We start from the raw sequence: 451,198 nt of genomic DNA on the forward strand, positions 1-451,198 counted from the left end.
CATCATGTACAAATTTTGGTGTGGATGTAAGTTCATTTGTCTTGGATAATTGTTCATTTAGTTATAAAACACTTTTCTCGAGTGCATCTTTTTACTTAACTGTAAATTCTGAGAAATTAGCAGAGGTTGCAGTTTCAATCTCCAGTCAGGGAACATACAGAAACAGCTCAATGCTCTTGTCTCTAAATAAATAAATGAATAAAAAAATAAAATGAGCCTGACCTGTAGTGGCACAGTGGATAAAGTGTTGACTTGGAACGCTGAGGTCGCCGGGTCAAAACCCTGGGCTTGCCTGGTCAAGGCACATATGGGAGTTGATGCTTCCTGCTCTTCCCTCCCCTTCTGTCTCTCTTTCTCTCTCTTTCCTCTCTAAAAATTAATAAAGATTTAAAAAAATGAGAAGTTAGTTTTTTAGTTATAAAAATTTCTTAGCCTTTCATTATCATTTTAATGTAGTGATGTTATATTTGTTTAGTGTTTTGTGCATTTTTGTCAACATGTCACAAATACTTTTTTGAAGAACCAGAATTTTCATTTCTTCTCTTTCTTTGCCTGTTCATTTTTATTAATTTCTTTCATTACTATGGTCTACTTTTTACTTGCTTTGGGTTTATTTTACCGTTTCTTACTTGTTAATGTAGGAACTTATACAGTGTGTCCGTAAAGTCATGGTGCACTTTGACCGGTCACAGGAAAGCAACAAAAGATGATAGAAAGGTGAAATCTGTACCAAATAAAAGCAAAACTCTCCCAGTTTCATACCTATTCAGTGTGGTTTGATGTGGGCTCATGAACAGATTTTTCTAGGGCTCCTTAGGTAGCTATCCCGTATAGCCTCTACAGACTCGTCACTGATTGATGGCCTACCAGAATGGGGTTTCTCCACCAAACTGCCGGTTTCCTTCAACGGCTTATCCCACCAAGTAATGTTATTCCTATGTGGTGGCGCTTCGTTATAAATGCACCGATATTCACGTTGCACTTTGGTCACGGATTCGAATTTAGCGAGCCACAGAACACACTGAACTTTCCTCTGTACTGTCCACATCTCGACTGGCATGGCCGTGGGCTGCTCTGCTGTATACATGATGTGATGTCATCGTCTGCACATGCGCACATGCTGCCATGTCATCCTACAGAAACTAGGAGGGTTTTCCTTTTATTTGGTGCAGATTTCACATTTCTCTCTTTTGTTGCTTTCCTGTGACCTGTCAAAAGTGCACCATGCCTTTATGGACACATTGTATATGTCTTATTTACTACAGGTAGACAGTATAATAAATTCTTTTCAGTTTTTTAACTGTCTCACAAATTTTGCTATTATAGTTAAATTTAATTTGATTCTATGTTTTCATAAATGTCTCATAAGGGTTTTCTCTTTATGATTTGGTAATGTGTTATCTAATTTCCAAGTGTGTGGGTGTTTTAGGGATTATTGTTGTTCTATGTTAATGATTTCTACTTTTTGTTCTACTTTGGTCAAAGCTTTATTGGAACAGGCTGGGACTTGTATTGTCTGGTTCAGGGGCTGTGAGTAATGGTGTAAGGGGCAAACTAGGTCTGTGCAGTTAGTAATGTAACAATGTGGATGAGACAGAGTCCAGTTTGCAGAAATATCTCCATAGAACATCTTCTCACACTGGCACAGGTCTATCTGTTGTTCTTACTGTTGCTCCAGAACAGCCGGAGTCTGGTGCCTCTGGGAACTTTCTTCAAGAGAATTCCCTGTATTTCTTAAGCAACAAAGTCAAGATAAAGATTTGTAAACTAAGCTTCAAGTTACCTTCTGTGCCTTAATCCCTTACAGGAAATTCTGTGATTGAGCCCTTTCAAGGAATTATTGTAATTTAACCCTTTACATAATTCCCCATTCATAACAAGCTACTATTATTGAAACCAATTTCTAACTTTTGGGTTCCCCAATCAAAAGGATGTTATTTCTCTTCTTTTAAATCTGACGCTTGTTACATCTGGAGATGTAGTTTTTCTTGCTGTTTCATTGATTTTAGAGACAGTGAGAGGAAGACAGGGGAAAGCACTCATTGTTCCACTTAGTTGTGCTTTCATTGGTTGCTTCTGTTTGTGTCCAAACTGGAGATCAAACCCTTACCCTTTAGGCATCGGGATGACACTCCACTCAACTGAGCTAACCAGCCAGGGTTTCTTGTGGAGTGTTTAATGTATACTTGAAAAAATAATTTAGTCTGTTGTTTGTAGGACTGTTCTATATGTATTTCAACTAAATTAGTTCCTTTAGTTTGATTAAGAGATGAAAATTTTTTAGTAAATTGTGTTGTTCAGCCTGACCTGTGGTGGCGCAGTGGATAAAGCGTAGACCTGGAAATGCTGTGGTTCAAAACCCTGGGCCTGCCTGGTCAAGGCACATATGGGAGTTGATGCTTCCAGCTCCTCCCCCCTTCTCTCTCTGTCTCTCTCTATCTCTCTCTCTCTCTCCCTCTCTTCTCTAAAAAATGAATAAATAAAAAAAATTGTGTTGTTCAGATCTTCTGTACTCTTGCAGTACTTTGTAATTTTAACAATTGCTGGGTCAGCTTTTTTTTAACTGAGAGGAGGGGAGGCAGAGGGAGAGACTCTCCTATATGCCCTAAATGGGATCCACCTGGCAAGCCCATTAGGAGGTGATGCTCTTCCCATCTGGGGTGTTGCTCTTTTGCTCAGCAATTGAGCTCTTCCTAACACAAGAGGCGGAGACCATGTAGCCATCGCAGTGCCTGGGACCAACTCACTACAAATTAGCCATGGCTGCAGGAGGAGGAGAGAAAGAGAGAGAGAGAAGGGAAGGGGGAGGGTGGAAAGCAGATAGGTCACTTCTCATGTGTACCCTGACTGGGACTGAACCCAATGTCCACACATGGGGCCAATGCTCTCTCCACTAAGCCAACTTATATTATCAATAATTGTTAAATGAAAGTTCTTATAGTTCTTACAAGAGAATCATAAAAATAAAAGCAGTTAAAAATGATCTGAGTTTGACTTAGTCTGGTCCTGGACTTAATCCTATCCTTAACAAAAGGGATAGATTCTGAGAAATGTGTCATTAATAGAATTTTACTCTTGTGTGAACATCACTGTACTACACACATCTAGATAATACTGTGCATGTAGTCCCTGATATAGCCTATTACTTCTAGGCTTCAAACCTGATTTAACATGCTCCTGTATACTTGAATACCATTAGCAACTATAACCCAATACTAAGTTATATGTGTATGTAAACATTCATAACTATAGAAAAGGTATAATAAATTATACAAAATGGTACATTTGTATAGGGATATTACCATAAACTGAGCTTGATGTTAAGTCAACAAACAATGTCCCAGCCTGACCAGGTGGTGGCACTGTGGACAGAGTGCTGACCTGAGATGCTGAGGACCCATGTTTAAAATACCTAGGTCCCCAGCCTGAGATTTAGCTTATCTGGCTTGAGCACAGACTCACCAGCTCGAGCTCAGTATTATTAGACATGTCCCCATGGTTGCTGGCTTGAGCAAGAGGTCCCTCGCTCTACTATAGTCCCCCCCACCCCAGCCCCATCAAGGCACATATGAGAAGTAATCAAGACCAGCTGAGGTGCTGCAACTACGAGTTGACATTTTTCATCATCTCTCCCTGTCTCACAAAAAAATAAATAAAATTTAAAAATAAATGCAACTTTGTAAGCAATATTTTATAGCAGCCACCTCAAAAATTACCACAGATGTGAATATTTTAAAGTTTTATCTTTATACAATTATATAGCAGTATTTTGTTACACATATGTCTATGTATATATAAAATATATATAATCAGATTTGAAAATGAACAAATACTGGGTCTTATAGAAGTCTTTGTAAAACTCAAACTTTGGAAAACACTTTAAACATTAAACAATTTTAATAGACATTTCTGTACAATGCTAAGTAGTTTTATATACACATATAAAATGTAAAAGGAGTAGTATGTAAAATGACAACTCCTTAATATTTAGTGGTAGGTAAATCTAAAAACCAAATAACATTCCATTCACAAATATTTTCAAGCAATAAATATGTATTCATAAATAGTGTGACTCTATATCAAGATTAAAAACAAAAATCACAAATCAGAAGTTTATTTCTTACTCTATGTGTAATCCATTGTCTATCTTTGTGTACTATTATCCTATTAAATTTTTTCAAAATTTTATTTTTGAACCAAAAGTGTAGTTATTATGGCAGAAAAACATTTTTCTCACCTAATTTTTCACATTAAAAAAAAAGATCAAATATTTAAATTTGTTACCTTAAGCAAACTAATGACTAACTAGCTAAGACAGTATCTCCAGAAAACTTTTGAAAGGGTAAAAGATGAAAATAAATTTATTACTCCAGAAATACAGAATAAGAAAAAGATGTCTTCAAGTCAGTACTGTTGAAAATTGTCATTTTGTCAGATACCGTGAAAGTGTTTATTATAATTAAGTATAACTGGGTCTGCTTTGCTAGTCTTGGAATACAGGTGGTGCTCTCATATATCAAGTTGGTGCTCTCATATCTCTCTTCTTGGAAGGTTGCACAGAAATAGCTTTTAGTCAGCACTCTTATGAAAACAGCTACAAAACCAGTGCTGCAAAACTTTCCTGAAGAGCAGAAAACGCATCATTTAATATTCATGGGGCAATATCAAGAGGAGGATGTTAACGAAGGAGCCTAAAATTAAAAATAAGGTATATTAGTTGTTTTAGTATAGTAATTCTCACCAGGACTCTCTAGTTCATGGCTATAAACAACATACTGCCTACTTATGAAGTGAGTTAGAAACGGACACTAAGTGTTCAAAGTTCAGCAGCCTGCTAAATTATGTGCTCTTAATATATTTACTGCAACAGTTTCCTAAATGTTCTAATTATTAATCCTATATTCCTATACTTGATCATTAGTCAAAAATCTTTATGAAATATTATTAAATATACTTTTTCTCTTTTTTAAGTGAGACAAGGGGGGAGAGTGAGATAGAACCCTGCATGCACCCCAACTAGGATCCAGCCAGCAACCCCATCTGAGGCCGATATGCGAATCAACCAAGCTATCTTTAGCACCTCGGGCTGATGCTCAAATCAACAGAGCCACTGTCTGCAAAAGGGGAAAAAGGTTGAAATGGGGGGAGAGTGGGGGAAGAGAACCACAAGGTCACTTTTCTGTGTGCCCTGACCGGGATAGAATCTAGGACATCCTTAGGCTGGACTGATGCTCTATGCCCTGAGCCAACTGGCCATGGTTGCATTTCTTAAATGCTAAAAGAAAGTCTGTGGGAAAGTAATTTAAAAATTCAATTAACATGTCACTAGTGAGTGACTGACATATATTTCATATGTATGTTATAAATATTCTTCTTTAGCAAGCAATCCTGTGGGCCATCTATTTAAAACACCAGAAACGTAATTTCAAAATTTAGAACAGAGGCAGTGGGACTGGATCGTATCAACAACTCATATCCTATCAACTCATGAATACTTTGTTTGAATCCATCAAGTCATTAATAAATGAAAAACGGTTGAATTCACAATATTGTTAATTTAATTTCATGCATGATACCACCTAGAAAAGAACCATAAAATATTTCCATGAGTTTAATACTTATAGTAAGAAGTAGGTTTTAAATAAATACAATTAGTTCTGAAAACACAAGTACAATACAAAAATCCTTATTTCTTTTGGATCATTGCTACAGAATTAAGTCACCTATATCTGGTTTCATTAGTTAAGTCAAACAGCAAAACACCATCATAAAAAGAACAAAAATTTAAAATGTAATTATTGTGACTATTTAGACATTTTCACTGAGAATAGTAGTACACATCAATTTATTACATACTTTGTTTTTTCCCAATACCTATAAAGTATTTGGAAGTTTGACAACATACAAATTTTTTCTTATGCAATGAAAAATTAAAATATCTTACTAATTACTTCTTGTCAGGATACAAAAACAAACACTATTGCTTCACAACCAGCTATGTACTCTAATGTTTATTTCACTTACTAATGTAAATTGGTCGTAGATTTGCATCAGGTCCTCCATTTTGTACTGTTCTAGCACCACAAAATTGTCCAGATTTCCACTTGTTTTTCGTGCACAGTCCTGGCAGTGTACTATGTAGGTCTTTTGAGAATTGCTCTCATTAGTAACAAAAAGCAGATTAAAAACTTCCACCTATTTTATACAAAAGAAAAAACACTGAAAATACTTAAATTTATTGCATCACTTTTATGTAACTATAAAATTCTATTTTACGTGAAATTGTGAACAATGATTTTTTTTATTGAATGCAGGTACTTAACCATGGTTGTTTGTTTTAGACACTAGGGTTATTCTGTAGCAAATCCAAGATACTGACATAAGAGACTCATTACAATGACTAAAGATTAACCCAAAGTTTGGTAAAAGTCAGCCTATATTTTTCCACTCAAAATGAAAGACGGAAATAGATGAATGTGGTTATTTTTTCTTTTAACTTCCGCATAATACTGTCACAGGGTATTATTCATTTTTGGACTTCTAGAGCATCTCACTGTGGTTAATGTTTAATCGAAGTTAAAAAAACCACAAGGAAAAAAATTTCAATGAATATATGCAGGTTATTTTCAAAGACTGGAAACTCATAAATGAAAACAACAAGTGTTCAGTTCTAAGAGTCATATGTTAAGAAAAACAGCGTTAATGAGACAGTAAACAGATCTACAGAAAGAATGATGAGTTGCCAATGTTTACTCAGAATAAAACAGATACATTATTAGTTTTCAAACATATACCAAAAAAGATACATATTCATCAATATACAACAGCTAAATAGAATTTGCTCTTATGATCATATACTTTGATGAGGTTGTACAACATCAACCTTAAGCCAATGGATTTAAAACTTTATTTCACAAGTATTCAATTTCAAGATTTATTGTGAAATTTATTAATTTGCTAGTCATGTGGTCCTTCGACTTCTGTTTTTGTTAATAATAAAAATTTATTATCTCAAATCATTCTTAAACAGTTCTGCTAAAATTCTGGAGTTCGTGTTTTTCTATTACTATTAATAGGCAGTAACAGTTTAGTGACCCTAATTGATAGTTTTGTGATTTTTTAACTTGCTATGATTCCCTATCCAATCAAGTATCATGTTGCTTTTACCGTCTAAAAACTTTTAAACTTCTTTCTTTTATATTCCTAATATCTAGTAGTCTAAGCTTTTAATCACATATAGGACTCTTCAGTAGCCTCCAAACTGACTTCTGATTCTGACCTCCATTCTCTCCAACTGTCAGCCACAATCTGAAACATATTTTGTCTTAGTCCTTTGCTCCAGAACTTTCTTTCTTTTTTCTTTTGAGAGAGAGAGGCAGGGAAAGAGAACAAACACTGAGCTGGTCCTATATGAGCCCTGATTGGGGAATCAAGCTGGCAACCTTCACTCTACAGCAGCAGTTCTCAACCTGTGGGTCGCGACCCCGGCGGGGGTCGAATGACCAAAACACAGGGGTTGCCTAAAGCCATCGGAAAATACATATTTATTATACAATACATTTTTAAATAAAGTATGTATTTCCGATGGCTTTAGGCGACCCGTGTTTTGGTCGTTCTACCCACGCCGGGGTCGCGACCCACAGGTTGAGAACCGCTGCTCTACAGAATGATGCTGCAACCAACTGACCTAACTGGCCAAGGCTTAGTTTCCAATTTTTAGAGGGACAGAGAGAGTGAAAGGGGAGGGGGCAGGGAAGCATTTATTGTTCTACTGAGTCGTATATTCTTTGGTTGCTGCCCATGTGTGCCAACTGGGCATCAAACCCACAATCTTGTTTTGGGATGACGCTCTTAACTGACAGAGCTTACCAGTCAGGGCCGCTCAAGAACTTTTAGTGGTATCAGTGACCTCAGAATAAAATCTAAGTCCTTAAACTAAATTCAAAATGCTTTACCAGCTACATTTCACATTCTTGTACAGACTACTAAGAATTTACAGTACATTTTCTAGCCATATTGCACTACTTTTCCCTCATTACATGTTACTCATTTCCCCACCACTACACTGTTCCTAAAGTCTAATGATGTCATAAACATCCAATTCCAGCCCTATTTTGCCTGTTGAAATCAAAGTCATTCTTCAAGTAAGGACTTAAATGTTAACAGGTCCAAATGATCTAATGCTAATATTAGAAAGAATCATTTTTCCTCAATTTTCTTATGATAATCATATGTATATATGTCCAGCTTTATAAATCATCAGTCTCATGGGGATCACAATTAGTTGTTTATGTCTTCTCCCAGTAGAATGTAAGTTCCTCCAAATGAGGTGTCACATCTTAATTTCTGCACTTGTTGCAAGCCTTGGCCACAAGAGAAAATTCAACAAATATAGAAAGAAGTTTATGTTGATCTACTTAGATCTGTACTACATCTAGTTTGTTGGCATTTCTGTACTCCTTACAGATTGTTCTTAGTTTAAAATTTGAGATTATTTTCATGTTGTAAGAAAGTACTACATGAATACTTTTTTTTTTTAAGTGAGAGAAGGGGAGATGAATTTGTGCATGTGCTGCAATAGGGATCCACTGGGCAACGCCTGTACATTCTCAGCATCCGGGCTGACTCTGAAACCATCAAGCCACAGTCTGCAAGATGAGAACAAGGAGAGAAGAGGAACAGGGAGGGGAAGAGAAGCATATGGTTGCTTCTCGTGTGTGCTCTGACTGGGTTCCCAAGATGTTCACAAGCCAGGCCAATGCTCTATTCACTAAGCCAACTAGCCAGGGCCATCAATGCTTATATAGAGATACTTTTAAGTTAATATATAACAAAATATTATACCATCAGCTGAAAATTTAACCCAACTGCCATAAATAGTTTCAATAGCCCTGGCCGGTTGGCTCAGCGGTAGAGCGTCGGCCTAGCGTGCGGAGGACCCGGGTTCGATTCCCGGCCAGGGCACATAGGAGAAGCGCCCATTTGCTTCTCCACCCCTCCGCCGCACCTTCCTCTCTGTCTCTCTCTTCCCCTCCCGCAGCCGAGGCTCCATTGGAGCAAAGATGGCCCGGGCGCTGGGGATGGCTCTGTGGCCTCTGCCTCAGGCGCTAGAGTGGCTCTGGTCGCAATATGGCGACGCCCAGGATGGGCAGAGCATCGCCCCCTGGTGGGCAGAGCGTCGCCCCATGGTGGGCGTGCCGGGTGGATCCCGGTCGGGCGCATGCGGGAGTCTGTCTGACTGTCTCTCCCTGTTTCCAGCTTCAGAAAAATGAAAAAAAAATAAATAAATAAAAATAAAAAATAAAATAAAAATAAAAATAGTTTCAATAAACTGCATTACATAAAAGTATAAGTAAATTTATAACTTAAGAACACCTAGAGAATCCACAATAAAATAACTGTCAATACAAATGGTTACCTCACAAATGCTACAGTAATGTGCTGGTTCATCATTTGTCCTCCCATGCCATATAATCTCTTTTCCTGCAGTTATAAGAGCTTCCTTCAATGTCTGACATTGCTTTAGTACTTTCAGAAGACAATACCTATTGTGGAGAAAAATTATTTGTGAACAAATGAATACTGAATATTCTTAGCATAAAAGACATATCAACAAGAAGTAATTTTTAGAATCTTGGTCCTGTGGTCTATTGATACAAAAGTTTCCTTGTCAATATTTGCTGTGTAAGAGGTCTAACAATAACAGTTATAGCATAGTTGACAACTGATATTTAAATGTAAAAATTTAATAATCTTAAGTCTATAAAAACTCATTTATTTAGAGCCATTCTTTACTTTTTGTTCTGTTTTGGGCAACTGAGAGTTGTTCTAAGGTTAAACTTCATCTTTGAAATATATGGCCTGAATTCCAGGTTAGAACTGTTTTGATTATAGTAAGGTAAGAATGCATATACTTCTAACTGGACACTCACAAACAGTATCATTTACAGACTGAATTTTTAATACTCTGGCAAAAGCAGAAAATTATTTATGAATTTAGCCATTAAAATATATAAAACTATAGGACCAAAAAAAATATTGGTTCAATTTTAATTGGAAGGTTGTATAATAGAATCCTTCATTTATATTAATATACGCTCCCGATAATTTACACTAATAATTCTGATGCCAACAATAGAGTGCATTTTCACAGTGTTACTATTTCTATAATTTGCTGTCATTGATCAAAACTGTCAGCTATTTTCCATGGATATATAAATATCTCAAGTTTTCATTTGAAGGCATAGTTATACTAGGATATTCTGTAAGGCACACATTAGCATGACACTGACTTAAGAAAAATGTTAAGATTTAACAGTATAACCCCCTGGAATCGGAACCAATACAACTTGAAGCTCTTTAATACATTATATTTCCACTGACTTATATTTGATTACTATATGACTAAATAAATGTTACAACATGACTAGTAATAAAAGAATTCCCTTTATTGCATATACCTGTGCTATTTTTACTTTAAGTTAAACAATTATTTAAAATCAAAATCCCTATAAATAAGCCTGGGATAAAATGATTTTAAGATATATACAAACTTTCAAAATAAAAATATAAAAGATTGGGTGATGGGTATACAATATGAGCAACAGTTCAAATGCTATAGAGATGTTTACCTGAAACCTATATGCTCTTATTGATCATTATCACCCTGTTAAATTTTCTAAATAAATTATTTTAAAATCACTCTAATGAAATAGAAAATATATAAAAAAAATTATGAATAACAATATCAAGTCATTATCTTCTGTATACTATCTTCTCTTCATATTATGCCTTTCATTTCTTTTTTCTCCTATAAAGATAACATTCTTTCAGCTGTGAAATCATATTGTTTCCTAAAACACCTGCAGTATAAGAAAAATAACTTAGTCCTGCAGTTTTATTCCACTTTTTGGTTAACAAGTAAACCTTTCATTTTCAACAGTTATCATTTTGCCAATTGTATCACTAGTTCTAGTTTCACATAGAAAAATGCATACACTACAAAAAAATGGAGCTTGGTTTGTTGGAACTAAACATTAAGCATGCTTAGTTGTTTTTTTTAATATAAGGTTCAGAATTATTTGCCCTGACAGTGAAATCTTAAAAAAGGATACCTCTAATTTTAAAAAAATTTTTATTTAATGATTTGTGAGAGAAAGTGAGAAGTGTCAACTTGTTGTTCAGTATGCTATTGTTTCTTATATGTGCCCTTACTGTAGCTTAAATATGAAATCTTGAGATTGATTACCCTGTGATTCAGCCTGCGGACTCCATAGGTAACCTTGATGCTCTGGGGTGGCACTCTATCCATTGTGCCACTAGACAGGGCAGACATCTCCTTACTTTTATCTCACAATAATGAATAACTGAATTGTGGTCACTAGGATCTCCTGCCAGCCACTTAATACACTAAGGGCAACAATTAGTTTCTCAAATCATTATATAACTAACAATTCTTTTTTTTTTTAATATTTTATTTATTGATTTTTTTAGAGAGAGAGGAGTGAGAGAGACAGAGAGAGAGAGAGAGAGAGAAAGAGAGAGAGAGAAGGGGGAGGAGCAGGAAGCATCAACTCCCATATGTGCCTTGACCAGGCAAGCCCAAGGTTTCGAACCGGCGACCTCAGTGTTCCAGGTCGACGCTTTATCCCACTGCGCCACCACAGGTCAGGTCACAACTAACAATTCTATTTAAGTCAGCCTTAAAGCTGGACATTTAGACAGTCTAAATTTTTAATTTTAAAAACTACTCATTATCTTAGTGTTTTAGTCTCCTCAACAACATTATGGGGAAATCCTAGACAATGTGATATTAGGATGTGGGCACTTTGGGAGGTAATCTGGTCATGAGGGTGCAGTCGTCAGATATGTGATGAGTGTCCTATACCCGCTTCTGTCAAGGAAGAATATGAGAATCTATATAAACAAGGCAGTCAGCCCTTCCTACAGCTGTATCTTTTGTTGTTGTTTTTTTGTTTTGTTTTGTTTTTTTCTTTTCATTTTTCTGAAGCTGGAAACAGGGAGACAGTCAGACAGACTCCCGCATGCGCCCAACCGGGATCCACCTGGCACGCCCACCATGGGGCGACGCTCTGCCCACCAGGGGACAATGCTCTGCCCATCCTGGGCATCGCCATGTTGCGACCAGAGCCACTCTAGCGCCTGAGGCAGAGGCCACAGAGCCATCCCCAGCGCCCGGGCCATCTTTGCTCCAATGGAGCCTTGGCTGCGGGAGGAGAAGAGAGAGACAGAGAGGAAAGCGCGGCGGAGGGGTGGAGAAGCAAATGGGCGCTTCTCCTGTGTGCCCTGGCCGGGAATCGAACCCGGGTTCTCTGCAGGCTAGGCCGCCGCTCTACCACTGAGCCAACCGGCCAGGACACAGCTGTATCTTTTGGTACCTTGATTATTGATGTCTGCCTCCAGACTCTGACAAGTGTTTATGAACCATGCAGTCAATGTAAATTGCTAAAGCAGCACAGATTAAGATAGAATTTATTATGTAGAGTAATACCTCAATGTTTGTAAAATAATAAAACTAAAAAGCTAAAAAATTTTTTACACCTCTGTAAAGAAATGTTGTAGTCTAATGTGGCCCTAACTTGTATAATCATAACAATTACCTGGGCTATTATAAAATAGATTTCCAAAGTCTTCAAAATATTAACTTTTTTTTGTTATCAAGTGAGAGGCAGGTAGGTAGAGAGACAGACTTTTGCATGCACCCCGGTTGGAATTCACTTGGCAAGCCCTGCATGGGACCTATGCTCAAATCAATCCAACTATCCTCAGCATATGAGGCTGACGCTCAGACCAGTTGAGCCACTGGCTGAAGGAGGGGAAGAGAGATGGGAAGGGGAGGATGGGGGAAGTAGAGAGAAAGAAGCAAATGGTGGTTTCTCCTGTGTGCCCTGACTGAGGACCAAACCCAGGACATCTATATACCAGGCCAACGCTTTATCGACTGAGCCAAGAAGCAAGGGCCTCTTTGTCTTGACCTACCTGGCTGGACCACAAGTTCAGAAATATTTAATGCTTAAAATAGGGAGAGATTTAATGCTCTTAATGAGTATTTTTCTTTTTGGGGACAAAGGGTTTGGGGACAGACAAGAAGGGAGAGAAACGAGAAGCATCAAGTCTTCCTTGGGTCACCTTAGTTGTTCATTGATTGCTTTCTCATATGTACCTTGACCAGGGGACTCCAGCAGAATGAGTGACCCCTTGCTCAAATCAGTGACCTTTGAGGTCAAGCCAGTGACAATGGATCATGTCTATGATCCCATGCTCAAGTTGGATGAGCTCACACTCAAGCCAGTGACCTCAGGGTTTTGAACCTGGATCATCTGCGTTTCAAATCAGACGCTTTATCCACCGCGCCATCGCCTGGTCAGGCTTAATGAGTACTTTCAAGAGGAGGGCTTAGACTGGGGAAAGTGTGTTGAACTGTGTAAAGATGCTGCGGAAAGCATGACTGGACATTACTCAGAGGTAGCTGAGTAAACAAAGATGTCGCACATCCAGAAATGTTGTCCAAACACTATATAATCTATGGGTGGTATTTAGTTGCAAAGAAACTTCCCCTGAATTGAGCCTAGTTATAAATGAAGCATGAAAATTGTAAATGATATTCACAGTTGAGATTTGAACTCCAGACTATTCATGACACTAAGTGAAAGCATGGATTCACATCATCAACATCAGATCTATGCAGAAGGGAGCTGTCATAAGGGGAAAGGTTGGCTCTTTCATGACTTTTGAAGCTGAAAGAAGATTGAAACAATTTCTGCAAGAGTGAAACTTGCTCTGGCCGGATGGATCAGTGGTAGAGCATCAGTCTTGCATGTGGATGTCCTGGGTTCGATTCCTGGTCCAGGCACACAGGAGAAGAGACCACCTGCTTCTCCAGCCATTCCTTTTCTCTCTTTCCCATTCCTGCAGCCATGGTTTGACTAGTTTGAGCAAGTTGGCCTTGGGCACCAAAGATGGCTCCATGGGCACCAAAAAATGGCTCCAGATGCAATGGAGCAAGAGCCCCAGATGGGCAGAGCAAAAGCGCCAGAAGGAGCTTACTGAATCAGAGTGCATACAGATGTCTATCTCTGCCTTCTCTCCTCTCACAGGGAAAAAAAGAAAAGAAAAAAAAAGTGAAACTGCATTAGTAGAGCTTTCTGTTGGATGAAGAATGGCTAAGCTTGAATGTATGGAGAATATACTTATAGCTTCTTCAATGACTTAAATATTTCTCTTCATTAGGAAATAAAACAGATTCATCAAAAAGAAACTTGTTTGGAAAAGTTGCTTATAGAAAAAAGATGTAGAAATGTTTCCACATTTCTAAGACTTTTTGATTTCTGCAGACATCACCTGGAAATATGTGTGTGTGTGTTTGTGTGTATTTTATGTGAGAGAGACAGGACAGATAAGGAGAGATGACAGAAAGAGATGAGAAGCATCAATTCTTCATTGCAGCAGCTTGGTTGTTCATTGATTACTTTGTGCCTTGACTGGGGGGCTAGAACAGAGTGAGTGACCCCTTGCACAAGCCAGCGACCATGGACTCAAGCCAGCAACCTTGGGCTTCAAGCCAGCAGCAAGCCAGTGACTGTGAGGTCATGTCTATGATCCCATGCTCAAGCTAGAGACCCTGTGTTCAAGCTAGTGAGCTTGTGCTCAAGCCAGATGTGCCTGCATTCAAGCCAGTGACCTTGAGGTTTTGAACTTGGGTCCTCTGTGTCCCAGGCTGATGTTTTATCCACTATACCACCACCTGTCAGGTGGAAATTCATATTTGATATAAGCCAACACTTGAAAGCATTAGTTCTAAAGTGTGACCATTACTACCCTGAAAATGAGGATTCCTCTAAAGACAACCTTAGGATCAATATCCCATTCATGGAAGATATCAACACCTGCTCCCTTAATCATTGTAAAAAAGACAAAATAATAGGTTAATCCTCTGATATTACTATGGTGTCCAAGCACGAAATGCAATCATTGTCATTATTTTGGACATCACTAAAAGAAGAATATTCATCTCTTATTTACAAAGTAATTAATTTTTTTTTGTATTTTTCTGAAGTGAGAAGCAGGGAGGCAGAGAGACTCCCACATGTACCTGACCAGGATCCTCCCAGCATGCCCACCAGGGGGCGATGCTCAGTCCCTCTGGTGCATTGCTCTGTTGCAACTGGACACATTCTAGCTCCTGAGGTGAGGCCATGGAGCCATCCTCAGCGCCCAGGCCAGCTTTGCTCCAATGGAGCCTTGGGTGTGGGAGGGGAAGAGAGAGACAGAGAGGAAGGAGAGGGGGAGGGGTGGAGAAGCAGATGGGTGCTTCTCCTGTGTGCCCTGGCTAGAAATTGAACCTGGGACTTCCACACACCGGGTTGACACTTTACCACTGAGCTAACTGGCCAGGGCCAGTGATGAAAATTTTTATTGTATCATCTACCACCTACTTGTATGAGAACATCTTTACAGCTCTATCACTAACAAAAACCAAACAGAGAAACTAAATGGATGTCAATACAGTACTCATCTCTTGAAAACAAAACTGCAGTCTCAGTTATCAAAGAAAGTGTTTTCCAAAGAAGCCACAGCAGATTTTGCACTTGTTTTACTGAATGAAATATTACTCTCTAGAAATTTCAGTTGTATACTATTGATATTAAAAACTATACATTTTACTGTTTGGTTATTTTAGAAAATTTTATTTTATATTAACTGAAAGTTTTATTGTAAGATAATACATAATATACCAGTAATGCTTTTATTTCTGCCTTAGTGGTCCCTGAAATAATTCCATTTTCACCACTTCCCAAATGTAACAAGGTTAAATCCATTGAAATACATCATTTGTATCTTGATAGGAATTGCGCCAAGTGGAAAATTATTTAAATTTATTTATTGAAGTTCAACACTAAGACAACTACTACTACACAATGTAATTTAAATTGCTATCATAAGAAAAAAAAATGGTATTATCCCAGTTCATAGAAGGTGGTTCTTAGCATCCATGTTTCAAATATTGAGAGGGATGCCCCTGAAATGAAAGGATTCTAGAGGGATGTTGAGAATGTAAGGGCAGAAAAAAAAATTGACACGTGACAGATGTTTTAAAATGAAAATAAAGACACCTATAAAAACAATAAAACATGATAACCATATTTTCTTGATCCCTTTTCCTTATCTCACTTAATAAACCCTACAGTTTAAACTTCACAAGTCTGTAGTGTGATCCCTTTCCCCATTACCATTGTTAACAATGTCAATACAAGTTAGTCCAGATTGTTGCAATTGCAATTCTAATTGTTTTCCTTAGTTTTAATGTTACACCTTGCAAACAATTTGTGTAAAGTAACACAATTTGTATTTTTAAAATATAAAGAGTAACACAGCTCTTTCCTTCTTTAAATCCTGTAATAGTCTCCTACAATACTCAGAATTAGTATTTAAGTTCTTATCACTGCTAATATATGCATCTATAATTTGGTACCTGAACACTTAGGTGAAATCCCCACATCTGTTTATTCCCTTCCTTCATTCTGTCCCATAAATACACCAAAGCCATCACTTGTTATTAGTCTGAAATATTTGTACTCTCAGACTTTCTTATGGTTTCCTTTATACTATTTACGTATAAACAGAAAAAATGCTCTTAGAAGGTATTTTGACAAAAGCTGCATTCTCTACCACTCTAACCAAAAAAAAAAAAAATTGCTTTATTTCATTTAACTCATATTATTGAACAACTTATTTATATGTTTGGGAATTTGACCTGCCCACTAGATTTTAAATCACAAAAACACAAGAGATTTTTTATACATTAAAGTAGCTATTCTTGTAACCACAAATAGTGTCTGGCATAGAATTTGTGGTTTGTAAATCTGTTGAACATGACTCATTTTGCATAAATGTCTAGGGCTCTTGGATCAAACAGTATATTTTGGACCAGTCCGTATCTTCAAGAAATTAGACCTGATGTAATAATCACAATAATGATGTTTCCAAATGACCACAAATGGTGGAATTTTAATAGAGATTATTACATTGGGTGATGTTTTAACTAAATTTTATTTTAACTTTTCCAAATTTCGCCCACCTATAAAATAGGATGAGTAAAATAGGTAAAACAAAACAAAACAAAAACATAGGTACATTAGCCTGGCTTCATAATTTTTTGTGTGGATTTATTAGAAAAAATTTTATTATAGAATTACTTATAGTAAGCCAGCACTATTTTTAAAAGTAGTAATCTAATAATTTTGGAGATATTGTAAGTAAATCTGTCTGTCTTAGAACAGCCAGAATATTTTACTGTTTTAGTAAAACTGTATTCCAAATACTAATTTCATAATGGAATATTTATGTTATTCTTCATTGATGCATGCAAACTTTCAATATTAAAACTTAAAAAGATCCTGGGAAATCAGTTTGGTCAGTTTAAGAGCAATCACAGATGTGTAAATTTAGTATGAAAACACATACGTTTTAATTCTCTATGTCATAACAATCATAGTCTAATCAGAAAGAGAGAAAATAGATATTTTTTTCACAGAAGAAATATTTTTAATATGTGAATTCTTTCATTCATTTTCTTGTCAAGACTTCAGGACTACTGTACCATTTTGATGTCAACTGACATAATTCTTTGGGGGAAAATAGTATTTACTTAACACTTCTCATCATACTCCCTCCTAACTCTTCATAAAGGAAAGACTATAGTAGTTTTGGAAAGCACTTACTTAATCATTTCAAAGAGCTTGGGATCTGAGACTTTGATATTCCGAGCCATATTCCAAGAAAGATGAACCATGGGTACAACTGACTTCACACTTTGCAATTTGTTCCATTCATACCGTTCCACTGCCAATTTATACTGGCAGGCTAGTTGGAAAAAAAATTTTAAGTTATAAAGTAACCCAAAGTAATGAAAGACATGAAGATAATAATTTATCACCTCTCAGGTGAAAACTTTAACACCAATACTGAAAAGCCTTCAAAACACCAGAAGATTGTTTTATGACAACTAGTTTTTAAAAAACTTATCATGTAAAGAACACAATAGTTTTTGGCACTGTGCTAGGCTTTTTATACTTTATCTCATTTTAATCTTTCAAACAAAGCCTTATTGATTTGGTAATTTTCATTCTGTAGATTAAATAAATAAATAAATAAATAAATAAGGCCCTTAAAGGTTCAAAACATTTGCCTAATGTCACAAGGTTTAATAAAGGAAAAATTACAGAGATATCAAACAGATCTTTCTAAATCCAAAGGCCAGATTCCTGATGTTATCTGTATAAAACAGTTTTGACATTCTAAGGCTGTATATGATACATGGGACAAAATGAAAATTCTGAACAAACAGTTCAGCTCACTTTAGCCCATAAAAATCTTCCTTTATAAAAGACAACACAACACTCTAAAATCAAGTGAATATCCTCTCTCTACAAAGCACACATTTATTATCGGCCCAAATCTCTGTTCTTGGATATCCATTTCTTAACCTGAATTTACTATCTGTATTAAGAAGATGTTTCCTTCCAGAAAGTCTTTCAATTTTTTTGTAACAGAAAAATACTTACATAAAAAAATATTCTTTAAAATTTAAAATCTATTAATGAATTATTTGAAATACCTGTAAGTGGACCAACATTCCATGCAATATTGTTGCACCAGCCAATAGCCTGAACCCAATGCACAGTGCCTGCATTTATCCAGACCAAATCACCAGGTCTTTGAATAAACCTGTATACTGGAACATTAGCTTCATAAAGATCTTCCAGGTTGGGCCACCAAGAACTCATTAGAAAATTCAAATTATTTCTAAAAAATAAATGTAATAAGAACAGTTTTTCAATGTTTCTTCAAATGTGGAAATGATTTCAAAAAATTAAAAGAAGCTCTCAGTATGTACTTCATTAAACCTTAACAGCATTGCACTGCATTTTTCAAAAGTAAGGGCTTTAAAATAAAATTAATAGATGAGAATAAGTAGATGTATTCAAAGTTCTACAAACTATGCCTAAACTTATTTTCCAAAAATTCAAAATGTAATGTTTCACACTGTACTTATATTGACAGATTTAAAATTTGCTTTCAATAAGAAATATTCTGGTTTATCCACTTTTTGTGAAAAACCTCTTAATATCTAAACTACCTGAGGAAAAAAAAAGACTATCAAGTCACTTTACTTCTTAATCAGAATCGCTGTGGTAGATCTAAAATTAAGAGCCTTCCCTCTTTTTCAGCAATGGTTCAATACTTTTCCACCTTCAATTTTCTCCCAGGAATTAGGAGAATGCCCCTATTATTACATGAACCACCAGCAGCAGCTCTACCAACACAAATGGAAAAATTGAGCTTTAATAGTAAATTTTGAGTATTTACTAATCTCCACCACAATGTTAAATAACCACACACAACTATTTTTCAATAAAAAATTTAATATAATACACTTTAAGGGCTTCAAATTATTTAATTTTCTCCAGAAGGAATTCACACGATAGAATGTTTTTACTTTCTCTTCAAAATATAATAAAAGGTGCCTTGAAATAGTCTATGTGAAACTTTTCTTCCTTTCCTCCTAAAAATAGAAGGCTCTTCTTGACATAAGTCTAGCAGATGCTAACACATCCAAGGATTAAAAACAAAACAAAAAAAAAGCCTGGAATTCTAAAATAGGATATCAAATATTTCCACTAAAATACAGGACAAGAAGAGAAAGAAAGAAAAAGTTAAAAACACAGTATAAATCTTAACCATATTTCAGCTAAACCCTACCAATATAAAACTGGAGAAAACTTTCCATTTGAAAAATAAACAATGAAGAAAGAAAAAGAAGCCAATGAAAGTCAACAGATCAAGCATTTTTCCTAAAATTCAAAACAATTGATATTAAGATAAATGTTATTGTAGATTCATAAAATTAAAATAGGAATTATAAACACAAAGCAGTATCTTTGTGGAAAATAAAATTACAGTAAAAAGCTGAGAGAGTAAGTGCCATTTCTGCAACTTTAGATAAATTAATCATTCTAAGTTACTATTTTTATTAGTCTAACCTTTAAACTTTATGTCTTTCACATCTATTTGTGATCAAGTTCACGTATTAGAAAGAAGAGTTAAACCCTGAAAACAGTTCCTACCCAAAAAAATATAGAATCAGTGTACTTAATGTATAACAATTACTACAATATACACCTTTATAACTTTAAGAAATAAAGGCTTTCTGGGTCCTGACTTAGAGTATGCTCCTGTTACGCTAAGATTGTGGGTTTCATCCTAGTCAGGGCACATATAAAAGTCAACCAATGAATTGATAAATGGATGGAACAATAAATCAATTTTTGTCTCTCTCCCCTCTCTTCTTCTATAAAACCAATAAATAAATTATGCAAAATAAATAAATGCTTTCTGTAGCACAGTGAATACTTCCCATATGATAATTCTCTTTTACTTGCTATTTAAGCTTCTCGTTTGTTAATAAAGTTCAGGTAAAAGTAGAATCTGTTTCCAATAAAAATTTTTAAAATTTCACCTTAGCGTAAGGAACAGTTATACATAAACAAAATTTTAAAAGTAATCACATTTCTTCAAAGTTGTCATATTATTATACCTTTTACTAAATAACATTGATAAAGACCCTCCAGACCATTACAAGTAAAAATTAATGTTATATGTATACTGATTTAAAAATAGTATCATGCATATTATTTTAAAAATTCCACCCAATTTTTAATTATGTTTTCAGTATATAAGATAATCTATATTACACATGCAATAATATACATATAATAAATAATTTACATGGTTACACCAATAACATCACCAACTCAGAGAACAGCAGGTGATTTGCATGCTATGGGGCAACGGGCAATTTATTTTATATTTTTTAAGAGTTCTTAAAATTGATTTTACAAAGAGAGGAGGGTGGAGATGGGAAGTAGTTGCTTCACTTTAGCTGTTCACTGGTTGCTTCTCGTATGTGTCTTGACCAGGAAAGCCCAGGGTTTCAAGCCAGCAACCTCAGTGTTCCAGGTCAGTGCTCTATCCACTGTGCCAACGCAGACGAGGGGACAACTGATAATTTTAAGTTTACTTACAAAGATAAACAATTTGAGTCATTTACAAGATAAAAAGACACTTAATTTTAGAATATCTACCATTTCTAAATTCAATTATAATAAGCCTCATTTCTCTTCAAAGCACATTTATCAAATATATTATATGTGGACTGCAGCATCAATTTTGAAAGTTCACATGTAAAATAACTCATTTTCTGTCTTCTCAATTCATACTTGTTACTGCATAGATGGTTTCATGGCCTTCCCTCTATTATTCCATATAACATAAAATTTAAGAATTTGAAATAAAATAATTTCAAATAAAATTTCTGCTAAACAATAAAAAATTCAACATCAAACATTTTTCTTTATAAATCTTTTTAAAAATTACTTTAAAAGTTTAGAAACTCACTTTTCACAGAAGTCATTTAGAACACCCCAATAATCTTCAGGAACGACAAACCATTCACAATCACCTGGACCAATATTTATGTTAACTGAACAGAAGTTGTTATTTTCTTGGTGACCTGAAAATTAATGGGAAAAATAATCATTATTATATTGTAAATTCAACGGGATAAACATTCCTTTAAATCACTGGGTTGTGATTTAAGAATTGCATGAAAACAAATGCTTACAGATGCACCACTAGCACATGAGAGCAATAAATATTGGCAATTGTAATTATTACTACTACTTCCTCTATAAAATACTGGCAATTCTTACAAATAATATCAGGAAAGTTAGAAAGTTTCAAAATGTAACTACAGTTTTCAAAATGTAATGGTTCTCTAACAACCTATATATACCCCTTAGCCCTGAGAGCAATAAGAATTTTTCAGTATATATTTAAAAATCATATCAGAAGGTAAACTCTTATAGCAAGTAACATTTTACCATTTCTATTTATGTAAGTAAGAAGATAGCAAACTTTTACCAAAGAAATGGGAACTCAATCTGTTTTTCTAAATTACAAAGAAAAACATAACATACCACATAATACTGATGAAGAGCTAATGCTATACCAAATATAAAAATTAAAAAAAAAAACGAAACCCAAAACTACAGGAAGCAGGTTCTAAACAGAGGGTAGTGTAAGGAAATGAAGCTTGTCCCTCCCACAAATGCAGTGAACACACACCTATGTTAAGATCAATTCCTTTTGAGAGACAACTAAGTGACAACTGAAGAGCTTCTACACAATGCAGAATAGAGACTACACAGAGCAATCTAGGGAACTTTGAAAAGTCTACTGAATCTGATAGATCCCATCTTGATTATAGGAACAGATGAGTGGCACTGTTTGCATTATTACAGTTTGGAGAGATCAGGTGTGAGCTTTACCTAAGGGTTCTGGCTAAACTAAATGGCTGCTATAGTGTCTCTAGGAACCACCCCTACAGCTAGGTCAAGGAGAAACACGACAGTACTCTGAGTACTGTCAGATCTCTACCCAGTCTACAGGCAGATCTAATGGGTCCAACAGGGCACTGAAACACACATACACACTTAACCACTGTTGCATATGCATGGGGCAGCCCGGCCTGTGTTAATATGTAACCAGAAGGATAGAGCAAAGTATGCACTAACAAGGGTCCCAACACAGCCTTAGCTCAACCCTTTGAGTAGTACAAATGTAGTTATATTTTGTTTATGACCATCCAGAGTATGACTGTACAAAAATTTTTGTTTTAAAAATGTGTTAGGTAACATTAAAAAAAGGCAAATATATGTTCTTGTTTCCATAAATTGTTTATCAAATAAACACGATTTTAAGTTGATAAAACTGTAATTGAAACTAATTTCATTTTTTGAAAAAAGCTTCCTCCTGTGAGTCAGTGAGCATAAAAAAAACTCACTACTCAAAGGGTTAAGAAGCAGTTCAACAACAGAAATGGATACCCACATGGCAGCTCTTCCTGGATTAACAGGAAACCAGCCAGGCATCCAGTGTACCTGCTGTCACAGCACTGCACTGCATAGCAAAAATTCTATTCATGTGTAAGACAATAAAATCAACAAGGATCACTAGGAAAGTACAACAGAAGGCCCTGCCTAAATCTAGAGCAGACCTAGCAGGGTGCTGAGGGGTTATCTACAGAACCTTACTACCCAGGACCAGCAGGGCACTCCTCCTTGGTGCACTCCAACTGGCACCCCAGTACTACACAGTAAGTGCTTGCTCCAACTCCATCCAGCCATAAAAGCAACCAGCACATATTCTGAACAGAGCGCACTACAACACAAGTAATGCTTTCCACATTGGGAGAGAGGTTCATTTTATCAAACTCAGAGGAATAAACACAGGAAATCTGACAAAATTAAAAGACAAAAATATTCCCCAAATAAGTGAATAACAAAAAAGCCATAAATAAACTCTTATGAGTATAAAGAATTTGCCTGATCAAGAATTAAACAAAGGCCCTGGCTGGTTGGCTCAGTGGTAGAGCATCAGCCTGGCGTGCGGAGGTCCCGGGTTCGATTCCCGGCCAGGGCACACAGGAGAAGCACCCATTTGCTTCTCCATCCCTCCCCCCTCCTTCCTCTCTGTCTCTCTCTTCCCCTCCTGCAGCGAGGCTCCATTGGAGCAAAGATGGCCCGGGAGCTGGGGATGGCTCCTTGGCCTCTGCCCCAGGCGCTAGAGTGGCTCTGGTCGCAACAGAGAGACGCCCTGGATGGGCAGAGCGTCGCCCCCTGGTGGGCAGAGCGTCGTCCCCTAGTGGTCGTGCCAGGTGGATCCCGGTCGGGCGCATGCGGGAGTCTGTCTGTCTCTCCCCGTTTCCAGCTTCAGAAAAAAAAAACAGACAAACAAACAAAACTGTCATAAGGATGACAAAAATTTGAAAGTCAACAAGAGAAAGAGAACTTCAAAAAGAGTTTAGAAAATATAACAAGTATTCAGAGACGAATACAATAAATGAAATAAATATACTAGAAAGAATCAACAGAGGATGAGACAGAAATTATATTTGAAGATATAATTGACAATTTTCCTAATCTGGGAGGAAACATATCCAGGTCCAGAAAACAGTGTGTTCTAAACAATATAAACCAAAAGACATCAACATCAAGACATACTGTACTTAAAATGGCAACAGTTAAAGATAAAAAGATAATTTTGAAGACACCAAGGGGGAATCAACAAGTAACACAAAAGGGAAACCCCATCTGGCTATCAGCTGTTATCTCAAGCAACAACTTTGCAGGCCACAAGTAAGTGGCAGTAAATATGTAAACTGCTGAAAGAAAAAAACCTACAATCTATAATACAATATTATAACCAACAAGGTGATCATTCAGAACTGAAGAAGAGATCATCAGGCAAGTGAAAATTAAAATAGCTCATCACCATTAAATGAACATATAAATGTTAGAAGATCTTATTTACACAGAAAAGTAAAGACCATAACCAACAATAAGGAAATACATGAAATGTCCTGGATGGGTGTCTCAGTGGATAGAGCGGTGTCCCACTGGGCAGAGGTCATATATTCAACCCCTAATGAGGGCATGTACAAAAAGCAACCAATGAGTATCTAACTAAATGAAACTAAGAGGAATGAGTTAATGCTTCCCCCTCTCTCTATTCTCTCTTCTCCCCTTCACCTCCCTCTCAAATCAATGGGGGAAAAAAACACAAGAAGGAAAAAATATCTCACAAGTAAAAGCAAATATAGAACTAATACAGTGAATCAGGAACTTTAAAAGCTAATATAGGCCCTGGCCGGTTGGCTCAGCGGTAGAGCGTCGGCCTGGCGTGCGGGGGACCCGGGTTCGATTCCCGGCCAGGGCACATAGGAGAAGCACCCATTTGCTTCTCCACCTCCCCCCTCCTTCCTCTCTGTCTCTCTCTTCCCCTCCCACAGCCGAGGCTCCATTGGAGCAAAGATGGCCCGAATGCTGGGGATGGCTCCTTGGCCTCTGCCCCAGGCGCTAGAGTGGCTCTGGTCGCAGCAGAGCGACGCCCCAGAGGGGCAGAGCATCGCCCCCTGGTGGGCAGAGCGTCGCCCTTGGCTGGCGTGCCGGGTGGATCCCGGTCGGGTGCATGCGAGTGTCTGTCTGACTGTCTCTCCCCGTTTCCAGCTTCAGAAAAATACAAAAAAAAAAAAAAAAAAAAAAGCTAATATAAAAGTGAAGATGGCAGTGGAGTAGGCGGATGCACAGATGCCCAGCTCTCACCACCAAACTGGAATACAAATCAATTTAGGAAAAATCCGCATGAAAAACCAACTCTGGACTACAAGAACAGCTCTCAAAAACCAGGGAGCAAAGAAGAAGCCACAAAAAACCTGGTAGGGAGCATCTGCATCTCCCCTGCTTACAGGAACAGAGTGGAGGGGGTGAGGCTGAGAGCCCAGAGGGGATCTCACTTCAGGAAAAAGAGCAGAAAATACTGCTCACAGCCACTTGCCTGGCGACCGACCAGGGAGCGAGGTGTGTTGAAAAGACCAGCTTATCTCCCAAGCGGAAAAGAAAGAGAGACAGACTGTGAGGGGCTAAGGAATGCAGGAGATGACCTAAAAAAGCTGACTTATTCGTGCTGGAGACAGCTATAGCTGGGGGAGGGACTGATCCTTCCCCACAAAACAGTGCTGAATTGCTTCGGGATCAGAGATCTCCAGACATCTCTCCAGCTCCAATCAGCGCAACAAGACATAGCTGAAAACAAGAAGTGGGGAAGAGGGGCAGTAACTCAAGTCTCCATGGAGATCTGAGATATACCTCCCCCTACTGAAGCTGAGAAAACACCCTGCCCCCAGAGAGATTAGTTGGTGGAAGAGGCCTTCAGAGTCTCAGGTTCCACCCATCCCATTCCTGGATACAGTTTCAAGAAAGCCCCCTGCGGAGATCATTAAACAAGACTATCACCTGTTAAGAAAATAAATCAAGACCTCAAAGCTGCCCAAATCCGAAAGTGGATTACAAATAATAGATGATACCAACCCAAGAAGACCTAGAAATAACACAACTGAAAACTGGAGGCAGACAACACCAAGCCTAGACTCAACCAGCTCTATAAGCAAAACACCCAAACACAGACATAATGAAAAGACAGAGAAGTGCAATCCAAATGAAACCACAAGAGACACCTTTAAGAGATGAACTGAGTGATATGGAAATAATCAAACTTCCAGATGCGGAGTTCAGAATAATGATTGTAAGGATGCTTAGTGATCTTAGAACAACAATGGATGGTCATTATGAACACCTAAAGAAAGAAATAGCAAGTATAAAAAAGAATCAGTCAGAGATGACAAATACAATATCAGAAATAAAGACCACAATGGAAGGAATTAAAAACAGGATAGACAGAGCTGAGGATAGAATCAGTGAGTTGGAGGACAACCGTAATGAAGGCATGAAAGCAGAGAAGAAAAAAGAAAACAGACTCAAAAAGTCTGAGGAAAATCTTAGAGAGCTCTGTGACAACATGAAGAGAAATAACATCTGCATCATAGGGGTTCAGAAGAAGAAAAAGAACAAGGGATAGAGACTTTGTTCAATCATATCATAGCTGAAAACTTTCCTAAATTAATGCAGGAGAAACTCTCACAAGTTCAAGAAGCACAGAGGACTCCATTAAAGAGAAACCCAAATAAACCTACACCAAGACACATCATAATTAAAATACCAAAGCTAAGTGATAAAGAGAAAATATTAAAAGCTGCAAGAGAAAAAAAAGCTATCACCTACAAAGAAGCCCCCATAAGAATGACATCCGACTTCTCAACAAAAACACTTGAGGCCAGAAGGGAATGGCAAGAAATATTCAAAGTAATGCAGAACAAGAACCTACAACCAAGACTACTTTATCCAGCAAGGCTATTGTTTAAAATTGAAGGAGAAATAAAAAGCTTCCTAGACAAAAAAACAACTCAAGGAATTCATTACAACTAAACCAATGCTGCATGAAATGTTAAGGGGCCTGTTGTAAACAGATCAAACTGGGAAAAGAATATAGCATAAAAGGAATACAGCTTTAAAGAATAAAAAGGCATTAACAACTACATATCAATAATAACCTTAAATGTAAATGGATTAAATGATGCAATCAAAAGACATAGGGTAGCTGCTTGGATAAGAAAACAGGACCCGTACATATGCTGTCTACAAGAGACACACCTTAGAACAAAAGATACACATAGATTGAAGGTAAAAAGATGGAAAAAAACATTTCATGCAAATGGAAATGAAAAAAAAGCTGGTGTAGCAACACTTATATCAGACAAATTGGACTTTAAAACAAAGGATATAGTAAGAGATAAAGAAGGCCACTACATAATGATAAAGGGAGTAATCCAACAGGAAGATATAACCGTTATAAATATCTATGCACCTAATATAGGAGCACCTAAATATATAAAGCAGACTTTGATGGATTTAAAGGGCAAGATCTGGCCCTGGCCGGTTGGCTCAGCGGTAGAACGTCGGCCTGGCGTGCGGGAGACCCGGGTTCGATTCCCGGCCAGGGCACATAGGAGAAGCACCCATTTGCTTCTCCACCTCTCCCCTCCTTCCTCTCCGTCTCTCTGCAGCGAGGCTCCATTGGAGCAAAGATGGCCTGGGCGCTGGGGATGGCTTTGTGGCCTCTGCCTCAGGCGCTAGAATAGCTCTGGACACAACAGAGCAACGCCCCAGAGGGGCAAAGGATTGCCCCCTGGTGGGCATGCTGGGTGGATCCCGGTCGGGCGCATGCGGGAGTCTGTCTGACTGCTTCCCCATTTCCAGCTTTGGAAAAATGAAAATAAATAAATAAAATAAATAAATAAATAAAGGGTGAGATCAACAGCAATATTATGATAGTAGGGGATTTCAATACCCCACTAACATTACTAGATAGATCCTCAAGAAAGAAAATTAACAAAGAAACAGCAGACTTATTGGACACACCAGATCAGCAGTTCTCAAACTGTGTGTTGTGACCCCGGAAAGAGTCGAAAGACCAAAACACGGGTCGCCTAAAGTCATCGGAAAATACATATTTTATTTAAAAATGCACTGTATAATAAATATGTATTTTCCGATGGCTTTAGGCGACCCCTGTGTTTTGGTCATTTGACCCCCGCTGGGGTCGCGACCCACAGGTTGAGAACCGCTGCACTAGATCAACTTGATTTAATAGATATCTTCAGAACCTTTTACCCTAAAACAGCAGAATATACATTCTTTTCAAGTACTTATGGTACATTCTCTAGGATAGACCACATGTTAGGACACAAAAGTGGTCTCAACAAATTTAAGAAGATTGAAATCATATCAAGCACTTTCTCCAATCACAACGGTATGAAACTAGAAATGAACCACAACAGAAAAGCTCAAAAATTCTCAAACACATGGAAACTAAATAGCAGGTTGTTAAATAACGAATGGATTAAGAATGAGATCAAAGAAGAAATAAAAAAAATTCCTAGAAACAAATGACAATGAGCATACAACAACTCAAAATTTTTGGGACACAGCAAAAGCAGTATTGAGAGGAAACTTCATAGCACTACAGGCACACGTTAAGAAGCTAGAAAAAGCTCAAATAAACAACTTAACCCTGCATCTAAAAGAACTAGAAAAAGAACAGCAAGTAAAGCCCAAATGTAGTAGAAGGAAGGTAATAATAAAGATCAGAGCAGAAATAAATGACATAGAGGCTAAAGAAACAATACAGAGTATCAATGAAATTAGGAGCTGATTCTTTGTAAAGGTAAACAAGATTGATGAACCTTTAACTAGACTCACCAAGAAAAAGAGAGGACTCAAATAAATAAAATTAGAAATGAGAGTGGATAAATAACAACTGACACAGCAGAAATACAAAATATTGTAAGAAAATACTATGAAGAACAGTATGCCAAAAAACTAGACAATCTAGATGAAATGGACAAATTCCTTGAAACATACAATCTTCCAAAAATCAATCTGGAAGAATCAGAAAACCTAAACAGACCGATTACACCAAATGAGATGGAAACAGTTATCAAAAAACTCCCAACAAAGAAAAGTCCAGGGCCTGATGGCTTCACAACTGAATTCTAGCAAATATTCAAAGAAGAACTAACTCCTATCCTTCTCAAGCTATTGCAAAAAATTCAAGAGGAAGGAAGACTTCCAGGCTCCTTTTATGAGGCGAGCATAATTCTGATTCCAAAACCAGGCAAAAACAACATAAAGAAAGAAAATTATAGGCCAATATCTCTAATGAATATAGATGCTAAAATCCTCAACAAAATATTAGCAAACCAGATCCAACAATATATGGAAAAAATCATACACCATGATCAAGTGGGATTTATTCTGGGGAGGCAAGGCAGGTACAATATTCGCAAATCAATCAATGTGATTCATCACATAAACAAAAAGAAGCAGAAAAACCATATAATAATTTCAATAGATGCAGAAAAAGCACTTGATAAAATCCAGCACCCATTCATGATCAAAACTCTCAACAAAGTGGGAATACAGGGAACATATCCCAACATGATAAAAGCCTCTATGAGAAACCCACAGCCAACATCATACTCAATGGGCAAAAATTAAAAGCCATCCCCTTAAGATCAGGAACAAGGCAGGGGTGCCCCCTTTCACCACTCTTATTTAACATAGTCCTGGAAGTCCTAGCCACAGCAATCAGAGAAGAAGAAGAAATAAAGGCATTCAAGTTGAAAAAGAAGAAGTAAAACTATCATTATTTGCAAATGATATGATATTGTATATAGAAAACCCTAAAGTCTCAGTCAAAAGACTACTGGACCTGATAAATGAATTCAGAAAAGTGGCAGGATATAAAATCAATACTCAGAAATCAGAGGCATTTTTATATGTCAACAATGAACAGTCAGAAGAGGAAATTAAGGAAACAGTCTCCTTCACTATTACACTTCACACCTTTGATAATTGTCAGTATAAAGAAGTCAATGAAAAAACATGTTGTTGGGGATGTGGAAGAAAGGGAAACTTCATATACTGTTAGTGGGACTGTAACATTAGTGCAGTAACTGAAAAACAGTATAGATGTTTGTCAAAAAAGTAAAAGTATATCTAGATATAAAGATAACCTAAGTATTCAGAGAGAAATAAATGGATAAGAAAATGTGTATGTGCATACACACATACACTACAGAGTATTATTCAGCAATAAAAAAGGAGCTCTCACCATTTATGACAACATTTATGGACATAAAGGGTATCATGCTCAATGAAGTAACTCAGTAGGAGAAAGGCAAAATATCATATAAGATCAGTTGTATGTGAAATAAAAAAAAGAAAACAAAATCAAAAACATTCAGTTTTTAAATTACTAATATATATGTATCATAGAAACAGAGCTCAACCTCTGGATTGCTAGAAGGGAAAATGTTGTGGGCATGGGTGAAAAAATAAAGGGGGATGTGTCAATATTATGATAACTGCAAGGTGATAGATGATTGACTCAAAGTGGTGACCACATTCTAAGGTATTTAAATGCTGAAACACTGTTGTTACATGCATACATGTAATACATACATACATACAATACAGTATTATATATCAATAATAAAAAACAAAAATTTATACTTGAGTTAAATGAACTCCATAAAAAAAAATTTCAAGAAACTTTTGCAGAAATGACAGAGATGTTTTAGTATGCTCGCCAAATTTTAAAGAAAAAAGGTGGTTTTTTTTGTTTCTTTCAATTCATTTTATGTATACTGCTCACAAAAATTAGAGGAATATAAAATATCCCAATTTTTGTGAGCAGTATATTTACTTTTACAAAATGCAGATTGAGTGAGGCTATTTAGATAAATCTTATTAGATCTACTTTAATAGTATATATACAGATAAAGAAAACACCAAAGAAGTGAAATGCTTGCTCAGTATTAATGACAATGAAGGTTAATTCATATGTGAATTTCCAAGTACAGCCTAGAAATAAAAATTCTAATGAGTCCTATCCCTGGCTATACATTAAAATCCCCAAGGTGTTTTTTAAAAATACCAGTATCTTAAGTTCCCAAAATGCAGAGTTTAAGTTATTTCTTCCAAAAATTTTTTCAAGTATGAAAGTTTGGAAATCTAACTCAATAACCTAATTTTTACCCTGACTGGGTGGTGGCACAGTGGATAGAGCGTTGACCTGAGATGCTGAGGACCCAGGTTCAGAATCTCGAAGTCACTGGCTTGAGTGCAGGCTCATTCAGCTTGAGTGTGGGGTCACACTGGCTTAAGCAAACAGTCTTTGGCTCGGCTGGAGCCCCTGCCCACCCTGTCAAGGCACCTATAAGAAGCAATCAATGAGCAACTAAAGTGCTGCAACCATGAGTAAATGTTTCTCATCTCTCTCCTTTACTGTCGGTCTGTCTCTTTCGCTAAAAACAAAACAAAACAAAACAAAAATCAACATCCTAATTTTAAAAAGTTAGTTGGCCAGGATACAATGAGAATGTAAAGACTCAAGCAACTGGATTTTCCAACAATAGCTCCTGCAAGTATGAAACAAAAACAAGAGAATAATATGCAGGTTTTAGACAATATACAGCTGAACCAGTTGTGGCTACCATCTACCAATGTCTGGAACTTAAAATTACTAAATATCTATCACCCATGACATAATCCCATGTCAGAGATGTTATATTTAGTTTTCTCTGTAATAAAAATATTTGTGTTGAATGACGCAAAGATTTTAAACCAGGTTATGGCAAATATGGCCATGGGGTAAACAGCTGTTTCTGTAGATGTCTTTCATGACATACAAATATTGTATGTTCTGTTTATGGCTGTTTTCATGCTAACACATCAGAATTAAGCAGTGTGACAGAGACCATATGCAGTTCTCATTACCTGGTATTGTCTGGAAAACAATAAATTGTATTAAACAGTTATAACTCAGAAGCATGGCCCATGCTTCAATATTTCATGTTGTGTTTTGTTTTTAACCAGTGTAGTCATCAAGAGAAGACAAAGAAAGACAGACCTCAAATGTAGCACTGTTATGGGATGTGGAAATGTGAATGTTTCCTCCCTTTATTGGATAGCACTGTACTTATGCACTGATGTTCTTATTATGCTAAAAGAATACAATGTACAATAAAAATATCAGATGAAGTGCTTACTGCAATATTCTATAAGAAAAGAAAATAATTGACAGAAAAAATTTAAAATGTAAAATTTTAACAAAGCAAAAACTTTCACAAAAATTAAAAACAAAATTGAGGGAACACCAAATGACTTATCTGGCCAGGCAAGGAAAACTGTTTACCAATAGTGAGCTCATTACATTGTCCTTTGTTGAAGTGAGTACTTCTAGAAAAAAAAAGTCTGTACTGTTAGTCTTTGTTGAGAACAGCTTACTCAATGAAGATGTTGAAAGCAACATCAATAGTCAATTTAAAAATAAGGTAAATAACTTCAAGCAGTTCTGCTTGGTCCCTGATAAATTAAGATATTATTATTAATACCATGTAATTGGTATTGACAAATCACTGCCAAATGTGAAGAGACTCTAGAATTAACCTCTATTACTGGTCCCCAAAGGACTACTATAGTGAGAATATTTTCAAAAAAGTTGAAAAAACATGAAACACTACTGAGGTGACATTTGCTAAGATATGTTACAACTGTTCATGAGAAAATTATGTATAAAGTAAAAAAAGTCTTATTTGAATAATTTTTAAAAGTTTATCAAAATGTAAAGTGCTTAATGTCTATAATTAATTATCTTATTTTTACTGGCACACAGTTTCTGCAAAATATTTCATTGTGTGTCATTCTCAAAGAGTTAATAAACATCAGTTTCATGAATTTTTGTCAGAAACAGAGACTGACCACCTAATTTCCACTATAGATTAGCAAAGGTGAGGCTGTACTGTAATTTTGAGGGTTCAGAGTTAATACAATTTTTTTTTTCATTTTTCTAAAGCTGGAAACGGGGAGAGACAGTCAGACAGACTCCCGCATGCGCCCGACCGGGATCCACCAGGCACGCCCACCAGGGGGCGACGCTCTGCCCACCAGGGGGCAATAATCTGCCCATTCTGGGCATCGCCATGTTGTGACCAGAGCCACTCTAGCGCCTGAGGCAGAGGCCACAGAGCCATCCCCAGCGCCCAGGCCATCTTTGCTCCAATGGAGCCTTGGCTGTGGGAGGGGAAGAGAGAGACAGAGAGGAAAGCGCGGCGGAGGGGTGGAGAAGCAAATGGGCGCTTCTCCTATGTGCCCTGGCCGGGAATCGGACCCGGGTCCTCCGCATGCTAGGCCGACGCTCTACCGCTGAGCCAACCGGCCAGGGCTACAATTTTTTTTTTAATGAGAACAACCATCAGCCACTGTTATTGGTCACAAAAATTTTGTTGCAATCATGGTAATAATTCTTTTTTTTTTTTTTTAAGTGAGAAGAAAGACTGAGAGACACACCTGTATGTGCCCCAACCAGGATCCACCATGCAACCCCGTCTGGGGCTGATGCTTGAACCAACTAATCTATCCTCCACACCCAAGGCCGATGCTCAGAACTATCGAGTCACTGGCTGAGAAAAAAGTGGAAGAGAAGGTAGAGATGGAGGAGAGGAGAAGGAGATAATAGTTTCTTCTTCATGCCCCGACTAGAGACTGAACCTGGAATGCTCCATCCACTGAGGCACCAGCCAGAGCCCAGAAGAATTCTTTAAAAATTCAACTGTATATTGCAAAACAAAACTTAAACTATTAAAGTAATATGGAAGACAATTACTTTTTGCATTTGCAAGTAATTTCAAGTTGCTTTATATAATTTGTGTGGTATTAAAAATTAAACAAACAAACAAAAAAATTAAACAAGAATACAGAAGTCCATTTCCTCAACAATAGCATATATTTTTCAAGCTTGAACTACAGCTCTAGTACCACTTTTCAAACCTCAGTCAGTGCAATTGCACAGTGTTTCCATTTTGTAAAAGCCATTTTGCAATTGAGAAACTTCCAACTACGGAGTAATCTACAATACATGAAATGTGAAAGGAAAACATAAAGGAAAAATACTAATAGAACTCTTATATGCCTTCCAACCAACTAAGTTAGATAAAACATGCCCATACATAGATAGCAATATTTGGTAACACATAGTTATATGAAAACACATTTTTAAAGAAAAGTAATATCTCATTGTACAATAGAATAGCTTTACTAAGAGGCACATCTGAAGTTGATTTTTATGATACAGAACACTGATTTCAAGCCCAATGACGGTGAAATTTCATTACCCCTTTAGAAGACAAAACTGTAACAGTTACTATGTATTACTCTGTGATTTTAGAAGAGGCAAAAAAATTAGTATTTTCTACTTTAAAAAAGGTGCCCACATAGTATTTTCAATTTAACATCTTGGTTTATAAAGCCTAAAATGCTTTCTAACCTTTTAAAGAAAAGTTTGCTGACCACTGCATTAGAAAACTTTTGAATGGCCCTGGCCGGTTGGCTCAGCGGTAGAGCGTCGGCCTAGCGTGCGGAGGACCCGGGTTCGATTCCCGGCCAGGGCACATAGGAGAAGCGCCCATTTGCTTCTCCACCCCTCCGCCGCGCTTTCCTCTCTGTCTCTCTCTTCCCCTCCCGCAGCCAAGGCTCCATTGGAGCAAAGATGGCCCGGGCGCTGGGCATGGCTCTGTGGCCTCTGCCTCAGGCGCTAGAGTGGCTCTGGTCGCAATATGGCGACGCCCAGGATGGGCAGAGCATCGCCCCCTGGGGGGCAGAGCACCGCCCCTGGTGGGTGTGCCGGGTGGATCCCGGTCGGGCTCATGCGGGAGTCTGTCTGACTGTCTCTCCCTGTTTCCAGCTTCAGAAAAATGAAAAAGAAAAAAAAAAAAAAAAGAAAACTTTTGAATTACATTCAAAAAATTGTAGCAAACTGAGATATTAAAATATTTCAGCATATCAGTGCATATTTTAATTATTTTCTTTTCTTTTTTTTTTACAGAGACAGAGTCAGAAAGAGAGAGAGGAACGGAGAGATAAGAAGCATCAATCATCAGTTTTTCGTTGCGACACCTTAGTTGTTCATTGATTGCTTTCTCATATGTGCCTTGACCGTGGGCCTTCAGCAGACCAAATAATTAACCCCTTGCTGGAACCAGTGACCTTGGGTCCAAGCTGGTGAGCTTTGCTCAAACCAGATGGAGCCCGCGCTCAAGCAGACAACCTCAGGGTCTTGAACCTGGGTCCTCCGCATCCCAGACTGACGTTCTACCACTGTGCCACCACCGGGTCAGGCCTTTTAAAATTATTTTCAATAAAAATATTTATTATGTATACTAAGCATAGGAAGTTCATGATCTAAAATAAAATAGTTCTTAATGAAACTGTGATAAAAACTGTCAGCTTGTGGTTATCATAAAGTTACTTCACTAAGTGATGACTCCTTTCCAAGTTATACATATTTTTCTGTTTTGCTGTTTATATATAAAAAAAACAAAAGACACATGAAGACAACAAATTAATACTCTCAGTCAAAAGAAATTTACAAATATTTTTACCAATGGGAAACAATTTAAAAATCCTTTGGATTTAATAATTACAAATGGGAAGAAACTGATAGTGTAAAAGTGTCCCATGTGACTAACTTTTTTTTCAATAATACAAAATATATTACTCCATAAAATTAACCTGGTGTTCTGCTCCCTGGAACTTTCATGTATAGCTGAACTGTATTCATGCCCAGAATGGTATAACCAAGGTGGCTTAGAAGATTTCCTGCTGATACCACTCGTACAAAAGCAGGAAGTTTAGTCAGCTCATGTAGCTGCAATTTCCACCTGTAATAAAATAACAGATCAAAAGTGTAATGCTACTGCAAATATTCATGCAAATTAAGTAGTCTCAAAAATCTTGTGACTGGATCAGAAAACATTTACACCACTAAGTCAAAAGTGCTAGAATGTTTAGCTTTAAAAAGAGTTCTATCCTGTCCAGATAGCTCAGTTGTCTGGAGCATCATTTGGAAGCTCAGAAGTTGCTGGTTGCCAGTTCAATCAATCCCTGCTCAGGGCACATATAGTAACAGAAGGATGTTCCTGTCACAAACACTCTCTCTCTCCCTAAAATCAATCAATAAAAAGAAATTTTTAAAGTTCTAAAACAAATTGTGGTAATTATATAAAACTTTAAATCTTGTAAATGAAAGATAATTTTTAAATTATTAAAATTAATTTTTTGCCATTCTTCAGTTAGAAAAATCTAATTTAAAACCTAATAAAAATATTTCAAAATGCTGGTGCTTAATCAACATAAAAAATAACAAGGGAAAAATAAAAAAGCTATAATTTCTTGTACTTAACAGAACTGGAGGACTTACTTTTTGTCATCAGAAAGGTCAATGTTGGTTCCAAATTTAATCGTTTTAAAAGGTCCTTTCCTTCTCTTTCCAGAACTTAGGGGGGGGGAAAAAAAAAATTAAACCCATGCCTTTTGGAGAGAAATATTAACTGAACACTTAAAAGTTACTTACAAATCTGAAGATGTTGATTCATTATCTGAATATTCTTTATGATGCATTCTTTTCTCATTTTCTTCCTAGAGATTAAACATTATGCATATTATCCTACTAGTAGTTACTGCTTTAATTACACAAGTGAATAAAACAGTTCTATCTACATAAGTTGTACTTTAAAAATTAAGTTTTTATAAGCACATTTCATTAAAAAATCTTCAATGACCATATTAAGTAAAGAATCAAGAAAAATTGAGTCAAATGGCATGATATACAACCTATTCCATCTGCCACAAAATTAATATTATAAAACCTAGTAATTATGCAAGTAAGAGAGAATGTATCCATTGTGGCCCAACAAATAAATGTCACTTTAAATAATGTAAAAGGAATTGTAAGAATTAAAAAATAGAACAAAAATAATATATAAGACCTGATTTTTTAAGAAGAAATTTTGTAAATACATACTCATAAGAAGACTATTCTCTATTTCAAAACAAAGAGGAGAGTATGTTTTTCTCAACTGACACTCTTCTCTAAGAATGAAATCTGTGGTTTTTAAATTTTTGCCACATATTCAAGAGAATGAAAAAAAAAAGATTACTGTACTGAGCATCAGAAGTGTTTAAAAATGACAAAAAGCAAGACAAAAGCACACATTATAAACTCACAGGAGTATGTTTGCATATAAATACAAATATACACAATTAAAAATGTGTAAGTTAAAAAAAGTTTCTATTTCTAATTATGGTTTTGGTTAATAACCTGACCATGCCTGTATAAATCATACTAACAAGATTATGGGTATATAAAGTTCTTCACAATCTAAGTATCTGAAACAACAATTTCTATGTAAATAGTGAGACATTTACATCCTTACTAGTAAGGATAGTAAAATGCTGAATAAAAATATATAAAAACAACTTCACAAAGCTGCCAATATAATTCAAGAAGGAAATGGTGATAAGAGAACTAGAAATCCGTACTGAAAAGAATAAAGCCTGACCAGGCGGTGGCACAGTGGATAGAGTGTCGGACTGGGATGCGAGGACCCAGGTTCGAGACCCCGAGGTCACCAGCTTGAGCGCGGGCTCATCTGGTTTGAGCAAAGCTCACCAGCTTGAGCCCAAGGTCGCTGGCTCAAGCAAGGGGTTACTCGGTCTGCTGAAGGCCCATGGTCAAGGCACATATGAGAGCGCAGTCAATGAACAACTAAGGTGTTGCAATGAAAAACTGATGATTGATGCTTCTCATCTCTCTCCGTCCTGTCTGTCTGTCCCTATCTATACCTTTCTCTGACTCTCTCTGTTAAAAAAAAAAAAAAAAAAAAAAAGAATAAAGACCTATATTTTACCATATAAAAAATACCTCAAGGCCCTGCCCAGCTGGCTCAGTGGTAGAGCGTCAGCCCAGTGTGTGGAAGTCCCGGGTTCGATTCCCAGTCAGGGCACACAGGAGAGGCGCCCATCTGCTTCTCCACCCCTCCCCCTATCCTTTCTCTCCATCTCTCTCTTCCCCTCCTGCAGCCAAGGCTCCATTGGAGCAAAGTTGGCCCGGAGACTGAGGATGGCTCCATGGCCTCTGCCTCAGGCAGAGGCTCTGGTTGCAATGGAGTTGACACCCCAGATGGGCAGAGCATCACCTCCTGGTAAGGTTGCCTAATGGATCCCGGTCTGGCGCATGCGGAGTCTGTCTCTCTGCCTCCCTGCTTCTCACTTTAAAAATACAAAAAACAAAAACCAACAACAAAAATAACCCTTCAAGGACCTCGCTGGCTGACTCAGTAGTAGAGCATAGAGCTGGGATGTGGATGTCGTGGTTAGATATGTAGTCAGGGCACACAGGATAAGTGACCATCTTTTTTTCCCCTCTCCCTCCTCTCACTCTCTCTTCCCTTCCAGCGGCCATGGCTTGATTGTTTCAAGAGCATCTGGCAGGGTTGCTGAAGATGGCTCCATGGAGCCTACGGTTCAGGCACTAAAAATAGCTTGGTTGCAGCATGGCCCCATGTAGGCAGAGCATCGCCCTGTCAGAGCACATGTGGGAGTCTATCACCCCTCCTCTCACTTAAAACAAAAAAAAAAACAAAGAAAGAAAGAAAGAAAAACAACCCCCCCAAATGTATCAGTTAACTAAATCTAAGACATATAACTATAAAAAGAACACCATTAAAGTGTAAAAAAAACCTCACAGGTTAGGAAGAATAATACTTAAAAAGGAACTTGGTTGAGCATTTGAAAACCTCAGAAATAGCCTCTTCATTCTAACAAAAAATAAAAAGCTGAACAAAACATAAAATCAGCAATCCTCAAATAAGTAAGAGAAAGAGAATACAAAGCAAACTGGAGAGACAAGTTGAATAATGACAATCACAACTTATGGGAGCAGAAATCTCCAAGGATTCCAATTAAAAATTTTAAAGAGAGTTAGTGTAGATAGATCTAAGAGTTGAAAACTCATTGGTACCCACTAACAGGGGACAAATCCTCTTTTTTCTTTTTGACAGAGACAGAGAGAGAGTCAGAGAGAGAGACAGACAGGAAGGGAGAGAGATGAGAAGCATCAATTCTTTGTTGTAGCTTCTAGGTTGTTCAGTGATCACTTTTTCATATGTGCCTTGACCAGGGAGCAGCTACAGCAGAGCCAGTGACCCTCTGCTCAAGCCAGCGACCTTTGGTCTCAAGCCAGAGACCATGGGGTCATGTCTATGATCCACACTCAACCAGTGTCCACTCATTCAAGCTGGTGAGCCCACACTCAAACGGGTGACCTTAGGGTTTGAACCTGGGTCCACCATGTCCCAGTCTAACACTCTATCCACTGTGCTACTGCCTGGTCAGGCTCAAACCCTCTAATATGAATTTTATTTTCAGAGCTCAACTCATTTCTCACAGATATCAAAGAAAACTGCCTATCTTCAAGAGGAGGGGAAAAACAGACATTTTGAAATACCCCAAAGCAATCTGTCCTTAACAAGATTTAACCACAGGAAAAACTACTTAACCAGAGCCTCACTTTCTGAAATTTTATCAGGACTTTAAGAAAGTCAAATAGGCACTAGTAAAGTTCATGGTATAAAGGCACAAAGGCTGACTAAAAAGACTGAGAACTAATAACAGGATTAAAGAAAACCTCCCTAGCCCAGCACTTTACCAACACATACTAAAAGCAAGAGAAGACAGAAGAGTTAAATATAGTTAAGTGTTAAAATGCAATAAATAAATAATGCTAGAATTCTGTATCCTGAGAAATGATCCATTAGGACAGACTATTTTCTTAGATAAACAGAAATTTAGAGTTTGTTGTTAAAAATACAACTTTGCAATAACATGTAAAGAGTTCTTTATAGAATAAAACTGATATATGTCAGAAACTCTAATATGCATAAATTAACACATAACACTATTGGCATTAGATGTAAAGAAATAATAAAATAGATGTATTGTGAAAGATTAAGACAATATTATTTAATATTCATTACCTCATATAATTATAGTATTTTTATTGTATAGAGAACTTTTAAAGCTACTCTTAGCTACCTTCAAATATATAGTATTGTTAACTACAACTCACGCTATACATTCTATCTAGAGGACCTTTTACTGTATAAATGAAGTTTGTACTTTTAGACTACCTTCACCCATTTTGCCTACTCTTTCTACCCCCAATTCTGGCAACCACCAATCTGTTCTCTGTAAGTCTGGTTTATTTTTACCTCCATATATAAACAAAATCAAACATTACTTGTCATCTTCTGACTTTTCACTTAGTATAATTTCCTTGAGGTCCATCCAGGTTGTCAAAATGGAAGGATTTTCCTCCTTATGGTTTAATAAATATTCCACTGTACTCTTGACCTTTGAATAATGCTCACTGGGTAGGGTTGCCAACCTCTAAACAGTCAAAATTTTGTATATAATCTTTTGACTCTTTTAACTACAGTTCTCCTTTAGTATATGTGTGGGATTGCTTTCATGACCTCTGCAAATAATAAAATCCGCTAACCAAAGTCTCCTATAATGAATGGCATAAAATACTGTATTGAGTTGGTCCATACCATCTGCAGATTCCCAATCCCAGGTGGAAAACAGTTTTTAATCTATGATTGCTTAAATCCAAAGGATGCAGAACCTGAGAATATGGATGGCTGTCAGTATGTTACAAAAAAAAATTCAATGAATAAATTGACCTGTGCACTTCAAACTTTAAGGTTTGGGTTCAGGGCGGCTTTTGAAACTAGAGCCCCCTTTAAAACTAAAGTCCCTCATTCCCAGTTTCTTAGCCAGGCTTGGCTTGCTACTGTCTTATTTAATGGCTTTCTAGCCTTCACTTTGAAATATAACAAAAAAATTATCTTTACAAAAGCATGGAAAGGGACCTGACAATTAGAGGAGTTTAAATCTCATTAAGTGTTTATAACAGCCTACCTACAGGCCCCATATTGGGCACTGTCTTCTGATAAACAGTCTTCTGAGAGATGAGAGCCCTGCCCAAAGGCAGGGCAAACCAGAGGGTGAAAGGTTGACTGCCTTGCCTGAAGCCAAGACCTGTGTGGCTTGCCCAGGAACCTTGGCACTAGCACAGGCCTCCTTTTCACATTTGAGCCAGGAGATAAACAATTTGGGGAAACTGGTGACTCTCCAAGGCATACATGAAAAAATATTACTTTGCACCTACAGAGGCAGTGACATCAGCTGCTTTTTCAAAGACCCCTGACTAAACTATGAATACCTTTCTCCAACATTCCCCGGGGCCAACAAGGTATTTGGGTTTATCTCAGCATGCTTGCACCCAAGCATTTGAAATAAATAAAGTTTTGAAATACACCAGCCTTGTGTTTTCAGTTTGGTTATCGCCAGTGCTCACCCACAGTCCCAGGAAGTGGTTTAGCCTGTCAGCTCTCTCATATGAGATTAGGCAGTCCAGATCTGCATGTCTCTCCAGGTCAGACCTAGTCAGGGGTTTATACCGCGACCTGCCAGTTGCCGAGAGTAACTGAAAGGAGGCTTTCCCTTTCCCAGTGGACAGGCCACCCACAGATTTAACCTAACACAAAATGTAACACAAATACATGTTGTTTGAGGGTGAACTGTGTGTGTGTTTAAAAATAAGTATAGAGATAAAACATCCCCTAATTTTTGTGAGCAGTGAGTGTTTGTAAACACCTTTTCTTTGTCTCTTCATCTTTATTTCCACATCCTGTGCAACTAAAAATGTTATAATAAACAAGGGGGAGCAGATATCTTTTCAAGATTTCATTTCCTTCAGATATATTCAGTACTGGATAATATGGTAATCTATTTTACTTTTTTCTTCTTCTTCTTCTTTGTATTTTTCTGAAGCTGGAAACGGGGAGAGACAGTCAAGACAGACTCCCGCATGCGCCCGACCACCCGGCACGCCCACCAGGGGCGATGCTCTGCCCACCAGGGGGCGATGCTCTGCCCCTCCGGGGCGTCGCTCTACCGCGACCAGAGCCACTCTAGCACCTGGGGCAGAGGCCAAGGAGCCATCCCCAGAGCCCGGGCCATCTTTGCTCCAATGGAGCCTTGGCTGCGGGAGGGGAAGAGAGACAGAGAGGAAGGGGGGGGGGGGTGGAGAAGCAAATGGGCGCTTCTCCTATGTGCCCTGGCCGGGAATCGAACCCGGGTCCCCCGCACGCCAGGCCGACACTCTACCACTGAGCCAACCGGCCAGGGCCTATTTTTACTTTTTATATGAAACTACATAAACTTTTCCATAGCAGCTGTACCACCTTACATTCTCCCAACAGTGCACAAACAAGGTTTCCTTTTCTCCACAACCTCACCAACACTTTTATTGCATCATTTTGTTAACAGCTGTTCTAATAGGTGTGAAGTGGTATCTCAATGTGGTTTCAGTTTGTATTTCCCTGATGATTAGTAATGGTGAAAATCTTTACATGAACTTGTTGGCCACTTTTATGTCTTCTTTGGAAACACTTCTATTGAGAGCCTTGTCTTTATTTTCCTCTTTTATTCAGTGAGAGGAGGGAGGCAAGAGACAGACTTCCACATGTGCCCCAAGTGGAATCCACCTGGCAAGCCCTCTAGGGTGCAATTCTCTGCCTATTTGAGGCATTGCTGTGTTGCTCAGCAACTGAGCTCTTCTTAGTGCCTAAGGCAAAGGTCATGAAACCATCCATAGCACCTAGGGCCAACTGGCTCCAATCAAGCCATGGCTGCAGGAAGAAAAGAGAGAGGAAGAGAGAGAGAAATTGGGAGGAATGGAGAGCCAGATGGATCCTTCTCTGGTGTGCCGTGTTCAGGAATTGATGCTGGGACATCCACACACAAGGCCAGTGGTTCTCAAACGTTTTGAAATAGGGGCACATTAAAAATCCTACAAATAATTGGAGGCACACTATATACAAATCTCTGAAAAATATATTATAATAATTAAATCAAATACTAAAAAATAAAATATAAAGTCCAATTGTGCTTTTATGGTAATTAAATGAAATAAATACAAAATTAAATTTATTCTGACATTAAAATATATTTTTGTTACTTTTTTTTTTTTTTTAATTTTCTGAAGCTGGAAACGGGGAGAGACAGTCAGACTCCCGCATGTGCCCGACCGGGATCCACCCGGCACGCCCACCAGGGGCGATGCTCTGCCCACCAGGGGCGTCGCTCTGCCGCGACCAGAGCCACTCTAGCGCCTGGGGCAGAGGCCAAGGAGCCATCCCCAACGCCCGGGCCATCTTTGCTCCAATGGAGCCTTGGCTGCGGGAGGGGAAGAGAGAGACAGAGAGGAAGGGGGGGGGGTGGAGAAGCAAATGGGTGCTTCTCCTATGTGTCCTGGCCGGGAATCGAACCTGGGTCCCCCCGCACGCCAGGCCAACACTCTACCGCTGAGCCAACCGGCCAGGGCCTTTGTTACATTTTTTCAGTTATATTTTTTAGAATTTGTAAAAAAAAGAGGGATTAAAAAATTTTAAAAATGACAAAAAAGTTATCTTAATATATACACAGATACATTCTTAGAAAATTTGGTAAATTCGGCAGGTCCAATGCAGTTGTGTTAAATTTTTTCATTCTTGTGTTTATGAGAAACATGAGCCTGATGTGTCCTAGCAATTTCTTCAATGTTTGGGCATATATTTGAAAGGCAAACTCTCATTTCGTCATCAATACATTAAAGAATTCCTATTTTTTTTACACTTAATTGTGTTGAGTGCAGAAAACTCCCACCATACATATCATCTTAACTTTACACCAAACAAAGGATAGAAGAAACTTGCCTCCAGTCTTTCCGGGGAACATGGGGGTAGTAAACAATCCAGCACCATAGCTTAACAGCCTTTTGCAACCTAATCAGGCAAGTGAGTTGAGGGTTAGGCAGTCTGTCAGCTTACAGTCAACTCCTCAGTTCTGACCACCAAAAATCTAAACTCCAAAAACCCTGTTGGTTTTATGGTCCCCAACAGGCACATATTTCTCTGGAATTCCATAGAGCACACCTAGAAATCTTCTAGGGCGCACACTTTGAGAACTGCTGCACTAAAAATGAACAACTGGCCAGGACCATTGTTCATTTTTAAAGTGGGTAACACAGGGTCAACATATGACATTTCAGGTTTATGATGCTCACTCCCAAAAAACTTAAAAAAATTGAGACATGCCCTGGCCGGTTGGCTCAGCGGTAGAGCGTTGGCCTGGCGTGCAGGAGTCCCGGGTTCGATTCCCGGCCAGGGTACACAGGAGAAGTGCCCATCTGCTTCTCCACCCCTCCCCCTCTCCTTTCTGTCTCTCTCTTCCCCTCTTGCAGCCAAGGCTCCATTGGAGCAAAGTTTGCCCGGGCGCTGAGGATGGCTCTGTGTGGCCTCTGCCTCAGGCGCTCGAGTGGCTCTGATTGCGGCAGAGCATCGCCCCCTGGTGGGCATGCCGGATGGATTCCGGTTGGGCACATGCAGGAGTCTGACTGCCTCCCCGATTCCAGCTTTGGAAAAATACAAAAAAAAAAAAAAAAAATTGAGATATGAAATCTTTGGCTTACAGCATTAGCATCATACTCAGGGTCTACATGGGTGAAGAATATGCAGTTATATGTGTCTATAAGTGAGGGAGATAGAAACCCCAGAACCCAAGAGATTTACTATCAAGGGTTGGCAAAAGGTTTTTCTATGGTACAGGATGTGTTGGCAAAAGTTCAGGCTGAGGACCCCAGCTAAGAAAGATTCAGTAAGGTCTACAGAGCTGTTATGGATGCCTTACAATGTTATTGGCAGATTTTGGAAGAGAAGTCATCAACTTTCCAGATGGCCTGGAATAATTATTTAAGAAAGGAGAGAGGCCTGCAACAGATCCTGTACTCTCCACATCAGCTGCTTCTCGAGATGAAACACCTGTAGTGCAGGTAGGATCATCTCCAGCATCTCCTGGATGCTCCTTAGGCAATCCTGATTCCCCTGACCCAGTGTCTCCAGCACCTTCTGCAGGTTCTCCTGCCTCTCTCCAGCTTCCTCCTCCCAACAGGTCCCTCTCTCCCACCTTCCAATGCCCCTTCCAGTGTGCAAGCCAAACACACGAATAAAGGTAAAGAATAAATTTTTATACTCAATTGTGTCATTTTTTGCTGTTACTACAGTACAGTGTACAGAACAGTATATTTATGTTCTTTTCCTTTGTCTGCGGCTTAGTTGAGTATTTATGTTCTAGATTACAATTTTACAACTGTGTTAGGATAGGGAAGTGACTTAGGCTAGGGTTTGTTAAGACTTACACCAAAATTTGGATTACGACACTATTATAGGAACAAAACTGTGTTGTAACCCGAGGAACCTGTATTTGTTTTTTATTTTCTTTTTTTGTTTTTTTGGGGTTTTTTTGTATTTTTCCAAAGCTGGAAACGGGGAGGCAGTCAAACAGACTCCCTCATGTGCCCAACCAGGATCCACCCGGCACGCCCACCAGGAGGCAATGCTCTGCCCATCTGGGGCACCACTCCATTATGACTAGAGTCATTCTATCAGCTGAGGCAGAGGCCAGAGCCATCCTCAGCGACCAGGCCAACTTTGCTCCAATGGAGCCTTGGCTGCAGGAGGGGAAGAGAGAGACAGAGAGGAAGGAGGGGGGAGGGGTGGAGAAGCAGATGGGCGCTTCTCCTATGTGCCCTGGCCGGGAATCAAACCCGGGACTCCCGCACGTCAGGCTGATGCTCTACCACTGAGCAAACCGGCCAGGGCTCGTTTTCTATTGAACAGAATTGCTTTCTATATAACCCCCTTTCAGATACAAGATTGAGTACATTATGGATATTTATATGTATATGTCTTTATATATACATGCTTCAATATAGGTGAATGGAATGATAGCAGTGACTCAAGGAACTAGAGAAAAAAAATAGTATACTATATTGTTATGCCTGGCTAGATATCTCAGTTGATTAAAGCATCATCCTAAAGTGCAGAGGTTGCTAGTTCAACCCCGCGTCAAGGTGCATACATAAACAGATCAATGTTCCTGTTTCTCTCTCCCTTCCTCTGTCTCTAAAATCACTAAAATAAACATTAAAATTATATATATATAATATTATAAATATACATATATATATATATATACACACACATAACACATAGATACACATAGCAGGGTAGCAAGGCCCAGAGAGAAGAGGGGTAAAGGAGGTGTAACGGGGCACACTGTGGTGGCTGAGGGTGAACAATGAGAGAAAGAAATAATCTGAATAAGCCTATGAGTCAGTAACAATAACCTGTCATACAGAAAGCACTAAACGTCCAAGAGTTCTCTAGTGAATTCCAACAAACCTTGCAGAAAGAAATTATGCCTATGCTCTAAAATCTGTTACAGAAACAGAGGAGGTAATATCTCATAACTATACAATGAGGACAGGATAATGATTACGGCAAGGTCAAAATCAAACTGACAAGACATTACAGAAAAAAAACTAGAGACCAATATAAGTCATCAACATAAACGCAAAAGCAAATTCAGCTATGTATAAAAACAATTATATACCATGACCAAGTATTACTTTTTCTAGGTACGAAAGGCTAGTTCAAATTAGAAAATTAATCACTGTCATCCATCATAATAGCAGGCTAAAAAAAGAAGTATCACATGATCATAATAAATGCAGAAAAAGCATGGACAAAACCAAACACTCATGTATGATAAAATTATTCTCAATGGGATTGAAGTACAGAAGAATCCTCTCAGTTCACAGGAATATCTACAAAAAACTACAACTGATATCATATGTCAAAGTGAAAAACTGAAAGCACTGCATAATAAGTGCATGAGCAAGGCACTTATGTTCTATCATGTTTGTCAGATAGTATTTTTCCTTCACGTTCTCTAGATGCATAAGTAAACTTTATTTTAGCCACAAAATAGATGGTATTAACAAACAGAAATGAGCTCAATCTATAAAGACAGAAAAAAATCTAAATTCATATTAAGTGAAAAAACTCAATGTTAAAATAATACTATTCAATTCCAACTATATAATATTCTGAAAAAGGCAAAAATAAGAGAAAGTAAAATATCAGTGGTTTCCAGGGATTAGAGAGAAGTATAAAATAGGCATAGAAGACTTAGGTGAGAGAAATTTTCTGTGTGATACTACTTTGATGGATATATGTCTCATATATATATAATTTTGTGAGAGAGAGAGAGAGAGAGAGAGAGATGAAGAGCATCAACTCTTACTGTGGCACCTTCGTTGCTCATTGATTGCTTCTCATTTGTGCCTTGATGAGGGCAAAAGGGGGACCCTCAGCCAAGCCAGTGACTCAAGCTGGTGACCTTGGGGTTTTGAACCTGGGACCCTTAGCATCCCTGGTCGATTCTCTATCCATGTGCCATCACTGGTTAGGTAGGGGATACATTCTTGCTTAAGCAAGTGACCTTGAACTCAAGCCACTGACCTTTATCCCACCAAAGCCCTATATCCCACATTCAAGCTAGTAAGCCTGCACTCAAGCAGGCAAACTTGGAGTTTCAAACTTGGGTCCTCAGAATGCCAGGTTGATGTTCTATCCAGTGTACTACCGCCTGGTCAGGCTGCAAATGGTACTTTTTAAATAAAAGCAGCTCAGTAGCCTACTTTCACTTATTTTCACAGTTTTTGGAAGGCTGCCAAGGACAAATGAAGAGTCTTGACTTTGCTGCAATTATTAATTTTTTATACTTATAGTATAATATAAAATTATTCCAAATGTCTTTTTAATTAGGTGGACTGGAAAAGCATTTGACATTAGTACTGGTATAATTTTAATTAATGTGTGTTAAAAGTTCTTAACAGAAAATAATGGTTTTTTTCCTTGGATATACAAAAGATTCCTGTTATCGGCTATGTCGTTTGAAAATATAAGTATGATTGTCAATTAAAAAAACTGTTTCTAGGGGTCAAAAAACGTTCATAAAAATAACAGTCTAAAATTTCTGATTACTGGAAAAAAAAGTATGGTTTTAGTGATAAAAGGTACAAGGAATAGAAATACTTTTTAAAGGAAAAGAAAATATGTTGTCCTGGGAGCTGGTTATATCTGAATGGATAAGAAAGTTTGTGAAAGTTGCAGAAGATGTGTAAAGGTTGCAGAGTGTGCAGAGGGAAGGAGCAAAAAGAGAAGGAACTCAGATCGTGAACAGGGTAAAAAAAGGGACACATATATTACAGAGGAAGGGGACATCTGAAGGAGAATTCTAAACCTGGCCTTTAAGGTTTTTAGTAATCAGGAGAAGAAACATAGACTAGCCCAAACTGAGGCCTTACAGAAATTTGCCAAAGTGGGTACTGGTCCCTAAAACTACAGAAAGTCCCCAAAGGCCAAAGAACCACAGCAGGAATGTATTGGCCCTCCCTGAGGGGGCCTGCTTTAAGTGTGGACAGTGGACACATAGAAACTGCTCCTGTCCCAATCCGTGGCCACCAGCTAGATGCTGCCTTTTTGTAACTGTGTGGAACACTGGAAGCCAGACTGCCCACAAACCCTTTATGGCAGTGGTGGTCAACCTGGTCCCTACCACCCACTAGTGGGCGTTCCAGCTTTCATGGTGGACAGTAGCGGAGCAACCAAAGTATAAATAAAAAGATAGATTTAACTATAGTAAGTTGTTTTATACAGATTATTCTGTCAAACTTAGCAAAAATCCGAAATAAAGTACTTGGTAAGTAATTATTATTATATGCTTTAACTTGCTGTAACTCTGCTTTATAAATTTTATAGAGTAAAGTGACTTCCCTACTTTATAAATCACTATGACTGTGGAACTGGTGGGCGGTTAGAAAACTTTACTACTCACAGAGATATAAAAGTGGGCAGTAGGTATAAAAAGGTTGACTACCCCTGCCTTAAGGTGTGGGAGCTTTTGCTTCCCAGCCCAAGCATCTCCCAAGGCCTCCAGAACCATCATCTGAATATGGGACCCTCGGGGTAACTCTACAGGGCAAGGCCATTTCATTTCTATTAAATATGGGCCAGTTACTCAACACTCCCTTAATTTTTGGGCCCGCTGTATGCTTCCTCCATCTCAATTATTGGAATTGAAGGTATTCCCTCTAACCTGCTGATCACTCCTCCTCCTCTGTCATCTAGAAAGACACCCCTTGACTCACTCCTTCCTTATTCTGTGTCAATTCTTTTCTCTCCCTGCCTCACACAGTAAGAACGGTCTTCCTACCAACTGGATAAAATACTGTACTCTCACATACCTCTTTCCCAATGCTGTTATAGTGCCCAATAATCAGTCCCTACCCATTCCAGTGATCCAGTAACTCTGGCACAGGAGGGCAGTGCAGCTCATTCCTCCTTTACAAACTCTCAGCATAACTTCATGGTTGGGATGAGCGTAGGGGAATTAGCCATAGCTCTACAATACTTAAAAACCCAGTTAGAGGACTACAAAAGAGCCTACATGATGTTGCAAAATCTTAATTTACAAAACCAGACTCACTCACAGCCATTACCTTACAAAACAGATGAAGATTACATCACCTCAGAGCTAAAGGGGGGGGGGGGGGTGGCGGCTCTGCCTCTTCCTAGCGAAATGACATTTCTATGTCCATCAATGACATATATCTTGAGGCAAGGCTCATCAGCTAACTGGAAAAGCTGCTAAGATAAAAGAATGTCAACCTAACACCAAGGACCCTTAGTTAAACAAAATGAATTGGTACGCTTGCCTATTTCCCCTCATAGGTCCTATAACCCTCCTCATCTTTGCTTTAATTTCGAACCATGTCTTGTATGCGTTTTTTCTTCTGTCCTCCAGGAACACTTGAGGGAATTTACCAATCAATTCATTGGAGGAATTATGATACTTCAAGGCACTACTCCATACCAGGCCCTAGCCTGAATGTGAAAAGATGGATATGAACAACTAATCAACTCCCATATATCCCATCCCCCTAAATGTTCACTGATCCTAACCAGCAGTAAGCAGCTACAGAGGAAGAGACCTTTGCCCCCTTTTCATGAACAACAAAAGGTTGGAATGTTAGGTCCGGTCCAGGGCCCCTTATCAAAATCTCAATTAGCAGGAAAAACTGTAAGTGATCTGACCCCAGTTCACTTCCTATAGTTCTCCTCCCATCACTTATCTAAACCTGGACCAGGATTCCTCCTCAAGGCTAACCCTGCTGACTAGCATTTCTCACTAAAAGGGACTGCACATAGACTTACTTACTGACAGACTCACATATTCTGAGCCCCAAGGCTGGGCAGCAGATCAGGTGGAGTCAGGTATATATGGAGAGGAGCCAAATTGTTTGGCTTTACTGCGAGGGCAGAAGAAACCTATCTTTTCAGGGTGAAAGTGCTGATGAGCTCTTTTATTAAAGCCCCCTCACCTCACATAGCATCCAGGCACAGATCTGAGTACTTATCAAAATAGCTAACAACCTCTATCCTACCTTGGTAATTTTCTAAGAACCTACATCATCAAACTCACACATACAGGTCTAAAACTCCTTGGCACATGTTACAGATTTCCTAAATCTGTTCAAAGGTCCACAAATCCCAAACACGCAGCAGCTGGCTTCAGCATGCCTTTTAACATCTTGCTAATAAGCAGCCCTGACCCTGACACTAGTGGCAGTTGGCCTCAGTTCCCAGCACAGTGACTTTCAGGCACCTCTTTGCACCATGCAGGCACCTACCAATGGCAGATCACTTTGGAGTTCCAACCAGGTGACACCAAACCAGTCATAGGCAGCAGTGCACTTTGGCCTACATAGGACTGTCCCAAGAGAACACAGAACCAATACATCCCATGGCTGGCTTCAGAACACCACACATTAGATCCACAAACAATGTACCCAACAAGTAAACTTCAATGGCATCAGAACCCTGATAAAGTGAATAACATACAGTGGGATCATCTTATGCAAAATACCTTCTGGTAAATCCTAACAGCCACTCAGCATAAGACTCATAAACCCCACCCATAAATCTGTCAAAAGTAATTAAGGCTTACCTATAATAATAATAGTACATACAACCCACAGAACAGACATCCCTAGAATACCTAGATCAGGTGAACACAAAAACTGAAGGACTTTATAGGACATCTATTACATTAGGCCACTATGTCAAGCCTGAGAGTTGTAGCAATATTACCTTACACACAGAAACAATCACAGGTATGACCTGTAGTGGCATAGTGGATAAAGCTTTGACCTGTGATGCTAACTTTGAAACCCCCAAATTGTCGGCTTGAGCACAGGCTCACCTGGCTTGAGTGCATGGTTGCCGGCTGTATCATCTCATAACCTGATGTGATGGTCACTGGCTTGGGCAAGGAGTCAATGATTCACCTGGTGCCCCCCAGTTAAGGCACATATGAAAAAGCATTCAATGAACAACTAAGGTGCTGCAATTAAAAGTCAATGATGTTCACTTGTATCCAAAAAAGGGGAAACAATCACAGGGAGACAGCCAAAAGGAGGAGACAAAGAAACAGACCCTACTCTGGGTTGGTTTGAGCATCGGTCCCAGGTACTAAGTGAGGACAATTCAGCCGATTCAAACATCAGCCCCAGACAAGGGTTGTCACGTGGATTCCAGTCAGGGTGCATGTGGGAGTCTGTCTGTCTCCCCTTTATATAAAAAATAATAATAATAATAAAGAACAAATAAAGAGGCCCTAAATTAAAGAAAAGAACAAAATCTGAGAGAAAGAAATACATAAAATGGAACTCATCAAAAATTAAGTATTGAATCTGCTCAACCAGTGTGAACCAGCTGAATCCCACCACTGGTTATAAGTATGTTCAAAGAATTTAAAAACAACTGAACTCAGTAAAGACTTACACAAAGAGAAACCATAAAAAAGAACCATGCATAAATGAAATGAACAGCAGACCAGATGAAGCAGAGAACTGAGTAAGTTATTCAGAAGACAAGGTAGTGGAAAACACCAACTGAAACAGCAAAACACAAACAAACAAACAAATTTAGAGTAATTAGGATAGTTTCAGGGGCCTCTGAGACAATGAGCACCAAATGTAAAAGTCCAGGAAGTACAGTCATAAATAAGAACAAACCAAAGACGCCCACACTAAGACACATCATAATGAAAATACCAAAGGTTAAAGACAAAGAGACGTTAAAAGCAGTAAGAAAAAGACAATACAAAGCAGCTCCCATAAGATTTTCAGCTTAGATCTCAACAGAAACTTTGCAGACCAGTATTAAATATGAAAAATGATGAAAAGAAAGGATACACAAGCAAAATTATTCTACTTAAAGGTTATTATTCAAAATCAAAAAAGAGCCTCCCAGACAAGAAAAAGCTAAGAAAGTTCTTCACCATTAAACCAGTATTACAAGAAATGTTAAAGAGACTCCATAAAAAAGAAAAAAATACATATATATCAAAAACAAGAACATGAATAACAATAACTGCACTTCAGATGTAAATGGATTAAATGCTTAAATTAAAAGACATATAAGGTAGCTGAAAAGGTAACAAAACACAATCCAGCCCTGGCTGGTTGGCTCAGTGGGAGCGCATTGGCACAGAGTGTGTAAGTCCTGAGTTTGATTCCCAGGCAAGGTACACAGGAGAAGCAACAATCTGCTTCTCCACCCTTCTCTCTCTCTCTCTCTCTCTCTCTCTTCCTCCCACAGCCATGGCTTAAATGGCTTGAGCAAGTTGGCCCCAGGTGCTGAGGATGGCTTCATGGCCTCCGCAACAGGCACTAAAATAACTTGGTTGCTAAGCAACAGATCAGGAGACCCAGATGGGCAGAGCATCATCCTGTAGGGGGCTTGCCAGCTGGATCCTAGTCAGGGTGCGTGTGGGTGTCTGCCTGCCTGCCTCTCACTTAATAAAACAAACAAGCAAAAAACAAAAATTAAACAACAATCAAAAGAAAACACAATTCATACATATGCAGCCTACAATAGACTCACTTAAGATTGAAATACACTTAAGTTCCTGAGTTACAAACATCCGGCTTGCTTTCTCATACGTAGAAAAGGAGCACCATCAGGACTGTTGGTAATCAATTGTACTTGGACATCCATGAAGATGATATCACAGAGTTACTTGATGCTCAAGGCAAAGAACTAAGCCATGAGGATTTTATAGAACTAAAGCAGCAGATGACAGCATTTACGGAAGAAAACAGGGACCTGGAAATTCTAGAACTGAGAAAGTTTTCTACAAAAGCGTTAACTGATGCTTTCTATCTCCTTGAAGCAGGAATGGCAACGTTAGAGGAGCAAGATCCTGATATAGAGGTTCACATCAAAGTCTACCATAAGGTCACTGAACACTTGCAATGCAATAGGGCCACTGATGATGAGAAAAAGAAAAACTCCTACATACCTCCCTGATGCATACACCTCATGACACAGAATCCTGCAGCAGAGTCAAACCTGACTCTAGAACACCAGTCCCATTCTTGCCAACAGGTCTGCCATCTTCTGCACCATTCAATATTAAGAGTGTATTTTAAAATGTTTAATTATAAATAGGCACAGAAAAGTAGAAATAAACACTTTAACACAAGCATCTAAGTTGCATTAAATAGGTACATGGACCTGTTCCAACTTACCTACAAAATTTAACTTCAGATCAAACCTATAGAACCTATCTCATTCATACACAGCTGACTGCCTATACACACACATACTGCAAGTAAAATGATGAAAAAAGATTTCATATGAATGAAAACAAAACAAGAAAAGAGTTGGGGTAGCAATACTTAAACAGAACAAAAAACAAAGGGTATGGCAAGAGACAGAAAAAAACATTTCATAATGATAAAGGAATCGATACAACAACATGATATCTTTGTAAACATTTACACACCCAGGTTAAAGGCATCTAAATATCCAGAACAGATTCTGGCTGGCTGGCTCATTGGTACAGCATCAGCCTCACGTGTAAAAGTCCTGAGTTCCATTCCCGGCCAGGGCACACAGGAAAAGCACCCATCTGCTTCTCCACCCTTCTCCTTCTCCTTCCTCTCTGTCTCTCTCTCCCCTGTATCACAGCCAAGGCTCCACTGAAGCAAAGTTGGACCAGGTGATGATGATGGCTCCATGGCCTCTGCCTCAGGGGCTAGAATGGCTCCAATTGCAATGGAGCCATACTCCAGATTGGCAGAACATCGTACCCTGGTGGGCATACCAGGTGGATGCTGCTCAGGCGCATGTGGGAGACTGTCTCTCTGCCTCCCCACTTCTCACTTCAGAAAAATTGAAAAATAAATAAACTAACAAACAAAGCAAATACTAATGGACATAAAGGGAGAGACTGATAGCTATATAGTCATGGTAGGAGATTTTAACACCCCATTGACATCAATGGATAAATTATCCGGACAGAAAATCAACAAGAAAAGAGTGACCTTAAATTACACATTAGACCTCATGGATTTAATTTATATTTTTAAACATTTCACTCCAAAGCCAAAGAATATATACATTCTTTTCAAGTGTACATGGAATATTTGTTAGGCCACAAAAAGTCCCAGCAAATTTAATAAAACTATATTAAGACACATCTTCTCTGATATGATATAAAAACATAAATCAATAACAAGAAAATACTTGAAAACCAAAAGAATTACTGAAGACTAAATAACATGCTATTAAACAATAAATGGGTTGACAATGTGATCAAGGAAGAAATCAAATTTATTAAAGATAATACAATGATGCAAATTCTCTGGGTTACAAGCAAAGTAGATCTAAGAGGGAAATTCATAGTAATACAAGCCTACTTCCAGAAATAAGAAAAATCTCAAATAAACAATCTAAACTTGCACTTGCACTTAGCAGAACTTGAAAAGGAACAACAAATAAAGCCTAATGTGAGTAGAAGAAAGAAAATAATAAAGTTCAGAGTAAATATAAATGAAATAGTCTTTAAAAATACAAAACTGGTTCTTTGAAAAGGTAACTAAAATTGACCCATAAGAAAAAAATAAGAGGACTCTATTAATTAAAATCCGAAATTCAAATAAAAGTGACAACTACAAATCAGGAAGACAAAAAATAAATTAGTATGAACACCATAGGCTTACCAATCAGGCAAACCAAAAGTGGATAAATTCTTAAAAATACACAATTTTCCAGACTGAATGAAGAAGAATAAATATCTAAACAGATAAATGACTACAGTGTATACATAAAGTCATGGTGCACTTTTCACCAGTCACAGGAAAGCAACAAAAATCGATAGAAATGTGAAATCTGCACCAAATAAAAGGAAAACTCTCCCAGTTTCATACCTATTCACTGCAGTTCGATGTGGACTCACGCACAGATTTTTTAGGGCTCCTTAGGTAGCTATCCCATATAGCCTCTAGCAGGGGTAGTCGAACATTTTATAAGAACCGCCCACTTTTGCCGTGCTGGTCAACCTGGTCCCTACTGCCCACTAGTGGGTGTTCCAGCTTTCATGGTGGGCCAATCGCAGCGCCATTTGGTTGCTCTGCCACTGCCCACCATAAAAGCTGAAACGCCCACTAGTGGGCAGCTGGGACTAGGCTGACCAGCACTGCAAAAGTGGGCGGTACCCCTGCTACAGACTCGTCACTGACTGATGGCCTACCAGAATGGGGTTTCTCCACCAAACTGCCGGTTTCCTTCAACTACATATCCCACCGAGTCATGTTATTCCTATGTGGTGGCGCTTCGTTATAAACACGCTGATAATTCATGTTGCACTTTGGTCACGGATTCGAATTGAGCGAGCCACAGAACACACTGAACTTTCCTCTGTACCATCCACATCTCCACTGGCATGGCCGTGGGCTGCTCAGCTGTATACACGGTGTGACATCATCATCTGCGCATGCGCATATGCTGCCACATCATCCTACAGAAACTGGGAGGGTTTTCCTTTTATTTGGTGCAGATTTCACATTTCCATCATCTTTTGTTGCTTTCCTGTGACTAAAAGTGTCAAAAGTGCACCATGACTTTATGGACACACTGTATTAACAATACTGATTCAGTATCAAAAACTTTCCACGAAACAATGGCTACACCAGATGGCTTCCCAGGTAAATTTTAGCAATCACAGAACAACTGACAACTAGCCTTCTTGATACTATTCCAAAAAACAAAAAACAATAAAGGCTCCCAATCTCAGTTTTATTAAATCAACATCATCCTGATTCCAAAAGTAGGCAAAGACATTACAAAAATATGAAACTATAGATCAATATTCCTAACAACCACCAACTCAAAAATCTTCATCAATATATTAGCAAACTTGCCTGACAGGCGGTGGCACAGTGGACAGAGTGTCAGAGTGGGATACGGAAGACCCAGGTTCGAGACCCCGAGGTCTCCGGCTTGAGCGCGGGCTCATCTGGTTTGAGCAAAATGCTCACCAGCTTGGACCCAAGGTCATTGGCTCGAGCAAGGGGTCACTTGGTCTGCTGAAGGCCCCCGGTCAAGGTACATATAAGAAAGCAATCAATGAACAACTAAGGTGTCACAACAAAAACCTGATGTTTGATCCCTGATTTACTGATGTCACCCCATTAAAATAAAAATTTATTTACAGTTAAAAAAAAAAAGAAAGCAATCAATGAACAACTAAGGTGTAGCAATGCGCAACAAAAAACTAATGATTGATGCTTCTCATGTCTCCGTTCCTGTCTGTCTGTCCCTGTCTATCCCTCTATCAGACTCTCTTTCTCTGGAAAAAAAAAAAATTGCACACCTATTTCAATTCATTAAAAAGATCACAGACAATCATCAAGTGAGATTTATTCCTGGGATACAAATTGGTTCTATATCCACAAGTCAATTAATGTAATATAGCATAAACAAAGTAAGAGATAAAAATCATATGATCATATCAATAGATGGAGGAAAAGTATCTGACAAAATATCTGACAGAATCTGTGGCCCTGGCCAGTTGGCTCAGCAGCAGAGCACTGGATTGGCATGTGGAAGTCCTAGGTTTTATTCCCAGCCAGGGCACATAGAGGAAGCGCCCCTTTAAATTTGCTATTATTGGGGGGGGGGGGTAGTAGCAAGCGGAGACACTGGAATTCTTGATCAATACTGGTAGAAACATGGAACAGTACAGCAATTGTAAAAACAGATTATAGAAATTTAAGTACAGAATCACCATATAATGTAGCCATTCATTCAACTTTGGCTATCGACCCAAAAAAAACAGCAGATACAAACAAATCTGCACACCAATTTTTATAGTCATATTATTCACAAAAGCCAAAGAGTGAAAAGAAAAATGCTCATCAACAGATGAAGGGATAAACAAAATGTGTTATCTACTCAACAATGAAGTACTTTTCAGCTCTAAAAAAATTTAAATTGTGAAATATGCATGAATTTAGAAGACATTCTACTAAATGAACTAATCTAAACACAAAAGAACAATTACTATTTGATCTCACTTACAGAAGCCACTAGAAATGTCAAACTTACTGAAACAGCAGATTGAATAGTGGTTACCAGAGAATGTGGAAAGAAGGTAGTGGTAATCATTTTTGAGAGAAAACACAACCTGACTGTGGTGGCACAGTGGCTATATAAAGCACTGACCTAAAATGCTGAGGTTCCCAGTTTGAGTCACCTGCCTTGCCTGGTTATGGCACATATGAGAAGCAACTGAGAGCTGATGCTTCCCACTTCTCCCTAGCCTCTCCTTCCTCCCTCGTCTTTTTAGCTCTCCTCTTTCTAAAATCAGTAAGGAAAAAAAAAAGTGAGAAATTAAGGATTGTGTAATTTCGGATGATGAAGAGTTGCTGGAGATGAATAATAGTGATAGTGGCACAATCATGTGAATGAACTTAATGCTACTCAATGATGAAAAATATAAAAATGAGGCTAGAATTTTAAATATCAAAAAAAAATAACATGAAAGAATTAATTAAACATGTAAAACTTCCTTTTTGTGTTTTGTTTTTTTTTACTCAATGACGGGAGGCAGAGAGGCAGACTCCTGTATGCACCCCTGAGTGGGATCCACCCTGCAAGCCCAGTAGGCAGCAATGGTCTGCCTCTCGGGGACATTGTTCCGTTGCTCAGCAATTGAGCTCTTCTAAGCACCTGAGGCAGATGCCATGGAATCATCCTCAGTGTTTGCTGCCAACTTGCTCCAATTGAGCGATGGCTACAAGAGGAGAAGAGATACAGAAAAACAGATAGAAAGAGAGAGAGAAATAAAAAGAGAGAGAGATGTGAGAGGGGGAAGAGTGGAGAAGCAGATAAGCGCTTCTCCTGTGTACCCTGACTAGTAATTGAACCTGGAACATCCACACACTGGGCGAAGATCTACCACTGAGCCAACTGGCTAGGGCCAATATGTAAAACTTTCAATTCCATGTCCCAATTACAGTACTTCAATACATTCTTTAAAAAATTACACTAGTGGCCCTGGCTGGTTGGCTCAGTGGTAGAGCGTCGGCCTGGCGTGCAGGAGTCCCGGGTTCGATTCCTGGCCAGGGCACACAGGAGAAGCGCCCATCTGCTTCTCCACCCTTCCCCCTCTCCTTCCTCTCTGTCTCTCTCTTCCCCTCCCACAGTCAAGGCTCCATTGGAGCAAAGATGGCCCGGGCACTGAGGATGGCTCTGGTTGCAACAGAGCAACGCCCCAGATGGGCAGAGCATCGCCCCCTGGTGGGCATGCCGGGTGGATCCCGGTTGGGCGCATGTGGGAGTCTGTCTGACTGCCTCCCGTTTCCAACTTCAGAAAATTACAAAAAATAAAAAAAAAATTTTTTAATTAAAAAATTACAAAAAGCTAGTCTTTTGTTTCAAGAAATATGGTTAATAAGGAATATCTAACTGTAACCTCATTCTATTATCTATTTTTAATAAGATCTTAGTATTCTATCTATGACATACTCAGTTCAAATTTACAGTTTAAATTTAGACACAGAAAACAAATTAAGTTTTTGAGTAAAATATCTAGTGACCTCACTGCTATTGTTATATTTATTTTGTGAAAGAATTCAAAAGTCCTTATTTTAACACCTACCAAGAGAGTCTATTTCTGATTTACTTCCTATTAGGTCTTTTAGTACTCACTTTGATTCAGGTTTTTGTTTTTTGTTTTTTTAAACTCTTCATGTATTTTGAGGTATTTTGGAAACCTTTTGCTAATCCTACACATTTTTTTAGAAATTTAGAATGACATAGGAAGAGTATTAATGCTTTCTATGGGAGTATCTTTCAGATTAAAACAGAATAAGAACATCCTCCCACTAAACAGATGAAAATGAGAGTTACCCACATAACTTTCTTTATGTTAAAACTATTCTTCAACTATTAAGTAAACTACATATTTACCATTTGGAATAAGTACATTTCAAAAATAGAGAATTCTATTTTATTTCTCTATCATCAATATACAGTTAATTTATTTCTCTATTATCAATATACAGTTTATGAACTATGACCCTTGCTTAATTTTTTTTTTTTTTTGGAGAGCAAGAGAGGGTGAGAAAGAGGGACAGACAGACAGACAGACAGGAAGGGAGAGAGATGAGTGGCATCAACTAATAGTTGCAGCACCTTAGTTGTTCAGTGATTGCTTTCTCATATGTGCCTTTTCTGGGGGGCCCCAGCTGAGCCCTTGCTCAAGCCAGCAACATTCGGATGCAAGCCAATGACTTTTGGGCTCAAGCCAAAAACCATGGGGTCACGGCTATGATCCCACACTCAGGCCAGATGAGCCCGTTCTCAAGTTGGCAACCTTAGGGTTTCAAACCTGGATCCTCAGGGTCCCAGGCCAACTCTATATCCACTGTGTGACCTCCTGGTCAGGTGAACTTAAGTGTAAATTCTTAAAACTTTAATAATTTGTAAATTGCAGCCCTTTTAAAACACAATTATGTAAACTAAACAAATTGTTATACAGAATTGAAGGAAAAAATACTTACTCTCAATGATTCCTGGAAGGAGGAGGCCTGGTACTGTGCATACTTAGCAATTGTAGTATGAGATCTGTTACTTTCACAATGCCAAATTTTCTTAGTTCCAGTGGGATCCCAGTTTTCATCAGCTGGTTGCAACAACTGTGTTCTCACCTCTACCACATGTTCATTGCTGGCTTCTACCAAAGTTTTGGTAGAGAAAAGTCCCAGATCTTCATAAATAAATAAATTATATTAATTAATAAAATTATATTTAGTACAGTTAACTTTTAAAAAGCACTTCTAAAAGGACACAGAGCTCCATCCATTTCCATGACAACTGCTTCAAACCATATGGTACCAAATCCAGATAGCAGACCCTTGAAGCTCCAGATATGATCACCACAGGTGTCACAAGAGGCTATGCATTATAAAGAGGATCTCCAGTTTTTAAATTTTTAATTTATTGGGGTAACACTGGTCAATAAATTACAAAGGGTTCAGGTGTCCCATTAATACATCATCTCTGTAATGCATTGCACATTTACCACCCTTTGCCTTTCTTCTACCTCCCCCATTCCCCTTTTCCATCTATAATCCCCATACTGTTGTATCTATAAACTTTCATTTCTTTGCTTAATCTCTTCATGTTTTCCACTCACACTCAACCCCCATTCCCTCTGACAGCTGTCAGTCTGTTCTCCATATCTGTAAGTCTGTTTCCATTTGTTTGTTAGATTATTTGGTTCATTATATTCCACATATAAGTAAAATCACATGACACTTATATTTCCCTAACTGGCTTATTTCACTAATTATAATAATCCCAGGTTCTGCAATTTATACACAAAAATTCTTTGTTATTTACCTAAACCATTCATGTTGCATAATGATACCAAATTAAAACCTAAAATTCACCATAAATTTGCCAATGAATATTGACAGCAAATATTAACTTTGAGAAAGAGAACATTAAAATAAAAACTCAAAAATGAAAAGAAAAATCAATAGGTATCTGACTACATTTTTAATAAGAATAAAAGAAATGGTCAGACTGTTCTTAAAAACCTTACCTAATTTAAGAGCTCCAGCAAGGCCACGTATAACTGTAACAGGGTTTTTGGGATTTGTACAAAACTGATGTAATGGAGGAAAGAAAGCATCACGTTTATTTTCCAACTGTAAAATTAAAATGTTTTATTAGATATCAGAAAAATAACTAAATATTTTATCACAAATTCATAATCATTTTTCTTTAACTGAGCATTTTAACATCTGCAAAGTATCTTAACCATTAACATTGTATTGTTACATGTTTATCATCAGTCTTTCTAGAAAACTGTTAGGCTATAACTGCTATATACATTTTCCTTTTAGAGAAATACATTTAAAATTTGATTATTATTAACATTATGTTAACAGTAAAATATATTTAAATATTTTAGCAATTCAAAAATATTTCCTTAGTTTGCTTTTCAAATATAATTATATAGTTCTTATATAAAAATGATAAAAGTGAAATTAAATTTTGATGATTTTAAAGTTATCAAAATACAAAATAAATTCAGTATGACTCACAAAAGATAAATTTTCATTTGGCATTTGTTCTCTCAAAAAGTTTAGGCTCTGGCTGGTTGGCTCAGTGGTAGAGTGTCGGCCTGGCATGCGGAAGTCCTGAGTTCAATTCCCGGCCAGGGCACACAGGAGAAGCACCCATCTGCTTCTCCACCCCTCCCCCTCTCCTTCCTCTCTCTCTCTCTCTCTCTCTCTCTTCCCCTCCAGCAGCCAAGGCTCCATTGGAGCAAGGTTGGCCCAGGCGCTGGGGATGGCTCTATGGCCTCTGCCTCAGGCGCTAGAATGGCTCTGGTTGCAACAGAGCAACTCCCCAAGATGGGCAGAGCATCGCCCCCTGGTGGGTATGCCGAGTGGATCCCGGTCGGGCGCATGGGGAGTCTGTTTGACTGCCTCCCCATTTCCAGCTTCGGAAAAATACAAAAAAAAAAAGAGTTTAGTCTGGAAGTTTTATTTTAATCTTAAGCTCAGGATCTTCCTATCGTATAAGTTACTAGTAAATTTTAATTTACTAAAATATAGGCATAACACGTGAGGAAAAAGGAATCAAATCTCTAAAGAGCTTCTCATCCATAAAATTATTCTAAAGATTTAATCTTTAAATTTTAGATGAGAATTGCTTTAACTTGAATGTTAAGGGAAATGTTAATAGATAACAGAAATTCTGGAAAAAAATAGAAATTATTTTAATTTAAATCATATCAACTTTTCATATGAAATACAGATATTTCTGAAAAGTAAAATCAGCATTCAGCTTCAAATTAAAAATTAAAAGTATCTACTCATATATATTTTAACATTTTTAGTCATAGATGCCCATCAATTTTATATTCCCCATCACATTTTTAAAGATATAAAATGTTCTTTATTCACATAAAGTCAAATAAATTTGAAGATTCCTATAATTACCAGAAGGTAGTATTAAGAATAAAGTAACAAAAAAATGACATGAAAACAAATTATCTCTTGCAAGCCCTTCATAATCCCAATGCATACATAAGAAAATACTTTATAAAGATTCTCTTCAAAAATTATTTCTGAATATACTAATAGTCAACAATCTTTTCTGTAAAAGGACAGATAATAAATATTTTTGGTTTTGTCAACTTCGTGGTTTCTTCTGCAAATAGTTAACTCTGGCAAACTAATGCAAAGCAAACCACAGATACAATATATAAGTCTGTGTTAACAGAAAAACTATGTATTGGTCATATTTAGGTTGAGAGATTCCAGTTTTCATCCATCCTATAAGAAACAACTATGTTTTCAAAATACAGACAAGTTCAGATACTTGATATATGTCTAATTAATGTGACTCACATAAATACTAGGTGTAGGTGGATTCAACTTGTCCTTTGGCAAGGGAGGGTATGGTGAAGTTGGTGGTCTTGGAGGAGGACATTTATCCAAAAAAATGTGACTATTAGACAAGCCATTTTTACCTAAATTCCTGTAAAATAAGTAGAAGAACTGTATCAACTATTTACTTTAAAAACAAATCTTTTAAAACCTAGTAAAGTTTTTAAATATAGGGATATTTATAAAAATAAAATCATTTAGGATATTTGTAATCCATTTAGCAAAAAACAATAATTGTTATTTTCAGCACAGGTTAACTTAGATTTGTTAGACCAAACAAGATCTATACATATAGCCACATAATATAAGTTGATAAAAATTTTCTCATCATAATTGTCTGATACATGTATATTTAACTCTCCAAACCAGCATCTGCAGATTATATCAAAATAATTTATTTTTTTAAGTGAGAGGAGGGGAGATAAGACTCCTGCATGTACCCAGACTGGGATCCATCCAGCAAATACCGACTGGGGTCGATGCTCAAATAAATCAAAAAAATTTTTTTTTAATTTTTATTTAAAAGGTTTAGAAAAGCCAAAATTGACGGCCAGCTTTCTCAATCTCCTCCTTGAAGACGAGCTTGACAAGGCCTTCTGGCGGGGAGGCTGTGTCTGCCGCGGGTGGGGACGTGTTCGCCGTGGGCGCAGGCTGGGCGGTGGCGGCCCCGGTGGACTGGCTCCTGAGGCAGCGCTGGAAGACACAGACTGGCCAGTCTGCAGTGCGTTGGCTGGGGAGTTCGGGGCCTCCTTATTCTCACAGTTCTTTTTGTCAAATAAGTCAATTTTAATAGTTTAAGAACTCTTCTTTTATCTATTTTAACACATTTATTATTTACAAATTTGAAATAACTTTAAGATAAATTATTTCAAAGGCAAACAGTATCTAACATGGGAGTAATTTGCCAACATGTTTAGCATTTATAACTTAGCAAATAGAAAACCTTTAACTGAAGGAAAAGGAAGTTAATTCAAATAATACTAAGTAATACTTATAATTAATGTGAGAATTCAAAGCAACTATACAATTCATTTAAAAATTTTTATAATCTGTAAATGTAGTATAGTCTTGCTGAGTTGTAAAGAGAATCATTTTGAGAACAGAGAACAAGTAGTGTTCCCAGATTTCAAGGTGGCCACACAGGTATTCTGGAAGTAAGATAAGACATAAATAGACATCTTACTATAAAATTATAAGTGCTATCTAAACCTGTTTTTCGCACATTATTTAACATTAAATGAAGAAAATATGTTGAATATTTTTTGATTCTGGTCTTTAGGTGAGAAAATATATGATTGGGCAAAAGTAGATTTAGTTATTTGTATGGAAAATAACATAATAATTAATAAATAATAGAGGAATAAACTGTTTTTGAATACTTATAACTGTAAACCTACTACTTTTGCTCCAGCCTGTATACTAAAAAACACTGAATTATATATTTTTAAATGAGTGATTTGAAAGGTATGAGTGTGGCTCTGGCTAGTTGGTTCAGTGGTGGAGCGTCAGCCTGGCATGCATATGTCCCAGGTTCAATTTCTGATCAGGTCACACAGGAGAAGCAACCATCTACTTCTCTACCCCTCTTCCTCCTGTCTCTTTTTCTCTTCCTCTCCCAACGCCATGGCTCTACAGGTTTAAGTGCATCAGTGTGGGTGCTAATGATTGCTGCTGGAGCATCTGCCTCAGGCCGTGGAGACCATGGGCCCAAGACAGGGTAGCCAGTGATCCCAGTTGGGGCACATATGGCAGCGAGTCTATCTCCTCTCCTCTCATTTAGAAAAAGAAGGAAAAAAGGCTCAGTAACATCTGCAGGAGAAAAATCTGTACAGCATACTGTCAAAGAGAGTGCTACTTAGTCTTTGACTCCTTTTATTGTGTGTGTGGAAAGGAGATAAAACCCATTTAAGAAATAAATTTGTGCAGCTCATTCTGCTAAGTATAGTACAATATATTGGGTTGGGGAATAAGTTCGTAGCGTTTTTATATTTTCTTTTATTTTACAACGATTTGTTTGCTGTTTGGCAAAGGGTAAGTATTCATTCGATAAAACTTTCTGCTCTACAAAACTATGTTAATTGTATTTTTGAGTTATTTAATTTTTTATTAGTTTTGAGGCTTAGAAATGGAATACCCAGGAGGCAAAAATCAACATTTTCGACACCTGCTCTTCTTTGCTTTTCATTGAGGTAAAAAAGCTGCCGAAGCAGCCCGGGACATTTGCGACGTGTATGGAGAAGGTGTCATAGGCGAGTCTACAGCACGGAAATGGTTTGCAAAGTTCAAAAATGGCGACTTTGACGTCGATGACACGTCCCGCAGCGGAAGGCCTTCTGAATTCGATGAAGAACGTCTCAAATCACTTTTGAAGGAGAACGGTCGCCAAACCAGTCATGAATTGGCGGAAAAAATGAACTGCGATCATAAAACGATTCTCAATCACCTTCATTCAATGGGATTTACCAAAAAATTGGGAGCCTGGGTGTCTCATGAGCTCAATGAAAAAAACAAAGAAAGTTGCCTTCAAATTGCTTCTCAGCATCTCGCCCGCCATTGAGCAACACGCAGTCAAAAACAGCGCTTTTTGTACCAAATCTTCACAGGAGATGAGAAATGGTGCCTATACATCAATATGAAGCAAAGAAAGGAGTGGGTGGCTCCAGGAGATACGCCAAAGCCGAGAGTCAACCCGGACCTTCATCCAAAGAAGATCATGATATGTGTTTGGTGGGACTGGGAGGGCATGGTGCACTGGGAAATGCTCGAAAAGAATGCCACGGTCAACAAGGAGCTCTACATTGCCCAGCTACACCGGGTGAATGAGGCTACTCGACTGAAAAGACCTGATCGACATGGTCAAACCATACTCCTTCACGACAATGCCAGGCCCCATGTTGCACAAGTCGTCAAAGCCGCACTCCAAGAGCTCGAATGGGAGGTCCTTCAGCATCCGCCGTATTCTCGGGACCTTGCACCGACCGATTACCATCTTTTTCGCTCCCTGTCAAACCATATGAAGGGCGTTACCTTCGATAACAAAGTGGTCCTTAAAAACTGGCTCAACAACTTCTTTGACACCAGACCAGGCGATTTTTGGCGGAACGGCATCAACAAATTGATCGAGAGGTGGGAAGAGGTTGTAAACAGCAACGGCGAATATATAATTGATTAACTTATTGATATAATTATTGTTTTTTATTTAAATAAAAGTCTTCGGTAAAAACGCTACAAACTTATTCCCCAACCCAATAGTTGTTTATCCTAGAGTGGCAAAGGCTGGTACTTTCTCAATTCTTTGTGCCTTTCCTTTCATACCTCCTACCCATTTTATAACCTCTTTCATAGTCACACAAAATGTTACTAAAAATAACAAAGTTAGTTTCTCCATGCTTTGTTGTTTTCCACCAAATATGATTTAACCCATTTTCTAGTTTTTCTAACCCCCAAATAAGATCAATCACAAAGAAGTTGAAAACTCTGATAACAAATAGAGGTCATATATCTCATATAAAGTAGGTTGTAAAAAATCCTGATGCTCAAAAACTAGTAAGAGTTTTCATGGTAAAGGAGATCATCAACAAAACGAAAAGACAATCTACTGAATGACAGAATTTAGCAATGATACATCTATTAAGAGGTTAATGCCCAAAATATATATGAACTTATACAACTCAACACATCCCAAAAAAATTCAGTTAAAGAATGTGCAGAAGATCTTAACAGACACATATTTCCTAGATTTTCTTTGTTTAGTGTTAAAATAATAACATGTCTGCTATTTTTTCCAAAGGATAAAAAGGAACATACACATGGCCAATACACATACCAGATGCTCAAGGTCACACTGTTGGAGTAGTCCAAATTAAAACCAGAATGAGATATCATCTCATCCATTTTAGTATGCTATCAGCAATAAATCAACAAACAAAAGTTGGTGAGACTGTGGAGAAAAGGGAACCCCTGTGCACTGTTGGTGGGAATGCAGACTCATGCAGCCACTAGAAAAACAGTATGGAGGGTCCTCAAAAAATTAAAAGTGGAACTCTATGACCCAGCAATTCTAATCTTGATTATAAACCCAAAGAAATCTGAAAACACTAATTTGAAAGAATATATGTACTCCTGTGCTCACAGCAGCATTTTTTTTTAAATAGCCAAGATTTGGAAGTAGCCCAAGTTCATCATCATGTAAGTAGATAAAAAGCAATAGTACATACGTAAATTGAAATACTACTTGGCCCCCATTTTTACCACTTAGGTGACAGGAGGAGAAAGAGTAAGACAGACTCCCATGTGCACCCTGACTAGGATCCCACCAGGCTATCCCATCTGTGGCAGATGCCTGAGTTATTTTTAGCACCTGAGTCTGATGTGCTTGGACCAACAGGAACTATCCTCAGTACCCAGACCTCTGAGCCAATCAAGGCACTGGCTATGGGAGCGGCAGAGGGAAAGAAGGGGGAAAGAGAGGGGAAGAAGCAGATGGTTGCTTCTCCTGTGTGCTCTGACTGAGGATTGCACCTGAATGTCCTTACACTGGGCCAACACTCTATCCACTTAGTCAGGAAATAGGGCCCTACTTGGCCTTAAAACCAAGATGAAATCTTACCATTTGAAACAGTACAAATGGACTGAAAGAGTATTATGGTAAGTGAAATAAGACACTCAGAAAAAGATGAATACTACATGATCTCACTTATATATGGAATCTAAAAAATAGCATAAACAAAAAATCAAAACAGGCACAAACTCATATGTAGAGAACAGACTGACAACTGCCAGATGGGAGGAAGTTTGAGAGTCTGGGTGAAAATAAGGCACGAGGTTGTTGCTGGGACAGAAGAAAATCCACTTTCTTCTGCTGGAGTCTGCATACTACAGTTGGTTAACTTCAACATGCAGAAGGGGAAACTGTACTACTGACCTGACACAGACACATCAAATCAACACTGAGGCTAGCACTTAGCTGTGAAACACGGCACTGAAATTTCATGGATTCTGAATGTAAAGGCTCACCATCCACCATGTTCCCTATAGGTTGGTCCCATGGAACTGAGGCAACTAGATCATGGGGGAAGCACTCCAGCTTCCCATTTTATACCTACTTAAAGAGATCTGAAAAGCCAGAGAAGTGCAAGAGAGCTAAAACTTGAGATTCAGCACAAACTACTGGAAAACAATAGCAAGACTTGCTCATATCAATCTACTAGAGAAGAGCCAGCTACTCATATAAAGGTGCCTAGCTAAAGAGTGAATCTATAAACTACCATAAATAACCAGGGTAATGAGGAAACTTAGAAAAAAGATTAAAAAACTTTTCAGAAAACAAATTTTAAACACATAGAAATATGTAATTTCAATGATAAAAAACTCAAGATTTCAATTCTGAAAAACTCAAGATGTAAGAAAATACAGATAAGCAGTTTAATGAGCTCAGAGAACAAATCAACAAACAAAAATGAATGCTTTACTAAAGGCACTGAAACCTTTAAATAGAACCTAACAGAAATTCTGGAGATAAAGATCTCAATAAAAGACATTAAGAACTAGCAGGCATGGGAAACAGAGCTGATCCTATGCAGGAATGAATTAGTAATATTAAAGACAGAAATTCAGAAATGACAGGGAGGAAGACAAACACTTAAACATAAAAGAAAAATTTAAAGAACTCTACAAAAACTATATGACTCCACCAAAAACAGCAATATGAATATAAGTATACCAGAAAAAAAGAGTCAGAAAATAACTGAGAGTTTATATTCAAACAGTTTATGAGAACTTTCTAAACCTACGGAAAGTGATAGATCCTAACCGAATAGAATTAATTATCTCAACCCCAAAAGGCCTTCTCTAAGGCACATTATATTAAAACTGTCAAAAATTAATGATAAATAACAAATTCTCAAGACAGTCAGGGAAAAGAAGAAAGTAACCTATGAAGGAAAGTCCATTAGGTTATCACTGAACTTCTCAGAAGAACCTCTATATACTAAAAGCAATATGTCTACTCTTTTAGTATATACTTAAACTACTGAAAGACAGAATTATCAGCCAAGAAAACTATATATCCAGCAAAGTTATCCTTTAGATATGAAGAAGACCTTCATTGCAGAAAATACTCAAAGGGCTTATTCTATCTGAACCAAAGAACAAAACCTTGCCTCCCCCGCCCCCCACCCCTGCCACACACAAAGAACAAAATAACAAGTAAGATCACCAACAAACTTACACCATAAACAGGAATAATTTGGGACAAGGTCAGAATCTGCAAAGGAGAATGAGGCTCACTCACATTCAAAAGAGAAAGAAATATATATAACCTTTGTCAAAAATCTAATGGTAACCACACCCAAAACACCCAGAAATGAGGCACATAACTTAAAAAAAAAAAAAAGGAAACAAAGGAAAGAAGTATATAGTACCACCACTGCTGCGGCTGCACACACACAGAAAAATAACTAGTGGGGCCTGATCAGGCAGTGGTGCAGTGGATGGAGGGTCGGCATGGGATACAAAGGACACAGTTATGAAATCCTGAGGTAGCTAGCTTGAGCGCAGGCTTATCCAGTGTGAGTACGGGCTCACCAGCTTGAATGTTGAGTCACTGGCTTGAGTACAGGATCATAGACATGACCCCAAGCTTGCTGGCTTGAGCCCTAAGATCAGTGGCTTGAAGCCCAAGATCTCTGGCTTGAGCAAAGGTTCACTGGCTCACCTGTAGCCCCCTAGTCAAGGGTTATAGGAGAAAGCAATCAATGAAAAACTGAGGTACGGCAACAAAGAATTGATGCTTCTCATCCCTCTCCCTTCTTGTCTCTCTGTCCCTATCTCTTTAAAAAAAAAAAAAAAAAAGAACTAATGGAGACACAGAGCTACCACAAAACAAAACATAGAATGACTATAGGAAATCTTCATGTGCCAATAATTTTCCTAAATGTAAACAGGTTGATTTTACCAGTAAAAAGCCAGAGTAGCTGGCTCAGTGGTAGAGCATTGGCCTGGCATATGGAAGTCCCTGGTTCGATTCTTGGCCAGGGCACACAGGAGAAGCACCCATCTGCTTCTCCACCCTTCCCCCTCTCCTTCCTCTCTGTCTCTCTGCTCCCCTTCTCCCCTTCAGCAGCCAAGGCTCCACTGGAGCAAAACTGGCCCAGGCCCTGAGGATGGCTCCATGGCCTCCACTTCAGGCTCTAGAATGGCCCCAGCTGCAATGGAGCATCGCCCCCTGGTGGGCGTACTGGGTGGATCCCAGTCCAGCGCAAGAGGGAGTCTGTCTGCCTGCCTGCCTGCCAGCCCTTCCGCCCCCCACTTCAAACTGGGGGGGGGGGGTTCAGAGTAGCAGACGGGCTCAAAGAGCAAAACCCAATCTTATTCTGCATTCAGGAAACACATCTAAGCTGCAGCAACAGAGACTATGTCTTAGTGAAAGGGGGGAAAATGATTATCCACATAAATAACATTCACAGAAAAGTAGGTGTAGCCACACTGCTGACAAAATAGATGTCAAGATAAGAAGGTAACAAGACACAAAGATGGACATTTTATAATGATAAAGGAGACACTAAATCAAGAAGACATAACAAACTGATTAGGCAATAGTGCAGTTGGTGGAGCACTGACCTGGAATATTGGGGACCCAGGTTTGAAATTACAAGATCACTGGCTTGAGCATGGGCTCATCTGGCTTGAGGGCAGGATCACAGACATGATTCCATGATCACTGGCTTGAGCCCAGAGGTCTCTGACTTGAAGCCCAAGGTAACTGGCTTAGGCGGAGCCCCCAGACAAGGCATGTATGAGGAAACAATCAATGACAACTAACGTAGCACAATGAAGAACTGATGCTTCTCATCTCTCTCCCTTCCTGTCTGTCCATATCTTTCTCTATTGCTAAAAAAAAAAAGTAACAATTCTCAATATATGTGCTTCCAATCAGAAAGCAATGAAATATATAAACAGCCACTAACAGAACTAAAGGGAGAAACTGACAAAAAAATCATTGTTGGGGAACTAAACTCCAAGGATGTGAAGGATTTATAAACTGAAAATGACAAAGATGAAAAGAAACTGAAAAAGACAATGAAATGGAAAGATATCCCATGATCATGTGGTAGTACAGTGGAAAGACTTTGACCTGGGATGCTGAGGACCCAGGTTCTAAACTCTTAGGTAGCTGGCCTGGCATGGGCTCATCCAGCTTAAGCACTGTGTCACCAGCTTGAGTGTGGGATCATAGACACATGATCCATGGTCACTGGCTTGAGCCCAAAGCTTGTTAGCTTGAACCCAAAGACACTGGCTCATAATGGAGTCCCCTGGCCAAGGCACATATGAGAAGCAATCAATGAACAACTAAAGTGCTACAACCACAATTTGATGCTTCTCATCTTGCTCCTTTCCTATCTGTATCTCCCTCCTTTTTAAACACAAACAAAAAACCCAACTCTTGACAGCACTAGACAGATCATATAAACAGGAAATCAATATAAAAACCAAACAAACTGGCTTTCATCATGGCAATGCGGTTCAGTGGAAAAAGCATCATTCTGTGATGCCAAGGTTTTGGGTTCCATTCTTGGTCTGGGCACATTAAGAGAAGCAATCATGACCACACAATTAAATGAAACGTCTAAGTGGAACAACAAGTTGGTACTTCTCTATCTCTCAAATCACTGGAGAAATTAAAAACAAACAAAAAAGAAAAAAAGAAATATTGGCCTCACATTATCTATGAAAAAAAAACAACAATACTGAAACAACTGATTAAAAAACAAACATAATTGACATTCACAGAGCTTTTCATCCCAGGATATATCACATGTTCTTCTCTAACGCACATGAAACATCTTTATTATATGCAGCTTAAGTGTCTGTCTGTCGCCGATAGCTTATTGGTTGCTTGCGTAACTGTACTAGCCAATGGGGTGAAGTTGCTACAGCTGAACGCAAATTGAGCAGGTCAGGGGGAAAGTGAACATTTGTTTGCATTGGCAATCATCTGCTTTTGAAACAATTTAAGGCTGAACGAAAATTGAGCGTGTCAGGGGGAAGGTGAACATTTGTTTGCATTGGCAATCATCTGTTTTACATAAAAACGTCTTAACGTAATTTCTTTTAAGAATGCCTCCTAGAAAATACAGCACTGAAGATGAGAGAAAAGGAGCTAAAGCTACACAAAAACGGCTTTCTCGACAAAAAGAAACCACTGAGCAGAGAAAGACAAGGCTTGCTTCAGTCACAGAGCAAATGCGTCTTTCTCGGCAAAATGAGACTGATGAGCATAGAGAAACAAGGCTTGCCTCAGATGCAAGACAAAAAAGCCTGTCTCGACAAAATGAGTCCCTTGAACAAAGGCAGGAGAGAAATGCAAAAAAAATGACAGAGTGGCCCTGGCCGGTTGGCTCAGCGGTAGAGCGTCGGCCTAGCATGTGGAGGACCCGGGTTTGATTCCCGGCCAGGGCACATAGGAGAGGCGCCCATTTGCTTCTCCACCCCTCTGCCGTGCCTTCCTCTCTGGCTCTCCCTTCCCCTCCCGCAGCCGAGGCTCCATTGGAGCGAAGATGGCCCGGGCGCTGGGGATGGCTCTGTGGCCTCTGCCTCAGACGCTAGAATGGTTCTGGTCGCAACATGGCGACGCCCAGGATGGGCAGAGCATCGCCCCCTGGTGGGCAGAGCGTTGCCCCATGGTGGGCGTGCCGGGTGGATCCCGGTCGGGCGCATATGGGAGTCTGTCTGACTGTCTCTCCCTGTTTCCAGCTTCAGAAAAAAAAAAAAATGACAAAGTAATGCTGACCGAAACGCAAAAAGGATTAAAACAGTTTCAAACGGAGAAACTTTAATTTTTGAGCATTCCTCTGGTGACATGAATATTAAATGTGAACACTGTCAGTCCTTAAACTTCAAGTTAGAAACTAATCGATTTGACCGTGGCAAGAAAGGATTTTCTCAATGTTGTAAGTACGGAAACATTGTAGTTCCATTAATTGAGAATTATCCACCACTCTTGAATAAATTATTGACTAATCAGCATCCAAATAGCAAACAAAGAACGGACGTAAAATTAAAAATAATTGATGGTCCTCTGCAAGGCGAGCTTAAAAATGATGGAAAGATCTACACAAGAAATGTTGTGTACAAAGAGATCTTTGACATGTGAATTAACATTTTATTATTTAAATCACCTTTATTTATTGAGCTAGTGGTGGCTCTTAAGAAATGTACCGCCAGTGGTTTCCTTCATTGCACTCTACTTTAAGCAAGTAGAAGGGGGAAACCCCGTGGGGCACTAAGCAAAGGGGCGTGCTCGCCACCTGCCCTGGGTTATTCAGTTTGAATTAGCAGACACCTTTGCACAAATCATTTTAATTACAATTTATAATATCTAGAACAGCGGTCATTTTGTATGACCGCCGGGCTTTCTAGTTCCCAATAACAGACCATCTAGGTCATAAAACTAGCCTGAGTAAATTCAACATTATTGAAATCACACCAAACATACTCTCTGTCCATGGCTTTAAAATCAGAAATTAACTGCAAAAAGGAAGTATGAAACCCACAAATATGTGGAGATTACTCAACAGACCACTAAAAAACTGACAGGCTCAAAGAAGAATAAAAGCAGAGATCAAAAGATATATACAGACAAATGAGAATGACAACATGACCTACCAAAACTTCTGGGATGCACCAAAAGTAATAATAAGGGAAAAGTGTGTCATTACAGGATTATAAGAGAGTAGCCCTGGCCGGTTGGCTCAGTGGTAGAGCACTGGACTGGTGTGTAGATGTCCCGGGCTCTATCCTGGACAGGACACACAGGAGAAGTAATCATCTGCTTCTTCACTCTGCCCTCTCTCACCTCTCTCTCTTCTCCTCCTGCAGCCATGGCTCTATGGTGCAAGTTGGCCCTGGGTGAGGATAGTTCCATGGCCTTAGCCTCAGGTACTAAAATGGCTCCACTGCTGAGCAACAAAGCTATAGCTAAGCCAGGCAGAGCATTACCCCCTAAGTAGGTTTGCCAGGTGGATCCCGGTTCTGGCACATGTGGGAGTCTATCTCTGCCTCCCTAACTCTCACTTAATGGGAAAAAAAAGAAAAAAGAAAAAGAGCACCTGACCAGGCCATGATGCAATGAACAGAGCATCAGCCTGGGACACTGAGGACCCCGGTTTGAAACCCCGAGGTCGTGCCTTGAACATGGGTTCTTCCGGCTTGAGTGCCAGCTTGAGTGTTGGATCACAGACACAACCTGGAGTGGCTTGAAGCCCAAGGTTGCTGGCTTGTGAAGGCATCACTAGGTTGCCTGAAGCACCCTGGTCAAGGCACATATGACAGAGCAATCAATGAGCAACTAAGGTACTGCACTATGAATTGATGCTTCTCATCTCTCTTCCTCCCGTCTGTCTCTCACTAAAAAATTAACACAACAAAGATAAGGTTCTTTGAAGAGATCAGTAAATTGAAAACAGAGATTATTATGAATAAAATCCAAAATGAAAGAGAAAAAATTCCACATATATCACAGAAAAATTACCACATATATTACAGATATATCATACAAAGGATTGCACTAGAATACTATGAAAGATTATGGTATATGCCACCAAATTTAACAATCTAGAAGAAACAGATAAATTCCTAGAACTATATAATCTTCCTAGACTGAGTCATGAAGAAATAGAAAACTTAAAAAGACTGAGAGAACTGAAACTATCAAAAAAATCCCCCAAAATGAAAGTCCAGGACTAGACGGCTTCACTAGTAAATTCTAGCATGCATTCAAAGATTTAGCACCTATCCTTCTGGAACGCTTCCAGAAAGTGGGAGAACAGGCAATACTTACCAATACATTTTATGAGGCCAACATAACCCTAATACTAAAAGCTGACAAGACCACTACAAAAGAGAAAACTACAAGTGTCTCTGATGTATACAGATGCAAAAATCCTAAACAAAATACTAGCAAATTGAAAACAATACTTAAAAAAATAATACATCATGATCAAGTGTGATTAATTCCAGGCATACAAGTATGGTTCAATCCACACAAAACAGTCAGTGTAATACACGACCATCAACAAAACAAAGGATAAAAATCAGCAGATGCCGAAAAAGCATTTGATCAGACAAAACATCCACTTATGATTGAAACACTCAGTAAAATGGACATAGAAGCAAAGTACCTCAATATAATAAAGACCATATATGACAAAGCATCAGCCAATATCATACTGAAAAGTGAAAAACTGAAAGCTTTTACTCTAAAATCAGGAAAGAGTTAAGATTGCCCACTCTCTTTACTCTCAAAGTAGTAATGGAAAGGTTAGTCAAAACAATCAAGCAAGAAAAAGAAATAAAAAGGCATCCATATTGGGAAAGAAAAAGTAAAGGTATTACTTTATGCATAATTACATTTTTACATGATTCTGTATTTAGGTAACCCCAAAGACGCCATCTAAAATACAGTTAGAACCAATAAACAAATTTAGTAAAATTGCAGAATACAAACATCAATGTACAGAAAAAATGCATTGCTTTCTTGTATTTAACAATAAAATTTCAAAAACATGAAAAAAAATGTTTTGCAATTGCAACCAAAACATAAAAAACTTAGGAATAAACTTAATAAAGGATGTGAAGGATTTATAAACTAAAAATGACAAAGATGAAAAGAAACTAAAAAAGACAATGAAATGGAAAGATATTCCATGATCATGAATTAGAAGAATCACCATAGTTAAAATAGTCATGTTGCCAAAGACAATTTACAAATTTAGAGCAATCCCCATTGAAATCCAACTGTCGGCCCTGGCCGGTTGGCTCAGCGGTAGAGCGTCGGCCTAGCGTGCGGAGGACCCGGGTTCGATTCCCGGCCAGGGCACACAGGAGAAGCGCCCATTTGCTTCTCCACCCCTCCGCCGCGCTTTCCTCTCTGTCTCTCTCTTCCCCTCCCGCAGCCAAGGCTCCATTGGAGCAAAGATGGCCCGGGCGCTGGGGATGGCTCCTTGGCCTCTGCCTCAGGCGCTAGAGTGGCTCTGGTCGCAATATGGCGACGCCCAGGATGGGCAGAGCATCGCCCCCTGGTGGGCAGAGCGTCGCCCCTGGTGGGCGTGCCAGGTGGATCCCGGTCGGGCGCACGCGGGAGTCTGTCTGACTGTCTCTCCCCGTTTCCAGCTTCAGAAATGAAAAAAAAAAAAAAAAAAAAAAAAAAAAGAAATCCAACTGTCATTTTTTAAATAAATAGAACAAAAAAATATCAGATTTGTGTGGAACCACAAAAGACTGAATAGCCACATCAATCCTAACAAAAAAGAAATGAAGCTGTAGGCAATGATAATCAAAACAGCATGGCACCTGACCTGTGCTGGTGAAGTAGATAAAGTGTTGATTTGTAACACTGAGGTTGCTAGTTCAAATTCCTGCGGTTGCCTGGTCAAGGTACATACAGGAAGCAACTACCACAAAGAAATGCTTACTGCTTCTCCCCCACTTTCTTTTTCTCTCTTTTAGCCCTCTCCAAAATGCAATAAAAAAAATAAACGCAAAAAAAACACAGCTTGGCAATGTCAGGTATAGAACTGACAGCTCAGAAATAAAACCACACTAATAGGGAGACAAAAACCCACAATAAAAAAATCTTCCTCAATAAATGGTGCTGGAAAAATTATAAAGACACATGCAAAAGAATAAAACAAGATTACAATTTTTCCCATGTACAAAAGTTAACTTAAAATGAATATAACACCTAAATATATGATCTAAAACAATAAATTACATAGGAGACAACATAAAGACTAAACTATGGATCTTGGTCTTAGAGAATGTTTTATGAATTTGACCCCAAAGACAAGGAAGTAAAGGCAAAAATAAATGAATTGGACTAGATCAAACTAAAAAGCTTATGCACAGCAAAAAGGCAAAAACACACACACAAAAACTCTGACAACAAAAGGACAGCCAAACAAATTGGAGAAGATATTTGCAAACAACAGCTCTGACAAGGGGTTAATATCCAAAATATATAAAGAACTCAGACAACTCAACATCCAACAAACAAAAATCCAACTAAAAAAAATGGTAGGAAACCTGAACAGACACTTTTCCTAGGAAGACATACAAATAGCCAATAGATATAAGACAAAATGCTCAACCTCACTAGCTTAGGGTAAGGCAAATCAGAACTACAATGAGATATGTTAGAATGACTACTAGTAACAAGACAGGTAGTAACAAAAGAAACCTTCATTCACTTTTGGTGGGAATGTAAACTGTTACAGTGGCTATAGAAAATAGTATAGAGGTTTCTCAAAAAATTTAGAATAGAGTCACTATATGACCCAGCAATCCTTCTTCTGAGTATCTACCTGAAAAGCTCAAAATATTTATTACATATATGCATCCCTGTTTTTTTTTTTAAAGATTTTATTTAATGGTTTTAGAGAAAGGAGAGAGAGAGAGATACAGAAATGGGTAGAGGTGTGGGAAGCATCAATTCATAGTGGCCACCTCTCATATGTGCCTTGACCCAGAAAGCCAATGTAAGTTTTAAACTGGTGACCTCAGCATTCCAAGTTGATGCTTTTAGTCACTGTACCACAACAGGTCAGGCTGCACCCATATACTTATTATAGCATTATTCATGATGACCAAGACATAAAAAAATGAAAGTGTCCTTCAATAAAAAATTGGGTAAATATGTATTTAGTACATATACATACAATGGAATACTAGGTAGCTATAAGAAATGATGATATATTTATTGTCATTTGCAACAACATGGATGGACCTTGAGAACAATATGCTAAGGAAAATAAGTCACTCAGGAAAAGCTAAGAACCATATGATTTCACTTATATCTGATATATAAAACTGAAACTCATAAATACATACAATACTGCAGTGGTTATCAGAGGGCAGGGGTGGAGTGATGTAAAGTGTAAAGGTGTCCAAATATATGATGACAGAAGATGCCTTGATTTTGGGCAGTGGACTGAAAACGCAACAGATAGATCATGTATCATAGAAATATATACTTGAAACCTAGAGTGACACTAATTTAATTAAAAGAAAAGAAGAAAGAAAAGCATACAAATTACAAAATAGTTACAGGGATGTAAATAAAATACAGCCTAGAGAATATAGGCTATAATATTGTAATTATGAATGATGCCAGGTGGGTACTGGCAATAATGGAGAAAACGGTTTGAAAAGTATATGATTATCTAATAACTATGCTATACTCCAGAAACTAATACAAAATAATATTGTGAACTCTAAAAAATAAAATAGAAAATATAATAAAATGAGGGACATCTGAACTAGATATTAAAAAATGAAATGGAATGCACAGCAGCTTCTGGTTTAAAATAAGAAATTAGGCCCTGGGCAGTTGGCTCAGTGTTAAGTGTTCACCCAGTGTGTGAAAATTCTGGGTTTGATTCCTGGTCAGGGAACACAGAAGGAGCAATCATCTGCTTTTCTACTCCTCTCCCCTAATGTTCTCTTTCTATTCCCTTCTTTGGCCATGGCTCAAATGACTGGAGCAAAGTTGGCCCTGAGCACTGAGGATGACTCCATGGCTTGCCTCAGGCACTAAAATAGCTTGGTTGATGAATAGTGGCTCCCACAGGCAGAGCATTACCCTCTAAGGGAACTCTTGGTGGGTCCCAGTGAGGGCGCATGCAGGGGTCTGTCTATCTGCCTTCCTGCCTCTCACTGAATTAAAAAAAAGAAGTTAAAGAAGCTATTTTTTGAACAATTAAAACATTTAAATATGGATTGTATTATTCTATTTGAAATCTGATCTAGAAAAAGTGAAATTACAAACAAATATAAAGTTACAGCATGCTTTTATTTTGGTTGAAAACCTAAGCGTATGTTTAAATACAGCAAATGTCTATGGGGATATAAATATAAATATTCATACATGTATACACATATATAATGATAATCTCTGAAAAGTTGGAATATTATAGTTTTATTATCTCTATCTTCTAACTTTTTATAATATATATGAATAAAATATCCAAATTTTTGTTAAACCTCAAAAAAATGCTGATACACTGATATTGAAACATAACTAAATTTCATATAAAACTGTTATTTTAGACAAAAGATTACATCAGTTTTTATGTATTGATAATTTCTATTTTTTATAATCTCAACATATTATTTCAATTTTCTGATCTGGACAATAATCAACAATTTTCACTTTGTGAAAAAATTTCCGATACTAACCTGCATGCCTTCAGAACTTCTGTGGAACTTGAGTATATGGACACACACATGGTTGGAATAATTTGAGGACTAGATTTGTGGTTAATAATCAACACATCAGCTCTTCTAGAGATCTGTAAATTCTCTATTTCTTCTCTATTAATTGTTTGTAATCTACTTTGAGGGCTGGTAAGGCTGGTAACACTGTGTGCAGCTTTCTGCTCAGTAGATTTTGAAGGTGTTGTGGTAGAAATGACTGAAGAGGATGAAAAGGTAACAGAATTAGTCTTTGTATGAACAGTTGGATGAATATTACTGGCTTTGTCACAGGCTCCAGTATCCACATTGTCACTGGCTTTTCCAAACAATGAGGTAGGGATCTGAGGACTGTCTGATATTAATAAATTTGGTGATGTACAATTTTCACTGTTAGGACTGCAAACAGGTTCTGCTGTCAACTGCTCAACATGATTAGAAAGTCCCTGGACAATAACACGGCTACTAGGTGTATCTCCAGCATGCCTACTTGTTTCAGACACCAAAGATCTATTTCCTGAAGGTTTGCTATCTTTGGTAAAGGCAATTTCTTGTTGTCCAACTGAGGTAGCAATATGAGAAGAGAGGTGACTGAGAGGATCTCCGTGTGTTAATGAGTTGCTAGGCAGAGTTTGATGTGCAGTCTGTTTCTTAATACCAGTGCTAGCTGGCTGGAGATACTGGACAGGCCCAGAGGAAAATGGAAGTTGTTCATCATTAGCTTCTGACAAATTTGATCTCTGACCTTTGTGAAGCCCCTAAAAAAAAAGAGATGATAGAAATAAAAAATTTAAAACGTTTTGTTCAACTTTATTATTATTATGCAAACTAAGAATACAGAAGACTAAAAACCTTAAATAAAAGTCAAAATACCAAAAATAGACAATTAAAATTGGAACATAATTTATACCAAATCCTTAAAATTATTTTTGAAAGATCCCATTACCAAGTGATTAAACTAGCTAGTATCTTTAGGGAAAATTCTTGGCTGCTTGATTCTACGTATTAGTGTGGTATATTATTTCCCCACACAAGGTTTTGAGATTTCTGTGCTGTTCAATTCTGATGAATACATTTTCATCTTTACAAAAATTTATCAGTAAATTTATATATAAAAAATATATATAATCATTACCAATTAAAGCTATAAACACTAAATAAAATAAGTCATTAATCTACAGTATATAAGTTTAATACAGAAAATGTATTTATTAAACATTTAAAATTATCAGTGAAACTTTAATGTAAACCTAGCAGTTATCTCCAATCAAAGAGGTAAAACTGTTGATATATAAAAGTATTTCAAGGAATAACATTTAAATTTGTACCCTTCTATCATATTCCCCCATAGCCCACAAAGACATTCTAGTAGTGTCCTCATGCATGACTTAAAAGAAAATAGCACTTTTTCCCAAATTCACATAATTAAAAGAATATTTTGATACCTTTCAAGAATTCTGATGTGATAGTTTATCAAATTAATAAAAGTTTTGGTCCCTGGCCAGTTGGATCAGTAGATAAACTGTTGGCCCGCCATGAGGACATCTCAGTTCAATCTCCAGTTAGGGCACACATTAGAAGTGACCTGACCATCTGCTTTGCTTCCCCTTTCTTTCTCTCCTTTTTTCGCTTTTTCTTCCCCTCCTACAGCCAGTGGCTGAGGGGTTCTAGTGTCAGCCCCAGTGCACTGAGAATAGCTTGGTTGGTCCTAGAGTCAGCCTCAGGCATTGAGGATAGCTTGGTTGATTGGAGCACCACCCCTAGATGGGGGTTGCCAGTTGGTTGGGAAGAATGTGGGAGTCTAATTCCCTTCCTCTCACTTAATAAAATAAAAATAAATAAAATATAGTACAAGTTTTGGACAGAGAAAAAACTCTTTCACGGAATAAAAATATACAGTGAATTAAGTTTTACCTGAAATCTGTGCTTGGTCTTATAAGTTGCTCTAAAAAGATGCTCATTTTAATTTATTGGCCGAGTAATTAATAAACTTATTTATCAACATGATTTAAGTAATATGGGACTAGGCACTGGCTGGAGGCTCAGTGTACAGAGCATCAGCCTGGCATACAAATGTCCTGGGTTTAATTCCCAGTCAAAGCACACAAGAGAAGCAACCATCTACTTCTCTCCTGCTACCTCACCAGAAGCCCATGGCTCAACTAAAACAAGTGCATCAACCTCAGGCACTAAATACAGCTCAGTTGATTGAAGCTGTAGTCCCAGATAGGACTGCTGGTTGGATCCCAGCTGGGGTATGTGTGGAAGTCTGTCTCTCTACTACCCCTCCTGTCACTTAAAAAAAAAAAAAGGAACAGCCTGACCAGGCGGTGGTGCAGTAGATACAGCGTCGAACTGGGATGCAGAAGGACCCAGGTTCGAGACCCCAAGGTCGCCAGCTTGAGCGCAGGATCATCTGGTTTGAGCAAAGTTCACCAGCTTGAGCCTAGGGTCACTGGCTCGAGCAAGGGGTTACTTGGTCTGCTGTAGCCCCACAGTCAAGGCACATATGAGAAGGCAATCACTGAACAACTAAGGTGTCGCAATGAAAAATTGATGATTGATGCTTCTCATCTCTCTCCGTTCCTGTCTGTCTGTCCCTATCTATCCCTCTTTCTGACTCTCTGTCTCTGTGTAAAAGAAAAAAAAAAAGAATATTAAAATAATTATGTAACGGCCCTGGCCAGTTGTCTCAGTGGTAGAGCGTCGCCTGGCATGCAGAAGTCCCGGGTTCAATTCCCGGCCAGGGCACACAGGAGAAGCGCCCATCTGCTTCTCCACCCCTCCCCCTCTCCTTCCTCTCTGTCTCTCTCTTCCCCTTCCGCAGCCGAGGCTCCACTGGAGCAGAGATGGCCCGGGCGCTGGGGATGGCTCCTTGGCCTCTGCCCCAGGCGCTGGAGTGACTCTGGTCTCAACAGAGCAATGCCCCAGAGGGGCAGAGCATCGCCCCCTGGTGGGCAGAGCGTCGCCCCCTGGTGGGCATGCGGGTGGATCCCGGTGGGGCGCATGCGAGAGTCTGTCTGACTGTCTCTCCCCGTTTACAGCTTCAGAAAAAAAAAAATTATGTAACAACTTCCAAAGAATTCATTCTAACAGGACATGAAAGCTACTGACATCTCAGAATTTAGAAATATACATAAGCACATAATAACATATTTAAAATTTTTTTTTGATTTATTGACTTGAAAGAGAGAGATGAGAAACATTAATCTGTCATTCCACCCATTTGTGCATGCATTGGCTGATTCTTGCACTTGTTGAACCAGGGAAAGAGCCTCCAGTCTGGGCACATTAGGTGGAAGCTACAGACAACTGAGTTATCCACCAAGGACTACACTATTATACTTCTAACTTCAAACTCAATATTAACTGGAACCTCAGGACCATGCAGAAAATTTTAGAGTTGCTGCTTTCTAAATGTGATAATTTAATAACAGGCTAAAAGTGTGTTTGTTTTATGTGAAATAAAATTCATCCATAAAACCTGTAAAGCAATAAAAATTGAACTCACAAATTATATAAACCCTAGAGTCAGTTAATCACCTAATTAATATGTGCTAGCATGCCTCTGACACAGTTTTATCATTAAAACACCATGAACAATGTTTTCAATCAAATTACCTTGACACAAATGAAAAGTTCAGAGATGCAATGTAAAGGAAAAAAAGGTGAATATTATAATGTAATCAACACTGAAACTATTAAAAAACAGACTGTGAGTAAGCAAATAAAAAATTCATTCATCATCAAAATTAAGTTGAGATTAAACAATTAGAAAATATTTAATAAAATACTGTAAATTGTTTTATATACAACAATTTTATAACGTTCTTGGCTACACATAAAAGTATTTTGAGTTCATAATTTTTTAAAGGGTTGAGTAAAACCAAAAGTAAGACTCTCAGTTTTATAGCCAATACTCAGTAGGCAGCCAGATAGATTAAAACAATTTTAGCCCTAATAATAAGATGACCACCAACATGCTATAGACAGAAAAGAAAATCCAAGAAAACCCAGTTTAAAATTAAAACTAATATAAAAACAAAAACAGTGGCTTCCAACTTAAGGTGAGAATCCTCAACTGGCCAGTTAGTAAGGTGAAAAATATTACTGTATTTTTGCTCCATAAGACGCATGTGTTTTCCTCCAAAAGTGGAGGGGAAAATGCCCTGTGTGTCCTATAGAGTGAAAAATACAGTATTTCATTAAATATTTTAACACACCATTTGGCTCAGAATATATTTTTTCTTTTTTACCTCCTTAAAACCGTAGGTGTGGCCTGACCAGGTGGTGGTACAGTAGATAGAGCGTTGGACTGGGATGCAGAGAACCAAGGTTCAAGACCCCAAGGTCGCCAGCTTGAGCGCGGGCTCATCTGGTTTGAGCAAAATATAGCTCACCAGCTTGGACCCAGCAAGGGGTTACTCGGTCTGCTGAAGGCTCACGGTAAGGCACATATGAGAAAGCAATCAATGAACAACTAAGGTATCGCAACGAAAAACTAATGATTGATGCTTCTCATCTCTCTCCGTTCCTGTCTGTCCCTCTCTCTGACTCTCTGTCTCTGAAAAAAAACAAAAAAAAAAACAAAAAACCCTAGGTGTATCTTATGGTCAGCTGTGTCTTATGGAGCAAAAAAATATGGTAAGTTCATAAAAAAGAAATAGATCAGCTATAATACATAAAAAAAATAAAAAAAGATGAAATACAATACTGATTTAAATGACTAATAGCTGATAAGAAATTGCTGAACATAAAAGAACAGACCTTCAAAAACTGTATTTGAAGAAATCAAAGAAAAACACTTCTGATATTGAAGAAACACTTCTAATATTGAAGAAACACTTCATCAAATTTATAATTTCAAGAAGTTAAGGAAACCCTAAATATACTGGTCACAAAAACTAGGGGACATTTCAAATATGAAGCAATTAAAAATGAAAGCATTTGATTTTTTTACTAAACAAGAACATCAGAAAAGCAAACAACAAGTCAAAGTTGTTTGATTATGCAAATGAGATGCAAAACCAACATTTATTTCATTGGTGAAATTGCACTATACAAAAGGCATGTTCCCTGATTCCCTAATTTTTGTGAGCAGTGTAGTATACACAAAACAAACTACTATATACTGACATGATAATAAAACGGCTACATGCTACCATAAGAAAACCCAAAAGCAGCAATGAAATCAACAAATCACATTTTTAATAAAAGTGATATAATAAACAAGACAGTTAATAAAAACTGGAATCCAGGTATGTGGAATGAGATTTTGAAAGTACTAATGAGAAATTAAATTCCAAAACAGAACTCTTAAGTAAAGTGAAACTGTACTTTGAAAGTGAAAATAAAGACATTTTATAAAGTACTAGCTAACATGAAAATGCAGCAATAACAATACTAATATATATAAAAGTATACTAACATATAATTTAAGTGAAAGAAAACGACAAAATAACTTAGGTCTAGAAGAAGAAACAAACCAGTGGAGAAATTTTAGATATTTAAATGTAAAAATTGTGTGTGTATATGTGAGTGTGTGTTGTGTGTGTGTGTACAAATATATATGTAAATATTCCAAACATATAAATGTTTAAAGCAATTATAACACTGATTATTGGGTTTATAAATATATAAATAATACATGAAAGAAAATGGATGAAGGTCACTTTATTATATACCTAAGGAATTCAAAGTTACACAAATTTGTATTAGCCAAACACAACAAAAAGAAGTAAATATGGCAGAACAGAACACACCACAAACATTATAGATAAAAAACAAAGGAAAAAATAGAAATAACCAGATTAAAAATTGTATTAAATACAAATGGACTGAATATTCTTTATATTGATATAAGCAAACCTTGTCAGACTACTCAAAAACATAAAGATTCAACTGTTATATGCAGGAGACAATTATCTTCAAAATTGTTGAAAGAAAAACAATCACAAATGATGTCCTCTGTGAACAGTACCAAATAGAGGATAATATTAATATCAAAGGGCACAGTACAGAAAAAATTGAAAATTAGAAAAACAAAAATTTCTCAATTGATAGTATTATTAGAGCAAATATATATCTTAAAAACTACAACTAAATATGCACCACATAAGAGACTCTAAGGTATATGAAGCAAAACATAACAGATGTGAAAAAGAAATATATAATTTGATAACAGTTGCAAATTTTAAAAGCCCACTGTCAATGATAGAAAGATAAGTCAAAGAATTGGCAATCATATAAAATAATTTAGTAACACTATAAACCAATATAACCTGTCATGTAAAAGTACATTCCACTAAACATGACAGAATATATATTCTTCACAGTTTACATGAAATATTGTCTACAATATACCATGAACAAGGAGCAAAAACAAGCCTCAATAAGAATATAAATATTAAAATCAAACAAACCATGTTTAAATGGAACTACATCAGATATGAAAAACAGTAATAGCTGATATGAACCCAAATTTTGGGAAATAAACAATAGAATTCTAAATATCCCATAGGTCAATTTAGAAAATCACAACATAGGCTCTGGCCGGTTGGCTCAGCGGTAGAGCGTCGGCCTAGCGTGCGGAGGACCCGGGTTCGATTCCCGGCCAGGGCACACAGGAGAAGCGCCCATTTGCTTCTCCACCCCTCCGCCGCACTTTCCTCTCTGTCTCTCTCTTCCCCTCCCAGCTTCAGAAAAATGGAAAAAAAAAAAAAAAAAAGAAAAAGAAAATCACAACATAAATAAGAAAATCTGATGAAAAACAAAACTTAACATATAAAACTTTATGTTTAAAACAATTCTTACTTTATTTACAATTTTAAAAACATTGTCAAAAAAGAAATGTTTAAGATAAAGTGAGCTACCACATTAGATTCTTCCATGAATCTAGGAAGATATAAAATTGAATATAACCACAACAAAAGACTATATATTGAAAGAAGAATCAATGAAATTAAAAAACAGAAAACAAACAAAAAACAAACCCCCATCCAAAGCAGGACAAAACAAAACTTGTCTTTAAAAAATTAACAAAACAGAAATTTTTAAAAATTAAGTATATAAAAAGAAAATAAAAGTAAAATTTACCATATCAGGAAAAAAGAGTTGACATCACCACAGATCCTAGATCATTTTGTAGCAGAAACCATAATCTTAGGGAAACCTCTTTAGGAAATGTAGGAATATTATCAACTCATTTTGGTAGGCCAGTATTACTCTAATACCAAAGCCAGAAAACAAGAATACCATAGACTAATATCCCTCTTGAACACATAGGCAAATATCACCTACAAAATACAAGCAAATCAAATTAAGCAATATTTATTTATGCACCAGGATCATGAGGGTTTATTCCAGAAATAAAAGCAAGTTTAACATCTAAACAATGTAATCACTGTAATGCATTCATTACACTTAGAAATAAATGTAATATAACCATATTATGAGCATAGAGACAAACCACATCTAAACATCTGAATGGGCCCTGGAGCTCCTCTCCTTTCTGTCTCTCTCTTCCCCTCCAGCAGCCAAGGCTCCATTGGAGCAAAGATGGCCTGGCGCTGGAGATGGCTCCTTGGCCTCTGCCCCAGGCGCTGGAGTGGCTCTGGTCGCGGCAGAGCGACGCCCCGGAGGGGCGGGGCATCGCCTGGTGGGCGTGCCGGGTGGATCCCAGTCGGGCGCATGCAGGAGTCTGTCTGACTGTCTCTCCCCGTTTCCAGCTTCAGAAAAATACAAAAAAAAAACCCCAAAACATCTGAATGGACACAGGAAAAAAATGTGACAAAATCCAACATCAACTCCCTGATAACTACAAAGGGCAATTATCAAACTTAGAAATAACACATTTAATGTTTAAACACAAAATGCTTTACCAAAGCAACAAGATCAATTCAAGGATATTTGTCATTAGCACTTATACTAAAGAACGTACCAGCGGTTCCTGAGCTATGTAATAAGGCAAGAAATTAAAGACATAAAGTTTGGGAAAGTAGTAAAAAAAAGTCTTTATTTAAGAAATCCACAATCGCCTGACCAGGTAGTGGCGCAGTGGATAGAGCGTCGGAGTGGGATATGGCGGACCCAGGTTCGAAACCCGAGGTCGCCAGCTTGAGCGTGGGCTCATCTGGTTTAAGCAAGGCTCACCTCAAGCAAGGGGTTACTCGGTCTGCTGAAGGCCCACAGTCAAGGCACATATGAGAGAGCAATCAATGAACAACTAAGGTGACACAATGAAAAACTGATGATTGATGCTTCTCATCTCTCTTCGTTCCTGTCTGTCTGTCCCTATCTGTCTCTCTCTCTGTCACTGTAAAAATAAATTAATTAATTAAAAAAAAAAAAAGAAATCCACAATCTTGCAACAAAACCAAATACATAACACTATCACAAAATAAGTGAGTCAAGTCTGAAGTCATAAATCAATGTTTCTATAATCTGACAAGAAACAACCTGCAAATAAATTCAGAACACATATCTAATGATAACTACCTAAAACAAACTGAAATTAAAAGAACTAAGTTAATGGATAATACACTACATTCATGGTTTTGAAAAATATAAATATCACAAAAGGCCACCAAAATGATTTTCCTTAAAAAAAAGTAACACCAAATGCCAATAGGCATTTCTGGTACAAAATCAAGCTGAGATGAACAATTATACAAAGATACAAAAAGCATATTGTAATCAAATCAACTTTGAATATAATTAAATTATTTAAGCTGTATAATTTAGCTTTATATATTAACATTGTATAAAATCACAGTGATAAAACAATGTAGACTTACTGAAAAAATATATATCGACTAGTATAATAAAATACTTCAAAAATATATCTAAAAACTTGAATTATTTTAATAAGCTAAAAGGGTATAAAAACAAGTTTTTGAGAGGTCCTGGCTTGGTGGTCACAAAGCATTGTTCTGGTATATCAAGGTCATGGTTTCAATCCTTAGGTCAGAGCTGGTTTAGAAGAAGCAATCAACAAGTGCACAACTTTATAGATGGAACTACTAAGTGGAACAATATCTTTTTTTTTTTTTTTCTTTTTCTGAAGCTGGAAACGGGGAGAGACAGACCAACTCCCGCATGCGCCCGACCGGGATCCACCCGGCACGCCCACCAGGGGGCGATGCTCTGCCCCTCCCGGGTGTCCTCTGTTGCGACCAGAGCCACTCTAGCGCCTGGGGCAGAGGCCAAGGAGCCATCCCCAGTGCCCGGGCCATCTTTGCTCCAATGGAGGCTTGCTGCAGGAGGGGAAGAGAGAGACAGAGAGGAAGGAGAGGGGGAGGGGTGGAGAAGCAGATGGGCGCTTCTCCTGTGTGCCCTGGCTGGGAATCGAACCCGGGACTTCTGCACGTCAGGTCAACACTCTACCACTGAGCCAACTGGCCAGGGCCCTAAGTGGAACAATATCTTGATGCTTTTCTCTCTCTTTCTCTCCCCGTCTCTCCATTTCAATGAAAAAAAAAAAGGGTTCTATAAACCTTGTTGAAACAAGTGCATATGTATATGGAAAACATGTCATCCTGAAGAAAAAATACCTACAAAAGTGACTGAAACTAGAGAACTAAATGTGTAAAAATAAAAGAGTAATACTTCTGTAAGAAAATAAACATGGCCTGACCTGTGGTGGTACAGTGGATAAAGCATCAACCTGGAAATGCTGAGGTTGCCGGTTCAAAACCCTGGGCTTGCCTGGTCAAGGCACATATGGGAGTTGATGCTTCCTGCTCCTCCCCTCTTCTATCTCTCTCTCTCCCCCCTCTCTATAATGAATAAAGAAAATCTTTAAAAAAAAAAAAGAAAATAAACAAAATCCTTCTAACCTTAGCTCTAGCAACAGTTTTTATATAAGAACAAAAACTTTTAATAATTTTTATATGATTTTATTTTTTAATGGGGTGACATCAATAAATCAGGGTACATATATTCAAAGAAAACATGTCCAGGTTATCTTGTCATTCAACTATGTTGCATACCCATCACCCAAAGTCAGATTGTCCCCTGTCACCTTCTATCTAGTTTTCTTTGTGCCCCTCCCCCTCCCTTTCCCGCTCCTCTCCCCCCACCCCCCATAACCACCACACTCTTATCAATGTCTCTTACTTTTATATTCCACCTACATATGGAATAATGCAGTTCCTGTTTTTTTCTGATTTACTTATTTCGCTTCGTATCATGTTATCAAGATCCCACCATTTTGCTATAAATGATTCGATGTCATCATTTCTTATGGCTGAGTAGTATTCCATAGTGTATATGTGCCACATCTTCTTTATCTAGTCATCTATTGATGGGCTTTTTGGTTGTTTCCATGTCCTGGCCACTGTGAACAATGCTGCAATGAACATGGGGCTGCATGTGTCTTTACGTATCAATGTTTCTGAGTTTTGGGAGTATATACCCAGCAGAGGGGTTGCTGGGTCATAAGGTAGTTCTATTTTCAGTTTTTTGAGGAACCACCATACTTTCTTCCATAATGGTTGTACTACTTTACATTCCCACCAACAGTGTATGAGGGTTCCTTTTTCTCCACAGCCTCTCCAACATTTGCTATTACCTGTCTTGCTAATAATAGCTAATCTAACAGGTGTGAGGTGGTATCTCATTGAAGTTTTGATTTGCATTTCTCTAATAACTAAAGAAGATGAGCATCTTTTCATATATCTGTTGGCCATTTGTATTTCCTCCTGGAAGAAGTGTCTGTTCATGTCTTCTTCCCATTTATTTATTGGACTTGTTTGTTTGTTTGTTGTTGAGTTTTATGAGTTCTTTGTATACTTTGGATATTAGGCCCTTATCTGAGTAGTTGTTCGAAAATATCATTTCCCATTTAGTTGGCTGTCTGTTTATTTTGTTATCAGTTTCTCTTGCTGAGCAAAAACTTCTTAGTCTGATGTAGTCCCATTCATTAATTTTTGCCTTCACTTCTCTTGCCTTTGAGTCAAATTCATAAAATGCTCTTTAAAACCCAGGTCCATGAGTTAGAGAAAAGAAGAAATACTGGCAACACCCACATAACAAGTATAACTTGTATTCAGAATATAGAAAAAACATCATTAGAAGAAGAAAAAAATCTAAATACAAAATGACAAATAATCATGTAAAAATTGTTACTATAAAAATATAAATTAGGCATATTATGAACATGTCTAGAATCAAGGACTTGTCAATATGAGGTGTTGGAAATTACACAGAATAAGTGGAATCTCAAACGCTGCTGGTAGGAATGTAAAATTCAATGAATTAAGAGTTGGAATGATTCTCAAAATGTTTAACATTTATAGCACAACATCAACTCCACTAACAGATACAAGAATCCTAGATACAGAAATAAAAATATTCACAGATTTTTATACAAATGTTCACAATAGCACTACTGATAGTATTTATAATAACAAAAGAAAAAAACAAATATTTCTACACTGCAGACTGATGCTTTAATCAACCAAGCTATCCAGTCAGGGCTCCAGAAATATTTCTAAAGTAATAAATTAAAATTAAGGTAATATACCCATCTATAATGCAATAAATAATTAAGAAAAAAATAAGGATAATTCAATGCATTTAATAGTAAACATTAAAGACCTCAAGCAAATTAATGATTCCCTAGTACATGGAGAGAAGTGAGTACTGATTGCATCTGATTACAAAAATTCCCAGGTTACAGATGAATACTAACCTTCGAACAACATGGGTAGTTGGTGGTATTGACCCTGTGCAATCGAAAATCCAGGTATAACTTAGGTTGCAATTGGCCTATGTGGACTCCCAACTGCCACTTGACTACTGAGCAACTCTGGTTTCAACAGCCTGGGTCAACCAGTCAATTAAACTGAACACGTCAATTGAAGAACATCTGTGATCAAATGAACCTGGCACAATTCAAACTGATATAGTTCAAAGGTTAAATGTACAAAAACAGGGTTGTAGAAGTAAATACACTACAGAATACACTTACAAAATATATTACAAACTTTCTTTTATATTTAATTTTTTTTTTAAGTGAGAAGAGGGGAGACAGACTCCCACATGCATCCTGACTGGGTTCCACCTGACAATCCCCAATCTGGTGCCAGTGCTCAAATCAACTGAGCTATTTCTAATGCCTGAGGCTGACAGCTTGCACCAACAAAGGCTATTCTCATTGCCTGAGGCCAAGGCTCAGACCAACTGAGCCACTGGCTACAGGAGGGGAAGAAAGAGAGAAGAGGGGGGAGGGCGGGAGGAGAAGTAGATGGTTGCTTCTCCTCTGTGCCCTAACCAGGAATCTAACCTGAGATATCCAATCGGACCAATGCTCTATCCACTGAGAAAACAGGCCAGGTACTAAATTATGAACTTTAAATAGATGAATTTAATTGTATATAAATTACATATCTCAAAAAACTTTAGGGAGGAACAACTAAACTGTATCATTGATCATTTCAAATATCTCATACAGTTGTTACATTCACTCAAAGTAAAATTCATTATCTAAAAGAATGTATAAAATTAAAAAGGAAACTGGCTATCTCTTTTTACTTAGAACCTGTAAAACTATTTGTTTATTCATTCTCAACTTATACTACTCAGCCACGCTAGCCATCTTAAAAATTAAATAACGTACTAAAAGTTGTGAAATGAATCGAAACCAACACTTGGCATGACATTAACAGCAAACATGATACACGTACTAGTAACAACAAAAGAGTCTCCTAAATCAGTCATCTAAGTTTATGCTCTAGGAAAGAAAAGGAAATTTAATCCAATGTAATCAGAAGAAAAGTATCAGAATTGAAACAAAAATCAATGATAATCAAAACAAAGTCAATAGAGAAAAATGAAACAAAAAGCTGGTTTTTAGAAAAGAGCAATAAAATCCACACCAGGCTACCTGAGGGGGATAAAAACAAGCACAAGACATAAATTGCTAATTACAGAGATAGAATATGGAATGGACATCATTACAAATCCCACAGTCATTAAAAGTTAATACAGGAATGCTACAAACAACTCTATGTCCACAGTTTAGCTGACCTGCATGCAACTGACCAATTCCTTTAAAAACACAATCGACAGAAAACAACATTGAGAGAAAAAAGTAATCTGAATAACCCTATGAACTGAGTCAGTAACAATAACCTGTCATAGAGAAAGCACCAAATATCCAGGAATTCTCTAGTGAATTCCACCAAACCTTGCAGAAAGAAATTATGCCAATGCTCTAAAATCTATTACAGAAACAGAGGAGGTAATATCTCATAACTATACAATGAGGCCAGGATAACGATTACGGCAAGGCCAAAATTAAATTGACAAGACATTACAAAAAAAAATAGAAACCAATATAACTCATCAACATAAATGCAAAAGCAAATCCAGCTATGTATAAAAACAATTATATACCATGGGCAAGTATCACTTATTCTAGGTATGAAAGGCTGGTTCAAATCAGAAAATTAATCAATGTCATCCATCATAACCAGAGGCTAAATAAGTAGAGAGATATATTCCATGTTCATTGGTAGGAATACTCAATATTTCACAGGCTACCAACAAACAAAAGTCCTGGACTGAATGGCTTCACAGGCTAATATTACTTACCAAATATTCAAAGAAGTGACACCTAGCCTTCTCAAGCTTTTCCAAAAAATTCAAGAGGAGGAAAGATTTCCAACCTTGTTTTGTACAAGTATAAACAAGTACAACCTCAAGTACAGCCTTGAGGCAGTACTCTATTTCTAAGACACAACAAATTTACACATAAAAAAGGCGTTGTTTTTATGTATGTTGGCAAAGTGATTCTCAAGTTCATTTTGGTATGGAAAAGAGCCACCAAGGCACCAGTTGGCTCAGTGCTAGAGCACTGGCCCAGTGTGTGGAAGTCCTGGGTTTGATTCCCAGTCAGGGCACATAGGAGAAGCGCCCATCTGCTTCTCCATCCTTCTCCCACTTGCTTCTCTCTCTCTCTCCTCCTCTCCTCTTGCATCTATAGTTTGATTAAAGAGAGCTGGCCCAGAGTGCTATAGATGGCTCCATGGCCTCGGCCTCATATGCTAAAAAATGGCTCCGGCTGCAACAGAACAAGAGCCCCAGATGGGCAGAGCATCGCTCCCTAGTGGGCTTGTTGGGTGGAACCCGTCAGGGTGCATATGGGAGTCAGTCTCTGCCTCCCCTCCTCTCACTAAACAAACAAACAAAAACAAGCCACAAAAATTTCAAGGGGAAATAATAAACTTGGAAAACTGGCATGACTTTATTTCTAAAACTTAGTATAAAGTTACATTAGGCCACTGGCCAGTTGGCTCGGTGGATACAGGGTCAGCCCAGCATGTAGAATCATGGGTTTGATTCCTGATCAGAGCACACAAGAGAGGTGACCGTTGGCGTCTCTTCCTCTCCCCCTCCTACAGCCAGTGGCTTGACTGGTTTGAGAGCAGCCTCAGGCATTGAGGATAGCTGGGTTTATTTGAGCATTGGCCGCAAATGGGGGTTGCCAGGTAGATCCCAGTCTGGGTGCATGCTGCAGTCTGTCTCACTATCTCCCCTCCTCTCACTTAAAAAATAAAAATTATCAGCCCTGGCCGGTTGGCTCAGTGGTAGAGCGTCGGCCTGGCGTGCAGGAGTCCTGGGTTCGATTCCTGGCACACAGGAGAGGCACCCATCTGCTTCTCCACCCCTCCCCCTCTCCTTCCTCTCTGTCTCTCTCTTCCCCTCCCGTAGCCAAGGCTCCACTGGAGCAAAGTCGGCCCGAGCACTAGGGATGGTTCCATGGCCTCTGCCTCAGGCGCTAGATGGCTCTGGTTGCAACAGAGCAATGCCCCAGATGGGCAGAGCATCGCCCCTTGGTGGGCATGCCGGGTGGATCCCAGTCGGGCGCATGCGGGAGTCTGTCTGACTGCCTCCCCATTTCCAACTTCAGAAAAATACAAAAAAAAAATTATTAACTAAGAAAATCAGGTATGGGCAAAGCAACTGACAAATTCAGTAATAGAACAAAATACAGAGCCCAGAAAGAGAACCACATATATATATTTTACTGATCTGTGATAAAAAGGTAATGTAATATAAAGTGAGGTGATCTTTTCAACAAATAATGCGGTATCCACATTCCAAAAAAATGAAACTTGATAGAGACGTTGACATCTTCACGAAAGTTAAAGTACATCATAGACTTAAATGTAAAATGCGAAAGTATGAAAACTCTTAGAAGTTTACAGGAAAATCTAGATAACTCAGAAATGGAGAGGACATTTTAGATACAACTTCCAAGGAACAATCTTGAATGAAACAAATGGCAAACTTGAGGTGAACTACAAGGCACATCTCAACACAGGATCATGGCCTGGCTCCAGTGGTCTGCCCTCTCAGTAGGCTTGCACTGGCCTGAACTTTGAGTGCGCACAGCCAGCACTTGCTAGATTGGTGTGTACTTGGCCCAGGGACTTTTGTCCCAGTGGTGCTCAAATGCTGCTCAGCTCAGAGTGCATAAGTGCACTAAACCCAAAGCGCCCAGCCCAAACTCTACCCCAGGGCCCATGCTCTTCACTGTGTGGGAAAAGACCCAAGTGTTCGCCCCAGGCTCTCAAATCTCCTGGCCCTCCCCTGATTCAAACGGTTGCAGTGGTGAAACCCACACAGCTGCCTCTCTAGGGCTTCCCTATACCCTGCGAAGCTAGGGTGCTTTGCCTCTTAACCCTTGGTCTCTTGAGAGATAACGACCAGAGACCTGAAACTGCCATTTTAGAGCTGTCAAACAACAAAGCCTTGAAACTGAAAGAGTAAAGGCCTCATAACACACCCCACCCACAAAAGCAACTGAGGCCCTGTCTACATTATTACAACAGCAATGCCTCAGCAAAGCAATGCCTCAAAATTTCAGACCCAAAACTTATAGTACAACAACAACTACTGATAAAAAGTAACCTCTCAAACTGAAAAAATTTTTTTTTCCTTTTTCTCATTTTCTCTTCTATTTCTTCTTTCATTTTCACATTTGAATTTCTCTATCCTTAATCTTTTTATTTTTAATTCTTATTTTGTTATATTTTTGGTACTTTTACTTTTTCCTTCCTTCACTTATCTTTTCCCTTTTTCTCGTATTTTATTTTTCTTCAAATTTTTATATTTTAACTCATATTTTGTTTTGTTTCCTTTTTCTTTTTCCCTTTGTTTCAGTTCTTGCTTTGTTCTCTATAATTTTTCTTTTCTATTTTCATTATTAAAATTTTTATTTTCACTGTATTTCAATGTTTATTTTTCACTTTTTAATTGTGTCCTGTTATAGTTCTTAACAATACAACTTTCAATTGTTATCAAGAAAGAAGAAATTAAATATCATGGATACAAAAGACTGACGCATTGTTTGACACATAAGGGAAAATCTCCAGAAAAAAAATCCAAATTACATGGAAACCCAGGAATTACAGGAAAGAAAATTCAAAACACAAGCTCTAAAAATACTAATAAGTTCCAAGAAAACATTGTAAGAAATTTAATAAGCTTAAAATAAAGACACTGAAACTTTAAAAACGAACCAAACAGAAATGAAGAACTCAATTCATAAACTGAAAAATGAGCTAGCAAATTTACCTAATAGAACAGGCAAGATAGAAGAAAGAATCAGTAACATTGAAGACAGGCAACTAGAGATGCAATTGAGAGGAGAGAGACTCACAAATTAAAAAAACGAGAGTCCCATTCATTTATCTTTGCCTTTACTTCCCATGCTTTTGAAGTCAAATTCATAAAATGTTCTTTACAGCCAAGGTCCATGAGTTTAATACCTATGTCTTCTTCTGTGTATTTTATTGTTTCAGATTTTATATTTAGGTCTTTGATCCATTTAGAATTAATTTTTGTACAAGGTGACAAACTAGTCAAGTTTCATTCTTTTTCATGTGCCTTTCAGTTTTTCCAGAACCATTTATTGAAGAGGCTTTCTTTTCTCCATTGTGTGCTTTCCGCTCCTTTATCAAAGATGATTAGACCATATGTGGTTTTATTTCTGGGCTCTCTATTCTGTTCCACTGGTCTGAGTGTCTATTATTCTGCCAATATTATGCTGTTTTCATTATTGTGGCTCTGTAGTATAATTTGAAGCCAGATATTGTAATGCCTTCAGCTTCATTTTTTTTCCCCCTTAAGATTATTTTGGCTATTCGGGGTTTTTTATGGTTTCATATAAACCTAATAAATTTTTGTTCCATTTCTTTAAAAAATGACATTGGAATTTTGATGGGAATTGCATTAAATTTGTATATTGCTTTGGGAAATATGGTCATTTTAACTGTATTTATTCTTCTATCCAAGAACAAGGAATATTTTCCCATTTCATTGTTTGTTTTTCTATGTCCTTTAACACTGCTCTGCAGTTTTCATTATATAGGTCTTTTACATTCTTTGTTATGCTTATTCCTGGGTTTGGGGGGTTTTTTGCAATCATAAAAGGGATTATCTTTTTTCTTTCATTTTCTGAAGCTTCACTGTTGGCATATAAGAAAACAATTGACTTCTGTATGTTAATTTTATAACCTATGACCTTACTATACTGGTTTATTGTTTCTAATAGTCTTTCTGTGGAGTCTTTGGTTTTCTATATATAGGATCTTATCATCTGCAAAAAATAAACAAATGGGACTATATCAAACTAAAAAGCTTTTGCAGAGCTAAAGATAATAGGAACAGAATAAAAAGACAAACTACACAATGGGAGAATATATTTTACAATACATCTGATAAACAGTTAATAACCAAAATTTATAAAGAACTTGTAAAACTCAATACCAGGAAGACAAACAATCCAATCAAAAAATGGGCAAAAGAAATGAATAGACACTTCTCCAAAGAGGACACAAAGATGGCCAATAGGCATATGAAAAAATGCTCAACATCACTAATCATTAGAGAAATACAAATTAAAACCACGAGATATCACCTCACACCAGTCAGAATGGCGCTCATCAACAAAACAACACAGAATAAGTGCTGGCGAGGATATGGAGAAAAGGGAACCCTCCTGCACTGCTGGTGGGAATGCAGACTGGTGCAGCTATTGTGGAAAACAGTATGGAGATTCCTCAAAAAACTGAAAATCGAACTGCCTTTTGATCCAGCTATCCCACTTTTAGGAATATACCCCAAGGACACCATAGCACTGTTTGAAAAGAAGAAATGCACCCCCATATTTATGGCAGTATTGTTCACAATAGCGAAGATCTGGAAACAGTCCAAGTGTCCGTCAGTAGATGAGTGGATTAAAAAGCTTTGGTACATATATACTATGGAATACTACTCAGCCATAAGAAATTATGACATCGGATCCTTTACAAAACATGGATGGACCTTGATAACATTATACTGAGCAAAAGAAGTAAATAAGAAAAAACTAAGAACTATATGATTCCATACATAGGTGGGACATAAAAATGAGACTCAGAGATATGGACAAGAGTGTGGGAGTTATGGGGTGGGGGTGAAGGAGAGAGAGGGGGTTGGGGGAGGGGAAGGGTACAAAGAAAACCAGTTAGAAGGTGACAGAAGACAATTGGACTTTGGGTGATGGGAATGCAGCATAATCAAATGTCAAAATATCCTAGAGATGTTTTCTCTGAACATATGTACCCTGATTTATCAATGTCACCCCATTAAAATTAACTTAAAAAATTTATAAGAAAATGAGTCCTTTACTTCATCTTTCCCAATATGAATGCCTTTTATTTCTTTACCTTGTCTGACTGCCCTAGCTAGAACTTCCAACACTAGGTTGAAAAGAGTGGAGAGAGTGGACAACCTTGTCTTGTTCCTAACTTTAGAGAAATAATGGCCTTTATTATGTTGAGATATTTTCCTTCTATACCCATTTTGTTGAGTGTTTTAAACATAAAATGATGTTGTCTTTTATTGAATGCCTTTTCTGCATCTACTGATAGGATCATATGGATTTTGTTCTTTGTTTTGTTGATATAGTATATTATGTTAATTGTTTTACGTATGTTGAACCATCCTTGTGATTCTGGGATGAATCTCACTTGATCATGGTGAATTAAGAAGTTTTTGCACAGCAAGAGAAACTGACAACAAAACAAACAGCTAACTAAATGGGAGATGATATTTTTGAACCACAGCTCAGATAAGGGGCTAATATCCAAAATATATAAAGAACTCAGAAAACTCAACAACAAGCAAACAATCCAATAAAAAAATGGAAGAGGACATGTACACTTCTCCCAAGAAAAAATATAAATGGCCAATAGATATATGAACAGATGCTCATTTTCACTAGCTATTAGAGAAATGCAAATCAAAACTACAATTATATAGCAACCACCTCACACCTGCTAAGATTAGCTATTATCAACAAGACAGGTAATAACAAGTGTTGGAGAGGCTGTGAAGAAAAAGGAACTCTCATTCATTGTTGGTGGGACTGTTAAACTAGTACAACCATTATGGAAGAAAGTATGGTGGTTCCTCAAAAAATTAAGAATAGAACTACCATATGACCCAGCTATCGCTCTACTGGGTATATATCCCGAAAACTCAAAATCATTAGTACGAATAAACACATGCAGCCCCATGTTCAATAAAGCATTGCTCACAGTGGCCAAGACTTGGAAACAACCAAAAAGTCCTTCAATAGAAGATTGGATAATGAAAACTGGATAAAGAAGATTGGATAAAGATATATACCATGGAATACTATTCAGCCATAAGAAATGATGACACCGAATCATTTCCAACAATGTGGATGGATCTTGATAATATTATATGGAGTGAAATAAGTAAATCAGAAAAACTAAGAACTACATGATTCCACACATGGGTGAGACACAAAATTGAGAATCATGAACATACATAAGAGTGCAGTGGTTACCAAGGGGAGGGGAAGGAAGGAGAGGCAAGTGGTTGGTGGGAGGGGAGGGGTATAAACAAAACCAAATGAAGGGTGACGAAGGAAGATTTAACTTTGGGTGATGGGTATATAACATAATCAAATGTCAAAATGATCTGGACATGTTTTTTCTAAATATATGTGCTCTAGTTGACCAATGTCACCCTGTTAAATTTAATTGTCTAAATAAAACTATTAAAAATCTACATAAATAAAAACGTTTGTTCAAAATCTTTAATCTCCAAAAGCTCTTCACCGATTGCTTTGAAATTTAGACAAAACATTGCATTCAAACACGTTCTGCATGTGTTTTTGTTTTTATATACCTACCATTATATAGATGTCACACCTGTGACAGGTAAAAACATGCTTTTTATGGAAAACAGCACCATCTTTTAAACATAAGGGCAACACACGCTGTACTAAATATTTTACAATTCCATTTCAATGTTATGGGAGAAATATATTGATAAATCGCACATGACTGAAGATATTTTCCGTCGAATATGCAAGGAAAATTCAATTATGAACATGGATTTCACAGCAGAAATCTACAATGAAGTGTTGATAATGATTGAAGATTTGTGCTTAGAAATCACGAACAAAGTTCTCAATCAATTGGGAATGCCATCACTGAATCGATCTGCTGCTGCTTCCTTCCATGCTGAATTGCGACATGAACAAAATTATAACAAGGGTGATCTATTGTTGTAGGTGCGATAAAATATTCCTAAGCTAACGCTTGAGCAAAAAGGCATTTATGATCAAATCATAGAAACAGTCAATAACAGGTTTGGAGAAAACTTCTTCTTAGATGCACCAGGAGGAACTGGTAAAACGTTCCTAATTAGATTGATTTAGGCAGAGATTTGATCCCCAAATGACACAGCCTTAGCTCTTGCGTCGTCCGGAACAGTTGTGACATTGCTACCAGGTAAAAAAAACTGCTCATTCTGCTTTGAAATTGCCATTAAACATGCAACTCATTGAAACTCCCATGTGCAACATTTTCAAAGCATCCAGCAAGGGAAAAGTATTATAGAAATGCAAACTTATTGTTTGGGATAAATGCACAGTTGTGCACAAAAAATTGATCGAGGCTCTTGATCGATCACTGCAAGACTTGAGTGGAAACATCAGACCATTTGGGAATACATTAATATTGCTTGCAGGAGATTTCAGGCAAACATTACCTATTATTCTTTGATCGACACCAGCAGATGAAATAAATGGTTGCCTGAAATACTCTACTTTCTGGCAACACATAAAGACATTAAAATTAACTACAAATATGCGTGTCCAGCTGCAAAATGATTGATCAACTGAGATATTCTCAAATCAATTGCTGGAAATTGGAAATGGAAAGGTGCCAGTTGATCTGACCTCAGGGCGAATTTCATTGCCTTATAACTTCTGCAATTCAGTGACGTCAAAAGAAGAATTGGTTGAAAAAGTATTTCCCAATATTCAAACCAATTACAAGAATCACGATTGGCTGAGTGAACAAGCTATTCTTGTGGCCAAGAATAAAGATGTCTACAAACTTAACAATATTATTCAGTCTAACATTCAAAGCGAGGCAGTCACATACAAGTCCCTCGACACTGTTGTGTAAGAAGTTGAAGCGGTTAATTATCCAACAGAATTTTTGAATTCACTCAATCTGCCAGGGATGCCACTGCACGTACTGCAGTTGAAAATCGGAGTGCCTATTATCATGCTGCGAAATAATCAGCCAAAACTTTGCAACGGCACGTGGCTTGCAGTAAAAAAATTAATGAGCAAAGTTGTAGAAGCAAAAATCTTGACAGGATCTTTCAAAGATGAAGAAGTCTTCATTCCTCACATTCCTATGATTCCAACGGATTGTCATTTCAATTTAAGAGATTGCAATTTCCAATTCGATTGACATTTGCAATCACCATCCACAAAGCTCCAATCTTTAGAATTGTGTGCTTTAGATCTACACATGGATTGCTTCTCACATGGACAATTATATGTTGCATGTTCTAGAGTCGGCAAGCCAGACAATCTCTATATCTGCACAGACAATGAAACAACAAAAAATACTGTATGCCCACAAGCATTGTGAAATTAAACATATTAAAAACGTGTGCTTTCTCTTTTCTTTCTTTTCCATTTAACCAAACTGATCCACAGCAATGAATGGCCCGGTACAGCTAGTATATATATAAATATATTGTACAAAAAAACAAACAAAAACGAGAGACTTCTAGTAAAATTGTCTGACTCCACCAAAGAAAGCAATATAAGAATAATGGGTATATGAGAAGATGAGAGGAAGAAAGGAATGAAGAGCCTATTCAATCAAATAATTGATGATTATTTCCCAAACCTATGGAAAGAGAGTTTTGAATTAAAGTAGAACAGAATACTAAGTTACCTCACCAAAACAGGTCTATTCCAAGGCACAGGGTCATGAAATTTTCACAAGTCAATAACAAAGAAAGAATCTTCAAGGCAGCTAGGGAAAAGAAGAATATGACATGTAAAGGAAAGCCCAGTAGGAACTGCCACTACTGAAACACAAAGCTTAAAAATAAAAGAAATAGAGGAAAGAAGGATACAATACCACGAAACAAAAAACAACTGACAAAAAAACAAAAGAGAAGAAACAAGACACAAAGTTCTCAGAAAGCAATACATGAAATTCTGATGTCAATAGTTACTCAAAATGTAAGTAATCTGAATCTACCAATAAAGAGACAGAGTAGCAGACTGGATCAAAAAGCAAAACCCAATGATATGACACCTTCAAGAGACATATCTAACCTTCAAAAACAAAAGTAGACTCAAAGTGAAAGGTTCAAAAACCATTCTCCAAGGAAATACTAACCAAAGAAAAGCAGGTATAGCCATACTCATACCCAACAACGCTGACTTCAAGACAACCAAGGTAACAAGAAAGAAAGTCATCTCATTATGATAAAGGGTACACTGTATCAAGAAGACTTAACACATCTTAATGTATATGCAGAAAACCAGAGAGCACCAAAATATGTAAGACATCTATTAACTGATCTAAAAATAGAAACAAAAACACAATCATACTTGCAGATATCAACACACCACTGATGGCTCCTGATAGATCATCCAAATAGAAAATCAATAAAGAAATGTCCTAGCCCTGTCCAGCTGTCGAGATAGTAGAGCAACGCCCTGGCCGGTTGGCTCAGCGGTAGAGCGTCGGCCTGGCATGCGGGGGACCCGGGTTCGATTCCCGGCCAGGGCACATAGGAGAAGTGCCCATTTGCTTCTCCACCCCCACCCCCTCCTTCCTCTCTGTCTCTCTCATCCCCTCCCGCAGTCAAGGCTCCATTGGAGCAAAGATGGCCCGGGCGCTGGGGATGGCTCCTTGGCCTCTGCCCCAGGCGCTAGAGTGGCTCTGGTCGCGGCAGAGCGACGCCCCGGAGGGGCAGAGCATCCCCCCCTGGTGGGCAGAGGGTCGCCCCTGGTGGGCGTGCCGGGTGGATCCCGGTCAGGCGCATGTGGGAGTCTGTCTGACTGTCTCTCCCCGTTTCCAGCTTCAGAAAAAGAAAAAAGAAAAAAATTTAAAAATTTAAAAAAAAATAAAAAATAAAAAATTATTAGATAGTAGAGCAACAGCCTAGCATGTGGAAGTCCTGGGTTCGATGCCTGGTCACAAGAGAAGTGCCCTTCTGCTTCTCCACCTCTCCCCCTCTCCCTTCTATCTCTTGTCTTCTGGAGTCATGGCTCAGTTAGAGCAAGTTGGCTCTGGGCACTGAGGATGGATCCATGGCCTTCACTTCAGGGACTAAAACATGGCTCCAGCTACAACAAAGCAAGGAACCTAGCATTGCCCCATAGTGATCTTGCCAGGTGGATCCTGGTCAAGATGCATGTGGGAGTCATTCTCTGCCTCCCTTCCTCTCTGTAAAATTATAAAAAAAAAAAAAAAAAAAGGAAATATCATCCTTAAACAACATGGTAGACCAAATGGACATAACAGACATTTACAAGATGTTACATCCCAGAACTCCAAAGTATACATTATTCTTGAGTGTACATAAAATATTCTCAAGAATAGACCATATGCTGGGCCACAAAACTAACATCAACAAACTCAGAAACACTGAAAGTATACCAAGCATATTCTCTGACTGTAAGGCTCTGAAATTAGATTTGATTGCAACAAAGAAGTAACCCACAAAACTATAGAAATTAAACAAAACATACTTTTTAAAAACAATTCAGTCAAAGAAGAAATAAAGGCAGAGACAAAAGACACAGACAAATGAAAATGACAACACGACATACCAAAATTTCTTGGATGCAGTCAAAGCAGTAATATGTGAGAAGTATATATCATTACAGACTTATCAAGAAATGAAAGAGTCAAAGTAAACAACCTAATATCCCATCTAAGAACTAGAAAAAGAACAAGGCAAACCAAAGCCAGCAGAAGAAAGAAAATAGTAAACATTAGAGCAGAACTAAGTGAAATAAAAAACAGAAAAACTATAAAAAAAATTAATAAAAGAGCTGGTTGTTTGAGAAGATCAAGCATAGCTAGAATCACACACACAAAAAAAACTTATATAAACAAATTCGAAAATGAAAGAAGAAAAATTACGATAGAGATAAAAATATAGAAAGGATCACTGCAGAATATTATTAAAAGATTATGCACTGGGGAACAAATTTTTTTTCATTTTATGTTGCATGAGGTTTTAGAACTGTTTCTATCAATATATATTTCTGCATCACTGATTCCAAATCTGAAATCCGTTTTTTGGTGCATGCTCTAGTTTTTATGCAATTTTAGTTTCTTTTTATTACAGTTAATGGCATGCATTGGTTTTTAAATTGGAGTTAAAGGGCAACAACTCTTGGATTGAAAATAACCACAAGGCAATTAATGTTTTACGAACATCACTTTTACATAATTGTAGTTGTTTTTAAATGTAAAAAAATATTATCTGATAATAACACCCTCTTATTTTGTTTTAAGATTGAATCATGGCTTCTTCGAGAAGGCGTAAATGTAAGAATAGTCCTGACATGTTCTGTTATATATGTGGCTGTTACACACTTCAAAGTCAAAAGCGCAACATTTCATCATTTGTGACACGTGCATATATTGCCTATTTTCAAGTTCCCCTTGGCAATCAAGACAAGAATTGTGCTCCTCATACTGTGTCATGATTGTGAGAAAATGCTTCATGACTGGACAAAAGGAAAACGTAAAGGAATGCCTTTGGTATTCCCAAGGTTTGGCGTGAACCTAAGGAACCCAACAGTGTTATTTCTGTCAGATCCATACAAAGGGTATCGGCAAGGTAAAACAACATATGATTGCATATCCTAATATTCCTTCAGCAATACAACCTATCCCAGACTCTGAGACACTCCTGGATCCAGTTTTCAATGGTTTTATTTCTACTAAGGACAAAGAAAGTGTATTTTGGTGATCAAGTGTATTTTGATAAGATGCATGAGGAAATGGTTGTAGAATCAGAAAGGTCTTCTTCTGATGCCAAGCAGTCATTAACCCCTCAGCAGTTTAGCCAACCCGAAATGAATGACTTAGTAAGAGATTTGGGCCTATCAAAGAAAGCAGCTGAGTTATTAGCCTCCAGGCTTCAAGAAAAGAATGTACGTCACTGGTCAGCTAAAGTATCCCATTTCAGGAAATGTGAACAAATTTTTGTGGACTTTTTTTTTCCGAAGACAAACATTTTGTTTACTGTCATGGTATCAGTAATCTTCTCAGTCAGCTAGGTGTTACCACTTACAGTCCAACAGAATGGCGGCTATTTCTTGACAGCACTAAATAGAGTCTGAAATGTGCTCTCCTACACAATGGTAATGTTTATGCAGCTCATTTGAGAGAAGATTATAATGACATAAAAATTGTACTCAACTTTCTGAAGTATTAGAAGCATAACTGGATCATTTGTGTGGATCTTAAAATGGTAAATTTCCTGGTAGGACAACAGAGAGGTTTCCGGAAGTATCCTTGCTTTCCATCTTTGTGGGAGAGCCGGGCTTGGGAGAAACACTGACACAGAAGGAGTGGCCGAAATGTGAAGCTCTGGAAGCAGGGATGCAAAATATTGTGAATGAACCTGTGGTTAATCAAGACAGGATCATTTTTCCCCCACTTCCCATCAAACTTGGCTTAATGAAGCAGTTTGTTCAGGCTTTGAATAGAGAAAGAGAATGCTTTCAACATATTAATTCTGCTTTTCCTGCCTTGTCTTTCAAGAAGATAAAAGCAGGTGTATTCGATGGACCTCAAATTCTAACCCTCAAACATAATAAAGTATTTGCCAGGAAGATGAATAAGGAGGAGAAAGCAGCATGGCAGTCTTTTGTGGCAGTTACAAAGAACTTCCTTGGCAACAAAAAAGCAGAAAACTATGAACTTATGGTTCAAAGGATGCTGTTGGCTTTCCACGACATTGGATGTAACATGAGCATTAAGATTTACTTCCTGAACATTCACCTTGATAAGTTTCTGAAAAATCTTGGAGCTGTTAGTGATCAGCAGACTACTGTTGGAGCATCAAACGAGATTGTCCTCAACAAGTACACAAATGCAAGAGCTACAAACGCAAATTTTTGCCTGAACAGAATTTAAATAAGTTTTATGCAAGATTTATGATTAAAATAAGTGTTTTAATATGTTCTATTTCCAAATTGTAGACAAATTCTGATGCAATCATATCTTTCATTGTATTAGTATATTTACTGCATTATATAAATTATATTTTCACAAAGATGATGCCCAAGAAGACATTCGACTTCATTATGTGAAACTAAATGTTGAAAATTTTACAATAAGATGAAAACCTAAAATCTTGTATTGCAGGAGAACTGTATCTTACAGAGAAAAACTAATGTCAGATTTGAGATCAGCACACTGAAATTAGGTAAGAGCAAGTGTTTTTGTGGATGCAACAAAAATTTTGTTTCTCAGTGTTATATGCCATCAAATTCAACAAACTAGAGAAAATGAATAAATTCCTAGAACTATACAATCTTCCTACACTGAATCACAAAGTGAAAAGCCTAAATAGACCTATAAGCGGAGACAATATAGAAACAACTATCAAAAACCTCTCTGAAAATAAAAGACCAGGACTAGACAACTACACTAGTAAATTTTACCAAACATTCTTAGAAGATTTGGATTCTATCTTTCTCAATGTTTTCCAAAAACTGAAGAAGAAACAAAGTTCCTACCACATTTTACAAGGCCAACATAAACCTCATACAAAAACCTGTCAAGGACAACACAAAAAAAGAAAACTTCAGACCAGTATCTCTAATTAATACAGACGCATAAATCCTAAATAAAATACTAGCAAATCGAATACAACACATTAAAAAAAAATACATTACAATCAAGTGGAATTCACTCCAGATGCACATGAATGGTGCAATATATGGAAACTGATTAATTATACACCATTATCAACAAAACATACAACAATAATCATATGATTCTAACAATAGATTCAGAGAAGGCATTTGATAAGATACAACATCCCTTTATGTTTAAAAAATAATAAAATGGGTATAAGAAGAAAATACCTCAACATAATAAACATCATATATTACAACACATTAGCTAATACCATACTAAATGGTGAATAAAATGAATGTATTTCCTCTAAAATCAGTAACAAGACAAGACTGCCCATTCTTTCCATTCCTATTCAACACAGTGATGGAAGGTTTAGCCAGAGCAGACAAGAGAAAGAAATAAAAGGCACTCTTATTAGAAAAGAAGTCAAGGTTTCACTTTTTGCAGATGACATGATCCTATATATAGATAACAACAAAGACTCCACAGAAAGACAATTATAAACAGTATACCAAATACAGTAAGGTCACAGTATACAAAATCAATATACAGAAGTCTATTGCTTGCATATTCTCTCTAATAATAAAATTTCAGAAAATGAAATCAAGAAAGTAATATCTTACTGTTGCAACAAGAAATAAAAAGTACCAGCCCTGGCTGATTGGCTCAGTGGTAGCGTGTCAGCCCAGTATGTGGAAGTCCCGGGTTCAATTCCCAGCCAGAAAACAAAGGAGAAGTACCCTCTGCTTCTCCATCATTCCCCCTCTCCTTCTCTCTTTCCCTCCCGCAGACAAGGCTCCACGCTCCACTGGAGCAAAGTTGGCCTAGGCACCTAGGATGGCTCCATGGCCTCCGCCTCAGGTACTAGAATGGCTCCAATAACAATGGAGCATCGCCCCAGATGGGCAGAGCATCACCCCCTGGCGGGCAAGCCGGGTGGATATCAGTGGGTGCATGAGGGAGTCTGTCTGACTGCCTCCCCACTTCTAAATTCAGAAAAATAAAATTAAAAAATATCAAAGAATAAATTTAACAAAGAATGTAAAGGACTTATATATTAAAAACTACAAAGTATTATTAAAGGAAATTGAAAAGGACACAATAAAATGGAAAAATATTCTTTTTATGTTCATGAATAGGAAGAAAAAACAGTCTAAATGGCCATATTACCCAAAGCAATATACAAATTTAATGCAATTCCCAACTAAATTCCAATGTCATTTTTTAAAGAAATGGAACAATAAATCACCAGGTTTCTATGGAACCATAAAAAAATACCCTGAAAGTAATCCTGAGAAAAAAATAAAACGAAGCTAAAGGTATTACAATACCTGACTTCAAATTATACTACAGAGCCATGGTAATCAAAAGAGAGAGAGATCAAAACACAATCAGAGTTGAGATTACTCAACACACCATTAACAGTTTAGAAAGATCATCAGCCTGACCAAGCTTTATGTGTCTGTTTTTCTGCCAGCATGGTATTTGGCAGAAAAACAGACACATAAAGCAATGGAACATAATGGAGAGCCCAGAAATAAAAGCACATGTATTTGGAGAAATCATCTTTGACAAAAAAAGCCAAAAACACACAATGGAGAAAAGAAATCCTCTTCAATTAATTTTAGAAAAATTGGAAAGTCATATGAAAAAAATGAAACGGCTACAGTTTGTCCCCCAAATAAAAATTAACTCAAAATGGATCAAAGACCTAAACATTAGATCTGAAACAATAAATGAAATAGAAGGAAACATGTTCTAAACTCATGAACCCCATCAATTTGACCCCAAAGACAAGGCAAAAATAAAAAAAAGGACTATATCAAACTAAAAAGCTTAATTGACAAGAAAATAAATATACAGACTACTCATTTGGATATAATATTTGCAAACCACAGCTCTGGAAGGGGTTAATACCCAAAATTCATAAAGAACTCAGGAAGCTCGCAGCAAATAAGCAAGCAATCCAATTAAAAAGTGTGGAGAAGGTATGACCAGACACGCCTCCCAAGAAGAAATAGAAAGGGTCAGCAGATATTAGACAAAATGCTCATCTTCATTAGCTATTGAGAAATGCAAATCAAAACTACTACATTGAGATACCACCTAACACCTTTTGGGTTAGTTATTGTCAACTATTATCAACAAGACAGGTAATAACAAGTGTTGGAGAAGCTGTGGAGAAAAGGGAACCCTCATCCACTGCTGGTGGGAATGTACATTAGTACAACTATTATGTAAAATAGTATGGTGGCTCCTCAGAAAATTAAGAACAACCATATGACCCAGCAATTTGTCTACTGGGTATATAAACTTGAAAACATTGATACATAAAGACATATGTATCCCCACATTCATCACAGTATTATTCACAGTGGCCAAGGCATGGAAATAACCAAAGTGTCCCTTAACAGTGGAATGGATAAAAAAGATGTCATACATATATACAATGAAACACTACTCAGCCCTAATAAATGATGACATAGTATTGTCTATGACAATATGGATGGACCGTGACATTATACTGAGTAAAATAATAAAATCAGAAAAAGCTAAAAACTGTATGATTTCATGCATAGGTGGGATGCAAAACTGATACTCATGGACACAGAGTGCTGTGGTTATCACGGGAGGGTGTCAGGGGAGTGGGACTGGGAAAGGGTGTAAACAGGTACAAATATAAGGTGATGAAAAATGATTGACTTTGGATGATGGATAAACAATGTACGTAACTGAGTGTTCAAATAATGTGGAGATGTTTACCTGAAATCTATGTACTGGTGTTGATCAATGTAACCTTGCTAAATTTAATTTTCTAAAACATACAAACAAACAAACAAATGAAACCTAAGCATATGCTGCCGTTGAGAGACACATTAAGCTACAATGACCAAAGTAGAGTCAGAATGAAAGGCTGTAAAACAATTCTCCAAACAAATAATACCCAAAGAAAAGCACATGTAGCCATACTCATGTCTGACAATACCAACTTCAAAACAGCAAAGGTAACAAGAAACAATGATAAAAATTTCCTAATGATAAAGGGAACAATGTATTGAGAAAATATTTATGATTTTTAATATATATGCACTGATTTAGGGAGCACCAAAATATATTGGAAATCTCCTAAAAAGATTAAAAAAAGAGAGAGAGAGAGAGAGATCAAAACACAATCAGAGTTGAGAGTACTCAACACACCATTAACAGTTTAGAAAGATCATCAGCCTGATCAAGCGGTGGCGCAGTGGATAGAGCGTCGTCAGACTGGGATGCCAAGGACCCAGGTTTGAGAATCGGAGGTCGCCAGCTTGAGCACGGGCTCATCTGGTTTGAGCAAAGCTCACCAGCTTGAACCCAAGGTCGCTGGCTCCAGCAAGGGGTTGCTTGGTCTGCTGGAGGCCCACAGACAAGGCACATATGAGAAAGCAATCAAAGAACAACTAAGGTGTCGCAACGCGCAATGAAAAACTTATGATTGATGCTTCTCATCTCTCTCTGTTCCTGTCTGTCCCTGTCTATCCCTCCTGTCTATCCCTCTCTCTGACTCACTCTCTGTCGAAAGAAAGAAAGAAAGAAAGAAAGAAAGAAAGAAAGAAAGAAAGAAAGAAAGAAAGAAAGAGAAAGAAAGAAAGAAAGAAAGAAAAGAAAGATAGATCATCAAAACAAAAAATACAGCAATATGGACACACTAGATCAAATGAACATACTGGACATTTACAGAACATTTTATCCAATAACATCAGAGTATACATTCTTTTCCACTGTGTATGGATATGATAAACCATATGTTGGGCCAAAACACTAACCTCAACTAAGGAAAGAAGACTGAAATTACACCAAGCATAATATCTGACCATAAGACTTTGAAATTAGAATTCAACCACAAAAATAAACGCACAAAAATGAAACAACATACTTTTAAAAAATGACTGGGTCAAAGAAGAAATAAAAGCAGAGATCACAAGATATATACAGACAAATGAGAATGACAACACGACATAGTAAAACTTCTAGCAAAAAAGGGAAAGCAGTAGTTAGAGAACAGTGCATACTATTATAGGCTGGTATCAAAAAACCAAGAGGTCTCAAGTAAACAAACCTAACATTATATCTGACAGAACAAGAAAAAGAAGAACAAGGGCAACCCACAGTCAGAAGAACAAAGGGATATAGTATAAATAAGAGTAAATTAAATAGAGAACAAAAGGATTATAGAAAAAAAATAGCACAACAAAGAGCTGGTTTTTTAAAAGATAAATAAAATTGGCCTGACCAGGTGGTGGCGCAGTGGATAGAGCGTCGGATTGGGATGCCGAGGACCCAGGTTTGAGACCCCGAGGTCGCCAGCTTGAACGCGGGCTCATCTGGTTTGAGCAAAACATCACCAGCTTGGACCCAAGGTCACTGGCTCAAGCAAGGGTTTACTCCATCTGCTGAAGGCCCACGGTCAAGGCACATATGAAAAAGCAATCAATGAACAACTAAAGTGTCGCAATGTGCAACGAAAAACTAATGATTGATGCTTCTCGTCTCTCCGTTCCTGTCTATCTATCCCTCTCTCTGACACTCTCTGTGTCTCTGTAAAAAAAAATAAAAATAAAAAATAAAATTGACAAACTTATGGCGAGACTCCAACAAAAAAAAACCTCATATGAAAAAAATCTGAAATGATAGAGCAGAAATTACTAAGAAAATCATAAATATTCAAAGGATCAAAATAGAATACTACAAAAGATTATATGCCACCAAATTCAACAATCTAGAAGAAATGGGTAGGTTCCTAAAACTATATAATCTTCCTAGACAAAAATCACAAGGAAGTGGAAAAGCTAAATAGACGCATAAACAGAGAGAAAATAGAACTATCATAAACCTCCCAAAAAACAAAAGTCCAGGACAGAAGACTACACTACTGAATTCTACCAAACATTCAAAGATTTGGTACCTATTCTTCTTAGAGTCTTCCAAAAAACTGAAGAAGCAATACTTCTAAACACATCTTATGAGGCCAACATAACCCTCATACCAAAATCTGGCAAGGACAACATAGGAAAAAAAAAATACAGACCAGTATCATTAATGGATACAAATGCAAATATGCCAAACAAAATACTAGCAAATCATATACATCAATATATTAAAAAAATAATACATCACAACCTGTGACCTGTGGTGGCACTGAGGATAGTGTTGACCTAGAAATGCTAAGGTCACTGGTTCAAAACCCTGGACTTGCCCAGTCAAGGCATCCAGAAAAAGCAACTATGAGTTAATGCTTTCCACTCCTCCCCAGCACCTTTCTCTCTCTCTTTCTCTCTCTCTATGCTCTATAAAATGAATAAATAAAATCTTTAAAAAACAGATCGTGAGTCAGGTATTAGAGTAATGGCGGGGTAGGAAGCGATACCGATAAATCTCTCCCAAAACTCAACAAGATCTTCAACCAGAAACAGAAAAACTTATCCTTGGAGCCTCCACATGTTTCGCAATACACCCGAAGGTATGGTCGAGCGAAAAATTGGCTAAATATATAACCAAACCCCGAAGGAAATAGGGAGTAAGAAATGCTCTGCCTTCCTCACTAACCTAAACAGGGCGGCTTTCTCTGGGATCCGTGAATATAGAAACTGAGGCGGGCAAAGGGGGTGAATAGATCCAGGCCACGGCACAAACGGCCGAACCAGGCTGTGGCACGGAGATCCAAGCCAAGGAAAAACTGATCCTGTGGCAACCCGGGCAATACAAGCTAACACTCGCGCCAAACCCAAACAAAGAAAGACAAGTGGGGCAGCCATTTTACCCGATCTCCTGGTTGGTGCGCGCAGCTACTGGGCAAGAGATTTCTTTCTAAGCCCCGAGAGTGGGTGCCCGTGTTACCCCACAGAGAGGCAGAGTCAGAGGCCTTTCTGTGGGCCGAAAACAGAATCTCTGGGCAGCCCCAGCGCTCTGGGAAAGCCGCGCACGGGAGGGAGCGAGAACTAATTCCAACGGTGGAACTTTTCTGTGCTGGTAGGGGATTCACTCAGAGGGAAACGCGGCCGGCCTCATATCCTGGTCTGCACGCGCAGATAGTGAGCGAGAGATTCCTCCAAGTGCCTCGGCAGTGCGCACCCGTGTTATCGCACAGAGGGGCAGAGTCAGGGGCCTTTGTGTGGGCCAAAGCGGAATCTCGGGCCGCCCCAGCAACTTGCAAAAGCCGCACACGGGGACGGAGCAAGAGCCAATTCCAACGCTGCAACTTTTCCATGCGGTTGGGGGTTTCACTCAGAGAGTGAGACTGCTGGCCAGATATCCTGGTCTGTGCGCACAGATAGTGAGGGAGATTTTCCTCCAAGCGCCCCGGAAGTGGGCACCCGCCTGTGTTACCAGACACAGTGGCAGAGCCAGAGGTCTTTGAGTGGGCGGAAACCCCGCCTGATTATGCTAGCCGCTCTGACTGACTGAGCCTTACCCAGAGCCCTGTGCTGAGTGGAAATAGAGTGGGGAGTTGCCAGCTCTTTGAGCCTCTTACTATCCAGGCAGAGGCAGCAGCAACCCCATAGCTGGATTATCAGGCTACTAATTGAGGAAGGAAAGACTAGGAGAAAGGCTCCAGGAACACGGACTCTCTCACTGTCGGAGCCTATAAATGCTAATGAGCCTCGACTGCCAACGAGACTAAAGCACAATACATGACATTGCCATAGAGACTTATCAACTGCAAACCTCTACCTGAGCGTGCTAAAGGGGCAGAACCCGGGGTACAGAGTCACCGACCAGGAAGAGGGAGAGAAAAGAAAAAGCAAGAAGATAACCTCTCAAAATCAAGAATAATCTGCAGACTTTATAACCTATCCCCTTTTATTATATTTGTTCGTTTGTTTCTCTTATCTTCATTCTTGAAATTTTTTTTCCTCCTCCAATTTGGCCAATTAACTCTCTGCCGGTCTTACTCTCTCCTCTCCTTGAACTACACTACCCATAAGTGTTACATCTCCCATTATCTTTTCTCTCCTCTTCCTTTCTCTCTATGAGGGTTGTACTCCAAAACCCTTAAATCTCTCTCTCTCTCTCTCTCTCTCCTCTTTTTTCTTTTTTCTTCTTTTAGTGGTTCCCTCTTTATTTCTCTCTCTCTCTTTCTTTTCTCCCTCTATATTAGTTTCTTCCTTTCTCCTTTACATCTCCTCTCATTCAAACCTCAATAACAAACAAATTATCTTATCTGGAACTCAAACTTATGTTTTTGGCATTTTGGGGGCTTTTTACTTCACCTTTTTAACTCACTAGCAGTGCTCCCATCCCTGGCTCTCCATTTTATCTAGTTTTTGTTCCACTAAATACAATGGTAATTTTTTAATTTGTCCCCCATTTTTCTGTTTTCCTTTTATTCCTCTCATCATAACTCTTAGTCAACCAACACCTAAAAGCAAATCATTTTATTCTTGACCCAAATTTTTTCCTTATTTGCTTTTTGTGGATCCATACCCCATTCTTTTTTCTTTTTATTTTTTTCTTTTTTTTTTTTTGCCCCTTTATTACTTTTCCCCAATTCAGGCCTTCCATTACAGGCATTGTTTGTTATAATTCACAGTTCACCACAAGATTTTCTCAAGAAAGAGGGGATAGGAGAGGAGAGGAAAAAAGGAGGGGGGGAATAATTTCCTTTTTTTTAATTTTTATTTTATTTTTCTTTATTTCATTATTAATTTTTTTTAAAAAAACTCTTCGATTTTTTATTTTTTTAACTTTTTATTCTTTATTAAATCTCATTAATACTATCAACAAAACCACCCTCAGATGCCACTAAGGAAGAGAAAATCGAATATCATGGATACAAAAGAGAGAGAGGTAACACAGCTAGATGAGGAAAAATCTATGGAGAAAAAATTTAATATATTGGAAACCTTGGAGCTAAATGACAGAGAATTCAAGATAGAAATCTTAAAAATCCTCCGAGATATACAAGAAAACACAGAAAGGCAATTTAGGGAGCTCAGAAAACAATTCAATGAACACAAAGAATATATGTCCAAGGAAATTGAAACTATAAAAACTAATCAAACAGAAATGAAAAACTCAATTCACGAGCTGAAAAACGAAGTAACAAGCTTAGCTAATAGAAAAGGTCAGATAGAAGAGAGGATTAGTGAAAGAGAAGACAAGCAACTTGAGGCACAACAGAGAGAAGAAGAAAGAGACTCAAAAATTTAAAAAAATGAGATAGCCCTACAATAATTATCTGACTCCATCAAAAAGAATAACATAAGAATAATAGGTATATCAGAGGGAGGAGAGAGAAAATGGAATGGAGAACATACTCAAACAAATAATAGATGAGAACTTCCCAAGCCTGTGGAAAGAACTAAAGCCTCAAGTTCAAGAAGGAAACAGAACTCCGAGTTTTCTTAACCCCAACAAACCTACTCCAAGGCATATCATAATGAAATTGACACAAACCAACAGCAAAGAAAAAATTCTCAAGGCAGCCAGGGAAAAGAAGAATACAACATATAAAGGAAGGCCCATTAGATTATAATCAGATTTCTCAGCAGAAACTCTACAAGCTAGAAGAGAGTGGACCCCAATATTTAAAGTCCTGAAAGAGAGGAACTTTCAGCCATGAATACTATACCCATCAAAGCTATCCTTCAAATATGAAGGAGAAATAAAAACATTCACAGATACAGAAAAGATGAGGGAATTTATCATCAGAAAACCCCCACTCCAGGAATTACTAAAGGGGGTTCTCCAATCAGATACAAAGAACAAAAAAAAACAGAGCCACAAGTAAAAGCTCCAAGAAGAACACAATAAAACCAAATTTAAACTGTGACAACAACAAAAAGAAAGGGGGGGTAGAAGATGGAGATTAACAGTAGCAAAGGACGATGGAGTGCAAAAGTACTCACAAAATAGTTCGCTACAATGAACAGGGTAGGGACCCTTTTCATTACTCAAAGGTAACCACCATTGAAAAAACCACCACAGAAGCACATGAGATAAAAAAGATAGCAACAGAGGAAAGATGTATGGAATACAACCCAATAAAAACAAAAGATAGTAAAATGAAAGAGAAGGATAAAACAAGACACAAAACTAACAGAAAGCAAGATATAAAATGGCAATAGGGAACTCACAAGTGTCAATAATTACACTAAATGTAAAAGGATTAAACTCACCAATAAAAAGGCACAGAGTAACAGAATGGATTAAAAAAGAAAATCCAACTGTATGCTGCCTACAGAAAACTCATCTAAGTAACAAGGATAAAAACAAATTCAAAGTGAAAGGCTGGAAAACAATACTCCAAGCAAATAACATCCACAAAAAAGCAGGCGTAGCAATACTTATATCTGATAATGCTGACTACAAGACAGCAAAAGTACTCAGAGACAAAAATGGCCATTTCATAATGGCTAAGGGGACACTGAATCAAGAAGACATAACAATTCTTAATATATATGCACCAAACCAAGGAGCACCAAAATATATAAGACAGCTACTTATTGATCTTAAAACAAAAACTGACAAAAATACAATCATACTTGGAGACCTCAATACACCGCTGAAGGCTCTAGATAGGTCATCCAAACAGAGAATCAACAAAGACATAGTGGCCTTAAACAAAACACTAGAGCACCTGGATATGATAGACATCTACAGGACATTTCATCCCAAAGTGACTGAGTATACATTTTTCTCCACTGTACATGGATCATTCTCAAGAATTGACCATATGTTGGGCCACAAAAACAACATCAGCAAATTCAGAAAAATCGAAGTTGTACCAAGCATATTTTCTGATCATAAAGCCTTGAAACTAGAATTCAACAGCAAAAAAGAGGGAAAAAATCCCACAAAAATGTGGAAACTAAACAACATACTTTTAAAGAATGAATGGGTCAAGGAAGAAATAAGTGCAGAGATCAAAAGATATATACAGAATAATGAAGATGACAATACGACATATCAGAATCTATGGGATGCAGCAAAAGCAGTGATAAGAGGGAAGTTCATATCACTTCAGGCATATATGAACAAACAAGAGAGAGCCCAAGTGAACCACTTAACTTCACACCTTAAGGAACTAGAAAAAGAAGAACAAAGAAAACCCAAAACCAGCCGAAGAAAGGAGATAATAAAAATCAGAGCAGAAATAAATGAATTAGAGAACAGAAAAACTATAGAAAAAATTAATAGAACAAGGAGCTGGTTCTTTGAAAAGATCAACAAAATTGACAAACCCTTGGCAAGACTTACCAAGGAAAAAAGAGAAAGAACTCATATAAACAAAATCCAAAATGAAAGAGGAGAAATCACCACAGACACCGTAGATATACAAAGAATTATTGTAGAATAGTATGAAAAACTTTATGCCACTAAATTCAACAACCTAGAAGAAATGGATAAATTCCTAGAACAATACAACCTTCCTAGACTGAGTCAAGAAGATGCAGAAAGCCTAAACAGACCTATTAGTAGAGAAGAAATAGAAAAAACCATTAAAAACCTCCCCAAAAATAAAAGTCCAGGCCCTGACAGCTATACCAGCGAATTTTATGAAACATTCAAAGAAGACTTGGTTCCTATTCTACTCAAAGTCTTCCAAAAAATTGAAGAAGAAGCAATACTTCCAAACACATTTTATGAGGCAAACATAACCCTTATACCAAAACCAGGCAAGGATGGCACAAAAAAAGAAAACTACAGACCAATATCTCTAATGAATACAGATGCTAAAATACTAAACAAAATACTAGCAAATCGAATACAACAACATATTAAAAAAATAATACATCATGATCAAGTGGGATTCATCCCAGAATCTCAAGGATGGTTCAACATACGTAAAACGGTTAACGTAATACACCATATCAACAAAACAAAGAACAAAAACCACATGATCTTATCAATAGACGCAGAAAAGGCTTTTGATAAAATACAACACAATTTTATGTTTAAGACTCTCAACAAAATGGGTGTAGAAGGAAAATATCTCAACATGATAAAGGCCATATATGATAAACCATCAGCTAACATCATATTAAATGGCACTAAACTGAAGGCTTTCCTCCTTAAATCAGGAACAAGACAGGGTTGTCCACTCTCTCCACTCTTATTTAATGTGGTACTAGAGGTTCTAGCCAGAGCAATCAGACAAGACAAAGAAATAAAAGGCATCCATATCGGAAAAGAAGAAGTAAAGGTATCACTTTTTGCAGATGATATGATCCTATACATCGAAAACCCCAAAGAATCCACAAAAAGACTACTAGAAACAATAAGCCAATACAGTAAGGTCGCAGGATACAAAATTAACATACAGAAGTCAATAGCCTTTCTATATGCCAACAATGAAACAATTGAGAATGAACTCAAAAGAATAATCTCCTTCACGATTGCAACAAAAAAAATAAAATACTTAGGAATAAACATAACAAAGAATGTAAAGGATTTATATAATGAAAAGTATAAATCATTGTTAAGGGAAATCGAAAAAGATATAATGAGATGGAAGAATATACCTTGTTCTTGGCTAGGAAGAATAAATATAATCAAGATGGCTATATTACCCAAAGCAATATACAAATTTAATGCAATTCCCATCAAACTTCCAATGACATTTTTTAAAGAAATAGAGCAAAAAATCATCAGATTTATATGGAACTATAAAAAGCCCCGAATAGCCAAAGCAATCCTAAAGAAAAAGAATGAAGCTGGGGGCATTACAATACCTGACTTCAAACTCTATTATAGGGCCACGACAATCAAAACAGCATGGTATTGGCAGAAAAATAGACATTCAGACCAATGAAACAGAATAGAAAGTCCAGAAATAAAACCACATATATATAGTCAAATAATTTTTGATAAAGGGGCCAACAACACACAATGGAGAAAAGAAAGCCTCTTCAATAAATGGTGCTGGGAAAACAGGAAAGCCACATGCAAAAGAATGAAACTGGACTACAGTTTGTCCCCCTGTACAAAAATTAACTCAAAATGGATCAAAGATCTAAACATAAGACCTGAAACAATTAAGTACATAGAAGAAGACATAGGTACTCAACTCATGGACCTGAGTTTTAAAGAGCATTTTATGAATTTGACTCCACAGGCAAGAGAAGTGAAGGCAAAAATTAATGAATGGGACTACATCAGACTAAAGTTTTTGCTCAGCAAGAGAAACTGATAACAAAATAAACAGAAAGCCAACTAAATGGGAAATGATATTTTCAAACAACAGCTCAGATAAGGGCCTAATATCCAAAATATACAAAGAACTCATAAAACTCAACAACAAACAAACAAACAATCCAATAAAAAAATGGGAAGAGGATATGAACAGACACTTCTCCCAGGAGGAAATACAAATGGCCAACAGATATATGAAAAGATGCTCATCTTCTTTAGTTATTAGAGAAATGCAAATCAAAACTGCAATGAGATACCACCTCACACCTGTTTGATTAGCTATTATTAGCAAGACAGGTAATAGCAAATGTTGGAGAGGCTGTGGAGAAAAAGGAACCCTCATACACTGTTGGTGGGAATGTAAAGTAGTACAACCATTATGGAAGAAAGTATGGTGGTTCCTCAAAAAACTGAAAATAGAACTACCTTATGACCCAGCAATCCCTCTACTGGGTATATACCCCAAAAACTTAGAAACATTGATATGTAAAGACACATGCAGCCCCATGTTTATTGCAGCATTGTTCACAGTGGCCAGGACATGGAAACAACCAAAAATCCCATCAATAGATGACTGGATAAAGAAGATGTGGCACATATACACTATGGAATACTACTCAGCCATAAGAAATGATGACATCGGAACATTTACAGCAAAATGGTGGGATCTTGATAACATGATACGAAGCGAAATAAGTAAATCAGAAAAAAACAGGAACTGCATTATTCCATACATAGGTGGGACATAAAAGTGAAACTAAGAGACATTGATAAGAGTGTGGTGGTTACAGGGGGGAGGGGGGAATGGGAGAGGGAAAGGGGGAGGGGGAGGGGCACAAAGAAAACTAGATAGAAGGTGACAGAGGACAATCTGACTTTGGGTGATGGGTATGCAACATAATTGAATGTCAAGATAACCTGGACTTGTTATCTTTGAATATATGTATCCTGATTTATTGATGTCACCCCATTAAAAAAATAAAATTATTATAAAAAAAAAAAACAGATCGTGATCAAGTGGTATTCATTCCAGGAGCACAAGGATGGATAGACATTCATAAATAGATCAATGTAATAGACCACATCAACAAAACAAAAAACAAAAATCATATGATTTTATCAATAGATGTAGAAAAGCATTCGATAAGATATAACAACCCTTTATGTTTAAAACACTCAATAAATTGGGTATAGAAGGAAAGTACCTCAACAAAATGAAGGCCCTATATGACGAACTTTCAACCAATATCACACTAAAAGGTAAAAAACTGAAAGCTTTTCCTCTAAAATAAGAAACAAGACAAGGCTGCACACTTTGTCGATTATTATTCAACATAGTTTTGGAAGTTTTAGCCAGAGCGATCAAGCAAGAGAAAGAAAAAAAAGGCATCCATATTGAGAAAGAAGTAAAAATACCACTTTTAGCAGAGGACACAATCCTGTATATAGAAAATACCGGATTCCACATAAAGGTTATTAGAAATAATAAATACAGTATAGTTTCAGGATACAAAAGTCTATCACTTTCCTATATACCAACAATGAACTTCAGTTAATGAACTGAAAAAAGAAATTCCTTTTACCCTTGCAACAACAACAAAAAATACCTAGGAATAAACTTAAAGGATATGAAGGACCTGTACACTAAAAACTACAAAGCATTATTCAAAGAAAAAAAAAAAAAAGACAAAATGGGCCCTACCCAAATGGCTCAGTGAACAGAGCATTGGCCCAGGTTCGAATGTCCCTGGTTCGATTCCTTGTCAGGGCACACAGGAGAAGCCACCAATTGCTCTCCCCCTTTTCCTTCACCCCCTCCCATAGCCAGTGGCTCAATTGGTTCAAGCATCAGCCCTGGGTGCTAGGATAGTTTGGTTTCTCCAAGTGTTGGCCTCAGACGCTGAGGGTAGCTCAGGTGATTTAAGCATTGGCCCCATAGGGGAGCTGGCATGTGAATCCTTGTTGGGGTACATGTGGGAGTCTCTCTTTCCATCTCCCCTCCTCTCACTTAAAAAAGAAAGATACATGAAATGAAAAAATATTTCATACTCAAGAATTGAAAGAATAAACATTATTAAAACAGCCATATTACTCAAAGCAATACAGAAATTTAATGCAATCTCCATTCAATTCCCAATGTCATTTTTAAAAGAAATAGAACAAAACTATCACCACATTTTTATGAAACCAGAAATACACTGAATAGCCAAAGTAATCCTGAGAAAAGAAAATAAAAAGGTGGAGGTATCACACTCCCTGACTTCAAATTATACTACAGAGCTATGATAAACAAAACAGCATGGTATTGGGAAAAAAACAAGACATACAGACCAATGAAATAGAATTGAAAGCCCAGAAATAAAATCCGTATGTACAGACAAATAACCTTTGACAAAGGAACCAAAAAACACACAATGTAGAAAAGAAAGCCTCTTCGATAAATGGTGCTGGGAAAATTGGAAAGCCATATGCAAAAGAATTAAACTTGACTATAGTTTGTCTCTCTGCACAAAAATTAATTAAAAATGCATCAAAGACCATATAAAAATGAAACAATAAACTACACAGAAGAAAACTCATGTAGTAAACAGATATTTTAGCCATAGAGAACATTTTTTGAATTTGACCCCAAATGCAAAAAAGGTAAAGCAAAAATAAATGGGACTATGTTAAACTAAAAGGCTTCTGCACAGCAAAATAAACCAACAGCAAAACAAAAAAGCAGCCAACCAAATGGGAGATGATATTTACAAACAACAGTTCTAATAAAGGGCTACTATTCAAAATATAGAAAAAACTCACAAAGCTCTGCAACAAACAAGCAAGCAATCCAATTATAAAATGGGGAGAGCAGATGAACAAACACTGCTATGAAGACAAACAATAAATAGATATAATGAAGATGAGATGCTCATCTCCACTACCTATTTGCAAAATGCAAATCAAAACCACAATGAGATACCACCTCACACCTGTTAGATTAGCTATTATCAACAAGACAGGTAATAACAAGTGAGAATAAATGAGAATGTAAACTGGTACAGCTATTATGGAAGAAAGTACGGTTGTTCCTCAAAAAACTAATAGAACTCTCATATGACCAAGCAATTCCTCTACCAAATATCTACCTGCAAAAACTCAAAAACACTGATACGTAAAGACACATATAGCCCCATGTTCACTGCAGCATTTTTCATCATGGCCAAGACATGGAAACAATCAGTGTCCCTCGATCAAGGACTAAATAAAGAAGATATGGTACATACAGTGGACTACTACTCAGTCATAAAAAATTGTTATGTATTCACCCTGACTGGTAAGCTCAGTGATAAAGCATTGGCCTAGTGTGTATCCTGGGTTCATCCTTGGTCAGGCCACACATGAGAAGTGATCATCTGTTTCTCTTCCCCTCCCCATCTCCCTTCTCTCTCTCTTCACCTCTTGCAGTCAGTAGCTTAACTGGTTTAAGTGTCATCCCTGGGTAATGAGGATAGCTTGGGGGATTCAAGCGAAGGTCTCAGGCACTTAGGACAAATCAGTTGATTTAAGCATGGGTCCCAGTCAGGGGTTGCCAGTTGGATCCTGGTGGGGCACATGCGGGAATCTATCTCCCATCCTCTCACTTTAAAAAAGAAAATAAGAAAGATAAAAGAAATGATGATGTATTTCTATTTATAACATAGATGGTCCTTAAGAACATTTATACCATGTAAAATAAGTAAATCAGAAAAAGCTAAGAACTAGATCAGTGATTTTCAACCTTTTTTTTTCATGGCACAAACACACACTAATTACTAAGGTCAGTGCCCCTGACTAAATACAACCATTTTCACCTCATGGCACAAATAAATTAGTTACTAAAGAAAAAGAGGTCAGGGTCCCTTTTTCTTTAGTAATTAATTTATGAGTGCGTGAGAAACAAAGGTTGAAAATCACTGAACTAGATGATGTCACATATAGGTGGGAGACTCAAGGACATAGATAAAAGTTAAGTGGTTACATAGCTGCTGGGAAGGTTATGATAGTCAGTAAAGAGAAAAAAAATATAATGACAAAAAATGATATGACTTTGGGTAATGGGTACACAACACAGTTAACAGCTGAAATGCTAGAGAAATGTTTACCTGAAACCTGTGTACTCTTATTGATCAATGCCACCTAATTAAATTTAATTTTTAATAAAAAGGGGGGGAGAAAGAAACAACACAAAAAATAAATTAACTATAAATAAATTTAATCCAGGAGAAAAAAAACGTACTCAGAAATTTATGCGATATTAAAAAAAAAACTGAGGAAGATACAAATAAGTAAAAGCATATATGATTATTAAAATGTTCATACCACCTAAAGCACTCTATAAATTCAACACAATTCATTTTAAAATACCAATGGCATATTTCACAGAGCTAAAACAATTATTTCAAATATTTATATGGAACCAAAAAAGAACCCACAGCAACCTTGAGAAAAAAGGACAAAATAGGAAGTATCACACTATCTGACATTAAGGCATACTGCATTGTAATCAAGCATATAAATCAATGGAGAAGAGAGAGCCCAGAAATAAACCAGGTCTTTATGGTAAATTAATATTTGACAAAGGAGGTCCTGGCCAGCTGGCTCAGTGGTAGAGCACTGATCCAGTGTGTGGATGTCCCAGGATCAATCCTGGTCGGGGCACATAGGAGAAGCAACCAACTGATTCTTCACCACTCCCCCACCTCTTCTCTCCCTTTCTCTCTCTTTCTTCCACTACTGCAGCCATGGCGCAATTAGAGGGAGTTGGCCCCAGGTGCTGAGGGTGGCTCCATGGCCTTGCCTCAGGCATAGGAAGAGCTTAGTTGATGACCAACAAAACAGATGGATGGAGCATCAACTAGGGGGCTTGCCCAGTAGATCCCAAATTGGGTGCATGCAGAAGTCTGTCTCTGCTTCCCCTCCTCTCACTAAAACAAACAAACAAACAAAAAAACCTGCCTGACCAGGCAGTGGCACAATGGATAGAGCATCAAACCGGGATGCAGAGGACCCAGGTTTGAAACCTCAAAGTGCCTTGAGCACAGGTTTATCAGGCTTAAGCACAGGGTCGCTAGCTTCAGCATGGAATTATAGGCATGACCCCATGATCTCTGGCTTGAAGTTCAAGGTCAATGGCTCAAGCCCAACGGTGCTGGCTTGAGTAAGGGGTCATTCGCTCTGCTGTAGCCCACTGGTCAAAGCACATATGAAAAAGCAATCAATGAACAACTAAGGTGCCGCAATGAAGACTTGATGCTTCTCATCTCTCTCCCTTCCTAACAATCTGTCCCTATCTGTCCCTCTCTTGGTCTCTGTCACACAAAACAAAACTGACGAGGCAAGAGTATACAATGGAGTAAAGACAGTCTCTTTAATAAGTGATGTTGGGAAAGCTGGAAAGGTATGTGCAAAAAATTGAAACTAAACCACCTACTTATATCATACATAAGAAGAAACTCAAAATGGGTAAGAGTTAAATATAATTTGCAAAACCAGAATAATCCTAGAGGAAAACATAGGCACTACTATCAATACGTTTGCTGATATATCCCACAAGGCAAGTTAAACCAAAGAAAAAAATAAACAAATGAGAATAAATCAAACTTAAAAGCTTTTGCACAGCAAAGGAAACAATTTTTTTAAAAAATGAAAGGATTTGAAGAGAGAGTTCAAAAGGGTGTGAAACCATTAAGAGGAAAAGAGGTGGAATCCGCGCAGTCCACCGGAAGGATTCAACCTGGCGGCCAATCTAACCCAGTCCCTTCTCCTCCCGACCCCTCCACCCGTCCTTCCCCCCTATCCCGCCAACTCCCTCTCTCCGCCCTCCTCCCCAAGGCAGGGCAGCGCGGGGGGCCCTCCTGCGGGTGCCTGGGTGGGAGGGCGACGGCCCCAGGCTGGCAACCAGCAGCCGCTGGGAAATGGTTCCAACGCTGAGGTGCGCTGCGACCGGCTCTGGGACGGCTAGGAAGGTGGCCCCGGGGGTCCCCCTTCCTTTTCTCTCCGCCTTTCCCCTTTCGGGGTTGGGGGGGGTACGAGATGGCCCAACCCCCCCCCCCCCCGGAGTTACAGTCCCCCGGCAGCTGCGAGATATCACCTCACACCAGTCAGAATGGCACTCATCAATAAAACAACACAGAATAAGTGCTGGAGAGGATGTGGAGAAAAGGGAACCTTCCTGCACTGCTGGTGGGAATGCAGACTGGTGCAGCCACTGTGGAAAAACAGTATGGAGATTCCTCAAAAAATTAAAAACCGAACTGCCTTTTGACCCAGCTATCCCACTGTTAGGAATATACCCCAAGAACACCGTAGCACTGTTTGAAAAGAAGAAATGCACCACCATGTTTATGGCAGCCTTGTTCACAATAGCAAATACTGGAAACAGCCTAAGTGTCCATCAGAGGACCAGTGGATTAAAAAGCTTTGGTATATATATACTATGGAATACTACTCAGTCATAAGAAATAATGACATCGAATCTTTTACAACAACGTGGATAACATTATATACATCCTTGATAACATTATATTGAGCGAAATAAGTAAATCAGAAAAAACTAAGAACTATATGATTCCATACATAGGTGGGACATAAAAATGAGACTCAGAGACATGGACAACAGTGTTGGGGTTACAGAGTGGGGGGGTGGGAGGAGGTTGGAGGAGGGGAGGGGCACAAAAGAAACCAGTTAGAAGGTGACGGAAGACAATTTTATCAATGTCACCCCATTAAAATTAATCAAAAAAAAAAAAAAAAAGAATTTGTCTCACAGCTAATTCAGGCAGTTAGAAGAATAGTATAAGGATGCTAGTTCTGCTTCTTAGGCCACATCCTGCAAAAGGGGCCCCAAGCAAATTGGTGATTTGGCTCCTCTGATTTTGCCAATTGGATTTAAAGAAAAATAGGTCAGGAACACCCTGAAATAAAACTAACAATACATGAGCATAAATTTAAAGCACTTTTAGATACTGGAGCTGATGTATCTGTTGTTGCTAAGCTACACTGGCCTCCTTCCTGGCCCACTCATGCAGCAGCCACAGAATTACAGGGTATAGGGCAGAGTAAATCCCCTCAACAAAGTTCTAGTCTTCTACATTGGGAAGATTAAGAAGGTCATCCTGGATTTTTCAAGCCTTATGTGCTCCCTGGATGGCCAGTTAATTTGTGGGGTAGAGATGTTTTGAAAAATATGGGAGCGTTGCTTGTCAGTCCTAATGTTTTAGTCAGTACTCAGATGCTTGATCAGGAATTTTTTCCCACCATGGGACTAGGGAAAGAACAGCGAGGAATTCTCACCCCCATAGAGGTGGCACCCAATACCAGAAGGTGTGAATTAGGATATCAAAATTAAGCATACGTGCCTTAGTAGCTCCTACTACCTCAATAATGCATTGTGCAGACCCAATTACTTGAAAATCAGATAATCCTGTTTGGGTAGACCAATGACCCCTTTCTCAGGAGAAACTTAGGGCAGCTGCCCAATTGGTACAAAAGCAGCTACAGCTTGGGCACATTGAACCATCTAATAGCGCATGGAATACACTTCCATATTTTGATCTTGTTGCCTCCTCGATTATCAAGGGGCATAGGTGACCCTTACAGCTTATAGGTTTTGAGCCTCAAAATTATTGTTGTTCCTTTTTTCAAAGGATCAAAAACAATGGCTCTGGGAAACTTCCACTAAATGGCAAATCGCTTTTGCAAATCAATGGACAACTTTATACTGAAACTGTCAACTTAAAATCATCTCAAAGACTAAAATTATATGCCATTATCATGGCTTTTCAGCATTTGCCATATTCCCCCTTTAATCTATATACAGACAGCAAATATTTACTTATGGTGTTTCCACTATAAAGACTGCGGTCTTAGGGACAAATGCTGATGAACTATTTCAGCACTTCCTCCTCTTCAAAGACTTGTATGTCAACATAGAGCTCCATGTTTTATAGGACATACTTGAGCTCACTCCATGCTCCCTGGAGCTTTAGCACAAGGAAATGCCCTTGTTGATCAAGCTACCCAAAAGAAAATTATTGGGAGCAACCATGACAGGTCAAGCAATTCAGTCTCATACTATTCATCACCAGAACGCAGCAGCCCTGCGTAAACAGTTTCAACTTTCTCGGGAAGCAGCACGGCAGATTGGGAAATCCTGTCCAAGGGGTCCTATACTACAATCTGCCCCTTCATTTGGAGTTAACCCTCAAGGACCCCTACCAGGACAACTTTGGCAAATGACTCATATACCTTCATTTGGCAAACAGTCCTATGTCCACATTACAGTGGATACCTATTCTGGATTTATAGTAGCCTCTGTCAGAACAGGAGAGGCTGCTAAGCATGTTATAGCTCATTGTCTGTATGCATTGTTCTATTATTGGATTTCCTAAACTGGTTAAACTGACAATGCTCCTGCATATGGAGCAAAAGCATTTACTGTATTTTGTCAAACCTTTCGAATTATGTGTATTTCTTACAATCTTTAAAGTCAAAGTATTATTAAAGTGTACCCAGCAAATATTTTAAGGTCAATTTAAAAAAATTTAAAAGGGGGGAGTCATATCCTGGAACTCCTAACGGGTCTACCATACTGTGCTTTTTACTTAAAAATTTTTAAATTTCTTTTGAATGCTGATGACACCAAATCTTTTTCTCCTGCAAACTTCTACCTTCATTTGATCTAGCTAATAACACTGTTTTGTCTTTTTCCAAATAACTCCAGATATATTGAAAAGATTTATACAGGCGGATGGGGATCCTCAAACCCCTCAGCGAGATTTTCTGAGCATGGCTTTTAAGATACCAAGAGGCAGAAAAAGCCCAATAGAGATCAGGGGAACTACCAGCTTTTAGGATATGCCCTTAAAGGCTCCAACACCCCAAAGGGGTCTCATAGGATGCCATCTGGGTCCTGCTTCAATAATGGAAAGGAAGGTCACTGAGCTAAAGCCAGGCTTACACGCCTCTACTGTGAGTAAACAGGGACACTGGAAGGTAGGCTTCCCCCTCACTCCTCTAAGGGAGGGTTCAGTCTCTTCCAGCCCTGCTCCAGCCACCTATGACCTAACCTTGCCCAGAATGCTGGGGTTTGCCACTGAAGGCTGAAGGGGCCCAGGGCCATCGGCCCCATCTACGACACTGTGGACGAGCCTAGGGTATTTCTTCCAAGAAGCAGGTAAACTGATCTCATTTGCACAAGGGCCACTTAACTATGTCTTGCCTGAATAGTCAGGTTTTTTATTCTTCCCTCGAAGATCTCTGTTGTGGGTGTTGATAGTCCTAGTTTCTGCTGCTTTGTTTAATATATAGTGTTTCCTTTATCCCTCCTACCTCAATGCCCCACCCATATTTCAGGCCGGGACCTACTCCTAATTTAGAGCTCTCTTTCCCCCTTTTGCCAACTTGTATTATGAATCTACCTTTGCCACCCAGCTTAGTGTATCCCAAGGTTCTCTTTACCAAGCCACAGTCGCAGAGCTCCAGGGAAAAGCACCCTGGTCTCATCTCTCCAGGCAGAGGAGAACAGAAGCTCCATATCCACGCATGCTGCAATGGCTTTTCCAGTCTACCTGAATCATTACCAGCTAGAAACAGCGGTCATTGGGACTTGGATATGAGCTGCAAAGTATAGAATGGTGACAACAATTCTAGTGCCATGCGGACTTTTCCTGGATGTGGACTTTTCCTGCATGTGGACTTTTCCTGGACTCCTGCTTCTTGTGACAGCTCCTAACAGACTGAACTGGGGTTGGGTTGCATTTATCAGTGACTTGGCATGGTATTGGAGCCAACTTGGACTTGGTGACCTTGTTAAGGACACTACTCTTTTATGGATTCTTGCTGTATTGGCCAAGAGTTAACCCTCAAGGACCCCTACCAGGACAACTTTGGCAAATGACTCATATACCTTCATTTGGCTTTAATCACTGTAAAAAAAAAAATAGAAGACTGGATAATAAAAATGTGGCACATATACACCATGGTATACTACTCAGCCATAAGAACTGATGACATAGGATCACTTACAACAAAATGGTGGAATCTTGATAACATTATACGGAGTGAAATAAGTAAATCAGAAAAAAACAAGAATTGCAGGATTCCATACATTGGTGGGACATAAAATCGAGACTAAGAGTCATGGACAAGAGTGTGGTGGTTACGGGGGGCAGGGGGAGGGAAGGAGGGAGAGGAGGAGGGGGAGGGGGAGGGGCACAAAGAAAACTAGGTAGAACAGTGGTTCTCAACCCTTCTAATGCTGTGACCCCGCAATACAGTTCCTCATGTTGCGGTGACCCCAAACCAAAAAATAATTTTGGTGGCTACTTCATAACTGTAACTTTGCTACAGTTATGATTCGGCTAAACACCTGATATGCATTATGTATTTTCCGATGGCTTTAGGTGACCCCGCTGGGGCCGCGACCCACAGGTTGAGAACCGCTGAGATAGAAGGTGACGGAGGACAATCTGACTTTGGGTGATGGGTATGCAACAGAACTGAATGACAAGATAACCTGGATATGTTTTCTTTGCATATACGTACCCTGATTTATTGATGTCACCCCATTAAAATTAATAAAAATTTATTCATAAAAAAAAAAAGGAGAAGCCACTAAATGGGAGAATATATCCGCTGATACATCTGGATAAGGGGTTAATAACCAAAACTTATAAAACTCAAACCAGGAAGATAAACAATCTAGTTAAAAAATGCTCAAAGGACCTGAATAGACACTTCTCTAAAGAGGACATACTGATGGCCAATAGGCATATGAAAAACTTTTAAACATCACTAATTATCAGAGAAATGCCAATTAATACCACAATGAGATACCACCTCACACCTATGAGAATGGCTCTAACAAATCAACAAACGTGTTGGTGAGGATGTGGAGAAAAGAAAACCATCCTGCACTGCTGGTAGGAATGCAGACTCATGAGGCCACTGCAGAAAGCAGAATGGCATTTCCTGAGAAAATTTAAAAATGGGACTGCCTTTTGACCCAACGTTTCAACTTCTGGGAATCTATCTAATTCGAAAGAATATATGGGCCCTGATTGGTGGCTCATTGGACAGAGCATCAGCTCTATGTTCTGGCATCCGGGGTTCAATTCCTGGTCAGGGCTCACAGAAGAAATGACCATCTGCTTCTCTCCTCTCCCTCTCCCCCTTTTATCCCTCCTCCCCTCTCACAGCCAGTGACTCGATTGGTTCAACTGTAGCCCCAAGTGGATTCCGGTTGGGGCATATCTAGGAGTCTGCCTCATTATCTTCCTTCCTCTCACTTCAAAATGAAACAAAACAAAACAAAAACAGCGATGATGTTAAGGAAAGACAAAGAACCTAAATGCACACTGTAAGTAAAAAAAAAACTACTGTAAAAGGAATACATAATATATTATTTCAATTTTATGTAAATATAAAGAAAATAAAGATTTGTGACTAATACTGGTTCAGGGAAAGCTATGAGAAATAAATGGATAAAGTCAAGCTATGTTTCTAACAGTAAACTCTAATTTTGAATTATACTGTAGATGAGTGCAGATCATTACATGCTTGTCAAAACCCATACATGTCCAACACAAAGAGTCAACTGCAATTTGTCAACTGTAATGTGAATTATGGAATATTCTTAATGATAATATAGGAATTAATGAACTGGAGTAGGAAGTTAGAATGGGGAATGACGACTTCAAGCTATACCTCTCCCCTTTTCTGTCTTGGCTAGAATATCACAGAGTCACCTTCAGTGACCACCTGTTCATCACTTATCCTTCCCAAAATCCTTGTAATTGAGATAAAACTGATCTCCATTAGATTCAGCAGCCATACTGACTTAAAAGTAACCAACAGGGCCATTACAATATGTATATAATACATTTGCATGATAGTATTGGGACCACTCCTGCACCTCAAATTGCCATGACAGTTCCAGCAGGACAGTCATATAGGCAATATTTACAAGGACATCAGAAGACAAGGACCGGCTTCAGACAATTGGCTCAGTGGTAGGGTGTTGGCCCAGCATGTGAAAGTCCCGCGTTTTATTCCTGGCCAGGGAACACAGAAGAAGTGTCCATCTGCTTCTCCACCCCTCTCAATTCTCTCTCTTCCCCTCTGCAGCCATGGCTTGATAAAGCAAGTTGGTCCCTGGGGCTGTGGATAGCTCCATGGTGTCACCTTGGGTGCTAAAATAGCTGGGTTGCCAAGCAACAGAATAGTGGCCCTAGATGGGCAGAGCATGAACCTCAGACGAGGGTTGCCAGCTGGATCCCAATCAGGGTGCATTTGGGAGTCTCTCTCTAGCTCCCTGTCTCTCACTTGATTTAAAAACAAAAACAAAAAAACAAGGACCACATTATTGCCTCCCTATCCCCAATTCCCCAGGTTAATAAAAACCTCCTACCCATAGCTCACCAATGTCTCCTTCATCTAAGTAGCCCATTCTCATTTCTTGAGAGTGTACTATCATTTTAATACATTTATTGTACTTTGCTGGGTCTTTCTGTCACACTCACAAATACTTTCTTTGGCTGTTAAAAGAACTTGACTCCACCAGTATTTTAGTTGATTACTCCTCTGGCCTCCCTGGGTACCGCTTGACATCAATACTTCACTACTATAAGATGTTCAACATGGGGAAAACTATGGCTGAAGAAAGTTTTGGAAACTTTTTGCACTGTCTGCTGAATTTTCTATAAAGGTAAAGTGATAAAAAATGTAATCAATTAATAAACCTGTTAAAAGAGGTTGTTAAAAAAATTTTCCTTCTCTACATCAAAATCTTTAATAGTTTCAATTTGTCCTCAAAATAAATCAAGCCTTTCCTTTAAATTCACAGGTCACCCTCTCTTCACAAACTATACTGTAGCCAGATCTTACTTGCCTTTCTTCCTATTTTTCCTAAGCCACATTCACACAATGCTGATTGTATTTTATTGTAATTTATTTTAAGTAAAATTTTTTTAGTCATTTTGTCCCTTTAAAATAAATGCTTAACACCTGGCATGGTGCTGATCTTCTATAGGTAATGTTTACAAATATTAATTCATTGCAAATATAAAAAAAATGGTCATCAATCATTAATTAGCAATGAAATCTAGGGGGGGAGTTGTAAAGCTACTGGTATTTTTCCCTTCTTTTCCTTCACTCCATACTCTCTAACATATTTTATATTAGATAAGTAAACGTAATATGCAAAGACTGAATTTACAATGTGCTACTAATATGAACTTAACACACTCATATAATTATTTAAAATAAGTTTTTAAAAGTAAAAATACTCCTTATTTCTTTCTTCTTTTCAAAATGTACACAACTCAAATAAAAATTATTATCTAAGAGCAAATAAAACAGCTAATCTTTCTTTTACCTGAGTGGAGTTAGATAGCTGTTTTGTCCATGGCTCTTCTGTGCTGCTGCTCAGGTTTGTGCAGTTATGAGGTAGAGAGAGTGTGTTTTGCTGTAGGTAAGGCACATTTCCATTACTTCCACTTCCTGTTACATAATTATTGCCTACCAAAATAGTGTCTGCACTCCCTAGCGTTTTGTGGTGTGCCGCAAGGAGCATAGCCTGCAGAAAAAGGTCCATTGGACAAAGGTTTTTCAAAACAAGCAGAGTGATCTTCAAGCTGAGAGACATTAGACACTTGGGACAAAGGAGAATATGGTTGCTGGTTAGAGATAGAGTTTGTAGGCAGTGTTGAGTCAGTTATTGGCCCATTGGGAATTCCAGTAGTTTGTCCTGTTTGTCTCATCTTCAAAACAAAACAAAACAAAAACAAAAACAAAAACAAACCAAAACCTGCTTGTGTGATTCTGAAAATGTGTCATCAATATAGCCCTTATTTGATATAACATTTTATCTCTATAGATTAATAACTAAACATTTAGAAAATTATATACTATGTTCATATGGATAAAGCAGAAATCTTTTTAATTATGTAGTTAAAGAAACCTCCTTAATTAATGGTATAAGGGCAAAAAAAGCAGCTGAAAATTATGACTGTAAATTATAGACCTTATTATTCATCATTAAAGGGGATTTAAAATTTCCATTCTATTATGTTTATGTCAAATAATTGAAATCAAATAATTGTTAAAACAGCTCCACCTCATCCTGAGTAATTTGTTAATTACAAAATAATAAGTCTATAAAACATCTGCAATATATTATGCAAATAAACTGTTTTAATTAACTTTTAGCTATTTAAAAGAAAAATATATCCATTAGTATATAAATATGTATTTAAAATATGTCCATTAGTATATAAAAATACTGAATATATGTAGAAAATTAAACAGCATTAGTATAACCTAAAATAACATTTTAGTCAGCAAAACATTTAACATATTATTAGAATAAAAATGTTATACATACTTGTTGCATTAAGACAAACTGACTTTCCAACTGTTCCAGCATCAATTTCTGTGCTGTATTTAAATTATCCTTATTTGCACACAGATGTTCCAAGAGCTACAAAAATGAAAAACCATATGATATCAAATCTACCAAATAAGAAATTATCAGGCAATCTGTCACTCCTTGCGTGATGAAACATAGTGATTTCTAACCAAAACTAATTAATGCTAGCCCTAAACGGTTTGCTCAGTGGATAGAGCACTAGCCCAGTATGAGTATGTGAAGGTACATATGAGAAGCAAACACCTGCTTCTCTCCCCCTTCTTACTCTCTTTCCTCTCCAAGAGCCAGTGGCTCGGCTTATCCCAGCATTAGCCTCCAGAGCTGAGGATCACTAGGTTGATTTGAGCATCAACCCCTGATGAGGGTTGCTGGGTGAATCCGACTGGGCTGTATGCAGGGGTCTCTGTCTCCCCTCCTCTCACTTACAAAAAAAACAACAATTGGCCCTGGCCAGTTGGCTCAGTGGTAGAGCGTCGGCCTGGAGTGCGGGAGTCCTGGGTTTGATTCCCAGCCAGGGCACACAGAAGAAGCCCACATCTGCTTCTCCATCCCTCCCCCTCTCCTTCCTCTCTGTCTCTCTCTTCCCCTCCCGCAGCCAAGGCTCCACTGGAGCAAAGTTGGCCCGGGCACTGAGGATGGCTTTATGGCCTCTGGCTCAAGTGCTAGAATGGTTCTGGTTGCAGCAGAGCGACGCCCCAGATAGGCAGAGGAGGGCCTTCTGGTGGGCGTGCCGGGTGGATCCCGGTCAGGTGCATGCGGGAGTCTATCTGACTCCCCGTTTCCAACTTCAGAAAAACTCCAAAAAATAAAAAATAAATAAAATAAAACCAACAACAATTTATTAATGCCAAGATGAAGTCCCTTCAGATAAATAAAAAAGGTAGAAAGCATTAATTCATCTGAAGAAGGTTATTTATGTGTTTTAAGTTGAACATGTTTTCTGGAAAGAAAATTACAATCTTAACAAATTTAATCTTACAATGTGTAATATTTCTAGAGCACAATTATATTTTCTTGGACATGTACAATGTTGTCTTCAGATACTAAAATAGAAAAGAAGCTATTAACATTGTAGTTAGGAAAAAGAAATTAAGTGACCAGACACAGGAACTGGAAAGAAACTTTAAGCATCTTCTATTAATTCTTACATTTCAAAAACATGCCATGTATTAATTCTCTAAAACAGTTAAAAACAAAAATGATTTATGAACTTTTTTTGCAGAGAAAAATGTGAGCTCATATTTATGTGCATATTACTTTAGTTTACTGCATTCAATTTTAATAATACCTAGAAATAGCTTAAAGCTTCCTACTACTTTAAAACAGACAGAAAACTATTAACAGAGTATTTCATAGTCATACCATGATTTCTGTGATGTCAAACATCATGCATTATTAACCTGTTGCTACTCTAAAGTACAGTGTGTCTATAAAGTCATGGTGCACTTTTGACCAGTCACAGAAAAGCAACAAAAGACGATAGAAATGTGAAATCTGCACCAAATAAAAGGAAAACCCTCCCAGTTTCTGTAGGATGATGTGGCAGCATGTGCGCAGGCGCACATGATGATGTAACACTGTGTACAGTTGAACATGTTTATGTTGAACATGCATCATGTTAAGTGCATCTCCACAGCCAGTGGAGATGTGGACGGTACAGAGGAAAGTTCAGTGTGTTCTGTGGCTTGCTAAATTCGAGTCCGTGACCAAGGTGCAACGTGAATATCATCGCATTTATAACGAAGCGCCACCACATAGGAATAACATGACTCGGTGGGATAAGCAGTTGAAGGAAACCGGCAGTTTGGTGGGAGAAACCCTGTTCTGGTAGGCCATCAGTCAGTGACAAGTCTATAGAGGCTGCACAGGATAGCTACCTACCTAAGGAGCCCTAAAAAATCTGTGCGTGAGCCCACATCGAACTGCACTGAATAGGTATAAAACTGGGAGAGTTTTCCTTTTATTTGGTGCAGATTTCACATTTCTATCATCTTTTGTTGCTTTTCTGTGACCGGTCAAAAGTGCACCATGACTTTACGGACACACTGTATATGAAACACTTTGACCACTATTTAAGGAAACAAGTCTGAGGAAAATTTAATTTTAAAAAATGGAAAACATTTGTTCTAATTCATATACTAACATGACTGGTAACATATTATGTGTCATAGAATTGGAAAATTTATATACATAAGACTTATCTTTTAAACTCATTTAAAAATAATTTTAAGTGAATAATAATTTAAAGACCTATGAATTTGAAACATTCATTCTTTACCTTAAAAAGTCTGTTATTTAAATCATGGCTTAAAGAACTAATATGGTGTCTATTATTTCCAAAATTCTATTTATTTCAATGTTTACAGAAAATTGTGAAAAAAAGTATGTTAAGTTTGGAAAAGCAGAAAAATAAATATAATGATTTGATGAACATAAAGCTTTATCTCCTGTATTTAAATGATACTACAATTTCAGGACAGAACATACTGCTAAATAATGCCACAATAACTGATGAACTTATCAGTCCTTGTATACAAGTTTAAAACATAAGACAAGCAAAATTTGTAAAAACTTAAGTGCTTCATTTTTTATTGAGATTTCCATTTCTTAAAATGTGCATAATACCTTTGTTGGACTAGACGTTCTTTTCCTCTTGGCAGGGCTGGACAGGCCATCTACTTGGCTAGAAGAAATCATATGTACTGGCAAGGACTGCTGTAAAATTGGTGTTTGACTCAGGCATAATACACGTTCAGTTTTTGGATGATGAGCTTTGGAAGCCTAAGGATTATAGAAGTAAGATAACAGTATGATTCTACATATTCTTAATTCATTACTTCCAATCATAAAACTTTAAAAGCTGCTCATTTTTCAAAACTTTGTAAATATCATATAATATTATTACTGAAAACCACATCCAATGAATCATCAGTAGAGAAATGTGTACCTTTGGAAAAACTTGTTTAATTAAATAAATTACTACAATAGTCCCGTAAGAAATCTCTTTCAAAATCATGAAAAAAAGTGAAACGCTTTAAACTATCATCCCAAGTTTCTTCCCTTATCAGAGGAAGCCATTATTTTGATCTAAAATTCCTTTGCAATTAAACTTAAAGCAGTTATATTTTTCTGAAGTGTCGATCCTGTTCTTAGTATTTTAAGTTTGATCGCCACAGACTGAAAAGAACCCTTAAAGCTGGGCACCTACAGAACATAACCCAACTTCTCACCTGCTGTGCTGTGTTCATGGCACCCTGCCTGGAAGTAAGCTCTGCAGGTATTGGTAGGCTCCATGCCTCCTCAATACTAGGAAGTAATTTAGTTTTATTCTGTAGACTACTTTGTGGAAGGTTACACAACTGAGCCTAGGAAAAATTATGTAAAAAGCAAATTTAACACAGGCCTACTGAAGTAATTCTACTAAATCTTCCTGAATGTTACAGGTATTTATTTTTAAAAAAACATTTCAATAGTGGGGTTTTATATATATGTTAAGTATAAAGAGAGTGACTATAAATATACTTCTGCAAATCAGAACATAGCTAAGTTCTGTTTTCTCATGGATATTCTTTCATGAAATTTCAAGCCAAACTGAAAAACAATGTGTTCTTTTCTCTAAAATGTTATAGCAAACATCTAAAGAACACAAAGAAAAATTATGCAAATTAATATACAAAAAAAAATCGTGGCCAAAGAGCATTTTAAATACTGCATCTTAACTAAAATGAAAAGTAAAATAGTATCACAAATTTTTAAAATTATAAAAAGGCATTGATATCAAAACAAAAATATACAAACTTTTGAGCCACCCAACTTCTTTATGCCAATTATGAAATTGAAATGTGTCCTGTCACATATGCTACTTAAACTTTTACCTGTAAAAACTTAATTCTTCCTGTAAGTGTAGAGGTATTACTACAACTTTTGCTTCTAGTTGCATTTAAGTAACATTTAATCGCATCCTGAGGTTGATTGCATGATTCATAGAGAGTGCCTAGATCCATCCAGGCTGCTGCATGCCCATGGTCCAACTGTACAGCACAAATATATGCCTGTAAAGCATCCATAGGCTGATTTTGCTGCTGATAGAGCACACTGGAAAAAAGAACAAAGAGGCTGTCTAAAAGTAATTGAGTGTGTTATTAATATACAGTGTATATGCGCGTTTCAATGAACTTATGTGTCAAATAAATGTTATGAATAATATACACACAAGCCTTACCCTATTGAACACCATGTATCTGCATTTGCTTCTGATTTATCAATAGACTGCCTATAAGATATAAAGGCATCCTGAACTTTCCCAATACTTGAATAGCATCTGTAACAGTTAAAGGGGAGAAATTAATATATAAGTAGATAGATATATATACATATATAAAGAATTACATTAATAATCAAATTAAATATGTATATTTGCCAAAATGATGTATATGAAAAAACCCTATTTGCCTACATAGTTTACATATGTATTTATAAATAGTTCACATTATAATTTGCTATTAAATGAACTCTCTTTTTTAGTACTGATGTCATATTAATGAACTTTATTGTAACCAACAGAGCCCAAATTTTTCAATGCAGTATTCAGGATTAAACATACAAATCTGTTTTGTACTAAGGTTTCTTAAATGACAAGAATATAGTGCTAGCCTGACCTGTGGTGGCGCAGTGGGATAAAGCGTTGACCTGGAAATGCTGAGGTCGCCGGTTCGAAACCCCGGGCTTGCCTGGTCAAGGCACATATGGGAGTTGATGCTTCCAGCTCCTCCCCCCTTCTCTCTCTCTGTCTCTCTGCATTCTCTCTGTCTCTATCTCTCTCTCTCTGTCTCTCCCTCTCCTCTCTAAAAATGGATTAATTAATTAATTAATTAATTTAAAAAAAATAGAGAGCTAAAAACCAAACTGAAACTAAATTTGATTACAGATTTAAATTCGGACTTCTCAACTTCCAACCCCCAGAAAATAATTCCTTAGTTCATAAAAAGTATAAAACATATTTTAAACATCTAATTTAATAGGCTTTTTAAAAAAAATTTTAGTGAGAGGAAAGGAGGTAGAGAGGACAGACCCGTGCATATGCCCCAAAGGCAATCTACCCAGCAAGCCCACGAGGGGGAGATGCTCTCCCCATCTGGGGCCCTTGCTCTATAGCAACTGCAGACATTTTTTATTGCCTAGACAGAGGTCATGAAGCCATCCTCTGTGCCCAGAGCCAATTTGCTCTAATCAAGCTATAGCTGCAGGAGGAAAGAAGAAGAGAGAAAGTGAGAGAGAAGCGAGAGAGGGAGGGGTGGAGAAGCAGATGGGTGTTCTTCTGTGTGCCCTGACCAGAAATTGAACCTGGGACATCCACATGCCAGGCTGATGCTCTATCCACTGAGCCAACTGTCCAGGGCTAATTTAATAGACATTCTAAAATAATTTACAAAATTTTAATCTTATTTTTGAAAAAGCATTTGTAAAGGCATTAGAGGAAGACCAATATCTAATGACTTTACCAAAAAACCAAATAACCAAACAATAATACAAAAATGATACATACATAAAATACATAAAAAGAATGATTGTTCTATGTGTTAACTCTTGGTAAAGGAAACAATCTACTATAAAAATATCTTTAGTAGTTTTCTTTGCTTTTAACATTTTTTATAAGATGTAGGAATTGTTTATGTTTTCATGAAACTATCAGTATAATTTTTACTTCAAATGGCAATGGATGAAAAAAGAAAGAAGTTTTAATCTTTAATCATATAGCTAGTCTAAGCTGGGCACTACAATTAATGATTGAAATTTAGGTAATTCATTTAATGCAAATGGATGAAATCCACTGATAAGCAAAAAACAGGATAAAGGCACTTCATATGGTTTTAAAGACTAGAGGGAAAAATTACTTGGTATACACAAAGAAAGAAAAATTTAAACCTAGCTGAGCTCTACTTGAGATCTGTCTTTCCAAAAAGGCAAGTAACATGACAAAAGCACTTTACAGAATCAATCATCTTCTAAAAATGTATACACTGAAAAATTAAGACTGAAATGAAATGTAAATAAATTTCAGACAAAACGAAGAAGCTCATAAACACCTGAACCAGGATTATAGTGAAAGTAATTCAAATGGTAAGAAAAAATAATATCTGATCAATTGATTTCATTAAATATTTGAGAAAATAATTTTTTTAAGTCTGTTCAATATGTTTTTTAAAAAATTAGTCACTGTTGGCCCTGGCCAGTTGGCTCAGTGGTAAGAGCGTCGGCCTGGCATATGGAAGTCCCTGGTTCGATTCCAGGGCACACAGGAGAAGCGCCCATCTGCTTCGCCACCCATCCCCCTCTCCTTCCTCTCTGTCTCTATCTTCCCCTCCCACAGCCAGGGCTCCACTGGAGCAAAGTTGGCCTGGGCTCTGAGGATGGCTCCATGGCCTCTGCCTCAGGCGCTAGAATGGCTCTGGTTGCAACAGAGCGACGCCCCAGATGGGCAGAGCATCGCCCCCTGGTGGACGTGCCGGGTGGATCCCAGTCGGGCGCATGTGGGAGTCTGTCTGACTGCCTCCACATTCCCAACTTCAGAAAAATACAAAAAAATAAAAAGAAAAAAAAAGCAAAACCTAATCACTGTTAAGACAAAAGAATAAAAAATAGAATGAGGTTTATATAGATGCCGGTTTAGATGTATAGTGACATCTTTGATAATATGCATTAAGAAATACACTGTAACTTCATATACTTTAAGAATTAGACATTTTCTTTTAGAGATCACCCATATGACAAAGGTTTAAAAGTACAAGATGCACAAGAGAGGGACAGAAGTAAGCCTAAACAATGGTTAACTTGTGGGATGTGACATATAAAAAATTTCAGTACAAGAGAAGACAGAAAACAACTTCAGGGAGTGCAAAAAATCTATGTCAGAGAAAGTTAAAAAGAGCATTAGCAACCTGACCAGGCAGTAGCGCACTGGGTAAAGCGTCGAATTGGGATGCAGAGGACTCAGGTTCGAAACCTCGAGGTCGCCAGCTTGAGCACGGGCTCATCTGGTTTGAGCACAGCTAACCAGCTTGAACCCAAGGATGCTGGCTTGAGCAAGGGGTCACTCAGTCTGCTGTAGCCCCGCAGTCAAGCCACATATGCAAAAACAATCAATGAACAACTAAGGTGCTGAAACAAAGAATTGATACCTCTCATCTGTCTCCCTTTCTGTCTATCTATCCCTATCTGTCCCTCTGTCACAAATAAAGGCAATAGCAGTGATAAAAACAAGAAGAAACACTAGAGACATGGTAGAAGAAAAAAACATTTTTGTAAGAAAGCCAAATTTCAGATTATCAAATGTTCATAAATGCTGAGAAATAAGAATTCCTGAAACCAATAATTTCACATTCAAATTTTAAAGTGTAAAATCAGATAGTCAATGTGCCCACATACTAATATGTGAGTCTAATCACCAGATACTTCCTTTAACATTTTATCTAGGTTTCTCTAAGGTTGGTTTATGTAATATAAGCAACACTGGGTTCTAGCTCCTTCTGGGACACTAATTAGTTAAGTGACCTTGAAATGACATTTTATATCTGGATCCACGCCTCAGATCTGTAAAATCAGAATGTTGAACCTAAGTTGCTGCCTGACAGCTTCCAACACTAACAGTTTGGTGACTGCTGGAGACTGTGGGAATCATTACCAGATTAGTTTAAATATATTATCACCTCACTTTGACATATAATACCCGATTAACACATAATAGCAATATGTAATACAGACTTGAATGCAGAGTAATAAGTCTGCAAAATACTAGGAACATCAAATCTCTACTAATTTTCCTGAGAGTCTGATCTTTATTTGAAGCTTTAGTAAGTTTTAAAATTTAATTTTTTTTTGTTGTTGTTTTTTTTTTTTTTTTTTTTTTTTCCTTCATTTTTCTGAAGCTGGAAACAGGGAGAGACAGTCAGACAGACTCCCGCATGCGCCCGACCGGGATCCACCCGGCACGCCCACCAGGGGCGGTGCTCTGCCCCCCAGGGGGCGATGCTCTGCCCATCCTGGGCGTCGCCATATTGCGACCAGAGCCACTCTAGCGCCTGAGGCAGAGGCCACAGAGCCATGCCCAGCGCCCGGGCCATCTTTGCTCCAATGGAGCCTTGGCTGCGGGAGGGGAAGAGAGAGACAGAGAGGAAAGCGCGGCGGAGGGGTGGAGAAGCAAATGGGCGCTTCTCCTATGTGCCCTGGCCGGGAATCGAACCCGGGTCCTCCGCACGCTAGGCCGACGCTCTACCGCTGAGCCAACCGGCCAGGGCTAAAATTTAATTTTTGACAAATATAATTTTCTCTAACAGTAAAGACAATTAGAAGCAGTATTAGTAAACAGCAATAGATGAAAGCAACAAAAAAATAGAAAAAATATAATACACTAAAAATAATTACTGTCTGGAATGATAATCCTGAACTCAGAGAAAGATAATACATCTGAGAAATCTATTGTCTGTACATTCAGAAAATTTTATCTAAAAATTTACAAATAAAACACGTATCAGTGATTTAAATTTAGACTCAAAAAAAAGAAGCCCTCTATAAAATACTGCTATTCTCAAAGAAATAAAACAGTATGTCATTACTAAACTGGTAAACATATTTCACTTATCTTGATTATATGTGGCTGTGATTAAACAATAACAATCCTTCATATTAAAGAGACATTATACAATGTATATTATATTAAGCTATAAATTTTAAACCTTAGACCACAGGAATAAAATATCCAGTTTCCTACTCTTTTAATCTATAATAGTAAGAATGATAACATGAAATATTTCATTTTAGGCGCTGGCCGGTTTGCTTAGTGGTCAAGCATTCAATGTGGAAGTCCTGCCTTTGACTTCCAGTCATGGCACACAGGAGAAACACCCATCTGCTTCTCCACCCTTCCTCCTCTCCTTTCTCTCTCTCTCTCTCACCCTCCTGCAGCCAAGGCTCCACTGGAGCAAAGTTGCTATGGCCTCTGCCTCAGGTGCTAGAATGGCTCCAGCTGCAATGGAGCAATGCCCCAGATGGGCAGAGCATCATTGCCTCCTGGTGGGCATGCCAGGTGGATCCTAGTCACCGCATGCAGGAGTCTGTCTATCTCCCCACTTCTCACTTCAGAAAAATAAAAAATAAAAAAATTCATTTTAGAGGGCAATGTTACATTTTCTCTCTCATAAAAAGCCTTTTTTATAGTCACTGTATTAAGATTTGCATTGTTCTAACATGTGTAATAGTGTTAGCTTCAAAACCAAATGCTACTTATTTCATTTCTTAAACAGCCAATTTGCTCAGGCAATGGAGACAGAAAAGATACAGCTTCACCCAAAGGATTTCAGTGGAAAAGGCAAAGTCTGAACTCCTATGTTCTAAAATATAAACAATGCAAACTAGACTCTTTTAATAAACCATGCAGAAAACTAGACAAGAAACTATACTAAAGTCCACCGTGGTATTATTTACAATAGCCAAGATTTGGAAGCAACCTAAGGGTCCATCAGTACGTGAATAAAAAAGTGATGCACATATCCAATGGACTATTACTCAGCCATTAAAAAAATAAAAGAATGAAATCTTTCCATCTGCAACAACATGGATGGACCTAAAGGACATTATGCTAAGTGAAATAAGTTAGACAGAGAAAGACAAATGCCAGATGATTTCACTTATGTATGAACTTTAAAATATAAAAAGAGCAGGACAGAAACTGACTCATCGACATAGAAAACATTTTAAGGTTGTCAGATGGAAAGGGGCTTGGGAGTGTGGGTAAAAAAATGTGAAGGAATTTAGAAGTACAAATTGGTAGTTACAGAATATTCATAGGAATGTAAAGTCAATATAGGTATAATAGAGTCAGTAATATTGTCTGATTCTATATGGTACAAGATGTACAAGATTTTTTGGGGTGATCACTTTGTAAGGTTATAAATGTCTAATATTGCATCGTATACCTAAAACTCATCTCATATAATATTGTGTACATTACCTGTAATTTAAAAATAAAATATTTTTAAAAACCTCTGAGAAGCTAACTTCATGATTAATAATTAAAAACTTATAAAGAACTACTGTCATAATCTCCTTTAAATATATAAAATTTAGAATTTAAATTCACAAAATTTAATAGAAAATTACACTAAATTTCCATTTAACTTCACCATAAACATCCAGAAAATAAGCTATTCTTATATACATATAAGTCAAAGTTTACAATTGAAGCAGTACAACTGAATTAAGTTTATAACTAATAAAAAGTACTTGATAGATCTAATCTAAATCCTTCATTTATAGGTGAAATGAAAATTGAAACTTCAACTGTTAAATAAACTTTTCCACAGGCTACTGGTAATCATCAGGTAGAATTAAAATAATTAATAAAAATGAATACATCAGGCCCTGGCTGGTTGGCTCAGCAGTAGAGCGTCGGCCTGGCGTGCGGGGGACCCGGGTTCGATTTCCAGCCAGGAGAAGCGCCCATTTGCTTCTCCACCCCCCCCTTCCTCTCTGTCTCTTCCCCTCCCGCAGCCAAGGCTCCATTGGAGCAAAGATGGCCCGGGCGCTGGGGATGGCTCCTTGGCCTTTGCCCCAGGCGCTGGAGTGGCTCTGGTCAGGCAGAGAGATGCCCCAGAGGGGCAGAGCATCGCCCCCTGGTGGGCAGAGCATCACCCCTGGTGGGCGTGCCGGGTGGATCCCAGTCGGGCGCATGCGGGAGTCTGTCTGACTGTCTCTCCCTGTTTCCAGCTTCAGAAAAATACAAAAAAATAAAAAATAAAAATAAATAAATAAATATAATTAATTAATTAATTTCTAAAATAAATGAATACATCAAAAATGACAGAAGTCAGAAGGAACACAATCTAAATACTGAATTGAAAAACAATGCTAATGATAACTGTGTTATAAGAAAACTTCAAACTTAAAATTATAAACAATTCAAGTCAGAGTAAGACAACATGAAAACAAAAACTATTAAGCAAAATAATTTCGCAGTAAAAGTACCAATTTTAAGAGATCCATTTTATTTTGCTATCATGTATTTTAAATAAAATGTTACGGACCAGGTTATATTACACAATCTTATATTTTTTACTCTAAGTCCACTCTAGGCAGCACAATACAAGTTTATTGGTCTCACCTTCCAAGCAAATACCAAGACTGGCTAGAGTTAGGATCTGCCTCCAATGACTTCTGGAGATACTGAATCGCATAGTTTTCCTTGGTTGTTCTGTCTCCCAGTAGATCCCCATTATGATGCATCCATCCTATAATTTTAAAATTATGAACATTTACCTATGATTTAACTATTTTACTAGCTTTGAAAATACAATGAAGAATATAGATTAAACTATATTTCATTAAATTTATTTATCTTGGTTCAAATTTTTCCTAATTTAAAACTACCAATGGCACTGGCTGGTTAGTTCAATGGATAAAGCATCTGCCTGGCATATGGACTTTCCCGGCTTGATTCTGGTGTGGGCACACAAAAGAATCAACCATTTTCTTCTATCCCCTTCCCTTTCCTCTTTCTCTCTCTCTCTCTTCCCCTCCACAGCCAGTGGCTCCATTCCACTGGGGCATTTGCCCTAGGTGCTGAGGATAGCTCTATGTTCTGTTTAGTGTTAGGCCCTAAAACTAGCTCAGCTGATTTGACCATCACCCTAAATTGGGTTGCTGGGTGAATCCTGGTTGGGGTGCATGTGAAAGTCTGTCTCACTATCTCCCCTTCTCTCACTTAAAGGTAGAAGAAACTACCAAAAATAGCTAGAGGAAACTACCAAAAATAGCTAGTTTACTCTGAAACATACAATCAAGCCCTGGCTGGTTAGCTAATTGGTTAGTGTCATCCCAAAATGCCAAAGTTGTGGGTTCAGTCCCCCATCAGGGCACATACGGGAAGCAACCAATAAACATACAACTAAGTGTAGAACAAATGGATGTTTTTCGCTCTTCCCCACTTTCTATCCCTGTCTCTATAAAATCAATAAAAGAGAAAAATGATACAATCATAGCTACCAAAGGTTCTTAAAGAACAGAGAAATTAAAGTGACTTGTGAACTGCACTGGCACTAAGGAGAGTAGAAACTATAAATTCTCCTCTTCTAAATTTAAATTTTTAAAAAATCCAACATCTAAGCCAAATAAAAAGATGGTTAATTTACTATTGTTACAGGTTAAAGTATTTTGAGAAAAATCCAGCAAGCCAAAGTTTATTTCTAAAAAGTAAATAAAAACATAAAATCAAAGATAAATCATTTAAAATTTAAAAAATTTTTTTTTACTTTTTACATAAGATGTATCTACAGATACTAGTTATTTTCATTAACACCCTAAATATCACAATATCTGACCAAGAATAAAAAGGACAACTAGGAAACCTCTACTGCTATATTGATATGTAAATGAAAAATAGGTTCAAAGACCTATAGAAGTACAGAGTATTTGGTCAATAAAAAAGTTTTGCATTACAACTGCAAGGATACAAAAAGAATGTGCTATGATAAAACGTTAATCATTTAACACAAATGGAAACAAGTATTTCATTTTGAGTCAATTAAAGTGTCTTAAATTACCTTTGCAAAAATACCACCTAGGCAAACTGTTCAGTTGCTTTTGATGTTATAAACAAAATATTCATTTTATACCATATGAAAATACTCATATTATCACTCATAATTTTGACTAGAATTTAGTAATTATTTAATGAATATCAAATAAAAATGACCTAAGGAAATACAAGCAAACACTAACCCAAATATCAAACATAGACATAACAGCCAACAAAATAAATTACTGGAAAATCCCTACGTACTGACCCTAGAAAAAAACAAAACACTTATTTTGGATATTCGATTTACTCCCCCCCCCCCCCCCCCCCCGCTTTTTTTCTGAAGCTGGAAACAGGGAGAGACAGACAGACTTCCCGCATGCGCCCGACCGGGATCCACCCGGCACGCCCACCAGGGGCGATGCTCTGCCCACCAGGGGGCGATGCTCTGCCCCTCCGGGGCGTCGCTCTGCCGCAACCAGAGCCACTCCAGTGCCTGGGGCAGAGGCCAAGGAGCCAACCCCAGCGCCCGGGCCATCTTTGCTCCAATGGAACCTTGACTGCGGGAGGGAAAGAGAGAAACAGAGAGGAGGGGGGGGGGGTGGAGAAGCAAATGGGCGCCTCTCCTATGTGCCCTGGCCGGGAATCGAACCCGGGTCCCCCGCATGCCAGGCCAACGCTCCACCGCTGAGCCAACCGGCCAGGGCCTCAATTTACCTTTTTTAATACCTAAGAACATTATAAATTGCTAGAGAAAATATATAATATTCGTTAATAGCAGATGATGAGATACTTCCATTAATTCATATTATAAATAAACCTATGAAAGAAAGCTCAAAAATCACTCACTGGGCCCTGGCCGGTTGGCTCAGTGGTAGAGCGTCGGCCTGGTGTGCAGGAGTCCCGGGTTCGATTCCCGGCCAGGGCACACAGGAAAAGCGCCCATCTGCTTCTCCACCCTCCCCCTCTCCTTCCTCTCTGTCTCTCTCTTCCCCTCCCGCAGCCAAGGCTCCATTGGAGCAAAGTTGGCCTGGGCGCTGAGGATGGCTTCTTGGCCTCTGCCTCAGGTGATAGAATGGCCCTGGTTGCAACAGAGCGGCGCCCCAGATGGGCAGAGCATCACCCCCGGTGGGCGTCCTGCGTGGATCCTGGTCAGGTCAGGTGCATGCGGGAGTCTGTCTGCCTCCCCGTTTCCAACTTCAGAAAAAACACACAAACAAACAAACAAACAAAATCACTCACTGGCTGTGTGAATGACTTTAATTTAACTTCAGGAAGTGGTAAATGCATGCAAAAACTCAAACCTTTTTCAAGAGGAAAAACTAAGTACAATATTGAGAATTTACAAGGACTAGGTGCATGAAAGCACTGTGCTTAATGAATTTTGAAATGAATTAAGCTAGCCACTCAGTAAAACATAACTGTGGACAAAAGAAAAGGAATAATATGTTTGTACCAGAAATAGTTATACTATAAAGTACTCATTTTAAATGCAATTTCCAAATAATATATGCCACAATCCTACAACATAAAATCTCAATAAAAACTGTTAAATCAGAAGTTAAAATTGTCCCCATGCACCCCAGGCTTTTTAAAATCAATGCAATATATAATAAAAATTAAAGTTTTATGTACCTAACTGTTGTAAAACAGTTGCTTTTACTTGTGATGGAAGATTTTCTGTCTGTAAAAGTTGTTCATAGGCTTCTTTTGCAAAATGATACTTCTGCTAAAGAGTAAAAAAAATTCATAGAAAAATTGATAAATTTTAAATAGAAATACTCTAGACTATAAAAAAAGAGCAGATGATTTAGTTAACTTTTCAAGTGATAAATAGGAATAAAACATTTGTAAACATCATTGTAACTGTTTTTATAATAATATTTTTAAATTTCTAGTATAAAAAAATTAAACTATCTGAAAGTCAAGTGCTAAATCATTAAATTATTTCCTTAGACTCAGACAGCTGTGTTTTGGAATAACTGCTAAAAAAAAGGTACCCTTCAAAATAACAAGGAGTCAACAAAATGACATTTAAAAATTCTGCTGAACCCCAAAAGTTACAAAGAAAACTATTTCAACCTTATGTGTTACTTAACTTACAAAGTTGTGGATATATTCTATTATCAAATGCATAATTATTGCAGGAATACTTTCTAAGAAGGAAAAGTTTTTAATAAGCAGATACAGCAAGTTCTACTATCCTTTACAAAATCTAAGATTAGTAACTTCTTAATTTTGAAATAGAATTTATCCTTGAACAATGTAGGTTTTAGAGATGTTGACGCCCTCACAGTTGACAATCCATGTGTAACTTCTGAATCCCCCTAAACTTAACTATTAATAGCTCACTGTTCACTGGAAGCCTTCCTAATAACGAAAGCAATTGGTTAACACACATTATATATGTTTATTGTATGCATTATATATGTATATTTTTATACAATAAAACTAGAAAAAACTAAAAAAACTCATAAATACATTTACAAAAAAAATATGTAGAAGAGGACTAAACAATTCACAATTGTGTTGCTGACCCTGGCAGAGTACTTCAGTTGGTTAGTGCATCATCCTGACATGCTGAGTTTGCAGGATCAAACACCAGTTAAGTGCACACACAAGAGTCAACTGATTATAGTATGGTTGATGAGTGGAGCTACAGGTTGGTGTCTATCTGTCTATATCTCTCTCCTGTCCCTTCTCTCTAAGGATCAAGTAATAAAATTTTTTTTAATTGGGTTGTCCAAGAATCAACACTATACTTTTTCTAATCTATGAAATATTCTTGGAAAAAGATTTATAATTATGTTTTTAAAGACATATGATTTTCCACATTTTTTATATAATTATGTTCAAATATGTAAGGTACAGGCAAATTTCTATTGATAGATCAGTCCATTCTCTACATTCTCTTTCAAAAGCACTAATAAGACTAAAACATTATTGTTACTGTGATATGTTTGAAGGTTTTTTAGTGAGAGAGAGAAAGAAAAAGAGGAATGAGAAGCATCAACTGGTAGTTGAGGCACTTTAGTTGTTCACTGACCGCTTTCTCACATGTGCCTTGACCAGGGGGCTCCAGTTCAGTCAGTGGTCCCTTGCTCTACCAGAGACTTTGGGCTCAAACCAGTGAGCATCCTTGGGATCATGTCTATGATTCCAACTCAAGTGGTGACCTGAGCTCAAGCTGGTGACCCTGAACTCAAGCTGTATGAAACTGCTTAAGTGGCTGACCTGGGGGTTTCAAACCTGATCACAGGTTGATGCTCTATTCACTGTACCATCACTGGTCAGGTTGTGATATATTTAACTCCTCTAAAACAACAGGAAAAACAAATAAGAGAAAAGTAAAAAATACATTATCTTTAAAATATACCTTGCAAACCAATGGCTTTGGACATTTATAAGTACATTAAAAAAGAAGATAAAAATGTCGTTTGAGAACATCTGTATTAAATGAACAGTTTTATATATATATACATATATATATTTTTTTTTAGCAAAAGAGAAAGAGACAGACACACAGACAGGAACAAATAGAATCAGAGAAAGATTAGAAGCATCACCTCACAGTTGTGGTACCTTAGCTTTCATTGATTGCTTCTTATGTGTCTTGCCAGGGAGTCTCCAACTGTACCAGTGACCCCTTGCTCAAGCCAGCGACCATGGGGCTGATCAGTGTCAATGCTCCCAACCCCAAGTCAGTGACCCCCGTACTCAAGCTGGTGACCTCATGGTTTAAACCTGGGTCCTCAACATCCCAGGCTGACACTCTATCTAATGCACCACTGCTTGGTCAGATAGTTATATTTTCTATACACTATTCAAGACTTCAAAAAGGAAAACAATTCCACTTAAATAGTCTCAAAAAAGAAAATAAATTTATTTAGCATGTGTTAGAGTTGGAACAAAATATAATTCCGGTAACTATTAATCTGTCTATGAGTATTATCTACTCACCTGTTAAGAGTTGCTTCCTTATTCTGGTTATTATAAATAGTACTACAGTGAATACAGAAGTATTAAGATCTCTTTAAGATCTTGATTTCAATTCTTTCAGATACTCAGAAGTAGGACTACTAGATTATACAGTAGTTCTTTTTTTAAATTGAGAAATCTTCATACTATTATTTTCTGTGACAGCTGCACCACTTTGCATTCCTACCAACAATAAATAAGGATTCCAATTTCTCTACATCTTTGGTGTCATTTGTTTTTTGGTGATAGCCATCTTGATAAGTTTGAAGTGGTATTTCATTGTAGTTTTTAACTTGCATTTCTCAATTACCAACATTAAGTAGTGTCTCACAAAACTTGGCTGTTTATATGGCTTTTTTGAAGTAATTTATATTCAAACTCTTAGCTCTCTTATAAATTGTTATTAAACTTTTGTTACTGAGATGTAACTGTTCCTTATAAATATTCATGGTCAACCCCTTATTAGATAAATGGTTTGCAAACATTTTCTCCCGTTATGGAAGCTCTCTTTTAAGTTAATATGTTGACTTTTTCTGTATGGTAGCAATACCAATATCATAAAGTTTTCCCCAAAGTTTTCTTGTAGGGGTTTTATAGATTTAAGTCTTTTAATCCTTTCTGAGTAATTTTTGTTTAAAATATAGGGGTTCAATTTCATTATTAAACATAGGTATTCTGTTTTCCTAATAATAATACTTATTGAAGAAAACTATAGTATCTCACTGTGTATTCCTGGAACCAGAAATTTACTTCTGGCTCTGTTCTGTTCCATTGCACTAGATTCTTGTCTCTACACTAATAATGATACCACCATGTTTTTGTTACTGTAATTCCACACTATTTAAAATCAGGAAATATGATACCTTCAATTTTGTTCTACTTTCTCTAGACTGATTTGGTTATTTGTGCTCCTTTATAGTTCTATTTAAATTATAAAATACCTGTGAAAAATATTCCTTCAAGATTTTCATAGGCATTGTAAAATCTGTAAACCATAGTATGAACAATTTAATATTTTATTCTAAGAATATATGAAATGTTTTCCCATTGGTTCATATCTTATTTCATGAACATTTTGTACTTTTCAGCATACAAATCTTTCACCTCCTCAGTAAAGTGTATTTTTTATTATATTATTAATAATTTTATATATGAAGAGATTATGCTAAATAAAATACAGTAGTCAGATAGACAAATACTGCATGATTGCACTTATATAAGGTATTCCCCATATATATATATATATATCATACTCCCATGTATAAAATACACCTAATTCTGGTGCCCAAAATTTTAAAAGAAAAAGAAAGTATTATACAAAATTATTAAACTCAAGTTTTATTCATCATAAAATTCATACAACTCATCATCATTGTCAAAACTCCCATCCAATAGCTTGTCCTCATCTATGACTGATGACAAATCAGTCTTCATATATTGCCTCGTCCTCAGTTCCATCTATGGCATTTGAAATGCCACACTTCTTAAATGACTTTACAATGATCTCAATCTTCGTATTATCCCAGGATCTTTTCACCCAGGTACAAACTTCCTGTAGTTGGTTTCTTCATTCTTCCTGCTGGTGTCAAATTGTCCCCAAAAGACTTCATCCACTGGTTCCATTCGTCTCTTGTGGAAGCTTTGAAGGGTTTGTTGGTGCTGACATCAAGTGGTTGTAGCTGGGATGTCAAACCTCCAAGTATGACAGCAAGTTTCATTTTTTGCTCTGCAGCAATCTTCTTTGCGGTTTTTGTTCTGTGTACCCTGTATAGGGCAGGTCTGAGTAAGAGCCCACCTGGCCTCCTTCTCCAAACTTTCTCAAACCAGATCTTCATCCCACCCTAATCCATCCAACCCTTGTCATGAACGTGGCAATCGCTCCTCAAGGAATGTCTTCTGTTGGCATTGTTCTGCATTTGAAAATCAGCACAGGAGGCAGCTTGTTTCCATCAGCACAACAAGCTAGAACAACTGTATAATAACTCTATTCATGTTCACCTGTCTTCACAGTAACAGTTTTCACTCTCTTTTCATCAATAGTTCTGTTACTTAGGACATCAAATTGAAGGGGGACTTCGTCCATATTTGCAATCTGTCCCAACTCAAACTGATGTGTCTTCCGACATTGAATGACAGAACAATGAAATTCGAGGACCTTCTGCTCATAGCTTTCAGGCATCTTTTGGTCAAGTCTGGCGCGTGTACACATGCTTAGTCCATTCTGTTTCATGAGCCTGAAGCATCAATTGTGTCCTCCTTTGAAATCACTAACTTCTTTTTCATCAGCAATTCTTCTTGCCTCGTGCTGAACCATCTTTGTGGACACAGGAATTCCAATTGCCCTTTGAGCTTCAATCCGTATCCTTCAATTCCCCCTCTAAATCAGGTCATTTTGTTGACTTGCCTCCCACTGCCTTTTTCTGATGTGGTGTTTCAGTAAAGATTCCTCTTCCTGTAGCCAGTCTCGGACTGAGTTCTCAGTTGGAGGAGGGCCACACTTATGTTCAGCAGCATGATTTCCATTCACTTTTGCATAATGGATCATCCTTATTTAGGGCCTGTATGAGAAGCAACTAATGAACACACAACTAAGTGAAACAAAGATTTGATGATTCTCTATATCTCCCCCTCAACACAATGGGGAAAAATAAATGAAAAATAAATAAATAAAAATGTTATCATGAGCACTGCTATACATTCTTAAAAAAAAAATAAAGAGCCTAAACAGATTGTGGTATAGTGGATAGAGTGTTGACCCAGGATGCAGAGGACCCAGGTTCAAGACTTCACCAAAAGACTAATAGAAACAATAAACCAGTACAGTCAAGTCACAGAATACAGAATCAATACATAAAAGTCTACTGCTTTCCTATATGCCAATGATGAAACTTCAGAAAATGAACTCCAAAGAAAAATTCCTTTTTCAATTGCAACAAAAAAACATATCTAGAAATAAACTTAACAGAAGATGTGAAGGATCTATATACTGAAAATTACAAAGCATTATTAAGTGAAATGGAAAAGACACAATAAAATGGAAAAACATTCCACATTAATAAATGGAAGACTCAACACAGTTAAAATGGCCATATCACCCAAAGCAATATACAAATTTAATGTAATCCTCTCAAAATCCCAATGTTTTAAAGTTTTAAAGAAACAGAACAAAAAATCACCAGGTTTGTATGGAACCATAAAAAACTTCAAATAGCCATAGCAACCCTGAGGAAAAAGAATGAAGCTGGAGGTATCACACTCCCTGATTTCAAATTATACTACAGGCACACAATAATCAAACAGCATGGTAATGTCAGAAAATTGACATTCAGACCAATGAAACAGATTTGAGAGCCCGGAAATAAAACCACATATATATGAAAAAGTATCTTTGACAAAGGAGCTAAAAACACACAATGGAGGGGGAAAAGCCTCTTCAATAAATGGCGCTGGGAAAACTGGAAAGCCACATGCAAAACAATGAAACTTGATTACAGTTTATCCCCTTGAACAAAAATTAATTCAAAATGGATCAAAGACCTAAATATCAGGCCTGAAACAATAAATTACATAGAAGAAAACATAGGTATTAAACTCACAGACCTTGGCCGTAGAGAACAATTTCTGAATTTGACCCCAAAGGTAAAAAGAAGTAAAGGCAAAAATAAATGGATGGGACAACAGCACAGTAAAAAACTTCTGCACAGCAAAAGAAACTGACAGGAAAAAAACTAAATGAGAAATATGGCCCTCAACTCTCAGACTAATTGGCTCAGAGGCAGAGCATCAGCACAGCGGTTAGAAGTTTCAGGTTCAATTCCTGGCCAGGGCACACAGAAGTGACCATCTTCTTCTCCAACCCTCCTCTGCCTCTTTCATTCTGTTTTCCTCCCACAGCCATGGCTCGACTGGTTCAAGCAAAACTGGCCCTGGGCACTGAGAATGGTCTCATCTTAGACCCAAAAATAGTTTAGTTGACAAGCAACCGAGCAGCGGCCCGATAGGTAAATCATCACCTAACGGGGGCTTGCCAGGTGGATCCGGGAGGGGTGTCTGTGGGAGTCTGTTTCCCCACCTCTCATTTAATTTTTTTAAAAAAGGGAGGGGAGATGATATTTACAAACAGCATCTCCACTAAGGGATTAAAATCCAAAATATAGAAAAAATTCACAAAGCTCAGCAACAAACAAGCAAACAATCCAACTAAAAAATGTGGAGAAGACCTGAACAGACACTTCTCCCAAAAAGACATACCAATGGTGAACACATATACAAAAAGAAGCTTATCTCCACTAGCTATTTAAAAAACGCAAATCAAAACTACGAGATACCACCTCACACCTGTTAGATTGGTTATTATCAACAAAACAGGTAAAAACAAGTGTTGGAGAGGCCATGGAGAAAAAGTAACCCCCATTCACTGCTGGTGGGAATGTAAATTAGTACAACCATTATGAAAGAAAGAATAGTGAGTCCTCAAAACTTAAGAATAAGGCCCTGGCTGGTTGGCTCAGCGGTAGAGCATCGGCCTGGCGTGCGGGGGACCCGGGTTCAATTCCCGGCCAGGGCACATAGGAGAAGTGCCCATTTGCTTCTCCACACCCCCCCTTCCTCTCTGTCTCTCTCTTCCCCTCCAGCAGCCAAGGCTCCATTGGAGCAAAGATGGCCCGGGCGCTGGGGATGGCTCCTTGGCCTCTGCCCCAGGCGCTAGAGTGGCTCTGGTCACGGCAGAGCGATGCCCTGGAGGGGCAGAGCATCGCCCCCTGGTGGGAAGAATGTAGCCCCTGGTGGGCGTGCCGGGTGGATCCCGGTCAAGCGCATGCGGGAGTCTGTCTGACTGTCTCTCCCTGTGTCTAGCTTCAGAAAAATACAAAAAAAAAAAAAAACTTAAGAATAAAACTACCATATGATCCAGCAACCCAAAAAATGAAAACAGTGGTACGTAAAGACACATGCACCCCCATGTTCATTACAGTATTACTCACAGTGGCCAAGACATGGAAACAACTGAAGTGTCCTTTGATAAAAGATTTGATAAAGACATAGTACATATATATACAATGGAATACTACTCAGCCATAAGAAATGATGACAGTGACATTTATGACATCAATGAACTGAGAACATTCTACTGAGTGAAATAAAAATAAGTAAATCAGAAAAACCTAAGAACTGAGTGATTTCACACATACGTGGACTATAAAACTGAGACTGACAAACCTAGATAAAAGTGAAGTAGTTACCAGGGGGAGGGGGATGTGGAAGAGAGGGTACAGTAAAGGAAATAAAAAGGGACAAATACATGCTGATGAAAAATGATTTGATGTTGGGTGATGCGTATACAACATAATCAACAGTTCAAATGCTATAGAAATGTTGACCTGAAACCTGTGTATTCTTAATGATCAATGTAACCCTGTTAAACTTAATTTTCTAAATATAACTTAAAAGAATAAAAATAAAAATATATCATTGTACTGGGAAAATTAGAAAGCCACATACAAAAAATGAAACTAGAATGCTGTTTGTCCATAAACAAAAAATTAACTCAGTAGTTACTTATTAATCTTTTTTAAAGATTGATTTTAGAGAGAGTGAGGAAGGGGGAGAAAGAGAAGCATCCATTCATTCATTTGTTGTTATGTTTAGTTGTGCATTCATTGGTTGCCTCTTGAATGTGTCCTGACCGGACAATAAACCCAAAACCTTGGGGTACTGGAATGACCTAATGAACTGAGCATCTAGCCAGGCCCTTAATCCGTGTGTGTGTGTGTGTGTGTGTGTGTGTGTGTGTGTGTGTGTGTATGTGTGTGTTTTTAATTTTTGTCCTTTTACATAGGAGAAACAACTTTTAGTGCATTCAATATATTATGTCTCCTGTGCATCAGATATTAAAAATATCTTAATTTTACTGCATTATTTAAAGAAAAAGTATGACCTTTAAACCTGAGTAAAAGAAAAATAAATTTTGGTTTTGAGAGGTTTCTTCCAGTAGGTGTCACTGAATTACAAGTTTTAGTTCTGTTAAATTCCTAGGTTATCCTCTACTGAGACATTGCCGCAATAATGTAGGCCAGCCACAGTCACTTGTGCAGGTGGAGCATGTTGTGAGGGTTTTACAGCTACAGCTTTTCAGCTTTACTGCTCTAGCAATGGTCATATCAAGGTTCCAGGTGCTCCTCCCCCCAATCTCAACAGACCCAGGACCGGACATGGAGCACCTCTCTTCTTCAGGGGAGAGTGTGGCTCTGGACAGCTAGTTGTGGGGTTTGTTTCTGCTACTCTTGGTATTGACAGGTGAGGGAGGTGGAATTTAGGTGGCTAGGGGACCCATGTTAGCTTTCTCTATCTCTGCTGGGTGAGGGCTGCAGGCAGACCGCAGAAACATGGGCCGTAATTGCACAATCTCATGCTCTGGTTTATCTTCCCTTTGCCTTTTTATCTCGGCACTCCTCCAGACAAGAGACCCACTGGGTTTCCCACCCATACCACTCAGACAAAGTCCAGATAGCCTGAGCTTCCATACTCCTAATAGTCAGCAGAGAAAAAAAAAAAAAACCCAATCACTTCAGGTTTGTTTCCTCCCCAGAGCCAACCACAAATGTGTTTAATTTCCCACTCCCCTTTCATCCCAGCTTTAGTCCATTTAAAAATATGGATCCTTCAGACATGCCTATGAGCCCATCTGGAGTTCCTTCTCTGCATTATAGCTGTTCGATTTGTTGAAATTTCAAGGGGAGAGAATCAGTAGTATCACTTATGCTGCCATTACTCTGATATCATTCCAATTATAAGCAGTATTTTTTAAATTTCTGGCCCTGTTTGATTGTTCAGTGGATAGAGCACTGGCTAGGCATGTGGATGTCATGGGTTCAGTTCCCAGTCAGGGCACACAGAAGCAGCTAATATCTGCTTCTCCACCTGTTGTGGACAGTAAATGGCAAAAAGCCATTATATATTCAAGGCTTAGCAAAAGGCTAAGTTCTCCCCCTCCACCTCCATATTGGCTATGAAGCTGAGTATTTGCACTCACTTCACTTGCTTCCTTAAGTTGCTAGAGGCAATTTACATACCCTTCCTCTTACTCTTTGTTCAGATATTGGTTGATTTCACTTAGGCATGGTGGGGGGATTCCTGTTTATGCCTTGGGAGAGTTCCTGCTTTAGTCTCAGATGTGTAATTTTGTATCAAGGACTTTCTTGATTTGCATATGGCTATATAATAAAGCAAACTGGGGCTATGGGGCACTCGGATATTGCCATCAGCCTTTGAAGAGTCCTCCCGGTCCCATTTTTTCTTACTAAGTGTGTTTCCTTAATTCCGCACTGTTATTAGGAGCCGTGCTGGTCCGCGGCATCCACTTCCCTCACCCTTTCTCTCTCTCTTCCCCTCCCACAGCCAGTTAGTTGATTTGAGCATAGTCCTGTGCACTGAGGATAGCTTGTTGAGTAAGCCTCAGGTGCTAAAAATAGCCCTTTACCAGAGCATCATTCCCAAGAGGAGGTTGCCAGGTGGATCCAGGTGGGGGTGCATGTGGGAGGCTGTCTCAATATCGTCCCTCCTCTCATTTAAAAGAAAAAAAGTTTTTATTTTTTCCCACTGATGTGAAAGAAATGAGAAGAGAGAGAAACAAACACATAGAGAAGCATCAACCTACTGTTCCATTTAGTTGTTCTATCTAGTTGTACATTCACTAGTTGCTTCTCAAATGTGTCCTGACTGGGAATCGAACCTGTGAACTGGGTGCACTAGGATGATGCTCTATTCACTGAGGCACCGCTGCTTTGGTCCCCAGCACAAGTACTGAAGAGGCTGTTTTTACCCATGTTATGTTTTCAGGCCCTTTGTCCCATATATATAATGCAGGTTTATTTCCAGACTCTCAAATCTGTTCCATTTGCCTGTGTGTCTGTGTTTCTGCCAAAACAATGCTGTTTTGATTATTATCACTCTGAAGTATAATTTGAACTCTAGGAGTATGATAACTCCTGCTTCATCATTTTTTTCTCAGGATTGCTTTAGCTCTTCTGAGTCTTTTGTGATTCCATATAAAACAGATATTTTTTATTTCTTTTAAAAATGACATTGGGATTTTGTTTTCATTATATCTCTATATTGCTTTGGGTAATATTGCCATTTAAAGACCCAAATATAAGACCTGAAACTAGCCTGACCTGGTATCTGTCTCTCTCAATTAAAATTAATTAATTAATTAATTAATACCTGAAACTATTATAGCCAAGAAGAAAACACAGGTCTTAGAATTTTATCTGGCCCTGGCCAGTTGGCTCAGTGGTAGAGCATCACCCAGCATGTAGATGTCCTGGGTTTGATTTCCAGTCAGAGCACACAAAAGAAGCAACCACCCATTTCTCTACCTCTTCTCCTCCTTTTAACTCCCTCTCCTCATAACTTCTGCAACCACAGCTCCAATAGTTCAGGCAATTAGGCCCTGGGCACTAATGATGGCTACATGGCCTGTCTCAAGCGCTGAAATAGCTCAGTTGCCCAGCAACAAAGCAGCAGCCCCAGATAAGCAGGCATCACCTGGTAAGGGGCTTGCTGGGTGGACCCCAGTCAGGGCGCATGTGGGAGTCTGCCTCTCTGCCTCTCTGTGTCCCCGCCTCTTAATAATAAGAATAATAATAATAATAATAATAAAAGAATTTTATCATTTTAACCTTCAAAGTGTAAAACTCAACACCAAAGAAACAAAAAAACAAATTTAAAGATGAGCAGAAGATTTGAACAGGCACTTTTCCCAAGAAGATATACAAATGTCCAAGATGCTCAATCACTAGGTTTAGGGAAATACAAATCAAAACTACACTAAGTTACCATCTAACACTTGTTACACTGGTATTATCAACAAGACAGGTAGTAACAAGTGTTGGAGAGGCTGTGGAGAAAAAGTAACCCTCATTGACTGGTGGTGGAAATGTAAACTGATATAACCACTTTGGGAAAAAGTCTGGTAGTTTCTCAAATATTAAGAATAGTTTCCACATAACCTATCAATGTTTCTTCTGGTTCTGTTAGAAAATTTTGAAAATATTTATTCTCAACGCTATATGTACCCCTATTATCACTGCAGCATTATTTACAGCGACTAAAACATGGAAACAATAAAAGTTGTCATTCTATAGAAGACTGGATAATGAAGATGTGGTACAACATAACCAGATATTAAAAATATACTGCTGGCTCAGTGGTAGAGTATCCGCCTGGTGTGTGGAAGTCCCAGGTTCAATTCTCAGCCAGGGAACATAGGAGAAACACCCATCTGCTTCTCCACCCTTCCCCCTCTCCTTCCTCTCTCTCATTTTCTCTCTCTTTCATTCCTGCAGCCAAGGCTCAATTGGAGCAAAGTTGGCCCGGGCGCTGAGGATGGCTCCATGGCCTCCACTTCAGGTGCTAGAATAGATCTGGCTGCAATGGAGCAACACCCCTAATAGCAGAGCATAGCCCCCTGGTGGGCTTGCAGGGTGTATCCCAGTCAGGTGCATGCAGGAGGAGTCTGTCTCTCTGCCTCCCCACTTTTCACTTCAGAAAAAAAAAAAGACAGAGTGGTAAACAAAATAAATCAGCCAGAACAAGTCAAAAACTGCATGTTTTACTCATATGTAGTATATAAAACTGAAAGCAACAAATCAATAAAAAAGACGTACAAAAAACCACAAACTCATAAACACAGGCAACAATATAGTGATTACCAGAGGACAATGGGGATGGAGAACGGTGATGGGTCGATAAGGTTCAGTGAATGATTCAACTTTGGCTAGTGGGTACACAACACAATATACAGCTGATGTATCATAGAATTGTGAAATATCACTTGAAATCTATATAATCTTACTAAGTAATGTCACCTCAATAAATTTAATAAAAATAAAATTAAAAAATATAACTACTTGAAAAACTTGATGCAAAAGATGAAAAAAATTTTATTTATGAAATTTTTATCTTATGAAAAGAAGATTGCAAATTCTGAAAAAATAAATTAGAAAGCTTCCCAAATTAGCAAGATTTCTTATGTTGATGGTTTACCAACTCTGATTCAGTAAATATAGGAACTTAGATGTATGAGTGAAGAAGGACATGACAGAGGCAGATGAAATGCAAAAACCTGATGCTAATATATATATATGGTACCAATATTTTAAAAGTCCCCCTGATGTTTACTCCATAAACTGTGCTTGGCACACAGACATTTACATGATCTCAAACTATCTTACTATATTCATTATAATATAAATGATAAAAGATGCAAGCATCATTCTCTTTTGGGTATAATTTTGTATACCTATCCCATCCTATTATTTTATATTTGTACCAAAAACCAAAGAATGAAACTCACAAATTTTTACTACGTGAAGTATCCCCCTTCAAAAAGCAGCTATTACATACATGTAATATATTAAAATTTTAAAATTAGGCTCTGGCTGGTTGGATCAGTGGTAGAGCGTCGGCCTGGTGTGCAGGAGTCCCGGGTTCGATTCCCAGCCAGGGCACACAGGAGAAGCGCCCATCTGCTTCTCCACCCCTCCCCTTCTGTTTGTCTCTTCCCCTCCCGCAGCCAAGGCTCCAATGGAGCAAAGTTGGCCCGGGCACTGAGGATGGCTCCATGGCCTCTGCCTCAGGTGCTAGAATGGCTCTGGTCACAAAAGAGCAATACCCCAGATGGGCAGAGCATCTCCCCCTGGTGGGCATGCCGGGTGGATCCCGGTAGGGCACAGCAGGAGTCTGTCTGACTGCCTCCCTGTTTCCAGCTTCAGAAAAATACAAAAAAAATATTTTTTTAATTAAAATACAATAATAAATGTTCAACTACTCACATTCTGGATGAACTCTACAGAATTATGATCAGTCTTCTACAAACTGCCTGATCTTCTAACACAGACTGTAATTTTGTATGTTAGTATATTTTTTTAATTCAATAACTGAAAAATTCTGGCCTATATTAACTATTCCAAAATTAATCTACTTTCAAAAACCTACTTTGAAGAATAATAAATAATATCAAAGGATGACTACAACACTGCTTAACAAAATTGTATTTTAAAAATAGTTCATTACTAGAGATAAAAAGAAAATTTCCAAAGACACTGCCTTATAAAGCCATAAATATTTTGAAAGTCAAATTAAATATTAAAATCAGGAAAGTAAAAACCTTAATAACAGTCATTTCACTAAATGATTTAGGTGACTTGAGTCATATTAAATGGTATTTCCTATTACACAGCAGCAGAGTGAGAAATTTATTGTTACAATGAGCTAAAATGATTACAAAAACTATGCTTACCAAATATGAACTGAAATTTCTTTGTTGTTCTTAGAAATTCTATCATTACGCAAATTTCAAACACATGCAATGAGTGTAAAATATTAAATGTATTTGGCAATACACAACTAGACTCAGTTAAATTAAAGTACTTATATAATCTTACATAAAGCATGGATGGGAATTCTGTTATTAGTTCTTGTTTTAAGTCAAGTAAGTTAAAACACTTACCTGGGTTTCATATAAGTGGGCAATATGAAACTGAACTGCAAAGAATCATGAAAAGCAATTAATTAGAATATAGTCAAGTAAGGGAATAAACAAAAATAATGATAATAAAAATATACAACATAAGAAAATGTTAAAAATAAATTACAAATCTAATTTAGGAATGTAACATTAATTTTAAGTAAGATAATATAAAAGTTGAATCTATCAAAGATCATAGCCTGACCAGGAGATGGCGCATTAGATAGAATGTTGGACTGGGATGCAAAGGACCCAGGTTTGAAACACCAAGGTTGCCAGCTTGAACGTGGGCTCATCTGGTTTGAGCAAGGCTCACCAGCTTGACCCAAGGTCGCTGGCTCGAGCAAGGGGTCACTCGGTCTACTGTAACCCCCCAGTCAAGGCACATATGAGAAAGGAATCAATGAAAAACTAAGGAGCCGCAACGAAAAATTGATGCTTCTCATCTCTCTCCCTTCCTGTCTGTCTGTCCCTCTCTCTGTCTCTGTCACAACAATAACAAAAAATATCATAAGCATGCTTTAAAAAGCATATCATTAAATAAAAATTTAATCCTCGTTTTTAATTACAAATAAGATTTATATTCACAAAAAGCATTAAAGGCAACAATAAGTTCATGAAATTCAAATCAGCAATATTAAGAATAACCTTCTAAAAGTATATATCTTGACATAGAATACTGTTGCCTTAAAAATATTAGTAAAGTTACTGTTTAATAGAGACCCATATTTTAAATGTAGTTTCTCTTTATGTAAACTTCATATAAACATTTCAAAAAAAGGATCATACACCAGGAAAGTATTAGTAAAATATTATATTTCTTTACCAATATTTTAGTTTACTAAACATTTTTAGGAAACAGTGTTACTAAAAATATTTTTGCTCCTTCAGAATTAGATAACATTTCAAGACGAAAAAGGTCAACTCACTCACATTAGATTATATAATAAGTGTATCTAAAAACTCAAAAAGGCCAAATATTTTGCTGCTTTTAAAGGAACTCTTTGTGGTACACAATTTCCAATTATCAGAATGCATGAATGATTGAACAAAGACCATAAAACAATCAATGAAACAAAAATCACAATAATTATAATAACTAAATTCGAGCTATATTAATTACATTGTTTTTGATTTGTCAGGTAAAAATCTCCTTTCTGTTTTATGTTAGGTAACTAAAAAGGAGACTATCAAAATTAGATGCAGAATATTTAAGTATTTGGGTTTTTTTCCAAGAAAAGTCTCACAATAGTAATGAAATTCTCATTTAGGTAATATACCTATATGACTCTTTTTCTTTTTTCTACCTTCCCCACAGATTCTCTCAATGAATAACATAAAGATAAAATTGTTTCTAGGAGATATAAGAAAATTATGAAATCTTAAGCTCAGCTTAAGTCTGATAAAGTGAACCTGTGGTATGAAGGCTTGCAAATGTCTCATTACTAAATTTCCCAGCTTTCTAATAACTTCTTTATAGACTGAAAAACATTGCACTAGGTACCTCAGAATTTCATTCCATAAAAGAAAAAATTAGCCCCCAAATTTGCAATTAAATCTGAGCTCAACCAACTTTTTGGTACAAATTTATTTGTCCTATGTCTATGGCCTAGTCCCATGTCTTTTTTGTATAAAAACTATATCATTCTCAATCACACTTTGAAAAAGTAGTATTAATATACAACTAGCAAATGCTCCACATGAAAATTTCCAATTATACAAACTAAAAATTTGACATTATTGCCCCCCATAATCTTGAAATTAAACTTCATTCAGAAACAATATTTTTAATATTAAAATGAACTTATGAAGTTTCATTTCACATAAGGCTTTTCAAAAATATTAACTGTATCTATTCATCTTGCTAGCTCCAAGAATTACACCTATTTATTTAAATATATTATACATTTGTAATTTATTCATAAATAAAATTATATCTCCCATTTAGTTTCTTTTTAACTTTACATTGAATACTTCTGATCTTGCCAATTTCAAAACCATAGGTAAAAGTTTCAAAGAACATTCATGATCTATAGAATATAAAAATGCTCAGACATTGAAAGAAAAAAAAATTTTTTTCTCAGTTAAAAAGTGCCGACACAGAGGCCCTGGCCGATTGGCTCAGTGGTAGAGCATCTGTCCCGCGTGTAAAAGTCCTGGGTTCTATTCTCAGCCAGGGCACACAGAAGAAATGCCCATCTGCTTCTCTACCCTTCCCCCTCTCCTTCCTCTCTCCCTCTCTCCCTCTCTCTCTCTCTCTCTCCATCTCCTGCAGCCAAGGCTCCATTGGAGCAAAGTTGGTCCAGCACTGAGGACAGCTCCATGGCCTCTGCCTCAGGTGCTAGAATGGCTCCAGATGCAGCAGAGTAGCACTCCAGGCGGGCAGAGCATCACCCCCTGGTGAGCATGAGGGGTGGACCTCGGTCGGGCACATGCAGGAGTCACACTGTCTCCCCATTTCTAACTTCGGAAAAATACAAAATAAAAAAATAAATAAAAAGAAAGTGCCCACACAGACACTACAATGTAACAATAATTATCAATGATATCTAGCACAAGGCAAGCAACTGCTATGTGTTCTTGTTCTGTGAGAAACCAGACATTTCTGTAGTTATCAAGTAACAACATTAAATTACTTAAATCAACTGTCTTAAATTCCTGGAATTAGTCTTGGGCCTCCCATTTTGGTTTTAAATAACCAACAAATCAATATATTCATGGTCATGATTTAAAATGTTTTATAAATAGCTTATTCCTCAAAAAGACAACAAAACTATAGAACTTAAAAAACTATAGTACTTAGAAATACTTACTTTCAACACTGGACAAAGTACAGAGATTACTGTCAATCAAGGCTAACTGAAAATGCTGGAAGAGAAAAGTAAAAATAGTAAAGCACTAAATATATATTTGTATAAAGCTGATTTATATATTTGGCTTTTAAGGTCTAATATATAATAATGAAATCAAGTCAGAGATTCAAAGATATCTGCAGAGTAGGTGGAAGCTACATGAGCTGTCAATCTTACAAACCAACTGAAGGCTAGCTGAACAGAAATACTATAAACAAGGATCTACTGAGGAAGCTACATAGAAACTGTTAAGGACAGAGACACAGAGAGGAATGGCCCTGAAACCTGCATATGGTGGAAAAGAAGGTGGAAGGATATCTTGGCTCCCCCAATGTGAGGGTTCTCAACTCCACAGAGGGATCCCCAACCCAGAGAAACAGACATAAGAAGAGGAGCCTGAAGAGCAACTGGTGGTGAAAATCAGTGAGGATTCCATTTACCTGGGAAAGAAGGGATTCTGCTAGAGATGCAGACACCAACTTCCTAGGGTTGAGCTCTCCTGTGTTATATCACCAGCCTGGGGAGTACACTGGCTGGACCTCCAACTATGGGCAAACCACTCATGTGTTCATGTACTGCAGAGGTGTCTACTGGCTACACCCAGCAGGGACTTCTTTCTGGGGAAGCTGTTGACAGAGACTAACACAGTGATTGAACTGTGTATCTTTGGAAAGAGGATCATTCTTCCCCACCTTGGGCACAAAACCAGTGACTGAACACCTACTACCTACCTTTGAATCACTTTGTTGGTCCTGCCACTCTATGGTCCTACCCTGCTCAGTCACACAGGGGTATCACGCTGTCTGCAGAGCTGGCACTTTTTTTGTGTGTGCAACTCAGACCGGTAGGTGCTGGGCAGTGTGGCTACATCAGGAGGAGGACACTCCTACTCATCTGTAAGCTCAGCCTACAATATTTCAGACTACAGAAGAAGTGCCTACAACCTACAGGCTTGCTGGCAACACCCCTAATAACATCCCAAATAGAATGAATGAATCTGCCCTTAGAAGTCTCCATGGACCTGCCCTGATGAGCTCAATTCCAGAGAGTAAGGAGAGCTGCTCAGAGATAAACATTTAAAGTGTGTGTCCTTTGGAGGCTATTATCTGGGACTGGGATGAAGTGTTGGTCCCCCTCTGAGGGCCCAGCTGGCACTATTCCTAAGGAAGACTCATTTGATCTGTTTCTCAGAGCCCCAGTGGCTTCACCCTGCTGAGCTGGTTCCTGCACAGGAGATGGCTGGGTACACCAAACTTGAACCTGAAGTACACTCCTCTTGGGGTCCTACAGTTGGAGACTCTGGCAGAGTTTGGATCTGGAGTAGAGGTCACTTTCCACTCAGTAGGTCCCTGACCTCATGCCTATGAGGACAGGACACTCTATCCCCGTCCTCCTGAACCCAGTGGTACCGACTTTCCAAGCCATGACTTGTGGAAGGGTCTGTGAGTCCCTAACAGCCTGGACCCACTTTATAGTCTTTCTTCAGAATCCTTGAGTCTAGATCAGTGGTAGTCAACCTGGTCCCTACTGCCTATTAGTGGGCGTTCCAGCTTTCATGGTGGGCAGAAGCGGAGCAACCAAAGTATAAACAAAAAGATAGATTTAACTATAGTAAGTTGTTTTATAAAGATTTATTCTGCCAAACAGCAAAAATCCAACATAAAGTACTTGGTATGTAATTATTATTACATGCTTTAACTTGCTATCACTCTGCTTTATAAATTTTATAAAGTAAAGTTATTTCCTACTTTATAAGTCACCATGACTGTGGAATCGGTGGGCGGTTAGGAAATTTTACTACTAACAGAGATACAAAAGTGGGTGGTAGATACAAAAAGGTTGACTACCCCTGTTCTAGAAGAAGACCAGGAAACCTACTGGGGAAGTACGGTAGCTGACAGTTAAAGAGAGACCCCAAGGAGTCTGGGGCCTTTTATAAACCAGCCCCCAGTTGTACACTATAGGAAGCCAACTCTTGTACACAGATTGGTACCTCCCATACACATCCAGGCCTAGTCAATGCATCCCCAAACAGTGACTATCCTGGTAGCTCCAGACAGGAAGCCAAGAGAAATTACACAAAACACCTCACACTAACAACCTAAACCAACTAGAACCAGCACAACCAGTTGTAGGTTTCAAACCACACCAGAGCTAAACCCAAACAGCTACCCAAGTATCATACCCAAAGAGTATTTTAGCAGGCACCAGCCCCTGGAAACACTACACCTTTGAGGAGCAACCCTTTCCAGTGACTCACACATAATAATCTAGATTTATCCTAATAGTCAGCCAACTTGAAGAATTAACTCAACCCACAAAAGGGGCAACAGCATTCAAGATACAACTACAACAGAAGGGTACACATAACCTACAAGAAACATTCCTAGAACACCAAACTCATGGGACCTGAAAGACTGTGCCACTGAGACCAACAAGACATCTACATTAGAGTACACCTAACATTGGGAGTCACAGAAGATTTACCTAACACACAGAGACAAAACGAGGAGATTAAAAAAGAAACGACAAAAAAAGAACCAGTCACAAATGACAAATACAATATCTGAAATAAAGAATGCACTACAAGGAATCAAAAAAAGCAGAGGCTCAAATCAGCAATTAAGTGGACATTACCAGAGTAAGCACCCAAGCAGAGCAGTGGGGGAAAAAGAAAGAATTTTAAAACTGAGGAAGACCTAAAAGAATTCTAGAACAACAGGCCCTGGCTGGTTAGCTCAGTGGTAGAACGTTGGCCTGGCATGCAGGGGACCCAGGTTTGATTCCCGGCCAAGGCACATAGGAGAAGCGCCCATTTGCTTCTCCACCCCCCCCCTCCTTCCTCTCTGTCTCTCTCTTCCCCTCCTGCAGCCGGGGCTCCATTGGAGTGAAGGTGGCCCGGGCGCTGGGGATGGCTCCTTGGCCTCTGCCCCAGGCGCTAGAGTGGCTCTGGTCTCTGGTCGTGGCAGAGCGACGCCCCGGAGGGGCAGAGCGTCGCCTCTAGTGGGTGTGCCGGGTGGATCTCAGTCGGGCGCATGTGGGAGTCTGTCTGACTGTCTCTCCCCGTTTACAGCTTCGGAGGAATACAGGAAAAAAAAAAAGAATTCTAGAACAACAGCAAGCATTAACAACCTCTGCATTATACAAGTTCTAAAAACAAAAAAGAAACAAGACTAAACAAGGACTATAAAACCTATTTGAAGAAATAATGGCTTATAATTTTCATAATCTGGTTGAGAAAAAAGTCAGACAAGTCCAGAAGGCACAAAGTCTCAATCAGGATTTATTCAAAGTGCTCACACACTGAGACACATCATAATTAAAATGGCAAAGTTAAAGACAAAGAGAGATTCTTAAAAGCAGCATGAAAAAGATAGCTACAAAGCAGTTTCCATAAGACTATAAGCTGATTTCTCAACAGAAACACTTCTGGCTAGTGGAGATTTGGCATGAAATATTCAAAGTCATGAAAAGTAAGGAGCTACAATCAAGACTACTTTACCTACCAAGGTTATCATTTAGAATCTAAAAAGAAATAAAGAAATAAACAGTTTCCCACGTAGAAAAGGAAGAAGTAAAACTGTCATTATTTGCAAATGTTATAATACTGTACATAGCCAGAGAGGTAGTAGCACAGTGGATAAAGTGTCAGCATCAGGCACTGAAGATAGCGCAATTGGTTTGAGCAGAGACACCAGACAAGAGATGCCAGGTGGTTCCCAGTCAGGGTGCATGTGAGAGTCTTCCTCTCTATGTCCCATTCTCTCACTTAAAAAATAAAAATAAAAATAAAGTGCCTGCAACTACAAGTTGATGCTTCTCACCTTTCTCCCTTTCTATCTTCAACTCTCCCCCCCCCAAAAAAAAAAAAAAATGATACCCTATATAAAGAACCCTAAAGATCACCAAAAAACTATTAAAACTGATAAATGAATTCAGTAAAGTTGTAAAATATAAAATAAATGCTCAGAAATCGGTTGTATTTTTATAGAACTATCAGAAAGAAAACAATTCCACTTAAAACTTCATCAAAAAATAATAAGGTACCTAGTCATAGGAAATAAAAGACCAGTACTCAGAAAATCGTAAGATACTACAGAAAGAAACTAAAGAAGATACAAATAAGTGAGAGCATACACCATGTCCATAGATAGAAAGAATTAACATCATTAAATGCCCACACTACTCAAGCAATCTAAAGATTCAATGCAATTCATGTCAAATTAACAATGGCATATTTCACAGAACTCTCAATCAATAATCCAAAATTTATATAGAAGCACAAAAGACCGCAAATAGCCACACAAATTTTGACAAAGAAGAAAGTTAGAAGTATCAGGGCACCTGATATCAAACTGGACTGCACCCTGACTGGATAGCTCAGTTGATTGGAGCATCATCCATAAGAGCAGAGGTTACTGGTTCAATCCCCAGTCAAGGCACATACAGAACAGAGTCATGTTCCTGTCTTTCTCTCGCTCTCTCTAAAATTAATAAAATAAACAACAACAAAATTTAAAGCCTGACCAGGTGGTGGAGCAGTGGTTAGAGCATAGAACTGGGACACTGAAGACCCAGGTCTGAAATCCCAAGGTTACCGTTTAAGCATGGACTCATAGGCTTAAGAGTGGGCTTAGCTGCTTGAACGCAAGCTCAGCAGCTTCAGCGCAGGGTCACCACTTTAGCATGAGATCATAGATATGACCCATGGTGGCTAGCTTGAGCCCAAAGATCGCTGGCTTAAAACCCAAGGTTGCTGGCCTGACCAAGGGGTCATTGGCTCAGTTGGTGCCCCCTGGTCAAGGTACCTATTAGAAAGCAGTCAATGAACAATTTAGATGCCCCGACTATGAGTTGTTGTTTCTCATCTCTCTCCCCTCCTGTCTGTCTGTTCCTATCTACAACATGTGTGCTAAAACACATGCATGCACACAAAAAACATTTAAAAAACCACTGTACTGAAAGAATACAGTAATCAAAGACTTAAATGTAAGTCTCAAACCATAAACTCCTAGAAAAAAATAGGCAATAAAATTTCTGAAGTTTCTCTTAGCAATAAACAAATGGGACTACATCCAACTAAAAAGATTTTACACAGCAAAGAAAACCATCAACAAAACAAAAAGACAACCAACTGAATGAAGATATTTACCCATGAGGCATCTGAAAAGGGGTTAATAGCCAAATTTATAAAGGACTCAAACAAATCAACTTATTAAAACAAAGTAGTAACAGCACAGGACCTGAATATGTGCTTTTCTAAAGAGGGTATAGAGATGACCAGTAGACTAAGATGGCCATTGTCACCAGTCTTCAGAGAAATGTGAATTAAAATCATCATGAGAGCCCTGGCCAGGTGGCTCAGTAAAAAATTGAACTGGCTAGTAAAGGTCACAGGTTCAAACCCTGGTCAGGGTACATACAAGAAAGAAGCAACCAATGAATACACAGCTATGTAAATGGAAAAACTAAGTGGAATAATGAGTTGATGCTCTCGCTCTCTCCCTTTCTCTCTCTTCCTCCACCTCTTTCCTCTCCTTTCCTCTCTTCACTCCTAAATCAATGGGAAAAAATTAAAACCACCATGAGATAACACGTTTGTCAGAATGGTCTTCCTCACTAGGTCCACAAACAAGTTTCTGCAACATGTGGAGAAAATGGAACCATCCTACACTGTTGGTGAAAATGCAGATTTGTTCAGCTACTATGGAGGATGATCAAAATTAAAAATGGAACTGCCAATGACCCAGTGATCCCAATTCTAGGAATATAGCCCAAAAAACCCAAAACACTAATATGAAAGACTATATGGATCCCTGTGTTCATTAAAACATTATTTAGAACAGACAAGCTATGGAAGCAATTTAGCATCCATCAACAGATGAGTGAATAAAAACACTGTAGTAATATGCACAGTGGAATACTCATCCATAAAAAATAATGTAATTTTACCATTTGTGATGGTGTGGATGGACCTTAGAGCAGTCATTTTCAACCCTTTTCATCTCATGGTACACATAAACTAATTACTAAAATTCTGTGGCACACCAAGGAACATAATTTATGCCAATCTAACAACAAGAAAAATAGGTTTAATTTTGACACCATCATACCAGATAGCTAATGTTGTGTTGGCTGTTGTCATTTTTTAATTAGACCACCTAACAGAAAGGAAGTCAGTACCCCTAACAAAATAGACATTGCATGTTTTAAAATTCCTGTGGTACATCAGTTGAAAACTGCTGCTCTAGTGCATATTATGCTAAGTGAAATAGAACAAAACAAATGCCATGTGATTTCAATATATGTGAAATCTAGGGAACAAATAAAACAAAAAAACAAAATTAAAAGACTTTTAAGATATAGAAAATAGATGGTTGCCACAGGGAAATGGGGCTGGGGAACAGGGTGATAAGATGATGAGATTCAGAAGTACAAACTGTTAGTTACAAAACAGTCACGGGGATGTAAAGTATAACATAGGGAATGATGTCAAAAATATTGTAATAACTATGTATGGTGCCAGGTGGGTACTTAAAACATCAAGGGGATCACTTTGTGAGGTAAATGACTGTATAACTACTATGCTGTACACTTGAAATTACAAGAAAATAATATTGAATATAAATTATAATTGAAAAAAAGAAAAAAATCCTGGAAAGGCTTGAGTATTTCCTTGGGTTGATAATACTCTATGTAGTAATCAATGACATTACTGTGGGGAGAATTAAGTGCTGTTCACATGACTACCAAGGGAAAGGAAAACTAGGCTCTTACATGGGTTGTTTACAGCGCCCTTCTTTTTGTATCTTTTTTCCTTTGACAATTTTAATTTGTATTCTTTTACTTTAATAAAGAGTAACCATAAAACAACTGTTTTCTAACTTCACTGAACTCCAGGAAAACACTGACCTTGAGTTTACAAATAAGTCCTAATTGTAATGTCTCTCACATAAGCACCGCAGAAGTGTGTAGAGCCTCTGTCACGAAAATAATGTATAACAGCCCTGACCGGATAACTCAGTTGGTTAGAGTATCGTCCCCAGACACCAATATTATGGGTTCCATCACCCCAGTCAGGGCACACTCAAAAATCAACCAATGAATGCATAAATAAGTGGAATAACAAATTAATGTCTATCAATAATTACAAAAATTAATGTATAACATACCTATGTAGAAAAATTAAAAACATTCTAAGTAGTCATAAATTCACAAAAACTTTCTTTTCTCCAGAAAATCATATTGTTTCAGAGAGCAATGCCTTTGCCAGGCAGAAAACCTTAGTTCCACTAAAAATTTAAGAAATTATGAAATAATAGCACAAACCCAGAAAGTTTGAAAAATTAAAAGTTTTGACAAGTCGCCCTGGCCAGTTGGCTCAGTGGTAGAGCGTCGGCCTGGCGTGCAGGAGTCCCAGTTCAATTCCCAGTCAGGGCACACAGGAGAAGTGCCCATCTGCTTCTCCACCCCTCCCCTTCTCCTTCCTCTCTGTCTCTCTCTTCCCCTCCCGCAGCCAAGTCTCCATTGGAGCAAGGTTGGCCCGGGCGCTGAGGATGGCTCTATGGCCTCTGCCTCAGGCACTAGAATGGCTCTGGTTGCAACAGAGCGGCACCCCAGATTGGCAGAGCATCGCCCCCTGGTGGGCATGCCGGGTGGATCCCGGTCGGGCGCATGCAGGAGCCTGCCTGCCTCCCCATTTCCAACTTCGGAAAAATACAAAAAAAAAAAGTTTTGACAAGTCACACTTCCATCTTAATTAATATGAAAATAATGTATTATTTCCCCAAACATTTTACACTTACCAATTAAAAGTCAAAAAGGCTTATTAATAAAAGACAATCTATTCTATCATTTTGCTATGACATATGTCCTCCTACTAGAAGTTGGACATTATTAGATACCAGATACAACATCTCTAACCAACTCTTCATGTCTCTAGTGGCAATTACATACACAAAAGTGTTTTACATGCTCAAATGAAATAAAACCATTTGTTGTTTCTGAATCAGAAATCCTGGTATTAAATGTTCTTGAAACAAAAAACCCACAAAATTAAAAGCACTGAAGAGTTATTCTGCAAATCTCAGGATCATATGTACTTTGTGTCCTGAAATCCATCCTTTTTTTATCTTTTAGTTCATATTCTGAATTCATCCATTTTTTAGTATTAATATAAATTCAAATTTATCAATATTCTTATTAAACACACAGACGTGTACCAAATGAACACATACAACATATCTAAGAAATTCCTGAACCACCTACCTTTAAACTAGATTCATAGTCTGTGTTCACTTTGAACATAAGCCCAAGTCGTAAATGAATTTCCTTAGCACGACAAAAGCTGGGATCAACATAAAGCACCTCCTGAAATGCTTGAATTGCCCTTAAAGAATATAAACATAAGAAATTGTAAGATTTTAATATTTAAGTGTATTTTTCTTGGTAGTACAAGAAATATTCTGTTACAATTTTAACAAATAATTTATAAAGCATATGTATAGTAAAAGACATCAGAAAACAGTAAAGAATCTTATATGAATTTATTTCAACTTTCCCAAAATTTTCTACAATATTTAAAAGTTGTGTAATATTCTGAGTATTAATAACCAATTTAAATATTCTGAAGCATTTTAGAAAAAGCCTAATAGGAAAGTCTTTTAAGTGGGGAAGAGTATAAGAATATTAATCATGGACCTATCCTGTTCAACATATATCAACTTTTAGAAGTTTTACTTCTACCTACAACATTTGGTTTATATTCCAAATGTACTATAATGTACATGACACAGACAGTGGCTAGTATTTATTTTTTTCACATGCAATTCCTATATAAAAGAATAATCAAGGAAAAAGACCATTCTTACTCCAACAGCAATGCAGTGCCACCTCTGCATAAATCAATAATCCATGTTTATAAGACTGTCTCTACCTACTTTTTCTGAATTGCATACTGTCTTAGTAATTTGTCTTTTTAACAGGTCTTAATTATCAATAAAAAAAATCTAGAACATTTGATATAACTCAAACATTTTGTACCATGTAATTTTGTAAATTAATGAGCATTAAAAAAGACAAAAAAAATGGTTCATTTTGATCTCAAGAACTGCCCAAACATATATATATGAGATCATTTTTAAATTTTTAACATGTATACAAAGTCAATTTATTTGTAATAGAAATATTATACACATACATGCCAAATTAAACAGAAAGCAACATACAACATGTCTTTAGTAACTCATTTAGAATAAGTCATAGTAAAATTGCTTGCCTATATAGAAATTTATGATCAAATTTAGCATTTCAGGTTAAAAACATACAAACATCATTCTAAAATGAGTTTTGAAATGTTATAATTTTCCCATAACCATTCTCTCATAACCAGCTTAATTAACATTTCCATATACATACAGAGTGGGCAAAGAATGTTTACAGTTGTGATTATGCAAAACACAACTGTAAATCTACTATGGCGACTGCTGTATTTAAAGCAATAAATATTTTCAATATAAACTGACTTGTCTACACTACCTATTTTAGTTTATCTTCGATTAAGGGGGCACATGGGTTATCTTAAATATATAAAGACTGTCTAACAGGGGTGCACTTTTCTATTATTAAACTGTAAAATTCTTTGTTCCCAGTCTCACAATGGACTTCATGTAAATCTGTCTGACTCACTAAAATGATTATATCAATTTGAACAAACAATGCTGTAAAAACTCGTTTAAAAATAGGCACATTTCCACTCTGACACAGAGCAAACTACAACAAATTATTCCACTTAGTATAATTTTACACTTATTTCTAAACAATCTTCACATAAACTTAGTAACTCCTACTATAACTTTTGTAACCTCCTGTCCTCTTTCCATTTAAAAGTGATCAGAAGTCTATGAATGCAATGCCATTGACAGTTGTGCTAAATATATGGCATCTTTTTCTTTCAGTATGGAATATGCTTTAAATTCTTAATAGTCCTGAACACAAAGTCTGCTCTGCCATTAAATCAGTAATTAAGAAACATAGAGTAAAAATAAATACATGTAATTTCGCCTATGAGTGAAATCAAAAAAATCCATGTAACTGGGCCTAGGTCAGATAGCTCAGTTGGTTAGAATGTTGACCCAACATGCCAAGACTGCTTGTTCAACCCCTGGTCAGGGCACATAGAATAATCAAACAATGAAAGCTTGAATAAGTGAAACAATAAACTGATGTCTTTCTTTCTGTCTGTCTGTCTCCTGCTCTTTCCCCACCCCACTTCCTCACTGTCTAAAAATCAATAACTTTTAAAAAATTTAACAAAACAAACTATGTGATTGTTAAGATCTTTTCTAATTCTCAAAGTTCAGATTATAAATTCTGCTAATAGGATTGTCAGCAAATTTACAAACACCTTAAAGTAGCCCTAATATAGGCTCTTTATAAAGTAAGATTCACTATAAAAAAGGGGAGTGGCTTAAGTTTGACCTCTAAAAGCAATGTGTAATTCAAGAGAAAAAATAATTATAACATCTATAATCCACAAGTTTAACAAGAAATCAAATACGTCCAAATATGTCCTATTTTAAAAGCCCCAAAGTCAAACAATAGGAACATCAGTAGTAAATTGGCCAACTAAAAACTAAATATGCACTCCTGGGAAGTCACATAAAATACTAATCAATGCATATTTAAGAATTCTTTTTAATATTCAGGATAACCAACGGAAAACATTGTTATGACCACTGGGCATGTAATCAATTCACCTTCCTTTAAATTCTCATAGCACATAAATCAGAAAAACACAAGTCAAGATCAAAAAGTTTTCCATACTTCATGTATACAAAAATAAAAAATTATTATCATAGGCCTTGGCTAGTTGGCTCAGTGGGTGGAGTGTTGCCAGGCATATGGACATCCCAGGTTCGATCCCCAGTTAGGATACACAAGAGAAGTGACCATGTGCTTTTCTCCCTCTCCTGCAGCCAGTGGCTCAACTGGTTTGAATGTCCATTGTTGGTCTGAGTAGGTCAGCCTCTGGAGCTAAAAATACCTCAGTTCATTCCAGCATCACCCCAGATGGGGTTGCTAGGTGGATCAGAGTTTGGGCGTATGTGGAAGTCAGTCTATTTCCCCTTCTCTCACTTAAAAAAAAATTACTATCATAATCTTCAACTGAAAGACATATACTAATTATTATTAACTGAAATACATTGAGAGTTTACAATGAGGCCTAAACTTGATTAGAAGCTTAAAAAATATTTATAATACTAATGAAATGTATGTTTATTGACATTAAAATATTCTGTGTTTATTCACACACACACGCACACACACACAACACTATTATAACTGCACTACTGTAAGTCAACTTACCAGTGAAATGCATTGTAGTAGAAGTAAACCAAACCAAGGCCATATAAAAAGGCAGAATTCTGTTAAAAAGAATAGCAAAAGTTTTTACATTTTAGGTTTCCAAGTTCTAAATATTCTTTCACATCTTAAAATATCTTTAAAAGAAACAATGAGGTCATGAATCAACAAGTAACATGAAAGATAAAAAACTTCGAGAAACTTTTTGTCTTATTTTAATAGAAAACTCTTTAAAAATTCTGGTTAGTATGAATTAACAAAAGTAATAATTAATTAAAGCAATCCAGAGAAAGAAGAACAATGTTGGAGATGTTATACTCCCTGATTCAAATTACACTTCAAAGCTGTAAAAATGAAAACCATATTGTACTGGCATAAAATATGTACAGAACGAAGGAACAGAACACAGAGCTGAGATACAAACCTGTGAGTTTACAATAAACTAATATGCAACAAAGTAACCATTTATCTCTTCAACAAATGATGTTGGATAAAAGAGATAAAGAAAACCAAAAGTTTGTTGATAGAAAAACTGAACCCCTTATCTTACAAAATTAACTCAAAAAAGCAAAGACAAAAATTACATATAAAAGTCAATACCATTAATTTTCTAAAAGAAAATGTAGATGAAGCACCTTGACTTTTATCTTAAAAAATTTTGAAACATGACAGAAAATATATAAATAACAGAAACAAATATCAACAAAAAGGACTATATCAAATTTAAAAGCTCTGCACAGCAAAAGTAACCATTAACCTAAAAAAACCTACAGAATAGGAGAAAACTGTAAAAACCATAAAAAAAATACAAAGAATTCACACAACTCAATAACAGCAACAAAAATATGATTAAAAGTGGACAGAAGAACTAAATATTTTTCCAAAGAAAATCTGCAAATGGCCAAGAGGTAAATGTTAACGATGATCAACATTTAGTTATCAAAGAGAAATAATTCAAAACCAGATTGAGATATAATCTTTAATATACAAGAATCACTATCATCAAAAAGATAAGACATAATAAGTATTGGCTAGCACAGGCATGGCCAACATAAGCCCACATAATGAGTTTATGTGGCCTGCGATTAAATTTTTAATATTCTCTGCTACTTTAAAATCTTAGCTACTCATAAGCAAAAGTGTCTTTGATCACTGGAAATCGAGATATTTAAGAAGATAGTGATACACAAAAAAGAATTCCGCATGTGACAAATCTAGGGTTAACTTCCAATAATTGGTCGAATGGATTTGTGATACTTCTTTATTTTTTAAAAAAATTCCATTATAAAGATTTACAACTTTTGGCCCTGGCCAGTTGGCTCAGTGGTAGAGCGTCGGCCTGGCGTGCAGGAGTCCCGGGTTCGATTCCCGGCCAGGGCACACAGGAGAAGTGCCCATCTGCTTCTCTACCTCTCGTTCCTCTCTGTCTCTCTCTCTCTCCCCTCCCGCAGCCAAGGTTCCATGGGAGCAAAGTTGGCCCGGGCACTGAGGATGGCTACATGGCCTCTGCTTTAGGCGCTAGAATGGATCTGATTGCGGCAGAGCGACGCCCCAGATGGGCAGAGCATCACACCCTGGTGGGCGTGCCGGGTGGATCCCGGTTGGGCGCATGTGGGAGTCTGTCTGACTGCCTCCCCATTTCCAACTTCAGAAAAATACAGAAAAAAAAAAATGATTTACAACTTTTGTACTCGTCTGTACTCGATATGAACTGTTTGATGTTTAGTGCTGATGTGAAACCTAGGCGGAGTTTCCAGCGCGAACCCAAGGTCAAACAATTCATTATTTTGGGGGTCAAGTGTGATGAATCAAGTGGCACTGTTGCATAAACAACAGCTGCAGATAACTGAAAACGTGTCTAGGCTATTTGTAAAATGAAATAATTGTTTTATTTGTGATATAACCCCTTCAAGCTCATTCTATTAATTATTGTTTTGATTGGTTAGGATACAGTTTGGATATTTATATGGTTTGTAATTATGTTTATTAAAATAATATATATTAATTTTTTATTTGCATTTATTCATAAACAAATTACATAAAATTTAGTTTACTTAAATCATTTTTGTATTTAACATTTTTTAATTTTAATATTTCGTCTGGCCTGTGAAAAAAGTTTTCTTTCTAATCTGGCCCAGGGGCAAAAACTATTGGCCACACCTGGGCTAGCATGTGGAGAAAAGAAAACTTTCATGCACTGTTGTTGAAATGTGAATTAAATAAAAATTTATAGATAAGATTAGGGAATTTTTTGCCTGATATCAGATGAAAGATATTGAGAAAATCACTGTTGAAGAAAAAAACATAAGAACTGAGACTGGAGGATGACCTCAAAGAAACGGCAGCATGATATGTACTTCTGATCTCTCCCTTTGAAATTTCAACAAATTGAACAGCTATAACACAGAGAAGGACCTCCAACTAGGTTCACAGGTGTGCCTGAAAGATTCAAACACCAAACGGACTAAAGGTGGGATGGTGTGAAAAGGGAGGACAGAAGATAAAACTCTTTGTGGTGCGCTGAGGAGAGGGAAAGAGAGAGGAAGGAACAAAACCAGTGTTACTGGGTTACTTTTCTCTCTGCTGGACTACAAGAAAAAAGTTCAGGCTCTCTGGATTTTGTCTGAGAGGTGCAGAGACGGGAACTCAGAATGACTGGATTTCCTTCTTCCAGGAGGAGCAGTGAAATAGAAAGGCAGAGGACGTCGGCCTAGCGTGCGGAGGACCCGGGTTCGATTCCCGGCCAGGGCACACAGGAGAAGCGCCCATTTGCTTCTCCACCTCTCCGCCGCGCTTTCCTCTCTGTCTCTCTCTTCCCCTCCCGCAGCCGAGGCTCCATTGGAGCAAAGATGGCCCAGGCGCTGGGGATGGCTCTGTGGCCTCTGCCCCAGGCGCTAGAGAGGCTCTGGTCGCAATATGGCGACGCCCAGGATGGGCAGAGCATCGCCCCCTGGTGGGCAGAGCGTGGCCCCCTGGTGGGCGTGCCGGGTGGATCCCGGTCGGGCGCATGCGGGAGTCTGTCTGACTGTCTCTCCCTGTTTCCAGCTTCAGAAAAATGAAAAAAAAAAAAAAAAAGGCAGAGGAAAGATAAACCAAAAGAGCCAAAACATAGTGTCATGGCAAGTGTTCTTGCACTCAGCAGAGACACAAGAAGCTAAGATGGGCACCCCAGCCTCCCATATCCCACCTCCCTCACCTTGCAGTGTAGACAGTGACAAAGACAAACCCCACAGCTAGCTCTTCAGAGCCACTTTCTCCCTGAAGAACAAAAGTGTTCCGCATCTGGTCCCTGGGTCTACTGAGACAGGGGAGAAGCACCCGGTGTGCTGAGATCACCACTTCTAGAGTCATAGAGTAGAAAAACTGAAGACACACAAAGCTGAAGCTGTAAAGCTGAAGCCGTAAATCCCTCACAACACATTCTACCAACCAATTTGTCTGTGGCCCTTCCTACATCATTGTGACAGCAACAACTAAGCAGAGGACAGCCCAGGAACCTCACAGAAATAAATTTTTGTAATGCAGCGACACCTACTGAAAGAAACCTCTCAAAACCAAAATTTATTTTACCTTTTTTCATCTTATTTCTTTTTCTCTTTTCCTCTTTTGAATTTCATTTTCTTTAGTTTATATTTTTTATTCTAATACTTTCTAGGTGTTTTGTTTTTGATATTTTGTTTATTTTCAATCTTCTTTTTGTACTTTTACTTGTAATAAATATTAAGGGGTTTTTTTGTAATTTTTTCACTTTTTTAGTAGTGTTTTTATATCAGGGTTAACAATAGCACCCTCAAATGCCATCGAGAAATAATAAATTGAATACCACGGCTACACAACACAGAGACGTAGTTCAGAAAGAAAGTGAAAAAATCTCAATCACATAGAAACAATGAAGTTAAAGATAAAAACTAAAGTTCGAAAATGCTCAAAGAAATAAGAGAAGACACTAATAGGGAACCTAATAAGCTCAGAAAACAAATTAATGAACAAAACAAATACCTCACCAAGAAAACTGACACTTTAAAAACAGAGATGAAGAACATAATACATGACCTGAAGACTGAGGTAGCAAGTTTAGCTAAAAGAACAAGCCAGACAGAGAAAAGAATCAGTGACATCAAAAACAGATGTGTGATGCTGAAGAAAAGAGTCACAAATTTAAAAAACTGAGAGCTCTATAAAAATCATCTGACTCCATCAGAAAAAGCAGTGTAAGAATAATAGATATATCAGAAGAAGAGAGGGAGAAGTGAATGGAGAGCTTATACAAACAAATACTTGATAAGAATTTCCCAAACTTATGGAAAAAGTTAGAGCCTCAAATACAAGAAGCAAACAGAACACCAAGTTATTGCAACCTGAAAAGACCTACTCCCAAGAACACTGTCATAAAATTGTCAAAAACCAATGAAAAAGAAAGAATCCTTGAGGCAGCTAGGGGAAAGAAGAACATAACATGTAAAGGAAAACCAGGTTATCATCAGACATCTCAGCAAAACTCGACAAGCCAGAAGAGAGTGGACTCCAACATTCAAACTACTGAAAGAAAGGAATTACTAGCCAAGAATACTATATCTATCAGTTACCCTTCAAATATGAAGGAAAAACAAAAACTTTTAGACATACAAAAGCTGAGGTAATTTATTACAAGAAAACCTCTACTGCAGGAAATACTCAAGGGGGGTTATGCAACCAGACACAAAGAACAAAACAAATCAAAACTACAAGTAAAAGCTCCAACAAGGTCACAATAAAAACAAAGATAATCTGTGACAACAATAACATAAAAGGGGAGAGGATAAAGATCTGTAGCAAAGGAAGATGCAGTGCAGAAGCACTCATAAGACAAAGGGCTCTTAATATAAACCTAATAGTAACCACCCCTGAAAAAGCCACTACTGAAATACACAACTTTAAAAAAGAAGAAACAGTGGAAAGAAATACCACCAAGTAAAACTGGTGGTATGAAATAGTATGAAATACCACCAAACAAAAACTGACATAAAAACAAGAGAACCAAATAAGACACAGAGCTATTAGAAAATAAAACATAAAAAGGCTACAGAAAATCCTCAAGTGTCAATAATGACCCTAAATATAAACAGACTGAACTTACCAATACAGAGACACAGAGTAGCAGATAGGATAAAAATGTAAAATCCAAACTCACGCTGCCTTCAAGAGACACATCTAAGCTCCAAGGACAAAAGTAGGTTCAAAATGAAACGCTGAAAAACAATTCTCCAAGCAAATAATATCCAAAAAGCCATACTCATATCTGAAAAAGCTGACTTCAACAAAGCAAGGTTAAACAGAGACAAAAATGGACATTTCATAATGATAAAGGGAAAACTATATCAAGAAGAAATAACACTTCTTGATATTTATGAACCAAACCAGGAAGCACCAAAATATATAGAACAATTTATTAACTGATCTATTTTTACAGAGGCAAATAAAAGCACAATTATACTTGGAGATTTCAACACACCATTGATGGAATTAGACAGATTATCCAAACAGAAAATCAATAAAGAAATATTTATTGGCCTTAAATGACACACTGAACCAAACAAACATTAGATATTTACAGGGCATTTCATCCCAAAATACATTTTTCTCCGGTGTGCACAAACCATTCTCAAGGACAGGCCATTAATTGGGTGCAAAACTAACATCAACAAAATCAAGAAGACTAATATTATACCAAGCATACTTTCTGACCATAGAAGGCTTTGAAATTAGAATTCTACTGTAAAAAGAATATAAAGAAATCCATTAAAATGTGGGAATTAAACAACATACTTCTAAAAACTGACTGGATCAAACAAGAAATAAAAGCAGAGATCAAAAGATATATACAGATAAATGAAAATGGCAATACAACATATCAAATTTTCTGGGATGCAGTGAAAGTAGTAATAAGAAAGAAGTTTATAACTTTACAAGGTTATATCACGAAACAAGTGAGATACCAAGTAAACAACCTAAAATCACATTTAAAGGAAATGAAAAAAAAAAAAAAGAACAAAGACAGCAGAAGAAAGAAAATAATAAAAATTAGAGCAGAACTAAGTGAAAAGGAGAACAAAAATACTACAGAAAATATTAATACAACAAAGAGCTGATTCTTTAAAAAGATCAATAAAACTGACAAACCACTAGCTAGACTCACTAAAGAAAAAAAAGGAAAAAACTCATATAAACAAGTCCAAAATGAAAGAAAAGTTACTACAAAAATCATAGATACACAAAAGTTCATAGTAGAATATCATGAAAGATTATATGCCAACAAATTCAACAACCTAGAGGAAATGAATAAATTCCTTGAACTATGCAATCTTCCTAGACCAAGTCACAAAGAAGTGGGAAACCTAAAAAGACCTATAAGCATGGAAGAAATAGAAACAACTATTAAAAATCTCCCAAAAAACAAAAGTCTAGGACCAGATAGCTACAAAGGTGAATTCTACCATAAAATTCTAAGATTTGGTGACTATACTTCTCAAAGTCTTCCAAAAAATAGAAGAAGCAATATACCCTGACACATTTTATGAGGCCAACATAACCCTCATACCAAAACATGACAAGGATAATATTTAGAAAAAAGAAAACTATAGACCAATATCTCTAATGCATACAATTGCAAAAGTCCTTAACAAAATATTAGCAAATCAGATACAACACATTACAAAAAACAATACATCATCATCAAGTGGAATTCATCCCAGAAACACAAGGATATATGAATATACAGCAACTGATTAACATCACACACCATATCAACAAAACAAAGAACAAAGATCATATGATCCTATCAATAGATGTAGAGAACACATTCAGTAAGATACAACATCCCTTTGAGTTTAAAACACTCAATAAAAATGGAATAGAAGGAAAGTACTTCAATATCATTAAGTCCATATATAACAAACCATCAGCTAATATCATACTAAATGGTGACAACATGAAGGCTTTTCCTTTAAAATCAGGTACAAAACAAGGCTGCTGACTTTCTCTACTCTTAAACATAGTTCTGCAAGATCTAGCCAAAGCAATCAGTAAAGAGAAAGAAATAAAAGGCATGCAAACAGGGAAAAAAGAAATAAAGGTATCACTTTTTGCAGATGACATGACCCTATATATAGAAGACCCCAAAAACTCCACCATAAGACAATTAGACACAATAAACCAATAAAGTTAAGTCATAGGATACAAAATCAATATACAAAATTTAACTGCTTTTCTATATACCAATGATGAAACTTCAAAAAATGAATTAAAAACAAAACAATTCCTCTGACAATTGCAACAACAACAAACACCAAGGAATAAACTTAACAAAGGATATGAAGGACATACATACTGAAAACTAGAAAACATTACTGAAAGAAATTTAAAAAGACAATGAAATGGAAAGATATTGCATGTTCATGAATTGGAAGAATCAACATAGTTAAAATGGCCACATTACCTTAAGCAACATACAAATTTAATGCAATCTCAATCAAAATTACCAAAATGGTATGGGACATAAGAAACCCCAAAGAGCCAAAGCAATCCTGAGAAAAATATAATTAAGCTTTTTCACAGTATCTGACTTCAAATTATACTACAGAGCCAAAATAATCAAAACAACACGGTATTGGCAGAAAAACAGACATACAATCCAACAGAACACAATCAAGAGCCCAGAAATAAAACCACATATACAGTGTGTCCGTCAAGTCATGGTGCACTTTAGACTGGTCACAGGAAAGCAACAAAAGACGATAGAAATGTGAAATCTGCACCAAGTAAAAGGAAAACCTTTCCAGTATCTGTAGGATGATGTGGCAGCATTGCGCATGCACAGATGATGATGTCACACCGTGTATACAGCGGAGCAGCCCACGGCCATGCCAGTCAAGATGTGGACGGTACAGAGGGAAGTTCAGTGTGTTCTGTGGATCACTCAATTTGAATCCGTGACCAAAGTGCAACGTGAATATCGGCGCGTTTATAACAAAGTGCCACCACATAGGAATAACATGACTCAGTGGGATAAGCCGTTGAAGGAAACTGGCAGCTTGGTGTAGAAACCCTGTTCTGGTAGGCCATCAGTCAGTGACGAGTCTGTAGAGGCTATATGGGATAGCTACCTACCTAAGGAGCCCTAAAAAATCTGTGAGTGAGCCCACATCGAACTGCACTGAATAGGTATTAAACTGGGAGAGTTTTCCTTTTATTTGGTGCAGATTTCACATTTCTATCATCTTTTGTTGCTTTCCTGTGACCGACCAGTCAAAAGTGCACCATGACTTTACGGACATACACTCTCTCTCTCTCTATATATATATATAGACATAATACCTTTGACAAAAGAGCCAAAACAGATAATGGAGAAAAGATAGCTCTTCAATAAATGATGCTGAGGCCCTGGCTGGTTGGCTCAGTGGTAGAGCATCGACCTGGTGTGCACAAGTCCCGCGTTCGATTCCCGGCCAGGGCACACAGGAGAAGCGCCCATCTGCTTCTCCACACCTCCCCCTCTCCCTCCTCTCTGTCTCTCTCTTCCCCTCCCGCAGCCGAGGCTCCACTGGAGCAAAGATGGCCCGGGCGCTGGAGATGGCTCCTTGGCCTCTGCCCCAGGCGCTACAGGGGCTCTGGTCGCAACAGAGTGACGCCCCGGAGGGGCAGAGCACTGCCCCCTGGTGGGCAGAGGGTCGCCCCCTGGTGGGCGTGCCGGGTGGATCCCGGTCCGGCGCATGCAAGAGTCTGTCTGTCTCTCCCCATTTCCAGCTTCAGAAAAAATACAAAAAAATAAAAAAATAAAAATGATGCTTAGAAAACTGAAAAGCCACATGTAAAAGAATGAAACGTGACAACAGTTTGTCCTCCCTGCAGAAAAATGAACTCAAAATGAATCAAAGACCTAAATATAAGTTCCAAACTGATAAATAACACAGAAGAAACATAGGTACTCAGCTCAATAACTTGGTCATATTGGAAAAGAAGAAGTAAAGGTTTAACATTTTGCAGATGACATGATCCTATACATCAAAAACCCCAAACAGAAAAACCTATCCTTGGAGTCTTCAGATGCTTCGCAACACACCAGAAGGTAGGGTCGAGCGAAAGATTGGCTAGATATATGGTCAAACCCCAGGGAAAATAAGGAGTAAGAAATGCTCCACCTTCCTCTCTAATCCAAACAGGATGGCTTTCACTGAGAACTGAGAATATAGAAACTAAGGCGGGCATAGGGAGTGAATAGATCCAGGCCGCGGTACAAACAGCCAAACCAGGCTGTGGCACGGAGATCCAAGCCACGGAAAAACCCGGGCAATTCAAGCTAACACGTGCACCAAACCCAGACAAAGAAAGACAAGTGGGGCAGCCATTTTCCGCATCACCTGGTCGGCGCGCGCGTGGATAGTGGGCAAGAGATTCCTACGAACACTTCAGGGGTGGGCGCAGCCCATGCTAACCCACAGAGAAGCAGAGTCAGAGGCCTCTGTGTGGGCAAAAAGCGGCATCTCCTAGGAGCCCCAGTGCCCTGAGGGGACCGGGCACGGGGAGGGAGCTGGAGCCAACTCCAACGGCGGAACTTTTCTGTGCGGGAGGAGGGCTTTCTCGGAGTGAGAGGCGTCCCACCTGAGCCTGATATTCTGGTCAGCGCGCATGCACGGAGAGTGGGCAGGAGATTCCTCCGAACTCCTCAGGGGTGGGCGCCCATGTTTTCCCACAGAGGAGCAGAGTCAGAGGCCTGTGAGCGGGCCAGGAGCGGAAGCCCCAGCACCCTGGGAAAGCCGCACGGGGACAGAGCGAAAGCCAATTCCAACGCCGTAACTTTTCCGTGTGGGCAGAGGGCTTTTTCGGAGTGAGAGAAAGCCTGATTCCAACTGGCCTGATATCCAGGTTAGCGCGCACGGACAGTGGGCAAGAGATTCCTCCGAACTCCTCAGGGGTGAGCGCCCATGTTTTCCCACAGAGGAGTAGAGTCAGAGGCCTGTGAGCGGGTCAGGAGAGGAATCTCTGAGATGCCCCAGCACCCTGAGGGGGCCGCGCACAGGGATAGAGCGAGAGCCAATTCCAACGCTCGATCTTTTCCGTGTGGGTAGGGATTTCACTCGAAGTGTGACCTGGCTGGTCTGACATCCTGGTGGGCGTGAACAGAGAGTGGGCAAGAGATTCCTCCGAACGCCTCAGGAGTGGGCACCCGTGTTATCCCACAGAGGGGCAGAGCCAGAGGTCTTTGAGTGGGAGGAAGCCCCGCCTGATTATGCTAGCAGCTCTGACTGACTGAGCCTTACTCAGAGCCCTGTGCTGAGTGGGAATAGAGTGGGGAGTTGCCAGCTCTTTGAGCCTCTTACTATCCAGGCAGAGGCAGCAGCAACCCCATAGCTGGATTATCAGGCTTCTAATTGTGGAAGGAAAGACTAGGAGAGAGGCTCCAGGAACACTCTCACAGTGAGAGACCCTCTCACTGTTGGAGCCTATAAACACTAATGAGCCTCGACTGCCAACGAGACTGAAGCCCAACACATGACATCGCCATAGAGAATTATCAACTGCAAACCTCTTCCAGAGCATGCCACAGGGGCAAACCCGGGGTACAAAGTCACCGACCAGAAAGACAGAAAAGAAAAAGCAAGACGACAACCTCTCAAAATCAAGAATAATCTGCAGACTTTATAACCTATCCCATTTTATTATATTTGTTCGTCTGTGTCTCTTTTCTTCATTCTTGATTTTTTTTTTCTATTCCAATTTGGTCATTTAATTTTCTCTCAGTCTTACTCTTGCCTCTCTTTGAACTACACTACCCATAACTGTTACATCTCCCATTATCTTTTCTTTCCTCCTCCTTTCTCTCTATGAGGGTTGCAATCCAAAACCCCTAACTCTCTCTTTCTCTCTCCTCCTTTTTCTTTTTTCTTCTTTAAGTGGTTCCATCTTTTCTCTCTCTCTCTCTTTTCTCCCTCTATATTAGTCTCTTCCTCTCTCCTTACGTCTTCTCTCTCATTCAAACCTCAATAACGAACAAATTATCTTATCTAGGACTCAAACTTAAGTTTGTGGCATTTTAGAGGGTTTTTACTTCACCTTTTTAACACATTAGCAGTGCTCCCATCCCTGGCTCTCCATTTTATCTAGTTCTTGTTCCACTAAATACAATAGTAATTCTCAAGGCAGCCAGAGAAAAGAAGAATACAACATATAAAGGAAGGCCCATTAGATTATCATCAGATTTCTAAGCAGAAACTCTACAAGCTAGAAGAGAGTGGACCCCAATATTTAAAGTCTTGAAAGAGAGGAACTTTCAGCCACGAATACTATACCCATCAAAGCTATCCTTCAAATATAAAGGAGAAATAAAAACATTCACAGATACAGAAAAGATGAGAGAATTTATCACCAGAAAACCCCCACTCCAGGAAATACTAAAGGGGGTTCTCCAATCAGATACAAAGAATAAAAAAAAAAAAAACAAAGCCACAAGTAAAAGCTCCAAGAAGAACATAACAAAACCAACTTTAAACTGTGACAACAATAAGAAAGGGGGGGAGAGGATGGAGATTAACAGTAGCAAAGGGCGATGGAGTGCAAAAGTATTCACAAAATAGTGCACTACAATGAACAGGGTAGGAACCCTTTTCATTACTTAATGGTAACCACCATTGAAAAAAACACCACAGAAACACATGATTTAAAAAAGATAGCAACAGAGGAAAGATGTATGGAATACAACCAAATAAAAACAAAAGATAGAAAAACGAAAGAGAAGAATCAAACAAGGCACAAAACTAACAGAAAGCAATCTATAAAATGGCAATAAGGAACTCACAAGTGTCAATAATTACACTAAATGTAAACGGATTAAACTCACCAATAAAAAGGCACAGAGTAGCCAAATGGATCAAAAAAGAAAATCCAACTGTATGCTGCCTACAAGAAACTCATCTAAGTAACAAGGATAAAAACAAATTCAAAGTGAAAGGCTGGAAAACAATACTCCAAGCAAATAACATCCACAAAAAAGCAGGTGTAGCAATACTCATATCTGATGATGCTGACTACAAGACAGCAAAAGTACTCAGAGACAAAAATGGCCATTTCATAATGGCTAAGGGGACACTGAATCAAGAAGACATAAATATTCTTAATATACACGCACCAAACCAAGGAGCACCAAAATATATAAGACAGCTACTTATTGATCTTAAAACAAAAACTGACAAAAATACAATCATACTTGGAGACCTCAATACACCGCTGACGGCTCTAGATAGGTCATCCAAACAGAAAATCAACAAAGACATAGTGGCCTTAAACAAAACACTAGAGCACCTGGATATGATAGACATCTACAGGACATTTCATCCCAAAGTGACTGAGTATACATTTTTCTCCAATGTACATGGATCATTCTCAAGAATTGACCATATGTTGGGCCACAAAAACAACATCAGCAAATTCAGAAAAATCGAAGTTGTTCCAAGCATATTTTCTGATCATAAAGCCTTGAAACTAGAATTCAACAGCAAAAAAGAGGGAAAAAATCCCACAAAAATGTGGAAACTAAACAACATACTTTTAAAGAATGAATGGGTCAAGGAAGAAATTAGTGCAGAGATCAAAAGATATATACGGAATAATGAAGATGACAATACGACATATCAGAATCTATGGGATGCAGCAAAAGCAGTGATAAGAGGGAAGTTCATATCACTTCAGGCATATATGAACAAACAAGAGAGAGCCCAAGTGAACCACTTAACTTCACACCTTAAGGAACTAGAAAATGAAGAACAAAGACAACCCAAAACCAGCCGAAGAAAGGAGATAATAAAAATCAGAGCAGAAATAAATGAAATAGAGAACAGAAAAACTATAGAAAAAATTAATAGAACAAGGAGCTGGTTCTTTGAAAAGATCAACAAAATTGACAAACCCTTGGCAAGACTTACCAAGGAAAAAAGAGAAAGAACTCATATAAACAAAATCCAAAATGAAAGAGGAGAAATCACCACAGACACCGTAGATATACAAAGAATTATTGTAGAATAGTATGAAAAACTTTATGCCACTAAATTCAACAACCTAGAAGAAATGGATAAATTCCTAGAACAATACAACCTTCCTAGACTGAGTCAAGAAGATGCAGAAAGCCTAAACAGACCTATTAGTAGAGAAGAAATAGAAAAAACCATTAAAAACCTCCCCAAAAATAAAAGTCCAGGCCTAGACGGCTATACCAGCGAATTTTATCAAACCTTCAAAGAAGACTTGGTTCCTATTCTACAGAAAGTCTTCCAAAAAATTGAAGAAGCAATACTTCCAAACACATTTTATGAGGCAAACATAACCCTTATACCAAAACCAGGCAAGGATGGCACAAAAAAAGAAAACTACAGATCAATATCTCTAATGAATACAGATGCTAAAATACTAAACAAAATACTAGCAAATCGAATACAACAACATATTAAAAAAATAATACATCATGATCAAGTGGGATTCATCCCAGAATCTCAAGGATGGTTCAACATACGTAAAACGGTTAACATAATACACCATATCAACAAAACAAAGAACAAAACCACATGATCTTATCAATAGATGCAGAAAAGGCTTTTGATAAAATACAACACAATTTTATGTTTAAGACTCTCAACAAAATGGGTATAGAAGGAAAATATCTCAACATGATAAAGGCCATATATGATAAACCATCAGCTAACATCATACTAAATGGCACAAAACTGAAGGCTTTCCGCGTTAAATCAGGAACAAGTCAGGGTTGTCCACTCTCTCCACTCTTATTTAATGTGGTACTAGAGGTTCTTGCCACAGCAATCAGACAAGACAAAGAAATAAAAGGCATCCATATCTGAAAAGAAGAAGTAAAGGTATCACTTTTTGCAGATGATATGATCCTATACATCGAAAACCCCAAAGAATCCACAAAAAGACTACTAGAAACAATAAGCCAATACAGTAAGGTCGCAGGATACAAAATTAACATACAGAAGTCAATAGCCTTTCTATATGCCAACAATGAAACAATTGAGAACGAACTCAAAAGAATAATCCCCTTCACGATTGCAACAAAAAAAATAAAATACCTAGGAATAAACATAACAAAGAATGTAAAGGACTTATACAATGAATACTATAAACCATTATTAAGGGAAATCGAAAAAGATATTATGAGATGGAAGAATTTTCCTTGTTCTTGGTTAGGTAGAATAAATATAATCAAGATGGCCATATTACCCAAAGCAATATACAAATTTAATGCAATTCCCATCAAAATTCCAATGACATTTTTTAAAGAAATGGAGCAAAAAATAATCAGATTTATATGGAACTATAAAAAGCCCCGAATAGCCAAAGCAATCCTAAAGAAAAGAAATGAAGCTGGGGGCATTACAATACCTGACTTCAAACTCTATTATAGGGCCACGACAATCAAAACAGCATGGTATTGGCAGAAAAATAGACACTCAGACCAATGGAACAGAATAGAAAGCCCAGAAATAAAACCACATATATATAGTCAAATAATTTTTGATAAAGGGGTCAACAACACACAGTGGAGAAAAGAAAGCCTCTTCAACAAATGGTGCTGGGAAAATTGGAAAGCCATATGCAAAAGAATGAAACTGGACTACAGTCTCTCCCCCTGTACAAAAATTAACTCAAAATGGATCAAAGATCTAAACATAAGACCTGAAACAATTAAGTACATAGAAGAAGACATAGGTACTCAACTCAGGGACCTGGGTTTTAAAGAGCATTTTATGAATTTGACTCCACAGGCAAGAGAAGTGAAGGCTACAATTAATGAATGGGACTACATCAGACTAAGAAGTTTTTGCTCAGCAAGAGAAACTGATAACAAAATAAACAGAAAGCCAACTAAATGGGAAATGATTTTTTCAAACAACAGCTCAGATAAGGGCCTAATATCCAAAATATACAAAGAACTCATAAAACTCAACAACAAACAAACAAACAACCCAATATAAAAATGGGAAGAGGATATGAATAGACACTTCTCCCAGGAAGAAATACAAATGGCCAACAGATATATGAAAAGATGCTCATCTTCTTTAGCTATTAGAGAAATGCAAATCAAAACGGCAATGAGATACCACCTCACACCTGTTCGATTAGCTGTTATTAGCAAGTCAGGTAATAGCAAATGTTGGAGAGGCTGTGGAGAAAAAGGAACCCTCATACACTGTTGGTGGGAATGTAAAGTAGTACAACCATTATGGAAGAAAGTATGGTGGTTCCTCAAAAAACTGAAAATAGAACTACCTTATGACCCAGCAATCCCTCTACTGGGTATATATCCCAAAAACTCAGAAACATTGATACATAAAGACACATGCAGCCCCATGTTTATTGCAGCATTGTTCACAGTGGCCAGGACATGGAAACAACCAAAAATCCCATCAATAGATGACTGGATAAAGAAGATGTGGCACATATACACTATGGAATACTACTCAGCCATAAGAAATGATGACATCGGAACATTTACAGCAAAATGGTGGGATCTTGATAACATGATACGAAGCGAAATAAGTAAATCAGAAAAAAACAGGAACTGTATTATTCCATACGTAGGTGGGACATAATAGTGAAACTAAGAGACATTGATAAGAGTGTGGTGGTTACGGGGGGGAGGGGGGAATGGGAGAGGGAGAGGGGGTGGGGAGGGGCACAAAGAAAACAAGATAGGTGACAGAGGACAATCTGACTTTGGGTGGTGGGTATGCAACATAATTGAACGACAAGATAACCTGAACTTGTTATCTTTGAATATATGTATCCTGATTTATTGATGTCACCCCATTAAAAAAATAAAATTATTATTAAAAAAAAAAAAAAAAAAAGGCTGAAAAAAAATAAAAAAATAAAAACCTCAGTCTGCATGACCAGTAATACTGCAATGCATGGTATCAACCTAAGACATTGAGAAGTCAGCTTCAAACCCTGATCACGTATAAGAAGCAATCAGTGAACTAAAGTGATGCAACTACAAGTTGAAGTTTCTTATCCTTCTCCTCCTTATCTCCCTCCTTCTTCTTCTTTCTCTCTCTTCCTCTCAAGACGAAAGTAAAAAATAAATTTTATTTAAACACAACTCAGCTAGTTTCACCCCTGGCCAAGGAGCTCAGTCACAATTTGCCATATTCAAGTCCCCAACAAACAAACCATGCTTAGAAGCCTATTCTACCACACTTTCTTCCTTTCTAATTTATTCATTTTAATGAAAGAAAAAGGAGAAGAGGAAAAAAAAGACAGACAGACACTGATTTGTTGTTCCACTAATTTAAGCATTCATTGGTTTGATTCCTGTATGTGCCCTAAGAAATGGGACCAGCAATGTTAGTGTATCAGGATAACACTATCCAACTACACTGCCCAGCCAGGGTCTCTAATTCCCTTTCTAAACAGAAAAGCAGCTTCATGGCTTCAATTACTACTGCCTATAGATCTCAGTCTCACTTATTCAGGAAACCAAGAAATGTGTTACCTATCCTACAAACCTTCAAAAGAGGTTTGCAGGCAGCTCGGTTGAATTAGGATGCCCATACATCAACTCATAACAGCCGAGGAAACCATTCCACGGCCCTGCTTACATAAGTAAGTAAATTAATAGATCCATCCAAATCCTGTACACAGAACCAAGTCCCACCCTACTGGAAAACCTGACCAGAAAATTCAGACAACCAGGGAACACCATTCTATAGCCACACATGTTCAGAAAACCAACTATCCCACTGTTTACAAAGCTTCCCTGACCTCAGAGGTAATATAATGAGCTCTCACAAATCCCACCTGTCCAAGGAAGCAACCAATGGGTGAAGCTGAGCTAACTATTGCTGCTTACTCAAATGTGCGAATACCAACACAACGAGTTAAGGATCATGAAAAATCAGGCAAGCAAACATAACATACTCAAATGAAACATTATACTAAGCATGAACAAACTGACCCTAAAGAAATGAAGATCTGTGAACTGTACACAAAATAATTCAAAATAATTCTCTACAAAAGTTTTCAAACTCTATGAACATGAAGACACTAAATAAAATTAGGAAAACAATGCATGAACAAAATTAAGAATTTGCCAAAAAAAAGTAAATCATGATAAGACCTAACTTACCAGAAATTCTAAAGGAATTTTTCAAGAGAAAATAAAAAGATACTAATTATTATCATAAAAATATATGAATATGTCTGAGTAGGCAGTGGTACAATGAATACAGTGTAGGACTGGGATGCTGAGGACCCACATTTGGCTTAAGTGCGGGCTGCTCTGGTTTGAGCATGGGCTCACCAGCTTGAGTATGGGGTCACTGGTTTGAATGTGGACATAATAAAAATGACCCCATGATTGCTGGCTTGAGCCCAGAGGTCACTGGCCTGAAGTTCAAGGTCACTAGCTTGAGCAAGGGGTCACTGGCTTGGATGGAGCCCCCCGATTGGGGCACGTATGAGAAAGCAATCAACAAACAACTAAGGTGCTGCAATGAAGAACTGATGCATCTCATCTCTCTCCCTTCCTGTACCTCTCTCACTAAGACAAAAAGAAAAAAGGCCAAAAATATAAATAATAACATGGCAATAACTACTATACATATCCATTAACAATTATTTTTCCATTAACAATTATTTTAAGTGCAAATAAATTAAATGGTCCAATTAAAAAGGTAGCCAAGCCTGACCAGGCGGTGGTGCAGTGAATAGAGCATCGGACTGGGATGTAGAAGGAACCAGGTTCAAGACCCCGAGGTCGCCAGCTTGAGCGCGGGCTCATCTGGTTTGAGCAAAGCTCACCAGCTTGGACCCAAGGTCGCTGGCTCCAGCAAGGGGTTACTTGGTCTGCTGAAGGCCCACAGTCAAGGTACATATGAGAAAGCAATCAATGAACAACTAAGGTACTGCAATAAAAAACTGATGATTGATGCTTCTCATCTCTCTTTGTTCCTGTCTGTCTGTCCCTGTCTATCCTTCTCTTTAACTCTCTCTCTGTCTCTGTAAAAAAAAAAGAAAAAAAAAAAAAAAAGGTGGCCAAATGGATAACAAAACAAAACCCTCACCTATGCTATGAGACTCACTTCAGATCTAAAAAACAACATGCAAACCTAAAGTAAAAAAAATGAAAAAAGATATTTCATAAAAATGGAAATGAGGCTCTGCTGGTTGACTCAGTGGTAGAGCATCAGCCTGGTGTGTGGAAGTCCTGGGTTCAATTCCCAGCCAGGGCACACAGGAGAAGCACCCATGTGCTTCTCCACCCTTCCCCCTCTCCTTTCTCTCTACTTCTCTCTTCCTCTCCCACAGCCAAGGCTCCATGGGAGTCAAGTTGGCCCAGGAGTTGAGTACAGCTCCATGGCCTCCACCTCAGGCACTAGAATAGCTCCGCTTACAACATAGCAATGACCCAGATGGGCACAGCAGCACCCCTTGGTGGGCTTCCTGGGTGGATCCCTGTTGGGCGCATACGGGAGTCTCTCAACCTCCCTGCTTTTCACTTCAGAAAAATACCCAAAAAAATGCTGACAGCTCTCTTTAAAACCGAAGGCTAAAACAAAAAACAACTAAAAACACTCAGCAATTCCACTTCTTTGTATTTACTCTAAGAAAGTCAAAGCACTAGTCTGAAAAGACATGCACCTCTATGTTCATTCCAGTAGCCAAGACATAGATACCACCTAAGTATCAATAAATAGATGATGAATGAAGAATTATCTTTATATATAAAATGAAATAGGCTCAAACATATAATCTTATCATTTGTGACAACTAGGATGAATACAAATGGTATTGTGCTGAGTGAAGTAAGTCAAAAAAGAAAGACAAATGCCAGACAATTTTAATTAAAAAACAAAACATGCCTAAACAGGCAGTGACATAAGATATAGAGCACTAGCCCTGGCCAGTTGGCTCAGCGGTGGAGCGTCGGCCTGGCATGTGGGGGACCCGGGTTCGATTCCCGGCCAGGGCACATAGGAGAAGCGCCCATTTGCTTCTCCACACCCCCCCCCCTTCCTCTCTGTCTCTCTCTTCTCCTCCCACAGCCAAGGTTCCATTGCAGCAAAGATGGCCCGGGCGCTGGGGATGGCTCCTTGGCCTCTGCCCCAGGCGCTAGAGTGGCTCTGGTCGCGGCAGAGCGACACCCCGGAGGGGCAGAGCATCGCCCCCTAATGGGCTTTCTGGGTGAATCCTGGTTGAGCATATGTGGGAGTTTGTCTCTCTGTCTCCCCGCTTCTCACTTCAGAAAAATAAAAAATATATAAAAATAAAAAAATGTTCAATGTCACTAATCAGCAGGGAAATGCAAACTAAAACTATAATAATATATCATAACACAGCTTTTATCAATTAACCCACAAACAAGTATTGGCAAGGATGTGGAGAAAAGGGGACCCTCATGTGGTGTTGGTAGGAATACAGACATGTGCATCCACTGTGGAAACTAGTATAAAGCTTACCTCAACAAATTAAAATTAGAACTAGCTTTTAACCCAGTTATTGTGGTGCTGGATATTAACTTGAAGAAATCCAAAACATTAACTTAAAAATATACAAGAGGCCCTGGCCGGTTGGTTCAGTGGTAGAGCATCGGCCTGGCATGCGGGAGTCCTGGGTTCGATCCCCTGTCAGCGCACACAGGAGAAGCGCCCATCTGCTTCTCCACCCCTCCCCCTCTCCTTCCTCTCTCTCTCTCTCTTCCCCTCCTGCAGCCAAGGCTCCATTGGAGCAGGGTTGGCCTGGGCGCTGAGGATGGCTCTGTGACCTCTGCCTCAGGCACTAGAATGGCTCTGGTTGCAGCAGAGCGACGCCCCAGATGGGCAGAGCATCGCCCCCTGGTGGGCATGCTGGGTGGGTCCCTGTCGGGTGCATGCAGGAGTCTGTCTGACTGCCTCCCCGTTTCCAACTTCATAAAAAAAAAAATATACACACACACACACACACACACACACACACAAGAATTCTGACCCTACCCAGGTAGGTAAGTTGGTTCAAGTGTTCTCCCAATACACCAAGGTTGTACATCCGATCCCTGGTCAGAGCAAATATAAGAATTAACCTTGCCTGACCAGGCAGTGGCACACTGGATGGAGCATTGGAATGAGATGCAGAGGACCCAGGTTCGAAACCCCAAGGTCACTGGCTTGAGCATCCAGCTTGAGCCCAAAGGTTTCTGGCTTAATAGCTGTAACTCTTGCTGTTGCAATTGGTCTGTGTAGCCCTACCCACCCATCAAGGCACACATGAGAAAGCACTAACTCAACTGAAGTGCCACAAGAAAGAACTGATGCTTCCCATCTCTCTCCCTTCCTGTGTGTTCCTCTCTATCCCTCTCTCTTTCTCTCTGTTTCACAAAGAAAATTAACCAATGAACTCATAAATAAGTGAAACAAAAAATTTACTCTCTCTCTCTCATCCTTTTTCTATAAAAATCAATAAATTGTATTTTTTTAAAAGATGTAAGAATCCCAATGATCACTGCAGCATAATTTACAATAGCCAAGATCAGCCCAAGTGCCCATCAGGAAGAGAGTAAATAAAAAAAGGTATGGTGCAATTACTAAATGGAATGGATATAGCACAATAGAATGGATATAGTATAATTTCACAAGCATATGAAATCTAAAATGATATAAATTAGTAAAATAGGCAAATTTATAGGTACACTGATGGTTACGAGATGAAAAGTGTGTTGGAGGAGATGAAAAAGTGAAGGAATTAAGAAGTGCAAATTGCAAGTTATAAAAATACTTACAGGGTCTGACCAGGCAGTGATGCAGTGGATAGAGCATCGGACTGGGATGCAGAGGACCCAGGTTTGAGACCCCAAGATCGCCAGCTTGAGCATGGGCTTATCTGGTTTGAGCAAAAGCTCACCAGCTTGGACCCAAGGTCACTGGCTCGAGCAAGAGGTTACTTGGTCTGCTGAAGGCCCGCAGTCAAGGCACGTATGAGAAAGCAATCAATGAACAACTAAGGTGCCACAATGTGCAACGAAAAACTAATGATTGATGCTTCTCATCTCTCTTTGTTCCTGTCTGTCTGTCCCTGTCTATCCCTCTCTTTGACTCTCTGTCTCTGGAAAAATATATATATATACTTACAGGGATGTCAGATGCCACAGTAAGGCTATAGTCAGTAATACACTGCTCACAAAAATTAGGGGATATTTTTAAATGAATATGAAGCTATAAAATATCCCCTAGTTTTTGTGAGCAGTATATATTTTTTCTTTTTTCTCCCATTTATTTGAGGGTGTGGAAGAAAAGAGAGAGAAAAGAGAGACAGAGAGAGAGAGAGAGAGAAGGGAGAGAGAGAGAAGCATCAACTGTTGTTCACTTAGTTGTTCCATTTAGTTATACACTCACTGGTTGCCTCTCATATATGGCTGACCAGGGATTAAAAACCATTACACCGCAGTGCACCAAAACAACTTTCCATCCACTGAACTACCCAGCCACAGCCTAGTTTATACTGTTTTAATAACTATGTATAACGTCAGATGGTACCACACTTACACAGAGATAGTTTTGTAAGTTGTATACATGTATAATCACTATGTTGTACTGTTGAAAATAATACTATATGTCAAGTATAATTCAAAAACATTATAATTATAAAACTCATAATTTTGTAATAAAACCTCATAGTTTTTGTGAAAAAAAATGATAGTCTCATCTCCCAATTAAACTGCTTTGTTATTTTCCAGAAAGAAGTAGTGACATACTTGTTGGCAAAGACAAGGTGCACATGAGTGCAGCCAAGATAAGAGGCTCTGTTCTGTCTGTCAAACACCCAACATGGGGCCGAGGCTCTAAATTGGGGATGGTACATTTAGCACACTGGAGTCCCATCACCTTTTATGTCACCTGGGCTCAAAAGTTAGTGGTTAGAGAGAAGTAGCAAGCTCAAAAAATATGAGGCTTACTCCTAAATTAGTCCACTAAGAAACATAGTACTAAAACAGGGGTATAATACTGTCCCTGTCCCAGCTCTCAACTACAAAATATAATTTCAAGGTTTTGCCAAGAAAAAAGGGCTCCATGAAGCTACAACTCTTTCAAAATAAATGACTTATTCACAAGAAAATCTGTTGAAATTTTTATTTTACTAAGCGAGAGATAGGGAGGCAGAAACAGAGTCCTTTAGGTGCCCTGACAGGGATCCACTGACAAGTCCCCTACTGGGCAATGCTCTGCGTATTTGAAAACTGCTGCTCCACTGCTCAGCAACCAAGGTATTTTAGCACCTGACGCAAGGCCATGGAGTCATCCTCAGCACCTGGGGCCAACTTTCTCCAATTGAGCCATGGCTGCAGAAAGGGAAGAGAGAGAGAGAGAAGGGGGAGGAGGAGGGGTGGAGAATCAAATGGTTGCTTCTCCTGTAAGTCCTGACCTGGAATCAAACTGAGCCAGCTGGCCAGGGCTGTTGAAATTTAAGCCTAAGTGCACTCTCAAAAGCAGTGGACATTTTGGTAAAAATAACATAGAAGTGACTGTTAAGGTTAGAAAAAAATTTTAAAGCCTTGTAATATTCTTTTATAGTAAGAAATATGTCTCTGGTGTTAAACCTCATTTCTGACCCAAAGCCCCTGAAATTTCCTAAGTGATAAGAACAATAAAGGTGTTTTTTCTTATAATGAGGTAAATTTTAGGATGTCCCTAAGCCATCAAAGGATAGAAGTTATCATCAAAAATTTGATAGTAGGGCCCTGGCTGGTTGGCTCAGCGGTAGAGCGTCGGCCTAGCGTGCGGAGGACCCGGGTTCGATTCCCGGCCAGGGCACATAGGAGAAGTGTCCATTTGCTTCTCCACCACTCCGCCGCGCCTTCCTCTCTGTCTCTCTCTTCCCCTCCCGAAGCCAAGGCTCCATTGGAGCAAAGATGGCCCGGGCGCTGGGGATGGCTCTGTGGCCTCTGCCCCAGGCGCCAGAGTGGCTCTGGTCGCAACATGGCGACGCCCAGGATGGGCAGAGCATCGCCCCCTGGTGGGCAGAGCGTTGCCCCATGGTGGGCGTGCCGGTTGGATCCCGGTCGGGCGCATGCGGGAGTCTGTCTGACTGTCTCTCCCTGTTTCCAGCTTCAGAAAAATGCAAAAAAAAAAAAAAAAAAAAATTTGATAGTAGGTTTGAAACTTTCAGTGCCATCCCACTCCCAGCCTCTGAGAAGGTGAGAGGGACTGAACACACTTTAATGACTAAGGATTTAATCAATCATACCTATGTAATAAAGCCTCCATAAAATGAAAAAGGTGGGCTTGAAGAGATTCACCATTTGTAAACATGTGCTCTGAGAACAGGAGGCTCCACACCCATTTCCCATACTTTGTGTCTCCATCTCTTCCATCTGGCTATTCCATGGCCAGTTATCTCCTTTTATAGTAAACTACTGGTTTATTATAAAACCACCTAGTAAGTAAAATATTTCTCTGACTTTTCTGAATCACAGAACATGAGGAGGATGTCATGGGAATCTCTTATGTACAGTCAGCCAGTCAGAGACAAACATGACAACCTGGACTTAAAATTCCCACCTGATATTGGTGGAAGAGAGAGCAAGAGTTTTATGGGACTGAGCATTTAACCTCTGGAATCTGACAATATGTGCAAGACAGTATCAGAATTGAGTTGCATTATAGAATACTCAACTGGCATCTGAGAATTGCTTGACAGAAAATATAAGGCAAAAACCCATACAGTGTAACTCAGAGCAAACTGAGAACCAACAGGCCACAGAGCATACAACAAAGAACTACCAAAAAAACCCAGACAACTAGCAAAAGCACTAAGGAAGTATGTACAAATCTCAAACAATGACTTCTAAAACTCTCCCAAAATTTAATTAGAATATTTTGTAGAAAATGTAAGTCTTAAAGGATTGTAAAAAGCTAAACATCACCCTGGCAGGTTGGCTCAGCAGCAGAACGACAGCCAGGCATGTGGTAATCCCAGGTTCAATTCCCACTTAGGGCACAAATGAGAAGCAACCATCTGCTTCTCTTCCCACTCCCTCCCACTCCCCCTTCTCTCTGTCTCTTCTCATTCCACAGCCATGGATCAAATGATTCAAGCAAAGTTGGCCCGGGCACTGAGAATAGCTCCATGGCCTCCACCTCAGGCACTAAAATAGCTCTGCTGCTGGGATAAGCAGAGCATTGCCTGGTAGGGGGCTTGCTCAGTAAATCCCAACCTAGGCACAAGTGGGAGTCTGTCTCTGCCTCCTCGACTCTTACATAATAAAGAAGAAAAAAAACTAAACACCACAGACTGCAATTAGAGGAGGCTGATAGTTATGTATAATAGGCAAAAAAATATATCAAGATGGCTCACTGTCAATCCAATACATACTGCATAATGCTTGAGATTGCACTCTCCAAATACGAATGTCAGAAGCTTCATACTGTAGGAGGGAAACATACTATAAAAAATAATCCAACCATTGATTAAGCACTAAATGGAAAAACTACAAGGCCTAGGAGAAAGTACAATTATCAGATGTCAGAATTGCTATATTATGATAGGTAAATTACATGTCCATATTAATATACCCAGACAGCTAAGAGGAATTAAAAATCAACAGAAATTGTTTGGGAGAACAACCAAATCACATTTTTTGTATGGTTGGTTTTTTTTGTATTTTGCCGAAGCTGGAAACAGGGAAAGACAGACAGACTCCCGCATGCGCCCGACCGGGATCCACCCGGCATGCCCATCAGGGGTCGACGCTCTGCCCACCAGGGGGAGATGCTCTGCCCCTCCCAGGCATCGCTCTGTTGCGACCAGAGCCACTCCAGCGCCTGGGGCAGAGGCCAAGGAGCCATCCCCAGCGCCCCGGCCATCTTTTGCTCCAATGGAGCCTCGCTGCAGGAGGGGAAGAGACAGACAGAGAGGAAGGAGAGGGGGAGGGGTGGAGAAGCAGATGGGCGCTTCTCCTGTGTGCCCTGGCCGGGAATCGAACCCGGGACTTCCGCATGCCAGGCCGACGCTCTACCACTGAGCCAACCGGCCAGGGCCCCAAATCACAGTTTTAGCAGACTTAGATACACAAATATTCAATAACTAAAACATTTAAAAAATAAACTGTGGTGGCAATATCTCTCCAAATAAAATATCAATAAAAATTAAAATCCCATGGCTGCTTGGCTCAGTGGCAGAGTGTCAACCCAGTGTGTGGAAGTCCTGTGTTCAATTCCCAGTAACACAGCAGAAGCACCCATCTGCTTCTCCACCCCTCCCCTCACAGTTCTCTCTCCCTTGTTTCTCTCTCTCTCTTCCCTTTCTGCAGCCATGACTCAACTGGAGCAAGGTGGCCCTGGACACTGAGGATGGCTCCATGGCCTCCTACTCTGGCGCTAAAAATTGGCTTGTATAGCAAAGGAGCAAGGACCCCAGATGCGCAGAACATCATCCCCTAGTGGACTTCATGGGTAGATCCCAGTTGGACCACATGTGGGGGGTCTCTATCTGCCCCACCCCTCACTTAATTAATTAATTAATGTATCCTGACCAGTTGGTGGCACAGTAAATAACATGTTGGAAAAGAATGCTGAGGACCCTGGTTCAAAACCCCAAAGTTGCCAGCCTGAACAAATGCTCACCGTCTTGAGTATAGGACCATAGACATAAACCCCATGGTCACTGTGGCTTGAAGCTCAAAAATCTCTGGCTTGAGCAAGGGGTCACTGGCTCCGCAGAGGCTCCCTTCCCTTCTCCTCCCCCCATTAAGGCACATATCAGAAAGCAATCAATGGACAACAAATAATTGATGCTTCTCATCTCTCTCCCTTCCTGTCTGTCTCTAAAAAATTAAATAAAAGCCAAAAATATCTTGCTTTCTTATTTTTTTTAATTTATTATATTTAATGCAGTAACATTGATAAATCAGGGTACATATGTTGAGAGAAAACATCTCTAGATTAATTTGACATTTGATTGTGCTGTATACCCCTCCCCCAAAGTTAAATTCTCTTCTGTCACCTTCTATCTGGTTTTCTTTGTGCCCCTCCCCTCCCCTAACCCCTCTCCTTCTTCACTCCCTCCCGCCTCCCCCAACCTCCCGCCCCTGTTGCCATCACATTCTTGTTCATGTCTCTGAGTCTCATTTTTATGTCCCTTTTATGTATGGTTTCATATAGTTCTTAGTTTTTTTTCTGATTTACTTATTTCACTGCATATAATGTTACCAAGGTCCATCCATATTATTGTAAATGATCCGATGTCATCATTTCTTATGGCTGAGTAGTATTCCATAGTATATATGTACCAAAGCTTTTTAATCCACTCGTCCTCTGACAGACACTTGGGCTGTTTCCAGATCTTCGCTATTGTGAACAATGCTGCCACAAACATGCGGGTGCATTTCTCCTTTTGGAGCCGATCTATGGTGTCCTTGGGGTATATTCCTAAAAGTGGGATAGCTGGGTCAAAAGGCAGTTCGATTTTCAGTTTTTTGAGGAATCTGAATACTGTTTTCCACAGTAGCTGGACCAGTCTGCATTCCCACCAGCAGTGCAGGAGGGTCCCCTTTTCTCCACATCCTCGCCAGCACTTATTCTGTGTTGTTTTGTTGATGAGTGCCATTCTGGCTGGTGTGAGGTGATATCTCATTGTGGTTTTAATTTGCATTTCTCTAATGATTAGTGAAGTTGAGCATTTTTTCATTTGCCTATTGGCCATCTGTATATCCTCTTTGGAGAAGTGTCTATTCATCTCTTTTGCCAATTTTTGGATTGGATTGTTTGTCTTCCTGGTGTTGAGATTTACAAGTTCTTTATAAATTTTGGTTATTAACCCCTTATCAGACGTATTGTCAAATATGTTCTCCCATTGTATAGTTTGTCTTTTTATTGTTCTTGTTGTCTTTAGCTGTGCAAAAGCTTTTTAGTTTGATATAGTCCCATTTGTTTATCCTGTCTTTTATTTCACTTCCCCGTGGAAATAAATCAGCAAATATATTGCTCTGAGAGATGTCCGAGAGCTTACTGCCTATGTTTTCTTCTAAGATGCTTATGGTTTCACGGCCTACATTTAAGTCTTTTATCCATATTGAGTTTATTTTTGTGAGTCGTGTAAGTTGGTGGTCTAGTTTCATTTTTCTGCAGGTAGCTGTCCAATTTTCCCAACACCATTTGTTAAAGAGGCTGTCTTTACTCCATTGTATTTCCTTACCTCCTTTGTCAAATATCAGTTGTCCATAGAACTGTGGGTTTATTTCTGGGTTCTCTGTTCTCTTCCATTGATCTATATGCCTGTTCTTATGCCAGTACCAGGCTGTTTTGAGTACAATGGCCTTGTAGTATAACTTGATATCAGGAAGTGTGATACCTCCCCCTTTATTCTTCTTTTTTAAGATTGCTGAGGCTATTCGTGTTATTTTTTGGTTCCATATAAATTTTTGGAATATGTGGTCTATATCTTTGAAGTATGACTTTGGTATTTTAATAGGTATTGCATTGAATTTATAGACTGCTTTCGGTAATATAGACATTTTAATGATGTTTATTCTTCCTAACCATGAGCACGGTATATGCTTCCACTTGTTTGTATCTTCCTTGATTTCCTTTATCAATGCTTTGTAATTTTTCGAGTACAAGTCTTTAGTCTCCTTGGTTAAATGTACTCCTAGGTACTTTATTTTTTTGGTTGTAATTGTAAGGGGATTGTTTCTTTAATTTATCTTTCTGACTGTTCATTGTTGGTGTATAAAAATGCCTCTGATTTCTGAGTATTGATTTTATATCCTGCCACTTGGCTGAATTCATTTATCAGGTCCAGTAGTTTTTTGACTGAGATTTTAGGGTTTTCTATATACAATATCATATCATCTGCAAATAATGATAGTTTTACTTCTTCTTTTCCAACTTGAATGCCTTTATTTCTTCTTCTTCTCTGATTGCTGTGGCTAGGACTTCCAGGACTATGTTAAATAAGAGTGGTGAAAGGGGGCACCCCTGCCTTGTTCCTGATCTTAAGGGGATTGCTTTTAATTTTTGCCCATTGAGTATGATGTTGGCTGTGGGTTTGTCATAGATGGCTTTTATCATGTTGAGGTATGTTCCCTGTATTCCCATTTTGCTGAGAGTTTTGATCATGAATGGATGCTGGATTTTACCAAATGCTTTTTCTGCATCTATTGAAATTATCATATGTTTTTTCTCCTTTTTTTTTATGTGATGAATCACATTGATTGATTTACGAATATTGTACCAGCCTTGCCTCCCCAGAATAAATCCCACTTGATCATGGTGTATGATTTTTTCCATATATTGTTGGATCCGGTTTGCTAATATTTTGTTGAGGATTTTAGCATCTATATTCATCAGAGATATTGGCCTATAATTTTCTTTCTCTGTGTTGTCTTTGCCTGGTTTTGGAATCAGAATTATGCTCGCCTCATAAAAGGAGCTTGGAAGTCTTCCTTCCTCTTAAATTTTTTGATATAGTTTGAGAAGGATAGGAGTCAGTTCTTCTTTGACTACTTGGTAGAATTCTGTTGTGAAGCCATCGGGCCCCGGACTTTTCTTTGTTGGGAGTTTTTTGATATCTGTTTCAATCTCATTTGGTGTAAATGGTCTGTTTAGGTTTTCTGATTCTTCCAGATTGATTTTTGGGAGATTGTATGTTTCAAGGAATTTGTCCATTTCATCTAGGTTGTCTAGTTTTTTGGCATACAGTTCTTCATAGTGTTTTCTTACAATATTTTGTATTTCTGTTGTGTCAGTTGTTATTTCTCCTCTCTCATTTCTAACTTTATTTATTTGAGTCCTCTCTCTCTTTTTCTTTTTCCTTTTTTTTTTTTTTTAATTTTTCTGAAGCTAGAAACGGGGAGAGACAGTAAGACAGACTCCCGCATGCGCCCGACCGGGATCCACCCGGCACGCCCACCAGGGAGGACGCTCTGTCCACCAGGGGGCGATGCTCTGCCCCTCTGAGGCTTCGCTCTGCCGCGACCAGAGCCACTCCAGCGCCTGGGGCAGAGGCCAAGGAGCCATCCCCAGCACCTGGGCCATCCTTGCTCCAATGGAGCCTTAGCTGCGGGAGGGGAAGAGAGAGACAGAGAGGAAGGGGGGGTGGAGAACAAATGGGCGCTTCTCCTATGTGCCCTGGCCAGGAATCAAACCCGGGTCCCCCGCACGCCAGGCCGATGCTCTACTGCTGAGCCAACCGGCCAGGGACCCTCTCTCTCTTTTTCTTGGTGAGTCTAGTTAAAGGTTCATCAATCTTGTTTACCTTTTCATAGAAACAGCTCCTAGTTTCATTGATCCTCTGAATTGTTTCTTTAGCATCTATGTCATTTATTTCTGCTCTGATTTTTATTATTTCCTTCCTTCTACTACATTTGGGCTTTACTTGCTGTTCTTTTTCTAATTCTTTTAGATGCAGGGTTAAGTTGTTTATCTGAGCTTTTTCTAGCTTCTGAAAGTGTGCCTGTAGTGCTATGAACTTCCCTCTCATTACTGCTTTCGCTGTGTCCCATAAATTTTGAGTTGTTGTATGCTCACTGTAATTTGTTTCTAGGAATTTTTTTATTTCTTCTTTGATCTCATTCTTAATCCATTCATTATTTAACAACCTGCTATTTAGTTTCCATGTGTTTGAGAATTTTTGAGCTTTTCTGTTGTGGTTCATTTCTAGTTTCATGCTGTTGTGATCGGAGAAATTGCTTGATATGACTTCAGTCTTCTTAAATTTGTTGAGACCACTTTTCTGTCCTAACATGTGGTCTATCCTAGAGAATGTACCATGAGCACTTGAAAAGAATGTATATTCTGCTGCTTTAGGGGGAAAGGTTCTGAAGCTATCTATTAAATCAAGTTGATCTAGTGTTTCCAATAAGCCTGCTATTTCTTTGTTAATTTTCTTTCTTGAGGATCTATCTAGTGATGTTAGTGGGGTATTGAAATCCCCTACTATTATAGTATTGCTGTTGATCTCGCCCTTTAAATCTATCAAAGTCTGTTTTATATATTTGGGTGCTCCTATATTAGGTGCATAGATATTTATAATAGTTATATCTTCCTGTTGGATTACTCCCATTATCATTATGTAGTGGCCTTTATCTCTTACTATATCCTTTGTTTTAAAGTCCATTTTGTCTGATATAAGTATTGGTAGCCCAGCTTTTTTTTCATTTCCATTTGCATGAAATGTGTTTTTCCATCCTTTTACCTTCAATCTATGTGTATCTTTTGTTCTAAGGTGTGTCTCTTGTAGACAGCATATGTACGGGTCCTATTTTCTTATCCACGCAGCTACCCTATATCTTTTGATTGGATCATTTAATCCATTTACATTTAAGGTTATTACTGATATGTAGTTGTTTATTGCCATTTTCTTCTTTAAAGGTGTATTCCTTTTTTGCTATATTCTTTTCCCACTTTGATCTGTTTACAACAGGCCCCTTAACATTTCCTGCAGCATTGGTTTGGTTGTAATGAATTCTTTGAGTTGTTTTTTGTCTAGGAAGCTTTTTATTTCTCCTTCGATTTTAAACGATAGCCTTGCTGGATAAAGTAGTCTTGGTTGTAGGTTCTTGTTCTGCATTACTTTGGATATTTCTTGCCATTCCCTTCTGGCCTCAAGTGTTTCTGTTGAGAAGTCGGATGTCATCCTTATGGGGGCTCCATTGTAGGTGAAAACTTTTTTTTCTCTTGCAGCTTTTATTTTCTCTTTATCGCTTAGTTTTGGTATTTTAATTATGATTTGTCTTGGTGTAGGTTTCTTTGAGTTTTTCTTTAATGGAGTCCTCTGTGCTTCTTGGACTTGTGAGAGTTTATCTTGGATTAATTTAGAAAAGTTTTCAGCTATGATATGATTGAACAAAGTCTCTATCCCTTGTTCTTTTTTCTTCATCTTCAGGAACCCCTATGATGCTGATGTTATTTCTCTTCATGTTGTCACAGAGCTTTCTAAGAGTTTCCTCTGACTTTTTGAGTCTCTTTTCTTCTCTACTTTCATGCCTTCATTCCAGTTGTCCTCCAACTCGTTGAATCATCCTCAGCTCTATCTATCCTGTTTTTAATTCCTTCCATTGTGGTCTTTATTTCTGATATTGTATTTGTCATCTCCAACTGGTTCTTTTTTATACTTGCTGTTTTTTTATTTAGGTGTTCATAGTGACCATCCATTGTTGTTCTAAGATCCCTAAGCATCCTTACAATCATTATTTTGAACTCCGCATCTGGAAGTTTGATTATTTCCATATCACTCAGTTCATCTCCTAAAAGTGTCTCTTGTGGTTTCATATGGATTGCACTTCCTTGTCTTCTCATTTTCTGTTTTTGGGTGTTTTATTTGTAGAGTTGGTTAAGTCTAGGCTTGGTGTTGTCTGCCTCCAGTTTTCAGTTGTGTTATTTCTAGGTCTTCTTGGGTTGGTATCAGCTGTTATCTGTAATCCACTTTCGGATTTGGGTAGCTTTGAAGTCTTGATTTGTTTGTTTTCTTAACAGGTGATAGTCTTGTTTACTGATCTCAGCAGGGGGCTTCCTTGACACTGTATCCAGGAATGCAATGGGTGTAACCTGTCTGAAGAGTCTGAAGGTCTCTTTAGCCAACTAATCTCCCTGGGGCAGGGTGTTTTCTCAGCTTCAGTAGGGGGAGGTGTATCTCAGATCTCCATGGAGACCTGAGTTACTGCCCCTCCTCCCCACTTCTTGTTTTCAGCTGTCTTGTTGCGCTGATTGGAGCTGGAGAGATATCCGGAGATCTCTGATCCAGAAGCAATTCAGCTCTGTTTTGTGAAAGGTTCAGTCCCTCCCCCAGCTATGGCCGCCTCCAGCATGGATGAGTCAGCTTTTTTAGGTCGTCTCCTTCATTCCTTAGCCCCTCACAGTCTGTCCCTCTCTCTCTCCTCTCCACCTGGGAGATAAGCTGGTCTTTTCAACACACCTCGCTCCCTGATCGCCAGGCAAGCAGGGAGATTCCTGTAAGCAGGGGAGATTCAGGCGCTCTCTACCAGGTTTGTTGTGGCTTCTTCTTTGCACCTTGGTTTTTTTGAGCTGTTCTTACAGTTCAGAGTTGGTTTTTCATGCTGATTTTTCCTAAATTGATTTGTATTCCAGTTTGGTGGTGAGAGCTGGGTGTCTGTGCATCTGCCTACTCCGCTGCCATCCTTGCCTTATTTTTTATTAATTTTTATTTATTGATTTCAAGCACAAAATGGAGGATGAAAAGGAGGAAAGGCAGGAGGGTCGGGGGAAGAGACAGAGAGACAAAGACACAGAGACAGAGAGAAACATTAATCTGTTTCTGTAGGTGCCCTGACCAAGGATCAAACCAGCACCCTCCGTGCTTTGGGATGATGCTCTAGCCAACCAAGCTTTCTGGTCAAGGGTATCTTTCCTTTTTAAAGTCAACAAATTTTATAAATTAATTTCAATAGTGTACTATTATGTTACTTAATATAATGCTATAACTGTTGAGGTTAAAATAGGGATGTACAAAACTAAATAAGAGTAACATTTCTATATCTTACAGCAATTAAATTAATATAACGTGTTAAATTCATTTTACTTTATTAAGCCCTACAGCAACTGCTAAGAAAGTAATAAATACACAAAAAAATAAGTGAAAGAAATTAAATTTTAAAAATTTGTTCTGCACTGGCCAGTTGGCTCAGTGGTAGAACATCAGCCCACTGTGTGGATTTCCTGGATTCAACTTCCAAAACGAGCACACAACAGAGGCAACCATCTGGTTTTCCACCCCATCTGTCTTTTTCTCTTCCCCTCCTGCAGCCATGGCTTGACTCAGGGGTTCCCAAACTACGGCGGTGGGCTGCATGTGCCCCCCTGAGGCCATTTATCCGGCCCCCAACGCACTTCTGGAAGGGGCTCCTCTTTCATTCGTGGTCAGTGAGAGGAGCACAGGATGTGGCATCCTGTACTCCTGGAATACTGTATGTGGTGGCACCGCAAAGCACGGAGTCACTCACGTACAGTACTACTTCCGGTGACACGAGACACACATGTCATGGCTTCAGAAGCGCGTCATATGACTCACATCCGGTCTGCGGCTGTGGCGCCCCACATCACCAGAAGCAGTGTGAAATAACAGCAGAAGTAGGAAGAAAGGCAAAGCACTGTAACCATTACCACACAGTACAATGGCCCCCATACTCCCCCAAATGTACAACATAGTGGCCCCTATAACCTCCCTTTGCCCAAAAGTCTCCCCCCACATTACTACACACCATGTTTCCCCTATTTTAAGACCCTGTCTTATATTAATTTTACCCCCAAATGACGGGGGCTGTCTTACTTTTAGTTCCCATTGAAATACTGGTCAGTATGTTGATTTAAATTTACTTGTTCTTTATTTTAAATATTGTATTTTTTGCCGTTTTGCTTTTTTTACTTTAAAATGAAATATGTGCAGTGAGCATAGGGATCTGTTCATAGTTTTTTGTTTGTTTGTTTGTTTTGTTTCTCATTTTTCCGAAGCTGGAAATGGGGAGGCAGTCAGACAGACTCCCATATGCGCCTGACCGGGATCCACCCGGCATGCTCATCAGGGGGTGATGCTTTGCCCCTCTGGGGCGTCACTCTGTTGCGTCGAGAGCTATTCTAGCACCTGAGGCAGAGGCCACAGAGCCATCCCCAGCACCCAGGCCATCTTTGCTCCAATGGAGCCTCGCTGCGGGAGGGGAAGAGAGAGACAGAGAGGAAAGAGGGGGGTGGAAAAGCAGATGGGCGCCTCTCCTGTGTGCCCTGGCTGGGAATCGAACCCGGGACTTCCGCACGCCAGGCTGACGCTCTACCGCTCAGCCAACCGGCCAGGGCCCATAGTTTTTTTTATAGTCCAGCCCTCCAACAGTCTGATGGACAGTGAACTGGCCCCTGTGTAAAAAGTTTGGGGACCCCTGGCTTGATTGGTTCAAGCACATAGACCCTGGACTCTGAAGATGGCTTCATGGAACCTCCACCTCAGGCACTAAAAATAGCTCAGTAGTAAACATGGGCCAAGATGGATCCTGGTCGGGGAGCATGTGGGAATCTATCTACCCCCCATTCTCTCATTTGGAAAAAAAGAAAAAATATTTGTTCTGTGCAAAAGAAAGCAGTAAACCAGCAATAGAGGTTAAATATACACTCTTAAAAAGAAAAGTAAAATGGCATAAGGCATCAAATATATGAATAACATAAAACAAGATTAGATGAAACCCAAAGAATGCACATATTATAAGACTGGATAAAATTAAGATCTAACTATAGTGTGCAAGAAACGTATTTTAGATTAAAACACAAATAAAAAATAAGAAAAGCAATAAATCTACAACAGTCCCCGGCCCTAACTGGTTGGCAGTAGAGCATCAGCTCTGTGTCTGAATATCCCAGGTTCAATTCCCAGTCAGGGCACACAGGAGAAGCACCCATCTGCTTCTCCACCCTTCCCCTTCCTCTCTCTCTTCTCCTCCAGCAGCCATGGCTCAAATGGTTTGAGTAAGTCGGCCCCAGGCATTGAGGATGGCTCCATGAATCACCCCAGGCACTAAAATAGCCTGGCTGCCAGCAGCAGAGCAGCTGCCCCAATTAGGCAGAGCATCACCCAGTAGGGCTTGCCAGCTGGACCTCAGTTGGAGGGAATGCAGGAGTCTATCTCTCTGCCTCCCCTCCTCTCACTAAAAAAAAGTTAAATTAAAAAAAAAAAAATTGCACGCTGTACTAAGGGTTATGATAAAATTTCATCCTGTCCTACAACCATTCTAAGACATGTGTCATCACTTTGTCCAGTGTCTCCCCACTATCTATGCTCCCAACATTTAGTCAACTAGTTGCCATCTCAATTAAAATGTTTACTGTCACAAAACTGCAGTGTCTGGGGTCAAGAAACCCTATAATAGCCTGTCACAATGCCCCATCATCATAAGAATAAGAAAGGTAAATACACTATTGAGAAAGTCCACATTCACATAACTTTTATTACAGTATACTGTTATAAATATTTTTGTTGTTGTTAATCTCTTACTGTGCCTAATTTTTAAAGTTTGTCACTAGTATGTATTTATATGAAAAAATACAGTATCTATAAGCGATTGGTATAGACACTTTTAGACATTCCCTGGGCTCTTCGATCCTATCTCTATCAGATAAGGGGAACTACTGGTATCATAAAAGCAATAATTATAAAAATTCTAGAATAAACTAAACTAATGTCTAGAAAAACACTTCAAAATAAAAAGGTTACATCCTGACCAGGCAGCTCAAAGGATAAAAATCATCGTCCTGGAGCATTGAGGTCACAGGTTCCATTCCCAGTCCAGACATATGTGAGAAGCAACCAATGAGTACACAACTACTATATATAGTACCACTAAGTGGAACAAGCTGATGCTTCTCTCTCTCTCTCTCTCTAGTTAATGGAAAAATTAAAATGTTACTAGAAATAAAGGATCAATGACAGGATCTATCTCTGTATTATATAGTTTAAAACTGCTAATATAGTACATATTAAATGTTCTCAAGCCAAAAAAAGAAATGGCAATTATATGCCTGACCATGCGGTGGCACAGTCAGTAAAGTAACAGTGTGGGTCTAAGATGCTGAGGACCTAGAAACCTCGAGGTCAACAGCTTGAGCTTAAGGTGTCAACAGCTTGAGCATGAGATCACAGACATGACTCAAAGGTTGCTGGCTTGAGCAAAAGGTCACTGACTCAGCTGGAATCCCCCCCACCCCAGCCCCGGCAAGACACATATGAGAAACAATCTATGAACAAATAAGGTGCCGCAATTACAAGATGATGCTTCTCATCTCTCTCCCTTTCTGTGTGTCCCATGTTCCCTCCCACCCCCACCGTCCTTTAAAAAAAAAAAAAAAGTAGAGATGGTAATTACTAACATGATAGTGTTAGCTACTAGTATTAAATATTTGGCAATAAATGTGTATCAATCAAATCCACACATTGTACACCTTAAATATATGCAATGGTTGTATGTATACTTTAAACTTACACTATTATGTATCTATTATGTATCAATTATGTCTCCATAAAGTTGGTATGAAAATAAAAATAAGGCCCTGGCCAGTTGTCTCGGTGGTAGAGCATGGGCCCAGCATGTGGAACTCCCGGATTTGAGCACAGGCCCAGCATGTGGAAGTCCTGGGTTCAATTCCCTGTCAGGGCACACAGCAACCGTCTGCTTCTCGACCCTTCCCTCATCTTCCTCTCCCTTTCTATCTCTCTCTCTCTCTCTTGTCCCCTCCCACAACCATGGCTTTAAAAGGTTCAAGCAAAGTTGGCCTTGGGCACTAAGGATGTCTCAATGGCCTCTCTCTCGCTGCTGAAATAGCTCAGAGGCCAAGTAACAGAGCAGCAGCCCAGCCAGGCAAAGTACTGCCTGGAAGGGCCTTGCCAGGTGAATCTGGTTGGGGGGCATGTGGAAGTCTGTCTCTGCCTCCTGCCTCTCACTTAATAACAAAAAAGAAACAAAAAATAAATGAAAAGATTCATTTATCAAAAATAGAGCAATTATAAACAAATCTGCATCTAAAAAAGAGCACACCGGCCCTGGCCAGTTGGCTCAGCAGTAGAGCGTTGGCCTGGCGTGCGGGGGACCCGGGTTCGATTCCCGGCCAGGGCACATAGGAGAAGCGCCCATTTGCTTCTCCACCCCCCCCCCCTCCTTCCGCTCTGTCTCTCTCTTCCCCTCCTGCAACCAAGGCTCCATTGGAGCAAAGATGTCCCGGGCGCTGGGGATGGCTCCTTGGCCTCTGCCCCAGGTGCTAGAGTGGCTCTGGTGGCAGCAGAGCGACGCCCCGGAGGGGCAGAGCATCTCCCCCTGGTGGGCAGAGCGTCGCCCCTGGTGGGCGTGCCAGGTGGATCCCGGTCAGGCGCATGCGGGAGTCTGTCTGACTGTCTCCCCCTGTTTCCAGCTTCAGAAAAATACAAAAAATGAAATGAAATGAAATGAAATGAAATGAAATGAAATGAGGGAGGGAGGGAGGGAGGGAGGGAGGGAGGGAGGGAGGGAGGGAGGGAGGGAGGGAGGGAAGGAAGGAAGGAAGGAAGGAAGGAAGGAAGGAAGGAAGGAAGGAAGGAAGGAAGGAAGGAAGGAAGGAAGGAAGGAAGGAAGGGACACCAAAGTAAAAGAGAAAGAAACCTACAAATTATCCAAAGAAGTAGGTAATTCATCAACAATTGAAGACATTAACATATTCAATGTGGATAGAACTGCCAGGGAGAAAAATCAACAAGAAAGTGGATGTTGCAAGACCCCCAATAAATGCTTAAAATCAGAGAGTACCAACCCCCTACTACTCTATTTGTTCCTATGTTCCTATACATGTATGCTCTGATCAAATTTTATTTGTAAACTGGGCATAGTAAAAGATTAACAACAATAGCCTGATCAGGCGGTGGCGCAGTGGGTAAGAGCATTGGACTGGGATGCTGAGGACCCAGGTTCGAGAACCTGAGGTCGCCAGCTTGAGCGCAGGCTCATCTGGTTTGGGCAAAAGCTCACCAGCTTGGACCCAAGGTCGCTGGCTCCAGCAAGGGGTTACTCGGCCTGCTGAAGGCCTGTGGTCAAGGCACATATGAGAAAGCAATCAATGAACAACTAAGGTGTCGCAACGAAAAACTGATGACTGATGCTTCTCATCTCTCTCTGTTCCTGTCTGTCTGTCCCTATCTATCCCTCTCTCTGACTCTCTGTCTCTGTAAAAAAAAAAAAACAATAAACATAAAACAGAACAATTAAAATAATATACTATAATAAAAGTTATATAAACATGGTCTCTTTCTCTCTCCTGAGTAATTTAGTTTTCAGTACAATCCTAATCCTGAATATATATGACTGTTCCTTCCTTGTAATAAGTGGTTTGTCCTATTTGTTTCCAGAGATCCCTTGCTGCCTGACTGGTTGTGGTGCAGTGGATAGTCATCAGTCTGGGACCCTGAGGTCCTCAATGTAAAACGCTGAGGTCAACACCTTGAGCGCAGGCTCACAACTTTGAGCACAGGGTAGCAGGCTTGAGTGTAGAATCATCAATACGACCAACCCCATGGTAACTGGCTGGAGCCCAAGGTCACTGTCTTCAGCAAGAGGACACTAGCTCAACCGGAGCATCCTCCACACTCCATCCCCAATAAAAAAGAGAGAGAGAGATCCCTTGCTCAAGTCTTCACACAGGCTCAGTGCTTTCCAGCACAGAACATGTTGTTGTTAAGCACAACTCATTTTCTGTTCATATCTTCCACCCACCACTAATCACACACTGTGATCATGAGTCATGATTTCTTTTTTCATTGAGTTTATTGCGATGACATTGGGATATAAAATTTCATACATTTCAGCTGTACAATTCTATATCATTTGTGTGTTGTATTGTGTGTTTACCACAGCAAAACAAATCTTGCTCCACCATTTATTCCCTCTGTATTCTCTTCCACCTCTCCCTTTCTTGTGTCCATGAGTTTTTTTTCTTTACTTAATACTGTCACCTTTTGCACTCAGCCATCCAATCTCTCTCTCCTCTGACAGCTGTCAATCTGTTTTCTGTATCACTGCATCTGTTTGTATACTGTTAGTTTATCCCATTCATTAGGTTGCACATACAAATAAGATTGTATAGTATTTGCGTTTCTCTTTCTGGCTTATTTCACTGAGCATAATGCTCTCCAAGTCCAGCCATGCTGTCACAAAGGTAAGATCTGCTTCTCTTTTTTACAGTCCAGTAATATTCCATTACATAAATATACAATATAAGGTCATAACTTTTGCAGTTTTAGATACAACAGGACCCACTCTTCCAGCCAAGCGATTTGTGACAATGGTGTCAAGACCATGCAAATGGAGAACGAATATTCTTTAACAAATAGTGCTGGGACAACTAACGATAGCCACATAAAAATAATAAAGTTGGAACCCAATCTCACACCATATATAAAAATTAACTCAAGGCTCTGGCCAGGTAGGTAAGTTGGTTAGAGCATTATACCAAAGTTGCGGGTTTGATCCCAGGTCAGGGCACATACAAGAATCACCCAATGAGGGCATAAGTAAGTGGAACAAAAAATATCGATGTTGCTCTCTCTTCCACCAACTAAAATCAATTTTGAAAAGTCTAATCAAAATAATCAAGGACCTAAAAGTAAAAACTGTTAACTATGAAAGTCTTTCTCATTTTTAAATGGGGGGAAGGTAAAGAGAGTAATGGGGGACTTAATGGTGATGGAAAAGACTTGACATGGGTAAGGAGTGAACATACAATAAAATATACAGATGATGTATTATAGAATAGTACACGTGAAGTCTATACAATCTTATCAACCAATGTCACCCCAATAAATTATTTTTAAAAATAGAGCTTATATGACTTTTATATATTTTTTCTTTTTATATAAACTTTCTTTTATTTTTATTATTATTTTTATTTAGTGAGAAGAGGGGAGGCAGAGAGAGACTCCCACATGCTCCCCAACAAGAATCTACCTGGCAAACCCAATAGCACGATGCTCTGTTCATCTGGGCCGTTTGCTCTGTTGTAACCAGAGCCATTTTTTTTTAGCGGCTGAGGCAGAGGCCATGAGCTATCCTTAGCACACAGGCCAGTATGCTCTAATCAAGCCATAGCTCAGGGGTCCCAAAACTTTTTACACAGGGGGCCAATTCACTGTCCCTCAGACCGTTGGAGGGCCGTACTATAAAAAAACTATGAACAAATCCCTATGCACACTGCACATATCTTATTTTAAAGTAAAAAAACAAAACAGGAACAAATACAATATTTAAAATAAAGAACAAGTAAATTTAAATCAACAAACTGACCAGTATTTCAATGGGAACTATGCTCCTCTCACTGATCACCAATGAAAGAGGTGCCCCTTCTGGAAGTGCGGCGGGGGCCGGATAAATGGCCTCAGGGGGCCACATGCAGCCCGCGGGCCGTAGTTTGGGGACCCCTGCCATAGCTGATACAGGAGGGGAGGGGAAAAGAGAGACAATAGGGAGTGGAGAAGCAGATGAACACTTTTCCTATGTGCCATGCCTGGGAATTGAACCTGGGATAACCACATGTCAGGCCGATGCTCTATCACTGAGCCAACTGGCTGGAGCCAGAGCTTATGTGACTTTGGATTGATAATTGATAGATGGCAACCAAAACCATAAGCATCAAAAACAAACAAAAGAGAGATATATGGAGAACATTAATATTCTCAAATATTAATAACATATTTGAGATTATTTTGATTTGACTTTTCAAAATTGATTTTAGTTGGTAGAAGAGTGAGCAACATTAAACTTTTGTCCTTCAAAGGATTCTAACAAATGTCAAAAGACAAGAACAGAATGTGAGAAAATACTGCAAGTGAACTAGGTATACAAGTAACTCTTCTAACTAAATAATAAAAAATATTTTAAGAATTTTAATGAAAAGCAACATGCAGGCCTGACAAGTGGTGGTGCGATAGATAGATCATCAACCTGGGATGCTGAGGTAGAGGTCCAAACCCCAAGATAGCTGGCTTGAGCCCAAAGTCACTAGTCTGAGCTTGCAAGGGATCATTGGCTTGGCTTGAGCCCCAGGTCAAGGCTTGAGCCCCACCCAGGTCAAGGCTAATATGAAGCAATCAATGAACTACAGTAATAAAACTATTGTTTGATATTTTTCATCTCCTTCTCTTCCTGTCTCTCTCACTTTAAAAAAAAAATCTCTAGACATTTCTCCAGAAAATATACAAATGGCCAACAAACAAAGATATTCAGACATCATTAGTCATGAGGGCAATAGGTATGAAAACTAGTAAAAACCACCTCTCACTCATGAGGATGGTAAAAAGGTGGCAAGTTTGAGAAATGGATCTTCAAACAATGAGTATAAAAGTTTAACACTATACGGTCACTTTAAATATTAAAATTACAGACCCTGGCCGGTTTGCTCAGTGGACAGAGCAATGGCCTACCGTGTAGACCTCCAGGGTTCAATTCTGGGTCAGGGCACACATGAAAAGTGACCATCTGCTTCCCCCACACACACTTCTCTCTCTGTTCCTCTCTCTCTCAGCTAGTGGTTTGATTGGTCCGAGCATCGGTCCAAGACAGGGGTTGCGGGTAGATCCCAGATGGAGCACATATGGGAGTCTTTATAGTTCCCCTCTTCTCACTTAAAAAAAATTTATTTTTACACATCATCATAATTTTAAATTACTATCTAACCCAGTAATACCAATTCCAGGTATATACGCGCACGCGCGCGCGTGCGCACACACACACACACACACACACAAAATAAAAATATTTATACAAACAAAAATAGTAATATAAAAATTCACCAAAATATATCCATTACTGTCTCTAGGTGAATGCAGATGTCCATTTTTTTAAAAAATATATATAAATAAAACAAATATCCATATACTGGAATTTATAACCATAAAAATACATTAAATATTTTTTATACACGCTACAGTAAACTTGCTAATGACAAAAGAGGAAGTCTAGATTAAGCAAATATTAGATACAAAAGGTAAATAAATAGTTGCTTACAGCAGGAATCTCGAAAGATGAGAGAAAGAGAGAATATGAGGTTTCTTTTACATATAAAAAATATTCTAAAATTGAATGTGGTATTGGATACAAAACTTCATGAATGTATTTCCATTCAACTGTACTCTTCAAATTGGTTTACCATAGGTGTATTATGTTTCCATTATGGTGTTCCAAAATAACTTAAAATATATTTATGCTAATATTTCTAGATTAAGTATTCTATTTTTAATTATCTCTTTCCCATCCATTTAATTCCAAAAATCCAGAAATTTTACTTTTTACCTCTATCAGAAATCACCACATGGGCTTTCAAGCTCTTTGGGTAATCTAAAATGTCACTTTCATTCAAATAGTACTATATATATCCTGGTATTACTTATATCTAAGTTACATATTATTTTATATACTATTACAAGATATATTCACTTTGTGGTATACACTGACACATTATTAAAAACAATATATTTAGCTGGTTGTAACACACTTGAAATTATACATTCTGTATAAGATATAATCAGATAGATTAACTTCACTAATTACCCTGACATAACACAGAAGATAATTTATCCTAAAGAAAATTCTTTATTTATATAGGTCCTAAAATGAAGCTTTAATTCTCTCCAGAGGTACAATCATACAAAAATTGTGAAAAGGAAGAATGTTCCTTAGCCTTAACCTAACTCAACTTTTATCTTCAGAATCACCATCATCTCTATCTTTCATTTATTCCCAGCTATGAACTTAAAAGAATAGTACTTTTTACAGTAGGTTTGTTCATTATTAAAGTATCACACTTAAAATATTTCATTTACTAACAAAATGTGATTAAAAATTCTAATTAAAAACAAGATACTTCAGACAAAATAGCTGGCACAAAATACTATCTTTCTCCTTTTCCATGGACCATACTTAAAGTTAGTGTTGTATATAATTTGCTCCCAAATGAAAAACAAAACTGATATGCAAGGGTGTACTAACCTTCCAGTAGTCAGAATGCAAACTGTAGTATCTTTGATATGCAGATAATGCTGAAAAATGAAAAATAATTATTAGTCAAATTATGAGCCCTTTAAAAATCCACAACATAGATATATATATTAAAACTTGTAAGATGCCCAACATGCCTGCTTTTCACAACATCAAGCAAAACATCAACAACTTAGTTATGTACTAATAACTTTATCATTCATGGAAATAATAAAATAATAGAAATAAATGATCTACAAAAGATAAGGTATTTAAACCATATTTAATCACATATTTGCACCTGATCAGGCGGTGGCACAGTGGATAGAGCGGCAGACTGGGATTACGAGGACCCTGAGGTCGCCAGCTTGAGCACAAGCTGATCTGGTTTGAGCAAAGCTCACCAGCTTGAGCCCAAGATCGCTGGCTCAAGCAAGGGGTCACTTGGTCTGCTGTATCCCCACAGTCAAGGCACATATGAGAAATCAATCAATGAACAACTAAGGAACCGCTACGAAGAACTGATGTTTCTCATCTCCCTTCCTGTCTGTCTGTCCTTATCTGTCCCTCTCTCTGACTTTCTCTGTCTCTCCCACAAAAAAAAAAAAAAAAAAAAAATACACCTATCTGCGCCTCACCTGTGGTGTCAGAGTGGATGGAGTGTCCACCCAGCAGATTGAGATCACTGGTTCAAAACCCAGGCTTGCCAGGTCAAGGCACATACAAGAAGCAAATAACAAGTTAATGCTTCCTATTCTTCCTCTCACTTTCTCTCCATCTCCTCTAAAATGAATAAATAAAAAATGTTCTTAAAAAAATCGTGCCAGCCTGGTGGGCTCAGTGGATAGAGCATCAGCCCAGCGTTCAGACATGCCAGGTTCGATCCTGGGTCAGGGCACACAAGAGAAGTAATCATCTATTCTCTTCCCCTTGGTCTCTTCCTTCTCTTCCTCTTCCCGTCTCATAGTTAGTGGCTCTGTTGGGTCAATCGTGGCCCTGGACACTGAGAATAGCTCCACTGTTCCAAGTATGTGTCACCCTCAGGCACTAAAAATAACTGGTATGTACAAGGGGTCAGTGGCTCCAGTCACAGCACATATGAGAAGCAACCAATGAACAACGATGAACTGATGCTTCTCATCTCCCACCTCTCTGTCTGTACCCACACACTGCTCTCTCACTCTCTCTAAAAATAAAAATAAAATAATAATAATATAAAACAGACCAGAAATTACATATAATGAGAATTTTAAATTGTCTTCTCTCCTTACCACAGGGCTATTTCCCTTTAAAATGACCATTATTAAATATTCCTGAGTATCCTGCCAAATTATCTGTCAGAAAATTTCTTAAATGAGTCAAATATTTATAGAAAGGTCTAAAGAAAAGACTCTAGAGCAGCCATGCCAGTTTGTCTGGTTGGTCAGAGCGTCCTCCCAATAAAGGTTTTAAGTTTGATCCCCAGTCAAGGCATACACAGGAACAGATAGATGGTTCTGTTTCTGTCTCTAACATCAATCAATAAATATTTTTTAAAATTAAGAAAAAGAAACAAAAGAGGTTGACAGTTCGATCCTCATGGAGGGCACAAACAGAACAGTTTAATGTTCCCATCTGTCTCTCTCTCCCTGACTCACTATAAAATAAATAAATAAGTAAACAAATAAAAAAACAACAGCATAAATATTACTACAAAATGAAACCAGTACAAAACATACACAAAAGAGATATTCATATTTTATTTGTTAAACTAATCTTCACGGTAACAATTCTTTCTAAGAGTGAGAGAGAGACAGACAGGAAGGGAGAAAGATAAGCATCAACATTCATTTGTAGCACCTTAATTGTTCATCAACTGCTTTCTCATATGTGCCTTGGCAGGGGGGCGAAAGGGGAGGAGGCAGGGCAGCAAAGCCAGTGGTCCCATCTTGGGCTCAAGCCAGCAACCTTTGGCATCAAGCCAGCAACCTCTGGCCTCAAGCCAGCAATCTCTGGGCTCAAGGCAGTGATCATGGATCATGTCAATGATCCCACACACAAGTCGACAACCCAGCGCTCAAACTGGTGAGCCTGTGCTCAAGGAGGTGACCTCGGGGTTTAGAACCTGGGTCCTTAGCATCCCAGGCTGACACTCTATCCACTGTGCTACCACCTGGTCAGGCTGGTAACAGTATTTTATAAATCTTATTTATTGATTTTACAGAGAAATGAAAGGAGTGCGCACTGTGAAATGAGCAGAATAGAATAAAATTTGCCAGTGTGATTCCAGCAGAAATGAGATATGTAAAGCACTGACACAGATGTGTTCAAATACTCGTTTTTATTTAGTAGTTAATAATGTTTAAAATCTAATCTAATCTTGACAGGTTGACCCAGTGGATAAGCATCCATTCGAGGTATTGTAGTAAGGTACCAAAAAGCTGCAAAATTAATATTGACATTCTATGAGGAAAGGTCAGGCTTTCCTGACCCGTTCTTCCTTTGGAGAGGGGAGGGAGAAGAATGTACAAGTTTCTGGCTTGCAAGGACAATGGGTCATTCAGTTTTAAATCTAAAATAAAGGTTAACTGAGGAACTTCTCTTTCAATAGAGGCAGAATTTACACACCACCCTACATTGAGTGTGGTTCTCCCTCCCTTCCTGGAATCCTGAGAGTAACATACCTCTAGGCAAAGGAGGGAAGATAGACACTAAAAGATTTGTAAATGTCTTTTATTGTGTTACCTTGAAACTTTTAATGTCTCTATGGATTCCCTAAACAAATGTTGTAAGCTTGTTAATAATTGTGTCATGATGTCATGCTCCCCCCAGCCTGTATGTGATCAAAGGTATTGTATATAACCAGCCTCTGAGACCCACATGATTTGAGTCTGCAAATGCCCCCGTGTCAGCCATATCCGGCCTGCATATTTAATCAATCTCCTCCTTTAATGAAACCCTTCAAAATTCATCTGGACTTGGTATCTCTACATAAACCCACAGAAGTGAGGTATGGTACTTTACAGCATTTGGGGTATAGTACTTTACAACATTCTGAAAGCCCCAGGTTTGCTTCCTGGTCAGGGCACATAGGAGCAGCAACCATCTGCTTCTCTCTGTCTCCCTCTTAGTCTTCTATAGTGGCTTCAGCGTTGGTGGGGGCACTGAGGATAGTCCTGTTAGTTAGAAAATCAGCCGCAGGCACTAAAAACAGCTCAGCTGATTTGAGCACTGCCCCAGACATGGGTTGCCAGGTGAATCCTGGTATGGGTGCTGATGGATACATGAATTCACCAGAACTTCCAACTGCCCTTTTGCTGTTCCGCTTGTCCATCTAACCCCACCCTTGCTTACTTACTATCGTCCCTGAAGCAGAACAGTTCTAGGAAGCCGAAATCGTAGGACTGAAGAAGGAGCATACCAGAACTGATGACTCAACATACACTTGCTCAAAGCTCTCCCCACCTTAATAAATTTTTGCCTCAGAGTCTGTTTCGGTGCTCTTCTCCCCAGGAGAAGTACCCGGCAGGGTTCCTTTCTTTCTTTCAATAAAACCTGTTACTCTGGACTTTCAGACTCCCATGGATTCCAACAGGTGCATGTGAGATTCTCTTCCCCTATCTCTCCTCCTCTCACTTTAAAAAAAGGAGGGTGGGTGGAATCTAGTCTAGCATGGGTTCAACACTGTTAAAATATTATAATTCACTTAAGGACATTCCATATAAAGGGGCAGCAAAGTATAGAAACAAGAAACTCAGAACCTAGGAATTCCTAATTTCCTTAGGATAATTTCTGGTCAGGGCACAAAGAAGAAGCAACCATCTGCTTCTCTCCGTCTCGACCCTCTTCCCCTCCTGAGGCAGAGGTTTAAGCGTTGGAGGGGGAACTAACACCTATTCTTCCCAGCTACTCCAAAACTTTAGAGGAGAAAAGACTTTCAAGTTCATATAATGAAGACAATAATATCCTGATGCCAAAACCAGTTAGAGACACTACAAAGAAAGACAACTAAATATAGGCCAATATCCCTGATAAACATAGATACAAAAATTGTCAAGAAAATATCAGTACATCTAATCCAGCAACACCATGATCAACTGAAATTATTCTGGGGATGCAAGGTTGGTACTACATCTGCAAATCAATATACATGATACAACATGCAAACAAAAAGAAAAGTAAAAATCACACGATCTTATCAAAAGATACAGAAGAAATGCACATTTGATAAAATCCAGCACCCATTTATAATAAAGATCCCAGGAAAGTAGGTAGAGAGAGATCATACCTCAACATAATAAAGGACATAAACACACAGCTAACATCATTTTCAATGGAGAAAACTAAAAGTGTTTCCCTGAAGATCAGGACCAAACAGGATTTCCATTTTGCCACTCTCATTCTACAGAGTAATGAAAGTCCTACCCACAGCAATCAAACAATAAATAAAATGAATCCAATCTGGAAAAAATTAAGTAAAATGGTCATTATGTGCAGATTACATGATACTATACAGGCAGATATCTAAATATTCTACCAAAACACTACTGGAACTGATAAACAAGTTCAAGTAAAGTAGCCAGATACAAAACAATATTCAGAAATCAGTTGCATTTTTACACACCATTAATGAACAGAATGAAACCAATAACTGACAAAATAATCTCATTTGCAACTGCATTAAAAAATAAAATAAACTTAGAAATAAATTTAACCAAGAAGGTAAAGACCAGTAATAGGTAAATGACATGAAGCTGAAGAAACAGAATACAAATAAATGAAAGTATGTTATCCCATGCTCATAATAGGAAGAATTAACATCATTAAAATGTCCAGCTTGACCTGTGGTGGCGCAGTGAATAAAGCGTCTACCTGGAAATGCTGAGGTCGCCGGTTCAAAACCCTGGGCTTGCCTGGTCAAGGCATATGTGGGAGTTGATGCTTCCAGCTCCTCCCCCCTTCTCTCTCTCTGTCTCTCTCTCTTCTCTCTCTCTCTCCTCTCTAAAAATGAATAAATAAAATAAAAATAAAATGTCCATAATTCCTATCAGAATGCCAATGAAGTATTCCATAAAACTACAACAAATAATCCAACTATTTATTCAGAACCAACAAATATTCCCAAAGAGCTACAGCAATCCTGAGAAAGATCAGCAAAGTACTGGCATAAAAACACACATATATATATCAACAAAACAGAATGAAGACTACAGAAATAAACCAACACTTTTTTTTGTTTTGTTTTAATTATTATTATTTTATTTATTCATTTTAGAGGAGAAAGGGGTGGGGAGAAGCAGGAAGCTTCAACTCCCATATGTGCCTTGACCGGGCAAGCCAGGGTTTTGAACAGGCAACCTCAGCATTCCAGGTCAACACTTTATCCACTGTGCCACCACAGGTCAGGCCTAAACCAACACTTTTATGGTCAATTAATATTTGACAAAGGAGGCAAGAGTACACAATGAGTTAATGGCAGTCTATTCAATAAGTGATGCTGGGAACACTGAACAGATAAATGCAAAAAAAAAAAAAAGAAAGAAAGAAAGAAACTACATGCCTTCTAAACAATACACAAGGAAATGTTCAAAATGAATTAAAGACTTAAATGTGACTCAAAATTGTAGCCATCCTAGAAGAAAACAGCAAAATCTCAAACACTTGTAGTAACAATATTTTCTGATATATCTCCTCAGGTAAGAAAAACCAAAAAAAAAATAAATAAAGATATGGGGCTACATCCAACTAAAATGTTTTTGCACAGCAAAAGGAACAATCCACAAAAAGGAATGGATGTATGTTACTCATACATCTGAAAAGGGGTTAAGATCCAAAATTTATATAGAACACATACATTAAAAAATGGGCAGGAGGCCCTGGCGGGTTGGCTCAGTGGTAGAGCAACGGCCTGGCATGCGGGAGTCCCAGGTTCGATTCCCGGCCAGGGCACACAGGAGAAGCGCCCATCTGCTTCTCCACCCCTCCCCTTCTCCTTCCTCTCTGTCTCTCTCTTCCTCTCCCGCAGCTGAGGCTCCATTGGAGCAAAGTTGGCCCAGGTGCTGAGGATGGCTCTGTGACCTCTGCCTCAGGTGCTAGAATGGCTCTGCTTGCAACAAAGCAATGCCCCCAGATGGGCAGAGCATCGCCCCCTGGTGGGCAGAGCATCACCCCCTGGTGGGCATGCCGGGTGGATCCCAGTCGGGCGCATGTGGGGGTCTGTCTGACTGCCTCCAACTTCAGAAAAATACAAAAAAAAAAAAAAAAAAGGCAGAGGACCTGAATACATACTTCCACAAAGAGGACATACAGATAACCCACAGGCATATGAAACGGTACTCAACATCACTAAGCAACAGGTAAATGCAAGTTAAAACCACAATGAGAGCCCAGGCTGGGTAGTTCAGTTGATCAGAGGATTGCCCAGATATGCCAAGGTTGTAAATTCAATCTCAGTCAGAGCACATAAAAGAATCAATCGAGCCTGACCAGGCGGTGGTACAGTGGATAGAGCGTCGGACTGGGATGTAGAGGACCCAGGTTCGAGACCCCGCGGTCACCAGCTTGAGCGTGGGCTCATCTGGTTTGAGCAAAGCTCACCAGCTTGGACCCAAAGTCGCTGGCTCTAGCAAGGTGTTACTCGGTCTGCTGAAGGCCCACGGTCAAGGCACATATGAGAAAGCAATCAATGAACAACTAAGGTGTCACAACGAAAAACTGATGATTGATGCTTCTCATCTCTCTTCGTCCCTGTCTGTCTGTCCCTATCTATCCCTCTCTCTGACTCTCTCGGTCTCTGTAAAAAAAAAAAAAAAAAAGAATCAATCGATGAATGCATAAATAAATGGAACCCAATAAATGTTATTCTCTCTCTCCCTTCATCTCTTTCTAAGGTCAATAAAAAAGTTTCTAAAAACACACAATGACATATCAACTCACACCTTTCAAAACATTAATCATCAAACAACAAGTACTGCAGAAACTGTGGAGAAACCGAGAACAAGCATTCTTTGTGAGAATGCAGACTGGTCCAGGCACGGTGTAAAAGAGTATGAAGAGTCCTCAAAAAATTAAAAATGGGGCCCTGCGCTGTTGGCTCAGTGGTAGAACATTAGCCCAGTGTGTGGAAATCCTGGGTTCCCAACAGGGCACACAGGAGATGTGACCATCTGCCTCTCCACTACCCTGCTCCTACCCTCCCAAAGACAGGGCTCAAATGGTTCAAGCAATTTGACCCCAAGTGCTGAGGATGGCTCTGCACCCTCACCTCAGGTGCTGAAATAGCTCAGATGCCAAGCAACAGAGCAGTGGCCCCAGATGGGCAGTGCATCACCTTGCAGGGGCGTGCTGGCTGGATCCCAGCTGGGGTGCATGTGGAAGTCTGTCTCTCTGCGTCAATGCTTCCCTCCCTCTTATTTAATAAAAAAATATATTTTTTTTTTAGTTAAAAATGGGCCTGACCTCTGGTGGCACAATCAAGCATAAACCTGGAATGCTGAGGTTGCTGGTTCAAGACCCCAGGCATGTCCAGTCACAGAACATACAGGAAGCAACTGTGAGCTGGTGCTTCCTGTTCCTCCTTCCCCCTGCTTTTTTTTTTTTTTTTTTTTTTTCATTTTTCTGAAGCTGGAAACAGGGAGAGACAGTCTGACAGACTCCCGCATGCGCCCGACCTGGATCCACCCGGCACACCCACCAGGGGGCGACGCTCTGCCCACCAGGGGGCGATGCTCTGCCCATCCTGGGCGTCGCCATGTTGCAACCAGAGCCACTCTAGCGCCTGAGGCAGAGGCCACAGAGCCATCCCCAGCGCCCGGGCCATTTTTGCTCCAATGGAGCCTTGGCTGCGGGAGGGGAAGAGAGAGACAGAGAGGAAAGCGCGGCGGAGGGGTGGAGAAACAAATGGGCGCTTCTCCTGTGTGCCCTGGCCAGGAATCGAACCCGGGTCCTCCGCACGCTAGGCCGACGCTCTACCGCTGAGCCAACCGGCCAGGGCCCTTCCCCCTGCTTTTATTTCTCTCTCCTCTCTAAAATCAGTAAATAAAATCTTTTAGAAAAATAAACTAAGACACCCCCCCCAAATAAATGGAACTACTTTATGACCCAGTGATTCCATTTCCTGCATGCATCCAAAGAAACCCAGACCTGGCCAAGTAGATCAGTTATTAAAGAACATCCTGATCCACCAAGGTTTTGAATTCAATTTCCAATCATGGCACATACAAGAATCAACAACAATAAATAAGTGGAACAACAAATAATTGTTTCCGTTTCCCTTTCTTTTTCTCTTTCCCCCAATCCAATCTCTCTAATATCAACAAATTTTTCAAAATGAAAAGAAAAAACCCAAAACATTAATTTGAAAGAATATATGCACCCCTATGCTCACTGCAGCATAATTTTCAACAGACATGATTTGGAAGCAACCCGAAGTTTCCATTAATAGGCAAGTTGTTGAAAAATCTGTGGTACACATACAATGGAATATTAGTCAAAATAATCTCACCATTTTCAAGCATGGCTGGATGTAGAGGGTATTATGCTAAATGAAATAAGTAAACCAGAGAAAGGCAAGTACCATATGATTTCACTCATATGTAAAATCTAGAGAACAAAATAAACAAACATAAAACAGACTCTTAATACAGAGAACAGACAGGCTGCCAGAGGGAGGAGGCCGGGAAACAGGGTGAAATAGATGGAAAGGATTAGGAAGTAATAATTGGTAGACACAAAGTAGTCACGGAATGTAAGTACAGCACAGTAAAAAACTAGTAATATTGTAATAACTATGTATAATACCAGATGGGTACTAGAAATATCAGTGGACGGTAGCATATCATATATATATATATATATATATATATATATATATATATATATATGTATGTATATAATTTTAAACCACTGAGCTGTACACCTGAAACTAATACACAATAATACTGAATGTACTCTTGAAAATTACCATATTTCTCCATGTATAAGATGCACCCATGTATAAGATGCACCTTAATTATGAGGCCCAGCCCTGATCGGTTGGCTTAGTGGTGGAGCATCAGCCTGGTGTGCAGGAGTCCCAGGTTCGATTCCCGGCCAGGGCACACAGGAGAAGCACCCATCTGCTTCTCCACCCCTCCCCCTCTCCTTCCTCTCTGTCTCTCTCTTCCCCTCCCACAGCCAAGGCTCCATTGGAGCAAAGTTGGCCCGGGCGCTGAGGATGGCTCTGTGGCCTCTGCCTCAGGCACTAGAATGGCTCTGGTTGCAACAGAGCAACAACCCAAATGGGCAGAGCATCGCCCCCTGGTGGGTGTGCCGGGTGGATCCCGGTCGGGCGCATGTGGGAGTCTGTCTGACTGCCTCCCCATTTCCAACTTCAGAAAAATACCAAAAAAAGGGGGGGGGGAGTGCATCTTATACATGGAGAAATATAGTAAAATGAAATGGATGACCAAGCAGTGTGACAATGCATAGTGTTGGTGGCCTGCGATGCTGAGGACCCAGTTTTAAAACCCAATGTTATTGGCTTAAATACAAGTTCATCCGGCTTGAGTATGGGCTCATCAGCTTGGGCATAGGGTCACCAGCTTGAACATGGGATCATAGAGAAAAGCCCATGATCACTGGATTAAGTACAAAGGTCACTAGCTTGAGCAAGGGTCATTGGCTGGGATGAAGCCCTGTTGGCAAGGCAAGTAAGTAAGAAGCACCCAATGAACAAACTAAGGTGCTTCAAGGAAGAATTGGTGCTTCTCATATCTCTCCTGTCTGTCCCTGTCTGTCATGCTTTAAAAAAAAGGATATTTATACACACACACACTTACGTATCTATACACACATACATATATATAATATAATTGAAATGAAACAAAACACAACAAATTAACCCATACGTGGAAGAAGAAGCTCAAAGGAAACAAAAACTATAGAGATAACAATGAAAGAAAAGCATATTGTAAAGACTTGTTTAAAAAACAAGCAAGTAACCAGAACAGGTGGTGTTCACAGTGGATACAGCATCACCATGGGACACTGAGGACGCAGATTTGAAACCCTGAGGTCGCCGGCTTGAGTGTGGACTCATCCAGCTAGAACATGGGACCATACACTTGATCCCATAGTCACTGGCTTGAGCAAGGGGTCACTAGCTCTGCTGGAGTCCAGGTCAAGGAACATAGGAGAAAGCAATCAATGGACAAATAAGAAGCCATAACTATGAGTTGATGCTTCTCATCTCTCTCCCTTCCTGTCTGTTCCCACTCTAAAAATAAAATAAAATTTAAAAAAGCAAGTGCTCTAACTTGCTTTGCAACTAGTATGTACCTGTTTACCTCATCTGCAATTATCTTTTTTTGCTGGTTATTTGGGGGAAGGCAAGAATTAGGGAGAGAGAAAGGGACAGAGAAAGAGAAGCATTCATTAGTTGCCCCAATTACTTGTTCATTCACTGATCGCTTCCCATATGTGCTCTGACTGGCATTTAAATCTGAAACCAACTGGGGCGGGCCTGCAATTACCTTTTTACTCTGATTATATTATATTAGAAATCTTCACCCTTCCCCAAGTTTCAAAAATTACCTTAGCTAACACATGAAAAACATTTAGACTAAAACAAAAATGAACTTCCATAGAAATATTTCTAAATCTGTTTCTCTTATTATCAAACAATTACCTTCTGTACTGATTCAGTTACTATCTTTTTTTTTTTACAGAGACAGAGCGATAGAGAGAGGGATAGATAGGGACAGACAGACAGGAACTGAGAGAGATGAGAAGCATCAATCATCAGTTTTTCGTTGTGGCACTTTAGCTGTTCACTGCTTTCTCAAATGTGCCTTGAATGTGGGTCTTCAGCAGACTGACTGACCCCTTGCTCTAGCCAGCAACCCTGGGTAGGATAAAGAAAAAATGGTCACTCCTCCTGTGTGCCCTGACAAGGAATCAAACACAAACCTTCCATAGCCAGGGTGACTCTCCACTGCTAAGACAATTGGCGAGGTCCATAAAAATCTTTTAAAAAAAGCAATCAACCTGACCAGGCAGTGGTACAATAGATAAAGCATTGACATGGGACATCAAGCACCCAGCTTCAAACCCCAAGGTTGCCAGCTTCAGCAAAAATTCACCAGCTTAAGGCCAGTAATTCTGGCCATGTAGGATCAACTTGAATTTGGCTAGACACTAAAGAAACTGTGGAACTGAAAAAAGGTGGGTAATTACATTTATCAAAGTCTTACTGGCCCTGGCCGGTTGGCTCAGTATAGAGCATCGGCCTGGCGTGCAGAAGTCCTGGGTTCGATTCCCGGCCAGGGCACACAGGAGAAGCGCCCATCTGCTTTTCCACCTCCCCCCTCCTTCCTCTCTGTCTCTCTCTTCCCCTCCCGCAGCAAGGCTCATTGGAGCAAAGATGGCCCGGGCACTGGGGATGGCTCCTTGGCCTCTGCCCCAGGCACTAGAGTGGCTCTGGTCACGACAGAGCGACGCCCCGGAGGGGCAGAGCATCGCCCCCTGGTGGGCAGAGCTTCGCCCCTGGTGGGTGTGCCGGGTGGATCCCGGTGGGGCGCATGCGGGAGTCTGTCTGATTGTCTCTCCCCATTTCCAGCTTCAGAAAAATACAAAAAATCTCTCCTATGTTCCTGTAGTCTTACTACAGCAGACAAAAAAAACAAAAACAAACACTTCTCTGTCTCAGGGCTGAAAATCAAGCAGACCAGGGGTAGAAACCTCTTCTCCAGCACGAAAGAGAAAAACATGCCCTCTCCCAGTAGCAGAAGACAATCCACAATCTACAAACTGCCTCCCTAAGGGCAAGAACCTGAAGCCTTACATAGAATATATAAACATGCTGCTGTCCCAAGCTTATGCACCAATCAGACAAAAGTACAAGCAAGCAAGCCTAACAGACTTATTATCCCAACATTCCACCGCTTTAGGGTTGCTCTCCTCACAATCTACACGACAGGTGTCCTCCTGATGTCCGTGTGCGAGGAGTGAGGTACCTAACCTAAACAGACTACAGCAAGAACACAAGTTACACAATTACAGTAATTACAAAGGTGCCCTTCACACTGTTCCCTGAGCACTCTGCCCAAAGCGCTTATTGAAAGCCCTTTTCTAGCCCCTGACCAGACCGTAGGTGGGAGGGCCTGTATAGTCAGTCCAGGGTTGGGTCTATGGAAATTGTAAAATGTCCTTGGTGTATCTCTGCAACTGTCTGAGAGCAGCTTCCCGGTGCAGGAGGGCCTCCACTGGAGCTGGGCCTCCTATCCCCATCGGGGTCTCTCATTCTGTCCAAAAGCAGCCAGTGCCGCTTTGGGAGCCGGTGCCCGCTTCTGGTTGCAGTCCAAGAGTCCATTACACTGCTCAATGATCAGTCCACCATAGACAGCCCAGCTGTCTGTGCAAATCACCAAGGTAAAGGTCCATTACCAGCAACTAGGCATACAGCTCTTTATTAATGGACCTCAGCACGCTGTCCATTGCCACCAGCCCCGTCCAAATCCCTTACAGGTCCAAGCTCACAGGGCCTGATGGAGTCAGACACTTTCAAGGCCTATTCCACCTTGACAGTTCTCTTATCTGTTGCTGCTGCCACTGCAAAAAAAAGGGACCTGTTATCTTCTAATGCCAACAGCAGCTACACATTAGAAGGTGATCAGTGGATTGTCAATTTCAAATGGGACCTCAGGCCTCCCTGCCCAACCCCCTGAGAGGTTAGGTGGCCTCTCAGACTTTCCCCTCGTCAAACAGGAGCAGTGGGTCTTGGGGAAGATCCTCCTCTCCCACAACTGTCTCCAACAAGTAATCCTGCAACTGTGCCGCATGCACACCAATCCTTTTATTGGTAGCTGCTGGGGTCTTTCATCTTAGCGGCTGGAACCTCTGTTCCAGCTCAAGCTGCCACCAAAGCTCCAAAATAACTTTATTAGATCTGACATCCAATTTCTCCCTATCAGCCCCAGCCACAATCAAATCTATCCACATCTGTGTTCAGGTAACCTGTACAGGCCTATTTCCCTTGTAGTCGGGGGGCGGGGCGGGGTGTGGCAAGCATGGGCAACAGCCTTTACTGCTTTATGAGCCTGTGCTGCCTCCAGATCCCCCAATCTGCTATCATCTGCGTAACCCTGTTGATGAACTGCCCCACATAGAGGCCCAAACTAGCCACTAGTGACCCAAAAGGGCCTGATCGGGCTGCTGCAGAGGATAAGATCCCTCATCCCAGCCGTAAATGCTTCTTGTCTGGTTGAAAACAACATTCTTCATACCTAGTTCCCGAAGGACCTTTACTAACTCACTGGAGAACTGCCACTGACTCACTGCCCCCAGCAATTCTCCAGCATTCTGCCAGACTGTACGAATGGAGGTCATCACTCATTCTCATCACTCATTCTTTTTTTTTTTTTTTTTTTTTTTTTTATTTTTCTGAAGCTGGAAACGGGGAGAGACAGTCAGACTCCCGCATGCACCCGACCAGGATCCACCCGGCACGTCCGCCAGGGGGCGACGCTCTGCCCACCAGGGGGCGATGCTCTGCCCCTCCGGGGCGACACTCTGTCGTGACCAGAGCCACTCTAGCGCCTGGAGCAGAGGCCAAGGAGCCGTCCCCAGCGCCCGGGCCATCTTTGCTCCAATGGAGCCTCGGCTGCGGGAGGGGAAGAGGGAGACAGAGAGGAAGGAGGGGGAGGGGTGGAGAAGCAGATGGGCGCTTCTCCTGTGTGCCCTGGCAGGGAATCGAACCCGGGACTTCTGCACGCCAGGCCGACGCTCTACCACTGAGACAACTGGCCAGGGCCTCATCACTCATTCTAATAGGGTGTGGTTTCCTGGGTTGTCCTGGCAGTTCTGAAGACACTGCCTCAAGGAGGAGTGTGTAGTGATGGCAGCCAATTTCTCCACCTGTGATCTGGACAGCATGATGCCATCCACCCCCACATCCCACAACTTCAGCAACCATACTGCCAGGGGCTTGGTAGAGTTCTGCCTAAATTGTGCCCCAGCTCCATCTAAGGACAGAAATAGAATACCTCATCTGCTGTGGAAGGGTTGTGCTTGTCCCTCACGAACTCTTGGCTGCTGAGATTTTACCTGGTCAGCAACCACTGGGCAGGCTCTGGGTCTGCAGACAGCAGCTTCAGTCCCAGCCTCCTCCTCAGAAGTGTCGGAAACGTCTGCTCCCAGCAGCTCAAAGCCATTCTGCTTGCTCAAATGTAGCTCTGTCCTTTGCGTCTGCTTCAGCTCCTGCGGCCAGCTCTCAGCCTGAAGCTGAGATTCAAGCTCTTGGACCTGCAGTTGTTTCTCCACCAACTGTCAATGCCAACATTCCACTTTCAGGGAAAACAGGAGCTCACAAACCTGTAACTCCTCTGAGGTCGAGATCGCTTCCATTCTAGGTGCCGTTGGTGCTCGGCTTCCATCTCATACTGCAACTCTAGAAAGTGCTCAGCCTCCTTCTCCAACACTTGGTCCAGTTCAAGCCACCACTGGTTCTTAGCCTGAAGTCTGACCTGCAGCTCTTTCTCCAGTGATCGTTCCAGCACATACCACTGTTGCTGCTCGGTCTGCAGGCCATCCTGGAGCTTTCAACCTCAGCCAGCTTCTTGTACAGAACTCCTGGTTTCCTCTTGCAGGGTTGCAAGAAACACGCAGCTATAGCCTCGGCCCCCAAAATGAGTTATGTGGTGAACCACATGCTGGAGAGCAATGACCACTTCTTTCTTTTTTTTTTTGTACTTTTTTTTTTTGTATTTTTCTGAAGCTGGAAACAGGGAGAGACAGTCAGACAGACTCCCGCATGCGCCCGACCGGGATCCACCCGGCACGCCCACCAGGGGCGGACGCTCTGCCCACCAGGGGGCGATGCTCTGCCCCTCCGGGGTGGCGCTCTGTTGTGACCAGAGCCACTCTAGCGCCTGGGGCAGAGGCCAAGGAGCCATCCCCAGCACCCGGGCCATCTTTGCTCCAATGGAGCCTTGGCTGCAGGAGGGGAAGAGAGAGACAGAGGAAGGAGGGGGTTGGGGGGTGGAGAAGCAGATGGGCGCTTCTCCTATGTGCCCTGGCCGGGAATCGAACCCTGGTCCCCCGCACGCCAGGCTGACACTCTACCGCTGAGCCAACCGGCCAGGGCCAATGACCACTTCTTTACCCTACACCTCAAGGGTGTTGGTGACTCCATACCAATCTGATTTGAATTCTGTTGGCTGCACCAGATGTAAAGTTTGGCAGCCATGGCCATGCAGGTTAACATTGCATTTTGTCAGATAGTAAAGGAACTGTGGAGCTGGAGGATTGTGGTTTACTCTGTTTGTTAGAGTCTCACAACATTGGATGGGTAAGCAGGCAGGGAAAAACTTCTTACCTCTCTCTCTTAGCACTCAGAAGCAAAATAGGCCAGGGGTAAAAGAAACCCTTCTTTGTCAAACAGCAGGAACAAATGGCCCCTCCCAATACAGGCAGGTTACCTGCAATTTACAATCTGCTGCCCTGAGGGCAAGGACCAGTCAAAGTTCAAGGTGAGCAAGCTAACACTTATTTGCTTAACAGTTGTGCATTCACTGATCACTTTCTCTTTGTGAGGTGACTGGTGATCAAATCTGCATCCTTGGTCTTTCAGGATGACAGAGAGATGGGTGGTGGGAGGGAGAGAGAAAGAGAAAATAGATTTATTCCACTTATTTATGCACCTATTGGTTGCTTCTTGTCTGTGGCCTGCCCAGGGTTTAAACCTGCAATCTTGGCATAATACAATAAACCACTTTTTATTATATTTTAAGATTCTATTTATTGATTTCACTGAAAAGAGGATGGATTGGGAGTGATATGTATCAACTCATAGTTGCTTCACTTTAGTTGTTCATTGGTTCCTTGTAGTATGTGCCTTCAGCGGGCAAGCCCAGGATTTCTAACTGGTGACCTCAGTGTTCCACGTCAATACTCAAGCTACTTGCACTGCCACGGGCCAGGCTAGTAATTATTTTTTTCATCTTTATATAATCAAATAAAATGACTAGGAAAAATGGAATATTGTTTGTTAATTATGGCACTGAACTAAAACTATTTTACCAGATATGAAACTGTAGTATTTGGCCTTTATGCTGTCACATACACAGCCAGTGAGCAGAGACAGAGTGAATCTCTTTTTTTTTTTTTTTTTTTGTGGTGAGGGGTGATAGAGAGGGGAGGGGGACCGACAGGAAGGGGAAGCGATAAGAAACATCAACTCAGAGTTGTAGCACCTCAGTTGTTCATTGATTGCTTCTTTTAGGTGCCTTGACCCGGGAGCTCCAGCTGAGCCAGTGACCTTGGTCTTAAGCCAGTGATCATGGAGTCATGTCTGATCCCATGTTCAAGCAAGCTACCTTGTGCTGAAGCTGGTGAGCCTGCTCTCAAGCTGGCGACTTCAGGGTTTCAAACCTGGGTCTTCAGCATCCCAGACTGATGCTCTATTCACTATGACACTGCCTGGTCAGGCAGTTTATTCAGATGGCCAATGACCAGAGAAAATAGATGGCAGGGTTTTTTCCCTAAGGAAGACTGTCTTAACATTGTGTGCCCCAGCTGAGGATAAGACTCTCAGACTAGTTAATTGCTGAAGAAAGAAGAATTTATTAGTAGCCGGCAGAGCATGTGACTCTAAAGCACCAAAACATGAGCTCCCCGGATTATATTTTTTACAGGTTATATACCTTTACAGAATCTAAGCAATGGGCATGTGATTCCTTTGTTTAAGGTTTCCAGGACTCAAGGGGAGTGTTGGTGGGGTCAGCAAAGGGAAAAGGGTTTCCAGATTACTGGTCATAGCTACATAAAGATTCAGCTTTTCTTGGTTTGTATTGCAGTTGGCTCTAAGCAACCATTTAGAGCAGTGGTCCCCAAACCCCGGGCCGCGGATCGGTACCTGTCTGTGGGCCATTTGGTACCGGTCCGCAGAGAAAGAATAAATAACTTACTTTATTTCCATTTTATTTATATTTAAGTCTGAACGATGCTTAATTTTTTATAAATGACCAGATTCCCTCTGTTACATCTGTCTAAGACTCACTCTTGACACTTGTCTCGGTCACGTGATACATTTATCCGTCCCACTCTAAAGGCTGGTCCAACAAGAGATAGAAAAACACCCTCCTAATTATGGCAGGCCATTCACAATCTACCATCTGCTACCCCGAGGGCAAGCACCTGCAGCCTTACATAGACTGTACACACGTTGTACTGCCCCGTGCTCGTGCACCAAACAAGCAAAGCCTAACACACTTGTTTGCCCAACAGTGTTAGATCCTAGTTCAGACCATGGTTGCTGGCTTGAGCCCAAAGGTTCCTGGATTGAGCAAGGGGGTCACTAACTCAGCTATATCCTTCCTCTACCCCAGTCAAGGCACATATAAGAAAGCAATGGCCTAACCAGGCAGTGGTGTAGTGGATAGAGAGTCAGACTGGGATGCTGAGGACCCAGGTTCGAGACCCCGAGGTCGCCAGCTTGAGCGCAGGCTCATCTGGTTTGAGCAAAGCTCACCAGTTTGGACTCAAGGTCACTGGCTCGAGCAAGGGGTTATCGGTCTGCTGAAGGCCCATTGTCAAGGCACATATGAGAAAGCAATCAATGAACAACTAAGGTGTCGCAACGCACAAGAAAAAACTAATGATTGATGCTTCTCATCTCTCTGTTCCTGTCTGTCTGTCCCTGTCTATCCCTCTCTCTGACTCTCTTTCTCTCTGTCTCTGTAAAAAAAAAAAAAAGAAAGCAATGAACAACTAAAGTGCCACAACGAGTTGATGCTTCTTATCTCTCTCCTGTCCTGTCTGACCCTGTGTGTCTCTATCTCTTAAAAAACAATAAACAAAAAAAATCAATGAAAAACTAAAATGAAGTAACTATAAATTGATACTTATCTCTCTCAAATCAGTAAATAAAATCCAAAGAAAAAAGTCATTATTACCCTTACTTGTAATGCACAATGTCTGTTCTATTCTGACTGTAGCATTTGTCTGATTCTTCCCCTAGTAAATCAAAATTGATATCTCTTGCACTAACTAGGTAGCTCGGTTAGAATGTAGGCTTGACTGACCTGTGGAGGCGCAGTGGATAAAGCGTCGACCTGGAAATGCTGAGGTCACCGGTTCGAAACCCTGGGCTTGCCTGGTCAAGGCACATATGGGAGTTGATGCTTCCAGGTCCTCCCCCCTGTCTCTCTCTCCTCTCTCTCTCCCTCTCTCTCCTCTCTAAAATGAATAAATAAAATAAAAATTAAAAAAAATTTTCAAAAAAAAAAGAATGTAGGCTTGATATGCTAACACTACAGGTTCTCTCCCCATTAAGGACATAGACAAGAATCAAACAATGAGTGCAAAAATAAGTAAAAGAACAAATGCATGTTTCTCACACTGTCTCAAATGTCTAAAACCAGTAAATTAAAAAGGGGGGAGCTATGTAATAAAATGCAGCCTTACATAGACTATACACACGTTGTACTGCCTGACACATTATAGGGGGACCACAAGACAGGCCTGATGATAAGCTGAGTGACCAAGAGGAACCACACAGGATGGTTTGACCATAAATTCCTTACTGAGCAGGTCATAGCAGTTATATCCTAGGGATACATATACTGCTCACAAAATTTAGAAGGTTATTTCAAAATGATTAAGAAGATATAAAATATCCCCTTATTTTTGTGAGCAGTCATATAGATAGCTTCCAACTTCTCCAGTGTCAATCCTTGCCTTAAGAAAGCCCTGTCACCTGTTTTTATTCACATGGAGTAACATAGCCTTTAAATATCAGTGATTTTTTTTCTAGAACCCTCAGGGCACACCTAATACATCTGAGTTCAAGACCACAAAACTCCTCATTGTTATTTTGTTCTCTCTATACTACCTCTATGTACTGTAAATGTTAACTTAACTCACCAGTGTAAAAGAGGTATGTGTCTCTCCATTCTACTCTTTATCCTCAGAGATTTCTCCATTTTGCTTTCTCCTGCCCCCCTAACCTACCACCAATTAATTGTGGCAGTTTCTCAGTCTGTTGAGATTTTGGTAACAGGTCAATGTCATCAATTTGGCTCTGTAGGTACATAAAACTAACAAGCTCAGAGGCGGCCTGCGGCCTTACAAACTCAGAGACCTAAAGTAACCACATGGAAAGATCTGACACTAAAAGTTCATAAATGGGCCTGGCTGGTTTGCTCAGTGGTAGAGCGTCGGCCTGGCGTGCAGGAGTCCTGGGTTCGATTCCCGGCCAGGGCACACAGGAGAAGCGCCCATCTGCTTCTCCACCCCTCCCCTTCTCCTTCCTCTCTGTCTCTCTCTTCCCCTCCCGCAGCCAAGGCTCCATTGGAGCAAAGTTGTCCCGGGCGCTGAGGACGTCTCTGTGGCCTCTGCCTCAGGCGCTAGAATGGCTCTGGTTGCAACAGAGCAATGCCCCAGATGGGCAGAGCATCGCCCCCTAGTGGGCGTGCCGGGTGGATCCTGGTCAGGTGCATGCGGGAGTCTGTCTGACTGCCACCCCATTTCCAACTTCAGAAAAATAAAAAATTTTTTTTTTAAAGTTCCTAAGCCAGACCTGTGGTGGTGCAGTGGATAAAGCGTTGACCTGGAAATGCTGAGGTCGCCGGTTCGAAACCCTGGGCTTGCCTGGTCAAGGCACATATGGGAGTTGATGCTTCCAGCTCCTCCCCCCCTTCTGTCTCTCCTCTGTCTCTCCCTCTCCTCTCTAAAATAAAAAAAAATAAAAAAATAAAAGTTCCTAAATAAATGTGGCTTGTCTTAGGTCTGTATCTTCCTGGACAAAGGTCAATCTTTACCTTATTTAAGCCTATCGTCTTTTTGCTTTTATGATTACATAACTTTGGAATGTGCCATCAAAATTCCTTTTATTCAAGACTGCTAAGGGTTCATACTTCCTCCACAGCATAAGACCACAAAGCTCTCATTGTTATCTTGTTCTCCAGCATACTGTCTCCATACGCTATAAATGTTCTTAACTATCCTATACCCACCAAAGTAATAGAAATTTGTCTCATCTTACTTTTTAATCTAATCTTGGAAATTTCTCCACTTTGCTTCCTCCTGCCTCCCTAATTTACTACCAATGGATTTCATATAACCATCTTATGCCTCCTGCTGATAGGGGTAACTCAAGACTTAAAATTTTAGTTTGAGTAACAGTGGCGTTGGTTTTGGTCAGTGAACACAACTGTTAAGGCAAGTAAAGCTTTGTTCCAGGAACTAGGATATCTGAACAGGTCTACATGAGTTAACTTTTGTGTCCCTGGGAAGTGCAAGCAAAGCCTTTGTACTCCAAGGACAAAATACACATTGACTAAGATTGAAATAACTTCAACTATAAACTAAGGCTCCGTTGAAATCCCAAAACCATTATTTATCCTTTTCTCCTCATCATAAAAAGGTTGGTTGAGGACAGGAAGTTGAGACAATTTGGGAATGCAATCTCCATCTTCCCAGATTGCCAACTGTTGGGCAAATAAAATATATTATGCTCACTTTGTTAAAAATGACGTTGCCCACGTGAAGCCATCGCCCTGGTGATATTAATGTGTGTTGAGAATCCTTGTAGCCTGGGGCTTGGTTTTGGGATTAAGCCTTTCCCACCCTTTTTGATGTAGGGCGGTACAATCCTATCATGCCTTTAAAAAGTGACTTTGTATTAGAGACTTCCCTATTTTGTATATTGGATTAAAGGTTGTGAAGCTACACTATAAAATGGGGGCAGAACGGGAGCTGGGCACTCTTGGTTCCTGGGATGATTAGCATGAGAGAGTAGAGCCAGCAGCGGAAGGAGGCCACATGGAGGAGGCCAGGAGAAGCAGCTAAGATGGCGGAGTGCTGAGTGAGATGCCAGTTTGTGTAGAGTTTGTATCTGGGATAAGGAAGGAGATGGGGAACAGAGGAGAATAAGTCTGGTGAGCTAGAAACCTTTGATTCTAGGAAACTCGGATAAGTCAGTGGCTTTGTGAGCACTGAATGTGACTGGGTTTTGAAGCCCAGTGTGTGTTTTTACTTGCCCGCCGGGTGCAAGCTAGAATTAAAGACTATGGCCCACTAGTTTGTGGCTCCGTTGTTTCTTTACCGACTGTCCGAATCCAATGCGAACCTGCATAGGCCAGAAGGCTGCTGTGATAGTGGCTCTGGCCCTGGCCTTAGATACTGGCTTTACACCAACCATCTGAAAAAAGCACCCATAAAAATTCAGTCCCTGTTAAACTTGACCAGAGGTGGCTCAATCGATTCAGCATTGCCCCAAGATGCTGCAGGACCAGGTTCAAAACCCAAAGGTTTCAGCTTAAGCCTGGGATAAGACAAGATCCCTAGGTTTCTGACTTGAGCGTAAAGGTTGCTGGCTTTAAGCCCACAGTTGTAGGCTTTAGCAAAGGGTCGCTCAGCTTCAGCCCCCTAATCAAGGCACATATGAGAAGCAATCAATGAACAACTAAAGTGCTACAGTGAGGAGTGGATGCTTCTCACCTCTTTTTCCTCCCCCTCCCTTCCTGTATCTGAACTGGTAACAGGAAGCACAAACTCCAATACTTCTGATTTTACTGTTTTGTTTCGTTGTGTGTGTGTGACAGAGACAAAGAGAGATAGATAGTGGGATAGATAGGGACAGCTAGACAGGAAAGAAGAGAGATAAGAAGCATCAGTTTTTCATTGTGGCTCCTTAGTTGTTCATTGATTGCTTTCTCATATGTGCCTTGACCGTGGGGCTACAGCAGACTGAGTGACCCCTTGCTTAAGCCATTGACCTTGGGCTCAAACTGGTGAGCTTTGCTCAAACCAGATGAGCCTGCACTCAAGCTGGCAACTTCAGGGTCTCAAGCCTGGGTCCTCCGCATCCCAGTCTGACTTTCTATCCACTGCGCCACCGCCTGGTCAAGCTAACTTTACTGTTTTGTTTCTAATGTATAAAATAAGCTGCAAAACTGCCATTTTCAGGATCATTTCCTCAACCCATTGAGGTTCTGCTTCCCAACTCAGTTTGGCTCAAAGAAAAGCATAAAAATTCTATACAGGTTGTTGGGCGGATAAAATGTATTATGCTCACTTTGTTAAAGATGCCGTCGCCCAGGTGATATTAATGTGTGTTGGAGGCAGACAGGATCGTTGTAGCCTGGGGCTTGGTTTTGGGATTAAGCCTCTCCCACCCGTCTTGATGTAGGGTGGTACAATCCAATCATGCCTCAGAGAAGTGACTTTGTATTAGAGACTACCCTATTTTGTATATTGGATTAAAGGTTGTGAAGCTACACTATAAAATGGGGGCAGAACGGGACTTGACGCTCTTGGTTCCTGAGGTTAGCATGAGAGAGCGGAGAGAGCAGAGAGCAGAAGGAGGCCACGTGGAGGAGGCCAGGAGAAGCAGCCAAGATGGCGGAGTGCTGAGTGAGATGCCAGTTTGTACAGAGTTTGTATTTGGGATAAGGAAGGAGGTGGGGAACTGAGGAGAAGAAGGCTGGTGAGCTAGAAACCTTTGATTCTAGGAAACTCGGATAAGTCAGTAGCTTTGTGAGCACTGAGTGTGACTGGGTTTTGGAGCCCAGTGTGTATTTTTACTTGCCCGCCGGGTGCAAGGTAGGATTAAAGGCTATGGCCCACCAGTTTTTGGCTCCATGGTTTCTTTACCGACTGTCCGAATCCAGTGCGAACCTGCATGGGCCGGGCTGCTGTGATAGTGGCCCCGTCCCTGCCTGCTGGCTTTACATTTGGCGTAGTCTGTGGCAGGATTCGATACAGATCGGCAAGGAGCCTTTGAGTAGTGGAATAGAGGACTGGCTAGTGTTAGGGTTCCCCATGGTTGTCCTTTTGGGGATTGTAGGCTGGCTGACTTTTACAGCCATGCGTGAGGAAACTGAGAGCTCTGTGAAAGAGGCTGCCCAGGACCTGCCTACCAAGCAGTGGAAGGAGATGGAGCAAACGCAGGAGAAACCGATGCTGACCCTGGAGCTGGAGGAAATGCTGGAGGAGGAGGCCAACCAGGTGTTCGAGATTCGCCTGGAAATGGAGCAAACGCTGGAGGAGGATTCAGAGGTTCGTGAGTTGCAGCTTGCCCTGGATGTTGCGGAGAGCCAGCAGCGGCAGGAGGCCAGGGCTGAGGCTGAGGCTGAGGCTGAGGCCGGGCCCGGAGCTGCAAGGTCTACGGAGCAGAAGGCTGCGGCAGCCCGGGGCTCGAGACCGGCGGCGGGAGCTGGTGTTTTCAGTTCCTCTTTGGAGGATGAGGAGAATCGGACTGGAGTTGTGATCTGCAGTCTCCAGAAGATGGAAGCCCAGCTGGAAGGAGCACCTACTGCGGCCCGGTAGGTCTGCGATTTTGGGACATAGGCCTGGACATGCTTTTCGGAGCAGAGATGGAAATGCTGACTGCCATTGCCATGTGCTCCTCTTTGGGACAGTGTAAGACCTGCGAGGATGGCAGGGATGAGGGGGGTGGCTGACGCCCCATGTGTGTGGACTGATTTCCTGGACTACGACCGGAGTGGGCATTGGTTCCTTTGTTGGATGGACTTATGGATTATGGATTTTGGACAATGTGAAATACCCTGATGGAGGTGGGGGCAGCTTTGCTGGAAGCACTCCCCTGCCCCGGGAAGTTTTTCCCGTGGCTAGAAAGAAGGCCGAGGACATTTTGTACTAAATGCTGAGAGACTGGTGAAATGTACCTTTGTAATTGTTGAAACTGTATGATTTTTGCTGTTGTAATCTGTGTAATGTTCTAATTTCCTTGCACAGGAATGCTGGTGATGTAAATTGTGGGTAGTAAAGTGAGCATAGGGGTGGATTGTTGGGCGGATAAAATGTATTATGCTCACTTTGTTAAAGATGCCGTCGCCCAGGTGATATTAATGTGTGTTGGAGGCAGACAGGATCATTGTAGCCTGGGGCTTGGTTTTGGGATTAAGCCTCTCCCACCCGTCTTGATGTGGGGCGGTACAATCCAATCATGCCTCAGAGAAGTGACTTTGCATTAGAGACTACCCTATTTTGTATATTGGATTAAAGGTTGTGAAGCTACACTATAAAATGGGGGCAGAACGGGACTTGACGCTCTTGGTTCCTGAGGTTAGCATGAGAGAGCGGAGAGAGCAGAGAGCAGAAGGAGGCCACGTGGAGGAGGCCAGGAGAAGCAGCCAAGATGGCGGAGTGCTGAGTGAGATGCCAGTTTGTACAGAGTTTGTATTTGGGATAAGGAAGGAGGTGGGGAACTGAGGAGAAGAAGGCTGGTGAGCTAGAAACCTTTGATTCTAGGAAACTCGGATAAGTCAGTAGCTTTGTGAGCACTGAGTGTGACTGGGTTTTGGAGCCCAGTGTGTATTTTTACTTGCTCGCCGGGTGCAAGGTAGGATTAAAGGCTATGGCCCACCAGTTTTTGGCTCCATGGTTTCTTTACCGACTGTCCGAATCCAATGCGAACCTGCATGGGCCGGGCTGCTGTGCAAGTGGCCCTGGCCGTGCCTGCTGGCTTTACACAGGTTTAAATGTTTCTTACATTAATAGCTGAAATACATTAATAAAGTTGGGTTCCAATATTCCTTACATAGACACCTGTATACTATTATCCAATTTCAGATGACAAGAAAGAATTTCATGAAGGTTACATAAATCTGTTTATTTGATATATTTTTAAATAATAAATTTAGAACTGAGATTACATACACAAATACTGTATATCTCAGCATGTCATGCCTTACCTACTGTTTCAAACCAAAACAGAATTCATTAGCAAAGTTTTGGCTTAATTCATAAGAGTAGCAAAATGTCTCTCTGGCATAAGAATTATATTAAGATATCTTTTTTACAGATAATGATAAGAGGAAAGCTTTAAAAATAGATTAGAAGTTTCCCTTTTGTAGGGGAAATTTACATTTACAAAGTAATTGCCATTTGTAAATGCCTACTTTCCAGTACTAGAAGTAACAGGATCATGTTTATTTATTTATGTTGGGCAGATAAAATGTATTATGCTCACTTTGTTAAAGATAACAGGAGGCCCTGGCCGGTTGGCTCAGCGGTAGAGCGTCGGCCTAGCGTGCGGAGGACCCGGGTTCGATTCCCGGCCAGGGCACACAGGAGAAGCGCCCATTTGCTTCTCCACCCCTCCGCCGTGCTTTCCTCTCTGTCTCTCTCTTCCCCTCCCCCAGCCAAGGCTCCATTGGAGCAAAGATGGCCAGGGCGCTGGGGATGGCTCCTCGGCCTCTGCCCCAGGCGCTAGAGTGGCTCTGGTCGCAATATGGCGACGCCCAGGATGGGCAGAGCATCGCCCCCTGGTGGGCAGAGCGCCGCCCCATGGTGGGCGTGCCGGGTGGATCCCGGTCGGGCGCATGCGGGAGTCTGTCTGACTGTCTCTCCCTGTTTCCAGCTTCAGAAAAATGAAAAAAAAAAAAAAAAAAAAAAAGATAACAGGAGGAGGCCGTCGCCCAGGTGATATTAATGTGTGTTGGGGTGGGCTAAAGGCAGGCAGAATCCTTTAGCCTGGGGCTTGGTTTTGGGATTAAGCCTTTCCTACCCTTTTTGATGTAGGGCGGTACAATCCTATCATGCCTCAGAGGGTGACTTTGTATTAGAGACTTACCTGTTTTGGATATTGAATTAAGGGTTTGGATTTCTACACTATAAAATGGGGACGGAATGAGAGTTTGGGCTCTTGGTTCCTGGGATGACTAGCATGAGAGAGCAGAGAAAGCAAAGCAGAGAGCAGAGAAAGACCACGTGGAGGAGGCCAGGAGAAGCAGCCAAGATGGTGGAGTGCTGAGTGAGATGCCAGTTTGTGTAGAGTTTGTATCTGGGATAAGGAAGGAGATGGGGAACTGAGGAGAATAAGTCTGGTGAGCTAGAAACCTTTGATTCTAGGAAACTCGGATAAGTCAGTGGCTTTGTGAGCACTGAGTGTGACTGGGTTTTGGAGCCCAGTGTGTATTTTTACTTGCCCGCCGAGTGCAAGCTAGGATTAAAGGCTATGGCCCACCAGTTTTTGGCTCCGTGGTTTCTTTACCGACTGTCCGAATCCAATGCGAACCTGCATGGGCCGGGCTGCTCTGATGGTGGCCCCGGCCACGGCTACTGGCTTTACAATTTATTTATTTATTTTTTACAAAAAAGAGACAGAGATTAAGGGAGGGAGACAAAAAAGCATCAATTTGTAACTGTGGCACTTCAGTTATTTATTGATTGCTTTTCATAAATGCCTTGACTAGGGGATGCAAGACAAGCCAGTGACCTCTTGCTCAAGCTAGCGACCCTAGACTCAATCCAGCAAACATAATGACCCAAATTCAAACCAGTGACCCTGTGCTCAAGCAGGCAATTTCTGGATTTCGAAGTTGGGACCTCGACATCTAAGGTTGATGGTCTAACCACTGGGTCACCACAGGTCAGGGTTTTTAAGGGGTTTTTTTATTGACTGTAGTGAGAGAAGAAAAGGGAACGAATGGAATATAGAGCTGTTCCTATATATGCCCTGACCAGGGATCTACCTGGCAACCTCTGTAGAAAAATTACTAATTTAAATTACAAGAAACTCTTATCATTATAGGAGGCACTCAGTTACATCTACAAAACAATTGCTACTCATTTAGCTTTGTAAATCACACAGCTTCTGTGTAGGCCTAACCTGCTGGTGTCCCTGACCTTTGTTTAAAGTGCCTTTCCCAGTTAACTTCCATAACTGGCATCCCTCACAACAATATTTTATTTAGCTGAGCTTAACCTGATTAATTAGGCTATCTCAGTCATTTCCTCAGTCTGCCTGCCTAACTCCCATGTATTAATGATGTGGACATGTTAAACAGTTAATAAACTGTTATTTGTTTTTTTTTCTTGTAAAAGTAACTTGAGGATCCTCATGATTTTGATTTGATTTGTGGTTCTAACTTTAGAACTATAATATTTTCTCTCTCTCTCTCTCTCTATACCCTTCAAAGACCTAGCTTTTCCCCTTGACAATCACTAACCCCTGATGGATCAGAAGACAATAATCCAGACCAGACTAATGGTTACAATATCTGGATCTCTGGCACCTAAGCTCTATATCAGCTCCTACCCTAAGGCAGAATAACCAACCCCTTGGCTACTTTTCCTTTTAAAGTATTTATTTTTTCATTTTTTAGAGAAAGAAACATTAACTTGTTATTTATGCATTCACTGGCTGACTTCTGTATGTGCCCTGATCAGCAATTGAACCTGCAACCTTGGTGTATCAAGACAACATTCCAATCAAGTTAGCTACCCAGCCAGGGCATGTTTGACTACTTTTCTATAAAAAATAGAGGAATACCAGAGCAGACCTCAGAGTTAACTTCAAGAGGTGAAAAAATTATTACCTTACCACCACTGACAAATCAGTTCCTAACATAACTGCGAACCACCTAATTCATGGTGGCTTGTCATTTTGTTGTATGTAATCTATAGCCTAAAGCCCAATCAGGAAGTAGGGTCTTTTATAGCATGACCTGTATAACTCTTAGATTGGTCAATTTTATAAACTACTTCCTCTTAAACTCTTGCTCATAAATTTCTTTTTTCTTTTCTTTTTTAAGTGAGAGGAAAGGAGATAAACTCCTGCATGCATCTGACAAGGATCCACCCAGCAACTCATCTGGGGTCAATGCTCAAATCAACCACGCTATTTTCAGCACCTGAGGCTGATGCACTTGGACCAAACTAGCTATCCTCAGTGCCTAAGGCCTATGCTCAACCCAATGTAGCAGCTGACTGAACTGAAAGAGGGAGAGGCAGGGAGAAAGAAATAGATAGTTGCTTCTTATGTGTGCCCTGACCAGAAATGGAACCTGGGACATCCACATGCTAGTCCAACACTCTATCCACCAAGCCAGCCAACCAGGGCTGCTCATGCATTTCTTTAAGCAAAACTCAAATAATGAGGATGAGTAACATTAATCTATCATTGCAAGAGGTCTCAGCCTATAACGCAAAGGTAGGTACTGTAGATACCTAGGTATTAATAAAAGAAGGGAGCAAAGGGAATTGGACATTATCTTTATTATATGCGGCTTAAATGTCTGTTTGTCGCCGATAGCTTATTGGTTGCTTGCGTAACTGTACTAGCCAATGGGGTGAAGTTGCCATGGCTGAACGCAAATTGAGCGGGTCAGGGGGGAGGTGAACATTTGTTTGCATTGGCAATCATCTGTTTTACATAAAAACTACATCTTAACGTAATTTCTTTTAAGAATGCCTCCTAGAAAATACAGCACTGAAGAGGAGAGAAAAGGAGCTAAAGCTGCACAAAAACAGCTTTCTCGACAAAAAGAAACCACTGAGCAGAGAAAGACAAGGCTTGCTTCAGTCGCAGAGCAAATGTGTCTTTCTCAGCAAAATGAGACTGATGAGCATAGAGAAACAAGGCTTGCTTCAGATGCAAGACAAAAAAGCCTGTCTCGACAAAATGAGTCCCTTGAACAAAGGCAGGAGAGAAATACAAAAAAACGACAGAGAGGCCCTGGCCGGTTGGCTCAGCGGTAGAGCATCGGCCTGGCGTGCGGGGGACCCGGGTTCGATTCCCGGCCAGGGCACATAGGAGAAGCGCCCATCTGCTTCTCCACCCCCACCCCCTCCTTCCTCTCTGTCTCTCTCTTCCCCTCCCGCAGCCGAGGCTCCATTGGAGCAAAGATGGCCCAGGCACTGGGGATGGCTCCTTGGCCTCTGTCCCAGGTGCTAGAGTGGCTCTGGTCACGGCAGAGCGACGCCCCGGAGGGGCAGAGCATTGCCCCCTGGTGGGCATGCCGGGTGGATCCCGGTAGGGTGCATGCGGGAGTCTGACTGTCTCTCCCTGTTTCTAGCTTCAGAAAAGTACAAAAAAAAAAAAAAAAAAAAAAACGACAGAGTAATGCTGACCAAAACACAAAAAGGATTAAAACAGTTTCAAACGGAGAAACTTTAATTTTTGAGCATTCCTCTGGTGACATGAATATTAAATGTGAACACTGTCAGTCCTTAAACTTCAAGTTAGAATCTAATCGATTTGACCGTGGCAAGAAAGGATTTTCTCAATGTTGCAAGTACGGAAACATTGTAATTCCACTAATTGAGAATTATCCACCACTCTTGCATAAATTATTGACTAATCATCATTATTATTTAAATCACCTTTATTTATTGAGCTAGCGGTGGCTCTTAAGAAATGTACCACCAGTGGTTTCCTTCATTGCACTCTACTTTAAGCAATTAAGCAAGTAGAAGGGGGAAACCCCGTGGGGCAGTAAGCAAAGGGGCGTCCTCACTGCCTGCCCTGGGTAATTCAGTTTGAATTAGCAGACACCTTTGCACAAATCATTTTAATTACAATTTATAATATCTAGAACAGAGGTCATTTCGTATGACCGCCGGGCTTTCTAGTTAAACATAATGAACAAGGGAGCTGAATCAGACAATAAGCAGCTTCAATCGAAAGTTGCAGCATTCATGGAATCCAGAGGACTCACAGCCTTTCCCGCCCACCATGGGGATTAAACTCCTTTTCTCCCCTCAAGGAAACACTGGTTTTTCACTGTCTCCAGGGTACAAGTCCACTCCTCTGGACTAAGGGGAGAGGAATGAACAAAGAAGAGAATATTCCTCTGATGAGTGCATGTGCAGTAGAAGCCAAGGTGGCAACCATAAAGGGCAGCGCCTAGCCTGGGAAAAGGACTGGACTGGATAACTAATATGAAACCCTGGAAGATCTAGGGAATGGATTGGGTGAGGAGAGGGCCCAACCCTAACCCTCAGCATTAGGAAACTGACTGGATAATTTGAGAAAATGCCTGGTCATTGCCAAACCCAAAATAATATAATCCAAGGCTAACAAAACTCTTTTATTCTCTCTCTCCCCACTTCTTTCCCATTCCCACTTGTGCCCCCCCCTCCCACTCTCTCTCTTCCCCTCACCATGCGCTTGGGCATTCTCTCTACATAGAACCCAAGTGGCCCCAGCAGCCATCTGAGATCTAGCAGCTATGCCTGCTCCAAATACAAGCTTGGGTATGGCAATGTAGCACCAGTTGGAATGCAGCCAGGAATAGAGAACACTAGCTAGACAAGGACAGAAGCTGAACTGGACTAAGCTTCAGCATGTCACAGAATTTTTGGACTTTAGCCTTTGTTCTGCCCTGGATAAAGGTTGGACTTCTTCCACAGAGGTATAGAAATGATACATTGAGACCCTGGGAACAGCCCTTTATTTCAATCCCAATAAATCTTACAACTACCTTATCTTCCCCATAAGTGGGTCTCTGGGAATGCTTTCCTTGCCACTCCACTTCATCAAAGGGCCCATTTCCATTGGCAACATCTGCATAAGTGAGAAAATTAATTTCCCTCCCCTACGTTTACCAAAAAGAGGAACACAATAAACTATGTTACTAAATTCACCAAAGTAGCATACCACATCTGCACTCTAGTCATAAAACAATTAGCCAATTGTATAACATGTCCATGCCCTCTCTACCAACAGATTTACTACCACTACCATAAATATGTTAATTACATAGTCTTATTTATAAAATACTTTTTCTTTGATATGGGGGTTTAGTTTGAAAGGGAGGTAAAAACCATTTCTCAAGGTCACTTTAAGTTTCTTTTTTTTTTTTTAAGCAAGAGGAGGGGAGATGGAGAGACAGATTCCCACATGTGCCCCAACCAGAATCCACCTGGCAACTCCCATCTGGGCACAATGCTCGAATCAAACGAGCTATCTTCAGCTCCTGAGGCTGAGGCTCAGACCAACCAAGCTATCCTCAGTGCCTGGGGCTGATGCTTGAACCAATCAAGCCATGGCTGGGAGAACAGAAGGGGGGGAAGCAGATGGTCACATCATGTGTGCCTTGGCTGGTAATCAAACGCGGGACATCCACAGTCCAAGCCACACTCTATCCACTGAGCCAACTGGCCAGGGCCCACTTTAACTTCGTAAATGAGTTATGGTCTGGGGGAAACTATGAAAGCACACATCTAAAAGATTATCTCAAGTTATCTGTCTTCCCTATTTCTAAAAAAAAATATTCCAAATGAATAAAAAATGTTTTATTCCAGGCTTAAACTTAGAGAAGATTATGTGTATTACTACTATACAGTAACATAAACAAACATTGCATTTATGAATAAAATGGAAAATTTTTTTAAAACTCAAGAACAGAAATGATTCAAAATGCTGTTTATAGTAATAAAACATTATTGGTTTGTCCTGCCAGATGACTCAGTTGGCTAGAGCATCATCCCAAAGTGCAGAATTTGCCCGTTCGATCCCCAGTCAGGGCATACAGAGGAACGCATCAATGTTCCTGGTCTCTCTGTGCCTTCCTTCCTCTTTCACTAAAGCCAATAAATAAATAAAAATTTTTAAGTAAATATGCGGTGTGACTGGTTGGCTCAGTGGTAGAGCATTGACCCAGCGTGTAGAAGTCCTAGGTTCGATTCCCGGCCAGGGCACACAGAAGAAGCGTCCATCTTCTTCTCCACCCCTCCCCCTCTCCTTTCTCTCTCTCTGTTTCTTCCCCTTCAGCAGCCAAGGCTCCACTGGAGCAAAGTTGGCCCCAGGCACTAAGGATGGCTCCATGGCCTCTGCCTTAGGCGCTAGAATGGCTCCAGCCACAACGGAGCAACGCCCCAGATGGGCAGAGCATTGTCCCCTGGTGGGCATGCCAGGTGGATCCCAGTCCAGCGCTTGAGGGAGTCTGTCTGACTGCCTCCCTGCTTCTAACTTCGGAAAAATATAAAAATAAATAAATAAATAATTTTGTCTAAGTCCTTGTTCCTGACACAGAACTCCTAAAAATTATGGAATTTCCTGAGTGATAGGAATTCTTTTATTATTCCTGACTCTTTTGAGCTCAGGAGAAGTTACGCTGATTAATGGTTTACCATGGAGCCCTGCCATAGCCTCAACATGGGGTGCAACATAAACTCTTGAGTACTGAGATTTCACAAGTTCATCAACTTTCAAAATTTTTAAATATACCCTAAATCCTCAGCAATAAAAGCTCCTAAACTGTGAACACTTCAAAACCTCATGTGTTCTTCTAATTTGATTCTTCATCTGTATCCTTTACATATTCTTTATACATAATAAACTAGCAAATCTTGACTGGCTTAACAAGCCATCCTACCAAATTATCAAGCCCAAAGAAGGGATCTTGGGAACCATTGATTTAAAATTGATCTATCAGTAGCACAGGTGACCACTTGAACTTGGAAATGGCATCTGAAATGGAGACAGGTATGTGGAAGAAACTAAGTCTTTTACCTGTGGGATAAATACTATGTCAAGTATACAGTTTCAGAGTTGAATAGGACATGCTGACAGATAAAAATTAAATTACTGCTTGGTGGTGTTGGAAAACACTCTAGTGTTACTTTTTTCCAATATATCCACATTTATATTTAAAGATCTATCAAACTAGATCTCTTTATACTGTGATGATATGTGTTATTTTTATTGATCTGCGACAGAGAGAAGGCGAGAGAGAGACATTAATTTGTTGTTACTGATTTATGCATTCATTAGTTGATTCTTCTATGTGCATTGACTAGAGATCAAACCCACAACCTTGTTGCATCAGGACAATGTTCTAAACTACTAAGCAATCCCATCAGGACCCTACTGTGATAAGGTTTAAAAGAACACAAATTTTTCATAAGGGAAAGCAAACTAGCAATACATATATGTGCTGTTACAAAATGGTCCATAAGCCTGACCTGGGGTGGCGCAGTGGATAAAGCGTCGACCTGGAAATGCTGAGGTCGCCGGTTCGAAACCCTGGGCTTGCCTGGTCAAGGCACATATGGGAGTTGATGCTTCCAGCTCCTCCCCCGTCTCTCTCTCCTCTCTCTCTCTCTCCCTCTCTCTCTCCTCTCTAAAATGAATAAATAAAATTTAAAAAAAAAAAATGGTCCATAAATAATTAGATGTAATTACATTAAAATTTCACATTTATTTTTTAGAGAGAGAGAGACAAAAAGACAAGAAGGGAGAGATATGAGAAGCATCAACTCATAATTGCAGCTCCTTAGTTGTTCACTGACTGCTTTTCATATGTGCCTTGACCAGAAGGCTGCTGCAGAGCAAGTGACCCCTTGCTCAAGCCAGTGACCATGGGACTCAAGCCAGTGACCTTTGCACTCAAGCCAATGAAAACTGGGTCATGTCTATTATCCCATGCTCAAAACAACAACCCTGTGCTGAAGCGTGTGAGCTCACAACCAAGCCAGAGACCTCAAGGTTTCAAACCTGGGTCCTCAGCTTCCAAGTAGATGCTCTATTTACTGTGCCACTGCCTGGTCAGACTAAAATTTCACATTTCCACCCACTCATTTTTTTAAGTTAGAGGAGGGGAGATAGAGACAAGACTCCTGCATGAGTTCTGCCTGGGATTCTACTCAGCAACCCATGTCAGGGGCTGATGCCTGAAGAAACTGAGCTATCCTCAGCACCTGAGGCTAACACTTGAACCAATCAAGCTACTGGCTTTGGGAGAAGAAGAGGAAGATGGAGGATGAAAGATGCAGGATAGCCGCTTCTCATGCGTGCCCTGACTGAGGATCAAACCAGGGACGTCCACAGGCCAAACAGATCTGCTAAGCCAACTAGCCACGGTTCCACTTTTTTTTAATTGGGGTGGAACTACTTAATGAAATCATACAAAATCAAATTCATTTCCCGTCAACATATATTTAACCAGTTTCCCTTTACTGCTTGCTCCCCCAACCCTGCTCTGGTAATCACCACACACGGTTGTCTGCGTCTATGACTTTGCTTTTCGGTTCATTTGTTGCTTTCAGTTTTATATCCATCTATTCTTTCTTTCACACTGCCATTTGTGCTTATACTTATCAAAAGAAATTAAAATACAGTAATAAATACTCGATAAAGAGTAAAAATATTGACATTTATATATTATGCAAACAAATCAAGCACAAATTTTAAGAAAAAAAAATATTACCTTTTGGATACTCTTCCAATAACAGGTTGAAGTGACCTAATTGACAAAAGAAATCAGACTCCATTTTTCCTTCAGCTTTTAAGATTAAGGATTCATAGCAGCGAACAGCCTAGAAATGAAAAAACATATACATTAAGAAAAAATGCAAATTCCTAATTGCACCCTTCTGGAGAGAATGCAGTATTTACATGAGAGGACTCAAAAAATCAAAGTAGTCCCTGGCCAGTTGGCTCAGTGGTAGAGCATCAGCCCAGCATATGGATGTCCAGGGGTCGATTCTCAATCAGGACACACAGGAAAAGTGCCCATCTCCTTCTGCATTCTCCTTTCTCTTCTCTCTCTCTCACACACTTTCTCTCTCTCTCTCTTCTCCTCCTATAGCCATGGCTCAGTTGGAGCAAGCTGGCCCTGGGAGCTGAGAACGGCTCCATACCCTCCACCTCAAGTGCTAAAATAGCTCAGTTGCCAAGTAATGAAGCAACACCCCACATGGGCAGAGCACTGCCCAATAGGGGGCTTGCTGGGTAGATCCCCGTTGGTGCACATGTGGGTTCTGTCTTTCTGCCTCCCTGCTTCTCATTTAAGAAAAATTAAGAAAAAAAGAAAGAAAAAAATCAAAGCAATCTATATGTCACCTCTACCACTGACCCAGGATTCAATTACTAAAAAGAAACAGCTTTCTAAGGATTCATCTATTAGATCACCTTATGACCTAAGTGCTTTCCCATACAAAAAAAGGGAATAACACCTACCAAATAAAATAATAAAGGAGTTCCTCACTGACTTTATGTGAGTTGCAAATCTAAATTATTACAATGGTCCTTATGATAGATGAAATCAAAAGTTAGGCATTTCATTTCAGTATTAGTAGCTTTTAACTATAATCAATAGGGATTAGAAAACTGTTAATTTGCTTACTATTCTCCCTTAATGGCTCCCTTTGAAATGTGGCAGAGAAATCTATCTTTGCAGAAGGTCCTGGGAAGCTTCTTTAGAAACTTACACCAGGAAGGGACCTAAAGATTAAGAGAGTTTTCCTGACCAGGAGGTGGCACAGTGGATAGAGCGTCAGACTGGGACACTGAGGACCCAGGTTCAAGACCGAGCTTGCCAGCTTGAGCACGGGCTCATCTGGTTTGAGCAAGGCTCACCAGCTTGAGCCCAAGGTCGCTGGCTCAAGCAAGGGGTTACTTGGTCTGCTGAAGGCCCATTGTCAAGGCACATATGAGAAAGCAATCAATGAACAACTAAGGTGTCGCTACAAAAAACTGATGATTGATGCTTCTCATCTGTCTCCATTCCTGTCTGTCTGTCCCTGTCTGTTCCTCTCTCTGACTCTTTCTCTGTCTCTAAAAAAAAAAAAAGATTAAGAGAGTTTAAAGATAGTTTAAATCACAAGAAAGTTGTAAAAGCCTAGCCACAGAATTTCCTATGAAGAGTGAACGACCTAAAAATGACTATAAAATTAGTTAATCTAAATCTAAAATCTTTACCTGTCTCCCAAGGAGAGTACAAAGTCATATTTGCAGATATTTCCCAGAGGCAGATGACCTCAGAATGTGCCCCTACAAGACCCCAGCTGCCCCTGAGATAACCCTAAAAGGGCCTGCACTAACTGAACCTATGCTAACATAAGAAGAACTAGCTGGGTAGACATTCCTGCCAAGTAAACCCCCACCTACTGCACACTGTTATGTGACTAACTGCATAAATTACTAATGTCGCGCCCCCCAAAAAAGTATATAAACTGGCTAGCTAGCCAAGACTTATAAGGCAGGCTTTGGAGGCATTTCTAGGCTCCCCGCCTTCTCAGGTTGCTGGCAATTTGAATAAAAGACGCTTTTATACCATTCAGATCCTGGTTCCATGACTCAGTGGCAATGGGCAACTCAGACACCTGCTTGTTTCAGTAAAAAAAAATATGTGATACAGCAGAATAATCAGTTAACTTTAAGATGCACAAAGAAAACTGTCCAATTCAAAGAAAACATTGAACATAAAGCGCTACTGAGATCATGTAAAGCATTGCAACCAACATGTAATCAAGTCCCAGAGGGGTGTAAGAGGGACAGAGAAATATCTGCAATGATCACCATGAAAAATATTTGATTTCTGAAAAATTAAGTTACATAAAGAACGATTTAAAGCTCAAGAAAATCCAAACCAATTAAAAAAAAAGGAACCACAAGCAGACTTACGTATAAGTTTGATAAGGTGTCAAGGAACTGCAAAACTGTTGATACTGGTATTTCAAAAAGAAGAACCAGTCTCCCCCGTACCCCTCCCTTCTGAGGAGAAAAAAAAACCCAAGAGAAAGAGATTAAAGGGGCAAAAGTTAGTTAGTAATTAATCATCATTTAACTATAGTTCTTTGGAGTGACTGAGGCCACTACTTGCTAGACAGAGCAAAGAAGGTAGAACTTATCTTCCTCTTCCTTAAAAGCCTCTGGGAGACAATGTTTACATATCTTAATTAAAAATTCCTAGAACTCTTCCTCCCCTCCTGGAGTCATAAGAGTGACCTATACCTCTAGAGCAGGAGTAGGGAACCTTTCTGGCTGAGAGAGCCACGAACACCACATATTTTAGAACGTAATTCCGTGAGAGCCATACAACGACCCGTGTACACTACGCATTATCCAAAAAAATTTAATGTTGTGGCCCTGGCCAGTTGGTTCAGTGGTAGAGCGTCGGCCTGGCGTGCAGGAGTCCTGGGTTGGAATCCCGGCCAGGGCACACAGGAGAAGCGCCCATCTGCTTCTCCACCCCTCCCCCTCTCCTTCCTCTCTGTCTCTCTCTTCCCCTCCCACAGCCGAGGCTCCATTGGAGCAAAGATGGCCCGGGCGCTGGGGATGGCTCCTTGGCCTCTGCCCCAGGCACTAGAATGGTTCTGGATGCAACATAGCGACACCCCAGAGGGGCAGAGCATCGCCCCCTGGTGGGTATGCCAGGTGGATCCTGGTCTGGCGCATGCGGGAGTCTGTCTGACTGCCTCCCCGTTTCCAGCTTCAGAAAAATGCAAAAAAAAAAACATTTTTTTTTTTGATGTTGTCCCGGAGGACAGCTGTGATTGGCTCCAGCACCTGCAACCATGAACATGAGAGGTAGGAAATGAATGGATTGTAATATATAGAATTTTTATTTTATTTTTTTTGTATTTTTCTGAAGCTGGAAACGGGGAGAGACAGTCAGACAGACTCCCGCATGCACCGACCGGGATCCACCCGGCACGGTGGGCGATGCTCTGCCCACCAGGGGGTGATGCTCTGCCCCTCCGGGGCGTCGCTCTGCCGCGACCAGAGCCACTCTAGCACCTGGGACAGAGGCCAAGGAGCCATCCCCAGTGCCCGGGCCATCTTTGCTCCAATGGAGCCTTGGCTGTGGGAGGGGAAGAGAGAGACAGAGAGGAAGGAGGGGTGGATGGAGAAGCAGATGGGCGCTTCTCCTATGTGCCCTGGCTGGGAATCGAACCCGGGTCCCCCGCAGGCCAGGCCGACGCTCTACCGCTGAGCCAACCGGCCAGGGCCTGTCTTATATTTTTAACATTATTTTCTTTATTAAAGATTTGTCTGCAAGCCAGATGCAGCCATCAAAAGAGCCACATCTGGCTCGCGAGCCATAGGTTCCCGACCCCTGCTCTAGACAAAGGGATCACAAGCCCATCCCCTTGCTTGAAAAACCTGAATTCTGTAACATTTTATACACTTTCTAATAATCATCCCTTTTAAAATTTATTATATGTATAAATTTGTAAACTAAACAAGCAGGGACTAACCCTAACACTTTTAGCAAAGGTAATTTCATTTAGCTTCTCTCCTTATCCTAAACTAAAACATTTTATTTCCCACTGTTGTGGCAACAAGGATAAGTAATAAATCCTGGAATATTTAAGAATGTCTTGGCCCTGGCCGGTTGGCTCAGTGGTAGAGCGTCGGCCTAGCGTGCGGAGGACCCGGGTTCGATTCCCGGCCAGGGCACACAGGAGAAGCGCCCATTTGCTTCTCCACCCCTCCGCCGCGCTTTCCTCTCTGTCTCTCTCTTCCCCTCCCGCAGCCAAGGCTCCATTGGAGCAAGGATGGCCCGGGCGCTGGGGATGGCTCCTTGGCCTCTGCCTCAGGCGCTGGAGTGGCTCTGGTCGCAATATGGCGACGCCCAGGATGGGCAGAGCATCGCCCCCTGGTGGGCAGAGCATCACCCCTGGTGGGCGTGCCGGGTGGATCCCGGTCGGGCGCATGCGGGAGTCTGTCTGACTGTCTCTCCCCGTTTCCAGCTTCAGAAATGAAAAAAAAAAAAAAAGAATGTCTTTGATACGTAAAACAACATTTACTGCTACTGTGTCGGGTATGTAAAACATTTATCACTACTGTGTTATCGTAAGAGTTTTAATGTATAGGAATGTTTTCCTTTTAAATAAATCCTATAGATAAATGTTGTGAGCTTATCAGTAAATGACTTTTGTGTCATGCTCCCCATCCTTTACCCCCCAACCAGGATGTGATTATGTCTATATAACCAACCTCAGGACTATTATCGATGCTGCACAATTTGGGTTAGCTATACCCCGTGTAAGTCATATGTAGACGGCTTATTAATAAATCTCCTCCTAAAATTTCTTCTGTATCCCGCCTTGGTGTCTCTATGTAACTCGTGGATTAAAGTACAGTACTTTATAACGTAAGCAAATTGTTAACCAAAAGCAAAGTGAACAGCAGAAGAAAAATGACTTACTACATTGACAGGGAGAAAATTATCAAATGAATGGCTGGTTTCTTTCTCATCATTGACACAGTGGTGTCAGTAGGCAGTGCAACAACATATTCAAAGTGTTTAAAAAATGTTTAAAACATGAGACCCGGGAAGATGACTCTAGACAGAATGTGGTCCTGGCACACCCAAGTTCAATCTCCAGTCAGGGCACATACAAGAGGCAACCAATGAATATACAACTAAATGGGATAACTAAATGAAACAGTGAGTTGGTGCTTCTCTCTCTCTCTCTCTCTCTCTCTCTCTCTCTTTCTCTGTCTGATTATAAATGCCTCTCCCCTTAATGTCTATTTTCCCCTGTATATAAGTACAGGGGGTACTCGGGTTATGATAGTCTTGACATACAACATTCAAATTTACAATGCTCACTCCAATAAACACTCAAGAAAACTGAGACATGAGTATTTCAACTGTTATGGATAGCTTGCAATATATAGCCAGATTTTGGAAGGGAAGTCATCAACCTTGCAGACTGGCCTGGAACAATTCTTTAAGAAGGTAGAGAGGCCTGCAACAGATCCTGTACACCAGGGGTCCCCAAACTTTTTACACAGGGGCCAGTTCACTGTCCCTCAGACCATTGGAGGGCTGGACTATAAAAAAAAACTATGAACAGGCCCTGGCCGTTGGCTCAGCGGTAGAGCGTCGGCCTGGCGTGCGGGGGACCCGGGTTCGATTCCCAGCCAGGGCACATAGGAGAAGCGCCCATCTGCTTCTCCACCCCACCCCTCTCCTTCCTCTCTGTCTCTCTCTTCCCCTCCCGCAGCCAAGGCTCCATTGGAGCAAAGATGGCCCGGGCGCTGGGGATGGCTCCTTGGCCTCTGCCCCAGGCGCTGGAGTGGCTCTGGTCATGGCAGAGCGACACCCCAGAGGGGCAGAGCATCGCCCCTGGTGGGCATGCCGGGTGGATCCCGGTCAGGCGCATGCGGGAGTCTGTCTGACTGTCTCTCCCCGTTTCCAGCTTCAGAAAAATAAAAAAAATTAAAAAATTAAAAAAACCAACTATGAACAAATCCCTATGCACACTGCACATATCTTATTTTAAAGTAAAAAAAACAAAATGGGAACAAATACAATATTTAAAATAAAGAAGAAGTAAATTTAAATCAACAAACTGACCAGTATTTCAATGGGAACTATGAGCCTACTTTTGGCTAGTGAAATGGCGGTGCCCCTTCCAGAAGTGTGGTGGGGACAGATAAATGGCCTCAGGGGGCGCATGCGGGCCCCACGGGCCATAGTTTGGGGAACCCTGCTGTCCCCTCTCCATCAGCTGCTTCTCGAGATGAAACACCTGTAGTACAGGTAGGATAATCTCCAGCATCTCCTGCATGCTCCTTAGGCAATCCTGATTCACCTGACCCAGTGTCTCCAGCACCTTCTGCAGGTTCTCCTGCCTCTCCAGCTTCCTCCTCCCAACAGGTCCCTCTCTCCCACCTTGCAATGCCCCTTTCAGTGTGCAAGCCAACCACATGAATAAAGGTGAGGAATTTTTTTACACTAATTTTTTTATGTTTCTACAGTACAGTGTATTTTTTTTTCTGTGATTTAGTTGTGTTTTTAAGTTCTAGTTTATGATTTTACAACTGTGTTAGGATTAGTAAGTGACTTAGGCTTGAGTGTGTTTCATCTTACACCAAAATTTGGATTACAACACCATCATAGAAATGGAACTGCATTGTAACACAAGCTCCCTCCGTACATTTCCATGTCTACAGTTTAGTGTGTACAATTGCACTCCTTTCCTTTCTCCCTTCCCAAAATAAATCATTTTTGGTGATGAAGTGCCAATTTGATACTGTTTTTCACTCACATGCCATAACAGGGATAAATCTTGAAAACCTTGCACTATTTGAAAGAAACTAGACATCAAAGACCATATATTCCATGTTCTATTTCTATGAAATGTCCAAACTGGCAACAGAAAATGCAGTAGATCTACCAGATGTGAGGACAGAGGAGACCAGTAGGTAATAATGGCCAGGGTTTTGAAGAAGTGATAAAATGTCCCAAATCAAGTGGTAACATAATCCCACAACATTTTCAATGTACTAAAAGCAATAAATTATAGTTTTAACTTACTAAAATGATCAACTTTATGCTATGTAAATTTTACTTTAGCAAATTAAAAATAGCAAAAACAAAGAAATTAAATGACACATAAAGACATAGGAATTTAGTAAGCCAAAAACTGGCAAAGAGTAACAAAAAATTGGAGATATACAGGAAGCAAACAAAAGGCATACTGTATTCTCAATCTACCACCAACTTACAATATATAAGAATAATCAAGACCTTTATTTTCCTTCCTTTATTTCTCATACATGCCTTAATGGGGGTGGAGGGTGTCAACACCTTGGGCTCAAGGCAGTGATCATGGATCATGTCAATGATCCCATACGCAAGTCGACAACCCAGCGCCCAAGCTTGTGAGCCTGTGCTCAAGGAGGTGACCTCGGGGTTTAGAATCTGGGTCCTGAGCATATCAGGCTGACGCTCTATCCACTGTGCCACCGCCTGGTCAGGCTCATAACAGTATTTTATAAATATTATTTATTGATTTTACAGAGAAATGAAAGGAGTGCGCACTGTAAAATGAGCAGAATAGAATAAAATTTGCCAGTGTGATTCCAGCGGAAACAAGATTCATAAAGCACTGACACAGATGTGTTCAAATACTCTTTTTTATTACTAGTTAATAAATGTTTATGTTTATGTCCTTTTTTCTTTCTTTTTTTTTTTTTTTTGGTCTTTTTCTGAAGTGAGAAGCAGGGAGGCAGACAGACTCCCACATGGCCCCAACCAGGATCCATCCGGCACGCCCACTAGGGGGTGATGCTCTGCCCATCTGGGGTGTTGCTCCGTTGTAACAGGAGCCATTCTAGCGCCTGAGGTGAGGCCATGGAGCCGTCCTCAGTGCTCGGGCCAACTCCACTACAATGAAGCCTTGGCTGTGGGAGGGGAAGAGAGAGAGAAGAGGAAAAGGAGAGAGGGAAGGGTGGAGAAGCAGATGGGCACTTCTGTGTGTCCTCGCCAGAAATCGAATCTGCGACTTCTACACGCCAGGCCAATGCTCTACCACTCAGCTACCTGGCCAGGTCCAGTGGTTAATAATGTTTAAAATCTAATCTAGCCTTGCCTGACCAGGCTGTGGCACAGTGGACAAAGCATTGAACTGAGATGCAGAGAACCCAGGCTCAAGACCCCGAGGACGCCAGCTTGAGCGCGGGCTCATCTGGTTTGAGCAAAGCTCACCAGCTTGGACCCAAGTCACTGGCTTGAGCAAGGGGTTACTCGGTCTGCTGAAGGCCCCCGGTCAAGGCACATATGAGAAAGCACTCAATGAACAACTAAGGTGTCGCAACAAAAACCTGATGATTGATGCTTTCATCTCTCCATTCCTGTCTTTCTCTCTCTATCTATCCCTCTCTCTGATTCTCTGTTTCTGTAAAAAAAAAAAAAAAAAAAAAAAAAAAACAGGAAAAAAAAAAAAAAAAAAAATCTAATCTAGCCTTGACAGGTTGACCCATTGGATAAGCATCTGTTCGAGGTATGAATGTCCCAGGTTTGCTTCCTGGTCAGGGCACACAGGAGAAGTGACCATCTGCTTCTCTCCATCTCCCTCTTCCCCTACCACAGTGGCTTGAGCATTGGTAGGGGCACTGAGGGTAACCCTGATAGTCAGAAAATCAGGCTCAGGCACTAAAAACAGCTGGGCTGATTTGAGCATTGGCCCCAGATGGGTTGCCAGGTGAATCCTGGTCTGGGTGCATGCGAGATTCTCTTTCACTATCTCTCCTTCTCTCACTTTAAGAAACAAAAGGGGGGGGGGGCCTAGTCTAGCATGGGTTCAACACTGTTAAAAAATTTTAATTCACTTAATGACATCCCATATAATGAGTCAGCAAAGTATAAAATAAAGAGATTCAGAACCTAGAAATCCCTAATTTCCTTAGAATCAGTCCATTTTTTGGTTACTTTATTGATTTTTAGGGAGTGGGGGAAAACAGAGAAACAGAAACATCAAGCTGTTCCTCTATGTGCACTGGCTAGGAATCAAACAGGCAACTTCTGTACTCTGGGAGATGCTCCAACCAATGGAGTCATTGGTCAGAGCAAGGATCAGTCTTTTTATCAAAGGAGTCATATCCTAAAACCCCATTTTAAAGATGAGGTTCATTACCAAAGAATAGTAACTAATCCATGATTATTGTCATTGCTTTAATGGGTACCTTCTTTGTGATACACACTGTATTAGATAATTTCACACTGGTTCTTCCACTCAAGAATCCAGTGGAAGAAATTATACCTGTTCTTAGAGAGGAAGTAACTGAATGGGGCCTGGAGAGATTTTTTTTTTTTTTTTTTAACATCTAGAGTTCACACAACTTGAAGGAACAGGGCACCAAGGTCTAGCTGGGTCACAGATACAAACTTTTTCATGTAAATTCTAACACCCACACACAGTATACATAATATGTTTTTTAATTTATTTTTCTTTTCAGACTGCTTTATTTAGCTCAGTGGTTCCTTCGAGTGAAGTTATTTTTTTCATAACTTATTTATTATGAAATAATTTATTTCATGCTAATTTTTTTTAAAGATTTTATTTATTGATTTTATAGATGGGAAGGTGAGGAAAGGAACAAGGAGTATCAATTTGTGATTAACTATTGTTGTTCATTGGTTCACTGTCACATGTGCCTGGACCAGGCAAGCCCAGGGATTCAAACCATCAGCCTCAGCATTCCATTTCAACACTGTACCACTCCACTATACCACCAAAAGCCAGGAGATAACATTTTAAAATATTTCACACTTCCCTCCTACAATGATATTCTAGGATCCTTGTCGTTTTCTTAACATCACTTAGGGCACTACAAGTTCAATACAGTAAATGGGCAGCAGACTATACCACCCCAAAATATACCTCTTTGACATAGGATTTTAAGCCAATTACTTTTGACAGGCCTGTAGACACAACAGAATCTATGAGAAAAAAAAGTAGCACAGGCTGTTTTGTTAGGTATTCTTTACACTTAAAGGGAAAACTTTCGGTAAGGTGTCTCAGGAAGATGAGGATGATTCTGAAGCACAAGAAACACTCATCAATAGAGAGCCCCAAACTTATATTTGCATAACGACCTTACCTTAACTGACCTCCTCAACCCCAATATCCTTTTTATTTATTTCTTCTTTAAACTGGAGAGAAAATTAAGGTAGTGACTTGCACCATTTGAAAGAATTACTCAATTTTCCTGAGCATCTCTCCCATGTATACTGGAGGTATATACAAATCATACAACTGCTCTTTTTCTTTTGTTATTTTGTCTTATTACAGGGAAGGTCTCAGCCAAGAACAAAGAACATTACAGGGTAAATTACTTTTCCTTCCCCCAAAGAGGCATAGATATATTTATGTTATCTCTAATACCGACTGTGTAAAACTCTTTCACTTTTCACACTTAAGTTTTTATTGCTCTGATTTACTTTCAATTTATAAGGCAGTCATTTGTGATTTCTTTTTAAGCGACAGAGCCAGAGACAGAGAGACAAGAAGGGAGAGATAAGAAACATCAATTCTTTGTTGTGGCACCTTAGTTGCCCACTGATTGCTTTCTCACATATGCCTTCAGCAGGCGGCTCCAGCAGAGTAACTGACCCCTTGCTCAAGCCAGCAACCTTGGGCTCAAGCCAGTGACCATGGGGTCATGTATATGATCCTCACGCTCAAGCTGGTGAAGCCACACTCAAGCCTGCAACCTTGGAGTTTCGAACTGGAGTCCTCTGCATCCCAGTCCGACACTCGATGCACTACAACACTGCCTGGTCAGGCATATAATGCAAACATTTGAAGCTTCAAGGCAGAGGTAAAAAAATATGCCAATCATTAAATACACTCCATTAACAGCAAATAAATACATAAGTATACACAAGCTTTAATATATCAACTTAAACAATCTTTTGGTTTTCCTAACATACATTGGCTATATGGATACTTCATTTCAAAAATATCATATTGTTGGCCCTCGCCAGTTGGCTCAGCTGTAGAGCATCGGCCCGGCGTGTGGAAGTCCTGGGTTCGATTCCCAGTCAGGGCACACAGGAGAAGAACTTACCTGCTTCTCCACCTCTCCCCCTCTCCTTTCTCTCTCTCTCTCTCTCTCTCTCTCTCCCTCTCTCTCCTCTTCCCGCAGCCAAGGCTCCACTGCAGCAAAGTCGGCTTCGGCATTGAGGATGGCTCTATGGCCTCTGCCTCAGATGCTAGAATGGCTCTGGCCGCAACAGAGCAACACCTGAAATGGGCAGAGCATCGGCCCCTGGTGGGCATGCCAGGTGGATCCCAGTCGGGCGCACGTGGGAGTCTGTCTGACTGCCACCCACTTCTTCTAACTTTGGAAAAATATAAAATATATATATATAGTATTGTTCATTTAGCATCAGTTGCAAAGAGCTCAAAACATTACAAAAACAAACAGCAAAATGAAACACCATATACTCTATAACTGAAAAAAATCTACTTTAATTCTATAGTTTGCCAAACACAAAACTTCATTTCAGTTTAAAGCAGAGGTCGGGAACCTAAGGCTCACGAGCCAGATGTGCCTCTTTTGAGGGCTGCATCTGGCTCACAGACAAATCTTTAATAAAAAAATAATAACGTAAAAAAATAAAACATTCTCATGTATTACAATCCATTCATTTCCTACTGCTCATGTTCATGGTTGCGGGTGGCTGGAGCCAATCACAGCTGTCCTCTGGACAACACCAAATTTTTATTGGATAATACGTAATATACACAGGTCGTGAGGTCAGGAAGTAAACTTCCCTCCTTTTAATCAAGTAGTCAGCTAGCTAATTGCAGAAACCCTTTTGATGAAGAAGATGGCTAAAAGAAAAAAAGATGAGTATCGTACTTTTCAGCAGGAATGGTCAGAGGAATTCGCCTTTGTGGAGAGAGCAGGTTCTGCAGTGTGTCTAATATGCAATGATAAAATTGCATCAATGAAACGGTCAAATATAAAGTGGCACTTCGACACACGCCATACTACATTTGCATCAAAATATCCAGCGGGGGACAGCAGGAAGAAAGTATGTCAAGAGCTACTGTGCAGAGTGCAAGCTAGTCAGCAGCAACTCTGTGTTTAGACCCAACAAGGTGACTGGAATTTGGCTAGCTTTGCTGGTGCTTTAGCAATTGTGAGAAACGAAAAGCCATTCACAGATAAGGAGTATGCCAAAACATTAATGCTTGATGATGTCAATGAACTTTTTTGATGACTTTTTGGCTAAAAACAAGATAATCAAACAAATAAAAGACATGCCTCTGTTGGTAAGAACTGTTCATGATCATACCACCGTGATGGCAAATCAAATTGAGGCAACACCAGTGAAGGACATAAACGCAGCACCATTCTTTTCTCTCGCTTTGGATGAGTCAACAGACATAAGCCATTTATCCCACCCAGTTCAGCCTGATTGTAAGGTATGCTGTCGGTGACACACTATGTGAGGAAAGTCTTGCCTATGAAACCAACAACAAGAGGGGAGGATTTATTCAAGTCTTTCACTGAGTTCACCAAAGAAAACAATCTACCGATGGACAAACTTATTTCAGTGTGTACTGATGGAGCTCCGTGCATGGTGGGGAAAAACAGAGGATTCGTAGCGCTTCTTCGTGAACATGAAGAGAGACCCATCCTAAGTTTTCACTGCATCCTACATCAGGAGGCACTTTGTGCTCAGATGTGTGGCGAGCAGCTTGGTGAGGTGATATCGCTGGTCATTCGGGTGGTCAACTTTATTGCTGCCTGAGCTTTAAATGATCGCCAGTTAAAACACTGCTGGATGAATTTGGGAATAATTATCCTGGTCTGCTTCTGCACAGCAATGTGCATTGGTTGTCAAGAGGGGAGGTACTCAGCCATTTCACGGCTTGTCTGAGCAAAAGCCGGACTTTTCTTGAAATGAAAAACATCGAGCATCCTGAGTTAGTTAACACTGAGTGGCTCCTGAAGTTCTACTATCTTGTGGACATGACTGAACATCTGAACCAGCTCAATGTGAAAATGCAAGGCGTTGGAAATACCGTCTTATCCCTTCAACAAGCAGTGCTTGCATTTGAAAACAAGCTGGAACTCTTCATCACTGACATTGAGACAGGTCGTTTACTACACTTTGAAAAACTAGGAGAATTTAAAGATGCATGCACAGCAAGTGACCCTGCTCAACATCTTGATTTTCAGCAGCTAGCGGGCTTCACATCTAATCTCCTGCAGTCATTCAAAGCGCACTTTGGAGAATTTCGTGAGCGCACTCGTCTTTTTAAGTTCATCACCCATCCACATGAGTGTGCACTGGACAGTGCCGACCTGAGTTACATCCCTGGTGTCTCCGTCAGAGATTTTGAGCTACAAGCTGCTGATCTGAAGGCCTCAGACATGTGGGTAAGTTTAAGTCACTGAATGAAGATTTGGAAAGACTTGCATGACAGCAAGCAGAGTTGGTGAGCAAAGTGGGGAGAAATGAAAAAACTTCAACTCACGAACCAGATGATTGTCAAAACTTGGAACGTGATTCCCGTCACAAACCACACACAGCAGCGTGTGAGTATTGCTGTACTGACAATGTTTGGCTCTACGTATGCATGTGAGCAGTCTTTCTCACATCAAAAGAACATTAAGACCAATCTACAATCACGTTTAAGGAAGTCTCAATGCCTGCATGAAGCTTAACCTCACCACGCATCAACCAGACTACAAAGCCATCAGCAAAACCATGCAGCACCAGAAGTCTCATTAATGGTAAGAAGTACTTTATTCATCATTTGTTAGCCAACAGCATAACCACATTATTAAAAAGAATTCAGAGACTTAATATACTTTAAAAGTGTTGGACTTACATAAAATGCACACATTTACTTGTATCTAGTGTTAAACATTGTATGGCTCTCACGGAATTACATTTTAAAATATGTGGTGTTCATGGCTCTCTCAGCCAAAAAGGTTCCCAACCGCTGTTTTAAAGAATGAGGCTTGGTCCTAACCAGGTGGCTCAGTGGATAAAGAATCACCCTGTAAATGAGAGACAACCAATGAGTTCACATCTGAATAGAACATTGATGCTTTTCTCTTTTCCTTTCCATTTCTCTCATCTGCTCTCTTAAATCAATGAAATTGTTTTTTCTTTTTAGGTGAGAAGAGGGGACAGTGAGACAGTGTACCCCACCCTGATCTGTATCCACCCAGCAAGCCCATCTTGGGCTTATGCTCACAACAAAGCTATCTTTTTTTTTCTTAATGCCTAAAGATGATTCACTTGGACCAATCAAGCTATCTTCAGTACCCAGGCGGACACTAAAACTAATCCTGGAACTAATCAGGCCACTGGCTGTAGGAAAGGAAGAGAAAGAAGAGGCAGAATGAGGGGAAGAGAAGGAAATGGTTGCTTCTTTTGTGTGCCCTGACCAGGGATCAACCTGGGATGTCCATACATGAGCTGATGCTCTAAACCAGGGGTCAGGAACCTATGGCTCACGAGCCAGATGTAGCTCTTTTGATGGCTGCATCTGGCTCACAGACATCTTTAATAAAAAAAATAATAATAATGTTAAAAATATAAAACATTCTCATGTATTACAATCCATTCATTTCCTACCACTCACATTCATGGTTGCAGATGGCTGCAGCCAATCACAGCTGTCCTCCGGGACAACACCAGATTTTTATTGGATAATGTGTAACATACATGGGTTATTCTATGGCTCTCACAGAATTACATTTTAAAATATGTGGCGTTCATGGCTCTCTCAGCCAAAAAGTTTCCCGACCCCTGCTCTAGACACTAAGCAAGGGCCTGGACATTTTTGAAAAACCAAATAATACAGCTTATAATTCAATTACACCACCTAAATCAGGGAAACTCTTGAGTATTTATTTATTTATTTATTTATTTATATTAAGTGAGTGTAGGCGAGGCAGAGGGACAAACTCCTGCACACACCCAACCAGGATCCACCAGGCAAACCACCTCTGCCCACCTGGGCTGTCTGTCTGAGGCAGAGGCCAGGAAGCCATCCTCAATGCCTGGGACTAACTGACTGTAACCAATCAAGCCATTACATTGAAGAAAGAGGGGGAGAGTGGAGGGGAGGGGTAGAAAAGCAGATGGTTACTTTTCCTTTGTGTCCTGACCAGGCATCAAACCCTAGACATCCACAAGCCAGGCAGACGCACTATCACTAAGCCAAATGGCCAAAGCTGGAACTCTTGAGTTTAAATTTTCATTTTTAGTCATTGTTGTTAGGTTTAGTGTTTAACATGTTAAGTTTTAAGTCTTAACTGATGGGTTTAGGGATTAACCCATATGGTTCTTGCTTCCAGAGGCCTGCAAGCAATTAACCATTTGTTTGCATTTTCTTCTTGGGAGGACTAAAGCCATAAGCAGTTAATCATTTATCAGAACTGCAATCTATTAAGGCAGTGTCTGTGAAATACACCAATGGAACTGCCCCAAGGGATCCTGTATTTAGGAGGCTTAGGAGTAAGAAACCTTCCTCCCTGAACCCTCACTCCAAAAAACTGACTTTGGAATTCCAAATCTCTACCCACCTTCTTACTTCACATAAAAAGGAGCAAGCAGGGATAACAGAGTCAGCCAGTTATAAATTCACTACATCCCATAGTGCTCTAAATCAGTGGTCCGCAACTTTTTGGGGGCCACAGACCGGTTTAATGTCAGAAAATATTTTCACAGACCGGCCTTTAGGGTGGGACAGATAAATGTATCACGTGACTGAGACAAACATCAAAAGTGAGTCTTGGCCCTGGCCGCTTGACTCAGCGGTAGAGCGTTGGCCTGGCATGCAGGGATCCCAGGTTCGATTTCCAGCCAGGGCACACAGGAGAAGCGCCCATCTGCTTCTCCACCCCTCCCCTTCTCCTTCCTCTCTGTGTCTCTCTTCCCCTCCCATAGCCGAGGCTCCATTGGAGAAAAGATGGCCTAGGCGCTGGGGATGGCTTGTGGCCTCTGCCTCAGGTGCTAGAATGGCTCTGGATGTAACAGAGCGACGCGCCAGAGGGGTAGAACATCGCCCCCGGTGGACATGCCAGGTGGATCCCAGTCGGGCGCATGCTAGAGTCTGTCTGACTGCCTCCCCGATTCCAGCTTCGGAAAAATAAAAAAATAAAAAAAAACAGAGTGAGTCTTAGATGGATGTAACAGAGAAAATCTGGTCATTTTTTAAAAATTAAGCATCGTTCAGACTTAAATATAAATAAAATGGAAATAAAGTAAGTTATTTATTCTTTCTCTGCGGACCGGTACCAAATGGCCCACAGACAGGTACCGATCCGCGGCCCGGGGTTTGGGGACCACTGCTCTAAATGGTTGCTTAGAGCCAACTGCAATACAAACCAAGAAAAGCTGAATCTTTATGTAGCTATGACCAGTAATCTGGAAACCCTTTTCCCTTTGCTGACCCCACCAACACTCCCCTTGAGTCCTGGAAACCTTAAACAAAGGAATCACATGCCCATTGCTTAGATTCTGTAAAGGTATATAACCTGTAAAAAATATAATCCGGGGAGCTCATGTTTTGGTGCTTTAGAGTCACATGCTCTGCCGGCTACTAATAAATTCTTCTTTCTTCAGCAATTAACTAGTCTGAGAGTCTTATCCTCAGCTGGGGCACACAATGTTAAGACAGTCTTCCTTAGGGAAAAAACCCTGCCATCTATTTTCTCTGGTCATTGGCCATCTGAATAAACTGCCTGACCAGGCAGTGTCATAGTGAATAGAGCATCAGTCTGGGATGCTGAAGACCCAGGTTTGAAACCCTGAAGTCGCCAGCTTGAGAGCAGGCTCACCAGCTTCAGCACAAGGTAGCTTGCTTGAACATGGGATCAGACATGACTCCATGATCACTGGCTTAAGACCAAGGTCACTGGCTCAGCTGGAGCTCCCGGGTCAAGGCACCTAAAAGAAGCAATCAATGAACAACTGAGGTGCTACAACTCTGAGTTGATGTTTCTTATCGCTTCCCCTTCCTGTCGGTCCCCCTCCCCTCTCTATCACCCCTCACCACAAAAAAAAAAAAAAAAAAAGAGATTCACTCTGTCTCTGCTCACTGGCTGTGTATGTGACAGCATAAAGGCCAAATACTACAGTTTCATATCTGGTAAAATAGTTTTAGTTCAGTGCCATAATTAACAAACAATATTCCATTTTTCCTAGTCATTTTATTTGATTATATAAAGATGAAAAAAATAATTACTAGCCTGGCCCGTGGCAGTGCAAGTAGCTTGAGTATTGACGTGGAACACTGAGGTCACCAGTTAGAAATCCTGGGCTTGCCCGCTGAAGGCACATACTACAAGGAACCAATGAACAACTAAAGTGAAGCAACTATGAGTTGATACATATCACTCCCAATCCATCCTCTTTTCAGTGAAATCAATAAATAGAATCTTAAAATATAATAAAAAGTGGTTTATTGTATTATGCCAAGATTGCAGGTTTAAACCCTGGGCAGGCCACAGACAAGAAGCAACCAATAGGTGCATAAATAAGTGGAATAAATCTATTTTCTCTTTCTCTCTCCCTCCCACCACCCATCTCTCTGTCATCCTGAAAGACCAAGGATGCAGATTTGATCACCAGTCACCTCACAAAGAGAAAGTGATCAGTGAATGCACAACTGTTAAGCAAATAAGTGTTAGCTTGCTCACCTTGAACTTTGACTGGTCCTTGCCCTCAGGGCAGCAGATTGTAAATTGCAGGTAACCTGCCTGTATTGGGAGGGGCCATTTGTTCCTGCTGTTTGACAAAGAAGGGTTTCTTTTACCCCTGGCCTATTTTGCTTCTGAGTGCTAAGAGAGAGAGGTAAGAAGTTTTTCCCTGCCTGCTTACCCATCCAATGTTGTGAGACTCTAACAAACAGAGTAAACCACAATCCTCCAGCTCCACAGTTCCTTTACTATCTGACAAAATGCAATGTTAACCTGCATGGCCATGGCTGCCAAACTTTACATCTGGTGCAGCCAACAGAATTCAAATCAGATTGGTATGGAGTCACCAACACCCTTGAGGTGTAGGGTAAAGAAGTGGTCATTGGCCCTGGCCGGTTGGCTCAGCGGTAGAGTGTCAGCCTGGCGTGCGGGGGACCAGGGTTCGATTCCCGGCCAGGGCACATAGGAGAAGCGCCCATCTGCTTCTCCACCCCCCAACCCCCTCCTTCCTCTGTCTCTCTCTTCCCCTCCTGCAGCCAAGGCTCCATTGGAGCAAAGATGGCCCGGGTGCTGGGGATGGCTCCTTGGCCTCTGCCCCAGGCGCTAGAGTGGCTCTGGTCACAACAGAGCGCCGCCCCGGAGGGGCAGAGCATCGCCCCCTGGTGGGCAGAGCGTCCGCCCCTGGTGGGCGTGCCGGGTGGATCCCGGTCGGGCGCATGCGGGAGTCTGTCTGACTGTCTCTCCCTGTTTCCAGCTTCAGAAAAATACAAAAAAAAAAAGTACAAAAAAAAAAAGAAAGAAGTGGTCATTGCTCTCCAGCATGTGGTTCACCACATAACTCATTTTGGGGGCCGAGGCTATAGCTGCGTGTTTCTTGCAACCCTGCAAGAGGAAACCAGGAGTTCTGTACAAGAAGCTGGCTGAGGTTGAAAGCTCCAGGATGGCCTGCAGACCGAGCAGCAACAGTGGTATGTGCTGGAACGATCACTGGAGAAAGAGCTGCAGGTCAGACTTCAGGCTAAGAACCAGTGGTGGCTTGAACTGGACCAAGTGTTGGAGAAGGAGGCTGAGCACTTTCTAGAGTTGCAGTATGAGATGGAAGCCGAGCACCAACGGCACCTAGAATGGAAGCGATCTCGACCTCAGAGGAGTTACAGGTTTGTGAGCTCCTGTTTTCCCTGAAAGTGGAATGTTGGCATTGACAGTTGGTGGAGAAACAACTGCAGGTCCAAGAGCTTGAATCTCAGCTTCAGGCTGAGAGCTGGCCGCAGGAGCTGAAGCAGACGCAAAGGACAGAGCTACATTTGAGCAAGCAGAATGGCTTTGAGCTGCTGGGAGCAGACGTTTCCGACACTTCTGAGGAGGAGGCTGGGACTGAAGCTGCTGTCTGCAGACCCAGAGCCTGCCCAGTGGTTGCTGACCAGGTAAAATCTCAGCAGCCAAGAGTTCGTGAGGGACAAGCACAACCCTTCCACAGCAGATGAGGTATTCTATTTCTGTCCTTAGATGGAGCTGGGGCACAATTTAGGCAGAACTCTACCAAGCCCCTGGCAGTATGGTTGCTGAAGTTGTGGGATGTGAGGGTGGATGGCATCATGCTGTCCAGATCACAGGTGGAGAAATTGGCTGCCATCACTACACACTCCTCCTTGAGGCAGTGTCTTCAGAACTGCCAGGACAACCCAGGAAACCACACCCTATTAGAATGAGTGATGAGGCCCTGGCCAGTTGTCTCAGTGGTAGAGCGTCGGCCTGGCGTGCAGAAGTCCCGGGTTCGATTCCCTGCCAGGGCACACAGGAGAAGCGCCCATCTGCTTCTCCACCCCTCCCCCTCCTTCCTCTCTGTCTCCCTCTTCCCCTCCCGCAGCCGAGGCTCCATTGGAGCAAAGATGGCCCGGGCGCTGGGGACGGCTCCTTGGCCTCTGCTCCAGGCGCTAGAGTGGCTCTGGTCACGACAGAGTGTCGCCCCGGAGGGGCAGAGCATCGCCCCCTGGTGGGCAGAGCGTCGCCCCCTGGCGGACGTGCCGGGTGGATCCTGGTCGGGTGCATGCGGGAGTCTGACTGTCTCTCCCCGTTTCCAGCTTCAGAAAAATACAAAAAAAAAAAAAAAAAAAAAAAAAGAATGAGTGATGAGAATGAGTGATGACCTCCATTCGTACAGTCTGGCAGAATGCTGGAGAATTGCTGGGGGCAGTGAGTCAGTGGCAGTTCTCCAGTGAGTTAGTAAAGGTCCTTCGGGAACTAGGTATGAAGAATGTTGTTTTCAACCAGACAAGAAGCATTTACGGCTGGGATGAGGGATCTTATCCTCTGCAGCAGCCCGATCAGGCCCTTTTGGGTCACTAGTGGCTAGTTTGGGCCTCTATGTGGGGCAGTTCATCAACAGGGTTACGCAGATGATAGCAGATTGGGGGATCTGGAGGCAGCACAGGCTCATAAAGCAGTAAAGGCTGTTGCCCATGCTTGCCACACCCCGCCCCGCCCCCCGACTACAAGGGAAATAGGCCTGTACAGGTTACCTGAACACAGATGTGGATAGATTTGATTGTGGCTGGGGCTGATAGGGAGAAATTGGATGTCAGATCTAATAAAGTTATTTTGGAGCTTTGGTGGCAGCTTGAGCTGGAACAGAGGTTCCAGCCGCTAAGATGAAAGACCCCAGCAGCTACCAATAAAAGGATTGGTGTGCATGCGGCACAGTTGCAGGATTACTTGTTGGAGACAGTTGTGGGAGAGGAGGATCTTCCCCAAGACCCACTGCTCCTGTTTGACGAGGGGAAAGTCTGAGAGGCCACCTAACCTCTCAGGGGGTTGGGCAGGGAGGCCTGAGGTCCCATTTGAAATTGACAATCCACTGATCACCTTCTAATGTGTAGCTGCTGTTGGCATTAGAAGATAACAGGTCCCTTTTTTTTGCAGTGGCAGCAGCAACAGATAAGAGAACTGTCAAGGTGGAATAGGCCTTGAAAGTGTCTGACTCCATCAGGCCCTGTGAGCTTGGACCTGTAAGGGATTTGGACGGGGCTGGTGGCAATGGACAGCGTGCTGAGGTCCATTAATAAAGAGCTGTATGCCTAGTTGCTGGTAATGGACCTTTACCTTGGTGATTTGCACAGACAGCTGGGCTGTCTATGGTGGACTGATCATTGAGCAGTGTAATGGACTCTTGGACTGCAACCAGAAGCGGGCACCGGCTCCCAAAGCGGCACTGGCTGCTTTTGGACAGAATGAGAGACCCCGATGGGGATAGGAGGCCCAGCTCCAGTGGAGGCCCTCCTGCACCGGGAAGCTGCTCTCAGACAGTTGCAGAGATACACCAAGGACATTTTACAGTTTCCATAGACCCAACCCTGGACTGACTATACAGGCCCTCCCTCCATACAAGCAAATCATATTTAGAAAAATGCATTCTCTTTTTATTTATTTATTTTTTTGCATTTTTCTGAAGTTGGAAACGAGGAGGCAGTGAGACAGACTCCCGCATGCGCCTGACCGGGATCCACCAGGGATGCCCACCAGGGGGCGATGCTCTGCCCATCTGGGGTGTTGCTCTGTTGCACCCAGAGCCATTCCAGTACCTGAGGCAGAGGCCACAGAGCCATCCCCAGCGACCAGGCCATCTTTACTCCGCTGGGGGAGGGGAAGAGAGAGAGAGAAAGGAGAAGGGGAGGGGTGGAGAAGCAGATGGGCGCTTCTCCTGTGTGCCCTGACCAGGAATCGAACCCGGAACTCCTGAACGCCAGGCCAACGCTCTACCACTGAGCCAACTGGCCAGGTCTGAAAAATGCATTCTTTAATATAAATTACTTCCATTATACAAAAACTTTTGAAGACCAACTATTCTAAAACTATCCCAACACAAAAAGCACATACATTGTTGAACTCTAAACATGATTTCCCAATTAACTGATTTGCTGATTAAAATTACAAAAGTTTCAATAAAAAATTATTTAGATCAGACTAGAACTTGATAAAGTTATTTACAAATAAACAACAGTAGCAATGGGCAATTTGTCAACAGTCTTTGAGACAGATTACATTCCCTGGTTCTCTAACATTAAAGAAATGTTATAACAATGACCCTCTATTTCAACTGTTTACCTTAACATAAACAAAATTAACCCAAAACACTTCTTCCTTCCCTTCCTTCCCTTCTCTCTCTTTCTCTCTCTTTATGAGAGGAGGAGACAGACTCCTGCATGTGCCCCAACTAGGATCCACCCAGCAAGCCCACCAGGGGGCAATGCTCTGCCCATCTGGGGCTCTTGGTCCATTGCAATGGGAGCTATTTTTTAGCACCTGATGCAGAGGCCATGGAGCAATCCTCAGCGCCTGGGGTCAACTCATACCAATTGAGCCATAGCGGCAACAGGAGGGAAGAGAGAAAGAGAAAGAGAAAGAAAAAGAGAGAGAGAGAGAGAGAATGAGAGCGGGAGGCAGAGAAGCAGATGGATGCTTCTCCTGTGTGCCCTGGCCAGGAATCGAACCTAGGACTTCCACACGCTGGGCCCATGCTCCACCAGTGAGCCAACTGGCCAGGGTCCAAAACACTTTTCAAATTGCAACAAAAGTCATTATTGGTAATTTCTGTAAAAGGTTTGGCTAATTGCTTAAACTATACTGTAACTTAAATATAAGTTACAACCTACATATATTACTGTAGGAGCAAACAATGGCATTGGTTTAACTGCAACCTACTTAAGATCATATGATGGTTCAAAACTCGTATTAAATTACCCTCCCCCCACTTTTTTCATTTTAGAGAGGAGAGAGAAAGAAAGAGAGAAGGGGGGGAGGTACAGTAAGCATCAGCTTCTATTTGTGCCTTAACCAGGCAAACCCAGGGTTTTGAACCAGTGACCTCAGTGTTCTAGGTCCACACTTTTATCCACTGTGCCACCACAGGTCAGGCATCCCATTACCTTTATAAAAAAATTTATTTACTTATTTAGAGAGAAGAAGGAAGGGAGAGACAGAAACACTGACCTGTTTCTGTACGTGCCCTGACCAGTGATTGAACCTGCAACCTTTTGCATATCAGACAACATCCTAACCCAGTGGACAGCAGAGCCAAATATCAAGAGTACAAATGGCCCTGGCCAGTTGGCTCAGCGGTAGAGCGTCGGCCTGGCGTGTGGGGGACCCGGGTTCGATTCCCAGCCAGAGCACATAGGAGAAGCGCCCATTTGCTTCTCCACCCCCCCCCCTTCTTCCTCTCTGTCTCTCTCTTCCCCTCCCGCAGCCGAGGCTCCATTGGAGCAAAGATGGCCCGGGCGCTGGGGATGGCTCCTTGGCCTCTGCCCCAGGCGCTAGAGTGGCTCTGGTTGCCGCAGAGCGATGCCCCAGAGGGGCAGAGCATCACCCCGTGGTGGGCAGAGCATCACCCCTGGTGGGTGTGCCAGGTGGATCCCAGTCGGGCGCATGCGGGAGTCTGTCTGTCTCTCCCCGTTTCCAGCTTCAGAAAAATACAAAAAAAAAAGAAGAGTACAATGACTGAAATTTCTTTTGAAAGCCAAATTTTTTAAACTTAAACTATATAGGTAAGTATATTGTTATTAACTTAATTAGGACACTCCCACACATACCTGCGTGCCCACACGTGGTATTCTGTGGAAGAGCCACACTCAAGGGGCCAAAGAGCCGCATCTGGCTCATGAGCCACAGATTGCCGACCAGTGTACCTAACCCACTGAGCTATTAGGCCAGAGTTACCTTTATCTTTTCATAGCTTTTTTTTTAAGTTTCACTGAAAATAATATACTACATTACAAATTTGTATTTAATCTAAAACTTCCAACACTGTATATCATAAAGCACTCTCATAAAATTCTTATATTACATTTTTTTTTTCTTCAGTGAGAGGAGGGGAGATAGATTCCCTCCATGCGCCCTGACCAGGGTCCACCATCAACCCCCACCTGAGGCAGATGCTCTGCCCATATGAGGCCATGCTCGCAACCAAGCTATTATTAGCATCTGAGGAAGAGACTCTGAGGAGTCATCCACACCAACTGGGCTGACATACTTGAATCAACCAAGCAATGTCTGAGGGAGGGGAACAGAGAAAAGTAGGGGGAGGAGAAGTAGATGGTCACTTTTACTATGTGCCCTAACCTAGAATCAAACCCAGGACATTCACATGCCAAGTCCACACTCTACCACTGAGCCAACCGGCCAGGGCCTTATGTTACTTTTTAAAGAGTGTATTACTGGCCCTAGCCGGTTGGCTCAGTGGTAGAGCGTCGGCCTGGTGTGCAGAAGTCCCGGGTTCGATTCCCAGCCAGGGCACACAGGAGAAGCGCCCATCTGCTTCTCCACCCCTCCCACTCTCCTTCCTCTCTGTCTCTCTCTTCCCCTCCCGCAGCCGAGGCTCCATTGGAGCAAGGATGGCCCGGGCGCTGGGGATGGCTCCTAGGCCTCTGCCCCAGGCGCTAGAATGGCTCTGGTCATGGCAGAGCGACGCCCCCTGGTGGGCAGAGCATCGCCCCTGGTGGGCGTGCCGGGTGGATCCCAGTCGGGCACATGCGGGAGTCTGTCTGTCTCTCCCCGTTTCTAGCTTCAGAAAAAAAAAAAAGAGTGTATTACTATAACCATTCTAATGGTTCACAATAACATTTACATTAAACAAAATGTTTATTTAGAGACTAACAGAAACTACCCATTGGGAGAAAGAACCCTCCTATCCTAGTCTAAGTAAACTGAGGGAAAAACTTAATGCAAACACAGGGTTTGGCCTAAACAGGTGGTGGAACATCGGCCTGGGATAAAGATCCAGGTTCAAAACCCTGAGGTCTCTGGCTTGAGCACCAGCTCACCTGGCTTGAACACAAGGTTCACCAGCTTGAGTGTAGGGTTATCACCTTGAGAGAGGTATCACACAAACGGCCCCATGGTCACTGGCTTGAACCCAAAGGTCGCTCACTGGCTTGAAGCCCAAGACTGCTGGCTTGAACCCAAAGTCAAGGCACATTAAAAAAAGCAATCAGGCCCTGCCCAGCTAGCTCAGCAGTAGAGCTTCAGCCCAGCATGTGGAATTCCCGGGTTTGATTCCCAGCCAGTGCACACAGGAGAAGCACCCATCTGCTTCTCTACCCTTCCCCTCTCCTTTCTCTATCTCTCTCTTCCCTTCCCGCAGCCAAGGCTCCACTGGAGCAAAGTTGGCCCGGGTGCTCACTGAAGAAATAATGGGTAGAGCATCATCCCCTGGTGGGCATACTCAGTGGATCCGGGTCAGTCACATGCAGGAGTCTGTCTGCCTCCCTGCTTCTCACTTCAGAAAAATACAAAAAAAATTTTTCCTTGAGACAACAATCACCATTGCTTTAAGTATACCTGAGCTAGTCACTATTTTTTATTTAGAAATATTTGTTATCACATTCATTTATATATTCTGTGGCTGATTCTTTATAATTGATTTAAAGAGGAGGGGGGAGAGAAGAGAAAGGTAGAGAGAGAGACGCATGTTCCATTCATTTATTCATTCATTGGTTGCTTCCTGTATGTGAGTTGACCTGCAATCGAACTCACAACTTAGCCAACAACTTTGGCATATGAGGAAAATGGTCTAACCAACTAAAGTATTTGAACAGGGCCATTAGTTGCTGTTTTTCTAGTGATCGTTTTTTTGTTTTTTTTTGTTTTTTTTTTTCATTTTTCTGAAGCTGGAAACAGGGAGAGACAGTCAGACAGACTCCCGCATGCGCCCGACCGGGATCCACCCAGCACGCCCACCAGGGGAGACGCTCTGCCCACCAGGGGACGATGCTCTGCCCATCCTGGGCGTCGCCATATTGCGACCAGAGCAACTCTAGCGCCTGAGGCAGAGGCCACAGAGCCATCCCCAGCGCCCGGGCCATCTTTGCTCCAATGGAGCCTTGGCTGTGGGAGGGGAAGAGAGAGACAGAGAGGAAAGCGGGGCGGAGGGGTGGAGAAGCAAATGGGCGCTTCTCCTATGTGCCCTGGCCGGGAATCGAACCCGGGTCCTCCGCAGGCTAGGCCGACGCTCTACCGCTGAGCCAACCAGCCAGGGCCTCTAGTGATAGTTTTAATGGAACAATTGTTACCTACAGCATGACAGAGTATTTTAAGTTTCATCAAATGTACTGAATTTTAAAAAATTTTTTTTATTACACTGTAGTTTCTGGTCATTGTATGCCATCAAAACAAACATAAGGCCCTGGCCGGTTGGCTCAGTGGTAGAGCATCGGCCTGGCGTATGGGGGACCCGGGTTCGATTCCTGGTCAGGGCACATAGGAGAAGCGCCCATTTGCTTCTCCACCCCCCACCCCCTCCTTCCTCTCTATCTCTCTCTTCCCCTCCCGCAGCCAAGGCTCCACTGGAGCAAAGATGGCCCGGGCGCTGGGGATGGCTCCTTGGCCTCTGCCCCAGGCGCTTGAGTGGCTCTGGTCACGGCAGAGCGACGCCCCGGAGGGGCAGGGCATCGCCCCTGGTGGGCGTGCCGGGTGGATCCCGGTCGGGCGCATGCGGGAGTCTGTCTGACTGTCTCTCCCCGTTTTCAGCTTCAGAAATAAAAAGAAAAAAAAAAAAAACATAAAAGTGAGATTACTGTTAAAAATATTTATGATTGGCCATGGACAGCTGGCTCAGTGGTAGAGTATCTTCCCTGCGTGTGGAGTCCTGGGTTCGATTCTAATTCAGGGGACAAAGGGGAAGTGATCATCTGTTTCTCCACTCCTTTCCCCCCTCCCTTTCCTCATCATCTCTCAGAGCAAGGCTAAAATGGTTTCAGCAAATTGGATCCCCCTGCTGAGCTGGATCTACCTTACTTCAGGCACTAAAAGAACTCAGTTGCCCAGCAACAGAGCAATTGCCCAGACTACCAGAGCACTGCCTGGTCCGGGGCTTGCCTGGCAGATACTGGTAGGGGGACATGGGGGAGTCGGTGTCTGCCTCCCCCAACTCCCACTTATTTAAAAAAAAATCTTACAATTATGTGTAATTCAAAGTACAGATAAGAATTCTAGCAAGGTAATCTTAAAAATAAAAATTCAGTTATTCCTTTTCAATACAGCATTAACTATGTCCAATTCACAGATGGTGATTTCAGAAGGAAAAAAAATATCTAGGGAAGCACCATTTATTGCAGACTAACTTTCATGATTAGTAACTGACTACAGATATTTCAAGCAGATTTTGCTCTAGATAAAAAAAAGTACACGTCATGGAGTGAGATTACAACATGCTTTGTACAATAGTTTACATGAGAAGAACTAACTGTACTATGCATTTATAAGCACATTCTGTATTTATCAATACTGGTCACAAGGTTGCTAATGACAATAGAGTAGTAGTTTAAAATACTAGTGAATATTAAGAGCCAGCAACATACCCACCAATCTTTACTATTTCCCTGTTCATATCTGCACTGTCCTCTTTCAGGTCTCCTTCCCTTATTTACCCGCCATTTTGGCCAACAGGGGCAGCCATTACTTAATGTTAGTAACAAGTAGTTTTTATACTAATCAGCAAGGAATCCAACCCTGGTCTTGCTCAAACACAGGAAACAAAGTACAGGAAATAAACACAATAATAAAATCCTATTGAAAGAACTACTTATGTGGTGGCTGGACCGAAATAAGTAAAGAAATCATATAAGGATTGGTGAAAGACACATGTTAATGCACTGGGCAAACACCCGATGCTTCAGCTGTGAAGTACCTGTAGCTAACTATATAAAAAACAGGAATGTTATTAAGCCTAAAACATACAGTTGAAATTAAACATCCCAGTCGACTGCCAAAAGAAAAAACAGCATAGAGGGCATAAAAGTCGAAATTATGAAAACATGTTCAGTGTTCTCATTTTAAAATTCGGAGATGATCTAAGCAAAATACCCTAAAAGAAGTATTCAGACCAGCACAAAAGCATCGCAGTCTTTTATGAAGGTACAAGAGAGAGTTTCGACAACTGTGAATTAGCTTTCCGACGTCACTTAACACCAAAACATTCCTTTGAAGCCCCAATGAGCGACAACCAAGCTCAAGGGCCGCAGGAGCCAAAACAGGAGCAGGGAGACATGGCAGTGTCAGCCCGCGCGAGGTTGCCTTACCTTGTCCAAAAGGGCCTTCGTCCTGGCGCCATCTTCGTGAAGCCTCACGAAGCCAAATAGACAGCTGTGGAAACAGATACGTGAGGCTTGTTAACATTTTGCAAAACCCACTGACCTTTCCCGTCTGTAGTTCAAAGTCCATATAAGTGGCGTTGCTAAAGCTCAGAGATCACCTCCCTACTGCCAGCGGAACAAGGAGCGGTACTAGCGTCTCTAGAGCTGGGTAAGAATGTGATGGTGGTGCGTACCTGTCCAATCCTCCGAGCACCTCCTCCTCTTCGGCTGTCAAGCTTAAGGACCCCTCCTTGCTCTCGCCACTCGCTTTTCCCGCCGCCATTTTCTTTCCTTCATCACCGAAAGACGTGGTAGTAGCAACAGTCACTCCGCAGGATTTCATGGAAAAGCAACAATGTTACAACTCTTAAGTCCAAAACTCACCAAACCTCAATCCAGAGTTTAAAAGACCACCTTGCCGCGTAACACTGGCACACTAACTTGAACACTACTACCTTCCCCACCACGGATGGCGGCGAAAGAAACACCAAGGTGATGGCGAAAGCAGCGGATGCAGGCAGGAGCTACGAGCCTCGGTTACAGAATCACTTCTTGGGATAGGCGGAAACACCAAAAAGGCGGAAGCTTGCACTAGTGGGAGGATTTCGTAAAATCACAAACTTCGCTAGCACTAGCACAAAGTTGTAATTGTATCACACAGGGAAACCCAACTCCCCGGGATGCCTCCTCCCTCCCCAACCAGCCAAGCCCGGCCAATTGACGCAACTAGTTTGTCTCACGTGACCTTTGTTGACTTACGTCAGCTCTCGCTCTACTAAACTTGCTAGCTCCTGGAACCCGCCCATAATTACACCACGCCCCAGACCTGGGAGAGGAGAAGCTATGAATTCCGGTGGTAATTGGTTGGTTGATAAGTCTGTCTGGGAAACGTTACTCTTAACACCAGATGAAAAGAAGATTATTTGATACCCAAATAAACTTATTTGAAGAAAGTATCCGGCATTGTTACTCAATACGTGAGATGTACAACGAAAGGAACGCTATGGAGGGTCGATATCTGGAAGGCACTGGAGAGCGCGCGAATGCAGTCTTGGAGCAGTGACTTCCTTCACTGGCCCTGTACCACAGGGTATTATGTGGCCGCAGGAGCCTCAGGACCTAGCAACAGTTCCGTTATACTGAACTGGCTCTGTAGAAAGCTCAATACTTTTAGCACCTCTGAAAGTAATGGGGTTGTGGCCAACTCTCCCCATCATCCTAGCCCCTTCCCGATCACTGAAAGACAAAAGATCAAGCCCTTGAGAGTTCAGCTCATGTCCTTCCTATAATCTGGTTATTTACTGCAACTCTTAACTCTGACTTTTTGTTTGTTTTGTGTTTCAAACTTTATTACCAAGGTTCTTCATCTTAATAAACTAAAACAATGATTTCTGATTTCTGTATAAGCAAAAACTAGAAACACCTGCAGTGTCCAATGAACTTCAGCAAAACACTATTAAATAAAGATTTTATCAGATCTGTAAACAAAATTTTTAAAAACACTCACAAAATAGTAGCTCCAGGCCCTGGCCGGTTGGCTCAGTGGTGGAGCATTGGCCTGGCGTGCAGGATTCCCGGGTTCGATTCCCGCCAGGGCACACAGGAGAAGCGCCCATCTGCTTCTCCACCCCTCCCCCTCTCCTTCCTCTCTGTCTCTCTCTTCCCCTCCCGGAGCCAAGGCTCCATTGGAGCAAAGTTGGCCCCAGGTGCTGAGGATAGCTCTATGGCCTCTGCCTCAGGCTCTAGAATGGCTCTGGTTGCAGCAGAGCAACACCCCAGGTGGGCAGAGCATCCCCCCTAGTGGGCATGCTGGGTGGATCCCAGTCTGGCGCATGCAGGAGTCTGTCTGACTGCCTCCCCATTTCCAACTTCAGAAAAATACACACACACACAAAATAGTAGCTCTCAGTAACTTTTTCAAGTTTATCTTCCTCAGAAGTTGACAATTAAGTTTCCTTTACTCTTGAAAGCCACACTACAATTCTGCACAAGATCTGGAACTTTATCACCATGGTAGCAAAGTGGTACTTTTCCATCTGGGGTTGTTCAGGCAGAGCTTAAGCCACACTCCTTAAACTTTTCAGACTGTGTGCCCCAGCTGGTTTAATATGCTGAGATTTTTGTCAGTTGCTTTACTCAGCATGACTTGTAATAGTGAAAAGTATTTGCAGCCAAAAGTATATACAGCCCCTGAACTAAGGTGTGTAAGTGTTGCCCTGGCTGGTTCACTCAGTGGTATACCATCTGCCTGGCTTGTGAAAGTCCTGGCTTCGATTCCTGGCCAGGGCACACAGGAAAAGCAACCACCTGCTTCTCCACCCTCCCTCCTCTCCTTTCTATCTCTTTCTCCCCTCCTGCAGCCAAGGATCTGTTGGAGCAAAGATGGCCCAGGTGTTAGAATGGCTCTGCTTGCAGTGGAGCAATGGCCCAGATGGGTATAGCATCGCCCCCTAGTGGGCATGCCTGGTGGATCCCAATGGAGCACATGCAGGAGTCTCTGGCTCTGCCTCCTGGCTTCTCACTTCAGAAGAAAAGAAAAAGTGCCTAAGTGTTTCTTAGCTTATATTTATTTTTCCACAGCAGATATAGTGTTATTCCAAACTTTATAGACAACTGAAGTTTTTTAATCACTTTCTTTCTGCATGTACTTCTTATCCCACACATAGTCATTTGGGCGGGCAGTTTGGTGAGGTTCTCTTGGTTCATGGTTATTTCTTTTCAGCTTGTTGGAGATGAAGTCCACCACATGGCGGAACTAAAGTTGATACTCAAGCAGTCTTCACCAAACCAGCTGAGAAGAAGCACGCACACACACACTAGGAAGCAATATAGTAGCTAGAAGCAACTGTAATATTTTAAATTTTATTATTAGAGGATGCAGGGATAGAGATATAGAGAAACATTGATTTGTTGTTCCACTTACGCATTCATTCACTCCTGTACATGCCCTGACTGAAGAACCTGCAACCTTGGCATATGAGGAGGATAGTTTTAACCAACTGAGCTACCCAGCTGGGGCTCTGCAAAGTTCTTTTGATGACAACTTTGTGAAATCTGAGTTAATGAGTTCACAATAATATCTAAATTTTTTAAATTACAAGAAATTGGATCTCTAAAGTGCTCTGATCTCACACTGGGGCTTTAATTGAAACTACTTGTGTACAAGCCTAAGAAAGAATACTTAAGCTTGTTGCTGTGACATCTTAGGACAAGCGGTGCAGGCCACCAGCCTGAAAATTGAGTACATCCAGTACATGGCTGGAGGAAAAAAAGATAAACAACCGTTAGAAATGTAGCAATATTTTTCACTGAACTCTATGTACCCAGCAGCAGGGAAGCCCTACCCTAGAGACTTAGCCAAGAATAAGGTCAGCTAACTGCACCCCTCCCGCCCTTGTCAACACTGCTTGCTTGCTCACCCTAGGTAGCCACCCTATAAAAAGGAGCCATTTCGGCCCTGGCTGGTTGGCTCAGCGGTAGAGCGTCGGCCTAGCGTGCGGAGGACCCGGGTTCGATTCCCGGCCAGGGCACACGGGGGAAGCGCCCATTTGCTTCTCCACCCCTCCGCCGCACTTTCCTCTCTGTCTCTCTCTTCCCCTCCCGCAGCCGAGGCTCCATTGGAGCGAAGATGGCCCGGGCGCTGGGGATGGCTCCTCGGCCTCTGCCCCAGGCGCTAGAGTGGCTCTGGTCGCAATATGGCGACGCCCAGGATGGGCAGAGCATCGCCCCCTGGTGGGCAGAGCGCCGCCCCATGGTGGGCGTGCCGGGTGGATCCCGGTCGGGCGCATGCGGGAGTCTGTCTGACTGTCTCTCCCTGTTTCCAGCTTCAGAAAAATGAAAAAAAAAAAAAAAAAAAAAAAAAAAGGAGCCATTTTAGAGGCTCAGGGCTGCAGTGTTCCCTTGCATGGGTTACCTGCAGTCCCTGCACAGGTTTGCAATAAAACTTATAAAATTGACTTTGGGTTTGCTGTGGTCTGTCTCCTGGGATGTAACACATGGAGGCCCCTGCGAGACAGGCTGTGTAAGACCCCTCCTCATGGAGTGGGCTGCAGCAGACGTTGGTAGCTGGCCAGCCTCCAGCAGTTGCCGTTTGGAAACTGAATTTGACTGATTGGAAACATTTAGAGTCTTGAGACTGTTTGGAAAGGAAGCTTCCTCTTTGAATATTTGGAAAGAGAGCTCTGGTTAGAAAAGGGTGTAGTGGAGCAGGCGGGACGCCACCTGATTTCTCCCCACCTGGTTGGTCAGGGAATGCAGGAGGCTGCCTTCTCCCTCTTGGTTTTGGTTTAGAAGTTTTGTTTGTTTTGTGTGCATATTTGGTTTGTTTGTCTGCTTCGCCCATTGCTTCCTCACAGGATTCCTTCGAGAGTCAAGGGCCATGGGTCAGGGGCAATCTACTGCCCTAAAGCCTCTTCAGTGCTTGCTTGATAACTTTTCTGATTTCTCTCGCAGGGCACGAGACTATGGGACTCCTGTTGATTCCACCACGTTGCGGACTCTTTGTGAACTAGAATGGCCCACCTTTGGTGTAAGGCGGCCCTTGGAGGGCACTTTCAATTTACCCACACTCTTTGCTGTCAGGGCAAATGTCTATCGGGTCCCGCACCCTGACCTGATGCCATATATAGATGTGTGGATGAGTGTGGATTGACATAACCACGGGAAGACCAGGTTATGTTAAGAAATTTTTTAAGAACTATATTAAGGGAGATAAAGTCTGGGCAGGAGGAAAAGCTGTCCTATTGGCAACCCCAAACGAAGGCAAAGGGAGGCTTCCCTCCCAAAAACAAGAAACTTTAAGAGAACAGCCACAGCCTGCCCACAGACTTTATCCAGTAATACCAGAAGATCCAGGGGCCACTGAGTCCTTTCTAAATCCCATTCCTCCTCCGTATCCAGAGCAAGCTGAGGACCCGCCTAAAGCCACAGGGCTACCCCCCACAGCAAACCCACAACTTGGACTGGCCCCCTCTTGGGAAAGCCCACCCCATACCCGTACAGATGCCAATTATGGTCATCCTAGTATGCCACCAGCTCCAAAGCCGGCACCTTTGCTTCCCCTCCGAGAAGCTGCAGGGGGAGACCCTAGGGGACCGGCTAGATTAATTTATGTCCCCTTCTCTACTAGTGATTTATATAATTGGAAACATCAGAACCTCCCATTTTCAGAGAAACCCCAGAGTCTAATTTCTCTTCTTGAAACCATTTTCCGTACCCATCGTCCTACTTGGGCTAATTGTCAACAGGTTCTTTATACTCTCTTCACTTCTGAGGAAAGGGAAAGAATCTACCAAGAGGCTGCTAAAGCAGCATTAGGGGATAGAGATCTACATAGCCTTAGTCGAAGGCAAGAATTAGAGGAAGTTCTCCCTTCGACTCCCCATGACTGGGACCCCAACACTTCTAGGGGACAGGAGGCTCATAAACGTAGCCTTTGTCTCCCAAGCGGCCCCAGACATTATTAGAAAGCAGTTACAAAAGTAAAAGGATTTGAAGGAGAAAATAGAAGCAAGCTTTTAGAAATTAGTCAGGCCTGACCTGTGGTGGCGCAGTGGATAAAGCATCGACCTGGAAATGCTGAGGTCACCGGTTCAAAACCCTGGGTCTGCCTGGTCAAGGCACATATGGGAGTTGATGCTTCCAGCTCCTCCCTACCTTCTCTCTCTGTCTCTCTCTCCTCTCTCTCTATCTCTCTCTCCCCCTTTCTCTCTCCTCTCTAAAAAAATGAATAAATAAAATTTAATAAATAAATAAATAAAACATAAATAAAAAACAAAACCAAAAGACTTTAAGAAATTAGTCAGAAAGTTTATATGAACAGGGAGGATCCAGAGATATGAGGTGCGGAAAATGTGGCAAAACACTAATCGCAGCCCAACAAAAGAAACCCGCTAAAGGAAAGCCACAAAGGAAAGGGCAGAATAGTAGACCGCCTCTAGACAAGAATCAATGTGCTTATTGCAAGGAGACCGGGCATTGGAAAAATGAGTGTCCTAAGCTAAAGGAGAAGAAAGGACAGGTCCTCTTCAAGGATCAAGACTGAAGGGGCCAGGGTTCCATACCGTTAGGCCCCCAGGAACCCATAGTAACACTGTCCATTGATGGGAAGCCCACAAATTATAGGAACTAACTAAAGACCTAAGAGAGTGCTGGAGGAAGTATAGAGTAGAAACTAGTTTCAGATATTCAGATATTCACCTACTGACCCAAAGAAATTTTTACCCATTTAGAAAATAGAGGGTAAAAATTAATATTAAGAAGATACATTGAGAACTCTCTGTAAATTAAAATGGCCAACTTAAGAGCAGACTGGCCAAACCAAGGATTGCTAGACCCATAGAAAACATAGAGAGTCTAGTGTACTATCACCAGCACCCACTCGGTGATAGTAGGTGGCACAGTCAGAATGCAGCCCAGTACAGCAGCAGAGGCAGAGAAAGAAAAGGCAGCCAGGCTGCAGCTGACTGCAGGAGAAGCAGCAGAGAAAATGAGAAGCAGCAGGCTTGCCTCACAGTTTCGGGCACCTGCCCCTCCCCTTTGGGCACTGGGAATCCCAGGCACCCTGACTGATTCCCATAGTGTATATAACAAAGAAACCTCTTTCTTAGCTCAAGGGCTGAGCCACTGCTTGGTCAGGGAAAAGATAACAGCGCAGTAAGCTAGAGGCTATCATCAACTTGCTACAGCCCCCTGCCCTCCTCTGCTTTGGCTCTGGGGAATCCCCGCCTCCTACCTGGAGCCAGACCTGAGGAGAAGATTTAGGTATATTGGCCCCTTCTACATCCACTGCTTTAGCCATAATAGTCAAGAATTATAAGAAAAGGGTCCTCAGGGAATTATAGGGTTACTATGTCCCTGAGGAAATTGAGGACCTTAAGTAAACTAGAATACTCCACTGTTAAGAAAATAAGTTTATAAAATTGTGTTTTTTTTAGTTTACTACCCCGACCCTTATAATGACTTAATGTTGAAAAGCTCTATAGGTCAAAAAGAGGGTTAGCATCTCTTTGCCAGCTGGGAAGCCACAAAATAGTAACTACATTTTAACCATACCTTATCTTTTCTGAAAATCAGTAGTTCATTAGGGATAGTAGTTTATAATCTTTATTGTGAACTGTACTAAATTTGTACTAATAATAAAGCATATAGAATTGTATAGTCTGTCAAATACAAAGACTTCCTTTTTGTACCAGGGACTTGTTGTTGTAAAAAAAAAAAATTCTATGTTAGAAATGTATATGTTGCCCTGGCCGGTTGGCTCAGCGGTAGAGCGTCAGCCTAGCGTGCGGAGGACCCGGGTTCGATTCCCGGCCAGGGCACAGAGGAGAAGCGCCCATTTGCTTCTCCACCCCTCCGCTGCGCTTTCCTCTCTGTCTCTTCCCCTCCCGCAGCCAAGGCTCCATTGGAGCAAAGATGGCCCAGGCGCTGGGGATGGCTCTGTGGCCTCTGCCCCAGGCGCTAGAGTGGCTCTGGTCGCAACATGGCGACACCCAGGATGGGCAGAGCATCGCCCCCTGGTGGGCAGAGCGTTGCCCCTTGTGGGCGTTCTGGGTGGATCCCGGTCAGGTGCATGCGGGAGTCTGTCTGACTATCTCTCCCTGTTTCCAAGCTTCAGAAAAATGAAAAAAGAAAAAAAAAAAAAAGAAATGTATATGTTATTTCAACAGTCTTTTGTTAATTCTCCTTTTCATTTGCTATTTCAAAGCCTGTAATATTAAAATTTTAGTTTAAATATTAAGGGATATGTAATAATTCAATAATTGTTCAATGTTAGGTCACAAAACTCAGAGTGACAAATATTACTATTGATTAGCTTAATGAAGAATTCTTAACATAATAGGTAGAAAAGAGAACTCTAGAGACATGATCTTGAACCTCCACCTGATTTACCACCCTATCAAACTGCAATTGTTAATCAGCTAAGTAAGTAAGTACATTAGGAAAAGTGCAGAGGTAAAACTGCTTGGGTTTTACTTAATGTTTCCTATGGAAATGTCACAGATTAGAGCCCTCATAGTTCCAACCGAGTTAAAGGGCAGGGTGCTGATTTAAGGTAGCATAAGAACAATAGTTCAATTACAGCTGATAGTCAAGGAAGGAGAAAATAAAAAATAGTTTAAATTCTTTTTTCCAAGTGACCTACAGAATTAGAAAGCTCAGAACCCCCTTTTCTCAGAGGAGCCTCAAGCCTGAATAGGACTGTTAGAAATCTATACTGTACATAGGCTGCCCCACTTACAACAACTGAGACCATCTTGAGAAAATGTTTCTAATTGCCTAGCCTAAGCGGGACCCCACCACCCAAGCAAGTGAAGAAATTTTTAGATACTTTCCACCAGTTCCTGTTAGCCTGGATCAGAGAAGATACTCAGAAAAACAACCATAAGTTTATCTAAGCTGTCAGAAGTTATTCAGGATCCTCAGAAGACTCCCACAGCTTTCTTAGTCTATAGAAAGCTTACAGAGTCTATACACCCCTAGACTTAGAGAATCCAGAAGATACTAAGGCAGTCAACTTAGACTTTACATAGCATTAAGCCCTAGGAATTAGAAAAGAAATGTATTATAAGATTTTCATTAGGTAGAAACATCGGCTGCTAAAACTAAGCATTTTGGAAGGGACATTGCTCCTCCCTCACTCTCATGGTCATAAATAACTCTGGCCCCTAAGATGGCTGGTTAGCCAAAGGCGGGTAAGATTCCTAAAGGCAGGAACAACCTAAGACAGGCACCGTCGAAGAGGGGCCATCAGGAGAAAGCTTAAGAACCAGCAAAGGTGAGGCTCAAACCCTCACCCCGGAGAATGCAGGAGAGTGCTCTACTGAAGTAGTGGTCATCATCCACTGTCCAGGCCACCTAGAGAGGAGGACTCTCTTGTAGAAACACTCAAAAAAACCCAAGCAAACAGCTGATGATGTTACCAATAAGGTAGCCCTAATACCAGTGAGGTTTTAGAAAATTTTAGTAACTTTTCTAGAACCCAGGTTGCCAAAGGTTTTTATTTTTTTTACAACCAATTAGAAAAGTCAGACTTAGAATCTAATAGAGAAAGCATAATTTCTAAGTGTTTAGTCTGTACCCAAATAAATATTAAGCAAAGTAAGGAAATTATAAAGAGAAACAGAGAGAGAACTTTCCCAGGTGAACACTTAGAAATAGATTTTACTAAAGTAATTGACAGGTAGAAAACATGAATCGGATCTTAAAGGAGACTTTAGACTTGTTTTAAACCGGTAGAAAGTAACCCACCTTACTCCCCTTAGCCCTCCTTAGGGTGAGGTACACCCCCTACAGGGAAGAATTCACTCCTTTTGAGATAATGTTTAGGAGACTCTCTCCCTTCCTACCAAAACTCAGAGAGGAAATAAAACAACTAAATTAAATAACCACTCCTTCCTTAAGTACTTACAGCAGGTGTCCCCAAACTACAGCCCCCTGAGGCCATTTATCTGGCCCCTGCTGTACTTCCGGAAGGGGCACCTTCTTCATTAGTAATCAGTGTACTAGAATACTGTATGTAGTGGCCCTCCAATGGTCTGAAGGACAGTGAACTAGCCCCCTGTGTAAAAAGTTTAGGGACCCCTGAGTCTAACAGGGTCTACAGATTACTCAGCAGGCTGTCCAAAAGACTGTTTGAGAGGTGATTCCAGCACTGCCAGAAGACCTAATACATCCCCTCCAGCCTGCAGACTCAGTCTAGGTAAAGAAGTACACCACCCAAGGACTGACTCCCATGTAGATGGGTCCACTCACCATGATTCTGACCACTCCCACTACTGCCAAGGTAGAAGGCACACCTGCCTGGGTGCACTGCAGCTGGCTAAAGCTTGCAGTCCCAGCAGAGACACCTTGTAGATAGTGGAGACTGACCGTGCCAACCCTTGTAAGCTGACCCTGAGGACAGCACGCCCTGCTTCAGCCACAAACCAGAAGTTAACTGGTCCACGCATGGCTGATGCCTAGAGAAACTCACTAAGGACCTCCTTTTAATTAGACTTTGGGGAGGGAGGGGAACTAAGGTCAAAGGAAAGCCAGAACAAGTTGTCTTAAAAGTTAATACATGTACTACTATAAGTCCCTTAGAAGGGAAGCTACAAGGTAATGAAAAATATATGTGTACTTAAACTTAACCTATAAATACTAGCTACTTAGAGGGAGGACACCTCCAAGAGGAAGTATACTTTAAAGAAAATTACTTATTGCCAGCTTAGTTGTCACTAAAGGTAGAGGTTAAGATTTTTAAAATTAAGAATTCTGACTAAAAAGAAATTATAGTTTTGGTAATAAAAGGTATAAGGTATAGAAATACTTTAGAACGAAAAAGGGAGAAAGTAAGTTATTATAAAGCCAGATATTTCTGAATAGATAAGAAAGTTCGTAAAAATTAAAGGTTTATGTAAGTTGCAGAAGGTTTGTGCAAGTTGCAGGAAGTCAGTACAGAAAAGAAAAATGCAAGGCAGAAAGAAATTAGCATAAGAATTTATTCTCTTCATCCCCTTGGCTCACTATGTTACTTACTGCTTTTACCGGACCCCTCATTTTGTTTATAGTAGGGGTGTCACCATTGGTTCATGTATTATCAACTGCCTCATGCAGTATGTACAAAAGAGAATTCAGCCCTGGCCGGTTGGCTCGGCCTAGCGTGCGGAGGACCCGGGTTCGATTCCCGGCCAGGGCACACAGGAGAAGCACCCATTTGCTTCTCCACCCCTCCGCCGCACTTTCCTCTCTGTCTCTCTCTTCCCCTCCCGCAGCCAAGGCTCCATTGGAGCAAAGATGGCCCGGGCGCTGGGGATGGCTCTGTGGCCTCTGCCTCAGGCGCCAGAGTGGCTCTGGTCGCAATATGGCGACGCCCAGGATGGGCAGAGCATCACCCCCTGGTGGGCAGAGTGTCGCCCCATGGTGGACGTGCCGGGTGGATCCCGGTCGGGCGCATGCGGGAGTCTGTCTGACTGTCTCTCCCCGTTTCCAGTTTCAGAAAAATGAAAAAAAAAAAAAAAAAGAGAATTCAAGCTGTAAAGCTTGTAGTACTAAGGGCACACTATCAGCGTGCCAGCACATACTAGGGAGGACCGCTGACTCAATTAGCTTATAGCTACAGCTAAAGTAGAAAATTCTCATGAGCCTCAGCAAATCTAATCTTGCTAGCAAAAGCAGGATGTGTTCCTTGTGTATCGGCCCTGCAGATATTGCAGGAAGGTAGTTTATTATCTTAGAACAGTGTGTACTTGTGTACTTTTACAAAGATATTGTACAAACATGCTGAAAACATTATAACCTTGTAGGTATCACCTATAAATATCCCTCTCCCCCTGAGCTCATCGCTGTCCATTGTGAGAGGCGTAGTAGGCTGATCACTAGCCAGTGTATAAAACCCAAATTGATTACATCAGTTTAGGTCCAGTTCCACTTTGTTGCAGTTGCACCATAGCATTTGTTCGAGAAAGAATAAATATTGTAAGACTTATGGTCTTAGCTCAGCCCTACCAGATTATACCCAGTTTGGATGAGCAATACTAGTAAGAAGAAATCGAGGGAATGTGACATTTTAGGACAAATGGTGGAGGCCACCAGCCATGAAAACTGAGTACATCCAGTACATGGCTGGAGGAATAAAGATAAACAACCGTTAGAAATGTAGCAATATTTTTCACTGAACTCTATGTACCCAGCAGCAGGGAAGCCCTACCCTAGAGATTTAGCCAAGAACAAGGTCAGCTAATCGCACCTCTCCCGCCCTTGTAAATGCTGCTTGCTTGCTCAGCCTAGATAGCCACCCAATAAAAAGGATACATTTTAGAGGCTCGGGGCTGCAGTGTTCCCTTGTGTGGGTTGCCTGCAGTCCCTGCGCAGGTTTGCAATAAAACTTATAAAATTGACTTTGGGTTTGCTGTGGTCTGTCTCCTGGGATGTAACAGTTGCTATTTGAAGATACTTTAAACCTTAAAAAGCAAATCATAATACCACTTTCTTAATTCTGACTTTTGATTTTAAATAAGTAGAGGAGGTGCTTGGAGTATGACACAATTCTGTTCCTACAACAGTGATGTAACCCAAATTTTGGTGTAAGTCAAAATATACCCAGCCCAACACAAATGAAACATTTCTGCTTTGGGGGATTTAAATTTTTTTTTATTTTAAAGTGAAGTGAGAGGCACAGAGACAGACTCCTGCATGCACTCCATCTGAAAAGGCCCGTACCAGGGGATGCTCTACCCAACTAGGGCCACTGCTCTGTTTTTTGGCAGTTAAGCCATCTCAGTACCTGAGGCAAGGCTGTGATGCCATCTCCAGTGACTGGGGCCAACTTATGCAAGCCATTCAAGCCATGGCTACAGGAGGGGAAGAGAGAAAGAGAAGGAAAAGAGGGAAGGGTAGAGAAGCAAATGACCACTTCTCCTGTGTGCCCTGACTGGGAATCGAACCCAGAACTTTCACACACCAGGCTTATGCTCTACCGCTTAGTCAACCAGCCAGGGTCAGAATGCTTTTAGTAGTCAAAAATGGCATAGGTAAGGATACTGGGGAATGTAAACTCCATCACTCAAATTTCAAGTTACTGCATATTCTTCTGCCATGCACAACCAAACTAGTTTGCCCACATACTCTGTAAGTACAATGCTAACAGCATAAGCTGAAACACTCACATCTCAATTTTTTGGAGTTTTTATGGCAGCATGATAAACTTGAAAAGTCGTATGTCAAGACTGTCATAACCTGAGGACCCCTGTACTTTAATTTGAAGAAAAACAGGCCTCTCTCAATCACTATTCTATTTTGTTAAATAGATTGATTTTAGAGAAACAGAGAGAGGGAGGGAGTAGCATCTGAGGAGTGGAGGATTTGTTGTTCCAGTTTGTAAAGCCAGTAGCCAAGGTCACCATCACAGCTCTCTGGCCCGTGCAGGTTCACATTTGATTTGGACAGACAATAATGAAACAACAGAGCCAAGAACTGGTGGGCCATTAACTTTAATCCTAGCTTGCACCTGGCAGGCAAGAAATACACACAGTGGGAAAACACTTCCCTTTCCATTCAAGGATCCCAAAGCCACTGATTCATCTGAGTTTCCTATAATCAAAGGTTTCTACCTCACCAGCCTTATTCAACTCTGTTCCCCATCTCCTTCTCTCTGCACAAACTGGTTTCTGCTTCAGCACTCTGCCATCTTGGCTGCTTCTCCTCTCCTCCATGTGCCCTTTCTCTGCTCTCCTACAGTATGGGCTCCCCTGGCCCATTTTATAAATTAGAAATCAAAACCTTCAATCCAATATACAAATAAGGCAGTATCTGATACAAATCACTTATCTGAGGGGAATCCCCTTGTAATGGGCTTCCTCGTGAGAGTGTACCATCCTCCACCCCCTGTCATGCAACAATCAAGGGTGCGAACGGTTTAGTCTTAAAACTAAGCCTTAGGCTATAACAACCCTGCCTGCTTACAGCCTGTTCCCCACACCCAATGCAAACTATACGTGAACAAACATATATATAATATTTACAAATTTATTTGACCAACACACTGTGCATTCACTGGTTGTGTCACATATGTGCCCTGACTGGGTATCAAACCTGCTAAATTTTGATATCCTAATCCACACCTTCTGGTATTGGGTGCCACTTCAATGGGGGTGAGAATTCCTCGCTGTTCTTTCCCTAGTCCCTTAGTGGGTAAAAATCCCTGATCAAGCATCTGAGTACTGACTAAACTATTAGGACTGACAAGCAACACTCCCATATTTTTCAAACACCTCTACCCCACAAATTAACTGGCCATCCAGGGAGCACATAAGGCTTAAAAAATCCAGAATGACCTTCTTCATCTTCCCGTTGCAAAAAAACAAGAGCTTTTTGTTGAGGGGATTTGTAATTCTGTGGCTGCTGTATAAGTGGGCCAGGAAGGAGGCCAATGTAGCTTAGCAATAACAGATACATCAGCCCCAGTATCTAAAAGTCCTTTAAATTTAAACCCTTGTATTGTTAGTTCCATTTCAGGGCATTCCTGACCTATTTTTTGAATCCAATTGGCAAAATCAGAAGAGCCAAATCACCAATTTCCTTGGGGCCCCTTTTGCAGGATGTGGCCTGAGAAGCAGAATTAGCATCCTTATACTATTCTCCTAACTGCCTGAATTAGCCGTGAGACAAATTCTTGAAATGACTTATTAGGGACCTACTTAATTTTGCTCAATTCCTTTGTTTTGCCTGAGTATAACCTTACACATGAACAAGACAATTTATGCACAAAAACCACAAGTATAACATACAACTTTGATTAATCCTAATACATAAATTGCTATTTGGCTCCTAACTCTGAACACACCTCACAATGCACTAACCAAATCAGTAAGTCTTAAGGCTCTACATTCTATTCTATTTAAACTTATTTTTATTTATTTTTATTTTTTTCATTTTTCCGAAGCTGGAAACGGGGAGGCAGTCAGACAGACTCCCACATGCGCCCGACCGGGATCCACCCGGCATGCCCACCAGAGGGCGATGCTCTGCCCATCTGGGGCGTCACTCTGTTGGGTCCAGAGCCATCCTAGCGCCTGAGGCAGAGGCCACAGAGCCATCCCCAGCGCCCGGGCCATCTTTGCTCCAATGGAGCCTCGGCTGCGGGAGGGGAAGAGAGAGACAGAGAGGAAGGAGAGGGGGAGGGGTGAAGAAGCAAATGGGCACCTCTCCTGTGTGCCCTGGCTGGGAATCGAACCTGGGACTCCTGCATGCCGGGACGACGCTCTACCGCTGAGCCAACCAGCCAGGGCCTATTCTATTTAAATTTAAATGAGCGTTTCTTATAAGTTCTAAAATCATTTTCTAAATATTAGAGCCAGCATTTCCAATTTTTGCAAGCAAAAAAAAAGAAAAAAAGAACTTAATTCAGGCCTTAAAAACAGACACATTTTAGACAACATTAAACAAAGACTAAACAGAAACGAGAATTAGACAAACCAGAGAGAAACCCAGGATTTCAGAGCACAATCAGATTAGAAAGATGCCTGATTTCTTTCTTTTTTTTTTTTTTGGTATTTTTTCGAAGTTGGAAATGGGGAGGCAGTCAGACAGACTCCCGCATGCGTCCGACCGGGATCCACCTGGCATGCCCACCAGGGGGCAATGCTCAGACCATCTGGGGTTGTTGCTCAGCTGCAACCAGAGCCACTCTAGCACCTGAGGCAAAGGCCATGGAGCCATCCTCAGTGCCCAGGTCAACAAGGCTCCAAAGGAGCCTTTGCTGCAGGAGGGGAAGAGAGAGACAGAGAGGGAAGAGAGGGGGAGGGGTGGAGAAGCAGATGGGCGCTTCTCCTGTGTGCCCTGGCCAGGAATTGAACCTGGGACTTCTGCACGCCAGGCCAGTGCTCTACCACTGAGCCAACTGGCCAGGGCTGAAAGATGCCTGATTTTAGTCAGAGCATTTTCTGACAGAGGGTCTGAAGGATGGGACTAAACAAAATCTCCCCAAGAAAATTTGCTCTCGGCACCTGTTGGGATATTTTCTATAGTCAGATCCAACACAGGTCCCCTGCCTCAATTTTTAGGCAAAGAATAAAAAAGAAACAAAATAATAGTTCAGAAGATTGTAATTAAAACATTAAAGAAAATCAGAACATGACAGGAAAAGCTGTAATTTTCCTAATACCTGAGTCTCCTATCTATTCTGATAACTTCCACAGCAAATAATCACTCCAGGAGAGACAAGCACAAGCAATCACCTTCCAGCCATTTGGGGGAAGAGCCTTTGCACTAATAGTATCTGATAAACCAAGTGAAAAAGGGGCAGTAGGCCCATACTAAACACAAGCAAGTTGAAGCTCTTTTAGAGTAAAAGGTACAGGTTCATGTTCTCTCACTAGTCTCCCCATACCATCCTGTCTTTCCACAATAGGAAAACAGGTAAAGCCATTTATTGTTTCCCCTATATTTTGAGCCTGGTCTGTAGATTGTTGGAGAGGGGATTTCCCAGATTTTGAGCTGTAGACTTCGCAATCAGCCCGATAAGGGAATGGAGGAGCAGAGGGTTGAATGTAGGAAGAAGCTGAGGGCAGCGGAGGCCCCATGGCTAATGCAGCCATAGCCACGGATTTTTCATCCCCTGAGTCATCCTCAGACTCCAAGTTATCCTCATATTCACATCCCTCTGTTTCCAGCTCACCCTGATACTCTTCAGACAACGATTTGTCTTCATACAGAAACATTTCTACATAAAGGTTCCTTATTTTTTACCCTATCTGTCCCATAATCTTTTACTCCCAACTACACTTTCCCCAAAAACCTTCTTTACTCACTGTGCACACTTCACTTGGAGTTCCGTCACCTTCCTTCAGTTTTAGTTTCCTTGTACTCATACTCAAGTCTTCTGTTTGGGCGCCACTTGCTGTGGACCAGTGCAGCTCCTAATAACGGTGCGGTGCGGAATTAAGGGAACATACTCATCAAGAAAAAATGGGACCAGAGGACACTTCAAATGCTGATGACAATATCCGAGTGCACTGTAGCCCCAGTTTGCTTTATTATATAACCATATGCAAATCAAGGAAGTCCTTGATACAAAGTTACACATCCAGGCTAAAACAGGAACTCTCCCAAGACATAAATAGGATGCTCGAATCCAATGGGAACCTGCATGTGAATGGCCATGATGGTGGCTCCTGGCCTTACAACTGGTGTAGTTTGCGGCAGGATTCAGAGATTGGTATGGGGCCGCCACCCTTGATGGGTGGCATAGAGTACTGGTTGCTGCTCTGGTTCCCCATGGCTGTCCTTTTAGGGGCCATGGGCTACATGTTTTTTACTCAAGAGGAAACCAGGAGTTCTGTGCGAGAAGCTGCCTGAGGTCAAAAGCTTCAGTATGAATTGCAAATAGAATGGCAGAAAAGGCTGGAATTGGAGCGAGCACTGGAGAAGGAATTACGGGTTCGAGAGTTGCAGTTTACCCTGGAAGCTGAACGTTTTCACCGGCAGTTGTTGGAGAAACAACTGCGGATTCAAGAGCTCGAGTCTCAGCTTCTGGCCAAAAGCCAGCAGCCACAAGAGCCTAAACAGTCACCAAAGGAGCAGCAGCATCCGTGCCGGTGGATTGGCTTTGAGTCAGCGGGAGCAGGCGCTTGCAACTCCTCTTCTGAGGATGAGAAGGCTCAGGCTGAAGCTGCCATACGCACACTGAGAGCCCGACCAGTTGTCGCCAAGAAGGTAAAAACCCAGCAACAAAGAGTCCCTCAGGGGCAGCCACAGCCTCCTGCCCAGGTAATGGAACACTCTGTGGTCCGGCCCTATACCCAGGCAGAGCTGATGGAGTTGGGGGCACAATTTAGGCAGAAACCTACTGAATCCCTGGTAACTGGGTTACTACGATTATGGGATATAGGGGTGGATGGCATCATGCTCTCCGGAACAGAGATGGAGAAATTGGCCGCCATTACCACACACTCTTCCTTGAGGCAGCATCTTCAGAACTGCCATGGCAACCCAGGAGACCATACCCTATTAGAATGGGTGATGGCTGCCATTCGTATGGTCTGGCAGAATGCTGGAGAATTGCCGGGGGCAATGAGTCGGTGGCAGTGCTACAGTGAGTTAGTAAAGGTCCTTCAGGAACTAGGTATGAAGAATGCTGTTTTCAACCCTGGGTCTCGTGGGCCAGACGAGGAAGTGTTTACGGCAAAAATGAGGGAATTTGTCCTTGCTAGTGCCCCGTCAGCCCTTTTTGGGTCACTTGTGGCTATCTTGGGCCCCTATGTGGGGCAGCCCATCAATGCAGTCACACAGATGGTAGCAGATTTGGGAGAGCTGGAGGCCGCTTGGGATCATAAAGCAGTGAGGGCTGCTGCCTATGTTGCCCCCCCAACTAGCAAGGGAAACGGGCCTGTAAAGGTTACCCGAACGCAGATGTGGGTAGACTTGATTGTGGCTGGAGCAGATAAGGAGAAATTGGATGGCCAGTCTAATAAAATTCTTTTGGAGCTTTGGCGGCAGCTTAAACCAGAACAGAAGTTCCAGCCACTGAGACGAAAGGCCCCAGCAGCTACCAATAAAACGTTTGGTGCGCGCACAGCTCGGTTACAAGATTATATGATAGAGACGGCCGAGGGAGAGGGGAACTCCCAAGACCCATTGTACCAGTTTGAATAGGAAAAGGCCGAGGGACCCGTCTAATGGGGGTGGGCAGGGACTGGAGGCCACACGTGGAACTGGCTATCCACTGGTCCCCTTCCAATGTACAACGGGTGTTGGCCTTGGTGGATACAGGTGCAGAATGTTCCCTGCTCTATGGAAACCCAGAGCGGTTTGCTGGGACCCCAGTGGCCATTGACGGTTATTGGGGCCAAACTGTTCAAGTGAAGCCAATAACTATTCCATTGGGGATAGGAAGACTGCCTCCTAAGTCATATAAGGTGTATGTATCTCCTATTCCTGAATATATTTTGGGGGTAGATGTCTTGCAAGGACTGTGGTTGGAAACTACAGCTGGGGAGTTCCGGCTGCAGATCAAGGCAGTATTGCGGGGACACGCATCACATTCCCCTTTGCTATTACCCATCCCTCTGCGTGTGACTAACACCAAGCAGTACCGCCTGCTAGGTGGTTATGAAGAAGTCACAGGGACAATCCTCAAACTAGAAAAGGTGGGGATCATCCGGCCAGCACACAGTCCTTACAACTCCCCAGTATGGCCTGTGCGCAAAGCAGATGGAACCTGGAGAATGACAGTAGATTACAGGGAACTTAATAAAGTTGTTCCCCCTTTGCACGCTGCGGTTCCCTCGATAGCTAACATGATGGATCGGCTAAGTCATGAGTTGGGGACATACCACTTTGTGGCAGACTTAGCCAATGCTTTTTTCTCTATTGATATAGCTGCAGAGTCAAGACCAGTTTGCCTTCAGTTGGGAAGGGAGACAATGGACCTTTGCAGTGTTACCCCAGGGCTATTTGCATAGCCCCACCTTGTGCCATGGGCTGGTGGCTGCTGACCTGGCTAAATGGAAACAGCCAGAGGTAGTCCGCATGTACCATTATATTGATGGTATTATGCTAACTAGTGATTCTCTTCCAGAATTGGAGCAAACAGTCCCTACCCTGCTATCCCATTTGAAAGCATGTGGCTGGGCAGTCAACAAGAACAAATTACAAGGACCTGGGTTATCTGTTAAATTCTTGGGAGTTGTCTGGTCGGGTAAGACAAAAGTTATCCCTGATCTGTACTGTTATAGATAAGATTCAAGCATACCCCGTGCCCACTATGGTAAAACAGTTACAGGAATTCTTAGGTTTGTTGGGGTATTGGCGAGCATTTATACCCCATTTGGCTCAGTTACTACGCCCTTGTACAACCTTATTCGAAAGGGGGTTCGCTGGGATTGGACTGAGCAGGCGCAAGGTTCATTTGCACCTGATAAGAGAGCTGTCAAGGTGGCACAGGCCTTGAATGTGTTTGATCCTGCCAGGCCTTGTGAACTGGATGTTCATGTAACCTCAGAGGGGTTTGGATGGGGCTTGTGGCAGCGGACAGAGCGCCTACGGCAACCTATTGGATTTTGGTCCCAATTGTGGAAAGGTGCTGAAGTTCGTTACTCATTAGTAGAGAAGCAGCTGGCAGCTGTGTATGCTGCCCTCCTGGCAACTGAGAGTATTACAACCACAACACCAGTTACAGTCAAAACAACATACCCTATAGCTGGATGGGTGAGAGATTGGGCAACTAAACTACGTAGTAGTATGGCCCAAATGTCCACCCTGGCCAAGTGGGGTGCCTACCTGCAGCAACGCTGTGCTCTTAGCACCAGCCCATTGAGGGCAGAACTGCAGGAAGTCTTGGGTCCAGTCACCTATGCGACCTTAGAGTCAGGTGCAACTGGGGCTCAGGAGGCAGAACCTGAGGTCAGTCCCTACCAGGAGGGGTGGGTGCCCATCCCCGAAGATGCCTGGTATACTGATGGTTCCAGCAGGGGCCAACCTGCCAAATGAACGGCTATCGCCTTCCATCTAGCCACTGAGACTATTTGGATGGACACGGGTACAGGCCAAAGCAGCCAATGGGCAGAATTAAGAGCTGTTTGGCTAGTTGCCCATAATGAACCTTCACCTCTGGTGATCTGTACTGACAGCTGGGCTGTCTATCATGGACTGACCCTTTAGATTGCTACTTGGCACATTAACCAGTGGATGGTAATGCACCATCCACTATGGGGTCAGGCCATGTGGCAGGACTTATGGGAAATAGGACACCAGAAGCAGGTGACAGTATATCATGTCACAGGGCATGCCCCTCTAGCCCATCCTGGGAATGATGAGGCAGATACGTTGGCAAGGGTGCGATGGTTGGAGACTGCACCTGCAGGTGATGTGGCACAGTGGCTCCACTGGCGCCTGCTCCATGCAGGACAGAAAACTATGTGGGCTGCGGTTAAGGCTTGGAACTTGCCTGTGTCCTATGCAGAGGTACTTGCAGCCTGTGAGCAATGTGCAGTATGTTCCAAGGAGAACCCTCGGAGACCACTGGTGTCACCTGGACAGATCCAGAGGGGTCATGTTCCACTGACACGATGGCAGATAGACATCTTTGGACCCTTACCAAAGTCAGAAGGGTACCAGTATGCAGTCACTTGTGTAGATACTGCCACTGGTCTGCTTGCTGCTTACCCCGCTCGTAACCCTGACCAGAGGGCAGTCATACAGGCTCTGGACCGCCTGAGTGCTGCATACGGGCGACCACTGGTCCTTGAAAGTGACAATGGTACCCACTTCACTGGTTCAATGGTGAGGCAATGGGCTCAAAAGCTGGGGGTGGACTGGAAGTACCATGTTCCCTACCACCCCCAGGCTGCTGGCATCATTGAGCGGTATAATGGACTCTTTTTTTTTTTTTTTGTATTTTTCAGAAGCTGGAAACGGGGAGAGACAGTTAGACAGACTCCCACATGCGCCCCACCGGGATCCACCCGGCACGCCCACCAGGGGGCGATGCTCTGCCTCTGGGGGGGGGGGTCGCTCTGCCGCGACCAGAGCCACTCCAGCACCTGGGGCAGAGGCCAAGGAGCCATCCCCAGCACCCAGGCCATCCTTGCTCCAATGGAGCCTTGGCTATGGGAGGGGAAGAGAGAGACAGAGAGGAAGAAGGGGGTGGGGGTGGAGAAGCAAATGGGCGCTTCTCCTATGTGCTCTGGCCGGGAATCGAACCCGGTTCCCCGGCATGCCAAGCCGACGCTCTACCGCCGAGCCAACTGGCCAGGGCCATAATGGACTCTTAAAGCAGGGACTGCAACAGGAGGAGGACACCACTTCCTGTACTGGATGGACACGCCGCTTATGGATTGTACTCTGGATTTTGAATGAGAGACCTCGACGGGGGAGCCCAGCTCCAGTGGAAGCCCTCCTGCATTGGACAGCTGCCCCCATTCAGTTGCAGATACGCACCAAGGACATTTTACTCAAGCCAGGTTTCGGACAGCAGGGCAATGTGCTCTTACCTGCTCCAACAGCCCTTCTTAAAGGACAACGGCTTCAATGGACTTGGCCCTGGACTGTACAGGCGCCCCATCTGAGATGGGTGGCCTTGTTGGCACCATGGGGAAAGGGGTTAGAGGTGGACCTCCAGTTAACTCCTTGGGCAACCAGCACCTGGCCACCTAAGGTAGAAGTGTATTATCCCTTGAGTGCTCAAGGGACAGCATTTTGAAGGGCACCTTTGTAATTTCTTTATGGCCAATAATGAGTTCTCCTATTTTACTACACATAGAACCAACAGATGCTGGTGTATTGGCCAATAAGGTTTGGTATGCCTGCTCAGGGCAGCCTCTGGTGCCAGCTACGGTGCTGTCTGCAGACAAAACTCTGGCCTGTATTCTGCCAGAGGGAAAAGATTTGCCTCTCTTGGTGCCACTGACAGCTCTCTCATTTCGTCCATAGCTTTTGATCTGTTAATTCTATTGCTGTATTTGTACTATCTGTTTATGCAATGTATCCCACTCCTTGCACAGTGACCATCATGGAAGATACCTGTGGTTTAGATTGTAAAGCGAGCAAAAGGGGTGGAATGTTGGTCAAATGAGTTTGTAAATATGATATTTGTGTTTGTTCGCTTGTGGTTTGTGTTGGGTGTGGGGGACGGACTGTGGGCAGGCCAGGTCGTTGTAGCCTAGGGTTTAGTTTTGAGACTGGGCTTTTCCCCACACCCTTGACTGATTGTATGATCTGGGTGGTGCACTCTCATGAGGAATCCAATTATGCCTTGGATAAGTGGCTTTGTATCGGAGACTGACTTGTTTGTATATTGGATTAAGGGTTTTGGGTTTTCTACACTATAAAGTGGGACAGACCAGGAGCTGGCTCACACAGTTCCTGCTATCACGATTGCAGGGGCTTCCCTGATCCCTTGCCCTTCATGGGAAAAGCTGGTTTTCTGCTTTTCCCTTGTCTTCTTTTGTGGTTTGCCTGTCTTGGTGAGACACCAATAAATAGGATGGCCCACCATCCTCCAACTCTGCCATTTCTTTACCGTCTGCCTGAATCCAATGAGAACCCGCATGTGAATGGCCACGATGGCGGCCCCTGGCCTTACAACTGCATTAGTAAAATCTACCAACATCTGAAAACAAACAAAGAGTCAGAGGAAGGGCATGTAAATTGCTTCCAGCAACTTAAGCCAGCAAGTGAAGTGGTTGGAAATACTCAGCATCACAGTCAATATGGAGGTGGAGGGGGGAGAACTTAGCCTTTTGCTAAGCCTTGAATCTACAATGGCTTTTTGCCATTTACAATCCACAACACCAGGGCCTAATAACTATTTTCTTCCTTTATTTATTTTTTAAATTTTCATTTATTTTTTAGTGAGAGAAAGAGGGTGGGGAAACAGACAGGGACAAATAGACAGAAATGGAGAGAGGTGAGAAGCAGCAGCAACTCATAGTTGGGGTCCTTTAGTTGTTCATTGATTGCTTTCTTATTCATGCCTTGACCAGGGGACTCCAGCTGGGATACTGACCCCTTGCTCTAGCCAGCAACCTTTGGTTCAAGCCAGCAACCTTGTGATCAACCTAGTGACAGTTGGGCTCAACCCAGTATTGCAGTTTTGTCTTTCAAAGGACAACAATGCCCAGACAACTTGATGAAGGAAGTAGGATTTATTTAGCTGGCAGAGCTGCATGACCCTAACAGAGACAACAAAACACAAGCTCCCCGAAGTTAGATTTCTTACATCTTATATACTTTTACAGCTTTAGCTTTCACATAACAAATCCCTGATTTCTATTTCTTTGTTTGCAGGCCTATGTGACTTTCATGTTTTAGGGAGGGGAAGGGGAGAGGAGGCGGGAGGGTCTGTCGTTGATAATCTTATTACTCATTCTTCTTGATGGAGCTGCAACTTTATTTCAAGTAACTGATAACAAGTAAGGTCAACAGTGGTGATTTGCCATTGTTTCAACCTTTCCTGTCTGCCCTAATTCCCTCAGTCAAGAACACTGAGATCACAGGCTGGAGTGTAAGACCCCAGACATTGGAAGCCCTCCCTTCTCTGTATTCTGGTTTTTCCACTCTCACCTGCAACCATGGAGTCATGTTGATGATTTTATGCACAAGCTGGTGAGCCCACACTCAAGCCCCATGAGCCTGTGTTTAAGCCAGCAACCTCAGGATTTCAAACCTGGGTCCTCAGCAGCCCAGGTAAACACTCTATCTATTGCACCACCTCACTCATTTTTGCCACGGACCAGCGTAGCTCTTAATTCTGGGTTTTGAGTGAGAATAGTGCAGAATTAAGAAAACAGACTTATAAGAAAAAAGGATGGGATCAGGAGGCCTCTACAATGCTGATGGCAATATCCCAGTGCCCCATAGCCCCAGTTTGCTTTATTATATAGCCTTATGCAAATCAAGAAAGTCCTTGATACACAATGTAAAGCCAGAGGCCAGGGCCATCATCACAGCAGCCCGGCCCATGCAGGTTCGCATTGGATTCGGACAGTCGGTAAAGAAACAATGGAGCCAAAAACTGATAGGCCATTTGTTGGGCAGATAAAATGTATTATGCTCACTTTGTTAAAGATAACACGAAGAGGCCGTTGCCCAGGTGGTATTAATGTGTGTTGGGGTGGGCTAAAGGCAGGCAGAATCCTTGTAGCCTGGGGCTTGGTTTTGGGATTAAGCCTTTCCTACCCTTTTTGGTGTAAGGTGGTACAATCCTATCATGCCTCAGAGAAGTGACTTTGTATTAGAGACTTCCCTATTATGTATATTGGATTAAGGGTTTGGATTTCTACACTATAAAATGGGGATGGAACGAGAGTTTGCTCTCTTGGTTCCTGAGGTTAGCATGAGAGAGTGGAGAGAGTAGAGCCAGCAGCTAAAGGAGGCCACGTGGAGGAGGCCAGGAGAAGCAGCCAAGATGGTGGAGTGCTGAATGAGATGCCAGTTTGTGTAGAGTTTGTATCTGGGATAAGGAAGGAGATGGGGAACTGAGGAGAATAAGTCTGGTGAGCTAGAAACCTTTGATTCTAGGAAACTCGGATAAGTCAGTGGCTTTGTGAGCACTGAATGTGATTGGGTTTTGGAGCCCAGTGTGTATTTTTACTTGCCCGCCGGGTGCAAGGTAGGATTAAAGGCTATGGCCCACCAGTTTTTGGCTCCACTGTTTCTTTACCGACTGTCCGAATCCAATGCGAACCTGCAAGGGCCGGGCTGCTCTGATGGTGGCTCTGGCTGTGGCTCCTGGCTTTACACCATTTTCTTTAATTCTATCTTGTATCCAGCAGGCAAGTAAAAATACACACTGGGCTCCAAAACCCACTCACGTTCAGTGCTCACAAAGCCACTGACTTATCCGAGTTTCCTAGGATCAAAGGTTTCTAGCTCACCAGCCTTATTCTCCTCAATTCCCCATCTCCTTCCTTCTCTCTAAACAAACTACACAAACTGGCATCTCACTCAGCACTCCGCCATCTTGGCTGCTTCTCCTGGCCACATGGCCTCTTTCTGCTCTCTGCTCTGCTCCCTCTGCTCTCTCATGCTAATCATCCCAGGAACCAAGAGAGCAAGCTCCTGTTCTGCCCCTATTTTATAGTGTAGAAATCCAAACCTTTAATCCAATATACAAAATAGGGAAGTCTCTAATACAAAGTTACTCCTCTGAGGTATGATTGGATTGTACCACCCCACATCAAAAAGGGTGGGAAAGGCTTAATCCCAAAACCAAGCCCCAGGCTACAACGATCCCCAACACACATTAATATCACCTGGGCTACGGCCTCACGTGGGCAGCACCATCTTTAACAAAGTGAGCATAATACATTTTATCTGCCCAACACAAAGTTACACATCTGAGGCTAAAACAGGAACTCTCCCAAGACATAAACAGGAATCCCCCTACCATGCATAAGTGAAATCAACCAACATCTGAACAAACAAAGAGTTAGGAAGGGCATGTAAATTGTTTCCAGCAACTTAAGGAAGCAAGTGAAGTGGGTGCAAATACTCAGCATCACAGCCAATGTGGAGGTGGAGGAGGGAGAACTTAGCCTTTTGTTGAGCCTTGAATCTACAGTGGCTTTTTGCCATTTACAGTCCACAACAAAATCTTTTCCTTTTTTTAAAACTTTCTTCTCTCTCTTTCTTTCTTTCTTTCTTTCTTTCTTTCTTTCTTTCTTTCTTTCTTTCTTTCTTTCTTTCTTTCTTTCTTTCTTTCTTTTTCTTTCTTTCTTTCTTTCTCCTTCCTTCTTTTCTTCCTTCCTTTCTCCCTTCCTTCCTCCCTTCTTTCCTTCCTTCCTTTCTTCTTCTCCTCTTTTCTTTCTCCCTTTCTTTCTTTTCTCTTTCTTTCTTTTTTCTTCTTTTCTTTCTTTTGAGAAAGACAGGAACATCGATCCATTTCTTTATTTGCCCTGACTGCAGATTGAACCTGCAACCTCTACTTTTCAGGATGATGTCCTAATTAACTAAGCTATCCAGTCAGGGCTTAATTTATTTTATTGATTGATTTTTTTAAATTGAGAAGTAGGGAGGCAGAGAGACAGATTTCTGCATGTGCCTGACCAGGATCCACAGCAAGCCCCCTAAAGGGCAATGCTTTGCCCATCAGGGGCCGCTGCTCCATTGCTTGGCAACCAAGCTATTTTAGCACCTTAAGCAAGGCCATGGTGCCATCTTCAGTGCCTGAGGTCATATTGCTCAAGCCATTCAAGCCATGGCTGTAAGAGAAGAAGAGAAAGAGAGAGATACAGGGGAAGGGGAGGGGTGGAGAAGCAGATGATTCTCCTGTGTGTCCTGACCAAGAACCCATCCTGGGATTTTCTTTATTAAGTGAGAGGAGGGGAGGCAGACAAACTCCCATATGTGCCCAACCAGGATCCACCTAAAACCTTCATCTGGGACCAATTCACTGCCCATCTGGGGCCACGCTCTCACCTGATTTTTAGCACCTGAGGCAGAGGCTCCATGGAACTAGCCTTAGTGCCCAGGGCCAACTTATTTAAACCATTAAACCATGCAGGAGGGGAAGAGAGAGAGAGGACAAGAGAGGTGGAGAGGCAGTCACTTCTGCTGTGTACCCTGACCAGGAATCAAACCCTGAATATCCACACACTAGGTTGACACTCTACCACAGAGCCAACTGGCTAGAGACTGATTAATTGATTTTTATAGAGAGAGAGAGAGAGAGAGAGAGGGGAAGGGAGAGAGTGGGAGGGAAAAGGGAAGCATCCATCTGTTGTTCTCAATAGATAAAGTTCATAATTCTATTTTATGTAACAGATCTTTAATGGGCTATACTTTCCATCTATAGGGGGTCAAAAATGCCAAAAAGACATTTGAATAAATACATAGTTTTGTATGTTTAGGATAAGTTAATTTCCCTCCAGCTAAAATGGACAAGATATGTTTAAACTTTTATTTATTTAAAGATGAAAACAATTTAGAGACAGCTGGCTAAATTCTAACAGTATTTAGTGGGGAGCTATGTAAATACCAACTGTGTTACACATAGACATTTTTTTATTATTCTTTTGAAAATAATAATGAAATCTAGTTATGTATACTAGGGTCTCTGTTTAATTGCCTTTTCTTAAACACCTGTTCTTCTTTTTTTTTTTTTGTATTTTTCTGAAGCTGGAAATGAAGAGAGACAGTCAGACAGACTCCCGCATGAGCCCGGCCGGGATCCACCCAGCAAGCCCACCAGGGGCGACGCTCTGCCCATGGCGGGGGGGGGGGGGTCGCTATGTTGCAACCAGAGCCATTCTAGCGCCTGGGGCAGAGGCCACAGAGCCATCCCCAGCGCCCAGGCCATCTTTGCTCCAATGGAGCCTTGCTGCGGGAGGGGAAGAAAGAGACAGAGAGGAAAGAGAGGGGGAGGGGTGGAGAAGCAGATGGGCACTTCTCCTGTGTGCCCTGGCCGGGAATCAAACCCAGGACTTCTGCACGCCAGGCTGACGCTCTACCACTGAGCCAACCGGCCAGGGCCAACACCTGTTCTTTTATTTTTATATTTTAGTTGAATGGTTGTACTAAGTATTGTCAAGTAAAATAACTGTGTAAGAAATAATGATACTTGAGACTGAGGAATATATAACCAATGTGCCATGACATAAAGAGAGGCAGATACTACTGAATCTATACAGGCCATAATCAATATAGGTTTTTTTAAGTTATATAACAAGTTCATGGTTTAGCCTGACCTGTGGAAGCACAGTGAATAAAGAGTTGACCTGAAATGCTGAGGTCCCTGGCTCAAAACCTCAGGCTTATCGGGACAAGACACATGCAAGAAGTAACCTCTAGGGGTTAATTTTTCCTGCCCTTCACCCCCCCTTCCTCTCTAAAACCAATGAATAAAATATTTTAAAAATAACTTTAAAAAAGAAAATCAAATTTTAACTATGTTTCAGATAGGTCTCAAAAGTTACCTATGTTGACATCAAATATATTTTCAAAAATTCTCATCAGCAAGCCCAGTTTTTCCCAGATTCCTTCTTTTTTCTTTTTTTTTTTCTTTTTTTTTTTTTTTTTGCATTTTTCTGAAGCTGGAAACAGGGAGAGACAGTCAGATAGACTCCTGCATGCGCCCGACCGGGATCCACCCGGCACGCCCACCATGGGGCGATGCTCTGCCCATCCTGGGCGTCGCCATGTTGCGACCAGAGCCACTCTAGCACCTGAGGCAGAGGCCACAGAGCCATCCCCAGCGCCCAGGCCATCTTTGCTCCAATGGAGCCTTGGCTGCGGGAGGGGAAGAGAGAGACAGAGAGGAAGGCGCAGCGCAGGGGTGGAGAAGCAAATGGGCGCTTCTCCTATGTGCCCTGGCTGGGAATCGATCCCGGGTCCTCCGCATGCTAGGCCGACGCTCTACCACTGAGCCAACAGGCCAGAGCGATTTCTTCATTTTTACTCATAAAGATTACATACAGACATACATAGAAGATATTGAAGACAATTAGAAATGTGAAATCTGCACCAAATAAAAGGAAAACTCTCCCAGTTTCATACCTATTCAGTGCAGTTCCATGTGGGCTCATGCACAAATTTTTTTAGGGCTCCTTAGGTACTATCCCGTATAGCAGGGGTCCCCAAACTACGGCCCGCGGGTGCATGCGGCCCCGAGGCCATTTATCCGGCCCCCGCTGTACTTCCGGAATGGGCACCTCTTTCTTTTTCTTTTTTTTTTTTTTGCATTTTTCTGAAGCTGGAAACAGGGAGAGACAGACAGACTCCTGCATGCGCCCGACCGGGATCCACCCGGCACGCCCACCATGGGGCGACGCTTTGCCCACCAGGGGGCGATGCTCTGCCCATCCTGGGCGTCGCCATGTTGCGACCAGAGCCACTCTAGCGCCTGAGGCAGAGGCCACAGAGCCATCCCCAGCGCCTGGGCCATCCTTGCTCCAACGGAGCCTCGGCTACGGGAGAGGAAGAGAGAGACAGAGAGGAAGGCGCGGTGGAGGGGTGGAGAAGCAAATGGGTGCTTCTCCTGTGTGCCCTGGCCGGGAATCGAACCCGGGTCCTCCACACGCTAGGCCAACGCTCTACCGCTGAGCCAACCGGCCAGGGCAGGGGCACCTCTTTCATTCGTGGTCAGTGAGAGGAGCATAGTTCCCATTGAAATACAGGTCAGTTTGTTGATTTAAATTTACTAGTTCTTTATTTTAAATATTGTATTTGTTCCCGTTTTGTTTTTTTTTACTTTAAAATAAGATATGTGCATTGTGCACAGGGATTTGTTCATAGTTTTTTTTTATAGTCCGGCCCTCCAACGGTCTGAGGGACAGTGAACTGGCCCCCTGTGTAAAAAGTTTGGGGACCCCTACCGTATAGCCTCTACAGACTCGTCTCTGACTGATGGCCTACCAGAACGGGGTTTCTCCACCAAACTGCCAGTTTCCTTCAATGGCTTATCCCACCAAGTAATGTTATTCTTATGTGGTGGCGCTTTGTTATAAATGCGCTGATATTCACGTTGCACTTTGGTCACGGATTTGAATTTAGCAAGCCACAGAACACACTGAACTTTCCTCTGTACCATCTACATCTCGATTGGCATGGCCGTGAGCTGCTCTGCTGTATACATGGTGTGACATCATCATCTGCGCATGTACTCATGCTGCCACATCATCCTACAGAAACTGGGAGGGTTTTCCTTTTATTTGGTGCAGATTTCACATTTCTATCATCTTTCATTGCTTTCCTGTGACCCGTCAAAAGTGCACCATGACTTTATGGACACACTGTATATAAATCCACAGTGATAAAAAAAATGTTACAATAAAGCGAGTTACAGAATTTTTTTCTTTCTAGTGCCAAGAAGAAAGAGGGTTTCAATCCCAAAGTCTGATTTAACACTCAATCTGCCTCCCCTTTTTTATGATTCAGAGGGTGTTAGTAATGGTGCAAAAGGCAAAATCTGTGCAGTTAGTCATGTAGGAAAGGTATGGTGGAGTGTTCTTCTAAGGAAAAGCTGCCCTGCTCTGTTTTTGAGGTCAATAGCAATCCATCTGTCTTCACCTTGGTCCCTGAATTCCTCCTAGAGACCAGGTGGTACAGAAAGTCCATGCCCTGGCCGGACCCTGGTTGGCTCAGTGGTAGAGCGTCGGCCCTAGCGTGCGGAAGACCTGGGTTCGATTCACGGCCAGGGCACATAGGAGAAGCGCCCATTTGCTTCTCCACCCCTCCGCCGCACTTTCCTCTCTGTCTCTCTCTTCCCCTCCTGCAGCCAAGGCTCCATTGGAGCAAAGATGGCCCGGGCGCTGGGGATGGCTCTGTGGCCTCTGCCCCAGGCGCTAGAGTGGCTCTGGTCGCAACATGGCGACGCCCCGGAGGGGCAGAGCATTGCCCCCTGGTGGGCAGAGCGTCGCCCCCTGGTGGGCGTGCCGGGTGGATCCTGGTCGGGCGCATGCAGGAGTCTGTCTGACTGTCTCTCCCTGTTTCCAGCTTCAGAAAAATGAAAAAAAAAAAAAAAAAGAAAGTCCATTTCCTTTCTCCATCTCTGGGTTCCCCCGAAGGCTGCCTGAAAGACAAGTTTCTCATCACATTTCTTTTTTTTTTTTTTTAATTAAATGAGAGCAGGGAGGCACAGAGAGACAGACTCCCACTTGCACCTCACCAGGATCCACCCAGCCATCCCTGACTAGGGCTGTTGGCAACCAAGCTATTTTAGCATCTGAAGGGAGACCATGGAGCCATCCTCATCGCCCAGGCCAACTTGCCCATTCAAGCAATGGCTGTGAGAGGAGAAGAGAGATAAAGAAGGGGGTTGAGTGGAGAAACAGATGGTCACTTCTGCTGTGTGCCCTTTCTGAAAATTGAACACAGAACTTCCATACTCAGGGCTGATGCTCTACTGCTGAGCCAACATGCCAGGGCCTCTTGCCACATTTCTTAGAAAAATCATGGAGAAGTTAAGGAAAAATATTTTCCAACCCTTACAAAATAGTTTTCTTTTCTTAAGTAGCAATGAACCAAATTTCCTCCTCCAGCTCTGGAATCAGGCATTTCCCTGAAATGGTATTTAGTTTAGTTTTTTGTTGTTGTTCTTTTGTTTTTTGCTTTATTTTTGTATTTTTCTGAAGTTAGAAGAGGAGAGGTAGTCAGACCGACCCCTGCATGTGTCCGACCAGGATCCACCCAGCACGCCCACCAGGGGGCCCTTGCTCAGTTGCAGCTAGAGCCATATTAGAACCTGAGGCAGAGGCCATGGAGCCATCCTCAGCACCAGGGCCAACTTTGCTCCAGTGGAGCCTTGGCTGTGGGAAAGGAAGAGAGAAACAGAGAGAAAGGAGAGGGAGAAGGGTGGAGAAGCAGATGGGCACTTCTCCTGTGTGCTCTGACTAGGAATCACATGCCAGGGACTTCCACATGCCAGGCTGACACTCTCCTGCTGAGCCAACCAGCCAGGGTTCCCTGAAATGGTATTTAGAAGCTAAGATATGGCTACTACGTGTTCATTGCTTTGGAGGTGTTGATGCTCCCATATTCTCATAATGAACAGAAGTAGGAATTATATGTATTTACATACATTTATTTACATAATATATAGGTAATATGTAGTATATACATTTAAATGCATATATATTAACTATAGTTTGTGTTGGTGTTATTTCTCTATCATATTAGTAATTTTATGTTAAAAGTATGGTAGGGCCTGCCTGGTGGTGGCACACTGTGTAGAGCATCAATCCAAGATGCTGAGGACCCCAGTTCAAAACCCCAAGGCCACAGGTTCCTTGGCTTGAGCACAGGTATGCCAGCTTGAGTGAGAAACTATTGACATGATCCCAAAGTCACAGCCTTGTGCCTAAAAGTTACTGGCTTGAAGCCCAAGGTTGCTGTAGCATTCACCGGGTATGAGAACAAACGTCGGAGACTTTCAGGAGTTAAGATGTTACTTTATTGGCCAGTTTAACCTGCGCAGGGGCGAACTCCCAAGATGTCTGGAGACACCGTGCCCACAAGGAGCTGCAAACGAAAGCTGCACCTGGAGCTTACAGCCAGGCCCTTATATATCCTAAGAGAGCAAGCATAGTACAGAAGCAGATGTGGCAGTTTAGCTATTGGCTAGGGAAGTCACACGCAGCATAGCAACAGGGGCCAGCATAGCAACAGGGGCCATTTTTAGCTTAGTGGCAAATTTCAAACCTAAACTTCTGATAAGGGTCTCTGACCTTCTTTGTTCCCAGCCTCACAGGAGCCATATCAGCACTTACTGTTCCTTCAATAGTTACACTCTTTGCAGCACTCCCTGTTCCTTCAATAGTTACACTCTTTGACAGCCCCAGTACTCCCTGAATCTAACATTCCCCCATCTCTTTTGGGCATAAATCAAACCCTTGATTCTTCATCAGTGGGGAGAATGGTATAAGGCTGGGGGGGCTCATGAGAATTTTCTACTTTAGCTGTAGCTATAAGCTAATTGGGTCTTATACACTGACTAGTGATTAGCCTACTACGCCTCTCACAATGGTCAGCAATGAGCTCAGGGGGAGAGGGGTATTTATAGGTGAAACCTACAAGGTTACAATGTTTTCAGCACATTTTTACAGTATCTTTGCAAAAGTACACAAGCACACGCTGTTTTAAGATAATAAACTACTTTCCTGCAATATCTGCAGGGCTGATACACAAGGAACGTGTCCTGCCTTGTATTTTTCTTCTCTGCACTAACTTCTTACAACTTGCACAAACCTTCTGCAACTTACACAAACCTTCTGCAACTTACATAAACCTTCAACTTTTATGCACTTTCTTATCCAGAAATAACTGGCCTTCATAACAACTTGCTTTTCCCTTTTCTTTTCAAAAGTACCTCTATACTTCATACTTTCTACTATCAAAACTATACAATTCCTTTCTAGTCAAAACTCTTGATTTAAAAATCTTTAACCTTTAGTGACAATTAAGTTGACTTTCTTTTTATCCTAGTTTCCCTTTTCCTAAAGCCTGATTAAAAGAGTCCTTAGTTAGTTCCTCTAGGTCAGGGGTCTCAAACTCAACTCAGCATGTGGGCCACAGAGCAAGATCACAGCCGTTCGGCGGGCCGCACTTGGTCTACAAAAGTCAACTGTTAAGCAACACTTTTCTCACTGCAGTTGAAAACAAAAAAAAATCAGTACAACAAGCACAATCGTACATGCAGTTTACTCAGTGTCACAAAACGACCAGAAACTGTAGTTTTCATCACAACTGCTGTTAACTAAGCTAATATCTAGCTAGGATGCTAGAGAAATGAAAAATACAAGTAGGCCCCTAGACTTACTTAATTTTATCCAAAATATTTTGAACTTCGTGGATTAGTCTGTGGGCTGCCAAAATTGTTCGGCGGGCCGCATGTGGCCCGCGGGCCACGAGTTTGAGACCCCTGCTCTAGGTATTAGCCATGCCTAGAGGACCAGTTAACTTCTGGTTTGTTGCTGAAGCAGGGCATGCTGTCCTTCTCAGGATCAGCTTACAAGGGTTGGCGAGGTCAGTCTTCGCTGTCCACAAAGGTGTCTCTGCTGGGACTGCAAGCTTCAGCCAGCTGCGGTGGACCCAGGCGGGTATGCCTTCTACCTTGGCAGTAGTAGGGGTGCTCAGGATCATGGTGTGTGGACCCGTCTACATGGGAGTCAGTCCTTGGGTGGTGTACTGCTAGAAGTGCCTCTTGGACAGTCTTTGAACAGTTTGCTGAGTAACCTGTAAAACCTTCTCATGTCCCTCTTTCCACAGCACAGATGTGTCCCTTAATGGGCCCGGGAAGCCTGGCAGGCTTCAGTTCAATGACCTTTCTTTCTACTCTGGAGCAGGGCCTGCAAGGACTTGAGGAAACTATGATTAGAAATCTCTAGTTCCCCTCTGGTCAACAAGGGGCACAGGTTGCCCAAATAAGATTTCATAAGGGGTCTATTTATTGAGATAGGGGGTACATCTGGTTCTAAAAAGGGTGAAAGGGAGAAGCTCAACCCAGTTTTCGCCGGTCTCCCCTCTCAGCTTAATTATAGTTTCCTTCAGAGTCCTGTTCATTCTTTCTACCTGTCCTGAACTTTGGGGTCTATAAATGCAATGCAATTTCTAATTAATACCTAACTTAGTGGCTAATTCTTGAGATATTCTGGATATGTATGCAGGTCTATTGTCTGATCCTAGGGCTAGGGGAATGCCATATCTAGGTATGATTTCCCTTAATAAGACTTTGCAGACTGTGGAAGCAGCCTCTCCTCGCGTGGGGAATGCTTCCACCCATCCTGAGAAGGTGTCTAATAATAATAGATACTTATAACCTGACTTCCCAGGGTGTTGGGAGCCGATCCACTAATGCTGGCTAACTAGGTCACAGCAGGAGAAGATCCACAACTGCTGGTTGACAAAGTCACAGCAAAAGAAGATCGATGGCTACTGGTTGATAGAGTCACCGCAGTGAAGACCGACAGCTGTGGGTTGACAAAGTCACCGCAAAGGAAAGGCACAACGATACTTCCCCCTTTAATCTTTTGAATTAATCTGGCCTTATATCTCCCCTTTTCTGGGTGTGTGCTATTATTTGTAGCACAGGGATAATAGTACCGTGCTTTCCCTGTATATTCATAATAATTTCTTTGGAAATGAGACAGAAGGTGTAAGTTCCACAGAAAAGCCTGTAAGCCCCTTGAACTGGGCTCATAAACATAAGAGGCTGGCCATGATATCGCTCATAAAGGGTTAAGTTTGTAGGAGAATTTCTTCTTATTAATCATGTTAGAAAGAATAAAGTTAGAACTTATCTAGTGTATGAATATAGTAAATGAATAAAGTTTAGACATTAGAATCTTAGGTAAAATGTAGTGGAGTGGACTGTTGCGTGGCCTTGGATAGGAGTGCAGCTGGCAAGTAAAGAATATTTTGTTAAAAGACTTGTTTTGTCACTGAAGGCAGTTGCTGGGCTTTTCTCAGTAAAACATTCTCATGAGATTTTTGTATTTTCCAAGAATAAGGAGAGGAATGTGGTGGGATTCATAGCAGCAATAGCAATTAATGCCTTCTGATATTATGTTGCTACTAGCTATCTTGCAGGTGCACTCTATGTATCTTTAAGTAAAAATTACTCTTAATACTATGTCAGTTTCTTAAATAGCAAGCCTTTTGTAGACTTGTGAAAATAGAATTAGGACACTACATGAACTCAAGGCTATTTGCTTGAGCAAGCGGTGGTCCTTTGCTAGTCCTTGATGATTTTGTCTACTATCTCTTTCTGCGCCCTTGACTCACAACAACAGTAAAATAGAGTTATTAATTAGTACTAATCTTTTAGAAGTTTGTACCGATATTGTTACTATTCAAGTTATTGTATAACTGTACTTTGAATAACTTACCACCTGACTTGTAGCTTATAGATATGAATTAACTGTTATCTAGAAATATGTAACCATAGTGAAACTAAAACAATAATGTATTCAAAATACCATGTGATTGTAACTTAGTGTGTGTGCATAAAAAGTAAAGTTAGACCAGCCATTGGCGGAGATGCCTGGCAGTAAATGCTAACTAGAGAATAAAGAGAAAGAAAAGAATTCGGCTCTCTCACTTGATTTTCACCAATGCTGTCTCTTCCTGTGGGACCCCTGGATCCCCCCCGGGGCTGGACCCTGGCACCAGGGGTCATCTCTATGAAATCTATTTCCTACAGTTCTCCCGGAGCTTTCCCCTGATACCTCACAAAGGGAGGTAGCTTCTTATTCTGCACATTTACTCTGGCACAGATGCTGCACCTCGAGACAATGGAGTGGACAATATCCCTGATGTTGGGCCCTATGTAATACTTCCTGATAAGTTGTTCTAGCTTGTTTTGTCCTAGATGGGTACTAGTATGAATATCTTCTACTATTCCCTGGGGTAAATAGAGCTGGGAGTCAGGAAGTTCTATCTATCCCTGCTGATTTTTCTTCCCTTTCAACTGCATCCCTTCCTGCTCTTCTTCTGGGGAATATCTAGGATCTGGGGGTAGCGTTGGCTTAGGCAGCAATGGCAGAAGGCTTTCTTGTGGCCTAGTGGCTGCCTCTCTTGCAGGTGAGTCTGCTAGTTTGTTATCCTTTACAATAGGCGAGTCCCTTCTCTGGTGTCCTTTGCAGTGGATGATGGCAACTTTGGTAGGTAGCCAAATAGCGTTTAGGAGGGCAAGAATTTCATTGCGATTTTTTTTTTTGTATTTTTCTGAAGCTGGAAATGGGGAGAGACAGTCAGACAGACTCCCGCATGCGCCTGACCGGGATCCACCCGGCACACCCACCAGGGGCGATGCTCTGCCCCTCCGGGGTGTCGCTCTGCCATGACCAGAGCCACTCTAGCGCCTGGGGCAGAGGCCAAGGAGCCATCCCCAGCACCCGGGTCATCTTTGCTCCAATGGGGCCTTGGCTGCGGGAGGGGAAGAGAGAGACAGAGAGGGGGGGGGTGAAGAAGCAAATGGGCGCTTCTCCTATGTGCCCTGGCCGGGAATCGAACCCAGGTCCCCCACACGCCAGGCTGACGCTCTACTGCTGAGCCAACCGGCCAGGGCTCATTGCGATTTTTAATGTCTTTCCCCTCTGCTGTCAGTAAGCCTCTCTCCTTGTATATGGCTCCGTGGACATGGGTAGTGGTGAATGCATACCAGCTGTCAGTATAGATGTTGGCAACTTTTCCCTCTGCTATCTGTAAGGCTCGGGTTAGTCCTATTACCTCTGTCCTTTGTGCAGATGTTCCTGCGGGCAGTGCTTTCTGCCACAGGACTTTATTTTCCGTGGCCACTGCTGCCCCTGCATGTCGCTGTCTATCCTTAATAAAATTGCTCCCGTCTGTAAAGAGGGTCAGGTCTGCCTTCCCATATGCTTGATCCCTTAAGTCCGGGCGGGAGCCAGTCACTGTGTCAAGGAGTTGTTTGCAACTGTGGACCAAAGTGGAGTCGCTGGGGTCAGGGCAGCCGTTTTGAGGAACTGAACAGATGGAGGGTTCAGCAGCTGAGCCTGACACTGCATTAGCCGCGCATGAGATAGCCACCTGTCAGGAGGTGCTCGCAGCACTTGCTCTACGTAGTGTTCCTTAATGACTTTGATGTCCTGCCCTAAAGTTAATTTATTAGCCTCCTTGAATAGTATGGAGGTGGCAGCAAGTGCCCTCACACATGTTGGCCATCCCGAGGCTACGGGTTCAAGTTTCTTGGACAGATAGGCGACAGGCCTCTTCTACGGCCCAAGTTCCTGGCTCAGTACCCCTAGAGCTACCCCTCCATTTTCTGCTATAAATAGCTGAAAGTATTTGGCCAGATCTGGCAGGGCCAAAGCTGGGGCAGCCACCAGGGCCTCTTTCAGTGCTTGGAACGCTTGCTTCTTCTTATCTGTCCATGTGAACTGCTCTTCCTTACCCCTGGTCAGTTCGTGCAGGGGTTCAGCTAGTTCTGCAAAGCCTAATATCCACAGTCGGCAGTATCCTACTGCACCCAGGAATTCTCGTACCTGTCTCTTGTTAGTAGGCTCGGGGATCTGCAAGACTGTCTGAATTCACTGGCTGGACAATGTCCTTTGCCCTCCCTGTAAGTTATTCCCCAAATAACTTACAGTTTGCGTCACAATCTGGGCCTTCTTGGCGGAGACTCTATACCCTATTTGCCCGAGATCTTGAAGCAGGTCGGAGGTGGCTTCTTCACACTCTCCTTTGTCCTTGGCAGCTATGAGGATGTCATCCACATACTGGCGCAGTACGATCGATGGATGGGAGGAGCGGAAAGCCTGTAGATCTTTGCTGAGGGCTTCATTAAAAATGGTGGGGGAATTCTTAAACTCTTGTGGTAGTCTGGTCCAAGTGAACTGCCCAACCAGTCTATTATCTGGGTCATTCTATTCAAAGGCAAAGATCCCTTGGCTCTGAGGTGCCAGGGGAATACAAAAGAAGGCATCCTTCAAATCCAGGACAGAATAATAGGTATGGGTTGGGGGCAATGAGCTCAGTAAGGTATACGAATTGGGCACCGTGGGATGAATAGTCACTACCTGTGCATTCACCTCCCGCAAGTCCTGGACTGGACGATAGTCTTGGCTCCCCGGTTCCTGGACGGGAAGCAGCGAGGTGTTCCAGGTTGATTGGCACCTTTGAAGGATGCCTGCCTCCAGCAGGCGTTGCAAATGCTGGGCGATTCCCTGTCTAGCTCAGGTTGGGACCGGGTACTGCCTGATCCTAACCGGTCTAGCAGTGCTAAGCAGTTGCACCAGGACAGGCGATTGGTGAGCAGCCAAACCTTGGGGGTTGGTTTCCACCCAAACCTCAGGTACCCAGGCACGCAGGGCATCTGGAACCCTTTCCTCGGCCTCCTTACCTTCTAGGACGGTGGCAAGTAAGTGTTCTTCAGACAGTGGGACAGTTACTTCCATGCTGACCTCTGCCTCTTTGTTCCCCATAGGGCTTTCCTCCCGTCGGAAGGTTATGGTGGCCTGAAGTTTCTGCAATAAGTTCCCTTCCAAGCAGTGGGTAAGGGCAGTCTGGAATGACTAGGAAAGAGTGGGTGATGGTGCCTCGACCTAAGTCAGTAATTCCTGCGGTGGCCCATGGGTTGGCTTCTGCTTTGCCCGTTGCCCCTATGATCTTAGTAGTTGTCTTCCGCATCTGGCCCTGTGGTTTCTTTAGGACTGAGTAGGTGGCTCCTGTGTCGACTAGGAAGTCTATTGGTTTTTCTTCGACTGTTAAGGTGACCATGGGCTCCTGGGAGCTGGTGGGAATAGAGCCCTGGCCCCGTCAGTCTAAGGTTTGGAGCAAGACCTCTGGGCCCTGTCTTGGCCCTTGGCTGTCGGTCTTTAACCTTGGACACTCTCTTTTCTAGTGCCTTTTCTCTTTACAATAGGCACATTGATCTTTTGCTATTCCCCGTCCCTGGCCCTTTTGCTGTACCCCTTTCCCTTTTGGAGGAGGTTTCTGGGCAGCAATCAGAATTTTGGCAACTTCCTTTGCCCTGCCAACCTCCGGGTCATCCCTATTGACATACACCTTCTGGGCTATCTCTAATAGCTTGCTTCTATTCTCTCCTTTAAATCCCTCTATCTTCTGAAGATTTTCCTAATGTCTAAAGAGGCCTGAGTCACAAAGGCTATATTTACTAGTCTCTGGTTCTCTTCTGCCTCAGGATCTAGAGGGGTATATACTCTATAAGCCTCTATGAGTCTCTCTAGAAAGAATGCTGGGGATTCCTCTCTTCCCTGGATGACTTCACTTACCTTGCTACAGTTGGTTGATTTTCTAGCTGCTGCCTTGAGCCCCCTCAACAGAGCCCAGCGATACTGGAGGAGGGTGTCCCTTCCCAGTGGTATTAGGGTCCCAGGTAGGAGGTTGAGATGGGAGAACATCTTCTATTTCCCTTCTTCCCTCCTAAGTTTCCCTTTCTTCAGAAGTGAAGAGGGTTTGTAAAATCTGCTGACAATCGTCCAATGTGGGCTGATGGGTCCTAAAAATGGTCTCAAGGAGAGATATTAGTCCCTGAGGTTTCTCGGAAAATGGGGGATTCTCATGTTTCCAATAGTATAAATCACTAGTGGAAAAAGGCACATAGATGAGGTGAGGAGGTGCCCGTGGGCCAGCATCAGGTGCCGGCAGCGCCTCCCGGAGGAGGAGGCAAAATGGCTGTATCTACCTACACATCCATACAGGTATTGGTCTGGGTGGGGAGCCCTATAGACCGTGGCTCTGACAGCAAACAAAATTGGAAGGTCAAAAGTGCCCTCTGTGGGCCATCCCACATTAAATGTAGGTCATTCCAGCTGGCTCAAGGTCCGGAGGAAACCTGGACTCAGCTGCGGACCTCGGTACCCCTGAGCCCTCTTCTGGAAATCAGAAAAATTCTTCAACAGGCACTTGAGCAGGGATCCTGGCACAGACTCCTGTTGTCCCATCCTAGATGACTCAGGAATAATGAGAAAGGGTAGGATACAGGCAACACACACTATTAACACAAGGAACACACTTGTCTCTCTCACACTCAACTCAGTCATTCGAGCTCAGACAAAACACAGCACAGCACAAAACGGATTCCTAATGTGACCGGTCACTCCCAAAGTTAACAAATCCAAATATCCAAATTTCAGAGAGCAGCATCCCGCTTCTGAAAGCCCTGGGTTGGTTACCAGCAGCGTCCCACCTACCACCTCAGGAATGTGCACTCCGGAGCCCAAAAGCCAAACCAAATGAGGATCCTCCGTGAATACTTATTCAGCTCGAGCTGTCCTTCCATTCCCCTGACCCAAAACTCCACCAAGGGAGAATCCCGGGCGAGCCCCCAAAATGTAGCATTTACCGGGTATGAGAACAAACGTCGGAGACTTTCAGGAGTTAAGATGTTACTTTATTGGCCAGTTTAACCTGCGCAGGGGCGAACTCCCAAGATGTCTGGAGACACCGTGCCCACAAGGAGCTGCAAATGAAAGCGCACCTGGAGCTTACAGCCAGGCCCTTATATATCCTAAGTGAGCAAGCATATACAGAAGCAGATGTGGCAGTTTAGCTGTTGGCTAGGGAGGTCACACCCAGCATAGCAACAGGGGCCAGCATAGCAACAGGGGCCAGTTTCAGCTTAGTGGCGAATTTCAAACCTAAACTTCTGATAAGGGTCTCTGACCTTCTTTGTTCCCAGCCTCACAGGAGCCATATCAGCACTTACTGTTCCTTCAATAGTTACACTCTTTGCAGCACTCCCTGTTCCTGCAATAGTTACACTCTTTGGCAGCCCCAGTACTCCCTGAATCTAACAGTTGCTAGCTTGAACAAAGGGTCACTAATATGGCTTTTTTCTTCCCTTCACCGTTCCCCCTTACCATCATGCCCTATATAAGGAAGAATCAATAAACAATTAAAGTAATGCAAATACAAGTTGATGACACTCACTTTTCTTTTCCCCCTCCCTCTCTCCCTTTCTCTATCTCTCGCTTAACAAAAAAAGTTTATTTTATCCCTATTTTTAAAAATCAGCCATAGCCAGTGGTTCAGTGGGTAGAGGGTCGGCTGGTGTACAGATGTCCCAAGTTTAATTCCTAGTCAGGACACATAGAAGATGTGACCATCTCTTTCTCTACCCATCCCTCTTCCCTTTTCTCCCTCTTCCCTTCTCATAGCCAGTGCCTTGATTGATTTGAGCATAGACCCTGGGCCCTGAGGATAGCTTGGTTGGGTTTATCAGCCTCAGGAGCTAAAAATAACTTGGTACTGAAATATTGGCCCCAGACAGGTGTTGCTGGGTAGATGCTGGTCTGGGAGCATGCAGGAGTCTACCTCATTATCTCCCCTTCTCTCTGTCTCTCTTTCTCCCCCCCCCCTTTCTCTCTCTCTCTCTCTCTCTCTCACACACACACACACACACACACACACACACATCAATTGATCTGGCTCATTCAGTTGGAAATAGAAACTATTATAGAGGAAAAGATTAGTTAAGGAAAACAGATGCTATAAAAGAAATAATATAGAGGAAATTATTAGTACAACAAAAATTCAAGTTCCTGTTATATACCAGTTATCATTTTAGCAACCAGTAACTGCATTCTAGTAAATAGTAACTTCATTATTCTAGTAATTATTAACTATTGTTATCCTCATTTTAATTACATGCTAAATCTTAACCACAGAATTCTTAAGTAAACTGCAAGTTATATCGCTATAAGTGTTGGAGCCAGCTCTAAATCTATGTGTACATAGACAGATAGATGGATTCTTATCTCTAACTTGTAAAAAGGTAATATAAGGATGATATAATGATATCCTAACATTCTTGTTATAACTATAAAAATGTGATAACTTGGCGGAAGGAACTTGTGTTGTTTACGCTTGAAAAAAATGAATTTCTTTTCAGTGTTGTAGGGGATTTTTGTTTTGTTGTCTGTCTCTTATGTTCAAAGAGGACTTGCTGATTTGAAATCTCTGGATAAGAAACTTTTCTTTATATTTTGGGTTGATGATTAAAAAGCCCTAGTTGCCCTGGCCGGTTGGCTCAGCTGTAGAGCCTCGGCCTAGCGTGCGGAGGACCCGGGTTGGATTCTCGGCCAGGGCACACAGGAGAAGCGCCCATTTGCTTCTCCACCCCTCCGCCACGTCTTCCTCTCTGTCTCTTTCTTCCCCTCCCGCAGCCAAGGCTCCATTGGAGCAAAGATGGCCCGGGCACTGGGGATGGCTCCTTCGCCTCTGCCTCAGGCGCTAGAGTGGCTCTGGTCACGACAGAGCGACACCCCGGAGGGGCAGAGCATCGCCCCCGGTGGGCGTGCCGGGTGGACCCGGTCGGGCGCATGCGGGAGTCTGTCTAACTGTCTCTCCCTGTTTCCAGCTTCAGAAAATGCAAAAAAATAAATAAATAATAAATAAATAAATAAATAAAAAGCCCTAGTTGATCATTAACTGGTTCATGTGTGTTTATATCTTGTAATATTTTATCTTATACTAAACCTATTATATTCATAGTTATTGATTATGTTTCATATTCAAGATACTACTCATCAATGTATCAAATGTGATATATTATCATATGAATTATATTTTACTTTTTTTTTTCAGACAGCACAACAATTGAACAATTACAGGCTATTTGTCTGGATCATGGAAAACTTGAAAGAAAGAACCTTGGACCAACTCTTTTTTTTTTTTTGTATTTTTCTGAAGCTGGAAACGGGGAGAGACAGTCAGACAGACTCCCGCATGCGCCCGACTGGAATCCACCCGGCACGCCCACCAGGGGGTGATGCTCTGCCCCTCCGGGGCGTCACTCTGTCGCGACCAGAGCCACTCTAGCGCCTGGGGCAGAGGCCAAGGAGCCATCCCCAGAGCCGGGGCCATCTTTGCTCCAATGGAGCCTTGGCTGCGGGAGGGGAAGTGAGAGACAGAGAGGAAGGAGAGGGGGAGGGGTGGAGAAGCAGATGGGCGCTTCTCCTGTGTGCCCTGGCCGGGAATTGAACCCAGGACTTCTGCACGCCAGGCCGACGCTCTACCACTGAGCCAACCGGCCAGGGCCAGAACTTCCATTTTTATCCTGTGTTCCTCCTCTCCCATCTCACATTCGTGCTTTATCTGCTGGATTTTGGGCACATGCACCTCATTCATTTGTATCAGCTGCAGTTAGTTGCAAGATGTACATTTGTTGATGGTGTTCTTTCTCATGCATCTTTTTTAAAGCTCCTTCCTGAGAGGTTTTGCTCCTGTAGTTTTTATTGGCTGTTATTCTGACAGCTGAACACCAGGGTTCAGGTTGAGAGGTCACCTCACATACTGGAAAATGTATGACCTCTTTCTTATCATCTCATAGTTCTCTATTTGAAACGGCAAATGATTCTTGGGCTGTGGCATCAGGTTGGTACATCAGGAGGGCTCTGCAGGAAGCATAACTAGCTGCTCCGGCAGCATGCTGGCAATCTTCTTCCCCAGCACGTGGGTATTCAGGAGGGGGCTGACACTCAGCTTCACTTTTTCTCTCGCTCATTGGCCATAAATTTATTGGTCCGAACCTTGTTCTCCCAGCACTTCTTCAGCTGTTTGAAATCCAGCAGTGACATGCTTGGCTGAGAGTTGTACTCATGAGCAAGCGCCTGTCAGGTTCGAGAGCAATAGTTCGCACATCACTTTTCTTACATTCCAGCACATATTTGTACTTTTCTACTAAAACCAGCGGAATGCTCTTTTCCAATTCTGAGAAGTATTTGTCAGGTTTTATAATTTCGTTGTTACTCATTTTCCACTCTTCTTCTCCTGGACCTTAGCTCTCCTGAAGCAGCGGTTTGGCAGCTGCGGCGACGGGGGAGGGGGGTGGGGTCGGGGGTGGGGGGGTGGGTAGAGGTGGGGGTGGGGAGATGGGGGAGTGGGAGGAGGGGGGCCGCAAGTGCGAGCGCAGGCTACTGTGTTCCTCTGCAGACTGGGCCTTGGGAGGGCCACCGGCTACCCAATTACATGTTAAACTGGATTATCCGACTGCAGGCAGTCTTAGAAATCATTATCAATGATACTGGGAGAACCCTAAACCTCTTCACACATCAAAAGACTCGGATGAGAAAAGTCACCTACCAAAACACGTTGGTGGTGGATTATCTACTAGCAGCAGAAGGAGGAGTAAGTAGGAAATTCAATCTCACTAATTGTTGCCTGCAGATAGATGACCAGGGCCAGGCAGTTGAGGACCTTTTAAAAAAGATGACAAGATTAGCACATGTCCCGTGCAAGTTTGGCACAGATAGGGCCACTATAGCCTTTTGGAGGGATGGTTCTCAACCTTTGGGGGGTTTAAAACTTTAATAAGGAGTAGCGTTACTACTCTTAGGAGCCTGTCAGGACCATGTTTGCTGCTTCTGGTAATAAATAACTTAAAAAGCATAGTAGAAGCTGCCATTTAGCAACAAACTACAGACCAAGTATACTTTACCCACTACTATCAGGCATTCTCCCAGAGGTTAGTTGAAGAATGTGAGACTTCAGCATAAAAAAAAAAATAATTTTTCCCCCTAAAGTCTCAAAGGGGAGAATGAGATTTAAGTGTGGAGATTTGCCTGACTCTTTTTGTGTTTGGTAAAGAAAGGTGACCTTCCCTATGACAACCCACTTTCCCCCTTTGCCTGTAAAAGACTTCCATTCTAAATAACTCTTCTGAGCTCCTTTTTTTTTTTTTGAAAGGAAAGTTGAAGGGAAAGAGAGAGAAGCATCAAATCTTTCAACTTGTTGTTCCACTTAGTTGTGCCATTGATTGCTTCTCATATGTGCTCTAACTAGGGTTTCAAACTGTGCCCTGGGGATCCAGCCAGCACCTCAGGGTCAAGCCCTAGATGGGGCTAGAACAATCAATTTTCACTTGAGTTGGTGCCCTCTGTTCGAGTTAGAGGCCCCCAGAATCAACTTCCAAACTCCTGATGATAGTCTAGCCATTGTGTCACTAGCCAGGGCCTAAGCTCCTTTCTACTTGCTAAATAGGATGCTGTGTGGGATTTATGAATGGTTAAAGAAAGGCAACTTTTCACAAAATTTACTCAGTTGAATTTTATTTAATATAAAATATTTTTGACTACTCTTAACATAGTGGATTTTTTGCAACTACCTTTTAATTTAAGGTAAATGTGTAATGTTGTCACCTAATATTAGCAACAGCAACACTTTATACATGAGGTGTGAACATATTTTGTTTCTATTGTGGTTGAATGGGACAAGTGTTAACTGTTGTCAGTGTTTGGTTGTGTAGGACATTTATGTGTTAATAGTTATTTTTCCTTTTATTTCTTTGTATTACAATTATCACTCTGGGAAGAAACTCAGTCAGTTTTTTGTTTTTTTTTTTAATTTGATTGATAGGGGTGACAGTGGTTAACATAATTATATGGCTTCCAGGTGCCCAAATCTACTATCAATGTATGCTTATTATGTGTTCAACCTCCCTCAGACACCCAGCACTAGTGGTTTTAATTTATACCCCTATAAATTTTAATTTCACTATGGTAAAAATGTCCTCTGGAAAATATATCCCATAGAAAGGCTGATTTAATTCAGTTGACAAAATATGACAAAGGAGAAAAGTGACTTGTTGAATTACCTTTGAGTTTTTCAATTTTGAAACCAAAGAAGGCCCTAGCCTTCCAGAGAGCTCAGGAGCACGGTGGGGAAGTGCAGATCAATGTTTTTCTCTCTCCTTTTTTTTTATCTCGCTGAAATCAATACATAAAAATTCCAAAAAGAAAAGACAAAAGGACAGAAAACAAAAGAGGGAGGGAGAAAGGGAGGGAGGGAGAAAGGGAGAATGAGAGAAAGGGAGGGAGGAAGGAACTGAAGATTAAGAAACATCTTCTGTGTTGTAAATGTTTAGAGACCAGAGCTATCCCAATCCTAGCAACAGGAGACCCTGTCAAGGATAGTGAAAAAGCTTGTGCTAACAGAAATGTAAGAGTGTTTAGGGAAGTATGTACATCCTGCTGCTCATTTAAAGCCAAGGATCTAGTAGTGATTGCATTTTCAGACATTTGAAGAGCTTATGGTGCTGCATAAAGACTAAGTAATCGCGAAGAGGGCGGGAAAAACAATTCCAAAGGCCCATTTCTTTCCATTTATTACCCACAGCAGCAGACTTAGGGGTCGTTTCAAGCTTAGTTTGGTAAACTCAGTGTTCCTTTGGCCGAGTGATTACTCTTAGCCACAAACAACCCTGAGTTCCTCGGGCATCAAGAGTGTCGTTCACTATGTCCAGAGCCCCGTGGGTAGTGTACCACCAGCGGCTCAAGACTTAGACCGCTGGAGAAATAAAAAACCTAATGTAGACTAAGGGCCTGATGGAGGGGGTAATAGTGAGATTGGGATAGAGGCAGTGGGCGGGAGGAACGTAAGAGGAGGTCTCCAGAGAAGTGCGGTATCATTAGCTTCATTCACCTTATAATTGTTTCATTGTTCCGTCACCAGGTGACGCGGAGCCCACACCAGACTGAAACGCGAAGTTCCCGCTAGGAAACCGGAGAGGCTTCGGGTATCTGGCCAAGCCCCGGCAGCTTAAGCCACTCACGCCGGGCAGCACCCAGCTACTGCAGAGAGCATGTGTCAACCTCCTCCTCCTTAGCCTTTCCAACTGAAAGATACTACTCAAGTCATCGACGATCTCTGTTTAAAAGGTCAGTACTTTGGACACCTGCGGTCATGGTACCCTCAATCTAGTCGGCTTCAGTGTTTTTTCTTTACTACTTCCGATTTTGGGAAGGCTTCCAAAAAGCGAGTGGGCTAATTAGAACCCAGATGTTTTACAAAACTTTCGATTCCCGAAACAGAAAGGGAAGATAAAGGAAAAGCAGTAGAAGTAGAAGGGAAAATAGGAGGATGGGAAAGATAATGTGTGCCCCCAAGGTATGTTTAACACTTCCCAATTGGTAGAAAAAGTGAAGGGCTGGTTCCGCTAACTTCCAAGAATTTCAAGACTTCGCTAGAGTCCGGGTGGGGGGGAGGGGGACGGAGGAAGTGAAAGTCTCGCGAGTTTTGAGATCCTTTGAGAACGAGATTGACGAGAAGATCGCGCGAGATTTTGACTAAACGCAAGTTAGAAGTAACCGTAGAAATAGAAAGAGTGGGTGGTGGGCAAGGCAGGAGAACGATGGTCACGACTTACGTTGTGGCCTAGAGCCTTCGAAGTACATGTATTGTGGCCTCGGCCAAGCTTTGTACCTCAGAGAGCTGTAGACATCCGGCAAGCTGGATCGACAATTGGATACTCCGAATCCTCAGTCGTCTTCCGGCATGAGGCATGTGGCGGTGGACAACGCACACGAATTGGACCAGCAGGTGAGCCTGAGTGTGCTTATTGAGAGTATTTGTGTTTCCATTTCCCTCGCTTAACGGGGCTTGTGACGCAGTAATAACCGACCACCGCCTTTTACTTTATCGTGGGTCCTCGTGGATTTGTTAAATTTTGTGTGGGATACGGTGAGAAAAGAAGAGTCGATTGGTTACATTAATGTTTGTTGTAACTGTTATTTGAGTCGGGTTGTGGATCGGCTTGGGCTATATCGTACCCGCCTACGCACAGTGGCGGCTTTTGTGTGCTTGCATGGTGCCCTGGAAATCGGCCTCTGTAAGTACCGACTGAAGAGTGATAGGATGAAGGTATGAGGATGGGTTCCATTTTTAGTTTTGAAACGATTAGTATTATTGGACGATACTGATTTAAGCCCAGAGATGTCGTTGGTACCAGGCGGACTGCGGTCATGGACTGTCGGGAGGACGGGAAGCGGGTATTTCTCGGACTAATGTTGGCGGTATCCTTTGGACTGCAGGCTACGGACGCCTGCGGTCCGCTAACGGAAAACGAGGTACTGTCGGACTCAGGTACGCAACTGACTGTAAAGACAGCCAAGTGGCTACCTTGTTATTTCTTACGGGCGTTTGGGCGTTGAGCTGTTGCCATCAGGTGCTGCTGGTGATGATGTTTCCGGAGTGGAAAGTTTTGTTACGCAGAAGCGCCGGAAAAAGATGTGGTGAGGGAAGGGAAAACATGGCCGCCGCGTGCTTGTTTTGACCAAGCTCTGGGCATAATGGAAATAAGACTCTGGCAGGTATTAATCTGGGAGGTTACAGATATTTCAGATATGGAATTAATTCCCTTACTTTCTTAGTTACACGAAAACTTGATGTCTTTACCTGTAGTTTTTGCTCTTTTGAGGGAAAGGCACACTAAGTTGTATATTTTTATATTAGGCGTTGGACTCTGGAGTCGATCACAGGAAAAGACTTAAAAGAGGATTGTCAGGGCAGGTAATGTTTTTTTGTTACTGATTTTGTCGTCCCTGAGGGAAAAAAACGTTAAAATAGGTTAAAGCCAAATCATATCCTCTTCTTTCTTGAGGTCTTGGGACTAAGAGCAGTTGGAGGCTTGTTTTCCTTGACTGGAGATAACCACTTCGTTATCGTACTATTGCCTCCAGAGAAACTCCAGTGAGTCTTTCGGACAAATTAAGTGAGCAAAACTTTGTCTCGGCTTCTGTCTTACACATTTAATAAACGGAATTGATTTAGGGCAGCAGTTTTCAACCTTTTTCATTTCAAGGCACACAAACTCCTAAAATACACGTTCTTTGACTACCCGATGGGGGCAAAACGTATAATTTCATTAATTCACAAGGAAGGACTCTTGTGTTTGTTGTCGACTTAAAAAAAAAAATCTAAAGGAAAAGATGTCAGTGCCCCTTGACTATCGTATGTTTTCTTTTTTTTTTTCTTAACTTTTTTTTTTTTTTTTCCTGAAGCTGGAAACGGGGAGAGACAGTCAGACAGACTCCTGCATGCGCCAGACTGGGATCCACCCCGCACGCCCACCAGGGGCGACGCTCTGCCCACCAGGGGGCGATGCTCTGTCCTTCCGGGGCGTCGCTCTGTTGCAACCAGAGCCACTCTAGCGCTTGGGGCAGAGGCCAAGGAGCCATCCCCAGCGCCCGGGCCATCTTTGCTCCAATGGAGCCTCGGCTGTGGGAGGGGAAGAGAGAGACAGAGAGGAACGAGAGGGGGAGGGGTGGAGAAGCAGATGGGCGCTTCTCCTGTGTGCTCTGGCTGGGAATCTAACCTGGGACTTCTGCACACCAGGCCGACGCTCTACCACTGAGCTAACCGGCCAGGGCCTCGTATGTTTTAAAAATGCAGGCGGAATACCAGCTGAAAATTGCTGAGTTGGGGCGTCAACCTTTTTCAAAAAACTTTGTCAGACTCCTGAATTATTGTGTAACAAAGCTTAATGACATGAATGGATCATACATTATTTTTGATCATACGTTTTAAGGACATTTTTGTTAATAGTATTGCTGTATTAACACGTGCAGTGTACTGATATTCGATATGTTAAAAAGCATAGAAATTTAAAATCTGGTATCAAGTACAAACAGCTTGACCAGGCGGTGGCACAGTGGATAGAACATCGGACTGGGATGCTGAGGACTCAGGTTCGAGACCCCGTCGTCGCCAGCTTGAGCGCGCGCTCATCTGGTTTGAGCAAAGCTCACCAGCTTGGACCCAAGGTCGCTGGCTCGGGCAAGGGGTCACTAGGTCTGATGGAGCCCGCCAGTCAAGGCACATATGAGAAAGCAATCAATGAACAACTAAGGTGTCGCAAGGAAAAACTTATGATTGATGCTTCTCATCTCTCTCTGTTCCTATCTGTCTGTCCCTGTCTATCTCTTTGTCTCTGGGAAAAAAAGAAAAAAAGTGCAGACAATGACATTGTAACGTTTTTTGTATAGCTGGAATCCATTTAATTTTTGGTATATTGTGCTGTCTGCGCCATTTGCATTCTTTAGTAAGCAATTGCAGTCTGGGGAAGGTTGATAATTTATAGAATCTCGAATGGATTGTGGATACAATTTGATATTATCTTGAACTTTTTTTCTCTATTATTGAGAGGTGGGGAGACAGACTTCCGCATGCTCCAGGACCAGGATCCAACGCAAGCCCCCTACCAGGCGATGCTCTGCTCTGTTGCTCGGCAACAAGCTATTTTAGCGCCTGAAGTGAGGCCATGGAGCCATCCTCAGCGCTGGGGTCCAGCTTTGCCCCAACAGCTTGAGCCATGGCTATGAGAGAGGAAGACAGGAGAGGGGGAGGGGCGCGGAGTAGATGGTCGCATCTTCTGTGTGCCCTGACTGGGAATTGAACCTGAGACATCCACATGCTGGGCTGATGCTCCACCTCCTATCTATCTTGAACTTCTTAATGCAGTGTTTATAGACATGATGCACCAAAGTTTATTTGCAAATCAATGGAAACCGTTAGCTTTTCTTAAAATGTTTTTAAGTTTTTATTTGTGCTTATATAATTATTTTACTGCTTCTGAGTGGTTCTTCTTCTGCTTGGTTCTTCGTTAAGTGGTTCTGCTTTATTACATGATACTATAAGGCAAAATAATCTTTTTTCCGTGATGTTGACATCGCTATGAAAAGGGACAGGTGGGAAAAGATCTTTTGGAATTTTGGAATGTCAGTTGTGCCACTTAGTAATTTTGTGACAGATGACTTTTCTGTACTTATTTCCAAAACGAAAGAAAGAAATACTGTTTTATAGTGTGCAGTGTTAAGTAAAATGGCACAGTATTATCAATGTATGATATGTGGTCGTGTTGCTGCTGCTTAGGAATTTATTTATATTAGAAGAGTTGTACTGTCCTAAGCACGTAAGTAATCTTCAGATTGCTCTAACGTTTTTCATGTATACATTGGAGGCTTAAAATAATAACAAGTAGAAAACCAGTGGCTTTGAGAAAATTATGGTAACTTTTTTGATGATTGCAGAGCTTTTACTGTGAAAAATTATTACAGGAAAACTTGTTTTGGATGAATGTGTTTGAATCATCTCTGTGGGTGTACTTATAACATCAGTCCTTCTTGAAAAAGCATTCTTAGAACCAGAAAAGCAGACAGGGCATAAAGATTAAGGAACTTAGCCTTACCTGGGTAGGACTGGAGTTTAGGAACCCATTAGCCTTTTGTAAGGGTATCTGTGCTTTGATTCTTCCGCCCCTAACCTTACCCATTTAGTAGTAGAATATATAGTATGTCAGCATCTGAGCTGTTAATATCTCTCTTCTAGTTGGCTGGTCTAGACCTGAATTCTCCTGATAATCAGAGTAAAGGGGGAAGTACAGCAAGCAGTAAGTATTATTTCTGAAATATTAGAGCTTAATATTACTATTTCATTGCACTTTCTGATTTTAAATTAATTTTTTTTCTATTTTTACTTATAACTGTTTCAAGTATTTTAGCATGTCTGGATAATAAAAGCAGTTGGTTGGCTCTTTTTTAGTGTAAGCAGCTAATCACTTAAAGAAATGTTAAAGAAATATTTGCATCTATAGAAAACTATGTCCAGTATAAATTGCGGTCAAGCAGGAATAAGGTGAAGATATGTCCATTTCTCTTATGAATTGACCTGAAATGTATTCAAACTAATAAAGCAAGCCTGTGCATTTATGTGTTAGAGAACTCCCCGTACTCATTTTGCATGAAAAACTAGAGATTTAATGATACAGATTCTTGGGTGATAGTTAGGATTAAAATGTCAGCCTTGTTTCAGAATTCGTTTGAAATAAAGATATTTTTGAAAAGAGGTGTGGTTATTAATTTAATTATTTATTCATATACTTTTGAGTCTCTTTGAAAGAATTGGCAGCAGATCTCACCTTAGACCCAAGTTTTCAAAAAGCCAGTGGGGGAGCTCAAAAGCCTCTAGTAATTTGGTTAATTCATATTGCATCTTATTTGCTGTTATATGAATATTATAAGGATTTAATTATACTAATAGTTTGGAATACTTAATTCAGTCCAAAAGTTAGAGATTTAGTTAATGCAGATTTTTAGGTAATTGTTGACTTCCTTCTGCTTTGTTCTTTTGTTTCTTATTAATCATAGGCTAGATTATTGTCTTAAGTCAGGAAACTCAGGGTTAATACCAACAGTTCCTTGTTGGAATCATTTTTCTTTCCAGCTTTTATTTATTTTTATTATACGGTCATTGTACTTGAGTAAAAATAGCCTTTTTTTGGGAGTAATTGAAATTAGTTAATTTATCCAATAGACTTTTTTCCTTTGTAAGCCATTATGTTTCAGTTTTGATTATATTTATTAAATGTTATAATTCATGTAACAAATACCTAAAATACCAGGGCCTTTTAAAGCATTTATTAAATAACCAGTAGTAGCTATTGAAATGTACTTGGCTTGAGAATTTTTCTTAAAATCCATGTTCCTACATTTGCATCTTTAATACCCATTTGGGTGGGGAGGGGGCTATTAAATGAACATAGCCTGTTTTTAGATATTTCTCCCTGCTGCAAAATATTTAAAGAAAATCCGTTTTTTTTTTGTTGTTTTTTTTTTTTTCATTTTTCTGAAGCTGGAAACAGGGAGAGACAGTCAGACAGACTCCCGCATGCGCCCGACCGGGATCCACCCGGCACGCCCACCAGGGGCGATGCTCTGCCCACCAGGGGGCGATGCTCTGCCCATCCTGGGCGTCACCATGTTGCGACCAGAGCAACTCTAGCGCCTGAGGCAGAGGCCACAGAGCCATCCCCAGCGCCCGGGCCATCTTTGCTCCAATGGAGCCTCGGCTGCGGGAGGGGAAGAGAGAGACAGAGAGGAAAGTGCGGTGGAGGGGTGGAGAAGCAAATGGGCGCTTCTCCTGTGTGCCCTGGGCGGGAATCGAACCCGGGTCCTCCGCACGCTAGGCCGACGCTCTACCGCTGAGCCAACCGGCCAGGGCAGAAAATCCGTTTTTAAAGTGTTTTTGTAGGACTTTTAAAATTTTTTTATAAAAAGCTGGCCCTTAGACAATATGAAATGCTTTTAATCTTATATTTTCTCTTTAGAAGGGCGCTATATACCTCCTCACTTACGAAACAAAGAAGCATCGAAAGGTAAGTGGTTAATGCTGCTTTGAGGTAACTTTGGGAAGTGTATACAGGGTTACTGTCTTGTATTTCTTTCTGTGTTCAAGAACTAGCATTTTCTAACTTTGAAAAAGTTAATTTAATGCCGCCTAATGGATTGATTGTTCTTACTTCTTCTGACCAACTTTGAGCCCAAAGTTTTGCTAGTATAATTTCACTACTCGTTGCTCTATCTGTAGGTAAACATTGATATTTACTTTGAAAGAGGTGTGTTGTTTGTGGGTGTGCCCAATTACATAATCACATGGCAATCAAGTCCTATTTACTGAGTTTTAACATGTTGCCAACGTGAAAAAAGGGGGTTATTACAGAATAGTTAACAATGAGAAGATTAGAGCATTTTAGAACACATTTGATAGGTTGGAGGAATTGTTTATTGTCATTTTGCCTAAATTTTATTTGATATTAAAATATTGATACCTTTTAGTGTATTATGTTTTTAATGTAGAGTGATGGATAACAGTTTACATGCTGTGTGTTCACCAGTATGAACCTAAGGCTTTCAAGAATGGAAAGTAAAAGCCAAAAGAAAAGTTGTAGAGAAAGAAGTGGGGGGGGGCAGGGCTTGTATTTTGGTATAATGTCTACATGTAGCGTGTAGCATATAGCATTAGACTTAAGTCTGTATGTGATCACTTAGCTGATAGGATTTTTTTTTAAAGTAATTAGAGATTTCTTTTATCGTGAATATTGGTGGAATTGCATTCTGGATATATTAAGTGTTTCAGAGGGACTGACAGTACTGTAGGAAATTTAAGAAATGAAAGAGACTACCCTGTTGGGTTGCATAGTAGAGAAGGGCATTGTTTCAGCATACCAAGGTTGCTAGCTTGTTCCTCATGGCACACCAGCTCAACAAGGTTACTGGTTCAAGACTTGGTCAGGGCACACATGAGAAGCTATCAGAAAGGATATAACTAAGTGGAACAACGAATTGACCCTTCTGTCTCTCCCTTCATCTGAAAAAAAAAAAATCTAACCGTCTTTTCTGTCTACTAAAGGCTGTTGGTTGACTGGTTTGCTACTACAAGTAGAAGTGTAAAAGGGAAAGTAACTAAATTTGTAAACTTCAAAACATTTAGTAAAATGTCTGCATATAGTTAACCATATTAGTGAGTTTATCCTTGTTACCTTCTCTTTGGTTTGAAGTAGATACGTTTTAGATAAGTGTATATCAGGGAAAATAGGCAAGTATGGGAGTTTTCTTTTTTCCCTGTTATACTTGTTTCTCACTGAGCTTATACAGATGGCACAATATGTTGGACACCTAGGATTTGAAAAACAGTAAACATGAGTATGAAATAAAATAAGGGTGGGGGAATACAATATGGGTTCTTCGTTATTTTGATGATTAATGTTTAAATAGGAACTTTTACAATACGTCAGTGTAATTTTAACTTTAAAACTTTGAGACATCTGTGACAATGGATTGAGAAATCTTTGTTTTTAAGTACATAAGGTTTCTAAATGATTTAAGAAGTGAGTAAAAATTTTTCTAAAATTAGTGTTTTTTAAAATCTTACAGGAATTAGTATTTTGAAGCAAGTCTGTGTTGACTCTAAATGTTTCACTGTTTTATGCCTGAATGTGTTAAGTCATATAAGGCCCTGGCAGGTTGGCTCAGCAGAAGAGCGTGGGCATGATGTGGAAATCCTGAGTTTGATTCCAGGTCAGGGTACATAGGAGAGGTGACTATCTGCTTCTCTACCCTTCCCTATTCTCTCTCTCTCTCTTTCTAGCTCACTCTTCCCCTCCTGCAGCCATGGCTCAGTTGGAGTAAGTTGGCCCTGGGCACTGAGCATGGTTTTGTGGCCTCCACCTCGGACATTAAGAAGAGCTCAGTTGCTGAGCAATGGGGCAACAACAGTCCTGATGGGCAGAGCATCGCCCCCTACTGTGCTTGCCAGATGGATCTCAGTCAGGGTGCATGTGGAAGTCTGTCTGTGCCTCCCTGTCTCTCACATTAAAAAAAAAAAGTCATTTAAAATTTCAGTTGTAGTTTCTAAATACTTTTTTTAAAAATCGTATTGATTTTAGAAAGAAGGGAAAAGGGGGCAAGTGAGGGGAGGAGGAAGCATGAACTTGTAGCAGCTGCTTCTCATATGTGCCTTGACCAGGCAAAGCTGGGATTTTGAACTGGCGCCCTTTATGTTCCAGGTTGACACTTTATCCTATGTACCACCATAGGTCAGGCAAATCGTTATTTTTCCATACAAGTGCTTGTGAGGATACCCTTAAAAATCTTTTGGAGCAAAGCAGACAACATTGAAACTCTTTATATTGACTATTTTTACTTAATTTATTTCTTTTGTATGTGTGTGTGTGTGTGTGTTTATTTTATTCAGTGAGAAGAAGGGAGACAGAGATAGACTCCTGCATGTATCCAGACTGGGATCCACCTGGCAAACCCAATAGGGGGTGATGCTCTGCCCATCTGGGGCATTGCTCTGTTACTCAGCTGCTCAGCAACTGATCTCTTACCACCTGAGGTGGAGGCCATGGAGTCATCCTCAGTGCCTGGGGCCAACTTGCTTCAGTTGAGCCATGCCTGCAAGAAGGGGGGGGGGGGGGGGAATGAAAGGGCAGGAAGGAGTAGAGAAGCAGATGAGTGCTTCTCCTGTGTGCCCTGACTGAGAATTGAACCCAGGACATCCATACATAAGTCAACACTCTACCACTTAGCCAGCCAGCCAGGGCAATTGACTTCTTTTAGATTTTAGACTAAGCTAGATTATATTTTATGTATTGAGGATGCTTACTTGATTTGTCATACTTATATTGCTGTTGATCAATTACTGCCACTGTTGCCTTATATTTTTTATTGAATAAGTTCATATTATACCATTTAATACAGAGAGCCCATATGAGCAGTTTGAGTATAATTCAGGGCCTGTAATTGGAGCATCGTCATTTATGAATCTTGAAATTTTCTGTCCTAATACATTTGACATATTGGTAAGCTTTTTATTGATTGATTTTTAGAGTGACAGAGGAAAGGGGAAGAGAGAGGGAAACATTTGTTGTCCCTTTGGTCTGTGTGTTCTTTGGTTGCTTTCCATTTATGCCCTGATGGACCAGATGCCCAACATTGATGTTAAGGGACAACGTTCTAACCAACTAAGCTAACTGGCAAGGGCCTAGTTAGGACCTCAATTTTTTTCCACCTTTGATTTGAAGGAGAAAAGCATCAGGTCTTTCTTGCAGTTAGTTCTGTACTCACTAGTTGCTTCTCATATGTGCCTTAGTGGGCTGGGATGATACTATCCACTGAACCAGCTACCAGTGCATGTATCTCTTATTTTTTAGCTTTTCTCTAGGTATAATTGTACACAAAGTAACTTTGTATTTAGTGGGTGATTTCAAAATGTGTATTGCATATGCAATGTAGAATATATTTTATTATGTCAGTTTTTCTCTCTGGACTTGTTAATGTTTAGGGATGAAATGTAACAACATGGTTACTTACAACTGCCCTAGCTTACTGCCATTGACCTTTAAAATTGGGAGAATTTCTTTGAAAGCAATCCTTTGTTTGTTTGTTTAGTGTGTGCAAGAGAGATAAGCATCAATTCACTTGTGGCACCTTAGTTGTTCATTGATTGTTTCTTTCTTTTTTTTTTTCATTTTTCTGAAGCTGGAAACGGGGAGAGACAGTCAGACAGACTCCCGCATGCGCCCGACCGGGATCCACCCGGCACGCCCACCATGGGGCGACGCTCTGCCCACCAGGGGGCGATGCTCTGCCCATCCTGGGCGTCGCCATATTGCGACCAGAGCCACTCTAGCGCCTGGGGCAGTGGCCACAGAGCCATCCCCAGCGCCCGGGCCATCTTTGCTCCAATGGAGCCTTGGCTGCGGGAGGGGAAGAGAGAGACAGAGGGGAAAGTGCGGCGGAGGGGTGGAGAAGCAAATGGGCGCTTCTCCTGTGTGCCCTGGCCGGGAATCGAACCCGGGTCCTCCGCACGCTACGCCGACGCTCTACCGCTGAGCCAACCGGCCAGGGCTGATTGTTTCTCATATGTGCCTTGACTATGGGCCTTCACTTGAGCCAGTGACCTTGGGCTACAAGCCAGTGACCATGAGTTCATGTCAGTGATCCCATAGAGAGCCATGGTAGTTTTAAGGAAGGCTTAGTTAATGTTATTTTATACACTTGAACCTGTATGTTTTTGTGAAGCAATGTTACCCCAATAAATTCAGTTAAAGTCTTGCCACAGTCTTATTTACAATAATTTCACTGTAGTAGGCTTCTGTTTTCATTGTTTTTGTTCATTTCTTAGGAGTGGTATTCACTCAGTACATTGTTTTTAAACCATGTAGTTTCTTTGCTTAATAATTTTTAGAGGAAAAGAGGATTAATAGTAAAATAGTTGATCTAAACTAATTACCTAAATGTTGGTTTCTCTGTCCAAAAAATTTCTTTTTAAGATTTTATTTATTGATTTTTAGAGAGAGGAGAGAAATGAGTGGAGGAGGGTGTGTGTGTGAGAGAAGCATCAACTCAAAGTAGTTGCTTCCCATATGTGCCTTGATCAGGCAAGCCCAGGGTTATGAATTAGCAACCTTAGCGTTCTGTCTACCCAGTACCACCACAGTTCAGGCCCAACAGTTCTATAAAAAAATAATCCCATTGACTCTTGGTGTTTTCCCTTTCCCTGTCTCCTATCCCAAGGACAAGCTAAGGGTGGCTTTCTTTGAAGAACTACTTATTTGAAAAGACAGGAATCTTCCAAAAACTATTGTCAACTTCTGATTTTCTTTTTTTCTTAAGGATTCTATGATAAAGACAGTTCAGGGTGGAGTAGTAAAGATAAGGATGCATATAGCAGTTTTGGGTCTCGAGATACAAGAGGAAAGTCCAGTTATTACACTGGGAGTGGATCAAGGGGGAGGTAAGTTCTCAGCTTGCAAATGTAGCTGTTTAGGAATCGTATCTCTTAGTTTGATGTGTTTTCATTCCTTGATCTTTAATCATGATTTATTTTCCCCCTTGTTATAGACTTGTTTCTATGATAGGTGGTTAGCAAAATACTGGCTTAGTACTTTTTGGTTCTAAAATATCTTCATCAGAGTTTTTAGGTTTCTGTTACGTAGAAATTTACATACCATAAGAATATGCTGTTTGACATAATGGATCTTTTACTTTTATGTAATTAAGCCTTCTCTGTGGCAATTGAACATTTTTTATGACTGCCAAGAGTGATAAGTAGATCTTAAGAACTTAATGTCTTTGGTTAGTCGTGTATCGTTTTTCACAAATAAAGCTAAAATTCTTGTCATATCCCATAAGTTACCTTTTTTTTTGTATTTTTCTGAAGCTAGAAGTGTGGAGTCAGTCAGACAGTATCCCACATGTGCCCGACCAGGATCAACCTGGCATGCCCACCAGGGGGCGATGCTCTGCCCACCTGGGGCTTTGCTCTGTTGCTGCTGGAGCCATTCTAACGCCTGAGGCCGAGGCCATGGAGTCATCCTCAGCACCCAGGCCAACTTTGCTTGAGTGGAGCCTTGCCTTTAGGAGGAGAAAAGAGAGAGGGAGAAAGGGAAAGGGGGAGGGTGGAGAAGCAGATGGGTGCTTCTCCTGTGTGCCCTGGCCGGGACTCAAACCTGGGACTTCCACATACTGGGCCAATGCTCTACTGTTGAGCCAACCAGCCAGGGCTTACGTTATCTTTTTCTATATAACCAAATGGATATACCAGGATAATTGACATCCAGATAACTTATTTGTTTTCCTGGTAAGCATATTAATATTTTAAAATGAAGACATGAAGTAGTACATTATACTAGTTATAAGTCTTTTTTTTTTTTTTTTTTTTTTTTTTTTTTCTTTTTTTTTTTTTTTTTTTCATTTTTCTGAAGCTGGAAACGGGGAGAGACAGTCAGACAGACTCCCGCATGCGCCCGACCGGGATCCACCCGGCACGCCCACCAGGGGCTACGCTCTGCCCACCAGGGGGCGATAATCTGCCCATCCTGGGGGTCGCCATGTTGCGACCAGAGCCACTCTAGCGCCTGAGGCAGAGGCCACAGAGCCATCCCCAGCGCCCGGGCCATCTTTGCTCCAATGGAGCCTTGGCTGCGGGAGGGGAAGAGAGAGACAGAGAGGAAAGCGCGGCGGAGGGGTGGAGAAGCAAATGGGCGCTTCTCCTGTGTGCCCTGGCCGGGAATCGAACCCGGGTCCTCCGCACGCTAGGCCGACGCTCTACCGCTGAGCCAACCGGCCAGGGCAGTTATAAGTCTTAATACCACTTGACTTGTGAGACCTGTTTAAGCTGAATAATTTTGTAAAAAGTTCTAAAGAATGCTGGGTTTTATTTTTAATGAATGATGTAGAGAGCCTTATTTCATAGCTGAGAAAGCCAAAATTGAATTGTTGACATCTTTGAAACATACCTGTGGACAAAATTCAACTTAATATACAAGTCTATAAAGATAATAATATGATATTGGATGAGTAACATACTAATTAGTTGCCTGTGCTGGTTCAGGTTTGATGATCGTGGACGGAGTGACTATGACAGTATTGGCAGTCGTGACAGGACTGGTTTTGGCAAATTTGATCGCAGTGGACACAGTCGATGGTCTGACAGATCATCAGATGAAGATGATTGGTCAAAACCACTTACACCAAGTGAACGTTTGGAGCAGTAAGTTTTTGAAATGTATGCTGATTGTTATGAAACTTATTATTATAACATGTAATAATCATTTGGTTTTAGGGAACTGTTTTCTGGAGGAAACACTGGGATTAACTTTGAGAAATATGATGATATTCCAGTAGAGGCAACTGGCAATAACTGTCCTCCACATATTGAAAGTGTAAGTTTTTTGTTTTCTGTCAAGTCACCAAAAACTTCATTGTCTTATGAAAAAAAGGAGAGACTGAAATTAATGTTATTATTATGAGTACTATTGGTGTAGAAAAAGTTCCAAACATAGTAAGAATCCAAAATTAAATATTTTTTTTCTTTTCCAATTGATAGGAGGGGAGATAGAGAGGCAGACTCCCACATGCCACCCTGACTGGGATCCACCTGGCAACCCCTATCTGGGGTTGATGCTCTGACAATCTGGGTTCATGCTCAAAACTGAACTATTTTTAGTGTCTGAGGTGGAGGCTTCATGGAGCCAGCCCTCTTTAGTGCCTGAGGCTGATGTGCTCGAACCAGTGGAGCCATCACTGCCGGAGGAGGGGAGAGAAAAAGATAGGGAGGGGGTTGCAGGCGGAGAAGCACAAGGTTACTTCTCCTGTGTACTCTGACTGGAAATCGAACCCGGGACTTCCACATGGCAGGACAACCCTCTAGCCACTGAACCACCTGGCCACGCCCCAAAATTACATTTTTATACATTAGATTCAGGAGTACGTTTTCTTTAAAAAACAAAAGATCACGATAAGCCTTGGCGGGATAGCTCAGTTGGTTAAAGCATAATTTGTATATGTAGTGGTTGCTGGGTGAATTGCTGGTCAGGGCACATACAGAAAATTCGGAGTTTCTATGCCTCCCCTTTTTCTCTTTCTCTGTCTAAAATTAATTTAGAAAAAGAAAAAATAAAGTAATAAAAATTAAACAATATCATGTTAGTTTTGCCTAAAATTAACTGAACTTAATCACAACTAGACATTTATTTGGTTACTTCTGTACTTATATTAGTATAAAACAATTCTCAGCAAGATAAGGCATTTCTAGTTCTGTGTGACCTGTTTTAATGATTGAAACCTGATTGGTTTAATTTCTGTAACAGTTCAGTGATGTTGAGATGGGAGAAATTATCATGGGAAACATTGAGCTTACTCGTTATACTCGACCTACTCCTGTGCAAAAATATGCTATTCCTATTATCAAAGAAAAAAGAGACTTGATGGCTTGTGCCCAAACAGGTAAGCTCACTTGACAAAAAATAAAAGTCTTAACTGGGCTTGCTCTAAAAATAGTTTTTTTCAGTATGGAGGTCTGATTCCCATATTTAATTTAACATTACGTATTTTGGATTAGGTAAAGATAACGTGAAAATGTCTATCTTATATCTTCGGTTCTTTTAGCTAAAACTAATGTTTTTATCATGGTATCTTGGGAAAGTTTATAATAGATTGTCAGCCTAGTGTTGTTGTAACAGGAAAATTGTGTATGCAGTGGAAGAAAGCAGTATAACTTGAATAAGAAATATAAACCAGGGAAAAAGCCTGTGATCCATAAAAATAGATGGGCAAAAGAAAATTAAATCCCACATTGTTCTGGTATTTTGGAAATTGGGGCATGGGAAGGCTGCGTAGTTTATATAACATGTGAGTCATTTGTCATTGTCAGTGTATTTCCTTCTTTAAAAAATAGAATTGTATGCCCTGGCCAGTTGGCTCAGTGGTAGAGCGTCAGCCTGGCGTGCAGGAGTCCCGGGTTCGATTCCCAGCCAGGGCACACAGGAGAAGCACCCATCTGCTTCTCCACCCCTCCCCCTCTCCTTCCTCTTTTCCCCTCCTGCAGCCAAGGCTCCATTGGAGCAAAGTTGGCCTGGGCGCTGAGGATGGCTCTGTGGCCTCTGCCTCAGGCGTTAGAATAGCTATGATTGCGGCAGAGCAACACCCCAGATGGGCAGAGCATCGCTCTCTGGTGGGCATGCCGGGTGGATCCCGGTCCAGCGCATGTGGGAGTCTGTCTGACTGCCTCCCGTTTCCAATTCTGGCAAAATATCCCCCTCAATAGGAAATAAAAAAGAATTGTATATTTTCTTAGTATCGAACCTAAGGCCTTGGGTCAGCTAAGCACCTTTTTTTTTTTTTTTTTTTCATTTTTCTGAAGCTGGAAACAGGGAGAGATAGACAGACTCCCGCATGCGCCCGACCGGGATCCACCCGGCACGCCCACCAGGGGCGACGCTCTGCCCACCAGGGGGCGGTGCTCTGCCCATCCTGGGCGTCGCCATGTTGCGACCAGAGCCACTCTAGCGCCTGAGGCAGAGGCCACAGAGCCATGCCCAGCGCCCGGGCCATCCCTGCTCCAATGGAGCCTCGGCAGCGGGAGGGGAAGAGAGAGACAGAGAGGAAAGCGCGGCGGAGGGGTGGAGAAGCAAATGGGTGCTTCTCCTGTGTGCCCTGGCCGGGAATCGAACCCTGGTCCTCCGCACGCTAGGCCGACTAAGCACCTTTTTTGAAACAATGTTTTTTTTTTTTTTTTTTTTTTTTTTTTTTTTTTTTTTTAAAAATTTTTTTTTTTTTATTTATTCATTTTTTTTTAGAGAGGAGAGGGAGAGAGAGAGAGAGAGAGAGAGAGAGAGGAGAGACAGAGAGAGAGAAGGGGGGAGGAGCTGGAAGCATCAACTCCCATATGTGCCTTGACCAGGCAAGCCCAGGGTTTCGAACTGGCGACCTCAGCATTTCCAGATCGACGCTTTATCCACTGCGCCACCACAGGTCAGGCTTGAAACAATGTTTTATTGAAAGGACTCGACCCATAGCTTTTATTTTATTCTACAAGAGGAGACAGACTATCTTGCAAAACCTTTTACAATCAGATTTTTCAGGAAGTTTGCTGATCACTTGTTAATGTTTCTACATATATAATACCCAAGGTATTGAAATGGAAATTAATGTGATAATAGGCAAAATGGTTGTGTTTTTGTACAAATTAGAACACAAAGGGATCTACTGATTAAAATGGATCAGAGAAGTCATTTGGTATAAATTGCTGAGCCATATAAACATGCCATGGTTTCCAGAAAATATGTATATAATGCATTAGAGTAAGTAAAATTTTACTAAAAGAACATTTCAAACACTATTAATATTGAAAGTTAATAAGCCAGTATTTTTTTTAACAGGGTCTGGAAAAACTGCAGCATTTCTTTTGCCCATCTTGAGTCAAATTTATACAGATGGTCCAGGGGAGGCTTTGAAAGCAGTGAAGGTAAAGATATTTGTGTGAAATAAGTTTTTTCTTAGAAAATGTTTTGTAAATATCTGTTGGGACCTTTTAAATTATTCTAAATATACTTTATTTACATTTTCTTTTCAGTGTATTTCCTCAGTGAAAACTTGTGTTGGTGTGTAATCTTAAGGGGATATTTTTTCTTAATGAAATTTTTTGTTAGACTTTTCAAAAGATTAAAAGTTTAGGTCTTTGAATCCAAGTTATAAAGTATGAATGATTTTTAAATTGTACTTATTTTTTAGGAAACTGGGAGGTATGGACGCCGTAAACAATACCCAGTCTCCTTGGTTTTAGCCCCAACTAGAGAATTGGCCGTGCAGATTTATGAGGAAGCCAGAAAAGTAAATACATACTTCATTCATTGTTGATTATTGGCATTTTCATTGATTCTGATATTTTTAACTGCATAATAAATTCTTTGCTTATAGTTTTCATACCGGTCTAGAGTTCGTCCTTGTGTGGTTTATGGTGGTGCTGATATTGGTCAGCAAATTCGAGACTTAGAACGTGGATGTCACTTGTTAGTTGCCACTCCAGGACGTCTAGTGGATATGATGGAACGAGGAAAGATTGGATTAGATTTTTGCAAGTATGTTAAATTTTTATATAGGTGTATAACTTTAAACAAATATTAATGATGATTAATTTAATTGCATTTTACTAGTATTGTCTAATTTTAAGAAGAAAAAGTAACTTCCTATGTATTTTTTTGAAATTAAAATTAACTTTTTTATTTTTTGTATTCTACTTGTTCATCTTGTTTTTTAGGTTTAATTGTTAATAGATAGGTATTTATTGCCATTTTGTTTATATTTTCATCATTTTTTTCATCATCCTTAAAGGAGACCCTTTCACATTTCATGTAATAATACTGATTTGGTGGTGATGAACTTCTTTAGCTTTTTCGGGCATTGGGGACGGTTCTTTATATATCATTTGATTATAAATTATAGCCTTGCTGATCCTTTTTTATGCTCTTGATATTCTCCTTGAGTCTATTGAGCATGCTTTAAGCAGTATTTTGAACTCTGCATCTAGGTAAATTGCTTATCCCAGTTAGTTTTAGTTCTTTTTCTGGAGTTTTGTTTTTTAATTGGGGATGTGTTTGTCTCCTTATTTTGGTACCTCCCTGTGTTTGGTTCTATGTATTAAGTAGAACTGTACATATATCTCCCAGGCTTGACAGAGTGGCCTTGTTTAGTATAGTAGGTCCAGTAGGACAGCTTCCTGGCATGAACCTTGAGGTATACCCACCTTCATGGGGGCTTTGTTCACCTGCCTCTTTTGGTGAGCACATCAGTGGGAAGGGTTTATCCCCAGTTCATTTAGCTGCAAGGACTGGCTGCAACCAATGATTACTGATTTTTGACCACCATGAGGGTTCAACTGTGCAGGAGTCCATCAGAATTAAGCAGTACTTAATCATCAGGGCTCTGGTTCCCAGAGTTTACCTCTTGAGTGTGTTGCTTGTGATGGTGATTGAGTGGTGGTACTTGGATGCAGTCTGAAGCTATCTGCTGATTGCACTGGCTCCAGGGCCTTCCTGGTGATTCAGAACAAGGCCAGTCTCCTGTGTTCTGCCTGCGGCCACCTAGCATGAACTACAAAGCCATATGTAGCTTTGTGCCCAGAAGAGGCCAAGCTGCCAACTAAGGCCAGTTGCTCCTAGTGCCAGGCCTAGGGCACTTAGAATTATAGGGTTTGCTAAGGCCAGATACTACATCTTTTGAGAAATTTTAGGAAAATCTGAAGTATGAGCGAAGATAGGTCATTTATATGTAAAAGCCACTGGAAACAACTGAGTGGGCCCAAAAGTTGATGGTGGTAGGGTCTTGGGAATCTCCAGGGTTGTGTGAACAGTTTGAGCTAGGTTGATGGAGAGTCGGCTGTGGCACCCACCTTTTGACACTGTAGGGAGAGGTCTTACTAAAGGAACTCTGTTAGTACTTTTGTAAGTTGTGTGCTGGCCCTTTTAAGAGGAATTGCTGGTGACTCCAGCAGCCCTTTAGTCTTCCTCAGCCTCATTCACTGCTGGCTTTCACAGCCAAAATTTATAGGGACTTCTACTGGCATAGGAACCTTTGGATGGGGACCCTGGGCCCCTCTTTTCTTGGGGCAGAGTTCTGCAGCTTAGATATCCCTCCCAGTTTTAATCTGCTGTTCATGGGAATGGGGCTAGTCTGTTCCACATCTCTGACCTTCCCACCAGTCTCAATGTGACATCTTCAATCCCTAATCTTTGAACTTCTGTTCAGCAAGATTTCAGGCAGTTGTGAATGATGGTTTTGCCGTAATTTACTTTTAATTTTGATGTGGTTGCAAGAGGTGGGGAGTACTGTGTTTGTGCTGCTATCTTGACTGGAAGGTTTTTGTTTTTGAGGAGGAGGTTGGAAATTACCATTTGTAAAATTTTTTGCAATAAATAGCAGCTAATTTGGTTGTGTGGTATATGTGTTTCACATGTGTTGAAATTTGAGACTAGAATGTTGGTATAACAGTATAACTGTATTATAACTACAAATGCAACTGTACTCACTGGGCAATCTTGCATGAAATTCTAAACTGAGTCTTTTGAAACAGGTACTTGGTGTTGGATGAAGCCGATAGGATGCTAGATATGGGGTTTGAACCTCAGATACGTCGTATTGTTGAGCAAGATACTATGCCACCAAAGGGTGTTCGCCACACCATGATGTTTAGTGCTACTTTTCCTAAGGAAATACAGGTTTGTTGATAAAATTGTTTTTAGACCATGTTAACAATGATACATTATCTGTAGATAGTTAGAAAATTAAAGTAGCTTGACAAGGTGGAGACATAGTGAATATATATGGACCTGGGACGCTAAGGATGCAACCTGAGTGCTGCTGGCTTGAGTTTGGGGTCACCACCTTGAGTGTAGGATGGCTGGCTTGAGCGTGGGATCATAGACATGACCCCATGGTCTCTGGCTTATGAAAGGGGTCACTGGTTCCGCTGGAACCCCCTGGTCAAGGCACATAAAAGAAGCAGTCAAAGAACAATTAAAGTACCACAATCAGTTGCTGCTTCTCATCCATCTCCCTTCCTGTCTTCTGTCCCTGTCTGTGTCTCCCTTCTTTTCTCTAAAATAAATAAATAAAGTAGATAATAAGTGAGATTTTCTTCCCCTTTTCAGATGCTTGCTCGTGATTTCTTGGATGAATATATCTTTCTGGCTGTAGGCAGAGTTGGTTCTACCTCTGAGAATATCACACAAAAAGTAGTTTGGGTGGAAGAGTCAGACAAACGGTCATTCCTGCTTGATCTGTTAAATGCAACAGGTAAAATAATTATTAATGGTGTCAGACATAAGAAGAATGCTTGGATCTTTTTAGCTCTTACTGTTTCTTATTTCCATCTTTCTAAGCTTTGAATGAAAGCTTATTTTATTAACTTCAATGTATGCATGCTTATTTAAGGTCAAAGAGAAATAAGCTGGTTAGTATTCTTAGATCTCATCATTACTTTATGCTGAGTTGCTCTTAATAAACAAAACCTTTGTATGTAATTTTTCAGGGAGAGATTCGCTGACTTTAGTGTTCGTGGAAACCAAAAAAGGTGCTGATTCTCTGGAGGATTTCTTATACCATGAAGGATATGCTTGTACTAGTATCCATGGAGACCGATCACAGAGAGATAGAGAGGAAGCCCTTCACCAATTTCGCTCAGGAAAAAGCCCTATTTTAGTGGCTACAGCTGTGTGTATATTTTGTATTTTTGAGTTAAGCATGTTTGTATATTGCCTTTTTTTTTTAAACAAATTATTTTTCAGGTGGCAGCAAGAGGATTAGACATTTCAAATGTGAAACATGTTATCAATTTTGATTTGCCAAGTGATATTGAAGAATATGTACATCGTATTGGCCGTACAGGACGTGTAGGAAACCTTGGTAAGTTAAGTGTTTGCTTATTTAATGTTTGATACAGAAACTAAAATCTGGAACCGTCCTTTTCAAAGGGAAATGTGTCATCAGATGTCACATTAAAAGTTTTTATCTCACTTTGAGTTGGTTACATTATAAGTTATGTTCTGTTTTGGTGTTTCACTTAAATGGTCTACATATTAAAGTAAGAACACAGGACTAATTTATGAAAACCTAGACTATATAATTTTTTGTGTTTTTGTAGGCCTTGCCACCTCATTCTTTAATGAAAGAAATAGAAATATTACAAAGGATTTGTTGGATCTTCTTGTGGAAGCTAAACAAGAAGTGCCATCTTGGTTAGAAAATATGGCATATGAACATCACTATAAGGGTAGCAGTCGTGGACGTTCTAAGAGGTACAAATTATTTTGACTTTCTTCCATGTTTTGCCTTGGGTAGGAAGTTATGTTTAATGTTAGGTAAAAACACTACTACTAAATATGCTTTGGCAAAGGGATGTTCTTAAGGGCGAAATTGACTTGAAATGGTCACTGTCACTTCTGAGACCGGTAGAAACATTCTTACTACAGACTACAGTGGAAAATAAGATGAGTAATCAGAAATTGGAGGCCCTGGTTGTGTAGTTCCGTTGGTTAGAGTGTTATTCTAATACACCAACATGTGGGTTTGATATGTCAGGCCACATGTAAAAGTCAGCTGCATAACTAAGTCAGATAACAGATCAATGTTTTTTTCTTTAAAAATTTAAAAGTGAGAAATCACAAATTGGAGTTTGGGGAATTGTGTGTGGGTTGCCATTTTAATTGAACTTTATATTTGTACACCATCACGCAATGTTTTTCCTTATAGTAGATTCAGTGGAGGATTTGGTGCCAGAGACTATCGACAAAGTAGTGGTTCCAGCAGTTCTGGTTTCAGTAGTAGTCGTGCAAGCAGCAGCCGCAGTGGTGGAGGTAGTCACAGCAGCAGCAGAGGATTTGGTGGAGGTAGTATTTTTTTATTACTTAGGAAACAGCTTTTACCCCTTATTTTTCAGTGCATAATGTTGTACTTCTTTTTAGGCTTGTATTAAAGTACTTGAGAAACAAGGGAAAGAATTTACAGTGGGTAACCTAATCTCTCTAAACATTTCTTGATAGGTGGCTATGGAGGCTTCTACAGTAATGACGGATATGGAGGAAATTACAACTCCCAGGGAGTTGACTGGTGGGGCAACTGAATCTGCTACAGCAATATCATCTATGCTAATATGGAAACCACATGTAACTTAGCCAGACTGTTGTGTAGCTTTAAGAACTTCAGTACATTATTACCAGCTGTGATTCTCCTGAAAATTCATGGAAGCTCAAAGTCACAAGAAGAAAAGAACAATAACAGCCCTATTCAGAAATTGGTTCAAAGACTTAATTGCTGTAGTTGGCATTAACTTGCTTCCTGCTTATTTCTCATCCCAAGCTGCTTTTATATAACTGTGACTGAGAATCATTTATTTCTTAATGTACTGTAACTTTACCTTTAGACAACTTACTGTTTTGGTTTCCTCTTGGCTTAGTAATGTTCAAGATATCAGTTGTTTTGACAAAATAAATTGCTGAAGTTGGGTTACAATCAAACCTTGGCACACAGGTGTGATATAACTTGACAGGAGTCATCAATTTATCAATAAATATTAAAAGGTTAAAATCTATTAGGCAGGAACCTATGCTAGGACTTTGTGATACTTACAGACTGGGGAGAAGAACATTTTAAACAGTTAAGTTTCTAATGTGGCAAAATTATGTTAAAGTTCTGACTGGCTCACTCTATTCTGGATAAGCACTTAGAACCTTGTAGTATTTAAATACGTCATTCCAGTCATGATGAGGTGGCATTTTCAAAGCACTCTTCAAAGTTTATGCAAGTAAATATAGCAGTTTCTTTTTTAATGTTTTTACTAAGCTAGGCAATTGTGAATATACTATTATAAGAAAAGTTTAAATGTTTAATTTTTAAAATGTGGAGTAGTATTGAATAAGATTATTTTTAATGCCTGCCATAAATACTGAAATACTGGAATGGCTGACTATGGCAGTGACTTGTTTTTTTAATGGGTCTGGTTGGATTCGGTCCAAAATACATGCTAGTGTTGGTGTTTTTTGGTCAAGGGGATATGATCAGAGAGTGTTATGCAGCAGGCTTCATTTAATGCAAATTATTACTCTGTTGACACTTTGTTGATATGGCTTACACTTGTACACTTCGTAAATTAGAGAAACAGCAAACTGAAATCCTTGAGATCACACAGGTTCGAAAAACGTACTAAACTGCACAAGATGTTATTTCTATACAGTGCAGTTTTAGTTTTATTTTAGTTGCATAGGTTTCCATTGTATTTATTTTCTCTTTATGCTAAATTTGGCCAAAGATGGTTGTCTGTCTAAAAATGCCTTTGCCACTTAGAATTCTGTGCTGATTTTATGGTTAGAGAGCAGTGATCTTTATAGTGGCATAAGAAGGCAGAAATTTCTTAAAAGTGCAATAGATTTTCAAGCATTTTGTGCCTTGTTATAAAACTTTATAAAGTAGGTGCATTTGATAGTATTGAACTCATTTGTTATGGTGCTATTTCAATTAGTATAGGTTTAGATTGTTTTACACTTTGCCCATAACTTTTTACAAAGTACTTATTTTATTGCATAGTCAGAGAAATTTTTATGTATATGTATGCGTAATATATATATATGTATGTATATATGCGTATTCTTGTAAATTTCCAATTTTATTTTATCTCTTGGAAATTGTTAACTGCAGCTTAACTAGATTCTAGAGTTTTTTGGGACCAGGGGTAATAGTTGTGAAGAAACTGTTTGCACATGACAGATTTTAAGATACTTTTTGCTGCTAGTTTGTAATATTTATTGAACATTTGACAAATATATATTTTTGTAAGCCTTAAAGTGATTCTTTGAAAGTTTAAAGAAACTTGACCAAAAGACAGTACATAAACACTGGCACTTAACTGTCACCGTAGGTAATATATTTCGGGGTAGTGTGAGCTTTTAATGTTAACTCCTGTTAAACTTGAGCAAATTAAGCAGACTCAACATTGGCAATGTAACTAGCTCTAATATTCTGATGAAATTTAAGGCAAAATTGGCAGCTTAAAATTAAAATTTGCTAAAGTTTTGATATGCTTGTTTTAAAATATTGATGACATTTTAAAGCATTGGTAGGAAGTGTACACAATCTCAAGAGATTTTGAGTATTTTAAGTTATTTGGTTTGGTTTGGTTTTCACTGTCTGGCATTTTTTGCAGTCCTCAAACGTGGTTATCTTTGTGTATTGCCATAATATGTGACATTTACATTTACCTTGTATCCGTCAGTACATATAGATTGATTTAAACTTGTTGAGTGCAGTCACTGAACTTCAAGTCACTGTAGGTTTAATAGTTGCTTATTGTATTGGTTTTAGATGCTAGCACTACATGTGCTGTGTTTATTTTGATTTTCCTAAAATAAACAGTTGAACATAATCTTTTTTGCTGTGTGACTTAATAAGAGAGGTAGAAATATAATCATGCTCTAAATTAAAGAATTGGAAGTGTTTGGTTATTGGACATTGGTTGGTTATTCACTAAAACTATTTGTGAAATATCTCTTCATGAAGCAAGAAGTACTCCTGGGCCTTTTGGTGATGTGTACAGTTCAGATATTTGAAGCACGTTTTTATAGGTCACAGAAATCTTTAAGAGGCCTGTTTTACAGAGTTTATTAAACTATATAAGGATCAAGAATTAATTGGAACAGGTTAGTTTAGCACAAATGGCATAGGTGCCCAGTTCCTTTGATTTCTTCTGTGGGCTAATAATCCATTGTTGTCACACTGATGTGTAGGCAGCTACTATGAATAAATGGATGTTATAAGAGCCAAACCTGGTTAACATAATTTTATGGAAAATTTTTTTTAAGGGATTCAATCTGTCTTTTTGTGTCTCCTTGCAGCTAATCTCCCATCATTGTATAGGCTAAGTATTGTTCTGACTTAACCATTTAGTGGCTCTTATCTGTTATTAAACTTTGTGTATAATCATAGTTTATATTCTTGTATAGTTTTGCTTATTTACCTCTGAGATAACATCTATAGTTACTATGTTCTGATTGCTTTGTAGGGTTAGAGTTATATGCTGAATACTTAGGTTAAATGCATCATGGATGAGCGATCATTTATACCCAAGTAAGTAGTTGGGAATTGGTGGATAGAAAATTATGAGGATAGCAAATTGGAATTATAGAGAATCCTGGCCAACCTGACGAGTCAGTGATGACAAACCCGGGGTTATATCTACCTGGGTTACATTTGTGGGAAGGGAATAGGATGGAGGGATAAAGAAAACCCCATCACCATCATTGACAGTGAACAAATGCTGAGGATGGAATTCTGGCTAAGCTAATTTAGGGTTATTGCTAAAATTGTACAATGCTGACATAACCACTGTTTGTGATTTAGCCATAATATTACCTATTGTGTAGTTTCTTCATGCATTTGACTCTTGTCAGGGAGCTCATTTGGTTAGAGCAGGAGTCAGGAACCTTTCTGGCTGAGAGAGCCATGAATGCCACATATTTTAAAATGTAATTCCGTGAGAGCCATACACAGACCCATGTACATTATGCATTATCCAATAAAAATTTGGTGTCCTGGAGGACAGCTGTGATTGGTTCCAGACACCCGCAGCTATGAACATGAGCGGTAGGAAATGAATAGATTGTAATACATGAGAATGTTTTATATTTTTAACATTTTTTAAATTAAAGATTTGCGAGCCAGATGCAGCCATCAAAAGAGACATATCTTGCTTGTGAGCCATAGGTTCCCAACCCCTGGGTTAGAACATTATCTGGATATGCCAGGATTGTTGGAAGTCCAATCATGGGTCAGGGTGCATAAAAGAATTAGTCCATGATCCCTGGTCAGGAAGCTAAGTTGGTTAAAATGCCACCCCAAGTCCCAGTATGTCAAGGTTGCAGGTTCAATCCCCTGTTAGGGCACATGCATGAGTCAACTAGTGAATCTGTAAATAAGTGGGACTAGTCGATGTTTCTCTCTAAAAATCAATATAAAAACCAATGAATGCATAAATAAGTGGGACACCAAATTTTCCTCTTAAAATTAAAAAAAATTATACTGAGTTATAAAAAGCAATAAATATGGGCCCTCCATAAATAACCATTTTTGGACATACGTTCTGGTGCCCATATGCAAAAAATTTTAATGGATACTTTAAAATGTGTAAGTATATAGAGATGAGATACCTATGAAAGACACATCACACATAATGTGTGATAACAGCTTTATATCATTCAGTTTTAAAATCCTAGTTTTTTGGCCCTGGACAGGTGGCTCAATAAATACAGCGTCATCTTGGCACACTGAGGTCACAGGTTTAATCTCTGGAGAAGGCACATATGAGAAGCAATGAGTCAACAACAAAATAGAGCAACTAAGTTGAACGAGTTGATTCCCTCCCTCTCAATGGAAGTTTTTTTTTTAATGCTAGTTTTTAAAAATGTAATTCAATAGTCTTATAATTTAAACTAGAAGGTATTTCTGCGAATATGGAAAAGGACCTAAAATGTGGTTTTGGGGGGGATGTCAAGATTTATTCTGCTTACACTTTTTTTAAAAATGGAGTTAGTGATACTAGTTATGCCAGTTTCAGGTGCCCACTTCTGCAACCCATTTGTACATTATAGTGTGCATTCAGTTCCCCCAAATCAAGTCCTTGTCCATCATTTGTCCTTCCTGTAACCCCCCCCCCCTCCCCCATATGGACTGTATTTCTTTTAAGGTGATAGGAGAGGAGATAGACTTGCACATGTGCCGTGACCAGGATCCTCCTAGAAACTCCCATCTGGGACTGAGCTATCTTCAGAGCTGGGGGTTAATGCTTAAAGCAATTAAGCCACTGGCTGCAGGAGAGTAAGAGTAGAGAAGGGGGGAAGTATGGGAGAGAAGCAGATGATCACTTTTGTGTGCCCTGACTAGGAATTGAATGCAGACCTCCACATGCTGCTTGATGCTCTGTCCACTGAGGGCCAAAAGTGAACTTCTTAATTACACTTAGGTATTTTGTATTTTACTTTATGGATTTGCAAAGTAATAGTCTTTGGAAAAGCCAAATATAAGTAATTATTCCCCAAAGTTTTGTTTGCTTTTTATCCTGAAACAATTTTATATCTACTTCAGTTTAACTCAGTCTGCTTCTGTTATATTGGCTGTCTGCTTGAAACAAATCTTGAAAATGAATAGTTTTTTCTGACTACACTGTTTACTTCTAACACAAAATTGGGGTTTTTCCTACCATAATCAAATCTGTAATTTTCTGTCAGTTCTGACAAATACTATACAGTAAGACTTCAGGTTAAGGGCTCAATCCAATAAAACTGCCCCACTCACATGGCAGATGTAAATGAGGGCCAAGGGTATGCAAGCTTATCTAAATACAAATTTGGGGCATTAACTTAGTGTAACAATTCTGCGACTCATTTAACTACTGCCAGTTTATTACAAAGGTCTCAACGCAGAAACAGACAAAGGGGAAGTTTTATTCATAGGGCAGTGCAGGAAAGGAGAAAGTTGGCAAACAGCTTCCATGCCTTCTTGGCATGCCATGCTCCATGCACCTTTATGTGGTTCACAAACTGGGAGTTCTGTGATTATCATTGTAAAAAGTTTTTTTTTTTTTTTGTATTTTTCTGAAGCTGGAAACGGGGAGAGACAGTCAGACAAACTCCGGCATGCGCCCGACCAGGATCCACCTGGCACGCCCACCAGGGGCCACGCTCTGCCCACCAGGGGGTGATGCTCTGCCCTCTGGGGCGTTGCTCTGCCATGACCAGAGCCACTCCAGCACCTGGGCCATCTTTGCTCCAATGGAGCCTTGGCTGAGGGAGGGGAAGAGAGAGACAGAGAGGAAGGAGGAGGTGGGGTGGAGAAGCAAATGGGCGCTTCTCCTATGTGCCCTGGCCGGGAATCAAACCCGGGTCCCCCACACGCCAGGCCGACGCTCTACCGCTGAGCCAACCGGTCAGGGCCATTGTAAAGAGTTTTTACAAACCAATCTCCAGTTCCCTATATTCCTCAGAGATCTAGGGGTTGGGGTTGAAAGTACTTACCCTATAGTAGTATGTTTGTTGGCAAAGACACTTGATTCTTGCAGGAAATTCCAAGGGTTTTAGAAGCTCTGTGTTGTTCTTAGTGTTTGTAAATTGACAATTCTTTTAGAAGATAATTTGCCATATTTAAAAAATGTAGTCTTTGAAAACTTCTGCAAGGAATTGAGTAAAGAACTTTAAAATACTGTGACATTGTTTATACAGTGGTACCTTGACAACATGAGTTTAATTCGTTTCATGACCAAGCTCGTGATTCAATTTACTTGTGTGTCAAATCGAATTTCCCCATTTAAATGAATGGGAATGCAATCAATCTATTCTGGCCCCCAAGTCCATGAGTTTTTGTTTTATATGCTTTTAAATAAGAAAGTGTACTTTATATACACACACACACACACACACAAACACACACAGGATGTAAAGAAATAAACTGGTTTATGAAGTGTATTTACCTTCAAAGTCAGGAGAAGATGCTGGCAGAGGGGGGAGGATACATTAGCATAACAATGGCCCTTCCCAAGCAGGAAGGTAATTTGCAATTTGCAGTCAACTGCTCTGTTCCAAGGGCAAGAACACGCTTGGCTGCCCAGCGCCATTTTTTACAATAAAAGTGAGCAAACTCGGCCCTGGCCGGTTGGCTCAGTGGTAGAGCGTCGGCCTGGTGTGCAGAAGTCCTGGGTTCGATTCCCGGCCAGGGCACACAGGAGAAGCGCCCATCTGCTTCTCCACCCCTCCCTCTCTCCTTCCTCTCTGTCTCTCTCTTCCCCTCCCACAGCCGAGGCTCCATTGGAGCAAAGATGGCCCCGGCGCTGGGGATGGCTCCTTGGCCTCTGCCCCGGGTGCTAGAGTGGCTCTGGTCGCGACAGAGTGACGCCCCGGAGGGGCAGAGCATCGCCCCCTGGTGGGCGTGCTGGGTGGATCCCAATCGGGCGCATGCGGGAGTCTGTCTGACTCTCTCCCCCCGTTTCCAGCTTCAGAAAGATACAAAAAAAAAAAAAAGTGAGCAAACTCAAAAACAAAATTTACAAACTCATTTTGCCAAACACTCATGATTCAAATATTCGCTTTGTGACTTAAAGCAAAACCGTAAGTGACTGCTCGTATCTCAAATTAGTTATTTAAAGTGTTTGTGTGTCAAGGTACCACTAATAAATACTGGGAAAAACCTGGTTCAATGGTAGGAATTGGTTAACTTCTAATTTACAGTGTATCTTTTGTGAAAACAATGGAATTCTTAAGAAGATTTAGAGCTATTCACAACTTCCTTTAGAACTCCCTGTTTTACGGTTTGCCTGCTTAAGTTTTGAGTAGGGGATATGTCAGACACATTAGATTGTGGAGTGAAGAGGGATTGCTGGAGGGAGTAGTATGTCTGAACTGCTTGAGAGCTGGGAAAAGAAAGATGGGTGCCATAGTAGATTTTGGGTCTGGGCACTTGTCGGAAGCAATGGATGTACAACTAAGTGGAACAAAAAATGAAAGCTTTCCTTGTTCAAGCTCATTTTATAAAAAAATCAATTAAAAATTTTTTTTTTATTTTTCTGAAGTTGGAAATGGGGAGGCAGTCAGACAGACTCCCATGCGCCCTACCGGGATCCACCCGGCATGCCCACCAGGAGGCGATGCTCTGCCCCTCTGGGGCGTTGCTCTGCCGCAACCAGAGCCATTCTAGCGCCTGGGGCAGAGGCCAAGGAGCCATCCCCAGCGCCTGGGCCAACTTCACTCCAATAGAGCCTCGGCTGCAGGAGGGGAAGAGAGAGACAGAGAGGAAGGAGAGGGGGAGGGGTGGAGAAGCAGATGGGCGCTTCTCCTGTGTGCCTGGCCGGGAATCGAACCCGGGACTCCTGCACGCCAGGCCGACGCTCTACCACTGAGCCAACTGGCCAGCGCCTTAAAATTTATTTTGATGATAGAAGTGGGTTAGATTCTGGAGGGAGGTAGCATTGGTTAATGAATACAAATCTCTTCTAAGATGTAAAGAGGCAGTACAGAAGTACTTTGCCCCTTCTCTCCATTCCCCAAAAGTTTGCAGATGTCTAGTTTAAGAATTTATTTTTTAGCCCTGGGTAGTTGGCTCAGTGGTAGAGTGTCAGCCCAGCGTGTAGATATCCCAGGTTTGATTACCAGTCAGGGCACACAGGAGAAGCCACCATCTCCTCCACCCCTCTTCCTCCTCTCTCTCAATTTCACTTCCCCTTCCATGGCCATGGCTTGATTGGCTGGAGGAAGTTGGCCTTGGGAGCTGAGAATGGCTCCAGGGCCTCCACCTCAGGCGCTAAGAGCTCAGTTGCTGAGCAATGGAGCAATGTGTCAGATGGGCAGTGCATTGCCCCTAGTGGGCTTGCTGGGTGGATCCCGGTTGGGGTGCATGACGGAGTTTCGCTGCCTCCCCTCCTTTTACTGAACAATAATAAAAAACTAAGCCCTGTCCAGGTAGCTTGGTTAGTTGGAGCTCAGCCCCAAAACACGGAAGTAGGCAGTTTGATTCCTCAGGGCACATACAGGAGCAGCTCACTGTTCCTGTTTCACTCACCCTGCCGCTCCTACTCCCTCTCTCCCCCGCAAAAAAAGGAAAGAAAAGAAATATTATTTCAAATCTTTCCCTTTCTGTAATTTTTCCAGCTCATAAGGTGGATGAACACCTGATTATTTGTATGAACAAGGCCTGTATAGAAACCAATCATGCAAAAGAAATGTAGATTGGTTTAGGCTAGTAGGCATTCATCAAGTTTGGATTCTCAAAACAAGGTAACTAGTAATCAACCCCAAAGGAAAAGAGTGTTACCAGAGCCCTGGCCAAATAGCTTGGTTGGAGCATCATCCCGAGTGCAGAGGTTGCCTGTTCAATCCCCAGTCAGGGCACGTGGAGGAGTGGACTGATGTTCCCGTCTCGCTTTCACCTCTATCTCTAAAATCAATAAACATTTTTAAAAATGTACAAGAAGAAAATGTCCCAAAAGGTGACCTCTTCATTAATAGTTAACAGAGTAAGCAAGTTTTCTCAAGAATGAAACCTGTGGCCTTGGCCAGTTGGCTCAGTGGATAGAACATCAGCCTGGCATGCAGATGTCCTGGGTCAGGGCACACAGGAGAAGTGATCATCTTCTCTTCCCCTCTGTCAGACCAGTGACTCCACTGGTTTAAGCACTGACCCCAGATGCTGAGGATAGGCTGGTTGGTCCAAGCATCACCTTCAGACGGGAGTTGCTGGGTGGATTGTGGTCTGGGCACATGCAGGAAGGAATCTGTCTCTCCATCTGCCCTCCTCTCAGAAAAAAAAAAAAAATTAAAAAGAGAAAAGGATAAAATCATAGTGGCGTATATGGCTATGGAGGGTCAAATTTTGCACTCATTTTTTCCCATCATTTTCCTTTCAGAGAAAAATAATTTTTTCCCCCCATTCATTCAGTGAGAGGAGGGGAGGCAGAGAGAGATTCCTCAACTGGGATCTACCTGGCAAGCCCACTGGGTGGTGATGCTCTGCCCATCTGGTGCGTTGCTTCATTGCCCAGCAACCTAACTCTTCTTAGAGCCCTAGGCAGAGACCTTGGAGTTATCCTTGAAGCCTGGGGACAACTCACTCCAATTGAGCCATGGCTGCAGGAGGGTAGGAGAAAGAGAAGTTAGAGGGAGGAAGAGTGGAGAAGCAGATGGTTACTTCTGTTCTGTGTGCCCTGACTAGTAGTCAAATCAGGGACATCCACACGCCAGGCCAAAGCTCTACCACTGAGCCAACCAGCCAGGACCTGTCCCCCGCCCCTGGCTGAGACTGCAGGAGAGAGAGGGAGGCAAAAGGGAAGCATTCATTTGTTGTTCCACTCACTCATGCACTCATTGGTTGCTTCCTGTGTGTGCCCTGACCTGGATATCAAACCTGCAACCTTGTTTTGGGAGATACTCTTTTTCCTTTTTTAATGTTTATTTTATTGATTTTACAGAGAGGAGACAACGTGGTGGTGGTGGGGGGGGAGTGACAAGTACCAACTCATAATTGCTTTTCTGTAGTTGTTCATTGCTTGCTTGTTGCTTGTTGTATGTGCCTTGACTGAGCAAGCCCAGGGTTTCATTTTTTTTTTTTTTTTCCTGAAGCGGAAAGGCAGACAGATCTCGCATGTGGTGGACTGGCATCCACCGGGCAAGCCCACCAGGGGGTGATGCTTTGCCCATCTGGGCTGTTGCTCTGTTGCAACCCAAGCCATTCAAGCGCCTGAGGTGGAGGCCATGTAGCCATCCCCAGCACCTGGACCAACTTTGCTCCAATGGAGCCTTGGCTGTGGGAGGGGAAGAGAGAGACAGAGAGGAAGGAGAGTGGGAGGGGTGGAGAAGCAGATGGGCGCTTCTCCTGTGTGCCCTGGCTGGAATTCGAACCTGAGACTTGCTCATGTTGGGTTGACACTCTACTGCTGAGCCAACCAGTCAGGGCTGAGCAAGCCCAGGGTTTCTAACTGGTGACTTTACCTGCACCACCACAGGCCAGGCAAAAGTTTTAAATCTTTTTTTTTTTTTTTTTTTTTTTAACAGAAACAGAGGGACAGACAGGCAGGAACAAAGAGAGATGAGAAGCATCAATCATCAGTTTTTTGTTGCGACACCTTAGTTGTTCACTGATTGCTTTTTCATATGTGTCTTGACCGTGGGCCTTCAGCAGACCGAGTAACCTCTTGTTCAAGCCAGCGACCTTGGGTCCAAGCTGGTGAGCTTTGCTCAAACCAGATGAGCCCGTGCTCAAGCTGGTGACCTCGGGGTCTTGAACTTAGGTCCTCCACATCGCAGTTCAGCACTCTATCTACTGTGCCACCACCTGGTCAGTTGAAAGTTTTAAATCTGAAGTTCAGAAATTAATAGTACCTTGCCTGACCTGTGGTGGTGCAGTGGATAAAGCGTCGACCTGGAAATGCTGAGGTCGCCGGTTTGAAACCCTGGGCTTGCCTGGTCAAGGCACATATGGGAGTTGATGCTTCCAGCTCCTCCCCCCTTCTCTCTCTCTGTCCTCTGTCTCTCTCCTCTCTAAAAATGAATAAATAAAAAAAAAAGAAATTAATAGTACCTTGCTGCATATCTATGCTAAGAAGTCTCTTTAAAGAGGTAATTAGTTTCTGTATCTGAAATAAGAAGCCAGGAGTTGGAAGTCTTATTTGAAAGAATGCATAACTGTCATGTCCAGATGTGGTCAAGAATTTTTATTTTAATTTATCTTGTATATTTTGGAAGTGTGGATCACTACTATTTTGTTTCCTTAATCATGAGAACTGATTTGGGGTATGGGATTTGCCTAAGTGAAGACAAATGTAATAATGGCTCTCTTGAAAGTACTGTGATTTCAAGCTTTGGTCGGGTAGCTCAGAGCATTAGTCCCAATGAACCAAAGTTGTGGGTTCAATTTCTGCTTAGGGCACATAAAAGAATCAACCATAAATATCTGGAACAACAGATCAGTGTTTCTCTCTCTCTCTCTCTCTCCTTCCCTACCTCACTGTCTCTCAAATTAATAAATAAAGCCTGACCGGGTGGTGGCGCTGTGGATAGAACGTTGGACTGGGATGCGGAAGACCCAGGTTTGAGACCCTGAGGTTGCCAGCTTGAGCACGGGCTCATCTGGTTTGAGCAAAAGCTCACCAGCTTAAGCCCAAGGTTGCTGGCTCCAGCAAGGGGTTACTCGGTCTGCTGAAGGCCCACGGTCAAGGCACATATGAGAAAGCAATCAATGAACAATTAAGGTGTTGCAATGTGCAACGAAAAACTAATGATTGATGCTTCTCATCTCTCTGTTCCTGTCTGTCTGTCCCTGTCTATCCCTCTCTCTGACTCTCTGTAAAAAAATAAAAAATAAAAAATAAATAAATAAATAAATAAAATTTAGGATTGTAACCAGAATCCTAGAAGATAGTTGTCCAGAAGACAAGGTATTTTCTCTGTCTCTGTACACTTTGTGAACCTCTGAATGGGATTCTAAAATTTTGGTAATACCTCGGTTCTCTGATTATTTGGGGGTTTGTCCCATGCAAGCAGAGTAAACAACGGACTATGTTTTCATATTCACGTATTTCTTCAGCTTTGAAATGACAAAGACCAATTCTATGGTTTTCTAATATACAACACCCTATGGGTATGTATTTTAGGAATTATTAAAGAAAATAATAATCCTTTACTATGGAATATTACAAGATAAATCTCTCCCCTGTCACATGACAGAAAACTGATTAGTTTGATTTGTAGTGCTGTGTGGACAAACTGTGTTAAGTCAGGTAACAGAAGTTCAATATCTTATTTATAAATCTCAGGCTAATCTTGTCAAAATGACAAAAGTCCAAAGGCGTTTGCATCATTTAATAAGTAAAAAGGTGTGGGGAGGAACTGTTCAGTTTAGAAAAATTGCATAACCTGTGAAGGCAGAAAAAAATGTTATCTTTTCAAGGTTCCTGGGTAAAATTCTCCAGCTACAAGTAAATGAAAACATTTGCAAAGAGTATGTGAACACTAATCCTACTTGATAAGACGGGGCAAGAGGAGGTTTACAATTGTTAATTTGGGACATAGTATAATAAAAATACAAGAAAAAAACTTTGCATATCCTCACAAAAAAGAACTACTTTTGCCTACCCTGTGTAGTAGAGTACTCGCACCTCATGAAAAAGAATGATATACTAATATTTCTAAATCAGCATGAAAAGATTATTCTCCCTTGTTAAGGTAAAATTAAGAGTGAGTAGAAACCACAGATAACCAGCCCTGTAGAATATACACTGCTGCTATAGTCCTGGGACACAGTGCTTTCCGGAAGTTAGATGCAATCTAAATTCTGCTATTGCAGATTAGTTTTGTTGTCCTACTCACTGATATTCTATAACTGGTCTTGTGATAGTGAAAGGATTATCCAACAAATAAAAATTAAAGAAATATTGAAAAGTCATAAATGAAAGACTCACCTGACCAGGTAGTGGCCTAGGACACTGAGTTCTCAGGTTTGAAACCCTAAGGTCACTGGCTTGAGTGCGGGGTCACCAGCTTGACCAGGGGATAATAGACATGACCCCATGGTGTCTGGCTTGAGTAAAGCATGACTGGCTCAGCTAAAGTGCCCCCCCATCAAGGCACATGAGAAAGCAATCAATGAACAACTAAGGTGCCACAAGTACAGTTGATGCTTCTCATCTCCTTTTTTGTCTATGTCTTTCTGTCTGCTTCTCTCTCTCTCTCTCTCTCTCTCTCTCTCTCTCGCTAAAATAAATAAATAAATAAAACAAATGACTCAAGACATTTAATTATTGAACACATAAGAGGAAGTTTGTGTTTTTTAAACCCCTCAGACTGTGTGGTAGCTTTATTTTAAATTTATAGGGCTTAATATATTAATCTTTTTAAAAAAGTTCAGTTTATAGCAAAATACTGAAATGGCTTTCTATATTGAATAGTGTTTTAAGATTAATTTAAAACATACATTAAAAATGTGTCTTTGTGCTCTGGTCAGATTGCTCAATTGGTTAGAGCAGGGGTTGGGAACCTGTGGCTCACAAGCCAGATGTGGCTCTTTTGATGGCTGCGTCTGGCTCGCAGACAAATCTTTAATAAAAAAAATAATGTTAAAAATATAAAACATTCTCATGTATTACAATCTATTCATTTCCTACTGCTCATATTTATAGTTGCAGGTTGCTGGAGCCAATCACAGCTGTCCTCTGGGACAACACCACATTTTTGGATAGTGCGTAATGTACACGGGTTGTTGTATGGCTCTCACAGAATTACATTTTAAAATATGTGGCGTTTATGGCTCTTTCAGCCAAAAAAGTTCCTGACCCCGTGGGTTAGCGTATTGACCGGAAGCACAGATTGCTAGTTTGATCTTTGGCCAGGTCATGTACAGAAACAGATCAATCAATATTCCTATCTCTCTCTTTTTCTCTTTAAAAAAAAAAAAAAAAAAAACAATTAAAAAATTACAAGCTCTTTTTACTGTAAAATTATTAATAAAAATTAGTTGCTCTAGCTTGTGCGCTCACTGGTTATTTCTTATATATGTTCTTGCAACTTGAAACCTCAGTGCACCAGGACAGTTTATCCATGGAGCACCCAGCCATAGCCAAAAATATATATTCCTCACACACTTATAATTCCTCTAACATTTTGAACATTCAAATAGAAAAAGAATATAAACTACTTTGTTTTACAAAAAGCATAGTTTATTGGGACAATTAATTTATCTGTGTCTTCCCTGAGTAAGGTCATGACTGGCATAAGTTACCTGTATGATTATAGTCTAAAAAATTCTTTAACATTTTTACTCAGGCCATCATGAAAACCTAGACCTAGTCCCACATTATGCTCTAAATAATTGTCTTCTGTTCTGCTTCCTTGATACTATATACTCCTAGAGCCTAAATGTAATTGTCCCAATAAACTATGCTTTTTGTAAAACAAAGTAGTTTATATTCTCTTTCTCTATTTGTTCAAAATGTTAGAGGAATTCAATTGTATATAACAATCCTTAAGTAGTGAAACTAAATAAAAGCTTTTAGGTGTGACCCATGGTGACACAGCAGATAGAACATCAACCTGAGAGACTGAGGTTCTATGTTAAAAACCCTGATGTCACCAGCTTGAGTGTGGTCTCATCTGGCCTGAGCACAGCACAGATTTACCAGCTTGAGTATGGGGTCAACAACTTGAGCACAGGATCACCGACATGAACCCAAGTTTGCTGGCTTGAGCAAGTGATCACCAGCTCAGCTTGTGCCTCCCTCATCCCATCAAAGCACATATAAAATGTAAATAAATGCATAAACTGATGCGACTACAAGTTGATGCTTCTCGCCTTTCATGTTCCTGTTTCTGTCTAAAACAACAACAAAAAAGCTTTTTTAGGAGTTTGAAGAGCGGTTGAGCTGCTTTTTAGATTTTTTAATTCATTTTTAGAGAGAAAGCAGAGAGAGAGAGGGAGAGAGAAGGAGGAGGAGCAAGAAGCATCAACTTCCATATGTGCTTTGACCAGGCAATCCAAGGGTTTTGAACTGGCAACCTCAGCTTTCCAGGTCAACACTTTATCCACTGTGCCACCACAGGTCAGGCTTGAGTTGCTTTTTAAATATTATATAGAAATACAGGTCCTGGTCAGTTATCTCAGCATATAGAGCATCACGCTGGCATGCAGATGTCCCGGGTTCGATCCCTAGTCAAGGCACACATGAAAAATTACCATCTGCTACTTCTTCACACCTCCACAGCCACTGGCTTGATTGGTTCAAGCATTGGCCCCAGGTGCTAAAGATAGCTTGATTGGTCTGAGCATCGACCTTAGGAGCTGAGGATAGCTGGGTTGATTTAAGCATCAGCCCCAGAAGGGGGTTGCCAGGTGGATCCCTCTCAGAATGCATGTGGGAGTCTCTCTCTAGCTTCCCTCTCTCACTAAAAAACAAACAAAACCCCCCAAAATATAGATGAAAATCAAATATCTACTCAATTTATTAGCAGTTGATCCTCAAATATAGGGCAAACGTATTAGCCTTATTATCTCTATATCATAGCAATTGGTTTGGATCAATACTGTTACATTATAGGATTTTACAAGTATTAAATCTATAGTGACAAAACAAACCAGTGCTATTGGAAGATGTTTCAGAAATAGACACTTGGCAAAAAAATAAATGGTTTAATACCTTAGAGCTTAGGAGAAATAACCCTTAACAGTGCCTTAGGACTCCCAACTCTTCTCTGAAACCTATCTACTATTTGTAAGAGACACTTTCTCTTTTCTTTCTTTCTCTCTCTTTTTAAGTGAGAAAAGGACAGCTAGACATATTCCCATATGCATCCCAAGTGGGATCCACCTGGTGGCTCCTGCCTGTGGCTAATGCTGGAATCAACAACTATTTTTAGTGCCTGATGTGCTATAATTAACAGAGCTATCCTCAGCTCCCGGGCTGATGGTTAAACCAACCTAGCCACTGACTGTGGGAGGCAAAGAGAGAGAGGAGGGGAAGAAGGTGGGAGAGAAGCAGATGGTCACTTCTCCTGTGTGCCCTGACCAGGAGTCAAAACAGGATGTCCATATGCCCGGCCGACATTCTATCCACTGAGTTACCTGCCAGGCCTAGAGACACTCTTTTAATGAGCTCATACAGTATCACAGATACCATCATTATGAACTCTGGATACAGCTGTGTTAAAGAGGATCAGATGTAAAATAATAAGCCCTTTTAGACTTGGTTAATTTTATTTCACTTTTCCAGACATCAGAGCACTTCAGAACTCAGTATCTATCATAACAGTGTAAGAAGATTAATTTTTTATTAGTTTGTGACATCTTTAGCAGGAATCAAATCATGCTATAGCGTCCTCTTAATATTAGGTATTCTAAGTACTAACATGTAGATAGAACCTCAGTTTATAATCACTTTCTATGATCATATCAACACACCTTTTGCTAGCACTTTAAAAACAGTATTTGTAGGCCTTGGCCAGGTAACTCAGCTGGTTAGAGTGTTGTCCAGATACACCAAGGTTGTAGGTTTGAACACATAGATGAATCAACCAATGAAAGCATAAATAAGCAGAAAAACAAGTTGATGCTTCTGTCTCTTGCTCAAGTCAATAACTGAAAGAAAACAGTATTTTCATTGTGGCTTATAATTTTTAAAAATATGTGTATTAGAAAAGTGTTCACCCAAAGCAATGCTTCTTACCAACAAGAGAAAATTATTTCTATAGAATTTTCCCTCTAAAAATTTTATCTCCTGCTGTTTGTGTGCTTAATGTTCATTATCAGCACAGTTTAGTGCCTGACCAGGCGATGGCACACCTGGGATGCTAAGGACCCTGCTTCAAAACTCTGAGGTTGCCAGCTTGAGTGTAGGCTCATCCAGCTTGCATGTGGGGGTGCTGGCTGGAGTGTTGAATTATTAACATGACCCCAAGGTCACTGGCTTGAGTAAAAGAGGTCACTGGCTCAGCTGGAGACCCCCCTCCCCAAGTCAAGGCACATATGAGAAGCAATCAATGAACAACTAAAGTGTTGCATCTATGAGTTGATATGTTCATCTCTCTCCCTGTCTGTCTCTCTCTCTTGCTAAAAAATAAAATTAAAAAATCAAAAATACAGAAAAAAACACTAAGATATAGACACACACACTAACCTAGGTCTGCTCAGGGTTGGGATCATCAATATAACTGTCTTTTATCTTCACATCTTGTCCCACTGGAAATTCTTTAGGGGCAAGAGCATACATGAAACTGTCATCTCTTGTGATAACAATACTTTTTTCTAGAAGACCTCCTAAAGGACTTGAGACTTGAGGAGCTGCCATTATTTTAATAAATATGTCTACAATAATTTGCTTGGTGTCTTCCTTTTATTCATGGTAGATTTGCTTGTAAGCAGACAATGCACCATGTAGATTCATGTCTAAGAATGAAAAGCTTTTAAAGTTGGGTTCCAAATTTTCAAACATTTTAAGTACCATATTCCCCATGTATAAGATACTCCCATATATAGATGCATCTTAATTTTGAGGCCTGAAATTTGAAAAAAAGTATTACATAAAATTATTGAACTCGTTTTATTTTTTAATTAATTAATTAAATTAATTATGTTTACATAGATTCTAGGGTCACTCCGAATGCATCCCTCCTCCCCCCTATTCCCCTCAATATCTCTCTTGTCCCCCTACCAACAGCGCCCTCCCCCTTTCCCTTCGGGTTTATCCCATCCTATCATCCCCTTTCCCTCTGTCCTCTTTTCCTCTGGTCCCTTTGATCCCTCCTCTGTCTCAATTCCCTTCCTCAGTTCTCACAGTTCCTTGGATTCCTCAAATGAGTGAGGTCATATGATATTTTTCTTTCTCTGCCTGGCTTATTTCACTCAACATAATAGTTTCTAGGTCCCTCCATATTGTTGCAAAAGGTAATGTTTCCTTCTTTTTCATGGCTCCATAGTATTGCATTGTGTATATGTACCACAGCTTTTTAATTCACTCGTCCACTGATGAACACTTTGGCTGTTTCCATATCTTTGCTATTGTGAACAAGGCTGCCATAAACATGGAGGTGCATTTCTTTTTTTCATTCGGTGATATGGTGTCCTTGAGATATATTCCTATAAGTGGGATGGCTGGGTCAAAGGGCAGTTCCAGTTTTAATTTTTTGAGGAATCTCCATACTGTTTTCCACAGTGGCTGCACCAGTTTGCATTCCCACCAGCAGTGCAGGAGGGTTCCCTTTTCTCCACATCCTCGCCAGCACTTATTCTGTGTTGTTTTGTTGAAGAGCACCATTCTGGCTGGTGTGAGGTGATATCTCATTGTGGTTTTAATTTGCATTCTCTAATGATTAGTGATGTTGAGCATTTTTTCACATGCCTATTGGCCATGTGTATGTCCTCTTTGGAGAAGTGTCTATTCATTTCTTGTGCCCATTTTTTGATTAGATTGTTTGTCTTCCTGGTGTTGAGTTTTACAAGTTCTTTATAAATTTTGGTTATGAATCCCTTATCAGAGGTATTGTCAAATATGGTCTCCCATTGTGTGGTTTGTCTTTTTATTCTGTTATATTGTGCAAAAGCTTTTTAGTTTGCTATAGTCCCATTGGTTTATCCTGTCTTTTATTTCAGTTGCCTGTGGAGATAAATCAGCAAAGATAATCCTATGATAGATGTCGGTGAGCTTACTGCCTATGTTTTCTTCTAAGATGCTTATGGTTTCATGATTTACATTTAAGTCCTCTATCCATTTTGAGTTTATTTTTGTGCATGGTGTAAGTTGGTGGTCTAGTTTCATTTTTTTGCAGGTAGCTGTCCAGTTTTCCCAACATCATTTGTTAAAGAGACTGTCTTTACTCCATTGTATGTTCTTACCTCCTTTGTCAAATACCAATTGTCCATAAAGCTATGGGTTTATTTCTGGGTTCTCTGTTCTGTTCCATTGATCTATATGCCTGTTCTTATGCCAGTACCAAGATGTTTTGAGTACAGTGGCCTTGTAGTATAACTTGATATCAGGAAGTGTGATACCTTCCACTTTATTCTTCTTTTTCAAGATTGCTGAGGCTATTCATGTTTTTTTTTGGTTCCTAAACTTAAGCTTTATTCATCATAAAATTCATACAACTCTTCATCACTGTCAAAACTTCCACCCATTAGCTTGTCCTCATTTGTGTCTGATGATGGATCACTGTCTTCAGCAAAAACAAGTGCAAAAAAGCAGGAGAAGCAAGTAAAAAAATCTACTACTATATAAGATGCACCCAGTTTTTAGATCCCAATTTTTCCAAAAAATGGTGTGTCTTATATGAGGAGAAATATGGTAGCTTTCAGAATTCTGCAAAACTGTCTGCTAAATCCTTCACTGAATTTTCTGAGGTTCCTTTTTTCCTTTTTTCAGTTTCCTCTTACCTCTTCTTCACTTATATGCTCCTAATCCAGTTTAAACTCTTCCTTAGTAAGTTTCAAAGGTACTACTACCTCAGAGCTCCTCATTGTAAACCCTATCCACACCCAGACCAAAGTTCTTTGCTATCTCAACCAAAGCCTTTTGATTTTTGCAAGTTCTTTATCCATGGAAAGCCTTTGAAGTTATGGATGAACCTCTTGACTATCTTCTTTTATATGCTATTTATACATTCCTTGGCAACATCACCCAAGTACAAGAAAGGTTCTTGATGCCATCATTGATATTATTATATTTCCAGAACTGTACCAATATTTTCTCAGCAATAACATGGGCAAAGGTTTTCCCTTGGGAAGGAGAAGTAGGCCTCTGTGGGGGATCAAAATGGCTATAACTCCTTGATTTACTGCTTGAATCAAAGAGAGGATATTTAGAAAATGGAACACCAGTTTGATTTTAGGATGATCACCAGTAAAACTAAGATGTTCAATAGCATTATCAACAATGAGCAAAATCTTTAAAGGTATGTTATTCCCAAACAGTGCTACATTTCACTGGCACAATTGCAGTTCAGGGGGCATCTTCCTCTGGGAAGAGGAGCTGGGTCATTATGACTTTTCATTGCTTCTGCAGTACAATGCCATGTATGCTAACTAAAATGCTTTATGGCCTTGGGGTTCTCACTGTACCAGATCACAAAGGGTTTCCAGTGGTAGCCTGTGACATTGCCTTCTAGCAAGACTGTTGCCCTGTCTTTAAAAGCCTTGACATCTGGCATTAACTTGGTCTCCTTATGGATAACCCTTAGGCATCTGATTTCAAAACAGGATGGTTTTGTTCATGTTGAATATTTACTCTGGCAAGTAATTTTTTCCTATAATTGGCTTACCTAGAGTTTCTAAGAATTCTTCAGCTGCCTTCACAGTAGCGCTTGGAGACTCATCACTTACTTTCACATTATGTAACAAATAACTAACTATTCTTTATGTTTAAATCACCCAGAGCTAGTAGTATATTCAAAATAGTAGTTGCCTACTGCCATTTCTTTAGTTATTTTATTTATTTATTTTTACAGAGACAGAGAGAGAGAGTCAGAGAGAGGGATAGATAGGGACAGTCAGAAATGGAGAGTGATGAGAAGCATCAATCATCAGTTTTTCATTGTGACACCTTAGTTGTTCATTGATTGCTTTCTCATATGTGCCTTGACCGTGGAGCTACAGCAGTAACTCCTTGCTCGAGCCAGCGACCTTGGGTCCAAGCTGGTGAGCTTTGCTCAAACCAGATGAGCCTGCGCTCAAGCTGGCGACCTCAGGGTCTTCAACCTCTGCATCCCAGTCCAACGCTCTATCCACTGCAACACCACCTGGTCAGGCTACTGCTATTTCTTTTAACATTGCAAACAACCTTTTTAATTTGGCTATGATCATCATGGTGCTGACAGGGATAAGCATTGGTGTCCCTGGTTTTCAATCCAGATCATCAGAAGTTTCCCAATGACAAATATAGGTCTTCTCAAATTATTAATAGTACTGTTGCCTTCAAAGAAGGCAATCCACTAACAGTTTCTATCTCCTTGCTCTTCTTCAAGACTGTAGCTGTGGCAGAAGAGGACATGCTTGACTTGTAAGCAATAACCATAATAATTTTCTACTTTCATAGACCTTAATTACATTTAATTATTATTATTATTGTTATTATTATTATTATTATTACTATTATTAGAGGGAGGCAGGGAGAGAGATAGGAACATGGAGTTGCCCTTGAATGTGCCCTGACTAGGGAATTGAATGAGCAATCTCGGTGTTCTGGGATGACACAGCAACCAACTGAGCTACGTGGCCAGGGCTTAATTCTTTAATTTTAGAAAGACAGAGAGAGGAGTGGAGAGACAGAGGAGGGGAAGGGAAGCATTCACTTGTTGTTCCACTCAGTTGTGCATTCATTGGTTGCTCCCCATGTGTGCCCTGACCAGGGATCATACCCACAATATTGCTGTTTCAGGATGATGCTCTTAACCAACTGAGCTAACTGGCCAGGGCTATGTTTAATTTTGTTTCAGATTAATTAGTAGATATGGTGTCTTATTGACAACATTAGCAGTAAATTTGGTACACTTAGGGGTCATGGTGAATAAAGGAGATAAAATTAAATCAAGCATAAGAGATAGTGATACATCTAAAGAAATGTGATAAATACAATATGTATGAGAATGCTGCCAGAATATCACAGCATACTGTTTTATAGCAAAGTATTTTTTTTTTGTATTTTTCTAAAGCTGGAAACGGGGAGAGACAGTCAGACAGACTCCCGCATGCGCCCGACTGGGATCCACCCGGCACGCCCACCAGGGGCGACGCTCTGCCCACCAGGGGGCGATGCTCTGCCCCTCCCCGGTGTCGCTCTGCCGCGACCAGAGCTACTCTAGCGCCTGGGGCAGAGGCCAAGGAGCCATCCCCAGCGCCTGGGCCATCTTTGCTCCAATGGAGCCTTGGCTGCGGAAGGGGAAGAGAGAGACAGAGAGGAAGGAGGGGGGGTTGGAGAAGCAAATGGCGCTTCTCCTATGTGCCCTGGCCGGGAATCGAACCTGGGTCCCCTGCATGCCAGGCCGACGCTCTACCGCTGAGCCAACCGGCCAGGGCAAGTATTGTATTTTTAATAAATATAAAAATACACTCTAATATAGTGATAGAAATTATAGTATATTAATTTGTAAGCTGTTATATAGTAATATATAAACCAGAGTCTTTCATTAACAAGTTTTATATGCTGTTCATAATGGTTATATGATGTGTTTCTATATGACTGCCAGCACACTAAGTTTCTTTATACCAGCACCATTGCAAGTAAGTATGCTTTGTGCCATGATATCATAACAGGTACAACATATTAGATGAGACAAATTTTTCAGCTCCAATATAAACATTTTTTTAAGTCAAAGGTGGGAGGCAGAAAGTCAGAGACAGACTCCCACATGGGCCCCAACTGGGATCCACTAGGAAAGCCCCCTATCAGGGTAATGCTCTGTCCATATGGGGTCGCTGCTTCGTTGCTCAGCAACAGAGCTATTCAAGCACCTGAGGTGAGGCCATGAGGCCATTCTCAGTGCCTGGGTTCAAACTGCTCAAACCATTTGACCCATGGCTCTGGAGGGGAGAAGAGAGATAGACAGAGGGAGAAAGCAGAGTGGGAGGGGTAGAGAAGCGATGGTAATTTCTTCTGTTTGCCTTGACTGGGAATTAAATCCAAGACATTTACATTCCAGGCTGGTGCTCTCCCACTGAGCCAACCAGCCCGGTCTTATTTTAATCATTATAATCTTATAGGACCACCATTGTATATATTTGAACCAGTGTTGACAGAAATGTTATTATGCAATACATGAGTATATACAGATTCTGCAGTACAAGTTAGAAATCTTATAATGAGATATATTTTTATTAAATGACAGAGAGACAAACAGACAAGAAGGGAGAGATAAGTATCAACTCAGTATGGCACTTTAGTTGTTCATCAATTGCTTTCCTATACATGCCTTGACTCGTGGACTCCAGCCAAGCTGGTGACCCTTTGGTTAAGCCAGTGACCTTGGGCTTCAAGCCAGCAATCTTTCAGCTCAAGCCAATGATTATGTCTATGATCCTACACTTAAGCCAGTAACCACACATTGAAACTGATGAGTCCTTGCTCAAGCTGGTGACCTTGGGGTTTCAAAAGTGGGTCCTCTGTGTCCCAGGCTGATAGTTTATCCACTGTGCCATTGCCTGGTCAGGCTCCATGGTGACTTGGCTCCATGGTGCTGAGGATGGCCTCATGGCCTCACCTCAGGTGCTGAAATAGCTCAATTGCTGTGACTTTCTTATAAAGGATAATTTACATTACATTTCTTTATTGGTTAATTTTTGTTTAAGCAAGAGAGAGAGGTAAAGAAAAAGAGATAGAGAGAAATAATGATCTGTTGTTCCACTTATTTATACATTCATTGGCTGTTCCTATGTAGTCCCTGCTGGGAAATCAAACCCCATAGCCTCAGCATATTGAAATGACACTAACCAATGGAGCAACCCAACCAAACTTAGTTCACATTATTCCTTTTTCTTTTCTTTCTTTCTTTTATTTTTTTAAAATTCTTTTTGAGACAGGCAGGAAGAGAGACAGAAACACCGAGTTGCTCTTGGATGTGCCTTGACGGGGTGGAATCAAACCAGCAGCCTCGGCACTCCAGGAAAATGCTCCAACCAACAAAGCTATTCATCCAGGGCTTAATTTTTTTCATGTACTGATTGATTTTTAGAGAGACAGAGGGAGGAAGGCAGAGAGAAGAAGGGGAAAGGAAGCATTTACTTGTTCCACTCAGTCATGCATTCATTGGTTGCTTCCTATGTTTGCCCTGGCCAAGATTGAAACTGCAAGCTTGTTGTTTTGGGAAATGTTCTTAACTTACTGAGCTAACTGACCACATTATTCTTAAAGAGTTGTATTAATTACTATATGGTATATTCTGAAGTCTTTATTTTCCTTTAAAAATAACCAAAAAAGAAAAAAAAAATAACCAAAAAAGCCTGACCAGGCAGTGATGTAGTGGATAGAGCATCAGCCCAGGATGATGAGGACTCAGGTTTGAAACCCTGAGGTCACCAGCTTGAGTGCAGGATCATAGACATGACCCCATGATTGCTGGCTTGAGCCCAAAGGTTGCTAGATTGAGCAAGTGGTCAATGGATTGGATGGAGGTCCTGGGTCAAGGCATGTATGAGAGGCTAAGGTGCTACAATGAAGAACTGATGCTTCTTATCTCTCTCTATTCCTGTCTCTCCTTTTCTCTTTCTTTGTCTCTTGATCACACACAAAAAAGGAAAAAAACTAAGGAAAAAAATTAATGTTGCCATTTCTTGTTATTTTTCTTATATACCCTTCCCTTTACAATTTCAGTTCTTAGAAGGTAAAGACAGTTTCCTACTTCATGGGAACCATGTGGGCCCATAAGTTAATTAAGAACGTAATCAAAGGCACTTGTGTTATATTTTCACATTCTGACCTTCCAAAAGTTTCAAAAAGTAACTGTTTTAGGTTGTGAAGAAAGAAAGGGGAGAGAGAGAGACAGACAGTGAGGGGCAGAGGAATGCAGGGGATGACCTGAGAAGCTGACTCATCCAGTGCTAGAGGTGGCCATAGCTGGGGAAGGGGCTGATCCTTCCACAAAACAAAAGACTAAAGTGCTTCTGGGTCACAGATGTCCAGACAGCTCTCCAGCTCCAATCAGCACAACAAGACACAGCTAAAAACAAGAAGTGGGGAGGAAGGGAAGTAACTCAGGTCTCCATGGAGATCTGAGACACACCTCCTCCTACTGAAGCTTAGAAAACACCCTGCCCCCAGAAAGAGTAACTAGCAGAAGAGGCCTTCAGAGTCTCAGGTTACAGCCACCGCATTCCTGGATACAGTTTCAAATAAGCCCCCTGCTGAGATCAGTAAACAAGACTATCATCTGTTAATAAAACAAACACATCAAGACTTCAAAGCAGCCCAAATCCAAAGTGGATTACAAATAATAGCTGATGCCAACCCAAGAAGACCTAGAAATAACACAATTGAAAACTGGAGGCAGACAACACCAAGCCTAGACTCAACCAGCTCTACAAATAAAACACACAGACATAATGAGAAGACAGAGAAGTGCAATCTAAATGAAACCACAAGGGAAATCTCCAGGAAATGAACTAGGTGATATGAAAATAACCAAACTTCCAGATGCGAAGTTCAAAATAATGATTATAAGGATGCTTAGGGATCTTACAACAACAATGGATGGTCATTATGAACACCTAAATAAAGAAATAGCAAGTATAAAAAAGGATATTGAAATACCAAAAAGAATCAGTTGGAGATGACAAATACAATATCAGAAATGAAGACCACAATGGAAGAAATTAAAAACAGGATGGATGGAGCTGAGGATGATTCAGCGAGTTGGAGGACAAGTTGAATGAAGGCATGAAAGCGGAGAAGAAAAAAGAAAAGAGACTCAAAAAGTCTGAGGAAACTCTGAGAGAGCTCTGTGACAACATAAAGAAATATAACATCTGCATCATAAGGGTTCCTGAAGAGGAAGAGAAAGAACAAGGGATAGAGATTTGCTCAATCATATCATAGCTAAAAACTTCCCTAAATTAATGCAGGAGAAACTCTCACAAATTCAAGAAGCACAGAGAACTCTATTAAAGAGAAACCCAAAGAAAACTACATCAAGACACATCATAACTAAAATACCAAAGCTAAGTAATAAAGAGAAAATATTAAAAGCTGCTAGAGAAAAAAAAGGCTATCATCTACAAAAGAGCCCCCATAAGGATGACATCAGACTTCTCAACAGAAACACTAGAGGCCAGAAGGGAATGGCAAGAAATATTCAAAGTAATGCAGAACAAGAACCTACAACCAAGACTACTTTATCCAGCAAGGCTATCATTTAAAATTGAAGGAGAAATAAAAAGCTTCCCAGACAAACAAAACTCAAGGAATTTATTACAACCAAACCAATGCTGCAGGAAATGTTAAAGGGCCTGTTGCAAACATATCAAAGTGGGAAAAGAATATAGCAAAAGAGGAATACAGCTTTAGAGAATAAAATGGCAATAAAAAATTACATATCAATAATAATCTTAGGCCCTGGCTGGTTGGCTCAGCGGTAGAGCATCGGCCTAGTGTGCAGAGGACTCGGGTTTGATTCCTGGCCAGGGCACACAGGAGAAGCGCCCATTCGCTTCTCCACCCCTCTGCCGTGCTTTCCTCTCTGTCTCTCTCTTCCCCTCCCACAGCCAAGGCTCCATTGGAGCAAAGATGGCCCGGGCGCTGGGGATGGCTCTGTGGCCTCTGCCTCAGGCGCTAGAGTGGCTCTGGTCACAACATGGCGACGCCCAGGATGGGCAGAGCATCGCCCCCTGGTGGGCAGAGCGTCGTCCCATGGTGGGCGTGCCGAGTGGATCCCGGTCGGGCGCATGCGGGAGTCTGTCTGACTGTCTCTCCCCATTTCCAGCTTCAGAAAAATGAAAAAAAAAATCTTAAATGTAAATGGATTAAATGATCCAATCAAAAGACACAGGGTAGCTGCATGGATAAGTAAACAGGACCCATACATATGCTATCTACAAGAGACACACATTAAAACAAAAGATGCACATAGACTGAAGGTAAAAGAATGGAAAAAAATATTTCATGCAAATGGAAATGAAAAAAAAGCTGGGGTAGCAATACTTATGTCAGACAAAAATGGACTTTCAAACAAAGGATATAGTAAGAGATAAAAAAGGCCATTACATAATGATAATGGGAGCAATCCAACAGGAAGATATAACTATTATAAATATCTATGCACCTAATTTAGGAGCACCTAAGTATATAAAGCAGAGTTTGATGGATATAAAAGGCAAGATCAACAGCATTACTATAATAGTAGGGGATTTCAATACCTCACTAACACCACTAGATAAATTCTCAAGAAAGAAAATTAACAAAGAAACAGCAGACTTAAAAGACACACTAGATCACTTGATTTAATAGATATCTTCAGAACTTTTCACCCTACAGCAGCAGTATATATTCTTTTCAAGTGCTCATGGTACATTCTCTAGGATAGACCACATGTTAGGGCACAAAAGTGGTCTCAACAAATTTAAGAAGATTGAAACCATATCAAGCACTTTCTCTGATCACAATGGCATGAAACTAGAAATCAACCATAACAGGAAAGCTCAAAAATTCTCAAACACATGGAAACTAAATAGCAGGTTGTTAAATAATGAATGGATTAAGAATAATATCAAAGAAGAAATTTAAAAATTCCTAAAAAGAAATGATAATGAGCATCAAACAACTCAAAATTTATGGGACACAGCAAAAGCAGTACTGAGAGAGAAGTTCATAGCACTATACACACACTTTAAAAAGATAGAAAAAGCTCAAATAAACAACTCTCTGCATCTAAAAGAACTTGAAAAAAAAAAAAACCCAGCAAGTAAAGCCCAAATATAGTAGAAGGAAGGAAATTATAAAGATCAGAGCAGAAATAAATGACATAGAGGCTAAAGAAACAATATAGAGGATCAATGAAACTAGGGGCTGGTTCTTAGAAAAGGTAAACAAGATCGATGAACCTTTATCTAGACTCACCAAGAAATAAAGAGGAAGGACTCAAATAAATAAAATTAGAAATGAGAGTGGAGAAATAACAACTCACACAACAGAAATACAAAATATTGTAAGAAAATACTATGAAGAACTGTACACCAAAAAACTAGACAACCTAGATGAAATGGACAAATTCCTTGAAACATACAATCTTCCAAAAATCAATCTGAAAGAATCAGAAAACCTAAACAGACCGATTACAACAAATGAGATTGAAACAGTTATCAAAAAACTTCCAACAAAGAAAAGTCCTGGGCCTGATGGTTTCACAAATGAATTCTACCAAGTATTCAAAGAAGAACTAACTCCTATCCTTCTCAAGCTATTTCAAATAATTCAAGAGGGAGGAAGACTTCCAAACTTTTTTTTATGAGGTAAGTACAATTCTGATTCCAAAACCAGGCAAAGACAACACAAAGAAAGAAAATTAGAGGCCAATATCCTTGATGAATATAGATGCTAAAATCCTCAACAAAACATTAGCAAACTGGATCCAACAATATATGGAAAAAATCATAAACTATGCTCAAGTGGGATTTATTCTGGGGAGTCATGGCTGGTACAATGTTCACAAATCAATCAATGTAATTCATTACATAAACAAAAGGAAGGAGAAAAACCATATGATAATTTCAATAGATGCAGAAAAAGCATTTGATAAAATCCAGCACCCATTCATGATCAAAACTCACAGCAAAGTGGGAATACAGGGAACATACCTCAACATGATAAAAGCCATCTATGAGAAACCCACAGCCAACATCATACTCAATGGGCAAAATTAAAATCAATCCCCTTAAGATCAGGAACAAGGCAGGGGTGCCCCCTTTCACCACTCTTATTCAACATAGTCCTGACAGTGCTAGCCACAGCAATCAGAGAAGAAGAAATAAAGGCATTCAAGTTGGAAAAGAAGAAGTATATCTGTCATTATTTGCAGATGATATAATATTGTATATAGAAAACCCCAAGTCTCAGTCAAAAAAGTACTGGACCTGATAAATGAATTCTGCAAAGTGGCAGGATATAAAATTAATACTCAGAAATCAGAGGCATTTTTATACACCAACAATGAACAGTCAGAAAGAGAAATTAAGGAAACAATCCCCTTCACTATTGCAACAAAAAAATATGAAGTACCTAGGAGTACATTTAACCAAGGAGACTAAAGACTTGTACTAGGAAACTTATAAAACATTTACAAAAGAAATCAAGGAAGATACAAACAAGTGGGAGCATATACCGTGCTCTTGGTTAGGAAGAATAAACATCATTAAAATGTGTATATTACCCAAAGCAATTTATAAATTCAATGCAATACCATTAAATCACCAATGACATACTTTAAAGATATAGATCATATATTCCAACAATTTACATGGAACCAAAAAAGAACAGGAGTAGCCTCAGCAATCTTGAGAAAGAAGAATAAAGTGGGAGGTATCACACTTCTGGATATCAAGTTATACTACAAGGCCATTGTACTAAAAACAACCTGGTAGTGACATAAGAACAGGCATATAGGCCCTGGCCGGTTGGCTCAGTGGTAGAGCGTCAGCCTGGCGTGCAGGAGTCCCAGGTTCGATTCCCGGCCAGGGTACATAGGAGAAGTGCCCATCTGCTTCTCCACCCCTCCCCCTCTCCTTCCTCTCTGTCTCTCTCTTCCCCTCCCACAGCCGAGGCTCCATTGGAGCCAAGTTGTCCAGGGTGCTGAGGACGGCTCTGTGGCCTCTGCCTTAGGTGCTAGAATGGCTCTGGTTGCAACAGAGTGACGCCCCAGATGGGCAGAGCATTGCCCTCTGGTGGGCATGTCGGGTGGATCCCAGTCAGGTGCATGCGGGAGTCTGTCTGACTGCCTCCCCGTTTCCAGCTTTAGAAAAAAAAAAAAAAAAAAAAAAAAAAAAAAAACAAAGAACAGGCATATAGATCAATAGAATAGAACAGAGAACCCAGAAATAAACCCACAGCTCTATGGACAACTGATATTTGACAAGGAGGTAAGGGCATACAATAGAATAAAGACATTTTAAAATTTCTTCTCTTTAATAAATGGTGTTGGAAAAATTGAACAGCTACCTGCAAAAAGATGACATTAGACCACCAACTTACACCATTTACAATAATAAACTCAAAATGGATAACAGATTTAAATGTAAGCCATAAAACCATAAGCATCTTAGAAGAAAACATAGGCAGTAAGCGCACCGACATCTATCGCAGCGATATATTTGCTGATTTATCTTCATGGGCAAGTGAAATAAAAGACAGGATAAACAAATGGGACTATATCAAACTAAAAAGCTTTTGCACAGCCAAAGACAATAACTACAGAACAAAAAGACAAACTACACAATGGGAGAACATATTTAACAATACGTCTGATAAAGGGTTAATAACCAAAATTTATAAGGAACTTGTAAATTTCAACATCAGGAAGACAATTTAATCGAAAAATGGGCACAAGAAATGAATAGACACTTCTCCAAAGAGGACATACAGATGGCCAATAGGCATATGAAAAAATGCTCAACACCACTAATCAATAAATAAATGCAAATTAAAACCACAATGAGATACCACCTCACAGCAGTCAGAATGGTGCTCTTCAACAGAACAATACAGAATAAGTGCTGGCAAGGATGTGGAGAAAAGGGAACCCTCCTGCACTGCTGGTGGGAATGCAGACTGGTGTAGCCTCTGTGGAAAAGAGTATGGAGATTCCTCAAGAATTAAAAAATCGGACTGCCTTTTGACCCAGCTATACCACTGTTAGGAATATACCCTTAGAACACCATAGAACTGTTTCAAAGGGAAAAATGCACCCCCATGTTTATGGCAGCATTGTTCACAATAGCGAAGATTTGGAAAGAGCCCAAGTGTTCATCAGTGGATGAGTGGATTAAAAAGCTTTGGTACAGCCCTGGCCGGTTGTCTCAGCGGTAGAGCGTCGGCCTAGCGTGCGGAGGACCCGGGTTCGATTCCCGGCCAGGGCACATAGGAGAAGCGCCCATTTGCTTCTCCACCCCTCTGCCGCGCTTTTCTCTCTGTCTCTCTCTTCCCCTCCCGCAGCCAAGGCTCCATTGGAGCAAAGATGGCCCGGGCGCTGGGCATGGCTCTGTGGCCTCTGCCTCAGGTGCTAGAGTGGCTCTGGTCGCAATATGGCGACGCCCAGGATGGGCAGAGCATCGCCCCCTGGGGGGCAGAGCACCGCCCCTGGTGGGTGTGCCGGGTGGATCCCGGTCGGGCGCATGCGGGAGTCTGTCTGACTGTCTCTCCCTGTTTCCAGCTTCAGAAAAATGAAAAAAAAAAAAAAAAAATGAAAAAAAAAAAAAAAAGCTTTGGTACATATATACTATGGAATACTACTCAGCCATAATAAATGATGACATCAGATCATTTACAATAACATGGATGGACCTTGACAACTTTATACGGAGTGAAATAAGTAAATCAGAAAAAACTAAAAACTATATGAATCCCATACATCGATGGGACATAAAAATGAGACTCAGAGACATGGACAAGAATGTGATGGTAATGGGGTGGGGGGGTAGTGCGGGGGGTGTGGAGGGGGCTAGGAAGGAGAGGGGGAGGGGGAGGGAAGGGGCACAAAGAAAATCAGATAGAAGGTGACAGAAGACAATTTGACTTTGGGTGAGGGGAATGCAACATAATCAAATGTCAAAATAATCTGGAGATGTTTTTTCTGAACTTATGTACCCTGATTTATAAATGTCATTGCATTAAAATTAATAAAAATAAGATAAAAATATTGTTGCTTCTATGATGTTACTCATTAATTTTTTACAGCACACAGACCCAAACACTTCATGTTTTACCATGAAATCCATCAGCCATTACAGCTTCTGTCTGCAAACACGTGCTGTGATGTCATGCCTATTCACCAGCGATTGGCCAGGAAGTAAGCGCTGTTGTATATCGTCCCAAGCTGGATTGCATGTGAATGTAATGAATAGGTCTGCATGCCAATAGTGATGAACATACACAATTGCATCTTGAGCATATGACATGGACTGCCTGTATATGAAGATGGCAAAATCATTAGTTTCCCAACGTTAGTTGTATTATCGCCCTTTAAAACTGCATTTCTCAAATTAACGTATTCTTCAGAGTGAAGCTTGGTCTGATTCAAACAAATAAATATCAAACATTCTGTTTTGATTTTTGCATACATATCTATGATGTATTGGTGAAACAATTGACGGCATTTCAAAATGTGATTGTCTTTATTATCTCAAATCACTAATCGGTATGAATAATAGTTCATTGCGCTGCATTTCATACTTGTTTTTTTTGCCACTGACTGGATTTATCATCTTAACATTCAAGTGATATCCATTGGCACCATCCCAAAAAAGGATTGGATATTGCAAGCCATGGTAGCATTGATGAGTTTTTGCAAGTTTTTTCAATTGATTGTTTTTTCGATGAAGAACAATATCTCTAGGTTGGAATTAATCTCCAACTATAACAATTGCCACTTTGTCTATAGTTGGAGCATTGAATCTTTGCACATGTTCTCCAGCAGCTGTTCTGTCAGCATGAATAACAATCTTATGTGTATTACATTGCATCATGTCAATTGCTGTTTTGAACAAACACACTAAATTGTTCTTTTCATGAAGAAGCTCTTGCAGTTGGGAAACAATGGACCTTTTTATGCAGGTAGAAATCTTGCAGTGTGCATTCAACTCATTATTGCCATCACCAATGAAATACATTTGTAGGAACTTACGTTGACCATCTGGGAATGGAAGCAGGGATCCAGGTTTTTTTTTTCTTTTTCTTTTTTTTTTTTTGCAGGTTTATGATAAATTTGTCTTTTCACTATGAAAGTTGGCATGAATTGAGCTGTTACAATTTCTGTGCTGAACAACGTCATTTGGAAGTATAAGTTCTATTTCCTGATGTTAGATAGGAAATGGTTTGATTCTGCGGTCTATCCAGCAAGCAAAAGTTTTAATAGCTCTGGCGGTTCTCCAAGTTGAGGCAGTTTAAATTTTCCGGCACATTCCTTTTGTTTCTCCATTAAATTTCAGAGCCTTGCAATAAGGACACACTTCAGTCATAGTGCCAATGAGAACATGCCAGCTCAAACTATAATCATCAGCTAGGTTGCACTGGACTGCAAGGCAACTGTAATCGCGTGATTGCTGAGCACGGAGTTGTGTTTGATGTTGATCTGCTGTTTCTCGTTGACGTCTTTCAGCCACTCTCAGCCTGTCGAGTTCATTCTCTTGAGAACGAATCAGATCTGAAGCTAAGAAATTGGAACATAGCTTTCAAAATAAGTGTCGGTTGGTTTGGGGCATCATCTACCATTCATCAGGACAAACAGTGCAATGCATTGTAAATGATTCTTGGGGGGAGGTGTGGGTATACCCAAGATGTATTCACAGGGTTGGAAAAGCATTCTAAAATTAAGTATACACATTAGCAAGTACTTAAGAGTTGGGGTGTATTTTAATTTTATGCATTTTATCGACAAAAGTCCTATCCTGTATAATCCTAGTTCATATTTTAGTGTGTGTGTGTGTGTGTGTGTGTTTATAGTACATGAATTGTAACTAGTCCACAGGGCTATCAAGAATAAATCTGAGTTCTCAGTCTCCATTTTTTTTACTGGCAAAGTGGTAATGATTGTAATGTTAGTTATAGGATAGTGGTAAAGAAGAAATGAAAATAGTGCATGTAATGTCTGGTACGTAGGAAATGTTCAGCTGTTATCTTTTTTTTTTTTATTTATTCATTTTTAGAGAGTAGAGAGAGAGGGAGAGAGAGAGACAGAGAGAGAGGAGGGGAGAGGAGCTGGAAGCATCAACTCCCATATGTGCCTTGACCAGGCAAGCCCAGGGTTTCGAACCGGCGACCTCAGCATTTCCAGGTCGACGCTTTATCCACTGCGCCACCACAGGTCAGGCTGTTATCTTTGTTGGTATTATTGACACTCTTAAACCAAAAGTTTTAGAATTGTATCACATTGTGGTTCTAAAAATCTATATACAATTTTAAAAACAATTTTAACATATATATAATAAATATATATAAAACAAGGATATATATGTATATATAATTAATATAATATATATGTAAACAGGATATATATGTATATATAATTTTGTACTTATATTATGCCTGTTATAAGAAGTATATAAATATTAACTCATTAATCCTCTTCAAAACTTATGAAACAGGTACTTTTGTTGACACTTTATAGATGAGAAAATTGAGACATTGAGTAGTCAGCCTATCCAAGGTTACATAGGACAGTGGAATTTGAAGCCAAGTGTTCCAATTTCTGAGCCAGTCTGATGAATATTATATGCTGCCTTTGTAATTTCCTTGGGTTATCTTACAAAATAGAGAGGTAGCTATAAGTATGAAAACACCATGAACCATGTAAAGTATAAGAAATCTATGTGTCAGTTGAAGCATAACTACAAATCCTAGGGTAAACAAGCTAACATGATAAGAATTTGGTCCCAAGGAGAAGTTCTGTTGAAGTTAAGCAGGGTTATGTGAGTTCAGTAGTAAAAAACACATGGGAAGGAGTACCTTGGTTCCTCTTATGTATTGGCAACACACAGTTTCTGTTGACAGGCTCACTTGGCAGACATTGAAAGTAGGCACACAGCTGGGATGCAGAAGTCAGGGATTAGATGACTACGTGAGGGTCACCATAATCATTCCCAGACTACTTGGCAAGGAGTAAGCTCTGAAGATGTTGATGTGAGGGTTTCAAGTGATAGTAATGGTCCTGGGTTCTGACCGACCTACCACGCCCTCTCCTTCCTCCTTCCTGATGGTCTGGCTTCATCTCTTCTTGCTGAGTTTCCTTAGGCTATTCCCTAGGGTCTCTTTCAGAGATGGCCAGGGGAAGTGCACATAACTGGAAAACTGAACCAACTTGTTGGACTTGGTCTATTTTTGCCCAGCCTGCCAAATTCAGGAGATTACCAGCTTTCTCAGGATCACCTCCAAACAGGAGGGACCCATAATGCAGTGATCTGATGGGAGTAAATCTCAACCAAGAGGCTTCAGTGAGTCAGCTCATTCCCAGGAACTATCTGCATGTGAACTAATTTAATCCACACTAGATTCTGGGGGGCGGGGGCGGTGGATGGTTATTCTCATCCACAGAAGAGGGAATGGAGAGGGGAAGGCTGAGAACTTGGCAGGGTGACCAGCTCAACATGAGTGGAGGAGCTGGTATTGAGAACTCATTCCCAAGCTGCTGTCCGTTCTCTCTTTTTTCTGCACGATCAACTCAGCATCTTCTTGCCTGTGGCATGCCCGTGCAGTGGCTGCTGTTATATGGCTTATTCCTTGGTGACCCAGGGGAAAAAAGGTTTTAATTACTCCCTGTTGGGGCCTGTAATAAGGTTTATTAATATCAGGTTAGCTACCTGAAAAAGCAGACATGGTAGAAGAAGGAAAAACCAACCGTCGGCCCCTGATCCTTTATACCTGGCCCTGTCAATTCTCTCGCCCTCATCTGGTCATGTCTGCTGCTTGAGTCTCCCATTTATCAGCTCCATCACAACCTTTTGGAATTAATGTTCTGCCCTGCATGTTTCAACTTTGTTCACTGCCTTTCCAGATCCAAAGAATAAGAAAGAAAATTAGCCAATCCATAGAATTCAGGATGTGCGTACATAGCAGAATACACAATTTATTGCATTGAAATATTTGTGTCTTCCTTGAGGCGATCAACTTTGGATGGAAATATCATGCCCTTAATCTGATAATTTCCTTTAGAGCTAATTTGAATGATATTTTATTGCTCACAGGATTGTTAATAAAACCTCATTTCAAAACCTGAGACCCAAGGGGACATCTATCAGGTCTCGGGTTATTTTCCAGTTGATCGTGAAAAAGTTTTGTGTCTTCCAATTTTTAGAGTAGTTTCCAAAGATTCTGACTGTAGAGCTATAAGGGCAAACCGAGTGTCAAAGTGCAGTTCTGAAAGTGTTCAAACATGAGTTTCATTTGAGCACTGCATATAGCGAGCTCACGTGTGCGTGGGTCATGGAATTGTTTACATCATTTGTGAAAGAGTGAGCAGGAAGACAAAGTTAGGTCCAAGCAGGACACAGAAGAATGAAATATGTATTTAGTCAGGGAAAGAAAAAAAATCCGGGCAGCCTTCAAAATCGGATGTGAAATTTATTCATGTTCTGTTAGGCAATAGGATGATAACTTGTAGGGCTGTGTTTCCTACCGGAAAGAATTCACTTACCTCTTTACTGGACAAAACCTTTTTTATCGTATCAATCTTCTACAAGTGAAAGTCTAAGTTTTGCATACTCTGAGCCTAATAAAAAGTAAATATAAACTTTTACCTTGGCTAAAGCAGTGCTGTCCAGTAAGATGGCTTTTAGCCATTTTTAGCCACTGAGCACCTGTAATGTGGCTAGTCTGAATTTAAATGTTCTTCGGCCGTAAATGCACACAAGACTTTGAAAACTTACCATTTCAAAAAAGAAATATACACTATCTTATGTTTTAAGATATTCATTACATGTGGAACTGGTAATTGTTTATATATATTAAGTTGAATAAAATATATTATTTAAATTAATTTCACCTATTTCTTTTTATTTTTTTCAATGTGATTTTAGAAAAGTTAAAATTACATACGTGTGTATGTAACTCATGTGTGTGTGTGTGTGTGTGTGTGTGTGTGAGAGAGAATAGGGTTGCCTTAGACTATCATGTGACCGAAAAGTAGACTTAGACAATTTTCTTTCTTTTTTTTTTTTTTGCATTTTTCTGAAGCTGGAAACGGGAGAGACAGACAGACTCCCGCATGCACCCAACCGGGATCCACCTAGCACGCCCACCAGGGGGCGACGCTCTGCCCACCAGGGTGCGATGCTCTGCCCATCCTGGGCGTCGCCATGTTGCGACCAAGCCACTCTAGCGCCTGAGGCAGAGGCCACAGAGCCATCCCCAGCGCCTGGGCCATCTTTGCTCCAATGGAGCCTTGGCTGCGGGAGGGGAAGAGAGAGACAGAGAGGAAGGCGCGGCGGAGGGGTGGAGAAGCAAATGGGCGCTTCTCCTATGTGCCCTGGCCCGGAATCGAACCCGGGTCCTCTGCACGCTAGGCCGACGCTCTACCGCTGAGCCAACCGGCCAGGGCCTAGACAATTTTCTTACACAGCTTGAAAGGACATGAAGAAATACTTTCACTTAGCTGAGTTTCAGATGGAAAGGGGCTCCTTGCACATATATATAATCAGAACAGAGTGGCATGTTCTTATTTTTATCTTTTCACCAAATTATATTAAAATGATGAAGGTGCTTTAGCTATTTGTGCAGTTTCAATAATTTGTTGTAAATCTTAGACCCAAAGTCACACCGATGGATGGCAGATCTAAAGTGTTTTTTATGGTTGCTAATTCATTCACTACTAATCTTATTAAGCTGTTAATTCCCAAGGACATGATCAGTAGTAGACACAGTTTTCAAATGTTGAACAAATGTTATTCAATGAAACTATGTGGTTATCCTTAGTCCAAAAGAAGATGTCTCCTTTCTCATTCATCACTGAACTTACCTGTATAACCTCTTTTGTAACCTAACATATGGATTCACTGCTTGGAGTGTCTGAGCCAAACAGTAGTCTTGTTGGAAGAAAAAATTGTTTTATTTTAAATTGTGAGTAGTAAAAGAAGCAGGGGGATAATTTTCAAAGCACTGTTTCCCAGAAGAAAGGCTTACTGTTGGCTTATATACACTATTTGGTTAATTATACATTGACTTCTTCTTTGCAGTTGGCTGAACTTATCCGGATTTGGTTAATTACACTTATTTTCTTCTTTGCAGTGAACTAAACTTGGTCAAGTTAATCAGGATGGAGCTGAGTCTGCAAAATACTGTGCTACATTTTAACATTTAGAACAACAAGCATTTAATAAGAACCACTAAGACCTTGAGACCTTTGTCCTATTTCACAATTTCCACTACCAAAATCTAAACCTGACATCTTTTTTGTGTGTGTGACATAGAGACACAGAGAGAGGAACAGATGGAAAGGAAGGGAGAGAGGTGAGAAGCATCAATTCTTCGTTTTGCCTCCCTAATTATTCACTGACTGCTTTCTCACATGTGCCCTAATGGAGGGGCGGGTGTGACAGCAGAGCAAGTGACCCCTTGCTCAAGCCAGAGACATTGGGCTCAAGCCAGCGACCCTGGACTTCAATCCAGCGACCATGGGGTCATGTCCATGATCCTAGGCTCAAGCCAATGACCCCACCCTCAAGCTGGTGAGCCCAGGCTCAGGCCGGCAACCTTGTGGTTTCAAACCTAGGTCCTCTGTGTCCCAGTCCCACTGGCATTCCATTCACTGTGCCAATGCCTGGTCAGGCTATTATCTCACAACCTTAATACATATTTTCATGTAGACATATGCTGGAATGGGAATTTCTGGTAAATTTTAATGTTTATTGGTACTTAGTCCCTAAATATAAAATATTATATTAAATTTTATTAAATATTACATTACAGGTGGTTACTAAACCATTCCCTTCAAGAATAAATTGCAATTGCTCCGAACCAAGGCCACAATATGAAGTAACAAAACAAGATGGTAAGACAGCTTTTACAATGGAATATATAAGTCCAGGTTTAGGAGGGATGGAAAAAAATGGACTCACCAACAAAAAATGGTATAATAATTTATATGTCTAGTACTTTCCCTGTATTTCTTTTTTTAAATTTGCCATTCATACTTTCATTTCAAATCAAATCGTCTTTTAAGCAAAGTGTCTCTTATTAAAGACAGTAGCTTTATTTCTATCTATATCTTTCCATATCTAACTGAAAGAGAAGTGGTATCTTTCAGTTACCACTTATAGGGTGTCCTTCTATATGATGCCTTGTGTTAGATGTTGTTACTGAAGAAACATAGAATTTTCATGTGCTGGAATTTACCTCTTTATTGCAGCATACAAAAATAAATAAATAAACAAATAAATAAATAAATGCTCTTTTTCTTTGAAAAGATCATCTCAGTGTCCCTCACTACCACGTCTATTAGGGCACTTCGCAGGCAGGCATAGTGGGTCTTCCTTCTTTCCTTATTATGCCTATTCTTCAGCATCATACCCCCTGCCTTGCACAACGCAGAAGGAAACCTGAGAGCTTTTTAAAAACAGCCTAAATTCTCGCCGTGGGAAAGTGAAAAGTGTGCCCCGCCTCTGTCTATGAAAAGAGGGATTTGATGAAGAGTTTCAGTTCAAATTAAAGATTTAAATCTCTAACCCGCCACCACCCAGGACCCCTAAGGAACTTATAATCCCCCTCCCATCTCTCTCTGACTGCTTTGGGTTGGCCCAGAACCCGGTCCCTGTCCCCAGTTCCCATGGGTCTGTACACAGAATTCAGAGGACCTGTGTTACTTCCCTTGCAAAGAAACAGAATTATAGTAAAAATGTAAGTGAAAACCACTTTCTTTCTTTTTCTTTTCTGAAGTTGGAAACGGGGAGGCAGTCAGACTCCCGCATGTGCACGACTGGGATCCACCCGGCATGCCCACACGGGGCGATGCTATGCCCATCTGAGGCGTTGCTCTGCTGCAACCAGAGCCACTCTAGCACCTGAGGCAGAGGCCACAGAGCTATCCTCAGCGCCCTGGCCATTTTTTGCTCCAATGGAGCCTCGGCTGTGGGAGGGGAAGAGAGAGACAGAGAGGAAGGAGAGGGGGAGGGGTGGAGAAGCAGATGGGTGCTTCTCCTGTGTGCCCTTCTAGGAATCAAACCTGGGACTCCTACACGCCAGGCCGACGCTCTACCACTGAGCCAACCCGTCAGGGCCTGAAAACCACTTTCTTTTTGTCCCCTAACGAAGGTAAACATGTACCCAACAAACCCTGAGAAAAAGAACTTTCGGGAGTGAAGGAGCGAACAAATAATGTACAAGAAAAACAGAAAGTGGTCTCTGACTGCCTTGCAGTTCCCTCGGAGTTGGGGGAGTTGGGGACTCCTGGACGTGATGTCTTTGCGTTTATGGGAAAAATAAATGCAGAGCATGAGGCCTGAGGCTTCTTAGATTGTTTCCTGACAAAATCCGGGCGACTTGGTGCAGGGGCATTTTGATATTTTGCCCCTTTTGTGAAGTGGAGCAAACACAACTTGGGCACAGAGCGGTGGCACAGAGCCTGCCACAGGAGGGCGGCGGGAGCACCAATCAGCTCTCTCTCTCTCTCTCTCTCTCTCTCTCTTTCTCTCTCGCCACTGCCAGCACCGCGCCCCCTGTGGAGAAGATCCCGGGTGAAGAAGAAGGTGGCCAAGAAGTCTGCTGGGGTGCGCCACAAGGCGTCCGGGCCCCCGGTGTCCGAGCTCATCACCAAAACCATGGGTGCCTCCAAGGAGCGCGGTGGTGTCTTGGTGGCCGCGCTCAAGACGACGCTCGTGGCTGCGGGCTACGACGTGGACAAGAACAGCCACATCAAGCTGGGTCTCAAGAGTCTGGTGAGCAAAGGCACCATGGTGCAGACCAAGGGCACCAGCGCCTCGGGCTTCTTCCTTCAAGCTCAACAAGAAGGCTTCCTCCGGAGAGGCTGAGCCCAAGGTAAAAAAGGCGGGTGCCGCCAAACCCAAGCAGACTGCTGGGGTGGCCAAGAAGCCCGTGAGATCGGCTACCCCAATGAAGAGCGCCAAGAAGAACCCTGAAGAAGGCGAAGAAGCCGGCGGTGGCTGCTGTGGCCAAAAAGGTGGCCAGGAGTCCAAAGAGAGCTAAGGCTGCCAACCCCAAGAAGGTCGCCAAGAGCACAGTGAAGGCTGTGAAGCCCAAGGCCGCCCAGTCCCAAAAGGCTGCACTCAAAAAGAAGCAGGTTGCTGAGAGTCTGCTTCTAAAAATCCAAAAAGGTTCTTTTTAGAGTCGCCATTTATCTCAAAAAAAAAAAAAAAAAAAGGCTGTACACTCCTCCCCGACTTGTCCTGTTTCTCCTGTTAGCTTCTTAGGTAGTGTCCTTCAAGAGTCCTTGGAGGCCGTGGCCCGTTGTCTCAGCGGTAGAGTGTCGGCCTGGCGTGTGGGGGACCCAGGTTCGATTCCCGGCCAGGGCACATAGGAGAAGCGCCCATTTGCTTCTCCACCCCACCCCCTCCTTCCTCTCTGTCTCTCTCTTCTCCTCCCGCAGCCAAGGATCCATTGGAGCAAAGATGGCCCGGGCGCTGTGGATGGCTCCTTGGCCTCTGCCCCAGGCGCTAGAGTGGCTCTGGTCTCGGCAGAGCGACGCCCCAGAGGGGCAGAGCATCGCCCCCTGGTGGGCGTGCCGGGTGGATCCTGGTCGGGTGCATGCGGGAGTCTGACTGTCTCTCCCTGTTTCCAGCTTCAAAAAAAAAAAAAAAAAAGAGTCCTTGGAGATGGCCTCCTGGGAAAGGTATTCAGTGGGACCTGCTGTGAGGTGAACACCTGGACCATTCCCATGGGAAAAGGGGTTGCAGTGAAGACACAGCCCGGCCCATCTCTAAGATTTGTTCCCTGCCTCTTGTGTTCAGCTGGACTCCGCCATGCTAGAGTGCCTGCTGGCCGAGATCCCGGAGCTATTCCAGCGGGAGTGTACAATTTTGAATAAGCTTTTAGAAAGACAGCCCTGGCCGGTTGGCTCAGTGGGTAGAGCGTCGGCCTGGCGTGCAGAGGTCCTGGGTTCGATTCCTGGCCAGGGCACACAGGAGAAGCGCCCATCTGCTTCTCCACCTCTCCCCCTCTCCTTCTTCTCTTTCTCTCTCTTCCCCTCCCGCAGCCGAGGCTCCACTGGAGCAAAGTTGGCCCAGGCTCTGAGGATGGCTCCATGGCCTCTGCCTCAGGCGCTAGAATGGCTCTGGATGTGGCAGAGTGACTCCCCAGATGGGCAGAGGATCGCCCCCTGGTGGGCATGCCGAGTGGATCCCAGGGTGCATGCAGGAGGCTGTCTGACTGCCTCACCATTTCCAACTTCCACCCCATGCCTGAGGACATGAAAAGAATTCTGGAATAATACCAGCCACTTCCTTAGTCTTGAGGATATGCTACGAAGTCATTTAGAAGTCCCGCCTGCTCGCGGGTTGGCACACTCCTCCAACCCATGATTTTCGGCGTGGATTTATTGGACAGTGGCCCGTCCTATCTCATTTGTGTAAGTGTTGAGTTGAATTTGCTCTTTTCGCTAAGTGTAGAAATGCATCTGGCATTTGAACCCTTAACGTGTTTTCAGGAGTCAGGCTGCTGTACCCTGAGGGCGTTGGTTGGCATCCAACCCTGGGAGGATGGGGTGCCGGTGCCTATCAGCACGTTCTTTTCATTCCGATTTTGGCGACAAAGGGCACTTGAGGCACTGCTGCCACCCGGGGCTCTGCTCCACCAGGGTCTTTCTGTTCCTCATACCCTGTTAACTTCGAACTTGGGTAGGACGGATATGAGCATACCAAAAACAACTTTTCGCCGCCATTTTATCCTGGCAGGCCGTTTTTATCCTTTTAGACATCTAAAAACTGAAGATGCTTTAAAAGAACGACCCTCACCCCCCGTTTTTGGTTTTTTTTTTATTTTTATTGTGTGCAATCTAAATGTTTTTGCATAAAGAACGAAAATAAATGGTTAACTTCTGGGTATGTGTCTGAGTGAAGGTGATGTTAACAGGGCTTTAGTTTTCATTGACAATGCCATCTGGATTTTTTTATATTCACAGCTTTTCACCAGAATGAAGTCCAGCGGCCTGTTGTCATTCTGGTGAACACAGGTCTTTTCTCGAGACCAGTTCCAAGGACAGGAACTTCTGTAGGTTTGCAGCTCAGTTCTTCGCCTATTGCACGGAAGGTGGAGCTGACGTGGAGTTGTCGCATTAGAGGTGGTGACCATTGAGTTGACCCTTTCTGCCCCATCCTACTGTACTAATAGAGCTTAATCTTCATTTTCTTTGTAATCATGAATAGAAAGATTTCCTTTCTTTGAGAACAGAACACACAAGAAGAAACAGTTGTCCCATGGTTTCTTCAGTTATTTTGTGTGGCCAATTCTACGTTTAAAATAATTGAGCCCTCTGTATTTTAGTGTCAAGTTATGGTTATGAATATATGGGTAATTTTTGATGTATGAATGTATAGATGTTTTTATATAATTTATATCATGGATCTATAGATGTATGTGGGTAGTTTTTCCCCCAGGACCATATACTAACTCTTTCATTTCTGGTCTCATTCCTTCCCTACTCCAACCCCACCTGAGATGCTGCTTTTATCATAGTCTAAATTCCATAGATAGGGGGATCAGTTTTTGGTTTCCTGATTTGTTCCTTTGATCTTTCAGGCTATTTGTAAGGTGAGATCACACTGTCCACAACAATGTTTCCAATGCTGAGAATATAGGACCACAGTAGATATGCAAATAATAACTGCATGTTAAATAAACTGAGATGTGATAATATGACTAATAGTAAATAGAATTGATTTCCTCTCATTACACCTTTCCAGAATTCTCTGGTTATTCTGTATTTTGTTTGTTTATTTTGCTTTTCCATATGTACTTCGTGATGTTCCCTCTCCCACCTACACAGAAATCCTCAACATCCTATTGGTAGTTTTATTGGGATTGTTATTTTTATAAATTAAACTGAGGAGACGAGTTTTTATATTCAAGAACATTTTATGTTTTCCTATTTGTTCAAATATTTTGTACTTTTCTCCAAAAGTATCTTCCCATTTCTTAGAACCTTTATCCCTAGTTATTTTATCTTATTTGTTGTTGTTGGAGTGGCAACCTGATACTGTAGATTTTTTGAGGATCAGTAATCCATAAAGTACACATAGAAGATATCCAGTAACTGAAGGAATCTATGCATGAGTGAATTCATCTCTAATGAGTGCTGTTAATAGGCACACAAATAAGAAGCAAAGAAACAGGTGAAATAAAATTTAAAGTGTAATCCTGTTAACAGAATATATCGAATATATTATCATGGATCATCCTGTGAAGTTACTTTCCATAGGGCCCCCTTTTTACCCACAGTTGACTTATTTTCCCATTATAAATTAATATTTATTATCTAGTTTTATACAGTTTGTCCGTAAAGTCATGGTGCACTTTTGACCGGTCACAGGAAAGCAACAAAAGATGACAGAAATCTGAAATCTGCACCAAATAAAAGGAAAACTCTCCTAGTTTCATACCTATTCAGTGCAGTTCGATGTGGGCTCGCGCACAGATTTTTTAGGGCTCCTTAGGTAGCTATCCTGTATAGCCTCTACAGACTCGTCACTGACTGATGGCCTACCAGAACGGGGTTTCTCCACCAAACTGCCGGTTTCCTTCAACTGCTTTTCCCACTGAGTCATGTTATTCCTATGTGGTAGCGCTTTGTTCTAAATGCGCCGATATTCACGTTGCACTTTGGTCACAGATTCGAATTGAGCGAGCCACAGAACACACTGAACTTTCCTCTGTACGTCCACATCTCGACTGGCATGGCCGTGGGCTGCTCCGCTGTATACACGGTGTCACATCATTATCTGCGAATGCTCACATGCTGCCACATCATCCTACAGAAACTGGAGGGGTTCTCCTTTTATTTGGTGCAGATTTCACATTTCTCTCGTCTTTTGTTGCTTTCCTGTAACCAGTCAAAGTGCACCATGACTTTACGGACACACTGTATTTGTAATTTAGTGTCACAGTTTTTTAAGTCATCAAGTTGCATTAGCTTTAAGCCTCAGGAAATCTTGATTTGCTTCATATTTTTTATATTTAAAAAAGTTAAAAAGAAATTAATGCTCAAATAAATGTTTTGTACTGATAAATGTGGACATAGGTAAAAGAGAGAGAAGCTCTACATTTCCTACACTTTGCTGTAAATCACAAATTCCTCTGACCTGCTCAGTTAGGAATTTGTGATTTACAGCTGAGCAGGTCACAGTGGGTAGTCACACCCCAGGCATGTAACTTTCTAGTAAAAGGTTTATCTTAGTCTTTGTAACCCAGCAGATGTTGCCCACCTGGTGCTAGAGAGATAGAGAGAGGCGGCTACGCAGACACAGTGGTGCAGAGAAAGAACCAGGCACCTTGCACTGGAGAAACCCCAACTTCCCAACAGTTACAGACAAAGGTTTCAAGGAACAAAAATCCTGAGTCATCATGAGTAAGGGGTTTGGATTGTTGAACTTGCTGACAGGTCACAAGTGACCAAGGGCAGTAAACCATTATTTTATACCCTGAGGTCAGCTTCAGGGCCCCTCAGTCTCGTTTCATGAGGATATGGCCAGGGAGGGTCATTCAGTTGTAGGGCTCAGGAACTGAAACACAATTTATTCCATGGTGCTATCTTCAGTGGAACAGAAACTCACACATTGTCTCCCTTAGCCGGGGCCTGGGTATTGTTTCTGGCAGCCTCAAAGAGTTAATGACTAGCCTGGGGAAGGGACAGCGCTTAGGAGGCATGCCAGAACGAAAATGAATAGAGGGCTGGAGCCACACAGAAAATAAAAATCACATTAAATCAGGACTGTCAGTTTCAGTTAGTCGGTCACTCTGTAGCTGAAAAACATCTGAACAGTGCATGTTACTAGGGTATCTTGATTGTGGCTCTCACTCATGGTATGTTATTGCTATTTCTCCTGTCTTGTTATTTATTTTTCCCAAAGTCTTACAGGGCTTAGGCTAAACAATTTCTACAATGGTTAATCAGGTGTTTCGTGACTTTCTTCTTGTGGTTATTAGTCCAACCACACAAACATTATACATATTAAAATTAAAGATATTTTCTGAAGGGTCTTAACTCCTGGGCTGCTTCACCTTAGGCAGCTGCTGTCCATTGTCCTTGTGCATCTAGGTTAACATGCCTTGGAAATTCCCCCTATCAGACTTCTCCTTCCAAAGTGTAACCATTCATAATGTTAACTAATCTAAAATCTTATCCTTCTAACATTCTCCCACCTCCTTGTAATGTTCCTTAATTTCAAATGCATATTATGTTGAGTGAAATAAGCCAGACAGAGAAAGAAAAATATCATATGACCTCACTTATTTGAGGAATCCAAGGAACAATGAGAACTGAAGAACAGAATTGAGACTGAGGAGGAATCAAAGGGATCAGAGGAAAAGAGGTCAGAGGGAAAGGGGATGATAGTGTAAGGTCGGTGGATAATGGGGGATGGTCACGTGGGGAACTCAGACCCATGAACTTTGGCTAGGACCGCCCACAACCAAGTGCGCCAAAAGGAAGCTTCCCAGGAACCATTTGGAAAGAAGCCATCGTCTTCCAGCCAGTGAAATTTCACCACATTATAGTAGCTCCACTTCCCTAGAGGGACCCCTTTAAATATCTCCCATGTGGTTTAATCCATGCAACTTCCCTGGCCTCCATGTTACCTTGGGGCCAGGGAACCTTGCCGGGCGGGATGCGTGCTCTGTACTCAATAAAGCCGTTTGCTATTCCACACTTTGTGGCTCTGGCCTCTTCCTTCTTTCTCGGCGGGGAAAAATACCTTACAAAAAGTAACAAAAAACAAATGCATAGCCCTGGCCGGTTGGCTCAGCGGTAGAGCGTTGGCCTAGCGTGCGGAGGACCCGGGTTCGATTCCCGGCCAGGGCACACAGGAGAAGCGCCCATTTGCTTCTCCACCCCTCCACCGCGCTTTCCTCTCTGTCTCTCTCTTCCCCTCCCGCAGCCAAGGCTCCATTGGAGCAAAGATGGCCCGGGCGCTGGGGATGGCTCTGTGGCCTCTGCCTCAGGCGCTAGAGTGGCTCTGGTCGCAACATGGCGACGCCCAGGATGGGCAGAGCATCGCCCCTGGTGGGCGTGCCGGGTGGATCCCGGTCGGCTGCATGCGGGAGTCTGTCTGACTGTCTCTCCCTGTTTCCAGGTTCAGAAAAATGAATAAAAAACAAAACAAAAAACACAAATGCATAAAAGAAATTGCAAGAAAAACGGCCATTTTCCAGATCACTTGACACCTTGCTCCTTGGAATATATTTTCAGTTTGGGCCTAAACTCATAAAAACTCCCCAGGGTTTGGACATTTATGTTGACACCTTCAGCATCTTAAATCCTTTTGAACTTTAAAATAAGCAATATCATCTTCCCTGCTACATAAATTTAAAAAGTGGACCTCTGATGGTTAGTTTCTATCGCCAGAGCTGTTTTTTCTAGACAGCGAGGAAATGAACGTTTTGCCCCACAATTAAGTAGTCAAATTAATGAGTCTTTAATTTAATGCTGGCGACCACGAGTGGATTCACATCCTAAAGAATTCATTGCCCCAAACGACTTAGGGGTTTGCTTTTATAGATTCTAGATGAGAAGGCACAGGCTTTAAGAAATTCTTTGGGGCCCCGGCCAGTTGGTTCAGTGGTAGAGCATCGGCCTGGCGTGCAGAAGTCCCAGGTTCAATTCCCAGCCAGGGCACACAGGAGAAGCTCCCATCTGCTTCTCCACCCCTCCCCCTCTCCTTCCTGTCAGTCTCTCTCTTCCTCTCCTGTAGCCAAGGCTCCATTGGAGCAAAGTTGGCCCGGGCGATGAGAATGTCTCTGTGGCCTCTGCCTCAGAGGCGCTAGAATGGCTCTGGTTGCAACAGAGTGATGCCCAGATGGGCAGAGCATTACCTCCTGGCGGGCGTGCTGGGTGAATCCTGTCTGGGCGCATGCGGGAGTCTATCTGACTGCCTCCCCATTTCCAACATCAGGAAAATACAAAAAAAAAAAAAAGAAAGAAAGAAAGAAGAAGAAATGCTTTGGTTCCTGTACTTGGCAGGTGAAAAGACCTCGACTTCTCAGTTCTGTCTTCAGTGTATTTAAAGAACATGTGTATTTTTTTGTCTTTTCATCCCCACTGTATAACATATACACTTAAATGTATACATACATTAACGTCCTTGAAAAATAAAACCTGCCCATTACTTTAAAATAACCATTACAAATAATTTTAATATATAGAAATCAATAATAATTCCATCATCAAAGACATTCTGGATACCAGTGTTCAAGCAAGAAGTTCTGAGTCCTTCGTGTCTTTAACTCAGAGTTACTGTTGGCACAGTAAATAACCAATCTGGGTCATTCAGTTTTCCAGTCTCTAAAATAAGCAGAGTACTCACGCTAAATACCTTCAATGTGATCCCTGAGTCCTCCTACTACTTACAGTATGAATGAAGTGGAGACATGCTTGGTGTTGTAGGTCAGGGGCTGGATCACCCCATTCCTCCTTTCACTTTTCATTTGGATACTGTAGTTTAAAATGATGTAGGTGACCAGGAGGATTATATTTTTTCCCTCCTATTTCCTGAGCTCTAAAATAGCTAAAGAAATGCCTGACAAACAAGTACCTCTTATATGCTGCCAATTTAAAAATTGCCCTGACTATATTCTTTCTAAAATAGGGAGTCACAATCCGAGAAAAGGACCAGTAACCATATGGCAGGACAATACGAACAATCATTTCTACTTCTGGTTCCTTTTAAGAAAAGTATTTAGAGAAAAAAAAATGGATTCAAATATTAGTATAAAAGTTATTAATCCCGGACTCCATTAAAGCAAACAAAACCACTTTCCCGTGTATGCAAATAAAGGAGGCAGACTCGAAGTTCTCATTGGTTAGTGGAGTATTGCCTACAGTCTACCTCCCTTTAGTATAAATATGAGTGTTGCTCTTACTTTAGTTCCATTCGCTTCCATTTTCTGAAGAGAATATTTGCTCCTTTCTCAACAAGTTATGACAGGGTGCAGAGAGCAGGGAGGTAAGGCGCGAGCCAAGGCCAAGTCTTGTTCATTGCCGGCTGGCTGCAGTTCACCGTGAGCCGCGCGCACCGCCTGCAGCGAAAGGACACCTAGAGGGGCCAGGGAGGGGAGGGAAGGGAGGGGAGGAAGTCAGGGCTGGCGCGCCCGTGTACGCGGCCGCCATGCTAGAGTGCCTGCCTGCCGAGATCCTGGAGCTATTCCAGCGGGAGTGTACAATTTTGAATAAGCTTTTAGAAAGCCAGGACCAAAGAACTTAGTGTTTATCAATCACCCCAGAGTAGGATTCCAAAGCCTACACGTGCGCAACACTCAGAATACACGACCCATTCATGGCCCAGAAGAGGACCTTGTAGAACTATTGTTTTAATGGTGCTGAGTTCCCAGAAAATAGGGGGTAATACAGCTCGCGTTGTGTAAGCTACAGGTTCTCCCTTAAAACGCTGCCTTGACAGAGTGAGATATCCTGTCGTTCCTTTTGAAGACTTGGGTCACTAGTTCCCTGAAGAAAACCAGCCCCACCCCTTTGGTTGCAGCTCTTCTAATTGAAATCTTGGGTGGCTCTGAAAAGAGCCTTTGGGTTTAACGTTAACGCTCACTAGAAAAGACGGTTTACGACCTCTCCCCGCGGATGCGGCGCGCCAGCTGGACGTCCTTGGGCAGGATGGTCAAGCGCTTGGCGTGGATGGCGCACAGGTTGGTGTCCTGGAACAGCCCCACCAGGTACGCCTCGCACGCCTCCTGCAGCGCCCTCACGGCCGAGCTCTGGAAGCGCAGGTCGGTCTTGAGGTCCTGCGCGATCTCGCGCACCAGGCGCTGGAAAGGCAGCTTGCGGATCAGCAGCTCGGTGGACTTTTGGTAGCGGCGGATCTCGCGCAGGGCCACCGTGCCGGGCCGGTAGCGGTGCGGCTTCTTGAGGCCGCCGGTGGCAGGCGCGCTCTTGCCGGCGACCTTCTTGGCCAGCCGCCTGCGCGGAACCTTCCCGCCTGCGGACTTGCGCAAGGTCTGCTTGGTACGAGCCATCCCAAACTCTCCCAAGAAGGCAGCGGGAGAAGGAATGAGAGAGGGGGTGGTTTCCGCCCGTTTCTATAAAGCGAGTCCTGCTCTCATTGGGCCAAGCACCTGCCCATCAGTTCTCACAGTGCGAGTACCGGAAGCGGCGTTCACTTCCTGAGGGCAGAAGCCTCTGAGACGGAACTTAACTCTCCTCCCACCCGCCCTTTCAACAGCCGCTGTTTTCTTTCCTTTCCCGCCTCCATCGCCTTTCTTTAACAATGCTCTTTGGCTTTTTTCTGCAGAGCTTAATGTGCATATTACAATGGCATATCTTGTTTGCTGAATAAAAAAATTGAATTTTGGCACCTGAAACGCGTTTCCTTTGATCTTTTTGAAAAGGCGCGCGCTGGCTGCGATTGGCCTAGTGATGTTTTAGCTTCATATCGAGTTTAGGTCGATCGATTTCACCTCGCTATTTAAACTGCCAGGTTTTGGTGTTTTCACAGGCTTTTCCTAAATGTCTAACTCAAACTCCTCTTTGATATTATAGCTATAACTAAATGTTAACATTTAGTTTTCACCACCTAGCGTGCTCAGAAATGTATTCCACGACATTTTACAACGTTAACGGAGATTGGTGTAAAATGGGGTTTAGGAAAAAGACCCTCAAACGTGTAAACCGTACGAAGATTGCTGCGTGTCTTTAAAAAAATCACAATGGACCCTGTAGTTCTTACGAGCTCCTGCTTAAAGACCTAACCCGGGGGGCGGGGGGGGGGGGGGCCCTGGCTGGTTGGCTCAGCGGTAGAGCGTCGGCCTAGCGTGCAGAGGACCCAGGTTCGATTCCCGGCCAGGGCACACAGGAGAAGCGCCCATTTGCTTTTCCACCCCTCCGCGGTGCTTTCCCGGGCGCTGGGGATGGCTCTGTGGCCTATGCCTCAGGCGCTAGAGTGGCTCTGGTCGCAACATGGCGACGCCCACAATGGGCAGAATATCGCCCCCTGGTGGGCAGAGCGTCGCCCCTGGTGGGCGTGCCAGGTGGATCCCGGTGGGGCGCATGCGAGAGTCTGACTGTCTTTCCCTGTTTACAGCTTCAGAAAAATGAAAGAAAACAAAAACAAAACAAAAAACAAATCCCACCTAACCTGGGGGGTTGTAGATTGAGAAAAGTGAAGATCATTTTCAAGTAGCCGCTAAGACACGGAAGAGGCAAGCCTACCCTATTAGTGAAAAGGTGGGTGGCTCTGAAAAGGCCTTTGGTTGAGACTGAGGAAGATTCCGAGATCCCACTTCACTTGCCCTAGTGGTGGCTCTCGGTCTTCTGGGGCAGCAGCATGGCCCGGATGTTAGGCAGGACGCCGCCCTGCCCAATGGTCACTTTGCCCTGCAGCTTCTTGAGCTCCTGATCATCGCGGACGGCCAGCTGCAGGTTCTGCGGGGTGGTGGCATCTTCTCGTCGTAGCGGGCCGCGTTGCGTGCCAGCTCCAGGATCTTGGCTGTCGGGTACTCCAACACGGCTGCCGGGACATGGCGCGCCAGAACTACCGTCTTGGTGTAGTTGTCTTTGCGGAGCGGACGGTGTTCCTGTCCAACGTGCTGAAGCAGGTGCTACTGTACACGGGCAACTCTGTTTCTATTTTGGTCCTTTATAAAAACGAGACTAAGAGACATGGACAAGAGTGTGGTGGTACCTGAGGAATGGAGTATAGGGAGTGAGAGAGCGAAGGGGAGGGGGAGGGCACAAAAAATACTAGACAGAAGGTGATGGAAAACAATCTTACTTTGGGGTATGTGTATGCAACAATATTGATTGACAAGATAACTTGGGCATATTTTCTTTGAGCATGTTCCCGGATTTATTGATGTCATTTCATTAAAATTAACAGAAATTAATACATATATATTTTGGTCCTCAACATATTCCCTTTCTGTATTTTTTAAAACCAATTCATGTGTTGTGATTGATACTCATCTGAATTCCAATGTTTTGATTTGGAGTCAGATTGGAAAATATAAAATAAACAACAAAATGAAAATAGCCAATGGTAACAGATTTTAAAACAAGTGTGTAATACAATGTTGTGATTAAAGCCTATTAAATTATCAAGCAAAGTCTTAACTAATACATCAGGATGTAAAATAAAATTCTTACAGTCTTAAATGTTCTAAACATGTTAATGTCATTTCACCAAGACTATGTTGACACCATCATCAGTTCATATTTTTTGTAAATGAAACCCAACCCCACTTCAGTCTGAGAAATTTCCTAAGGAGCAGGAGTCACACACTTTGAGGAAAAGTGCACAAGGCAGTGAAGTTATGGTCAGGTTTCCACACTTTGCACCTAGAGTCCAAGAACCAATGACCACTGCTTCTAGCTGGCAATGATTCAAGTGGATTGAAAATGCCATCTGCAGCAAGTATGGAGGTGGAGCTTCTGTATTCTTAAAACTGGAGAAATGAACCAAGGGTGCTTTTCCCTGGAGTTCTGCAAATGTGGCGTGGTGAAGAGAACCTTGAGATACACTCTGCTGGGTGGCAGTGGTAAATTTGTCTAAATTAGGAGCAGGTCCCAGCCTAAAATAAGCATGGGGCACTGAGGCAGGAGGAATAAAGGAGACACTGTATATTAAACAAAGCATCAGAAAATAAGACTATCAGCACCCACAGCGGAGATCTTCAAAGAATTAATGAAAACACAAATATTCAGGCAAGGCATAGTAAGTGGCCCTTGTGTCCATAAGAAATGAGATCACTTGGAAGAAATACCTTAGGCTCGTCCACAGTGATGTGAGATGGGGCTGACAACCCTGGACACCTTTAGCCTTCAGTGGCAAGTCCCAGCAGGCTGGGCAAGGTCAGGTCACAGGTGGCTGGAGCAGGGCTGGAAGAGACTGAACCCTCCCTTAGAGGAGCGAGGGAGCAGCTTACCTTCCAGCATCCCTTTTACCCACAGAAAAGGCATGTCCCTAGTGGGGGCTGAGAAGCCTGGCAGGCTTTAGCTCAATGGACTTCCTTTCCACCCTTGAAGCAGGGCCCTGATGGAGTCCTATGAAGCCTGTTTGGGGTGTTGGAGCTTTTAAGGGCGTATGCCAAGAGCTTGTATTTTGCCTTATCTCTTCTGGGCTCTGTCTGCTTTTTCTGTTCCTCTTGGTCATTATAGACCTTAAAAGCCATGGTCAGAAGATCTCGCTGAGTGGTTGGAGGTTTCTCATCCACCTATATAAAGTTTTTATGTATATTTAATATACAGAAAAGTTATGGTCAGGTATTTTAAAAAAGACAAAACAGCATTACTAGCTGGATCAAATAAAAGAGGGTAGAGGTTTGCAAGAGAAAGAGGTTTGGCATCTTCTGTAGGGTTCCAGAGTCTCTCCGCTGCTGAATAACCCTGTACATCAGCATTCAAAAGAAAAATTTTAAAGTAAAAAGCATGATAAAAAGATTTTCAGGAGTTCCAGGATATGGTCCCCCCCCCTTTTTATATTATTTACAATTTACCATTAAGTATTTGTTGATTATACTTTATAATATCCTGACTTCAAAAACTGTAAGAAATATTTGTCTTCATATTAACTTCTAACAAAATATAGTAAATGCATTTTCAAGAAACATTCCTATACTTATTAAAACATTTCTACCCCATTAATTAACAGGCAATTTAAAGAGTATATAAAAGCTGGAAAATTCCAGTGTGGCTTTCATTATTTTCCTATATACCTTGCTTCAAGCTTTGCAGCTGCAGCAGTTTGGCCAAATTAGTAAATCTCTAGGGTCCACATTCTACCCCTTTTGCTCGCTTACAATCTAAAGCACAGGTATTTCTGTACAAGGATATTTGGCACATTACACAAATTACAACAACATGACAAATCACACAATTTCAACAATTAGAAAGATAAACTTCACCAGTCTCTGAGCAATTTGCCAAATGCGCAAAATGTCCTTGGACTTCTTTCTAGCCATGGGAAAAGCTTCCAGCAAGGTCGCCTGTCACCCATTCCTCAGGGTATTACACATTATCTAAAATCCATAAGTCCATCCCAAAAAAGAACAAGTGCCCACTCCAGTCGTAGTTTAGGAATCAGTCCACGCACATGGGGCCTCAGCACCCCCTCCTCATCCCTGCCATCCTGGCAGGTTTTACACTGTCAGAAGGAGGAGCAAGCCCTGGCTGGTTGGCTCAGTGGTAGAGCATCGGCCTGGCGTGCGGGAGTCCCGGGTTCGATTCCCAGCCAGGGCACACAGGAGAGGAGCCCATCTGCTTCTCCACCCCTCCCCCTCTCCATCCTCTCTGTCTCTCTCTTCCCCTCCCGCAGCCAAGGCTCCATTGGAGCAAAGATGGCCCGGGCGCTGGGGATGCCTCCTTGGCCTCTGCCCCAGGCGCTAGAGTGGCTCTGGTCACAACAGAGCGACGCCCAGAGGGGCAGAGCATTGCCCCCTGGTGGGCATGCTGGGTGGATCCCGGTCGGGCGCATGCGGGAGTCTGTCTGACTGCCTCCTCGTTTCCAACTTCAGAAAAATACAAAAAAAGAAAAAAGAAAAAAAAGAAGGAGGAGCACATGGCAATGGCAGTTAGCAGTTCCATTTCTGCTCCAGAGAGCATGATGGCATCCGCACCTATGTCCCAAAATCGCAGACCTACCAGGGGCATAGCAGGTACTCCTTGCTGCTGGGCTCTCATCTTCTGGAGACCTTGGGTCACAACTCCAGCCCAACTCTCCTCATCTTTTAAAGAGGAACTGTAAACACCAGCTGGGCTTGAGCTCTAGGCTGCCACCACCTTCTGTTCCATGGGCCTTGCGTCCACCGGCTTTGCGGTCCCAGCCCTGGCCTCCTGCCACTGCTGGCTCTCCACAATGTCCAGGGAAATCTGCAACTCATGAACCTGTGATTCCTTCTCCAGCGGCTGCTCATTTTCCAGGTGAATCTCACAAATCTGTTTGGCCTCCTTCTCTGGTGCTTGCTCCAGCTCCAGGGTCAGCATCTGTTTCTCCCACGTTTGCTCCAGCTCCTTCCATTGCTCAGTTTGCACGTCCTGGGCAGCCTCTTCCACAGAGCTCTTGGTTTCCTCACGCATGGCTGTAAAAGTCAGCCAGCCTATGGCCCCCAAAAGGACAACCATGGGGAACCATAACATCAGCCAGTCCTGTACTCCACCACCCAATGTTGGTGGCTCCATACCGATCTGTTCCAAATCCTGCTGCAAACTATGCCAGTTTAAGTTCAGGGGCCACTGCCATCATGGCCATTCATCTGCAGGGTCACATTGAATTTGGGCCAACGATGAAGAAACAGCAGAGTTGGAGGATGGTGGGCCATTCTGTTTATTGGTGTCTTACCAAGATAGGCAAACCACAAGAAAAGCCAAGGCCTGCTTTTCCCAACGAGGGCAAGGGGTCATGGAGGAGAGAAAAAAGAAATGGTGTGGGGGGGCAGAATCTCTCTTCCAGTAATCATTAGCAAGACAATGGGCCCTCCCGGTCAGGAAGGATACCTGCAACCTCACAGACCACTATACCTGGCATTGCCTAGCCTCCAATGCAAACAACAAGCCAGCAAATATATACATCATATGTACAAACTTATTTGACCAACATTCCATTTTATTTCAATTTAAACAAGTGTGCTTTATTATTCCAATTAGAATGATATATTTGTAAGAATGAAATCGTTTTATTTTTTTAATATTAGAGCCGGCATTTCCAATTTTTGCATGCAAGAACTCAATTTAGGCCTTAAAAAATCATATTTAGACAACATTAAACAAAGACCAAACATAAACAAGAATCAGACAAAGCAGACAAATTAGAAAGAAACCTGGGATTTTAGTGATTAGAATGTGACCAGCTTGATTTTATGTAGGGCTATTTTAATAGGAACATAATAAATGATAGAAACTGAACAGAACTCTTTCTAGAAAAGTTTTGAGGCTTTAGGCAGCCGCATATGAGATTCTGTTTAGCCATACCAAAGTAGGCGTTCCCTTCGCCCTCTTTCCAGGCATAGAATAGAAAAGAAATAAAATGATCTGAAACATTAAAGAAAATTAGACAATAATAAGAACAAGCTGTAACTTTAAAGAGCATCTGAATCTTCTAATCATTCTCAAATTCTAATAGCTGCTGCTGCGTCTAACAGCCTAAATCCCTCCATTTCAACCCCCGCTTAATGGCAGATTCAGCTTACCTGGGAGAGGGATGCTTCCCCGTTCCTCTCCCGGGGCTGGGCCCCGAGGCAGAGCCCATGCCAATACTAGGATCTTGGGCCTGGGGCCTCCACGGCAGTTCCTCTACTGCTGCTCTGTGAGCTTGTGGGAGTCGCACATTCCAGCACAGGAGGCTGTGCTGCCTATTTCCCACGTGCGTGGCCGCCTGTGCTTCCAAGAGGGGACCATGACCTGGTTGGCGGCTGCTCAAGCACAAGCGAGAAGTAGCTTCCGCGGCTTCTCTGAGTCCTTTGCCCCTCAGCATTATATATATCTAGACTTACACTCATTCGCCCAGTGTTTCCCTTTTTTACAGCGTGGGCAGAGGTCTAGCTCCTTAGGAGCCAGCCAGGCTTGAAAAAGAGGCCAAGGATGATATTCGGGGGGAGCAAGGCCATTTCTAGCAAAATGCCCCAAATCCCCACATTGGAAACCAAATCCACTGGCATAAATATTTCCCGTTCTCTCATTTTTTTCTTCTTGCCCTTTATCAAAATACTCTGGAATTCTTGCCTTAATGCCTGTGGCAAAAGCAAGATTTTCCATGTATGAAGGCCTAATATCAGTACATATTCTGACATCAACTTCTTTTTTTACTACTATTTCTTTAACTTCCAGAGTCAGCCATGAAACAAATTCTTGATATTGCTCATCAGGACCTTGCCTATTCTTGCTGAATTCCTCCATTTTCCCCTTACATCTCCAGCCTGATCCAAAGCTTTTTGGAGCAGGGATCTCCAAGGGTCTGAGACAAAGACCTTGGGAGCAGAGGGTGGTGGAGGCACAAAGTTTAAAATGACCACAGCAGTGATATTCCCATCTCCCGAGATATTCTCAGACTCCAAGTTCTTCTCATATTTACATTCTCCTATTTCTATCTCATTCTGATCAAACAACTTATTCTCAAATAAAAAACATTTGTACAAAAGCAAAATGTCACTCACTTTTGAACCTATTTGTCCCATGGTTATTTTCTCCCAAATTACTTTATTATTATACTCTCCCCCCCACACTCTACTTAAAAGTTTCACTCTCTAAAAGCTTTATACTTACGTCATGTGCACACTTCTGGGGGGTTCCATTACCTCACCTCTTTCCCTTCTTAGATGGCCACATGTATGGGTGCCAATTATTGTGGTCCAGCCACGACAAGTCTATTTTGGGGTCTTCAAATGGGAAAGGGTATGAAATTGAATAAATGATAGACAGAGACTTAAAGATATATAAATACAGATGGGTTCGGGAGACGGACTTCTGCAGGCGCCCTGACCAGGATCCACCTGGCAACCCCCATCTGGGTCCAATGCTCTGTCCTTCTGGGGCCATGCTATAAACTGAGCTATTCTTAGCACCGCAGATGGAAGCCATCCTCAGTGCCTGGGGTCGATGACTTTGAACCAACCATGCCATAGATGCAGGAGGGAAAGAGAGAGAGAGAGATAAAGAGAAAGAGAAAAAGGGGTGAGATGGAGAAGCAGATGGTTGCTTCTCCTGTGTACCCTGACTGGGAATTGAATCCAGTACATCCACATCCCAGGACGACACTCTATCACTGAGTCAACCGGCCAGAACCACTGAGTTGTTAGGGGTTTTTGTTATTGTGTGTAGGAGTTCTTTATATAGTCTGATATTAATTTCTAATTAGATGTATGATTTGCAAATGTTTTCTCTCATTTATAGGTTGCTTTCACTCTGTTGATAATGTCTTCTAATGCACAATTTTTTTAAAATTCTGATAAAGTCCAGTTTATGTATTTTTTCTTTTGTTGCCTGAGTGTTTGGTGTCATGTCCAAGAAATCATTGCCAAATTTAAAGTCATGAAGCTTTTTCCAATGTTTTCTTCTAAGAGTTTTATCATTTTAGCTCTTATGTTAGATCCACTTTGAGTTATTTTTTAATGTGGTGTTAAATAAGGGTCCAACTTCTTTCTTTTGCATGTGGCTATCCAGTTTTCCCAACACCATTTGTTAAACTGACTGTCCTTCCCACATTGAATGGTCGTGGTACCCTTGTTGCAAATCATTTGCCCACATCCACGAGGTTTTGTTTCTGGGCTCTGTATTGCATTAGTCTATGAGTTTGTCTTTATACTCAGGAGGCAGCATCTTCAGCTTCCTGTCCACTTGGCTACACACTCCTTTCTGTTGCAAATAAGTGCTTATTTTTCTTATGACCAGTTCATGATCCCATCCTCAAGGCCATTTCCAGACCTAAACTTATCTCGGAAACCAGAATGTGGTTGACACGTGTTCTTTCCTATTATTCTGGATTGACAGCAAGAGAGACCAGTAGGACTGATCTCCCCAAAACTTGGTGACTCAGCGGATATGATCACAGGATTCTCCTCCTCTCCCCTCCACAGCACAGAGCCACCCCCATGGTGGAAGGATGTGCACATAGGTACCAAGAATGTCTAGTTCCCCACAGGCTGGGAATTGCCTTCTTCTCTACACAGATGCAGATTCCTGGAAACAGCAAGGAACACCTTAACAAAGGTGAAGGCATCCACCTTCTGCCACCAAGAACGTCACAACTGACAAGCGCTGACAGCTCATCAGCCCCGTAGTTTCCGGACCTGTGAGTAGAAAAGGGTTGAGAGCCAGTTTGTTATTTTGTTCAAAACTTTCACCTTCCATTCATAAAAGATAAAAAAAATTAAGCAAAGAAAGGAATTATTCTCAGACTAGGAAAAACAACAAGAAGGGACAGTTGTCAACTGCATACTGGTGTTTCCAAAATTATTCTGTAAACAACATATCTTAACAGTTTGAAACAACCCAAACGGTCATCATTGGAGGAATGGTTAAACAAAATGTGGCCTATCCACACAATGCAATATTAAAGTTTTATTTTTTCTGTGTGTCTGTGTGACAGAGAGAGAGAGAGAGAGAGAGAGAGAGAGAGACAGAGACAGAGAGAGGGACATATAGGGACAGAGAGACAGGAAGGGAGGAAGATGAGAAGCATCAATTCTTTGTTGTGGCACCTTAGTTGTTCACTGATTGCTTTCTCATATGTGCCTTGACCAGGGTGCTGCAGCAGAGGAAGTGACCCCTTGCTTAAGCCAGCAACCTTGGGCTCAAGCCAGCAACATTGGGCATCATGTCAGTGACCTTTGGGCTCAAACTAGAGAACATGGGGTCACGTCTATGATCCCACGCTCAAGCCAGAGACCCCATGCTCAAGCTGGTGAGCCTATGCTCAAGCCAGTGACCTTGGTGTTTTGAACCTGGGACTTCCACATCCCAGTTCAATGCTCTACCCAATGTGCCACCACCAGGTGAGCCTGTTTTACTCCATTTTTAAAGATTTTATTTTTGATTTTTTTAAAGCAAGTGAGCAAGAGACAGACAGGAAGAGAGAGAGAGAGATGAGAAGCATCAACTTATAGTTGTAACACTTTTAGTTCACTGATTAATTCTCACACATACTTTGCCTGGAGGGGCTCGAGCCAACCCAGTAACCCCTTGCTCCAGCCAGCAACCTTTGGGCTCAAGGCAGCGTCCTTAGGGTCAAGTCTATGATCCCATGCTCAAGCAGGTGAGCCTGTACTCAAGTTTGCCACTTTGGGGTTTTGAACCTGGGAACTGAGTATCCCAGGCTGACACAGTATTCATTGCACCACCACAGGTCAAACAATATGATTATTTTAATAATTACAACATTAAAAAGAAATTAAGTACTGATACAGGGTTCAATGTAAATCAATATCAAAAATACAATGCTGCCTGACCAGTTAGTGGCACAGCAGATAAAGCGTTGGCCTAGAATGCTGAGGTCCCAAGTTCTAAACCCTGAGGTTACCAGCTTGAGCCCAGTTCATCACGCTTGAGTGCAGGGTGACTGACTCTAGCTTGCGATCATTGACATGATCCCATGATTGCTTCCTTGAGTCCAAAGGTCACTGTCTTGAATCCAAGGTTGTTGGCTTGGAGCCCAAAGTCGCTGGCTTGAGCAAGGGGTCACTGGCTCAGCTTGAGCTCCCCCCCACCCGAATCCAAGGCAAGGCATGTATGAGAAGCCATCAATGAACAACTCAAGTGATGCAACTATGAGTTGATGCTTCTCATCCCTCTCCCTTCCTGTCTGTTTCTCTCTCTCTCTCTCTCTCTCTCTCCCTGAAAACAAAACAAAAAACACAATGCTAAGAAGTCAGACACAAAGGCCACATATTGCACAATTCTGTTTATCTGAAATGTCCAAGTTAGGCAAAACCATAGAGACAAAAAATAGATTGGCGGGTCCAGGGGCTGGGGGAGGGGTAGGTGGATATGACTACAAATTGGGGACAAGGTTTCTTTTGAGGGTGATGAGAATGCTCTAGAATTAGTGCAGATGGTTGCACTACATTTAGAATACACTCTACACCACTGAATTGTATTCTTTAAATTTCAAGTTGTATGTTATACAAATTAATATAAATAAAAAATGCAACAAAAAGAGTAAACCTACAGGGGAAAGTTTGTGAATGGATAAAAATAGCAACCTTTGGCGGTTTTGTGATCATCCCAGCACAGGGTTGCTCTCAGTGGGAACCCACTCCATTGACTCCGCATCCGTGAATGGTTTTTTGGATGCTGGAAATGTTACCAATCCATTGGCACAAAGGTGGGTTGACCAAAATGGAACTGAGAGAGCTCACTTATCCACTCAAGGCAGAATATTCTGTCTGAGCTGCCTTTGGCAAGAGAAGCTGGGGTGGGGTCCACCGCTGTGGACCATTGTGGCTTGTAATTCCGGGTCTTCAGTGAGAACGGTGCAGAATTAAGGAAACAGACTCATTAAGAGAAAAGGATGGGATCGGGAGGCCTCTTCAATGCTGATGGCAATATCCGAGCGCCCCATATCCCCAGTTTGCTTTATTATATAAACATATGCAAATGAAGGAAGTCCTTGTTACAAAGTCACACATCTGAGGCAAAAACATGAACTCTCCCAAGTCATACAGGAATCCCCCCCCCTTCCCCCGCCATACATAAGTGAAATCAACCAACTTCTGAACAAACAAAGGGTGAGAAGAGACCCCCCTGGGCTTGGATGGAGGGCAGCAGAGGGTGGGCTGCTGTCAGCCTGGGTGATGGGCACTACTGCCACGGAAGGCCCCTTGTGTCTCCCCCACACACCCAATTCCCTAAGCGCTGCTCAGTTCATGATGCCAGCTGGCAGTGGACTTTTGTGTACAATGTGAATCAGAAGCTGTGTCGGCCCAGGACCAATGGGGAGCAATGGGATAGCATGAGGCTATAGGGCCCATAGCATAGAAGCCCCTCACAGGGGATCTGTAATGGGCAGGCTCCCCACTCCTGTCTGCATTGTGGCATGAATAGGGCATGGGAAGGATCAGCTGTGAAGCAGGGGTGTGTGGCCCCTGCAAGAAAAAGTCCCTCCTGCAGGAAGTTCCAGGACCTGCCAGGCCCTTTAGGGTCAGTTGTGAACCCAGGGCACAGGCGGCCGCAGGGGACAAGGTCCGAGGGATGTGTCTCATGCGTAGGCCTGTGATCGTCTTCCTGGGAGACTTGTGGCCCCTGGGTCAAACGGACCATGTGAACACATGGCTGGATGTGGGCACACATGCACTAGTGAGCACTATGTGAGTGATGGTGAATGTGTGTGTCTTGTGGGCACAGGCATGTTTGTCCTGGAGGGAGAGTGTGTGGGCTGGTGCAGCTGAAAACAGGGAGGAGGGGGCTGTTGGTGATCTGTGGGGGGACTGGCCATGCTGGCAGCCTCGCCCTGTACAGGACCTTCCCCCCAGGTCTCTGTGAGCTTTGGCAGGGCCGCCCAGGCCCAAGGACATCCAAGGCCAGACTGGAGCTGCTGTGCCCAGCTCTCTCACGAGATTTCCCCTCCCTGCACTTCTCCCTCAGGACCTCTCTCCTTCCCACACTTCTCCACCATTTCTCTCTCTCTCTGTCTCTGTCTCTGTCTCTCTCTCTCTCTCTCTGTCTCTCTCACTCACCTCCCCCTAGGGAGAGGCTGGCCCTGGCCCTGCCGGGCATTTTGGGCATACGCAGCTTGGCTGTTCCCCAGGAGACTAGCCTGCCCTCCTGGTGCCTGCGTGAATCCGGAGGCCTCTGGGAAGCTTTGTCTGTTCATCTCCGACATGTCTCGCTGTCACCCCATCTTATGGGGTCTAAATGAGGGTTCGGGCAGATGGAGCTGCGCAAAGCAGTGGGGACAGACGTGATAATTAAAGAGGGTGCCAGCAGCCAGCACAGTGGGCACCAGCATGCCCAGGAGCATGAATGATCAGAATCTTCACAGAGCTTCCCTGGGACCCTGGGGACTCCGGAAATCAGAGACTAAGTTCTCCCACCCCCACACAACCCTGGGCACACTGCAGCGATGATCCCATTTCCCAGATGGGGAGACTGAGGCCAAGGGAGGCCAGTGGGTGGCCTGAGGCCACACAGCACAGCAATGGCACCCACTGTCAGGATTTCCCTGTCCTTGGGTGGTAGTGAGAAGGCCTGGGAGGGGGCCTGGGACACCACACGTGGTGTAGCTAAGGAGGACTATCTGCCATGCAGTCACCAAACGTTCCCTGATGATTCCATTGCCACCCTAAGAGGCTCAACTCAGTCACTTTCCAGAGTCAGTTCTCTACCCAAGAAGAATTCTGGGGTTTCACTTCACTCTCCTATTCATTCCATGGACACTCACTGGGCCCTGCCCCCACCAAGTCCAGGGCGTGTGTTGAGCCCTGGGAGCCAATAACGAAGCTGGTCTAAGGCTGGGTAGATGGGAGAGACACCCATGTTTGGGCCCCTCTGAGGCCCAGCCTGAGGCCACCTCCTCGGATAAAGCCTTGCCTATTCCTCCCAAAGGCCTTGAGTTTCAGAGGATGTGCCGGCTGCCATTGCCTGTCTATCCCCCTGGCCTGTGGCTTTTGTGGGCCCAGACGACAGGGCCTGCCCACGGCAGCAGCTGCATAGTATGGTTGCGTAAAGGGATGCCAGAACCTTTTTGGTGAAATGCCAGGTAAATGGTGAAGGGTCGTGCAGGGGTGAGGGGTCATGAGCGTGACAAAGGCAGGCTGGGTGCGGGGGTGGGGCAGGGATGACGTCAGGACACCCAGGGCAGAGGCCTGGCCTTGCTCCAAGAGGCTGCTGGCTTTGGAGGTGCCCTGGCTGAGCCCTGTCCTCCTGGGCTGACCTCGGCCCTTCCCAGAGGCCAGCTGTCCCCACGGCCGAGTCAGGGACCCACCCCTGCAGGGGGGGGAACCCAGAGTCAAAGAAGTGATTCCTGCATCTCCGCAGCTCCCAGAAACAGAACGAGAATTCAGACCCAGATCTGTCTGGCATCTCCCGCCAAGTGGAGTGCCTCTTGTGCATCAACCCCAACAGAGAAGTAATAGCCATGGTCCCGCAGCACCAACAGTCCTCCGTTCAAATGCCAGTCCTCCAGCAGGACGAGCTCCCTGGATGCTGTCGTGAGCTGTGAGGGAGGCGATTCTCATCCCCATTCACAGATGGCAAGCTGAGGCTCAGCGTGGTTGTCCACCGTGGCCACCACAACGTGTGTCGAGGGCAGACCTGGCCCACAGGAGGCTGGTCCTAGAACCTGGGTGGAGCTGGGTCAGGACCCTGGGCAGTGATGAGGCTCCCACCAGGTCCGGGCTTCCCCTTCCTCTCACTCCCACCCCACTGCGGAGCTGCAAGTTGTGACTGGCCTGCAAACTTGCTGGGTGGCCTGGACGGAAGCAACAGTCGGAGGGAGGGTAAGCAGCCAGCCCAGGTGCCCATTCCTGCCCAGCCCACCCACCCTCATGTCCCACCCGGCACGCCCACCAGGGGGCGATGCTCTGCCCCTCTGGGGCGTCGCTCTGCCGCAATCAGAGCCATTCTAGCGCCTGAGGCAGAGGCCACAGAGCCACCCAGCGCCCGGGCCATCTTTGCTCCAATGGAGCCTCGATGCGGGAGGGGAAGAGAGAGATAGAGAGGAAGGAGAGGGGGGGGGAGGGGTGGAGAAGCAGATGGGCGCTTCTCCTGTGTGCCCTGGCTGGGAATCAAACCTGGGACTCCTGCACGCCAGGTGGACGCTCTACCACTGAGCTAACTGGCCAGGGCCTACACTGCACCTTTTAAAGCCAAAGTCAAACCAAACAAATCCTACATTGATTCCAGGGACCACATATTAAGAGACAGTCTATTGAGAAGAGTGTTACTTACAGAAAGAGATATAATTAAGGCTGAACTCTGGGGTTAAATTTTTAGTAATGTTCTTGGACAGCTACAATTTAAATTTTGCTTTTTACAAAATCTGCCTTCACTCTTCCAGCAGGGGAAAATAAGTTCTGCTTTTTAATGAAACTGAAAGCAGAGCTATTCTATTTAATTTTAGACAGCTTTCTCCCCCTTGCCAAAAACACTGAACCCAGACACAAACAGGAAAGAGACAAAGTATTTCCTAAACAGACTCCTGGGATCTTTCAAATGCTGCTTGCTGCTTAGAGAAGGAAGAGAGTGATTTGCCATGGCTACAATTTAGAGTCGAATTATGGATTCCTACACCAAAGGATCCCCTTGCCACTAATTCTCTGAAGGCAGTAAGAGAACTGACAGTGGCTTGTGGTCATGCTGGTGGTGGGAAGTGTGTTGAGCTGTTGATTTCTTCAACTCAGCCCAGTAGACTAGTGAGAGTAATTGTGGTAACCGACCGCTCAAAACAAGAGGTGGTTCTGCACGTTATTTCATAGCTGAACAGCACGCCTATCTATAATTGCTATATAAAAGGGTAAATATGAATGCTTTGCTTGTTCCAAGCTAGGGTTTTTGGCCCCTTTGAAACCACTTCAGAGGCCAGTATGGAATTGTCCTGCCAGCCCAGCCAGAGTCTAGAAGCTGCCTCAGATAAACTGTGGGCACCCAGACAGAGGATACTTTGACATGACCCTCTTCTTGGTGTGTGCCATCACTTTAGTTCTTAAATACCTCAGGGTTTTGAAAATAATTTTAGCAACCCAGCCAATAACGCTGGCTCGTTAGTAAGAATAAAGCCTGACATAAGAATAAAAGCCATTAATAAAAATAAAGGAGATACAAGAAACCTGACAAACTTTTAGTTTTCTCCCTGAAGCTCCTGAACACCTAGGGACTAGGGCCAGTGAGCCCCAGAGTGGCCAGAGCTTTCTCCAAGCAACTGACAATTTCATCCATCCCTTGCTGCAGTCCGGCTTTGCCAACAAACGCCAACTTGCCAAAGGCTTTAACTGTTTATTAATTAGTATGGAATAGGGGAGGCCTGGAGGAAGTGAGCCAGGACTGGCTTAGGGAAAGAGAAAGCAATGAAAGAAGTGAAGTAACTAATCAATTATTTACTGGTACTTAAAGATCTTCACAAATATAGGAGGCCTCAATGGCAAGTAGGCAGATTGGGCATCAGATGCCAGTATCCTTCGGCTATGAACCAGAGACTTACCTCTTTGCTGTCTGTGGCATATTTGAAAGCAGATTTCTGGGTAAAGATCCTCTGCCTGAACCTAAGTCCCTCCATCAGCTACAGCAGGGGTCCCCAAACTACAGCCCGCGGGCCACATGCGGCCCCCTGAGGCCATTTATCCGGCCCCCACCGCACTTCCGAAGGGGCACCTCTTTCATTGGTGGTCAGTGAGAGGAGCATAGTTCCCATTGAAATACTGGTCAGTTTGTTGATTTAAATTTACTTGTTCTTTATTTTAAATGTTATATTTGTTCCCATTTTATTTTTTTACTTTAAAATAAGATATGTGCAGTGTGCATAGGGATTTGTTCATAGTTTTTTTTATAGTCCGGCCCTCCAATGGTCTGAGGGACAGTGAACTGGCCCCCTGTGTAAAAAGTTTGGGGACCCCCTGAGCTACAGAATTCCAGAAGTGATCATTCACAAGGTATGTACGCGTCTCTGCAAACTCAGCCTCTGTCCACAGTGTCAGATGGCGCATCCTCCCTGTTAATTTTCTTGGTTCCCTCAGGCCCCTCTGCCAACCCTTGAAAACTCACAGCACTGGAGCTACACTTCAGGGCAGCATGGAAGAGAAGGCAAGGTCTTTAATCCCCACTGTCCTACAGTTCCCTCTGAGAGGCTATGACAAATACAGTAGTCTGAAGACTTTAAAAGCAAATGCAGAGTGCTTGGTACAGTTGAGTAAGAGCCAAAAGGCAGTCTAAAGAACCTTGAAGAAGCAGGGTTTGAGGATGGTACTCAAAGTTAAAAAGAAGAAAAAGAAAAAAAAAAAGAAAAGAAAGGAGTATAGCAACTTCATTGAGAAAAGAAAAAGAACCACCTTTGAACAATCCGTGGCTTTACCTCTCATGGCATAAAAATGTTGTGGGCACTCAGTCCTGTGTCCCAGAATGCCTGGGGTCATGGCTGACAGACCCTCAGCTGTGGAAAAGCTGCCTCAGAAAAATGTCACAAACAAGGAGAGGAAGAGGAAGGAGCTCTGCCTGCCTGTGAATGAGGTTAGAAATGGAAAGCCCATGTGGTGCAGGAGTAGAACCCAGCCTGCCTTTTCCAAACTGGGAAGACTGAACTTTCCCACCAGCTCCCAATGCAAAACAACTTGCCCCCCACCCATCCCCTGCTGCATGCATCCTGCCAGCATCACCAAGGTGTAGCTTTTCAGAAATTGTTTGGACCACAGAAAAAGAGATGGAAAATGGGCAAGGGGGAAAATGCTACAAAGTATTTTTCAACTTGTGAGCAGCTCACACCAAAGTGAAAAAGCAAACAACAACAACAACAACAACAACAACAAACTGAAACAAACATAAACTGTTCTATGGAACTCCTGGGAGAGAATTCCTTCAGGAGCCCTCAGCTACAAATAGTACTTTCCATTTAAATCTGAACTTGTACAAATTCCCAGAAGTCACAAATGTGCTACAGTTTATTGTAGCTAAATTATAACAAATTGAGAAGATGCAGAGGACACACTCTGCTTCCATTTGTCAAAGGATAAGGATAGTCCCACAGTCTCCTCACACCTGCAGAAGAAGTGTTTTCCAGAGAAAAAGAGAGAGAGAGAAAGGTAATCAACATCTGTGATGTTTTTCCATATAAACACATTTGATAAAATGTAGGAACAAGGGTATCATTTCCATGTCAGAGCATGTCCCCCTTAGAATGCACAGTAACATTGTTTAAGTACTTCAGGGTGGTTTCCACATCCTTCTTTTTCTTAAGCATGATGCTTAAAAAAAAGTTGATGCAAAGTTGTCTTTCCCTCAGTTACGATTTAAATACTCTTGCATATTGCTATTTGGTTGCAACATGTACAGTCATGATGCCCAATAAATGTCAAAATAAAAGAAAATTTAAAAATTAAGCCAACCCCAAATAGTTATTTTGATGGGAGTGGGCAGAAGCCACTACTGAAATGTCAGTGAATTGACAATTACGCCTATAACTGAACGGGCTAATGTCTTAGAAGTGTTTGACAGTTCTAAGTGCCTTAAAGCAGAAGCCATTCTGGTTTGTACTGCGACTACTTTAGGAAAAAAAAATTTTTTTTTCCGATCAATATCAGATCTACAAAGATCAAATTCCTTACCAAACCCACACGTTTTTCCAAGCAAATATCCAACTTGGGAGATAAGTGTCGTTCTACTCTAAACAGTCCACATTTCCCCAACGTCCCCTCGCGGGCTGGGGACCGACGCGCACCTGGGCGGTTCCCTCCCGATCTATGGCATTCCGGCGGCGCCCACTTCCCGGTCTCCGCAGCGGACAGCTGCTACGCGTTGCTCTGCCTCTCCACAGCACCGGAGGGCCGAGCTTTACGGCGGTACTTGCAGGCTGTGTTTACCAGCGCGGCGGCTGCTCTCCCCTCCCTGCTGGCAGATGTTCCATTTGTCTGATTGACTCAACACCAGCGCCAGAGTGGGGGGGGGGGGGGGAGCGACGAGGCCTCACCTGGACTCAGCACAGCCCAACGCAGTTGAGTGGTTTCCCCCAACACGATCCTCCCACAGCTTCCTCCGGTACCTGGGAATTTCAATACTCACTTGGAATCTTCCTTCTTCCCTTTGAAGGCACTTAACCGCAACGTTTACTCGGGCTCTATTGTATTGTAAATACCCCAAACAGCCCTCCTTCCTGCTGCTGCACACAATCCTTAAATTAAGGGAAACCTAAACATTACCTAAAATTTTTGTAGTTCCTCGGCTCAACTCCACAGTTACAGATCACACAAAATCTATTTGAAAAGAGCGAGTGAAATTATTTTTGCATCTAATGTAATAAAATGTTGCCGTCTGGTTCTCAAGTATTTTCACCTATGAAATACACGTTTTCACGCGCGCGCACCTGAAGGCTTCCATTTCTTCAGCTAATTCAAATGCATTAAAATTTGGCAGTACGTACTAATTTCCATGTCTCAACTGTTTAGTAAATAGGGAAATAGGAAAAGTTATCATCCTACACATGAATGTTTCTTTGCCTTTTCTCTCCCCCTAAAACCCATAGCCAGGTTTTCTAGAAGTGTGAACCTATGTAGTCCATTAATCCTTTCCCACTTAAACGGGGTGTTCAACTGGTTACTCTGTGTGTAGGGCAGACAGAGGCAGTAATTAGTGGGGCTCGATCTCAGACCTGTAGGTCTTATCCGTGTCCGGTTTTTCCTCCAGCCCCTGGCAGTCCTTTGTTGAATGAAGGTATCCCAGTAGAGCCCAAGCTCTACCTCCATCAGGTGTTTCTGATTTGACTTCGCAGTGCAGTGGCACACTCCTGCTTGTTAGCAGGGCTGGCAATCTTTTCAAGACTACTCTTAAGTCAGCTATGAGGATTCTACTTATCAGTGCCAACACTAAGTGCCACTGGAGAAAAGACATGAGACCGACACACAAGTTAGTTGGAAGAAACACACAGGCAATTTATTACTCACAAATCCTTTTGGCATGCCTGGGTAGAGCTTAAGGGGGCCCTATTGGCGTGCTTTGGTCAGAGCTCAGAGTGGCATGGACACAGTCCCTGTTCACATTGAAGTCTGGGCAACCCCTCAGCTTTAGTACCTTTTCTGGCCAATGCCTTCTAACAGGTGTCAATCTATAGGATTATCACCTCAAACCATCTTTTTGGGAGTTCCTCACAGGGGTCCCTTTTTATGTTAATCTATGAACTGTTACATCAAACCACTTTTAAGATGTTGATAGGAAAGCATCTTGTTTATGTTAACTTACAGAGTTATGACATCAAGCCATTTCTTATCTATGTATAACTTCACACACACACACTAACTGGGCCCTTTGCGAAAGTCAATCTGTTTATCACATCTGTACACGCTATATTAATTCCTATCCATCTCAAATGTCATCTAATTTATAGGCTCTTCCAGGTAATTTTGTTGTTATGTATTTTATTTACAGTCAAGGGATACTAACACATAACTAGTCATCCTGTGGCCTTCTAGGAAAAATGGGAGATTAACATATCTGAAAATTCTGGTAATCTTTGTTCTAACGAGTCAATTAAAGACAGGTCTTTACCTACTACCCCCAGGCAAATTAGTGAAGAAATATGCACAACCTCTACAGTTCCACTTGGAAATGCAAAAACAAGCCGCTGTGTTTTCAGTTGAAAGATAGAGGTCACATTAATTATTCTAAAATGTAGCAATTTGCCTTATGCAGAAGTTTTTACTCTTGGCTGCTTGAAAAAAAAAGAAAGAATGGTTATTTTAAAAATGAATTTTAGAATAAAAAGCAATTGAGATGTTTGGCAACCTCTTGGTAAAACATATATATTTTGTGCACTGAGGATAAAGACTAGAATTTAGTTCTTTTTCTTGCTCCATTTCTCACTTGATGTGGCCTTTGACAAAGTCCCTTCACTGTCCTGAGCCTCAGGCTCCCTCCCTTGTAACAAGAGATCATCTTTGACAACTACCTGTCGCCTGGGGTGTTGTAAAGGGTTACTGAGATGTGTGGTGAGTGCTTTGATTCTGGCTGAATGATTTGTAAAATTAAACAGGATACTATCTCAGATTCATCTGAATAAATGGGCCTTCCCTTTATTAACTCTTCCTGTTAAATATTCAAAGTTGAGTTATTTGATTATAAAATTTTTTGTCTGAGAATTCTATAGTTAATTTAAAACTCCATATGAAAAACTGTTCGCAAATATAGTATCTTGTTGAGGAGAACCTGTGTTTGTTCACAGATATTGAGTAACTTATCTTTCTCATGTTATTCAAAGCACTTATTCAATAAATGTTTACTGAAAATGTACTCTATCTACGAGCTGCAGGGGGTGCATGGAGTGCTTATGAAAAACTGTCTTGCTTGACCAGGTGGTGGCCCAGTAAATAGAGCTTTGACCTGGGATGCAAAGGACCCAGGTTTGAAACCCCACTGTCACTGGCTTGAGCTTGGGCTCACCAGCTTGAGTGCAGTGTTGCTAGCTTGAGTGAGGTATTATTGACATGACCACATGGTCACTGGCTTGAGCCCGAAAGTCACTGTCTTGAAGGCTAAGGTCGCTGGATTTTGCAAGGGGTCACTGGCTGGAGTGAAGCCCCCTATTCAAGGCACATATGAGAAAGCAATCAACGAACAACTAAGGTGCCAAAACAAACAATTGATGCTTCTCATTCCTCTCCTTTCCTGTCTATCTGTCCCTATCTATCCCCCTCTCTCTGTCTATGTCTCTCTTGCTAAAAATTAAAAATAAAAGAACTGTCTTGTGTACCTTCTGCTCACATACATTTTCTTTCTTTCTTTCTTTCTTTCTTTCTTTCTTTCTTTCTTTCTTTCTTTCTTTCTTTCTTTCTTTCTTTCTTTCTTTCTTTCTTTCTTTCTTTCTTTCTTTTTTGTATTTTTCTGAATTGGAAACGGGGAGGCAGTCAGACAAATTCCTGCATGCGCCTGACCGAGATGCACCCAGCATGCCCACCAGGGGGCGACGCTCTGCCCAACAGGGGACGATGCTCTGCCCCTCCGGGGCGTCGCTCTGTCGCGACCAGAGCCGCTCTAGCGCCCGGGGCAGAGGCCAAGGAGCCATCCCCAGCGCCCGGGCCATCTTTGCTCCAGTGGAGCCCCGGCTGTGGGAGGGGAAGAGAGAGACAGAGAGGAAGGAGAGGGGGAGGGGTGGAGAAGCAGATGGGCGCTTCTCCTCCTGTGTGCCCGGGCCGGGAATCGAACCCGGGACTCCTGCATGCCAGGCCGACGCTCTACCACTGAGCCAACTGGCCAGGGCCTCATATACACTTTTTATGTGTATTACCTTATTTAATCCTTGAAACAACTCCATGAAATATAGGGACTATCATTATCCTGTGTATAGAATGTAAGCTGAAGAGTTTCTATGTAATTCTATAAGCAAGGTATTATCAGAGCAATGTATTTCTGTTAGGTTACTTGCAATAGCAAGGGGCTACTTGTTTGAAACCTCTGATGGAAATTTGTGGTCACATTTTATTAAGAAGGATAGGTTTACCCACATAGTCTCAGCAGGTGTGAAATTTAGCTATCTACAATGTTACACATCTTAAAACTAGGTCGTCCTAGATTTGAGAGAGTGCATTACAGAAAATTTAAATATAAGTAAATTGATATACAGGCAAATAATGATGACTCAGTTGGAATTGGCCCAACACTGAAAAGAACAACCATCCCTCTCTCCTACGCCTCAAAAGAAAAGAAAAGAAATCCACGTACACCTTTGTGAAGTCACTACTTGGTTTTTGAGAAGTAGGTAATCTAAAAGACAGACATGGTAAAATTTACAATCCTCACACAAGAAAGGGGGTCATGTACCTGTACTTAGAGAAAAGAGAAACCTTGGGGATTAAGACTATATTATGCATGAAATGTAAAGAAAAACTATCTATTCTTGAAACTGACCTGCCAAATGCTAACTCATGTTGAACAGGAGAAAAAACAAGGATTAAGTCAGAAAATACAGGTTTTTGTATTCTGTCTGTGGACAGTCAGACCAACTGCAACAAATTGCTTAGAAAGTTCACTATTTATACTACAGTATTATAGTATTATACATTTGCTGCATGTTGGCAATGTGCTAAATCATCAACATGATTAAAGTGAACACCCATATGCTGAATTGACAATGTTCTAGTTTATAACCACCAATATACGACACTGACATATACATGTATAATAACAAGCAGATGTATATGTGGAGTAAAGTAAGTGTTGAATTATTTAGATATACAGGAATTAGTTGTGGTGCTTTCGATGCATAGAGAATTAAAAGTGAGAAATGCAAGTCATCTCTTCAGAGAAAGTAGTCTTTGGGAGTTAGAGGAAACTCCTGTCTTGCTTGCAGTTACATATTTGAAAAATAATTCTTCATAATAAACCAGAGGTGGAGATTTCAGAATAAGAGTCACAACAGGTTAGACTAGGAAAAGACTATAGAAATCCAAATCCACCTGACCAGGCAGTGGTGCAGTGGATAGAGTGTCAGCCTGGGATGCAGACGACCCAGGTTCGAAACCATGAGGTTGCTGGCTTGAGCATGGGCTCACAGGCTTGAGTGCAGGGTCATGGTTTGAGTGTGGGATCATAGACATGACCCCAATGGTTGCTGGCTTGCGCCCAAGGTCACTGGCTTGAGCAAGGGGTCACTTTCTCTGCTGTAGACACTCTGGTCAAGGCACATATGAGAAAGCAATCAATGAACAATTAAGGTGCCCCAGTAAAGAACTGATGCTTTTTCTTCTTCTGGACTTTTGAAATGTAGGCATATAAATTCCATGAACACTTAGGCCATCTGTAGTTGAAACTTCAGTTACTCACTGAAGAAGGCATCCTAATGGAAACAGTTACTTGTGGTTTTCTAGAGCCCCTCTCTTCCTTGGGTTGGTAGAGTTAACAAGAAATGAATTTAGGCACTGCCATACTTGTACTCATCCTTCTCTGTAAAAGTAGACTCATAAAGATACAGTCCTTACCATGACATGTAAAACTATATTAGCATGCATGTAGATGGAGTTTTAGGTGCAATAATAACTCTTACTACTTATATGTTCTACTACCTAATTTGCCAAAAATATCTTGTCCTACCTTGTGTTTTTTTAAAAAAATGACTTCACATGTCTGTTTTATAACCCCAGTTTGATACTAGTTTCACAGGAGAAAAGTATTTTACTTCTTCAGAGGCTCTCTCTCCATCTCTCAATCTCCCCCACCCTTTCTCTCTCAAAAGCAAGCAAGGATGAATTATTTCTCCCTTGTCAATCCTGGTGATTAAGGAAAAGTGTTTTTATTGTCAGGATGAAGTAATATAACTGGAAAAAAGTGAGAGAGGTGGTATATTTTAGTCTTTCTTATTGCTTTGCTTTAGTTCTCTTCAAGTACCCAGCTTTCAGATTCTTTTTGTCTTGAAGAGGCAGGAGATTCTTGTATAAGACTGTGTTTCTATAATCACATTCTCTCTTCACTGCTGTCTGTGTTGGTGTTAATGGGTCCTGGCAGTTGGCATCCTCTTGGGTGGAGAATTCAGTCAGCCCTGCCATACCAGGCTTCTTAGAATGTAATAGAATTGGTTATGTCCCATTTCTCCTTGGGATAAAAGCATGTGGGTTGGATTTTCACTCATGGCTTATTGCCTGTCACAGCTACACTTTTCAGCTTTAACAATTAATTTGAAAAAATGTTCCTTTCAAGCCTTATCTGTTTTAGTACTGATGAAATCCTAATAAAAAGTAAACCCTTGGGGAAGTGCTCTGTTCACTTACTAATTGTTTTCAAGTGACACATATCTCCTATTTAAAATCAAGAAAGTGAATTTCTTTTAATTCCCAAATAAGGCAGTTATTTCTTGGTGGGCGCATGGGAAGAAAGAGTTAATTTTCTTGTTTTAGGTTCACAAGAAAATTCAGCGGGAAGGTACAGAGATTTCCAACATACCCCTGTACCCACACACGCGTAGCCTCTCCTGTTGTTTACAGCCCCCTGCCCCACTAGCGAGGCACATTTGTTACAACCGATGAACCTCCACTGACACATAATCACACAAAAAATCCGTAGTTTACATTAGGGCTCGCTCTTAGTGAACCTTCTACAGGTTTGGAAAACTGTATAAGGATGTGTATCCATCATTTGTAAGAAAGCAGGAAGGAATTTTATCCACTGATCATTAATTTCTGACCAAGGATTAGACATTGCCCTCAAAAGGGAAGAAAGAAGGTTGACGGAGGAGGTGGAAGGCAGTCTTACTTTAGTACGAATATAAGACCACTACCCTCCATCAGCACCGTCCAGGGAAGTAGGAGGAAGAGAGGTGACTGGGGGAGAAGGTAGCTGAGAGTCTCTGTGACTCTAAAGACTGTTCCCGTGTGTCAGGCAGAGACACATCCAGAAAAGCTGAATCAATAGGTCTGATACTGAATGAGGGCTTAATCATAAGAGTTGATTAAAGCAGTCTAGGTGAGGTTGTTGTTTCTGTTTCTGCTGACTCCTAAAGCAGGCCAGGCAGTTTAGAAGAAATGATGGACATGAAGTGGGAAGAGCAAGGACTAGCTGAAACCAAGACAACCTGGAGCCTTCACAGAGGTCTCTCACCACCTCCACCTGTTCAGCTTTGATGACAGGACTAACCTGCAGGAGCAGCTAGCTGGTGCCCTGTGTCTCAGAGCTCAATATCAACCTGGTACAGGTGGCAGAGAGGTTGAAGGAGGAGATCTGTATGTGCTTGAGGAGCTGTGATTTACATCTACCCCCCAAACCTTGGGCAAAATGTACTCTCATGGCACATGCTAACTGGGAAAAACACAGGGAAGGCATTCTCAGAAACACAGTTGCAGCTTCATTAAGTTGACATGGTACAGATGTCCCACACTGTTGCACAAAGAGACAGAGTATGGTGATCTTTGCACCACTAAAATAGTGAACAAGAGGAATCATCCCAACTGCCCAATAGTAGGACATGGGGTGATAGGGGGAACCATAATTATATAAAGCTTTAATAATTATGAACCAGATCTTATATATAAAACAAATAGATCTTAAAAACACCATGTTAAGAGGAAAAATCACAAGCTGCAGAATGACACAAATAATGTGATACCCTTTGCAGACACTCACAAAGCAAAACAAAACACAATACCATATAGCATTTATTGAAAAAAAATGAAAGAAAGGGTACACCCCAAACTCAAAGGAATGTCTCTGTCTGGAAATGGTGGGAAATTTAGAACTATTTTTAACATTTTTTTATTTTTTAAAAGGAAGAGCATATAACTATATTACTTTATTTAATGTGGCAAAATTTATACGACATAAAATTTAGATACATTACCTTGGCAATTAAAAAAATTCCCTAGGTGGTTTCCACCATCCATAATGTTCTCATTTTAGTTCTGTTTTAACGTACTCTTTGCTGAGAGATGAGGGAGACAAAGTGACAGAGGCAGGCAGATACTTGGAGGTAGGGGTTAGAAATGGAATATTTCCCCTCCTTCCCTCTTCTCTAACCAGTGGGGCTTCTAGCTAACACAGGGAGCTAGGGCTTAAAGCTAAACACTGTGTCATCTCACTAATATTCAAGGATGAGATTATTATAGCCAATAGTGTTGGGTTGTGCTGTTTGCTTGTTATATTATTTGTTTTTTTTTAGGTGTGTTATTAGGTTGAATGTCAACAGTTTCCTTGTATGAATGAGGGAAAGCACAGAGAAGGGGGAGGGTGAATCATCTCGCAACATGCTACTGTACCTACTACCCACTTTGCTTCTATTGATTGTCAAGGATTTGACAACATGTCTAGGAATTCTGTTGTTAGGTATTTTTTGTGTGCTTTTCTACTTATCTTAGGAACACCAAAATCCTGAAGGAGACAGATCAGGGATTTTTTTCCTCAGTCAACCAGCAAGCATTTCCTCATGTAACAAACATGGCCTCTTAGAGGCAAGTTCATATCTCTTTTGCAGCACTACCTATTTCAGCTATACAGTTCTTTGTATGCATGTCACATCTCCTACAAGATTAAAATTTCCAGAGTCCTGGAATGTCCTATTTATCACCACATTCTCCATGACACACTAGTTTTGAATGCTTGTGTTTCATACATGGTTAGAAAAAATATTTATATAAAGAATGAAAATCAGAAAATTAAATTTGGTTCTTAAAGAAGGAATGATTTCACAGGCTTTTGCTGATTATTTGTGGTAATAAAAACATAACTAAAAGACAACAGATTTAGAATAATGAACACTTGATAGAATGTCCCTGGGGCACAGATGCATTAAGATGTTTTTTATTGTCATCAATAAGTTCATTGACATTGAGATTAGGTAAACTCATAACTTTTTTGAACTGAAGGCATTTTTTTTTTTTTAATCAGGTGAATGGCAGGGAAGCAGAGAGATATACTCCCATATGTGCCCTGACTGGGATCCACCTAGCAACCCCCATCTGGGACTGCTGCTCTGTTGCTCTGTAACTGAGCTATTTTAGAGCCTGAGGCAAAGGCATGGAGCTATCCTCAGTGCCCAGGGCCACTTGCTCATTTGAGCCACTGCTGTGGGAGGAGGAGGAGGAGGAAGAGGAGGAGGAGGAGGAGAGAGAGAGAGAGAGAGAGAGAGAGAGAGAGAGAGAGAAGGAAGAAAGGAGGGGTGGAGAAGCATATGGTTGTTTCTCCTGTGTGCTCTACCTAGAACTGAACTGGAGACTTCCACACACTGGGCCGACACTCTACCACTGAGTCTACTGGCCTGGGTCAGCATTTTCTAATTATTTTCTTTGCAGTAGTGTAATGCCAGGTGCCATGGCCAGGCAGGTGCCCACTGGATTCAGGTAGATGGTAGAAAAACTGTGGAGCCAAAAAACATTGGGCCATTACTGTTTAATCAAGTCTTGCAACTGCAGAGGAGCAAACAGGCAGGTGAAAACCTTCTCACAGAAGTAAATGAACAAACAGCAAAATGGCCCCTCGTGATGGCAGGCAGGCAATCTACCATTCGGCCTCTGCAATGCACACTGAGTGCAAGCACCCATAGCCTCATATAGGCTCTGCACACATGCCTCTGTCAGGTGCTCATGCACTAATCAAGCAAAGTGCTTGCAGCCAGTGAATCGGCAAGCAAGCCTAACAAATAGTAAAACTGCATTGTAAGACTGTATCATTGTCTTATCTCTATATCAGTGTTTCTTCTAATTCAATCCTTATGTTCTCACTCTATAAACTATTATAATAAAGATAATGGACTTTTTTTTTAATCACCTGGGGTTCAGCTTCTCTCAAGGATGTGGGCATTCTTGTTCAGCATTTCACTGCTTCGCACTTTCATTTCAGGCAATAAGATTGTCACTTTTTTTTTTCTTACCAATGAAATAAACCTTAATTTGAGATCAGTGAAGATATTTGTCTCCTGACAGCAACCTGCTTTAAGAGGCTGCTTCCAGGGAAGTATCAGTGAATCCTGAAAAATGAGGTCTGTGGTCTGCTTTTATTTTCCACTCTTCCTCTCTCATTTTCTTTCTTTGCCTGCCAAAAATGTCCTCTCACAAATATTTCCAAAAGTCATGACGCACAAAACTTACGATTCTGTGCCTATTGACTTGATGTCAATTGTCTTGCCAGCCATACCTTCTATCATTGCAAACTGATTACATTCAGGTTGGTTTCAGATAAATTGCAGTTTCAACTAAGTGTGAGCTGTTGTGTTAAATCAAACACAAAAATGAGTAAGAGCAAATCCATGCTTTCAAAGATCAAATAGCTCTCTAAATATACCTTGCATGAATTTTTTTTTTTTTGTATTTTTCCGAAGTTGGAAACGGGGAGGCAGTCAGACAGACTCCCACATGAGCCCAATCGGGATCCACCCGGCATGCCCACCAGGGGGCGATGCTCTGCCCATCTTGGGGCATTGCTCTGCCGCAATCAGAGCCATTCTAGCACCCGAGGCAGAGGCCACAGAGCCATCCTTAGCGCCCGGACAAACTTTGCTCCAATGGAGCCTTGGCTGCGGGAGGAGAAGAGAGAGACAGAGAGGAAGGAGGGGAGAGGGGTGGAGAAGCAGATGGGCGCTTCTCCTGTGTGCCCCGGCTGGGAATCGAACCCGGGACTCCTGCACACCAGGCCGACGCTCTACCACTGAGCCAAGCGGCCAGCGCCTGCATGAAAATTTTATGCAGAAATTTAGTCAAGGGCACAGGTTTTCAAGTATTTCTGCTGGTGTACCACCTCAAAAGAACAAAACAAAACAGAAATGATGCTCTTCTACACATTTTAAAGTTGGTGTCTAAAATTTTTTATTCTAAGGCTAAATCATTGTAAAGATAAATTATATGCTTTTGCTAGTGGACATGGGCTGTGACTCTTCTTAAGAGATTCTGACCTGGGCAGGACTGCCTCCAGTTCTGTCAGATGGGTGTGTGTTTAACTGCTGGAAATTTCTATTTGGGGTTCCTTACACTTGTTTGCTTGAAATAATGCTTTGTTTTTAGGGTCAGTTGGGGATGGGAAGAAATCTTAGACTTAGGAATCTATAAGGGTCCTCATTGGCCTCAGATTCATCCTGTCTAGATTGGTAATAATTATACCTGCTTCAGAGCCTTGTGAAGATTTAATGAAATGGTGTGCACTTGAGGCTGACCACAATGCCTGGTCAGCACTGAATTCTAAATAGCTTCCAAGTCTTTTGTGCCTCACACCATCCCTACTATTCCCTGATCTTCATCGCCGCTTGCCTGTCATAATAGGTTCTTATCTGGCTTTCTCCCACCCATCTCTCATGATGAAAGCAGTCCACATTCTCTACAAAGTCTATACTTTTTAATTAGGGGTCTGAGTTTTTCATGATCTGACTGCAAGTTCTGTTTATTCTTTCATCTTTCACTTCTTACTCCTACTCACCCTGGTTTCTAGCTAACTGGAATTGCCTTGCTGATGCACATGGGCATGTCACAGTCACTGAATGAGCTGCTGTGGAATACCAGTTATAGACAGGTGTGAAATCATGTGCTCAGAATGCAAAGATGGAAAAGCACAATCCCTGACGGTGGGGCAGCTGTGTTGGGCTTGCTCACAAGGTTACCAGCTGCAAGCACTCTGCCTGATTGGTGCATGAGTGTGTGGCAGCGGCACGTGTGTATAGCCTACATAAGGCTATGGGTGCTAGCATTCCAGAGAGATTGGGGAATGCAGATCGTGGATTGCCTGCCCACCACTGTGAGGGGCCATTTTTGCTGTTTGTTTGCTAGAGAGGTGGTTTCCCCTGCCTGTGTGCTTGTCCGCTGTTGTGAGACTTTATTAAGCAGAATGGCCCAACACTTTCTGGTTCCGCAATTTCTCTACCATCTTCCCGAATCCAATGTGGACCTGACTGGCTTCTGCCACTGGCATTACACCGACCTTTAGTCTTTAGGAGTTAGCATTCTAGTTGGGGAGAAAATAACTACTGTTGACCTTTGCGCAATGTCAGGGGTAGGGGTGCGGATCCCTGCAAAGTTGAAAATCTCCATATAACTTTTGTTTTTTGAGAGAGAGAGAGTGAGACAAACAGAGAGGCAGAGAGAGAAGCATCAGCTCATTGTTCCTCTAAGTTGTGAACCCACTGGTTGCTTCTCATACTTGCCCTGATGGGGGCTCAAGCCAGGGGCCTCAGGGTGGAGCTGGTGCCCTCAGGATGGAACCTGAAACCTTGGTGCTCCAGGAGGATGTTCCACCCATTGTGCTATTGGCCAGGGCAGAAATCTGCACATGACTTTTAACTCTACAGTAGAAGATGTGTGGCCGGGTTCAGTGGAGTCTCCGGGGTGGTGTCAGAGGACGGAGGAGAGGCATGGGAGTTATACCATGCATTTAACATATTCCTTCTGGACTGCATTTCTTGGGTCCTGCTGTTTCTTTAATGTCAAATATTGTTTCCTTTTCCTCTGTCTGCCTGTTACAAACCTTATTCAGTTTGGAGATCTGGTTGAAATACTCAACTGTAAAATGAGCCCTAAAGCCAGAGGTGGATTCAGGTCAGTTGAGGACCTGGGCACAGAAGAAAATATTGGGCCACTAATAAAAAAGAGAGACAGGGGAAATAAAAATAGATGTTAACCATATTAGTAAATAGATAAAAAGTATTATGTGCCTTTTATGTTAAAATAGCACTTATGAAACCAAACTGGGTGTCATTAGAAAAAAAGTATAAAGTTGGGTTTTTGCGGGGCCCTTCAGAAGTCGGGGCCCAGGGCACGTGCCATGAGCCTGCTGTTAAATCTGCCCTTACCTACAGCTTGTGGTGCTGCAGTGGTTCATTCCTTTCACATTAGTGTAGTAGGAATACAGTTAGTTATATGCCCCTTGAAGGCAGGCACGACATTTTGGGTGGAAGTTTGCCCATGATAGTTTCTCCATGATTTTTTATTGACTTTTATTTCTTAAATGAACTGTAGTCATCTCTACTGCCTAACTCCTACACATCCAATACGATTTTTCTAGGGTAGTTATTTGTTAAGTAACCCAGATGTTGGAAGGAGAGATTGGTGACCCCTTGCTTACTCTTAGCTATGGCTACTGGGAGCAGGAGGAAATGGCACTCCGCTCTCCCAGGCTCCTGCCATAGGCCAGAAAGAACTGTCTTTGGGGTTTTAGTGTTTGTAGATGGTCACTTCCCTTCATATATAAAGGCATTGAAGGCTACAAGTACCTCTGTATTTATTTCCTATGCAGCATATGTGAATAAACAAATGTAAATAAAGTAAATTGACCGTTGAATTTACATAGTGTGATGTACACTAGCCAATGTAAAAGAAGAAAATAACTTTTAATTACATTGCTTTAATTTGGGGCTTATTTATGCTTTTAAATCTAGAAAAATATTCAAGTTAAATTTTTATTACTCTTTTTTCTGTGACAGAGACATAGAGACAGAGGAAGGAACAGACAGGAAAGAGGAGACATGAGAAGCATCAACTCATAGTTGCGGCTCCTTAGTTGTTCATTGATTGTTTTCTCATATGTGCCTTGACCAGGGGGCTCCAGCTGAGCCAGTGACTCCTTGCTCAAACCAGAAACCTTGGGCTTCAAGTTAGCGACCTTTGGGCTCAAGCAAGCGACCATGGGGTCATGTCTATGATTCCACGCTCAAGTCAGTGACCCTGTGCTCAAGCCAGTGAGCATGCACTCAGGCAGGATGAGCACACCATCTCAAGTCAAGCCAGAGACCTTGGGGTCTTGAACTGGGTCCTCTGTATCCCTGTCTAACCCTCTATGCACTGTGCCACTGCCTGGTCAGGCTGCCTTCACTCAATTTTTAAAAATTACTCTCACATTATTCCCTTTTTCCTTTCTGTTCTTATTGCCACAGCCTTTGCCCAGGTTCTTATTATTTTGGGGTGTATTTCTAGCTTAAGAGTCTTGTTCCTTTGTCTCTTAATATTCCTCTTTACAAGTTTACTATTCCTTCTACGCCTAGGGTGTTTTTTTTTTTAAATAAACCTATAGAAATGTAGCTGACAGGTTGGTGCAGTGGATAGAGCATCAGCCGGGGATGCTGAGGACGCAGGCTCAAAATCCCAAGGTCCTTGTCTTGAATGTGGGTGCACTAGCTTGGGCATGGGATTGCTGGCCTGTATGTGGGATCATAAAGATGACCCCATGATCACTGGCTTAAGCAAAAGGTCACTGGCTCAGCTGGTGTCCCCATCAAGGCACATATAAGAAAGCAATCGATGAACATCTAAGGGGCTGCAAGTGTGGGTTGATGCTTTTTGTTTGTCCCCCTTCCTGTCTGTCCCTATCTGTCTGTCTGTCTGTCTGTCTCTCTCTATATATAAACATATATATATGCAAAAGACATATATACATATATGTGTGTATATATATATCCACACATACATATATGTCTCTTTGTCACTTGTAGCCCTCCAGTATAGCTCTTGACTCTCATCAGGATAAGCACCCTTATTGTGTGTCATGTCTATCTCCCCAGGGCCCGGGTGTGCTGCTTCTGCAGTGTGCCTGTGCCCCCTCATACGGTACTCCTTCTACTGCCGGCTGTGCTTTCATGTCCCTTCCTTGTGCACACTGCTGTGTTTTTGGACGGCCTCTTTCCTGCCTGCTGCATTGCCTGGCTAAGGCTGATGCCTTTTTCAAGGTCAACTCCAAAGGTCACTTAGATTTGCTCTGAAATAAATGACTTTGTGAATTTGAAATGTTTGGATAAATTGAAGAAAAATATCCTATAACTTGAAAATAAATTCCTTCTGGAATCCTCTCTGAACAGTCTATTTCCTTTATCCCAGCCAAATGACTAGTTGTTGTGGAAACAGCTGTGTTAGACTTGCTCACTTGTAGTTTGCCTGATTAGTGCATGAGCACATGGCAGTGTCATGTATGCATAGTCTACGTAAGGCTACGGATACTTGATGTCAGGGTGGAGGATGGATTGCAGATTCCCTGCTCGCCACTGTGAGGGTTCGTTTTGCTGTTTGTTTGCCTGCTGCTGTGAGAAGCAGTTTTCCCCTGCCTGTCTGCTCGTCCAGCATTCTGAGACTCTCTTAAACAGGGCAGGCTCACTGCTTTCTGGATCCACAGTTCCTCTACCATCTGCCTGAACCCTGTGTGAACCTGCCTGGCCTCAACCACTGCCATTACACTGGCCCCTCATCCTCAGGATTAATTAGTTTTCACCCAGGGCTTCTGTGATTTTATATCTATATATCTATATATATAAACATATATAGATATGTTATATAGATATATAAAACTATATATATACATATTTATATATAGATATACACACACATACACACACACACAACTTCAATATTGAAGGAAAAATGTTGGTAGACATATCTGTCTCACCCATTGATCTATGAATCCTTTAGAGCTTACTACTCTGCGGAATGCTGGGAATTTAGTGTTAGACAACAAACCATGGGATGAGTGAAGGAACACCGAGATGAAATGAGATAGCTAAGGCAAGAGTGGAGAATTCATGTTCAGATTCTGTGTTCTTTTTCTCTCTTTTTTTTTCTACTTATGTAAAAATAATCAAGAAATTCTACATTTTGAATTTCCTCCTAGTCTATCACAGCTTGAGTCTGAAGAGAATATGATAGTTTTCTGGTGCGCATAACCCAAATTCCTAATTCAACTGGCTTAAAAGATTAGTAATTTGTTATTTTATATTACAGAAAGTTCAGAAGTAGGGCAGTTTTGGAGTTAGTAATTCAGTGGTTCAGTAGTGTCACCAGAGATCTAGATTCCATGTTTCTGTTCCACCATTTTCATTGAGGTGGCCTTGCTTCCCTTATAGCAGTGAGATGGCCAATGTAGCTTCACAGTCTCTATGAGAGACAAGTAGGGTGGATATGGGACCTTACTGACCAGATCACGGTCTCATGCCCTTTTCCTAATCTCAATATTTATTACTCTGAATGCCATAGACTAACCAAAGTTCCCTCCTTGGACCTGGGCCAGCCTCTCTCATGTTCTTAGGAGCACTGTAGACATCTGAACAAAATCACGGTCTCGGCCCTGGCCGGTTGGCTCAGCGGTAGAGTGTCGACCTGGCGTGCGGGGGACCCGGGTTCGATTCCCGGCCAGGGCACATAGGAGAAGCGCCCATTTGCTTCTCCACCCCCACCCCCTCCTTCCTCTCTGTCTCTCTCTTCCCCTCCCGCAGCCAAGGCTCTATTGGAGCAAGGATGGCCCGGGTGCTGGGGATGGCTCCTTGGCCTCTGCCCCAGGCGCTAGAGTGGCTCTGGTCTCGGCAGAGCGATGCCCCGGAGGGGCAGAGCATCGCCCCCTGGTGGGCAGAGCGTAGCCCCTGGTGGGCGTGCCAGGTGGATCCCAGTCGGGCGCATGCGGGAGTCTGTCTGACTGTCTCTCCCCGTTTCCAGCTTCAGAAAAATACAAAAAAAAAAAAAAAAAAAAAAATCACGGTCTCATTGCAAGGAAGAAGGGGCAGTGGCCAATGGAGAAGGTGACCCAATATTTTTTCATTGTTTCTCACCCATAAATACATTTCTCTTTTGGTTGACAGACTGGGTGAAAGTCACTTTCAATAAGTATATTGTTTTCAGATTCTATGGGCAAACCTTGGACATATGGCAGAGTCAGTTCCAGGCCACCGTAATAAAGCGAGTATTGCAACAAAGCAAGTCATAGGATTTTTTTGGTTTCCCAGTGCATATAAAAGTTTTACTTATGCTATACTGTAGTCTGTTAAGTGTGCAATAACAGAATGTCTAAAACATCAATGTACAAACCTACACAAGTTGTCACAAACTTTCAATTTGTAAACAATGCAATCTCTGTGTAGGGCAATAAAGTTAAGCACACTGAAATAACTTATGCTTGTACCTCTTAGCAGTGAAAGAAACCAACAGTGAATGTTCCAGGACAAAGAACAAATGCGTCCGCCAGGAAAGAAAGTTTTTGATCTTACGAACATAGCTGCTTTTGTTGTGAAGTAGCGTTCCGCTGGGTTTATGTAATTTTTAGGAGTTTTATTAATAGGAGGAGATTTATTAATAAGCCAGCTGCGTATAACAAACACGGGGTATAACTGACCCCAATTGTGCAGTTCCCAGTTTAGCCCTGAGGCAGATTATATACACTTGATCACATATAGGTTGGCAGGAAAAGGAGGAGGAGGGGAGCATGACATAATCATTAACATTTTTCTATAGGATTTATAAAAAATATCCTTACATATTAAAACTTATAAGGTAACACAATAGTGAAAAATGTTGTTTTACATATTAAAAGACATTCCCAAATCTTTTAGTGTCCATCTGCAAGTCCTTTGTCTAGAGCAGGGGTCTCAAACTCGTGGCCCGCCGAACAATTTTGTGCAGCCCGCAGACTAATCCACGAAGTTCAAAATATTTTGGATAAAATTAAGTAAGCCTAGGGGCCTACTTGTATTTTTCATGTCTCTAGCATCCTAGCTAGATATTAGCTTAGTTAACAGCAGTTGTGATGCGAACTACAGTTTCTGGTCGTTTTGTGACACTGAGTAAACTGCATGTACGATTGTGCTTGTTGTACTGATTTTTTTTTGTTTTCAACTGCAGTGAGAAAAGTGTTGTGTAACAGTTGACTTTTGTAGACCAAGTGCGGCCCGCGGAACGGCTGTGATCTTGCTCTGCGGCCCACATGCTGAGTTGAGTTTGAGACCCCTGGTCTAGAGGTACATACATCAAACACATGTTTTCAGGATGGGGGGTGGGTCTTACATGATGTCAGAGGATAATCCTTTGTAAATCGCCCATTAATTAAAGAAAGGGGAAGAGGAAAGGGCTGCTTAATCTTTCTTCCCTTCCCCCGCACCTGGCTAGGTGTTTACCTCCTTCCTCACAGGTGTGGAGGGAGGGAGGGAATCCAAATCTCCTTCCCACTTCCATTCAAACCCAGTACAAAACCTTTTCATCTACAACACAGTGCTGTTGTCCATCCTGAGCTGCTGTAGATTACACACAAGTATAAAAATCACATTTACAAAATCTCTCTGTATGCTTAGCCCATATTATAAAATGCCCTTTAAGCTTCCTAGTAAAAAGGGGTTTCCTACACAGTATGTCTCTGCAAGCCAGGAAACTCCCACATTCCTCTCCCCTCACTCTCTACAGAAAGGAGAGGACAAGAAAACTGACACTTTCTCCTAAAATATTAATATATATTAATTTTTCCATTCTTTGGTACCTTACCACACTTTTATTCTTTAGTTTCCAAAGTCCATAAAATTGCTTCTAAGCAAAATTAACTTCCAAGTCCATAAAAGTGTGATTTGTTATTTACAACATGACATTTATAACATCCAATTTGGGTCTTGGCAAGGGGAAAATGAGAGAAAGGTGTGAAAACCTCCAAGGCTTTGAAGATGACTAATGACATAATATATTGCTAATCATATTTCCAAAATCAAAGTATTCAGTAGTATTCACTCAATTCTAACTAGCAAAGGAGCTTAAGTACAGTTTAACTTATAACTTAAATATCAAAAATATTTATATGTGCTGCCTTCTTTAATTAAATGAAGCACATGCTATCAAACAGGACTAAAGCTTGTATTTGCTGTAAAATTGATTCTTAATCTGCCTACTCTGTCATAATAGATGTTTTTATATGTGTGTCTCTGTGCTTTTTAGGATGTTCAGATTTTATTTCTGGTTAGGGTACATAGGGGAAGTAACCATCTGCTTCTCCACCTCTCCCCCCTCTCTTTCTTCTCTCTCTGTCTTCTCCTCTTGCAAACATGACTTGAATGGTTGGAGTAAGTTGGCCCCAGGTGCTGATGGTGGTTCCACAGCCTTGCCTCAGGCACTGAAATAGCTCAGCTGCCAAGCAGTGGAGCAGCACCCCCAAGTGGGCAGAGCATGACCCTGTAAGGGGCTTGCCAGGCGGATCCTGGTCAGGGTGTATGCAGGAATTTTTCTGTCTGCCTCCCTGCCTCCTCACCTCTCACTTAATAATAAAAAGAAAAAAAAATATGCCTTTTTATTTACACTCACAAAAGAGAATGTGAATATATATATATATAGTGCGTGTGTGTGCGTGTGTGTGTGTGTGTGTGTGTGTTTCTGAAGTGAGAGGTAGGGCGGCAGTCAGACTCCCGCATGCGCCCGACTGGAATTCACCTGGCAAGCGCACCAGGGGGCGATGCTCTGCCCATCTGGGGCGTTGCTCCAATGTGGCCGGAGCCATTCCAGAGCCTAAGGTGGAGACCACGGAGCCATCCCCAGCAGCCGGGCCAACTTTGATCCCATGGAGCCTTGGCTGTGGGAGGGGAAGGAAGAGATACAGAGAAAAAAGAGGGGGATAGGTGGAGAAGCAGATGGGTGCTTCTCTTGTGTTCCCTGACCGGAATCTACCTGGGACTTCCACACGCCAGGCCGACGCTCTACCACTGAGCCAACTGGCCAGGGCTGGTCATATATTTTTTAAAACAATTAATATATGTTATAGCATGATTTGTTATGTTTGGGGATGATAGATGTTGACCGAGGACGCACCAACAGAATTCTAGACTCAGGGTAAAACAAAGAAAAGTTTATTACACTCGCGAGCGGGCCCAAGGCAAGGAAATGGCCAAGAGCCCCGAGCCACTTCAGCAGGCAAGTTTTATACTTATTTTCAGGGAGAGGAGTTGTAACAGTTCTCAGGGTAATTGATGGGCAAACATCTGCTTAATTTCATGGAGGGGAGTTGTAACAGTTCTCAGGGTGATTGATGTGACATAACCTATTCCCGGGACAGATGAGTCCTTGAGGTAAGGAAGGTGTTAGACTCCCAGGATGACTAGGAACAGATGGAAGTTGTTAGACTCCCAGGATGGCTAGGAATAGATGAGTCCTTGAGATAGGAAAGTCGTAAAACTCCCAGGATAATTAGTGCAACCCAATCCTGGAGGATAGATAGGGACTTTTCCAGCTGGGGGCTTTCAACTGTATGACTGGTTACTAAGGCACGTCTGACTAAAATTTAATTTGGGGGAGCCAAGTGCTAAACGCAAAATTCATTTCTGTATGAACCGCTTGCTTGCTACGCTATAAAAACCCCTAAATTGTAGGCACTCGGTGTGACTGGTGATTGCCACCTGAGCTCACCCCTGCGCAGGTTTGGCTTTTTCTTTGCCATAAAACTTTGTTTAAACTCTCTAAACGCCTCCAGTGTCTATTTTACCCGGCGAGTGCAACAATTGATTGCCTCAGATGCTTGCGGCCTTGCCTTTCCGATAAGCCCCTAATCAAACACCGGATGCCTGCGGCTTCTTCAAGGAGCCTGGGCAAACATCTAGGGGCCGGGTGGGCCAGTTATTGTTTTACAAGCCAAGATGAGTTAAGCAAAAATCAGACGAAAAAGATCAGACGGAATCCACTGTTACAATAGATACAGTAAATTGAAATCATGTCCTCAGATGGAGAAATATCAGTTATCTTGGCGGTATGTTCCACAAGGTATAATGCCGGTACTCAAGGCAAGGCAGGTTCACACTGGATTGAAACTGACCACAGAAGAACAATGGAGGCAAAAGGCATTGGGCCATTTCCCTTTATTACATTCTCACATTGGCATGCCAGTGAACAGGCAGCGGAAAACCACTTCTCGTGGTGGCAGGTGAGCGATCAGGAAAACCTTTACTGGGGGAAAGTACCTGTAGCCTTACGTAGGCTACACACACACCCACACACACACACACACGTGGATTTCTGCCACATGCTCACACACTAATCATGCTTGCAACTGGGAAACCAAGCAAGGAAGCCTAACCACAGCTGTTTTTCCTACACAGAGTCTGTGCTGTCTCTTGCTACTTCTAAGCAAAACACGAGGACAGAGTGGCTGAGGAATTCCGGTGTCTGTACGTAGATTCTGTGGGAAGTATCCAGTCTGCTGATTCTACAAATTTTATTGTGGGAGGCACATGCAGGCTGGGGAGAGTGATTAGATTTTGTTTTAATTAGCTAGATAATTACTTTAACTCTCAATTTTGTACTACCTGTATGGAGTGGTGGGATTCAGCCGGTTCGGAGTGGTGGGAATCAGCCGGTTCGCAGCAGTTCACACCAGGTCAACAGAACTGATACCAAATATTTTGTTGAGTTTGGAGAACCAGTTGTTAAAATGGCACCTGCTCAATGTGGAAATCACAAATTTACATTCCCTACTCTTTTTTAACATTCATCTGTGCAACAGTGTATTCTAAGTGCTTGTAGTAATGTCTATTCTCTCCATAAGTGAAAAAAATTACAAGTGAGGATGCCAATTAGGAAGCAATGTGGAAATATCTTAAATAAAAGTTGTATTGTGTTTTATCAGGTGTTATTTGATAGTTTTCATTCATATTTTAAAACTCATAATCTAGTTTTGTGTACCTTTTTTATTGTTCTTACTTAACAATTAAGTGCATGTAATAATAAACTGCCTTTTGCTGTATCTTTTCTTTTATACTTAAAATGGTCATTAGGTCAAAGAACCACTTGTTAAATTATTTGAATCCCACCATTAAATGTATGGATAAAGACATAATCTAGTAGTGAAAGAATAAAAGCCCAATAATGGATCAATCAACAAAGAGGTGTTTAAGTGCTCAAAGTTGTACTAGGTGCACAGAATTGCGTCAGAGGCTCAGGCTGATGGCAAGCATGCGGTAGTTCGCTGGGTCCTGGGGAAGAGAGAAAAGTCTCAGTAAATTCCCTTGAGTGACTCATATGGAGCAGATATGGAGGCTTCAGATGAAATCACCAGGGCATAATGTAAGACAGTGAAAAATGTCAGCTGGTGGTGCACCTACATGCCATAAGTGTAGGGAAGTGCTGCTGCGGTTGAAAGATCTTTTGGGATCTAGTTGGGAAAACAAGTGTGTTAGGCTTGCTTGCTTTTACTTTGATTAATGAATGAGCACAGGGCAGCACCTCATGTGTATAGTCTGTGTAAAGCTGTAGGTGCTTGCCCTCAGGATGGCAGATTGTAGATTGCCTGCCACCATCGGCAGGAGCTGTTGTTTGCTATTGTTTGCCAGAGAAGGGGTTTTGGGCCTGTTTTGCTTGTGAGTCCTGAGAGAAAGAGGGAAGTGGTTTGCCCTGCCTGTTTGCTCCTCTGCTATTGTGAGACTCTAATAAATGGAATGACCCACCATTTTCTGTATCTGCAGTTTCTCTATCATCTGCCTGAATTCAGTGTGAACCTGTATGTGAACCTGCCTTACATATCTGGACCCAATAGTGCACTTGTTGGTCTGACTTCTGTGGCCTCAAGTATAATAGTGATAGTCTCCCATACCTGGGGAAGTTTGAAAATTATCTGCATAAGGACACGTTTTCTAAACTCAGTCAAGGAGTTAGTACATGCTTTTTATCAGCAAAGAGAAGCTGAGATGGGGAAGGATAGATGCTGTGACAGTAAATCTAGCACAGCCTTGTTCATAATATGTTGATAAGTAGAAGTTATATTTGTGTGTGTGTGTGTGTGTGTGTGTGTGTGTGTATTATACAAGGAACATAAAAATATGAAAAAAAAGAGAAGTAAATCTATGTATTTCCATGATGTATTTTGGGAAAACAGCTGTTAGGATTGCTTGGTTGCACTTTGCATGATTAGTGTGTGAGCACATGGCAGAGCCACATGTGTAGTTTATGTAAGGCTACAGGTACTTTGACCCAGGGTGTTTATTTGCGAATTGCTAACCTGCCACTGCAAGGCACTGTTTTGTTGTTCGTTCTCCTGCTGCCACGAGAAGAGGTTTCTCCCTGCCTGTTTGTTCTTACACTCTTGCAAGACTCTAAAAAACAGGAGCAGTCCTCCACTTTCTGGCTCCACAGTTCCTCTACCATCTGTCCGAATCCAATGTGAACCTACATGGCCTCGACCACCGGCATTACTAGTTGAGTGAGTTTTTTTGTAAATGAGCTGATCAGAGTAACTGGATTGGTAGAGTAGATTATCAACAAATACAAATAATATGATACTTTGAAGGCTTGTAAAGAGTGTTCAGAAAATACATTTTGGGGCCATGGCTGGTGGCTCAGTGGATAGAGCATCAGGTTATGGAAGTCTCAGGTTTGAATCCTGGTCAGGGCACACAAGAGAAGCTACCATCTGCTTCTCTTCCCCTCCCTATCCCCCTTCTCTCCCTTTTCTCCTCCCACAGACAGTAGCTCAATTGGAACTGACTTGGATGACATCACTTACAAAAAGTGAGAATAATTTTAAAACACTGATATAATAACATTACTACCCAATGGAAAATGGAATATACTAAACAAAATGAAACTTTTTGTGATCTCTGTGAAATTACCTGCAATTTCCAGGTAATTTTTCTATGCCAATGCATTCCATGGAAACAATTCTAAAATGTCTAAGCTGGTCACATAACCAACATTGCATGAGCAATGCAACAAGAAAAAAACTATTGTAGGTTTTGTATTAAACATAAGAAAGTAAAAGGAATGAGCGCATTTTGGGTTTCTCTGAGTCATGAGTTTTTTGGGGGGAAATGCACAGAAAATCTCTACACTATAAATGTGTAAGATGTCTACTTGGCTAGTAACTCATCAGCTTTGTTTAATTACCTATGTTGAAGCATTATTTCCATATCCTCTGAAGACATGCACACACATTTCTTTATTTTTCAATCCCCTACATTACATCTTCAGGTTATTAGTATATATGCTGCATTTCCATTTACGTATCAAGCCATGTAAATTTGTTTAAGTGGGATCGCTCAGGCAAAAGGATATGTGAAATAACACATATAGGCTCAGAAGGTAAAAAGAACTTCCTAATCATACTAGTCTCTTTTTGAACAGTAGAATCTGTGAAGCAGAGCATGGTAATATTGGAGGGTGAGCATCAGTTACACATGAGATCACAAGGGAGATGGAAAAAGACACGTTTAAAACTCACAAGCCCTGGAGGAACAACACAGCATGCCTGTAGTTACTCAGGGAGGCCACGGCAGAATTCCGGCAGGTAAAACCAGGACCCAGAGCATGTGACTTTACTAGGGTTCATATACAGTGTTCTCAGGGTTCTCAAGCTAACTTCAGATAATTCTAAATAAATCAGAAAGTGTGAGGATTTGGTTAAGTTATGCAGAGATGCAGACATACCTTATCTAAGGGCTAGCATGGTGAAAGCCCTGAGGTGTGAGACTGTGACTCACAGGGGCTGCTGGAGTCATGTCAGGAACTTCCAGTCTCTCGTGAATCTGTGACCTGCTGTCTAGTGCATGCAATTGTAGGAGAAGGCACTGTAAGGTCCAGGCTTGTAGCTACAGAAAATAAATTCCACGGAAGCAACATCACGAAGCACCTTAGCTGAACTCTCTAAGACACTCAGATCCTCTTGACTGTAACTGTCATTACGTCCCAGTGGATACTATAATAAATGAAATACAGAAATTATGGATAAATCAGTTCATATTATTTAAATTTTAAGGCCACCGGGGAAAGAGAGTCACATTGAAATAACTGTAGAACATCACCAACTTGTATATTGTTACCTACAACCTTGAATAGGGTATGATACGTGAACACAGTCAAAATCATTCAGCTTTATTAATGAAAATAATATTAAGTTCATAAATAGTCTAAATACACCATGACAAGCCCTCTCCATTACTACTTGTCAAGTACACATACGAGATGATCAAAAGCATTCCTATTCTTCTCATATAATGATCTGAGAACTGCACTTTATTTCGTTTCCAGAATGAAGCCTAATTATGTATTTAATAAATAAACAAATGTATAATACTAGTAAATACTTAGGGATGAGTTGTGTGTACTTTCTCAGATACCCCGATCATTTCTTTATTTCAGCCACATCAACTAATGTTCATCATTTCACCTGTAGCTACAAGGGAGATAGATCAGGATTTTAATGAATGGCCACCATATTGGTTTTTTTTTTAAGGAGCAACTGGTAAAAGTCAATAAAATTTATAATGTTCCTCTGTCTTGTATTCATGAAAATAAAAAAAAAATCCCTTCATGTTGACATGTAACAAAGTTCTAAGTCAACCACAAACAGCATCTCCATTTAGATGTTCTTCACATGTTGTGCATTACATTGTCCTCAATCTTTAATGGAAAAGTAGATGGGAGTGAAATGCACCAATTACACGAGGGCTCAAGATCTTTAAGGAAGCACCACTCAACCTCATGATTTCACACACACAGCAAGAATAAAGACATAGCAGCATCAACTTATATGAGTGAAACTACATTTATATTTTCTTCTCAAAAATATCTGAAATATTGAAAATATAAAATAGAATACATTCCAAGTAATTATGCATATCCAAATATCCATCCCCTTGATATTTTGAAGCATACTAGAAAGTAACATCTCAATTTTTAAACTTTGGATTATTTTGTGTAAGTACTGTCATTAAGAGTATTACCTGAAAACTGTTTTTAACTAACTTCTGTGAATTCAGTGATATTTTAAATTTTACATTCAATTACATAGATTTGTAAACATTTACATCTTTAAAGCATAAATTCTTTTGGCTTTTGTGAAATGAGTAATTAGAACAACGTCTTTCATACCTTTATCCGAATGCAAAATTCGTATGCAGTGTAAAATACCCGAGACTGAAAGTCCAGCTACACAGTTTCCCACACTCTTTAGTTTTAAGAGTTCTCTCTTGTATGCATTCTCATGCATTGAATAAGCTGTGAATGCTAAATAAAGTCTTTTTATGGCCTGACCCGTGGTGGCACAGTGGATAAAGTGTTGATCTGGAACGCTGAGGTCACTGGTTTGAAACCCCGAGCTTGCCTGGTCAAGGCACATATGGGAGTTGATGCTTCCTGTTCCTTCCTTCTCTCTCTCTCTCTTTCTCCCCACTCTAAAATGAATAAACAAATAGAAAATAAAAAAACAGTAAAACAAGGTCTTTTAACGTTTCTTATTTTTGTATTGTTTCTATCCAGTATAAAATTCGGGTGTTGAGTAAAGTTTGCGTACTGCGTAAATATTTCCCATGTTCTATATATTGTACCTGTTAATCTTCCACCCAGTATTAATGATCAGATGTTGAGTAAGATATGAATGAGGACAAAGGCTTTTGAACATGCATTATATTTATAAAGCTTTCTTCTCTGAAACTCAATGAGGCTTGAGCAATGATTAAATGTTCTGCCAAATTACTTACATTTTCACTGTTTCTCTTCACCATGAACTCTGCAATGTTGAGCAAGTTCTAAGGACAGGTAAAGGCTTCATCATATACTTTACAATTACAGCGTTTCTTTCCAGTATGAGTTCTGTCATATTTAGTAAGATGAGAATAGTCACTAAAAGTTTTGCCACACCTCCACATTTGTAAGGCTTATCCTGAGAATGAATTCGCTGATATCTAATAAGATTCCTCTGCCAAGTGAAGGCTTTACCATACTCCTTACAACTGTAAGGTTTCTTTCCAGTGAACTCTCTGTTGAGTTTAGGTTTGAGGAATGGCCAAAGGCATCGCCACATCCTCTTTACTTGTAAAGTGTCTTTCTGGTATGGATTCTCTGATGTAGAGTAATGTGTGACAACTGGCTAAAGGTTTTGCCACATCTTCTGTATTTATAGGGCTTCTCTCCAGAATGAATTCTCTGATGTTGAATGAAGTTTGAAATATAGGTTAAAGGCTTTCTCACATTCTCTACATTTGTAAGGTTTCTCTCCAGTATGAATTCTTCAATGTTGAGTAAGACTTGACAATTGACTAAAGGCTTTCCCACGTTCTGCACATTTATTGGGCTTCTCTCCAGTATGAATTCTCCAATGTTGAGTAAGGTTTGAGGACTGTCTCAAACCATGTTGGGTAAGATACCACTGCTGATGATAGATTCTGGCATGAACACTACATTTATAAGGATTCTCTCCAGTATGAATTTTCTGGTGTTAAGGTGTGACAACTGGCTAAAGGCTTTTCCACATTCTCTAATTTTATAAGGCTTCTCTCCAGTATGAATTCTCTCATGTTTAGTAAGAGTTGATGGCCAGGTAAAAGCTTTCCCACATTTCCTACATTTGTGAGGTTTCTCACCAGTATGAATTCTCTGATGTTGAGCAAGGTTTGAGGACTGTGTAAAGGCTTTACCACATTCTGTATATTTGTACAGTTTCTCTTCCATATGAATGCTCTGATTTTGAGTAAATACTAAGGGCCAGAAAAAGTCTTTGCCACATTCTGAACATCTGTAAGGATTCTCTCCAGTATGAAGTTTCTGATGTTGAGTAAGGTTTAACAACTGGCTAAAGGCTTTCTCGCATTCTCTACATTTATAGGGCTTCTTACCAGAAAGAATTCTCTTATGTTGAATAAGGCTTGAGTAAAAGCTAAAGGCTTTGTCACATTCTCTACATTTGTATGGTTTCTCTCCAGTATGAATTCTCTGATGTTCAGTAAGGACCGATGGCCAGCTAAAGGCTTTCCCATAAGCTCTACATTTGTATGGTTTTTTTCCTCCCATGTGAGTTCTCTGATGTCTAGTAAGTTCTAACTTCCAGTTAAAGATTTTGTTACATTCTAAACATTTATAAGGCTTCTCTGTTGTTGTATGAAGTCTGATGTTGATTAAGAGTTGATGGCTAGCTAAACGCAACCCCACATTGTTTACATCTGTATGTTCTCTCCTCTGTGTGAATTCTCTTATGTTTAATAAGTTCATAGTTCCAGTTAAAAATTCCACCACATTCTAAACATTTATGACACTTCTCTCCATTATGAATTTGCTAATGCTCAGTGAAGTATGGGTAATGGGCTAGGACTTTGCCATATTCTTTGCATTTGTAGGGCTTCTCACCAGAAATGCTCAGACTATGTTCTCTACGTTTGTCTTATTTCGTGTGAACTTGTTGATTTTTAGTAAGTTCTGTCTTAGAGTCAAAGGCTTTGTCACATTCTAAACATTTATGAGACCTCTCTCAAGTATGAAATTTATGATGTTCAAGAAGACTTGAGGCTTTGCCACACTCTCCACATTCGTAAGGTCTCTTTGCAGTATGAATATTTCTCGCATGTTCAGTAAAGTCTTTGCCACATGACTCACATTTGTACAGCTTCTTTCCTAGAGGCCAATTAAATGGTTTACCACGTTGTTCACAGATATAAAGTATTTCTTCAGTATGGACTTTCTCAGGACTGTTTTCACTGACTCGTTGACTGAAAGCTCTCTTATGTGAATTATATTTGTAAGGTTCTTTTTCAATATAACTAGTCTCATGGTTAGCATGATTAGAAGATTCCTTAAAAGATTTGACATTTACCTTGTTTGTTTGTTTTCTCCTGAATGAGAATAACCTGAGGAACACTGTGACTTGACACTTGGTGAAATATTTTTCCATGGTTGTTACGGTTCTCTGGAAACTAAGTTTTCTGATTTTCATTAGGTTTTGATGCTTGGCTAAATACTTTTCCATGGTTGTTATGGTTCTCTGGAAACTAAGTTTTCTGATTTTTATCAGATTTTGATTCTTGGTTAAAGTTTTCCAATGTTCATTGCATTGACAGCTTTTGTCTCCATTATGTGTACGCTGGTAATCATTAAAGATAGAAAGGACATAGCGAAAGCTAAAATTCAATTTAACATGTATATCTTAACCTGAATAACCAGTTTGTGATATTCAGTAAACCATGTTTGTATAGGAAAAAAATACTCCCAAGTTTATGACAATTATAGACATTGAATTAAAAAAAAAAACACATTTCTTGCTGGAAGAATGAGGATTCCTTGTTAAAGGCATTGCCATATTTATCACATTGAAACTTTTGTCACACATTATAAATCTCTACATTTTAGAAATGACCGACTGAAAGTTTAAGCCCACCTTACACTTGAAGCAATTCAAATGATTATTCACACCACAGATGACATGATTTACTAAATTTTTCAGATTTCCTTTCCAAGAATATATAACACTTCAAGTTTTTTGTCTTCACCTTTAGAAACACAGAGATATACAAATGTAACTGACATAAACAACTAGTTTCCCAAATGTGTAATATGTTTGACCTCTTTAGGAAACAAAGATCTAATTACAAATAATTGTCCTGCCCTTGTCACATGGCGAGGTTGGTTAGACCATCATCCCAAAATGCAAAGGTTGCAGGTTCAATATCTGGTCAGAAAACATTCAGGAACAGATCAAAGTTTCTGTCTCTGTTTCCCTTTCTCTAAATCAATAAATAAATTAAAGAGAAATAACTGTCCCAGATTAGTTCTGTCCACATTAACATTCCTTCTTCTCATCACTCTTCCTAAAATTCCAAGGCTTTGATTAAGTGTACATTATGAAAACCACATCTTCCATACCTTACCAGTATCATTTTAGAGAAAAAACCTTCTATTTTTGGCTTTCGTAACAAGGTCTGGTTGTCTTTAGATGGCATAGCTGAAAAATACAAAAGAAATGTTCATAGTTAGGACACTCAGGTGAATGGACTTACCAGCAATTATTTACCAAATTATATTTTGTGTACTCTAAAAGAAGGTCAAGCATTCAAAGCAAGAGGTCCAAGATGGTGACGGAGAAGGTAGACTTTCAAATTACTTCCTCCCAGGACCAAAGTGGAGTTATAACTAAATTTAAGAGCAGTCATCCTGAAAAACCAATTTAGGTCTAAATAAAGAGGAGCTGAATAAGCAAGGATTCACAGAAGTGGCGACATTGAGATTGCTAGGATGGGAAGACATGCGAAAAGGGCTGCCCCAGCTCCCACGAGCAGACTGAAGTTCCAGAGGGACAGCTCAACTGACAGGGAGCTTCTCTCTGAGAGTTTGTGGGTTCTAAGATAATGACCAAGATCCCAGCCTGTAGCAGTGGAGCTTAGAAGTGCCCACATAGCATGAGACTGCAAAAAGAGGCAATGTTTCTGTCTGCCAGAAAGAAGTCAGGGTATCTCAGAGAGACAGGCACCCTTTTAAAGATGGTAGTTGAAAATCTTGTTCACGGCCACCGGAATCTCTGTGCTGAATCATTCTCCAATACTGCATTATCCGTCTTTCTTGGGTAGACCAATCCCTTCAATGTGGCATCAGCTTGGGGGAAACAACTGCCCCACTCTCAGGAATCTCTTTTGTACCATCCTATGGAGATTGGGCTCAGCTGAGAAGTAAAATAGCCTTGGCCAGAAAATGGAGGGCTGAAAAGACTTAGGGGGTGCTAGTGAATCAGTAGTCTGGCACTGAGGCCAGAGGATTCCGCTGCACTTTCTTGAGACTATGACTGGTGCTTCTGTATCACGGGAGACTCAGTAGAAACCGTCCAGGCTGTTGGCAGACCAAATGTCTGGGTTTCAGAGGCCACACCCACCAAACTCCTAGAGGCTCCACTGTACTGACCTCTGACGAGCCCCCAACTCTGTACTCTACCAGAGGTATTTTCAGGGGCCGAGCTAAACAAGCAGCTAGCAGACAGAGGCAGCTGGAGGTGGATTTCAGGGAAACTTGGATCTTTTTCTGGCTTGTCCTCAGGTTTGGTGCTGGTAAAAGCCAGCACAGGTGTGCAGCTTGGTCCTGCCAATGGCACCTAAGAACAGCAGAGGTAGCCACATATTGTGGCTTGCATATAGCTCCAAAATACTACAGACAGCATCAGAGCAGAATCCAACGAGCATTACTAGTAGCATATCCAAAGGAAGCTCCTTGGGCACTAAATCCAGCTGAGGCAAATTCCAATTTCTGTAGTCAGCACCTGCTCTACACTTTACACATATTAGACGAGGTAGAGGCTCCTAGTCAGCAGGCCTAAGACCCAGATATCCTGCCTTGCTGAACTCAGTTCCACAGGTGTAAGGGTGACAGGGTTGCAAGTCAGTCATTCAAAGTGTGAGTTCTTTGGAGCCTCTTGTTGAGATCAGTTGAAGGGCCTCGTCACCCTCCTGGGGGAAGGGCACAATCAGCCCCAGTGGAAGACTCTCAATCTTTTCCTCCCAAACCTGGGGCTCCTCAGCTTAGAGAACATCAGCAGAGGAAACTGTCAGCCCCACCCAACCGGAAACTGCTGCTCACCTCTCTGGGGAGAAAAAGGATTGGATTATAAAGCAGTGGATGAGGGATTAGGTGATGGGGTAGGGGCCACTTTCCCTGTACCAAGTTCCTAACCAAGAGACATCCACCAAGTAGGTGGTCTTGCTGATGATGCCCTCAGTTGTCCTAATACACCAAACTTGCAACCTCTAGGGGTCAGTGGGCTGACCAGTCTTCAGCCACTCTGCAGTCTCTACAGAAGATGCTGCGGGAAGACGAGGCAGCAGCAAGGGGAGGTGGAGCCACTGAAAATAGGCAAATTTTAAGGAGATTGGGCCCTTTTATAGATTTACTTTCAGCTCTAAGCAGGGGAGTCAGTCCTATACACAAGTTGGCCCCTCCCCCACACACCCAGGCACAGAAAACATAAACATTGATCACACTGGTAGCTCCAGACAAGTAGCCAACAGCAGACTGCAAACATCTGACATAAATGCATATCCAAACCATACCCAAGAGGATCGAGAACCAACACAACCAGCAGTGGGAGGCAGGTTGCACCAGCACTAGACTTAACTAGCTACACAAGCAGCATGCCGAAAGGAGGAGTCTAACAGGCACCAGTCCTGCTGAGAATAACTACACCCCAGAGGACAGACACTACAGAACGTCTAATATACATGATCAAGTTTGACGCTTAGAACCAGCCAGGCTGAAGGGTTAATTCTACCCACAAAAGGGCCAACAGTGTTCAACAACAGGAGGGCTACAAATATAACCCTCAAAATTCCTAGGGCAAGGAGCTCAGGTGGCCTAGGGCTTAGTACCACAGAGCCCACCTTACTCATAAAGACATCACAACAAACTTGGGAGTTAGAGCAGAGGTACCTAATATACCTGTTCTTCTAAAGCTATTCCAAAATGCCAAGAGGAGGGAAGACTTCCAAGCTTATTTTATGAGACTAAGCATTATCCTCATTCCAAAACCAGGTAGAGACACTACAGAGAAAGAAAGCTATAGGCCAATATCCCTCATGAACACAGATGCTAAAATTCTCAACCAAGTATTAGCAAACCAGATCTCGCAATACATTAAAAAATATTACACACCACAGTCAAGCAGGATTCATTCTGGGATGGGGAGGGTGAGGCAGGCTGGGGTGTGTGGCAAGTCTAGCATGATTATTTGCAAATCAATAGACATGATGCATCACATAAAGTGAAGGATAAAAATCACATTATTATATCAATAAATGCATAAAAAGCATTTGATAAATTCCAGCACCCATTTATGATTATAACTCTCAACAAAGTGGTAAAAGAGAGAATATACCTCAATGTAATAAAAGCCATATATGACAAACTGATAGCCAACATCATACTCAATGGAAAAAACTAAAAGCAATCCCCTTAAGATCAGGAACAAGATAGGTGTCTTCTTTCACTACTCTTTTTTTTTTGTATTTTTCTGAAGCTGGAAACGGGGAGAGACAGTCAAACAGACTCCCGCATGCACCCGACCGAGATCCACCCGGCACGCCCACCAGGGGCGAAGCTCTGCCCACCAGGGGGCGATGCTCTGCCCCTCCGGGGCGTCACTCTGCCGGGACCAGAGCCACTCTAGCGCCTGGGGCAGAGGCCAAGGAGCCATCCCCAGCACCCGGGCCATCCCTGCTCCAATGGAGCCTTGGCTGCGGGAGGGGAAGACAGAGACAGAGAGGAAGGAGGGGGGGGGTGGTGGAGGAGAAGCAAATGGGCGCTTCTCCTATGTGCCCTGGCCGGGAATCGAACCCAGGTCCCCCGCACGCCAGGTCGACACTCTACCACTGAGCCAAGGCCAGGGCCTCACTACTCTTATTCAACATAGTTCTGGGAGTCGTAGCCATAGACAGCATACAAGAAATAAAAGGCACCTAAATTGGAAAGGAAGAAATAAAATTGTCATTATTTGCTAATGACATGATATTGTATAGAAAAACCCTCAAATCTCTGCCAAAATATAATGAAGACCTGATAAATGAACTCAGCAAAGTGGTAGAATATATCATTAATATTTGGAAATTGGTGGCATTTTTATAAACCAATAATAAAATGTCAGAGGAATTTTTAAAAATCCCATTTAGTATTCTGAAAAAAGAAAAGAAAGAAAATAAAGTACCTAGAAATAAATTTAACCAAGGAGGTAAAAGACTTGTACTCAGAAAACTGTAAGACACTGAAAAAAGAAACTGAGAAAGAAACAAAAAGGTGGAAACATATTCCAGGTTCATGGATAGGAAGAATTAACATCATTAAAATGTTCATACTACCCAAAGCAATATATAGATTCAGTGCAACTCCTATTAAAATACCAACAGCATACTTCACAGATCTAGAACAAATATTCAAAAAAATATATATATGGACTCTGAAAAGAACCCGAATAGCCTCAGCCATGATTTTTTTCTTTTGTTTTGAAGTGAAAGGAGGGGAGATAGACAGACTCCCATTTGTGCCCTGACTGAAATCCACCTGGAAACCCCTGTCTGGGGCTGATACTTGGGCCAACTGAGCTGCAGGATGTGAGAAGGGAAGAGAGAGAGGGAGTAGGGGGAAAGGAAACTGAAGAGAGGCAGATAGCTGCTTCTTATGTGTACCCTGACTGGAGATCAAACCCAGGACATCAGCATGCTAGGCCAATGCTCTATCCATTTGGTTAACTGGCCAGGGTGCTCGGGAACTCCCTGGCCCTTCCCCGCAGTTCCCAAAGCCGGGACAGCATCCTGAACCTCAGCAACAAGAGGGTGGCACCTGCCCCCACTCCGGGCAGCATCACTATTCCCCGGGCCCAGGGTAGGAAGACCCCAGAGCTGGGCATTGTGCCTTTGCTTCCCACTGCCTGCCCAGTCAAGCTCCAGGATGCTGGTGTCGCCCTCAGTGACTTCTCCTCTGAGTGGCTGCAGGCCAACCAGGAAAGGTGCACTGCCCTGTTCCCCACAGCTGCCACCTGAGGCCCCACCAAACTGCTCCAGCCACTCAGTCTGGCCTCGAGGTCCGCAGCCATGGACAGTGATGCCCTTCTGGCTGTCCTGCATTCACTTAACACAGTGCACTGGGCAGGCAGTGCCCTCCCACCAGGCCCGACAGCCCCACATGTAGACAGCCTATTCACTTAGACAGCCCCCAGTTCAACTTCCCCGCCGCTGGGTCCCCCACCCCATTTCCGCAGCCATCACTCAACCCCTTTGTTCCATCTGTGCCAGTGACAAACTGCCTGCCATATCCCTGGTTCCCTCACCAGCCAGGCCTTTTGGGGCCCACCTGCTGCCCTGTGGCCAGCTCCCCCCGCCCCCCAGCCTCCTGCTGTCCAACTCTGGCTTCTGTGCCCCACACAGATCTCAACCCAACCTGTCTGCTCTCTCCATGCCCAATCTCTTTGGCCAGATGCCCATGGGTGCCCACACCAGCCCCTTGCAGCCACTGGGCCCCCGAACAGTTGCCCTTTCAAGGATCCAAATGTTGCCCTTGGTCCGCTCAAGTGCCAGGGCTGATGAGGCCAAGCAGGGGCTGGCCCTTTGGCCTGAAGACCCCCCTCCAACTCCTTCCTTCCAGGCCCACCCAGGGCCTGGAGCCAGCACGGAAGCCCTCTGCTGTTCAGGAGACCAGAGACCCCTTTGAGGACTTGCTGCGGAAAACCAAGCAGGACGTGAGCCTGGCCCCGGGCTCAGTGGAGCAGCTCAGGAAGCAGTGGGAGACCTTCGAGTGAGCCCAGTGATGAGAGCTGGCGTGCCAGGCTGGGCTGGGGCGCGAGGCTGGGCTGTGCACTGTGGGGGCTCCAAGCCCAGGCAGCCCTGCATTTCCTGTTGTTCTGTTCCTGCCCAGGTTCTACTGGTGGGAAGGGATGGGACCCTACACTGCCCCACCTCTCCACCATTCTGCCTGTCTCTGAGTCTGGCTACCTGAGAAAGGTACCGGTTCTGGACTGGGAAAGAAGCGGCTCCTGGGGGTCCATCCCACCTGCCGCCACCCTTCCTTAGCACCGCTGTTGGGTTTTGCACTAAAGAGATCAGCTGGGCCAGTGATCACCCCAGATCAGCCCTACCCACCTTCCCTCTGGAAACCTCCCTAGGGTCTCTTCTCAAGTCCTATTCTATCCCAACGGGCCTGGCCCTGCATGCACTGGTGTCTGTGGTGCCCTCGTGTGAGCCTGTCTGCACTGGACACACGTGGTTTGGAGTCTGAAGTTGGATCTGCCTGGCAGGGCATTCCCCACCCTCCCTAGCAATGCGCACACTCATTCTCTGTGAGTCAACCCCCAAACCTCAGCTGTTTCTGGCTCGGTAGGGATGTGGGGGCTGAGGGATCCTTGGGATCCCTCATCATAGCCAGCCCCAGCCCCAGTCAGTCCCCTGTGGGGACTGGGGGCACCAGGAACTCTGATTTGAAGACAAGAAATAGCTTCAAGTTCATCTGGGTGCATCAGAAGCTAGAGTCAGGCCGTTGTCCGGCACTCTCCCTTGATCCTCACCGGTTCTCCTGGTCTTGTGTTTCTATCAGATGGGGCTCAACCTCTTGTCATGTGGGGCTGCTTAGGCAGCACTGAGCAGCAGGTACCCAGGTTCCAAGGAAGACCGGATTAACCCCACAGTTAGTCCCAGCTGCCCAGGCACCCTGGGTCAGGAGGAGGCGGGAGCTGAGCCTTTCCCAGGCCTGGGGCAGTGGACAGTGGTTTCCTGCAGCCTGGAGGCAGGAGGGCTAGGAGCACCCCCTCTGCCTCCTTAAATTCTGGCCAGCAAAGAAATTCCTGAGGCCAGCATCAGCAAAGCTAAATTGAAATGTTTTGTTATTATTTCATCTTTGTTTTCCTTTTTCTGTTATTGATTTGATGAATCTTGAACTTGACTAGTTTCAATAAACCAAGTTTAAATGTGACCCAACCATTTAAGAAAACAACCATCTCAGAAACACAAGAAATTGTGTGCATTTTGACCTGATTTTTCACTTCCTATCTGTGAATAATCAGACAGCCTCAGAGGTTTCTGACCGGACAAGGAGGTCCCTGGAGGTCCCTGGAACCCCAGGGAGCCCTGTTGTTGATAAAGGAGCTGGGAGGCCACCTCCCCGGGAGGGTCAGTGAGGCCTGGCCCTGAGGTTCCTCTGCCCTGGGATGTGAAGAGCTGCTGGCCCAACACCCAGCTCCTTGCAGTCTCTCAGGCCCCTCCCCAGCCCCTCTGGGCCCCTCAGGCAAGTCTCCTCTCTAAAGCTGGCCAGTGTTCTCTGGCTGCCTGGGACGGGATGGAGGAGTTATGGCAGTCCGGGACACGTGGGTACCTCTAGGACTCTCTGGTGTTTCCATACAGATTCCACTCCTGCCCAACCTGGGAAGGAGCCTGAATCCCTCTAAGGTCAGGACATCCTGGTGGGCTGAGTATCAGTAATCAGGGTAAGGGGTACAGTGGCCGTGGGATGCAGATCTCCTTAGCTGTGCTGGGGCTGGTGGCAGTGCCCTTGTTCATGAGTGCTGCTGACTCTGCTCACATGCCAGACTGAATTTGCAAATCCAAGGAAGAAGTTTGTGTGTGCTTTCAATAAAATCTTTTCTGGGAGAAGGCTGGTATGCTGGCGTCCATGAGGAAGCTGTGGGGCGTGGAGGAGGCCTCTGCTGTCCTAAGCACCCACTTCTGTAGAGCAGGTGACGAGGGTAGGATTTGACTCCTGGCCCACTCCAAAGCCTGTTCCCATTTGGGAACAACTTGTCCCCCTCTCCTTCCAAGCAGGGCATTGTGGTGGGCTGATTACAGTTCTTCTGAGTCCATAGAACAGGACTGCAGGTCACTGATGGTGTTGAGAGCACCCAGGCTCCAGGGAGGAGCAAGTTCAGGGGACACCTGGAAGTTCATGACCATAGATCTCTCACTAGAAGGGCAGGGCTTGGAACCTGCAGCTCTGTGAATGTCTGTGTTGGGAAGGGAGATCTGCACCATGCACCCTGAGTGGGGCTTAAGTACACCCATCATGTGTCCACATCCCTCTCCCCGGGTTGCCCTTGAAAATGGCAGGTGCTGCACTGGCTGGGTAGTTAGAGCATCAGTGAGAGCATCGTCCTGATACACTAAGGTTACAGGTTCGATCCGTGGTCAGAGCACATACAAGAAACCCCAATGGGTGCATGGATAGGTAAAACAACAAGTCGATGTTTTTCTCTCTCTCCCTGTCTCTTCTTCTCTCCCCCCTCTCTGTAAAATCAATTTTTAAAACGACAAAAAACTTCTCTAAGAAGTCTCTCTTAGAGAGAAGACCATGGTGCTCCCACCTAA

At 41.3% G+C, this 451,198-nt stretch overlaps 3 protein-coding genes, 1 non-coding gene and 3 pseudogenes across 5 annotated transcripts; 2 read left to right on the top strand and 5 right to left on the bottom strand.

The window, feature by feature from the left end:
* Nucleotides 1-4,343: 4,343 nt before the first annotated feature.
* On the bottom strand, nt 4,344-279,854 carry LOC136386862 (lysine-specific demethylase 6A-like). Its single transcript, XM_066357979.1, is given in 30 exon segments — nt 4,344-4,621; nt 6,025-6,195; nt 9,419-9,545; nt 17,742-17,883; nt 18,638-18,825; nt 21,478-21,592; nt 35,670-35,818; nt 36,358-36,432; nt 36,511-36,575; nt 59,866-60,071; nt 60,912-61,017; nt 62,731-62,860; nt 79,006-79,778; nt 131,830-132,009; nt 132,011-132,214; nt 132,838-132,933; nt 135,508-135,663; nt 136,113-136,247; nt 136,758-136,977; nt 137,105-137,203; nt 144,038-144,164; nt 147,086-147,179; nt 160,938-160,972; nt 163,769-163,823; nt 172,076-172,196; nt 175,175-175,233; nt 217,680-217,729; nt 251,585-251,693; nt 279,150-279,213; nt 279,398-279,854. Coding segments are annotated over 30 exon segments (4,227 nt in total). The 5' UTR covers nt 279,547-279,854; the 3' UTR covers nt 4,344-4,594.
* TRNAA-GGC (transfer RNA alanine (anticodon GGC)) lies at nt 200,148-200,223 on the bottom strand. Its single transcript has one exon. It is a non-coding gene; the product is annotated as a tRNA-Ala (tRNA).
* Nucleotides 279,855-301,154: 21,300 nt separating the features above from the next.
* On the bottom strand, nt 301,155-322,851 carry LOC136386882 (myb/SANT-like DNA-binding domain-containing protein 3; annotated as a pseudogene).
* Nucleotides 322,852-326,190: 3,339 nt separating this feature from the next.
* Nucleotides 326,191-349,414, top strand: LOC136386870 (ATP-dependent RNA helicase DDX3X-like). Of its 2 annotated transcripts, none has more exons than XM_066357992.1 (17): nt 326,191-326,414; nt 330,201-330,261; nt 331,978-332,025; nt 336,830-336,950; nt 338,550-338,708; nt 338,781-338,880; nt 339,808-339,943; nt 341,878-341,963; nt 342,230-342,328; nt 342,416-342,576; nt 344,568-344,712; nt 345,145-345,289; nt 345,525-345,706; nt 345,781-345,898; nt 346,137-346,290; nt 346,745-346,881; nt 347,035-349,414. In XM_066357992.1, exons 1-17 carry the CDS (start codon nt 326,370-326,372, stop codon nt 347,112-347,114), a joined length of 1,977 nt encoding a protein of 658 aa, XP_066214089.1. In that variant the 5' UTR covers nt 326,191-326,369; the 3' UTR covers nt 347,115-349,414. The 2 variants fall into 2 exon arrangements, with proteins under 2 accessions (XP_066214089.1, XP_066214090.1); XM_066357993.1 differs by having other exon boundaries at nt 346,748-346,881.
* Nucleotides 349,415-378,103: 28,689 nt separating this feature from the next.
* LOC136386883 (histone H1.2-like) lies at nt 378,104-387,516 on the top strand (annotated as a pseudogene).
* Nucleotides 387,517-395,951: 8,435 nt separating this feature from the next.
* LOC136386866 (histone H3.1-like) lies at nt 395,952-396,362 on the bottom strand. Its single transcript, XM_066357985.1, has one exon. It carries the CDS (start codon nt 396,360-396,362, stop codon nt 395,952-395,954), a length of 411 nt encoding a protein of 136 aa, XP_066214082.1.
* Nucleotides 396,363-397,635: 1,273 nt separating this feature from the next.
* Nucleotides 397,636-401,019, bottom strand: LOC136386884 (histone H2A type 2-A-like; annotated as a pseudogene).
* Nucleotides 401,020-451,198: the final 50,179 nt, after the last annotated feature.

Source organism: Saccopteryx leptura, unplaced genomic scaffold, assembly GCF_036850995.1.
Source record: "Saccopteryx leptura isolate mSacLep1 unplaced genomic scaffold, mSacLep1_pri_phased_curated manual_scaffold_18, whole genome shotgun sequence".
Taxonomy (NCBI): domain Eukaryota; kingdom Metazoa; phylum Chordata; class Mammalia; order Chiroptera; family Emballonuridae; genus Saccopteryx; species Saccopteryx leptura.

What these genes read in the sequence shown, in the direction of transcription:
- LOC136386870 (XM_066357992.1), top strand. Translation starts at nt 326,370, where the DNA reads ATGAGGCATGTGGCGGTGGACAACGCACACGAATTGGACCAGCAG. An exon ending in TGATCTGTTAAATGCAACAG is followed by an intron (nt 345,290 to 345,524) that starts GTAAAATAATTA and finishes GTAATTTTTCAG; the next exon opens with GGAGAGATTCGCTGACTTTA. An exon ending in CTATTTTAGTGGCTACAGCT is followed by an intron (nt 345,707 to 345,780) that starts GTGTGTATATTT and finishes ATTATTTTTCAG; the next exon opens with GTGGCAGCAAGAGGATTAGA.
- LOC136386866 (XM_066357985.1), bottom strand. Translation starts at nt 396,362, where the DNA reads ATGGCTCGTACCAAGCAGACCTTGCGCAAGTCCGCAGGCGGGAAGGTT.